Raw genomic sequence first — 459,300 nt, 5'->3', positions numbered from 1 at the left:
GCACATAATGTTTATTTATGGTTTTGGTTTACAGGATTAATACATAAAATATACTATCATGATTTCATGGCCCAATAATTGTGTCGTCGCTATATTGCCAATCATATCCCTTCTTGCCTAGGCAGGCTCGTTGGTAATTGGCACATGGGGTTACGTAGATGAGTCAGGGTTTGAATTTTGCGGAAGAGCAGAATTTAAGTATCAAGACCATTTGGTGTGGACCAAATGTCTGTGTGGAAGTTTTGGACAGGACCAAATGTCTTGCAAGGGTCGTGACAGTCTGACATGTCCTGAATTAGATTTAGTTATAACTCAGAGCACATGAGTTCCTTAATGGGAATCAATGAGGCAATTGTGTGGCTGGTTGTGGTAGCCTAAAAGTCACAGTCTGGCCCTTGAGCCAAAGTCAGGAATAGGGAATTCTGGTTTATTCAGGAAAGGCGGAGCAGAGAATGTTGACTTTTATTATCTAGGTAGTCTTTTCTTTCACAGCAATTTGACTGTAAGATTTATCCTAATCCATTGCGCCTCTAAATGAAATAGTTACATTAACCAAGTGTAACTATGATACAGCTATAAATTACAACTATAGTAAAGGTTATCCAAGGTAATCCTCTCATCTCAAAATACTTAACTCGATTATAACAGCAAAGTCCTTTTTGGCCACGTAAGGTAACATTCGTAGGTTCCAGGGATTAAACATGGATATCTTTTGGAGGGAGACAGTATTCAGCCTGACATGCATGCTGTCTGAAAATGCGCTGAAACTCAAACCTTTTTACTACCTACTACCCCTGAGCAGAACATCGAAAGATGGAGTTTTCCAAAACCTACTTTCTTTTTGCCTAGCCATCATAAACCTAGGTTTTTAAATAAGTTTATTGTAAAAGAAGGTCATTAGGGGGAATATCTGAAACATAATTTCTGTTTTTAATTAACTATGCTACTTTAGATAAATCTTCAAAGATCTTGAGGATTTGAATTATATTTTATTGAATTTCTTAAATAGTCCTGTGTTTCTGCATTTAAAAATTTTTTTCAATTACAATTAAGGTTCAGTATTATATTTGTTTAGGTGTACAGCATTTATATAACTTATGAAGGGGTCCTCCCAGGAAGCCTAGTACCCACCTGGCACCATACATAGTTATGATAATATTACTGACTATATTCCCTATTTCCATCCCTGTGACTGTTTTGTAACTGCCAATTTGTACTTCTTAATCCCTTCACCTTTTTCACCCACCCACTCGAATCCTCCCCTCACCTGGCAACTATAAATTTGTTCTCTGTATCAATGAGTCTGTTTCTGTTTGGTTTGTTTGCTTATATTGTTTTTTAGATTTCACATATAAGTGAAATCACATGGTATTTATCTTTCTCTGTCTGTTTTCTTTCACTTAGCATACTACCCTCTAAGTCCATCCATGTTGTAAAAAATGGTAAGATTTCTTTTTTTTTTTTTTTATAGCCGAGTAATATTCTGTCATATATTTGTACCACATCTTCTTTACTTAATTGTTTATTGATGGATGCTTAGGTTGCTTCCATATCTTGGCTGTTGTAAGTAATGCTACAATGAACATAGGGATGCATATATCTTTCCAAATTTATGTTGTGGATTTCTTTGGATGTATATTCATAAGTGGAATTACTGGGTGATATTTTTAATTTTGGGGGGAATCTCCATACTGTTTTCCATAGTGGCTGCACCAATGTGTAATATGTGGAAGCTATACGACTTGGAATCTGGAATGATTCAACGCTGTTTAATTTATATCACTCAGTTACTGATAGGTTATACTTTGGACTAGATTGTGACTGAATTAACACATTTTCCAATGAATTTACATGTAACAGATCATGTAACATATCCTGACAACTGAGCATAGTTATGGAATCATTATTGCTGCCGTTTCAGTGAAACGGTGGATACCTTATTCCTGGACGCACACTTAAATACAAGGGCTATCCCATACGTTTTCCTTGCCATGACATTCTGAATTCCATGTATCTCACTAAACAATTTTGCTTGTCCTTTTTTTCTGGTTAAATAATTGACAAATTAGAAAAATGTAGCTTTCGGAGCCACCTCATAAATTCTCTTGAATTTGGACTATTTTTCTGCTGTTGTTTTAAATTTCAGTTATAACACTTGTAGCTCTACGTGGGCCTTGCAGTTCTATTTCTTTCAGTGGCAACCTGCCTCTAACATGCTTAGCCCCTCTGAGCACAGACTCTCTGCCAATCATAAGGCAGAGGGCAGGACAAATGTAAAGATATCTGAGGCTTGGGCTGTCTCCTCCAGACTCCAGCCTGGGGACTGGGGCCTGGATTGATTTAACCTTAATCTGCAGCATCTCAGCTACTCCCCATCACGTACGTAGTCAGCTCACAATAAATGTCTAGGTTTTGTTTCGTTTTAAAATGTCTGGTACAATGCAATGACTGGATATTTGTATAAACTGCAGAATGATCCCCACAATCAGTCTAGTTAGCATTTGTCACCGTACATAGTTACAGATTTTTTTTTCTTGTGATGAGAACTTTTAAACTCTTCTCTCTTAACTGTAGTGACCATACTGTATGTTACATTCCCATGACTTATTTATTTTATAACTGGAAGTTTGTACCTTTGACCCCCTTCACCCATTTTTGCTCCCCCCATCCCTATGCCTCAGTAAATGTATGTTTAGTGAATAAATTTTTGTTTATTAAGCAGTTACTGAATGAATAAATGGTCTAGAAATCAAACTGCTTATGAAATCAAGTAACTAAGATAGAATGCTTCTCTCTCCATATCATTTCTAAGTGATGTAATAGAGGTGCGAACAGTTTGTAATGGGACTCACCAATTTGGCCAAGGAGAGCCCGAGATGGCTTTGAAGAAAAGTAGTGATGTGAGCGAGCTCCCGGAGGAAGCAAGTCCAATTCACCGAATAACCGTTTCTGTGAATTGACTTGTTTCTTTCCCTCTTGGTGTTGATGGGCTACTTTTCACTTTGTCTCCATAACAGCATTTGAAGGAATGTTGGTTTGTCTCTGTCCCAGCTCCTTGCTGCTGGCCTGGGAGGGAGCAGAGTCAGCTTCTCCGGGAAACAAGTGGGCAAAATGGGGGGGAACAAAGGAGGAACCTGGGGCAGCCTTTCATCTATAAGAATAATGTTTATTTAAAAAGGCATTATAGCTGAGAATCTATTCTTTGTGACTGTATGTTCAGCGAATGTATCTTTTTTTCTCATAACCACATCTTGCCTTTCTCGGGAGGCAACACGCGCTGACCCTCCTCTACATCTTGCCCCTCGTATTTGCCCCTTCGTGTGTCCCAGCTCCTTCCAGCCACAGCAGGAATCTGGGTAGAGACAAATTAAACATTCCTTAAAATGCTGTTATGAAAACAAAATGAAAGCTGGTCAACTAAAAGTTTACATAATTTTTTTTAAAGCTATTAAAACTATCCCATCCAATGCAAATTATTGTAAACTTTATAAATAGTTCAAAGGAACAAGAAAATTTGGCAAATTGACCTTGTGGAAAGTTGGCTCTCTGCTGCTGATTTTTGGCAAATTGACCCGGAACCAGCCTCGAAGAATTAAAACACATTCACACATTTGGTTAAAGTGGGAAAGGGATTCCAGGTACTGAGACAAGCACAGGAGGAATAAGTTTGGCAGGAATAGGTACGTTTATGCATTCACCGAGTGCCTTAGAGCACAAAACCTGTCCTTGTGAACAGTCCTACCCCTGTGAAGCTAATGTTTCTTTTGTATAAATGTCTGTTAAATTATTGGTTTAAACACTTCAGAGAGAAACTATTTAGATGTTGGATATAAGCTGTTGACAGGGTTATTCACTCAGAAGTTTCTTTAAAATTATGCTGAAATCTCTGACAAAACCACAGCACTCCCTCCAGTTTAATTCCCTACTTCCTAGGTGAACTTATAAACCCTCATTTGGAGCCTGCTTGATTTTACTTAAAGTACAGCTTCAGTTAAGCTACGTAAGTTATGAAGGATACATTGGAAAAGAGGAGGGGACATCAACATAGTTGATGGGGTTCCAGAGAAAAGAACTTTGGAAAGTTGTTGGAGTCTCACTCTGCACAGCACTGTCCAGTGATGAGACTTCAGGGAGAGAACTGAAGACAGCATCCTTTGTTTCATAAGGGACGTAAGAATTTCATAGACTGTAGGAAGATTTCTGACAAAATGAGATGAAAAATGTTTTCAACAACAAAGAGGTAACTCTCAGTTACGAGAACATCTATGAAGGTGGCCGGCCTACCTTGCTGAGTCACATGAGTGCCTTTAAAGAAAGTCGTAAAAATTACAGAAAATATTGGATTCAAACTAAGGAAAACATTGGAAAGAATGTGAAAGAATATCCCAGCATTAAAGTAAAATAGACAGGTTCACTCCAGTCTCTTTCCTTTATGAATATTCATGTTTCTTTGGTTTCTTAAAGTGCTTTTGGTGTTTAAATGGACAGAAAGGAAAGAACAAGTGTTTATGGTGCCAAAACCTGGTTTCTAGTTAATTCACATATGGTTCAGAATGTTAATAACTGAATGTTGATCTATTTTGACTACTTGCCAGCCTCATGACTTAAACTAGTTCTTTGGCTATAAATCTTGTCCTTTTAGGAACAGTTCTGGAATTAGATTCAAAATTGTGACAGAATGACTCTTCTGTTACTGAAATTTACATCCACTGTTTAAAGCATTTTATTATGCTAAACCTATAATGAACAATTTTGAAAGATTACATTTCTAGGAAGCCCTAAAGAAGAAATGGGCCCTTTAGTGATATCACTGGGAACAGATGAAAGCAGGAAATACTTCAACAGACAAACAAAAACTTCTTCACAGGCTACATTAATGCCACAAAGGAAAGAGAGCTAAGAAGGTCATTGTAGTGGGAGCCCACCCTGGCATGGCCCAGAGCGATAGGACTCAGTCTAGCTCTCTGGGCAGCTTCCATGCTCATGGCTCACAGCTCAACAACCCAGCCTGGAGCCCGAGGAGACGATGGTAATGGTGAGTGCTCTGTTTAGGGTGCTGTCAACTGTGGGATTTCCTCTCTAATAAGCCTGTGGTGAGTTGGGTGTTTTTTCTGGCTAGGTTGCTCTTGACAGGATATGATCCAAGATTGTTTTCTTGGCCTTCCCAAAAGTTCCATAAACTATCTGCTAGGCTCCAATACATTCATTTCTTCTTAAACTAGCTAGAGGGGATTTTGTTCTCTGAGAAACAGATCCTGCAACTAAGACCCTGGCCAGTAATTGTCATCATTGTTAGGAAATAAACTTAGCCACTGTAAAAGAGTGGCTCCAAGGACAGTGGCTTAAATATTTTAGAAGCTTCTTTCTCTTTCCTATCATAGTTCAAGATGGGTAGTTGGGCTAGGCTCTGCAAAGTCATCTAGGGCCCCAGGCCGGTGGGGCAGTTCTGTCTTCTGCTCCCTTTGGCTTTTCTCTCTGGCTCTAAGATGTTTGCACTGCCCTGCATCCACATTCCAGGCAGTGGGAAAGAGAAAAGAAAACATAGAGGGGAAACAACTTCATTTTGAAGGACATGAAGCAGTTGTTGCTAAAACCTAGTCACTAGAACCAAGATGCAAAGGCTCACCAAAATTCCAAGGAAGATGGAAAATGTAATCTCTAGCTGGAGTGGCCATTATCTTAGCCAAAACTCAATGAGTGCGGGGAGTTCTCTTACAAAAAGAAGGGTGAATGGATACGGGGAAAATGCCAAAACATCAAGCTTTTAAAACCTTGAAGGTTCCTTGCAAATAGGCTTTTTCTCTAACCCCTTCTCCCAAAGCAAGGATACCTGCAAGGAGCAGCACAGCAGTGGGAACACCAGAAAGCATCTTCCCCAGCCCCTCTAAGGCAGCAGTGAGATGTCCGTAGTTACTTTGACCCTCTGAATAAAATAGAAATAAAACATCTAGGTTTTAAAACATATTGACTCCTTCATTTAATGTAGTGAGTACCTGCTGTGTCAGCACTGTAAGATGCAGAAGTAAACGACAATCCTGGCTGGTGTAACTTGTCTGTAGCCTGTAAATTTAAAACCTCATTAGGTTAGATGTTAAATCTTCAAATCTTGCTTTCTTTACTTGAGTATTTTATAGATTTTTTTTACATTTCCTGGTGACAGATGTTGCTCTGGAGAAATCCAAGATCACCCTGATTATTTCCTTCTTTGTAGCACACTGTATCTTTTTGCTTGATTGCTCAAAGGGTCCTTTCTTTATCTTTGAAGACAGAGAGATATACTAGATTATGTCTCCACAGTGACTCTTCGATAAATTCAAGCTGGTACGCTCTATGGTCTTTCATTATATAGAGTTCACTTGAATTAGGTCTTTAAATAGCTGTTCTGTTTCATTGTTTAGATTTTCTTCTTAAGGATTCCAGTTATGTATAAGTTAGATCTCCTATGCCTATCATTTCTAGCTTTCATTTTCTTTTCAGTCTTTTTAGTTCTTTATTTTAATTCTATTGTATTTGCTATTCTCATTTATCTTCTGTCTTTTTTATGTTTTCCGTAATGTGTTGCCCTTGAGCTTTTTAAATTCTTATTTTAATTTCTGCAATGGTTTTCTTTTTCCCCCTCTCTACTTCTTTCCTCGGTTCTTACAGCTTGTGCTTCATCTCCTTTGTTTCAACGTTTCATTCTTAAGATCTGTAATTTCTGCCTTGTGACCTTTCTTACAGAAGAGGCTGGTTTTTTTACTTTATGGAAAACTTTTATTCACAGTTTTATGTACTTTGTGGCAGTGCTGCTCTGGTGAGTGTTTTTCATCTGTTAATAAAGTTCTCTGCTTTATTCTTCTTTTTCATAGCACTGTTGTGTTGATGCTGTGCTGCTTACTGAATTTTCCTCTTTGAATGTTCTGAATTTTGATTCACACAAAGATACATTCCAACTCTTGTATTATACAAAGATACATTCCTCATTGAATACGTTGAATTTTCCTATATCAGCTCTTTGCAGGAGGTTCCCAAGGTCAGGAGAGGTCAGAACGATCTTCCCCCCTAGGTGATTTTCACAAAATAAAGACTCTCCCCCCTTGGCGGACAGTAAACTTTCTGCATACACGGCTCTCTGTGCTTCTGAGCGCTCCCTGATGCCACTTTCTCTGAATGAACCAGACTACTCGGGGGCTGCTTCTGATATTCAGCCCATGTACATTCTCGCACCCTCTGGTTCAGACAATAGGTATAGCTCCTGCCTCTCTGAATATTCGTCTCTGGACTTTGGAAAGTGTTTTTGTTTGTTAGTTTGTGTTTTAATTTCTGATATTTACAACTTCTGGACTTTCTTTCCTGGGCTTCACTCTACTCCCCCCAATGGGGTTCCTGTGCAAACTCAGTTGCTTCTGACAGTGTGTACACATATATTGGAGTCTGAGCTCCTGGTTCCACCAAATATAAGTTGAATTTTTGTTCCGTGTTCTCCTTGTTGCCCTTGGATGTGTTACAGGAATAAAGAGGGACTACTGAGTATGTGCAACCCTGCTCCCACTCGATCCCAAGATTCTTTTTTGTATTGTTTAGGAATCAAATAATTCTGGTTTTGGACATTTTATGAATAAATCTACATTCCTATCATGTATTAAGTCATTTATGGATGAGGTTATGAGAATAATTTGTAGACATCCAGATATATATGTGCTTTGAGAAAAATTAAGTAAAAACATCAGGAAATTATAAACTTAATAAAATAAGATTGAGCTCATAAATCCAATGTTTCAAAAAGAAAGATGGACTAAAACATTTTTCTGGCAGTAATTCTTTTCATTTGGTCTTTTAGTGTTCTCTTTCCAGCATGCAAAATAGAAAATCAACCAAGAAATCAAAAAGCAGCTATATGGTATCATCAAATCCATGTTAAATCCACATATGGTTCGGAAGTATTTGCAATCTAGCTGCATATAAGCAAAGGCAGATGCTGAACATTTTTAATTTTTTTTTGTTAGTTGACAGTATCAGCATTATTAACTCTTTTGGATGATACTATAAGTATTCCAAGTTCTACCTACTAGAATATACCATTGTAATTTAACTCTATACTGGAGATTTTTAACCCGTGTGCTGCAAGAAATTTTAAAACATGCAATACCTGACTATTTAGTCAGGAGACTGACCTCTTTTCCCTCTGTTGTCAAATTAAAAAATGACAACAGCCAACACAACAATAGCCATCCAGCATGAATGAATCAAAATTATACCTATTTTTTTTGTCAGATCGACAAAAGATATATTTTGGTGTGCCGCAGAATTTTAGTAATTAGTTTTAATGTGTGCCATGAGATGAAAAAAGTTGAAAATTGTTGCACTGTACCCCCAGAGTGTGTATCCACTCTTCATTTCTGTTTCTGAGAACCAGCCCACAGTCCACCGGTCTCAGTGGACCTCTAGGGACTATTCCAACCCAAATCCTGTTCCTCGGTTCCTCGGGAGCTAGTGTGGTCGCCAGTGGTATGAGCCAGAGGCCTCCCAGTGTTTGATGCGTCCCAGGGTGTTCTTAATTTTTATTGGTGCTCTGACAGTTGGGGTACTTCAAGAGCAAGCTCTAGATTTATCATTTAACTCTGAATTTTTACATATCTCACTTTACCTTTCTTAGCTCTTACTATGTGAATATTAATGCTTTCCTTGCTAGTTTCACAAACTCCATTTCATGTGGATGTGAGGGTTAAATGAGAAATGCATGTGAAAGTACTTTGTAAGCTGTATAATACTAAACAAATATAAAAATCACATTATTTAATTTTGTTTGCGGCAGGTAGAGGGGAGGAGACAGTAAAAAATCACTTATCCTGTAGTCTCAGTGACAGAAACCAGTGGAAGAGAGCACATGGTAAGCTTCTAAAACTGTGTTTAATTTTCTTTATTCAGTTGCATGCTGCCAAGTGCTAAATGTCCAAGTCTCTGTTACTTATGCATCAGAACTGGCACTATAGCTTGATATTTGATCTACACACCTGGTCTGGGGAGAATATAAATGCCAACCATATTCTTGGACTTGCTTTCGTGAATGACTTTTTATTAACACGTTGGAACCAGCTGTGGCTGCAAAACATGTAAAGCAGCCATATTTATTTAAATGCTTTAAAATCTAGTGAATAAGGTTTTTACTCGACCTAACAAAATGATTGCCAAATGGGGCATATGATAGCAAGGCAAATGTTTGAACAAATTTTTAAACACAATGGTGTGTAAAAAATTAGAAGATTTTTTTTTTTTTTATCTTACGATATTTTGATAGTTTGACTCTAAGCGGTGTGTCTTTAAAATCTTGATTCTGATTTTCAAAACCAACTTGATTATAATTCAAATAGTCCTAATGCTTGGGTGAAATTTTTCTGTTGCACCAGACTTGTGCTGCCCTGATTTGGCACTGAAAGTGCGCTAAGTTTCTGGGAAAATGCCCTGTAGTGGACAACACTTTGTTTCCTGTGAAAGGTACATACTCTGCACCCATGTTTTAGAAACAGGGTTAAAATTCACAGCTTACTCAATGGATTGGAACTGGAAATAGAGACTGGGAGTTCTGAAGAATCCTGCCTTTCAAATTCCTCTTCAGATCATTCATGCGGTGAGGTGACAGTGGGGCAACAAGTCTAGTTTCTAAGACTTTCAAGGCCTTTGGACTGGTAGACCCCAGAAATGCCCTTGAACTACACACAAAAATGAAAACAACAACTTAGACTGAGTATTCATTCAATTTCTCTAATTAAAATTATTTGTACAGATATTTTGATAGCATTGCATTTACTACTGCAAGTCAGGTAGTGTACTAAGTACGTGGCACATGTTGTCTTGTGTGATCTCAGAACAACCCTTTGAGGTGAGCACTACCCCACTTCACAGATCAGGTAACCAGAGATACTGAAAGCTTAAGCGATTGTTGAGGTCTATCCACAGAGCTTGTGTTCTTAACCATGATGTCCCAAAATTCTTTCATCTAAGCATGCTATCTATTTTACTAATTTAGGCTTTGAAATATTGTGGCATGGCAGAACTTCATCACTTTTCTTTCAAAAATTTAATAAAGATAAAGATTAAAGTAAATCCATATGGACAAAGTGGATATTTGTAGAACAAATGCTAACTTTCAGACCTTATATTGGTATTTTACTTGAAGAATTCTTCTGAGATATATATATAGCATTAGGCCAAAGTTGAATTCTCTTAGCTCCAAGTGGATGACAACATTTCACAAACACCCATTTGACACACAAACATGCTGAGCTCAGGATAATATCTAAGATAAAAAGTGTGGAAAAGGAACTACTGAAGTTTGTGCCAACCCAAGGCAGTTGTTTATTGTCATCTTATTCAACCAAACGTGTTTCTCCCGGAGATGCAATTCTTTAGGTGAAAAGATTTTCAAAATCCTGTATTTGCACACTGGCAGCCTCTTCAGAGGATAGAAGTATCACTTTGCTCACAACTCATGCGGGGGTGGCTGTTTCAGTGGCTAATTGAGCCTATCTCTTCTGATCTTGGTATATTGAAGATAATTTGAGTTTAAGAACTGTCATATTTGCCCAGATGGCGTGGCTCAGCAGTTGAGCATCCACCTAGGATCCAGGAGATCATGGTTCGATTCCCAGTCAGGGCACATGCCTGGGTTGTGGGTTCGATCTCCAGTAGGGGGCGTGCAGGAGGCAGTCGATCAATGACTCTCTCATCACTGATGTTTCTCTCTTTCTCTCTCCCTTCCTCTTTCTGAAAACAATAAAGATATATTTAAAACAAAAAATACCTGTCAGATTTACTAATTTTATATTTGAAAGGGACATGAGTTAGTAATACATGTTTTTTGTTGTTTTGTTTTTAAAAATATATCTTTTTATTGATTTCAGAGAGAGGAAGGGAGAGGGAGAGAGAAACATCAATGACGAGAGAGTCATTGATCGGCTGCCTCCTGCACGCCCTGGACTGAGGACCGAGCCCGCAACCCGGGCATGTGCCCTGACCGGGGATCAAACCGTGATCTCCTGGATCCTAGGTCGATGCTCAACTGCTGAGCCACACCCAGCCAGGCAATAATACATGTTTTATTAATTTTTTCATCTTACAGAGTTTATCTGTTCTTGCATGTAATCTGATTGGCTAGAAATAAAATTTCCCATAGGTATTTACTTTGATTTGACTACTATGTATTTTCAGTTCAGTATAGATATCTGTTGAAGTTCACTGGTCATGTGAGTATACGCATGAGTAGCTCATTGCCTAAAGCTCAGCATATATGAAAGTCAGACAGCAGCTTAATAATCTATGTGGCATGCCACCAGATGATTTCTTTCTTGAAGGGGATGTTAGAGGGCATTTCTGTGTTCTATTACCTTGTGCATATTAAATGTAAGGCTCATATGACCAATACCCAGATGTGGAGATCACAAGGTTTCTCTAATGAGCAAAATAGGATTGCATTTCAGTGAGTGTTTTCTATTCTATTTGTGATAAATAATACTTCTGGTTATCCATTTGGTAGGCAGGTCATCTTGCGCTCGTAACTGACTGGAAATGTAAGGGATTCTGCCATTAAAAAAAAATAGGAAGGAAGGCTCAAACTCCTATACATTAAAAAAGTTACAGTATTTTTAAGTCTTAGGAAAACATACACTATTTTTGGCAATATGCAATGATTATATATATCAAAGCAGTACATGAGATTAGGACTTTTGTTAAGGGTGTGAGTTAAGAGACTTATCTTAATAAATTATTAATTTTTGCAACTTTTCCTGCACTCCTTCCCCTCCTCAGAGGACTAAGGGGTGTGGGTAGTTAAGAGGAAGAGCCCATAAGTAGGAAGCCAGCTCCTTCCTGGAAATCTTTGGCATGGTGAAGAGTCTTGGGGTCAAGTTCTGCCACCTTCTGCTGAAATGATCCTGCCGACATGGTGTTTCTACTGCTCAAGATGTGGATGAACTAAAAGTACAGAAACCCCATAGATCAGGCTTCTGCCTTGCACATGTTTCACAGAATCCTGGCTCAGGTCAAGAGATGTGACTGGGGAAAAACTTTCTGATCCTTAGTAACTGTGAGAAGTATTAGAAGAGAAGAGCTTAGTCCCTACTGGCTGGTTGAGAGCCACTGAATTAAACTTTGTAAGCCTCAGTTTTCTCTTCTGAAAAACGAGGTTGACAATACATATGTATCAGAGGGCTGGGGCTGTTTGAGAGTTGAGTAAAACAAAGCATGAGAACACTTAGCACAGTTCTTAGCATGTATTAAGCTTTCACTAAATGGCAGCTATTCTTTAATTTTATTAAAGACATTCTATGGCTCAGCCATGGGTTGGCATATGAAATTCTTGTTCTTGCCAGAAGCAGTCAAGCTGGGAATAAAAATTTATTTGGTTGGGTATGTGTCAGATTTGCTGTGGGGAGAAAGTTTCAGAACACAGTACAGATGCACTGCAATAACAACAGAGCAAAATGCACAAACTTTTCATTGTCACATGTCTGAGCACCCTTGGAAAACTTTTACCCATATAACACATCTTCAATATTAGTTGAATTAATGAGTCATTTATGCTGGAAAAAAACCCCACAGTTGTTTGCTATCAGTAAATGCATCCCATAATTTATCTCACCTTCCATTGCCTTTTCTCTAGAGAATAACTTCAGAAAATTGGTTTTTCTTTAAAGTTCAGTTTTAATTTACATTCTAAAGCTGTAAACATAGAGGAGAATAAAACAATAAAAATCCACAGGCCTTCCCAGTGTGTTTGGATAAAAGAAATAATTGGGCTCTTGGTATGGTGGTGATAATGGGGGAAGATGAAGTGTATTTTTGTTCGCTGAAGGTGCACAGATTTCCAAAGCTTATCTGGAAGCCAATAATGTTATTCTCTTTCTTGATATTCCCTAAACTTTCAAGGAAAGCCTGATGTGTTATATTTATACCATGAGATCTATAGTCCCTTGATAAAATATGGTTCTTAATGTCAAAGCACTCTTATTTCTATTGGCATGATCAAAGGCATTATGGTGCACTCACTATTTATAACACTGTGCTAGACTCTGCAGCTACTGAGAAACTAGGAAGAATCTTTGTCATATAAAGTCTTATTATTTAGTTGAAGAGACTGAGTTCTTTGAGGACAAAGCTGTATTTTATTGTAGTCTGGCTGTAGGGTTAAGGATGTGAAATATCATCACAGCCCCTACCTGTTGGGTCATTGCGCTTATTTTGTATGCAAACATTAATGTGCATTTGAATCACCTGGGATCTTGTTAACAAGCAGGTTCTGATTTCCTGGGTCTAAGATTCTTGATTTCTAACAAGGTTTCAGGTGATGTCCATGCTGTTGATCCACAGACCACACTGAGAAACAAGTCTCTAGAGAAGTGGTTCTCAAATTGGCTCCACATATAAATCACTTGGGGAACTATAAAAAATCTCGACCCATGCTGACCCGTGTAGCTCAGCTGGTTGGAGTGTCATCTTGTATACCAAAAGGTTGTGGGTTTGATTCCCAATCAGGGCACACACCTAGGTTTCAGATTCAATCCCAGGACAGGGCACTTGCAGGAGGCAACCAATGGATGTTCTTTCTCTCTCTCTCCCCTCTCTCCCTTCACCCCTCTCTAAAATCAATAAGCATATTCTTGGGTGAGAATTAAAAAAAAAAAAATCTTTATGCCTCCAACCCTCTCTATGAGTGGGAAATTCCCCCCACTCCTCACCCCCACAAGAATATGGGAGCTTTTCTCCTTCATCGGGCTTCCTGGCCTCAATCAATAGCCGACAAGGGGGAGCCACATATGCTTAGAGTAAGCCCACTTCTTTCCAGGCTTGGGGATGCCACATGTCGCCTGGAAAGATGATGGAAAGGAAAGAAAATGAAAGACAAGAAGTTGTGTGTCATCAGAATCATCCAGCCACTCCAAAATTGTTCCAAGTATCTCTCCAAGTCAAATTAATGGACTAAGGTCTGTGGTGTTTCTTAAGTATTTTTGAACTACAAGTTAAAGGAAATTGCGTTTGCCTGAGTTTTCCACATTGGGCCATGACACCTGTTTATAACAGTCTCTTCCTGGTACATTGGTAGGTCATATTAATGTTGGGAATTACATTCACCTAAGGATAAATATTAGATGGGAGCATAATAAAATAAAAGCATTTTAATGACTTGTATGTCAGCTACTAAGATACAGGACATAAAGGCAGATGATTTTCTGTAATCAAATTTCTTCTCTCAAATTTTTATTTTGAAAAATTATAATTCTTCAGAGAAGTTGAAAAGTTATTACAATAAAACCCATATTCACATAGAAGCACCACTTTTAAATATGTTGCTAACTCCCCCCTTTCTGCTGTTGTGGAGCCACTTGAAAGAAGTAGACATTATGGCACTTACTCCAAAATACTTCACTATGTGTAACCTAAGAACAAAAAGATCCCCCTACATAACTATAATAGCATTATCTTGATCAATAAATTTAATATACAAGCCATATTCAAAATGTGCATATTGAAATAAAAATGTTTTTTATAACTCTTTTCTATCTTGATATAGATTTTAAAAGAGATTCATGCTTAGTTGTAAGGATAGGTTTCTTCATTCAGTCCAGTTAAATATCAATAAGCCATGTAAATTGACAATTCTTAGAGTTGTATTTCTTCCATTTGCAGTGTGGAGTCAAAAATCTTTGTGTCTTCTCCCCAAATTTACCAAAAATAATACTATGGGTAAGGTACAGAAACATTGTCTTGGATCAAGAAGTATTTTTTTAGGGATTTCTTCTCTTGGGTCAATTTATCAGAACTCTGGAAGACAGGTCATATCTTTGAAGTACCAAGTAGTTAATACATAGTGTTATCTTCTCCTGAATTAGGAGCTTCTAATTTACCTGAAGGTACAGAAATTATGTGAGGAAATCACTGATGAGGTCAAGTAAGATGGATGTCTCTCATTGTCTAAGCAGAATTTTCTCTCACGATTAATTGCTTTATATATCTTCCTGGCTACATGTGAAATATTTCTAATGCTACTCTGCCAAGACTTTTCAACAGCTTCTTTTAGCTTGATTAACAACCTTTTAATGGTAGTGAAACTATATGTAAAAACGTAATCTTAGAAATTGAGGTTGTTCTTTTTAAACCTCTATTAAATATTTCAGGCTGATAGACATTTTCGACATTTTCTTTCATAACACCAATTTGAACCAATCTTTCACCAACCACTGCTCTCCCAACCCAGCCACTGTGCCTTTGGAACACATAGTCCATCATGTTTTGGTGACTGATTAATTTATAACAACTACCTCATAGGATTGTCAGGGGGATTTAATGAGACAGCGCGTATAGCATGTTAGCACAGTGCCTGGAACGTAGTCATCACGCAGTAGATGCAGCCGTTATTTTAATAATAACCTTTATTATTGGTACCACTACCGTTATTCTGGTGAAATGTTCCAGGCAAAAGGAATAGCACCTGGAAAGACGGCGGTGGCGAGATGGCCAGCAGCGTGGGCTTGGGGACAGCACGTGCAGCGTGGTTCAGGACCGGAGTCACGTCGAGGATTCAAATCCTGACTCTGACACTTCCACCTGTAAGGCACTGGGAGGCTTATCTGCTCATGTTCATTTGGGCATAAAAATAGTACCTACCTCCTGGGGATATTGTGGGGATTGAATCAGAAAATAATCCAAAAGCGCTTAGCCCAAGGCCTGGCACATACTCAGTCTCAGTAAGTTTAAGCTGAAATAAAAACAATAGGTCAGGAAGACTTCACATAATTGAACTTTCCTAGTGAAAACTACCGCCTTCCAATAAAGTGTGGCTTCTCCATTCCACCTTAGCAACATACTTGAGTATTCAAGAGGTGAGGTCTCCTGGCTCCACCCAAGGGCTTCCTACCCACATGCTGGGAGGGCTTCCACCCGCCTGTCTCGGCCCCGCGGGAGCAGCCGGCTAGGGAGAATCTTTTGATTCTTGATATATTTTTCATATATTTGTTGCAAATATAGTTCCCATTGATCTTTTTTGTAGGTTTAAGTTCATTTTTCAATACCACTACCTGTGGTTTGTCCTGTCCTTATCAGGTTTTAAGATTACAGTTATGTGAGCTCCCAAAATGAGTCAGGGAGTTTACCAACTTTTCTATGGCTCGGAAAATACACAAATAATATAGGTAGTGCCTGTTTTTAAAGATCAAATAGAACCTAATTACAAAACTATCTGACCTTGGAACTGACTTCTATGGCCTGTCCCTCCCTCCCTCCCTCCCTCCCTCCCTCCCTCCCTCCCTCCCTCCCTCCCTCCCTCCCTCCCTCCCTTCCTTCCTTCCTTCCTTCCTTCCTTCCTTCCTTCCTTCCTTTTTTAAATGGGAGAGCTATAGTTATCTTTTCAGTTTTGTATATAGTTAATGGGTCTCTTCAGGTGTTTTTTTTACCTTTTCTTGGATTAATTTTCATACCTTATATTTTACAGAAAATCATATAGTTCTTCCAGATTTTCAAATTGGTTATCATGTAGTCCCATGTAATATTCTCTTATAGTTCTTTTAATCTATTTAGTATCTATGGCATCTTTCTCATTCGTAATCTCATGTTTTTGTTTTGTCTTCTTTTTAATGAGACTTAGTGGGTCTTTTCAGTTTTTAATCCCCCCCCCTAATTTTTGTTAGTTTCTATTTCTTTCATTATTTTAATCTTTTATCTTTATTGATTCATATCTCATCCTTTCTATTGGTTTATTTTGATGTTCTTTTTCTAATGTTAAATCATTTAATTTGAGTCTTTGCTTTTCATAGTAAAGGTATTGAAGGAATAAATTTTTATTTGGAATTTAGCCTTACCTATATCTCCTACATTTTAATATGAGGTGGTCTTTTGTTACTTTCTAAATAGTTTGCTTTTACTTTGGCTTAGGATTATTTAAAGTGTCTATTAGTTTCCAGTAATTAAGTTTTTAGTCTTCTTTTTATTACTTATTTCTAATTTTGTGGGATTATAATCAGAAAATAAGCGCAGGAAGAATTTCTGTTTTGTATAATATATTAGGGTTATTTGTAGCCATATCCACAATCAAGTATCACAATTGGAAGAATATGTATTCTTTGCATTACACATATTTCTACATGTATATCTATCAGATATATACAGATATTATTATGATGCAAAACTTGTTCTTATTTTCAATGGTTTCTTTGGCACTAATGTTGCCTTGCATAAAATATGTCATAGCTTTGTGAATGATGCCTTTTATCATTTCATAATACCCCTTTTCTCCTTGAATTCTTGCTTAGTCTAATAACATTGTGGCTGTTTTTCTGTTTTTGTTGTGTGTGTGTGTGTGTGTGTGTGTGTTTTCCTGGTATATTTTTAATGATTGCTTATGTTTGCCTTTTCTTTGTCATTTCCTTTCAGGTGTGTTTCTTATGAATAACACTGAGCAGTTAGGGAGCAGACATGCCTCTCTTGGAGAACCTGCTGGTGACCACCGGCCTAGTGTTTGCACTGAGACATGAGAGCCATAGTCTCTGTCTTAGGCTTCTACCAAAGGCAAGTCTTCCCGAGGCGGTTCTTTTGCTCTCACCTGAATCCATAGAGAATGAACTGAACCTGACCAGTCCCTTGAGACATATGGGCTATATGGTCTCAGACCCACTCTCTGGGAATTGCCAGCATGTTCTCGAGGTTTTCTCTGATGCATTGCTTCAAGGAGCAAAAGAGGGCCATGAGATATGTGCCAAGGTCAATGTCTTTACATACGTTTAATAAATATTCACATTTCAGGTGTGCCTTCTTTTAAAAAGTACCTTAAGTATATAATAAAAAAATATCTACCAAATCAAAAAAGATGGTTCCATCTTGGGAGGTCATATCATATTTTATAAGGAGCCAGACTTTTTATAAAATTGAGACTCTGACACTAATTTAACTAGCTGTGTAACCTTGGCCAGATTAATTGATGTCTCTGAGACTGAGGTTTCTCATCTGTAAAATGGAGATAATGGTACTTCACGAGGTTGCTGGGAGGATTCGATGAGATAACACATCTCACTTTGCGCAGAGTATAGCAGGTGTTGGCTGTTTCCTTTTCACTCTCCAGGAAAGTTTGATTGAACAATGATAGGAAATCTGTTTGGAGGGACAGAGGGTCATCAGAAGTCTTCTAGGCATAGAACTGTCCTGTAGCTGCTGCTGGTGGTCGGACTGTGTGCCTCAGGAAGTTTTTTATTTCCTGCAATCTTGTCAAGTCCCTGAGTGGGTTCTAGTGTTGCTGCTCTCTCTCCTGAGAGCTGGATTCACTTTCACTGCCCCCGGAGTCCTGCACATTTATTTATTCCAGACCTCAGGTATGCTGGAAACCTGAATTATTTTATGTAAGTCATTGGATGAAGCAGAGTGTCAACTATTCTTTCTTTGGTTTCCTTATAAATCTATTTCTAATTTATCCATTACTTTTCTTCTATCCAGTTGGTGCCTCAGTCCTACTATAGATTCTTTGGAAATAAAGAAAATAAAAGGCATTATCCGTAGCTATTTTGTAAAAATGGGCATTTAAAAAATATTCCACTGCAAAATAAAATTCCTTTGTTCTGTCAGAACTTCAGTTCATAAAAATCATTCTCTAAGAGTTATTCTACCAAGCAGCATTACTTAATTATAGACAGCTAATCTTAAAACAACAGCTGATTCAGCACTTATGTAGTATGAGATAAAACTGGGCTTTCCCCTACCCTGGCCTGGGCAATCTCTTAAATAGAATAGGACTTCTTCTCTTTCTTCTTCTTCTTTTTTTTTTCCGGTCTATAATCTTTTGATTTAAATGTTTGATAGGCTGATGTTGAGGGGTTCTTTTTCCTTCATATAATCATTAAGACCTTACATGAAAGGTATCATCTAAGATAAAAGTTTTGTTTTATTTTTAAACCACATTGAAAGAACAAATGTGAATTAAGGTAAGGAGCATTAGACTAAATTAAAAGTACACTGGATTACTAACTCTCTTGGAAATTTTTCTAAACTGCATGATTTAGTCAAACAAAATTATTAGCTCTCTTTTTTTCAAAGTAAACAGTCCCTAAATATAAACTATACTGAGCAATGTATGTGATTATAAAGTATAAATAGAACTTTGACAGCATGTACAGTGGCACACACAAATACCCGTATACAAACATAGGCTGGTGCTCAGTGCCCTTTCATTTAGCAGCTGGAAATTGAGACCTGGTAAGGGTGATAAATATTGGAATTAGAGTCTTGCGAGCAGAGCATATAGAGCATTTAATCTTTGACTTCGGGTCTGACATGCAATCCTACTGAGCCACGTTTCACCCTCCGGGTTGATGTTCACTCTCTGCTGTTGCGTGTTGGGCGCCGAAGGGGCAATAGCAGCAGCCTCGGGACCACCTTCTGGAGAAAAGCAACAAAATGCAACCATTTCGTGCTGGGAAGGGGCAATTCAGTGTAGCCCTTAGCTTGGCCCTGGGGGGTGCAAGCCTGTGGTACCTCACATCCATGGGCAGCACCAAAAAGGCGCTGAGTTTCTGCATGACAATAATTTCAATCAAAGCGCCCTCTAAGAACAGCCTTATGCTAATGAGCGTTTGGCTTCTGATTTCAGCCTCTTTCATTAATTTAAAAGAACTTAAAAAAAAAAAAGTGTGTCTGGAGTATGTGCTCACCATCGTACCTAGAGGCAGACCAGCCCCAAAGGCCAAATCTACACGGAGGCTTTCAACAGCGGGAGCCATTAGATTGCGGGCGCCTTAGAAGCAGCCTCTAGACTTGGTGCCGAGCTAAGGTTTCCCATTTCATACTCGAATTCACTTTACTAACTGAATTCTCAAGGTGAGATCTGCACACTTGCCTGTATTCCACAATCAGGTCTATTAGAAATATCAGCCATTCACTGCTCCGGGCTTCAGTCTCTTCAGTATTTTTTAAAACTGCACAGATCGTCCTCGAATTATTGCTCTGTCTGCCTCCCACAGCTTCTAGCTGGGGCTGATAATACCTGCCTTCTAGGATTGTTTCTGATTTTAAATAATAATGATGAAGATCCCAGAATAGTGCCTGATAGTAAGAGTTCTATAAGTGTAGCATTAAATAATTTAAAATTAGTTATATAAATATAGTCATATAAATATAATTAGTTCTATAAATATAATTATTTTACCTCTGCTCATACCTATAGTTAAAAGAGGTTAACTTTTTTCCATATACTATCTGACAAACTATAACATCTGAGTAAACAATCTATGCTAATGAAAATAAAACCACCACATATAGTTGATTTCTAGAAGTATATTGATAGATTTTCAATATACTTCTATGATTCATTTGACCATAGTGTTTTGAGCATTTTACATAAAGACCACAAAGGATCTCAAAATAATTAGCAAACTCTATTTGTAAAAAATGCAACCCTAGGATTTATTTGAATATTTGGCATCATTTTGATCGTTTCTTGGACTATAAAGTGACCTCAGTGCCTTCAGGCTTTTTTGTCATTGTCTTAGAGAGCCTTGCTCTGATCTCCAAAAAGCAGTAGTTCAGTCTGCCACCCAATCCCATTACCCTTGCTGTCTTTAAGCCACAAACTGTATTTGATATTTCATATTTATTCATTTAGCATTAAATATTAAGTACATTAAAATATTAAATTATTTATAAAAATATGCTACTGTCTGGATCTTCACTTCTGGAGCGCAAACTAAGGAGAGATGTACCTATTCTGACTTGTTCATTGCCGTGTCTTTGGCACTCAATAAATTGTCGGTACTGAGGCCACAGACGTGTAGGTATTCCATAAATATCTGATGAATGAAAAATCAATCATTTAACAAAAGCAACAGGCACTAAGTCGAGGAGATGCTAAACATCGTAGCCTATTCCAGGGACTGCAAACTATTTCATGTAAGGCCTATGTGCTGAGGGCTGTGTGCAGTGATAACAGCATTCATTTAGCACTTCTGTGTCTGGCACAGTCTAAAACTTTTTATTTACCTTATCTCATTGAACCCATGACAACCTTGTGAGGTCAGTACTATTATTATCCTCATTTATGGATGAGGGGGCTAAGGCTCAGAGAGATTAAGGGCAAATGCCAGTCAATAACAGAGGCCAGATAGATTCCCAGTCCATCAAAGGCTCTTGGAAAGAGCTCTCCTGTGGTCGATGACAGGACATTGGAGACTGTCAGGCAAGGACTGATTTGTGTTTTAGGAGGATCATCATGGGGCAGCGTAGAAAGTAGAATAGGCAAGGACATAAGGGAAGTCAGAGAGCTCAGTGAGGAGGATATTGAAACACTCCTAGCAAGAGACTGACAGTGACTCCAAGGAAGGCAAGAAGGGTGTGATATAAAAATTGCCTAGGAGGCGGAGAGAACTTGGTAATCAACTGGCCGTGGGTGTAAGGGAGAGCCCTGAGCATGACTCAGGGATGGATACGTGATTTAGATGTCTGTAATCTTGCATCTTTCTTATACTCCCAATCCCCGGTATTTGTCATAGGATTCCCAAAGCCATTACTCACGCCTGCGGATCCTCTGTGAACCGGGAAGGCCTGAGAGTCAGCACATGAAGTGTTTGGTGCTAGTGGTCGTTACTAAGATCAGGCTACATCACGGATAAGAGGCATTAACATGGAACTAAATCGGGGCAGATAGCTTCCTTCCATCATAGTTTCACCTTGGAGACTGAATCATGTTTTCACTGATGTTGCAAAAGGAGCATTTCAAGTCTTATTTATCTCCGTGAAACCAAGGCAGAGATTAGGGGGTGTGTGTGTGTGTGTGTGTGTGTGTGTTGTTTAATTCTATTTTCAGAGTATTGCTGGTAGATTTTTGAAGCCGCATTAGATGTTCAATTAGTTCACTGTTCCTAGTGACTTACTCATGCTCTATACTATATAACCCGTATTTCACACAGTCAGATCTCTTGAGGAGGGTCTATGTCTGGTGTACTCAATGACGTACTTCTGGCAGCTCCTTGATAGGTGTCAGAACTCAGCTCCTCATAGCTGTGGCCTCCCTTGCACCCCACATAAAGCAACACTGCTTTGTTGCCCCAGGAAGGCGTTCTGGAAAGATACGTCCTAGGCTGTGCTCAGCCGCAGAGATGTTCCCAGTTCTTAAACTGTAGCAAGGCAGGCTCCTACCAGCAAACCAGCCTATCCTGCGACAGACTGCTGGCCATACAAATTCTGAGCAAGTAAACCCCGAAATTGAACCCTTAGCTCTTTAGGTTGTTTTTATTGTCTCTAGCCAGTTAGATGGTTGAAGGGAAATGCTAACCAACAAATAATGGTTTCCAAAGGAAACCTCCCAGTTCAATGAAAGAGTGTGTCTTCCTTATTATGGGAGATGCCGTGTCACAAGTGGGTGTTTGATGCTTAGCTGAATTAAAAAAAAAAAAAAAAGGTCCATCTTAAAAACTGTTAATGATAGAACACATGGCATAAATTATACCGTAAACTCCAAACAACTCTGAAATTATAAACATTGCTTAGTCAAGACTTTTCTCTTAACGATGCCCTGATGTCGCTGGCATCGCCCAGTGATTCCAGCCCGTGTTATTTTACTTGAAAGGAGGAATTTCTTTTCCAGAAAAAGTCTCTCTAAGAAAAGCTGTCTTCCTGGCGAACTTCGTGAAGCAGCTTGCTCCGGTGGCCTGTGTCATGTCCTGCCTGGGGCCAGGGCCAGGCAGTATGAGATAGAGAGGTTAAAGAAAAGAGCCATGTGGTAGGAGAAACTGCAGGCCCGGTCCTGACACCGCCGGAGGCTGACTCAAGTCAGTGGGAGCCCTGAGTAAATAGACTGTCAGGGCTGAGCCAGCATCCCCGGGACGGGTGCAGGGTGAGTGTTTAATCCCCAAGGTCTTCCTTCTTGTGCCTCTCAGAGCCACTCTCTAGGGTTGGGGCAGTGGAAGCATCTTTTAAAGGATAAGAATAATATTTACATCATTTAAACTGTCTTTTATTAAGCACTTATTATAGGCCAGGCACTTGGCCAAACGCTTTATGTACAATATCTTATTTAATCTTGACAACCCTTGAGTTAGGTACTGTTATTATCTCTTCCTAACAGATGGTAACTGGGGCTCAGAGAGGTTAGCCTTCGCCCAAGGTTATAGAGACAGTATGTGGAAGCCAGGATTCTAGCCCAGGTCGGCCTGGCTCAAACCTATACAACGAACTATGAAAAGCTATGGTGTATTTCTTCCACAAGGCTAATTAAGAAAATGTGTGCAAAAGTGTTTTGGAGGCAGCAAATGCTGTGCTAGCGAAGGGCTCTGGAGTCAGAAAAGCAGACCCAGCCCACTTCTCAATAGCTCTGTGTGTAAGTTTTGTCGGTAAGATGCTTGCATCCCAGTCTTGCTCAGAATACTGGAGAACCAAGGGGGAGACCAAAGACCAGCTCATCTTTGGTCATCCTGGGGAGAGAGCCTTTTTTTTCAAGCTGATCTGCAACAAGTGTTCCACTCTCCTCGAGCCTGATTTAGCTAGAGCCCCCTCGATCCTAATCTTTTCCCACATGCTGACCCCAGATTACACTTTTACTCCACGTTTGTCACCCTGAAATTACACTCTTGGTTAGCAGGAGAAATGTGAGAGGGTGCTAATGGTTTGGTCTAGCACATCCCACTGTTGGAACAGGGATGTGTGCCTGCCTGTAGTTTATGCAAAGGTAACACTATATCTTTAAACAAAGACTCTCTGTGACATGAAAAAGAAAATTTTAATGAGCAGGAATATTATTTTTCTAACTCCAGGACATTTTCTTCTGGCCAGAAATGGGTTAGGCAGTTGATCTAGTCAGCACACCTCTCCAATCTGACAGATCCCTGCCACATGGGGATGCTTTAGCGCAAATGTTCCGTGAGCCTCTGAGTTCATTTATATGGCAGATCTCCCTGTGTCATACTCACTCATTCGGTGAATGTTTATTAAGCCTGAAGTCTGTGCCAGGTGCTGTGCTGTTTAGATGATAAACAGTCCCGGCCTCAGGAGGGGTCACAATATAGTGGGGAATTATAGTACAAACAACAGATCATCATAGAACATGGAATATGTTATGAGAACATTGTGAATACAGTGCTTGGGCAGTGCAGGAAAGGGAGACTGTAACTGCCTGGAATTCAGGGAAAACGGGAGAGTCAGGGTAGCTCCAATCCCTGTTAGTCCTCAGCAGGCCTCAGAAAAGCAGGAGGCAGACGGTGTGGTCCCTAACTTTTGATTCATTTCTCATTCTCAGCAGCAGACTGGAGTCTGTTGAAAGGTACAGAAATAAGCATTTAAGTCAAATCCAGTATCTTCACTCCTTTGCATGTTAGTGAATGATAAACTGACATTCACTGAGTCTATAACAGGTGTTGTACACGAAGGGAGATTACCTGCATGTCACCTTGCAGGCGCTACCAGATCCAACATGAGCGAATTCAGAAGCTTTAGTTCCACAAGGCCCTGCATCATCACATAATGAGCGAGGGGCTGTGAGAAGCGCTGATGTGTGCTGAATGCAGCTCATGTTTCTGACTCAATTCCATGCCTTTGTGAGAAGCTGAGCTAAGTGCTTTGCTTTTCTGAGCTTCAGGTCCCCCATATGTAACAGAGAAAATAAAAGCTACTCAAGAGGTTTAAATGTTGCATAGATAGGAAAAGCATTTCAAACTTTAAAATGCTGTACAAGCAATAATTAATATTTAAAATCCTAGTTATCACTATGTTCCTCAGAGCCTTTTGCACACAAAATCCTACTACAGAGATGGATGGAGGACAGGTTGGTCTTTAGAAGGTGTTTTAGAAAAAGTAGTTAACGACACAGGTACTGTGAAATGCGAGCTCCTCTGCTGTCTGTATCACATTTCCAGCAGTTTCCAGAGTAGCAGTTCCTGGTGGCACTGCAGTAGTTAATTTGTGCTATTTAGAACAGTGCTCATTGAAAAAGGGTGCTTATGATCATCACCAAAATCATAATTTATAATAATTTCGACTTGTGACTTTCCCCTTCTTACTACATAAAGCTTGAAAACTTAAAGTTTTTGTGGAGAAGAGTTTTTTGGGTTTTTTTTTATATGAGAATTGTAGTCCAAACTTCAATCCAAACCAAATTTCAAATGTGGAATTATAACCCCTACCTCTGAATGGAAACCATGGAGCCCCTTAGCCAGAGTGGCAATTGGCAGTTCTACCTTGGTCTCCTAGGACACATGCAGTGGGACACCAACCAAGAAAAAGAGCAGGGAAGGAACAGGAGGAGAAATGCTAAAACCATCTGTCCAGAGTTGGTTTTCTATGCTTTTGGTACAACAGGGTCCTTCCTGTTATCTTCACTAGAGTCCAGTCTCCCTCCCACCATGGCATTGAAAAGAAGAAATCCTAAACCTCTCTTAGCATATTGATTTTAGAGGGTCAGTGTGGTTCAGTGGAGGGAAAATCAGAATGAGGGTCAGAAGACAGGGTTCTAGTCTGACCCCAGCATTAATGCACTAAACACTTTGCAGCAGGCCTCTTGCTTTCTCTGAGACTCAGAGGCGTCACCTGTAATCATCCATAAATGTGGGCTTTAGCAGTTATACTCACTTCAGACGTCATGGGAGGAAAATGCACGGAATTACTTCAGGCTTTCTGCACTGGATGGAGAGACCCAGGCCTCGCCCCTCTAGATAGTCAGACTCTGGGATGCTGGTGAAGAGAGAACACAGTTGTCCTAAAGCCCACATTATAACCCATCCTCCTTCCTTCCCCCTGGGCCAAGTCTAAAGTAGGTGAGAGTTATCTTGCAATGTGAGCACTAACATAGTTCTGTGGGCTCTGTCCACCACCCCTCCTTCAAATGGGCCACACAATGCCAGAATGACAAACCTGTCACTGCCTCAGTCCTGCCCACCCTGCTCCAGGAGCTGTGGTGCTGGGGACATGGGCATGGCCCTGCGCCTACAAGCTGTATGCTCTTCGACACTGCCAATCTGTGGTCTTGGTCAGGGACCAACTGCTGTAACTCTGGTCCACAGTCTCAGTGGTTATTTTTATTTTCCAACAACAGTTGAGCTTGTTCATTTTGAACTTGCCATTCTCTGAAGCAAATTGGCTTAAACACTTAGACAAATATGTGGGTCCAAAAGTTGATTATAATGAGCTTTAAGTAAAAACAGAGATAAATGGGAAAACATTGAAACAAAAGGAAAATCGTCGGATAACTAAAGAGTTGTCTGATAAAGCAAAATTTAAAAGATAAAAGGTAATTAAAGCAAAGGTTAACAAGTGCCTCTCCCATCTGAATATGGAAGATGTAAGCCTTTGGCTGCCATTGTGCTGCAGTGGCATCATTTTGATTTATTGGTTTATTGGCCCAGGAAGTGGCCGTCAATGTGCCCTTTTGGGTCATGGTTCACCACGTTGAGGTCTTAGCTGAAGACGTGTTAGCAACAACTGCTCAGTGAGGTGGTTTAGCTTTCCTATTACACCATCCCCTGGTCATGGCTTCTTTCTCCTTACCTTTCCTCCAGAAGGTTTTATGTGTAACATGTGTGTGTAGTTTTCAAAGGAGCCTAACTTACAACCAGTGCAGGCTTAGGTACAAATAGAAACTGCTGGAGTATTTACTTGCGGATGATTTCCTACGTTTTTTCCATTTCTAAATACTCCCAGTAGACCAGTTTTCTTTGGTAACAGTGAATATATTTCTCTTTAAGTTTGTAAATGGAGCTACATAAAATTCTCCTGACACATGTTTAAAATGTGTGGTCAAACTGGCATCTGTACTTGGAAATGGCCAGTGGTGAAGAATTTTTAAGTTCGTCTGATGATACCTCAAAGAGATTTTTTTAAAATGGAACATTAGGCTCTCAATTATGAATTGTTCCCACATTTTAGATCTGCCTTGTGGACCTTTCAACGTAATGCTGTTTTTGTTACTAATGAAAAAATCCATTATTCATTTATGAAGCCTGGTTCTTCTTAGTGTTTTCACTTTAGAGTAGGATTTAATTCAGGGAGTTAACCTATGGAAAAAACGATGTCTCCCGTGAACCGGGATAGAGACAAATGGGTTTTTATAATATGCACTATGTAATCAATTTCTGTTTCTCCAGAGTTGCCCTATTCAATGGGCTCAAAAGGCCTACTGTTAATGTAAATTTTAAATGATGGAAAACTCGCTTTTTCCAAACACTAAGGATTTTCCCTCGTAGCCTGGGGTCTTCCGCTTTGTTGGTCCAAGACGTCAGGCTGCTGCAGCGACCTGATGCGAGTGACGATGCAGACACGGGCGAAGATTAAAAAGCACCGAGGCGGGGTAACTGGCAGGAAAGTGGGTGGCCCGGCAGGAAGGAGGGAAATAAGCTCGCAGGTCTACAAAGGTGTTTAAGGAAGGTGCTGTGGGGAGCTAGGTAGTCTCTCTTTCATATTATATGACAAAGCCAGAATTCATTTTCTCCGAAGTCCACAGACACTGCGGTGCAGTGATTGAGGGTCTGGGCCGTGCGACCAGACAAATACGGGTTCAAATCCCTGCTCTTCAGGTTACTACCTGAGTGATTCTGGATTTTTGCTTATTTTTCTCTGTGGCCGTTTCCTCATATGTAAAATGGGAAAATAATTCTGACCTTAGAGAGTTACTGTGATAATTAAATGAAAACAATCTTTACAAAGCTTTTAACAAGCACCCGACACCTATTTAATGCTCATTAAATAGGAAGAGGTCCAGAGTAAATTCAGTTTTACTATAGCTAGGAACTTTAGAGCAACTTACCCTTTATTCTATTTCCTAAACAGTGTTACTGAAGCATTATTTACATACCATAAAATTCACTATTTAAGTGTATAATTCAGTGGTTTTTTTGGTAAGTTTGTAGAGTTGTGCAACCATCACATTTGCAATCCAAATCTAGTTTTAGAGCATTGACATCACCACAAGAAAATTCATGTCTGTTTGAAGTCGAGCTCTGCCTCGGCGACCGCTGATCTGCTTCCTATTCTTATATACTTGCCTTTGCTGAACATTTTATATAAATGCAGTCATACAATATGTCAACATTTGCATCTGGGTTCTTTCATTTAGCATGTTTTTGAGATTCATTTGTGTTGTAACACGTGTCAGTTCCTCATTCTTTTTTATTGCGGAATAGAATTCCATTATATGGATATATCACATTTTGTGCGTTATTGGCCAGTTGTTGGATTGTTTTCAGTCAATTTGGATTGTTTTCAGTGTTTGCCTATTATGAATAATGCTTCTACATACATGCACATACATGTATTTGTGTGGACATATATTTTCATTGTTCTTGGGTAGGTTCTTAGAGTAGACTTTCTGGGTTGGGTATTTAACATTTTAAAAAACTGCCAAATTGCTTTCCAAGTTTCTGCACCATTTTACATCCCCACCAGCTATGTTTCTCTGCATCCTCACCAGTGCTTGGAATTGTCTGTCTTTTTTATGATAGTCATTCCAGTAAGTATGTTATAATATCTCATTGTGGTTTTTAATTTACATTTCCCTAATAAGTAGCAAGGTAGAGCAACTTTTAATATACTTATTATGAGTGTATATAGCTTTGCTGGTAAAATTTCTTTTAAAATATTTTCCTGATATCTTAATTGCATTGTATACCTTTTCACTATTGAGTTGTAAGAGTTCTTTATATATGCTGAATTCACATTCTTTATCAAATGTATGATTTGCAAATATTTTCTCCCGGTCTGTGGCATATCTTTAAAAAGATACCATTAAGAAAATGAAAAGTTTAAAATTTTGAAATGTAAATGTAAAAATTTGTCTAATTTTATCTATTTTTAATGGATTTAATAGATTATGCTTTTGGTGTCATATCTAAGAACTTTGCCTAATTCAAGACCACAAATATTTTCTCCTATTATTTTCCCCAGAAGTTCTTTAGTTCTAGCTCTTAAATTTAGTTCTATGATCCATTTTGAGTTAATTTGATGTAACATGTGAAGTAAGGATCTAAGATCACATTTTTGCATGTGGCTATCCTATTGTCCTTACGCTATCTTTCCCCCATTGAGTTATCATGGCACCTTTGCTGGAAATCAAATGACCATACATGTAAGGGTATATTTCTAGACTTTTAACTCTGTTCCAGTGGTCTACATGCAAGTGTCTTGCTTACTGTGTAGAATCTCATATCAATACCACAGTGCCTTGATTACTGTGGATTTAAAATAAGTTTTGAGATTAAGTAGTAAGGCAGTATAAATCTTCCAACAATTTTTTTTGGTATTATTGTTTTGATCAATGTAGATCAATTATGGTCAACTAGTCAAATTCTATTAATACGTCCAATGGAATTTTGATGGGGATTACTTTTAATCTAGAACAATTGGAGAGAATTCTAATCATGACAATATTTATGAACATAGGATGTCTCTCCCTTTGTTTATATTTACTTCAGTTTGTCTCAGCAACATTTTGTAGTTTTCAGTGTACAAGGCCTTCACTTCGTTTGTTAAATTTAGTCTAACTATTCTTTTTGATGCTAATGTGAATGAAACTGTCCTCTCAATTTTGTTTTTAGATTGTTTATTGGTGGTATAGAAATACAATTTGATTTTTTATATTGATGTTGCATTATGTGAACTTGCTAACTTATTTACTAATTCTTATAGGTTTTTAAATAGATTTATTGGTATTTTCTACATATAGGTTCATGTTTCCTATGAGTAATGAGTTATATACTTTCCTTTCCAATATAGAAGCTGAATCTGCCCATTCCTCCTTTTTACTCACTCGAATCTCTAGTGCAATGTTGAGTAGAAGTGGTGAGAGCAAACATCCTTGTCTTTTCCTATTCTTAAGGAGAAAGTATTCTGTCTTTCAACATAAATTATGATGTTAGCTGTGTATTTTTTGCAGATGCTCTTTATCAGTTTGAGGATGTGTTCTTATAATCTTAGTTGGTTGAGGGTTTTTATCATGAAAAGGTGTTGGATTTTTTCAAATGCTTTTTCTGTATCTGTTGAGATTATTATGTGGTTTTTATCTTTTATACTATCAACGTGATGCATTATGTTAATATTAAACCAACCTTATATTTGTCATGAATTCCATTTGGTCATGGTGTATAATTCTTTTTATACAATGCTGGATTCAGGTTGATAAATTTTATATCTGTGTTCATGTGGGACATTTGTCTATAGTTTGTTTTTCTTCAGATGTATTAGTATGGCTTTGATAGAAAAGTAATACTGGCCTCATAGAATGAATTGAAAAGTATTCTCTATTTTCTGAGAGTTTATGAATGATTGGTATATTTTCTTTAAATATTTGATAGAATTCACCCATCAAGCCACAGGGACCAGGCTTTTCTTTGTGGGAAGATTATTAATTGCTAATTCAATTTATTTACTTGTTACAGGTCTATTCATATTTTCTATTATTCTTGAGCTAATTTGGTAATTTGTGTCTTTCTAGGAATTTATCTGTTTCATTTCATCTAAATTGTTTGATTTGTTGGCATGAAGTCTTTCGCTTTTATTTCTGTAAGGTCAGTAATTATATCTCCTCTTTCATCCTTGGTTTTGTTAATTTCTGTCTTCTCTTTCTTTTACTTGGTCAACCCAGCTAAAGGTTTATATGTTTAGTTCATCTTTACATAGAACCAACTGCTGGTTTCATTAATTATCTTTCTTGTGTTTCTGTTGTTTTTGTTTCATTTATTTATGCTCAAATATTTCTGAAACTAACACAATATTTCAAAGCCTCACCTTTCCCTTTGTTCTTATAAACTCCAATTCTAATCCATTCAGAAGTTTTTCTAAACTAAAAATAATTACTGAAATTAAACCAAAGAGAATCCTGGAATATGGTGTTGATCTTTGCTGATATAAAGGTATCTTTGGACCTTCTCCAATGGGCTTTTTAAGTCCTTGAATCTTTAAATTATCCTCCTGCATTGTGCAGAACTTTTGAGACACTTAACCTCTATATTCAATTAAATAGCTCAGACAACCTCCCCAAACCTATTTCCATAATAGCCCATACATGTCTCCTGTTACAATTCTGCTTTAGGGAAATCTTTTCCTTAGCTAGAGAATGTGGGAGGGAAAAAATAATCTGTCAAAGGTAAACATGATATATAATCTACAAACAAAGATTTTTATCTTAGTTCCTTTGTCTACTACCTCATAATTCCATTCAAAACAGAAAAAGAATAAATGAAAGTCATCTTATTTATCAATATACACACTTCTGGAGAAAACCTGTGATTTGTTTTCTCTTTTCTGGCCACTCTAAGGGTCTGTTGAGAGCTGCTAATAAAGTCAGTTTTCATCAAGGGCTTCTGCTTGAGGTTGAAGAGGTAGAAAGGGACTGCTTTTCAAAGCATAATAATTTGACAACTCGTACCAGAAATGTGGCAAGAGAAATAGAGTGATTACTGTCTGCAGGTTGTGAGTACAGTTTTTTCAGAAAGCCCTCCAAATGGTCAAATTTTTCCAAGGAAAACACCAAAGAAAGGAAGCAAACCAAGACTACTTAGGAAAGTTTAAAATCATAGATCTACACTGCTCTTTGGAAAAATGGCTCCTTGTAAACGGAAAAACTTTAGTCAAGCCAGCTTAATGACCACCTTGGCTAATTTTCCTCCCTTCTTTAGCTTCAAAAAAGAATTTCTTAATGATATTGATGTATTTTACAATTTGATAAATGATATAGCTGTTGGACTCTGCCTGCCCCAGTTCTATCCCATGATGGTGATAAAAGATCCACATGCTGTGAAGAGTCTGGCAGGTTGCAAAGAGCAATGTCTGGACCTGAAGGAGGGTTCTAGAACTCACGTGGAATGAATGCATAGGTGCCTGGGAGCCTGCTGAGCTGTCCTCCATAGTCCATGTGTTCTTGGGTTTCTACTCAGGAACTCAGCTTCCACCTCTGCTTAGAGAGTTTTGGAATATCACCACCAGCCTGAGTCAGACTGGTGAACCTCCTTGTGATCTGGATTGCAAGTGTCCCAGTTCTCTCCCCTAACCATCAGTGGTTCTTCCCATCTCCCTAGCGGCCCACAAGTTAGTGTGAAACCCCTTGCTCAGGCCACACAGAATATGACTGCATTCAGGGAATTTTAAGAAGCTGTAAAGCAGAGGTCCACTTACTCTGTGGGGGAGAATGTGCCGGTTTTGGGGAAAGTCGGTGGGCTTAGCAGTCTTTGGGTGTGTTTTTTTCCCTTCAGGTTTTAGCAGCAAATCAGAGAAGTCATTCAAGCTGTAATAGAAAACACAAGATTTTCGTTGAGAGCTAGTCAGTCATCTTCTCCTCTGCCTAATAGCCCACAGGATAGAAAGCCAATTCAGCATCCAGTGTTCTACTGCGCAATATTAGGTTTCAATAGTAGCTACACATGTATAACCGAGCTAGGCACTGGCCCAGAATATAATGAGGGAGGTAGGGTTTGCTTGGAGGAGAGGCTGGAGGGAATTAATGACAACTCATGGTGAGGGGGGTAATGCCAGGAGGACTGGAATATAGTATAGGAACGGCACCAGGCGCCAGAAAGCCTGCCCTCCCTGCTGCTCTTCAGCCCTGCCTTGCCCAGTGCTGCACTCACGGAAGCCTGGCATGTGATGGATTCCCTCAGTAGCTTTCAAATGAAAGAGGCATGGCTGCAATCCTAACTGAAATGTCCATGACAGCAATCATAAAAGGCAAGCACTTAAGAAAAATTTGTGGTGAATTTTCCGAAGAGGGATTTGTGTGTCTCTTAATGAATCTGTCTGCTTCTTTCTTGAGTGCTAACCAAGTGAACATCTGTGTGACAGAAGACAGAACAAGATGCTCGGTGGGGGCCCTCCAGGGAATGCTGTCAACTGAAAGTGTTTTTGTCCCTTCAAAAAATAAGTTTGGGTTAACGAAGGGTTGCTTTCAGTGGTAGAAAGAGACTCGGCTATATGGCCAACAGCTCTCTTCCGTGAAAGATAATCTGAGAACTTGGCGTGAGAGTCCAAAAGCCATTTCCTTCTAGTTCCTGTGGCAGGAACTAGATGCCACACAGTAAGTGATGCCATGTCTTGCCTGCCACACAGGCTGTCCGACACTCTGCTTATTCCCCTATGAGCTATTGCGCATTTTGTCACTGTTTACATTCACATGTAGCTATGTCAGACAGGCGTGTTGCCTCTCAGAGTTCCTCTCTCTAAACTACTTAATGAAGTTCTCAGTTGAAATTAAACAAGTAAAATAAAAACAAATTCTACCCATTTCACAAGACAAGCATTAAACAAATGCCTGTTATAAATTTCAGTCACATGGCAGACAGGGGCGGATGGTTTTGAGTCAGTGCAGAACCAATGCACCTTTAGGAATGGAAAGGGACCTGCTGGGTACTGTAGTCCTGCCCTTGCCGGGCAACCCCATTCTACCTGACAGAACACATCCAGCTTAAGTACATGGGAAAATGCGCTTTGCAGGACTGGGGGTGTTTCAAATCAGCTCTGCTTGTTTTAAGGAAGGAAAACATAAGTTTCTCCTCTTCTTCATTTGGTCAGCTGGTCTATGGAAAGTTCTTAAATCTAATTTTTTACTCCTTGAACAGATCATAATTTTTCCAGGTACTTCTGAAGGAGTAGGGCTCAGGGTATACCTCATGAAGAAGCATCCACTATCTAACTCTGACCTCAAGTAAACCCTTATTAACAAGCTGGGCCTGAGTTGCCTTATCAGCAAGATGAAGATGTGTTTAGATTTATTTAGTGATTCTCAAACCTCTTCACTCTGGAACCCCTGATGACAGAGGAAAATGAGTACCTTCTCCCTGAGTTTGAGTCTGCCTGCTGCAAGCCTGCCGCAAGTTTGAGACTTAAAATACACACACACACACACACACACACACACACACACATATATGCATTTAATACTATAAATTTCTCCCTTACTACTGCTTTATCAGTATTCTACAGTTTTTGATATGTTGTGTTTCCATTTTCAACCAATTCAAAATATTTTCTTTTCTTTTTTTTTTTTTAGTTCTTCTTTGACCCTTAGTTTATTTTGAAGTGTGTTATTTAGTTTCCAAATATTTGGAGATTTTCCAGATAGCTTTCTGTTGATTTTTACGCACACGCACTGATGAGTATTCAGCCAAATACTCAAGGGGAGCGAGCCCTCTGCAGACTTCCAGGGTTTCCTCTGCGTGCGGCTGTCCCCTCCTAGCTCTCAGTCCCGTGAGCTCTCACTGCCTTGCTGTCCCTCAGCTCTTAGGTACATCTCTTTGACGCAGGATGCCCTCTGGGTGCCTCCTGGGTTTCCCCTCCATTTCCCACCTTGGAAACTCTTTCAAAGTGTGAAGCTTGGGTCATTGTAGGGCTCACCGTGTTCTCTTCCCAACTGTCAGAGGCTGTTATTCTTCATTGCCTGATGCCTAGGGTCTTGAAAACGTATCTTATACATTCTGTCTGTTTCCTGCTTGTTTCAGGCCAGAGAGTAAACTAGTTCTTGAGACTTCATCTTGCCTTAAAGGAGAAGTCTAGACCACGGTTTTTACGTTTTCTTCATCCCTTGCTGCATCTAGTATAGTCCCATTTGCATGGAGAAGAAGTCCATGTGCACAGACGAATACAGGGTAGGAGGCAGAAAGCCTAGGTTCTGGTCCCCTGTGCCTGGGATGACTGATTATGTACCCTTGAGCAATCATTTAACCTCTCAGAATGTAGTCATCTACCCTGCCCTGTCTAATGAAAGTAAGAATTACCATTTAATGAGCATGTGCCATTTGACAGGCATTGTTTATGCTAAGAGCTTTATGTAATTATCTCATTTAATAGTCACAAGGCAGTTTAGGAAAGATTATTTCATTTAATTCTACAGCACTCCTATTAAATAAAATTTATTAGCCCACATTTCCTAAAGAGGAAGCTTAGCCTTTGGCTAACTTAAGTATCTTGCCTCAATTCACTCATCTGGTAAGTTCCATAGCAGGGTTCAGACAAATCCAGGACCTACATCACACTCCCACACACTTGGCAGGTTTATGAAAATGAAGAGAGGTAATCGATGCAAACATGCCTTACAGAATGTAAAGCTTAAAGATAGTAACTCTTCGGTATAATAATTTACTATCAGTGGATTAATCTCATTTCTGACTCCTTCTGTACATACTTCTAAAGCAAAAAATAAAAATAAGATAAAAATCAGTGCTTCCATTTTCGAGACCAAATCTTTAAGGACTTTGAGGTACTTTATTATTCAACATGTTTATATCTCATCATGGGTTATAAGCAAGAAGAATTAGAAGTTCACTTCACAGATTTGCTAAAAGTGACGCCTATTTCTCCTTATTGCCTTAAATCAAGATCGTATAGCTGCAGGGTTTCATCTGATGGGGACTCTGATTCTCTGCAGAGCGCGCTTTATCTTGTTATCTGCTATCAGACACAGCTGGGGCAACAAGCCCATTCAAGCCAAACTTCAGGCCAAATTAGGGCCCCTGCTCCACAGGGGACAGAATATGGTTTGACATGACCCAGGCGGTATACATTTGGACTGGCTTGTAGGCCATGTCACATTTTGTTGTAAACAGTTTAAGAATCTAGAGTCTCATCCGAGGTTACATATGGTAAAAAAGTGTGTTTTTCTTCTGTTGTTGTTGTTGAATGAACTGTGCAAATAAGAAGAGGGAGTGAGTTGGCCCTCTCCTTTCCATCTTTGCACGAATGCTGATTCTCATTTCTAACAAAAGGATCTCAGACTTTTCCTTTTGAAGTGGCCCAAGACATGTGGTTGGGGTCAGTAGAGGGAGAAAATAATTATGAATTTTATAGGGAGTAAACAAATAGAAAAGTCTTAGAGGACTGACCACTTTTTAATCAAGTTTCAAGGACATGTTCTGAAGTCAAATACTTGATGGCACAAGTCAATGGTGTGTTTTCAATGTGTTCATGTAGAAAGCTGCTGAAATTCCGAATTCCACCCGTCAGAAAGCACTGTAGTGACAAACTAGAATGTTGTTTATTTTTCCACTTTGGAAATGAGAGCCTGCTTGTTTTCCCTTTAGCCTCTAATCCTGTCTGCCGGAAAAGTCTGCATATAGAAATGATTCCTGTCCATCACTTCCTCTGGTCCTACAAACTGTCTTCTCCTGCTAAGTAGAATTTGTCTCAGGACAAAAAGTTTGGGCAAGCTGAATTACATTTTCTTACCAGAAAATGCCAACATGCAGATTAAGAGGTCAATGCTGCCATTCATGGCCAACCAACTAAAAATGTGTTTCCGTTGAAATAGCCCAGTCAGTGTATTTTCATTTATTCCCACTATTTTGAATTTGTTTTTTCTCTTCTGCTAAAATAATAGTTCTTTAAATAAGCAGACAGTATACATTCTGGTCCAATCACACAGCCTTTTTCCTGTGAGAAATGGTTTCAGATTTCTGACTTCCACATTGAGTGTCCTTGGTAGACATGCTAAGGCAGTTCCAGAAGTCAGTAGTTGAGCAGTGTGTTCTTTGGATCATCTGTGAATCAGTACTCATTCATCTTCATACCTCAGGTTTCCTGTTCAGTGCCTTGCACAAAGCAAGTACTCCATAAAGGTTTGTTGTGTGAATAGATGATGAAGGCTTTCCTGTCTGGCTTCCAATGGAAGGTGAAAGAATCAGGAAATTATTTGCATGCTCCTTGAGGGAAACAGGCATTTTTGGGATTCAGTGATAATGTAGGTTGGATTTCTAAGGTGTCTCTCAGACTCATAATTCTGTAATTATTTTCAGCATTGACTTTTCAACATTTTATTGGAAGTAGGTTGGAGTATTTCTAAGCCTTTTCATTGAAAACACTTTACTGATCTTGATACTAAACTGCTTATGAGCAAGACCCAGAAAGTTACTGAGAGGTCTTCTCTCATGTTAGGCTTTGAATCAGCTCAACATTATATGAATCCAACTGTCTGAAACCAAATAAGAAGTATTGCTTGAGTGTGAAGTGATACCTTCTAAAAACATCTGCACTCTAGAACGTTTATAAAGACAATGTGAAGTTATTATCCGCCCCAGGAAAGCCTAGCCTTACCTTGAAGCTTTGTCTGTTGGGACTTCGGTCTTGTCAGATTTTATGAGCTCAGTAGGAATGCTTTGAAAGGGCAGTGCTGTGAAGAGCAGCACACAATTATTAAGCTACATATTTTTCTTTTGCATCTTTTCACAGTTCTTTAAAGAAACCATCAAAGATGATGGTTGACACAGAACATTGTAAAAAATCACATGAGTGGGCCACTACTTGTAGATAACCAGAACAGAGAAATAAAACATGGAATCTCAGCCTACCCTTGCAGATAGTGCCCAAATACATCTGTTCTGTGGGCTGACACTGTCTTTTAATGCTCACCAATGTTTTCTTTTCTCTTTCTTGCTCCTTCTACCTCTTTCTTTTTATTTTCATGTGATTAGGTCAGCAGACTATGAGCGCCTGCCTGTTAACAAATGTTTTAGACCAGTGCTTTGCAATCTTTAATGTACATACTTTGTTAAAGTGCAGATTCTGATTTAACAACCCAGGGATAACTAGGTGAGGTAAAATCCAGCATTTCTGACAGGCTCCCAGATGATGCCAGTGCTGAGGTTTGTACTTTGAGTACTGGGCATATGGCTTGAGCAACTGTACTTAGTTGAAAATTTGAATCAGCTGGGGTAGTTTTAAAAATCCTGATGCCCAGGACCAATTAAATCAGAATCAGTGAAGGTAGATCCAAGCAATGGAACGCTTGTAAAAGTTAAGCAACTGGCTGTAGGAAAAACACACACACCCTGATCTGTAGCATCTGCCCGTTTCCATGCTGTAAATACTCTCATTTCAAGCAACAAACATGATGCCACTAAACATGGAGTTGGGAAGATTTGCTAACATTCACTCTGCAAGCCAGTATAAGCAGGCCTCAGTACAGCACTGGACCCAGGATCTGATTTTTTTATAGTTCCCCAAGTGGGTGAGCTGTAAATGTGATTCCATTGTGAGACCAAAATGGAGAAGTGCTGTTTTAAACTTAAACTACCTCTATTACTTACACGTGCAAATGTTTGTTTCTTCACTTAGCCTTGGTGCCCTGGACTTTTGTACCAGCCTTCTATTCTCCTACCTCATAAGCCCACTTTCATTATCAAAACAATCTTAGCACCTGCCCCAATGTCCCACCATCTCTAGCACAATATTTGGTTAAGTACAGTAGTCCCCCCTTATCCACAGGGGATATGTTCCTAACCCCCAGTGGATGCCTGAAACTATGATAGTAGCACACTATTATCTTTTTTCTTATACATACCTGTGATAAAGTGTAATTTATGAATTAGCACAGTAAGAGATGAGCAATAATAACTAATAATAAATTGTAATACCATAACAGTATGCTGTCATAAATGCTTTGTGAATGTGGTCTTAGAATACCTTGTTGTACTGTGCTCTCCTTTTTCCTTTACAGCTTCTCTTTGGCATATCCAAATTGCCAGCATCACAACTTTTATGCTTTGGGGCCATTATTAGAGTAAAATGAAAGTTACTTGAACACAAGCACTGTGATACCACAACAGTTGACCTGCTAACTGAAATATCTAGTAGGTGTCTAATGTATACTGTGTGGACACACTGGACATAGGGGATGGTCCGTGTTCCGGGCAAGAAGGAGCAGGATTGAGCAGGATTTCATCACACTACTCAGAATGGCATGCCATTTAAAACTTATGACTTGTCTATTTCTGGAATTCTTTATTTAATATTTTTGGACTACAGTTGACTGTGGTAACTAACACTGCAGAAAGCGAAACTGTGGACAGTGGTGGGGAGACTATACTTAGGAATTCCAACTTAACCTTACCCCTGGGGCCTACTTCTACCCAGTCCCACCCCACAGCACCAGTTACCCCACTCCGCCACACCTGCGTTAGTGTGAGACAGTAGAATGGCAGCCGGACGTTGTTCTGAAATCCAAATTGAAAATTTTTCCGGAGTGAGGGTCAAGTCCTCAGGAAGAGTGGCAGGACTCTCCTTCCAAGTTTAACATTCAACAGCTTCAATCACTTCATTCAAGTAAGATGTGGATCAGGGAATGAACAGGCTAAGGATTCAGCTTCTGGCTCTGCTGCTGATTGTTCAGTGACCCCGGGCAAGAAACTTATCCTATCAGATCCTCGGTTTCTTCATTAGCAAAATGCAGATGAATATGGTACTTATTTCACAGGATTGTTGTAAGAATGACACTGGGCATATAAAGACACAGCCACAGTGCCTGGCACACAGTGGGCATTCAATAAATGTTAATTATTACTACCATTGTTACTACTAGTATAATTCTACTAATAACGATAACTTTGTGTTTTAAGAACTTGTGTTCTACTGAAGCACAGATATGCATCAGTAAATACCTTCAGAAGAAAGAAGACAATCAGGGTTCAAGGCTGGCTAACAACTCTCCAGCTTAGGGACACCCCCAAACCCTGGAAACACCCACAGCCTCCACAACACAGCACCACATTATTTTTTGTCTTTTACCTAATCCTGGCTCATAACCTCAACTTTCCTTTCTTAACTTTCTCATTCCCCTTTTAAGAATAGAAACAAAATAGAGTCTGACATGCTTCTTTTAGTCTTCCCAGTACTGAAGCCTTTATATGTATTTTTTTCTTTTTGTAGGAAGGTGAATGAGAATGAGGGAGATAGAACTAATGTTCAATTCCTCAGTTATAATCAGAAGGAATTCTTGGTTTCAGTGTCTATCTGTGGCTCCCAGGCTGACAGGACAGACACCATGCAGACTATTTAAAGGACAGACAGAACATTCATACTCAGGAAGAGGTCAACTAAGTGAAGAATTGATGTTTAGCAGGAAAGAAGTGTGGACAAATGGCAGCCTCCCACATGAAAACTTTTCCCCTGTTCACTCCCTTAAATGAGAAGCTGCTTCCTTTCAATTGTAGGCTGTCACTTTTCTTCTGAAACACATCCTTGCTTCATGATTTATGATTATTATGCACAAAAAAAGATTTGTTCCACAGAAAAATATAGCATATTGTTATACATGATATAATATATTGGTCATGGCAGTTCAATTTTGTGAGGGGCTATAGATTTCATTTTGCAAAAAAAGCAGATTTCAACCTTTGGCAAATGGCACCTGTTTTATCACAGAATATAATGTAAATCTTTTAAGCAAAAGGATTTTCTCTTTCAAGGCCTGCTTAAAATTTTCCTCCTCCAGACTAACTCCTTAAACCCAATCCTCCACCAAAAATCCTCTAACATGTTTTGGGAACCTATTATGTGCCAGATATTATGTGCGGTTCCCTCACATAAATCACCTACAGTCAGAATTAATTGCTCTCCATTCTCCCATTACATTTCCCCCTCATTGTTTGGAGTGGGGATAACCTGGGGAAAAGGAGATTGAAAAAATACTATATCAATTCAGGTGAAATATGAATATGTGAGCTCAGGCTATGGGAATGGGAAGAAGGGACAGAAAGAGTTGGAATTAGTGAGGCTTCAGGTTTGAGTCTCTGTGGAGGAAAAGCGGAGGGTGAGACCAAGAATGAGCTCCAGGTTTTAGCTTGGGTGAATCAAAATTGAGAAGGTAAAGAAGACTGGGGGTGGGGGTTCATGAAACTATTGACTTCTGATAAAAATAAAAGAAGCTGATTATTTTTCACTAAAGTTATAAAAATGTTGATGGAAGAAGATTTGACTTTGGGCGGTGGGCACACAATGCAATATACAGATCTTGTAACATAGAAACCCACGCCTGAAACCTATATAATCCTATTAATCAAGGTCACCCGAATAAATTCAATTTAAAAAATGACTACTTCAGAGAAAGGATTTATAAACTATTGATGTTTGATTAATAATGCCATGCCAATGCCTTCTAAGTGAACCATCAATTATCTGGATTGACTAAGTATGGAGAATCAGGTACAGCCAAGTTTGTCCAGAGAAAACATGAAATAGTCTTAATGTCTCAGCCTGCAAGCAATGGGTTTGTTCCCGACACATTTCCTGAGTACTCACTACAGCAGGGCCTGTTCTAGGTGCTGAGCCGGTGCAGACGAATGGGATTCCCTGCCTGTCCTGGTGAAGCTCTTCAGATGTACAGATGATAAACTGGGATGAAATGTGATAAATCCTATGGCAGATTCACATTAGGTAGGGGCAAGGCACTCTGACCATGCAGGCCTCACCCACCATAGGACCTAGATAACCTATGAGAGACCTGATCCTTGATAGTTTTCACCTCCATGCTTTATGGATCTGTAAGAGAGAAAAGCTGAGAGGAATTAGGCCTTGGAGTTAGACAAATCTGGGTTTGGGGGTAAATAAAGTAAAATTTCCTGATTTAAGGTGTGTAATAAATAAGGTCTATCCGGATTTCTAATATAGAGACATAGATTTTTAAAAAATTCCTTTTCAACTGAACAAAAAGGAAGACATGCATGAGTAGTTTAAATGTTTCTCAAGTGAGAACACAATGTTTAGTAACAGTGTGATGGGATTTACCTCTCAGTTCCTTGATACAATATTCCATTTTATCAGTGAGTAGGCATTAACCACTCTAACATAGAGGGATGATTAGATTTGTATTTGGAATTGTGATAAATGTTATTTTGCTAGAATGTGCATTAATATAAGCCTTGGAGAAATGTTGATATTTACTTTGTAAATCATTTATTAATGTCAGTTTTCATCATTGTTTCTGTATGGAACTGTGAAAGAAAAAAGTCTAACATAATGAATAAATTAAAGATTAGTACATCTAGCATATACTCTCACTAATTATGCTTATAAAGTCAGTCATTCTATGGAAACGCAACCTCATTTATTGGACATCTTTAGGAAATTTTCAATACCACAGAGAAATTTATGCACATGCCCTTATTATCATTTTACTTATTTTTAAAGAAAATCTTCCTCAAATATATTATTTAGTTGGCTAACTTGACCCAAGACCATGCTTTTAACAGATTCTGTTCAATATGTATTTATTCCTTCAATTACTTAGTTGACAAGTAATATATAAATATTTCTTGGTGAGTCAGGATTATCATTCCACTTAAGACAGTTTTGCCCTCAGGCATTGTGAAGCTGTGTAGTGCATTTGGCTCTAAATTCAATACTTTGATAAAAATATGTGTTGCTTTGGTTTTGTGTGTGTGTGTGTATGTGTGAAAAATCTCCTGTGACTCAATAAGGAAAGCAAAACACCCAGTAGGAAAAAAAAAATAAAGAGGCATTTCACAGAGAAGAAATAGCAAATGGCTCTTAAACATATGAAAAGATTAAAAAACAATACAGAGTCCTAGCCAGTTTGGCTCAGTGGTTATAGTATTGGCCCACAGACTGAAGGGTCCCAAGTTCAATTCTGGAAAAGGGCATGTACTTCAGTGTCAGGCTTGATCCCGGGCCCTGGTCGGGTGCCTGTGGGAGGCAACCAATCAATGTGTCTCTCTCACATCGATGGTTCTCTCTCTCACTCTCTCCCTTCCACTCTTTCTGAAAAGCAATGGACAAAATATCTTCCAGAGAGGATTCAAACAATAAAACTAACAAACAAAAATAATACATGACAAGTAGATTTGACCTGCAGGCTGCAATTTACCAACCCTTGCACTAGGTGACATGGGAGCCATTGCAGGTTTCTGCACAGAAGATCACCATGGTCTGACTTAGTCATTTGAAAGGATCATTCTGGCCATTGTGTTGGGAACAGATTGTAGAGTGTGTCAAAGGTGAAGCAGTAATTCTCTTGCAATAATTGGGCAAGATATGATAGTGGCTTTACTCTTGATGGCACAATTGAAAGTAGAGGAAACTGTATTTGCTGATAGATTGGTTGGAGGTGGATGTGAGAAAAAGAGCCAAGGGTGACTGTTACATTTATAACCTGAGCATCATTTACAGAGAGCAATAACCCTTGAGATTACACATTATTTTTTAAACTATATATTGTTTCACACACTTTTATGTCTGCTATATTTAACATTTTTTAAGAGAACATGTTACATCCAAGGTCTAGTGTTTCATTCAGTAGCCCGACTAACCAAAATTTACCTTGTTTTTTCACTAAACAGGAGATTCTGTTTTCCCTTCCCTTACTGCACCCCCCCCCACCCCAGCATATGAGCTTCCAGAAATAGCGCAAAATAACTATAGTGATTTGCAAAACGTCTAGAATAAATGGAAACTTAAGATTCAAGAGAAGCACTGCAATTTTTTCACCCACCATTCTCCTGAAACTAGTCCCCCTCTCCTTAAGGGATGTCAGTTAGCACTACAGGGAAGGGAAGAAAGGGTAGCCATGGAGAGAGAAAGGGAAGGAAGGAGGAAAGATGGAAAACTCAAAGGACTGCTGGCTCTGTTGAGATGACACCAAAGTAATATCTATAATTGGTGAGAAGAAATGTTCTGTTAGATAAATTTCATTTCCAATGTTACCAAAAGAACAAGAGAGAAAAGTAGGAGGGAAGAAATGCAAGATCCATTACTGGGACCCTATGCTGAAGTTCCTGTAGTATATTCAACCACACTTTTAATGATGGTGGTGAATCCATTTACAGTGAACTGGTGTCAGAGAGAGAGGCAAAGAATTGGGGTTTTCAATATCATTCAAAGGAAGCTGAAGAAAACAATGTGTTTTATAGAAGTTCAAAAGCTTTGTACAGATTTTGGAATTTTAAGGAAAGGAAATCATGGTTAGGAATGAAAATGATTCTTGTTCCCAGAGGAATTTATAATTAATTTAGAGGGAGAAGACAAATACATACAAAAGCAAAGCAGTGAAGGAGGTGGGTGGAAATATAGAATTACCCAGACAGTCCATTCCAACTGGAGCCTTAGTGCTCTGGTATGGGCTGTCTAAATTCCAGCACCTCTTAAGGCTCCTGAGGCTGAGGGCAGGCCTTCCAGCCCTCTCCCACATCTCATTTCATGAATTAACCTCATCCAGTTTTAATGTTGACGACATTCTGAGAGACAAAGCTCACTATGGGCTGAAATTTCAGACCAGACCTAGGTCTGAGAGGAAATAAAGATGCCTTTCCCTGACACATCTGAGACAAAGAGAGATACCAAGGAGAAGATTCAAACTAAGCCAGAAAACGCGCTCAGAAACCCAGAGGAGAAAGCCTCCAAGGAGATGCCAGTAAAAGTCTTAATCTGGGGTACGGGACAAGTACAGAGAGAGCCAGGAGTTCAGATCTTGATTGATGAGAGTGAGCACAATTAGGCCAGGATCATAAGGGAGGTGAGAGTAGGAGCTGAAAGACTGTTGAACATCTGCTAGTATTTGAAACTTGATTTTATGGTTTTGTGTGGGTGTGTTAGCCTGGCTTAAAAGTATCAGAAGTGGGGCAACCACTTGGCACAGGCAGGAACCACATGGACCTCCAGTGGTAGAGTTGAGAGGCCAGGGGAAAACGACTCATGGGACTGCTCACTCCTTGGGACTGAGCAACAGAAGCAGGTGAAGACATTTGGAAACAGGAAGTGTGAGAAAAAAAGGGAAAAAAGGGGTATTTGGTGTAACTTTATGAATATGGGCCCTAACATTGTGTTCCAGCTTCTCCACTTACTAGCTGTGTGACTTTGTGCAAATAACCTAAAATTTCTGAGCCTAAATTTCTTCATCTTTAAGACCGAGATTATAATACCCAATTCATATTTATGGACCTGATTATTTATAATAATATTATTACATATAAATATACAGTATATGAAAAATACATATATGATTTATATATATGTATATTAATTGATTTGCATAGTGCTTGGTATATTATATTGAGTATTGTATGTTAGCAATAATGGTAGCTCTCTACTGCTCTTTTCATTGTTAGATTCCTTAGCAAGTGGTTAAATTAGTCAGTAACTGATTATGTACTGAGAGATATTATTTGTATAAAATATAATGCAAACTATAGACTTCAGTTAATAATAATGTATTAATATTAGTTTATCAATTGTAATGAATGTACCACTAGTATAATATGTTAATAATAAGAGAAACTGTATGTGAGGGAATGAGGAGATATACGAGAACTCTGTACTTTCCACTCAATTTTTCTGTAAACCTAAAATAGCTCTAAAAAATAAAGTCAATTAATTTTTTTAAATGTTCAAAACAGTATAAGTGAAGACAAAGAAATGAGAGATATGATCTCTACTCTCTAGAATTTTACAGTTTAGTTGGAATAGATTTACAGAAGGGAAAAGCTAGTTTGTGGGGGCAAGGCATAACTTTTTAAGAGTTTAAACCAGGGTTTCTCAATGGCGGTACTATTGATATTTTGGACCAGATAATTCTCTGTTGTCAGAGCTGCCCAATGCATTGTAGGAGGTTTGCCAACATGTCTCCAGATTTTGCCATGTGTTTCCTGGGAAGCCAAATTGCTCCTAGATGAGACTCGTTTAGTAATACAAGAGGTTCTCTACTTTCATCCCAACCTTCCGTTGATCCATCCGCAAGTCCTACATTATCTTCCCCTTGCTTACCTTAAATCTTACTTTCTACTGTGAGATGTGCCTTGAGATTGCTCTACATCATCAAAGCCACATCATCTCTTGTCTAGACTGCAGCAATGCAGGGCTAAGTCACCCTACCTGATCTTTCTGTTGGTGCACTATCTCTTTCAATCCAATCTCCTCATAAGATTTAGTGGCCATTTAAAAACATAAGTCCAAAGCATATCAACCCCCTGCTTAAAACTCTCATGTTCTTGACTCTCTAAGTCAAGATTCTTGACGTAGGTTGCACATTGGATTCATAGTGGAAACTAAAAACAAATTCTGATGCATGTGTCTCATTCTCAAAAATCCTGATGTAATTGGGCATCAGGATGTTTTTCTGAGTTTTAATCTTGATATTTTACACTGACCTATCTTTTAGTTCATTAATTCTCTGTTTATCTTCATCTAATATGCTATTAAATCAATGTATTGTATTCTTAATTTCAGTTATAGCATCTTTCAGTTCGAGAATTTCCATTTGATTCTTCTTTTCTGTTTCTTGAAATGTATTAATCATAGGTATTAGAGATATTAATTAGGTACTTTAAAATAACTAAATTACTTGTAGGTCTGTTTTTATTTTCTTTTTCTTTTAAATAATTTGCTATGTGTTTGTTTGTTTGTTTACCTAAGTGCCCAGACATTCTGTATTAAAAATTAAAGTCTCTAGATGGTGTTATCTTCCTCCAATGGGGGTTAACATATCTTTTGGCCAACAATATACACAGCCAGACGGTCATAGCAATAATGTCAAGGGCTGGTTTAGGCTTTGTTAGGGTTGGTCTGTTTCAGTTTTGCCCTCACTCCAGGGTATATCCCTTATTCCTCAAGGGGAACCTCTCTGTGGTTTATGTAACTCCTAGGTATTTACCTAGGAATCAGTACATTGATGGGGAACTCCAACCCTATCTCCCCAGCACTATGTGGCTGCTAAAATCTCCACTCAGCAATCCAGCCTTCGTCTGCTGCTTTTTGCTGATTTTTTTGGAGCCTTGTCCTGTACATGCACAGCTTAGCAGTTATCCAATACTTTCAGAGGGAATTGCACAAGACATTTAAGTTCACTTTCCTGCACTTCTCACCTCTCTTGGATTTTGCTTTTCAAGAAAAAAAGTCAGTGTGAATATGAAGCTGTGTTTCCCTTCTTACAGGAATCATAATCCCTCAAGTCTTAACAGAGTTGGTTGCTCTCCAAGGACTTCACACAGTCAATTTGTGTACTTTGTTTCATTTTAACATTATTTTCAATGGAAGGATTACTCCAATTCAAGCTACTCTATCATGTATGGTACCAGAAGTCTCGACATTGATATTTTTCAGAGCTATCCAGGGGATTTTGAAGCATAGCCAAGATTGGGAACCACTGCTGATGGTTCACCATTGTATTTAGATATAACAGTTTGCAACTTGACCTGTAAGTCTTACAAACCTTAGGGATGTCTATGCCTTATCCACTGTTACATCTATATGATCTAGAATACCTGACACATAGTTGAATTGTTTAACCAACAGTATAAACGTTAAGAAAAAGCTGTCACAAAAATATTCTACTTTAAGCACAAATGGGGGACCTAAAAATGCAAACAGTAACAGTTTGGGGAAATGAAAAGAGGACTGTAGACTATTAATAAAAAGTTTTTAAAATAAGAATTAACTTAATGTTCCTTCTCTCTATATGAGTCTAAGCTTTAGGATATTTATCTGACTTCAAATAGAAAAATAGATCAATGGATTTATGATGGATGCATATGATCATGCCATAAATGTGTGGGTCAGTATCAAACACTTCTCTTTGGGATAAATGATCTCAGAGAGACCTTGCAAAAAACAACGACTTTAGCTAATGTGAGACAATAGAAAATATATATTGATCTCTGCCCCAGTTTCCTGGCACAGAGATCCTGAAACTCTTGTAATTTCCTAAGTGATAAGAGCTCTAGAAGCATATTTTGTTCTAATATTTGGTCTTTGACCCGCTTCATGACACAGGGCTCCTGAATCTCTTACAGTTTCCTGGGTGATAGGAGCTTCTGTTGTTTTAATGAGGTGACTGTGAGTGGGTTCTGGAGAGCTCCTGGATGAGAGCTGGTCACCATAAAGAAGAGATGATTAGAAACTTGGAATTTTCAGCCCTAACCCCCATTCTCTTGAGAAGGGTTGAACATGGAGTTAATGATTATCATGCCTACGTGATGAAGCCACCATAAAAATCTCCAAAGTATGGGGTTCAGAGAGTGTCCAGATTCCTAACACATGCTTATCAGATGGTAACTCCACAGGGGCAGAAGCTCCTGTGCTTGGAACCCTCCCAGACTTTACCCTATGTATCTCTTCATTTGGTTGGTCATCTATATCCTTTGTCATATCCTTTTACAAACTGGTAAATGTAAGTTAAGTGTTTCCATGAGTTCTATTAACTTTTCTATCAAATTAATTGAACCCAAGGAGAAGGTCATGTGAACCTCTGATTTGTAGCTATGTTGGACGAAAGTTATGGGTAATCTGGGAACTTTGTATTTGTGATTGGCATCTGAAGTGTGTGTGTGTGGGGGGGGACTGAGCCCTTAACCTATAGGATCAGACACTAAATCCAGGTAGATAGTGTTAGAACTGGGTTAAATTGTAGGACTCCTAGCTGATGTCATGGAGAATTGCTGGGTGTAGGGAAAAACCTCCACACATTTGGTGACCAAAAATGTATGAAATAAAGTGTTTTGTTGAAAGTAAAAGGGGAAGACACAGGATGTAAACTTGACTGAGGCTGTTTTCTTTATTGCTAAGAAGTCAAGACTCTGAAGAACATGGTTCATAGTTTAAGAGTTACAAAAAATGCAGATTGGAGGAACCAGCTGGCCCAGCATTTGAATTTGCTACAGTGTGAACTCAAAGCAAAGCTAGTTGAAATGGTAAAAACAAAACAAGACAAAACAAAACAAAACAAAATTTGCTGTCAGGATCTCAAAGTTTAAAGAGATCAAAGAAAGACCAGAGGTAGCATTTGCTCTCTTGATGTAGGTCCTGCAACTTGAATTGACAATTATCTAAGAAAACGATGGACAGTGTATTTGTCCCCAGATATCTGAAGCCTGCATTAGCCCCATACTCTTTTATATCCTTTCTTGGGTTCTCGCAACTTGTCAACTGGAGGGCTTTTCAGGTAACTTCAGAACCATGGAGTGACAAATAACAGGTGAGGCCTGTGAAATGTGCTAGTGGCACCCACTATTTCAGTTAAGGTTGTTCACATTCCTACAGTCTAAACCTCTCCCTTTTTTCCTTCTTGAAATTTTCAGTAAAGTCTGGTATGATCACTAACATACACACACAAAACAATCTTAAAGGCAAGAGTGGGGCTGCCCAGCCCTTTGTAGAACTTGTTAACCGACAGCTCAAAGGTTAAACATTATGAATAGGAGTGAAGACGTGATAGGTAGCATGGAACTGACAGTTTTAGAATTTCAAATGTGATATGTAGGAATTGAGTAAAATCTATAGTGGGACTGATCCATGTGGAACCGTGTTTTCCTAGGGTCCTTGGAGGGAGGGAATTCTGACGAAAGGAGGGAGGACATTTCTGGTTGAAGCTCAAGGATGACCCAGCTCTGTATAACCCTTCTCTTTTAGATGCAGCCACTTCAGGGCTTCTATTATGGTTATACTCAATATTGAACATCTGCCATTGAAATGAGAGCTATAGCCTTGAGAAACCACAATCCAGCCCACAATGGGCAGAATGCATTGCCTCCAACTGAGGCTAAAGACCCTTCTATTAGCTTTCTAGAGCTGCTGTAACAAAGAACCATAAATTAGGTGGCTTAAAATAACAGAAATCTATAGTTTCCCAGTTTTGAAGGGTGGGATTTCTGAAATTAAGTTGTAGGTAAGTCCATGTTCCCTCTGAAAGCTGTAGGGCAAGGGTGGGGAAATCATTTGGTCTGGCCCTGCCAAGGCCTCACCAAAGAGAAGGAGTTCCAGCCATCACATTACAGGTGAGTTAATTAAATGCTTGACCAAATACAGCAGGCTAATTTTTAATAATTTTGTATGGCCTGCAAATGATGTTATAAATATCCAAATGGCCCTTGGCAAAAAAAAAAGGTTCCCCATCCAAGCTGTACGGGGATCCTTCCTTGCCTCTTCTTAGCTTCTGGTGATTTGCTGGCACCTTTTGCATTCCTTGGCTTGCAGCTGCATACTTCCAACATCTACTTCTACTGTCACACGGCATTCTCCCTGTGTGTCTCTGTCTTTACATGACCATCTTATAAGAGCACCAGTCATATTGGATTAGGGGCCTACCTTACTCAAATATGGCCTCATCTAATTATATCTGCAATGAGCTTATTTCCAAATACGGTCACATTCTGAGGCAATGTGGCTTCAACACATCTATTTGGATAGATATAACAACCCTCACGTAGGCAACCACATTAATCACACCAGAGATAAGAAGAAACTATCTCCTCAGTGATGGAATCAAGTTCGATGTCAGTATTCTACTGGGCTGGAAACTTGTAGTTGCGTGAAACAGATCTCATTTTCTTTATAGGGCTCCCTACTCTTCTTTTTCCCACAGTTGACCCATCTCCATTTAAAAATGTACAAAAGAGACAGACTGCCCAATGGTGATAGGACAAAACTTTTCTAGACTGAAAGAAAGATTCTATTGATATTTATATGGAGCTACTGACCCGGACTTAATGTTTGCTAGCACTTTCAAGGACTCAGGTTTCAGGATGAAAACGTACTATTCTGAGTGAGCCCAACAGTGGAAATAGGAAAAGTATCTTTTTTCTTGTATCGGCCTTTCCAAATTGTCTGCCAAGGTCATGTCTCCCTGTGATAGAAGCCATCCACACTTCACATACCAGCCAGTTGACGATTGCTCTGAGATTATTAAAAAGAGAGATGGTAGGGAAACTGCCAGATTTTTTTTTTTTCTGACTGTCTGGAAAAAAAGACCACTAAGGTTTTTCTTAGGAAAGAGCATTTATCACTAGAACTCCCTCACATACCTCCATCATTGATGAATATTTAACATTTGGGGAGATGAGAAACAGGCATCCAGTGTAAGGCACTGCTCTTCATCAGGATCCCCTCAAGGGCAACTGCCAGCTGTATAGGAAATTGTCAGGAACTGCCCAGAAGGATATTTACATAAGAGTGGGGCTTAATTTGCATACATCTACTCAAATGACTTTGGCTATGCTTAGTTTTAGAAGTTAAAACTCCGTATTTCTACCCTGAAGCTAGGTAGTTCAGCACACTGCCCTGGGAAGAGCATAGGTTCAGGGGTCAGAAAGACGGGTTTGAATTCAGTTTCCTCAAATTCTGGCTGTCAGCTTCGGCAACTCCTGAGTCTCGGTTTCCATGTTTGTAAAATGTGCAAGTGGAGTCCCTGGGGCTTCAACAGCTGTGTTGCGGAGTGGTTAGGGGAGTGTGTTCTTGAAGCCCACGGTTCCCAATTCAAGTCCCCTAAATCACCTTCCTTGAGCTCACCAAGCCTCATTTTTAAAATGAGGAAGGATAATAGGGCAAAAATGTTGATAGAGAAGATACTTGGGCCCTCTATGAGTACGAAAGTACAAATCATCCTCTTGTTGATATGTGTGTGTTGACTAAACTAATTTATGGGAATAATTTTAAGCTTGATAAGGGAAAACTCTGTCTAAAATTGTCGATAGGCCCCCCCCCCGGGGGGGGGCTTCCCCTAGTGCCACCTGCTATGTTCCAAACCAGAAAGGGCTTTTCCCACCCTAAGCAAGGGGTAGCTGCCACGTAGCTACAAGGTGAAGCATGTGTGGTATGTAACTCCTTGCCCAATTGTTCTTGGGGCTCCTGAACCCCGAGCCTCCGAGTGCCACTTGGTCTTTCTGTAAGGTGAACGTCTCCAGTTCCACAACAAGCTGAGTGATAGCAATGGCTCTAACCATGAATATTGATTACATTCATACATATTGAATGCATGCATGGTGTACTACATAGAGAGCTATTCCTAGGCCAAAAATACTGTAGAAACATTTCGTTCCAGGGAGAGAATAGGTGTTTGTTTTCTCTCTGCTTCTTGTTTCAATTGTCCTGTGTCTCAGAGATGTTGAATATGGGGCATGACCTTGACAAAAGAGAGCACAATGGCATTTGGAGTCTGCTAAACTCTCTATCCTGGGTAGGATTTTCTGGAGTTTAACCAAATGTCAAACATCAGATAAATGATTTATCAGACACCTCTCCTCCTTTCCCCACCCCCACCTCACTCTATCCCACAACTAACCCGAGCTCAGTTTGGAAGGGGAAAGGAGCTGCCTAAAGGCTGATCTGGTCGTGGGGCGTCCAGAGGACTGCTGTTTCAGGACTACCGCATCCGAAACGCACCCTACTCCATTCAAAGGGTACTTAGGGAGTGGGGTGAAGTTTTCAAACCTCAGAGTGCCTTTGTGGGGTAGAGATGAACCCCTTCAGGAAACTGTGGACCAAAGCAGTCCCACCCTGAATCATTCTAATAAAGAGACCACCTTGCCCTCTAGCCTCTGGACTCTGCTCCATGTCGCCTTCCAGGACTTCCTCACCTGCCTCCTCGTGTACCAGCCCTTGCGCTCAGAGGCACAAATGCCTTCTGTATAGAAAGCTATAAAACGGCAGCTCGGGTGTCGCTTGTCGTTATTTTAGCAAGTAGAATTCTGGCTCCCAAAGAAGCTGTGGGTTTGACAGTTCCCCAGGATTTCTCACAATCACTTTTTCTTCCACAGCTTAATGCTGCTCCGCTCTCTTTCTGCCTTACTGTTACAATCATTAGGGGCTGTGTTGTCACAGTTGCTTTCTCTATTTTCGATATTTGCTTAGGCTAAAATATCAGACTTGTTCTGGCATGGAGCTGGCCCAAATTAGAGAGAAAGGCAGAGAGTGGCCAGGAATACAACCTCAAATCTTCAAAACTGGGCTCATCTGCCAAGTTTAATATTTCTACGGGAGCGAATGAGCAGGCCCGCCACGTGAATTTAGGAAGAACGTTCGTTTCCACCTTTGGATCTCTGATCAGATTTCATTTGTCTAATGTGTTTAACTTAACTGGTGGCTACTGAGCACCTACTGTGTGCCAAGCACGGTACCAGGTGCTGGGGATATAGGTTGAATAAGGCATTATTCTGTTCCCAGCCTCATCATCCCTCAGACACTGAATTGAGAACGTGCCAGTTCAGCCATGGGAAATTACAGTCCCATGTCATGCTCACGCTGTTTGATAGGCTGAATCTTGAGCATATGCATAGTGTTGGCCCTTCCAAGGTGGGAGCAAGACCTCCTGGGATTTCCTTTCTCCTAGGACCATGTGTGTATGATAATTTCCCCTACACCACGGGTGGTGATACATTCTAATTACTTCTATACTATGGTCAGGACAGACGCTACTATCCTTTCTACTGATAATAACTTTGAGACTCAGCTAGGTCACATGGCTCTCCCAAGGTCAGGCAAGGAGGAAAGAAGTGCCAGAGCCAGGACTAGAGCTTAGGTTCTGAAGATTTCTTCTGTTTTTCTTGATACTATTTATTCACATCCAATAATCTGATAATGGTAATCTAAAACTATTGATATTCTCACCTGTGTTTATGATGGATAGACAGGGGAAAATACTCCTTTAATCAGTAACTTGCTATTGGTATGCTGAAAATAACATCTCTGCCTCAAACCCTCTTTTTAGAACACGGCAAGAAATAACATTAAAAGGAAAGAAGAAAAAAAAGGAAGTGTGAGATGATACAACTTGGTGGTTAAGAATCCACTTTGATGAATTTACTAAACTTCCATTTCTTCACCTGTCAAATAGAAATAACGTGAGTACCTATTTGATATATAATAAATATTCAACAAAAAGTAGCTATAATTATGACTGTCATTATCATTGTAATTATACTACACAAAATAAAATCTTGTGCAGCTCTGGCTGCTGAGGTAGGGCCCCCGAGCCTTCTGGAGAACACTAAAAGTCAAGCCTGGGTTCTCATCCAGGGCCCATCCTTCATGCTTTGTGCCTTGGAAGGTGTTTGCCCAGAAAGGTACTGCATTTGAGGAATTTAGGAAAGAAGAAGAGGGTGGAGGTGAGGAAAGAGAAAGAAAATGAGCAATAGCTTTTCTCGATCAGGCTAATTTCTTTTTAAAGACACTGTTGTCTCTAATGATGTGTCAGCACAATGACATGTTTGGGTGCTTTCTTTGCAAAAGAAAATGGGTACCTTTCTACAGATGTGGATGCTGAGGTAGAGGCTGCTAACTGGCTGAGCTGGAAACTGATTTGATGAGAGTGTCAGGAGCTGGGCCAGGAGTTCAACCTCAGTCTGATTCAAGATTCAAAAGAATATAAGCACCCCCATGTTCATTGCAGCACTATTTACAATAGCCAAGATATGGAAGCAACCCAAGTGCCCATCAATAGACGAGTGAATTATAAAGCTGTGGTACATACACAGCGGAATGCCACTCAACCATCAAAAAAGAATAAAATCTTACCTTTTGTGACAGCATGGATGGGCCTAGAGGGTATTGTGCTAAGTGAAATAACTCATACAGAGAAAGACAAATGCCATGTGATTTCACTTATATGTGGAATCTAAAGAACAATATAAATGAACAAAATAGAAACGGACTCCATAGGTACAGAGAACAGACTGATGATTGACAGAGAGGTGGGTTGCAGGCCTGGCCTGGGTGAACAGGGTGAAGGGATTGAGAAATACAGATTGGTAGTTACAAAATAGTCACGGGGATGTAAAGTACAGCATACAGAATATAGTCAATAATATTGTAACAACTATGTATGGTGCCAGGTGGGTACTGGAAATATTGGGGGGAACACTTTGTAAAGTATATGATTGTCTAACCACTATGCAGTACATCTGAAACTAATACAGAATAATATTGAATGTAAACTGAAGTTGGAAAAAAAAAGATCTCCCAGGATATGTGCATTAACTATAGACGCTAAGCAACTGTACCAGTGATTCACACTGAACACAACTCATGAGCTTCTATGGAACTATAGCTTAATAAGCCCCAAGCATATACCCTAAGGGAAGATATAGTAGGACAAAGCTAAAGGGAAAAGGGGTCAAATTAATTGTCCTCTGAAATTATTTTGGATCATACAACTGAAATGTCAAAATGCTACAGACCTTTTAAAAAGCAATTTAAAGAGATGTTTTTTTTCTCTCTCGCTCTCTCTCCCTTTCACTCTCTCTCTGAAAAGCAATGGAAAAAATATCCTCAGGTGAGAATTTTTTTAAAAATTAAAAAAATTTTTAAAATAAAGCAATTACTAATTGTTTATGAATAGATTCTGGGTAAGTTATTTTGCCACAGTTTTTTCTAATTAAAAGATCCAAACAAAGTGGAAGGATTTTGATTATTCTGATCTGTGTTTTGACCTGCACTGTGCAGAAGGGATCGAGATACTGTGGTTTTCAAAGGATCTAAGAGCATTCTCTTGCCAAGAGCATTTACATGCCGCAGTTATGTTCTGGTTTGGTCAGCAGTCCTTCCTCAAGGAGCCACCTACAGTATCAGAGGGTCAAAGTTTATTTTGGATTGGATAAAAATGAGGCATGTGAGAAGCTTACATACAACCTTTTTTTATGCGGGAACCACAGTCTTTTCCATTTCCTTTTAAAACTGAAGACTGGGAAACTCATCAAGGAGACAAATTCATTCATTTTAAACATGTTGTATAACTTAGGACAGTGGGATCAGGAAATGAAATGGAAAAGCCATTTCTGCCATCAGGCTTATATGAGCCCGTGGTGGGTTCCACTGCTTACTTTGTGTTGTGGAGGATCTTTAGCCTCGTGTGGCTTTACATTCAAAAACTTTATTAATCTGACCACTTGTACTTGCAACATCATATCTAGATATTTGCAAGGTTGTTCCCTAATCATTTGTAGAAATTTATAGCCTTTATCAAATTACAAAAAAAAAAAAAAGCCCAATCACTGGCATACATTATTCAGTGCTTGCAGAGCTATACATTTTCAATTATGCTAAAATATTTTCCAAAGGAATCAAATATGTTTTCCTGTTTCCTCTTCACATCCATTACTTATAGAATCTAAGTATTTTCATGCTATACAAGGAGATTATGATGTGAAGGGATATCCAGTCCAATTAGCCCTAATGCTATTAAATTAAGCAGATATTTCTTTTGTGCTACATTATACATACACTCTGGTGTAATGACAGATGCCTCATTTGTATAACTTGATGTATCTTTATTTGGTTTCAGTTACACTTTCATGACTAAACTGTACAAAAGTCATGCACTTTCCCCTTTTGTTTCTCATGTTTCCAATCAACTCTGCTCCTCCAACCTTCTTTGTAAGAGATGAAAGTCAACATTCATGCATGTAGAATACAGCACTGTTCCAATTTGTTTGAATTCTTAAGTGAAAACATTCACTCTAGAGTTCACCATAAAGTGAAGCAAAATCCCCAAATAAGCTTTGGCAATGTAGTCATCAGGAAATTCCTATGGAAGCCAGGCTAATATCTGTGCTGATGAGTAGGACACAGGCTTTTTCAGAGAAGTTGAAGCAGGATTCCTGGAATACAGTAAGTGGTTAATATGTTTTTTATACTAAAATTTTTTGTGTGCAAGAACATTTAACATGAGTTTTACTGTCTTGACAAATTTTTAAGTGTATAATACAATATTGTTAACTATGGGCACAATGTTGTACAACTGATCTCTAGAACTTATTCATTGTAGGAAACTGAAATTTTTTCTATATAAACAATAATATTATCTATGAATAATGAAGTTTGTTTCTTCCTTTTCAATTGCATGCTTTTAATTTGTTTTTCTTGCTTTATTTAGCTGGTTAGGAATGCCATATAATGCTTAGTAGTAGTGGAACATATACTTGTCTCCTCAATCTCAGAGAAAACAATTTCAACATTTTACCATTAAGAGTGATGTTTGCAATAGGTTTGTTGTTGTTGTTGTAGATAGCCTTTTACTAAATTAAGACAGTTTCTATTTCTAGCTTGTTAAGAGTATTTATCATGAATAGATATTAAACATTGCAAAAAGATTTTCTATACATTGCAGAGATATACGGGTTTGGGTTGTGTTTTTGTTTTGTTGGTTTTTGGCCATTTATTCTAGTAAGGTGGTAAATTACATTGATAGATTTTTGAATGATAAATCAATCTTACAATTCTATAAATGTAATTTGCTCATGATGTATAATCCTTTTTATAGACTGTTGGATTATGTTTACTAGTATTTTGTTTAGGATTTTTTAATTTAAGTCTCGAGTGATATTGGGCTATGATTTTTCTTTTTTGTAATATCACCATCAGGTTTTGGTGGCAAGTTTACGTAGGCCTCCTAGCAGAAGTTCTAAAGCTCCTTCTGGCTTGACGAAGCAAGCTACCATGAAGTCAATGGTCCACATATCAAGGAATTACAGGAAGCTTTTAGCTACTGATGTTGGTCACAAGCATGAAACTGAAGCTTCAGTGCAAAGAAATTATTTCTTCCAACAACTCTTGGGGCTTGGAGGTAGATCTTTCTCTATTCAAATCTCCAGCTGAGAACACAGGCTAGATGACACCTTGATTAAAGCCTTGTAAGATCCAGAACAGAGAACTCAGATAAATGGTCCCTAAACCCTTATCCCATAGAAATTATGAGGTAATAAACATATATTGTTTTAAAGTTCTAAGTTTGTGATGATTTCTTTTTTGAAATGTTTTTATTGATTTTTAGAGAGAGAGGAAGAAAGAGGGATAAATAGAAACATCAATGAGAGAGAAACACCATTAATAGGCTGCCTCCTGCATGCCCCCTACTGGGGATCGAACCCACAACCCGGGCATGTGCCCTGACTAGGAATCAAACCAGTGACCTCTTGGTTCATGGCTCGACACTCAACCACTGGGCCACACTGTCCGGGCTGTGATGATTTCTTATATAGCAATAGAAAACAACTTTTTGTGTCTTTTGACATGTCCTTTCATTATTTGAGCACTTTTATATTTTAAGGCCCAAAAAGCTATTTCAGGTTTTGTTTGTACATTCTCTGAATAAACCTGGAATAAACGATATTATCCAAGGAACTCTGGTTCCCTTTAGTGGACAATGGAATTTAGAAAATAAGACCTGGGTGCTAAGTATACTCAATACTGTTGGGGTATCTTGTTCCTAGGCCTTCTCATTGATCAGAACTAGGGAATGTGTGCATGTCTGTGTGTGTACATTCACATTTAAATCTACATTTATTTCTATATCAATCTACACATATTGAAAAACACGAGTCCACACGGAAACCCCACATCTGATCCAGCACCAGAGGACTAATTCTAGTTTTCTTTCTTTTCACATTTGTAACTCCTTTCTCTGACAGGAGAAATTTGGCTCCTATCATCTTTAATATGCTTACTTATTGGATAAATTCCTTCTGTATGTAACCAAGCTCCCATCATCTTTACCATCCTCCTCCACTTTATAGATGCTTCATCACCCTGCTCAGTCTCCATCACCCAGTTGGCTGAGCCAATGCCCCGTCACCCTCAAAAACACCTATTTTGCTAGGCCCCGCCTAATGGATTATGAACTGGCATTATCCAAGAAGGAAGGGACACCTAGTTATTTTTAATTGAGCATCAGGCATTGTATATGCAAAATTATAGAAATAACATGAAGCCTGGAATAATTCTCTATTCCCCCAGAGAGTATTTATATAGTCGCAAGCAGCTAGGAGCCCTATCAATGTCAATACACCTTAATAAAAACTTGTAATTGGGGTTATTTGAAATTAGGCTTCTATCACTACAAGGACCTGTTTCAAGTTGACCCTTACTCCTAGTTTCTAACCCAAAGCCTCTCCCTTTGGAAGTCCATGCACTCTGATTTTTGTCCCCTTAACTCTACAAGGCTGACAGAAGCTCTGCTTGGCTTCTCGGGCTCTCAACTACCTCTTCCAGAATTGGAAGAAATCCCTAGAGGGAAAGGGAGCTCAAAACCATGTCCTCTGAACTTGCTTCTTCCAGATATTTGCCCTGTAATTCTCTGGCATATTCAAGGAATATTATAAAGTATGTTTTGTCCAGTGTCTTAGTTGCTATCACTATGGGGGGTCAGTCCAAGCTATCTAGTTTGTCATCACTGGGAGAAAAGTCCCTATTGGTAACTTCTTATTTTTAAACTAATATAGAGTCATTACTTACTATATTCTTAGCACCACTTAAGTACTTCATGTGCTTTATCTCGTTTAATTTTACAACCACTTTATGAGATAGTCACTATTATTATCCCATTTTACAGTTGAGGATCCAAAGTTTAGTGAGATTTGGTAGCTTGCCCAAGATCACACAGCAGTAAGCAGAGGTCAGCTCAGGGCTGTCTGCCTCCAAACCCTGGGATTTAAAACACTGAGCTATGGTGTTTCCCACCATTGAACTTCATAGCCTAGAAAGAGAGCACCCTGTAGTGATTAGTCTGTTAAGACCATTTTGAAAGAGAAGAAGAGAACAGCGACTTTTCTTTGCTTTAATGGCTCTGAGACAGGGCCAAAAATAGCACTTCAGCTTGGGCTCAACAGTTATCCAAACGAGAACTGTGATAAATTTAAAGTTAAGTTAAAGACTTAAATGGGGAGGGAAAAATGCTATCCTAAACTACCTTTATATGCTTTGTGGCATAAATTAACTCCCAATTCAGGAGCTTGAGTTCCCTGGTCCAGCGGTAAAAATCTGTCAGTTTACATAAAATTGTGCACTGTGACCAGATGTAACAGAGGCAGACAAGCAAGATGTGTCTCGCTGATGCATCTGGACAGGAAGCCTTAAATATGGTTTTCTTTTCTTAAAAAAAGAAATCCCAACCACAGATGTTTTTATTTTTCTTCTCAGTGTTTGGTATATGAAAACACAGGGCATGTTATTGCAGGTAGCCCTTCTCAGGAGAGTGGGAGCACATTTAAAAAGATTTGAAGGGCCCTAAAATTCTTTCAGTAATGAGGATTCGGATATTTTCATCTCAGATAATTTTCTAAAATATACTTATTTGCACTCCTTTATGTACGAGATAGAACAAGTTGGCTGAATGTTCTTGAAATTTTTGAAAAGTCCATTCCTCTTCCACTAATAATTGAATGTTCTTGAAATTTTTGCAAAGTCATTTCTCTTCCACTAATAATTAATATTTTCCTATCAGTAGAATTTTATTAGTGAAGCCATGAAGATAGTCTCCTGGACTCTTAGTTTCTCTGTGGTCTATTACTTTTATTGTACCACCTTGAATTTTTAAATATAAAGTCTTCAAGGAAGTCAGAGCTCTAAGACGGTAACCACCCTTCCTTACAAGTCTATAAAGGATAAAGAGCTGGCGGACGTTAATCGATTCTTCCTTGTAGACTGAGGCATTAAGTACTGACCCTCATTACACAGCTAAATGTGGAGTAATAGACAGTGTCTCTTGATATTTCAGGCTCTCTTTGCCTTGCTCTTTCGTCTTTTTGGTCACTTTCTTATTTTGCTCTAACCAAATGTTAATTTTCCAAAGTAAATTCCCACTTGGTTAAGAATATTTGATCATGGTGGAGTTGTGAAGCCTATAACTGTACTAAAAATCTTACTCATATGTATCACACACACACACACACACCAAAAAAACTGAATTAGAGATAAGGTGTGGTTTTCTTTCATTTTGACCCAAGGGCACAATGTCCTTCCGCAGATTCCCATTTGGTAAGTTCAATTTCTGTTTTACCAGATACATATAAAGTTTTATATATAGAAACCTGAGTCTACTGGCACTAGATTTCCAATTTATCGAAGATGACGTTTTAACGATCCTTGTAGACCAGCAACCTTGGAAAATGCCAAGCCGGCTGGCCCCTTGCTTCAGCTCTTGGTGTGATATTATCAGCTATACTGAGACCTGAATAACTTATCTTCTTGAGGACTTTTAAGTTATATTAATCTGTGTCATCTTTATAAAGACATGGGAGCAATTCCATTTTAGTCTTAATTCCAAGAATTGCTTGTGAGCAATTGGTCTGTTTTTACCTTTTGAACACTACAGATTGGGCAAGTAATTCAATTTCTCTTTTAGTGTTTGTTTACTAAGACACTGAGCCAAATGAGTTACCTACTCATAGAAAACTCATAGGCCTGGATGGGTAGGAAGAATCCTTTTTAAAATGAACCGTATTCCTGGCTTCATTTTATGTTCCTACCATTGTTGTTCTTTCTTACTTTGACTTAGACTATCTTGCTTTATTTTAGATATCCTCATAAGCTGTCCTTAATCCTTTCTGGAATGGGAAAAGATAGATATATAAATGTCACCACAGTTTCTAACTTAGTAAAGACCTTGTCCATTAGATTTGCAGGAGAGAAGAGAGTTCTGAGGGAACAGAACATTATTTCATGAGCGTGGGAGAGAGGCTTCTGGAAGAAGGGGAACAACAGTTTGGGGTTCTGCTCAGCAGAAAGAAGTGGGCTCACTGAGCAGAGGGAGAAGGACCCTGAAATGGAAGCTGGCACAGCACAGGTGACAAACTTGACCTGTTGCACAGTTCTGCAGAGCATGGGGCCTTGGAGACACGGAGCATTCAGATAAGTTACTTATGGAAATGCTTGTGGAAAATTGTCATATGCCTCAATTCCAGTAGCATCTACTCTTCTATTCATGTCTATTGCTCTCCAAGACATACACCTGGGGTCAGTTATACTGAATAACGAACATAACTGGCTCATGATCTGCCTTCTCTAATATTTCCCTTTCTTCTGACAGACTGGTCACTTCCTGTCCTGTCTCCCTGCTAAGAGCAGACTGAACCCAGTGTGGACCCCTCACCCAGGTTCTCTTTCCTGTGAGTGTGGAGATGGGGCTCAGAGATGTTGGCTGTATTCTGTTCACTGCTTGAAAACTGTGAGCCAGGAGTCTGATTCTGTCATAGTTCTGCTTGTCCACAGGGCAGAGGAAACTGATCTGCATTGAGAGGCCAAAATAAAGCAGGGCACCTAACGGAGCAAGCAAGGACACCAATGTTCCCGAGCTGGAGCGTCCTGGTTCCTACCCCTGAGGAAGTCCAGCTGTGGTTGGTTCCTGGTTCTTGCTTCCTTGTCAATATTCTCCACCTGCTGTGGCTGAAGTAGCTCAGGGAGCTGTCTGCCACTCAGAGGTGAATAACCCCTCACTAAGACATTAGGCCTGAAAACATGTATCCATTGGGAATCACCAAGCATATGCCTGGAGATTTAATCACAACACTCATCCATTCAACAGGACTTGTTGAGGGCTACTATGTTGATCCTCACTTGGAATTAGCCATTGAACCACATATAGTCAGTCCCCTAGTATTTATGGGGGGTTGGTTCCAGGAACCCCTGTGGACGCCAAAATCTGCAGATGCTCAAGTTTCTTATATAAAATGGCATAGAATTTGCATATACTTTAAATAATTTCTGGACTATTTATAATACCTAATATAATGTAAGTACTATGTAAATAGTTGTTATAGTCTTATGTATGAAAAAATGACAAGAAAAAATGCCTGGATATGTTCAGTAGAGACACAACCATTGTAGGCCTAACTACATAGTACATGTCAGGAACAGTAACATTTTCTTTCTAATATTTTTGATCACCAGTTGGTTGAATTTGCAGATGTGGAACCGTGAAGATGGAGGGTCAACTGAGTCAACTGATTATCAGGTGGTTTACTGTCTGTTAGAAGTTAAATCATAAAATAGGTTAAATAGCAATGTGGGAAAATGTTCACTGGCACAGAAATATGTTTCTAAAAAATTAAGTGAATAAAGGAATTTATAAAACAGTATGTATAACATATTTATAAAACCATATATATGTATGTGAATATGTACATACATATGTGTACATACATATATAAACATGTATTTTTCTCTCTCAATCTCTGTACAATCTCTCTATATATGTACAGATTGATGGACAAAATGAAAGTAAGAACTTGAAGGATACCAAAATGTTAAAAGTGGTTATCACTTTAGTGAAATGATTATGGGTAATTTTTATTGCCCAACTTCTTCCTATCTTCACGTATTATTTTGAATAAAAATTATAAATAGCCTAGAATTTAGCCTAGTTCTTCACATAGTGTAAAATAATATGTATTTCTCAAAAATCTACCTGCATACATGCATTTTTATAAACCACAGTAAAAAATAAAATAGATAATTAATTAACATTTAAATCTATATCCAATAAGAGGATGGGTATTGGGAAACTCTAGAGAAACAGTAATGTAACATGCTTTTCAATGTAATATTTTTCCAAATAAATCACATTGTTAACAAATATAGATAAATATGGTTTTGTTGAGTCATTCAACAAATATTTACTGAGTTTTTCCAAGATTTTAGACCCTTTTTTAGGCTATAGAGGTACATCAGTGAATAAAACTGACAGATGTCTCTCTGTTCTTGTGAAACTTACATTCTTTCAGTGGTGATCTTTTTAGGAAAATACAAACTATCTCCTAGAGTGTGGGAGATAACACCTCTAAATGTCAGGTCTGTTCCATCCCTGTATCCATTCCCATGTGTAAACCACAGTGATGCTCAAGCACATGAAACACAAGGCCGTCATGACAGAATTCTTGCACTCAAGCATCTCTCTGTCAAGGGAACATACAAATAAATAAAGGAACAAATGCACACAGCAGGTTCAAATACGGGGAAGCACAGGGGCAAAGTCACACCCATCCCTGGCTTTATGTCGGGGTAGGTGATAGTAAGGAAGACCTGCTGCTAGTTGGAGACAGAGTCTGAGCCGAGACCTGAAAGATAATAGCTGTCCAGGTGAGAAGGCTGGAAGAAGGACCTTTCAGGAAGGAAAGCAAGGGAAACAGGATGCATGAGAGCAGGAAAGTGGCTCAGTGTGGCTGCAGCTTAGTTTGCAGAGCTAAAAATGGCAAGGAGTGAGATAAAAATAGTAAGCAGAGGCCATTTGCTCTTTAGAAGGGAAGGATGTTGTCTGATAGTCAAGGGTGTGGCTGGCCTATGAAGCCAGCCAGCCACCTCTTAGCTGCATGACTCGGGGCAAGGACCTAACTGTTCTGTGGGTCACTTTCCTCGCCTGTAAAATAGGATAATGGTACCTAACTCATGGGGCTCTTACAAAGATTCAATGAAATGATCTCATCTCTCCACTAGGAGATAATTTTGTTAAAGTCCTACCTTATTTCATCAACTGACAATCTTTTAATTCATTTTATCAGTTGAATGTATATGTTGCCCATAAAAATGCTACATCATCTGTGACTATGGTTCTGTTCTGAGAGATTAAGTAAATAGCAGGTCTGTTTGTGGCTGGGACCTGGTGAGTGGAATCACTCGTGGTCCGTAGGCCTAGGAGTTAATCAATCGTGCCCCTTGGCAAGTGCACAAGTTGCAGTAGTTCTGTTTCCAATGAAGTCATGTACAGTTTAAATTGCATGTGGCTCTAACAGCTTTTTTTCTCATTCTAAATAAATATCTGGAAGTGGTCTGTTCAATGTATTTTGCTGATGAAACATAAAAACATAAATCACTGCTTTTAATAAAAGCTGAAAATACCCTATAACGTGTTTTTTTGCGAAGAGAGTGTGTATGAGTGACACAGGAACACGTTCAGTGTAACAGCGGAGTCCTTCTCCTCCACGGTCTTGCGAGGCTCTAATGTGTTGGCTAGTTTTCTTTACAGGAAAGCCACCTATCTTTCTGTTTGCAGCAGGCACCAAGATTTGACCGCCAATATCCACTTTCCCTTTGAGTTTTAGCTGGGCATGTAGCTTCCCAGTCAGAGACTGCATTTTCCAGCCTCCTTTCAGCTAAGTGCGGCCATCCATGGGAAGAGAGTGGAAGGCATGTATGCAATTTTCAAGTCATGCCCTTAAAAAGACACTCTGTACCCTCTCCTTCCTCTGGGAGTGGATGTGGTTTTAAGAGCCAGCTCTGACCAGTAAATGAAGGCTACACTCCAGGAGATATGGAAGCAACAAAATAGAGGAGACCTTGCTTCCTGGACAACCCAAGGAGCAGAGTCATTACCGTATCCTACCCCCAAATCACCGAACAGCTTAGATTTCCACGAGAAATAAACTTTTGCTTTGCGTAAGCTACTATCATACTGATGTTGTCAAAGCAGCTCTAATCAATCCCAAGTAACAGAGTCCAAAATACCTTTTCTTTTGTAGTGAGATACAGGCACGAAGTAGAGATCACACCTTTTGTGTTGAGAGCAGAATGTTGGAGCAGAGTGAACAGAGAACCCCCCATCAGCGAGCACAGTCACCTGAAAGAAGATTCTAAAACGAAATGCTGTGTCTGTCTTCTTATTGCATCCCCATGATCTGGAGCAGTGCCAGGCACCTAACCGGCCCTCACTGATTATTTTTGACTAAATAAATGACATATATGAAGCAAGCCAGGCAAGACATGCCACGAACAGGTAGAAACTAAGTACCTAATATGAAAGAAATAAAATGTGGAAACTTTAAGCAATATAAGCAAAAAAGGGGGGCACATAAAAAATAATATTAGTATTAATGAGAGTTAATGACCAGCATGCACTACAAATTTTCTTTTTACATTTAATCCTTACAAAAACTTTTGGAGGTACATATTGTTACCCTCATTTTACAGAAGAGGAAATTGAGACTAAGAAAGGTTGTGGCTACCCCAGAGTTTTGTCAGAATTTGAACTCAGGCCATCAAATTATGCTGCATGTAAATGCACTAAAACATATTCTCAAACCCATTGTAAAACCAGTAGATGAAATCTGCAAACACCTTCCTTCCTCAGGGCATTTAAGGATGAGGTGGTTTATTTGTGGCAAAAGTGATTATTACCTCTAAAGGAGTTGAGAGTAGGACTATTAACTTTGAACATATGGTGATTTATAGGAAAAAAATGCCTTGTATATAAACTTCTTAGGGTTTTGGTAAAAAATATTGAAGCGGCAAGGAATATAGAAAACATGGAATGAAATTAGGGCTTCTGCGTGACCTTAAGTAAATTCTTTAAATTCTTTGAGACTTGGCTGTCTTACTTTATCCAGAAGGGCTGGACCAGCTGGCAGCTCGGGCCGCACGCAGTTCTCCCCCGTTGTTTGCTGTGATCCCTCCTCACCTTCAGAAGAACACAGTGGACCCTTAGAACTCTTCCCAAACTCTTGCATCGCTAGTGGGAGTAGCAATGGCTATAAATACATTAGAAAACTATCTGGCAGTATCTTTTGACCATGAACATATGCATACTCTAAGAGCCAGAAATTCTCCTGTTAGGCATAGACACAATAGAAATGGGCTCTTTCCGGCTTTTACTAGTCCCATGCCCATTTCCCTGACGTGACTAGCAGTTCAGGGACATAGACTTGTGGTGAGCGAGAGAAATTCTGAGAAGTCAAGCAAGTTGATCTAGGTGCTCCCTCAATTTTCAGTTTTTAACTTTTCTTGTCTCACCTCCTTCCTAGTGACCTCCAGACTCAACCCCTTTCTCCCACCGTGTACACTGCAGAATTTTTTATTTAGAGTTTCTAAGAACACTTTTCCATGATGTCTTCCTTCCTCAGATGATGCCCAAGTTTTCAGGCATTTTCAAATCTATTCCCCAAGTATCTGAAGTTCACTTTCATCATTCCCCAGCTGCTAGTTAACAAACTAGTCAGTTGAAGAAACTAATCATTAGGGCCATGGGGATAATGGTTGATAATAGCTTAATTCCTTCTCATATAACAGGGACTTTACCCTAAGAATCTAATAGGGCAGGCACAAGAGGAGCTTTGGGGGTTGCATAAGTAAGTTATACTTAAGACCAGATATGAATGAAGAACTTAAATGTATGTACCATCAGAAAGTTTTCTTCAGTTCACACTGATGTAGCAAATATTAATTAAATGTAACTATGTAGAAGAGATTGAAGTTTTTTTTCCACTCTCATGTAAGCTCTAGTTCAACTCTCAGGACAGTTCAACAAATATAAGATTCATTTCTAGAAAGTGTTTCTGTACTCAACAGCTGCCTTTTTTTCCAAGCCTGGTAACCTGGAGAGTCTAATCTAGATAGAAATGCAAGATTCCCCATTACTTCTCTCTGTCTTAAACCCAGAGTACATCACAAGAGGTCAGCTCCTGCTTCCCATTTTATAGACTTGACATGAGCCCTCTTAGAGCTCCAGAATCACAAGTACATCCTAAGGGAGAGTGTCCCTCATGTCAAAGGGCAGAGAAAGAAAGGGCGCAGAACTGAGAAAGTGGTACAGTTGCTTATCTCAGTGTATATACTAAAGATATGCATTTCTTTGGAAGTCAGGATTTATAACGTCATGATAAATGCCACACTACACTTACGTATTAATTGCCACTGAGCACAGAGTTTAAAATTTTTCACAGCGATAACTGTTTGAATTGGGCTTTGAAGGATGAATAGGAGTTTGTCCATTTAAGCAGTAGAAGAATTCCAGGCCCAGGAAAGTGCATGGACAAGAGTCTACAGGTTTGAGCGTGCATGGAGCATTCAGGGACAGCATGGAGTGGGGTGGGGTAGAGCATAGGATACGGGGGACTAGAGCAGGAGATGAGTGGAACTGGAAAGGTAGGATGACTGTTAGGAGAGCCTGAGTACTTAATGTGAAGAAACTGAATAAGTGAGAGTAGGTGGGAGTGAGTCTGGACTTTTTCTGGGACCTGGGAAGCTTTAATACTGTATGGGAGCCTATTGGGAGAATCCTGGAGTAGTTGGGAAATATAAACTGTAATCCTGCTTTTGATTAAACCAAGATTATTTGGTGGTAGATTCCCCATGAATGATGTAGGAACTGGACCCCAAGTACCTCTCTGTCTTTCTCTGGTTTTAGGAAACTCAGTCATAATCTAACATAATTCTTTAATGGTGCCACCCTTGCCTCCAGGATGTGGTGAGGGGGACTGTTACTGAGTTACCATTATTGGCCTCTGCCTGGGTACCTTTATAGTAGCGACTATTTTCTTTTCTTTTCTTTTCTTTTCTTCTCTAGCTCTCCAGGAAACATTGCCCAAGTCAGAGGCTGATGCTTCTTTATTGGGAAGTGCTGAATGTTTTATTGAAGGGTATGACCTTAATCTAAAAGCTTGGAGGGAAGAGAGAGAGTGTGTGTGTGTGTGTGTGTGTGTAGAAAACACCACTACGTCTTGGAGTCACTCAGAGATTTGAATCAAAAGTCCTTCTATAACCTGGCACTAAGTGTGGCATCTGTTTGGGTAGGGAGTGATGAAGAGAGGTGCAATTAATGTTGCCATCAGCAGACAAAAGTGAGGAGAGGCACTGGATGTTTATACAGATGTCCCTTTTACCCTTCTGGGACTGTGACCAAATCCATCTATGAGTACTTCATAGAGCAGTCACTGCCATGTAGGGGAAGACTATGGCTAGCCTGGAAGAGAGTCCAGCTCTGTTCATACCTGCTGTGTGATTTGAGTAAGTTGCTTACCTTTTGAGAGCCTCAGTTTCCTCATCTTTAAGATGATTCTTCGGTTACTATGAAGATTAAATGGCAATCAAGTATGTGAACATGCCCGGCTTATTGCGTAAGTGCTGGGTCAATTATAGAAATATTTCTTCCTGCTGAGTCATAATGAGCCCCTAGTACATCTTGCTTGGCTTCCCATCTTTAAAATAAGTCATCGCAGTTCCTTAGGCCTTTGACTGAGTACTTCTCAGCCTCTTATTATGTCTGTGGCTTTTTACAGACCTTGCCTTTGGTTCCTTGGTGACACTTGAGATGAGCCCAGCCTTTTAGGAGCTGACAGCCACAGCTGCATGCCAGTTTGTCTCATTCTCACCCATCACACTCCTTCCACTTCCAGTATCCTCCCTCCTCCTGGGACTCTGGCCAAGCAGAGAAACTCCTAGCCACTACCCCCACCCCTTCCCAAGTTGGGGTGATGACTAGTCCTCACAGCAGCCACTCCTGAGACAGGATCTTGGCAAGGCTTCATTCTGCCCCTGCAGTTTCCTCCTTTGGGGGGATGAGACAGTCATAAAAAGAGCGGGAGGGGCTCTCTGTTGCAGATCCATCTGTAGCATTTTAACTTCGGTAGTGGATAGAATGGCTCTGTAGAAATTCTTTGAGGGTCCAGAATTGACACCACTGCCAAACAGCCCCCCATTAATGCATAACCAGTGCAAAACCAATGAATAGCTAGACTTCTGCTACTGGACAGAGACTCCAACTGGAACTGAGTTGAAATTCCAATTTTTGTGCTAAGTGTGACTAATAACTGCTGAATGATGAAATCTGAGAAAGTTTTCTCCATTACATAGAACAATCACATGCTCGTTTAATTAATATTTTTTCAGTATATCAAGATGCTATTCTTAGGGACTTAATGTGTATTGTTCCATTAAATGAGAACTTGACATTTACAATATAACTAAGTCTGTGTCATTTTTTTAATCTCTCAAATATTGTTTACTTTCCAAATGTCAAAACTGAGGCAGCATCATTTATGCCTTTGTCTGAAGTGGAATCAGATCCCATAAATTGAGTCTTGAAATAAGCCTATTATATATATGTAGCACCATAGGCTTCCTGGTAACTGAATTTTAGGGTAGGTGAATGATCTGGTGACTCCATCAAAAACATTTTAGAATTCCCAGTACTACTCAAGTTTCTGTAATTCTTTTTTTTTTTTTTTTTTTAAGTGAAAGCAAAAGTTTATTGAAAGAGAGATAAAAGCTCCCACTGCAGCAAGAGGGGTCCTGAACAGGTAGCCCTCAGTGATTCTCATTCTTTCAACTTAACAAAATGTTCGAGTACTAAGAAAGTGCTTGATGCCTTGTTACTCTAACTCCTTGTGCCTTTCCAGAATGTTTACAACATTAAAATAGGGATGTAGTGGTGGTAATGTTAAGATGAAACTGAGACATGGAACTTTACATGATAGAAACCAAAAAAAGTCCTGGCTTTTGTGTAGATTCTGACTCTTATAATCATTTACTACTAAAACTTTTCATAAAGACTAGCAAGGAATCTACAAACTTGGATGCTTGGCAAATTTTGATCTTTAAGAGAAAGGTCAAATCATATTTTACTTGAAAACTTCAGATAAGAAAACTGAATTTGGAAGGTCCTCTTTGAGACAGTGTTATTAACGTGTTTAAATCCCACCCTAAATTTTCATTCTGCATTGTTTTACTATTATTATGGTTTTCGTGACCTTACTTTGTGATTTTCTGATGCAATTCAGTTGATAATTGGATTACATTTCAGGTAATGCATTCCATAATTATTTCAATACACACTCTAAATGCAAGGAAATGTTAAGAAGCTAAGATATCTAAGTCATACAATATTAGACTCTTAACTTGAAAAATTTTTAGTCCACTTGTTTAATTAAAAACTGACACATTTCTCTACTCAAAACTATAAATTTTTAAAAAGAATTCTTTTGCTTTTATTCTTCACCCATAACTGAAAATGGGGCAAAATAAAACAAAACAAAGCAAAAAAAATGTCTCTAAAACATTTGTTTGACTAATGAACACAAGGATGAATTCTCTGAGTTCTGTGCAAGAACTGTGGGGTTGGGATGAGTCACAGCACCATTTCTGGGGGTCATTGGTTCTGCTTAATATTTCTTGAGTAAAGAGCACATGCTTGGGATACTCCCTCAGTATAGATATGATATGACATCTCAAGATTGGGAACTGTTTGAAAGGAGGCTTCTTTGCATTTGTGGAGATGTTGACGCTCACTGAACTAATAATCCAGATCATCTCTGGGGGGAATTTCACTCGAGAATGTCCCCTTCAGATCACTTGGGGAGTATAAATGGGTTCTTCTGCCTGCTACATATGCTAACTTTACAAGACCTCTACCTGCTCCTAGTTCTCAACACCAGAAATAAATGTAATATGCTAGCAAGAAGATACTTCTCATGGCCTCCTTACTCCCACAACTTCTTTGTTGTTGTTTTTTTTAAAAAGTGGGGTGTTATTAAAATAATAGACAGAAATGGCATTTCGTTCTTGACTTCTTGCCATCTATTGTGTTGAACTAGTTAACTTTTTTTATTTTTCTACCCAAATGAGAAATTAATTACTAATCTTTGCTGAAGTTGGCAAGCCAATTAATTGGCTGATAACCAAACTGGTTTTCTCCTGACATATTTTGTTTTCTCTTCTCTCATAACCAAACTTTTCAACAAAGTGTATTTCCATCTGTTAAAAGTACAGTTCTTATCACAAATGCCATATGACTTCATACATGGAATATGAAAAACATGATCTTTGGTTTTCATCTCTTGTTTTAACTAAATGTAGGGGGATTTAAATGGCAGAGTGTAAAACTCTTAGAAAGACTCATCCGTGGTCTTGACCATCAAGTATTCAAGTAAAGGCCATGTGAAGGAGTTTTGCAGATGTCTCAGTCAGGATTCTCCAGAGAAACAGAACCAAGAGAATATCTAAATGCAATTATTGGGCCTGGAAAGCCTGAAATTCATAGTGTAGGCCAGCAGCCTGGAAACTCAGGCAAGAGTTGATAATGTAGTCTTGAGGCAGAATTTCTTTTTCTCTAAATTGAGGCTTAGAGAAAATCTCAGTTTTTGCTCTTAAGACCCTCAACTGATTGAATGAAGCCCATCATGTTATTGAAGGTAATTTCCTTTACTTAAAGTCAACTAATTGTAGATATTAACCACATCTACAAGGTGCCTTCACAGCAGAGCCTAGATTCATGTTGGATTAAATAACGGTATTATAGCCTAGCCAGGTTGATACAGAAAGCAAACCATATGGCAGGTATGATTAAGAACAACATGGACTCAGAGCCTACTGCTTCATGCCTCGTGCCCTGGACAAGCTGTAACCACCCTCTGGAATGCGCTCCTTCATGTTGTCCACTTATTCCTTGAGTAAGTTTTCTACTTATTCAGATTTCACCCCCTTGCTGAAGTCTGAGCCATGGGGATGGAAAGAAGTTAAAAGATTCAAGAGCTATTTAGGAGGGAGAATCAATAGGACTCTGACTGATGGATTTTGAAAGTGAGAGAGGGAGAGGAAATGTGGGATAACTCCCAGGTGCCTACCTTGGGGGAGGTGACCAGGAAATGGAGAAGAAAAATAAATTTGGCAGAGAAGTTGATCATTAAAGTTCAGACACGCTGAGTTTGAGTTGCATGTGAGTCGTGGTAAAAATGTGTAGAGGAAAGATCCTTCTTAGGGCAGAGATCTGAATTAAACACACAGATCTGGAATGGATCTTATGTAAATGAGTGTTGAAACCACGCAGGGAATTACATGGGGTAAGAAGACCAAAGGCAGAATCCTGCAAAACTGTCAACAGTGAAGAAACAGGCAGAGAAAAGTGCCTCTGGAGGAGACTGAGAAGGAATTGTCAAAGAAGTAGGAGGAATGCCAGCAAAATGTTGTGTCACAAGATAAAGGCAACCGATCAGTGTCAGATGGAGCAGATAAGCCAAATAAGATGGGGTCCAAAATGCTGTCCATTAGAGCTAGCAACAAGGTCATTGGTGATCTTGGAGAAAATATTTTCAGCGAAGTAGTGGGGGTGGAAGCTAGAGTTCAGTAGGGTGAAGACTAGATAGGAGGTCAGGAAGTGGAAGCAGCAAATGTATACAAATCTTCCATTGACCAACGCCCTCTCTGTGTAAAGAGATCAATTTTGGATTCTAGCAAGTCTGGATCCAATCAGGAGATTGAAACTGCAGGGCGGTTTAAAAAGGGGAAGTTTAATATAGAGAGCTATTAAATATGATGGTAATTTTAGGATATGAGAATATTTTTTATGGTTTCCCAGGGCAGAAGGAGATAGACAAACAGAAGGGAGCCCTCTCTCCAGGGTTGCGGTTTAAATCTCCTTGGACAATGTATATTTGAACTCACTTGATGGTAAAGAAATGTGCTGATTTGCTTGTCAGAGCTGGTCACAGGACGAGCAGTAGTGAACCTTCTGGAGTGCAGGCAGGGCTGTCAAGCCATAGCTGGTGGCCAGTGCGTGGGCATGCAGAAGGAATGGGACACCAGGCTTCCTGCAGCCCAAGGAGGCTCTAGGGGAAAGAATGTGAGGTGGGGAGAATCAGCACGGAGAGGACTATGGGAGGCACTCCTGGGGAGGGGGCGTGGGTATAAGCAATCAGGGAGCCAGTGCCAACAGGAGTATAAGCAATCAGGGAGCCAGTGCCAACAGGAAGCCTGGAACACAGAATGTATATGCGGAGAGGGCAGCCGGAAGATGATTAATGGGCCATGCTGGAGCTGGGCTGTCCCTGAGGGACAATGCCTTCTGGGTGAGTGGCTGGGGCCAAGTATCACCAGATGTCCCCACACCCACACAGCTGATCACCATACTAGAGCCCCTTCCTCCTGCAGTGTTCCCCCAGCACTCTCTACTGAGAAAGCTTAACATCTGATCATTTAACAAAGAAATGCTTAAAGCAATCCCATCCATTATCACTGAGCATATATTGGAAGGGTGTATTTGGAGCCTGAGGACAATCAATTGATACTGGGAGAGAGACCATGCAACTTGCTGCTTTGTTTACTAAAGACCTTTCTTTCCATCTCTGGGAAAGATGAATGAGCTAGGATCGAGGAAGCACTAAATTGGGAGATCACAAATTTCTAACAGCTCCAACTTGCGGTTGTTGGCTTTTTCAGCAGTTTTTAGTCACCCTGGTATCTGGATAAAGAATGCAAATATAGCGTTGACCCCTTTGGTTGGTGGGGGTGAAGAAGAAGGTCTTGAGGCATGTGCCAAAGTCTTTAGTAAAAGAAGAAGTTGCCAGGAAACAGTAAATGGCATTACCAAGGAGGGAAAGAAGTGGGAGAGTGGAATAATGAGCCTCGAGAAGGGTACACTCTTTGAAGGCAACTGAGGGAAGCCAGGAAGAAGGCCAAGCTATAAGGAAGTCAGTTAGCAGTGTTATGAAGGGCCCGGAGACCACAGCGAAAGGGAAGGGATGGTCAGGAGTGGGCTGTACCTGAGGAGGCCATTCCATAGCAGGAGGAGCATGGCGGGGAAGGGTGCTGGCCTTTCATTAGGGGGGTTGATAAAAGCGTGGATGAGAGCAACTCACCTCAAATGTCCTCACTTTGCTCCAAGTCTTTTTGGTGTTTGTAGTGTATTTCTGGTCTCACCGATGTGATGAGGGTTGTCACACAGCTTGCAGGAGTGCAGCTAAGTCCCATTTAGGGCAGGTTTCTCAGTATTCAAGAGTGGTCAGGGTCCTGGTTAGAGATCCAGTATGCTTGTTAATTCCTTATTTAATTCTCTGTTTTTAACTTAGACATTCTTTTAGTATAAGAATAATGTAACTACATTGAAGAAACTTTGGAAAGTGAGAAAAAAGGAAAAAAAACAATTCCTACCCTAATGTAGCAATTTAGAAGTTCTTCCTTTTAGCCCCCCCCCCATACATTTAGAAAATATTGCTATCTTTTTAGTGATAAACAATTTTATATTTTTTAACCTAACAAATCATAAATACTTTTCATGTAGCTACATGGTCTTCATAATTATAATTTTAAAGGTTAGCATAATAGTTCATTTGTTGGGTGCATTATCATTTATTTATCCCTGTTGTTGGATTGATTTTCTCAGAAATGTTAACAATTTGCTCAGTGAACTATGATTTGTGATCATTACTGTATATGATTATTCATTTTTGCACCAGAGTCAGTATTTTAAAAAAAATTTTGTTTCAAAATCACAGCTATTCATGAAGGGTTTCCTAGGCTACGTTTTGAATTCAACGTATTGTAGTGGAATGTCTTTTGTTCAAGCAGGATGTACACAACTCTGATGTTTCTTTGACTCAGCATCAAAGGCTTTTACCCATTTTTCGTCTGTTATAAGTCAGAAGCAAAAGAAGATAAAGGAGCTCAGAGTCCTTAGAAATAACACATTTCTATAGTGACCAAAGACCTGGAAGCTTATTCATTATGACCATGTCTCACAGCACCCCTGCTTCCCACAATTCAACTGTAGCTGCCTCTCTCAGTTTCAGTTCTCACCTGCGCACTTGGATAAAATATTAAAGTGGCGTAAAATAAATTTATGTGTGTCTTGGGATGCATTTTAGATACCATCTATAGAAACCCAAGTTTTCAGATAAGTAAGGAGGTTCTTTGGCAGGAAGCCAGTCCCTGAGGAGACTGGATATTCTCATAGTAGAAATAAAGAACAAGGCAGGGAACAGGGGTGTGAGGAGGCCTCAAGAAATTGGTGCTCAATCAGTGACTCCCTGGCTCAGGGGCCTTATTCCCTCTGCGTGAGGGGACAGGACTGGTCTCAGAATCTGGAAAGGTACCATGCCCACAGCTGGGGTTAAACGATCTTACCTGTAAAGGTTAAGAAATGGAGGGCAATAGAACAAAGCAAGTGGCCCTTCCATTATCATCGTAAGTCCAGAACTTTGCTGGGGGGTGCTGGAACTGACTTGTATTAGACCCCAAGAGCTTATTGTTAAATTTTAAGGAATTTTGCAGCTGGTTGACTCACATTGGTAGTTTGAAATGAACTATTATGGGAGTAATTCACACCACAGAAATGAGCACCATAGAATTACACCACAGAAATGCTACAAATCAGACCACCCCCCTCCTGCCCCCAGGAGATCTGGTTGTAAAACATTTATCAGCACATCGCTGATGGCACCTCCACCTTTATCAATAGGCAACTTCACGTTTTCTCTTTTATTTGTTGGCATGAACTTCTCCAAGCCTCAGCTTTCACATCTATAAAACATGAAGTCCAAAATTTAGATCTGAAAGAGATTTTAGAAGTTGTCTAATCCAACTTGTTTATTCCTCGGATGCTATTAGCTCTGACTAAAAGGTGGTATGTTTGTTTCTCAGACACAGAAGCCATGGAGCCATCTGTGCATTGGTAGTATAAGCAAAAAGGCCACTCAGTCTAAGCAGGATTCTTGGCAGTCGAAGCCTGAGGTGTCGCAGAGCTTGTCATGTCTTCATGACTCATGATGGGCCAGGCAGGAACAGGAAATCTAAGTCTCGGAGTGAAGGCCTGGACTGGGAGCCCAGGTAGGCCAGCGGGGTCAGAGGAGGCTCAGTAAGTCGTTCCAGGAAGAAGCAGATGGGTTCCTGTGATCGATGGGTTAGGGTGGCATCTGGTAGACTGGGGTGGAAAAAGGTGAGATCTAAACCCAGGTCACAATCAGGGTTTTCATTCAAACCGGTGGGACAATCATCCAACAAAGTCCAGACGAGAGGACAGCGGATATCAGGAAAAAAAAAAGAAAATCAGTTTTCAGTAGTTGATGCTTACATTCAGGGAAAATAAGTCTAATCGTTATAGTACTGGAGACTCTAGGGCCTATTTCAATCGCCTAGCATACATGCTCCACATGCAAAATCAAAGCTTGGTGTTTGCCAGTATAATCTTCTAGAACAGACAGTCCACTGTGCCCTTTGCCTTAGTGATATAGAGCCTCAAGACCAAGGAAATGGTCTTGATTCCTAGTCTAAAAAGACCTTGAAAGCATCTGAGGAAAAAAGGTGGGGGGGGATGTACTTTTCTCCCAGATTCTTCTATTCTTTTTATGATGTTAACCTCAGCTTCCACACTCTTTCTTCATTCCAGTCAATGTTGCAGTTGATTTTGATGGCAGAAATCGATCTCAGAATTGGCTTGTTGCCTGAAGCTGATTATAGCTAAGTTCACTACCATTTCTTTACATGCTAGTAATCAGAAGAGCAATTAAATTATGTTTGGATTGAATGATTAAAAGCAATAAATCCCTTTTAAATTTAAGAACAGGGATGCAGGTGAGGGACTAGAACTCTTTTAGGTACCGTGATCAGATAAGGATTGGTATCAAAATAGGAATCTGGTCACTGAGGAACAGATACTGATGGAGGGGCCAAAAGCAGAGCCCAATTAGTGGGAACTGGAATTTTTAATGCAGAGGGAGATTCTAGGATCATCTTGATTAGAGGCAGCATTACTCCAAGAACACAGAGTGAAAGTGAACCTTCATGTGGTGTGGATTTGGGAAACGCCATACACTACATTATTGCACAGGAATTGTTTTAGAATAGTCTTATTTTTCTAATAACTAAGTAATGGAAGAAAGATGTTATGTCCATAAGTACTAATTATAGCTAATGGGTATTATTGTCACATGAAACAGGGGTCATTAGCCTGTTTAGTCATTCTAAGTGCTCTGGTAGCGATGTCAGAATTTTCCACCTTGGAAGTGTGACACAAGGAGGCACCCTTAAGTTTATTTGACTTATGGCTCATATGTTATTTGTTCAATGTTGGAAGATTGCTTCATCTTAGTTGTTTTCCCATGTTCCTTAATTTATGCTAATTTTTGTCACTGTTACCTTTATTTCCTCCCTATTGCCAAGTTCATAAATCATATATTTATTTGGTATTCCATTAATTTCTGTTACAGGGTTAAATTACCCACATCATGTCAAATTAACCACTATTTGGAAAAATTAATACCAAACATATTTTATTAATTTATTTCTCGAGTTTAACTTGTATTAAAGGGAATTTGACTCACTGTAAATTAAATGGTATTTGATAACCATTTACTAGGTATTTTACTACCTTAACCATACATCATTTGCAGTAGTTTTTTTCAGAAAACCAGTAAGAGTTTCTCAAAATGTTTTACCTTTCTGTATTATAAGATATATTTTGCATATTGATACTTATGCATATTGGTGAGATGCAAAATGCATTAGGAGAATATTGATATCTAGGATTTACATAGTCAAATTTTGCCCTCAGGATATCTACTCACTTATATATATTATGGAAAATGTTTCTCACATTGTTAAATAATAGGAACATAAAATTTTAATTAGTAGGGGTCTCAGTGTTGATGGGAGAAAAGGGAATAGATTTGGGCCACTGGACACAAAGTCTATTCTACTACCCACTAAATAATACTAAATCTGTCTGACCAACTTGCTAATTATAAAAGATGCCATCTGTGATGTTCACTCAAGGAAACAGGATTAGGGTGAACTAATAAAGTTGAGATGAGGACAGTGCACAGCCTGCAATTAGGCAGAGGGCATTATTAGTCATGGGCGCTAACGGCAATGGGGAAAAACATATTAGTGGCAAAGAGGAAGGCACGTGACTAGTGTAAAATACTGCTGGCTACAGAGTTGCAACCATTTTGTCCTAGGAAAGCATATTTTATCTAGCTCTGTGGTTGTTGAAAAATTGAGGATTTGATTGGTTGTACTTCACAACTGATAGACTGTGTGGAATGTACCAAATGAGCATTGATATAAAACAGCTGCTTGTGTATTTCAATGCCAGCATCAAGGAGGCCAAATAAAATTAAGATGCTCTGGCATAAAACAAAGACATCATTGTAATCATCGGGATGCTTTTTACACACTGTCCTAAGGTCATTGTGTAATTGTCTGACTCTCTTGATAAATCCCTGCCACTGAGCCAGTTCTTTTGAGAAATTAAATACCCATGTTTTAATCTTAAAAGGCTGAATGACCTTTACAAATTAATAGCCAGGCAAGGCAGGCACCAGCGGTGGGAGAATGGGTACTTCTCCATCAGTCCTGCTCAGTAGCTTCTCAGCGCCTCCTCCCTTCACCCCGTGGAGGCACCACAGCACCCACAGCGCCCACACCCATGTCCCTTGACCCCACCTCCATTCCTGAGGCTGTCAGACAGTTCGGAACTGCTTGTTGTTGTCATCGTTTACGTTTCAGAAATGTTTATACATCTAAATAATAAATAAGCTAATTTACTTGTCAGCCCCATTGATTATAAGCCAATTGAAATAAACTCTTTTCAGGAAGAAAGATTCTGGAATAAATTAAGGAATAACTGGGTTTAAAATAATCTTGGTCAGATCAACCTTAGTCAAATCAAACTATTCAGATTTTCCTCGTCTTCTGAAGTTTGTATTTTTTATTAATTAAAGATAAGGTATAACTTTAAACTCCAGACTAAATGAATTTGTGTCAGTACCACATTCTCTAGCAGGCAAAGCATATTTCAACCTTTGTTCTTAATTCAGCTCTCCAGCACCTTTAAGAGGTTCTGCCGGTTTATTCGAAGGTTACAGGAAACTTTCAAAGATAGTATCTATAAAACAACATGACAGAATGACTATAAAGTTTATATTTAATTCAGAGTATTTCTGTCCTTAAATTTTAAAACTTTCCTGTTTAAGAGATGAATGGATTACTCTATGTTTTAATCATTTTAATTAATTTTTTAAATCAACATGTGCTTATGAAGTTTCTAGGAGGCGCTAGTGAGGTGTTACTGAGACCAGATTGCCATGTAAAAAACGATGTGTCTTTGCACTAGTTTAAGACTTCTCCAGGTTGCCTCTCAGCCATCTGCCGTGATGAAAGGAATACTGAACTCAAGGTGACTCCTGCTGCATTCTGGAGTGGGTTGCAGTGTTTGAGATGGACCGATGAAGCCAACTTCTGTAACCAAGAACCAAGAAATAGAGGGTCACTGCTTCGGGAATGGGAGAAAGATTTATGTGATTGAGAGCAGACAAGTAGGAGGAACTGAAGGTTGAACTGAGAGGTTTATCATCAAAGTTAAAGATTTAGAGTTTGGTTTTGACTCAAGAAACAAGTGCAGATCATAGTTTTGTTCTGTAACTTTGGATCCATTGCAGTGATGGACTGACCTTGGGAGGTTTCACCAGTAATTCAAAAGCTGTCATCAGGAAGCGAAATTGGGCATGTATTTGGTGAGATAGTTGGATTTACTTCTAGAGTGGAGAAGTACTGTACAGATATAGGAATAGCTCTTCACCCACCCATGTTTTTTAATAAAAGTAAACTATTTAATACTATTTATATGTTGTATTACCCATGTAATAGCATGGTTGGAGGGCATTAAAAAAATTTTGTTTTCTACCCTCACTAGTTTAGCAGTTCAGTTTCCTAAAATATATGTGTGTGTTCACCTTAATTGCACCTATAACAACCCCAGGCCATTTTCATTGCTTTCAATCCCATTTATTTCTACTGAATTTAACTATTATTTTTTAACCCAAGTGTTAACTGCCTCATTAACACCACAAGGCTTCTCCACAGCAATTCAATGCCCCCAAGCAGCAATTAATTTATCTTGGCCTAAGCGATACCTCTGGCCCTCTGGTGCTCTCCAGCTCTCCCTGAACTACTTTTTAAGGAACATTTATGCCTAGTCCAGCTGCTTTTAATTATTTCACTGATGGCTGTTCCCTTTAAGTGAGGGCTACAATTCAGCTTAAATGACACAGATTCTTATTATTTAGGAAACCATAGTTTTTTCATGTTTTCCAACTTTTTATTTTTTATTAAATTTATTGGGGTGACATTGGTTAACAAGATTATAGAAGTTTCAAGTGTACGTTTCTATGACACATCATCTGTATATTACAACCCCGCCCCCTTCCCTCTGGCAATCGCCATATTATTGTCTGTGTCTGTGAGTTCTTGTTTGTTTGTTTTTATTGTTTGTTCATTTGTTACTTTCATGAAGTTTTGTATAAAAATATATGGAACACTTCACAAATTTGCGCAGGGGCCATGCTAATCCTCTCTGTGTAGTCCCAATTTTAGCATATGTCCTGCTGAAGCCAGTGCTGGGGAACCATATTTTAAGGACTACGTAAAGACAGATTACAAAGTCACGTTACATAGTTTAAAAAGTGGTGAGAGTAGTGCGGGTAAAAGATAAAGATGTAACATTTGTGAAGCCTTTAGAAGCATCGGGAATTCTACAAAGCACTCATCATTTGCTCTCATATTTAATATTCATGATACCTACATTAGTCAATCACCCCATTTTAGAACAGAGGAAATAGAGGTCCAGACTCCCAACATCCAGGAGGGAAAATTGGGATTTGAATCTAGATCTCAGGCGGTCGCACTGTTGGGAGGTTAAGGAGAAGAATGGCCACAGACTGGGGACTGGGAACGAGATTAGAGTCTGGACCAAATGGGAAAGCGCATGGGGCTGACTGATATTGTGTCCAGGTCACGGAGTGAGCCTCTGCATTTCATCATGTGTGTTTGGTGCTTCAGGTTCAGATATTATTAGAAGGTGAAGTGCTATGAGCAAAACAGCCCGATGACAGAACCCAAAGAGAACTTATTTCCCAAGACTTTTCTGGAAAGCTTCAGCTCAGAACACTCAGGATAAAAATTTAAGCTTGACCGCAGAGATTCCTTAGTGTGATACGATGGGTTTTTTTTATTTAAAGGACCTTTGATCTCCTTCCCACTTCAGAATAGCCTTTAAGTCTCCACAAAGGACTGTTAGAAAAGCAAGGATTTGGATAAGGTCCATCCTATTAATTTTGTCATTAATTCTAATGAGTCACTCCCATAAAAATGCAATTCTTTCTCTTTGCTTTGATAATTATTAGAGATAGCAAGATTTGTGATCAAATATTTTAAAACTAGAGTAAGTGGCTTCATTGCTATCATAAACACACAATGAATACTCTTAATGATCTCATATACTAATTAAAATGCTTGAAAAACCTGGGAAGGAAAAACATGTTTCTGAGAACAGGACACTCTGAAAGTTCTTTTTTCCTTAATAATAATAGTAATGGTAATAGTGAACACTTACTGAGGGCTTTCTACATGCCAGGGACTTTGCTAAGTGCTTCAGATATATAACTCCCTTAATTTCTCACAGTAACCCTATGTGATAAGTACTGTTATTATCCCCATTTAACATATAAGAAGTGAGCTTACCCAAAGCCACACAACAATTAGTGGTAGAGCTGGGGTTCAAACCCAAGAGACCTCTTAACTATGCTAAGCCAGAGTACCATTATAATTCTCTGAATTCAGTTAAGTCTTCAGGCTTACAGAGGTCATGCTTTCTAATATTTGGGAAGCTATCTAGGCCTCAGACAGAAATTTTAAATAGTCAGAGTCCCAAAATTACTTGGGAAGAATATCACATGATCATCTAGAACAGGTCTGCTAGCTTTCTGTAAAGGGCAGCATGGTAAATATTTTAGGCTTTGTGACTATCTAGTCACTGTTGCAACCATTCAACTCTGCTGTTACAGTGCAAAAATCTCTACGGATGGAAAATATGTAAACCAAATGAGCATGTATGTGTTCCAATAAAACTTTATTTACAAAACCAAGCAGTGGGCCAAATTAAGCCCAAATGCTGTACTTCGCTAACTCCTGATCCAAAGTATTGGTTTTCTTTCTTCTTATTATTAAATTTATTGGGGTGACACTGGTTAATAAAATTATGCAGATTTCAAGTGTACAATTCTATGAAAGAGAATTGGATTTCAATGTATGATCAGGAGCATTACCTGGGCACTTGTTAGAAATGCAAATTCTTGGGCCTCCACTCCAGAGGTACTGAATCAGAAACTCTGGGGCCCCACCTCTGTGTTTAACAAGTCTCCCAGGTGATTTGCTTAATGCTATAGGTTGAGGACCACTGATCAACCGAAAGGAAACTGTTTTTTGGGTTTTTTGTTTTTTTTTTTAATATGAAGTAGTAGAGCTGAATATACCTTAGCTAACGTATCTCCAAAATAATCTTGGAAATCAATCTATTCCCACCTGCTCACAGTTGAATGAATTAGGGACCAAACAAAGAGATTTTCCCCAGCCTATTATTGCTTGCAATTCAGTATTCTTTTCTTTGCACAATGTAGGAAATGCAAAGTGAGCAGAAATGCCCTTCAAGCACTGTGATTACACCTAACCAGGCAAATCCCAGGCGCTGCCTGGAGTGATGGAAAGCCTCTGCTCTTTCCAAGGGATATCTATCCATGCTGCAAAGGCAGATGCTGGAATTTCCTAGTCAATGCACCATAACTTGGGTCTCTGAACATAGTGCTGGAACTTCATCCAGCCTCTCCCCAGTTCCCAGATGTAAAGGCACTCAGTCGATCTCAAATGTGTGTTAAAAAGGAGGAAAAATATTTATTGATTTTCTATAAATGCTAGAAATTATCCTATCTGCTTTGTATATATCAACTCAAATAATCCTTTCAAGAATAATGAGGTAAGACATATGTTTGTATAGGTGAGAAAACTAAAGGGTAAATAAATGTAACTGAATTGACCAATGTCCTACCACTATCTGATTGTGTGATTTCAAAGCTCTTCTTTCCCCTGCTGCCTGCTGCCTGAGTCCTGGATGCCCCCTATTCCTTAATGACCTCAGCTGTATGTTCATAATTTCATAATTTTGAGCTGATCATGTGTCCTCTACCCTAATAGAAATGCAATATCTTAAAAAGCACTATAGGATTTTAGCTGGAAAGCTTTGTGCTTAAATTGTTATCTCCAAAAGAAACTTTCCCCCCATCACCATTTATCCCCATATGCCCTCTTCTACCTTCCCCATCACCACATGTTGTCCATGACCATTAGTTCTCTCTCTTTTTTCTTTTTTGCTCAATCCCTCCATCCCCCCCCCCCCCACATACACCTTTTTAATACAAGTAAAATCAATGTGAACAAAAGCAACTGAATAAAAATGAATTTGAAGGAAACTTATTAACACTCCTCAGAATTTGGCCTTTTGGAACATAGTTCGAGATCACTTTGTTATAACATCTTTCCCTTCCCCCAGTGTCAATGTTTTCTCATACATAACACTTGAAAGTCCCAGCCAGAGACCCATAAAGCAATATTTTCCCCCATGTAATGGTTTCCTGCACATAGAGTTCAAAAACCCCGTCTCCTGGAAAACATTATAAAGAACTTCCACAGTATTAGAATGTAACTCACACTCCTTAAAGATCAGTAACATTACTTAAACATAGCCCCATGTTTAAAGCACCTCTTCCTGTAGTTGTAGTTCCATAGTTTATAAATATCATTCCTCTCCAAAAATTTAAAAAAGAAAATGAAGTGTGAAGTTCCTGACTACAAACCGTATTTTTTAAACAAAACCCAATGAAAGATATTTTTAAAGCTTTGTTTCACAATGAACTTAAGAAATGAGAGGGAAAATGGCCCCCCTTTTCTCTAAGTTATTGTATTAGTTTCCAAGGGCTGTCATAACAAAGTACCAAAACCTTTGTGGCTTAAAATGACAGAAATGTGTTTTCTCATTGTTCTCTGACCTTAAAGTCTAAAATCAAGGTGTCTGTGAAGGACTAGGGGCGAGTCCTTCTTAGCTGGTTCCTGGCTTCTGTGGTTGCTGGTGCTCCTTGGTGTTCCTTGGCTTACAGCTGTCCCCTTCCAGTCTCTGCCTTCATCTGCACATGGCCTTCTTCCTTCTGTGTCTGAATCTGCATCTGAATACCGCTCTCCTTTCTCAAATACAGACACCAGTCATTGGATTTAGGGCCCATCCTAATCCCATATGCTCACCATGACTTGATTCTATCTGCAAAGACCCTCTTGCCAAATAAGGTCACGTTTGGATGTATTGGGAATTAGGATTTCGGCATAACTTTTGGGGAGGATACTATTGAGACAACTACAGTTATCAAGTAAATAAATATACCTATACATTACTTCAGGCATGAGATGGGCTAGAAATATTTAAAACTCTTTGCTTATATGAGAACTAATTTATTATTTTTTAGAAGGATAACTTGCTGTATAATCAGATTTTTGGTTACTAACCAAAGTATGTGTATTTGTTGCTTCCGGTTGACATTTATGAAGTTACTAGTTGGCATTTATAAACATTATCATTCTTATTGTCTCCTTAAGAATCATTTAAGAAAAACAATAATAATTGTAGTAATAACTGTAGATTAAGATCTTATTGTGCCCAGCACATGTGTCATCTTTCAGTCTTCATATTAACCCTATAAAGTCAGTACAATGGAGGCCCTGAGATGTTAAAAGCATGTCCATTTTCACACAGCTAAGTAGTAAGTGATGAGGCCAGGGTTTTGCAGGTTTTAAGGTTGGCCAATATCTATTTCTTTGGTAAAGAACGCCTGTTTCATTCCACTAAGTCTGGATGGAAAGCACATGAGGAGAGTTTGGACTGAAGATGATGGAAGACCAACATGCTACCTTTCATTAGAGCCTCTTAAGCCAAAGTAACAGGAACAGGCAGGCGTCTTTTCTTGGTGTCCATTAAATAACAAAGGTTTGTCAAGCACACCACTTTCCTTGGGTGAGGCACCAAATTAGGCACCAGGACAGCAAGCAAACAAATAAGTAAATTAAATACAGACTTTAAAGCAGCCTACCTGCTAATGGTCACCAAGCTAGCAAAAGGATGTTAAATCATTATGAATTATTTTACCTTCTGCTGTAACTCTCAAAACAAACCATAAGACTGTCTGTCTTTATGCAGCCAAGATTAGTTCAAATTAACATGCATTTATAGCACAAAGAGCAGAACCTGAAATAGTCTGAAGCAGGTCATAGTGGGGAGTAGAGGGAGAGGGGAGGAAGGGCAGGAGAAATAGGGAAAGAAAGTGGAGTGGAGGAAGGAGAAGGAGAGAGAAACTAGTAAACTTGCTGCACCAAAATGTTCCTTCTGATAAGGACCAGTATTTAACACATTTGGAAGGCTGAGGATACAAATCGCTGTGAACCTTTGGTTCAAGCTTACGGCCTTCTTAGCTGCCAGCCCTATATGAGGAATGGCATGGACTGGATGCAAATGGGAATTTGTCCTACCCACACTTACGCAGGAATGGACATGGTGTAACTTCTTTTTGACAGTGGCTGTCCCTGAATGACTGCCAGAGGAATTTTACATTTAATCACCAATTGCCTTTCATTCTACCACTGGCAAAGCTGAAAGTTCTCCACTGGAATAGTGGTGGCTCAGAGTTGTAGGATAGTGTTTTCACTTTAATTTCTGACTTAGCCCACAGAAACACTGAAATATATTCATTGTTACTGCTCATGTTCTTCCAGTTGTGTCAGCACCTTAGTTTCATATTTGTGGTTGGTACATTGGAGGAGTTTTACTCCAATGAGAACACATGTGTGGCCCAGAATTATGTCTGGACTACTATAGCTGAGAGGTAATACTCATGCAGGGTGGAGTAAAAAGAGAAAAATAGTTTCATCACAAGATTAAATAGATACTCATTCCCCATTTAAAAAAAAAAAAAAAAAGCCTCAAGCTTTTAACATGTCACTGTCAAAAACAACCTTTTTTTTCTATAACTTTGATTGTAATTCTAAAATAACCCAAGGAAGAGTCAAAATCAATGCTATTTATATTTACCTTTAAAATTTAAAGAGTATATTTAAAAGTAATATAATAGGAAGGAATAGTTTGTGTATGAATAAATGGTAATCGATTTTAAATGGAAGTATTAATGAGTGAATAAAATTATCATATTCTCTACCAGCCTCTCTCATATCTCCTATGCAATATGAACAAAACCCAAGTCGTCATTATTCCTCCCAAATTTGCTCTTTTTTTTTTCTTTTTCTTTTTATATATCTTTATTGATTTATTGAGAGGAAAGGAGAGGGAGAGAGAGAGATAGAAACATCAATGATGAGAGAGTCATTGATCAAGCCCACAACCCGGGCATGTGCCCTGACAGGGAATCGAACCCTGATCGCCTGGATCCTAGGTCAACGCTCAACCGCCGAGCCACGCCCGGCCGGGCCCAAACTTGCTCTTGATCCTAGATTCCCTATGACAGTTAATGGAGCCATCACATGTAAGACAGCCAAGCTAAAAAGCAAAGTCATCTTTTACCTGTGGAGGAGGTCTTCTGCTTCTGGATAAGGCTGAATAGGTGGCACAGGGCTAACCTGTTGCCATAAACACCTATAAAACAAAACAGAATATATGAAGCAACTGTTTTCAGACATTGGACCGCAGGCAGCACAAAACTAATCTCTGAGCCTCACTCTCGCCCTCTGCCTGGGGACAGTTTCTTTACCTTGGCACAGCGGGCTGGAGTTGAAAAGCAGTGCTGAAGGGCATTGGAGTTCCAGCCCAATCAGCATAGAGAGACCCAGTTAATTTGTCCTTCGGCTGAAACACCAGAAAGGTTATACCTTATGAGTAAGAACCACACTCTAGAATAAAGACCTACTTGAGATCCATCTTAACAAAGCCTCAACCTCCAAACTCTGTCTCCCCTGTAGAGATAAATATGGCCAAGTAACAAGAACATCAAAAACACCTTGTACTTTCTACAGAACCATGCTAACAAAGTGAGAGACCAAGGCTACCCAAATTCAAGTCGATGAGCCAACAACTGAACTATTTCTAGAACAAGGATCAGCTCACTTCAAAAGAAGGTAATAAAATCCAGTGTCTCCTCAATTAATCATCTACCAAGTTTTGTATACAAGCAAAAATTATTAGACACGCAAAGAACTTACATAGTCAAGAGAAGAGCAGTTAATACAAACTAACCCCAAGGCTGTTCACATTAGTTTTAGCAGACAAAGACTTTAAAGTAGCTATTAAAAATACATTAAAAGAATCAAAGGAAAATGTGTTCAAATAAGTAAAGGAATACATGGTCTTAATGAGGTAACAGATAAGGTATCTCAGCAGAGAAGTAGAAACTGTAAACAAACAAACAAAACCATATGGAAATTCTAGAATGAAAAACTACAATTATAATGAAAAAGTTCACCAGCTAGGCTTCATGGAAAATTGTAGATAGCAGAGGAAAGAGTCAGTGTCCTTGAAGAAAAATCTAGGCGTTTTCTAATCTGAAGAACAGAGGGGGAAAATTTAAAGAAAAATTAACAGTGCCTCAGGGCCTGTGGCACAATATCAAATGATTTAACATACGTGTAATAGAGTCCCCAAAAGTGAAGGGAGTGAGGATCGAGAAGAAAATATATTTGAAGACCTGATGGCTGAAATTTTTCTAATTTAATTTAAAACATTGATTTATACCCCCAAATAAATTATTAAATAAAGAAAATACATTATTAAGTAAATAAATAAATAAATAAATAAATCGCTAAATTTTTGAAAACCAAAGAAAGAAAATCTGTAGAGGCAAGAAAGACGTTACATACAGAGAATAATGATGCAGATAACAGCTAAGTAATCAGAATCCTGGGGGCCAGAAGGCAATGGGATAATGTCTTTAAACAGCTGAAAGAAACAATGGCACCTGCCAATGCAGTTTTTGAAGAATTTTGAAAATAGTGTTCAAAAATTCTTATAACGAAGACCTGCATTATAAGAAATGATAGAGGATATTCTTCGAGCTAAAGGGAAATAACACTATTTGGAACTCCAATCTAGAGTAAGGAGTGGAGAGCACTAGAAATGGTAGTGACTCAATGGGTTAATAGAAAAGTCACCATTTAAAAGGAAAATAACATTTTAAAGTGAGGTTGACAGTTAGGAGTAAAGACTATGACAATAACACAAAGGGAGGGTAGGTAAATGGAATTATACTATTTCAGATTATTTCTTTTGTGACATGAGAAACAGCAAGTGGGAAGCCTGAAGAGTCGGGTATAAAGGGCGAAGTGGTAAAATATTGGACTATAAATAGTTTTTGATGAATTAAGTATGTATATGGTTAGTGCTAGAGCAGCCACATAAAAATTAAAAGCAAAAAGTTATAGTTAATTAGCCAGTGAAGGAAAAAAAGGAAATACTAAAAAATATTTGATTAACCCAAATAATGGCAGGAAAGGAGAAACAGAAACAAAAAACGTGAAGGGACAAATGGAAAACTTATATAAAATGACTGGTTATACATAGCAGTTTTATTGGAAACAACTCAAATGTCCATCAGTAAGGGATGGAATCAGTAAATTGTATATTTATGTAATAAAATATACTCTACATCAAAAAGAAAAATTAATGACACAACAACATGGATGAGTCTCAAAAACAGCTGAGCTGAAGCCAGACAAGAGAGTAATTATTGCCTGGTTCCATTTATATGAAGTTCTAGAAAACATAAAAGTAATTTATAAGCTAGAAATAAAATCAGTAACTGGGGCAGGGATGGGGAAGGGATCAACTGTAATTGGGCATGAGAAAACTTTCTAGAGTGATGGAAATAGTCCAAATTTTGTTTGGGGCAATGCTTTCACGGTATATACATTTGTCAAAGACATCCAATGACACACTTAAGGTGAAGCATTTAAAAATGTTATCTATGGAATCTATTCTTTTCTGCTTAGTAAGTGGCAAATCCAGGCATCTTGATCCTAGTTCAGGTTCTCTCTAGAATGCCATACTGATCCCATATAACCGCTTGCTGTGGTTTCCAGGTTTTTTGGCTTATTTTGTTTACTGGTAGACACGAATTATTATCCCATCATCTTTTATCAGGAAGAAAACTTCTAGGAACCACACAATGGTAGTTAGTTCCAAAGAGTTATTAAAGTTTCTCTGCATTTCTGAATTTTTTCCAAGTAAAATTCCATGTGTTGGAACCATCTGGCTTATTTCTTAGCAAGGGAATACTGGAGTGGTTTCCTAAAGTAAAGTTTCCTTCCTGTGAAAATAACTTTTGTCCTAAATAATGTAGAGAATTGGGAAAATGTATAAATCTTTAGATATATGATTTCAAAGAGTTGCTTTAGTACATTATCTTTTATTTCAATTGCTTTGGCCATTCTAGAGCAAACATTTGAAGATTTCTAGGAAATGCAGCATGTAATAGCTATTTAAAAGTTGATTTTATTACATCATTTTTTCTCTTAATTATCTTGGGTTGATAATTTCATATTTGATTTCGAAAAAAATCTGGCTTGTCTGAGTTTAGATAATGATGTCTAGGCATTTGGTATTAATGTTTTCTTATTACTCAGTCAGTAGACTTTAATACTATTTTTAAAATTCACATACACACGTTGGACTTTTACTTAAAAGTCACATATTTAGTTATGTTTGGGTAATGTCAAAGTTTAGTGTAAAAAATAAAACCTATTTTGAAATATTTCTTAAGAAGTTGAATTAGGCAAAGAACTTTCTGAGGGACAGCTAGGCTGGGATACTAAGAAGGGAATTGGTGAATAATTTCTGAAATGCATTTGAATATAAAAGGAATCCTTGAGAGAGTATGAGCTAGAAGACATAGAGAGAACAAGACATTTGGAAGAGGAAGGGACCCTCTAAGTCCAACACATTTAAGTTTTTTCTTGTAAGTTCTGGAAAATACTGTCATGAGAACAGCTATATTATTTGGGGATGGAATCAGATTTGACACAAGGAAGTATCACATTTCTGCCTTCCTGGAATAAATCCTGAGCACAACATGCCCTGCTCTAATGGTCACATCCTTCCAAGTCCAAGGCCGTTTTCATCTCCTACGGTGGTCTCACCCCTGGTGAGCTGCCTCGTCTAAACAACCCTAGCACTACCCTGTCTGCGACACTCGTGAAACTTGGAATGTGCTACTTTGTACTTTACAGTCTTTGGGGGGCAATGGTTGTACCTCTTCACATTTGTATCCCTAGAGCCAAGGACAGTGTTGACACTGAGTAGGTCCTCCTCAGGGATCAGGAAATGTTGTTGGTGGAGTATAGCATGCCCTTCTGACATCTTTCCACCCAGCAGGACAGCACGGCGTATTTATCGCACTGTAAGGTAATGGGCCATTTACTTGGTAGAATTCTCTAGACTCTGAGGTTCTTGAGGGCTCAGATGATGTCTTTTTCAACTCCTTACTCTCAATATCTTGCACACTACAAGAGTTTAAGAAATACTTATTGGATGAAAGTATGAGTGAGAGAACTGACCCAGGAGGAGTGGATTTTAGCTCTCTACCACTGATTTGTTCGGAAGTATCGATAAAATGATTTAGCATCTCTGTGTCTCAGTTTCTTCATATGTGTGTGTGTGTGTGCGTGTGTGCGTGCGTGTGATTTGATAATAATCCAAGGCCCCTCCCAGCTCTAAAATTCTATGATTGTTTTGATATTGGTGATGACTTAAAATAAAACAGTTATTTAGTTCAAAACTTGAGTTAGTGAGCTAGACAGTAAAAACTCTTAGCAATTGGTGTTTCCCTCCCTCTAATCTTCTCATCACCTGGAACTCTAGGGACCCTACACAGGTCAGCATGCCAAATATTTGGGGGATACCATTATATCATAAGTAGCTCCTCTCTGAGAAAAGACTGGAGACCCCAGGCCCAGGGGAATAGGTATGAAAAAATGATTCACACCAATATTTCAACAAGTGAGGCAGCCTATTTTGATTTCAAACCAAAGGCTAATTTGCTAACCATCCCTGGCCCTCTTCCATTGTCTGCTCAGGAAAAACATCAGTTAGTTTTGAGGAGTTCTCCAAATAGGTAGTTACAGAAACCTTGCATATCCTGCATATATTTGTTCAGCACTATGTGACCACACTGCACTAAGCTTTTTATGTATTATAACTCATTTAGTACTCATAATAACCCCATTTGACTGATAAAGAAACTGAGACAAAGATAGCCAAGGTTACATAGCTAATAAATGATAGAGGCAGAGTTCAAATCCTCACTCTCTGACCCCGAAAGGATATTAGAATGGTACAATTTTTATAGAAACCTGTGTCAAAAATGAATAATTCAGGCTGTAAGACAAGGATTTATTGCCTTCATTTCCAAACAGCTTTGCTATATGTAGAATATAGAGATGATCCCCAGACTGTTGGCACTTGTTTGGAAAGCCAGTTACCGTTCCTCGGAGGCCAGCAAGGGGATTACTGTAACTGGAGATCTGAATCTCGTCCAGGTCTGGTGGGTCCCGGCGCGGCCTTGGCTGAGGGAAGGCAGCTGCTCTGTCAGTCAGCGTGGTGAGGCAGGTGGGCCTCGTGCTGAGTTACAGAACCAAAAAGGGACTCAGAGGCAAAGGTGGCTCTTTTCCCTCAGCCAGAAGATGGAATGTTTATCAAGTGGCTCTCTGGAGAGGTTTTACTCTGTTGCTTCTTATTTTCCTAGGGATCTCGTGATTTGGGACAGAAAAGAAGAATAATTCTGGCTTATGCCCTTATTCATATTTTCTTTATTCATCATGTTCCCATGTTCCTATTTAATGACTGTAAATAAAACTGTAACACACATAGGCAAACACAACAGGGAGGGTTGTCTTTGGAAGAGCTGGCAAATTCTCTTGCTCATGTTACTGGAACCAAAGCGTTTTGGCCACTATTAGATGAGTCTTTCAGCAGGCTTTATTTATAGGAGCATCACAATTATTATTTTGGCTTATATTCCCAAAATATTTGCAGCAGTTTTTGAGTGGGATATGCCTAGCTTTGGACTTGGAAGACTAAAGAAGCCTCATGTATTTCTCTTTAATAAATTCCATCAGTCCTGGAAACCTCAAGTATTAAACAAGTAAAGATCTCCCAGGGTTTTGTTAATTCACGTTGTTTGCTGATGAAACAGTAGATTTTTCTAATACTGTTAGCATGGGAAGCAAATCCTCACCAAGGAATGAAGCTCTCCTGAGACATCCAGACAAGTGGTTGGCTTGCTTCTGACAACAGCCCCAAAGGCTGGGCACTCACTTTCAACAAAAGGATTCCCTGTCCCCCAATATTGGGACAATTCTATTTTTTTAGAACATTCTTCTTATTTTGTGCAGAAATTGTATCCCTGTAGATTTCACTTTCGTGGATGTTCTTTCTCCGTTCTTTGCAGGCTCCTCTTCCTCTGCCCATAACTTTTGGTGTTTCTCAGAAATAAATGTGATTTTCTTATTTCACACACTGTCCTTGGACAACCTATGGTTTCAGGACTCACCTACACAGCTATAAGTATATCTCAAGCCAGGGCTTTTATGCTGAGTTCCAGGTCAATATATTCAACCACTAACTAGGTGTATTCACCTGGCTGCCTCGCAGGTACCTTATATTCAATTTATCTAAAGCTTGTTTTACCTTTCCTTAGACTCCCGAATTTGTTGAATGAAAATAATAAGAATTGGCAATGATATAGAGAAACTGGAACTCTTGTGCACTGTCAGTGGGAATGTAAATTGGTGCCGCCACTGTAGAAACCAGTATGATGGTTCCTCAAACAATTAAAAATGAAATTACCATATGATCCAGCACTCCCACTTTTGGGTATGTACTCAAAAGAATTGAGAGCAGAAACTCAAGCAGGTATTTGTACACCCATGTTTATAATGACATTATTCATAATAACCAAAAGGTAGAGGCTAAACAGGTGTCCATCAATGGACAAATGGGATGGAAGGGTAAACAAAATGTGCTATATACATACAATCATCCTTAAAAAGGAAGGAAGCCCTGACACATGCTACACCATTGATCATTGATGAACCTTGAAAACATTATGCTAAGTGAAATAAACCAGTCACAAAAGGACAAATACTGTGTGGTTTGACTTAGATGAGGGACCTGGAGTAGGTAAATTCATAGACACAGAAAGTAAAATGATGGTTTCTAGGGGTTTGTTGGAGGAGGAAATGGGGAGTTCATGTTTAATGCTTACAGAATTTCAGCTTAGAAAGTTGAAAACAGTTCTAGATTGGATTGGTTGTACAATGATGTGAATGTACTTAAAGCCTCTGCAACTTAAACATGGTGGAAATGGTCCGTTTTATGTTATCTGTATTGCATTACAACTTAGAAAAGTAAAGATCCTATAGAACCCAATTCTTAACTATCTGTTCTTGTCCACTAACACTTGCTTGGGCAGCCCTGAATTACTTGTAGCTCCTCAAACATGCTAGGCTCTCTCATGAATCAGTGCTTTCCAGGCTGCTGCCTGGTAATTTCTTACTCCTCGTAGTCACTGTTCAAATCTAGGGTGATTCACCATCACCTTGGTTTGCTTGGGACTGAAGGGTTTCCCAGAATTTGGGACTTTTAGTGTTCAGACTAAGAAAGTCTGAGGCAAACTGGGACATGTTGGTTACCCCACTGAAATCACAACATTATATTATTTCCATGCCTTGACATCAGAAGTCTGTGATATGCTGGAAGATAACTTTTTCAGGTTCATATCTATTTATTAAAATCCCTTGAGTAATGATATATTTTTGGCTTGTGTTATCATTTAAAACATATTCCATTAGAGCATCATAAAAATCTAGTCAAATATCTTGCTAGGATCAGGTATACTGTATTGAAATGCATTCCTGGCCCTGACCTGATAGCTCAGTTAGTTAGAGCATTGTCTCAATATGTCAAGGTTGTGGGTTCAATCTCCATTCAGGGTCCATACAAGAAGCAGCTAATGAATGCATAAATAAGTAGAACAACAAATCGATGTCCTCCCCTCTCCTCCCTCCCCCTTTCTCTCTCTCTTTAAATCAATAAATTTAATAAAAAAGAAAAAAGAAATACATTCCAGTAGTTTTGTTAACCTGTCCAAAAGCAAATTAGATTAGTCCGTCAGATCTTGGTCTTAATGAGCTCATACTGGCTTCACATGGTCACAGTTTATGTGTGTGCATGTATGCACACTTGCAAATGTGCGTATCTGAGTAACCCTTTAAGTCAAACCTCTAGAACCTTACATTGGATCAACATTGATTCACTTATAAAGAAATATCAGACTCTCCCCTGAACCCACATAGCCACAGATTTCCTAGATTTTCAAAAATATTGAAACCAATATAGGGAATGATTTTCTTTTTCTGACCATATTAGATTCAGAAAACAGTATTAAGCAGTGTCTATGTTACTGAAATATGTCTCTCATAGCACAGACATGGGCTCTGCCTTCTAATACTTGGTGAACTGGCTAGGATTTGTAAGAGTGTTTGTGTCACATGTAAACTAGCTATATGCATACACATTCATTGGTAGGGATATAAATACAGGTCTTGATTAGTTGTAAGTCATCAACATTAAAACTAGTAATTGCTACCATTTGGAGAAGTTTAGAGGCAGGTTTATCTCAGTTTAAACTGATTAGCTTAAGAAATTGCAGCTTTTATTTTGTTTTGTTTCCAAGTAAAGACAGGGGTGTTTCTGTTTGTCCTGGGCTTGCACCATGCAGCTAGGGAAGAGAGTTTCCCCCTACCCCTCACCCCCCCCTGCCAGAGAAGAGTTTGATTCCTGCCTGCAATGTAAGCATCATAAGAGTTGCAACAACTCAACACCAAAGAAACAAACAATCCAATTAAAAAATGGGCAGAGGACCTGAACCGACACTTCTCCCAAGAAGACCTACAAATAACCAACAGATACATGAAAAGATGCTCAACTCCACTAGCTATTAGGGAAATGCAAATCAAACTACAATGAGATAACGGCTTATACCTGTTAGAGTGGCTGTTATCAACAAGACAAGTAATAGTAAGTGTTGGAGAGGTTGTGGAGAAAAAGGAACCCTCATTCACTGCTGGTGGGAATGTAAACCGATTTACTATGGAAAATAGTATGGCGGCACCTCAGAAAATTGAGAACAGAGTTACCATATGATCCAGCAATCCCTCCTTTGGGTATCTATCCCAAAACTTGAAAACATTTATTTCTAAAGATATATGCACTCCCGTGTTCATTGCAGCATTATATACGGTGGCCAAGACATGGAAACAACCAGTGTCCTTCAGTAGAGGACTGATAAAGAAGATGTGTGCATATATACAATGGAATCCTACTCAGCCAAGAGAAAAGATGCAGTACTGCCATTTGCAATAACATGGGTGGACCTTGAGAACATGCTACGTGAAATAAGTCAGTCAGAAAAAGCTAAGAGCCATATGATTTAATTTGTATGTGAGATATAAAACTGAAACTCATAGACACAGACAACGTATGGTGGTTATCAGAGGGAAGGAGGGGGGGTGTAGTAAAGGGTAGAGGGGATCAAATATATGGTGTCTAAAGATGATTTAACTTTGGGTGGTGGCACACAATCCAATATATAGATAATTTATCATAGAAATGTACTCTTGAAACCTAGATAATCTTATTAACCAATGTCACCCCAATAAACTTATTAAAAAATAAAAATAAAATTTAAATTAACAAAATGTATTAAAATAACAAAATTTAAAAAATAATGCTACTACTGATATTTTTATTATTATCAGAAAGGCCTGTATTCCTAATGTGACTGTCACTAATTAGCTCTGTGACTATAGCTTTGTCTTCTAATCTGTTTTATGATTTGTAAACTTGGGATAAACAATACCTGGACTGCAGACTTCAAGGATGGTTGGGAGGCAGTAATATTTACTGAGCAAGTGCTATGAGTCAGACTATTGGGCACCTTACATGGATTATTTTACATACTCTTCACATACTTTTCCCCCCATGCACATGAATAGCAGTATTGTCTTTATTTTGCAAACAGGGAAACTGTAGCTGAGAGATTGAATAACGTACCTGAAATCCCTCGGCTTTCAGGTGGCAAAGCTAGGATTTGATCCCATACGGAGCTAGGTCTACTCCATCATATTGCATAAAAGGTCTACAGCTATAAGCTATTGACCTACCTATGGAAATGACTGTATGAGAAAAAAGCATTGATTCTCTCATCCAGAGTGGGAAGGAGATTTTTCTATCCCTGTGTATTTCCTAAAAAAACACACCTATATGAGTTCACTGATTTCACAGGTAAAGGGGTTAGCAGAATCAGAAGTATCACATAACAAAGGTGTTGTTTATATAATATTAAAACCATCATCCATTATTTACATAACTATGTTTAATACCACAATGTATTTAAAAGAAGCATTTCACACAAAATAGATATTCATTCAAGATAGTCAGGTGCTACTCAACTTTCACATAATGGAAACAAACCTTTATGCATTCTGACCCATGAATTTAAAAGTCCTTCCTTTCATATTCCTTCTTTTATATAAAGGGGGCGGGGATTTTTTTAGTTATTGTCATCCAACACTGTTTCTCTTTGCATGTTATTCAAACCAAAGATTTTTAGGAAGAACATCCATCTCTCCTGAGAATTAGTCTGGTTACACTCTAATTCTTTCCATTTCTTGTATTTCCTAAGTATTTTCTGTCCACATTTAATATTGCTTTAACCAAAGTAATGCCCCATACTTTTGGGCTGGCACTAATATTATTTAAATACTTTCCTCTTGAATATATATTTCAGAATATATTGGTCTGGTCCTAGGCCACAGATATTAGTTTTACACATTGGATGTAGTTGTTATGAGTGTGGAGAAATTTTAAAAACTAGCCTCTGAGAAGGAAATGATCAGTGATTACAGTGGGCAGATACGATCCTAAATCCCTAATTTCTGAGACAATTTAGAGAGCAAAGTTTTTTTGCATATTTTTTATTTAATTCAATATCAACACAAACTATTCTATTAATTTAAATAACAGTTAGAAATGTTATAGAGTCTTTAAACGTCTCTAAAATTTCCACCGAAGAGAGAAATGATTTGTATGTCATTCAACTAAAGACTTCCAGTCTAATTTACTTCCTAAATTAAAATGTGGAAATAGGAGCTGAATAGATATACTTAAGGAGCAGCAATGAAAGAAAAATTGGTTCTTGAGTCTCCTCTCTCTGTCTGTCTCTCTCTCTCTGTCTCTCTCTCTGTCTCTCTCTCTCTGTCTCTCCACACACATACTCAACAGGTGCACAGAGAAAGAATATTTATATTTACTTAATAATCTGTGTGCAAACATTACACAAAATAAAACAGAAGGATAAAACTCTGCATGATTAGTTCATATAATTAGTATAAGCTTTGGTGTTTGCTTGAACAAAATGGGAGGCACGTACTGTATCACAGTAAATGTTAAAGCCTAAGAATTATGTCAGGAAAAATAATTTTAGAAGGTACAATTCAAAGAATAAATTTAGAAAATTTCATCTTGGAATTCTTGCTAATCTGAAACCTTTGAGTTATTTGAATAAATAAAAGTGTGGCTATGTTGGAAATCTTATTTTAAAGCACAGGAGGGTCAAATAAAATTGTTTGGATTCATTTTCCCTATTGGATGAGAGCCGATGGAATCAAGTGTAGTTACACTGAGTCCCGCTATTAATCACACACTCTTCTTGCTTTCAGGTCTGCTGGGAAACAACTGTGGCGGACAGATTGGGCTGGCACAGGGAGGTCAGAAACGGGAGTGCCCTTTCCGAGCAGAGACCCAGATAAGCCTCCAGAAGGAGTCATGGACAAATGTAGAAGTGTTTGAAGCTAAATACCCAAGGGTTTATTTTCAGTGGGGAAAGAAATATAACATCCACTACAATCTTTCACAAAAGCCATTGAATAAATAATAATTCTTCATACACTTGAAAACAAAATTGTTTCAGTTTAAACTTTCTTTTAAAATGTTTAGTTAAATGTTAGAAGATGTGACTGGGGCAGGGGTTGGAGTCAATGGAAGGGAGTGGGGCAGGCAGAGGTTTACGGATATTAATGATGTCATATTTCTTATGTGGTACTATTGTTTTATTCTTTAAATTTTACATACTCTCACTGTAGTGAACATAGGGGTGCATCTATTCTTTCATATAAGTGTCTCAGGTTTCTTAGGATATATTATCAGAAATGGAATTGCTGGGTCATAAGGCAGTTCCATTTTTAATTTTTTGAGGAAACTCCATACTGCTTTCCACAGTGGCTGCCCCAGTCTGCATTCCCACCAGCAGTGCACTAGGGTGACCTTTTCTCCACACCCTCGGCAGCACTTGTTGTTTGTTGATTTATTGATAGCAGCCATTCTGACAAGTGTGACATGATATCTTATGATGGCTTTAATTTGCATCTCCCTGATGATTAGTGACACTGAGCATCTTTTCATATGTCTCTTGGCCATCAGTATGTCCTCTTTGGAGAAGTGTCTATTCAGGTCCTTTGCTAATATTTTTAATTGGATTGTGTTTTTCATGTTGAGTTGTATAATCCTTTATAAATGTTGGATATTAACCACTTATCTGATATGTCATTGGTGAATATGTTTTCCTATTTAGTGGGTTGTCTTTTCATTTTGTTGATGGTTTCCTTTGCTGTGCAAAAACTTTTTAGTTTGACATAGTCCCATTTGCTTATTTTTTCTTTTGTTTCCCTCACCCAAGGAGATATATCAGAAAAATATACTACTACGAGAAATGTCCCAGATTTTACTGGTTATTTTTTTATTTTTCTTATGGTTTTGAGTCTTACATTTAAGTGTTCAATCCATTTTTAGTTTATTCTTGTGTATGGTTCAAGAAGGTGGCCTAATTTCATTTTTTTGCACATATCTGTCTAATTTCCCCAGCACTATTTATTGAAGAGACTATCTTTACCTCATTGTATGTTCTTGCCTCCTTTGTCAAATATTAATTGACCATAAAGACATGGTTTATTTCTGGGCTCTCTATTCTGTTCCATTGATCTATATGTCTGTTTTTATGCCAATACCTTGCTATTTTTATTACTATGGCCTATAGTATAGTTTGATATCAGGTAGCATGATTCCTCCAACTTTATTCTTTCTCAAGATTGCTGTGGCTATCTAGGGTCTTTCGTGATTTCATATCAATTTTTGGAATATTTGTTCATTGCAGTGTTATTTACAATAGCCAAGATTTGGAAGTGGCCCCAAATGCTCGTCAGTATATGAGTGGATAAAAGAGCTGTGGTGCATTTACTCAATGGGATACTTGGCCATAAATAAAGAAGGAAATCTTACCATTTGCAACAGCATGGATGGGCCTGGAGAGTATTGTGTTAAGTAAAATAAGCCAGTCAGAGAAAGACAAATACCATAAGATTTATATGTGGAATCTAATGAACAAAATATTTTAATAAGCAAAATAGAAACAGAGCCATAGACACATAGAAAACACTGACAGCTTTTAGAGGGGAAGGGTTTTGGGGTGCTAAGTGAAAAAGGTGAAGGGATTAAGCAAAAAACCCCTCACAGACACAGATAACAGTATTGTGATTACCAGAAGTAAAGGCAGGTGAGGGGAGATAGAAGAGGGTAAAGGGGATAAATGGTGATGGAAGGGGACTTGACTTTGGGCAACGAACACAAAATACAATATACAGATGTTGTATTACAAAATATATGCCTGAAACCTATATAATTTTATTAACCAATGTCACCCCAATAAATTCAATAAAATTTTAAAAAGAATTCTACATACACACATGATGTACACTCTTTCAATGATATATTTCTTGATAAAAAATTTTGACATTAGGAGATGCTATTTAACATGGTACTACGATGCTAAGCACCTCAATGATTTGTTAACATAGTTCAAACTATTATTTGAAAATTATTTTATTTATGTAAATCTAGAATAGTGTCACACTCTAATTAAACCATGTAGCATTGACTTTTATTCCCCAACAACTTTTAGACTAAAATTTTGTCTTATAAAAAATGAGGGAAATTGCCAGAAAATATTCAGGAATAATAAATCTGAGTAGAAACGTCTACCTGTTACTCCCATAAAATGGTTCTATAATAATAGTTTTGTAAAGGAACTTGGGTGGAGGTACATTTAAAGGTTTAGAAAAAATATGTCTCTAGAGAGAATTCTCCCCCAGTCGGTCTCTCTCTCATCTCCAACCTGCTACCACATCTGGTCTCAGGAGCAAATTGTTTGTAGCAATCATATTTATTTTTATTTATTGTTGGCAGTGTTACAGATGTCCCCGCTTCCCTCTCCTCCGCCCCGGCCACCCCAGGCCTGCCCCACACAGTTGTCTGTGCCCGCGGGCTACCCACATTTGCATTTATGTCCTTTGGTTAAACTCACCTTCCCCTGCCCCCCTGCTGGAGAAATCCCTAAGTTTCAAAGGCAAACTCCAAAGTACCAAGTTTATTTTAACTTTATATATACGTTTGAAAATTAGTGGGCTCTCTGGTAATGCTGTAGCTTTTGGAATTCATTCAGGAGGGGTTTACAATGGAAATGCTGACAGATCGTGAACTTGAGCGGCATGAATGGTGCTGCTGTGACACTTCACTACACAGGCACGGTGCCCAGTGTAACAAACATCCTCGCGGCCACATATTTTTTTAAAACTTCACACACACGTTTGAAGGGCAGACCAAAATAAAACATATACTTAGTGAGACAACCTACTCTGCATATGTGTCCCTTTTATTTTATCTTGTCTGATGTTTGGACTCAGGTTATCCTAGTCCCTTGGCTATGACCTTAACACCGATAAAAGTGCCCTGCTCCTGGACCAACAAATCAAGAAAGGAATATCATTCTGCCAATTGGTACTGGATGCACATTTGCGTAAATTTATGAGACTGAGTGTAAAGGATCACAACAAAAGAAGAAAGACCCTAGCATAAACAGACGGTAAGGAAACCGTGGCAGCAGCCCGGCCGGGCGTGGCTCAGTGGTTGGGTGTCCACCTAGGATCCAGGCGACTGGGGTTCGATTCCCAGTCAGGACACATGCCCGGGTTGCGGGCTTGATTCCCAGTTGGGGGCGTGCAGGAGGCAGCCGATCAATGACTCTCTCATCATTGATGTTTCTATCCCTCTCTCCCCCTCTCCTTTCCTCTCTCTGAAATCAATAAAGATATATTTTTTAAAAAAAAAAAAGGGCAACAAAGTTGAGTCATAAAAGACAGTAAATCCATACTGGATCAGAACTGAAAAAGTGTCTTAAATATCTAAGGAAAGAATTTTCATTAGTTTTCCTAGTGAGGAGCAACTGATTTTTGTCATTTGTAAATTCGTGGTATATAAAGTTAGCCATGTGACAAGTATATAAAGTTCCCTTCCCAAAGTGAATATTAAGTCATTTTTATGAATAATGTTACTATCTTCTCAAAGTCCCCATTAAAAAACTGGCCTGGGGCCCCCACCTGGTTATTACAGCCAGAGTAATCATCCTTCATTCTTTTAACAAATTTTGTGTCTCTGACTAAAGTGCATCTTTTTAAACCTAAAAAGAAATCTTAATTTCCAGGACCCATATTTAAAATGAATAAAGTTTAAGCATCTATCTGTCATCAGTTTCCAAGGAATCATGGCTATTTGAAGTGATATAAAAGAATCTTTCAAGTTGCTCTAGTCTAATGGATAGAGAAAAAAATTAGGTTAAATTCAAATTCCTGAAAGATGCTCTGTGATCTTTCCAGCCTCACGTCTATATTGTAGCCATTCCAACTGCAGGGCCCTTATTTCAGTGCCAGGGCCTTTCTTACCTCCATGCCCTAGATTGGTTTGAATTTTCTTGTCTACTTGGCAAATACCTACTCATTCTTAAAGGTCTGAACTTCACATCTTTCCACTCACTCTCAGTAGAAGTGTGTACTTTCTCCTTTGTGCCCGAACTGTCCCATGTCACCAGTTGGTAATTCTTTCTTTTTCTATGATCTGTTCAGTTGGTTTTTCTTACTAGGTTCTGTCCTTAGAAAGTTATAAGCTCCTTTGGAGTAGTAATTATAACATATATCTTCATAACCCCAGGTTTTAGAACATTGCCTGATTCATAGTAGGCATTCAACTCTTTATTTAGTTTTTCATTTATTCAATAAATATTTAAGCATAGAATTTAAATTAAGCCACAATTATTCTGCCCAGGTACATATGAACAAGAGGATTTACTCATTAAGAGATTTCTCAGGCAGTCAGTAAGAACTATGTTTGGTAACTAAGTCAAGAATAGGTTAACTTGTTACCACATGAGTCTATCTGCGTTACAATTCATTGTAATATTTGTTAAAAATTACACACCTCAGACATACTCTATCAAAATATCTAGGCATAAGACTCAGGAATCTGTAATGGTAAAAAGCAACTCCTGTGACTTATATGTCTACTAAAATGTGAGAACCATTGGACTTCAAAGAGCACAGACTTCAGAATTTGATGGATCTGGACCAGGGTTCCAGCTCTCCCATTTATTAGCTGTATGATCTTGGAAAAGTAAGTTAACCTCTCAGAGCCTCAGTTTTCTTATATATAAAATTAATATATCTCCTCATTGGGTGGCTGAGAGAATTATTACTAAGATATGTGAAAGCACCTAGAACTGTGCCCTATTACCTAGAAGTGCTTGGTAATATCAATTTCTTCCTACTCTAGGTTCACTTTCCTCCTCGAGGCCTCTTCATCAATCAGAATATGTGAAATTAACCACCACTGGTACCCATTCCTTAGCTATCCTCTGTGCAGAATCCAAGCAATCTTGACATCATTATAATCATTTTGAATATGATTGCTTGAATTCTATACACATGCTAAAATATTCATACTGCTTTTTTGTCTCCTCGGGGAACTAATCAGACTTTGCTATGGGTTATATTAAATTTTTATTTGACAGAAATGGGTATCTCCTTTCTAATATCTGCCAAGACGTGCAATCATGTGGCAGAATCTGTAGCATTCTTTGCCTCCCTATTAATTTCAGGGACTGGCCTGTTGCAAATTAAATTTTTCTTTTCTTCCATGGAAAAACATAATTTTATGATCTTTCATAATATTGCCACCATTGTTGCAAGAATCTTATTCCAAAATATGGAAAAGTTTCCTCCATTTCTACAACTTAAAAAGTATTCTGGCCCAGTTGGGTGTGGCTCAGCGGTTGAGCATCGACCTAGGATCCAGTAAGTAGCAGTTCGATTCCTGGTCAGGCACACGCTCGGGTTGCAGGTTTGAGCCCCAGTTGGGGGCGTGCAGGAGGCAGCCGATCATTGACTCTCTCATCATTGATGTTTCTATCTCTCTCTCTCCCCCCCTCTCCCTTCTTCTCTCTGAAATCAATAAAGATATATATATATATTCTTAGCATTAGTTTTTCCTTTTTTGTAAAAGTATGGGGGCTGTGTTCACTTGGGACTTGGTGGAAAAGTTACAATAGAAATATTCCATATTGAATTTTCTAATGTTCTTAGTAAGGTGAGAGGAACTTGGTCTGAAGGTGCTGACAGAGAATCATGAGTATGAGTTGGAGTTATTATGTGATACCACAGGCAGATGACTGACTATACACGATCAGCTCTAATTGCACTTTTGATGATATAATTGAATCACTGGTTTCTATAAATCAGGTTCTCTGTTAAAATCTGTAGCATGTTGTATGAGTAAAATATACTAAATACCTGACATAAATTATTTGAAAATCTTAGTGCTGATTTCAGATGGAGAAAATAAACCTTATTATAAAAAAAACAAAGGATATAATAAAACATGAGAGAAGCAAGACATTTTATTTCGCCTTTTAATACTTCCAAATGGCAAGTATTATTCAAATAAGTTCTAAAGGAAACATGTATGCTATATCCTGCCTTACATTTGAAATCCAAAATCTTGGTCTTTTTTCCCCGCTATACTTGTATTCTTACCTCAGCCTCCTCACTCCTAAGTAACCGTCTCAATAAGGTTCCATAGACACTCAAGCAAATGTTTGCTAGTGCAACTATTTCACCTAATTGTGAGTTCTCCGTAGTGCACTTCCATTGGGCCTATCCTTTTCAATAGTAAAACAATAACCTTTCCCCTTATAATACATGACACTGAAGAAATTAGTATATATAGTCAATACAAAGTTGGTCTTGGAAGAACTGAACATAAAAAACACTAAGTTCATTTCTGGGTAGAGGCACGTAAACCTGTCAGTTTATAATTTCAAATATAAATTCTATCCTTCCTAGAAGGCCATCCCAGTAGAGGGCTCCAGCTTGCTTTAACATGTTATGGAGGAAAAATCACAGGGAAGTTTTTGAAGATGAACTTACATCATTACATTAAAAATGTAGAGTTTTTCCCCTAGCATAGCTATGCAAGTGTGTATGTATCTAACTACTTATTTGGTTGTCCTAGAATCTTGCTCAGTTTACAGATCTGCCTTTCTCTAGTTACATAAGCTCATTTTAGCTCTTTTATTATGTTTTTAATTCTCCCCTAACATATTCTCCGTGTTAGTTACACCAAACCATCCACATACTCCTCAGGAGCCCAATCCAACTATTTCTCTTGATCTTGAAACTTTTATTAGTTATTTTTCTTATTTATGTGAATAATACATTCTTATTGTAACATATACAAATGAAAAAATAAAAAAGCAAAGGATAACATTTAATTTATCATCACTAATTTCACTACCCAGAAGTTAGTTTTATGCTACAATTACTATTTTGGTATATTTCCCTTCAGTTTGTATACTAGAATATATAATATGCACTGTACACACACTTATATTATATTAATTATATTATATTATTATATATAGTTACTCATCCTGTTTTTTCCACTTGAAATATATTAAGAATTATTTAATGTTTTAAGCATTAGGAAATATTCTTCAAAGTATTAATTTTTTTACTATTGCATAATATTACACTATGTGAATGCACCATCATTTATTTAGAAAGAGAATACTATTGTGATGATCATTCGTATACATATGTTTTCATGAGAGGATCTGATTATTTCTCTAGGATATATTTCTAGAATCAAAATCACCAATCAAATAATATAGTATTTTTAAGGCTCTTAATCCACATTGGCAAATTTCCTCTAGTTGTACCTAATTTGCACTCCTCCAGCTGGTGTAAGAGTATCAGCTTCACTCTACCCTCATCAACACTGGATGTTAAACTTTTTTTTAAAATCTGGTCATTTGCTTTTTTTTAAAGTTATCTGCGTGTGTGTGTGGGTGTGTGTGTATAATTTATTGGAGTAACATTGGTTAATAGGATCATATAGGTTTCAAATGTACAATTCTATGATGCATGATTTGTATATTGCATTTTTTGTTGCAAATGGCTGAGTCGTATTCCGTTGTATAAATCTACCAAATCTTCTTTATCCAATCCTCTATCAAAGGACACTGCTTGTTTCCATGCCTTGGCCCCTGTGAATAATGCTGTATGAACATACGGGTGCATATATCTTTGCAAATAAATGTTTTCGAATTTTTGGTTAGATATTTTATTTTTGAAATGAAATCTTATTATTTTAATTTGCATTCCCTTGAATTGAGTTGGTTAAATATGTTTTGGGTCAATTTTATTTATTTTCCTATGTAAATTGCACATTCCCTTTGCCCCTTTTTTATATTTCTATGTTCATCTCTTTTCTTATCGGTTTATAAGAAATATTCATGAATTGCAGATCTTGACATTCTACTTAAAAATGACCTAAGCTGTTTGCAAATATCAAGATCATGAAGTGACTAACTATCCCCGTTTTTCTTAGGCTCAGCCAAATCTCGAGGTCTCCAGTTATCTGTCTTGATCAATTTGATCTATGATAGTATCCACCATCCTAAGAAGCCCATAGCATTTAAACCTTACATTGTTTTTTTTACTGAGCAAATACCTCCTCCCCTCCAAACAAATATGCTCTGTTTGAGGGTATGTGTACCCTTTGGCATCTTCTGTATGATAAGGGCGCTATTAACTCTAGTACCTATTCTCTTCTCATTCTCAAGAACCTGAGATACATTTTAATAATAATTCCATTTCATACATAATTCAAGTATTCAGACTCAACATTGTGAATAGAAAAAGATACATTTTTAATCCTCAAGTAAGTGATGGAGAAATGGAGACAGAGATTAGGTGAGTTACTTAAGATCTGCTTAATTTTTATTTATTGTCTGCACCAAACCAAAAATCATCCATCCTTCTTTTGTTGACGAGTAATCAAACATAGAAAAAAAAAAGTTTAAGGCTATTTAAGAATGGTTATCTTCCCTGAGTCCTGGATTTCTAAGATTCCAGAAAGCTGTGGTTATTTGCTACAAAAATTGGTGATAGTCGGGGAGGTGACTAGACCTGGCATGTGGCACCTTAACTAAGAGATCAAAGTTAACTTCATTAGTAATAAGATACATCAATATATGTATACCCAATATGATGCCCTGAGAAAGGCACAGCATCACTTCAGTGGTATTATGCTGAAAATACATACCGGAATCTAATCCTGAGAACCCACCATGCAAACAGAGAGACCTTCTACAAAATGACTGACCAGTGCTCCGCAAAATGTCAAGTCACAAAAGGCAAAAGAAGACAGGAACTTCCACAGATGGGAGAAGACTAAGGAGATATGATAATTTTTAATCTCTTGGTTAATTAATTAATTACCTAAACACAGTGTAGGATCCTGGATTAGATCCTGGACCAGACAAAAGGCATTTGGGAAAACGGATAAAATCTGAATAAGACGTGTGTAGCTTAGTCAATAGCATAGCGGCAGTGTTAGTTTCCTGGTTTCCATCATTGTACTGTGGTTATTTATGTAAGACGGTAACATTAGAGGAAGTCAGAGGAAAGGTATACGGAAATTTTCTGTACTGTTTTTGTAACTTTTATGTAAATCTAAAATTATTTCAAAATAAAAAGTTGAAAAATTGAGGGAGAGGGAGATGAATTAAATTCTATATACTGGGGGAGAAAAAAAATCTCCAATATTTTTTCTGGAGAAAAAAAAAATCCTCCAGATTTCAAGGACCATATCAGTCATTTCCATCCCTCAATGTGGTCACTTCCACCTTTATAATCTGTGTATAAATGTGGGATGCCTTTCAGCATGGGGAAGGGTCACTGGCGGTTGGTGGTGTACGGAACTCGGAGAAACGCCACTCAGTGGTCTACAGCAGCCGCTCACTAAGCAGACGTGCCAAGTAGTGTTTCAGGCGCTGGCGAGACAGTGATGAGCAAGGTAAATAGATCCCCTGGCCTCCTGGAATTTCCAGTCTTAGTAATACGGAAGATAAAAATCAGAATTTTTTGTCTCTATTTTTTTTGCAAAAACTGGAAGATGGACTTCTCAGAATGAAAGGCTGCGGGGGCATGGGGACTTGTGTCGAAAAGCAACTTGTTACAAAAATTGGAGAAAGTAAGGCCGTGGTGTGTCCGCGTGCTGTTGACGCAGAGATGCAGACCATTCAATCCACGCTTAAGGGGCTGAAGAACAACTGGATCCCACGAGTGAAAAATCACTAGAAAGTGGTGAGGGTGACGGACTGAAAGGAAAGAGTGAAGGGCAGGAGGGGAAGAAATGAGAACCGCTGCAGTCAGCTTACAATATGATTTAGGCGACAAGCATCACTGCAAAACAAACAAACAAAAACAAGCAAGTTGGAGGAGTAAGGGCTCCTCTGCCGAGCTGAGATGCGTTCCAGGGGTGTGTGAACAGGACCGAGAACAAGACTGGGGATGGGAGACGCGCAGAGCAAAAACACCAAATTGGGGACTGCGGAAAACAGGAACGGGACACGGACGTTCCCAAGAAGACTAATCACCTACGAGCTTCGGAAACCAGGGGGAAGGAGAGCGTGGGAAGCGAGCGCGCCGGGGCGGGGCGGGGCGGGGCGGGCACCGCTGCGTGCGCGCCCCGCACCCTGCGGGCTGCGGGCCCCCGGGTGCTAGGTGGACGCAGCGTGGGGGGGCGGGAAGGTTGCGGGGTGGAGGCTGTGTGAGCGTGCACGATGTTTGGTGATGTCATTGCAACTCCGCGAGCGGTGAAATTTAACACCGGCCGGATCTGCCTGGCTCCGGGTCTTCCAGGGGAAGCCGCCGGCTGCAGTCCACGTTGAGCGCCCGCAGCCGCCACCGGCCCCCTAGCACCCGCAGCGGTTCTCGAAGTGGGTGTGTGCGCTTGCCTGACAAACGTTCCGGAGCGGGTACTTTCCAAGGACTTCCCCGCCCCCCTTCATCTCCTCCCCTCCCCCCATCCCTTTCTCCTCCCAGGCCCGAAGCAGAGGGCTCCACTGGAGCCACACAGTCGCCTTTGAACCGCAAGTGAACTCCGGGCTGCGCTCGCGGCCGAGGTCCCGCTGCTGCCGGCGCCCCCTGCCCGCCCGTGAGCGCCCTCCCCGCCCGCCTCCCCGGGAGCGCTGCGCCCCGCTCGCCCGTTCCCAGCCAGGGAGCTAGGGAGTCTGGCTGTCCACCCTTCGGGGGCTACTTCTCTCCCTCCCCATCTCCTCCTTTTGGGGGGGGGGGTGTTGTTGCGGTTCTGGAGCTCCGTTTTCATGTGATTTTGTTTTCCTTTTCCATGGACAGTACCTGCACCCTTAGCAGAACGGAGTTGGCTTCTGTTTTCCGTTAGCGCTTCGCTGCACGGACAAATGCATACAAATGCATTTAGGAGCCCACAGGACAAGGCGTGGAAAGGTCTCCCACACGGCAGAAACGTAAGTAGCGCACCCGCAGGGGCGGGGGTCGCCCCGGCCTCTCTAGCCACCCCCGGGATCCGCGGAGCCGGCTGGAGCCGGCGCTCCCGCTTCTTGGCACTGTCGGAAGCTGGGAGCCGCCAGCAGCCGTGGCATCCTCCTCTTGTCTCAGTTTCTAAAACACCGTGTTCGAAAGGAAGCTTCCCGCCAGCGGGTCTCCTCGACAGTTTATGTTAAAAAGATCCCGCGGTTCCGGAGGGAGAGCTCGTTGGCGCGGGTCCCGACGCGGGCGGCCCCGGCTCCCGCGGCCCCGGAGCTGGGCTCGGACGCCCGCCCGGCTGCAGCTCCCGCCGCCCTCGCGCCCGGCTCCCCGTCTCCTCCCTCGGGGCCCTGGCTGCGGTCCTGCCCGCCCGCGGGGCTCCTCCGGGCGCCCAGCCTGGGGATTGCTGGGGCCCTGGCGGTTCCCTGGGCTCGGCGCGCGCTGCTGGGAGAGCGGGGCACGGGCCGGGGCAGGGCTGCGGGATGCGGGGAGAGGGTGCCCGCGGAATGTCGAGCGTCAGGGCGCCGCTAGACCCGCGGGGCTCAGGGGCGGTCTCCTCCCGCCTTTAAGAGGCCAGCAAGCGCTCTGCCCCTCTGGGGCCCGGCTGCTGCGGGATCGCTGGCTTCTTTCAGGGGAAGGGGCTGGGCGCGGGGGGCGGGACTGCTCCCCACTGGGAGTGTTCGCGGGGACCCTGACTGCCACCCACCTCCTCTTCGGGCTCAGTACCTGCTCTCTCCCCCCCCACCCCCCTGGGAAAAGAGCGTCGATGGGGAGCAGGGTGCATGGCCTTGGCTGGCGGCCCCGGTCCCTCTGGAAGAGGTCAGGGGGTTATGCGAGTTTGTTTCTGGCCGGGGGGCGGAAGGGATGAAAGCCGCGGGCGGCCCTCCGCCTGGAGGCTGCTCCTCTGTGCCGGTGCGGAGAGGGCAGGGGGCGGGACTGCTGGTGGCCGCCGCGGGCCGGCGGAGGCGGGGTGTGGCGAAAGCCCGCCTCGCGGCCGTGTTTGTATGAACATGTGCTCCCCAGCCGCGTGCGGCGAGCCTGGCTGCGGCCGCGCGCCGTCCTCTGACCCCCGGGAGCCCGGCCGTGCGGCTTCCAGGCCGAGGGGACGCGCCTCCCCGGGCGACCGCGGGCGGGTCCACCGGGCGGGAGGAGCCTCGCAGCCCCGTTCGTGCGGCGAGGTGCTTGGGAGACCCGGGCCGAGAAGGGGTCAGGCCCTTCCCGCAGCCTTCCCCGGAGAGGCTCACGCGGTGGCACGGGCTTCCCAGGCGTGTTTCCCACCACTTTTCTAAACAACAGCCCCTCTGCTTAGATCCGCTGGGAAACCAAGGCTGGGGGCGGGGGGCCCGCGGACCCCGCGGGACTGGGCGCATCTTCGCGCTGGTGCGGGCCCCTGGGCCGGGGGTGGGGAATGAGGCTCCGGCTCCCGCAGGTCCCGCCCCGCCGGGCGCGCAGCGCTGGGGAGGCCCTCCACCTCGAGCTTCCCTGCCATCCCGCGCCCTTCTCGCCCTCCCGGCCAGCTCCCCCTCCCCGAGGGCTTTCCCTGGCCATTGAGCAAGGCCTCCTCGCTGACTAATATTCCCCTTGGTAGTTGTGACCAACCTTGTGGATTAAAGCAGATCTTCTGCTCCTGGCCTCTGTCTTGTCTGGTTTACACTTCCCTTCCAGACGCTCCCAGAAAAGGCCCTGCATAAATTCTTGGGCAGTTTGGGGTTTGTAAATTGGGTCCAGATGATTGGGGGGAGGGAGGCAGAGAAACCAAACAGAATGGATTACACCGAGGAACTTCTCAGGAAAAAATTAGACTACGTGGAATGGGAAAAGAGCCCTTGTGAAGAGCCGTCGGGGTGGGCACCGACCCCCCCTGCCCTCCCGGAGGGCCTCTCTGTCAGGGGTCTCCAGCCTCTCTGACATGCAGTGTGCCCCACTACAGTAGCCAGTGGGGGTGGGCTGTACGGAATTAAGGGTGACTCAAGGTTACATGAGATTGCAGCCCCTCACAGCTCCAGCCACACACATGCACGTGGGGAAACACTATTACGGATTGAGCTGAGAAAATTGTTTCTTGAAAATACCCAATTTCCATAAAGAATTTACAGTTATTCAGTTTTGGGGAAAAAGCACAACCCCCCCCCCCCAAAAAAAAAGATACCAACCCTATACGATGGGGACTTGGGAGAAGCAGCTGCTAAGCTGATGATAATGGCAGGTCCTTGAATTAAACCTTAAGAGTCCCTAATGAAATCTCTGAGACTTTAATTTTTCACCATCCTTTTTGTGGTGATATTTTGCAAGAGCAGGGGCAGTATTTTAAATATACAATTCTGATTAGTCACCCCCAGAACACTGACAGTTTAAACCGGGTCCCTAAAGGCATTTTATTACATGGGGTTGCTTTCACATGGGTTACTTAATGTGAACTGTGGAATTAATAAAAGTAAATTAAAACCAAAAGTCAGTGTTAAATACATCGATTTAATATATTATTGGAAAGTCTCCCAGGCAGGCTGTTATACTTAAAGGGTTTCTGTAACCAAAGGAGGGGGGGTAGGGGGGATGTAAAGATCTATTTCCTAGCTGGCATGAAATTCTATTTTTTTAAAATTGCTTGATTATATTTGTGTTCTAGTAAATGTTTAAAATAAACTGATGTCTCAGGGAGAGGAATTGTAATTTATGGAAAATGATTTTGAATATTGTTTAGACATTCTACTTGGTAGTATGTGAATTTACAGGGGAAAAAAAATAAATTTTATTACAGGAATTAGAATAGTTCTGCGTTTCCTTGCCATGCTTTTTAACTATGACTTATTTGTAATTCTGAATGAGAAGACCATTTCATTTTCATTCTTCTAAGAGGTTATCATTATTATGCCATTCATTCATTCATTCATTCATTCATTCATTCATTCATTCAACAAATGTTTACTGAACTCCAATTGTGTGCCCAGAATGGTTCTAGGCAGAAGGGATACAATGGTTGAGCAAGACAAACACAATTGGGCTGCCCTCCCAATGTGTCCATTTTAGTATAAGAAACAGAAGATGAAACAACTAAGTTTAACAAAATGAAATAAGGGTATATACAGGAGGACACCAAGAAGCCCTAGGTAGGTGGGAAGGATAGGGAGGGATAATACTGGAAGTAATGGCTGACCAGAGGAAATGAAATCTACACTGAGACCTAAGTGGAACTTTCCAGACAGAGAATAGTAAATGGCTCAAAGGTGAGAGAGCATAGTGTATTTGAGACCCTGAAAGAAATGAAGTTGTTTGGAGCACACATTGTAGGGACCTGGATCTGGAGAGAAACTAAGAGGATATATAAAAGGCCTTTACACCCAGGTTACATTCTTAGATAAATAGAGGTCAGGATGACCTGACTTCTTGATCTTGGGATCAGTGTGCAGGTAGAAGATGCCGGAGAAGTTATATATTTGTTGAAACTCAGTTCCACCTGATAGATTTACTGACTGATTTAGTCATTTGCTTAAAAATCTTTATTTAGCCCTGGCCAGTGTGGCTCAGTTGGCTGAGCATCATCCTGTGCACTGAAAGGTTGCTGGTTCCATTCCTGGTCAGGGTGCAGGCAGGAGGCAGCCAATCATTGTCTCTCTCACATTGATGTTTCTCTCTCTCTCTCCCCTTTCCTTTGTCTCTAAAAAAGACACACCTCAATAAAAACATATTTTAAAAAATAAAAATCTTTATTTAACAGTAGTGTGTGCCAGGAATTTTGCTAGGCTAGGTAGCAATCGGTTTAACAATCTCTCAGTTATTTTGAGGACATACTAATTTAGATGTAGTTTTTGTTTGTTTGTTTTCTTTTGCTTGCTACTGACCGGACTCTAGGCATTCTGATTACTTGAAGTCCTTAAGCATTTATCTCTCTTGTACTCATGAACTGCCTGCATGCTTGGAATTTAACCAGAAGTTCTAGTATGCTTCATACTGGATTAGTTACACAAATACCTATTGAATTGAATTGATAGTCCAAGAAATTTATTGTATATATGTTAGTGACACTTTATTCAACTTCATCCCCAACTGTTGGGAAGAGAACTGTATTTCAGTTATTTTGGGAACAGAGGACAGAAATTTTACTATTTCTGGATCTTAGCAGCTAGTAAAGAACAAAATCTGTAAAGCTGTCATGACTTAGAGAAGTTTTTGGCTTGTAAACCTAGTGTGATGGAAATTGTTGAAATTATTGATGTACATCACATGTGTGTGTTTTTCAGATTAGTTCACCCTTTCCAATTGGTTTAAATGAAAATCGCCAACTCATAAAATAAAAGTTTCCTATTCATAAGATTTCAAAAGCCCTTCTTACTATTATAAATTGACTATGTAGGAATGAGCATCAGTAGCTGGAAGATATATATCACAATACCTGAGGGTCTCATGGGTGCCCTAAACAAAATGATGCCTAGGATTCCCTAAAGCAACTTAAGACCCTTCAGATAAATAGAAAGTTTAATAGCTCAAGAATTATTTAGGGAAGATGCCTTGGATGGATATTAGTCCCTTAAATATTCTGATTATGGTCTTTAGATATCTGTTTCCTGCCTGATCCCCTTCTAGGCCTCCTCCCTCACATGTCTGGTTATGTTTTGACTATGGCTTATCTCAAACTGAAAACATGGTTAACAGACCAGACACACAGAGTATTTTATATTTTGTTAGATACCCTCAGATATTAACATCATTGGTTATATTTTCTGAACTTTTATTGAATGTTTGTTACCATATTATTGACTTCTTTTAGACCTGATCTGATTTTTGTTAAAAGTCTTGAGTATTTGTACTTCTATTACTTTATATTAGTGACACACGTACCAGATGTACAAAAAAGTGAGCAAAACAGACATGCTTTGACTATTTGGAAAAAGTTATATTTAATACACTAACTAGACTTTTTGTTAGAGTAATCTAAATATATGAACAAATCAGAAAACTTAGACTGTTTTAGTTTACTTAAGAGTATTGGCCAGAACTGTAGCAGACCTTTCCATATTTGTGGTTAAATAACATGACCTTTATCCATAATTTATAGACCATCTTGCTCTATAATTTGATCTTTGCTCTCTAATGTACTCTATACTAATAGGGTCTCACCATATACCTGAATTTTAAGGTTTATATCTAGAATGTAAAATATAAAATGTATATTATGTCATCACATAATGGTTGAGTCAGCTAAGATTCAGAAACTTGACATGACCTCCCCAGGGTCACACAGTGAATTATAAATAAAAGCAGGATTAGTCTTTTCACTCCCAGTCTAGTGTTATTTTCTTATTAGCTATGGTTTTCCCCTCAAAACTTAATATAGTTATAGTTTTAATTTATTAACATACTATATGCACAGCACAACAGGAGCACAGAGCACCCCGTGCTGTCCTTGACAAGTCTGTCACTACCATTAATGTGGAAATGTAACGTTTTCTCCTTATTAAGTAAATGTGATATCATGGGGGGAGGTGGGCAAAACCAAACAAATAAACAAGCCTAGCCCAACTGGATATTTCCCAGAAAGCTTGAATTCATTAGATATCCATTTTATACAGTGATGGAGTTTGGCTCTTTATCAAATTGATTATGTCATCTAAGCTTGATGTCTTCTCTGTGTTCCCACTTCAGAGATGAGAAAATTAAAATGAAAAAAGAGAGAAGACGACGACCTCCACTTTCCCTGCCATAGTAAATTTTTAAAAATCATCTTTTTCTTCTTTCTCTTTTTGGATATCCAGCTAGAAGTGCACATATTTTACTTTACTTTCCCAAGAGTTAAAATAATTAGGTCTATAGGGAAAAATTGAATTCCTCAGTCACTGGGAGATGAAAATGATACTCCTTTCCTGTTTAAAAATATTTATTAAGTGTCAGTGTCATGTAAGAAATGGATAAAAGGTGAAGACCTGTTGCTTGCTCAGATATTTACTTATTAATCACAAAAGCTACAACATAGATGGGCTGTAATAAAGTTACAGCTGAAGCATGGAGAGTGCAGAGATGAGAGAAAGAGGGAGTTCCCTTTAGGGATGATGGGACATTTCTTGGAGCAGGTGTTTAAATCAGGCTTTGATGATACCTAACATCCTGACAGGTGGGGACTAAGAGGCCATTTCAGGGACTTACAAGGCCTGTCCTGGGCATAGAGAATAATGTGGAATGGCTGGAACTTTGGGGGTGTCAGGTGTAGCAGGGTCCATATTGCTAAAACAAAGAGGTTGGAGCTGAATGATAAGGGCCGTGAACACCTGGTGAGGTACTTGACTTTTCCTGTTCTCCCTTACTTGGCTATTCGTTTTCAGGATAATCAGAAAAAGAGAAATAAAATCTCTTTTTCACAGTCATCGATCTCCACCTCTCCATTAGTTACCAGCTTTAGTACAGAGGTACACTTAACATAAGGAATGGTCCAACCGATCTGTCATAATCCCCTAAAATCACCTCAGGTTTTCCTGCCTCACTCCAGGAATGGACTTGTTAACGTGTCTGGAAAGAACTGCGTTTTCTGTTTTTCTTCCCTGAAGTCACTGGGGGAGCCTCTCTGTTGGCTGCCTGGGGAAGTGAGGGTGCTGGTTGTTGTAGTCTTCATCAGCTAGCTTGGTTCCTAGCCAGACTACCTTGGGCAGGTGAGACTTTTTCCTTTCACATTCCATTTTCTACTAAAACAGTGTAATTTTTCAGTCACTATAATCCTGAGCCACTATAGCCTCACTGATGTACATCATGCCAGTTATTTGTTGAAACTATAAATTTGAAAGGAAGAGAACCTCCTTTTACTCAAACTCTAGATCATATTGGGATCCATCTAGAGAACAGTGCTACTCAATTTTGTTTGCACATTGGAATCATCTGGGAAATGTTTAAAAATCCCTGTGCCACAGACAAATTAAAATCAGAATCTCTTGGCGTGAGGGTAGGGCGGACAGGACCCAAGTATTAGTAGTTGGGTGATTCTATTCTGATTCTACTGTGATGCTACTGTGCAAATAAGGTGAAAACATATCCAAAACGTGTAGGCCTTACATCATCTCTCCAGCATTATCTACTCCAGAAGAGTGGTCCTCAGAGTGTGATCCCCAGATCAGGAGCATTAACATTGCCTGGGAACTCATTCTAAATGCAAAGTCTTGAGCCCACCCCAGACCTAGTGAGTCAGAAGCTCTCAGGATGGGGCCCAGCAATCTTTAGCCCTCCAGGTGATTCCCATGTACACTAAAGTTTAAAAACCACCAATATAGCAGTAGAAAGGATTTTAAAAATAAAAATCTTATTTGTGTTATTGTCATAAAATTGGATATGCGTGATTTAAGCAAAAATAATATTTATTTAAGTATATTATAAGAACAGTGTAACTATAAATAGCAAATGTTCTAAGTTGCTTTTCCTGGAGTTTGGTACACTCACAATCTATATTAGAATGACCCAGTTGAAATCATGCACATTCTGAGGATCCACTTCAAATTTATGAATCATCTTTGTGGCAAGGCCCAGAATCTGCTTTTTTCAGAAGCATCTCAGGTGGTTCTTTGCCAAACTAGCATTTGAGAAATATTGCTCTAAGTGGATGATGCCCTATCTGGAAATATTTTATAGGCTTCATTAAAATATATGGTTCAGCTGTTTGCCCATACCAGTTGAAATTCAAAACTCCATCTTATAAAAGCTATGTCTTGTGCTGAGTAGGACCACAGACTGTGCATTTTTCACTTACTAAAAAAGGATTAATACCATTTTAATACAAATGTTATTTCCTTTATATCAAGGAGAGTAGTATAATTCTTTATTGTTGGCTCACTTTGTAAAAGATCATCTTTCTTTGATTAGGATGTTCTTTATACTAGTTGGTAAAGATAAAAACTTATTATTGATAATAGACAATGTACCAATTACTACTTGTACACCAGGAACTTAATAAAAAGAAAATATTATTTTCAGGAGACTCTAATCATTCCTTGCTGAACTGTATTTTACAGACATGTCATTTGGGGAGTCCTTGGGTTAGAAAAAAAAGTAGCAAGAAGCCCAGCTGGGCGTAGCTCAGAGGTTGAGCATCAACCTAGGATCCAGGCGATCAGGGTTCGACTCCCAGTCAGGGCACATGCCTGGGTTGCAGGCTAGGCAGCCGATCAATGAATCTCTCATCATTGATGTTTCTATCTCTCTCTCTCCCTCTCCTTTCCTCTCTCTGAAATCAATAAAGATATTTTTTTTAAAAAGTAGCAAGAATAAGGTAATAAAATATTATTGTCAGCATGCTCATTACTTTTTAAAATTATCTCTATGATTTTCACTTGGGAGGTAGGTAGAGCCAATTATGAAGACTACTGAACAAAATCTATCAAAAGTTTGGTTATATTAAAAAAATAAAAATATTTTTACTTAGCTAATCAATATAAATGAAGATTTTGATTTGCAGTGATTGAGTATTATGCTCACAATTACTACTAATCAAGATGTTCATGTCGACATCTCCATGCCATTGCTATTTTCAGAGCAAAGAATCATGAATCTAGTATAAGTGATTTGAATATGATATTCAAATGGATTTTATATATAAATATTCATTTAAGCAAGTAACTGGTTCCATCAATCTATGGTTAAGTCACTGTAAATTGTACTGTTTTGTGTTTCTGTTACTTTATATAAATTGCATGTATGGTAATTTGACATAATATAAAATAATAATAATAATGCCACCTATATTAGTTCACGTTTATTGAGTATGCTTCCTATGGGCCAGGTACTGTTTTGTGTGCTTCACATGAAGTTTTTCACTTAATCTTCAAAACACTTTATGAGATAGATTTAAAAGATGAAGAAACTGAGGCACAGAGCAATAAAAAGTATGCCCAAGTCACATAGTAAGTGGCAAAGCTAGAACTTCAATCCAGAGCCCTTGCTCTTAATTAATATGAATATTAAAATACTGCATTAATTAAAATAATAGCTTAATTGTTAATCTTGTACTGGAGCTCATTTTGCATTTTATATGCCTTATAGGTTGTAAATGTCCAACTAAGTTTTTCCCAATTACTCTTCTTTTCTTAGGAAACTGATTCTTCATTTTATTGTGCTATGTGTGGCAGGGGGTGCTGTTCATGCTCAAGAACAAGGTAAGGATGTCACCTTGATGCTTATTTGCATATAGAAAAATCCTGCTTTCAGATCTCAGAAGTACATGACTTTAAAGTCACCTTCACCTTAAATTCAACAGTAAATAAGAAAAAAATTCTACCCAGTACAACATAAGGATGAAGAAATCAATTTTGGGGGGAAATATGACCTTTAAGAAATTACTCAGATCTTCCATCTGTGAAATTGCTTACATTTTCAAGCAAACTCTATAAAAAGGAAGTTTTGTACAGTAGAAAGGCTTTGCTTCTAACTTCATTTTAAGTAGGAGTTCTTGGGGGTGGCAAACTGTGGCTCAATTACCTTTGCACTTCTTGAAACAATACAAGGACATACTAAATGTTCCATCTAGATTCACATCATTAGGAAACAAAATAAAATTTGCATACCAGTGAGTTTGGGATTTTATTTAATTCAAATAGAGAGGTTTGGAAAATAGTTCAATGTTTTGTTTTGGTTTTGGTTGCTAGCTAGTTGCTCTGGTAATATGGTGATAAGAGTTTCAGGAATCTATGTGTACCCTAATTTATTTATTAAACAACATTTTTAAAGTATCTTCCATTTGCTACATAAAATCCTAATTGCCAGTAATTGAAATATGAATAAGATAATATCTCTAGGCTCAAAGAGGAAAAACAAGTGACTTTGTCAAAGGTAAAAAAAAAAAAGCAAAAAAAAAAGCACTAAAGTCAGAGAGAAAAACCCTGAAACTGTGCTGGAGCTACAGACAGTGTCAACATGGCCCCCATTTCCCCCTCTTCTGCCTTTTATAGGCTGGGCTGACATAACCAACTTTTCAATTCAATGAGCCACTGGTTAATTTGATCAATCAACCAAATAACAGTAAGAAAAAGACAAGTAAACAAAGACAAATAAATAAAATACGTGTAGGTAGAGAGAAGCATAAAGGAAGGAGTGGTGGTTTTTCTCATTGACCACATTGAAAAGTGGACATAGATAAATACTCTGTCAAATAAAGATGATTTAAAATATGTCTTGAAAGGCATTTTATAATTCTCTTTTATGGAGAAAAGGTTAAATGAGCTCACATGTCACATGTAACTTCATGCAAACCTGTTCTTGACCAAGTCATTTCTAATACTTTTGCTTCAAGTAGCCATGAAGAGGAGAGAAACTATACATCGTAATTTCTTGTTATTATTACTGTTCCCCTTTCTGAGAATTTATTATGTACCAGCCACTGTGGTAGTAGAACATGTGTGTTCTTCACCACTACCTCATTACAGGGTTTTTATAATTATGCCCAGGATAGAACTACTGAAACCAAGATTAAGAAGAATAAAAGTAACTACCCCAAGGGTTACAGGCTAATAAATAGAAGAACCAAGATATGAAATCAGGTATTTTGACTGCAATGTCTACAAATTCTTTAAAAATGAATCCTCTTGAGCCACAGAGAAGAAAGAGGAGGCTAATTGTCATTATTAATTATATATGTATATTTTGTGTCTTGCTCTTGCTGGTACTTTACATATATTATTCTAATAATGAAAAAAACTGAGACTCAAAGAAGGGGCTTGCCCAGACTCATACAGCTAAATCTTGAATCTATGTCTGTCCATCTCTGACAACAACAACAACAAAACTCCACTACAGATCCCCTTGCATCACAATTCCCATCAGTTGGTGTTATGAGTTTAATAATTTACAAAATGTATCATAATCAAAATATTAAAAACCCAGGCAAAGAAAGATATAAGGAAAACTGACTACTAGTGAGTTGATTAAAAAAAAAAAAAATTCAGAACCAATGAAAGGAGTAAATGAAAGATACAATATCTTTCAACCTTAAGATTTTATTTATAGAATACAAAATGTGCTCTTTTATTTCAGGGTGAACATCATAGTTTGTAGTTTTTGTAATAACCGTATAATTTTATTGTGAGTTCTTGACAAACAGAAAAAAAATTCTAAAACTTTTCACTTTAGCAAATTGGATACTTTTGAGCATAAAAAAGAAATAAAATAGTAGTATGCTATCAGAAACTTAGAAGTACATTTTTCCTTAAATAGATTTATTTTTAAATTGGCATCATACAATAATGTAACACTTAATCAGTAGATTAGAAAAACATTTGCTGAGAAATTGTGGTTTTATAAATATGCCAAATATTATTTGCAACCTTAATTTAATACTGCTGAATATATCTATTTGAGCTAAAGATTATCCCAAATTAGACTTCTCAGAAATATATTTATACTTATGAGAGTTTTCAAAACTTAAAAAGTATCAAAGTAATACAAATATATTTTTAAAAGTCAAGTTTTACTACAAAACATAAAACAACAAACAGCATCCCTTGACTACCCACTCATGCCATCCTCTACACAAACTCTCTTTTAGCACCTTCTTTTGGTTTTAACTGCCATATTTCTTAATAATTTGCTTATATATTATATTCACTTCCTATTTATGATGCTGAGGTTTTAACATTTTTATACTATCATATGCCTCCTCTTCCCCATCTTTCTGTTTTCTCAATATAGCTTTACCAAAGTTTTTGGTTAAATTAATATTTATAGTTTACCTTTTTTGATCATATATGTATTTTTTTACCACTGAGCCATGTACATTCATATTTTCTTTCCTATACAGTATTATAAGATTGCCTTCATTTTTTGTTTGTTTTGTGTTCTGTGTCACTATCATTAATACTTCTCAGATACGCCAAAAGAATTCTAAAATTTCTTTGAAAAATACTGTCCAAAAAATACACCATATGCCCTAAGCATTTAGTTTTTTCCCCTTAGAGATATTTCTGCCAGAAGCTAAACTCTCCCTTTCTACCATGGATTGGTAGTTTTCTGCGTTTCCTGTACAGTAGATTTCTCTCACCTGTGTTAGATTCAGTGTCTTGGAACTCAGATTTTTCTTTTTCATCATCTATTTTCTTATTCGAGTAGAGCATAGCATCCACCAGCATCCTGAAAACATGTACTTAGGTGGTACATTTTGCACCATTGCATTTCTGAGAATGTGCTTATTTCACCCATATGCTTGAGGGTAGTTTGAGAGGGTATATAATTTTAGGCTGTAAATACTTTTCTTCTTTTAGAATTTTAAAAGCTTCCATCTTTTGTCTTCTGGCTTGCAGTTAATAAACCTGATATGCTAATTCTTGATTCTTTGTATGTGACCTTTCTATTTTCCATTTTAAGCCCTAAAGACCTTCTATTTGTCCTTAATGTTTTGAGATTTCACAATAGTGTACCTTGGTACTCGTCTTTTTTCAGTTTATTGTGCTGGGCCCTCAGTTGGTCCTTTCAATGTGGAAATATCTTTATTTTCTGGGAATTTTCACTTGTTAGTTCTTTCTCTCTGATATGTTTATTTGTGCTTTCTGCAAATTCTGTTGGTCAGATATTGGATCTTGTGGATTGAGCTCCTAATTTTTAGCTCTTATTTTCCTATCTTTGTTTCTCATTCTATTGTATATTAGATTTCTATGAGTCACTATTTCAAACATTTAAATTTTTTTATTTCTGCTGTGTTTAAATTTTTAAGATCTTTCTCACTTCAGTTGTTCCCCCCCCTTTTTAAAAAAATAGCATCTTGTTCTTTTATCTTTGATGCAATGTCTACTTTGCAGATGAGAATAATTCTTTTGAATTTTTCTTCTGCTTCCTGCATTGTCTTTGTTTTCCATAAATTTTCACTTTTATGTTGGCAACATTCTTTATAAGTCTGTTTTACCTGTGTTATCATTTAAAAGTATGGTACTAGATGCTCTAGCCGGTTTTGCTCAGTGGTTAGAGCATTGGCCTGAGGACTAAAGGATCTCAGGTTCGATTCTAGTCAAGGGCACGTACCTTGGTTGCAGGCTCATCCTTGGCCCTGGTCATGGCCTGTGCAGGAGGCAACCAACTGATGTGTCTCTCTCATGTCAGTGTTTCTCTCTTTCTCTCTCTCTCTCCCTCCCTCCCTCTTCCACTCTCTCTGAAAAGCAATAGAAAAAATACCCTCAGGTGAGGATTAAAAGTAATGTCCTAGAAATATGCTTGGAAACCCTGTCTGCACGGGTAGGCTTGGTAACTGGCATGTATAATTACATGGAGGGTGATGAGGTAGGTCTTAGCTGACCATTATTTTGTTGACCACAAATGTCTAAGGCTATGCAGTTTCTTTAGGGAAGAACCCTCCAATGTCTTGTAGAATATAATCCTGGTTGCCACTGTTGTTGAAGTTAAGTGACATGAAGAGATTCTTGCAGGGTTCAAAGAGGATGGTCTCACTATTTAGTGTGTAGATTTTAACTGAATCCCCTTATTTTCATTATAGTGCTTCTCTTCTCTATGATTGGTCCAGTGTTTCTACATAAGTAAGCTTGAGTCTTCTGTTATGTTCTCAAAGCTTCTTACATAGACTTTCAACTCTCCCTCCCTGCTTCCCTCATTTGAAGCCCCATGCCTGTCTCCTGAATTCAAAGACTTGGTGCCTTCGGTTTTTGAGCCTTTTCAGGATCTTGCACCTGCCTCTGCAAGCCCTTAGTGTTCAGCATTTTCAGCTATGCTAACTCCTTCATTTGCTTTTCATCTTTAAAAAAATTGTTGATATCTCTTATCTGCTGTTGTCTCTTCTATCCATTTCCTTTGCCCATATACTTTTAAACCATATTTTCTTGTTTTCATTTTAGTGAGATTTTAAGACTGAGCAGATATAAACATCTGTATTTGCCATGTTTTTCATTACTCCTCTAAGTTTTAACACAGCTGAGAAACCCATTTTAAATATACTATTAATAAATATAAATTTTGTATTTGTTTTATAACCAAGTTTTAGGTATAACCCAATGAATAAGTGATTTAACTTTGAGAAAGGAATGAATTATTTAAGGCTGTTTCTTGAGCATTTGACAAATATAGATCCCTTTTCTTATCACACATAGTCTACTTTCCTTAGCACTCTGCCACTGTTGGTGGGCTGGCTGCCAGTGAGATTGGCATAGCTGCAACACCTCTGCATGATAACTTATACCATGAGAGATGTGGAGCTCATTCTCAACATACACAGCTTTCTTAGGTTCATGATCCCAAGGATGAAAACCACATGTGCAGAAATCCTTATGTGTAGAAATCCTTATGTGTAGAATTACTCGTCTCCAAGAAGAGTATTTCCTGTGAAAATTAATTCAAAATGTGTTTATTGCTAACAGAGAAGCAGCTCATTCTAGTGAGAGTAATTCCAAGTATTTTCTGCCAAAACCCCTTATGGACACTTAATTAAAGATTTTACACATAGGTTAAATCTTCATTTTTCATTTTATAAGTAAGCTTGCTTTTATCTCTTTAACCAGAATAGATGTGTTATTTACATTAAGAATAATTTAAAGTCACAATTGCCACTTTTTACCCAGTGTGACAGTTGTGCTAAAAGCACAGGTGATTTGCAGCCAGAAGCTTGGGTTTATATTCAGGTTCCAATGCTTACTAGCTATGTGACCTTGAGCAAGTGTCTAAAGTGTTCTGAGCTTCATTGTCAGCAACTCTAAAGTGAAGATAATAGTTGTTCTTACTACGTGTGGTTGTGTGTGGATCAAGGACATGTAAAATGTTCAGTGCATGCCTGTTACATGATGAATATAAAATAAATTTTAGCTGAACAAAAAGAATGCTTCATATCCTTTCCCCCCATATACTAATAATACTGAAAAAATAAAATAAAATAAAATATAAAATAAAATAAAATAAAATAAAATAAAATAATAAAACAATGCTCTTTAGTTCCATAACTCAATGCACTAGCAGCTAGGAAGCCTGTAATGGCCAACTATTGGGGTTAGATGACATACAAGAATAGAAAGTGGATATTGGGCAATTATTTAGATAACTGAGTTAATTTGATTAAATGTGCAAGGAAAAGAAAAGTATATTGAGGCCTGTATGATCTTTCTTGTTTACAACTTGGGTAATTTTAATTTAAACAATCATTGTATTTTTTCTTTCCTACAAACTAGATAGAATGTAGCTTTGTTCTTAACTGACCCAGGTATATGAAAATTTTCAACAGTGAGAATTGGTTAAAATTAAGTGCTCTGTTATATTAATTTAGTTATTTAATGGTGAGTTAACGCTGTAATTTATTATACTCTGTTAAGTGTTATTATTCTGTACTTTTTAGTTAAAATTGGATAACTTCTTAAAATGCCTTTTAAGCTATCAATTACTAAGAAATGTAAAAAACTTTACATTTTGAGGGGTAAACATAGTACTTCCCTTGTTCTTCCAATTTGTGATAAAACATTGTTAGTACTGACAGGCAAAATGGTTTTTTAGTTTTCTGTAATTGTAAAACAAATATAACCATTGGTTCTCCCATATCTATTTCTTTAGGCATATACTATGCTCCACCACAGAGTCAATTATATAGCCACCAGACTGAGTCAATACTCGGCTATGAGTCATAGTTTTATGATGTGCTGAGGCTCGATTTCTCCTTTTCCCCTCTCTCTTTTTCCCTCCCTCGCTCACTTCCTTCCTCTCCCCATTTTCTGTCTTTCTCTCCTTCTACCTCCCTCTCTACTTCCCTCTTTCTTTAATTCTAACTAGTGATAATGCTATCAATGCTACTAACTATAACAGTTTCAAATGAAAGACATGCAAGGTTGGAATGTCTGTGTCTGTATCTCCGCATCAGCCTTGCAGGCTTAGAAGACTGATTTTATTCGCACACTAAGAGAGGAAGTATTTGTCAGTAGTGTATAACAAAACAACCACAAATAAAAACTGCACTGAAGGCTTTAAGAGGAGGTAACACTTGAACTGAGTCTTATGAGTAAAGCTGGCATGAAGGTATATACTTAATGGAGCGCTGAAAGTATTGAATTAGAAAAGCACAGATAAGCTTTGATATGGTAAGAAAGTTAAGGAAAAGTGGGAAAAAAAATCAAAGTGGAGAATGTCATGGAGTTAGAAGACATATCATGAAATAGAAAAATATGTATGGGCTAGTGTAAATTAGGAGGGCAGCCCCCAAGACGCTTCCTTCTGACACTAAATTCAAGTTTGAGGGTCCCCAAGACCACCTTTGGGCTCAATAATGCTTTAGAAGGACTCATGGAACTCAATGAAATCTGTTATACTCAGTTATGGTTTATTACAGAGAAGGATACAGATTAAAACCAGTCCAAGGGAGAAACATATGGGGCAGGGTCTAGGAAAGTCCCACATGTGGAGCCTCCAGGGGAGCCTTCCAGGGGAGTCATGGCCAGTGCCGACTTTCTCAGCAAAAATATGTGACAGTATGCATGGAATATTGCCAATTGGTGAAGCTCGCCTGAGCACTCTTTTCCAGAGTCTTTTTTTAAATCCTCACCCGAGGAATTGTTTCTATGGATTCTGAGAGAGAAACATCAGTGTGAGAGAGAAACAGATAAATTGCCTCCCATATATGCCACAACTGGGGATCAAGCCCACAACTTTTGGTGTGTGGGACGATGCTCCAACCAACTGAGCCACCTGGCCAGGGCTTGTCCAGAGTTTTTACTGAGGCTCAGTCCTATAGACATGACTGTTCATGTCCCTCATCTCAGCCTCCAGCCCCTCTGGAGGTTGAACTGATACCCCATGACCCAAAGCCCTCACGATAAATCACACTGGTAGACTATCTGGTATGGTCTAAGGCCCCCACTGTAAACAAAGATATTTTTATCAGGCAAGACATTCAAGGGCTTATAGATGACTGCCCAGGAGCTGAGGACCAAGACAGGAATGTTCTTTGGGCAAGTTTAAATTCTTTACTACACATATAGCCTGTGGGATTGGGTGCCATAGTGGAAAGGTAGAAAAGAAGAGTTTGAAAAAGTGGAATCAAGATGGGGGCCCTAATGATTCACTCACATTACTTGACAGTTTTGCAATAAGGCCACCAATTCACAATGATAAGGATCTTCTTAAATGTGCTCAGCCTTATAAACTGTATCACAGGCACACACACACAGAATTCCATGCAAAAATCAATGCAAAAATTATTTAGAATGAAGTCATAATCTCTTAATCAGGGAGTAAGAGGATGGAAAGTAGTAAAAAGATGTTTTAAACAGGACATCCACAGACTAAAATAGCATGGATACTTCATTCTGGTTCAATGGTTTTTGTTGTTTTTTTAAATTTCTAGTATGAACTCTCTTGCTGAGAGTATGATTCTTTTTTCCTACATTCTGAATCTTCCTGTTCTGATCCCAGGGATTTTTTTTTTTTATCACCTTTGCCACTTAGCATAAATTAAACGGAGGAAAGCTTATTAGAATGTGAGACTAGAAATGCAGGCAGGGATTAGATCACTAAGGGCCTGGGGGCTGAAATAAGAAGTTTGAGTTTTGAACTAAAAGCTGTGAGAACTACTGGTGTGTTATAGAAAGGAGTATCATGAACTAAATGTTCATTTTGTTCTATAATTTAGAAAGATTTCTCAAGCAGCAGTATGGGTGATGAATTGGACAAGGGTGTATTATTAGAGGCAAAGAAATCGTTCAGGAGGCTAATACTACAATCTAAGAGTAAGAGCCCAAATGAGGCTTATCGTGTTGGACTTGGTGACTGGAAAGGTATGGAGAATGAGTAGGAAGGAATTATCAAAGGTGATTACTAGGTTTCTGGGTTAGATGATAGGATTGATTAATTAATTCATTCAAGCAGTATTTACTGTGGGCCTACTTTGTTTTAGTCATTGCCCTATATGTTGGAATGTAACAGTGAAACAAGATGAAGTCCTACCCTCTGGACTTATACTTCAACTAGGAAGCTAAGCAATAGGCAAATATATATACATAATATATAATTTCCCCCTAAAGTTTCTATTCTATGAAGAAAATATGAAGCACAATAAGACATTAGAGACAGAGTTCTTAGGGCAAGGAAGATAACATATAATATTTTAGGCAAAGCAGTCAGGGAAAGCCTCTCTGAGGAGTCATGTTTGAGTCTAGATCTGAATCAATTAAGGGTTTAGAGCATTCTAAGCAGAGTGGACAGTATGTGCAAACACCATGCATTAAAAATGAAATCAGTGGTTTTTAAGGAGTAGAAAAAACCAGTCTGGCTGGAGCAAAGTAAGGTGGGATAAAATGAAAGGAGGTGAGATCAGACAGGTAAGAAGGGAACTAATGATGTAGGTTTCACACACCATGTGAAGAGTTTGGGTTGTATTTTTAGTGTAATGGGAAGCCATTGGAGAATTTTGTTCAGGAGAGTGACTTAATATAATTCACACTATAAAACAATTATTCTGGCAGCCAGTATTGTCCTGGGCTCTTCACTGAAACAGACCCTAATGTAAGAGGAACCAGTTTTGGGGAAAATATGTATATTGCCTTGGAAGTGCTTGTGGGACATCTAATCTCTACTGGATAAATTCAATAGGCAATTGGATATGCAAGCCCAGAAGGGAGATTTTATGAGTCAGCTTGTGTGGTTATTGAAACCATGGCTTGGATGAAGTCATTAGGCTTAATGTTTACAATAAAAAAAGAGCAAGGCGTTGTCTTGGTACCATCAGGATTTATTCTACAAGAAGCAAATAGGTGAAGGAGATATAATCAGTCCTGCTGTTAGGTAACTCGTGCCTTCCTAAAATTGTGACGCTGAGAGACTGGCTCTGGAGGACTGCCTGCATTCAGATTCTGCCTCTGCACTTCCTGGTTTGGTGACCTTATGAAAATTGTTTAAATTTTCTGTGACTTAGTTTTCACAAAAACCCTACCTCATAAGGGTTTTGTGAGAATTATGTGGCTTAATATAGTTAAGCTCTTAGACTTGTGCTTAGCACATAGAAAGAATTTTATAGGTGCTGGTATCATTCTGTAAAAATATGCAAGGCACCTCATTGATAATCAACGTTCCTTAAATGGTAATTGATTTCCTTAGTGACACAAATTGGATTAATCTTGTGGTTAGGGCCACTCATGAAACAAGTAACTTATGAGAGACAGCTAAGTATTTTTTTGCTGTATTCATTGGTACCAAATACCCAACTTTAACCTCAGATTTACAATTTGGTGATACTCAGGGCCAGGCCTAAATTAATGTTAAAGAGTCTGTCCTCGGGTAGAAGCCTTTCTCTTGTTTTCTCTGGTCCTGCCCATCCCTCTTATCTGTGCCTTCTATCCTTAAGATTGTTCTCTATTCTCTCTTCTATCAACATCTGCTCAAAGCACTTGCTAAACATATTCACACTAAGATATGAAAACTTAAAACTAGAATAATAATTAAATTTTATCTCTGGTACCAACTCTGGTGGCTACCTAGAGAATATTCCCCTCTGAGATTTCTGTGGGGGGAATTGATTAATGAGGCTTGCCAAGGGAGATGTCAGGTGGCGTGGAGAACACAGTAGCTGTGGGTAGCATGGTGGGGGCCAAGATTGTAGACCATTAAGTCAGACTGATTGGGTTCAGATCTGTTTCCATTTATCAGCTGTGTGACCTTGACCAAATTATTTAATCTCTCTGGGCCTCAGATTTTTAATCTGTAAAATAGGTATAGGCTTTAATTATAAACTTTAAACCATGAGATATTATAATCCCACTTCTGTTCCTGGATAAGAAACAAGGGTGAATGAAATAATAAACATGAAAACTCCATTTTCAGCAAAAGTAGGAGACTGATATAATCAGCAGACTCCCAAAATATGCTGAGAAAAGGAGATGCCATATGCAGTGAAGTGAATAGTAAGATGTCAGAAAGTACCAGCAAAACTAAACATCCTAAAGGTGAGGAGCACACCCTGAAGAGCTCCACCTTAAGCCCTGTACAAAACGGGTGCCACAGGATCTGGGGAAGACAGAAGCTTCCCAGAAGGAAATACAAGAAAGAAGCATAGATAATAGCTAAATGGCTCACTGGTGACAGATTTCAGAAAATGCAAAAATCTATGTTCTGAGATAAAGGATTCATCCTGAAGTGTATAGCAATGGGAGTCGATACAGGGGAAGGAGAGTTAGGAGTTGTGAGCAGGGCTAGCTGTAGAAGTCCCCTGGACTAGGTTTGGTTCAGAGAAGAAGGTGGGGCTATATCAAGGAGCCATTTGAGAAGGAAACTGGTAAAGCTGGAACAGAGCCTTTGGATTTTGAGATTTGGAAGGCATGGTCCTTTGTTTTCTCCCCCCAGCATCCTTCTATAAATTGCTGGGCTATGAAATACTAAGTAACTACAAGCAGATGGCACAGAATAAATAGGAAAATACAACAAGGTAAAATGTAGGTAAAAGCAGCAAAAATGAGAATGCACACATAAAAATCACCTCTGTGAAGGAAGATCATAACGCAAAATATAAGAACTCAGAGAAAAGAAGAGATGGCAAGATATTAAAAGGATATGAATTGTGAGCTTGTAGAACACAGAAAAGAAGTCATAGGAAAAAAACTTGTTATAAAGCAAGATGAAATTGGAAGGAGCACAAAGAGGTTAGACATTGTAGGAAACACAGTAAAGATACAAATGAGAAAATCAAACAAGTGGAATTGAAGATAAAGAACATATTTTGAAAGATTACAGCAAAATTATAGATATAGAAAACAGCAGTAGAGATTTAACATACTCATAAGAGGAATTTTTGAAGAAAACCAAAACTACAAAATAGAACAAATGGGGGGGAAAAAGGATATAATTCATGAAAACATTACCGAAGTGAAAACAAAACTTGAATCTCTACAACAAATGGGCATACTATGTGCCTGGAAACATTTATCCACAATGGTGAAAATGAAGCCATATTCTAATAAAATCACTGCACTTCAAAGATAAAGAACAGCTCTTTTGGGCATGCTGGTAAAAAATAAAATAAAAAATCAAGTCACTTAAAAGGAGGGCGAAAAAATAGCTGACTTCAACTTTTCTGTTATAACATTCAACACCTGAGGATGGTAGAACCATATCCACAAGATATTCAAGGAAATAAAGTATCAGCAAATGACTTTTATCTAATGAAACTTAAGGTATGAGGCTACCAACAAACAATTCTAGAAAGTCAAACACTTAGGAAATGTTCCCAAAACTCTTCTTGAGGAAACTAATATAGGATAAACTTCAGCAAAGAGGAAATTACTGAGAAAATGACTGCAAAGACTGCCTCCATTTATCAGAAGACATTGTGGGAACAGAACAGAATATAAATGCCATATGAACTCACACAGTAGGGATGATACAGCCACAAAATACAGAAGAGGGGAAAAAGACAGGAAGTAGATTGAGTTTGCTGAGTAGCTCATATGTAGAAGCTGGAAATTAAATAATATTATTGCCAAATCACAAATCCAATAAAAGTACTATAAGGATTTTTTAATACTAAAAAAAAAAAAAAAAAGGTAATTCTGTTGACTAATATTAAGTGGTGAGGGAAAGGGGGAAAAAGAGAAAATGGAAAAGGAAACATTGTTCATAGGAAACAAGCACACAATGAAAGATTTAAAAAATTAAAATGGGAAAACAAAATAAAATGACATTAAACAAACCGTCATATCAATAAATGTAAATATATTTAATTTTGATGTTCAAATAAAAAATTTCAGATTGGACCACAAAATAAATCAAACACTTTCCTCTTTAAAACACAGTGTTTCACAGTAGGTGAAAAGAAAAACATGGGCAAAGGTTTATCAGAGAAATGCAAACAAAAAGAAAGTTGAGGAAAAGGAGCTTAGTCTTAATAACAGATAAGGTAGAAATTATACTAAAAACATTATAAACCACACTTAGAAGTTCTTTTTATAATTCAAAAGAGTGACGTACCCAATGAATAAATGAATATTATGGTTATGTTATAATATTCATAAATGCATTAGTGTTCATAAAGCTAAGACCACATGAATTAAAGGTGAAATATATAAGTGGTAAGGGACTTACTTTACCTCTTAGTTCATGACAGATTAATTGTATAAAAATAAATAAGGATAAACAGGATATAAATAACAAACAGTGAGGGTCAGCTAACTGATGTTAAATTCTGTATCCTGAAACACCTTTGCAAGTGCTTATCAAACACTATTGAAAGCTGAACATTTATTATGCTAAGTTTCAAAGATAGAAAGTGCAGATTAGATACTGTTCTCTTATCACAATGTTATTAAGTTAGAATTTAGTAATAAAACCAGAAAACAAACAAAAAAACTCTTCCAATTGGAAATTTTTAACTTTTGTATTTTCATTTGGGTCAAATGGGAAAATACAAGTAAAAGTTACATAGTTTGTAGAAAAACAACAAATATGAAAATACCACATATAAAAATCTTTAGGATACATCTAAAGCAATATTCAGAAAATTTATATCTTCAGTGCTGTAAAGAACTAAGTACTCATCTCTAGAAATTAGAAAAGGAATAAAATAAACCAAAAGAAAATAGGATAATTAATGAACATAAATGCATACATTAATTAATGACATAGAAAATATATCATGATACTGGCTTAAGAACAAAGACAGCAAAATATCCAACACTGGAAAATTATATACAGAACCACAGAAAAAGGAAAGCAAAAGAAATTGTAAGGGAATATGACATGAAGATATCTGGGTAGTATGTTTGAAAGCTTAGAAGAAAGTTAATACTTCATAGAAAAATATAAATTTCTAAAATTAATTCAAGATGCAGTTGAAAATCAGAATAAAGTAATTAACATTAAAGAGATTAGGAAAGTGAGCTATCACTGAAAAAGCCAACATGTTAAGTTTGGTTTACATCTGAGTTTTATCTAACTTTTGAGAGAAAATATAATTCTAAAGGTATTTAAACTTTTATACCATAGGACACAATTAAACTTGAAATGTTATAGTCTGATAAAGATAGTACAATAAGAGTAAAATGAGAGACTAGTCTTAGCTCATAAATATTGGTGCAATGATTCTATGTAAGTTTTTCTTCAAGAATCATAGAAATGTACACTTATAGCCTATATAATCTTATTAACCAATGTCACCCAAAATAAATTTAATTAAAAAGAAATAAATAAATAAATGAATAAATAGGAAGACAAGAGAGAATGGTAGCAAATGTAGCAAAATATTAACATTTAATCTAGATGTTACATATAGAAATTATATAAATATTTTTCTGAATGTTTAGAATATTTTTCAACTTATTTAAAAAACTTACCATATCTCTATCACAAAAATCCCCAACATGCTCAAGAAAATATTTGGCAATATTTTAAAAAATCCAGTACAATGTCAAAATATAATATACAACCATTAAATATATTTTATTTTAGTGATGCAAGGATGGTTCAATTATTGAATAGTGAATATATATACATATATGTATATATCTATATCTCACATATACAGGGTGGGCAAAAATAGGTTTACAGTTGTAATGCAAATAAATAATACAATAATAAATAAATAATACAAGTATAAACTGTGTTTTGTATACCCACAACTATAAACCTACTTTTGCCTACCCCTGTATATGTTCTAAAGTTTTCAAATAATACTCTTCCTATTAATAGAATCAGAAATTTGAGGCAATAGACACAGGGGTTTTTGTTAAATGCAAGGAGAGGTTTTCTTTGGGTAAGGAGCAGCCCTTGATATAATACCACTTAAGTGTGACTCTTCCTTTGTGTAAGAATTGCCTATCTGGCATCATAGAATGATAACTTTCACATGCTTTATGATTATATATACTTTAAGCATTGTGATTTTTACAGTAGCAGTGCTTCTTTCATAGTTTACTTCTCATATTGAGATATACATACCCTTAGGAGCAGGTAGTGTTAGGCAGGAGTACCCAGAGTCACAGACTAAGTAGGGTATGTGTTTCAGGAGTGTAAATTTTTATTGAAGATTGGGGATGGGAATAGTTAACTGATTTGGCTGGTAATTTATGTTTTATGTTAAACATAGCCATATTATGGAGTAAAACTAAAGTTTTTTTATAAACTATAATTATAAAAATATGAGAAGTCAAAGCTATTTTTTTTGTATTTTTTTATGAGGCCTCTTTAAAATATTCCCCCAACTCCCTGGAGAAGCATATAATTCTAAACTGCTGTTAGGAATATTTTGGTGGAAAAGTTTGAGAGACTGTCATTCAGTATCTTAGATATTGATTTTTGTATCATAAATACAAACATTTATAACATTTAAAACTACTATTAAATTACCACTACTTTATAAATAAATGATGGTTGTTCTAACCTTAAAACACTTGTGTGTTTTGTAAAGCACATTAATGAGAAAACATTTTAATTGTATTGCTAGATTATGCAAGAGTGATATTCAGGAATTATTTCATTTATGTAGATAGTTGTCAGATTTGGGTGTGACATTTGCCATTATGTTTGCTATTTGTAATAAACATAAATTATCAAATAGCTCCTAATTTCCTCTAAAAGGAAAACTAAGATGATGTACAAAGGTCCCGGATAATCTTTAAAAACTTAATTTTTCCTTACTTATCATAGTTATGAATGAATAACTCTTTGATATTTCTTGTTGGAGATGATTATATATGTGCAAAAATACAGATGGGAAATTTATAACCCCCAAAATAATAAAGATCATATGGCTGACAAAGCTGTTCTGTATCTTTAAGAAAGGGTTTATTATTCTTTACAAGTATTTAATTTTATAGAACTCTAGAGATAAATATGGCATCTGATTAGGTTCTGGTGGGCCAAATTCATTCATTCAGGAATTATAGAACTATTTGCAAGGCAGGTATAGTAGATATCCAGTAATGAATCAGACACACAGAATCTGTCTTACCAGTTTTTAATGGGTAAGGGAGGTAAGTAATATACAATTAGTAATATTACAATAAAAAATAAACCAGAAAAATCAATAATTACCTAAAATCTATATTATAAAAAAATCTATATTATATAATATATATTGAAAAAGAGTCTACATATTGTATTACTGTGGAAGACTGAGGAAAAAATGTGAGAGAGAAATCTGGGAGGGAAAATAAAAGCATGGTGATTATAAGCAATAGGAATTTAAATTCATTTGTCTAGGAGATACTAATGTAACTGAATATTTTATGAGTAACACACCCTTAAGGTATTAGGCACAGGCAGAACTCTTATGTGACTTGAAATTCTCAGAAGGTTAAAAGGTAAAACAGCCCTGAAAAATTATAGTTTAAAGGATTGTGTGAATTTAATTTATAAAATGGTTTCCAAATGACAAATTTCTTTTGTATATCCCCAGTTTCTCTTTAACATATAAGTCATCAAATGTTAAGTTCTAAATTAAAGAAATAAATGACATCTGGGAATCTTTGAACATGTATAATCATTGGTGTAACAAATAAGATTCCTAATTGATTGGGAAAATGAGAGAACATTTATCTATTAATTGAATTTCGGGTTTAGGGATATTGGGTTGTGTCTGCATATGTGTGTGTGCGCGCATTTTTCAAATTATGGAGTATAATGTTTTACTCTCCATCTCCATATCTCTCATTACCTGGAAATTAATTATTGATAGAGGATGCTGATTTTAGGGATTGCTATTGATACAGACAAGGAAGATTTTCTCATACTCAAACATTTATATGAACACATGAATGCATAAGAGTAAGATTCTTTCTTTCTTTCTCTTCTCTCTCTCTTTTTAATTTCCAGGCATAGATATCCTTCATCAACTAGGCCTTGGAGGCAAAGATGTAAGACACTCATCATCAGTGACTGCTGCACCATCATCATCTACACCATTACCTCAGGGGGTCCATTTAACAGAATCAGGTGTCATTTTAACAAATGATGCTTATATTGAGTCACCCCTCACGAAAATTTTACCAGTCAACTTAGAACAGCCATTTACAATATTAATTGGGCTGCAGTCACATAGAGTAAACAATGCATTTCTCTTCAGCATTAGAAATAAAAATAGGCTGCAATTAGGAGTACAATTATTACCTAAAAAGGTAGTAGTATACCTTGGAGGAAAGCAGTCTATATTTTTCAACTACAGTGTTCATGATGAGCAATGGCACTCATTGGCCATCACTGTTAGAAACCAAGTTGTCTCAATGTTCGTTGAGTGTGGAAAGAAATATTTTAGCAGAGAGACTCTTTCGGAAGTTCAGACATTTGATTCTAGCAGTGTGTTTACCTTAGGAAGTATGAATAATAATTCTGTCCATTTTGAAGGAATAGTATGTCAGTTGGATATAATTCCTACTACAGAAGCATCTGCAAACTATTGCAGGTATATGAAACAGCAGTGTCGCCCTGGGACAAGACTTTTTCATACAACTATCATCCCAGCTAAGAAACCAGAAAACTCTCCCTTACCCAAACGATTTGGTGAAAAGGTACTGTCAAAGGACACACTTACCAAAGGCAAAAATATTCCAAGTATCATCAACAATGAATCCACAACAGCCTATAAACAACAAGAACACCAGACATCAAGATCTCAGTTAACTTCTCTTCACCCAGGGAATGTCTCTGCTGTGGATCTTGTGGACCGTGGGATTCAGGACAAAGAAATAATCACCGAGGAACATACTCAGACAAATCTAAGCCTGCCAATGACCCATCATCTCAGTGAGGCAAAAGCAAATATCAAGGAGCAATTTAGTTCTCTCTCAAATGTGTCCAGCAATATAACACAACATAATGACAGAGTAACTGGGCTGTCACTGTTTAAGAAGATAGCATCTATTCTTCCACACATGAAACAAGATACAGTTACTAATCACAAGAAGGCTATCACGGCAAATCTACAAACTAATGAACTAATGGAACTGCAACAGATTTTAAACACAACCTTGTACAGAATGACAGATGAGCCGTTTATGGATAATCACCTTGATCTAAGGAAGGAAGGTGAAATAGATCCTGATGCGACTTATCCCATCGAAAATAGCTATGAAACTGAGCTTTATGACTATTATTATTATTATGAGGATCTTAATGCAATGCTTGAAATGGAGAATCTAAGAGGGCCAAAAGGGGACACTGGACCTCCCGTAAGTTGTTTTTTAAATGTCTTAATGCACTAACTTACCATATGTTTCAAAAGGAATTCTCTAGATTGAACAACACAGGACAGATCAGATCTGTCTCCGAAATGTATCTTGGCTACAGTGATTGAATTTTTGGTTGCTATAACACATCCAACCAGAATGCAACCCTGGCTCAAATATTGCACTTTTTTGTGTGGTTTTTATTGGCAGGCTGAAAAGGTTACTTAATTCTGGTAAAGTGGTGATTAAGCTATATGTTGAAATTCAACCAGGAATTTAACAGCTAAATATAGACCAGCAATCTTTATTTAAAAAAAAAAAAAAGCTTAATGCATAGTCATGTTAGGAGAGGGATATAAAAGTTATAGTAGACTAAAGAAAAATACATCAATTTAATAGCCTTTCCACACAATAGTGTCAAATGAATTAAAATAGAGTGCAAAATTAATCTTAGCTAGAGATAATTTTGTAGTGAATCACTGACGGGGAAAAAGCAAACCCTTAAATTATCATTCTAAATAAAGTATTTTAATTGCCATGGAGAGTAACATATTCCATTTAAACTTTAATGATGTAGTCAATTTACATTTATGGATTAATAAAAGCTCCATCTATCTAAGACAAGAAATAATCTGTCAGCCCATCAATCCACTCAATGGAAAATACAGTCAAGTTCACTTATTTAATAATGTGTAAACAAAACTATGAGATAATAAACAGGTTTTTTTGAGCTCTGAAATTCTTTTGTTGTGTAGGCTCAATTACAGATAAACATTTGAAAAATTTTTAAATAATTTAATTCATTTAAAACTACTTAAAACCATAACATTAGAAACATTATGTTTTTGCCTTTTATATTTGTACCTTAAATAATCAAACTATATGTTTTTAGAAATTAATTTTTTAATTGCAAGAAGACTAAAATATATCTCAAAGTATTTATTTGATGAAAATAAAATTTAAGTCATTGGTTTAGTTCCAGAAACCATAGAATGTAGAATGGGAGAAATGTTGCCACTTGCTTAGCTTATGTTTCCTTTGTGGTTATTACTTGAAGTGATTTGTTAGGTATTGAGCAACTCCTACTAGAACAAATGTTTAAAGGTTTTAAAATAAAATCTGAAGAATATATTATTATAAAGAAATAAACTCTTTTTAGCTATAAAAATTACCAGCAAATGGGTAGGTCATATTAAACAAACGATTATGGAAATAGTTTTTCAGAAAAAGTCAATGTGATGAGATGAACATTAATCTTTTCTATAAAACCAAAAATAATTACTTCAACATTGATAAGAGAAGCAATGATATTCAACAGATATTTACTTAGTCTCTGCTATGGGCAAAGCAGAAACAGAGTATGTATAACATAGTCACTGCTCAGAAGGAGCTTACATTTCAGTAACGGGGCTATAAGAAGTACATTTATAACTATATCTCATGGTAAAGTAAGATAAATGCCATTGAGAGATACAAACTAAATGTATAGGGTACATCTATCTGTTCAAAGGTAAGAAAAATATTTTTGAGGGGATCTCTGTGAAAGATCACTTCAGGGTGAGCTGTTCAGGATAGGTTCTTGTGGACAAAGTTAGTTATAACCTAGGCTTCAAAGAATAGGTATGATTTTGGTAAGTAAAAGGAACTAATATATTTTTATGTAGGAAAAAGAGCATTATAGCTATCATTTATTGAGTTTTTACCTTGTGGTAGACACTCCACCATACCCTTTCCATTCATTATCTTAAAAGAACTTTGTAAGGTTGGTATTATTCTCATTTTTCAGGTGAATAAACTAGCCCACAGAAGTTAATATACTTGCCCATAACCACATTACTAATAAATGATAGAGCCAGGATTTGGAGCCAGGTTTTCTGCCTCTAAAGCTCAAAATCTTTTACAGTGTTATACTGAATAATATTAGACAAGTATAAGACCCCTCTTGATGCCAAATTGTGGAGAGTCTTAATTATCAAACTGATGATTCTAACTTCATCTTCTCAATGGGGAATTTTGTAGGTTTCTGAGCAGACGTATTAATAGGGAATTCAGTCTGATAGCAGTGCCCAGATAGGAAGTTCCTGTTGTCTTGATGTTACAAGCCTAGGACATTAGGATGATAGCAGTGAAAATGCAAAAGAAAGGTAGGATTCAAGAGCTATTTTAAAGAAAGGTTTGGTAGAACTAATAAATTAATTGGATGTAGGGAATAAGTAATAAAAAAGAAAGAAAATCAAAGACAACTCAAGTTTTAACCCTGTGGATTGAGAGAATGGTGATACTATTACTAAACCCAATAATTAAGAAAGGATGTTGAATTTAGAAAAGGAAATTAAGTTAAAACATTTAAGTTCTACTGGCAATTCAGTAAGCTATTGGAAAAGTTGAAGAAGCTGAAGTGAAAAAGAGAGGTCATGGGAGGGATATATATTTGGGAGTCTTCCCATCAATATTGTAGTTGAAGCTATAGGGTTGGATAATGTCAAGGAAAGGAGTTGGGCATAAGGACAAAAGCCAAATCATGAGGCATGTTTGCTTTGAGGTTATAAAAGAAAAAAGCAGAAATGTGAGGGAGTAGTCAGAGAGATGAAAGAGAAGGTATAGTGCACTATCCCAAAAGCCAAACGAGAGTTTTGAGAAGAAATTGATCAGCATTGCCAAAAGCTACAGAGAAGTCAAAGAGGATGACTGAGAAAAAGTGGAGGGCCCGGCCTGGTGTGGCTCAGGAGTTGAGTGTCAACCTGGGATCCAGGCGATCGGGTTCGATTCCCGGTCAGGGCACATGCCCCGTTGGGGCTTGATCAATGACTCTCTCATCATTGATGTTTCTGTCTCTCTCTCTCCCTCTCCTTTCCTCTCTCTGAAATCAATAAAGATATATTTTAAAAAAAAAAAAAGTGGAGGAAATTTTCTGATGGGAAAGTCATTGTTTATAGTGTAGAAGACTAAAGGTAGATTTTAGAAAGCTAAGGAGAGATTGAATGGCGATAAAATGATGAACTTCATCGGGATTGGTCTACTGTTTCTTCAAGTGGATGTTAACTGTGTGAAGTCTGAGGGCAGCTTGATTTTCTACTCATAGATGACTGTTTCTTCCTCTGTATCCCCATGCAGTTACTTCATTGTCTTTGAAATTCATTAAACCTATTAGGTTCTGTGTCAGTTTTTTCTGGTACACACTGATCTGAAGATTATTATTATTTTATTGTACAAAAGTTTCCCCTAATATTCTCAAGCATTTTTCTTTTCCATTTTGTTTTGTTAATCCTCATCAGAGAATATTTTTCCGTTGATTTTTAGAAAGAGTGGAAGGGGGGAGGGGGAGGGGGGAGATAGAGAGAGAAAAACATCCATGTGAGAGAGGCACATTGATTGGTTACCTCCCACATGCAGGATCAAACCTACAATCCAGGTACATGCCCTTGACCGGGATCGAACCTGTGACCATTGGGCACGTGGGTTGACGCTCTAACCACAGAGCCACACAGGCCAGGGTTCATCATTTTTTAATGTTCATCTTCAGGCACACGAATATGCATATGTTGACTGTCCTTTGTGGTGAAAGTATTTATTACCTTCTCTATAATCTTATTTATCTGATTGCTTTTTCAGTTATCCTACATCCATATCCCTTTATTGTTTTTTCAGTTGTATTTCATCAGTTTTTATCGCGTCTCACATGGCTTTCATCCGTAATGGTTTCTTTTTTGCTCTTTCGTATCTTTCTTAAGCTCTTCTGGTTCACATTTCATTACTTTGGTTGTTATTTTTATCTCTTGTAAATTTTCTTTGAGCTCTTTTTATAGAAAATCGGCATTTTGAAATTCTTTGACTCTATAGTGAACTACATGACTGAACCTTTTCTCTGCTGCATAGAGCAATTCCTCCAGTAAATGTTTTTCCTCTACTTCTAATTTATGTTTCTGTCCTCACACTTCCCCCTCTCCTCCGTATCTATGCATAGGTCCCTTTCTGCTTGCTTCCTTGTTATTAGTCATTTTTTAAATAAAGATTACTCTATCTGGGCCACTGTTTGTTTTAGAATAGTATAAGCAGAAGGAAGATGGAGCGGTACACAGATTCACATTTCCTGCCTTAAATACCATCTTAGCATATTTAGTTTGTCTCCCACCCAGAGACATATTTCCTCTCATTTCGGGTGGAATTTGTTGTGAAGCCCTTTGTATCACAGGCTCTCTGAGAAGTCATATGATTATTTCTGCTCTTGTCTTTTACCCCCTAGAAATCCTCCTAAGTTTAGGAGATTTGGTTGTAGATCATAGAAATGATGGATTCTTCTTCTTCAGCTCTACCTTCCTTCCTTTTGGCTGTTGGGAGCTGGGTCTTTACTGGGTCATGAATTGTATCTCCTGGGGGTTTCCCAGTCCTTTAAACCTCATCATTGTAGTCAAAGGACTGCTGGAATGAACTTTCAGGACTGATAGACTTTTAGGCATCTGTAGCCCATCCAAGGTTTGAGGTCTGAGGAGGATTTTTGTTTGTTTTTTGTTTTTGGTCATCTCTCGACATCTTTTCTTACACCAAAGTTTCTCAGTATTTGGAAGATAATTTTCATATTTTGTGGCTTGTGGTTGTGGTTCTTTTCTAGTTTCATTGGAGATGATGTTTTCATCTTTTGATATTTTTTGTTGTTTTTCATGCGTTTTGAGGGAGGGAGGGTAGTTTAAAAAATGTTCTTTCTGCCATCTTTTATGTGAATTCTCTAGGGATCTTTTTAAAAACATAAATCAGATCATGTCATTTACCTGCCTTTACTCTTGAATAGCAGAAAAATAAAGCACTTAAAATAAACTTTTTATCATGACCTGTGCAATCAGATGTGATCTCACCCCAGCTTACCTCAGCAACCTCATCATGTTCCATTTTTTCTTACTTTCTCTATTAGCTTTTTTTTAGTTCTTTAATAAGACTATGTTTTTTTGTTGTTGTTGTTCTGTTTTACTCCTGCCTTCATTCATTTTATTTCTATTTTATGGAATTTTATTTTCTCCTATTCATCTTTTAGGTCTAACAACACTTCCTCAGGGAAGCCTTATCTGGTACCACAATATAAATTAGGTGCACTATGTTAGTCTCTCTTCTGGTTGCTTGTTTTTTTCCTGGGTCGCTAAGTAAACTGTATAATTATGTGTTTATCTGTTACTGTGTCCTTTTATCTAGAATGAAGCTTCAGGAAAGCTTGATCTTTACTGTTTATTGAATTTATTGAGTGAGTAAATGAATTAAAAAGAATTTTAGATGCAGGACTTCTAAGATTAATTGACCAGCCATTACTATTTCTTAGAAATATTGGTGTAGTGAATAAATTTGGCTTAGTATAAGATTGCTCTAATAACAATACTATAACTAATACTGAGTGCTTGCTGTTCCCCACACATACTTTTAATAAATTAATTACTCTATAGTTTACTGGTTAACTACTAGGTATCAAGCATAGTGACAGGTATTTTATATAAAAAATCTTAAGTGCTCATAACCCTGAAATGTAGATTTTTATCATCAATATTTTAAAGATGAGTAAACTAAGGCTAAGAGAGTGTAACTGACTTGTCCAAGACCATTTAGCTATTAAATGATTGAAGCATAACTTGAACCTAGATTGAATGACTGCAAAACCATGGTCTTTTAATTATACTTTCTCTTAATAATCAATAATCTGAAAGATAAAATGCTTTCTATAGTATGTAACTTTATTTATAGAAAATAACTTATTCTCCTTCAAAAAGTCATGCCATATAAAATTACTTTGCTTTTATGGTTTCTAGAAAGTGCCTATTAATAACCTGTTCTCAAAGATTTGGAAATGCAAAATTGTGAAGACAAGTGAAAATCAGTTTTTATTTAGTGCTTACTAAACAACTCAAATATTTTAATCACAATATAAAGTATGCTTTTACTCCCCAGTATCTAATATTAACTTTAATATTCACTACCTTTTCAATGTGAATGGAATAGTTTCTTTGTCACAAAGTGGGTGTGATCAGGCAGTAAACCAAAGTAGACACTTGGTACAATTTTCCATTTAGTTTTTCAGTTTTAGCTCTTATTTCTGGTAATATCAATTCGAATAAACAGTGGTTAACTTCTGATGATAACAGTAGAATAAGAAAATTGAAAATAATTTTAATTAAAAAAAAATAAGTGAAAGTCAAATTTCAATGAAAGCGAAGTGATCGAATAATAGCTATTAAAATATTTGAATGGCTCAGGAAGGAAAATTTCCTGAGTTTGGGGTTGACTAGAAATAGTACTTCTATCTCTGTATTATGAAATGCATGAAGGATTTTTTTATCAAGTTAGGGGGTAGGAGAAGGAAAAAATAAAAGGAAAATGGACAGTTTGAAAAATAAAATTAAAGGACAGTTTGAAATATATAAAGAGCATTCAAAAACTATAAAATGACTGAAATATCAATAAAGAAGAAAGTTTCAAAGAGAAAAAAGCTACATAAAAATTAGGCTCATCAGGTACTGCTATTTATTAATGCTACAGCTAGCATTTTAACCTTGATGTGTATAATTTCAAAGTTCATACTATTTTTACTGCAATAATGAACGAATATTTATAAAATGTAATATATGATGCTCCATAGACACCAAGAATAATGTCATCTCAGCAGAGTGCTTAGTAACAAATGAATGAGCAGATGAATATGTACTAACTATAGCCAATGAACACTCTTCCAAAACTGATTGTTAAAATAGGTAAAAAAGGTGACATAAGGCATTATATGAGAAAGCAAATAAACAGTTTTCTATTTCTTATTTCATATATTTAATACCATTTAAAGAACCCAGAACACTTAAACATTCAATCAGTTTTTGCTTTCTTACTTTGCTTTACAAACCATTTCACTCTCTTAGTGACATCCTGGTATGCTGCATTTTATATAAGGCAGATTTATTACTGAATATGCCAGAAGTATCTCATTATCGCAGTTTAACACATTGCACATATCCTTGGTATAAGTCTTTCAAAAGAACATAAAATGGTCAGTGCTTTAATTTTTCAAGGCAAGTCTTCTTTTGAAATGTGTCTGAAAAAACCTGTCATTGTTGGTCTCCAAACCCGGAACTGAATTCCTCCTTCAGTTGTAAAAGTAAATTTAGGTAAAAATTCACCCACAAAACTACTAGTTATGGTCCCTGTGAAAACCAGATACAGCGCCTGTAACCATAAGTCATGGACTTCCTGCTGCCATTTCTGGCCAGATTAAAGGGGACACTTGAGTTTCAACTCTCAGCCCTGCTGACTAGGGCAAGGAGATTGATGTCACTTTAAAATCATCATCAGCTGGTAACTGGGGAATGAAAAAGAGCCCTAACATGAGAATCTTAAAACTTGTGAGAAAAGAAGTGTCTATTATCATGCCTAAAATCTTGACGTTTGTTTTCCAAGGGTCCACCTGGTCCGGCAGGTATCCCAGGTCCATCGGGAAAGAGAGGCCCACGGGTGAGTAGATGGACTCCATTTCCCACATGCTGTTAGGATTAGTAACTTTCCAGTATGTTTTTCCTAGTATTGTACAGTATGTACTTCCTTTGGAAACTTGCCTGGATCTTCAAACTTAGCTGTACCTTTGCCAATTCAAGAGAAACTTAGGAACACATGCAGCTTGTTTATTTGAATATAAACACCCAGTCAAAGCTCTCTTCGTGAACATGCCCAAGAAACATTATCAAATTTGTAGATTAGTGGCTGTTCAGGTGCTACTTGTAACATTATTCTTAGTTATAGAGTGATCTCATCTGTAGTTGATAGTCCAAGGTGGGGTTCATTTACTTTGGGAAATGAAGAGGAGTGGGCTGCCTTAAAATAGTGCATTCCTGGATTACATAGTGGAAAATCCTGGAGCTATTGACTAGAAAAATAACTGTCCTGAGGAAAAAAAGCTGCCTTAAGGATCGGCAGTAGTTTCTCACATTACACAGGTCCAACAAAAGATTTATTGCTGTGTTAGAATTAGTTTCTTTCAAGCTGGAATATAAATGTGGACTCTTACCAACAGAAATTCTTCAAAGAGCTAGGAAAAGAATTGTGACTGTGCGTATAAAGAAAAACGCAAATGACATATAGAATCTACTTTATCTCTAGCCTGATTTTATTTATCCTACAATGTAAAGAAAAGTCACCTTAAAATATTACTTTAAGTTGTCCATATTCACATCAAACTCTCGGCCATGTGAAGCCTGAGTTGTATGCTCACCGGGCTCCCGCTGGATTTACTGTTTCTTTTACTTCTCAGCACTTGATGACCTATCACGCTCCTCCCAGAGTGACTCTAAAACCTGTTCACTGTCTCCTGCCTCCCTCCCACTCTCCTCCCTCCCTGCCAGGAGACACGGATCCACTTTAGGGAGGGAACTTTGCGCTACTTGCGTTCCCTCTCCACTGCAGCAACTGTTCTGTCCTTCAGTTTCTGAATTTCCATCTATTCTCATGATACAGCACTTTCCTTCCCTAATTTCCATCTTTTTAAAAATTTATTTATTTGTCCAACCCTCCTTCCTTTAAGGAAGGAACAGTATTTCGCTTCTCAAGACTAAGGATTACATTTATGTTCCTAATTTTATCTCCATTCAGTTATTTAACTTAAAATGTGCAACTTCACATTTCTCTGCTCTGTAGATTTTATTTTACTTGGCAACGACTAACAAGTTATCCTTGTTTTAAAAAATCCCCAGCTTTCATTGATACTAATTTTTTTCTAAAGTTGTTGTCCTGGCTCACATTTGTGCTACTAAGCTTTGTGACATAATAGTTTATATCCATTGCTTTTATATCTACAACAACTCATTTGTTATTCCCCACAAATTTTTCTATCCACTTCATCAAAATTTATTTTTTGCAGGTTACAACTGACATATGTTATGAAATCTAATCTTTTTCTTCAGTGTTAATCTTACTAGGTATAACTTCAATATTTGCATTGTTGACACGCCTCTCTCTGAAATACAATGCTCTAATTAATTCAGAATTGAAAAGATAGATACATAAATAATGATTAGCTATATGTTATGTGTTAAAGTCAAGGTATGGCTGAAGAGCACAGAGGTGGATACCAAACCCAAATGAATTTGGGGGCCTAGAGACCTGGAAGGCCTTGTGGAGGTGATTCTTAGTTCTTCTACTTGCTGGTTGTGTGAGATTAAGTTTCCTCATTTGTAAGGAGGAGTAAAAATAACCTCCTTGCAGGGTTGTTGTAAGGATTAGTAGTAAAAATTATAAAGCATTTAACACAGTTACTTGCATATAGTAGGTACTCAGTAAATGGAAGCAATTACTAAATTCAAATTGACAAACATTTGTTGAATGGCTAATATATGCTAAGTAGTACACTGATAATATAGGGTGTACCCCCACAATGTGTACACACTTTGAATAACTATTAATTCCAATGGATTACATCTGAAAAGCAAGAAACATCAATTGAGCTATCAGAAGAAAGTGTGTATACATTTTTGGGGGAAACCCTGTATTTAAAAACAGTCTCTTTTCAAAGAATTCATAATCCTAGAACTAAATAGCACATGTCATAAAATAGTTAAAATAGCAATAAAATATTTAAGGAACAGATTGGAACAGTATAAGAAATGTCTCAAAGCAAAATATAATTAATTGCAAATGAATTTTACATGCAGCAACTCCTATGGAAGTTAGTAGGAAAGAGAATCCCTTCCTGCTGGTGTAGCCAGAATTTAAAAGTGAGGTAAAAGCTCAGAATGATTTGGGTAGGTGTACAGGCCAAGGTTAAGTGAAGTAAGTCTTCAAGGCATACATAATAGCATAAGCAAAAGCCTAAGTGTGCACAAAGAATTAACATGTTGAGAGGAGAGTAAGTAAACAATTGAACTTTGTTATTTTTAGGCTTATTACTCTGCAGGGCTTTTAGAAGTAGCACTGCTGCAATATGGCTGAAGGTAGGGATGGTACATAAGGGAGGTAAACATCTCCACACAATGTTTTGAAGAACAAGATGGAAAGGAAGCTTCTGCTCTATAATTAGTGTAGGTCAGACTAAAATATTCAAGTTCTCAGAAAATATAACAAACTTTGTAAAAAAAATGTAATACTCATTTTAATGAAATTATAGTATGTAATATCTGAATGATATAATAAACACTGCCTGTTATTTATATCTAGATCTATTCTAAGCATGATCTGACTTTTTTACTATTTTCAGGGTATACCAGGTCCACATGGAAATCCTGGCTTACCTGGATTACCAGGTCCAAAGGTGAGTGATTTCTAGTGAGTATTGCATGATTTTCCTGACACTAGAAGAACCTTAACTTTTAAAGCCAATCTTGTTAGATAGTAGTGTGAGATAGTAGTATGATCATAGAAAAAAGTGATCTATACCAGGCTGGTTAGTCTGAGAGAAGGTATGGGAATGAAGATATAACTAAATTTTATATATGTAAAATTTTATTTGTATATAAAATACAGGTGTCCCAAAAAATATATACATAATTTAACAGCTGATGGCTCAGTCTTGTAAATAAATTTTTAAAATAAACACTGCCTTTATAATTATTCAAAGTGTATGTATACATTTAGGGTGGGGACACCCTATCTATATATAAAATAAATTCCATGAAATATGTGGGATTAGGTATTAGACATTAGAGTCTTGGCTGCCAGTAAAGTCATGAATCCTTTAGGGTCATTAATAACCCCTCCGCTTATTAACGATTACACTCAGAAGTAAACACGTAACTATATAGAATAGGGGTTAAGGACACAGGTTTTGGAGTCCAAAGGTCTGGGTTCAAGTCTTAGCTATCTTAGTTTGTATTACTAGATGCAAATTACTTGCTTAGCCTCTTTAAGCTTCACTTTCCTCTTCTGTAAAATGGGGAAAATCATAGTACATCCTCATAGGACTGAAGTGAACCAAGTTAAATTAATGTGAGTAAAGCACCTAACATGGCACTAACATAAGTAGTATCATTATTATTAATAAGTAATAATAATAGCATACAGGTAGGATAATTGAAATCTAAATTTCCTCAAGTTTCTCATCATTGCCAACAATTTCTTGAATTCCATAAAAATGCCTCAAAGGGAGAAAAAGACTCATTTAACTCAAGTCTGAATGTGTAACAGTGAGAGGAAAGACAGATGACTTTTAAAGAATCCAGAGGTTTGCTTTGTAATGTGTGATTCCTAAGTTTGTCAAGCTTCATGTGGGGACTTTAAAGCTATTTAGAGCATCAAAGGTTAAAGTAGCTGAAAAGGCCCAGCTCTTGCTTCTCCACAGGGCTGAAATGAGGGGAGGGGGTGAGGAGGAGGAGGAGGTGCGTGCAGTCCTGCTGACAGCGGCATCTCCACAACAGGAAGGAAGAGAGAAGGGGAGGGGGCAATTTCCACACGACTTGTGTTCTCCTTCCCCTTTCCTTACCTTAGCCAGTATGTATTCTAAACAAACAAATAAGAAATGCAGAGAATAGTGAGGAGAGATGAAACTAGAGATAGTGGAAAGCTTTCATTTAACTGACTTCTTACAATGTGTATACATATTCAGGACACAGTATTTGAGAAAATGAAGAACTTTGTATCAAATAAAAAATTTTATTGTCTCAAGATTAAAAAGTGTATTTTTCAGTATTGACTCGTACAAATATGTGCCTTTGGTAAAATAATCTAGGAGAGATGAAAATTTGAATCTCAAGATTTTTTCTTCAATATTCTATTTACTGGTAGTGTGGACATGACTTTGATTATAGCTATTCACCCATAAAATATTTTTATGAACCCATATATGAGGAATTTTTAAAAATCTACTTTTAAAAAAAACACCTACTTTTAATTTTAAAGCAACTACTTAGACCTCTTGGGGATGTAATCTTATAAACCTGAATATTAGTCTTTAATTCATATTTAAATTAATATTTTAAAAATTTGATAATTATGTCCAAAATAGCCCATGCAGACCATAATTCGTTCTAACTGTATATAATTGGGGAGAACATTAGATTTGTGACAGGTGTTAAAAATTACCACTCTATTTTAAAGGCATCAAATAAAGCTTGCAGTGTGTGGTCTTGTGAAACCAATTTTCCTAGATATTTAACATGCGTTTTAGACTAATCAGGATTAATAGAACATTCAAGCTTTATACTTTATAATCCTCTTAGGATATTTATCCAAGGCAATGCAAGAAAAGCAGATTGCATGCTCTTGACAAAAAATTTTGACATGTCATCACAGGATTTATTTTTCTTCAGGGAATAAAGGTTCCTTTTAAACTCAGGGAAGTTAGAGTATAAAGACAATTTCAGTTATTTTTCTCCTCTCGGTTATTGTTTAGCGGTAATAACATAGGTAGAATTATTGGCTTCTAAGAAAACTGTATAAAAAGTCATCTTGTCACTTGCACAAGGAATCGCCTGTCCATTTCAAAAGGGGGTTACCTGAATCTATAGAAAGAGCAAGTTAAGGGAATTGCAAATCTAAAAAGGTTTAACCAAAACAGGAAATGCGACGCACTGTGGGACCTTTTTACAAACATATTAGGATTAATGGGCTTTATAAAAATTGTTAGAACCAAAAGGTACCTCATCAGTTAAATGATATGAAGCAAATAAAGTACCTAGTAGAATGCTAGTACATAATTGATACTTAGGAAAGTAAGATTTCCCTTTTCTTGGAGGAGCTACTTATTAAAAGGTGCTAGGCCAATTAAAAATGCAACTTTTACTGAAAATACCACATTTATTATATGTTACATAAAGCAAAAGGTCTTGTGGCTCTTATGAATGAAAATACCCTAAGATAGTACAGAAATATGTTCTAACGTTATTTTAAAGTTTATAAGGTATTTACCATGTCCCTCTAAAGTGACGTTGCTCAAACCCTACACTATTTCCCTAGTGGTGGCCAGCAGCTGGAATTTATGTTCAGTTCTTTCAACCTTCTGGTTGTTGCTTTCTGCTGAGCTCTTTGGAATCCGTCACATGTAAGGATCAGCCAAGAATTGAAGAGAGTCTATATCCAGGTTTGGGGGAAAACTGTCCTTTTTCTTTCTTTTTAGGAATTTCTCATTCAGTTTACAGTCATTCTGGTAGCCCCACACTCTGTCCTCTGACACAAAAAGATCTCTGGTTTTCTGTTTGAAATCAACCCACTCTGTGTAGTCAGGGTAGTGTCCCTAAGGGAAAAGCTGTACAAATGTGTACTACACCAAGTGCAGTTTCATTCTTTCAAAAGTTGAATTCCCTCTAGTGTGTTCTGTTTTTGATTGCTCTCCTTTTATTAATATAGTTATTTCATGTATCTTGTTCTGACTTCATAATTGTTATCTGCAGGAGGATTAGTCACATACATTAGCCACTATCTGAACCAGAACTCCCAAGAATTCCTTTTTGGATATATTTGAGATGACTATTTGACATCCAAGTGGAGATATAAAAAGGATATATAAATCTGGGGTTCACAGGAGATGTGAGAGCTAAAAATATGCATTTCAGAATCATCAGTGTATATATGGAATTTAAAGCTATAGAACTGATGAGATCACCCATGGATGAATGCTGACGGAAGAATCCAAGGGCTATCTTTTGTTAAGTTCTTTTCAAATTCTTTGTAAATATTAGCTCAAGTCAGTTAGATGTTATAATAGAAGCTTAAAATATGTTAAAATCAATAAGTAATCTTTTTATTTACTAGACATTGTGATATGAGAAAGAAAATAGATCTGGTTTCCCAAATAATTTTCTAAGCAATCTTAACCTATTCCATTACCCTTTCTGGATCTTATTGCTTCTTTATCTATAAAATTTGACATACTAGATAAGCTCTTAATATCTCTTATAATTCCAAGTGTATTATACTTTTTCTATGATGAAGAGTTAAGTTGTTAAATTTTGAGATATCACTGAAACCATTTCTCATCTCCCATGTCTTGTAACCAATGATCTAAAATTATAGCCTTAGTGGTAGAAGTGGTGATAGCCATAGAAGGGAAGAGGTCAGCCTGGAAAACCACCTTTTGTTTAAAAGTTTTCTTCGACTCTAGAATATAGGACTCTGCCAATGAAGACTCATTTCTTATTTGTAAAATGAAAAATCTTACTGTGTAACATGAAGGACTTTTCTTTTGGTTTTCCTTCTTTCATCAGTCAGTTCGAGTGCTATTGGAAAGCATCCCTGAATATGTGAAAGAAGACATGACTATTTCCCTATTTCCCGTAGAGTTAAAGTAGCATTTAGAACTCTCTAGGAATGGAAAATTATTATTAGTTGAGAATGGTAATGAAATCAGAATTTGAATTATAAAGAATCTCTCAATCGTGGCCTCTTATTTTATGATGTGTGAAATAGAAAAAGAGATACTTTGGTAGTAATCATAAGAAAGATTAATAAGAAAGATTAATATTGTACCAAAAAAACCCTTTGGTTGAAACCTAATATCATATTTCTCTGGAAAGATAAATGATAAAGATTACCAGAGTATGAAAAGTATCTATCTTTATAGCAGAATAAAAACAATTTTGGCAGTTAGAGGTATTATTTTGCTTTATTTATTATAAAAGTAATATATGTACATTGGAAGATTTTAGAAAAGATTTAAATTTGGAATGATATCTAAAAAATTTATGAATTATATAAGCAAGTTTCTTTTACTGAAAGTAACTAGCTTTCCAATGCTAAAATAGGAATTAAAACTCAATATGTCACAAAAATGGAAAGGTTAATAGAACTTTTACATAGCTCCCTTGAAGAAAGATGTTTCAATAGTAGTATAATTTTATTTGATTAAATAAATCAGCTATGTCTTGGGAATTTCTAGCAGTTTCTTCAACATTTAAACATGAGGCTAAAAAATATATACATTAAAAAAGTAAATAATCCATGTCCATCTCATTTTAAAATAAGTATCACATGATCTCACTCATATGTGGAATCTAATGAACAAAAATATCCAGAGGCATAGAAGCATGGAACAGACTGACAAATCTCCAGAGAAGGTCAGGGGATAGGGGGTGGGAAAAGATTAACCAAAGAACTTATATGCATATATGCATAACACATGGACACAGACAATAGTGCAGTGAAGGCCGTGGGGGGGCTGAAAGGGGGTCAATGGGGGAAAAAGGGGAACATCTGTAATACTTTAAACAATGAAGATAAATTTTAAAAAATAAGTAAAAAATTAATACCATATAATGTGTATAACTTCTGCTGATGTATACAACTGAAGAAGTATATGATATGATATATGTAATCCATGCTTCACCAAGTATTTTGTAACTGTTTTATCTAGGGCCCAAAAGGAGATCCAGGGTTTTCTCCAGGTCAGGCTATTTCTGGACAAAAGGTAATTATTCTTTCATGAAATAAAATTATGGAGATATATTTCAAGCATTTAAAAATCATTTTATCTTATCTTTTTTTTGAGACTTTACTTATTATCAGACAGAGAAGATGGAAAACTATTGGATTATAATGAAGGAAAAAAATTTGAAGAATTAAGTAAATGCACTGTTAGCTTATCAATAATTTAAATCTTACTATCAATTTTTTTGAGTGTCCACTGTGGCCTGCCATTGTGCCACCTGCCAATTAGGGATGGGTATGTGTGTGAAAAAGTTAGAGCAAGATATGATCCTAACTTCAAAAATTTTGCTGTTCATATGCATGTATACAATAATACATAAATTCCAGTGTCATTTTTATACCTTTTAAAGGATAGTTCCATGTTCTTTACCTTAAGTCTCACAGTAATTGTGAGAGAAGCAATCATAATTGTCTTGTTTTCCAGTTGAGAAAACAGAATTCACAGCATTTAAATGATTCATCACATGGATAGTAAATAGCAGATTTAATTATATGTATGAGTTTTCTGACTTTTAGTTTAGTATGCTTTTTGTTTTATCATAATGCTCTCAAACGCACACGCGCGCACACACACATACACACGTTTAGGTAAAAAGAAACAAATGTTTTAATGTAAAGATAGCAGCAAATTGTTATTAGGAGGAGTTTACTGTTTTCCAGTGAGGATGAATACAAACAGGCTTTAGGAATACCTCTGGAAGCTTTATTTAGACAAGAACTTCATGAATGTGGTACAATCATAGGATGTTTTTGTTTATGTGGTATATATTCACAAACTTTAAAAATCCCTGAATACTTTTGGTGGTTCCTGGGTTGAAAGCCGATCTTTTAAAGGGCTTACAAAAACTCTTTTAAACTTAAGAAAAATCACATCCTATTAATGGACTTTATAGATATTATACTAACAAGTAAAACAAAAAAAATTTTAAATCTTAAGGACTTTCTTGTCTAAAACTTTTAACTTCTGATATTTTGAGAAAATAAATATCTACTACTTACAACACTCAGAGTGATAATAGGTTATGTCAGCCAAAATGAACTGATACAGCCCCTTAGGACACACTTAAGTGCCCTGGTGGCACTGCTGAAATGGCATCTGAATTAAATTACATCAAGGTCCAATAGTATTGAAAGGGTGCATCACTATGGCAAAAAGTCCTCCCTTATAAAATATTATGAATATAAGTGAAGCCACAGCTATTGACATGACAGGTCCCAGTGATATGTACTTTGAGATGACAAATTGCAGAGAAACAGATAGAATCGCTTAATCCCATCTTTTTTCTTTCTGTGTTTAAACAATGCTATCAAATGTGATAATGTACAAAGGTTGGAGAAGATCTTAAGTTGAGCTGACTGCTGCACAGGATACCTGGGACACATTGTTAAAACAGTAAAAAATTTCAAAATGCAAAAAAACTTAAGGACTTTATTGCTGTGATCGAACCGAGTTCACTGAATCTAAATAATTTAGAAAGGGATTGGAAGTTTAATTGGTCCCTTAATTATTACAAGGGAAAAGCCCGAAATCTGAGAAATATAAATGTCCTCTTTTAAAATATCTAAATATAGGACATTTAATTTCTTACTGAAAATTTAGAAATTAGAGTTCCACTCTGTTTTGGTGACTACTTTAAATAAACTCCCCAAATTAAGCATTCAGATTTATATTAAATGCTTGGTTTTGTCTTTCCTTGTGGCTTCTCTGTACAAAATATAGGGTGGTTCAGAATGTGTACAGTTATCTCTATAAAACATAGAGTGATTCAGTCTGGGAGCTGAGGCTTGGAAGTACATCAATCTTATTTTTTTTAAACTTTTTTAGTTACTCATATACTAATTGTGGTTAATACAATAAAAGAGAAATGTTGTAAGATATAGGATTTAATAGCAAGTTGCCATTGAGCTTTGAGTGAAATCCAGCTTTTAAAGCTGAGATATATTTCAAAAATAGTAAAATTTAAAAACTACTTCTTAGAAATAGTATTTACATTAAATTGGGTTCAAGGCAGGGTATTAGTTATATACATACAATATGAATACAAATAAAATACAAACATTAAATTGGTGGGAATATAGGGGGACTGGGAAACAACCGAATTCTATTTTTAACCATTTAGCCATTTTTACAATAAATACATGGTCAGTAATGAAACAATAAAAGCAATGCTGGGGCTAGTCCTTCAGCATCTAATATCCACTAAATAACATCTCTCAGAGTGCATACATAAGTGTTTAAGTCATTTTGGGATCTCAATGATAAGCAAAGATAACTTTTAAATAGTGGTAATTTTTCCTTTCCCATAAGACAAGTGAGATATTATTCACATTTTTCAGATGGAAAAACTTTGACGGGGAACCAAGTAATCCACCCATGATTAGAGCCAGTAGAAGGAGATGATCTCCTATTTCCTATTGCAGTTTTCTTTTTCCTCTATCAGGGTAATAAATGTAAAAAAAAAAAAAAATCTGTATAAACCATTATCCCCTCACAAACGGAAGACATATTAAAACATTGCGAAGATGCATTAAAGTGAATATTAGAACAAGTGGAAAAGCATTCCGTTGTTGTTAATCAGAAACATCCTTTTGTGACTTTAATTTGATGACATATTAAAATAGATAATGCAGTAACCATTAAACGGCATAAAGTCACTAAGGAGTTTAGGATTATTACCCAAGTACTCTTTTTTTCTTTCATATACCACAGAGATAGAGATAGAAACATCAATGATGAGAGAGTCATTGATAGAGCCCACAACCCGGGCATGTGCCCTGACCCGGGAATCGAACCCCGATCGCCTGGATCCTAGGTCGACGCTTAACCGCTGAGCCACGCCCGGCCGGGCTATGTTTTTTCATGCACAGTAAATTGTTGCAGTGGAAAAGGGAAACGGAGGTCAAGAAAAAGTGCCCCTGGAGTAAACAGGTTTAAGGTCATCGCCCATTCCTTTTTGCCACGTTTTCCCCCGTCCATTCACACAGCCTCCTCTGGGTCACTCCTCCCTCCCACCAGCCACAGCCTCTCCTTCCACCGCGGCCTGTGCTCTCCCCGCCCGCCCCACGGCGGGCTGCAGCCCCATCAGAGTTGGGGGAGGGGAAACAGAGGGGCCTCATTGGTGAGGTTTGGTCTGTTGAGCCTAACACAGGGTCTTCCTGATAATTTATTTATTTTTTAATCCTCACGGGAGGATATTTCTCCCATTGCTTTTCAGAGACAGTGGAAGGGAGAGAGAGAAAGAGACATAGGCCTGAGAGAGACACACGGATTGGCTCCTCTCACAGGGGCCCCCAACCAAGGTGCCTGCCCTTGGGCGGAATCAAACCCGGAGCCTTCAGTCCCGGGACTGATGCTCTAACCACTGAGCCAAACCGGCGGGTTCCTTGAGGATAATTCCTCACTGCACTTACGCTTTGGTGGTTCCTTGCACAGCAGAAAGTCCCAACGCCGCCCCGGAAGCGGAAGTGCCCCTTGCCCTGGTGCCCCCAGCCCTGCTCCCCACAGCCCTGCCTGGAGGTTCCGGGGTTCCACTGGGGAGGCACCGCCAGCTGTAGGTGTCGTCAGAAAGAGCGGGCCTGAGCCCTCCACAGCTGCCGCACAAAGTGCCTGAAGAATTTTAAAGTAAACTTGAGTTTTTTTAAAACAGGGTAGAAACCTTGGAGCGGTGGGAATTTGGGGAGTAAGGTCACTCCTAGAGAAAAGGCCATCAGAGAGAAAGGCGCAGGAGGTGGGGCAGCACCGCCGAGTGCTCAGCGGCGGGGGAGAGAAGGCCCGGAGCCGGGAAAGGTCTAGGAAGTTCTCCGAAACAAGGTGGAACGTGAGCCAGATTGTGACGATCAGAAATGAAGGCATTAAGACCTTGATGCCGAAGATGAAATTCTGCAACAAGGGAATTCTCATTTTCAATCCTCGTTTATAACATTAAACCTCTGTGTTTTGTTCCTAGGGTGACCAAGGCCTGTTTGGATTAATGGGCCCCCCTGGCGTGCAAGGTGATAAGGTACCGTGAAGTTTTAGTTTGACATAATTAAGTGTCAAGAATCTAGGAGATCTTCAGTTCCTAAGATCTCATTTTGAAGTTGAGACTAAGTCCAATGTTTTAAATTTCTTGTCTCAGCAGTAGGGATTTGAGTGCTGTCATAATCCAGGAAAGTGGTGCCCACAAAAGCCAGTATTTTATGGAAAGGAAAAGAAAACCCTTCAGTTAATGATGAGAAAGTTACTGACAGAATATTGAAGCTTTTCTTTTTTTCTTTTTTCTTTTTTTATTATATTAGGGAAAAAAACTACTTCTGAAACTTTGAAGTCACTTTTGAAGTTTTATATGTGCAAAGTGAGTTACACTTGGTTATATGTGATACACTTGGCTTTTTAAAAAAGGGGTTCTTATTTATTAGGACATAGTTATCTATAGTATCTATACAAATGTGAGGCCTGATGGGAATGGTAGAAGTGAGGATTGGGGATGGCTACTAAAAAATAGTAGTCATATGCATATGACTAAGCTTTCTCTGAGGTTAAAACAAATACATAGCTGCGATAATTATTTCATAAAATATATTGTGTAGTTTCCTGGATTAACACAAGTGTAAATTTTTCTCTATATATTCAACTTGTTTTCCCCCCCAAACATTGAGTTGTTGATTTTCTACAGGGGATAAGGGAGACACAGAATTTCTTTCTAAGGTATTAAGAGCCCCCAAATATTGGAAGAGGCAGTATTTGATGTGATATAGATGTCTAAATACATATAATGATTAGTTGTCTTGGTGATTTAGTGTGTCATATTTCTTCCCTCTTGGGAAATTGAGGTTGGAGGTGGTAGACAGGCTCTGGTTACTTGGGTTCAAATTTAATCTGCTATTTTCTAGTTCCCATAAACCTTGGGTAGGTTGCCTAACCTCTCTAAGCATTAGTTGCTCATCTTTAAAATGTGAAGATGATACTACCCCCTCCATAGGGAGTTCTTGAGAACATGGAATGAGGTAATCCATACCCTATAGTGCCAGACAAATAGCAAGCCCTTAATAAATGTTAACCATCAGTTACTTATCTGGTTTTGGAAAGAATCCTGACCTTGTTTGCTTTTCTTCATAACCCCTGCTAAAGGGCTGAATTGTGAAATGATGGAAAAGGTTGTGATCTCATGGAGTATTTTTCCTCCTGTGACCGCACCACACGATTATTATTTTGGTCCACAGACTAGTCTTCATCCTAGATAGTACTTAGGATCTGATAACTCCTTTGAGGTTGTTGATTGCTCCCATAGAGACATGAAACTGCAGAGTGATCATTTCTAACAGAATTGGTCATAATATACAGTCATGAATTTGTTTGATTAATGCTACTTAGCATACCTCTGACCACTAAGTATACCTCTGAGGAAACTGTACTGATGAAGGGCATCAAACAAAGAAAATCTCATAATGTAGAACTTAACTTAATTGTTTGTTTGATATTAAATATACAGTTATTTTATCCTAAAGAATAAGTGCATATGAGAGAAAAACTAATCATTACTTTCTGAGGTTTGGTGATGCCTATGGCTCCCGAAATTAGCAACCCAGAAAGAAAAACACTAAGTAAAAGTTAAGTGGTTATTGTGTAGGAGAGGATATAAGGAAACATTATTTACAGAGAAAATCTTAAAAAGCTATTTTTAACCATTAAAGCAGATTATCATTTAAACCTTGAAATTGTACTCACTTAAAGCAGAATATATTAGCTTTCAAAACCCTCTGCACATATTATAATGGATCTCGGCCCATCAGAATTTTAAAATATAAAGAAGAACATATTCTTTTTAAAATGAAATAACACCATTGACTTAAACAAACTGGGGGAAATTGTGTATCTTTCACAAACTCCTTTTTCATTATATGATTTTTTTAACTTTTAAAATCTGGCTTTTATTGTTAACTAATCGAAATAGATCCTATAGAAGTCAGGGATCTTGCTGTAGTTCATGACTTATCAGCTGTAGCAGAATTTTCTCTAGGGAAGATTTAAAGTACTTAGAAACTAAAGTGCTTTCTGGTAAATGAAACATCCTTGGTTTACTATGATTTGACAGTCATTCAGAACAGTGTTAAAACATCTGAGATGATTTTGTATTCTTTTTGAGAATGTTTCCTGTTTTTCAGAGCGTCCATAGTGGAAACTGTATACAGATTTTTTTTTAAAAAAACAAGTATTGCTAACAAAGGGCATAGGACTGAATCTAAACCTAAACTAATTTTCCATATAAGCAGGCTTGGAATAAGTTTTCATCACATTGTCTATGTGCATATCTTATTCTGATATGAATGTACAGTGGAAATACATTCAAAATGAGCTTGATAGACTGTTCCTGTGCTTTGTATGAAAGGGGAAAGGACAAGACTGATTATTGGGTAGCAAGTTTAGGTAACTTATGAGCTGTTTTTATGGAATTTACTAATTTTGATTCATTTTTGAACTACCTAGGTCACTCTTAGAGTTACTTTCTGCAAGCAGGATCCATGTTAGTAGAACCTAGAATAAGAGCTCATTTCAGCTATAACTTAGAGACTCCTATTCCTTCATCATTGCAATTCTAACCCTAACGTAGTAGATGAATTCTATAGTCAAGGCAAGAACTGAAGTTATTCATGTTGTAAGTGAGATATCTCAGGCTGTTTAAGAGAACTGCTCAGGGTCATTCAGACTTATGGAAGGATCGAGAAATAAAACTTACTGATACTGAATTTACTATGTATTTAACTATTCTGTTCATATTATAAGATGAATAAGGTGCTCGGGTTTTGATTAGTATAACAACAGCTCATAAGTTACCTAAACTTGCTACCCAATAATCAGTCTTGTCCTTTCCCCTTTCATACAAAGCACAGGAACAGTCTATCAAGCTCATTTTGAATGTATTTCCACTGTACATTCATATTACATTTTTTTATTAAACTATTTTATGAATTATTATAACTATTACTACTAATATTAATAGTTGTTATTTTGTTCTGTGTAATGTTTCAGTCTCTCTGCTGAGCCCTATTTATTTTCATCTTAAAGCAGTTCTTTGAGATCCATACTATGTTCAGTATGCCATAAACCAGTTCAGGTATAAAAGGGTTAAGTAACTTACCCAAGGCCACACAACTATTAATTGGTGGAGTGAAGACTCAGATCCAGGCCTATCTGACACATGGCCATGCTGTTAATAACTTTGAATACTGCTCCCCCATTAAATAATTAATTAGTCCATTGAGCCAATAGTTGCTAGATGTGTATTTCAGTATTCTGACCATCTAGAGCTTGTATGCAAGAGGAAGTAAAATTTTGTTTTTCATGAAAGCTAAGGGAACAAAAATAGTTTTGGATGACAGATAATAATGACTTCATTATTCCCTTTCTCTGGGAATATTGAAATTCTTCTAATAGAAGCCATGCTCAAGTAATCTTTAAAGTGGCTGCAAGAAAGTTGTGGAGAGAACACTGATAACTGTTGAAAACTGTTGAGATAAATAAACAGAAGATTAATGTAAAACATGTTTTGAAAACTAGAATTATTATTGAGTCAGAAATAACAAACAAGGTAAATCAGCAGCGATATTTTCTTTCACTCTTAAGGAGATTTTGGGGGTTTTTTTTCTTTCCCCCTTTTTATCTCTTTCCCCTTGACTTTTTTAAAAAAAATTATTATTAACATCTTTAACAAGCAACGTGCTTGTATAGATTGACTTGTTACATTACCTCAATTTAGCTACCTTCATATAACTCTTATTTTCCAAGGAACTGAAGTATGTTTCACTTCCCACTAAGTGTCTAAATTTGTGCCAAAAAGCAGATAAGTTTGATCCAGAGTGCATGTTGAGTTGGATGGAAAACAAAAAGTCAGAATTCTGAGCTTGGACTCCAGATGGATTTTTAAATTGGTTTTTAATATAGATGATCAGTTGCTATATTAATATTGGAAGTCTGCTATTTATAATTGTAAGAACATTAACGTGATTTCAGTTGAAGCAATTTTTTTAGGATCAGGAGGATAAGCCAGATGGGAGAAGTTAAGCATATCTTAGCATGAAGGTATAACTCAGAGCAATTGTGAAATAAGGTACACATTTTCAAACAGACTTTATAAATAATGTATGGCAGTATTTTCCTGAGTATCAAAAAAACTAACTACTATGGTTTTAGTAATAATTATAAATCAGTGTGAATTCTTATTCCATTTTGGTGGAATTATTTCAGTTATTTTAGAAAATATTTCCATCACACAGGAGGTGCACATTTGAAATCTTTATAAAGTTGAAAAGGAAAATAGAACTGAAAGCATCGAATGGAATGCACTATGACTTCTTAATCACTCAAAAACTATGCAGCTTTTCATAATCTGTCTAAAGCAAAGACAGTGTGAAGGAGCTACAACAGTATTGAATGTTGATGACAACAATTAAAAAAATCACAATTGGAATAAAATCAGTCCAATAGGAGAATTGTATTCTTTCGTAGTTAATTCTATAGATTGTCTTCTCACCTGACCATTATCCCTGTAAAAATTTGCAGAGCTACGTTTTACTTTGGGCTGGTTCCCAATCCAAGTGTAGTACTGTCAGTTTAATACAAATGCTGCTGCTTAGGGGCTGTGCTGTGCCATCCCCACTGTGACCATCTTCTCTGCAAGCTGTCATTCCCACTAATGGTAGGGGAAGCTGAGAACAAGGCAACACAATACCGAGCTCTCCCACAGGCAAGCTGGTGGTTGCCAAAGTGGTGTAATTTGTGGGACTTTGAAAACTTCCCTGTGTCCAAAGATATTTCCCTTAGTCTGGCTCTTATGATTGACATTCTAACGTTAATGATAAATGCATTTGGCTAAACGTCTGTTATTTTCCAGAAGTTCTTTAAAAAATTTCCATGTCCTCAGAAAATGCTGTCATCTGTCATGTAGCACCATTTTGAGAATTAGTTTATTATACTGTGTTTCTCCACGAGCCCTGGTTGAGAAGGACTATAAAAGTTGATGGGACCAAAGTAAAACTGCGGACTAATTAAAGGAGGTTATGGTGAGAAGTTGGGGACAAAGCTTGGCAGCAGTCAGTTTTGTGCATGAGGAAAGTATGTTCCAAGAGAAGCGGGAGGTGTGTGGGATAGAGTGGCTTGTACGACATTCATTCTCTAAGTCCCCTCAAGCTCTACACTTATCTAGGATCATTCTTCTATTCAATTTTGTAAAGAGATAATTAAACTCCTTATTCTTAAGAATTTAGGAAACCCATTGCCTTAGCCCAAGAAGTGCTTACATTCCCATGGTTGCTGATTCTTATTTCATTTTGAATTCTTGCTGTTTCTTTTTTAGTCAGCTATGACCATCTTATCACTATTTCTCAATTTTGCCATAGTTTCGTCTGGTTATTTTGGCCAAAACATGGTTACAGGCCTTTCTCTGTATTCCTCAAGGCATTGCTGACATGAGTCCTGCAGTGCTTGACAAATTTAATAGATACTTGGAATTACCTAATCTGAAAACTAATGTTATTACATTACAGAAAAAGAAAATTTAATATTGGCTTTCAAACAGCTGTGCAGTAGCAGCAGCTAAAGGGAAATATGTGAGTGATTTAAAAGTTCTTAAGTGCAGCCCTGGCCGGGTGTTTCACTTGGTTTGAGTGTCATCCCATATGCCAAAAGGTTGCATGTTTGATTCCCAGTCAGTGCACATACATAGCTTGCAGGTTTGGTCCCCAGTTGGTGTGCTTACTGGAGGCAACAGATCGATGTTTCGCTCTCTTTCCCTCTCCCTCCCCTCCCCCTCTCCTCCCCTCCCCTCCCCCTCTTCTCCTCTTCCCTCCTCCTCCCCCTCTTCTCCTCTTCCCTCCTCCTCCCCCTTCCTCTCTCCCTCTCCCTCCCCTTCTCCCTCCCCTTCTCCCTCCCCTTCTCCCTCCCCTCCCCCCTCCCCCCTCCCCCCTCCCCCCTCCCCCTCCCCCTCCCCCTCCCCCTCTCCCTCTCCCTCTCCCTCTCCCTCTCCCTCTCCCTCTTCTCCCTCTCCCTCTCCCTCTCCCTCTCCCTCTCCCTCTCCCTCTCCCTCTCCCTCTCCCTCTCCCTCTCCCTCCTTCCCCTTCCCCTTCTTCCCTGCCTCCCTCTCCCTTCCTCTCTCAAATCAATAAGCATATCCTTGGGTAAGGATTTTAAAAAAAGGCCTAAGTGCAAGGACTATATTTTAGTCACTGTGGTGTCTCAGCCCAGTGTCCAGCACGTAGCAAGCACATATTAGTGAATGAATGTGAATAAATGAACATTAGTGTTTTTAGGTTTAATTGACTGTGCCCTTTCACCTGGTCCCAGTGGTCATCATTTTTATTTCCCTATACAGGTATAACTGACAGAATTTTTAAGTTTTGACAAAAATTTTTAGAGGTCACAGAACAATTGTAACTTTTCCCATTATTAAGATTGCTTTGCATGGTTTCAGCTTGTATGGTCAGTTTTATGGTGCTATACTACCATGCAAAGGAGGATGGCCTGTATACAGATGGTTTTATTTATGTATCCAAATTTTAATTACTTGGGGAAATTCAGGTATATACTTAAAATTCGTGTCTTTCTCATCCTTAAATATTTCTAATTTTAATTTAGTTGTATGGTTCCCCCCCCCCCTTTTTTTTGTCCTATTGATAATGTGTTTGCTAGGGTTAAATTCTTGTTAAAATGAATATTAAAATTAAAGTCTCTACATTAAAATTGGATTCTAAGCCCCATTTATTATTGGGATTCTTGGTAAGGCAACTTTCCATCACAACAGAAATTGAGACAATTATATAATTCATTGCAATGTGTTTTTATCTATTCAAAAGCAGAATTTGTAAATTTTCCTATCAGTTTTTTCAATACATTCATTAGGAAAAAATCATATGTTGTTAGTTACTGGACATTTTTTGTTATTCTTCCTTAGTATAGAAAACAGTAGCTCAAATAATATTTTCAAAAGGCTATAATATAAGCTATCTTTTTCAAATATGGCTCATCCCTAGGTTGGAGCTTTGCCAAAGCTTGAATGTAGGCAGTTTTTCTAAGAACTTATTCCCTTTGCTTTTAAAAATCTTATAGACTAGTGTTTAAGTAGAAAATAAATGATTTATATAGTCACAAATTTAATGAATAAATGGAGGCCTTAAACAATAGTGGTGCTAACTCTAGTATATTACAGATGTAATAATATTACATTAAAAGTAACAAAAAGATATTCTTTCTCTTGTCACCTTTCAACATTAAGAAGATTGAGATATCATATTAATTGCTTAGAATTTATTTTCCACCCAAGCAACTCTCAAATACATCCAAGTCTTTCCATCAATTCATTCATTCATTCATTCATTCATTCATTCATTCATTCATTCATTCATCTAAGTCTTTCCATCAATAATGAATGAGCACTTATTATGTGTCAGGCACTGTTCTAGGCACTGGGGATACCCACATTGAATAAAATAAACAGGTAGCTTAAGTTAAGTTTAAAGTTCTTAAGGGGCTTATGTATATTCTCTAACTCCACCAGTCAAGTGTAATCCATAACCATCTTTCACCTAGACTTTCATGGTAGCCTGACCCGCTCTCTTCCATTCTGCTGTAGCCCAGAGTCCCCATCTTTGTTTCAGGTCATATGCCCTGAGTCCGGTTCCTCTGATACATTCCTCAGTCTTACTTGTGTTCTTCCCGAACTGCCGAGCCTGAATTGACTCAGATACACCCTTGTTTTCATTTGGTGAAAGCTAAATTGAAAAAAAAAGGAAAGTGTAGACTTTCTTACAGATTTAAGTAATTACAGAATGCTAGCAATAAAAGGGAATTAGTAATAATTTATTTCAGTGCTGTGATTTTATAAAAGAAGACTTTCAAGCTCGTGATATAACTAGTTAGTGGCAAAACTGGGTCTAGAACTCAGTGTGCTTGGTCTGTGTTATTAATAGTAAAACAAAAACAAAAACATTTTGTTTTACTTAAGCTCTTTTCATTGCAAAGAATGGGGAGAATATTATTTCAATCCTCTCTGAAGCATTAAGGGAAGCAGGGACTACGGAATCTAAAAATAGGAGCTGGAATACGACTTGGTTTCATGGAGACAGGCACTGATTCAAAGGAGCTCTGAGTATCTTAGCAGCGTTAGTTCATGCACCTTTCACCGTACTTTTCTATTAGTGCTGCTATTCATCTACTCTGTTTCTACCTTTTTGTGTTATCTTGATTTTCCTCTGACAACAACTTTCTCAACATAGTTTCTGCTTAGTCTAAATTGTTTACTTCAACTTTCTTGTAGTATGTCAGTGCCTCTACTCTTTCTCTTAACCTTTCTTTGTGACTTTCCAGCTTCAGCCTACCACTGCTAAGTACCTGAATCAATTTTCCTCCCTCCCTCTCTTCTTTCCTTCCCTCTTTCTTTTTTAACAGTTAAATTTTAAAAAAGAGAATTTGACTTGCCCAACTTATCCCTATTTAGATAAGATTCTTCATTTCAAGTGACCTTATAGGCTACTGGCCAGACTTTGTATTGGCCTCCCTTTGATCAAGTGCCATCTCTTATGGCTGAGGTGGAGTAGGATGAGCCCATGAAGAAAAAGATCATGACTGTTTGGGCCTGTGCCCTTAGAGTCTCTAGATGAGGAAGAATTCCTTTAAAGAATTGTACACAAGATAACATGATTGACATGTCTAGTTCACTAGTATAAAGTGCTTCTGGGAAAGTAAGCTTGGTAAGGACTTGTACGACCACTGTGCTCTATTTCACCAGGGCCTAGGGAGGGAAGAAACTGGTCAAAAATCAGATGGTAGCCAAAGAAAGAGAAGCATTTGGCTAGACTCATGGAAATAAAACTAAGTAAGTAAATAAATAAACACATTTAAGAAATAAGGAAAAGGAAATAGGCTTATGGCAGAGAGTTCGTCACCTTTATGCCTCTCATCCCGGCTCCTCATTCCTCGTCTTCCTCACGCACTCCCAGGAGCTTTTACCTCCCACCCTCCTAGAGATGCTTTCTCATCCCAGGGAGCTACCACCACTGTCTGAGGACATTTCTTATTTAGTGTTATAAAAAGTGAAAACAGCTTAGCTTTGGGGGTATTTTTATTTGTCGAATCTTGTATAACATTTGGACAACTCAGAATAGTATGTCTCATTTTGTAATTAGGGTGATCTTTAGTTATCCTAAAAAATGTACAAACTTAGAGCAAAATTCAGTTAAAACCTTGAGTATATTAGATGCTGTTGGTAAATGTGTAGCTTTAATAATACCATGATTCATGAAATACAACTCCTTTTGTTAATGGTGAACAGCACCAGATGTTAGACCTCGATCCTTGAGTTTGGCTAAGAAAGAATTCAGAGCAAGAACTCAAATATAGGAAAAAGTTTATTTAGAAAGTCACAGAAGTAGAAGTGAGCCAGCTGGGTTGTGTGAACTCAGGATACAAGTTACAGAGGCAAAAGAAGGGCTCTTGGAGCTTAGGAGAAAGAAAGGCAAAGAAAACACACCTGGGGAAAGAGAGGGGTAAAGGTGAGAGAAGTCTCAAGAACAAGCCAGAGAGAGAAAAAACACTGGGTCCTTCATCTTAGGGGGTTTTATCTGTTTTCCAAAGGCAGAGATTTTAGGGGAGGATCTCAATAGAATATTCATCAGCTTTCCAGGTTTGTCCTTTCAGTATTGTGGTCTTTACAGATTGGTCAGTGCTAGGATAGGGGGTTATTAGTCATTGCATATGGTCCTAATGTCACCATGGTGTTACTTCATCTGGTTTTGCTGTTTTTCTGGGCCTGAAGCTGAAACACAATTGAGGCCTAAATGTTATCTCTAGTTTGACCGAAACTTTGTCTCTGTAGTCAACAGATCTGAGACTTTGCTTTTAAGATTATTTGATGTGAACCAGAACCTCATTGTCCTGAGGGCTTAATGCTTAAGGGAGTGGTCATGCAAGGGCTTGTACGGGAGTCGTATGAAGCTATTCTCCAGCTCCCTTGGTCCTATTCTAAGGGGATCTACCACATGACTACCGACATGCCAGGAGAGGGAATGGCAAGAGAGGGTCTGAATGACATGACCAGTGATATGAAAGGTCAGGGATCTAAACTACATGATCAACAATATGCTGGAGGAGGAAAGGTCACTCTGGGAGCAAGGTCCCACCCTACAATACTTATTTCCTCAGTTTTGCTAGTTGCTAGGCACCTGGGCTTTCTACCCTTTTGATTCTATACCTGGCCTATCGGTCCTACTCTGCTCATGTCTGTCTCACTGCTCACTGTATCACTTTTGCTGCTTTTGCTGATATGTCTTCTGATCTATAATGTTTGAACATATTGATGAGAATGAGGACAGCCTGCATTCAGACAACTATAGCATATAAAGTAAATAGTAGGGCAGGTTACTCAATTGTTGATAAATCTATCAAACAGCAAGATTCAACCTTACCATCATGGCTGGCCAAGTCATTTAATTTCTCAGAACTCAGTTTTCTTATCGGTAGAAATGGAAAAAATACCTACTTCACAGATTTGCCATAGAATTATCTGAGGTATTTGGAAGTAGTTGGCACAAAGTCTGGCAATTATTAGCTCCATTAAGTTCCTTTGTTCCTTCCTTCCTCCCCACCTTTATCCTGTCTCATTGCTACTTCTCTGACCTCTTTCTAATGGACTAATCAAAAAGAATTGAACTCCTGGGAGACAGGCCTTTTCCTCTCTTCTCTTCTTTAATTCTGTTACTTCCCTGTTAAGATATGCTTACATATAACTTATAGAGAACACAAAAGTCTTTGTCTTTAAATTTGTTTTCTTTTTCCAGTCTTCTCTCTAGTTCCTAAGAGACCTCTCTGCTTAAACATTTTACAGTTAAGTTTAACATCTCAAAAGCTGCTTAAATCATTTTCTTACTTTACAAATCGGCACCTCTTCTCATTTCCCCATTGTCTAACCAAAACATCATTTCCTTCTTTAATTCATTAATTCAGGTTGATAAACCCCCAATGATTAATCCTGAATAACTCTATCTATTCCATTACTTTATATCTGAAACCTCAAAAATTTATCTTCAGTTTGCAGTATATTAATTTGAAGTTTTTGATACTTTTAAACTATAATTTATTTCAGGTTTTTGAATTATAGTTCGCCTAAAATCCTATGAGGGTCTTTAAAAAAGGAACTTTATCCTGTTCTTTTATATACACCAAAATCTAGTAGGTGTAGGCTGATTTAGTGATTGTTGATTAGAGCTATACAAATAAGCTCCAAATATGTGTTTACTTCTTTCTTCCTGTCCTTAAAGGATATTATCTAATATCTTTGGGTGTTAATGATAGAAATTAATATTTGATTTTGGTTCTATTATTTGGAAATTTTTTTACTAATTTCTTTTTTTTTAATTGAGGTATAATTGACATATAACATTTGTTACTAATTTCTTACACAGTTTTACAAAACCCCTTTTGATGAACTTGTGAACAGGCTCTTTCATTTGTCTTAGCTCATTCATGGAGTGTTACGACAATGATTTGAATTAGATAAACTGCATGGATGTCGTCCAGTTTTTCAATAATTACAAACAGACAATGTCTTAGGGTGTTTTGTTTTAGTATTAATGAACTAAAACCAACTTTTGAAAAGCTTTAGCAAAATTTGGCAGATCCATTGCTAGACACCAGCCTTTTATAAGAAGATGCTGCTGTTTATTCTATACTTTGCTACCACTTTAGTTAATAATAACAAATTATTCAAATAATACTCAAAGTTTTTAAGAATATTAATAAGAATTTATTTAATAAAAATTAAACTTATTTAAAAGATTAAATTTGTTAAGAAATAAATTAGTAAGAATTACATTTATATTGATGAGGAAAACCATAAGTTGGGATACAAGACAGCCTAGAACCTGTGTTTAGTTATTTGGTTTACATGGATTTACTTTTCATAGCATGTTTTCAACTTTCCCTTTGCAGGGTCTCAAAGGACATCCAGGCCTCCCAGGACTCCGAGGTGAACAAGTAAGTACTTTCTTTATAAAACTGCATCTTCTCCAGTGAAAAACACACCCACTGGGACACTTCATTGAGAGATTGTTTTTCCCATTTACTATTTCGATTTTCTAATTATTTTCCCTCTGTTTAGTACAGGACAGACTTTTAATTGATTATCTATTATAGTTTTGTTTTTTCCTTCATATTCCAATCTGACTTTCAGTATATGTTCCAGAGCAGCAGTTCTTAAACTTTTGTGGTTCACAGGCCCCCTTTGAGAAGCTCAGGAAAGCTATAAACCCTTTTCTCAGAAGATACACTTAAACATGGACATGCACACACCTATGCTCACACGCACACACCTGATTTATTTTGTACAATTTCAGGGCCTTGCCTCTTCACTAAAGCCAATCCATAGCTATTAGTTCCCGATCCTTGCATGAGGGATGCAAATAAATTTTAATAATTCAAATTAGGATGGCACATGTGCTGCTGTCCATTATACACATACCTACATATTTAAAGTCAAAATAGTTGTGGAACTACATTGTGTAGTTTTTAATTATGTTATTCCTTCTCTCTCCCACCAGAAAATATTACATCATTGTGTCATAGGAAAAAAAGTCCTCTCTCTCATTTTCAACAGTAGAGCAGTGACAAGGGTAGGAGATTAGAAACTAAAGAAGGTTACAGATACTATTATTGGAGATGGAGCACAGAGCTTGAGAAGCCCTAAAGGGAGCTCAAGAAAGAAATGTGAGGGGCACAGTCACTTGAGGGAAAGATATAAATGAAGAAGTAAAGGCAGTTTTCTAATTTCATTTGCGTTAAGTGAGACAGTGCACTCTGTGCAGTCCCCGAGGCACAATTTTTCAAGATTACTAGTTACTAGACATGGCAAACAGAGCATAGCAGGTGCAATTTCAGCTTCCTGGAGATTAAACAATTACTGAAGATCCCTTGAACTTTTGCAGGTAAAAATCACAGGGATGGGCGGGAATGTGGAGGGGAAAAATCTCTAGAATACTGCTTTGGCAGAGATGTGTGGATCTCAGTGGAGAGAACCTGATACCTCACAAGAAAATGAAAAAGCGATCTTGTGTCAGTACTGGCCCGTTCTCTCACACCTGCTTCATAACCTAGTTCTGTTAGTATATATGCTATTGTTCTGCAGGTGTCATGATTTTTAGAAGAGTCTAAAATCAGGTTTAAAGGTTAGAAAATGTATTTTGGAGTCAATTCTTTCTATTCTAATTATTTCCAGAAAAAAAGGCAAAATTTGATAACTGTGAGGAACACTAAAATCATTTTGTATTTTAACTGTAAAAATGCTGTGGTCATTAAGAGGTGCATAACTAATTTTCTGGGAGGCAGTCACTTATGGAAAATCTGTAAATATCTGTACACTTGTCAGCAAACATTTGGAAAAGTATTTATATCATCTGCACAAGCTCCAGTAATAAGAGCTGTCATTTAATGGAGTTTTTATTAGTTGCCAAACCATACTACTTGTTAACTACAATTTGTAGTAGTATAATCATTATTTGGATATTTCCCTATGTTAACTAATGTAATGTCAGTATCACTAGGAATGGTTGTAGTTACCCCACTTTTTTTTCTCAGATTTCACATTATTTTTATTTTATTTTATTATTTTATTTTTATTTTTTATTATTTTATTTTATTATTTTATTTTATTTTATTTTATTATTTCATTTTATTTTTCAAACACCACTTATCGTGGCAGCTTCCCTGTATGTTTTTTATATATGTAGAATGGAGAAAATAGTAGCTATCTCATAGATGTAAAGTAGATGTAAAGTACTTGGTATAGTAATTGGCATATTAAAAAGTGCTTGGTAAAGTAATTGTTGGAGCAGGGGAAGGAAGGGCCAGAGGAGGGAGCGAAATGAGACAGAATAAAATTGAGAAATGGATTCTTAGAAAAGTGAAAAGAAAGATATATTAGGAGCCTACATGTCTAATAGAATGAGAGGGTGAATCCTTTCAAGTATGATTCTTTATTTGGTCTTTTGTCTAGATTTTTTTAGCTTTAGGAGTTTTATAGTGTTTCCATACTTAAAATGGAGGTAACGCTCTTCTATTTCAGAGCAGATGGGCAAAGAGCTAGTGTCTTTCATGGTCTCTTTTACAAACAGGAAGCAGGAAATGAATTTTACATAATAAGGAATCTATGAAATTTACCTTGCTGTCGCCATTTGAGGTCAAGGCAGCTCAACACGCATTCTTCTGGCATTTCCTTGCTGCAAGAATCATTTAGTAGGCATAAACTCTGAATAAACAGATGAATAAATAAATGAGTGAATGAATGAATGAATGATATATCAGTGAAAGTAAAAACAAATGGAGATATTTCTTCTTACTTTTCCACACAGTTCTGAAGCATGTTTTTTTTATGCCTTTGAGTCTCCATATATCAGCCTCCCTTGAGCAAACCTTGTTTTAAATAAAAAATAGTTATCAATTCAAAATGAGTTTCCTCTCCAAAGTTACTATGTGAATTTTTAGATCGAACTATGTCACTATGCACATATTCACCACTTAATATCCATCTACTTAATCTGACTTGTGGAATAACTTTATACTAGGAAAGTTGAAGGGTTGGTTTTGAAGTTCACTGCCCCAGTTAGTCTAGTGGGGCTTATGCTCAGATAGTTAAGATGAGTTGCCTTTTCATTTTTTCGATGGTTCCTTTTCTGTGCAAAAGCATTTTAGTTTGATGTAGCCCCATTTGTTTATTTTTTTCCTTTGTTTCCCTTGCCCAGGGAGATCTATCAGCAAAAATAGTGCTATGAGAGATGTCTGAGATATTACTGCCTATGACTAAGACAAGAAGGAATTCAATTAAAAAGATAGTGGTTATTAAGAAATGTACCAACTCTTTCTCTATAATAAATGTCTTTTTTATTTATGTAGTACTGGATTTTTCCAACCTAGATTTATTTTATTATTTTTAATATTCAGCGTCTCATTCAGGGCCCTAATCTAACAGATTTATTTATTTATTTATTTATTTATTTATTTATTTATTTATATTTAGCGATTTGGGATCATTTTTATTTCAAGCAGGTGATTTCAGTCAGTGTTTTTATGAGGAAAAAAAATTCTTTCCAAAGTTGGGTATTATGAATGCATCAAATTTCTTTCCTTGGGCTTCTTTTGACTTTGTTGTACTTTATTTTTTATTTCAGGGAATTCCAGGATTCACTGGTAATATTGGTTCACCTGGTTACCCTGGCAGGCAGGTGAGGTAACTATATTTATACTTCTCCTTTCTTGTTCATCTTTATTAATATATTGTATGTTCTGATTTTGAGAGTTAATGTTTGAATGATAGTTGGTTTATTTTTTTAAAATAATGAATTACTCAGAGCAAAATAATTTCAAAATCAAAACTGTAAAAATCCATCAAAAATTTTACTGTGAAAAGTATTGTTTAAAATGATAGTGGGGTTTTAAAACCTGCTTGATGTGCTGTCCCTTCAAAATTAAAATGCCCAAGGATCTAATAAGATCTTAAAAAGTCCTGCTGCTGACTGTACAATCCTTCCACTGATGAAAATGAAGTGATGGTAAGAGTTAAGACTAAAATAAACGCCTTTTTAAAATAACACAGTTATAAAAACTTGGGACACAGTTGGCAGTGCTACATATGCCACACTAATACTTTTATCTTTGTATACTGTTTTGAAACTCATTCTAATAATTTCATATTTATTTCCCTCTAATTTCTTACTTCTCTACTTCATGTTGACTACTAATGGAACACATTTTCTTTCCTAGGTTTTCATGAATTCATTACCAACTCTTAAAATTAATTATTCATTTAACATATAAGAAAATGACATTAATAATATCTTTTTTATTCTCAAGAATGAGGGAAATAAAACTGCCAAAAATAGCCTATTAACAAAATTTTCTTTTTTAGTTCTTTAAAAATACGTGGTGGGTATTGCATATTAGAGTCTTACCACCAAGTGATGACTTATGTTATGAAAAATATAAACTATACTGCTAATACTCAAACATATGGACATTGATCTGAAGTTAAAAATGTATTTATTTTTTTAAATTATGGGAATATATTTTAGATAAGTTAATTAGAAATGTTCTAAAATAATAGTTTTCCAATGAGAATAATTTAATGAAAAATTATTTTCTTGTGTCTGACAAAGTTTAATCTACTTTATTTCGATACCTAAAATATATTTATGTATAGATTATATACAGTGACGCTTTTGGTTTTGAAATTCTAAAATTCCTTGAACATACATAGTCTTCATTAATTATACAGAGTTTTGAGTTTTATAATTATGAAAATGATACCTCTTTATATCTCCTTTTTATTGACCTATTTACCAACAACTCTTTACAAAGTACTGTAGTATGATGATGATGTCTTTTGTTCACACTAGGGTTTGGCTGGACCAGAAGGTAATCCAGGCCCTAAAGGTGTACGAGTAAGTGAACATTTTCATCATTCTGTTAAGTATGCTTGCATAAAGGTAGAATGAAATATAGAAAGTACTTACCATTTTCACACTTTTGTAGGAACTTCGAATGTAATGCAAGTTTAGCCTGAAAATAATTATACTTGATAAATTGATATTTTTGCTGCTAAGGCCACAGAAAGTAGTCTTATAATAGTAGGTTTTAGGTCATTCTTTGATTGCTCTTACCTCTTTTATATCATTTTGCTAGCTCCTAGAAAAATGTCTGGTGTGTTAGAATGTGCTCTATGAACATTTGTAGTATTGTTTATATATACACATATATAGAGCTAAGAAATCATGATAAAAAATGCAGAGGCAAAAAATTCCATCTTAGTTGAAGGCTCAGTTAATGTTAAGATATAAATCAATCTGGAGTGGAGAAATATCTGCAAAGAAGGAAGTAAGCTTATTATAACAAGAACATACCACTGCACTTCCATATCATTAAAGGAATTGTTAGCTACTTTTAGTCATTAAGGAAATAAAAAAATTACTGCGATATATTATATCATGTGCTACAAATTAAAATTAAAGTTGGTTCTAGGACATATCAGTAAAAGTATACTGAAATTTTTGTTTTAAAAATTCTCCATTTTTAATAGTTATTTTCTGGAATCTACATTTATTGCTTATATTATCTAAAATACTTTTTTGAAATAATTACTTTTTTGAAATAAGAAATGTGTGCTGTATTTAAAGACTATGTGCTGTAATGATGCTTTAAATTTTTTAAATTCTTAAACATTTTCAAATACTTTCATATATATTTTCTTATTTTATTTTCAAGTAGGAAAACAGTTATATTATCTTCATTTTATATATTAGAAAATAGTAAACTAAAGAATGTATATGATTTGGCAAAGTCATAGCTGGCCAGAACTAGAACCAAAGTCTTCTCACCTTAGCTCTGTACTCCTTCCATGTATCCGTGCTTTCTCGAGCACTGCATTAAGTGACAACATAATGGGGGAAAGTCAAGTCATGTATTTTGATTTTTTGTTTGTTTGTTTGTTTAAGTTTAAGGTTCTTGTTTATTTGAAAATGCCATGGAATTTCTCCCCTACATGTGATTTCCAGAAAGCAAGTTGGTGGCTGTTGAACACTCCAGTGTTCCTCAAAGCAGACCGTTTAATTATAATTGCTTGCCAGAATTACTTAGAAATTTATTTGTAGCTGCATGCTTCTATTTGGGTCTCTTATTTCTTAATAGGATCTCATCCTTGTCACCAAAGAGTGGTATGTGAGTTTTCTGAGCAGTGTGGGCTGTTGATAGAATTCTTTTTGTTTGTTTGTTTGTCTAAAATGTTACAGATGTCCCTTTTTCTCCCCAATGCCCCGTTCCACCCCATCCCATCATCCTCCCCAGTCCCTCTCTGTTTTGACCCAGTGATCCCACTTCTAGGAATGTATCCTAAGAATCCTGAAACACTAATCAGAAAGAATATATGCACCCCTATGTCCATAGCAGCATAGTTTACAATAGCTAAGATCTGGAAACAGCCCAAGTGCCCATCAGTAGATGAGTGGATAAAAAAGCTGTGGCACATTTACACCATGGAATACTATGCAGCTATAAAGAAGAAGGATCTCATACCCTTTGGGACAGTGTGGATGGACCTGGAGAATATTATGCTAAGTAAAATAAGCCAGGCAGAGAAAGACAAACATCACATGATCTCACTTATGTATGGAATCTAGAGAACTTAATAAACTGATGAACAGAATAGATTCAATGACATGAAAGCATGGGTCAGACTGACGAATGTCAGAGGGATGGAGAAGGGCAGGTGGGTGGAGGGAGAGAGAGTAACCAAAGAATTTATATGCATATATGCACAACCCAAGGACATGTATTTTGTATTGGAAGCTGCACCAAAAGCACGTGTTCACTTGACTTCAGGAAGCAAGAAGAGGTTAGAGGGCAAGAACATGGGCTTTGGAATTAGGTCTACTTCTTTTTCCCTTAACTCCTCATTCCCTAAATTTGTGACTTTAGGTTATCACTCAGCCCTTCTGTGCTTCATTTTTTTCTAATCTTATTAAATTTTGATTCTGAAACTTACCTTTCAGGTAGTTATGAGAACTACCTGAGCTTAATATTCTGAAAGCATAGTACCTAGTACATAGCATGCATTTTCTATGTAGATTATTATTATTATTATTATTATTATCATTATTGAACTTGGGAGTTTCTTCTGTGCATGATCTAATAACGCCAAGACATGCTGTTTGGCACTGCAGTTTTCTCTTATTGCTTTTTCTCAACCTGCTTCAGCGATTCCTATAACTCTTTTAAGTTCTTAATGTAATTTTAAAAAACTTTATCTTTATTGTTGAAAGTATTACAGATGTCCCCTTTCTTTCCTCCACCGACCCCCTTCTCCCCGCTCCCACCCCCTCCCCAGGTCTTCACTGCACTATGTGTCCAAGGCTGTGTATATATGCACATAAATTCTTTAGTTAATCTCTCCCCCACCCTCTCCCCACACCTAGCCTTCCCTCTAAGATTCGTTAGTCTGTTGCATGCTTCCATGTCTCTGGATCTGTTTTGTTCATCAGTTTATTTACATTATGTCATTTTTGCACTATATTATACATCCTTTTGTTGTTGCTTCCCCCACCCAATTTGTATTGAAAAGTATTGTCTAGGTTGTAACCCTTTTTAAGTTGTACTTCTAAGTTTTGATGGCCAGCTTCATAAAAGGATTTTTTTTTAAATAATACAAATCTAATCTTTTCTGATTGATTTAATTTTTTCATTTTCTTTTCGGCAAGCAGGAGGAATCAGGAAGGCCATTTCTCTAGGTTCTACATTCACAAAGGGTAGCAAATGTAGATTTTTTGATATTATAACCAAAAGTGGTTAAAAAGACAAAAATCACAAAAACACACTGACAAAATTACAAAATGTTTTTTTAATTTGTGTCCTATTACTGGACTACACCACATGCAATTAACTTCAAATTAATATTTTGATAAGTCATGTGATACATTATCTTTCGACTGATACTGTTATTTGATTGTATTAATTGATGTTAAGATAATTAATTTTCAAATGTAAATGTTTAAAACAGACCATCATTTGTAACCCTCATTTGACATTTATTTGACTAGTAATATGTTAGCTGCCTCATAAAAGTAGACATGTGTAGGGCCACTTCTGATGTTTCAGTGGCCCTGGTGACACAAAATTGTCTCTAACTGGCTATACAACCTTCAGTCCAAAAAGCAAAAGCATATGTGTTGTTACTATTTTTTGTTATTTGTTTCATTACCCACTTAAACTCTAGCTTAGTTGTGGTGTTTTGAGAATGACTACAATCTTGTGTGATTTCTTTGGTGGGTGCTCCTTACATTTTATTTCTGTTAGAATCCGCATAACATTTATTAAGAAACCTTTATGAAACACCTAATTACTCACAGCATTGTTCCCTTTAAAATCTTTATTGTCAGATGTTGTGCTGTACTCTACGTAGGCTATGTTGAGTAGAGGTCTGACTTTTCACCTTCTGGGTTCTCACTGATATGTGTACACCCATTAGGGCATCTGTTTCTTTTATTTATAAGCAAAAGTCCAGTTATATAAAAACAAAAGTTAACTGTTTTAAAACCTAAAACCATCTGTAGCTAATGATTCTGAACATACATCAACTTGTCATCACAATCCTAAATGTTTGGAATCAGAAGTACTTTCGGATGCTTCATTTTAGAAGAAACCTTCCTCATCCTCTAGATGCTTGGCATTGAAGCAAACAAAGTATAGATGTTTCACTATTAAAGTTAAGTAGACGGAAGCTAATTCTTTCTATTCTTTTATTTTTTGCTTGTTCAAAAAATCTGTAGAACATAGGGACTTTTAAAGGTGTTTTTCCTTGTCAAAGGAAAGTACTCCTCTTACTATGGCAACAGCTAAATAGGTTTCACATTCAGAATAAATCCCTCACAAGGTTCTTAGTCTAGGCTACTGAGAAATCACTCCTGAGACATTTACTTTTAAAATGTGTGATAAAATATACAAAGATGGACAGAAGTAGGTTCATGATGAATTGTATGGAAAATAATACAATAATTAATAACACAAGAATAAACTCTGTTTCGTGTACTCACAAACCTACTTTTTCCCACCCCTGTATAGCATAAAATTTGCCATATTAACCAATTTTAAGTGTACAGTTTAGTGGTGTCTTAGTTCAGGCTGCTATAATAAAAATATCACAGACTAGATAACTTGAACAATAAAGGTTTATATCTCACTGTTCTGCAGTCCGCGGAGTGCAAGATCAAGGTGCCACTAGATCTGGGGTCTGGTGAGGGCCCACTTCATGGCTTGTAGACTGCCACCTTCTCTCTTTATGCTCACATGGCCAAGAGAGCAATCATCTCTCTCAAATCTTATAAAGGCACTAATCCCATTCCTGAGGGCTCTACCCTTATGACCTAATTACCTTCCAAAGTCCCCACCTTCAAATACCACCATATTGGGGATTAGACTTCAACATATGAATTTTGAGGAGACACAAACATTGAGTTCATAGCAGGAGGCATTAAATGAACACGCATTGTTTGGGCAGCCATCACCACCGTCCATCTCCACAACTTCGTCATCCTCCCAAACTGAAACTACAAACCCATTAAACAATAACTCGCCGCTCTCCCTCTCCCCAAGACCCTGGCAACTGTTCTCCTCTATGAATTTGACTACTCTATGTACTTCATTTAAGTGGAATCATACATTATCTATCCTTTCATGATTGGTTTATTTCATTTAGCATGATTTTCTTCAAAGTTAATGCATATTGTAGCATATGCCAGAATTTCCTTTCCTTTTTAAGGCTGAATAATATTTCATCATATGAGTATACCACGTTTTGTTTATCTAGTCATCTGTTGAACATTTGTGTTGCCTTTTGACTTTTGTGGATAAGGCTGCTATTTTGTACAAATAACATTTGCATTTTTAAAACCTGACTTCTTTCTTAATGTGTATTATTATGGAAGAATTTACTCTGAAAAGTCAACCATTCTCTGATTCAAATAAGGAGCCCTTATTTAGAATTTAGTGAAAATGGCCTCCTGTATCTCTCCTTCCATTTTTTTGGTACCTTGGCTTTACTCTGTATTCATAAAATCATTCTTCTTTTCCCATCTCCATTTCCAACCTTTCTCTCTGGTTCAGTGATAATTTTTTTTTTTTTTTTTTCTCAGCACTCTAGTCTATCCTTAAGGCTTTCTCACTTGGCCTTCAAATCTTATATCTCTCTATGAGTTTTCTAAGTCTCACATTTTCAATTCCCTGCCAAGATAATTCTATTTGAATGCTTCATCATCACCACAAACTCAAAATGACTAATGAAACTCATCCTCTTTCTACCAAACTCACCTTTCCTATTTGTTTGTTTTCCTGTTTCTATCAGTCTAGCTGTAAACCTTAGAATTATCTTTGCCTTAATCCTTGGAGACATGTACAAAGGCCTGCTGACCCACTGTAATCCTAGTGAATTTTATAAATTGCAAATTTGATTATATCAAAACTATGTCTAATTTTTTAAATAGCCCACAGTATAAATTCCAAACTTCCATCATTATGTATGTCTTTTTACGATGTGGCCACTGCTACCCTTTTTAACTCCACCTCTTGCCTGCCAACCACATAGAACCATTTACAGTTTAATGAAAATTTGATGTCATTTCATTCCTGTTGATTGAATGATGGTACATTACTAGCCCTACCTTGAATGTGTTCGAGACTCAGCTCAAATGTTGCCTCCTCTACAAAGCTTTACTGAATCTTACCTCTAGACAAAGTTGGTCGTTCTACCTCCAAAGTCCCATTGCATATTACATTTATCACATCACATATCATGTAATCACATCACAATTTTCAAATGATATTACAAATATTTATCTGTATGACCTTCATTCCTAATAAACGATGAACTTCTTGAGGGCACTGATTTTCTTATTCATCTTTATAATCCCTGTCCCTGACACACAGTGGGCACTAAAATAATGTTTTGTGAATCACTGATCCACACTGATATTCCTTCAAATTTGGACCATTGAAAGATCCTTCTAACAGCTTTTCCTACAGTCAGTGCTTCCTGCCTTGGAAGTATTCTGTATCTTGTGAACAGATTAATATTTTGGAAAAACAACTTGATATCAGGGGATTACCATACCCCCCAAAGTCAATCATTTCCAATTGTCTAAACTATAAAGTCTAAAAATCTTAGCCTGAAATTTAACGTTCTCCTTAATTGGTCTCTTAACTACTATATGCTTTATCTATTAAATTGATGAAACAGGTTATTTGCCAACGTGAGATCTAACTAAAGTATGTTAAGACAAAGTACCGTGCATAATTATTTATATGTACTCCTTGTTTCTCAGACCAATTGGAATCTTCGTCAGGGCACAATGGGTCTTTGCCCTTATCCAAAGCATCTTGCACATAAAATTCTGTCAGTTACCATTTTAAAAACACTCCCTGAGTTCTCTCTATTATATCTCTGCTCATTATAATTGTTCTGCTTGGAGTGTTCTTTCTCTGTCCTCTGCTTATCGAGATTTTACCTACTCTGTAGCCCATTTCCAGTCCAGTCTCCTTTGAAACCTCCTTTGATTGCCTTGCCCTCCTCCCACATTGGAATGAATCTCTTCCTCCTCTGTACTTCTTTTTTGTACTTGTTATAATCTTTCGATACCTCCATCCTGCTTAAATTTTAGTTGAATATAGACATATATTTTCTGACCTCTATAAAATTTAATAAAGAAAAGAATTTGATCTTGTTGATTTTTATTAGCCACTATGTCTTAAGTTATGTTCCCTACTTTTTTCCTTTAATGGAAAGATTGATCTGTAACTTCTGGAAGAAAAGCAATAAGGTGAGGGAAAGTTACTCATACTGTTAAGCTGTATAATTTCACATTGCTGTGAAGAAATTTTAAGTATCTCTTTATTTGGAATTACTTACAGGGTTAATGTTCAAATGAAGTAATATAAAGATTATTTGCTTGCTTTAAGGGTTTCATTGGTTCTCCTGGAGAAGCAGGACTACTGGGACCTGAAGGAGAAAGAGTAAGTACATTTTCTTCAAATGTTATTTCTAAAGTGATATACACATGATACTATACAGCAGGGGTCATAAATTCATGTCAAGCAGGTGATCTTACTTAGTGAAGCAAGGCAGCTTTAAGAAAAATCACCTACTGGAAATATAATTAGTTTCTCTTGAATTTTACCAAATTTTGTCTTGAGAAAGCAAGGTGATGCAAATATATATGGCTAGCTATTTTTAATTCAATTTTTCAAAAACACAAATTGAGCCCTGGCTGGTGTGGCTTAGTTGGTTAGAGTGCCATCCTGTGCACTGAAGCGTCGTAGGTTCGATTCCTGTCCAGGGCACATACCCAGGTTTTGGGTTCAGTTCCCTGTCGAGGTGCACTCGGAAGGCAATTGATCCATGTTTCTGGAGTCAATGAAAAACATGAGGATTAATAAAAGAACCACAAATTGAAATGTCAAAATACCTAATTATGAAAATTTTATTTTGTAATTCATTAATCTTTAATTTTAGTATAAATTATTGACAGGTCTTGTATTTTATAATGCAATGTACATTTATTTCTCTCTTTGGCATATTTCATTAATTGATGTTTGAGAAAAAATTTCTAGCTCAATCATTTATTCAACAAATATTTACTTTTGATTTTTTTTAATATTCTAGGGTGTTCCTGGGATTCGTGGAAAGAAGGGTCTTAAGGGAAGACAGGTAGTTGGATTCTTGTGTCCTGAGGTTCAGTTTAGAGCAAGATAATCTAATTATGTGCATATTTATTGCTCATCTATTAAAATATGAATGTGGTTGCTGTCCGTAATCTATGTCATTCAACAGAGTTTAATTTTTGCCACTTTAACAGTCTAGCAAATACTACCTGAGAATGTAAAGGACAATTTAGATTTAAAAATAATTTAAGATTTAACACTTCTAACCCATTTAATGTACCAGTGGAGGAGACCTTTTTCCCCTAGACAAGGGACTAAAATGTCACAGAAAATACATGAACGATTTAAAACCTATGCCCTAGCCAGTTTGGCTCAGTGGTTAGAGTGTCAGCCCATGACTGAAGGGTCCCCGGTTCAGTTCCGGCCGAGGGCACATACCTCGGTTGCAGGCTTGATCCCTGGCGCATGTGGGAGGCAACCAATCGATGTGTCTCTCTCACATTGATGTTTTTCTCTCTCTCTCTCTCCGTCTTTCTCTCTCTCCGCCCCTTCCACTCCCTCTCTGTAAAAGCAGTGGAAAAATGTCCTTGGGTGAGGATTAAAAAACAAACAAGCAAACAAAACCCTAATGATAGCACTACACACCTCATGGTTTGGACATGTTTTTTACATGCCTGCTTCAGATGTTAGCTGAGAAACTAGTTTGCTACAACTTCTTACATTTTCAGGTTAAAAAAAAAATCAATGAAAGTGAACTTTTCCAGACATTGTAATATATCATTTTAGTAGCCACCAACTTTATTTATTAATGTGGCTGGTCTTATATAAATATCAACTTTATCTTGGCAATGTATAGGTAATATCTGATTTCCTACCCACAATGAACTATAAAATTGTTTATGGAAATTTATAGATAACTTCTGGTTTTCTTACTCCATGGGGAATTATAAAATTATCTAACACATGGTATTTATTTCAAAAGGGGAGTTCAAGAAAAACTGTGGGAAGATAATGAATGGAATGACTACTGGGTTCTTTGTTTCATTACACTCTTCTTTACATTACAGAATTGGTAAAGTTTTATTTATTTAAAAATGTATGCTTTTGTAATAGATTTAGATCCTTAGAAAAATTACACTTGAAAAACACATGTATTCTATTTTTCCTAAATAGTGTTTATAATAGAAAGTTTGTATGGTTCAGTAATATGTCATGTATAGTATATGTATTTTTTCTTGTCTTTGCCACGAAATGACTTAGCCATGTTTATGAGGAAATCGCTGTACTTTGAGTAAGATACAGTTACAGCCACAAGGCAAATTATGCCAAGGCTGACCTCACAGACTCTTCCAGATATTATCCTATGTGTAAGTGCTCCCTTATGTTCTGTTTATTTTAAGTAAATCATCTTCAGATCACTTTGACATTAAGTAAGGGCAAACAGATTAACATGGGTATTATGCATCATGGGATACTTGTATTTCAATTTAGGTGATTAAAATCCCATGAGAAGAATGTTCTCATTGCTGTTTAAATAATGGTAAAAGGAAAATATCTTTTTTAAAAAAGATATCTTTATTGATTTCAGAGAGAGGAAGGGAGAGGGAGGGGGAGGGGGAGGAGGATGGGGAGGGAGAGATAGAAACATCAGTGATGAGAGAGTCGTCATTGATGGGCTGCCTCCTGCACGCCCCCGACTGGGGATCAAGACTGAAACCTGGTCATGTGCCCAGACTGGGAATCGAACCTCAATCTCCTGGATCCTAGATCTATGCTCAACCACTGAGCCTTTCCCAGCCGGGCAGGAAAATATCTTTTGATGACATGTGCACTCTATGATGTGGAAAATGTTAGTTGTGTGGAATTCAAATATGGCCATTTTCTCTTGATAATCTATTAAATCATGTACACTATTTGTGTTGTATATGAAGTCGATATGCAAATACAGAAGCCAAACTAAAGGACACTAGGCCTCCATAAAGAAGATCACAGAAACCTGTGCATCTGAAAGAATATTACAGTAACCTAGAAATGCCAAAATCTGAAAGTACCTGTATCTAAGAAACTTTTGGCTATACATATGTCAAAGATGCTACTTCCTTCCAGTTTTCTGCTGTTTCAGAGCTATTTAGGAGTGTGGGCTGAAGCTTCATTAGGGTACTACTGCTCTATGGACCCCATGTTATTTAATTTATTATCATTACTATGAATATTATTAAAAGATGTATTTTTTATTACAATTATCGCTCACTTTTAATTAACCAAATTAGTTTTTCTGTGTTTCAAATGAGCTCCTTTCCTCAAATTTTAGGTAGCTAGAAGTATTCAGTCTTACGAACATAGAATGGTATGATTCAGTTTTAAGTAATTATTTTTATGTAATTTGTAGAACAACAGTAGCTCTTTCTAGATAACTCTTTAAGTTTTATGTAGCATTGTATACTTAACTTTTTAAAGTCTCTGAAATTAAGGCCAGAAACTGATAAAATAAATCACTTCCCTTTCTGTATTATGTGTGATATGAAACACTCTGACTGTCAAAATAGTGAAAGTAATATTAATCAGGATGAGCTTCTTTGGATTACTGAGTTGGTTTCTAACCTGTGCATGTTTTATATGAATAGATCTATGTTTTATATGAATAGTTTACAAAATATTTAAATGTATATATATTGACATGTCATATGTGTATATAATACAGAATCATAGAAGAGTGGTGAAAATCCTATTTATAACTGTCCAACGAGTTAGTAATATTGCTAGGCTTAAGTTTAGAAAGATGTTACTATAAATCATATACTCATATAGCTGGCCAAATGATCACTATTTCCCTGAGTAAACACTAAGCATGGAATTAAGTTGTTGTGAGCCAACTTCCTTAGTGATGTCTGTATTTTTTAAAATAAAATTATAGGTTCACAAGTAAGAGATATCTTGTCCTAGGCAATATAAATATCATATGAATGCTATTGAAAATGGACACATTAAAAATAACATATTATTTTGGTTATTCAAGAGTTATTTATTATTTAGCCACATACTGGTATTTTTTAATTTAATGTTGTGTTAAAAGTTGTTTTACATTAAATCTTACTTCCCAGAAAGCTCTTTTTTCCCCAAAATAAAACATTCTGCTTATTCAGTGTTTAGGAATTGAGTTGATATTTGTAACAAAATCTGTTTTTGTTTTCAACCAGGAAAAGTAGGAAAACTGGTTTTGTTAGGAATTTGGTTTATTTTAGGATGAAAGAGTATATAAAAGTAGTTATATTAGCAAATTCATTTGTTCCTTCATCTTAGATTGTTGGCATTTGAGAAGTTTTTTCCTTGCTTTGTATTATAAGCTATTTATTTCAAGGTCTTATTATAAAGTATTTACTAATCACTACAATTATTTTTAAAGAGCGCATGTAGTCAGTTACATATTAGTCAATATTGTGTACTCATGCTTTTGGATATAAGACATCGTTCTTCTTTCTTCCTCTCCTTCCCTCCTACACTCCCTACACGTCACAATGGATCAAAATGCTTATTGCCGGTTGTTGCTGGAGGAAAGGCATGGGGTTCTAGATGCATTCAGTAAGGCCAGCTTTGAAGATGGGGAAGCCCAAGAGACCGTTAATTCTTCTCTTCTCACTCTCTCCCCTCCTCCAGAGATCTAGGGCAGTAGACAATCCTTATTGGTCAGGGCTCCTTTTTTTTTTTTAATTATCACCTGAGTACATGCTTTTTTTTTTTTTTGATTGATTTTAGCGAGAGAAGAAGGGTGAGGGAAAGAGAGAGAGAAACATTGATAGGGGAGTGAAATATCAATCGGTTGCCTCCCATGTGCCCCTGACTGTGACTCAAACCTGAGACCTTTCGGTATATGGATGACTATCCAACCAACTGAGCCACACCAGCCAGGGCTGGTCAGGACTCTTTAAACACCATAGAACTACTATTCTATTTTACATGTTGTACTGTCTTTATTTGAGAAGTTTCTTGGAACATACCTAATATGAGTCAGATTCTTTAAAAGCATGAAACCATCCACTGATTTATAATAAAAAAGAAGAATGCTATTTTTAAAAAACAGGGAAGCATGGAAAGAGGATTCATATGTATTTGTTAACCTCAGATTTTATATTAGTTACATAATTCCAAGTAGCTTCCTTTTTAATGCAAAGTTTTCAAACTCCATTATGTAGTGCCACAGTCAGGAAATTCTACAGTTGCTTTGAAAGAAAGCATTTCACGGGGCCCCCAGATTGATTTAATCAGTAGTTTTTTGTACTAAATTGGCTATGCATATTTATATGGTTCCACAGACCTAAAATACTTACGCCAGAACTGACTTGCCTGGATTGAAGATAAATATGAAATTGGAGATTGGGAGTTTTACTCTCAACAACTCTCAAACTGTTGTCAAAATATAGGGGTTTTTTTCTTTCCCTCTGGAGGGAAGGGGATGGGCAAAGGGTTGGGAAATGGGGGCATCTGTAATAGTGTCAACAATAAAAATAAAGTTAAAATAAATATTTTGTAACAGAAAAAATAGAGGTATTCTAAGGAGTTTTTCAGACCTGATAGGAATAGATTATAAAAAATCATATTACATTTGAAGTTTGACAAATAGAAAAAGTTTACTCAGTTTTCTTCCTATGAAAATCAAAATATCAGAGCCTTACAGTAGTGGAGAAAATAACACCCTTAAGGCATGTAACAGTCCAACTTGAGAGGTGTTTACTTTTCTAATTATAGAAAGGAGTGCCTCCTCTTCTTTTCTTATACATCTTTCTTTTACAAGACTCTATTTAAAGTAAACTGTATTTTGGCTTCTAACTCCAGTGTTAGAATTTCAGGATATAAAATCCTTCTGTTAGACATCTGTTATTAGTTTCTATCTTTAGCTCAAGACCATCTTAAATTTGAATTGCACAGTAGTATTTCATATACATACATTTTATGGAAACTTTGGAGACAGTGTGTGTGTGTGTTTTTTGCCTAGGAAAAAGTTGCAATTAATTCTATTATAAAGTACTACTGTTGCTAGAGCATTATGAAAAGCTCATTAATTTTTAAATAATTCTGCCTCTTTCAGGAAAAATGTATTTTCTGGATTCTACTTTACTGGGTATAGTTAGTTGTAGCTATATATTTGCGGAAGGTCTGGGCAGAGCTAGTTTTCATAGAGATATGACACCAACAAGTGGAAATTCCACCAGGCAGTTATTTTCAGGGCAGATACATTAAGGGAAAACTCAGAGAACCTTGGAGGTTATCAAAATCAGGGATGTGAGAATGTGAGTGGATATGGCGGTGAGGTTTGGCTTGCGTTGTAACCAACTTTTAAGAACAAGGCAGGGACCTGACTCCGAACTGAGGTCCAAATCATAGCTAGGTTAACAGTAAGCCTGACTTGATGCTAAGCCTCTGAGAATTGGGCTCGACCTCCTTAAACTCCTACCTAAGTTTCAAATTACTCCCAACTATCAGGACATGGTTGACCCTAGAATTGTCCTACCTGTGAGGAAAACAAGGGGGCAGAAACTGGATCATTACAGAGTAATGCCTACATAGTGTATATGCCTTTTATGATGGTTTTTATTTATCTCTACTTAGATTGACTATGTTGTTCCTAAATCTTTGTTCTTTAGAAAGTGCAAAATATGCTCATAGTTAACTGTAGTTTTTAACAAACAAAGTTTGCATTGCTTTTTTTTTTAATTTTACAAATGTAGTCATTAGTGTTTTATGGTTATTTTGCTCCTCATATTTCTCTAAATATTTTATATGCAGTATTTTTCTAATTTCTACAAACTGGGAAAATAATCCTTTTACTAGACTCCTTAAGCAATAAATTTTCCACTCTTTCAAGATATTTAGTTATACAACTGAGTGTAGTATCTGTGTGTGTTCTAAAATATTAACACCACATATATTCAGGCATGCGAAGTCTGGAATACTTCTTTTGTTCTTAGTGTTTGAGAACTACCATGTTTGATAACAGTACCATAGTTAGACCCAGACAAAAAGAAATTTGATCTGGGCTCTGTACTTTTGAGGGCCCTGAATATCACAAACAAATAAATGTATTTAAGAAAACCATGAGTACCACTGTCCCTCAGGATCCAGCACTCAGCACTGGCATAGTAACCCTAGACATCCACTCTTGTTACTATGTGTTAGTAATCTATTGCCATGTAACAGAATACTCTGTTAGTGGTTTAAAACAGCAGTAAATATATATTCTTTCTCAACATTTCTGTGGGTTGGGAATTTGGGAGTAGCTTATTTGGATGGGTCAAGTTTAGGGTTCCTCATGAGGTTACAGTCAAGATTTTGGGCAGAACTTACAGTCATCCGAAGGCTTGACTGGGGCTGGGGGATCTGCCTTGAAGGTGGTTCATTTACAGGCTGGTCATTTTTTGCCAATGAAGATATATGGCTGCAAACAATTAAGTTTCATTATTAAAGGAATACAGAACCTCCCTTGTATTAAAAAACAAAATACTATGCATGTTGTTATCAAAATTGAAATAACAACTGAATAAACAGTGAATAAGCAATGATGCCCTGCCAGGCGTGGCTCAGCTGTTGAGCAGTGACCTAGGATCCAAGAGATCGTGGTTCGATTTCCAGTCAGGGCACATGCCCAGGTTGTGGGCTCGATCCCCAGTAGGGGGCGTGCAAGAGGCAGCCGATTGATGACTCTCATCATTGATGTTTCTATCTCTCTCTCCCCCTCTCCCTTCCTCTCTCTGAAATCAGTATAGATTTATTAAAAAAAAAAAAAAAGCAATGACATTTTCAATAATATAAAACATTGGCTTGATGTTCTTCAAAAGGAAATATATGCTCAATATATACCCAAATTTAATGATTTTTTGTGGCATTAACTGTATTATGCTTCATAAAACAATAAAATATGTCTAGATTTAATAGAAATTATTTCAAAAATAGATGGCACAATGGTCAGCATGTAAAGAAGATAAAAATAATAAAACAAATGATCTCTATCTGGAATAGGAAATTAAAAATGAAATGAAATGTTTAATGGGTAATAAAGTGAGAGGAGAAATAATACATAAAACTTTTCAAAGTAGGTATTATTCAGTTCAACTAATTGTCTTAGGAGCAAATACAAGTTGAGGAGCTAATATTTATGATACATATTGAATGACCAGAAGAAGAGGAAGTTGAAATTAATATTTTATTCATTTTATGCTGGCTCTAGAAAGTACAGATTTTGTGGTAAGTGCAGAACTAATCACAGTTCTCTCTCCTCTCCCTTCTTCCTCTCCTGGAGGGGGTATTGGAGAGAAATCAGAGTTTTGTGGGAAGATGAACTGGAGAACAGCTCTTCCTTCTGGGTGAGGATGGGCGCTAATCAGTCCCAGGGAGCGATACATCCTGTAGGCAATCCTGAGTGAGTCCTCAAGGGTGTTTTCAGCAATACAGCTACTTGTTTAGACTGTTTCTTCATTTATTAAGAGAGAGAATTCACATATTATAAAATCCACCCCTTTAAAGTGTAGACTTTGGTGGTTACTAGTATATTCACAGAGCTGTGCAGCCATCACATTACCTCAGGAAGAAACCCTGTACCCATCTATTAGCACAGTCCCCAATTCTCCCCCACTCCACCAGCCCTACACAACCAGTAATCTGCTTTCTGTCTCTGGATTTGCCTATTCTGGACATTTTATGTTAATGGAATGATGCAGTATGTCCCTCATTCTTTATTATTTCACTGAGGTTTCTGGACAGCCTACTTATGATCTATGTAAAAAGTCAGTCATCTCTTGGGTTTCAGATTTAATACAGTATTTTTCCTCTACTTTTTCCATTACCTGTGCATCATGGATACTTTCAAATACCCATATTAGCTCATACAGAATAGAATGATGTATTGCAGATTTGTGAGCTTGTTGACAACAGCATTTGACTTCCTGGGACAATGAAAGCATAATGCCTGCCTGAACGTCAACTGACTTTGAAGAGAGTATGGCTATAGTATGTTTCACTACACACAGATGGTTTTTGCATTATCCTCTGATTACAGAATAAGAGAAACTGCTCCTAGTACAAGTTAACTTATGTCTTAGAAATAGCATACATTTTCCATTGTTAAACCATCTTTTAAACTTAGCGCATTCATGTTTGTACTAGTGAACCAGTGACTTTTGTCAGACTGTTCAACATATAATAATTAATACTGGGTTGCCTAAATAAAGAGATTATAAGAATTAAAATATAGGGGTTTTTGTTAGTCTTATAAGTTTTTAAAAAATATCAAAGGGTTTATAATAAGTCTTATGAATCATTTTGTGAAGTAGCCTTTTAAATCCAGTGGTAAATCTTTAGAGAAAAACTGTAGTATATAAAGTAAGAGTAATTGAGTTATTTTATAGTAGAATTTGTAATGTGAAAGTGTGGCTTTACTAGTCTTTATAGTTTTACAATATAGAATTCTCAGCAGGCATTAGGGAAGCTTAATTGTCAGTAGCACCACATTTTATGTGCATTATGCCTTTCCCCAGTAAAATTGCACTTATGTGGCTTTTACATGTTGTGTCGCATCTTGTAATTGAGGGTCAGTAGAGAGAGAGCATTGGCTCTCCGGTCAGACTGACTGACTCCACCCAGTTCTCAGTCCCACCTATCACTAGTGGGTGCAAGTGACTTAACTTCTCTGTGCTTTAATTTCCTCAACTGCAAAGTGAAAATGTTAGTACTCATTGATTTGACCTGCTGTGAAGATAAAATGAAGCCCTTAACACATGGCAAGTTGCTAGGCACATGCTTAGTAGTATTAGCCATTTGTTCTCCGTGGTGTGGGCATAGGAACATAGTGGACATAATGGGTTGGTCAGCTAGAAATCTTGGCTATGTTTCCTCTCATTCAATGATTCTTTATATAATAATGAACAAATTTCTATTTTCTCCATCTTAGCTTTCTGTATATATTATGTGGCATGTAAAATAATTTTCATAAAATATAGAAATACTGTACTTAACCAAATGAAATGTTCTGCAAAAAAAATACACATTTTTGTTGCACTACCATTTAAGGATTAGAAAATAAATATCTCCTATTACTAAATTCCTTAGCAGAAAGCACAGCAAAATTTAATTCTTTATCTATTTAGGGTTTAACAACATTTCTTTCTCTTTCCCTTGGCCAGGGTTTTCCAGGTGACTTTGGAGAGAGAGGCCCTGCTGGTCCTGATGGCAGTCCTGTGAGTAAACTGTGATGATCTAACCTTGCAATCTAACATCACCAAGGCTGCAAAGCAACTGTCCGCGCCCTCATCACCATATTCATGAATAAGCACTGTTGGCCAGATAGTTTCCATACCACTGTGCACATTCCAATTCGTAATTTTACGACATGGCAAATACACCAAAAATGTTTAATGAATAAACTGTATCTTGAGAGACAATCATTGAAATTATTTTGACCGCGTTAAATGTCACTGCTTAAGTAAAATATTAGAAATATATGATCACAATACTGACTTGCGTATTTGGAGGGGAAGGAGCCTTTCATGCCCATGAAGGTACAAACAAGCCTCACGTAGAAGTTTTCCGTTTGGTGATTGCTCTTTCAGACTCAGATGTGTCACTGATTAACCTTTTGAGTATTCTATAGAGAAGTCTCTATAGACTCCGATTAGGGAGTCACCATTCTAAAATGTGTTCAATTATATTTCCAAAGAATGATGATGGATTATTGTTTTTTTGACAGTAGGTAGAAATACCTTCACTTTTTGCCCTCAAAGAGCAGCCAATAAATTAGGGGATCCAAAAAGCACACATTTTTTTCATAAAATTTTCAGGTGAAATTAGAATCAACCACAAAATCCTTATAACCTAAATTAGGAATAGTTCCTATATTTAGACATATGTAAATTAGTAGTATTAGTAGTATTATGCTTAAAGTATTTGAAAATAGCTTCTTTTTATTTCTTTTTATAAATTATAACTGTATTAGCTTATTTAGTGAATTTAGCCAAAGTTCTGTTTGTTATAATGGTGTCTTAAGTAGAATGTTTACCATCTTTCTCTTGCCCATGATTCTGAGGAGCTTCCCATTTCAAGCATAGTAAAGTAAGAATTATTCACTTTCTTTAATACCATTTATGTCCAACTACTCACCACTTAATGACAGGGATATGTTTTAAGATATATGCATTGTTGGGTGATTTCATCATTGTGAAAACATCATAGAGTGCACTTATACAAACCTAAGTGGTACAGCCTACTACACACCTAAGCTGTGTCGTATACCACTGTCATATGTGCGGTTCGTGTTGACTGAATGTCATTATGTGCATGACTGCACTTGCATACCTAGTGCGAAGCCATCTTATTTACTATTTTGTCAGTAAAATGTACAAAAAGTTTGTTAGGGTTGGACTCCTAGAATATTTAAAACTTTTCTTTTTGAAATCTCTTTATTTAAAATATGTTTCTAGCAGAGCATTTTGAGTCCCTAAAAATCTTTAAAATGCAAGAATAAACTGGATATTTTCAGTTTATTGGTTTATAATTTTCTATATTTTATACTATGCTTTTAAGAATAAAATAATTTGAAATACAAAAAGAAGAAACAAAGACTCTTCTTGAACCTTGTAGCATGTAAGTAATGTAGCATTGACATGGAGTGGATTAAAAATTATCATAAAGTCTATAATGTTGAATTCAAAGACCATCACAAAGACCCATCACAAATTAACTGGAAAAATTACTGTTGAGAATTTAAAGTCTCTTAAATAATTTTAACAGTATTGGTAATTTCTTACATTTGTATAGTGCTTTACGAAAAAGTTCAAAACCTTTTATATATATGACAATTTTGTGATCTTTACAACAATGAGAACAAATACTATTCCTGTTTTATAACAAGAAAACTCATGTTTACAGAATTTAAATAGTGTACTTCAAAAGAGTTGATAGTGTTTTAAACCCTCTGAAAATACTCTTCTAACACTATATGCTGACCACCTGTCTTTTTATACAATATATGGGCTAGTGATATCTATAATGCTGATTACTAATGGGATTTATTCCCTTTATTAGATACTAGGAGACAGAAAGAGATCTATATCCTAGGCTGGGTGGCAGTACTAGCAGCCAAAGGCACAGAGTCAGGAGCACTTTTGAAGACTATAAACTGCTGCTGGAGTTTTGCACTTCTTAGGGGTTGCAGAAGAGTGTGGAAATTTTAGAAGTTAGCTGTAGAAGAAGTTAGAGTTGGATATATTTTTTCCAAGAAATTTTTGTGTTTATCTTTAGAAAATATGCTTAGTATTTCGGAATCATATTTAACCAATCATGCACATTTCTTTTACTTAGGGACTTGTAGGCAGCATTGGTCCTCCTGGATTTCCTGGGCTTAGAGTAAGTATCAAATATCATCATTCTTATAAAATATTTTCTTGTGTATTTATATTTGTTAGATATGTTTTAAAAATTTTTTAAAAATAAGAAATTTTAGTGTCATCATTTGATATCCAGCTTGGTCATGTGTAATTTCCTAATGCAAATTAGACCAATAGTATGAATTAAAAAATTATACTTTATGGTAAGCTGAAATAAATTTCTACAGATATATGTGTACATATGTATTTATGTTTATCTTATTAAATGTTACTGAATCAAGAACCAGTTTCTTCAAAAGTATAAGACATAGAACAGCTACTTCTTTTCTTTGAGATTGTCTTTCTGACCACCTAGTCTGGAGAGACACATAGTTCTGAACAAAAGAACATGGTAAAGGTAGACTTTATGGAATAAAATTGAATAAATGGTTAGGAAAACCATCCTGAACAAAAGGTAACAGCTGGACTTCACCAATACCATTAAACATTTTAATATCTAATTTATTTATTATACTGAAAATATAAGTGGCTATATTATTTGTCCACTTAATCAGTTTTTATGCATTGATTTCAATGCTTAGTTTCACTAGCGTGTCTGATGTAGGCAAAGCACAGTTTAGTATAAGCTATTCTGTGGAGGCCAAAACAATGTAGTCCAGGTATGTAGCTTTCTGATAATTTTAGATTATTCATTGGAGTAAACAGATTTCTACTTGTGATATATCTTCAGAAATATATTTTTCCCAGCCAAGCTAATGGTTAGTGACAGTGATATGAATTGCAGATATTACATATATATATTTAGAACTATATGCTTTAACATTTAGCTGAGCTAAAAGCAAAATTGACATAATTTATGAAATGTAAGGAGCCTAATGAAAATAGAACCTTTTAGCCCGGCCGGGCATGGCTCAGTGGTTGAGCATCGACCTAGGATCCAGGCGATCGGGGTTTGATTCCTGGTCAGGGCACATGCCCTGGTTGTGGGCCCGATCCCCAGTTGGGGGCATGCAGGAGGTGGCCGATCAATGACTCATCATTGATGTTTTATCTCTCTCCTTCTCCTTTCCTCTCTCTGAAATCAATAAAGATATATTAAAAAAAGAAAATAGAACCTTTTAAACATTTTAATATCTAATTTATTTATTATACTAAAAATATAAGTGGCTATATTATTTGTCCACTTAATCAGTTTTTATGCATTGATTTAAAAAGTAAACTATATATATCCATATAAAAGTGGGGCATGACCATGAGTAGAGATAAGATTTTTCTTAAAAATCAATTTAGAGCTTACTCTAATAGATGAAGTAGGTCATTAAGACTCCGGAGTTCTATGCCATGAATTATAGCTATAATATTTTAGCTTGAACTTGAACACAGGTTTTCTGACTTCAGATTTTATGTTCTTTTCCCACCTTAACTGCTCCAAGGAAGAAGGTGACAACTTGGCCAAAGGAATAAGTCAGGAGTTCAGTAATAGGAACTGTGGTAACAATCAGCATAACAAGTTTTAACGTGCCATTTTGGATGGCGAAAGTATAGAATTGAGAGTCAAAGAACCTGCGAGAGTCTAAGACATTTAAACTGTTCTCGTATATAATAAAACTAATATAATACTAATAAAAAAATTAGCAACAACAGCTTACTTTTATTTAGTATTTTCTATGTGTAGTCATATGAAAAATGTGTCATTTAATTCTCAGAACAACCCAAGCCCACTTAGTTTATAAATTGTTGAGCCTGGATTTGAAGCCATGTGATCTACACCCAGAGTCCAGTATTTACCCCTTGTGCTATACCACCTTCTTAAAACTTCTATTACCTTAAAATGTATACTATCTGTCATACAAGATTTTGTTAGGCTTCATGGGAAGCTTTATGTAAAGGTGGATCCCAAACGACCTCCCCCCCCCCCCGCTCAGAACTTAGAGTAGGGTTGAACCCATAGGCGGTAATCAATCGCCTTATCAATGGGGAGAGAAAAGAAGCAGGGGAAGGGAGCTGGACTCCAGAGATAGTGTTTGAGCCTTCATTTAACCTATTGGCGTTATGTTGGTAGCTCAAAAGCTTCTGTTATTACGCTTAAGATTAAGACCAAAATTCTTAGTGTGTCCCAAGATGTCTGGACTTTGTTTCTTGTCTGCATCTTGAGAACACAGTCTGTGCACTAGCACAGCTGCTCATCCTCAGGTGTCGGGCAGCCTCCCCACGCGATGGCCTTTGCACTTGTTTGCCTCCCTGAAACACGCTACCTCTACTTTTCTGCCCAGTGGTCAACTCTCATTCACTTTTCAGTCCCAGGACTGGGTACAGTGCCTGACACATGATAGTGCTCAGTCGTAATAAATGAGTTTTCTGTCCTTTCCCTTTCTGCACTCGCCCTTTGGTAAATGGAAGAGATACTACAGAAATTGGAATGGCTAATGACACTAACAGTCATCTTTGTAATCCTCATCTCTTCTACATCGATATAGATGGTACTGTGCACTTTGCAAAGTACTTTCACATACATATCTTACTTATAAGGTAGATAGAGCAAGTTTTACTCCCTCTATTTTATGTTTATTAAATTTTTAAATCAAAACAATGTGAGCACCTACTATGTGTCAAATGCTGAACTAGATGCTAGGCCTAAAAATATGAATAAATAAAGATTCCTGTTTGTGGCAACAATTATAATTTAATGACATAGAACTAAAAATAAGCAATATCATACAGTGTGATTACTGCTATTATGGACTGAAAGTCACTAACAAAGGAGCGGTTTGTGTTATCTCAGAGATTAAGAGTGGGCCTCACCAAGGAGATACCTTTCAAGCTGTGTCCTGAAAATTGTGCAAAAGTGGGGTAGAGTAGAAAAGGGCAAAGGGCTCTTAGGCAGAGGAATGCTGTTTGTTTATTTATTTATTTATTTATTTATTTAAATATATCTTTATTGATTTCAGAGAGAGGAAAGGAGAGGGAGAGGGAGAGATAGAAACATCAATGATGAGTCATTGATCGGCTGCCTCCTGCACCACTACCCCTGACTGGGGATCAAGTCTGCAACCCAGGCATGTGCCCTGACCGGGAATTGAACCCCGATCGCCTGGATCCTAGATCGATGCTCAACCACTGAGCCACTCCCAGCCGGGCAAGAATGCTGTTTAAATGCACAGAGAAGGGGAGGAATGGAACACTTGGGAAAGGAAAAGAGGAGTGGCAGGACTGTAGCCTAGGAAGTATGGGGCAGTGTGAGCAGAATGGCAGGAAGTGACATTTGGAAGATAACTGGGAAAGATGTAGAATTTTGTATTTTGTGTAAACAGTTTATCTGCTTGCCCAGAACTGCAGCCTCTGCTTTATCTCTCAGGTGTTCCCTTCCAGCACAGATAGTTTCTGACAAGAGAAAATACTGATTTTTCTAAATTATTTTTCCATGTAGTTGATTGTTATTGTCATTTGCTTTCTTAGTTGATGACAGTGATTATCTCCTGAGAGTGTTGGTAGGTATGGTGGAAAAGCCCAATATGGAACTTACAGTCTTTTCCTCAATGTACTCATTCATATGAACTCTAATTAGCCAGTGGCTGCTGTTTTTATATATAAAAAAACCAAAAAACCTATCCTTGGGTCTCTCCTTTTTTTTTTTTTTTAACGTAGTTTGACTCAAATGTTGTCTATTGTTTATCACAGTGTGGGAGGCTCTTCTGCTTCTGTTGCTATATCCCAGACACTCTCAGCTAAGCTCTCATGCAGGAAATTATTTCTTCTGTCTACTTCTCATGGCAGATAAGTGTGGTAGGTAGGGAGTGCTGAAGGACTGTAGTTTGTCTTTGTGGAACTAAAAATTTCTCTTAGCTTGTTATGGATATCTTTCAGGTAGTTTTACAGGAGTGGGATTTTCCACAGAACTTGACATACCACAGAATATTTGATGTTTCTTGGAAACTTCTATACCTATACCATTTTACTTTTTATTTATCTAATTTACTAAATCTTTTATAATATATATATTTTTTGATATCTTCCAAAATTTACTGTTATTTTGTGAGGGTTTTTTTTAGAGTCACTAAAAAGTTAACTAGGATATTATGCATAGAAGGTACATTTATCTGAAGGTGCCAGACTATGCAAAGTAATACATTTACTGAAATAAAAGTTAAGAATATTATACTGTCTGTAGAAGAAAAATAATCAGAAGACAAAGAAGTATTTGTTTATAAGATATTTCTTTCCATACTTACATAGGGGATTGCTGCATAATTTCTAAACAGATGTTTATTGAATTTTTAATACTATCATAAGTTTTAAATCTATGGAACTTTGAATAAACTAGCCTCTGTAATTATAAGAATAATTTTTCCTATTGACAGAATTTGTCAGTGATATATTAATATTGTATATCTCTTTATTAAGTTGAAAAGTATTATTCTCTGCCTCTCACATTTCCATATATTTCAGGATTAAGCATGTTGGAAATAATTTATCTTAGTTATATTTCACAGACTTTAGAACTCACCCAAAAGTAGAGTCATGTTTTCCATTCTGAAATTTGTGTTACATGAATGTAGACTGTTAGAAATGCTCCATTATGTTGGGAGATATTGTTCCAGCAATCACTCTATTTAATTTTATTTTTAAAGTTGATTACTTCCTCCAGTATTCAGTCCATACTTTATTTCAAAACTAGTATGTGCCAGTTATTATGTTGGGTCTGAGAGTTTTCAAAAGTGAGTAAAACATGCTTCTGCTCTCACAGAATGCACAGACTGGAAGACAAATAAAGTACAGGGCAGTATACTCAGTAGTGTAGTAGGACATTCCAGTAGAGGTGACCATATCTTCAAAGGCCTGGAGCATGTGATAAAGGAGAGCATTTCAGAAAATGGGAAACAGTCCATTGTGTCTAGAAAGCTGGGTTTGGAGGAGGGAGAAGTAAAGAAGCAGTAGGCACAAATGGAAGGAGATGACCCTGAAAGAGTTGATAGAAGCCTGGTAGTAAGGATCTGGGATGCTATCCTAAGAAATTTGGATTATAACTAAAAGGGGCAACATTATCAGGATCATCAAATACACCTTTAAAAGTTTGTTAATATTTTGAAGCCATAAAAGATAAGTTTAAACCAAATTTGTCTTTCAGGATGAATGATGACATGGTAGCCAGGCAGAGAGGTAGCAAGAGAAAGAAGTAAAAGGAAGGCGTCAGTGACACAAAAATTATACCTGGTCCCCAAATCATCTAGAGATGTCCACAAATTTTTCTAATTTTATTTTCAAATACCCTTATTGTTGCTATTGTCCTTTTTCTTCTAAGAAACCATGTTGAAGGAGTTTTTCTAACTCTCTTTGTGCAAGAGAGGATAGTGGTATTTATGTTTTTAAGGAATCTTGCATTGGAACACTAAACTAATAACCTTGACATTGATGACTTTTTCATATTATGCTCACAAATGTTAAGTGATGAATGAATGAGGTGAGCCCAGAAGAATAAAGATATTATCTAATTGGATAAATATTTCAAGGTGAATGTCATGGACATTAAGTTTTATAGGAACTCAAGGAAGGGAAGGATCCTTGTGGACTAGACCAGCATAAGAAGGGTTCAGGAGATGGGAGGGACTTTACTAAAGTTTGAAAGATGGGTAAAATTTCTAAATATGGAGAAAGAGGTTGCTGAAGAAAAGTACACCTGTGGGAGCTTAGTGAGATGAATTATTCTGGGTTAATCAATTAATTTTACCATACTTTCTTTCTAATTCTAGTGGGTATTTAATGGTACCTTTCTTTCTTATTGGTTTTCAGGGCAGTGTTGGTCCTGTAGGACCAATTGGACCTTCTGGAATTCTTGGCCCAAAGGTATGGTTCTATTTGCCTAATGGACATTTACCTTTAATTTCTCTATGATATCACAAAATATCACTTTTATTTTTTAGGGTCTTTCAGGGAATAAGGGCCAACCTGGAATCAAAGGTGATAAGGTGATTTAAATATTTACATTATCATAGAGTTAATTTCTTATCACATTTATTTTTTTTCTTTTGAACTGACATAATTTATAAAACATTTTGTTTTAACATATGGGATCTAATCTGCACTATCAATTATATAGTTTTTCTCAGAAGTAGGAAAAATAGAGAAGTTACTTTTTGTAACTAACATTTGCTTTCTTATAATACTGCCATGTTTGCAAAGCCTAACTGTCTTTGTATGAAATGTGCTTTCTAGGGTGAGCAAGGTGTTGCCGGAGAGCCAGGAGAACCAGGGTATCCTGGAGACAAGGTAACTTTTTTTTTTACCGTTAATTTTAAGCCAGTGAAAAAGTACAAATTCTTTAAAAAGAAAGGAGTATTTATTATTTTAACCATGTGTTTTGTTAGGATATGGTATTAATCTGGTTTTTACATGTCTTGTTTGCAACAGTTTTATCAATATTTTTAGAATACCTGCATGAATTCTTTTTAGTAGTTTGTAAATACAGTCACGTGCTGCTTAACAATGGGGATACATTCTGATAAATGCCTGTTAGGTGATTTTGTCTTTGTGTGAACATCATAGAGTGAACTTACACAAATCTAGGTAATATAGCCTAGTGCTGCTAGGCTACAAACCTGAACAGCATGTTACTACACTGAATACTACAGGCCATTGTAACACAGTGATCAGTATTTGTGTATCTAAACATAACAAACATAGAAAAGGTACAGTAAAAATATGTATAAAAGATACAAAATGGCAAACCTGTACAGAGGGCACTTGCCATGGATGGAGCTTGCAGGACTGGAAGGTGCTCTGGTGAGTCAGTGAGTAAGAGGGGAGTGAATGTGAAGGCCGAGGGCATTACTGTAAACTACTGTAGACTTTATAAACACTTTACACTTAGACTACACTAAAGTTACAAAACAACGTAAGATTAAATCAAGCACAAGAGAAAATAATACAATCAAGAGACTCAGTAAACACAAGCTGTATGCGGCTGCTGATATAGTGTACATACTGTTTTACAACAAACCTATTTTTTATAAGTAGAAAGAGTACACTCTAAAATAATGACAAAAAGTATAGTAAATACATAAACTAGTAACATAGTCATTAGTTATCATTATCAAGTAGAATGTATTGTACATAATTGTATGTGCTGTACTTTTATATGACTGGCATGCAGGTTTGTTTACACCAGCATCTCCACAAATGTGAATAATGCGTTGCACTATGATGTTAGGATGGCTATGCTGTCACTAGGGGATAGGAATTTTTCAGCTCCATTATAATCTTTTGGGACCACTGTGATATATATGATCCGTTGTTGACTGAAACGTCATTTTGTAGCGCACGACGGTAGAGGCACATCTACATTTTGTGTTATAATAGCTTTTCTCTTCCCTCTACTATTCTCCTCTTTTAGGGCACTACAGGTTTTCCAGGACCACCAGGCATGAGAGGAAAGCCAGGACCTTCAGTAGGTTTGAACTTCACTTTGCTCTTTCTGATTAAGGGAATGTACACCATGGCACCAACCTTGAAACTTGTTGGTGTTCGTAGAATATAAGAAGTGGTATATAAGCCTACCAGGCTGGAATTTTCTCTCTTAAGTTTTAGAATATGTAGCTAATTCCTCAAGTTTTCAGTTCATATTTATAGACTTTTGTATCTCACTCTCCCCAGCCCCTTATCTCAGGCCAAAACTAAGTTTCTGTGAGCCCTAAAGTCTTTGGTTGATCTATCATTCAACTAAATAATGGACTTTCAAGCCAGAAAATATAACATACTTTAAATAATATTTTAATTTTTCCAAATATCTGTTTCATTAAGAAACATTCTGAAAAAAAGATAACATGGCATACTCTCTTGTGGGTCCAAATATTCTAATTTCTTGTCTTTTTTAAACCCTTCTGCATCAATTAGTTGAGAAAAAAGGATACCTTATATTGTAGTTATCATGAAACCCAACAAATTTTAACCTAAAATGACTGAATAATTAAAATTATTTAAATTAAATGATTAAAACATGAGTTAAAAGTATCTCTGCATGTTAAAATCACAATTATTATTATAGTTAACATTTACTGTTTACAAAGTACCAGGCATTGTTCTAAGGTCTCTACCTCTAATTTAATCCTTATAATGATTATATGAAGTTGGTACTGTTAATATCTCTATTTTACAGATTATGGAAACTGAGACACAAAAATATAAATAACTTGCTCCAGGTCCCACAGTTAGTTGGCGGCCACCTGGGAAAACAGTTAATCACATATCAGAGCCCATGCTTTTAGCTGCTGTCCTACTGCTTTAGGATTTAACATTTTAAGGTTTAGCATTTTAATATTAATTACAGCTCTATGAACGTGAAGGTGATTGTAGATAGAAAAAAGTTATATATGAAATTATAATTCATTAATATAACATTAAAATATACAAATAAAAAAAAAAGTGTTGTTTTCTTGAGTAATTCATCATGTTCCCTCTAACTCCACCCTCCCATCACAGGGTTATTTTTGCATCAAAGGAAGCAGCATTAAGTTACAGAGCTTTATATACACCCTTCTTTATGACTTCTAACATTTCGTATACACCTCTCAGGTATTATTTAATCCAAAGAACAATATTTGGCACCTATTTGTCAAATGAAATGGTGGTGGTGAGCTTTGCTTTTTTTTTTTAAATATATCTTTATTGATTTCAGAGATAGGAAAGGAGAGGGAGAGAGAGAGATAGAAACATCAATGATGAGAGAGTCATTGATCGGCTGCCTCTTGCACGCCCCTGACTGAGGATTGAGCCCGCAACCCAGGCATGTGCCCTGACCGGGAATCAAATCTCAATCACCTGGATCCTAGGTCGATGCTCAACCGCTGAGCCACACCCGGCTGGGCGAGCTTTGCTTTTACTAGTTTATCACCCTGCAAGTGCTTAAAACCTAGAGAAAACTACCAATCTGTAGTTGTTAAGAAACATACTTTCCTTGAAACAGAGAAAACAATTATATTATATCTTATATCCTTTCTTATTTTTTAACTAGAAGCTGTTATCATTTATAGAGGTTTACTTAATCATTACTGAATTCTGTAAGTTACTTGAAAACTCAGGGTTTTTTTGTTGTTTTTTGTTTGTTTTGTTTTGAATCCTCACCTGAGGATATTTTTTCCATTGCTTTTTCAGAGAGACTGGAGGGGGGGGAGAGAGAGAGAGAGATACATTGATGTGAGGGAGCATATCAATTGGTTTCCTCCCGCTCAAACCCCAATTGGGGTGAGCCTGCAACCAAGGTATGTGCCCTAGGCTGGAATCGAACCCGGGACCCTTTGGTCCTTGGGTCAATGCACTAACTACTGAGCAAAACTGGCTAGGGCAAAAAACTCAAGTTTTTTTAATGAGAATTGATATTCAAGGAAACTTGCAGTTGAAATTTTTAAAAATGAAAAATTATTTGAATAACAAATAAAATTATTCCACTATTTATGTTTTTAAATATATGGTTGTCAAACAACTTTTCTGAAAACAAAAGCCTAGGGTATTGTTATTTTTTCCTCAAAGCTTACATATTTAGCTTCTTGTTTGGATGTGTCCACTAGAGGGCCCCAATGAGAACTCCATCTCAATCTTTAAGAAAGGTACTTGTTTCAAGAATTTAAGACTCCTAGATACTGATGCTGATGAATTGTGATTTTGCTTATTTAGGAGGACTTAAATAAACTTTTGCATAATATTTTATTATGTTTACCCATATTTGATTGCAGTAGTTGTGTTGCGTACTCTAACACTGTATAAGAATGGACTTAGTACCTATTGAAGACTGTGCTTTACTTCTGGGGAAGTGGATAAACCTATGCTGTATACTGCAATTTTATTTTATTTTATTTTATTTTATTTTATTTTATTTTATTTTATTTTATTTTTATTTTATTTTATTTTATTTTATTTTATTTTATTTTATTTTATTTTATTTTATTATTTTAATCCTCACCTGAGGATATTTTTTCTGTTGCTTTTCAGAGAGAATGGAAGGGAGAGAGAGAGAGAGAGAAACATTCACGTAAGAGAAACATATCAATTGGTTTCCTCCCACAGGCTCCCCGACTGGGAATCGAGCCTGCAACCAGGTATCCTTTAGTCCGAGGGCCTACACTCTAACCACTGAGCCAAACTGACCAGGGCTGTATATTGCAATTTTACATAATCTGGAGTCTATTTAAGTCAAATTTGAAACTCACATAGAAATTTAATATGACAAAAATAATGAATTCAATAGTTTTTCTTATGAAAACAAGGGTATCTGACTACTGGCCTTTCCCACTCTATGCTTTTGTCTCTTGAGAGCATTGCTAGTTCTCTCTAGTCTCAGGCTTTAGCCCCACTTCTCTTTCCTCTGACCTTCCTCTCCAGCCCTGATTTCACATTGCTACCTGAAAGTCACAAAATGGCTTCAGAGCTATTGAAATTAAATCCTCAAAGTTTTAATTAAAGGATCAAAAGCATCATCCAGGAGAGGCGAGAGGATGTGAAGGGAACAATTAATGGTTATAAAATTGGTTAACGTTTATTGAGTACTTTCTATGTGCCAGGCACTGTGCTTAGCACGTTACTGTATTATCTCACTTCATCCTCACAGTAACTGTGTAAGAATGTTAGTAATGTTATTCCTATTTTATTGATGAGAAAACTGAGACTTAGAGAAATTAAGCAACAAGCATTTAAACCCAAATGATTCTTAATTACTTAATCAGGCCCCTCACAGTGTCAAAGGAGAGAGGAATTTCCCAAGACAGTCCTAGGACTGTGCTTACTTACGAAAGCAGTTCTTTCTCTAGAGTTCCGTTGAGTCAAAATGTATTGTCTTATCTCTGCTAACGTGCAGACACGCACAGTTTTTTTCTTGATTTGAGCACTTAAACCATTGAATTATTTGTATGCCTAACACTAAAGAATAAATATATATTACATCCAAACACATTTTATTTAAATAAGTTTCCACAGTCATGGTTACAAATTAAGTCTTTCTGAATAGTTGTTACCACTTTGTTTGACAATATATTGAGTGTTGTTTGCTGAAATGTCATTACAGCTTTGTGTGGCATAATATATTGTGCTGTCTGCTTGCCATATGTCTTTTTCCCTTTTAAATTGTATTCATTAAATTAATGTTTATACTGTTATTTTCTCTCTACCCCATTTTAGGGCCAAACAGGTGACCCAGGACCCCAAGGACCATCCGGCCTTCCAGGACCAGAGGTAAAATGTCTGTGGGAAGATGATAAATTTGAAAAATAAAAATTATAGAAATTAAATTTTATTGGTAAAACATGTTTTTACGTACTAGGCTTAAGAAAGATTCTCTTTAAAGTTTACATCTTTGTAAGTAGTTTGGATTAAATTTTTTCTGTTATGTCAGGAGATATGCAACAGTTATCTCCCCAAAATAGAAAAGATATTATTAGCTACATTATAGTCCTGATTCTACCACAGCTGATTTTTTTGTTCTGCACAACTATTAATAACACATATTAATATGGGGCTTGAAATAAAATTTCAAGACATAAACTCCACTGAATTTTTAATGCAAATGCTTCCAGTTTTTGCTATATGCAGATACCATTTGGATCTCATATCCTAGAATAAGTACAATTAAGTCTGTGTGGTACATATATCAGATTTGCTTGTATATTCTTTGAAATTTTGGCTTTGGCTTAATGCTTGGTGTGCAGTGGCTTTTTCCCCTTGCAAGCCTACAACATAGAAAATAAGATTCTGAGATGAAACATTTGAGATTTTAAAAAGTCATTTAATAAGTCGAAGATATTACCCCAGGGAGCTTAAGCTCCTGAAGCTCACTCTAGTTCAGAAATGTAAGTAAAAATATATACATCTATACACATAGATATATACATACACATCCAATTCAGAGTCAGAGATGCAGCAGTGAAGCTGAGAAAATGAAGTTTTGGCTTCAGAATACGTAACTCAGAGCAGTAAAGTTCCCACAGTGTCAGGATAGTTGGCGGCATCTCTAGGAAAAGCTCTGTGCTGACGCTTTCTCACTCTCTCTGTAAAACACAAGATCTACTTCTTACTCCACAGCTGCCTTTCAGAGTTGGCTGGTTTCTTTAACAAATGTCTATTTTTACTTATTGTCAAATTTTAAACACATTGGATATTGATAGCTCAAAACTCTAAAAAGTTACATTGTGAACCTACTTTTATTAATAGGGAGATGATAGGAGGTATAACACAGCAATATATAGATGTCATCATTCTGGGAAGAGGAAATTGTTATGAGTAATTAAAACAATTATTAGCAGATAATTAAAGCAGTAATCAACAGATTAATGTAAGTTCATCTCTTTTATGAGCTTACATTCGTTTAATCATTTCTTATGAAAATCTTCCTGGAATGAATCTTGTTCACCTGTCTTCTCATGCTGAGGATACAGAACACAATTTATCTTCTATTATTTTTAAAGGCTGTTATTATGAACATGGATTATTCTGTTGTCACTTCAGTTATAGACGGTGTGCACACTAGGAAGGATGGTGTCACCTCCTTGCTTTCAGTATGGTTTTGGAGCATTTTCTTTTTTTTATAAAGCCAGGTTAAAGGATACATGGGCCATGTTTCTACTTAATGCTCGGTCTTCCAGAGAGTTGCCTTTGAGACTTTATGATTTGCAATCACCATTCAAAGCATCGTCACATTGTCTTTGCTTTCTGCACTTCTAGTACAAGGTCCTGAGCCCTGGCCTTGTCAGCCTGTGTCCGTTTGTCCTTCTCACCTGTATTACAGTTTTTCATGGGGCTGACGACGTAACCTGTACTCTCAAGAATTGATGCAAGGTTGTTTTGGGAAATGGGGCCTCGTCCAAAGATTCTAACTTCTTCTTGAGCATAAGAATATACCATGTAGGCAGTCATATATTAGGCAACACTTTTATCCAAGACTTTCTCAACGTTAGGCTTTTAAGAGAATTGCAGGTCCAAGAATTTAAAATAGTATGTTTAATACTATAGCAAGCCTGGAAAGTTTCTACTTGTACAATAAATGGATTTTCTCAGGGAAAAAGGTCTTATATGTTGTGCTGAATTTAAGACTTTATCCTGTAGGCAATGGTCAGAGATTTTTCAGCAAGGGAATGAAATGATCAGACTTGTGGTTTTGATATATGTGTAACAGGAGCAAAGGTAAAAAGGGAGAGGGAGAGGTCACAAGACTAATTAAAGGCTATATGAGAGGATAGTACAAGGCCAGAGCATTAATGATGAAAGCCTGTGACAATAAAGAGAAAGGAAATAATTAGGAAATATAATTCACAGCACTCAAACCACTCAGTTCAGTTTATTCCCTTTGTGTAAGAGAGGAACAAAAGACACCTTTAATATTTCTTGCTTGCACAGTAGGGTAGAATGTGGATCACGATTTTAAAGCCAGAATCAAAAGGGAGGAGAATGATAGGTGGGTGTAGATGAAGCTTCAGCTTTGAATTTGCGGAGCTCAAGTGCCTGGAGGACATACAGGAAATGAGTCTTCTAAGTACATAGAAAACTGTAGGCCTAGAACTCAGAAGAGTAAACTAGAGATACATGTTTGTATAGTCACCCACATAGAACTATTAGATGAAGCCACTGTAGGAGGTGAAATCATTTAGGGAGGGTTTATGGAAAAAGGTACAAAACTATGACACTGGGTCATCACCCCCAGAAGGATGCAGTGTCTGCCTACAGTGCGATTTAAGTTTTAAAATGACAATATAAGGGCATTAAAATAAACTTTGGTAACTTAAAAACATGCAGAGAATTAACAATCACAATGGAAATTAGAAAATATTTGGAAATAAATGAGAACAAATCACTATGAAAATTTGAGTGTTGCACCCAGAGGGAAATTCACAGATCTCAACAAAGGAAGGAAAGTCAGGAATAAATGAGTTATGCATAGCACAAGGGTAGGAATTTGTTTCAAAAGGATAAAGAAGTTGAAAGATAGACTCTTTTTTTCTGTAAGTAGGAGACTAAGTCCCAAGAGTAAGGACTGTGTGCATGCAGAAGGTGGGCACTTGAGGAGTTCTGTGGAGAGTAAGCAAGGGAGTAACGGAACTAATAACATAATTATTATAATAATTATGAGTGGTGTTAAGAACTCAGCTGAGATGGAAAAGCCATTTTCCTAAAATATAGCTACAAAGTCCTGTAAATTTTATTGGAACTGGATTGCAAATTTGAGCCTGAACTTTCTACTGGCCAAAACAATGAAACTTGATCAATCGTATGATTCCATTCTCCCTTGGATAAAAACACATTGATTGTTCAAAAGAAGGGCAGCAATTCATGGTATTATGTTATTTCCATCTGCAAATAAAGATTTATATCATAATGCCAGAGTACAATTCAGTAAAAGTAATTGCACTAGGGGCCAAAATCATGAGTGTATACATCTGTGATAGTTTTTGTTAATTTTTGGTTGATAAAATGTTAATATCTGAAAATTTGGAATTAATATCTTCTAGATGAGAATCGAAGAGTTAGCCTGAGTATCTTGAGCGGATTACTTGGAGTTTTTAAATTGTGAATGTGATAGTGTATATATTTAATTTTATCTTTTTCTAAATGGCTTATCAGCTGTCCCAGAAACATTTATTAAGCAATTTGTCCTTGCTTCAGTGATTTTAAAATGTTGCCTCTATCATATTCTAAATATCCCTGGTTCTTGGGTCTATGCCTGGATGTTGTTTTCCACTTGAATGGTTGTCTGTTCCTTCACAAGTGTTGAATTGCTTTAATGACAGTTTTATGGTATTTTTTAAACTTTATTGAGGAATAACTGGGAATATTGACATATATAATTGTATATATTTAAAATGTATAATGTAATGAAATACATATACATTGTGGAATGATTACGATGATCAAGATAATTAACACATCCATCACCTCACATAGTTAACATTTTAAATTTTTTTGTGGTGAGAATGCATAAGCTCTATTCTCAGAGACCTTTGAGTAAATATCATATTTTTACCTGTAGTCACCATGCTGTACATTAGACCTCAGAACTAATTCTTATAATTGAACATTTGTACCCTTTGACCTAAATCACCCATTTCCCTCCCAGCCCCTGTCAACTACCATTCTATTCTCTGTTTCTATGAAATCAGCTTTTAAAAAAGTTTTTTAGATTTTACATATGTGATAACATACAGCATTTATCTTTAGCTTGTTTCACCTGGTATAATGTCTTCCAGGTTCATCCATGTTGTTGCAATGGCAAAAATTCATTTATTTCATTGCTGAATAATATTTCATTGTATATATACTACATTTTTATGCATTTATTTTTTGAGAGACATTGATATTGTTTCCGTATCTTGGCTACTGTGAATAATGCTACAGTGAACCTGGGGGTGCGTATATCTTCTTGAGTTAGTATTTTTGTTTTCTTCAGATAAATACTCAGAAGTTGAATTGCTGGATTCATATGGTAATTTTTGAAAGTTTCTGTAATGTTTTCCATAATAGCTGCACCAATTTACATTCTCAACAATGCACAAGTATTCCCATCCATTCTAACATATGTAAAGTGATATCTCATTGTGGTTTCAATTTGCATTTACCTGATGATTAATGATGTTGAAAACCTTTTCATGTACCTGTTGGCCATCTGTATATCTTCTTTGGAAAAATTTTTGTTCAGATCCTCTGCCCATTTTTCAATCTGATTGGATTTTTTGCTATTGAATTTTATGGGTTCTTTATTTTGGGTATTAACCCCTTGTTAGATATATGATTTGCAAATGTTTTCTTCCATTCTTCAGATTCCCTTTTTAATTTATTGATTATGTTCTTTGCTGTACAGAAGCTCTTTAGTTTGATGTAGTCCCACTTGTTTATTTTAGCTTTTGTTGCCTGTGTCTTATCCAGGAAATCATTAACAAGACCAATGTCATGGAGCTTCTACCTATTTCTTCTAGGAGTTTTACAGTTTCAGGTCTTATATTTAAGTGTTTGATCCATTTGGAGTTAATTTTTGTGAGAGTGGTCCATTTACCTTCTTATGCATGTGGACACTCAGTTTTCCTAACACTGTTTATTGAACAGACTATCCTTTCCCCATTGTGTGTTCTTGGTGCCCTTGTCAAAAATTATAGATTATTTGATCTATAGCCAAAGCAATCCTGAGAAAGAAGAACAAAGTTGGAGGTGTCGCACTTTCTGATTACAAGATATATTACAGCTGATTTCTGTAGGGGGCAATCTTGTGAATAAACCAGTGCTCTTGCAGAGACCACCACCTGTACATATTTTAGATCTTTAAGGGTGGTACTAATCTCTAACATTCTGTCCACAAACATTATTATTGGCAGTTATGTAAATGTGAATGATTGACTGATACTCGGAACCTGACTATAGGAGTATCCTTGCCTTTTGGATTCCTCATTTGACAACCCAATTCTAGTTATTTGTTACAGATTTTTTGAGATACCTATTATATATTAATCACTAAAAAATGCTGAGATGAATTATATTAGATCCTGACTTAAAGGAGCTTATATTTAAAAAATCAATATTCAATTCAGACTATGTCAAAGTCTCCACTCTCTGACTTTTCCACAGATATCAAGATTAATTAGGTTTGAGAAAATAAAATATTAAAAATCAGGTCATTTTTAGAAGTCTAGAATCAGTGTAGTCCTCAGAGAAAATTCTAAAATAACCAAAGAAATTATTCCCCTTGGTCTCCTCATTCTGTATTCTTTCCCTCTTGAGCATGAGTTCTTGTCTATCTGAAATAACATGTGTCTCTTTTTCTTCCCATCAAAGCCTGTTTTTAGAGAAAGACCAGATAAATATATCTCAATCCAAGCAGTAAATGGTTAACAGCTAACTGCAATATAGTACCATTTCAAGGATATTTACACTTCAACACTAAATATAAAGCTGGAACTAATGCAATAAGCCTTGAATTTATAGAATTTTGGCTGTCATTTAGTGAGCAGGGAAAAATTTGTGAGTGGTTTGAAACTGGTACTCCTCAGAGTAATCACACCCTACAAGTGGCCATCTACACTGTCAACAGGAGGGGACGAAACTGGCCAGTGTATCCTGCTAGTGCCTTTTAGTTTGAAAGCTCAGATCTTCTTAAAAGTTGGTGAAAGTAAAGAGCTCAAGTTTTTGTTGTAAATGCTGTATTACTTGCCTTCGGCATCGAAGAAAATCTTATCATTAAAGATCATCTTAACAAATATCACTTTGAACCATTTCAAAGGTTTTTTTCTTGCTTCTTAATGTTTTACTTATTCTAGGCAGATTATGAATTTGCTGTAAATATATCTATGCATTTAGCACTTCACAGAATTAAAATATTAGAAGTATCCCAAGATAAAACATCAACTGTTTTAAAACATAACATTAAATTTTTTTATACTGATTATTTCTTAATAAGAATGTACGGAAAATGCCATACAGGAATCTTTTCTATTTCTTTAAGCATAGTAGTATCAGTTTTGAATACTAACACCATGCTTTCTCCCAATGCTGGCAACAAACCACCTTCGAATGTGGTTGCAGGATAGTTAGAATGTTGATTCAGCTGTTAACCTCCCTTTGCTACAGAGATTGTCAAATAGTTGAATTTTGGATGATGTTCTTCATAAATGGGGCCAGTTGTTTAATACAAAAATGAGCTGAGAAGAGTAATCACTGAGATATCAGAAGTGGCCAAGCAGTGGGTCCTGTTTTCCACCAGGGTGGTCCTCATTAGAGACAAAGACCAAAGTTCATTTGGAGAGTCTGCTCACATCAAGCAAAGGGGTGCTTCTAAATGGCCATTTTAGCATCTCAGTTGACTTAACAGAATAAGCCAGCCAACTGCATGAGTTGAGTAGGTCTCGGCATGATGGATTCCGTTCACTTAAACTTATTATTTTTTATCTTTTGTCACTTGGGTTTGGTTGAGTAACTTGGTATTTTTAGTTGTTATTCAAGGAGTGGTTCTGAAAGAAGACGCCTGATTAAATCAGTCAATAAAAATTTATTTCTTGAGTTCCTATTGTGTGCAAAACTGTACCTAGTAAACACTGTAGGATATATACAAAAATGTATTATCCACAGCTTGACGAAATTTATAGTCTAGTTGGGTAAAACAAGGCATATACATATACTAGACACTGGTAAAGGCATTATGTGAGAGTTAAATAAGTAATTATACTTTGGTGTTAATAGAGAAAGTAGCATGAGGTAGAAGAATTAGGGAAGGCTGGATGGAAAAGATGGGTCTTGAATTAGATTGTTGATGAATAAATGGCACGAAAGGGGGAGGGCGTTTCAGGCAGGGTAAATCATATGAGCAAAGCCTGAACATCTAGGTAATATGCATGTTGGATTTACAAAACAGCAATAAAACTGACTGTTGATACAGATTCTTTGTGTTGGTATGGACTGACAGATAAGGTTGTAAAACTAGGTTGGGGCCAAATTGCGTAAGACCTTTGATTCCAAGCATTGTCAGAGGCAGAGTATTCAGAAGCTCAGTAGTCAGGCCTAATAACGTAATTCTTGTATTATGAAAAAGAGGCGGTAAGCTGATTGTTTTAAAAAATGCCCTCCATAGCCCTCACCAGTGTTGCTCCAGGGCACCTAAAGGTCACAGGTTTGATTCCCGGTCAAGGGCATGTACCTGGGTTGCAGGTTCTATACCGGCCCCAGTCGGGGCTCGTGCTGGAGGCAACCAATCAATGTGTCTCTCTCACATCAATATTTCTCTCTCTCTTTCCCCCTTCCCCTTCCTCCCTCCTTTCCACCCTCTCTAAAAATCAATGGAAAAAAAAGCCTCCAATGAGGACTGACAACAACAAAAATGCCCTCTACAAGTCACATCTTTGGCACCTAGTATCTACAATTTACCCTTCTTCCCACTTACACGGTTTCTTAAATGCCTCCGGTGATATACTGCAGTCACCCACACACTTGAAAAGACCTCTCCAGCAAAGGATAGCCCAAGTATTAGTCCATCATTGCCAACAGCTCCACGGCTCGCTTCTTGGAGTAAGGCGCCTTGTTCTCAGTGAGGCCTAGATGGAGGTCCACAACCAACCAGTATATAATTTTAGAAAGAAAACAAGATTGCCACAATAGTCATTTCATTTGGAAAAAGAAAGAATGGGATACAACACAGAGTGGCCCAGACCCATAGCTGTGCATTTAAAACAACAGTAGGCTGTTGATACATGCCCTTTCCTTGTAACAATATAAGTCAGCCTTTTTTAATCACCTAACTCCCCGCTTCCTGGCACGAACACACACACACTGAAACGGGGAGAATCTGAGATAGTCTCCAGAGTATACATTTTATGAAGCTAGGGAATATTTTTGTTCTCTAGTGTACATGTTCAGTGCCAAGAACAATGCCTGACACTTAGTAACTACATGTCGAATGAGTGAATTGATACTCTTAATTAAGACACTCATAAGAATTTGAAATGAGTCAAATATATAGACACTGAGTAATTAAAATGATACTTATGCAAAGGTAAGTGTCCAATTATAGTTATGCTATTACCTCCAAAACAATTTGAAATCTGAGCTTCACTGATGTTTATCTGGGGACAAGTTTTTTAAGGATCTTCCAATGGTTGCTAACTGTTGTCTACCAAAAAGCAAGTGATTATCAAAAACGCCCAACACCGATTACCTATTTGTTTTATAGTTGTATTGTGCTGTAATTTACATATAAAAACTGCATATATTTATACAATTTGATAATTTTTGATATGTGGATAACTCCTGAAACCATCAGCAAAATCAAAATAGTGAACATCCATCAAACCACAAAACTTCTTTGTAATCTTCCTTTCCTGTCCCTGATGTTCCTCCCTTCCCCTGTCTACTCCTGATCTGCTTTTTGTTGCCATAGCTCATCCGAACCTAAGTATCAAATAGTGGTCAAAATAGTTTATTTAAAAATTATAAATTTAATGTAGCTTTGTGTAAATTTTAGGAAAATAACAGTGGAATTTGCAATTGACTTTGTAGGTTCTTCTAAGAGTGACTTCAAACATACTGTGTGTGAATGCTATTTAAACAAAGTCTTATTTAGTACAAAGGGTATATGCTTGTGTCATACGGGATTTTATTGTCTTTTCTGTTGTCGATTTTCTCTGCTGAGTGTTTAGGATGCAACACATAAATGAATTCAGCTGTGCTATATTTACTGCTCAAATATATAGAATTACAAAAGGGAAAACACATGAATAGCAAAAATCATTTGCAAAGATTTTCAACAATAATCTTTTTTTTGTGGCGTTTTACATCTAAAACAGCAAAAGAGAAGAGAGCCAGATACCTGGATGAATTCTTTATTTTGCATTTATTTTTCCAGAAGCTCACATTTTCTGTTCATGGTTTTCTCAGAATATAGAACAGTTCCTTGATTTGCAGTTGCATGCTGCCTTGTGTTAAAGTTTCATTTCTATAGTTTACTGGGAAAGCGAATTTATTACTTTTACCCTTAAAAAAACGTTGGCCTTAACTTTTGGATGGATTATTCTCACTCAGAAAAGGTAATTGTAATCTTTTCTTTATTACTTTCCTACTTGGACTTACCTTATTACTGACATGGTATGTACTTTCACAAATGCTAAAGAACAGACTCATATGATTTTTTTTTTTTTTGGATCTGTAGCGAATTCTCCCCTTACAGATCCTCTCTCCCTCTGGGTACATTCTTTCTTGTTTGCATATGTGAAATTTCAGTCCTATATATAGAAGCTATGCTAGTTGACTTTGGGCTTTTTTTTGGGGAGGGGTTTGGTTTCTCGGACAGAGGATAACTTTTGAAACTGCATAATTGAAAATAAAATTGTTCATACAATTTGTTTTTACCTTGTTTGTCAATTCAGGCCATCAAATATTTATTGAATGTGCTGTATGTCCAGCACCAGACTAAGCTTTGTGTAACTTTGCCCTCTAGGAATTCATAATTTATATGTTGCCCTATTTTAAATGATTTATTAATTTTATCTTTTTTTAATATGACTATTTTTGTAAAGAATATATTCATATCTACGTTGTTCACACTTATAAACTACTAAGAAGATAAATTTAAGGCAAACCATATTGAGTTTTATATATATATACATATATATATGTTTTTTTCTTCAATATGTTTTTATTGATTTCAGAGAGAGGAAGGGAGAAAGAGAGAAACATCAATAATGAGAGTCATTAATCAATTGCCTCCTACATGCTCCCTACTGGGGATCCAGCCCAAAACCTGGGCATGTGTCCTGATGGGGAATAGAATCGTGACCTCCTGGTTCATAGGTCCGTGCTCAACCACTGAGCCACACCAGCTGGGCTAGTTCTTGTATATTTAAAGCATGATGGATATAAAAATCAATGAAAATTTGAAAATTTTCATGAAAGTTAAATGGCCTAAATGCCACTCTTATCTATAACAACTGAGTATTTTAAAGCTATCTTATAAAATATTAGGAACGTTTAAATTTCTCAAAATATTTATTTTCAACATATTATTATAACTGAACATACTGTTACCTCCAAAACAATTCAAAATCTGAACTTTGCTGATTTTATCTGGGGGAAAATTCAATGAGTAACTTTTATTTTTTCTGTAAAGGTCTTTAAATTGTTACAAACTGTTGCCTACCAAAAAATAAATGATTACCTGAAACACCCGATACCAGTTACCTTTTTTTTACAGCTTATTCAGCTATAATTGACATTCTGAGGTAGTTATATCATAAAATAATAAGATGAATTTATTTAAATTGTGTAATTTTATAATTGTTCATGTATGTATAACTCATCACCAAGATCAAGATAGTGAACATATCTGTCAGACTCAGCGGTGTCTTTTTCATCTTTTGTATTTTCTCCCTTCTGTTCTTCCTGCCCCCACCCTTTTCAGGCTACCACTGATCTGCTTTTTGTCACAATAGACTAATTTGCATTTCTGAAAGTTTTTGTATAAATGAATTTACATAGTGTGTAATCCTTTATAATGTGAGTTCTTTTACTTAGCATAATGCATTTGAGATTGGTCCAGGTTGCCACATTCATGTTGTTTTCAATTTACTGATACACTATTGTTACTTTATCCATTGGATTTATTTATTTTGTGGATTGCTTATCCATTTGAACCTTTTTTTTTTTTTTTTTTTTACACCAAAAGGACTATAAATCTCAATAGAAAACAGAGACTTGCCATAGAGCATCATATACTTACTTTATTAGGACATTCTAGCTTCCAAACTTATGACTACTGCCAGAATAAGAATAACAATATTTTACTTTTATAAGATCCCAGGAAACTAATGGAATCTGCTAGTGCCTTTGGTTCCCAGGTTTTGCTTTTAAAAATGTGTGTGAAGTAGTCTGCAGCCTTTAGCAATTAGAGCATAATAAAGCATTGTTTTTACTGGAGAGAATGCTGAGTCACACTTCTTTGTGCAGTAAACAGATGTGAGGGGTCCAAAAATAGAAGACACATTTTTACTTATTATTTTTCAAGCTTCTTTAGGTTTCTACTTGATAAAAATTGATGATTAGATTATTTCTGTTAAGAAGGCACCAAATGCAGGATACAAAATAACTATACAAAGATCATTTGTGTTTCCAAACACTATTAACACACTGTCAGAATGAAAAATTAAGAAAACAATCCCATTTACAATTACATCAAAAAGAAGACAATGCCTAGGAATAAATTTAGCCAAGGAGGTGAAAGACGTATACACTGAAATCTATGACATTAATGGGAAAAATTGAAGAAGACACTTATAAATGAAAAGATATTCCATGCTTATGGTTTAGAAGAATTAATATTGTCAAAATGCCCATACTACCCAAAGCAGTCTACAGATTTAAGATAATTCCTATCAAAATCCCAATGGCATTTTTCACAGAAATGGAACAAACAATTCTAAAATTTGTATGGAACCAAAAATGACTCCAAATAGCCAGAGCAATCTTGAGAAAGAAGAAGAAAGCTAGAGGCATCATGCTTCCTGGTTTGAAACTATATTACAAAGATACAGTATTCAAACAGTATGGTATCAGCATAAAAACAGACACATCGACCAATGGAACTGAATAGAAAACCCAGAAATAAACGCACCTATATATAGTCAATTAATCTAAGATAAAGAAACCAAGGATAAACAATTGGGGGGAAGATAGTCCCTACAATAAATGTTGTTGGTAAAACTGGACAGATACATGCAAAAAAGTGAAACTGGACCCCTTATTTTATGCCATACAGGCAAACCTCATTTTATGTGCCTCACCTTATTGCTTTTCGCAGATACAGTGTTTCTTACAAATTGAAGTTTTGTGTCAACCCTGGACAGAACAGTCTATGGGCACCAGTTTTTCTAACAGCATTTGCTCACTTTTTGTGTCTGTGTCACATTTTGTTAATTCTTGCAACATTTCAAACTTTTTCATTAGTATATCTGTTACTGTGGTCTGTGATCAATAATTTTTCATATTACTATTGTAACTGTTCTGGTGCACCACAAACTGCACCCATGTAAGAACTTAATTGATAAATGTTGTGTGTGTTCTGACTGCTCCACTGACTGGCCATTCTCCAGTCTCTTTCCCTCTCCTCAGGCCTCTCTATTCCTTGAGATACAACAATATTGAAATAAGCAAATTAATAACACTACAATGGCCTCTAAGTGTTCAAGTAAAAGGAAGAGTCGCACATCTCTCACTTTAAGTCAAAAGCTAGAAATGATTAAGGTTATTGAGGAAGGCATGTTGAAAGATGAGATAGATAAAAAAATGTAGGCCTCTTACACCAAACAGCTAGCCAAGTTGTGAATACAAAGGAAAAGTTCTTGAAGGGAATGAAAAGTGCTACTCCAGTGAACACATGAATGATAAGTGAAACAGCCTTATTGTTGATACGGAGAAAGTTTTAATGGTCTGGGTAGAAGACCAAACCAGCCACAACATTCCCTTAAGCCAAAGCCTAATCCAGAGCAAGGCTTAATTAACTCTCTTCAATTCTCTGAAGCCTGAGAGAGGTGATGAAGCTGCTGAAGAAAAGTTTGAAGCTAGCAGAGGTTGGTTATGAGGTTAAGGAAAGAAGCCGTCTCCATAACATAAAAGTGCAATGTGAAGCGGTAAGTGTTGATGTAGAAGCCATAGCAAATTATCCAGAAGATCTAGCTAAAATAATTAATGAGGGTGGCTATATTAAGCAACAGATTTTCAATGTAGATGGAACAGCCTTATATTGGAAGAAGTTGCCATCAAGATGCCAGCTGAAGAGAAGTCAATGCCTGGCTTCAAAGTTTCAAAGGAGAGGCTGACTCTCTTGTTAGGGGCTAATGCAGCTGGTGATTTTAAATTAAATCCAGTGCTCATTTACCATTCCAGAAATCCTAGGGCCCTTAAGAATTATGCTAAATCTACCCTGCCGGTGCTTTATAAATGGAACAACAAAGCCTGGAGGACAGCACATCTGTTTACAGCATGGCTTACTGAATATTTTTAAGCTCACTATTGAGACCTACTGCTCAGAAAAAAGATTTTTTTCAAAATATTACTGCTCATTGACGATGCACCTGCTCACCCAAGGGCACTGATGCAGATTTCCAACAAGATTAATGTTGTTTTATGCCTGCTATAAAACAATACAGAACAGGTTAGTGGTTGCCAGAGGTAGGGGGACAGGGTCGAAATACGTAAAGGTGGTAACAAAGTACAAACTTCCAGTTACGGGTAGTAAATGTAAAGAGGGCCAAATGTATAGTGACAGAAGATGAAAAATAAAGTAAGTAAGTTATGAAGATGTAATGTACAGCATTATGGCATAGTAAATACTACTGTACTGTGTATTTGTAAGTTGCTAAGAGAGTAGATCTTAAAAGTTCTTATAAAAAAAATTATAACATTTGTGGTGGTGGATGTTAACTAGAATTGCTGTGGTGATTATTTCACTATATATACATATATTGAATCAATATGTTTTACACCTGAAGGCAGTACAATGTTATATGTCAATTATATCTGAAATTTTTAAAAGGCACCTGAAATCAGGCTGCTCTTTCTTTTTCTCACTTAGGTGTTATACTTTCCGTTGTGATGTGATGACTTAGCAGATAGTGAAGCACATTGAAGGAGAAACCGTTTTGACTTTTCAGTGTTTCCAAGTTATTTTAAATTAAAATAAATTATAGTATCCTTATGAGATTTTCATTTTTAATTTTTTCCTGTATGGTTTCATGCCAACATAATTTTTAAATCAAATTTTAGACTCTGAATGATACATTTTTTATCTTTCAGTCTGTAAGGTCTCTGAAATATTGCTACTTGGCAAGCATGGCCATGTCCTGTCATTTGATTTACATTTTAAACAGTAAATTTGAGAGTTAAAAAAATCTTTTTATAGACATATGTTATTATTAAAGTTCATTGGACCCAGTTAACTCTAATTTTTGTATTTGAAAGACAAGATCTCTACTTGGCAGTAACCTGGGTATGAAATTTTCAAATTATAAAATTGTTTTCTGGCCAAGTTTTAGAGATTGTTTTTTCTCCTTTTAATAACTGTGCTGATGTTTTCTGAACTTTTAAATTAAGTTCTAATTTTAAAACAGTCAGCTTACATCATTATAACATAAGATCATATTTGTTGACATCTTTTGTCTCCTAGTCCCCCTGGTCTTTGATACTTTGTTTTTTTAATATTCCATCACTATTCTTTTAATGTTTAAAAAAGAGCAGATATTAATGCGTATATATACTAAATATTCAGTGTTTATGTGCAAGTCACTTCCATAACTTTTTTCTTACTGTTTTATTTAAATATAAAACATAGATACAGAAAACTATATAAAATAAATGTATATCACAAACATTTATAAGAAAACACTCTTGTAACTACCACGCAGGTCAGGAATTGAACTGCCAGAGGTATTTATAGATCCCAACATACCCACAAGCCTCTCTCTCCTCCCAAAAGTAAGCAGTTCCTCTTTTTTCTTTTATGATTTATCACTCAAGTGTGCATCTTTTGAAACTACAGTTTAGGTTTATCTTATTGCTGTGTCTTTTAATCTACACAGTCTCTTTCCATTTCCCTTTTCCCCCTTATAATTTAGTTGTTGAAGATCTTCAGTCATTTAACCTGTAGAGTTTCCCACAGCCTGGATTTTGCTGATTATAGTCTTATGGTATAGTTACACGTTTCTTGGTCCTCTGTATTTCCTCAAATTGATAGCCATGTACAGAGTCCTGGCCATATTCAGTTTTGTTTGTTTGGTTTTGGCAAGACTATAGGTGGTATGTGTTCTTTCATCAGGAAGCACTTAATGTCTAGTTATCTCTTTTTGTGTGTGATGTTAGTATTAGTTGGTTACTAAACTGCGTAGATCCATTAGATCATTTAGGTGATTGCAACATGGAGACATTCTTGCTCTATCATGTCTTTTTTATTCATTGGTTGGAATGCATTCCTTCATCTATTTGATTCGTAGTGGTACAATATATAGAGGAAAGGTGGAATAAATGCTTGATTCTTTACTTTTGTTTACCAGGTTTCAAAATAATGAGTTGGCTCCCTTGCATCCTCTGCACATACAGTTTTCTTCTTGTCTGTCATTTTGAACTTATGAATTTGAACATATTTGACATGTTTTAATCCATTGCAGTTGTTATCCTTATTGAAGTTCATATTGTTTCATATCTGGCCAGTGGGATCCTCTCCAAGCTCCCAGAGTTCTTTTAATAGGGCTCTAGATAGCTTTCTTGTTTTCTGGTAGGACAGGATGTGCTGGGCTCCTCTGAAGGTTGGACAGAAATTACTCATTTATCCATGGGGATGCTCTGAACCAGTGGTTGTACACCAGTGCCTAAAGGCTCAAAGCAGCCACCAACATGTTGTCTTTTTTCTTTTCAGAAGAAACAAGTCAGTTATTCAACAACGACAAGAATCTTTTATTTAGCACCTACCCTGTGCCAGGTGTTGAACTGGTTATGGGGAATATGATTGTTAATAAAACATAAAAATGTCCTCAAGGAGTTTACAATCTGATGTGGAAAACAAAACAAGCCAAAACATGACATTAAGTGGCACTGTAGTACCAAGGATGATGTGAGAGTTCTTAGAAGGGACATGACTCAAGATATGGGGATCAAAGAAAGATTTCCAAGGAAAATATTATTCAATCATTTATTTAATTAAAATATAAGACTTCCAAGTGAAGAAAGAATTATTTAAGGCAGAGAAGGCATAAGTGAACCTGATTTCCTTTAATTAGAAAAGCAGTCAGTAAGTCTGTATTAAACATATTCTGTTCCAAAACTTCCAGAAATTTGATTCTGTGACCAGTCTTTCTGTTACCACTGCCTTTTTTCTGCCAGAAATGTTCCCAAGTAATACTTTTTTTTTACAGAATCCAGGTTTTAAATTGGAGTCAAGGCATTTCTGTCCTAATCCAGAGTGGATGAGTCAGTACCCTTTCTCTTGATTTTCCTTCCAAGAAGAGTATTTCAGAATCAACCTTGCTAATCTCTCTTTTACTTGTGGGAATTGTTATTACCTTCATATTTACCCCTCCACTGAACTACATTTTCTAGCTGACATTCATGTTTAATTTCAGCCTTCTTTTAAAGATGCTGGTTCTTGAATTTGTATTACTTTTTATTTCTTTGTCTATGTCCACAGGAAACTGAAACAGTTTTATCTGTGACAAAATTAATACAAGTAAAATTATAGTCATTTATTATCATTATTGAAACTAGTCATGATGAATAACAATCTAATTCATTATTTCAGCAAGAATATTAATCTAATCATTTAGAGTAACATTCTAGGCCTTTTCCCTGCACAGTTTATTTAACATTATAGTACATCTCTGTTTCTTGAGCCAACTATTTTAGACTACTGAAGTATCATTTCCAGAAAGGTAAAATTATGATTCTCAGGCAAATATAAAGTAAACATGGGTCAGAAATTATATTCAACTCATTAATTAATGATGGTACTAGTAAGAAGTTAAGATGAATTCAAAGAACACTTGAAGAGATAAGTATTTATAGACATATATGCGAGTGCTAGAATAAGGTAGTTGAGTTAGATACAAAACTAATCAAAGCCCTGTATATTAATCCATAACCTTTGGGGTTATTTTTCTCATCAGACAGTAGTTATTTATGTCTCTACTTAGCAGAAATCTACAAGTTACTGTATGGTTAGTAAACAGTGAGTCTAGCAAAGTACATTCCCCTAATCCTTGGGTGGCTCTGAGTCCCATGTGACATTGAAAGGACCTGTTATGGACCGTTTGCCTTTTTTTGAAGTTGTAGATGATTTTTGAATAAGACTCCCACTCTCTTAGACTGGATGAGAGGTCTGAGGATTGTTCATGAACACCTCACAAAGCAAGCTGTTTTAGGGCACTTTGCAAGTGCAGTGTTCCAGTGTTAACTGCCTAACAATTAATCTTTAATATTGAGTTTTTGAGGAGTACAAATCATTCTAACTAGGCATGAGAGAAAAGCAAAGGGAATTCTTATATGCTTGATATACTTAAAGCAATTTGCTATGGAATAAACTTTTCATTTTTTTGTTCCCTAGGGTTTTCCAGGTGATATTGGTATTCCTGGACAAAATGGCCCTGAAGGATCAAAGGTAAACAAAAGAAAAAGAAAAAAATTTGATACCTATAGTCCTCTAATCTCACATTTCAGTGAGTTAGTTTTAAGAAAGATTTTAGGAAATCAGAATATTTCTGGATATGTTTGAACTGTCTCAGATGGATTTAATACACTTTGTACATCTTGTTTCAAGGTAATCAGGGAGTAGTTTGCATGTCTGGATCCTTTGATGCCCTTTGTTAAGTAAGAATCTGTTATCCAATCTTTCGGGTTCAGGTCATCGAAAATGATTTTTCTGCTTTGGTCTGGACTTAGGTTAGGATGACAGTATTTGCAAAGCGCATAAATCACTGAAAAAGTATTTTTTTGAAGAGATGAAAAAAACACACCTAAAAACAATAGCTTATAGTAAATGGGTGAGAGTGTTCTGACCACTGAAACCCTTTAGTGCCCATAGAGTATCCACTAATTAAAATAAAAGAAAGCCTGGGGTGTGCTGGGACTTCTTTGCACAAAATACCTTTAAGAAACCTAAGCATTTTGAACTTCCTTTACTGTTATTATGTATATGTATATAGCAAAATTTTAAACACCAAGCTTTGTCAGGCAGGCTGACATAGAATGAACATTATAAGCAAATAAAGTATTGTGAAAATAAAGACATCGAAAGATGAAAAAGTCTGAAGTTTGGAGAATTATCAGGTTATGAAGCCAACTGTGGAAGGCTTCAGTACGAGTAGAGCGGAAGCTGTGGAAAGTTATCAGTATGAGTAGAGAGGAAGTGATGGGAGATGAATCTGTAAAGGGTATCAATATAGACACAGTAGTCCCACATTATCCACAGTTTTGCTTTCTGCAGTTTCATTTACCCTTGGTCAATGTGGTTCAGAAATACTAAATGGAAAGTTACAGAAATGATTCATAAATTTAAAGTACATGAAGTTCTGATTAGTGTGATGAAATCTCACGTGGTCTTGCTCTGTCTCACCGACATAATGAATCATCCCACTGTCCACAGTATTCACACTGTGTATTCCTGTTAGTCACTTAGTAGCCACCTCCATTTTCAGATTGGCTGTGGCTGTATTGCAGTGTTTATGTTCAAGTAACCCTTATTTTACTTAATAATGGCCCCAAAATGCAAGAGTGGTGATGCTGGCAATTTGGATATGTCAAAGAGAAGCTGTAAGTGAAAACTGAATACACTACAATGAGATATTTTGAGAGAGAGAACATACTAACATAACTTTAATTGCAATATATTACTATAGTTGTTCTATTTTATTAGTTATTGTTATTAGTTTCATACTATTCCTAATTTATGAATTAAACTTTATTATAGGTATGTACATATAGGAAAAAACAGTATATTTAGGTTTGGTTGCTAGCCATGGTTTCAAGCATCCACTGGGAATATTGGAACATACCCCCTCATGGATTACTATATAGTACTATAGTAAATGTTTTACAGATTCCTCATTTAATCTTCACAACAGCATTATAAGGTAGATATCATTCCTGTTTTACAGTGGGTTAAGTTATTCCTTCATAGTCACATAACTGTGACCCAGGTGTAGCTTCAAAGTCTGATCTCTCAACCATTTAGCTTTGGAATTAAATTATGGAGAACATTCAATACCAGCCTGAAGAGTTTCTACTCTATCCCTGGGCATCATGAAGTAATCAAAGATATTTAAGTAGTAAAGAGTCCTTGGTGATTTCTGTTTTAAAAAGATACCTCTTGTGTCAGAATGTAGGATGCTATAAATAGAAGATAAATTGAAGGCAAGGAAATGAGCTAGAAAAGACATTATGAAGATCTGAAATAGGACATTCATTCAATCAGCAAAAATGTATTGGCTGCCTCCTATATGATAGCCATTGTGCAGAACTTAGGGCTGCAAAGATGAAAAGTGCTGATCCCTACTTTCAAGAAACTTACAATCTAAAGACATATATGCAGGACAACCTTTATACGAACCGTGAGTAACATATAATAAGGATACTGTGAGTGTAGGGCTGGGGGCCCCGACCGCACTTTGCAGAGAAGGCAGCAGGAGCTGACGTGATGAAGGAGCAGGAGTTTGAGGACGGACAGGTGAGACACGTGGCATTCAGGGAAAGGAGGCTTGTGAGAGAATGCCGAGCAATAAATATTTGGAACCTATTTATACTAAGAGTTATTCATTGTTTATGTGAAATTCAGACTTAATTTTATCTGGCAGTCCTACTGGCCATCGACGAACTTTCCCTAAACACAGTGACGTTTCCCCTTCCTTTCTGTCTCCAGAGAAGAATTCCTCCTCCTCTTCAGTATTCAGGCTCCACATATGTTTTGCATCAAACCCTCTCTTGACTCCTGAATGACCTCATGCCATCAATTATCACCTTTATCCTGATCTCTGACTCAAAATTTCCTCTTTGCCCTTAAAATTATTTTCACTGCCCATGTTGTAGGTCAGGCCCTCAAGGATTAGTGTAAGAACCTCAAGTGTTCTTCCTGCATCCAGTCTGGCATTTCTTCAACTCTCCTTCCAAGCTGCTGATGGAACAATGTGTGTCAAGTGTAGATCTCATCATGTCACTCTTGGGCTTAAATCCTTCAGTAATCTCCACAGCTTCCAGGTTAAGGCTTTACTTCTTTATTTTTTACACAGGGTTCCTTATGACCTTCCCTGTAGTAGAAAGAATACATGATAAAAGAATGATACAAAGTATAGCATAGTAAATACATAAACCAGTAACATAGTCATTTATTATCATTATTAAGTATTATGTATTATACATAATTTTATGTGCTATACCTTCATATGGCCAGCAGTGCAGTAGGTTTGTTTACATCAGCATCACCACAAATACACGAGTCATGTGCTGTGCTATAACTTTATAACAGCTACAGCATCATTAGGCTATAGGGATTTTTCAGCTCCATTGTAATCTTATGGGACCACTGTCCTATGCGTGGTCTATTGTTGACCAGAACATTTTGTGGCACATGACGTAGTTAGATTTACCATCACCCTTCTAAAGGCATTACTCTGTTTAGAGTACCGAATGATGCCACACTTGTCCAAACCTCACAGCATTCTGCGTGCTGTTCTTTTTGTCTGGTATCGCTCTACCTTCCTGTGCCCTACTTCATCTAGCACCTTCACATCACACACCACATTGTCCAGGAAGCTTTCCCTGTTCCTCCCAAATCTGAGATATCCCTTGTCTGTATTCCTGAAGAAAAAAAAAATCCATCAAGCACTTATATATTATAACTGCCGATTTGCTTATATTCTCTGTTTTGGAAATAGAAACAATACAACTTGATAATGGATTAAATAAATGTGATGGGAGAAAAGGAAGTCAACAACCTGGGACTGACTTGGCTTATTTCACTGACTTAAATAAGGAGCTCGGGAGTAGGAGCAGGTTTGGAGGGTGGGGAAGAAAAGAAGTTTGACTCTGGGCATATTTAGGTTGCAGTCCTGTTTGACATCAAGGTGGAAATAATCACTAATTGTAACACAAGCTGAAAGGTAGATATAGTAAATAGTAGCATGAAGGGAAGCTGAGATAGAGATGTAGTATAGAGAAGGGGGTTGTGAACTTCTTGTGTCTAGTTTTAGCCCTTCATCTGCTGTATACTCGGGAACTTGAGCTTGATACATATATAAACACATTTATTTATTAATTAAATAATTCATTTATTAGTATTTACTGAGTTCCTTTTATGTGTTAGGCCAAGTACTAAATGTAGGATAATCAAGAGTTTTAAACCATGGCCCTTCCCCTGGATGAGGTTACAGTTTAGTGAGAAATTTTTTAAATCACAAAATGTTGTAGGAAGTGCTAAATAAAAGGTAGTGAAATGCTGCGAGAGCCCAGATAACTGAGCAACAGGTTCTGTCTTAGGAGACTAGAAATTACTTCAAGAGGAAGAGATCATTGAACTTAGAGTTTTTAAGTATGTGGCTCATACTAGGTGAAGAACCAGATAGCTTTCCAAATTCTTCCTCGTTGGGAAGTTTTATTTCTCTCGAAGTTTTGTCAAGAATAATGTCAGAGAACTGAAGAAAACCAACTGCCTTTTGAATATTAATAATGACCTTTAAAACTTCCTTCTCATGACTTCCTTTAGTCTTAGAATTACAGTGCTTAAAAACAGGACAAAAGACCTGAAAGCCAGGTATTTTAAGGAGAACCATGGTTGACTTTCCAGTGGGCAGTATCACCTTGTGGGGTACTTTGAGCTTGTCGCCTCACCCGTACTAACATCATCAGACTGTTTGATTTTATAAACATCACTGGGTTTTAAAATACTGTCTAGAAGAGATAATTTTATCGAAAGAACCAGAATATTTTAAAGGAAGAAGGATATGACTTTACATTTTGTAGGTTGAGAAGGACCTGCTTTTGTCTCTCTTCTTGGTCCTTACTATTTGCCTCGAAACTGTTTAGAAACAGAGGAAAAACAGAGCCAAACGTGCTGACCCTGTTAGCATGATGTGTTTCTTTAGTTGTCATGTTGAGAAGGATCTATAGGGTGTTTTCTGAAATAAAAATACTTTTTTTTAGTTATTTTGATCAATTTTTATTCAGCAAGCATTTGATTTTTGACAACATGCATTTTGATTCTCGAAAGATTTCTTTTAATTTTGAAATTTCTAATCATGTTCAGATTGCCACTTTCTTTTGTAAATTGGCTTCTCTTACCAGTTTATATCATGAAGGGAGATTATTTGAAGAGCATTTAGTCCCAACAATGTATTCCAGACTCTGCTGGTCTCTTAACAGATTAAAACACTATATATCCTCTCTGTCTTTTTTTCAGACTTTCTGAACCCTCTATTATGTATTTATTGTACTATTGTCAGATTAACAGTGGGACCCATTGCTTTAAATTTAGAAGTACTTTTTCTGAAAATGTGTCTCATTGAAGAGTAACATACTGAGCAGATTATTTGAACTTGAACATACTGTTTAAAAATAAGTTTATCCTGTTTCCCAACTTTTTGTATGCTTTGTAGTTTGCTGCTCATCTACCAGCTCACCTCATCTGGATAACTTCCTAATGGGAAATGAATGGTACCAAATAGTATTGTCCATCTCCAGATTAATGCTGATGGAAAAAAATGTTAGTTGAGTTAAAGTTTTTATTATGTGTGCTTATGTTGCTTTTGTAGGGAATCCTTGGAAATAGAGGGCCTCCTGGACCTCCTGGTCTCAAAGGAACTCAGGTATGGAGGAAATAAATATCCAATCAACAATTTTTTTATTTCAGCCTTTCTCCTTTTAATTTTTGTAGAATATTAGCTTTTGCTTAAAGAAAACATTGCTTTTGACAGTGATAGAAAACATTTATGTCAGTGGTCTCCATGGAATGTCTGAAGAATCTAGGCCTAGAATCTCACTCATATGTAGAATTTATACTTACTATTTGTGTCTATTTTTTATTTATAACCCAATAAATTATATCTTAATTAAATTGTGACTTGAACAAAATGTTTGTTAATGAAATAAATGGAATATATGATTCTATAAAGGTCTGTATATGTTGTTCAGATGTGGTAACACACTTTTATTCAAAGATGAAAAATTAGTATATTTAGAAAACATGTCAATAAATGGAATAAAAACATTTATTTTTTATTTTCTTAAAGAGTAATGTATAAAAATTTAGCTTTATAAATGTCTTTCTCTGGCTGGTGTTGCTCAGTGGGTTGGAGCATCGGCCCATGCACTGAAAGGTTGAGGGTTCAATTCCCAGCCAGGGCACATACCCAGGTTGTGGGTTTGATCCCAGGTCGGGGTGTGTATGGAAGGCATCGGGTCGATGTTTCTCTCTCACATTGATGTTTTTCTCTCTCTCTCTACCTCTCCCTTCTCTCTCTAAAATCGATATAAACCATACGCTTGGATGAGGATTTTTTTTAAAATCTTTATTTTTCCTGTGTTCCTCTATTCTCTATCCACCCATGCAGTTTTTATGTTTTATGAAATTATAACTAACTTGACTTCAAGAATATTGGACCTATAAATTAGTCAAGAAGAAATTAGCCCTCCCTTTGGGTAGGACTCTATATACCTTTGTATCTCTGTGGCTTAAGACAGAACTGAGACTCAAAACTATATTTATTGAATGAATGAAATATCAAAATGTGCCAAGTGTAGACATGTTCTGGACCAATAATTTTTTAACATACCCATGTGTGTTGATTCCATCTGTTGAGAACTCAATTGAGTTCCTCTCTGTATCAGAAAGATACTGAGACCAAGAAGGTAAAGATAATCCTTAAATCATGGTTTTAGTAATTCCTAATCCTGATTTTGTGATACTCTGATCACTTTCACTGTTATTCACTCTCAGTTTTCTTTACATCACTTATATCATCTACCAATTAGAGTAGATGTGAGGTTGTCACAGAAAAAATTAAAATACAAGAAAAGTCATAGCATTAATTTTATCGCATCTCAGAATGAGCTTCAGATTTCAAAGTAAATAGAGGGAATAGGATTTACATTTTAAATACTTACTTCAGGCCATGATATGCTCTGATTTTTTTTTAAGGGAGAAGAAGGACCAATTGGACCCTTCGGAGAACTGGGGCCAAGAGTAAGTATCATATAAATTTTCAAAGAGTGCTTCTTTTAAAATGACTGTTCTGTAAATGTTTGCCAGTAGCACCAAATTTTAAGTTATCACAAAGGATAAAATTGAAAACAAACTAGCCATACAACCCCCTCAAATAAAATAGGCCTATAACTGGAATTTTCCAGGGATATTTTAAGTGGTATTATGCCTCTACATATTTAGTTGTTTCTTCAGTGGTCCTGTGGTCTTAATAATTTATGCAAATTATTCATAATTTTTTTTGAAATATAATAGGGAGCTAAATACCTTAGCCATTTTAGTTATATTCTGGGAATTTGTTTTCTAAGTATGTCAGTAAAATTATGGAATGTTAATAAGATGTATTTTATGCCAACTTTTTTTTCAGATAATGTGTGGTAATATATGAATTACTTGTTTTTAAGTTCTGAAAATGAATTCTTTAAGAATTTGGGTATGTGTGACTAAAGTTTACTTGATCATAAAGTAAGGTGTGCACATTTTTAAGAGGCATTTTTAGACTTACATAAAATACATCTCATTCTTTTTTTTTGAGAAATCATAAGATATAGATTCTTAAAACACTTAAGGAGACAGTATTTCTTCCTTTTGCACCTTTACCTCACTAGCACATATACTGCCACTATTCCATTGGGGGGAAAAATATTTTTCTATTTTTTCGCGAGGTGAGTTATATAACAGAAACACTGTTGTTATTTGAGTTCAGTATAATTGATCTTAAAATTTACTTCCTTAGAAAACTGGGGAGCCATGTTCATCTCTCTTCTACTCAGTCTTAATATTTATTATCATTGCTACTATTGGTTGAAGATCGATTAGGACTAGTATTGCTCTAAGTATGTCATCTTTAATCTTAAAAACAACACTGCGAGATATTTTCTGTATTTTTAGATTGAAATAAGGCTTTAATAGTATATTCTTAAGCATAACATGCTGATGATAAACCTAATATGACAGAACTTAAACAGGACCAGAAGTGATGATTCCAAGACATGCTCTGAATTGCTTGATTTCAAGGAGATTATAAAAGTGCTAATATCAGATTCCAGTGAGAGTCATTCCATTATGCAGATATGATGTATAACTATTTCTTAATATATTGCAGTGCCGGAGAGAATAACACATTATTAAAGATCAAAGAAATATTCTCACTAAGGCTTTTTCCAAACAGCGATAAAATATAGTATAATTTTTTGTAAATCATGGACAGATCTAATAATTTGTACTCTTAACTACATTTTTTCTCCTGTATATTTAAGTTCATTAGAAAGCACTTGATATTTAACAATAATAGTATACTTTTTTATTCTTCTACTTTGTGCTTGGTGAGAAACCACTAGAAAATTTAAAGCAAGGCAAAGGCAAAAATTAGAACATTTTGGGTAGAAGTCCTAAGTATAATTTTAATTTGCCAAAGTTTTTGTATGGAAAGTGGAATGAGAACCAGGGGGTTGTTTTGTTTGTTTTCTTTTAAAGAAGAAAAATATGAGAGTATTTATTAATGGGTAGAAATAATAAAATCCAAATCTGTAATGCCTAGTAGATAATAGAAACTTAGTATTCTATTTAGCAATCTCCTCCCAAGAATGCTAAAACCATTCTTGTCATCATTGACCTCCATGTTGCTGAATTCAATGATCATTCTTTAATCTTTATATTACTCAATACTTACAATCTGCAGAATTTGATTAGATCACTCTCTCCTCCTGGAAACACTTTCTTCATTTGCACGATCTTCCTCCTGACTCTCTGGCAGTAAATTTGCATGTTTTTCTAATTTATTCAAATTATAAATTGTGGGGTATCCCAAGGCTTGGTTTGTGGGTTTCTCTTTTCTGTCTACACTCAGATAAACTGGTCCAGTCTTATGGCTTTACATAGCATCAAAATGCTGGTGATTTTCAAAATTATATGTTTAGATCAGAACCTTCTACCCCCTGAAGTCTGGACTTGTATAACTACCACATGATCTCTCCACTTAGATGTCTAACAAGACTGTCAAACTCAAGTGTCCAAAACTGAGCTTCCAGTTTACTCTCCAAACCTGTTCTTGCAACAGTGTTCTCCATTTTATTTAGTCCTTTATTCAGATCATAAATCTTGAGTTCATTCTTAACTTTTCTTTTTCTCACATTTCACGCATGACCTGTCAACAATTTCTAGAAGGTCTACCTTCAGACTACATACAGAACATTACTACTTCTCACAGCCTCCTTCTCTGTTACCGCTCTGATCTGTGCCACTGTCTCATTTGGATTATTGCAGAAGACTTCTCTTTGAACTCTCCACTTCTGCTCTTGCATCAAAATGATCCTCTTAAACTTAGATGATGGGACTTCTCTTTTCAAAGCTTGTCTAAGGCTTCCTGTCTCACTCAGAGTAAAAGCTAAAGTCCTACTGTAAGATCTGGTTTCCCATCCCCCATTCCCTTCTTTGACCTTACTTGTCTCCTCTCTTATTTTGCTCCAGCTGCATTGACTCTTCATGGTTTTTCCAACACACTAGGCACATTCCTGCCTCAGGGGCTTTGCACATGCTCGTTTCCTCTGCTTGGAATGCTCTTCTCTCAGGTATCCATATAACTTACCCCTTTCTTCAAATCTTGACTCAACTGCCACCTTCTCAGTGAGGTCTTCCCTGGCAATTTTATTTTTAAAAATTTAACAAAACTCACACAACAGTTTGTATCTCCCTTCCTTACTTAATTTTGTGTCCTCCACATTTACCACTACCTAACATACTATATATTTTACTTATTATTTTAAAGTATGCATCCTCACTGGAATGAATGTAAGCTCTGTGAAGGCAGGTATGTTTAGTGCACCCCTCAGTCCCCAGCCCCTAGAACTGTGCATGGCATATTCTGTAATAGACATTACAGAATGAATGGGTAATGAGTATGATAAAATAAAATTATCAAATAATTTTGTTTTATCTCATACAACCGTCTGAATTTTATAAATCTTAGGAAACTTTAAAAAATGAGAATGATTAAACATATCTCTTTTTTTTCTGTTCTCTTCTAGGGAAAACCCGGTCAAAAGGGATACATGGGTGAACCAGGACCAGAAGGCTTAAAGGTGAAGAAACTGACTTTATTACCAGTTATAAAATATAATTTTCAAAAAGATAATATATTATTACTTTCATAAAAATATAAAATGAGCCCGGCCGGGCGTGGCTCAGCAGTTGAGCTTCGACCTAGGATCCAGGCGATCCGGGTTCGATTCCCGGTCAGGGCACATGCCCGGGTTGTGGGCTGCAGCCGATCAATGACTCTCTCATCATTGATGTTTCTATCTCTCTCTCCCTCTCCTTCCCTCTCCCTGAAGTCAATAAAGATATATAAAATAAATAAATTAAATAAATAAATAAATAATAAATAAAGTGAACATGTCAAAAGATTTTATTCAACTCATTAATTAATGTGATGTTAAAACTGGTTCTAATAGCATTTGAGAAACTGCATATTATAGACGAGATTGGGCGCGTTCAGGGTGGTATGGCCGTAGACGAGAAACTACGTGTTACAATTACTACATCATTTTTCAGTTCAGACCAGCCACTTACAAATGCTCAGCAGCTACACATTAGTAACTACAGTATTGGTTCAGTGCAATTTAACATTTTACTACACATTGCAAAATAATTATTAATTTTTAGACATCAATTAATGATTTATTCTGTTTCTGTAACTAAAACATACATACCTATCAGATTAACTGTGTGTGGTTGAACTTGATCTTGATCTTGAACCTGAACTTGATCTTCTACCTTTCATTAATCTGTCTATGCCTTTGTTCATGCCATGGCTCATCACCAGTGTAAATATCACCTCTTCTTCAGGGCCCAACTCAAATGTAGTTTCATAATTCATTATTTGAAATCATTAATGTTTGAATTTTCAAAAGGTAATAATGGTCTTTATACTGTATTTTACCTAAAATGCCAATAAGCAATGAGACAACAGACCGTAACTGGACATATTAATATTTCTGCAGTGAAATGTGAGGATGTTCAGATTTATCAGACTAAATCAAGACTGTCATAAAGAGCCTCACTCAGATCAGGTTAAGCATTGCTGCCAAATAAATTCAGGTTAGAACATATCTGTCATCAAATGAGCTGTGAAAGACTTCGAGTTATGAGAGCTTTAGGGCCTGTGAATTGTGGTTATGAACATCATGTTGCTTCTCCAGTGAAGCCAGCTCTAGCTGCACCAGCACACAGGGCGCCTGCTCCTATGATCTCCTTTACTACTTGCCTGTGGCGTGTACTCTGTTCTGCTCGGCCTTGGGAGATACCTTATTTCCTGAAGCAAACAGAGCATTCCAGTGGGCAAGGGCTTTTTTTGTAATCTTTATAATAATCTTTCACAGTGCCAACCATCTTCCTTTTGCAGAGTACACCTCAGTAAATATTTTATTTTTTAAATTTTATTTGTAGAAGTGTTTAAAAATTGATTAACAGTTCTTAATGGATGAATGTAATTTAAGAAAATAGGTTATTACTATTTGAATGAAAATAGAGGAAAGGCCATGGTCCATAAAAAGCTGTCTAGTAAACTATCAACTGAGTTTAGAATAACTGAGATTTCCTTTGCCTTTTTCTAGGTTATGATTAATTAATCACATTAAAAATGAAAACATAAGCAATGCCATGAATAATCTTATTTGAAAAATAGTTATGTTTGCAACTTTATATTGTTTATTAACAGGGAGAAGTAGGAGATCAAGGAAACATTGGAAAGATTGGTGAAACAGTAAGTTTATTTTATGCTCTTACTTTTATATTTTAATCATCTCTAAGCATTTTTAAGAATCATGTTAGTCATGATCAGTGCTTATAAAATTCAGAATATGAAACTGTTACCCACAACAAATTTAAACTCACTTGTGATATTACAAATAAAACCTACTATACAAAAGAGAAATGAGGGAGAACACAAGTTACTAATTTTTTCATCCAAATATAAACTATATTTACGATCTCAGGAACATTCTTGTTTCTAATATTTGTTCTTAAATTTTAGTTCTGATCATATTTCAATCTAAACTTGACTTAACATTTTTCATTAAGAGTTACAAGTTATCAAACCATCAAAATAGTTTAATAGTCTGAAGATACCTTTCTTTAAACCTGAAAGATGGAGCAGACCAAGAGGTAATGAGTTAGAATGCATATTCTAATTTCTTTCCTCAAAAACTTTTTTACTTTTTAAAATTTACATCACTGCAGAAGTAAGAGGCTTTATGTTGTATTTGAATCTGATATATTACAAGTAATTTTATTTTCTACAATGTGTAAAGCCAGCTAAAATATTCTCTAACAAATGAAACTATGTAACATATATAAAGTATTATGTTAAATTAATGCAATTTTGAATTTATTTACATAGTGGGCTGGGTTGTCACAAAGCAGATGATACCATTTACTAGGTTAAATGAGCAAATTCAATTCCCTATAACCTATCTTATGACTTAAATAAAAAGAAATTTTTAAAAAATGTTTTGTAAGATTCAGCAATTAAATAATCATATTTTCTTGTTTTGTAGTAAAACAGCAATACATTTCTGATACTCTTAGTTATTATCATTAATTATTAATAAAATATGGAGAAGATGCATTTACTCTTAGAAGATCATCATACCAATTATTTCTGAATAACTGAAGGTGAACTTTTTCTTGTTTTTGCTGAGAAGGGAAATTTAAATGGAGTATTCAGATCAATTAGAGTATTCCAGGTTTCTCATCAAATATGATTGTAACTCACATTTCTCTAAGGCCACTCAAAAAAATTAAATTCTGCCGTTTCTGAGTGATGGATTGCTTAAGAAATACATATAAACTAGAATGAATAGCTAAAGTTAAAATACCAGTGAAGAGCATCTTTTCTTAAAATAACAACTATCAAATGTCTAAGTGTTATTTACTTAATAGTGTTGCTCTAGTTGCACACAGTATAAGAAGAGCCCATTGCCAGTGCTGTCCAAAGAGGAACTAGACTGTCCAGGCAGGCAGTGGATTTATGTTATTGGAGGGAAATTAACATTTATTGATCATTTGCTATATGCCAGGCATAATGCCAAGTGATGTTTCATATTGTGACATTTCACTTAATTCTCAATCAATTTGAAAATACACATTTTGTTATTCCAGTTTTTGAAATGAGGAAACTGAAGCACACTAAGTAACTTGTTCAAGGTTACATAGCTAATAAATTGCAGAACTGAGATATAAACCCAGAGCTCCAAACTCCAAATCCAAAGCATTATACCATGCTGGGGATTCTCCCCTAGCTTTATTGAGGTATATTTAACAAATTAAATTGTAAGATATTTAAAGTGTAGGTGATGATTTGATACATGTATACATTGTGAAATGACACCCCCTCAAGTCAATTTACATAACTGGGGATATTTTAATGTTAGTTGAACAACCACTTGGCCTAGATGTTGTAGAGAGGTTTTAAGCATCAGATAAAATATCAAACAAAAGGACCTTTCCAAGTTTGAAAATCTGTCTTTCTCAGTAAAGATGGGAGATAAAGGCTTTTTAAAAACTTTAGTGGCTATATTGAGTTAATTAAAGTATATAAAATGCCTAAAGAATATTTTTGGCTTTGGTTAAGTATCAGCTTTTATTTTATCTTATTAATTTCATAATCTTAGAAATATAGTTCATTTAATCAAGAATTCTCTTAAAACAAAACTCTCTAGAGCTATTGGAAGATATGGTTGCATTTCATAGCATTAATCTTATAATTTTGGGATATATGAGTTTAATCACATAGCTAGATTTAACTTTTCTCAATATTTCTGTACAAGCATTTAATTGCCTTTAACTGGATCCTCCAGTTTTATTTGTTTCTTTCTAGATTTATACAAATTAGAAGGCAGTTTGTGATAGAGTATGCCACGTACAGCAGTCCCATTGATATTTCATGTCTGTATACCCCTTAAATTCATTTACTCTAGGCAAAGAATTAACTTCTATAAATATGCTCTAAGTAAATCCCTGATTTCAAAAGATGCCCCCTTATCGCCTTCATTCTAGCATTCTTTTATTTTTTTACAAATAAACTGTAGTTATCCCACCTTAATTTCTAGTCCTTTCTGTAACTTTCTAAGCAGAAAGTATATGAAAAGCTGTAAGAGAAAATAATGTACTTTTTCAGTATTGGTAAAGAGAACAGAATTTGGATTAGTAGATAGACGTTAAAAGAACAGCTTTTTTTGTAGACAAGAATATTTTAATAGAATTTCTAACACTCAGACTCTTCCATAGAGTGATTCAGCATCTCATTATTAAAAGGTTTGGATGACTTTCTTCAATCATTTATTCAGCAGATATTTATATTTATATTCAGGCACATTTAGTGAACATATGGTCCCTGCCTTCCTGAAACTTATGTGGTCTGTTAGAGGTTTGACAGACATTAAATAGTCACATAAAGAAATATATAAATGTAAACTTTGATACATTTTATAGAAGGAAAATTTAAGGATCTGTGACAAGGGTGCCAAACATGGGTCAGGAGATGAGGAAAGACTCTTTTGAGGAAATGACATAACAAGTTGCGGCCATAAAGGATGGTATATGTTAGCGAGGGAAGACGGGGGAGAAGGAGCATTCCTGCAATGTGCAATATAACACGCTTCCCACCTTTGCCACTTAGCCTTTTTTAGAAACACTACTTAATTTCCCTAAATATTTGCTTTCTCAACAGTAAAAGATAAAAATAAAAACTACCTTATAGAGTTTCTTGCTGGGATTGAACGTGGTAATCCACTTAAAGCACTTAGCTTAGAGCCCGTCACATAACAAAGCCTTTAAGACTGTTAGCTGTAATGGTGGTTGTGGTTTTTGTGATATGTGACAGGCCTACGTGGAAAATCATTTAGCTGTTTTGAGGAACTTTTAAAAGAGCCAGTGTGGATAGATGTTGGTGAGCCAAGGGAAAAGCAATGTGATGTTACATTACTGAAGGGGGCAGGAGCCAAATCATTGAGCTCCATGTTTATTACTTTGGACTTGATCCTAAAGTAGGTGGAAAATCACTGAAGTATTCTAAGTAAGCCAATGCCATGACTTAATTTGTGTTTTAAGATCACTCTGGTTACAATGGATTGGGAAGTTGGTCCGTGGTTGTGAGGAGCAGATGCAGATGAGGGTAACCAGTTAGGATGCTACTGCAGAGACACAAGAGACAAAGTCTACATGAGAGACAAAGATGATTTGGGCCAGGGTGATGGCAGTGAACATAAGAGAAGTGGATATATCTGAGGTGATAATTTTGAACATAGGCTCCAAAAATGGAAGGATTCTAGTAAGTTTCCAGCATTTAATAGGTCCTTTGATAGCTAAACTATTTATGATTTATCAGGAATATTATGGAAGCATAAGGAATTGGTATATATGATTCTAAGGATAATTCCAATTCTAAGAATCTATGACTCTTTTCTGAGAATTTTAATGTTTCTAGTCTTCCTCTCGCCTGCTGATTTGGCTTCTTTTCTCTGGCTGTCCTCCAGTTTTATTATGTCTTTCTGAAGTTGGAGCAAACAGAACTAGACTAAATATTTTAGAGTCTACGGCTCCACAGCCTTCTCCATAAGTGGGATAACTTCTATTGTGTTTTCTTTATTGTTATACTCAAAACCAGGCAAGCTTTTTCCTACAACAGTCAACTAGGATGTCTTTGGGAAATGATCAGCAATCACTCTCCAGATCTTTTTCTGGTCTGTTATTTTAAATATAAAATTTGGAATTTTTTTTTCATAAAGTGACCTTGATCACATTAAGTTTCAGTTGCCACTTTTCTGCCCACTTGAAAAGATTCTTATGATTGTCTTATAGTCTGGCCACATTGATTCATCTCTTAAAAAATAAACCAGTTATTTGCTTTCACTTCATTGATTCCTTAATTTATCAATTTGGAAAGATTTCATAAGCAATCTACTGTGTCCTCTCTGTTTTTCTGCCTGCCCTCTGGTGTGCTATGGTTTAGTAAATGACTGATGAACAGAAAGGAAGATGAAGAGGAAAGGCCATGGATTATCCTCAAAATCAGGTACTCCACTTCTCATGACAAAACCTTTAATTATAGAGCTTCTGATGGCTGATTCTAAGCTGGATTATAACCAGTTCATTCAAGACCAAGTAGAGGTGGAGTCAGAAGAGGAAATTAAAAAATATATATTTATTGGTGACCTATTATCTTTTAAAACCTTGAAATAGCCCTTGTAAGATAAGTCTTATTGCATTTACTACCATTCTATAAGTAAAAAGCTGAAATTTATTGAATTTATGTGATGTGTTCACATTCATACAGCTAGTGGCAGTATATCTGGGTTTCAGATTTGAATTTTCTACTTTTGGTTCCATGGTTCATTTCTCTGTGACAAAGGGCAAAGTAAAATTTTACTCTATAATCTCTTAGGCCAAGCTGACAGTTAAATTTTAAAATATTGTTGAGTATTATTAGTTTATGAGAAGAAGTGAAACAAAATTTAATTTATTTATAATGGAATCAGGAACAACTTTGAAGTGTCTGGGAGAAAGTATTTTAGAAGTGCTCAGATGTCATCTACCCCCTCCTGTTTTCAAGCTGCACATACTTGTAGCCCAGCTTCAAGGCTGTTGTAGATCTCCTCCACAGCAGGGAGTGGTGGCAGGGAGTGGTTATCTCAGAGAATGGAAAGTTACACTAAATGTATAATCGTGATACATTCTATCAGGAGGCTATTTACCTGAATATGATAAAAACAGCTACCATTTATTGAAAATATGTGATATGCCAGATATTTTACATACATTGTATCATTTAATGCCAACAAAGACCCTGGGAAATAAAAATTATTTCTTTTTTATAAAACAGCATATACTTGGACTTGCTTTCTTTTTTTTTCTTTTTTTTAATCCATTAAGCTACCCTGTGTCTTTTGATTGGAGAATTTAGTCTATTTGCATTTAAAGTAATTAATGTGGACTTACTATTGCCATTTTGTTGATTGTTTTGAAATTCCTTTGTTCCTTTCTTTCTCTCTTGCTCTCTTCTTTTGTGATTTGATGATTTTCTGTGGTGGTATGCTTTGATTCCTTTCTCTTTTTCTTTTGTGTATCTACTATAGGCTTTTGCTTTGTGGTTATCATGAGGGTTACATAAAACATTTTATATTATAACAGTATATTTTAATCTGATAGTAACAACTTTGAACATGTATATACTAAAGCTCCCTCCCCCACAAAAGATTTGTTTTTGCTGTCATACTTTGTGTCTTTCTAATTGTGTATCCATGAAAAAATTTGTAGTCATAGTTATTTTTAATACTCTTGTCTTTTAACCTTTATACTAGAATTGTAAGTTATTTACTCATCACCATTAGAGTATTCTGAATTTAACTGTTTATTTACCTTTACCAGTGAGATTTATACTTTCATATTTAGCATCCTTTCATTTCAGCTTGAAGAGTCCCTTTAATATTTCTGGTAAGTCGGGTCTAGTGGTGAAGAACTCCTTCAACTTTGTCTGGAAAACTCTTCAATTTCCGGACAACTTTGCCAGGTAGAGTATTCTTGGTTGGCAGTTTTTTCTTTCTGCACTGCAAATATATTATCCCACTCCATTTTGGCCTGCCAAGTTTCTACTGAAAAACTTGTTTATAGTCTTATGGGGGTTCCCTTGTATGTAGCAAGTGGATTTTCTCATTACTTTTAAGATTCTCTCCTTTTCTTTAACTTTTGACAATTTAATTATAATGTGTCTCAGTGTGGGTATTTTTGGGTTAATCTTTTTTGGATCATTTTGGGCTTCCTGGATCTGGATGTCTGTTTCTTTCTCCTATTAGGGGAGTTTTCAGACATTATTTTTTAAATATAAGCTTTCTGTCTCTCTCTCCCCTCCTTCTGGGTCTTTGTTGAAATTCTCACTGTTCATTCATTATCTCCTGATCTCATTGAGTAAGTTTATGATAATGTTCATTCATTATCTCCTGATCTCATTGAGTAAGTTTATGACTGTTATTTTCAACTCTCTATCAATTAAATCACTTACCTTCTTTTCATTAAGATTTGTTTCTGGAGATTTGTTTTTCTTTTATTTGGACATATTCATCTAATTCTTCACTTTCTTGGCTCTCTTTGTAGTTTCTATGCATTAGATAAAATAGCCACCTCTCTTGGTGTTGACAGAGTGATCTCTGGCAGGAGATGAATTGCACCTGACCTGAGCATCTAGATGTCTTTCAAATTTATGAGTGTTCAGGCCTCTTTGTTCTTAGTGGATCACAGTAGTTGAGGGTATTCCAAGACATACCAATGTCCTAAAAGGGAGGATCATAGTGCCAACATGCAGTCTGATTAGTAGCTAAACCCTTAGGTTGCAGCTGAGAAAGTATGTATGAAGTTAAGCCCCTTCTAGGGAAAGATTGGGAGATGTAAGTTTTTGCCTGCTCTCTCTGTACTGATCTGGGTGAATAACCACAGGAGAATGCTCTGGCACCCACTAAGGACTGTTTATTTGTTTGCTCTAGTCATGTGTGACTCGTGAATACAACCTTTATTGGCTATCAAAGCCAGAAGATCTAGGGACCCATCATCTAGGTGGCAGCTGCAAAAGCTGGGCTGCCAGAAGTATGTACAAGCTCCTCCCAGGGAGATTCTGGCAACTTGGTTTTATATTGGAGCTGACTAGAAGGAGAAGGTGCAAGAGGAATTTGTTGGCTTTTCTGGTCTCTGGGGAGGATCACAGCCAGCCACTAGATGCCTGCTAAATTAAATGCCTGTCCCTAAGGCAGCAGCTTTTAAAGCATGCATGCAGGTAAACCTCTTTCAGGAAAATATTGGGAGGCAGGCAATTTTGCCTGCTTCCTCTACACTGGGAGGATAGCTGTGGTGAGTGCTCATGCACCCATTAAGGATTTCTTCTTTGTTTGCTATAGTCTTATGGTTCTTGTGAACAGAAGCCCTGCTGGCTTTCAGAGCTAGGTGTTTTGGGTGGCCATCCCTCCAGTGGGGAGTCTTAAAAGTTAAGGGGCTAGAAGTGGAGTCTAAACCCTTCGCTCCACAGGGAGACACTGGGAGCTGGAAATTCTCTCTATTGTATTGTGCTCTGATAGGGGTGGAGTGATGATGAGAGTGTATCTCAGCCTTTCCTACCTGTCTTGATGAGGGTGTTTTCTCATTTGCCCGATGTGTAGGAATCACTTAGCTGATTTCTGGATCTCTTTCAGAGGTAATTGCTCCATGTGTAGCTGTACGTTTGGTGTGTCTGTGGGAAGATGTATATTTAGGAGCTTTCTATGTCACCACCTTGGTCAACTCTCTATTACTCTCAGCAAGGTTTTTTTATGACTGAGTAGTATTTCATTGTATACATATATACCACATTTCCGTTATTTGGTCATCCATCAATGGACACTTAGGTTATTTCCATATCTTAGCTATTGTAAATAATGCTGCAGTGAACAAAGGGATGCATATATCTTTCTGAGTTAGTATTTTTTTTCTTTGGATAAATACCCAGAAGTGGAATTGCTGGATCATATGGTAGTTTTATTTTTGATCTTTTGAGGAACCTCCATACTGTTTTCCACAGTGACTGCACCAATTTACATTCCTACCAATAGTGCATGAGGGCTTCCTTTTCTCCACATCCTGCTAACACTTTTTATTTCCTTTATTCTTCATAAGAGCCATTCTAATAGGTGTGAAGTGAAATTCCATTCTGGATTTGATTTGCATTACCCTGATGATTTGTGATTTTGAGCATCTTTTCATGTGCCTGTTTTCCATCTGTATGCCTTCTTTGGGAAAATGTCTATTCAGGTCCTCTACCCCTTTTTAAAAATAAAATTGTTTTTTCCTATTCAGTTGTATGAGTTCTTTATATATTTTGGATATTAACTCCTTATCACATGTATGATTTGCAAATATTTCCTCCCATTCAGTAGGCTTTCTTTTCATTTTGTTGTTGATTCCCTTTACTGTGCAGAAGCTTTTTAGTTTGATAAAGTCCTACTTGTATATTTTTGCTTTTGTTGCCTCTGCTTTTGGAGTAATGTCCAAAAAATCATCACCCGTACCAATCTGGAGTAATGAATATCTTAACAATACAAAAAGTGAAGAGGGAACAAAAGAAGTAAACTATTTCAAAAACATCAGCTTACTAAGAAATACAGTGGACTGGAAGAAACATAGTGGAATAAATTCTTACAGCATACTTTTTAAATTACATGCTTATGGATTTCATTGTATCAGAAATATCTCAGACAGCCATAGCATGCATTCCTGCCAAATTCCATGAAAATTCTGTGATGGAGAAAAATGTCAGGATAGGAGTTTTTATGTACACCTGACAGAAATGAAATAGTCCTAAATAATTTTTTTTAAAAAAATTATGAAATAATTTACAAATAGCTATTAGTCTGGATTAGAGCATTTATGTTTCAGGAAGCAGCATAGCTTAATGCCTTTTTAATGAGATACCAATCTGATACACCAATTGAAGTTCGATCAGTTACATTGATTTTTTTTAAAAAGTCAACTCTCTAAGGCAATGATTGTGTCCCAGAGCAGAATTATCAGAGGTTCTTTATTGTTAAAGTATCAGTACTTTTTTTTTCTCATTGGTGTTAATAAACATACTAATTATATGTCCCGCATGAAAACCTGTTAGACAGTTATTTATTTTATTTTCATTATTTCTAGCTAACATAACTTAGATAAAACTGAGACTATATAAGTTCTGAACAGGAAGATTTTGCTGATTTAGATTTCCCTTTTCTGTGCCATCTATACTAACCTGCATTTCTTCTACTGTATCATAAACAGGAGATTTCATTTGGTTTCCTAATTACTAGCACGTGCTGACATACGACAGCAATTCAGTAAACAAGTTTTGGACAGAAATTCTTGACAACCTGGTGGCAACTCGAGTCAGTTCTGTTCCACATGTGTTTACCGAGACTACTGTGTGCTCCTCTAGTTATGGTAGGCAAACCTAAAACACTTCAGTGTCATGTAGTAGTAGTAAGGACAAGAATGTTAAGGAATTAATCCAATCACCAAGGTTTTTCCTTACCTACAAGGAAATGGGGCTGATAATTATTGAAGCATCTGATGATGCCATGTGCTATTTTACATTTAATATCTCATTTAATCCTAAGATGTTGGAGTCCAAGATTATCCCCTTTGTCCTGTGGGAAGAACATGAAATACACACTCACTGAACTCCTTTCTATAATCACTGTTTCACCATATTGGCTAGTTAGTATGCATATAAGTCAGAGAGAAATAGGAATTTCTACTGAATAGTAGTTTTGTTTCAGTTTGAATATTGAAAAGTAAATAGAAACTACCATATAAAAATATGGTTCTTTTAATTAAATAATTATTACGTATGAAGGAGAAGGAATGAATGTGATATTTGAGAAAAGAGCATAAGTTTTGAGATAATATAGATTTGAATTCTAATCCTGGATTTCTTCATCCTCATTTGTAAAACTTAGGGTGAAAATACATTTTAACGTGTTTATTGTCTGGATTAGAAAGTAAGAACTGCCTGAGATGAAGCCTGCACACAGGTGGTGCTTAATAAATGGTGATGGTTTTATTTGTTGTTGCTGCTGCTGCTGCATAGAGAGAAGGGTAACAAGGCAGTTCTATTTCTATGTTTTTAAGTTTCACATGGAGAGGATATTAACTCAGGTTCTCTAAGATACTGTGTCAGAAGATCCCCAAGTTCACCCAGCTTTGATGACTTCTTAGAAGGACTCACAGAAATCAGCATATAGTCACACTCATGACTAAGGTTTATTACAGTGAAAGGATACAAAACAAAGGCAGCAAAGGAAAAAAGCACATGGCCTGATGTCTGGAAGAAACTAGCCTCTTCACAGTGAAATCACACAGCACTCACTTAATGCTACCAGCCATGAGTTGGGACTTGAGGTGTGAAAAATCGTCTACCAGAAAAGCTCTTTAGAGACTCAGTGCCCATGGTTTTCACTGGGAGCTGGTCATATCAGCAGCCTCTGCCTAGTGCATACCAAAACTCCCATCTCCCAGAACTAAAGCAGCTGTGCAGCATAAACCATATCGTTTGCACAGTTTAGGCACTCTGCTAAGAAGCACTCCTGTAAGTTCCAGAAATGGGAATCTTTCCAAAATCCAAGTTCTCAGATACCAGCAAAGAGCCATTGTAAGGACATCGATCCCTGGCCTGCTTTGTTAACTCCTTTCTGAACAGACATGCAGATGCAATGCTCACAAGAGACAGTATTTGAGGAACATATAATATCTTCCAAGTAACCAATAATTTGCCAAACACACAAGTCATGAGAAACTATATTAATAGCCCTCTAGGGAATATTTCCAAGACTTAAAAGTGTAGATAGTCACTTAAACTGTCTTTAGGAAATCTGAAAGTGGGTGCATTCATCTCACTCTTAAAATTCAGAACCACACCAAGTTGGAAGTGCTCTCTGCCCTCCCTCTCTTCAAGGTCCAGCTTAATAATTACCTCATAATTATACCAACCTACATGGCATCTGTGGCAGTGGTTAGTAGGTCAGTTTTGAGGTTCCAGTCATTAAAGGATCAGAACACTGATAGTTTTTTCTTTTTTTTCTCTTTGTATTTCAGGACTCCAATATAAGAGAAGGGTCATATAAAACCACACTCAAGGTTTTTGCTTTAAAATTCCCATTGGGCTTGCATTCTGAATGATAACAAGGACTAAGCCTATTTGGTACCCCAGGTAGCTGAGAAATAGCTGAGTTGCAGTCTTGGCCTCTTATTGGACAAATAAATGCCTTCTGGAATTCAGCATACTTTGGTAGAACTCTCCCATTATTGTTCACTTCCTAAGTAAGACGTCAGGATATCTATATTATTATAAATTGAGAATTTATAAATTGTCCTTGGCCATGTTGACATGTAACCTAGTTAGCTTTTTCACATTGTCAAGGACCCCAAAGATCTGCTGATGACCTGGTATGAGACCTTCATGCTGCTGAATAAAGAGAATCTGTGTATATTACACAGGCTGCCAGAGTTCCTCATGCCCTGAGTTAAATAACCAGGAAGACTATGTGAGCAGCATGCTAGACCCACATGGGGGTGTGGGACCAGCCCATTCCATGTCCCTACCCTCCTACCAGTCTTGTTGTGGCCTCTTTCTATCCTCAGTTGTAGGACTTCTGTTTAGCTAGATTTCAGGGAGTCCGTGAATGATGGTAGTTCCGTAGTTTAGTTGTAACTTTGATGTGGTTGTGGGAAGATGTGAGTACCATGTTTACCTACTCTGCCATCTTGACCAGAAGCCCCAAAAGATTTTAAATATCTGAGTGCTTTACATCTTCCTTATGGTTAAATTACAGAATTTTAGAACTGGAAAGTATACGAGGGATTATCTTGTCCATTCTTCTTGCTTTTTAGAATTGGAAAGATGAGACCCAAACTGGTTTAATGACATGCTTCGGAACTGAAGATCTATACTAGAGCTCATGTCTATAGACTAGTAATCCACCAATGCCATGCTGTCATTTTCCTCATTTATAGGTGCAGAGATTTTGGTGGAAAAGGGGGCTTGATGCAAGACATTAGACAGTAGATTTTCTGACTCTAATTTTGTCTTTAGATGGAGTCCTCAAAAACTCAAACTATGAGATCTACATGAAAGAAATACAGAACTAATTTAGTACTTCATATGTGAAAAGAAGGTGTTGTGATTATAAGCATATATTCTCTTCTGTGAATGATCCTGTTAGTTATTAGACTCTTGGGAAGAGCTTGACATTCAAATGTTTTGCAACACAAGTGCCATACAAGGAGAACTCCTCTTATTTCTCATCCAACTTACTTTAAAAAAAAATAACCTCAGAAGTTCAACCAAGATAGGTGATAGCCCTGTACCAATATGCACTTCATTGCCTTTGATTTATTGCCAAGAGATTCTTTCAAAAGAACAGAGTATGTGAACAACACAGCCAGGCAATTTAGTGCAGGGAGAAGAGCACCAGTCGCCTTGCTGTTCTCAAGCTTCCCATAACATAAGCATGAGTAAAAGCATCTGTTGAATAGACATTCCGGGCATATTCTTTTAATCACTGCCAGACCTTCCTGAGGCAAAACTTTATTCTGAACTCTTATTTTATGACTACGTGGATGGTCCCAGGGAATGAGTCAAGTAGTTGTTAGGGACAAAAATCCCTGTTTGGATACCATTCAGTTACATCTTTTAGGAACTTATGTATCCAAGCATCAAGTCTGAAGTAGATGAACTGTGACCCCAGAATAAACTGTTTTCCAATCTGGAAGCTCTAAAATAATGAAGTGCTTGCCTATATTCTAAATTTAACTGACTACATAAAATATTCCATATTGTTTATTAATGCCTGGTGTGTATTATATTCTCAAATAATGTTTGTGGACTAAATGAATGAATGAATTTATTTTATGGTACTTCTGTAGTTTTTAAAAAAGTGTTAATGATAAGTTTACTATATAATTGTCTTTTCTTTAGTGAGTCACCAATGTTTATAGATAGGTTATCTTTAATTTTCAGAAGCTATGAATTAATAAGGCTAGTTATGCATAGTTTTATTTTCAAAGTCTCAGTAGATAGTACAGGTGAGGAATTATCATTTTTATTTACTTATCCTTCCTGCCTCGTTCCAGAAACAATTAACAGAGCTATCTGTATCCTATTTTCAATAATTGTGATTTAGCATAATCTCTGTGCTTCATTGTTTCCTCATTTGGTTTATTTTAATTTCTTAGCACTAGTTGTTGGTATAGTAAAATTTTCTACATGTAATATAAGCTCACCTCACTTAACCAAAGAGAAGTGGGCTTAAAGAATATTTTTTAAAGTAAGTGAGATATTCTGGAAAACAAATTATAATAAGCAATAATTTTTTTGGCCCAAGTGTCTTGAGTCTTCGGTGAGCTCCAAAAACTTCCATCCCCAGCCTATCGAGAAAATATTTATAACTCAAAACAAAGGGAAAGAGATGACTATCTCACTCCAGATACTATCTCATAGTCTCCCTCAGGTTGGATTTGGGATACATCCCAAAAGCTATTTTCTTGTACTTTGGACCTGGAAGCCAATCCCCAGAAACCACATTTATGCAAGGAACAAATTCTTCGCTTTTAGAAAACAGGATAAAACATTCTGTTTATCCTAAGAATGATAACACTCATTACCCGGCTATTAAAAGTGAGTTTAGGGTGTGTACCTTAGTAACCACACTACTAAGTATGATAGTTATATCTTGTGTTCATCAAACATAAGAGAACATTGACTACAGGTAGAAATTCCCCATGTTTTCCCAGAACCTCAGGCTTTGGTTAAAAAGGGAATCTGCCCTCGTTTATTAGTTCAGACATGCTCTACCTTAGTGATTTCCAATCTTTTCAACAATGAAGATCGTTTTTACAGACCAGCAAGTAGTAGTTGTGCTTGCTGTAGTTGTATTTAGAATACTCTCAACACCTATATATGGCTCACTAACACTTTGCAGTAATTCTAGGGCCCTCACTGGTTAGAGCCCACGGTTAGGGAAGAACTGCAGCACAGGTAAGGTGTTCCAGAAGAGACTGCTGGGTGGCATTTTGCTAGAGGGTATTGTAAGAAGCAGTGATTGTGAAATAAGGAAGAGGAAGCAGAATTGGGAGACTTCAAGCTGACACAGGCCAGCTAAGTCTCAACCATCCCTATGGGAAGCTCTTAATCCTTTATACCCAGTGTGCTGGACTGAATGGTGGGGCTTTTATACTCTAATTCAAGTAGTCATTGTGTATGGCCCACCCTGAGAAGAGTATGCCTTTGATCAAGAAGGCCCTCTGAAACAGACAAACTTTGAAGGTGGTTGGGCAAGACTTCCTTCTTTGAAGGAGTACGGTATCTGGATGGCCCATCGTGGTGTTCACCACACTTTCTTTACCCCTTGCGTCATTTGGACCCACTTCTCCATAACCTTTCAGGGTGATGCTCCTCTAAGGTTCTGGTGGATTTGCTTCTGGAGGAAAACTTAGGAGTTAGTGGTACAAATTATAGCACCTAACTCTGCAGTTGGTTTTAGGAACACAAATGATATCAATCTTCCCCTTCTTTCTGATGATCGGGGTGAATTAACTGTGCCAAAATGGTGACTCTTTTCCTTTCCTGCTGGCTCCTGGATACATGGAACTTGAAGTAAGCTCAGGGGGCAGCCATAGAACTCTTACTGTGTCAACCTGGTAAAAATGTGTCCTCTTTGGGGACCAGGACCTACATTCTAAAGAGCTCACAGAGACATTAGGAGTGATGGTAGGTAGGATTAATTCTGCTTCTACCTCTTGGTACCAAAACCAATGAATAGCTCCTGTTGGAGACACAGTACCACATAAATGTCTTTGATTCAATACATCTACTTTCCTATAGGATGGTGTTCTATCCTCACTTTCACCCCCTCGCTGGCTGTTTAACTCCACCATTCCAATGCTCTGTCAGGCTGGAAGCTTCTTGTTGTCATGTGATCTATTAGATCCCATGGACATAGGCCCTTGTCCACACCTTATTTGCTATAAAATGGGTTTTGTGGTCTGACACAATGTTTTTAAGGTCCTGTATGGTAGATTAAACACTTTGTAAGCCCTCACATACTGCTTCTAATTGAGGCCTGGGTGCAGTAAAATAACCCATTCCCACAGTGTATGTCATGTCTGCTAGAATCAACCTTTGGCCCTTCCAGAGTGAACTTGCCCACAGTGGCTGTCTGGTGTTCTGAAGAATATCATCATGTCACGGGCTCAATGTTGTTCTCTCTTGCTGGCAGTTTGCCTATTCAGTGGCATCAGTAGTTAATTTAGCCTTGATAAATGGGAACCCACGAATACCTCCCATTTTTCCCACCATGTTCCTTCCATTCCTGCGTGGTGAAGGCTGAGGCACCATGAGCTGGAATAGTTTACTCCAAGTCACACAGTCAAAGGGACACATTCTTAGTTTACAGATTATATTTTAAACAGGAATGAAGTGATCGGATGGTTAGTTATTCAAAAGTCATGATGTTTTACAAATCAACAGAAATGGTTCATTCGTTCTTGACAAGTCATAAAATTCTGTTTAAATGGAAAGGCCTAACGAAAATTGACAGTATTCTCCTTTTGACAGTACACTTTCTTTCTGTGTATATTTAACTGCATAGGTTTTCTTTTTTTCATCCTGCTCTCTAAATACAGGGTGTCCCCAAAAAATGTATACACACTTTAACAGCTTATAGCTCAGTTTTGAAAATGAAATGTATTTTCATAAACACTGCCTTTGTGGTTACTCAAAGTGTGTGTGTGCATTTTGGGAGGACGCCCTATGTTACTGTTCCTGTGCTTTTCCTCAGCTTACGTACTCTCGGTGAATCATCTAATCTCTGGGCCTTTACCACCTATTTGCTGAGGATGCATAAATCTCTCTCCTTAGCTCTAGGCCTGCATACTCAATCGTGTAGCAAATAATTCCTACCAGGATGTTTCATAGGTATCTAACATATCTAAACGGAATTCCTCTTTCTTACTTGAATAAGATTACATACATTTTCTTTCCACTTTTCTACATCTTCCCTTAACTACCTGGACCGAACATAGTCGGTATCATCATATTCTTGGACAAGAGTGTGAAGGTGCAGGAACTTGAGGCAGAGAAATAAATAATAGATATGGGTCAAATTTTCCCATATAGTGCTTGAATTGTCATTTTTCTCATGTCTGTCTGATCTGTTTCTCCTACCCTCAAAACTTTGCACTCGATTGAACTATATAAAATTACTATTTTAAGGTGAAAATGGCCAAATATCAGCAATTTTGTATAGTACAAGCTAACACTACCTTTATTATGGTAAGATTACTTCTAAAATCCATTTATTTATTTATTTTTATTTTTTATTTTTTTAAAAATATATCTTTATTGATTTCAGAGAGAGGAAAGGAGAGGGAGAGAGAGAGATAGAAACATCAATGATGAAAGAGTCATTGATCAGCTGCAGCCCGCTACCCGGGCATGTGCCCTGACTGGGAATCGAACCCCGATCGCCTGGATCCTAGGTCGACGCTCAACCGCAGAGCCATGCCCGGCCGGGCTAAAATCCATTTATTTTTAAACAGAGAGTAAACACTATAATACTAATGCAAATGTTGAAGTTAATATGTTCCTAAGAGGAAACATGTAAGTTGTAGAGAATTAGCCTTGTATATTGTGTTTCCAAGTGAAATTGAAGAGCTTTGGGGTCTGAGATTCTTTATCCTGTGAATGCAGTTGTTTGCACATTGAAAAGAAAATTTGAAACTGTAAAGAAAAGTTCTAAACCACTGTTAAGACACAATGACAAGATAATTCTCAAGTCTAAGAAATTTATATAAAAATATTTAAAACATTTTAGTTTTAACTAGGAATATTCCAATTTTATATCATGAATAAGTAGGATGTGGTTATCTTTAAAAATAGAACTACAGTAGTTTAGAGTTTTTACCGACTCTAAATTTTAGAAAATTTTAAGGAATTTTGTGGGGGGGAATTAGAGAATTTTTAGAGAAAAAAAATTAAAGAATTTTTAGGAAAAAATTCTCAATTCTAGCAAGTGATTTCTTATACTTAAGTCTTTTGGGCCTTCTGAATTTCTGCTTTAGCTAACAAACTCTTTAAAAGCCAACTGCCATGTAGTCAGGCTCTATGGAAGCCTACATGGTAAGGATGTGAGGCCTCTTGCCACAGCCAGTTGAGGTACTGAGACCTCCAGCCAAGACCCTTCTTGGAAATGTATTCTGTAGCCTCATTCAAGCTTTCAGATGACTGCAGCCCATACCAAATCTTAAGTACAACCTCATGAAAGTCTCTGAGCCAGTATTACCCATCTATGCTGTTCTTAAATTCTGACTCTCACAAACTGGGAGATAATATTTAGTGTTTTAAGCCACTAACTCTTGGGGGATTTTTGTTTTATAACAATAGATAACTAATACAATAATATCAAAGATTTCAACCTTTGCTTTGAAATGAAGAAGAGTGAATAGGAAGTAACATAATAAAAATATAGCATTCATATTTTTATTTAGAAGGTCCTTAGGTTAAAAAATGACCATAGGCATTTTCACAGGAAGACTGTGGGTGTGTTCAGCCTGCTATCTGTGCAGTGCCCCGGGAGTGGTAGCCTGTCAAGAATTGTCTTTCTGGTTGTCTAAGTCCCATGGGTGAAGGGGATCAAGAGGTACAGACTTCCCATCATAAAATAAATGCCATGGGGATGTTATGTACATCATGGTAACTATAGTCCATAAAATTGTGTTGCATATTTGAAAGTAGCTGAGAGAGTAAAGAAGTTCTCATCACAAGAAAAAAAATTTTGTGTCTTTGTATGGTGATGGGTGATAACTAGACTTATTGCTGTGATAATTTTACAATGTATACAAATGTTGAATCATTATGTTGTATACCTGAAGCTAATACAATATTATTTGTCAATTATACATCAATTTAAAAAGAGAAGCTGCAAATACTGCAGTTTTTATAAAATCTGCTGGATTGTAAATTCCACAAAGACAGGGCTGTGTTTGAATTTGAAACTCAGTGCCTTTCAGCACAAGACCTGTCACATATTGTATCTGTTTATTGACTGAATAGGTTAATTAATTCTGATGTGAAGTCATTCCACCTATACTAGAAAGGAATTTTACTCTAAGATAAAATTTAGGCTTGGTTAGATGGAACATAATGATTACAGATGATGTAAAACCAGGATGTCATGCCCGCAATGCAAGATATGTATATTTTGTTACATTCTTTTCTAAAAGGGACCTGTGGGTTTGCCTGGAGAAGTCGGGATGATTGGGAGCATTGGTGAAAAGGTAATTTCTTTCATTATTTTGCTCAGTAGTGAGACTTCTATTCTCAAAGGTTAGGCATTCATAATTTATGTTCATTAGAAATCACTTATAATTTCAAACACATTACCTATACCAAATCTCTTAAATATATTGAAATATAGCTAATAGCATATGTATGTCTAATTTTTTTAAGAGTAGAGTACTTTTTGGTTGTAATGATATGGTTGAAGAGAAGAGGTAAAACTGATGGTTTAGGTTTATGATTAGACAATATTTAAATCTACTTTAAGAGGGCAAGCCCCCTAAAGGAAGCAGTTTTGAAAGAGAAAAATAACATATCACTACCAGATCTAAGTAAGCCTCAGTCACAATCTTATTTCCACTTGGAACCTAGTATGCAGTTATTCATGAACATTTTTGGCTCTGCTGATGGAAATTGTAATTTGCTTAAAGATGACTTAAAAATTATTACCTCAGGAATGGCTTTTACATATTGAGTTTCAAATTTTAGGGGAATGTTTTAAAAAATAAAAGCAATTTTTTACTTAAAACCAGCAAGGGTGTTTTTATTTTTGAATGGAATCTTATAATTGACTGGTAGGTAATAAACTACTGGACCTTTGAAACCTGACATGCTAAATATAAATTGTAAGCATGATTGTCTAGTGCAATTACTACACAAGACTACTCTTGTGAATTATTAAGTAGAACTAGGACTGGAAATAAATTAGATAATACTCTAGTTAGTTTCATCTGAAATTTTTAATTTTAGTCAAACTCAACATATCTAAAATTAAATTTATCACTTTTCCCACACTCAAACTGGTCTCTTCACAGTTATTTTATTTCAGTTAGTGTGCCTCAACCTATCTGTATTCCTCCAGTCTTCCAGAATAGAGTGAACCCAAGAGGGAAATCTTGATTTCTTTGAGTTTCCCTTTTCCTCCTTTCTCTATACCTAATCTTTTAGTAAGTCCTAGGGTTTTTTCTTTACATTTCATCCTTTCTAATGGTCAATCCAAAGCCACCCTTAGATATAACTCTTAGCAGTTTATCTTAAATTTACTCTGTATCATATTTGCCCTACCCTTTCCGTTTATATCCTCTGATCCATTCTACATACTGTAAACAGAAGGCTAACGTTGATGGGTCATGATGAAACATTCTGAAAAACTGTCATTGGCTCCCTGTTGTTGAATCTATGAACTTCTCTACTTGGCTGTCAAAATACTACATAATTCTGGCTTAATCAGTTTATCCAACAAATTATCTAATATTCTCCAATATAAACCTTTCTCTCCTCTGTCTCATATGTTATATACTTGTTTCTATTCCTGTACTTTCTGTTTTCTTAGTTTAGAATGCTCTCCCCTTTCCTCTGTTTCTTTAAAGCCTAACTGTAGGACTCAACCAAATTTCTATCTCCTCCATAAAGTCTTCCCGGATTTCTCTGATCCTTCTTGATTTCTTCCCTTTCTGGACTTAGAATAAGTACCAAACAACTTAAAATTTAATTGTCCTGTTGTTGATTTACCTTTGTTAATGTGTTGTCTCAAATTATGCGAGGATAGACTCTAAGTCAAACTTCTGTTATATCTCTCCTTTCACTTAGTGCATTAAAAGTGCTTAATATATACTTATTGATTTTTTAAATTAACAATATAAAATATATAATATGAGCTCAGGTTATACAGTTTAGATAGTTCTATAATTTTTTTTCATTCTGATTTAGTTTATTCTGTGCTTTAAAAATCCTGGGAATTTTTAAATGAATCATTTTAGTCTTTTAATCTGCTAGGGATATTTTTGATTATCATGATCCGCCAAAATTATTTATGTGAATAAAATTTTGTTCAGTAGTTATACATTTTAGTTAATTTTTACAATTTTCTTTGATACTTCTACTATTCTTATATATTATATGTGGCAAAATTGTAAGCATTTCTACTTATAAAACTTAAGCATGTGATGTTTGCTCAATTTTAAATCTTACATAGTCATAATTTTTATTTTATTAATTTAAATAAGACTTTTGGTATTTTATCTTTTAAAAGATATCTTAAGAGGGTTTTTATTGTATTAAAATCTAGCAACTTGATGGTGAAAATTCAAAATCTTTAAATTTAAAAATATTGGAAATTAGAATAACATGCACGAAAGTTATGATTCCAGTAGGCAATTTTTCTGTCTAAGCTTAGCTCAGTCATGATTAATTAACTTGCCCCAATGTTTCTCTTTTTTCTTTGTTTTAAAAGGGAGAGCGTGGAAGTCCAGGTCCACTGGGTCCTCAGGGGGAAAAGGGTGCTATGGTAAGAGCTCAATAATTTGAAAGATATGTTTCCAAAGAACATAACAAAGTTGAGGCATTCCAGAGGTGGAATTGTCTTGAATGAAATTTAAGTAAGTGAAAAATGCTATTTTATAGTAAATTACCATAGAATTTCCTGCTTCTTTAAATGGCTTACCTTTCAGAATGCCATATGAAAAAGCTTGTAAATCTGATGGCTTTGTCAGATGTTTCTAAATGTGACAGTGACTAGAACAAATGATTATCATCAGTAAAAGAATCTTGCTTTCAGAAAATACATTGTGATGGGTCTGGTGGTACACCATACTGTCTACAGTTTTATTTTACCTAAGTTATTCTTTCGTTTTTTGACTTCTGTATTATCAGAAAAGCAGTAGAAGGGTTTTTTGTGTGTGTGTTTTTTAAAGCTATGTCCAGTTGTTGTCAGCTAGGAAAATTAATATGCCTATAGGCTAATCAGTTTTAGGAATTATCACCTCCTAAGATATTCCTTGAATCAGTGGTAATACCATGTAGGGCATGGTCCTAAAGTTGAACAGGCAGAATAATTTGTATACATTCACGTTCATTCATCAAAGAAGTCCATACCTCTGAAAATATGATTTCATAATCTCTATAACATGAACTTCAAAAGATAAATGGTCTCTTCTTAATAGGTTATAATGTGTGATTCTGCCTAGTCAATTTCTTTTCTAGGCAAAGACTTTCTTATAAAAGGATACACAGCTTTTATGTAATCATTTATTTTATTTCTATTGTCTATCTGTGGAACATTTCCTGTGACCTCTTACATCTTGGATAGGAGAGAAAGATCTTATCAAATCATCACTTTTTATTACTATTTATAATTTATTGGTTTTTCTTTAACAAAAACAATCAGGTATAATGGAAAGTTAATGTCTTTTACATTTTTATTCAAATTATAGGGATATCCAGGCCCTCCCGGGGCTCCAGGACCCATGGGTCCACAGGGCTTACCTGTAAGTACAGAAAAGACTTTATATCCCCTTCTAGAATATTTGTTTAAATTTAAATCCATCATTTTGGTTATGCTATATTTTTTGTTTTTATGCAAACTACGTAATGTGTAAAACTAATGGAGGCTGCTTCTCTCCCCAGTCAATGCAGAACGCTCTAGGATATGTCACGGTATCTCAAACTTCCTCACCCCTACTCGTTACATCATCTCCTGCTCACGTCTAGTAGTACAGCCAGCTTCACTTCTGCCTAAAACTGAAAAAACATTGAAACTCTCTTTTGAATAACCACATATAAGAAAACAGGATCAGTAGTCAAGATTAGAAGTGAGGCCAATTGGATATACAAATCACAAGCATAAGTTCTAATATATATTTTTAGGAATTGGCAGATATTTTCAACCAAACACAATTCATAGAGAATGTGCCTTTATTAAACAAAAATGGAATTTTTCAAAATACTCTATTTTTGTTTAGAGAAAGAAAATGAAACCTTGTCTCTTAAGAGATTTAAAGTTTGCTTATCAAAATTTAACATTGGTTGTGAACTTAAATATGAAAGATGTCAGCCTTTATGACCCCTTAAGCAAAACTCTTCGTATCAGAAATAGTTCATACTGTTTTGTGAGGTTTCTGTTTTGAATATAAGCCTGATTTTGCAGTATAGTGAAAGATGTGGCGTTGACTTCTAAAATTAGGAAGACTGATCTAGGGACACAGTTGCCAATCGTTTTACTAACATAAGATAATAAATAAATTTGAGATCCTGTAGAAGTTCACTGGTTTTATCTACCTAATGTTATATAGATAAATAAAATTTGTTTTTTAATTAAGTCTTTTATTGAAAACTATAAGGCATAAAAATAATTCACTGTAATTGACTTAATAGCAATTTAATCTTCATTACAGGCTATTTTTGTGGCATATTAATTTGAAACATTTTATGGCTTTTTTCATAGTAACAGAAAAAAATCTATCTTAATGTTATAGGATTATCATAAATGTGGAGAGTAATGGGAAAGAAATCATATAGTGATAGCCAACCCTTCTTTAATGAACCAGGCAGGTTAGACTGGTCACACTGGCTAAGTAGGTGTCTCCCTCCACTACCTCTCCATGTATGTTCCTCCAGAAAACTACTTGGTTAGTCAGTATTAAAAGCTTTCCATTCTTTGTTCAGGGTGTAAACACCGAGAAATGAAACTTTTCCAAATAGTAGGAACATCAAAAACAGAATATTGGGGGAGGAAAATATGGTATTTTTTAAATAAAGCATATTTTCAAAGAGACTAATCAGTTTTATTTTAAGATCCCCAAGGAGAATTACTTGTCTCAAGAAAGATTACAACTACTATTCTGATAACATTCCTGTGAATTCTGTAATTGATTTTTAAATTTTCAACATACAGGGTCATGTTGGGGCGAGAGGACCACCTGGGAGTCAAGGCCCTAAAGGGCGAAGAGTAAGTTATCTAATTGAAGAAAGTGCCTTAAGCTCCAACAATGACTTCATGATGATGTGTTCACCAAAGATAACTTCCTATATTCTAGATTGTGCTTAGATATTGTTGCTGTTCCCCTTGTTTTCATTATGTTAGATCAACTACCTACATTTATTGAAATAATGACTCATAATCATTTGCATTTATAAAACCATACATTTCTGTTTTATTTGCTATGAATCTCACTAATTCATGTAGAATTCTTCTTTCTTATTTCCAGCTTCCAATTTCATTCTTTGAGGGAACTGTTAATGTGAAGATGTTTGGATAAATTACTATGTTACTCACAAGAGGCTCACAAAGCAGGGAACAGGAACATCTTGACAAAATAAGGGCAGTGGAAAATGGAATGAAGGCATGCAGGACGAACTAGGGTTTATTTATTGTAAATCGGAGGCGATATAATCATCATGCAGAAGTAAATGAAAAAGCTTCCTCTCTTTTTTTTAAAGATTAAATCTTTTTTTTTTTCCTTTAAAGAAATAAGAGCCACAATTTGTTGCATGCCTGTCACATGCCTGGCAGTTTCACATACATTATCTTACCACTCAAAACCACCCGAACAAGGAGAGGCAGTATCTCAGATACTTTCTTACAGGCAAGGAAAATGGGGCTCAGAGAGTTCCAGTGCATGGTCTGTAGACACACCGAGAAAGGGCACAACTAGAATCCAAACTTGACTGTGTCTGACACCAAAGCCTGTGCCTATTGGATGCCACATGGAATATTAAGGAGTATTTTTTCCTTGATTAATTTGAATATGTGGGCTTTAAGAATTCTCTTTTCTTCCTTGGCTTTATCTTGACTTTTATAGCTAGTAAAGAAAATACTTAAAAATTCTTAAGAACATGGCCTCCAGCTGACAAAGGTTAAAAGCAAAGCAAAACTTACTGTCTTCCAGTTGGCAGACAGGAGAAAAGTGTTATGAGTGCTCAGTTTGAAATAATGGCTATAATTTCATGTCCTGTGTTTTAGGTGAGAGCACATCTGTCTTATTCCTTCTTTCCTAAAAAACTACTTTCCTTACTGGGTGATAGATTTACAGTCTATAAATAATCCCCATGTTCACACATGTTTTAGCCCAACTGAGATTTAAAATAATAAAATAAAAAATAACGGCAGATGATCTGTACTCAGACTGTTATTTAGTGGTTTCTATCCTGCCAACATTCAGTACATGGTCAGGTCAAATGTGTTTATTCAACTTTGTATTAGTCAGAGTGGGAAAGTTCAACCAGTTTTGTGACACATGAAAGAAGAAATACTTATGCTTTTTGTTAATTAAGTAATTGAGGGCTCATTGATTATCCAGTTAGAAGCCATGTACCCAAGCAAGATCTGCTCCTGAACCACTGTGCGTTCTCATAACCACGTGGAATATCCGTTTGTGCTGTGGTTTTCTAACCTCTGTATGATCTCTCGGTAGATTATTATTATTTCCTGATTTGCCACATTGTCCTCAACTCTCACTTCCTCAAGGATCTATTTTATTCTCACCCTCCAGATCCATTTTTCTGATTCACTCCCAAAATGGCTTCTCATAGTTATTTAAAGTTCAGCCAATACTTTTTAAACAGGGAGCCTTTGTGTAGAAATAAGGGTTTTGTTTAGAACAAAAATGCATATCCTTTTCAGGAAATTATTTCAGCCTATCAGTGAACACTGGGAACACAAAAAAGACCTGAAGACTGGAATATTTGAGGAGGAATATAGTATTAGGAACTTCCCTTCTACTTGTTACCTAGTATCTTCCTGTTTCTACTCTTTTTTTCATCAGCCCTTTTCCACCATGGATATGATTTCAGTATCCAAAATTGATTCTTCCCAACATGTTTTACTCACACCAAAACTGAGATTATATGTCCAGCCCACTGAGATAAATGAAACAGATATCTGGCTGGGAGTTCCTGTGCCCCAGCCCTTCCCTTCCATTTCAACAGGTATTTCCAGCACACCTGTACCCCCTTTGTGGCCCACAACTGTGTCACAGTGTGCCGGAGGGGAGGCTTGCACTAGGCATATTTGCACTAAGACCACCCAGAGAACTACTGTTATGGAACTAGTGCTTATACGCCCTTACTGTTCTGCCTGTGATTTACACTGTTAGCAACCAGACACATGAACATCAGAAATGGTAGGACTAGTCCCCAAGGAGTCTTCCTGCTCTTCTGCTTCTTTCTTGCCCATCCATCGTATTCTATCGAACATTTATTGATTTCCTACACTTTGTCACACAGTCTTCTAGCACCATGGAAGATTCAAGGTTAACTGTCCCTTAAAACTAGATCACATAGTAACTTACAGTCGAGTGGCTTTTTTAAAATAACTTTATTTAGGTTGTTTTACCTATTCAATATGCTACCAAGTAAGCAATACTAAGTCTCATAGAATGATCAACACAAGCATAAAAATTTACTTTATTTGGTAAATATTAACTCATCAATTTCTACACCTTACTGAGATTATAATGCATTGACATCAGTGAATCCTAACTGCTGTATAGGAGGATTAATATCAGTATACCACAAATAAAATACTATATGCAATTAATTAGTTGACCATCTGAAGTTCCAAAGACAGTATTTATCATAAAACTGAAATAAGTGTTATCCTACTCATTTGTTCATTTTTACTCATTTTTTTCTTTTTTCAACTTACCTTTATTGTTGAAAGTATTATAGATGTCCCCGCTTTCCCCTTATTGACTCTGTCCACCCGGTACCTGCCACCTCCCCAGGCCTTTGCTGCCCTATTGTCTGATCCTTAACTGAAGCTGGAGAGGACAACACTTTCCTAGACCTCTGCCAGCCTTACTTAACTATTTAACTAGCAACCTTAGGCTTTATAGCCTTTAATTAATGTAATTGCTAGTTGCTATACTTAGACTTTTTTATATTAATTGTACTTACCCTTGTCATCTCTGTAGGAACAGAAACTTCTGTTTCTTTGTTCCCTGTGTAGCCCTGGGTTAGCAAATGAAATAATAAATGTGAAAGTATTTTTATTTATTTTTAAACAGTATGTTTCTTTTTTTATTGGCTTTATTGGGATGACATTGGTTAATAAAATTATATAGGTTTTAGATGTATAATTCTATACTGTGTGTTTGCCACCCCAAGTCAAGTCTCCTAATGTGACAGTATTTTTTAAAGTAAAAGTATTTTTTTTATGTACAACATTATGAGTGGTTATCGTTACTATATGTATCACTTAATTTTGGAGGGAGTTCCTTTCAGTTATAATACAAATCAGCACTTTACTTGTAAATGTTTAATAGTCATTTTGTAACCTCTTCTAAACTTCAGGTCCTCTATTTCAGCCTGAATTCACTTGCTTGCAGGATTAACCTTTATTTTTTTTGACATTTGAAAAATGTTATTAACTTAATAAAGCACAATTATTCAAAAGCTTTGGATATTTAAACATCATGTAAGTCAGGCAACTCACTTAAATCTGCAGGCTTCAGTTTCTTCATCATAAAAAGCAGGGGTTGGACTAATTCAGTCTTGATAGTAGATGATTTATATGCTGAGGCAGAAACTGGCAGCTAATTATGAGACTCCTGAACTAGACGCAGCCTTTTCTACATGTATATGTATATGTATATGTATATGTATATGTATATGTATATGTATATGTATATGTATATCTAGGCAGTTAGTTAATCAGATCTTGTCCAATAATTGAGACTTATTTACCATCTTTGGACAAAACAATCTTTCTTTAAAAATTCTAAATTTACAGTTCTGTGCTGGGGGAGGGCCTTTTGAAGCTTTATCCTTGGGACTGCTACCTTTAAACCTAGGCCTTAGGGATAGAATCAGCATCATTGTGGTTATTTCTCTAGAGTCAAACTCCTTATCTTCTCATTCCTTCTTTTCCATTCCAAACAAACTCACATTTCCAATTTCTTTCCTATTAATGCTGTCATGATTCTACCAGTTACTTACTAACAAAGTATCCAAGAAAGACAGACATTTCAGATTACAAAGGAGTTAAGTGCTTGATTATACCAGTGGACACATTTTCAGTGTAGATTTTACTTGTTTTCTGTGGTATTTTAGAATGTTAACCACTCATTCTTTTTCATACTCATAACTGTTCTGTTATTATTCCAAAAGATTTTGTAAAGTGCTTTCTTAAAAGGCAGAGAAGGAAAACATTTGTGGAAGATGCCAGAGAAGGAGAATCAGTACAGGCTGCTGAATTTTTAATCTGATGATTATGAGAGCAAGGTCCTGAGGGATCTCTGCACTGGAAATTCCACAATCAACCTTTAATCATTGTTTGTTTGTTTGTTTACTTATTTTAGATAAATTTATTGGGGTAACAGTTAATAACATATAAATTTCAGGTGTACAACTTTGTAATATGTCTGTATACTCTATTGTGTGTCCCCACCCAAAGCCTAGTCTCCTTCCACCTCGTCAGTCTTTTTTTTTTTAATCATCATTGGTTACTTAACTGTCAAACATTCCAAGCATGCCACACCTCAGGAACTTTGCAGTTGTTATTTTTCCTGCCAGAGTGATCTTCCCCAAGTTATTTGCATAGCCTGCCATCTCACCTCCTTCAGATGCCTACCTACATATCACTTTAGAGAGACTTCTCAGACCAGCCCATCTAAATAGGTCTCCCCACTTGGATTCTCACTGGTCCCTTAATCTCCTTTATTATTTTTCATTACAGTCGACTACCTATTGTCATTTTGTACTTTAATTTTATATATTTATTTGCTTATCTATGAATTCAAGGATTTGTCTCTTCTCCTTACCATCCTCTGGGCCTAAAACAGTACCTGGCTTATAGTAGGCACTCAGTAAATACTGTTGAAGGAATAACACACTTCAAAAAAATCACTTACCTGTTAAATTAAGTCCATACTCTTCAACTTGACATTCAAGGTCCTACACAATAAAACTGTAACTTAGTTTTTCAGTATTTTATGGGAAAATAGGGCAGAAAAGGGATTGGGGAACAGATCATGGAGTCCCTTAAATACAGACTGAGAAATTGTAGAGCTAGAGCTATGGCTATAACTTTTCTATGACCAGTGGAGCTACAGATCCTCATGGAGCAGGAGTCTTTTCTCCAGCCTCATGAATGTGCCCCAGAGGATCTGAGAACGAATGCAGTTACCCTAAGAGCACCCAGGAAGAGAGTCCCATTATAGGATGCAGCTTTTAAATTAAATAAAGCTAAACTAAGCTGACCTCGGATGAGGTACAAGAGAAGGGACTGAAACCTAGGGGGCTCCTTCAAATCATTATGTTGTGCTGGGTTATTTGTTTCACTGTACATAAATCTTCAGTACCTCCTCGTTGTCTATCGATTTAAATATAAATTCCAGTCCTTCACCTTCTAAGTCCCAGTCTTTACACAATTATTTCTTAGTATAGAAATACTAAAAAATACTACATTTAATCAATAGCTCAGCTAAACAAACTTTTTTCATTTTGGGGTATCTTTTACCCTGCCTCTGTACCCTTTCCTTATACTATATCTAGAGTTCCTTCAAGAGCATGATCTCCAACTGTCAAAATGATACCTTCATTCCCTTTATAAACATGTGAAAGCTCTCTCCTTCCTGTGAATCCTTTTGCCCTTAACACGCCTATCTCTTACAATATTATAGTCATTTATATAATTTACCTTGTGATTCTCTGTGCTTCATAATGGAGAGACTTTCTTACAATTGTGTATCCCCATCACACTTAATGCAAAGCCTTTTTCCACAATAGATATTCAGTTAATAGTTGTAAAATTGAATTAATTCCCTTGAAAATGACTTTAAGATCATCCAAAGGCAGTTATAATTTAGACAGGGAGAAAAATATTGTCATTTTATTAGAGAATAACTTTTGCAACTAATGATTCTTCACAACTAATTGCTGAATGAATATTGAGAGTAACTTAGCTAAGAAGTTATAAATTTACATGAATATTCCCAGCAACATTTTCCCCCCTTTCTGAGCCCCTGCCAGCTTCCAGTAACCACTGTCAAGCAGGTGTGTAGCAGGTACAATATAATCAGCACTCAACTTCTTATAAAGTAGAAAGAGTGCTGTTTCAAAAATGTAAAACCTAAGACGACTCTTTGGACAAACAAACCAGTCACTTTTAAATTAATTTAGTTGTTTTCTAGATAAATCCTGAATGACTGCTGAATAATTGATGAGGTGAACAAAATACTCAAATAACAGACCTATACTCCGGGCACCTCAGCATCTGAGTCAGCTGTTTTTGAGGTCACCTGATTTACTGTTTGGCATTAAATCTTTAAAACTCTGGCTTGCTTCTCTTGTGCAAATAGGTTCAGCCATGTACTCAGCTGTATTCTTTTCTGTGGTCATGGACAGAAACAAGCAGCTGGGTTTGTCAACTAAAGAAGAATGGCTTCATTTGTAAGGATGCCTAACAGTAAAAAAGAGACATTTCAAATTAACTACAGGATGTTTTTTCCGTCTCTAGGGACCAAGAGGAACAGATGGTCTCTCAGGGGAGCAAGGTACACAGGGTGCCAAGGTAATCACTGATTTTCTCATTCCACCTACAGTTAAGTTCTTTTGAGCTCATATATTCTACCTGTCTAAAAACTGATGCATTTCTGTACAAAAGCGTGCTTCTAAATCTTCTCTTAGTCTAAATATGAAACATGCGTGAAGTTTTTACCACACACAGAGATGTTTTATTAATATTGAGCTATGTCTGCGATGTCTGATTTTGTGTGTGTGTGTGTGCTGACATTCATAACACTGTAATTGACAATCTTATTAACTTGGTATCGATACTTTGTTAGGGTGAAAAAGGAGATCAAGGAAAAAGAGGGCCTCATGGTCTTATTGTAAGTAGTAAAATATTTCACATTAAAGATAAACACTTAAAGTCTTTCATTTTTCTTGGTATGCCATAATATTTGGGGAGGAAGCTGCTTGACCCAAGCGTTTTCTTTCTCATGCAGGGTAAGACTGGAAACCCTGGGGAGAGAGGAGCTCAAGGGAAACCAGTAAGTAGTTAAAAAGAAGCTAGGAACAAACTTTATCTGCTTTATTCTCTGACACAGCTATTGCTTAGTATTTAGTATGTTAGACTAACAATACAAGTTTCTTTCCTTCCTTCAGCCATTAGATAAATGTTCTAATTTGGGCAAGTTGCTTAGTCATTCTGGGCCTTGGTTATACGGATCTATAAACTGGTGGTTGATAGCTGCTACTTTTACGTCACCCTAATTATGATAGGTTAGTCTTTCTGTAAAATCCATTTCAAAATAAAATGATGTGATATTATAAATATAATGAAATATTTTTTATTCTATTTTTTTTTTCATCACAAATTTATCCCCCCTACGCCCTCTTCCACCTCCACCCAGCACCCTGCCCCCCGCAATTACCACACTGTTGTGTTGTCTGTGCCCATGAGTTCTTTCTTTTTGTTTTCTTTTTTGCTCAATCCCTCCACCCCACTTCAGCACCCTCCTCTCCACCAGAGATGCCTACCTGCTTCCTATCTTTGAGTCTGTCTCCATTTTGCTTGTTAGTTCAGTTTACTCATTAGATTCCACATATGAGTGAAATCATATGGTGCTTGTCTTTCTCTGATTGGCTTATTTCACTTAGCATAAAGCTCTCCAGGTCCATCCATGCTGTCACAAAGGGTAAAATTTTCTTCCATTTTACAGCCAAGTAGTATTACACTGTGTAAATATACCATATTTTCTGGGTATTTATCTGAAGAAATCCAAAACATTAATTTGAAAGAATATATGCACCCTCATGTTCATGGCAGTGTTATTTACAATAGCCAAGATTTGGAAGCAGCCCAAGTGTCCATCACTGGATAAAATATAATGGAATATTAATAAAGCTAACGTAACCAGAAACTACTTTAAGGCTTCTTGCGTAGTTTCGTTTTACTTCAACTTGAGTGTTTTTCAGACCCTTGCAGTGTGGAGCTATGTGTGTCATCATGCTCTCCCATGGCACTTCTCTAAGAGTTTTTAACATTATATAATTCGAGATATTTTTTGTCATCAAAAATCTTTTCAGAAGGATACAGCTTTTTCCCTGAGGAGCAACAAGTTTTGTATTTATCATTAACTGAAGGGAAAAACTGTTTTTAAAGAAAGAAAAAAGAAAGATACATATGCACAAATGTATACAGACAAGCATGTGTGATATTACATATATATAATTTTGAGTGCATAACCTTAAATGTATGGGTGTTTTTAATTACTTTCATTTGGAATCATAATTTTTAATGATGACATTATTTGTAATACATTACATACATAAATGTATGTAATTAAAGTTATAGTATTAGATAATAATAATTATCTAATAAATATATGTAATTAAAGTTATAGTATTAGATAATAATTTAAATAGCCTGCAACTGAAGAGTCAGAAAAGGATATGAGAAAAATGTCTTAACGCCATAGAAATAGTCACTGTCACCACATTTACGTACTCCTCTTTGAACTCTGCTGCCCCCTGCCGGCTGTTTTCATAATACCATTATATTTGACAATTGTCAAATCTAAAATATCAGACTTAAAAGAAATGACTGTATCCAGGGAGAGGACTTTTTTTTTAATTGATTTTTTTTCTAGAGAGAGGGGAAGGCAGAGGAGAAGCAGGGAGAGGGGAGGAGAGAGAGAGAGAGAGAGAGAGAGAGAGAGAGAGGGAGAGATCTGTTGCCTCCCATATCTATTCCAACCAGTGACCAAACCCACAACCTGGGCAGGTACCCTGACTGGGAGTCAAACTGGTGACCTGTTGGTGCAGGGATGATGCTCAACTAACTGAGCCACACCAGCCAGGGACGGGGAAATAAATTTCGTGTGACATTGTATTGTTAGTTAATGTAATCCCCAAAGAATATTCTTTGAGTATTAATATTCATCATCTGAGTTTTTGATATGTTAGTGTAAATGGTGTTTGTGTAGATTTTTTCCATTTTGTTACAATGTATACAAAGCTGTTATGTTGTAATGAGTGAGAAACTTGGAGCTCATCAAATTCATCAAGCCTATCAGTTATTTCTGGATAAGTGTAAAATTTGATATTTGATTTCCTCAATCAAATATAAAAGTTACTGAACCACTTTGTAACCATAGCATATGGCAAGCAAGTTTCATAGACTGCTGGAAAAATAGAGTTACTTTAGTGGATGGCATGGGATGGATATTAAATCATGAGTTTATAATAGTTGTTGAGATTTACTTAGCTCTATACCTACATTGTCTCCTTGATTGAACTGAAATAGACTTTTGAGATCCTATGGAAGCGACTATCAATCAATCCAAGTAATCCAGACAGCCCTGAAGATTTATTTATTTGATCCTGCACAGTGATCTCAGTGTCTAGTCATTTGTGTACTGCCAACAAGCCGGCAATGCTGTAAAATAAAGATACATTGGAGGTCAGATTGACCTTCGTTCTAGTAATGCATGTTCCTATTAGCTATATGTGTAGTCTTGGCTAAATTGGTTAGCTCCCTGGATCATATTTCCCTCAACTGTAAAATATAGAGACATGTCTTAAATGTCACAATTCTAAAGCTAGATATTAAATGAAAATTGGTAACTAGTACTCTGCTAGTCCAGGTAGCCAGAAGTATATTTGTCTTCTGGGCAAATTTGTTTCCACACGTAGATCTGTCTCAAAAGGAGAATCAACAGGAAAGGCCATGATCCATTGTGTTAAGTTGGGGACCATATGTAACACTTAGCATAATTGTAAGGAACCGAAAACATATAGCCCATTTACCAACATCTGGTATTTTGCCCTATAATTATCTTATTATACATATGTATATGCTATAAACCCATATTGCAAAGTTAAATTTTTTCTTTAATATAAATAAGTCAAATGTGCATTTTAGAGGTATTAAGAGAAAGTAGTATTTTTTTATTTATCTATGCATTTATTCTTTTTGGTGCTTTCATTCCTTTCCGTAGATCTGCATTTCCAAATGGTGTCATTTCCCTGTAGCCTATAGAGCTTCCCTTAGATTTCTTATAGTCAAGTTCTGCTAGTGATTAATTCTCTTAGTTCTGTTTATGAGAATGTGTTTATTTCACTTTCATTCTTAAAGGCTATTTTCACATGATATAAAATTCTGGATTGATCAATGTGTTTTTATTTGTTTTTATTCAATACTGAAAAAATTGAAATGTTGACCTCCATTATTTCTGATGAGAAGTCCACACATCTTTATCATTATTTCCCTGCATATAATGCAACATTTTTTTCTGGCTGCTTTCAGGATTCTCTCTTTGTCTTTGAGTTTAGCCATTTGAGTATGATGTGCCTGGATGGATTTTTCTCTGCATATATTCAGCTTGAGGTTTGCTGAGCTTCTTATGTGGGTAAATTAGTGTTTTCAGTAACTTGGAAGTTTTTCAACTTTGTTTTTTCAAATATTTTTCCTACCCTCTTTTCTCTCCTCTTTCCTTTGTAGATTCCAATTAAATACATGTTAAACGTTTGATAATATTCCTTTTGTCCTTATGGCTCTATACTTTCATATATCAGTCTTTCATTTTCCTGTTTTCTTTTTTTAATTGGATAAGCCCACTCTATCTTTACTCACTTGTTAAGCCTATTGAGTGAAATTTTATATAGGATATTGTATTTTTAAGTTTTACAGCAGATATTTAATTTGCAGTTCTGTAATTTCTTTTTTTTACAGATGCAATTTCTTTTTTGGGATTTCCTATTTGTTTATTTTTCATGAACATATTTATATTTACATTATTGAGCATATTTATGATACATACTTTAAAATTCTGTGTGAAAAGCTAACATCTGAATAATTTTGAATTTTATTTCCATTAATTGCTACTTCTTATGAATAAGGGAAATTTTCTGTCCAGTATCTTGGAATTATATCCTGGACATTTTGAATAATGTATTGTAGAGACTCCAAATTCTGTTATATTCCTTTGATAAGCTTTTCTTCCTTCCCTCCCTCCCTCCCTCCCTCCCTCCCTCCCTCCCTCCCTCCCTCCCTCCCTCCCTCTCTTTCATTCATTCATTCATTCATTCATTCATTCATTCATTCATTTCGTCTGGCAGTTAACTTGGCTGAATTTGAAGTCCAAGTTCTCTAGGCTCTGGTAGGTGAAAATCTCTGTTCAGTTGTTTTAGTCTTGGCTTAGCTGCCTGCAGTCTGCTTCACCATTACATAGTTCAAATGTCAGCAAGAGATTTAAGCAGTTTATACTCAGATATTGAGGCTTCCTCTGTCTGGCTCTTTCTTCCATCACTTTCTAGGAGCTGTGGTCACTCCAAATTCTGCCCTTTGGTTCTCTATGCCAGGAAGACTACAGGCCTCTATCCTGCTTGTAAAAAACCATCCTATATGGCTTACCCTCTGGCTAAAAGCCATTAAAGAATCAGAAACTCACCTAGTGACATCCTCTTCTTCTATGTGTAGACCCCTCCACTCTAATTTTTGCTAATATTTTGTCTTTCCTGAATGCCTTCAGATTTTTTTGAAAAAAATATTTTTGTCCTGGGTTTATAGTTATCTGTACATAGGTTAGTTTGCTAGGAGCTGCTTGGCCAATATTAGAAGTAGAAACTCTTAACAGTTCTTCTTTAAATAGAATTTTCTCTGAAGGAACTCAAAATACTTGAGAAAAACTTATCTCATAATTCTTATAATACAAAAAGTGTATACTATTTATTCTTTCACATTCTTCAGATAATGAGGCAGAATGGACACAGTTTTTATGATCCTACAGTGAAAGCGTCACCATGCATGTAACACTCACATGCTCCCTTGCTTTTTCTCATAGAGCTTTTGAGGATGCTCTACATACAGGGTGTCCCAAAAATATGTAGGCACACTTTAACAGCTGACAGCTCAATTTTGAAAATGAAATGTATTTTAATAAACACTGCCTTTATAATTATCAGTGTGTGTATACATTTTTGGGACACTCTATATTTGTTGAAAATGTAAAAAGCATTAAATGATTCCCCGTTGAAATCAGTAGAAAGCAGTTCTGTATAGTGGAAGAACATGGCAGTGGATCAGACATATTGGAGGTCAAATATTGGTTCTGCCACTTACCAGCTGTTTTTACTCTGTACAAATTACTTAACCTCTCAAGACCTGAGTTTTCCTGTCTTTAAAATGAGATAATTTTTATAGTTATAACAAATGAAGTTTATTTGTTTGGCACAGTTTCTCAATAAATAGCAACCATAATGTAATAGTCATTGTCCTCCTGGTCATATTCACAAGTGCTGAGTTCAAGTCATGGAGCAAGAAGTTCTACTACAAGTAATATATTTTCAGTAGCATCTGAAAAGCCTTCAAGGGAATTTTTATTTTGTGCCTGCTTGTGGTTTTCTTCTTCATCTCCAATAAAAATAAAGTCCACTTAAGTCATTTCATAGCTTTGCCAGCTTTTATGCACCATTAATAGCATTAAAAGTATATATGAAGCTTGATATTGTGTGCAGACACACTTTACAAAGCAAACTGGGCAGACTTTAATTAAGGTTCTAAGCTTTCACTGTATGTTTCAGTTGGGATCCCTTATGCTGATTCTGTTTCTTAATTTAGGAGCCTGGAGTAATGGGTAGCATATGATTTTCATGACTGTAAAAGGGCCTTAGTCAGATGGAAGTCCATGATTTTACATATCTTCCTTTCTCTAACTGGAGAACCATACATAACTAATTAAAGCATTGATGATTGTAACTTAGAAGATTCAATATTGCTAGGAATTTTGAATATCTGTACTTCTAATATATTTTTCTCTTAGTTTTTAGTTTTAAGATAAATAGTAATTGTGATCCATTGTACAGTAGCCAACCTTCCTAAGGTTGGTAATGTAGAGGAGGCAAATTACAAATAGACAAGGGCAGTATTTTATGTACCATTAGTAGTCACCAGTGTTTGGTACAGTGCATGCTCAGTAGATCTTTGAATGAGAGAATCAAAGAGGACCTGAAATTTTATTTAGAGATGTATGTACCATTTTAGAATATACCCCCATATCTAAGAATCAATTTTATGGTGCCATAGATGGCATGGTATAAAAATGTGGGGGGCGGGGGAGGATTGGAGAGCTCCAACTTGGTCATCCAGACCCTGAGACCCTTGTGCTTTACCAGGTCTTAAAGGCACAAATCATACCTTTTAACACATTGCAAAGATACTATTTTTGGATAAAAACACTTTTATGTAAATATTAAAGTTATTAAAAACCCAAATTTAAAATAATTATTCATAATTGTGTGTCACTATATAGGACAGGGATTAAATACAGGAATACACGTAGACATAAAGAACTCCTAAGACTTGACAACAAAAAGTATGACCAGAAAATGGCAAAGGACTTGATACTCCAAAGAAGATATACAGATGCCCAGTAAGCACATGAATAGATGCACATTATTACTAGTCATTAGAGAAATGCAAGTCAAAACCACAATGAGATACCACTTCATACTCAGTAGAATGACTATTATTTAAAAAGAAAGAGACAGAGAGAGAGAGAAACACACACATACACATGCACACAGAAATTAACCAGTGTTGTCAAGAATGTGGTATTTGTACACCAGTGTTTATAGGAGTGTTATTCACAGTAGCCAAAAGGTAGAAATCCCAAATGTTCATTGACAGGTAAGTGGATATACAAAATGTAGTATATACATATTATGAAATATTATTCAGCCTTAAAAAGGAAGTCTTAACATATGTTACAACATGAATGAACCTTGAAGACATTATGTTACATGAAATAAGCCAGACCCAAAAGCACAAATACTGTATTATCCCACTTATGTAAGGTACCTAGAGAAGTCAAATTCAGAGACTGAAAGTAGAATGGTGGTTGCCATAGGAATGGGGGAGGGAGGAGGGAGTTATTTAATGAGTATAGAGTTTCAGTTTGGAAAGATAAAAAGTTCTGAAGATAGATGGTGGTAATGGTAGCACAACAGTGTGAATGTACTTAATGCCACAGAACTGTACACTTAAAAATTGTTGAAATCGTAAATTTTATGTTATGTATATTTTACCACAAAAGAAAAAAAAGAATAAAGGTAGAGAAAAAAGTTAGGTGTGATGATTGTGAAAGAAAGCTGAGGTAAGGGAACGGTCTAAAACATTTTCAAGCATCACTTTTTCTTCAAGTTTTGCCTTTGTTTGTTCAGGGATCACAAGGACTCCCTGGGAGTACTGGAGACAGGGGACTTGCAGGAGAACCAGTAAGTTTATCTTTATACTTTTCAGTGATACACAAACTTACATCATAATTTGATAAATGTAATTTAATTATAGAGTTTCCATGGAAAGTGAATTGCGAAAAGGAAAAACCTTGTCACACCTTTCTCACAACTTATTTTTTATTACCTATGAAGTCATTCTTCTGGGATGCTATCAGATGTAATATGCTGTAACAAGCTTCTAAGATTTACAATACAATATCATCTTTCAAACTACTGGGCTGATCTTATCCATCAGTTGACACAATGGTTTACAGGTGGCCTTTGCATAATTTTTTAGCTAGTAGCAAGTGGAAAATTCTAAAAGTCAAAGGGTTATTCTTATCAAACTGCATTCATTTCTTCCTTTACATATTTAATCTATGGTATAAGCTCTCTAAACAGTAAATAAAGATTTGATCATATATATATAACTCTTTGCATTTAAAAAGTCTTAGATATGGTGTTGATTTTTTTCAAACTAAATCCTTCTCAGTTTTCTCCCTATTTTGTATCTCTTAGCTTGCCATCCCAATTCTAGTATTTTATCAAAAAATAATGGAACTCTCTTTAGCATAATTTTCTTAAATAACTCTTTCTTCTAAAAAAAGAAATCTGTAGCTTCTTGAAGTCAGAGACCATTTCTTTCACCAGGCATAATGTCTGGCATATTATATCTACTTAACGCATGCTTGTTAAACTGAATTGACCAAAGGTCATATCCCAAAGATATAATCATTCAGCCAATAATATTAGATGAAGTGAAATGGAATGAAAATTAATTTAGTTTAATAAGGAACATTTAAAGATAGTTTGTTAATAGAGCTATGGCAACAGCAGAGACAATATCTTCAACCTTATACAAGAAAAGATTTGTTATTGTAGTCATAAATGACTAACTGGCCTAACAGCATCTACAAATTGATATCCAGGTCATAGGGTTAGTGAGGCTCGTAAATAAAATATAAATCAATTTATAATGGATACAATAGGTTTTGTTTCATATTTTTTAATTGCCTGGCAAAATCATGGAAAAGAAAAGAATGTAAGTAAATTGGTAAAATGAAGAACACAAAAGAGATATTGAAACATATTTATTTTTTGAGAATAATAAAATAGAGGACTACAGCTTTTCTATAGCCAACACCTATTAGAGCTGTCTCTTTATCTTAAACAAGATTCAAAACTGGTTAATTCATTGCAGCACAAGTGTTAGGGTTTGGATAGTTGATCACTCATTCATTCAATCAGCAAATGTTTATTAAGAACCTGCACTTAGAGTATAGTGGTAACCATGGAGTTTTCAGTCTAATGACAGAAGTACACATTAATTAATAACAGAGATAAATGGATAATTTAAAACTGAGACAAATGCTCTAAAGTATAGGAATTCAGTTCTAAGAGAGTGTGTAACGGAGAAACTATCCTAACTGGGGGTAAGAAAAGCTTCCATGAGGAGGAGTATTTGAGCTGTGATCCCCAGGATGAATAGTAGTCACTTAAGCAAACATGGGAAAACATCATTTCAGAGAGAAGTCATGAGCCTGCAAAGAAGTGCTACATATTTATTTGAAGATCTAAACAAGAGGGCCAACGTGACTATGGCACAGAGAGTCAGATGGAAAGTAAGTGCAAGCTGAGGATAGAAACGGAGGCAGGGGAACCACATGCGCTTTATGGGCCACATTCCCGAGGATTTGTACTTTTACCCTAAGAACAAAGGCATGTCATTGAAAGGATGGGGCTAGTTTTGTGATCCGATAATCACTTTGTTAAAATCACTCAAACCACAAGGTAGAGATCAAATTGTAAGGGATCAAGAATGGAAAAGAGTGGTTTTCTGTTGCAAGGTAAGAGTGGTAGAACCCTTTAGATTAGCAGAGAAAAGAAGTGTATAGATATAAAAGAGTCAAAGGAGACAAAATCAATAGGAGATAGATATCCTGTATGTGAAGTATGATTCCTAAGTTTCAGGCTTGAAGAATTAATGAGATAATTATGTCATTCACTGAAACTGGAAATACCAAGCAGAAAGCTAGGTTTGATAGTGGCAGATTATAAGTTCAGTTTAACTATGTTGAATTTGAGGTGCCTTTGAGAAATATGAAATTGACAGATATGGAGCTCAGGGCAGAGGAATTCACTGACATTAAAAATATTGGAGTCATTGACCTTGGGAGAGAATATTGGAGTGAGAGAAGTAAAGGATCCAAGGCTTAGCTCCAAAGAAATTCAACATTTAATAAATGTTGGTAGAAGAGGGATGAACTGAAGAGAAGAGACTGAAAGAAGTGAGGGGAAAATCAAATATATAACTTAGGAGATCAACCAGAATCAGAACCCTCGTAAAATCTTCATGACAGTCTTAGATTCCTTTAGAAGTAAGTAGGCAAAGCTGTGTGTCTATATCAACCAATAGCCCTCAGACCAGTCATTTGCTTTTGTAAATAAAGTTGTGTTGAAACAGACCTGCAACCATTCATTTACATATTGTATGGCTGTTTTCTTGCCACTACAGCACAGCTGACATGTGTAACAGAGGCTACATGATCCACAAGCTTGAAATACTTATCATCTGGCCCTTTAGGAAAAGATTTTCTGACCTGTAATCTAGACTTTAATCACATTTGGTGGGGGGGAAAGTCTGATCAATGCAAAACTGATGCACACTGTGTGTGCTCCTAGACTTGTACAGTGCACAACTGTATAAAGTTGCCCTCAATAAGAAGAAAAATGTGAGAAAATTTCAAAAATTTATGAAGTGACCTAGAAACTAACTTAAGTAGAAAAGAAAATTATTATCTAAATAGAAGACTGAAAAATAAAATATATATATATTTTAAAAATTGATAGATAAAGCCCTGGTCGGCGTGGCTTAGTTGGTTGAGGGTCATCCCAGGCACCAAAAGGTCACAGGTTAGATTCCTGGTCAGGGCACATGCCCAGGTTGTGGGCTTGATCCCAAGTAGGGGGCGTGCAGGAGGCAGCCTGTGGATGTTTCTCTCTCACATCAATGTTTCTCTCTCTCTCCCTCTCCCTTCCTCTCTTTCTAAAATCAATAAAAACGTATTTAAAATAAATAAATAACCAGTTCTTTTTAAATTAATGTATTCAATTTAACCAAATCCCATTACCTATTATAAATTGGGTGTAAGGGCTTGATTTAATTATTCCAAGGATAAATATAAATAAGCAGGCAAAATAGCTTAATATTTTTAACCTGGCACAAAAGATGATGACTAATGCTACTAGAATTTAAAAGGAATATTAAAGATAGAATAATTAAATTCATTGACACTGATCCAAATCTGGACAGATATGTGGACCAGAAAAGTATATAGGAGAATTTAATTTTTGATGAGGACAGTGTTAGAAATCAGTAGGGAAGTACTATGCTGGATGCTAAGGCGTTTAGTAACACATGAAGAGTTCACAATTATTAGAAATACAGGTAACACATTAACAGATCATTTCAACATAAGATAAATACTAAAATAAAATAGAGTTTAGTTTACAGTCCTAAATTAGCACAAAGGAAATGCACTTAGCCCAACCTGCATTTTTAAGAACACTTGATTAAGGGAATGACATTTGGTTTGAATCTTGGGTAAATTAGAGGTAGCCAAGCGAAGATGGCAGACAGAGAACTCTGGGTGAATGGAACGGCATGAGGAAAGACATGAGGGCATGGAACAACTTGATATCTTCAAGGAAGCCTTAAGCAGTTGCATTCACTACAACATAAAGTGAAAGGAAGGAAGTTTTGATATTTGGTTCAAAGAGGTTTTTTTAATTTACTGAGGTGACATTGGTTTGCAAAACCATACAGGTTTCAAGTACACAACACAATAAGACATCATCTTGATTCTCACCTCACACTGTCCATCAAAACAATGGCTTAAATCAATATTTTAAATCATAAGTAATGAAAGTAGGTGAAAGAACTTTTTTAAATGGGAATAAACGTTTTAAACTTAAATGTGATTAAAAAAAAAGCAATAAAAGACTGACATCTTTAACTGTGTGCAAATGTTAAACTTTTCCCATCCTAATTTTTAAAGAAGTGTTCAAAGATTTAAGAAGCTGCACCAAGATTTCAAGTGGTTCAAGTGGTTATTTTGGGTCATTTTTAAATTTGTGTATTCCCAAGTGTTCTGTAGTGATAATGTTTGGGGGGAGGTATGTGGGTGGTTATCCTTAACAATATATTTTAAAAATAAAATGACAAACCACAAAGTGGGTGGAAGTTAGCAGTAAAATCGGACAGATAAAAGTTAATGTCCTAAATACATAAAGAACTTAAACAATAAAAAAAAAAAATTACTCCCAAAATATATGGGCAAAGGACATGATCAAGAAACATATAGAATATCACAGATAGCTGATAAACAAATGACAAAAACAATATTTAACCAAACTAGTCAAATATATACACTTTTAAGTTATCAGGTTGTCCATCAAATTAACAAAGAATTTAAAAAATATTCTGTGTTGGTATGCATTCAGAGAAATAGGCTCTAATTTTTATATGTTGCTTCTGGAATGTTAATTATTGCAACCTTTTTGGAAATCAGCTTGGCTTTTGACCAAATAATACTACATTTCAGACTGTGTTCTAAGGGGGGAAATGCAGACTACACACAAAGACTTAGGCACAAAGATGTTTCTCTCAGTGCATTTATAATAGGATAGGAATACATCCTGAGGAGAATGCATACATTCTAAGATATTATCCATAATATTTAATAAGCCATAATTGAAAAATATAACTGACCTCTTAACACTTTTAATGACTATACTATCAAGTAGAGGACAACATAAGTGACGCCTATATACCAACCTTATAATCCTATCATTCGAAAGTTTATCTCAGTTATTTGACAATATCACATGATGTTACAGACCTTAACTTTCACTTATCAGTAGTCAAACGTGTATAATAAATCCACTAAAGCAAAATTTTACTGTAAAGAGGAATTAAAAATAGTATAAATGTCTAGTATTAAGAAAATGATTAATTTATGGTACTGTGGAATATTAAAAGAAATATTGTGTAGCCATTGAATAATTTTGTTATGAAATATTTACAATAACATGGTACAATATTTATATTTAGAATGGAATAGTAAGCATACAACAGAAAGATACAAGTTATTTATTTTGTCACATATTTTTCAGAATGTTAAGTAGATCTATAATTATCACACCCATTAAAGAAGATAACTTTTGAAAGCCCTTAGCATAATATTTCATATTTATTAGGCATTTTATAAGTGTTTATTGTTAGTGAGTAAATTAGGGAATAAAAGAATGAATGGTACTATAGTTTCTTTTGAATCCAAGCATGCCTTACTATTATTCACAAAAGAAAACATAGGTATCAAAAAAGATAATTTTGTTTACTCAGAAAATAAAGTAATACATTAATAAATGTATTGTGTTATATTACATATGATATCTCCTAAATTCCATATTTAGATGCATATGTTAATTGAGACATAGAATAAACTTTGATTCTCAGGTTTTAAATTTTATTTAATACAGGGACCACGAGGACTGCAAGGTGATGCTGGACCTCCTGGAGAAATGGGTGCTGAGGTAATATTTCTTATTAGTTCATCATTGCTTAATACTTTCTGTAAGACTCTTCAAAGGTATAATTGATATGTTAGATGTATATTATGGAGAATAATTCCGTAGTGTTTTATTTCATATTCAGAAAATAAAGCTTAAAATTGCATTAAAAGCAGGATGACTATTATATGGACCTAATTATATATGTATGTTTTCCTCTTAACAGTTCATTTAAATGACAAAAAAAAAAATCTGAATAAAACTTTTCCTTAACTAACTGAAAGTTAACTTGATAACCCTAAGATGTTATGTCTCCTTTATAGAAGAATATTGAGAAGTGACCCCTACGCAGCATATATTTTGGAATAATAAACTCCAGTTATTATAATTATAGAATCTAATTACTATTTCTGTTGTTTAATTTAGCACTAAATAACCTAAACATAAATGAAAACATGTAGACCTAATAAAAGGCTATTGCCTTCAACAGGCAAGAAAGGATGGCAGTCTGAACTAAAGTGGTAGGCATAGAAAAGGAAAGGAGAGGATCGATTTGAGAGATGTTTGTTATATAAGTTCTGTAAACCTGCATATTTGTGGGATATGGAAAGTAAAGGGAAAAGAGAAGCAAAAAATTAATCCCAGATCTCTATGTTGTGCAATAGGATGGATAGTAATACCCTTGTCCGAGACCAAAGAAGAACATTAGGGAGCTTAAGATCATAATCTGCCAGTCTGCCCAGGGTAAATGGTTAACAAGTAGCCGAGTCGGGCTTTGAATCCACATCTGACTCAAAAGCTACCGCTGATAGCCTATACCAATCCACATCCGCTGAGCCTAGAGAAAGCTGAGAGAAGTCAAACCTCAAAACTTGAAGTTATTTTAACAGAGTAGGAGACAAGAATTCTGTTGTGATAAAGAGTAGTTGTATAGATCAGTTGAGGAAAATATGCTGATTTAGAATAGTAGTTGATGATAATGGAAAAGGGAATGACAAAAGACAACTGAAAGAGCATATGTACCTTACAACAAGCCAAGCTGAAGTAGAAGACTGTGAATGCGCATTATATTGATGATGATGATACTGTTGATGATAGCTAACAATTCTCGAGCACTTTCTATGTGACTAGTGGACTTATGTGCTTTGCTGTATTAATGAACCGTCACAACATCCTGTGAGGTAGATGCACTTGTTATCCTCATTCGACAGATGAGGAAACTAAGGCATGAAATGTAAGTATCTTGCTAAGAGCAAAGCTAGTAGAGTGGTAGAGCCTACATTAAAATTTAGGTGATTTCTCTCCACATACTATTCTCTTAACCACTGTGCCTCTCAACATGTAGTGATGCCACTTTGCACAAATGTAGTATTCTACTGAGAATATAAATTTAAAGGGGCTGTAAAGTGCTAATTCAAGATTGGTATGAAAAATAGGTACCACAGAGATCAGAATATCAGCTATTGGATTTAGCCTAAGAAAGGAATAAAAAAAGCCAAAAGGACCTCACAGATTAGGAGAAATTAGGAACTGGAGGACGCCCATGAGATTAAAAGCAATTTGATATGGAAGAAATCCTGAAAGTATCGGGATTCTCCTTCAAGAGAGAAATTTAATCTTAGAGTTGGGTATTAAATTCCATAGTTTCTGAGGCAGAGCAGAAACCCAGGCATCTCACTTTATAGTCCTTCCTCTCAAGTACTGTACTGCCTCCCATCTCAGTAGACAAGTCACACAGGTAACCAGCAGAAAAATTTAAATAACATATACACACACACATATTACACAGAGTGAGGGAGAGAAAGGAGAGGATTGGAGAAGATGAAAGGGGAATAAGGAAGGGAAGAAGGGAAGGGTATGCATTAGAGTGCTGAACAACAAAATAAGTGTCTTCAAGACAAGAAATCAATACAACAGCAATTGTAGGAGATCAAGGCCTAGAAATAGCCAGTGGTTGCAGGAAGTTGTATGTTTTCAAGGTAAAAGGAACTAAAAGCTTTCCAACTGGACCCACTCATGAAAGGAGAATGGAAAAAATGCCATAGATGATGATAGATAGATAATAGATAGATGATGATAGATAGATAGATGATAGATAGATGATGATAGATGATAGATAGATAGATAGATAGATGATAGATAGATAGATAGATAGATAGATAGATAGATAGATAGATAGATAGATAGATGATAGATAGATAGAATCTTTTATAATATGAATAAATTTGTATCCTTCTTGTGTGATTTATTTTATAAAAACAATAAAGAAAACAACTTTTTAAGGCGTGTGTTCTAGAGAGCTTAAAAGAAATGGATGGGAAGGGTAAAAAATGAGAAAACACAGAGAATAGCCTGGCCGGACATGTCTCAGCGGTTGAGTGTCGACCTAGGATCCAGGAGGTCATGGTTTGATTCCCAGGGTCAGGGGCACATGCCTGGGTTGTGGGCTCAATCCCCTGTTAGAGGCATGCAGGAGGCTGCCGATCAATGACTCTCTCATCATTGATGTTTCTCTCTCTCTCCCTTCCTCTCTCTGAAATCAATAAAGATATGTTTAAAAAACAAACAAAAACAGAATAGTAAGAGTATGAGAATAAAACATTAGGGGTGGAGAAGAGAGAGAGATAGAGGTAGTTTGTCTTTGACCAAGGATTAAAGAATAAGTAGAATAATTAGAAGAAACTGGTCTTAAAAGTCTTGATTTCAGGTTATGTTGTTTTGGCATTTGAACTATTAAAAAGTCCCAGAAATTATCAGGTTATACGCCATGAAGTTTATAAAGGGGCATGAAACACTCTTTCCAGGACATAGATATCTCTCCCTTGGGCTAGAAATTACTACCGTCTTATGAGGTGGTTATTGCCTTTGTAACTGGTTAAGGAATACTTACAAATGACGTGTCAAATGATTCTCTTGTAGGGACCTTCAGGTATTGAGGGAGAGTCTGGTCTGCAAGGCGAGCCTGGTGCAAAGGTAACCTTCCTAAACAGTGAAGGGGGGGCTCTCTGAACCCTCACCATTGAATCCCCTATGATAGCCACATTTTGGCAAAACCATCTTCAAAGTAGGTGAAGGACAGCAAATAAAAATGGAAAGTGCTCTCAAATGAGCCAGAAAAAAATTTTGTCAGAAAAATATTATCTGTACATTTGTATATAGGTTATGTATGTGTATGTGTGTGTACATATACATATGGCAAGGCATAGAAATAATAAAGCTAACGGGCAAAATATTAATAAATTAATCTGGAGAAAAGGAAAAAATGAGAAGTGTTTCAGAACCGCTATCGTGAAATCCCCTCCGTGACTGTTAAATATGAAGTTGTAATAGAAAAGAGTTTACTCTCTCCCTGTGTTTCTTCAGGGAGACGTTGGACCTGCAGGCAGTGTTGGAGTTGCTGGGGAACCAGGGTTACGGGTAAGTATTTAATAGAAACCATTTTAATAAACTGCCTCCCTATTTCAGAGACTCAGAACTTAGCTTAAAGACATCAAAAATTGCATAATAAGCTTTTCTGGTGCATTATAGAAAATGTGTCTGTATTTCATAGTTTAAAGGTGCATGCAAACTGTTCATACTGTGATGTAGTAGCATTTAGAGTTCTAACCTCATACGTCCTCTCTCAGAATCAAGTGTACTCTGCAGAGCCCTTGTCAAATATGGGGGGTCAACCAAGATTGCCACTAATCTTGGCATTAAAAAGAAATTCACAAATACTAGTGATCAACTCTCAGGCTATTCCTAACCTAACAAGAGAGACAAAAGATTGAAATCTAATTTATGTTAAAAAAAAAAAAAAAAGTACTCATGCCAGTCATTCAGGGAAATAATTGTAAATAGGTACAATTAGGTGGCTTACACAAGTTATTCTAATAGAGACAGCCTTTAATTTGATCTGTGGTAAGTTTTTCCCCAAGATAACAGTACCCTAGGTAATTTTACGCATTTGTTTACTAAAAGCCAAAGTAGGGAGATATGTTTTGCATCCAGTTTGTTTTCTGTTTTCCCCTTTTTTTGCAGGAAGTGGGGCAGGCGGTGTGGGATCAAAGTAGTGGAAGTGTCAGTGGTGGGAGCAGTAGGACAGCTGTGAAGATGCACTGATTAATCTACTTTTAAATGGTTCAGGTAGCAAGAGAGCCAGTACTCCTTTATTAGCTTCACAAAGCATGGCTCTACGTGTCTGTAAGTTCTGCATCTAAAAGACAGCTTCTTGATGTGCCAGGGTCTCATTGTGTGCTTCTCCTCTGTAAGGGAGAAAATACAGACACTAAAAATCAGATACACTGGATTTAACTGAATTAAGTTGTATTAATCCATGTCAATTTAGTATAGTAAGGTATTATAATTTTATCAGGTGTGGTGTTCGCAGTTTCTTGAACTCAGAAACAGAGGTCTAACTGTATAAATTTCCAAAGCTGCCAAGTGAATATATATATATTACCTTTTATTATCTAAAAGTTATTGATATTCTGGGATCATCTTGTATTTTAATTCCCAACACAGTGACTCCTTAAATCATCTTTAGAGCTATTCCAGGAAAATTAAATCATGTTGCTTATACTGTCAAATGTTCTTTATAAATAAAATAGAAGTAGGAATAAATACACATAAATGCTACTTTCTATAGGTACCAGAAGCAAAAAATAAAATAAAATGATTTAGCAAAATAATAAATTTCACTGTTTCTGCGACAAACTAGGGTGAACCGGGAGCTCCTGGGGAAGATGGTCTCCAAGGAAAAGATGGACTGAAGGTGAACTATACTTTTTAACATTATGTATAAAGTGGTTTTTGTGAAATCTTTAAATTTTTACGGGGTGGGGCAAAAGTAGGGTTATAGTTGTGAGTATGTGAAGCAGAGAGTTTATTCTTGTATTATTATTCATTAATTGTTGTGTTATTTTCCATCCCAACAATGGTAAACCTACTTTTGCCTCACCCTTTATACAACTATTTTTATGTTCTAAACAAAACTCTGCCTATTATGTGGCATACTTATTTCACTAATTTCTCTTCCTCACAATTTTTCCTGGGTCACAGGGGAACCCAGGAGGAAGGGGACTTCCTGGAGAGCATGGAGAAAACGGGGAGATGGGCTGGCCAGGGGCTGCAGGGCCCTTGGGTAGACCAGGTCTAACGGGCCCTCGGGTGAGTACTGCTGGGTTCGTTTCCAAATACTCAGCAAACTCAGTCCCCTGTGTGTATACACACACACACACACACACACACACACACACATTCTGACCCCCTTATGTGTGCCCTGAATAAACTGGAGGTATAGAACTGTGGTTTGAGAGAGTGACAAACCAGGGTGATGGTCAACCTATCTAACATCCAAGGAGGAAAGACAGTTTTCATGTGTCACACAAGCCACTGAACTTTTTTTTTCTCGCACTTTATTGAGATAGAATTCACTTATAACATGTAAGTTTAAGGTGTACAACACTATGATTTGATATATATGTATATATTGCTAAGTGATCATCATAATAAGGTTAGTTAACACATTCACCACTGAGCATAGTTACCTTTTTTATGTGTGGTGGGAATTTTTAAGATTTTCTCCTAGCGACTTTCAACTATACAATACACTATTGTTAACTATAGTCACCATGCTGTACATTAGATCCCCAGAACTTATTCATCTTATAACTGGAACTTTGTACCCTCTGACTGCCTCCACCCATTTCCCCCACTCTATGTCCCTGGCAACCACCAATCCACTCTGTTTCTGTGAGCTCAGTTTTTTAGATAATACTGTACATGAGATCATTCAGTATTTGTCTTTCTCTATATGACTTATTTCACATAGCATAATGCATTCAAGGCCCATCCATGTTGTCACAAATGGCAGAATTTCCTTCTTTGTATAGCTGAATAATATTCCATTCTATATAAAAACCATATATGTATGTATATGTGTATACACATATATATCATATTTTTAAAATATTAGTTGGTCATATATCTGGGCTGTTGATTCTTTTCCATTGATTTATGTCTGTTTTAATGCCAGTACCATGCTGTTTTGATTAATATAGTTTTGTATTGATATAATTTGAAATTAAGAAGTGTGCTGTCTCCAGCTTTGTTCTCTCTCAAGATTGTTTTGGCTTCTGGAAGTCTTTTGTGGTTTCATGTGAATTTTAAGATTTTTTTTCTATTTCTGTAAACATGCTATTGGAATCTTGATAGGGATTATATTGAATCTATAGATGCTTTGGGTCATATGGACATTTTAACAATGTCCATTTTTTATGAACATGATATCTCTTTACACTTATTTGTATCTTCTTCAATTTCTTTTATCAATGTCTTATAATTTTCTGTGTACAGATATTTCACCTCCTTGGTTATATTTATTCCTAAGTATTTTATTGTTTTTGATGCTATTTTAAATGGGATTGTTTTATTTCTTTTTCAGGTAATTTATTGTTAGTGTGTAAAAGTGTGATGGGGTTTTGTAGTTTGATTTTTTTATCCTGAAACTTTACTGAAATTCTTTATTAATTCTAACAGTTTTTATAGTGAAGTCCTTAAGGTTTTCTATATATTAAGATCATCTCATCAGCAAACAGGGATAGTTTTTTTTCCTTTCTGATTTAGATGACTTTTACTTCTTTTTCATGCCTAATTGCTCTGGCATGAAAAAGGACTTCTAGTACCATGTTGACTAGGAGTGGTGAGAGTGGGCATTCTTGTCTTTTTTTTTTTTTTTAATATATCTTTTATTGATTTCAGAGAGGGGAAAGGAGAGGGGGAGAGAGAGATAGAAACATCAATGATGAGAAGATCGTCATTGATTGGCTGCCTCCTGCACACCCCCGACTGGGGATCTAGCCACAACCTAGGCATGTGCCCTGACCGGAAATCAAATCCCGATCTTCTGGATCCTAGGTCGATGCTCAACCACTGAGCCATGCCCAGCAGGGCAGCACTCTTGTCTTGTTCCTAATCTTAGAGGAAAAGCTTTCAGCCTTTCACTTTTGAGTGTGATGTTAGCTGTGGGTTTGTCATATATGGCCTTTATTATATTTCTTTGATACCCAGTTTGTTAAGAGTTTTTATAATGAAAGGTCATTGAATTTTGTCAAATACTTTTTCTGCATCCATTGATTATGTGGTTTTTATCTTTAATTCTATGAATGTGGTGTATCACAATGATTTATTTGTGGATGTCAAATCATCATTGCATCCCTGAAATAAATCCCACTTTATCATGATGTATGATCCTTGTAATATAAAGTTGACCCTTGAACAATCCAGGGGTTAGAGGCACTGATGCCCCTCCCCATGCAGTTCAAAATTCACATATAACTTTTCACTCCCCCCAAATTTAATTACAATCCTTCAGTATCCACAGGGGATTGGTTCCAGGAACCCCCCCCCCCACACACACACACAGACACACACCCATCTGTGGGTGCTCAAGTAAACCTTATATAAAATGACATAGAACAATGCATAATAAGCCCTCTGCATCTGTGGATTCCCAACCATGGACCTAAAATACTGTTTTTGACCCATAGTTGGTAGAATCCACAGATGCAAAATCAAGGGTATAGAAGACCAACTGTATATATTTTTTTAAAATCCACATGTAAGTGGACCCTCGCAGTTCAAATGAGTGTTTTTCAAGGGTCAACTATATTGTTGAATGAGGGCTGCTAATATTTTGTTGAGAATTTTTGCATCCATTAATCAGGGATACTGGCCTACAAAAAAAAATAAATTTTTTTTGCACCCTTGTCTAGTTTTGGTATCAGGTAGTGCTGGCCTCATAACATGAGCTTGTGTCTATTTCCTCCTCTTCAAAATTTTGAAACAGTTTAAGAAAGATTAGCATTAATTCTTCTTTAAATGTTAGAATTCATCAGTGAAACCTGGGTGGGGGGGGTGATTGTTGGGAGGTTTTTTATTACTGATTCAATCTTCTTATATGTTACTGGTCTATTCAGATTTTCTGTTTCTTCCTGGTTCGGTCTTGGTAGGTAGTATATATCACCTATTCCTCAAAATAATAGATACTTGAACCAGCATATTTTAAAGTGACATTTGAAGATTGAGGGTGAACCAGAAGCATTACCTGCTTTTGAGTGTTGGAAAATTGAGTCCCCTCCACCCCAGTTTTGCAGAAATAGCCAAATACCCACTTCTCTGTTGTCCTGCCCTCCCAGTCCTGGAAAACTTTGATGGGTGTTCCTCTACAATAAATACAAGGCATTTGGGATCCCCCCCAAAAATTACCTTAGACACCAATGATTCAGACACTGAGTGATATAATTTAATTTATATTCTGTTATAAAATCCTTCCAGTAACCTATAGATGCTTTATTAGTCCCCATTTTACAAGTGAAAAACAGACTCAGAAAAAGCTAAGAGGCTTATACAAGATAATATAGTAGATGGCAGAGCTGGCCCTAGTTCTTTTATTTTCTGATTTCTGTGTCTCTAAGTCACACTTCTCCATGAGATATACAGCCTTGGGCTTATATTTTGCCTTTCTTGGGTTCTTGATAATTTTTATCTTTTTAAGAGCATTCATTAGGGCTAGACTCACAGAGAAGCCAAGTAATAAGTGCAGAGAAGATGTGGTTATCCTTCTGAGAATTCTTATCAAATTTATTTTTATACAAGAAATTCATTAACAGTTATTAGTACTTTATCATGGATTTTTTTTCACTCAACTGGTCTATTTCCCTATCAGAAACCTAAAAGTTGCTGTGGAGGGGAACATAACTAAGAAAAAGGAAGGCCTAGTCATGCCATAGAATAACAGCAGAAATCTCAGGTAGGGATGACACAGTGTGGCAGCTGGTGATGGGCAGAACAGATGAAAAGAGGGCTCAGAACAAGGCATGGAAAAATGATGAATACAGATTTCATCTGCTTCATAATTTTTCCCAGGAATAATCCTGCCTTGTACACATCTTTGGTGTCTTTTTTTAGTAACAACACATGTGTGTTTCTTTTTTATTCTTTTTGTTGTTCTCCTTGGAATTTTAAATGCCTTTCAGCTCATAAACTCAGTAAAAATACCATTGCATATTTTTTTCAAAAGAATTTTATGATCCAGGGAACTATTGCTTAATCAGACAACCTGATGTTGGATTTATTTTTTTCACTCTTAAAAACTTTTCCTTAGGCAGTGTCACAAAGATGCTACATTAAATTCTTAAAAATTAAACAAGAAAGTAAGAAAGAGAAATTAAACTTTTTTAAGTAGAGATACTCTTCTTACTTTCTAGAAGATTGGGAAATGAGATCCAGGTTAGAAAATAAGGCAAGGAAGGCATCAGTAACAAATACCCAAATCTAAGATACAGACTTCTTTGAACAGAAGAAAAAAATTGTGTATTTTATGCTTGAATTCTGTGCTAAAATGTTCAGTTGCCTAAATGCATAACTCAGTATGAGAAAAGAGTTTGGAAGCATCTGAGAAGAAACATCTGCCTAACTTATGGTCTGTCATCCATTTCTAGAAAAAAAATCTATCTCTTTGGTATCAAAGATCTAAACAGATGTGAAGCTGTGGACTCCAAAATTGAATGTATAAAAATGAAATTGTCTTGTTTTATTCCTTTAGGACAGAACTCGGTTGGATTTATTGAAGTGTGATTTTTCCTGTCTGTTTAAAGTGTATGATGCTAGGCAGAGGTGGCTATCTTAAGGGTAGATGAAACAAAATAAAGCAACCTTTTCTAAGAAGCCTTTTTAATAAGATCTTTAAAATGAAGTCAGAAAGATGAGAGGAATGTCAATGGTTATGAGAATGGTAAGGTTTACATGACTCTTGTTTCTGATACTTTCCTTGGAAACCCCAAAAATAATCAGGTCATTGTCAATATGAGGAAATATGAGGTCAGTGTCAATAAGGAGGAAAGGATAATCTAAATCTTTAACTTCTGAAAGATTCTTACGACTTTAGTCTTAGGCTTGTTTGTTTTGAACAACTGTTCCATAAAACAACTCAGAAATAGGAAGAACCCTGCAATGGCCACTATGCAAGAATCGTTCAAACCCCTGCTCTACCACTAAAGAACTGTGCAGTGTTGGGCGAATCATTCTTTACTTTCTCAGTTTACTCATTACATAATAAGAGGCTGGCACTATGCAGAACCTGCCAAGATAATTGGCACAGGGAGGATGCTGAATGGGCTCCTGTTCCTTCTATTCCTACTCGAGTCCTAAAAGATCCTTGAATATGTTTAACATATTAGCTTCTGTTTAGGTTTTTTTTTGGAAGAAAAGGTTTTGTAGCTTTAAAAAAAAAAGCATTCGCTTAGGTGTTTCTAATTTTTTTATTAGCCTTGTAGGCTGTGACTCTATTAAATATACTTGTTTATTCGTTAGTTGAAAACAAAGTTTATGAATGCCTTATATGAACCTAGAACTCTGCTGATAAGCATTGTGAATATCCAGAGGAATAAGATTAGCAAGATCCTGATCTCAGATTTTATAATATTGTGGAGAAATCTAATAATAGACAAGATCATTGCAGGTTGTGATAAATGCAACGACGGAAATAAACAGGGTGATGAAAAAGAGTAACTGGTTAAAGGAAGGGAAGCCAACTAGTTAAAAGTAGAGAAGCCTATTTCCACTAGGGCAATGAGAGAAGCCTTCTTTGGATAAGGGAAGATTACGTTGAGACATGAAAAATGAAAAGGAATCAGTCACGCAAAGCACTTTGGGAGATCCTTCAAGGTTGATGGAATAAAAAAAGCTAAGATGTGGAGGTGGGAATGAGGTAGGTATTTTTGTAAAACTAAAGGAAGTTATTACAGCTGCAGCACAGTAAGTACTGAAAAGTTGTTTGAGATGAGCTTGAAGAAATAAGAAGCAGATCGTGAAGGATTTTTTAAACCATGGTAAGAAGTTTGGGCTTTATTCAATGTGTAGTGAGATGCCATTGAAAGATTTCAAGCAGAAGAGGAACATAGTCTTTGAAGAGAATCACTCTATAACTTCTAAACTTTGTTTAATAATAGCTAGTGTTACTGGCTATCTCAAGGGATAAAAGAAGTTCCAGGAAATAAATAGAACAAAATTCATTTGAGTTACAAAAGCACGTTATGTACCAAGGCAGTTTAATGAGGAAAGAATGGTCTTTTGAACAAATGGAGCTGCAAAACAACTGGATTCTTGCATGCAAAAAAATTAAGTTGGACCCTTACTTACACTACTTCAAAAATTAATTCAAAATGGGTCGCAGAGTTAAATGTAAGAGCTAAAACTATAAATGTCTTGGAAGGAAACATAGGAATAAATCTTCATGACCTTGGATTATGCAAAGTTTTCTTAGATAACACCAAAAGTACAAGTGACAAAAAAAAAAAGATATATTGTACTTCATTAAAATCAATAGTTTTATGCTTCGAAGAACACCATCAAGACAGTGAAAAGACTTCCATGGAATGGGATAAAATATCTGCAAATCATAAATATAAGGGACTTGTATCCAGAATATATAAAGAACTCTTACAACTCAATAATACAAAGACAAATAACCCAATTGAAAAATGAGCAAAGTATTTAAACAGATATTTCCCTAAAGAAGATATACAGTTGGCCAATAAGCACATGAAAAAATGCTCAACATTCTTCATTATGCAAATAAAACCACAATGAGATGCCATTTTCCATCCACTAGCATGGTTATTAAAAACAAACAAGAAACAGAAAATAACAAGTTCTCTTTTGAGGGTGCTAAAAATGTTCTAAGATTGATTGTGGCGATGGTTGCAGAACTCTGAATATACTAAAAACCATTGAATTTTACACTTTATATGGATACATAATATGGCACACTAATTATATTTCAATAAAGTAGTTAAAAATAGATGTGATGTGCTACTTCTGAGACAATACAGCTACTCAAGCAAAGCTTTAAATAATCAGTAGGAAATCCCAACTCCTGCCTCTATTTTATGAGTAGGTTGAACATTGAGTCAACTATTCTCTTTCAATGTCACATTTACATAAAAGCATTCTCATTTTTGTAATTATTGAAGAAAGCCATTAAAACATGCACATTGTAGAAAATGTTGCTATTTTTCTAGCCTGCCCTGCAATCCTCTAAATACACAAAAGGGTTGCAGTCATGTTAACTTTTAAAAGGCAACATTTTGCAAAATATTACTTAAGTATTTCAGAACAGGCACTAAAATGAACCAACCTAATATCAGTGGAAGCTTAATAACCCCTCCAAAAAAGGAAAAAGAAAAGCAACCTATCTTTGAAGAGAGAAAAAAGTGAACAAAAGAACCAGGGAAGACCTTTCTCATAATAATGAAAGATGAAAATGTAATACAGAATACAGGCAGCCTCTTTTCTCACACATAATGAATTCTTCAAATATGTGCAAAAGGTTCAGAGTAGCTACATTATTGAGCTCTTTGGTATTAGTCTAGTTCTTTCTAAGCTTTACATGCATCATCTCATTTAATATTAGTAACCCTTTGAACAAGTAGTAGTATATGCCTTTTATATAACAGGAAACTGAGACCTTTAGAAGTTAAATTATCTATGGTCATATAGCTGTTAGGTGACAGAGCCAGAATATGAAACTGAAGCACTCACTTTTAAAAGCTCACACCATTAACCTCTGTGACCGTTGATCAGCCTCTTTTTAGAAGTTTATATTAGCCACAAAGAACTCAGGTTAACGCAACTATAATTTCAACCTCTGGATGCAGCTAGAACTACAGCAATAGAACTTAACGGCTTTGGCCTCTCAATCAGTGACTTTCTGAGGCTAGAAGAGCATTTGTTCAGGAGCGAAAGGCATGAGTCACTTCCTTAGGTATCTGTTTACTCGTTCAACAAATATTTATCAAGAGCCTACATAGCACAGTGGTAAACCACAATTTATTTCTTGTCTACATCATTTTTGCAGTTTGCCAAGCTTTGGGACAAGTTTGAGATTTCCGTTTTCATTTCCAACTGATGCAAGGAATGCTGTGATTAATTATTAGCCATTTTAGGGCTCGCAACCTGGCTTCCTGTGGATCTTATTTAAGCCTAACCATTGCTGACCTGCAAATTCACATGACTTCTAAAATGTTTTACTTTTTACTAAACGTAAAAGTGTATGTTGAACTTTTAGTCTACTTTTCTCTAAACAAAGTAGATTGAAATGAAAATATTATTTTAAACAGTTTAATATGACTACCTCCTTTCCCTGTGTATTTCCCTCCCTTTTCACCATACAGATCAAAGAATATCTCTTTAGTCCTCTACTCCAATGAAATTTTGAGTTCCCCTTGACCATGATTAGATATGTTTTGTAACCCTATACATTCAACAAGATGTCGAACCCACGGTACCTCATAGAAATACTGAAATGGATGCATTTGGATTTACTTTATATTCTCGCTAATCAGAATGGGTATACTGAAACCAAGCAATTTTCTTCCTCTAATAAATAAATTACTGTTTAATTTTGTCTATCTTGGCCAGTCTGTATATGTCAGTTTTACTCACTAGTAACAGCTGTGCCTCTAAGTCATCATGACCTCTTTTTAAATGATTATACAAACATAATATTGTGAAAAAGTAACTTCGTTTTTACTTAGTTTTCAATTCCGTGATTATGTAATATAAGTATTTAAACATTCCATCTGGTACTTTTTTTTAACAATTTATTTACTTTTTTATATTAAATATTCAGGGACCCGAAGGAATTGTGGGAATTCCAGGACAAAGAGGTCATGCAGGAAAAAAGGTAATTTTTTTTTTTTAACATCATTTTATACTGGTTTTCTTTCCTCTGATGTGCCCAGAGCCCCATAGAATGCTGTGGTGTTTTTATTTGCACTATATATAAAGCAATAAAGACTATAAATTTACCTTAAAAAGGGATATTTGTATAAATTAATATTTAATTCCTCTTAGGAGTACTTATTACCTTAATTATTTGAAGGCAAATTTTCCACTTTGTAATTTCTAAAGAGATCTTTGCCTTTCCTCCTCCTGTTTGCCAGAAATTCTTTAGTAGACTATAAGCCAGAAAAGAGAATAAAGGAAAATACTATACCATTTGTCCCATTAGTAACAGCTTCAGTAAAATGTCTAAGAGAAAGGAATATGATTAGAATTATATCTGGGTTATTAATGTATGTGTGTGTTTTCATTGAAAAGGTTAATAATTGATTTTATTTTTTTTCTTGTATTAACTAAGAAAAACAAATCAAGAATGTTTTATTTGCTCCTGTTATATTTTATTTAAAAAGTGACATATTTGTAAAACTTTAGTATACCATAGCTGAAAATTCATCTTTATTTGGGTTCAATAATTTATTCAAGTATTGGTGAGACATCGCAATGATTCTTCCATTGTACTACATCAGTTCTAAACATTTTTACTATAATTAACTTCAAATCTCATTATATTCTAGTTCCCAAAGTCCAATTTTATCATTTCTGCTAATATACACCTAGTCCATCTTTCTCATAATTTGGGGGCAATATAAGGGTAATAAAAGATAAAGAAAAATGAATTAGGTGAATTTTAGAGCCATTCTTTCTCATAAATAGTAAAGTCTCTTTTCAGCATACATAATTTTATGCCTAAAATCAACATTAGTCGTGGGACAGTGCAGGTCCTTAGAACAACCTTTACCCTTGGGAAAGCCTGTAAATTATTATGAATACTAAAAATTTTCTCACTATGATCCCAGTTGTCCTTTGTTTGTACTTGAATATCAGTAATAGAACAGGTTGGTTCCCACATTCATAAAGTGAGTTATATCACTTAATGTTGTTTAAGAGGAGCTATATTTTGGTGCTAGAGAATGATCAGTCAGCCCAATGGAAAACAGAAGATAACAGTTTTTAGAAGGATGTAAAATGATACAGCACTGTTGCAGATGCTTTTGAATATGTGTTATTGATTTTGAGAGAGAGGAAGGGAAAGGATAGAAAGATAGAAACATCACTGACGGGCCACCTCCTGCAGCCCTTCCTGGGATCGAGCCCGCAGCCCAGGCCTGTGCCCTGATGGGGATCGAACCGTGACCTCTTGGTTCCTAGGTTGGCACTCAACCACTGAGCCACACTGGCCGGGTGAAACTGGTACAGATTTTTAAAGGCCAACTCCAAACCAGTGAGTGATGGTCCTCAATATACTGTACAGAACTGTGAACTAAAGCCTTTTTGCATTAAACAGATCTTTGTGGTGTTGGTTCTCTGCAGCAACAGGCTTCTCAATAGGGCCTATATTTTCTCATGATAATAAATACATACATACACAAGTTTCAAAATAAAAAACTTGGTTATTTGTAACTCAGCATGAGCACCAGGTCTCCCCTGCTTGTGTGACCAAAATAATTTTTTAAGTTCTTTTTCTAAAATGACTTTTAATTATATTTTTAAGATAACCTATTTTGTGATGGTATGTTATCATTGGTGGTGGTCCGTAGTACTATAAGTTAAGGCAAAGTTACTATTTATAGAATTTCGCTTGCAGAATATCATCTGGAGTCATTTAGGTATATGATATAGTTAATTAATCTAAGTATAAATTTGTTGTTCCTTACTTTTTCCTCTTATTAATGACATCCACAGGGTGATAAAGGACAAATAGGATCCATAGGAGAAATTGGAAGCAGAGGCGCTCCTGGGCAGATTGGGGAAAGTGGTCCTAAAGGTGCCAGAGGAACCAGAGGTGCTGTGGTTAGTATTTGATTTGTTTCCAGAACTAAGTTCACTGTGGATGGAAAAGAAATGTATCCATGTCCTTAAAGCTTTGCTCCTTGATTAATTTTACAGAAAAAGCAATAGTTCCATTGAAAATAATCTACCTCCTTGGGATGTGGAGAATTGTAAGCATTCCACAGTACTTAAAATGGCTTAGTGGTTTCTGGACATGAAAAAGGAAAGGGAAAAAAACTTAAAATGGAAATAAAATATGAAATGAAGTTTAAAAATATCAGATTATAACTCTTAACCTAAGTAGGAAAGTTTATATGCCTTGCACTTAATATCAAGATTTAACGTCTATATAAAACTGCTGTCATGGCTGACAAATTGCTTTGAAAATTAGGTTTACTCAAAAATGGGTTTTCTTTATATGCTGGGACTCCGTGAGCTTACCTAGAGATAGTTTTTCTAACTACTGTGATAAATCTCCATAATGTGTAATAATATTTAACCTTTTGCATGAACTTTACACAATGTTGGAAACAAGGGTAGCATGATACTTCTGAGCCTGTAGTAGCAAATTTATGTTGCTAATGCACTGGGACCTGTTCAAAAAGTCACAGCATGAGAGATGCAGGCTACTTAAGAGGTAATCCAGCCCAGTCTTTTCACTGTTTCATAAGCTTATTTACAAAATGGATGTGTATTTCCCACACTCCATTTAAATGTCACAAATGCTATACTTTTCACCAAGGCCTTCTGGAGAACATTGCATAATTCATCTGTTTGAGGAAGGTTTGCATCAGGCTCATTTAAGTATTCCATCCCTTACTGCCATCTAACTACTCCAGGCCTCTTTTCCTTACTCTTTTTTTTGAATTACTAATATATTTCTATCTTTGACTTATGCATTCAAAAACATTATATAATGTTAACTTTTAATAAACATAAGAGTTATTTTTCAGAGAGTATCACCTTTAAAGTATGCTTCTACTTTGATTTTCTCTATAAAGGATATTCACTTTTTGAATTTTGGCGCATTCTCAAACTACCTTCCCAAGAGGTTTCTACAAATTTGCACTTTTATCACCAATACTTCAGGTTAATCCTTTCAATGTTTGACAGTTTAAGTAAAATATTGTATTTTTTTCTATTTACTTTTCCCTGATTGCAGCTAAGTAATTTGTATTTTTTTCTCTAGACGTTGCCTATTCATATGCACTATACATGTTTTTCTGTTAGGTTACTGTCTTTTTCTTACTGATTTGCAATAGCTGCTTGTGTATTTTAGATATATTTTATTAAATATGCTGCAAAATATATTACGAATATATTTCCCTTTCTGTCATTTACCTTTTAATACTGTTTATTGTATCTTTTGATGTATAGAAGATTTTAATTATCACGTAGTCCTATTTGTCAGTCTTTTCCTGTACAGTTCTAGGTTTTATTTGATTTGTTATAAACACCTTCCCGACCTAAAGTATATACAAATATTCTTCCATATCCTTCTTGTAATACTTTTATAGCTTTATTTTTACCCTTGACTCTTTAAAGCATATGGAGTTTATTTTTGCTATGATATTAATTATAAAGGTCTAATTTTCTTTTGTTCAAATTGATAGCCAAATGTCTCAACACCATTTAATAAGCAAGCAGTCAGTTTCCCACTTTTCTGAAATGCTACCCTTTTCCATAAACTAAACTCTCATATATTCATTAGTCTGCTTTTATTCTTTCTATTTCTCTCAATCATTACTCCATTTGGAGGTCAATACCACATTATTAAAATTATTAAACTATTACAGCATCTTTTGTGATCTGTAAGGGCAAATACTCCATAACTCATTTTTCTGAAAAGTTTGATTTCCTCCTTCATGTAAACTTTAAAATCAGCTCAAGTTCCTTCAATATTGAATCTTTCAATAGAAAAACACCATGTATATTTTCATTACTCGTATCTTCTTATACTGTATGCCCTTCAGTAATAGTTTGTTATTTTATCTCTGTTCTTATACCTTTCTTGTTAGGTTATTGTTAGTTTCTTATGGATTTTATTATTTTTAATGTAATACTTTTATTACATCTTATTGGTGCTATGTAAGAAATCTATTTTTACATTTTGATTTTATATTCACTCTAATTAATTTAAGTGATTCTCTTGGGCTTTTTAAGTAAATACTCATATCACTTCCTCTTATTTATTATCCTATTACATTGATAAGAACTTCCGATTAGTGTAATATTTGGCTAGTCACATACCCATTCTGTGACTTAATTTTACTAATCTCCTATTTATTTTGAGACTCAAATAAGAGAGTTGATGTGGAAACTTTTTAATATAAAAGCTAGGACATTTTTTGGATCATTATTTTTACTTTTTTTTTTTTTTTAGTTGTCTGAGCTATCTTTTCAGTAGTTTAAAAGCATTTATTGATTAGCCTTTAATTTATGTGGTTTACTCATTTGTAAAATATTGATAATAAGAGGAATCATAGGGTGATTATTGCACACAGTTTTTAACCATTTCTATTTTAACAACTTTGACCAGAGGTAAAACTGTTCATCAAAACATCTGAAACTGTCAATGAATTCTGAGTTCCCCGATCCCATTGTGACAGTATCAAAAACTAGCAGACTTCAATCTCTAATATTCAGTGAAGCGCATCTACCAAAATTTAACAAATACTAACTACATTTCCAAGAATTTGCTAGAAACCTATAGGATTCTGACAGCTGGAAGCATTTCTCTTAATATGATTAAGGATGTTTATACCTGAAGTAAGCCAAAGAGACATTTTCTGTGGGACTTTTGTGACTCAGAAGAAAAATAAGGTAAAAGTTAGAGTGTGACTTTTTGTTTTCCCATTTCAGATTAGGTAGAATTTTGTACCGTGAAAAATCTAAATTTTAAATTGGAATACAAGTTTAATGATTTAAACAATTCTCTATTTTCTTTCTAATATTTACTTTGTTTTTTAGGGACATTTAGGATTAATGGGACCTGATGGAGAACCAGGAATTCCAGGATATAGAGTAAGCAATTCTCATTGAAAATAATAAAGTATGTATTTGCATAAAAACATTTATATAAAGATGTTATCCCAAATATACAAATTAAGATGAAATCCCCTTGATAAACCTTTTTAACATATTAAGCCTCATCCCCCTATAGTGTGAATCCTATTTTTCTTTCAAAATAATGCAATATCTAATGGCGTGGCCCTGATGGTATTAGATAGAGCATGTACAAATGATATCAAGAATGTCTACTCTCTTGTTCTTTCCTTAGGGCCATCAAGGTCAACCAGGACTTTCTGGGTTGCCGGGACCCAAAGGAGAAAAGGTGTGTGTATGTGTATATTGACTTTTTAATCCTAAAGTTAAACATTGAATTCACGTGTTCTTTCTGAAAGTATGCATGGAGACAGTTTCAAAGAATAAAAGAAACCCTTCTCAATTTGAGAAGTATTGCAAATTCTAGAAAAAAAATAAAGAAATAACAAGGGGTGAAAATTTCAATAAATCGTTAAAATGTCTTCCATAGATTATTTCAAGATTGAAGTGAAATAATACACGTTAAAGTATTTGCAATCTGTAAAGCTTTGTAAAATTAATATTAAGTTCTTATTGAAAGAGATTGGGAGACATTGGATTAAAAGACTAACCATAGTACCTTTATAGTAAAATGTTTTATGAGTTAAGAATTTGTAACATCATTGGAAACCTTACACTGAGAAAATTCTTAAGCTACTTTTTATGTAATTAAAGCAGATTGACACTTTCATGGAGAACCACATATGAATTACAGCTGTGTATAAAATATCATATGCTAAATTTTGTAGGTAAAAGTTTTCTATTTTAAAAAGACAAAACCAGATTGTATATTTCTTAACATGTTATAAAATAATAGGCTGTATATTTTGAGGGTTTTTTATTTTAGATTTTATTTTGTTTAAAATATTACAGATGTCCCTTTTTCTCCCCAATGACCCATTCCACCCCATTCCTTCCCCCTCCCCAGTCCCTCTCCCCACCATTGTTCATGTCCTTGGGTTGTGCATATATGCATATAAATTCTTTGGTGACTCTCTCCCCCTCCACCCGCCCACCCTCCTCCATCCCCCTGACATTCATCAGTCTCATCTATGCTTTCGTGTCATTGAATCTATTCTGTTCATCAGTTTTTTAAGTACTTTAGATTCCACGTATAAGCGAGATCATGTGATGTTTGTTTTTCGATGCCTGGCTTATTTCACTTAGCATAATATTCTCCAGGTCCATCCATACTGTCCCAAAGGGTACAAGATTCTTCTTCTTTACAGCCGCATAGTATTCCATGGTGTAAATGTCCCACAGCTTTTTTATCCACTCATCTACTGATGGGCACTTGGGCTGTTTCCAGATCTTAGCTATTGTAAACTAGCTAATTGTGCTGCTCTGAACATCGGGGTACATATATTCATTCTGATTAATGTTTCAGGATTCTTAGGATACATTCCTAGGAGTGGAATCACTGGGTTAAAAGGCAGCTTCATTTCTAATTTTTTGAGGAACCTCCATACTGTTTTCCATAGTGGCTGCACCAGTCTGCATTCCCACCGGCACTGTACTAGGGTTCCCCTTTCTCCACACCCTCGCCAGCACATGTCATTTGTTGATTTGTTGATGGCAGCCATTCTGGCAGGTGTGAAGTGATACCTCATTGTGCTTTTAATTTGCATCTCTCTGATGATTAGCGACATTGAGCATTTTTTCATGTGTCTCTTGGGCATCCATATGTCCTCTTTGGAGAAGTGTCTATTCAGGTCCTTTGCCCATTTCTTAATTGGGTTGTTTGTCTTCCTCTTGCTGAGTACTATGAGTTCTTTGTACACTTTGGAAATTAGCCCCTTATCAGATACATCCTTGGCAAATATGTTTTCCCAGACCATGGGGTTCCTTTGTATTTTGAGGCTGTTTTCTTTTGCTGTGCAGAAGCTTTTTAGTTTGATGTAGTCCCATATGTTTATTTTTTCTTTTGTTTCTCTTGAGGGTTATTTTATTAACTCCTTTTATAAATCATTATCTTCATTATAGGGTTATCCAGGAGAAGACAACACAGTCCTAGGACCTCCTGGGTCTCGAGGTGAACCAGTAGGTCTTTTTCTAAAATTATTTTGATGTCTCAAGATAAAATGCAATTACTATAATAGATTCACAACATCAATTACATCTTTTCAAAGAGTTTAATTTTGTTAGTTTTATAACATGATTTTTATAGAGGAGCAGTATTTGTAGCCACATAATCTAAATATTTGAAATCTATTTATATCCAGGCCAAGATCCTTAGTATAATATATAAATTTAGTACAGTCACTTTCTAAATCTAACTTTCAGGATTAAATGCATGGTAATGTCTTTTATAGAGGTTATTTTAAAATTACATTCTGTAGACATTTTAGGGGAGATATTTCTTTAATCATCAAATTCTGATTTATTTGTGAAGTGTTTTTCAAAAATCTGATTTGTACCCTTTTTTAATAGTAGTTTACACACAGCAAATGATTTCAAGACTCATCTAACCAGTTATTAGAACTAATACTTTTTAAAAGATTGTGATCTATAGTCTCCTAAGAGCATTTTAAGGGCTAACTGTAACCACGGTTTTTGAAAAGTAGCTATTGTAGAAAATTAAATGAGTAAAATAAGAATGCTTAGTTGACAGAAATATAATTGGTTAAATTTTTTGTTTTTCACATGATATCATGTAGGATAACAGAATCCTAAAGCAGACGGATCAGAATATGTAGTCATTCCTGGTATTTTGAAGTGACTCTTTGAAGGTGGTTGAAAGTTATACACTGTTGTAGAAATGGACAGGAAAGTTTCTAGAAATTTTCTGAATAAATCAAGCCATCTCATATACCTACAGGCAAACTTATTTTTAAGAATATATAAGATTCTTTATTTAAATATTTTCTAGGCTCTCTAAACCTCTGAAAGGGAAAAATATGGAAATAATGTAAAAATTCAAAAGCAAATGGAATAGTATGGGCAAATGGAAAATAGTAGTACTTCTTTTCCCCAGATTCAGGCATGCCAGGATCAAAGAATGTCATTGAAATTTAATAAATATATTAAAAGTCTAACATAACAATGATAACTTTAGTAGACATGGGACAGATGGGAAGATTAAACAATATTCTAAATAACTAAAGCAGAGTCAGAAATCATTGTTTTTACACTATATCTATTATGTTTATTATCCACAAAGGAATAAGTTAAAATTTATCAATTAATGGTTCATAATAAATTTTATGGTTTTCCCAAATGATTTCAACCTGAGGTGTTTTTGTTTTGTTTTGTTTTTTTCAGAAAAGTAGGTCCTGGTATGTGACAGTTTATTTTTTCAAGTGCATTTTAGACTAGATCACTTGAACAGCTTATAATATGAAAAAATTTTTGTATTATAAATGTTTAGAAAAGTTAGAAGTGTGAGTTTATTACATTAGTTTTTACTTTAAGGATTAAAATTATTAAGTGCAGTGTTTATTAGGTTAATTTATGTCTTAAAATTTTTTAATTTCACAGATTAGAGAATAAACAATAAAATTAATTATTAAGAACAGTAAAATAAAATTATCTATTAGATACTTTTAAAAGATCATTGAATATAATTTTTTCTAATTAGTGAAATTAAGTGGCTGAGTGGTCCTGCTTAAATCTTTTTCAATCATCTTAACATTAAGTAAGAATGCAAGTAATTTTGACATCATGTGTAGCATAATTAATTCATCTGAATATTTATATTTTTCATAGTCTAATACCACTTATGTAAATTAAATACTATTTGGAAAATTCTTTTTTAAAATGTTATTGAATTTATTGGGGTGACATTGGTTAATAAAATTATATAGGCTTCAGGTGTACCATTCTATAATACATCATCTGTATCTTTTATTGGATATTCACCACCCCAAGTCAAGTCTCCTGTCAACATTTCTGAAAATTTATATTTAATTGTACTCCATATCTTTAATATTTTTCCTAGCAGAATCATGAGAACCTCTTTAAATAATTCATTGCTTATGAAATTCTTTGTATCACTGAGATTCAATCCTTTGAAATTACCTAATGGAACTTAATAAATTTATTACAAATTTGGTTTTAGATTTTTAGAAAAAATATTCCACACTAACAGTATCATCTGCATTTTAAAAATTTTGGATCCAGTTGTGACATTTGTTGTTTTTGCATGTGATCTCTGTAGGGTCCAATGGGGGAACAAGGAGAGAGAGGAGAGCCTGGAGCAGAGGGATATAAGGTAATTACTGCAAATCTCACGCCTTGCTTCTGAGTTTCAATAGGGTCCTCTGTCGTTCTGCTCAGTTTCAAGTGAAAATAAGCATCACTGAGATAAATAATAGTTTCCTATGCTTTTGCTCTTGGAAGAAGGCTAGCTTTGTGCTTTCTGTTCCTTCTTCTAGAATTATCTTCTCCTCCCATTGGTGCTTTTTTCTCATCTTTCAGATGTCAGCTGAAATGTTACTTCCCGAGAGGCCTTCTCTAACTGCCCTTTCTATCCATCACTTTGTATCATATTACTTGATTTTCCTTCATGACATTTAATCTATAATATCTTATTTTACACATTTGATTTTGTTTCTTGTCTGTCTTCCACCACCAAAATGTAGGATCCATGAGAATAAGACTGTCTTTTTCATTATTATATCTCCAATTTTTAGAACGCAAAGTTCCTGGTGTATAGTAGGAATTCAATAAAGAGTTGTCAGATGTGGAATCTAATGAACAAAATAAACTGATAAACAAAATATATCTGGAGACATAGAAGCATGGAACAAACTGAGGGATCTCAGAGGGAAGGTGGGGGTGGGTGGGTGGAGAGAGATTAATCAAAGAACTTACATGCTTATATGCATAACCCATGGACACAGACAATAGTGTGGAGAAGGCCTGGGGGAAGGGATGCTGGGTGGAGGGATCAATGGGGGATAAAAAGGGGACATCTGTAATACTTTCAACAATAAGGATAAATTTAAAAAAAAAAAGTTGTCAGATGGATGGATGAATGTCATTATGTTCTCAAGCCTTATGTCAATTCTTACCCTCATCCATTCATAGAAGGACTTTATTAAACCAGCTTCATCAGCCAAAATTAGACTATGTGTAGAATTTATTCAGTGTAATTTTTTATTAGCACAGTTGTTTTGAGGATTTTCTGTATTCCTGCCTTATAGCTCTTCCATTTCCGTCTACAATGTCAGTTGCTAAACAAAATCTGCTCTCTTTTTACACTTCCAGTCTTATTTCTTTGCTCACAATGTTCTCTGTTTGTTCACAATATTATTTAATCTTTACTTACATAAATCCTATCTACTTTTATAATCTAGTTCAAACTCCCTTTTCCCTTGACAGCAATCTCTCCCTCTTCTGTAATCCTATAATATTTATTATTTATAGAAGTCATTCAACACAAATATTTTACAATCTTCTATTGATAATTTTTTGCTAATTTTTTTCATGTGTAGGTATTTTAGCTTTCCAGTTTTGAATATGACTTCTTTTTTTCTTGTACAATGTCTTGTTCTAAGCCTGTAAATAATAGTATACCATATACACATAAAACAACCCATTTTTAATAATGAATTGATGGGCTATTTGATCCAACATACCCCTCTTTCATGTAAATGTTTGTGATCTAATCTGTGTCAACATAAGAAACATTCATACCCATAGAGAATTTCTGTGAGTTTATTTGAGCCAAACTGATAACAATTGCTGGAAGCAAAATCTCAATGGATTGAGAAAATGCTCCAGAGAATGGCAGTTTTGCACCTTATTTTTATACATTACAATCAAAAGAGAAGATGTAAGTAGGTTACATTAAATCCATTGATGATAAATTAGAGAGGTGGGAGAAAGCAAAGTGGGGAAACCTCTGGGTTGGATAAAAAAAAATGATAGGCACATACTTCTTTTACATAGGTGGGTATAGGATAGTGAACAGTCAACAATTAACTCAGTAACAGTGAGGGGATTTGTAGTCTTTGCAGAGCAGTGCCTATGCTCTGAAGGGGTCCAGAAAAAGGAAATGACTTTGAGATTTCAAAGGTATGTTATCATAGAGGCAAAAAGACAACAGACAGGCTTACTTAAGGTGAAAGTTGACCTTTGTCAGGGAAGATTTCTAGCCTAGGATGTGACTTCCCACCATAAACTGCTTTTAGTTTAAAAGTTTTAATTTCAGATCTTCCTTTGTGGTTACTTTAGGTCTCTGAGTTTATAAGGCCACCATACCGGCCTATTGTGAGCTTGTTAGGTTTAGTATGTGGACTGAAGTGAAGACTTAAAGAGCCAGATTGAATGGGCCGCTAGTAGGTAGATAACTGATTGATAAACAGACTTTCTCAAGCCTGAAATCTGAAAAATCAACTTTTACTTCCTCAAACTCTCTTTGAAGCTCTAAATGTTTGTAAAATTGTTATGGTGACCATCTTCTGTTTCCAATTTACATAATATTTGTATCTACAAATGTTTCCTAATTCAATGAATTCAGTGGGTTTACTTAAAATTAGTTTTTCTTTGGGTGTGGCGCCAACTCACTGCTTCCAGCATAATTTGAGAAGCTTATTAAACTTCCTAAGTCTTTTCTGTGACTGCTCCACACATTTTCAGGAAAATCAGGTTCTTGCACTATCTTCCTATGGCTTCTACCACCTACAAACCATTAAGTAGTTAAATCAGCATATTTACTGGCAAATAGTTTACTGTTCTGTTGGAAGAAGAAAAGAGTGTCTTCTCTGGCTAGGAGAAGAGAAACCCTGGCCCCCATTTTCTGGACAGTCATATATTCTTCAGAAATACTTCATCGGAGGAAAACTTTTCCCTAAATCCACTTTGGAATTTATTTCTCTTTTCTCACTCCACAAATACTCCTGATGAAGTTTTCAATTGTGGATGTTTCATATGCAGGTTCAACCCCCATCTTTCTTTCTGTTTTGTTCTATGCTAGTCTGTCTTATTCTGTGTAGGCTTTAGGGATCATTTTACCATTTGTTGATGGCTCTATTCTAAATACCCACCTCGTGCCAGACCACACTAATTTTATTGCTTAGAAATATCAAAGTCGTGAATATTCACACTTGTTTTCTGCCAAGTTTTCCCAAGCATGAGTTTGACTCACATAGGGGGATTATGCTTTATTTAGAGTCAGATTATTCTGATGTAGCCTCAGGTTATATTTTTAAATATTTGCTTTTTTAAAATTTAGAATAGGTTTTTATTAAAATTATTGGGGTGACATTAATTAATAAGATCATACAAGTTTCAAGTGTGCAATTTTATGATATGTTATCTGTACATTGCATTGTGTGCCCACCACCCAAAGTCAAATTATCTTCCACCACCATATATTTGTCTCCCTTTATCCCTTCTTACTCCTGCACCCCCTTCCCTCTGGTCACCACCATACTGTTGTCTGTGTCTATGAGTTTTCAGTTTTATATCCCACATATGAGTGAAATCATATGGTTCTTAGCTTTTTCTAACTGACTTATTTCACTTAGCATAGTATTCTCAAGGTCCATCCATGTTGTCTCAAATGGCAGCACTTCATCTTTTCATGGCAGAGCAGTATTTCATTGTATATATGCACCACATCTTCTTTATCAGTTCTCTATCAAAGGACACTTTGGTTGTCTCCATGTCTTGGCACCCATGAATAATGCAGCAATGAACATAGGGGTGCATATATCTTTACAAATAAATGTTTTCAAGTTTTGGGGTAGATACCCAGAAGAGAGATTACTGCATCATATGGTAACTCTATTCTTAATTTTTTGAGGAACTGCCATATTGTTTGTTTTCCATAGTGTCTGTACGAGTCTGCATTCCCACCAGCAATGAATGAGGGTTTCTTTTTCTCCACAACCTCCCCAACACTTGTTACTACCTGTCTTGTTGATAATAGCCATTTTAACAGGTATGAAGTGATATCTCATTCTAGTTTTGATTTGCATTTCCCTAATAGCTAGTGAAGTTGAACGTTTTTTTATATACCTGTTTGCCATTTGTATGTCTTCTTGGGAGAGGTGTCCAGTTCCTCTGCCCATTTTTTAATTGGATTGTTTGTTTGTTTGGTGTTAAGTTGTATGAGTTCTTTATATATTTTGTATATCAACTCCTTGTTAGAACTGCTGTTTGCAAATATCATCAGACGTTCAGTTGGTTGCCTTTTTGTTCTGTTGGCAGTTTCCTTTGCTGTGCAAAAGCTTTTTAGTTTGATATAATCCCATTTATTTATTTTTACCTTTACTTCCTTTGCCTTTGGGGTCAAATTCATAAAATCTTCTCTAAGACCAAGGTCTATGAGTTTAATACCTATGTTTTTTCCTATATAATTCATTGTTTCAGATCTTTTTTTTTAATATGGCTTTATTGATTTCAGAGAGAGGAGGGAAAGGGAGAGAGAGATAGAAACATCAATGATGAGAGAGTTATTGATCCGTTGCCTCTTGCATGCCCCCCACTGTGGGTTTCCAGCCTGCATCCTGGGCATGTGCCCTGACTGGGAATTGAACCTCAATCTCTTGGACCATAGGTTGACGCTCAGCTGCTGAGCCACACAGGCCAGGCCATTGTTTCAGATCTTATATTTAGGTCTTTGTTCCATTTTGAATTAATTTTTGTACGTGGGAACAAACTGTAGTCTAGTTTCATTCTTTTGCATGTGGCTTTCCAATTTTCCCAACACTATTTATTCAAGAGACTTTCTTTTCTCTATTGTGTGATTTTGGCTCCTTTGTCAAAAAATATTTGCCTGTATACATGTGGTTTTATTTCTGGTATATCAGTTCTCTTCCATTGGTCTAGGTGTCTGTTTTTCTGCAAGTACCATGCTGTTTTGATTATCATAGCTCTGTAGTATAATTTGAAGTCAGGTAGTGCAATACTTCTAGCTTCATTCTTCTTTCTCAGGGTTGCTTTGGCTATTCAGGGTCTTTTGTAGTTCCAAACAAATCTGATGATTTTTTTTTTGGTTCTATTTCTTTAAAAAACGACATTGGGATTTTGATGGGGATTGCATTAAATCTGTATCTTGCTTTGGGTAATATGGCCATTTTTAACTACATTGATTCTTCTAACCTATGAACATGGAATATTTTCCCATTTCATTGTGTCTTTTCTATCTCTTTAAATAATGCTTTGCAGTTTTCAGTATACAGGTCCTTCAAATTCTTTGTTAAATTTATTCTTAGGTGTTTTATTCATTGGGTTGCAATTGCAAAAGGGATTGTTTTTTTACACTTATTTTCTGAAATTTCATTATTAGTATACAGGAAAGCAGTGGATTTTGTACATTGATTTTTGTATCCTGCAACTTTACTGTATTTGTTTATTGTTTTTGATAGTTTTTTGGTGACGTCTTTAGGGTTTTCTAGATACAGAATCATGTCATCTGCAAAAAGTGACACTTTTATTTCTTCGTTTCCACTTTGGATGCCTTTTATTTCTTTTTATTGCCTGATTGCTCTGGCTAGGACTTCCAGAACTATGTTGATTAAGAGTGGTGAGAATGGGCACCCATGTCTTGTTTCTGATTTTAAAGGAAAAGCTTTCAGTTTTTCACCATTGAATATGATATTGGCTGAGAGTTTGTCATAGATGGCCTTTATTATGTTGAGGTAATTTTTTTCTATGCCCATTTTGTTGAGTGTTTTAATCGTAAATGGATGTTGTATCTTATCAGGTGGCTTTTTTTTTTGCATCTATTGATAAGATCATATTATTTTTTCTTTTATTTTGTTAATGTGTATTATATTAATGGATTTGCATATCTTGAACCATCCGCGTGCCCTTGGAATGGACCCCACTTGATCATGATGTGTTGTTTTTTTTAATGTATTACTATATTTGATTTGTTAGTGTTTTGTTTAGGAGTTTTGCATCTGTATTCGCCACTTTGCCCTACTTCAGTTTAGGCTTTCAGTATTTTTTTGCCCAAATTATTTTGATAGTTTCCTAACCAGACTCCCTACCCCTAATTGTAGCCCTCTCAAATCCATCTTCTACTTAGCGTGTCTGTCAAATGAATCTTCATTTCTTTCCCTATGCTATTCTCTCTGCCTGGAACACTCATCCTTCAAGATTCAGTTTATCATCACTTCCTTTATAAAATCCTCTCCAGGCTCCCCTTAGCCATCCAACTGCTCCCACATAATATCATCAGGTAAAATTAATCACTTCCCATAACTTTGCCTACATTAACTTTATAATAATATTTACTTCAACATACTTAATTTTCACCATTGCAGAAAAAAAAAGTCTTTGTCAACATTTATTAGAATGGAAAAGACCAGAAGAATTGTAGTGAAACTCCTAGAAGCAAGTTTGTTTTGGTTGAGACTTGTATCCAGACTTCTCAAAGCCAAGAGAGACAGTTGGCTATTCTGTGTGCTCGTTCTAAAAGCTCTGTGTAAAACTACAGACAAGAGGGGTGGCAAAGCCATAACTGGTCATCATTGTTCTGAGTTTTATAGTTGGCTCTTATGCTCACTCTCACTTTACTCTGTAACTCCAGCTTTTTATTCATCACTTCTCTCCTGAGTCCTGTTTGGTAAGTGATCTATGACAGTCATATTTATTTGTACCAGGCTCCCTCTTGATTGCCCTGATTCTGTTATTTGCGGATTCTGCTCATGTTTTACTGGTAAGGGTCATGTGTTATAATGGTTTCCTCTTTAGTTATGGCCATGTGCTATAGAAAGCTTTCCAAACTAGCCTTTCTCTCTTGCCACTGTTTATGCCCTTAAACAGGATTCAGTTCCTTTATCAGGAAGTTGAATCTTAAAACCATAAACATTTGCCTCACAGAATATAAACAAGAAGGCTTCAATTGATCTTTCTATGAGAATAAATATTGTTAGCCTATGTATGCAGTCTCTTCTCCTAGCCCAGAAAAAGGAGATAAGCCTGATAATTGTCTTTCTATGGCATTTTTTTCCTCTAATAAACACAAAGTAGGAAGAAATAAATCTGAAGTGAAGAGGACAGTAGGGAATGGGATAGAAAAGATTACATGCAGAATTCTTCATGTGTAACTCTCACCTGAAATGGCCCAGGGTTGTTGCTAGTTTCTGTTTGCACACTTGGAAAGGGAAATGTGGTAGGTCAGCATTCCTTCTTAGGGGAACTTGGAGGATGGCAGATTGCTGAAGGCCAGTCACTTGACGTGTATAGGCGTTATAGACAGTAATGACTCCCAGTTTTCAACCCAGTAAGTCTACCCAAAAAGCTATGAATTTAGTTTATAAAAATGGGGACCATAACACACTTCCGCAGTGGGAAAAGGTTGAAAACAGAAATTTGTTCTCAAACTCTTTGTTCCTTTGATTATTTGCTATATTGTTTTCCTGAGCCTGCCATAACAAATGACCACAAACAGAGTGGCTTAAAACAACATAAATTAATTTTATTACAGTTCTAGAGACCTGAAATTGGAAATCAAGATGTCAGCAGGGCCATACTCCCTCCCCAAGCCCTAGAATACAATCCTTCCCAGCCTTTCCCTGTTTCTGGTGGCTGAGTGTTCCTTGTGTTCCTTGTGTTCCTTGTGTTCCTTGTGGCTGCATCACTCCAGTTCTACCTCTGTCTTTGGCCCTCTCCTTTGTTGTTTCTCTCTCTTTGTTTCTCTGTGTCTCTCTCTCTCTCTCACTGTGTTTATTTATAAGGATACTCGTCAGTGGATTTAGGCCCACATGGATAATCCAGGATAATCTCCTTTTAAGGTCCTAATTTAACAGTATCTGCAAAGACCCTTTTTCTAAATGTGAACACATTCACAAATCCTGGGGATTAGGATACAGACATCTTTTGGCGGGCCACCATTCAACCCATTACATCCATCTCCATGGTAAAACAAAACAACAAAACTGTACACTCTCAGTCACTATAATATCCAGTGGCCATTATGTTCCATATTATTTCCAAGAGAGAATCACAATCTCTATGATATTTAAATTGAATTTTAAAACATTTGCTACCATTTGAAATGATTCTACCATAGTCTCTAAGTCACATGTCTCTGTTTATTGTAATAATATAATCTTTTCTTTTCCTAGGGTCATGTGGGTATACCAGGACCAAGAGGTGCCACTGGACAACAAGGGCCTCCAGTACGTTTTGAAAGCATTCTTTGTAATTCTGGCATTGAAAAAATAATAATGTTAATATATCTTATTTAGGCTCTCTTTCATGCCTGATTTCTGTTTTGGTTCCTATTAAAGGGTGAGCCAGGTGACCCAGGTGAACACGGACTAAAAGGAGAGAGAGGATCTGAAGTAAGTTGAAATTGTTTAAAGCGATTTGAAATTTATTGTTGGCTTGAGAAAGCAGAGGGGCAGGGACTGGCTGTTCATTGTAATTTGATGATGATTCATCCTTCCAGGGCAAGGATCACTGTAGGGCTTTGAACAGGGTGTTTGTCAGTAATTATATTGAAACATGATTATTGATTAATTTATGTGTTTTGACTTCTGTCCACATTTTTCCTTTACCAGCTGCCTACTCTGGCTTTGTGAAAATTGCCTCAGGTTGTCCCAACTAATTCTCTCTCCTTGGGATTTCAAGCAGAAATACCATAAGCCTTAAAGCCAGCATTGCAGAGTGAAGGCACAACAGTCACACCTGTTCTGTTTTGGTAGGAATCTAGGAGCATCGTGTGAGACACACTCGTGATTGGTTTAACACACTTTTTTTCCATAAGGCAAATCAATTATTTGTTATCAAGCAAAGCAAAAATCTGGTGGACTGAATTTAGCCGTCTCTTTCCCTGCACTGATAGACATTGCCTCAACCATGGAGAACAACTGGCTGTGTACTTTGTACCATCAGGCCCTTGCTGCCCTGCTTTTCGTGGCATTCTGATTTTAAATTCTTAAGAAAATGTACTGTATTTTAATAATAAATTGGGGGAGAATAGATAAAAAGTAATGAATTTGAGACCATGTTTCTCCTAACATTTAAAGCATCCTTCACCCATACTTGTGCTTCCCGTTTGTGGGAGTAATTAAGCTGGGTTGAATCTGGTACTTCATAGGTGTTCACTCACCTGGAAGCTGTTTTGAATAGTCTTGGCATCTACCTAGTAACCCCCAGTCAAGTTTCATAGTAAATAAAAACTAATAAATAATACATAAAAATATCCCATTGAAGGCAAGTCTTAACAAGAAAAAAATAGAGAAAGAAGGCATTTGTCTCAGTCACTTAAAATTTTTAATACCCAAAAAGGTGAAAGTGAAAAAAGCTGTGAACCTAGAACACTGCTACTGCTTTCACACAATTTCCTATATTTGCATTATGTGCCTAAGGATGCAAAGGCATTCCCAAGGTTTGATTCTGAAATTGCTAACCTTTAACAGTTAATACTTTTATATTCTTGATGCTTTCTTTTTTCTTTTTGATATATATCAGGAAGAAGAATTTTTTTTTTTTATGTTTATTAGTATCCGTTAATATTAGGCCAATGAAAATCAAATATTCTTACTAGACAACTGCACCTCCAGCTGACATGGTCAGTTCTTCCTGGATATCAGAGCTGAAAGTTGCTGAGGAACCATGGTTTAAATTCTGTGTAATCCAGGGGAACTAATTATTTCCTCCTTTGGGCAATGTTTTCATGCAGTCCAAGGTTGCATTAAAAAGCCTCTTAGAATTTAAAGTAGTAATAATTCTTACAAGAATAATCATTGATTTTGTATTATTTATTTAAGGACACCTTCATTGGCCAAGTGGATCCTGTCCATTGCTGTCATCTTGTTTTTGCAAACCTTTCAGTTGCTTTTTTTAGATTTGGAAATGGCCTTTTTAATTCACGTGAACAACCCGCTCATTTTTCAGAGGAAGAAATTTAAGTTCCAGGGAGATTATGAGTTGCTTAATATCATAGAACTAGTTACCAACAGACCCAACACTAGAAACTTTATTTCCTGACTCATATTATTATATAAAAGCCTCTATTACTTTGAAATCATTTATAAATTAAGTAAAATGTGATGAATTTTACGTAACCAACTAATTCATTCATTGGGTTCTCAGACATGAGACTGTGAACAACTATAAAGAAAAAGTTAGAGCAAGTCAAAACCAACTGCAGAACACACTACATATTTTAAAAGACTTGTAATGCAAATGTAGTGAACCATCTTATAACGGCTTTCAAAGACTTAAATTCAAGCCAAAATCTTATTTTCCTCATAAAACAAAATTCCAGATTTTAGTGAATTGAAATTTCTTGGTTAAAAAAAGAAAAAAGAGAGAGAGAAAGATTTTAATCCTTGTCTAACTCACTAAACTTATGTTGGCATTTTAAAACTACCCTCTAACAAAGTTAGAATTAGCAGTATCAAGATAACTGTTCAGCTTCATTTAAATAAATAAAAACGGCAAACAAACTAGGGTTTAGACTATAGTGTCACATTTAAAAATGTCTATTATCCAGAGTCAGATTACCTTCTGCAGTGGTCTATGAACTGGTACAATCCCAATAACAGAAAGCTGTTTTAAATGGATTTGATTTCAAATGGACCATTCTGTTTTTCAAAGCACCATTTTTCATGTACTCTGCAGACTATATATAAAACTCATTTGCCTTTCCTATTATAAGAACAGAAAAGTCTGTTGAGTTATGAGGTACTTATATTTAAATAAAATAATACAAGTAAGTTAAGTGTGAAAGTAACATAGATACTCGTAGCTTTATTATATTTGAATTCTGGGCATTGAAGAGTGACTTATTTTTCCTTCTAATGATACCAACTCAATTAATCATCTACTAATATCTTATATGACAACATATTTTTTTTGTCTTTGGCTCAATCTGTAATTTCTTACTGAACAGACCACCTCTGTGTAGGATTAATGTTTAGTAATGGTTGGCTTTTAATTTTGTTTTAAGACTATCCAACAATTCCAACTTTGAGATTTTGTTTTAAATGCACAAATTTTAGAAAAGTACCAAAGTTCTATACTTTGTTGATCTTTGTCTATTTAAAACCATTGTTAAGACTGTGGTTTTTCTAGCTTACCTACTTCCTTTTAATTATGGTGATAATGATTATAATAAGGAAATCGTTCCTAAATTGAACATATAAAAAGACCAGAAACTGTAGTTTTGTTGTGTTTGTTAAACACAAAAAGTGTTTAACATATAACAAATTGAGATATAACAATTGAGATATTTTGCCACAGTTGTCCAATTAAAAGTAAGAAAATACACTTTAAAAGTAATTTTATAATCTTACATTAGCGTTATTCTGTTAGAAGCTGCTTCCTGTTGCTCATCCAAGTCTGAATAACATTCTAGTTTTCATGATGATAGACTCATATATGTAGATTTTAGTGCACAATATTTAACTCTTCTGAAATAATCTCCAACCAACGTAATGGTCATTCCAAAATGTAATCAATTTGTGATGATATGTGAATCTCTTTAATTTATTTTATTTGAATGTTTGGAATAAGACACATACATGTGTAGCATATCTGAACCTTAAGCCATAAATTTAAGTATACTAAAAATATAACTTTATGTTCCTTATAACAGAACTTAACATTTGTTCTGAATGCCTATCCTACCTGGTGGTAGAAACCTAGTTGGTGGGAACCTAGTCAATTGACAGCCTTTAACTCCATCCACTCAAATATTCTGCATTTGATTTTGAGTTTCCCTGCTCGCTCTCTTGTCGAGTTTGCAGGTACACTCTGGGTGGCAGTGGTGGGGAAGAGGAATGGGAGGTGAGTCTGGTCTTCAATCACCATATATTTACACCAGAATCCACTGAAACTCACATCATCCTTGTGGCTCCCAGTTGCCATCGCCCTGCCATGTTGGCATGTACCTTGGCCCTCCTGGCAGAAGTTCTCTGATGCACGTTCGCACGTACAGCTGCTTTCTTGTCTCAGGTGCAAAGTCTCCTTAGATGGGCTTCTAAGGGGCACATGCTTCTGTTCTTGGTCACATGGAAATGATATCCTGCTCCCTACACTATGCTGGGTGCTTGTGGGGTTCAGACTCTCTCAAGCCAGTTGGCCTAGACCTCTCAGGCAGAAATGTCTGCTCTATTGTTGACACTCAGTGCAGCTTATGTGACTTCTCAATGAGAATGGTAGTCTCTCTGGCCATCATCTCTGTGCCCAAATCCCCAAACTTATCTGTGGGTATTGTTGTTTCTACCCACCCTGAGTCTGAAAGGACAGAGTGGGGTAAAGGGTTCTTCTCAGAGATATACATGTCAGTATTTAACAGTGTTGCTTCTCTTCTTTCTCCAACTTGAAAATCTTTATAACCCCTTAGATAAGAAAACTTCTCTTTTACATTAATATAATTCTTCTAAATCTGTTCGTTATGGCATCAATTTTATGACTTGAATCCTCTATAACTTTGGTTTTTAATACCCAAAGATAGACCTTTAATATTTAAAATTAGGCTTTTGTACTTAAATAAATATTCTTCTCAAACTGTTACCTGTCGTGACCTTCAGAGGACTATTTTGAAATTCATAAGCTAGGGAAAAGTCTATTTTGAAAAATAAAAATCTAGAACAGATCTATCACTTTGCATAAAAAGAAATACTGTGAAGGAAAAAACACATTGGTTAATGTATTTGAATGATATCATGCTTCATATACTATTTAAGTATATAAGTATTTAACTATTTAAGTAAATAGCACTCTGTAGTGCTATTTAAATTAGCTGAAATCAGAATTTTTTTAATATTTAAAAATCTTCATTTACTTACTTTACTTCTTTATTATGTTCTGAAAGATATATGCTATAATATGTATATCATAGGGATCACATGTTGCAGAAACTTCAGCTAAGCCGAGGTTACCAACTATCACATTTTGGGGTTTCTTACTGTTAGAAAAACTTTACATTAGTACCTTTTTAAGACAAGTGAAATAGTTTTCAAAGTTTGAAGTAGACCTCTTGATCCATGTATCTCTCCATTATCAAATTCTAAAAGTTAGATTTTTATCTCATATAAAATGTTTTTGCTCTGTGACTAGATATACTATTTCTTCTTAAAATGTTTAAGCTCATTTTCAGAAGATGTAATATCTTATACAATTACTTATTATTATTATTTTTAATATATCTTTATTGATTTCAGAGAGGAAGGGAGAGGGAGAGAGATGGAAACATCAGTGATGAGAGAGAGTCATTGATCAGCTGCCTCCTGCACGCCCCCAACTGGGAATCAAGCCCGAAACCCAGGCATGTGCCCTCACCGGGAATCGGTTATTGTTGTCAGTTTGAATCTTTGGCAGTTTACCCTCTGATTTGAAGAACTTATCCCATTTTGGTGGAATTATCCTGTTTGTGAGAAGTTTTGATGACTTCTGAGAAATGTTTGTGGTAATGATCATAGGCTTCTTTTTTTTTTTTTTTTTTGTGAACTAGGTCACTCTTTTCCACATTTAAAAAATAATAATTTTAGGATATCATCAGAATAATGGCATGATTTGCAAGGGTAAAGTTTCTAACTATCCTGGCAGACCAGTTGCTGCTGAATCAATTAGGATTTAAAACATCTCACACATGGAAAAACAAATAGTTCGTGGGAAATAAATATATTTTCTTTAATTCACAAGTATTCTCTCTGTGCTTCCAGAAAGCACATTTTAGGAGTATTGAGTCATGTCTGTTACTACTCTGTAAGGGCCTGGTGATCAGAGATTTTGACTTTGCATTCCCAGCACATGACAAAGTCCCTGGTACAAAATGCTCAATAAATGTTTACTGCAGAATTAATTAAGTACTTAGTCACTTTCAATAGGGAAACAATAGTCCTGTCTGAAAGTTATTTATTAAATAATCTATTCAGTTCCCTCTTAGATTTAAGATTAAAATTTTTAAACCATGAATTTGAGGTAGGTGGAAATTCATAAATTATTTGGTCAAATTCTCCCAGTTGGGGTTGAAGAAAATGAATCCCAGGAAATTTAAAAGGCAGTCCCAATGATATACAACTAGTTAGTGGTAGTTCTTGCTGTAGTGTAGCATCCAGGTCTTAGGGTTCTTTTCTGTGCCTTCAGTTTAATTAAATGTGTTACAATGCATTGGCAACTGTGATTTACATTTTCAGGGCCCTCGGGGGAAGAAAGGAGCTCCTGGTCCTTCTGGGAAACCTGGGATTTCTGTAAGTAGCAAGTCTTTTGTATCCTTCTTCCTTTCTTAATAGAATTGGCAACTTTAGCAAGCAGAAAAGTCTGGGGCCAATTATGACAAGTGTTGGATAAATTAGATTTTCTTCAAGAAGAATTTTAAGCCCTTGCTGGAACACAGAGGAAACAAAATATGACCGTTAACTCAAAACCACGTTTGCTGTTTAAATGTAAATCTCCGTAATTGAAGGATGCTGTTTTCCAGTGTCTTGGAACCCTCTCTGTGGACTCATGCTACTCTCTGATGGTGAACCACTAAAAAATAGGGAACTTGGAATCTATGACTAAGTGGTGACAAAGGTCAGAGATCTTCAAGCATGAATAGAAAGACATGAGCTGGATTTTAGTTAAAGGACTCAATGGCTCATTTTCCTGGTAAACAGAATAGAAAGCCTTAGAAAAAAATTTTTAAACTCTTTCATCACAGAACAAAAATTAATTTTACCTTAGCCATCAGTTTCCTCCTCTGACGAGGCAAATATGTGTTGACTGCCTTATTAGCCAAGATTTCCTGCTGGCCTTCCCTAGCCATGGGCTAGAGTACTGCTTTGGGTGTGGCCTGTGTTGGTTCAAAAATGGAGAGAAAATAGACATAAATTGTAACACATTCAGATCAGAGATTCGTACAGATAAAATCCAGTTTCCCAAGAGTAGGGAATTGTTCAGACCTTTACTCAGTCATGTAATTATCTAATTCGAAGTGGCAACAAAAAGAGCCATAATTTGTTTCTTAGGAAAATAATGTAATACAAGGTTTTGTAGATAGTGAACGGCAGCCTATATCCTAAGCTTACAGGTGACATAGCCAATCTTTTCTCTATAGCTGGATAAAGCGTGGGCCGGCACACTGAGAAATACCAGAGAATTAGGCTAAAACTGAAAAGGATGCACAGTAAACTGCTGATTAGCTTGGCATTTTGTTTAGGGAACTTTTAAAGATGGTGACCTGATCTGTTGAATCCAAATAGTAAATCATTAAGGAATCCAAGAAACAGGAAAATTTATCCAGGGACAGGGTATTAAAAATGTAAGCACCCCTCCCCTCATAAATAGAAAGGTATTTGTTATTTAATCATCTGTACATTGTCTCTCTGTAATCCGAGTAATTTTTAATTACCAAGGGACTTCCAGGCCTACCTGGGCCAAAGGGCCAGCAAGGATACCACGGAACAGATGGCATTTCAGGAAACCCTGGAAAAGTTGGGCTCCCAGGAAAACAGGGACGTCCTGTGAGTAGACTAAATATTTCTTTGCCTTTTATTCTTTATGCTTAGTGTCTCATTGCTAGACCTTGGTATTCCGGCTGTCCTTCTTAGCTTTGACATTGGCTCAGATTAAGCCACTCATTTATTTAATAGTTATTTTGGATTTGTGTTGATGATTTCCAGAGTGTCAATGGGTACATTCATTTGGATATTTTATATCAAATAGCACATATTTTTTATTTTACCCATTTAAAATCTTGTAAATAGGGACCATAAGGAAGGGAAGTTTTAGGGGCTATGTTTTCAGTTCATCAGAAATCACCTTTGGAACATTCCCTCCTCGGCGGTACCTAAAGGCAGGTTCTGCCAAAAATTACTTTCCCTTTTACAGCCTCAACTGCTTTACTGTACAAAAATTGTGTGAATATTTTCTTTCATTTTATCTGGTGGTGATGCAATGATATAGATTCTCTCTTATTTTTCTATAAAACTTCTATCTTATGTCATCAGAAATTTAAAAAACCATATTTTATCTTCATTTGGCCATTTCTCCTTTCCTTCCCTCATATCATCATAATCAAGATATTTTTATTATTCCATGTTTTCTTCATTCAAAATAGAATAATTAACTACATTTTTTAAAATCCTCACCCAAGGAAACATTAATATGAGAGAAATGTTAATCAGTTGCCTCTCATACGCACCCCAACCAGGAGTCAAACCTGTAACTTCTTGGCATGTAGGGTGATACTCCAACCAACTGAGCACCTGGCCAGGGCAATTAACCACATATTTTTCAAGAACCCAGGAAAGTTTACCCTTGTATGTTTCTGTTATCTGTGTATGTCTATCTGTTTTTCTCTTCTTAAATAATAAATTAATCCTAGTTTATCATATGTAGCATGATGCTGTATCTAAACCCAAACCCAAATTACTATTCTTCATTCACTATGATGAGTTATCTCATTTAAAAAACAACTATGAAACTATGATGTAATCAACTTATTTTATTTTAGAAATAAATATCTGCCTAGATTCTATCTGAAAAGGTGAGTGTTATTAAAGAGTCTTAACATGGTTTCTGTTTATTTAGAGGCAAAATGTCAAACATCAGAGCATCAGGTTAGGGCCCAGAAAACTTTGACAGCCAGGCTAATGTTTTTAATAAAAATAGCTGTAGAATTATGCTATTAACATCAGTCTGGTTAAAAGAGGGCTTTCATTTGAGATCTTGATCTTAAAAGGAGCTCAAATCTTTAAAATAAGTTAATAAATTAATAAATAATAAGCAAATTTAGGATGCAAGATGAATATAGAAAACTGAATTGCATTTCTATATACTAAAAAGATATCCTAACAATAAACAATCAGAAATTGGCATTTAAAAGCAGCTCTTACAATAGCATCAAAATGGGATAATCTAACCCCTGCAAAATGCACAAACCTGTATGCTAAAAACCATAAAACATTATTGACAGAACTTAAAGAAGACCTAAATAAGTGGTATATGTTCTATGTTAATGGATCAGAAGACTCAATACTATTAAGATGTCAATTATCCTATACATTGGCAGTATCTTACAACATTAAACACACCCATCATATAACCCAGCCATTTCACTCCTAGCCAAGAGAAATGAAAGCTTATGTCCACATAAAAACTTGCACATAAATATTAATAGCAGCTTTCTTGTAATAGCCCCAAACTGGAAGCAACCCAAATGTCCATCAAGAGATGAATTGCTAAACAAGTTGTGGTACATATGTACAATGAAATAATAGTCTGCAATAAAAAGACTGAGCTATTGATACATGCTTCCACATGCATTGATCTCAAAATAGATATGCCAAGTTTTTTTAAAAAGCAGACTAAAAAGAGCACATACTGTATGACTCTACTTACATAAGTTCTAGAAATTGTAAGCTATTCTATAGTGACAGAAAGTAAATTAGTGGTTTCCTGGCAAGGAATGTTGGGAGGCATGGCAAGGATGGCTTAAAGAGGAACAGGAAACATTTTTGGGAGAGTCGATATGTTATCTTGCTTGTGATAATGATTTCACAGGTGTATTCTTTTTTTAAACTGATTTTAGAGAGAGATAAGAAGGGGGAGAGAGAGAGAAACATCGATTTGTTTTTCCACTTATTTATGCATTCATTGCTTGTTTCTTGTATGTTCCCTGACCGGGGATTGAACCTACAACCTTGGCACATCAGGATGACTCTCTAACCAACTGAGCTACCTGGTCAGGGCCATGGATGTATCCTTTATGCCAACTTACCTTATGTCAATTATACCTTACGTAATTTACTATTATGTAAAATGATGTTATATGAGGGAGGAGGGAGAAGAGATAACGCTGAGTAATAAGTAAGAGTTAGTAAATAAGGAATAGTAATTGTGTTGGGGAGCAGCAAAGAAACATTCCAGGTAGAGATAACAGCATACACCAAGCTAGGAGAACATTGTGTGTCTGAAGAACCATAACAAGACCAGTTGGAAGCTAAAGTTTAGTGAGCAAGGTGTAGGGAGAGAGAGTTTCATTCTGTTCAGGTACATAAGGGACACATCATGATGGATATTGAAGGACAGATTAAGAATATTGAGCATTATTTAAAGACAGTAAGAACCCATTGAGGTTTAAGCTTAGGAGGGACATTATCCAATTTTACATTTTTAAAGGACTCCCTATGGCTCCAATATGGAAAATGGGTTGGGAGGGGGAAAGATTAGATGCAGAAGACTAGTAAGAAGACTGTTTACTGCAGTGTTCCAGGCTATGTATTCATGGTTTAGACTAGACTGGTGGGGTGGAAATGGAAAGAAGTAGATGGTTTTAGGTGGTATTTAGGAGGTAGCTTTAACAAGATTTTATATTAGATTATGGGAGGTGAAGGAGGGAGAAAGGTATCAAGGATAACTTCCATATTTCTAGCTCTTGCAAGTTTCTAACTCAGTGCACTGTAGTGACCATCACTAAAAAAAATAAGACTGAAGGAAGCCCAAGTTTTATGAGTAAGGTTATGATATTCAAGTGGAGATAAGTCAGTAATTAGATATTGTAGGCTAGAGCTCAGAGAGGAGGTCAAATACTAACTTAAGAGTCATCAACATATAAAAATGCACTACTTCAGAGTACGGTTAGAAAGTAGATGGAATACTCAACTGGAATTTTTAAGAGACTATTTAGAGAAATTCATACAAGGTTAAGACAGCCAATAAAGAATGTTGGGGGAACTTTGAGACTATCAACAGTAGGGAGTGGTTGCCACGCTTAGACCTGAAAGGTTAAAGGAAAGACATAATGTCAAGTTGAGAGTCAAGCGGAGAAGTGAAGTTGTTGGAAAAGGGGCACCTCACAGGAGCCATAGCTGAAAGTAATCCAGCCACTGGCAGAATAGCAAAGCTGGGAGGATATGGGAGAAATAAATATATGCCCTCTCTCTCTGTTCACCCTTCCATACCCTAGTGGTGCATCCCACTGGCCAACCCCAGCTACAAGTCAGAGGACAAGAGAACTCAGATTATGCAACCCATCAAGGTCAGGCTCCCAACCAAATGGCGAGATAGGGAAGGGGCAGTGGAAAGATTTGGGGAGCAAATGAAAAAAAGCAAACAAAACTATGACTTGAACAATGGAAAGGTCCAGAATCAAGCGTGAGGAATTCCGTCATTCGGAAGTCAGGTGAAGGAGGAAGAGGAGAGTGCAACGGAAACAGATGGGGAGATGATGGGAGAGAGGAGACAGAGGCATCGCGATATCCAGTCACCCTGAGAGTGCGCTGGGCATTTCTTTATTCATTTCATTTTTGCTGTTTTGACTACTCAGCATCTTAAGCCCATTTTTATGTTTAGAAATTTTTGTGTTTACTCTTTTTGTTAGTCTTGGTGGGAGACTAGCTTCTACTACAGAAGTAAAAAGTTTCAGACTCTCACTTCCCGGTCAGTCCCTCTTTGAAACAAGGATGTAGGCCCCTGACTGAACCTCACCAACCTGTTTTACATACGCACCGAGGCCTTCACTTGGGCAGCTGGTGATGCATAGCAGCAGTGACAGTGATGATTCTGCTCTGCTGGCTGTGGCAGGAACATCAGCAGCCCTCAGCTTCCAGGCCTGGTGCACACCGCAGTGTCCAAGTTCAGGCTGCCTTGCCTCCCTTTAATTCTATCCATTTTTCAAACCTGCTTTTCCAGGTTTATTAGTGATTGTATGAGCTACTCTTTGTCTTTTCAGTAAATTTCTGCTTAAATTATCCAAGGTTGGTGTCCGGTGTCTGCAACTAAGGACCCTGACTAATATAGGAAACTAGTAAGATGAAATTATAACCATTGTGTCTTAGCATATGAAGGTCATTCTTAACTTTAGCAAATAACCGTTTGACTTGATGAGGCGGGGTAGAAACAGGATTGGAGTGCTTGAGGGGAAACCAAGGAGAGAATCAAGGTATTCAGACAATTCAGTGGAGAAATTTGGCTCTGAAGGAGAAAGTAGGGCAAAAGCTAGAGAAGAAACTGAGATTCAGGTAGAAAGTATTTTTTAAATGAGAGAACTTTGGCCCTATTTAAATGCTAGAAGGACCTTGAAGAGATGGAGAGGCTGAAGCCATCATCAAAAGAAGGAGAATCTGAAAGTATGAACTGGCAGGACAACAAAACCTGCATATTCCAGCTCCATTTCCTAAGCTATTCTCCTAGTGACAAGTCATTTTTAGCAAACAGATTCTGAACCACATGTCCCCTTACATATGGCTAGTATAAAAAACTCATTGAATTTCATGATGAAAGAAATTGGAATGAATCACAATAATGTTGAATACCTCTCAGGGCCATGAAGTTGAATGCTGTCTGGTATTGCAGTTAGTAAGCAATGATTTATCAGATCATAAATCATCATATCCTACTTTTTAGCTTTTTGTAAGAATAAGTTAGAAAAATTTTACATGTAGGCTGTCATTAAGTATTGAAGTGTTTCACATTCATCAAAATAAAAACAATAACTTTTCCCCTAGGAATTCCCCTTTTAACCCTAAGCTTTACTTTGTTATTTATGAATATGGAAATCGTTTCTCCTGATGTCTCTGCTCCCTGTAGAGTGAATATTTGCTGTCAAAGTGGAGTGACAATGTCTGTTTAATGAAATTAGGTAGCAGTGGCTAAGCTGGTCATTAGGGAACCTGATTTCTGAGATAATCACTTCTAAAACCTGTGTTTATAGAAAAACTGCTTCAGAGAGTAAGTAATGCAGTTTCTAAATACTAGCAAATGTCCTGGGATCTTTTCAACAAAGGATAAGGATGTCTTCTTTCCAGTGGCCTTTTTTTTTTTTTTCAATCATGGCACTGTGGTGTTTTTTGGCTTACCTTTGAAGACTGCTGGATTTTTCCACTGAGAAAAATATTTATTCTGGGATTTCTAGCATTATGCAACTGCCTGATTTTCCTAAACAATGTTCTTTGGGGGTTTTTTTGTTTTGTTTTTGGGGTTTTTGTGTGTTGGTTTTTTTCTTTTAAAGAAAGAGGAATTTATTTTTTTTTTTATTTTATTGTTAATCTTCACCCGAGGATATTCTTTTTCCAACTGATTTTTAAAGAGAGTGGAAGGGAGGGGGAGAGGGGAGAGAGAGATAGAAACATTGATGTGAGAGAGACACATTGATTGGCTGCCCTGACCGGGCCAGGGATCAAACCTGCAACCCAGGTACGTACCCTTGAGCAGAAATCTCGACCCTTTGTGTGTGGGCTGATGCTCCAACCTCTGGGAACACCAGCCAGGGCTTGTTTTTTTGAGGGTTTGTTTTTTTTTAATGTGGCCAAGGAGTTAAGAATTCCTGGCATATTCACTCTTCATTTCCAATGGTTTTTTTCAAGGTCATGTGACTATAACCAAAGGACGGTATTGGGGAGGTTCACAGTTGCCTGTGTGAATTTCCTTCTGTAGAAATGAGTTTTGAGACTAGTCAACTGAGCACATCTGTAGTAAAGGAGTCTACATGCTGTTTTCATTGGGTTGGACTTCTGAACAAGCATAGTGCTTCAATCATTTATGAAAAAGAAAAACAACTTTTCTCTGCAAAGATCATAAATCCATTTGTCATCAAAATGAAGGCTTACCAGTCTTTTTTGTTGTTGTTATTTCTGCAGCTAATAAAATTGGTTATTGGGAAGGAGGGAAAGAAACAAAACTACCAAGTTGATTTAGGACAAATCCAGGCCTTTCAATCTTGACTTTGCAGTTTGTCAGGTGAACACAGGCATAAATGTTGCCTCAAATGAGATGCTTGTCCTAAAAACATTGAAAGGTTTGAGTTTCCCTCTTGTCATTGTGTCCAGCATAAGAAGGAAACCACACTTCGTCAGTCCACTCATAATCCAAGCCTAGAGCAGCAGGACCACCGTGGGAGCTTCTATTAGAAACACCAGCAGCCCTACCACCTATCTGGGCTGTGGGTTCTCTAGTCCATGAATTAGTCACACTAAAGAAATTTCTCTTTCTAAGAAGATACATTTATATTTCTTCTCAGTATTTTGAAGAAACATACCTTCATTGGCCAGCAAATCCTGTCAACTCTTGATTGTTAAAAGATTGATTATCCAGTTTTGGCTTATCCTGGTCACCACTTTCTCCCTTTCTCCCCCTGCTTGTTTTGGCCCATTTTCTGCTCATTAGGAAATCTTCCAGAGCAGAGGAAGCTCAATCTGTTTGGCTGCTTATTAGCAACAAGACGAAAGGTTTGCTAAAGGGTTAGCTCTTCTAGTTGAATCTTTAATGACTCCCACCCAATCCAGTCAAGTTCATACTCTTTGTGGAATGTTGCTCCTTCATACTCTGGCCTCTGTTTACATATCCAGCCTTACGTTCTACCTTTCTCCTCACAGGTGCTGTGCATTTCAGTCACCATAACAGCAAACAATTATTAAATGCTTGTTATGTGTCAGGTGGTATTCCACATGGTAAATATCTATGAAGTTACTTAATCCTTACAAACACCCCCCACGAAGTAGGTAAACCTATTATCTCCAGTTCACAGAAAAGGCAGCTGGGACTCAGAGAGATAAGTAACTGGCCCAAGGTCACACAGACAACAAATAATAAAACCAGAATTCAAAATTAGGCCTCTAAATTCAGAGCATGTGTTCTTAGCCACTATGCTACACTCTTTCAAGTCCGTAGGCTTGATTCTTAGACATCCCCCAAATTCTGTGTATTCACTCACTTTCATGTCTTTGTTCATACATTTTATTCCCTCTGCTTGGAAAGCTCTTCAATCTTGCCCTCTAACTTTAGGATAAACAACTTTTTGATCTTCCAGGACTAAACGGAACTGGTACCTCCTTTCAGGCACTCTTCCGTGGACTCCACACTCAGAGTTGAGCAGGCCTGCTCTGAACTTCTGCACACTCTGTACTCTGCTTCGTCAGAGCCTGGATTATATGGCTTCTCTTACTTATCTTCATGTCTTTCTTCCCCAAGAGATTATAAACGCCTGTAGAACTGGAATTGTATTTTATCTCTCTCTATGTCCAGCACCTAGCTCCATGTCAGACCCATAGAAGAAGCCCAATAAATATTTGAGGAATGAATGTTCTTTGCATAATAACTATGACTTTGGAGACCTGAGTTTAAAATTAAGATGTGTTACTTAACGTCTTAAACATCATCTATAAAATAAGTACAATAATATATAATTCATACGTTTTTTTTATGAGAATCAAATAAGATATTGCATGTGAAATGCTTAGTACACTGCATGGACTTAGTGAATTGTTTTTTAATAATATTAAATATTCATGGTTAAGCTAACATGTATTCATTCAACAAATATTTGTTTAGTGCCTAGTATGAGCCAGGAATTAGGGAATAGAGCAGTGGGCAAGATGGGCTAAGAACTGCCCTCGTGGTACATACATGGAACAGCAAGAAATGATTGACATTTTACTATTTTTTACCCCCCCCCAAAAAATTACAATGGATCAACCAAGTAATTGAGTAGTAATATATAAATAAACAAATTAGTTAATTCTGAATTATGTTAAGTGGTATGAATAAAATAAATAGGGTTTTGATACCTATTGGGAAACATTATGGACAAGGCAGACTGTGGAGGCATCACTGAGAAGGTTATATAAGATGGAGCCAGGTATATAAAGAATGAGGGGAGAACATACCTTAGGAAGGAACTAAAATGAAAAACCTGTAGTCAGGAATAGTTCGGCATCTTCACAGGGTCATCAGAGGATTGAATAAGATAGTATGGAGATAGATTTGTTATTTTTGAAATAAAATATGGATATTTAATTTTTCATAGTGATGTGAGCCTAGACATATCTAAGAGCTGAAGTATAGATGAAATACCCTCTTTCAGTCCCCATTAGTCCTGCAAGTATGAGTTAAGACCTGGGTAGAGATTTCATCTGATATACTAATTTTGTCCAATATTATAGTGCCATTTGCACTGTCCATTTTGCAGGATTGATAAACTACCAGTAGATCTAATGGAAATGTGTAAACAATTTCTGTGAGGTAATACAATGTTGAAATGCCTGTATCCATTAAGGCTGAGCAGAGTTAGTTTTGTATACTCTTCTTGGGAATGGACCTAAGTCAAGCAGACCTGTCTTTACAACCTTAAGACCTGCCTCAACCCTGCTCTGAGTTCCATAAGTTTTAACACATTTAGAGATTAAAAGTTAAAGTCACCTCTTAATTTTAGTATATAGCTCATTCATAAATCTTATTTCCAGCATTTGGCCATATTATTAATGATTGGCACTGTAGGAAAACATATGAATGCTACATTATGTATGTATAATGTAGCCATGCATATAATCACCTAATAATACTTTCCCACATATTTTTAAACAGCCAATTCTTTCCTAAGAGGGATATATTTAGTAAACCAAATAAAATGAGAAATTCATACTTAAACAGAAGTGTTTTTAGTACCTTGGAGTAAAGGAAGCAAAGTATTACTTTTATAACTCATTGGTTTGCTGACTTAACCAAAAATACGGTTTATATGTTGCCTAATAATGTAAAAAAAAAACCATCAGGGCATCATAGTTATTTTTTGTACTATAGAAAGTAAATTAATTTTAATTACTATATTCTCACACAGCAAATAACTATATCAACATCATACTGTGGGCACAGAAGGTGCTTGGCAGTAGGGAAAGGAAAAAAACTGTTTTCCTAGTAATTTCAAGGGTAGTATTTTAAAGAAAAGCATCAACTAATTTGAAGTTCAGTGTCATTTTAAATTTATTCTACTGTGGAAAAATCAATCAACTTAACATAAAAATATTTCTTATTTCACTCAACGTAATTTTTAAGATAGTATTCTTTTGTTAATCCTCTCTCAAATGTGGATTTCTACTGTTGCCTATAATAAACCGTTTTTTCTTATTTATTAATGTATTTGTTTCAATCCTAATGAGACTAAGGCACCTAAACCAAGGGGTCTGAGGAGTAACAACGTGACATTCTCTTTGCTATGTTTCACTATTATGTACAAACCAGTCGTCGTCATTCCAAAATCTGTCTCCGTGTCTGTAAATTTGTGGATGTAGCCCCTTTTCCTTCCCAGATCTTTCCATTCAGTTCCGGAATGAAGGCAAATAGTGCTTGTGGTTGACATTGTTGTCATTTCTGACCCAAATGTGTATTTACTTAGAATCCAAGGCTTGAGCAGGCATCAGTTTCAGTCTTGTCAAAAACTGACACTTTCCTGCAAAGTTCAAAACCAATTTAAGGGTACAAATATACAACTTGTAGATAAATAAGCTCAGGAGAGCTAACGCACAACACAGTAATTATAGTCAACAATACTGTACTATAAACTTCAAAGGTGCTCAGAGACCAAATCTTAACTGTTCTAAAAACAAAAAAAGAAATAATAAATATGTAACATGATAAAGGTATTAGCTAGGCTACTGTATCAATCATATTGCAAAATATAAATGTATCCAACCAACACATTGTACACCTAAACTTACACAATACTTTACGTCAATTATATCTCAATAAAATAAAAAACAATTTAAGCAGGCAGTTTGGCTCATCTCTGAGGATAATGGAAATCTCTGGCCATGAGACATTATATACATCATTCTATTAACTTTTTTTTAGACTTGGGTAAATTGCTGATTGGTTTCAGCATCTCTGAACAAATTGATAATTGTGATTTTATTTATTTTTAAATTTGTTCAGAATGACTTACTCTTTGCTGATGGGTTTTAGTCAAATCATTTTTAAGACATTGGAAAGAATGCCTAGGGATTAACATCTGTTTCTCTTGAAAGCAAAATTACTCATCCATCTGTGTATTCATAATAAAAAATGTTTGTTCTTTACTTGTATGAAACATTGTTTGGAAATTTGTACAGAACACTCTGCTACTGTCCTCAAATTTCTCTCTAAGAAACCAACATGAACAGTAAAAAACTTGGAGCATGTTCATTGTGTTTTATTAAATGCCTGATAGCACTGCAACTAGAATAAAGTTTCTAGCATACAGTTAATCCTAAGGTTCTTATTATTCTCAGCCAAACATCCCTATTGACTTCAGGAGTGTTCAACAGTATCTGAATGTCCATTGTCACCTGAAAGGTACTTTTTTTTCCCTGTTGGAGAATAAGGGTCTCTAAAATTACAAGTAAAGTGAGATGAAGGGGTACCCTTTTAGCATTCTGGACTGTTGTGGTACCCTAAAATCACAGCATAATCTGTCCTGTGATGCATGTCCTCTCTCTATGGCACCAATTACCTCTCTGATACCTCCAGGGATAGGATACGCAAGGCCTGGCCAGATCTTGGGGGTGGCAGTGCTTGTTATCAAATAATCCTGATTTTACTTAATAATGGCTCCAAAACACAAAAATAGTGATGCTAGCAGTTCACATATGCTAAAGGCAAGTCATAAAGCGCTTCCTTTAAGTGAAAAGGTGAGCGCAGTACAATGAAATATTTTGAGAAAGACCACAGTCATGTAACTTTTATTACAGTATATTGTTACAATTGTTTTATTACAAGTTATTGTTAGTCTTTTACCGTGCCTAATTTATAAACTAAACTGCATTAGAGGTATGTATGTGTAGGAAAAACCATAGTATAAAATATAGGGTTCAGTATTATATGCGTTTCAGGCACCCACTCAGGGTTTTGGAACACATGCCCTTTGGATAAGGCAGGACTACTGTAGTAACATCTGTGGATTCAACAAGAGGCAAGGAAAACTGCACAAAGCTTTTTGGTGTGTTTTTTTACTTGACTCTTGATGTTGCTCCAATGCCCTCAACACTTTAAGCAACTGTTCTTACCAAAAGGCTAGCAATCTTAAACAAGTTTATTTTTGCTGCATAATTTAATTAAATCAAAAAGTGGCTTTCCTGCTGGGCCAACAAATGAACCACCCAAAAACTTACTTTAGTTGCAACTTTCTTTTCTTTTCTTTTTTTTTGTAGAGAAATTCTGTCGTGTTAAGGTACTCCATTTTAAATTTCCTAATTTCCCTGTGCAGTAGGAATATTGTGTCAAATGCTAGGTCTACTAATGTTGTTATATACTGCATTTTATTTTTAGCACAACTGTAGTCATCAGATAAAACACACAATGCTCTGACATCTGATTTGATAAGAAAATAATCTACACTTTGCCGTGCTTTAAACACACAGCATTCAAAACTCACTCTTTATTCTTTCATTGTTTTGACATGGCTGATATGCACTGGTGCTAAAACAAGTAAAATAAAATTGTCACAATAAGTCAGCATATGCTCCACTGAAACACTGTCAAGGTCTAACTGTGTCACTGCCGTGTGCAGTGCAGGAAGCAGCAGCGCGGAGCAGCGCATGCCAGCCACAGCCACAGGCACAGCCACAGGCACAGGCACAGCCACAGGCACAGGCACAGGCACAGCCACAGGCACAGGCACAGCCACAGGCACAGCCACAGGCACAGCCACAGCCACAGGCACAGCCACAGGCACAGCCACAGGCACAGCCACAGCCACAGCCACAGGCACAGCCACAGGCACAGCCACAGCCACAGGCACAGCCACAGGCACAGGCACAGGCACAGCCACAGGCACAGCCACAGCCACAGCCACAGCGCTCAGCTCTGCCTCGCAGTGCACACCGGCCGTGGGCAACACGTGAATGAGCATGGCCGTGTGCCAATGAAACTGAAATTCTAACTTCATGTCATTTTTACGTCTTGAAACATTGCCCTTTAGATATTTTTAAACACATAAACATGTAAAAACTATTCTTAGCTCACGAGCTCTACAAAAACAGGTGATGGATTGGATTTGGCTTGCAAATCATAGTTTGCCAACCTTATTTTAAGATGTGGCCTTGAGGAAATACTGTTTGCTCAGTTAACTTTATTCCCGATCACACTATTTGTAGTAAATTTTCAGGAATCATGTGTAATTCAGGAATAGAATAGTCTCATTTTTTATTGAGATATAATTGACATATATCATTGTATTAGTTTCAAGTGTACAATATAATGATGCGATTTATGTATATTTTGAGAAATGATTGCCACAGTAAGTCAACATCCATCAGAATATTCTTCTTTTTTTTAAATGTTTTTATTGCTTTTTCTTTTAGAGAGAGAAGAAGGGAGAGGGAGAGAGAGAAACATTGATGTGAGAAAGAAACATCCATCAGTTGCCTCCCATCTGCACCCTGACCAGGGATTGAATCCATAACCTGAGCATGTGTCCTGACTGGGAATCGAACAGGTGACTTTTAGGTGCAAGGGATGACACTCAACCAACTGAGCCACACCGGCCAGGGCAAAATATTCTTCTTAAGGAGATATGAATCAGTTATTAGAGTTTTCATGTACACCAGAATATAATACAAAAAGTTAGAATGCAACGAATGTACTTCACACATAGATGCTACTTAAGTCAGAAGATACTGGTGGACTTTGTACTGTCTCAGTGTTTTCATTTTAAAAACTCAAGACCATTACATTAACTATAATTAGAGATGATAGGTGGGCCAAAACATTAAACATTTCACTTATTTGGGAAAGCGGCTCAGGACAACTCCCAAACCTGGGTAGTGTGTTAACAGCAGCATTTCACAAGACCAACCCCTCCTACATTTTACTAAGCTTCTGGATGGTTTTTCTAGGAACTGCCCCAGTTTTCATTTCTTATCCATGTTATTTAGGGCATCAGAGGCAGCCCAGGAAGAACAGGGCTGACTGGGTCTCCAGGTCCTCGAGGAGCAAAGGGTTCATCAGGCCTGCCAGGAAGCCCAGGAGCCCTAGGCCCAAAGGTACTTTAATGTTTTGTTCTGATGGATGAGCAGTATTGACCATGCTTACTGGCCCTGAGTTCATTGACTACATCACAGGATGGTAAGGTTAATAGCTTTTAATGAAATTTGGCTAATAATAAAAACACATTAGGAAGAAAGGAAAGTATGTGGCCTTGACATGTTCATCTCCTGTAATGGCTACAATGCATGTAATTTGCCAAAACAACTCATTAATCCAGGATGGAAAATGCTTTAAAAATGCTCTTTGATTTATTTTGGTGGTTTTTTCCCTTTCTGTCATTACCTTTTCCTCCAAAACAGAAAAACGTTATTTACTTCCAGATACACAGTTTCTCAGATAAACTTTCTGTTTCTCTAAGTCTGAAGCTAACCAACCAATTAATAAATCTGATAAGAGTACAGGCTCTTTCTTAGAGTCAGAGTGACAGTAATTAAGTCTTGCATTAACATTCCCTGCATAGAGTATTGTCACATGTCAATAGGCTTTCCAAACGAATTTCTCTTAGAAATATCTCCATGCAGAATTGGCCCAGACAAGCCAAGACATTCGTCCAGTGTCTAAAGCTATTTCATAAAAGCCTCGGATTTAGACAAAGGCACCCTCATCATTACTACTCAATTCTATTTTCACAGTTCCACTTCTAAAGAATTTTCAGATATTCTGACCTATACCAGTAAACTGAAAATGATGACCCAGATGCTTACTGTTTACAGTTTGAACCTCCTGTTAATGTTTGTACCATAAATATCCCTTTCCACTAAAACTCAGTGTAGCTGAGCAAATAGTAAAAGTAGGAAAGGAAATACGATCTCTACCTCTATGTGTGAATCTGCAGTAAAAAGAACCCGCATTTGTCAAGTCCCAGCCCTATGTCTTTGTCTCAAGACAGTGAATGATAATTTGCTAATCTTAAAGAATCTTTGGTCAAAATCTGCCAAGCATCATGTTTTCATTAACCTGTCTCTAAACTCCACCTGATTCCTAAGTTTATTTTTAGAAATGGTGTGAAAGCTACGGCCACTCTAACTTCAAAAACAAAATAAATATATGTTTTAAAAAGAATTGACTTAAAAATAAAATAATGGTGATTTAATATACCTTTAAAGTGAACTTTCAGGGGAAAAGGATAGTTGATATCAAAGAAACCTTAGGAAACAGATTAATGGACATTTCTTAATGATGGAATTGAAACAATTATCGTGACAAGAACCAGGGCTCACACTTCAGGGGACTTCTCTGTTTCTGGTATCACATAGCTGAAACCTCTGTGTGGTAAAGAAAACACAGGAGAGTATCAATTCAAATAAAATACAAGTTTTATCACATATAAACACCCACATGCACAAGCCACACCCTCACTGTCCTCTCTGTAGCCTGACTACCCCCCTCCTAGCTTTGTAGGAATCCCCTTCCCTCCTCTTTCCACACTTACAACTCCAGTCTCTGAAATTCAATTTCCCCACTGCTACACTTGTTTATTATAATCAAATATTACCTATATGGAAAATATTGGTGGGGAGGATGATCATGCCGAACTTGACTTCCCCAGTGCCTTATTCTATGCCTAAGGATGGTCCTGTATTTGGGTTTCATTTAAAAGCTAATATTTTGGGGGGTTTCTCAAGTCAAGATCACCTTTCTTTTCCTGTCCATAGGGTGAACAAGGGCTACCTGGTCAACCTGGAATTCAAGGTAAAAGGGGTCGTCGAGGAGCACAAGGTGATCAAGGACCACGTGGAGAGCTTGGCCTGAGAGGGCAGCCTGTATGTACCAACTCAGAAATTCACTAAGCACTCACTCTACAGACTGGAACACCATTGCTCAATAATCATTATCATATCTATTCACATTGCAGGGAGAACATGGTGTTCAAGGTTTGACAGGTTTCCAAGGATTCCCAGGCCCCAAAGTATGTTTACATAATTTGTTAGCTATCTAGAAAAAAAAAGATGTTGAAATACCAATATTTAGTCTCTGACTTGAGCTTTTATGTTTTTAATCTGCAAAATTTCAGTTAGTACAGAGTTATACATTTGAGCTCTGAATATGTTAATGATAAAACTTATGTAACTATATATTTTCCTAGCAATTTTATTGAATAATTTACTTTTGTCCCTTCCTCTTCATTTTTCTGTTAACATTTTACTCTACTTGCTTTATCATGTACCTATCCATCTATCCATCCCTCTCTCCCTCCCTCAATCCATTTTTGGTGTATTTCAAAGTAAATTGCAGACCTGAATACAATTCCTCCAAAATACTTAGCATGTACATCATTAACTATCACAGTCCATTTTTTAAAAGACAATTCTGAGGATGTTGGTACAAGATGATTTCATTTGTAAAATGTTTCTGCAGAGCTAAAGATTGACATTTTGTTTTTTATTGTGTTTCTAGGGTCCTGAGGGAGATGCTGGTGTTGTTGGAATATCAGGTCCGAAAGGTCCTATTGGACAGAGAGTAAGTGTAAAGTCATTCTATCTGCCCAGAAACTGTGATTATTTGCTGATTGTAGGAATTGGGATTAAGAACTCTAAAATTAATATACTCCAAATTAATGACTTTATAAAATGACTTTTAGTATAGAAACTCACTAGAGCACATGCAGAGGTTCTCAGCCTTTTTCAGTTCATATATTAGTTTGAGCAAAAGACCCCATGGACCACCCACTCTTCCCAGTTCTCACTTTAAAAAAATAATCATCAGAATTAATGTGAATACTGGATAATGTATTTATTAACTCACCCTAGAAACAAAAACATAAAGCAGAGTTATGTTATAAGCATTAATACAACCAGAGACCACCCCCATGCACCACCTGGAGGGGGCTTTCCTATAACCAGAGCTCCTCAGACCACACTTTGAAAAATATTTCCCAGTAGCTTTGTTTCCCCAGTTTAAGGGTGGATATCCCAGAGAGTAATGAGGGCCTGCTTAAAGAACTGCAAAGATCAGGGTCTGAAAAACTCCAATTAGCTGTTTAGTGCCTGGAATTGCAAACTGTAGAGAATATAAACAGGATAGATAAGCCACTAGTAGCTACTGGTTATTGGTTTGTTTGTTTTTGTTTTGGGGGTTTTGTTTTGTTTTTTGCTTTTGGGGGTTTTGTTTTATTTTTGTTTTTGTTTTGTTTTGTTTTGTTTTTCTTAACCACAGTGTCCTAACTGATGAGATGATGTATAAAACTGAAAAGAAAAAAAAAAGCTATACAACGCTAAACAGTGGTTTGACTGTAGTAGTAGAATTCTTACCTGTATGACTTACAGCAGCTGCAGGGCAACGGTGGAGAGAGTGAGCAGAGAAAGGAAGAAGGAAAGTGATTCAGATGCAGGAGAAAGGAATCTTGAAGAACTTGACAACTGAAAACCAGTCTTGTGCAGAATATTAAATGAAAAGTCAAATTCTTTTCAATAATACAAAGAGCCATGTTGTCATGGAAAATGTTTATTTAAAGGCCCTTCTCAACATTTCTTCAGGTGCAAATTTATTAGTTATTTTTATGATTTCTGAATAACCATGAAAAGTTGGTGCTTTTATATAAAGTCCAATTCTTGATTACCCACAAGTGGGTTATATAAGATAGGCTTCTCTATGATAAATATTGCTCCAAGTTCTTACATATATTAAGTTCCCCACTAATTAAAACCCATTCCTTCTAATTTTATTAAGTTCTCAATTAATTAACTTCTTTCTTGGTATTATCAAAGAGAAGTTGGCTGCCTGCCTGGCATCTGTCCTAAGCAGAGTCTTACCAAGTTCTGGGTATCTCTAGGCCAGGGTCTAAGCCTATATTGCTTTGCAGCTCCAGAAATTTTATCTGCTCACCAATAATAAAGTTCTGGTAAGTAGCTCACAAATACTAATTTATGTGTGGCTATTCCTTTGTTAAGGTATTACAGAGGCAAGTGAAAAGTCTTGATAAGTTAATATTTAGCCAAAGACTATTATGTACCAGGTACTGATGTATAGTTTGTGTCCCCTATATCATTTAATCCTCACAAAAATCATGTCAGAGACGCTATTATCCCCATTTTGCAGGTGGGAAAACTGAATTTCTGAAACTAAGTCTGTGGCTCAAGGTCACATATGGCTCTTATGTTGAGTCAGAATTTGAATTCACAACTGATTGAGCAAATTATATATTAGAAGGTTGCTTGCTAATTGCATAAATAAAATATAGAATGTTCTTGCTCAATAATCAATAAATATTTGATAAATAAGTAAATTAAATTAATTAAAGTAGGAAATCTGGATTAATTGTCCTCCATTTCAAATATGTTTTTAGTAGTTGACTGGTACCAACCATAGCACCTCATCTTTTGGACACATTTAGATAAACATAGTTTTTGGCTCTTTTGGACTACTTTTTCTAGAGTCCATGTAAACCTCTCTATTTTTTAACAAATGAGATCACAGTCAAGTTTATTAGATTAAAGCTTTCTTGCCTTTTTTTTTTTTCAGTGATAAACTAGTCTGAAGGATATATTTTATTAGGTTAAGATATCAACTCTCTTGATTTGATTGTAGATTTTTGAGATTTGGGCACCCTATTTACAAATTATTACTTAAAGTCAATCTTGTGTTTTTTTGTTAAATTATATTACTTGTTTTGAGGTAACATTGGTTAATAAAATTATGTAGGTTTAAAGTGTACAGTTCTTTAATACTTGATCTGTAGATGGCATTGTGTGTTCATCACCCAAAATCTTTGTGTTTAAGAGATTCCATTAGATTACTTTTAGAGTATCAGGTAATTTCTCTCATTCTAGGCCAACTTACTATTAAAGCTATCTGTTGATGTACTGCATGGCATTATAATTATCTCAATTAAAAGTATTTTCTGTACCTTATCGGAAGGTGGAAAAAGAGAAAATCTGTAAGATATCTACATTTATGTTTTCCAGGTTAAGTGTGAGGCAGAAAGTATGAAATTTGCAGCCAGTAGAAGTTGAAGTAGAGGTTGAGGGAAAATAACATAGGTAGTTTGTATTTATCAAGTGATGATAGGTTCTATACCTAGTTTGGGAGGAGTAGACCAAAAATCCAGCTTATTCAAGGTTATGGTAATAATCAAATAAAAGCTTACAGTTTCAAAATCATTTGTCACTTTTAATTCTTACAGTGGCCCTATTAAGTAGGCATTCTAATTTTGCAGATGAAGAAACTGAAGTATAGTTTGTCAAAGAGCGTAGAATGCTCTCTGGTTCTTTTTCATACTTTCTTTCAATTCCATGCTGCATGTCGCTCAAACATCTGTTCCTTCAACATCTGTAATTTATGCAAAAATTTGTTTATCACTCTGTGTAGTCATTTTCTATAAAGTAATTGCATTTTTATATAATGGCACACATATAAAATGGCATTATTAAAGTTATCAATACATAAAAATTGTAATGCTGATTTATCAGTTTGTTAGGAATTATACTGATTTAACTCTCCTAATATTAAACTACATATTATAATATGTAGAATTGTGTGCACACTACAAGTCAAAAATTACTATGATTTCTGCTAATACTATAAGATTTTATGATAAAAACTGAAATTATGCAAACATGGACTACTTTACCATTGCACAAGAAATTTTCTAGAATTTTTTTGAATTATACTGGCAATGAGACTAACTGTTTTCCTTTTACTCCAACAGGGAAACACTGGCCCCCTAGGCAGAGAAGGTATAACAGGCCCAACAGGTAGAACTGTAAGTTTGTCATAACACAGGTCTCTTTGTCATATTTTTTTCTTTAATCTTATTTCTAGAGTAATCCACAAAGGATCACCCTGGGTATTTGAGAAGCAAAGGGCAAAATAGATGTACATTTTCATCTGGAAGGTGATTCCTGAGAACTTAGAAATAATATGTGTAATGGAGAATGTGTATATAGTGAGGTGGGCATTAAAACTGGAGTTAAATAGATTGGGTTGGGGAAGAGGGGCCGAGAGTCATAAGCATATTGGTGATCAGTAAAGCAATAAAAAGACTAGAACTTATATGCATATATGCATAACCCATGGACATAGATAACAGTGTGGAGAAGGCCGGGTGTTGGAGGGTGGGGGGAGGGTGCAGATGTGGAGTGGAGGGAATCAATGGGGAAAAAATAGGGGACTTCTGTGATACTTTCAACATTAGAGATAGATTTTTTTTAAAAAGAATCAGTATTCTAAAGGAAAGAACATAGCAAAAGAAGAGCAGACAGCTAAGAAAGAGTTGTTGAGAATAAGAAAACCAGAGAAGTACAAGGTTAAGCTAGATGACTTTCAAGACAGCACTCAGCAGTGATCTTAGAGGGTAAATTGCAGTAGAAGATAGAGTACAGATAGCAGTGAGGAAGGAAGTGGATAAAAATATTTAATAATAGCTTTTCTCAAATTCTTACAGCAGACTTATTTTTTTCCACTTAAAGACATGAGGAAATCATTGAGGTTTATATGTTCCTTAATTATTCAAGGTGATGCAGCTAGTGAATTACATAGCTGACGTTTCTTATTTCAAGTGCTTTTTCTACCCCATTCAAGCTGTGTCTGGGGAGGAAACTGTGACAGTTAGTACATGCTAGTGCCTTAAGAGATTTGGCTATGAAATAAGGTAAAAATAAGACAATGTTTGGGGGAGATAGTCTTGGGGAAGTTTTACAGTACCAACAATAGTCTAAACATACAAGAGCAGCCTGGCCGGGTGTGGCTAAGCGGTTGAGTGTCAACCTAGGATCCAGGCGATCGGAGTTCAATTCCCAGTCAGGGCGCGTGCCCGGGTTGCGGGCTCGATCAATGACTCTCTCATCATTGATGTTTCTCTCTCTCTCTCCCCCTCTCCTTTCCTCTCTCTGAAATCAATAAAGATATATTTTAAAAATAAATAAATAAACAAACAAACAAACATACAAGAGCAAGAGCACAGTAGAAAGAGGCAAATTGAGACTTGGAGAAGAAAGGTTCCCCTTCAGAGAATCAATATTTTCAAGTATTTGAAAGTGTTAGAGAGACACAGAGCTCTAAAATATAAAATGGGATGCTTACATTTTATACTGACAGTATTAAGTATAACTATTCTCTTTGGTAAAGTTAGAGAAGAATTCACTGCGAAATTTACTATTTAATTTTAAAAAATTAAATGTTTAACTTGACATTTCTCTAGACTTTCAGCATTTACCACTCAGAAGTCATAGTCTAAGTGGGACATTGTAAGTGGGAGAATTCTCATATTTCAGTGGGTGGTTTTCAGCAAACTTTGGAAAACATACTGTTCTGATTACAGAATGATTGTATTCTGTCAAAAAATGTGAAATATTAATTGGTCAAGGAAAACATGATAAAGAAATGGCTCAATTAAAATACCTACCAGTGTTTTGTTTATAGATGGTTCCTTGGTACCCTTACAATATTCAGCGTTCACATCAAATTTTTTCTATATTCTATTTGTTCTATTCTAAAAAGAAACTTTTAAGAAAAATTTATTATGAAAGAATAAACATTGGAGAATGGCCAAAACACTGTGAAAGAAAACAGTGGTGGAGGATGAGAGACTTGCTTTTCTAAATGAGAAAACATTATTTTAGAGTCATTGTAAATGCAACTATATGGTAGTACAAAGAAATAAACAAATAGATCAGTGTAATAGGCTAGAGCCCAGAATTAGATCTCAGAATATATAGGAATTTAATTATAACAAAAATGATATATCAATAAGGTTGATTTTGGCTGCAAATAACTGGAACCCTGAATCAAACTGCTTTATCAGTAAGGAAATTCATGTCACATTATAGGGATGCCAGAGGTAGGAAGGGACTTCAGATTTGGTTAATTAGTGACTCAATCATGTTATCCAAGACCAGACTGTCTCCATATCTCTACTCTGCCATCCTCAACATTGGCTTCATAGTTACATTTATACCAAGATGGCTACAATTTTTGAGGAATCCCATACAGACTAATTATCCAAAGTGAAAAATGGTCTATAATCTTATCGTGGGAAATATAAAACTTTTTTCAGAAGTTTCCCATTGTATTCTTCTTATGCCTGTTGAACAGGATTCAGCCACACACCCACCCCTACACCAGTCAGGGAAGGGAGATGGATTTACTTTTAGTCCCACCACCATGTAAGAAACTAGAACCCTATTTTGCCCATTTTTTTAAAATCTCAGATGAAATTTTAAAGTAAAAAAAAATTTGAAACAATTGAAATCTTAATTGTCTAGAAAACTAAAGTGTAGCTTAAGGATTGGGAAGGCCTTTTATATAAAATAGGAACAGAAAGTATATTTGAATACTTGAAAATTTTTAAATTTTATATGAAAAAATATTCAATAAATAGTCAAAATATTACAAGGGTAGAAAAAAGTAGGTTGCAGTTGTTCTCTTGGAAAATAATACAATCGTTAATAAATAATAATACAAGAATAAGCTCTTGTTTCATGTACTCACAACTGTAAAGCTACTTTTGCCCACCCCTGTATAAGTTGGGGAAAAGTAATTGCAAAGCATAGAACATATAATGGCCTGATGAATAAAGAGCTCTTACAAATTGGTATGAAAAAGATAGAAAACAATAGAAAAACAAAAAAAAAATTCAAAAGATCAATAATTATTTGAAAAGATGCTATCCTAACTATTAGTTAGAGAAATGCAAACTAAAATAATAATGAGATATTAGACCCAACCAATCATAAGGAGATGTAGGAAGAACAGTACTCTTACTTATCACTGGTAGAAATGTGAATTGCAGCCTTTATGGAAAAATATCTATTAAAAATATATATATATAATATATATATATATATATATACCCTTTGACCAAGTAGTTCTACTTAGAAGAATTTGTCCCATGAAAATAAAAGTACTCAATACACTAAGGAAATTTTACAAAGATTTTTTTCATAGCACTATTTGTATTGGCAAAAAAAGCTTGAAATCATGTGAATGCTCATATGTAGAAGAATGGTTGAATATCTTGTGGTCTAACAATTTTTTGGAATATAATGCAAATATTAAAAAAGAATTAGTTTTGTCTAGTTGGGCTGACTTGCAGTTGTTTTATGATGTGTTGTTAAGTATTAAAAATCTGATGCATAGAACAGTATATAATATGATATCAATATCATAAACCTTGACCAATCAGTCACCCCATATATATGTAAACATATTTGTCAATATTTGATTAGGAAAAAGTATAACGAGATATGTACCAACTTGTTAATACTGGGTTAGAGGTGGTGGAGGGTGTAAAAAAAATTCTGTAAAGATATCTTAAAATAAATTTTTAAAAGTTAACATCCTAGTTGTGTGTTTTTTTAATGTACAAAGATATTTATCACAGTATTGACTATCATGAGAAAAATTAGAAAAAAGCCTAATAGGAAGTTCAACAAAATATTATCGAAGTTTGGTAAATACCAGGTAAGCATTATAATCATCTAGAAGAATGTGGATTGATATGGTAGAACATTCAAATTACATTGTGAAGGTATAAATTCAGATTACAGAAAAGATGAATAGTATTATCTCATTTTTTACTAAAAAACCGCATACATAGTTTCCGCAAGGATGAGCACAAAAATATTAACAGTTTAAAAAGCAGCAGGTCCATCTAACAACAGCAGGCTATGCATTCTCTTCAAGTGCACATGGAACCGTCAGCAAAATAGATCATATTTTGGGTCATGAAACAAATTTTACTAAACTTAAAAGAACTGAAACCAAATAAGGTGTGTTCTCTGGTCATAATGGAGCTAAACTAAAAATCTATTAACTAGAAAGATAATAGGAAAATCTTCCAACACTTGAAAATTAAATCATGCACTTGTAAATTATCCATGGATCAAAGAGAAAGTTTGAAGGAAAGTTCAAAAATACTTTGACCTGAATGACAATGTACAGAGCATATCAGAACTTGTGGGATACAGCTCAGAAGGACTAGAATGAGAAGATAGAGGAGGAAACCTCCCTAGAACAAGGCTGTCAAAGGCTGAGGAAAACAAATGTTAGAAGGATTTAAGCTGTAGTTTCCTTTCTAAATTGTTTTGTGTTGGACTGTTAATCAGCTGTTTTGACTTAACTGAATAATTAAGTAGCTTGCTACTTCGGTCCCCCATTAAGGTGAGCCAGCAGTTGCAAAACAGACAGCATGATAAATCAATAAATTGGTTTTCGTTTCTCTTACTTTGTGCTTCACTTAGGAAAAGAAAACTAGGATTTATATAAAGTTACTAAACAAGTCTTACTAGATTAAAAAACAGCAACAAATTGTTATGTTTCTGTATGCAACCTCAGCTACATTTGATAAATAACTATCAATAACACTAAAGTAACATTTTTTATTTTTTTATTTTTTTATTTTAGGGACCCAGAGGTGAAAAAGGCTTTAGAGGTGAAACTGTAAGTTTAACTAAATTTGTGGTTATACTATCACTTGTCACTAGGCTATAAGCTTCATGAAAGCAAGGACCTTGTTTGATTTGTTCATTATTATGTGTCTGATACTCGTGGAATAAAAATAAAATTGTAATTTTCAGGAAGCCGAACTAACATTGGGTATATAGTAGTGAAACCTGAGAGGCCCTGAACATGTTCGAGAACCTGCCTGTCATATCCTTCCCAGAACCCTGTGTGAAATAGAAAATTTCCTTCTCGGGCATCAGGAGACGGGGTATGAGCCTTCTTTACAGGTGCTGCAAGAGCACTGCCAGACCGCCTTAAGTGTAGACCCACTATGTCCAGGCAGCACCTAGGAGGGCTGCAAAGGAGAAGCAGGTCATTAGCTGTGTATTTCAGCCAATTGCAAACAATGGTGAGCAGTTGGGCAAAAAGTTACACAGCCCTTTGGGAAACCTAAATGGCTTATACTGGCACTATTTCCTGCTTCTCTGGAATATCAGTTCTTCTGAGGTAAAAAAGATGTTCTGTAAAGGGGCCACTTTCCCAGCAGAGACCTACTGAGCTTTTTAAAGCAGCAGCCACAAACAGGGCAGGCCTGGAGTGAAATGAGGGGGATTGAAACCAAAAACAGGAGGCACATGTGAATGAACTTAAAGATAGCAGTGAAGTCTTGATTAAAAGATAATAAGATTACATAGTGACAGTTGAGACTTTTGCTTTTTGCTGTGGGGTACGCTTGGTCTGCAGAATAAGTAAATTGTAGTTATATTGTTATGTCCAAGAATCAGATCCCCTATGCGGCGGAAAGACAATCACTCCAGAGCTGATAATGTAACAGCAAAAGGGACTTTTATTCCAGCTAGCTGGGGTTCGGTTGTATCCAACGCAGTGGAATTCTGACTCGAACCCCGATCCAAATTTACAACAAGCTTATATAGGGTTACAGTGAGCAAGCAATCATTGTCCTTGCAAGGGTTGTAAATTCTTTAGGAAGGGTGGGCTCAGGATGTTTCTTAACCACAGGCGCCTGAAGCTTGAGTGCACCTGGTATTTGTCAAACCCACCTATTTAAGTTAATTCATGGAACTGCCTCCACCCTCTGCAGTTTACTGAGTCACTCATGTATGCCTTTTGTCCTGCCCCAGGGCCTAGGGGCCTGCCTCTGTCTTGGTGGGTCCTCCCAATGTTAATTAGCAAAAGAATGGAACTGATGTGATTTCAGGTAGCCTAAAACTCTCCAAAGGGTGTTAAAATTGATGCGTTTGATTTGAAGAAATGTAGCCCTCACATTTTCTCAGCAGATTTACTAGAGCAGGAAGCAAGGATGTACGCACACAGTGCAGCCATGGCCCTGAGGAGGAGAGGAAAGGGGCGAGGAAAAGGGGGAGGCTTGGAATGAGCCCATTTTCCAAACCGTCTCCCCAGCTGCCTCCCTGACCCGCCCTCCCCAAGTACTCTGGCTGGAACATAAGCTTCCATCAGGACTAGGAAACCTCAAGTACCTATTTCACAACCATTTCGTGGGGAGAGAAAAAAAATCAGTGCCTCCAGTGGATTACAGATCGAATGGATTATGCCTGCAGCCTTAGGTTGCTCTGATAGAAATACGGCAACCAGTTAAAGCAGGGCAGGTCGTGGCAGCCGACAAGACAAAATTAAAGTACATTGGGAGGAGGCTCTCGGAGATTGTGGTGCATGGAGACCCCCGTCCTAAAACTCCAGGTGCAGTATCTGGGGTATTGAGCCTTTGCCACAGTGCAGCCTGACCAGCCCTCTCCTTGCTCTCTGGGTTTCTCTTTACCTCCCAGCTTTTGCCCTTGCTCTTTCTCATCAGTACTATTTATCCCTGTGATTCCTACATGAGGTTTCAATTTAAAAATAATTTCCTCAGGGTGGACTTGTTGATGTTTTAGCCTCACCCTGCTGCCAGCTGTGGACAGGATGCCTAGTACCCAGGCCCAAGTACAATGCCAGGCAGCTGTTCTTCAGTTCTTCACCTTCATGTTCCCCTGTGAGAGGCCTTTCCTGACCAGTCTGTGTCAAATAGCAACAGCCCCACCTGCCTGAGATTTCTTTTTTTCCTTAACCTATTTCCTTACCACCTGATATGCTGCATATTTATTAGGTTTTTTGCTTATATCTCCCCTTACTAGAATGTAGACTCTATGACACAGACATTTTATCTGTTTGTTTTAATACTGTGTCCCCAACACCTAAAGTAGTGCCTGTCTTATAGTGGGTGTTCAATAAATATTTAATAAATTATTAGTAAAAGAACTAGAGAAGGCTTGGGGTGTAGGGACATGATAGTTGTCTTCAAATATTTAAAAGGCTGTCTTAAGGAAGAAGGAATATATGTAAGTCTAGAAAACAACATTTAAATTGTTTGTTTATTGCATTGAATTTTCCATTTCTGTGCTTAGCTTCCTGAAAGAAGGTGAGTTTTATGACACTACATAATTCCCTGGCACATAATTATCACAAAGTAGGTATTTATTGACTAAACATATGGAATGCTGAGGCCAATTTCAATATTATGATGAGCTGTGTAATACAATCAAGAACTGCTTTAAAACAAGGTAGTTTTGTGAGACGGGATCTGTCAGAAGCCCACCGACTGTCTCTGTGGGGTGCTGCACTGATACTCCTGCCCTGAGTAGGGACTTAGATTATCCCTTTAAGGTCCCTTCCAGCTGTAAGAGTTTGTGATTCTACAGAAAAGAGAAATAGATAAGCCCCCCGTGAAAGAATGAACAAAGGCTTAGAGCATAAATAAAGCACAGTTCTTTAAAGTAGAAGTTAATGCTCTTGCAGTTCACCCACTTCCCTCGGTCCTCGCCCTGGCCCTCTGGGAGCTCCCTGGCTCGCCTCCTTTGTCTTCTTCGAGTCTTCTGCTTCCCACGGGAGCCCATTCCCTGCCCCGCGGCTAGGGCGCTGCTGCAAAGTGTAGGCGAGATGCCTGCGTGTCACACACCCCCTCGCAGCCACCTGACGCCCCCTTCCTTGGTCCGCAGTGCCCGCGTGGATTAGCCGTCTACTTCTCCCGTCACATGGACCACTCTCCCTTTGCTAACCGTGATGAATGCTTTTCTGTTCTTTGAAGCATGTCTTCTTTTTCCCTAGAAACTTCTTTCACCTCCTCTTCAAATGACAGGTTTTCATCTCCTTACTCAGGTTCCTGCTCAAATATGATCTTAGAGAAGCGTTCCATGGCCCTCCTGTCTTGTTATCCCTGGTCATTCTCTTTCACAATACCCATGGCAGTTAGCACGAATTGAAATTATTTATCTTCTGTCTCCTGTGCTAGAAGTTAAACTTCATGAGAGCAGGGAACCTTGTCTGGTCCACTGGTTGTCAGTGTCTGGAGCAGAACCCACCATATAGTAGGCAGTATTTGAGAAGCAAATTGATTAATAAATGCATACTATTCCCTAAAATTAAAAAGTTAACAACTATTTCCAATTCAAGCTAGTAAAGTAGTATTTCCTGAATTAATATATTTATTACTCTTTTGCTTTGTGGGTTATCTTCATAATTAAGACGCAAACTTCCAGTGCCCAAGGAGGAGGGGCACAGTGGCAATTAGTATAGACAATCAAATTAGTTACTGGGGGGAAAAAGGGTAGTTGACACATTAGTATTATGAGCTTATTCTGTTTTTATTGTTGAGTGACTGGCATTAAATATCTTTTATCTCCTCTTTTCTTTTGATTCCATTATAGTGTAAAGGGTTTTATAACAGTAATCTTTTAATTCTTAGAGATCATCTGCAGTTAACTTAATCCAAAAAATATGCAAGGAAACCTTTCTGCTTTCATTCTATGAAAAAGGTTAATATTTTTTATACTCCATTAGGACTTTTTCTGTAATTCTACAGGTTTGTTTTTATTTAAGGGGATGATTTAAATAATTGTCTAAATACTCCTAATTAGCTACCATGTTTCAGAATGTAATAGTTTTAAGGGGGTCAGTCTCAGATAAAATTAATATATGGAACATTTTTAGAATAAATTTTATTAGCCAGAATCTACTGTATTGAGACAAATAAGATAGTCCACTCTTTGCAGAAAGATCAGAGTCACAATCATCTATCAAACTGGCTTTATAAATCTTATTTTGAAATTTTCCATGAAACTGGTGGAAGAATTTAGGAAGCTGTGCTGTTCTTACCAAGTTTTATACCGATACCAAATCATGACTCAGTGCCTTAAAACAATGGCACACAAAGAAGGTTAAATTTCATTAAACAACATGTGAAAAGTATCCCCTTTAGCATAAGTTTGGGTTTCTTACCTAGGAAGATGTATGTCTTCTATAATTTTACATTATAAACCCTAGTATTGATCTCAAATAGGTCCTCTCCACCACTGCGGGAACTGTTTCTGTATTGCCGTATATTAAAGGGTTCTTTTCTTGTCTGTCCTGTACCTGCCTCATGTCTGCCTGCCTATGTGCTATTTTAAAAATAGGTCCCTGGACTCATATATATGCTCTAAATTGAGCCAGAGTTTTGTGATAATCTGAGAAAACGTCCTAGTAGATAGCATGTAGAATTCCCTACTCTTCTCCTACTTCAAAACTGTTGTGTTAATGGCAAATTTGAAAGGTTACCAAAATCTCCTGGTTCACATTAGGCCCCAAACACTTTTTGAACATGATTAATTTTTGAAGTAAGGAATGCAAAGAGGATGCCTTATAATTCACTGATTCCGTCCTAATTATATTACTGTCTAATAAACTTTATTTAATATCACTCAACTCCCAATTAAAACCTCTAAACCAATGGTTCTCAACAAAAGCCACTTGTCCCCACCCCCCAGGAAACATTGGAAATGTGTGGAGACATTTTTGGTTATTGCAACTGGGGGACAAGGGGGTTGTTACTGGAATTCAGTGGGCAGAGACCAGGGGTGCTGCTAAACATCCTGTAATGCAAGCTTCTCCATTTATACAGGAGAAAAGGAAAGCTCTCTTTAGCCATGCCAGCTTAAAGATTATGAAGCTAAATCATGATTGTATTTACATAAATGCAAAACCTAAATACTCTGGTTCAAGGACATGCACTTACCATCATTTTCAAAGTCTAATGATTAAATTTGTTATTTTTGGAGGATCATCAGTAAACTCTGGAATTAAATCGAGAGTCTGTTTTCAAAGGTAGTACTTTCGCTATAGCCAAAAAACCACCATAACTATTCACATGAATTTGGTTCCCTTGAGGAAATTAACACAGACAATCGAGTTTTATTATAAACTGCTTTATATAGTAAGTAGAGAGACTGAATTACCCTTTCTTAATGGCGCGTTAGTGAGAGGAATAAAAAAGAACTATAAAAGTTATATTGTTGGAATAATATTTTGTTTTATTTGGGCAATTGCCCTGTTCTATGCCGATTGGGGTTGTCCTGCCCTGTCTTGCTTGAACTATTTTGTTTGAGCATATTTGTGGTGATCTGACTTATTCTGGGCAACAAGCTGAAATGAACTCAATAATATCAGCAGTAGAAGTAGGTTCTTCTTTCTATGATAAATTTCTCTTTCAAAGTCAAAGAGCATATATATATATATATATATTTTATACTGAACCATCAGTGAGATTTTTGAAAATGTTAAAAACATGCTAAGTGAGGTGAAATGTCAGCTGTTTATTTTTACCGTGTTGATCCAGAGAAACACACAGCCAAACCCACTCTGAGCCTCTGTATATTTAAAAGGCTGTCTCCAAGACAACATTTCTGTAACTTATCATACAGCTTCTGAGGTATATGTTTTATACACTCTCTACTTTAAATTATAGGTATATATTATGCAAACTCAGACATGCCCAGTAGGCGTGGTATTAGAGGACGCTACCCTTTTTAAGTTACTATGTATTGATTTTTTCTAGTCACAATATATTTAGAATCAACAGCTCTGGCAATAAAACATGCTTAATAAAGTGAAGCATGGCATCAACATTATTCAAAACTCAGTGGAAGGTAAATTTTGCTTTTCCATCTTTTAACCATAATCTGAATTTGATACAATATAATCTTAACATTCAGTTGACCATCAAGCAAATAAAATTCTGAGTGGACATTCTTTTTTTCTAATTTTATTGAGGTAACACTGGTTAATAAAATTAGGTAAATTTCAGGTGCATAGTATTATAATTTGATATCTGTATACTCAATTGCATGCTCACCCCAACAAGTCTAGTTTCCATCTGTTACCATACATTTGACCCCTTTACCCATTTTCCCCTTCCTCCAGCCCCCCTCCTCTCTGGTAACCACCATTCTGTTGTGATTACTGCTGTTTTATTTTGGAAAATGTCAACATAACTTTTCACATTTTGCTATATATATTTTAAATATTCTGATTTCTAAATTAATACTAGCTAATTTAATATTCATTATTTCATTCACTAACAATGTTTAAGCACCTACTGTGCGTTAGGCACTATTCTTGTTTCAGAAAATGAAAAGGTGACTAACTCACTTTCAAGGGTCCCTAGGGACTTTCCAATGTGTTATGTATTGTGGAATGCAGAAGAAGTGGTTAGTTGAGCAAGAGGGAGGTGACATGGGGTAGACAGGTGGGTATGGTGTTTTTTAAAAGTCTTGGAAGAGGAATGGGAGTTAAACAGAAAAGGTAAGGAGGAACATTCCTAGTCAGGAAATAACACATGCAAGAGGGTACATGTGTGAAAGAACTTAGAAGATTCAGAGATCTATAGGTAGCTGGTTATACATGGGAGTTTTGGATGTGTTGGGGGGACAAGTGGAAGTAAAGCCCAGACCCTGAAGAGATGCAGGGGTGCACATGAACTAAAAACATACACTTTTGTATCCAATTGACTTGAGTTTTAATCCTAGCTGCTCCTTATTTGTGGTTACATACTCTGTTTTCTTGACTGTAACATGGAAATATGGCATACAACTTGGCATACAGCAAGTTATCAATAAATAAGCACACAATTTGGCATATAGTGAGTTCTCAATAAATAGTGGCTATCACAATTAAGAAGTTTATACTCTATCATCTAAGCAATAGAGTCATTAAATGACTTTAACTAAATAATTACACACTATTAGATTTCCATTTTGTAAGTAGAATGTAGTTAGCATAGTAGAGAAAATAAAGTCAGGCAGGAAGTCAGATTATCAGTCCAGGCAAAACATGATGTCTTAGCGAGGGCTGCTTTAACAAATTGCCATCAACTGGATGGCTTCAACAACAAGCCTTTATTTCTCACCGTTCTGAAGGCTGGGAAATCCAAAATCAAGCTGCCGGCATATTTGATATCTGATGAGGGTCCTCTTCTTGGTTTTCAGAAGTCCACTTTCTTGCAATATCCTTACTTGGTGGGGAGACAGAGATCATCTCTCTTGTGTCTCTTCTTATAAGACCACTACTATTCATAAGGGCTCCACATATAATCTAATTACTTTGCACAGCCCCACCTCCAAATACCATCAAGTTGGAGGTTAGGGCTTCAGTCTATGAATTTGGGGGAAACAAACATTCAGTTCACAGAACATGATTAGAACTAAGCTAAGACAGTTGCTGTGAGGATGGAGAAGTATTTTGGAGAGGTTTGGAGGTGAAATCAATAGTAGTAGGTAACCAAATTATAGGTGGATGTTGAAGGAAACATCTAAGAACACTGAAGTTTTCATCCTTGACAATTAGGTGGATGTTAGATAGAAATAACAGGAAAAACATATTAGACAGTATTAACACTTTTAAATATTTATAATGCCTTATTAATGTGAGTAAATTCAGTTTCTAATGTCAATAATACATGAAAATAAATATTTGCTTGTTCATGAATGTGGGTGATAACTCAATGCAAGAGCATATAACTTCAAAATACTAAAACAACTTTGTATCTTAAGACTTGCCTCACACAAAAAGGCTGTGATAGAGGTTGAATCTTAGTTGTCTTGTTTATATCAAACCAAAAGCATAATATATACATTCTTTGCTTTGTCTCCATTTTTTCTAGGGTCCCCAAGGACCAAGAGGTCAACCAGGGCCTCCAGTGAGTGTATTTGTATTTGTTTATCATTGATGCTTACATGCTTGCCTGACTTGAGATATCTACTAAATAAAAACTTCTTAAAATTTGTTATGTTACAGGGTCCACCTGGATCACCAGGCCCAAGAGTAAGTTTTCTTTGTTTTGTTTATCTTAGTGTATTATATTAACTTTTAAAAGCTTCCATTAACTTCCTAGGTGCCCCTCTTGCCTGCCTCTGTTCTTTTTGCTAATCTGATATAGGACCTTCCCAGCTATAATAACTTAAAGTCCAAGCCTCAAATTTCTTGTCTATAAAATAGTGATGGTTTTAAATAAGAAGTAAAGCACCCAGCACAGTGCCTGACATAATAATTGGTCAAAAAATACAAACTCCTTCCATTTCTTCCTACTTCTGGGTCCTAGCTCTCCTTCCTTAAATGTCCTTTTTGTTTGTTTGTTTTGTTTTTTTCCAACCAGAGTTATCCACTTCTTTTAAAATATATATATATATATATATATATATATATATATATATATATCTTCATTGATTTCAGAGAGGAAGGGAGAGGGAGAAATAGAAATATCAATGATGAGAGAGAGTCATTGATCAGCTGCCTCCTGCACGCTCCCCACTGGAGATCGAGCCCGCACCCGGGCATGTACCCTGACCGGGAATCGACCATAATCTCCTGGATCCTAGGTCAACGCTCCACCACTGAGACAGGCTGGCCGGGCCACTTCTTAAGCTTTACATGAATCTTTCTCAGCTGCTCGTGGCTGTAGAAGCCCTCAGACGTCTGTATTTGCTTGTTATCTGTTACAACCCAAAACTTGCTACCCTTATCTTTGAGGCAATGATTCTGCTGCCTCATTATCAGTTATTATTTCCTGGCCTCTAATGTTCCAAGCCTGGTTTCCCTTATACTTTGTATCCACTTTTATCTTTCTGCTTCCTGTAAGGAATCGCCTCTATCCCCAACCTCACCCACACCCCTACTCCTACAGCATCCTGGTGTAATGCAATGGTCCTTGGTTAGATTTCCTTCATAAGTGACATCCGCTGTTGGCAATACTGTCCCAAACAATGGCCAGTCCTATGCCTTCCAAGCCTTACTTAGTTCCACCTGCTGCTCTAGTGTCATTTGAATCTCTGGCAGTTCTAGTTGGATCACTATGGCTTTCTGAGAGTCAGAAAGTCAGGAACTCTTCATTTCTCTCACCTTTTCATTGGGTTAAGGAATAACTTTTAAGCAAAGTGCCATAAAGAAGACTGGCTCTGTGAGAATGAGAGATTCATTTCTCTGTGATTTTTAAAAATATTCCCCCTTCTGTCCATCTGACCAATGGGGATTGAAACCTTCCCTGGCATGAACATCAGTGCAGATATCTTTCTTTAAATCTTCAAATTACTGTCAACTTCTCTGTTATTCCTTTCACCCTGGGACAATAAAAAATTAAACAAAAATCAGTATATCACCACTAGTAAGAATAAATATGGTTTTGTAAAACTTTTCAGTTAAATATATGTTTGTGTGGACCTTGTCATGGTGTGAAATGTATTTCTTACCATGGGTCAAGATGAGAAAAATTTGAAAATGTCTAAGCTCATTTATTCCCCATTTTAAAAGTAAAGTTAGTTACTCAAGTTCCTAAAGTAGAATAGCTAGAGAGGAATGTTTCCGAAAAAGGAATATAAGTTGATGGTGCTTTTGAATTATCAGGTTGATAGCCAAACCTCAGTGCACATGGTAAGATACTTAAAAACTAACAAAGAAATCAACAACAGGATGCCAAACTTAACCAAAAATGATCGGTGGGATAAAAAGAATAGGATGGGTGTATGTGTCTGTGTCTGATGTGGGGGTAGAAACAGTAATCATTTAAAATCATTAAATAAGATAAGGAATTTTCAACTTAATTGTTCCAGTTAATGGGTAAACTGTGAAACTTGGATTGGTGAATTGAGAGGTTACAGGGGCTGGTATCATCCTGTCCCCTAGAACAAGCAATTACTTCCACCATGGAGAGGTGAGTGACCTGAAATCAGTTTCTGTGCCATCAATGTTTTCAGCGTCCAGTGATCTTAAGATTTCAGATGCCTGGAAAATAACACTTCTCAAAATACTAGAGTGCCCAGACCAGACCTATGTTTCACTCAAATGAATTGTGAGAGAATTGTGACAATTATATTCCCCTGAGGCACAATGAAACCCCCTGATTTCCCTATTAGCCTCACCAATCCAATAACAGAGAAGAACTCTTTATTCTCTGAATTTTATTTTATGTCAGTTTTCTGTAAACAGTAAGTGATTTTCATGTAAGATTATGTTCTCTCTAACTAGACTACATGGAGGAAGCTATTTCTTTTGGATTCCCTCACTGTACCTAATGAAAGTTTTACATTCAGATGTGTGCACTTAAATGTTGTTGAATGACTTCCAAGGCAACTCATTTTAGTACAGTCTCTCTAGGCCTGCCCTCCCTAAAGGCTGCCCTTGAGAAAAATTAACAAATTCAACGAGTTAAACGCCTACTGTGTGCCAGGCATGAAGTAAGCCTTATGAATACATTGGGAATTATTTGAATATGGATATTGCCAAGAAAATTCATAAGTGGCCAAGTGTTATGACATTTTTTTCTTTCCAATGCCTGTTGAAAAAAATTGCCTTTTTCATTGAGTTGACATTTGCACTGATGGTGGTTCAAATTTCTGGTACCTTAGCATGAATCCAGTACCAAACTCTTCACTACTAATGTACTAAAAGTCATTGTATTTTTACTACCACACATTAAAAAAATGAAACATGGTCAGTTCACTTAAAAATTTTGTAAATTTATTCATCCATCCAGTCCTCTGGTAATGGGTGTCAAAGTTGTTTCCAATCTTTTCCTGATACAAACAGTACAACTGTCTTATCCATATGCATATCAGTTTGCAGAATATCTATTGGACCAGTTCCTAGAAGTGCAATGGTTAGGTGCAAGACATAATGAACATATTTATTATTTTAGTTGTGGTAAAATATACATAACATAAAATACATCATTTTAACAATTTTACGTGTACAGTTCAGTGGCATTAAGTACGTTTACATTGTTGTGCAACCATTACTGCCCATCCCTAGGATTCTTTTCATTTTCCAGAACTGAAACTCTGTATCTAGTAAATAATAATTGTCCATTCCTTCCTTTCCTTAGACCTTGGAAACTACCATTCTCCTTTTTATCTTTATTAATTTGGCTACTCTAGATACCTCATACAGAAGAATATCCAAAATTATCTGAAAAGATATTAAAATAATTCTTCTTCCAACTGTGTATCTCTGTAAGGCCAGGCTTTCTTCATATAATTCAATTAAAATAACATATAACAGATTAAACAGAAGCAAATAAGAGAATCAGCTATCTTCTATTAATCCAGATATTAAAGAGGTGTACAAAGTGTAAAACAATACCACTCTTATCACTAATTTTTTTTATTTTGGAAAATGCAGTTAACTTTTCATTAAAAATAGTTTCTATTTACATATAATGGATTTATTGTTTTAAAGTAATTAATATAAATAGTTTTAAATTTTGTTTTAATTTCTACTATGGTAAATATCAAAAGTTATAACTCAGATAAATGAAAGTTGTTTACAGCCCTTTCTAATATTTAAAAGCACAAAGGATCCTGAGTCTAAAGAGTCTTAGAACTGCTGTGCTAAGTTTTGTAAGATTAAAGCCCTTAATCACAAACCAACTGGAAAATATGAAGGTGACTATTATTTATTATTTAATTCAGTTGCCCATGTTGAGTGCCAATATTTTTGTATGACTCATGTCCAAAATCTGCCCATTCACACAGGCATGGTGGTCAAATTATTTAATCTGCGCAGAACTCGTTAGGCTAACCCTTTCTGCTTCTTGACTAGGCCATGCTTCTCTGTCTCATGGCCTTTCTTCAAGGTTGTTACCTCTGCCTGGAAAGCCCTCCTACCCCTTCTTCTAATAATTCGGATTCGTTCTTCATAGCTCAGCTCAGACGTCACAACTTCAGGGAAGCCTCCCCTGATCCATCCCTTCCAGATCTCGTGTCCTCCCAAGTTGATCCAGACTCCCTGATTTCCCTCAGGTCCATGGACTTTTCTTCAATTTATATACCATAATTTGTAATTACATATTTTTGAGATGGTTTGAGATGGTTTAAGCTTCAGCTCCACAGGAGCAATTTTCTTTTCTTGCTCACATTTTATTCTCAGTTCGTATCACAGTGTTTGGCAGTATCTGTACACAGAGTGAGCCAATTATTTTCCAATATGAAAACCACATGTCGAGGCAAGGAAGAGGACATTTTATTGATTGTCCCATCATTTTAAATCGTTTTTCAAATTACCAGCCATGAGCTATGAAAGATATGTTGAAAACAGTTTCTGTTATATGGACCTCCAAGTAAAAAGATATCTTAGCAGTACAGTCATTCTGAAAGAAATTAGATTTCTTGATCTGCTTACACAGATACCATTTCTCAGACCTTTCTCTCAATACATGCTGCTTAGTTTCCAAGTTTTTTAAAGACTAAAATACAAAAAGACTTTTACTGAATGTAATGCTGAGTCTTCCTCTAAAAATATCTCTTGTTAAATGCAGGAGGAGATTGGATTTATATTGTATTATTTCTTTTGGGACTAATGGTACATTTTCCAACTTTAGAACTTGTTTTTAAGACCGCAGAAGTATCAGATTAAACTAATGTGACTACCTCAACACAGTAGTATTTTATTCTGTTTTCCTTCCAAGAATGTAACTTAAAAATTACTACAGTTATTTATTCTTCCCTTTACAATTTATTAACTGAGGGGATCATATTTCATTCTTCTTCCATTTCAGTAACTTTTGTGTGTGTGTTCATGCAGCAGAGACCAATAGTTTTTCATTTGAGGGCTCCAGAGTTTGGCCCTTTTTTAATTAGGAGACTTTTGAAATGTGGATGAAGGCAGCATATTGTCCTTTTAGATGGCCAGGCAGTATTTGCAAGGTCTGTCTCAGCAGAAGAGGGGACAGACCCCTCTCAGGTAATGAGTCTATTTTACTTTTAACAGCAGTGCTTTCAGAATTTACAGCCTTGACTTTAGAGCAGTCAGTGTTGATCTTATTGCCGATCTCAAATGATTTTGTTTTACACAGAAACAAATGGATATCAATGCTGCTATTCAAGCCTTGATTGAATCCCATACTGCCCTACAGATGGAGGTAATATATCTAGCTTTGTTTACATTGGCAGTCTCAATATACAGTTAAACAGACATTTTTTGGGAGGCCCAAATGTGACTTTGTCTCAGATATTATATTTAAAACAGTTAAAATAATGAAACCATTTTAAGGACAAAACAAGTGATTTTAATAAACAGAAATATATACATAGGATTTTTAAGGAATGCATTTAAAACAAATATGTAATATTGTTAAAGAATTTTTATAAGGAATTTGTTACTGTAGAAGAAAATAATTAAATGAAGTTGGCCATTTCTTAAAATGAGACCTATCATCACTGCCTATGTTTCTTATTTATACTCTAATTATTCAGTGTATAATTTTTTAAAAAGCATTATGTAGTAGGCATAGTAATTGTTAAGTTTTATGCCAGCTTAAAAACTAGACTTCTGGGTGTGAATTTACTCTATTTATGATCAAAATTAATAAAACATACACATATGCCTGTATTTAAATATAAACTGTTTTTTACATCTTACTCCCAAATCATTGCACACAATAGGAATACATTTTTCTTTTGCCTTGACCCATGTTGATCACTAGAGTTACCTACTGTTGCTGGCTACTCTCTGCTTTTTTTGCTAATATCATTTTTATGATGATTTGGCAGAGCTACCAGAATACTGAAGTGACTTTAATTGGCTACAGTGCAGAGATATTCAAAACCCTGAACTACCTTAGCCATTTACTGCATAGCATCAAGAATCCTCTTGGCACACGAGATAACCCAGCACGAATCTGCAAAGATTTGCTCAACTGTGAACACAAAGTATCAGATGGTAAGTGCTTGGTTTCCTCAAACTCTGATGTGTAATTTCATGTCATCATTTCAGTGTGTTTGGGATTTGCAGTATATTCATTCCAGATATTAATTATTTTGATAAAACCTGGCAGAAGACATTTTAATGTCGTCAAGAACCCAATGCTCTTTGAGGAAGACATACTTCTGATGTCAAAATATTCTTTTCTGAGGGCTTACATTGCAAAGGTCTTCTAATGCACAACCCTATTGATCCCTAAAGTTTCCCACCCTACCCCTTGCTGTATCACTTGCTTACACTTTGTTCTTGGAATCTATCACATTTATGTTAAAATTAAAATGGGAAGAGAGGACTTTTAGGTTGACAGGAACACCTATCAGTACAACCAAAGTTGGCAACATAAAGAGATATATCATAGAACCGCCTCTACCATAACTCCTAAAATTATAGTTTTTGCACAAAATGCAATTTTAAATGCCTCATTTCATAATCAGTGACTATGAAAATGGAGTGGTTTGTTGTTCTTGGAATTTTCTCATCTCTACACAGTTACCCCAATATCCATTAACTGGACGTGTAAAAATAAATTTAGAGTAGAACCATCAAGGAAAAGTTTTAAAGCAAGTGGAATAGTCATTATTATCTGATAATAAGTAGGAGAAATCCTGTTGCTACAGTATGTCATTTAATTTTTGTTTTTATTGGTCAGCTGTACAATCATTAGTAGTAAAAATTTTTTGCTAAAAACTCTAATTCCAACACAATGACACATAAACTGATTTGAAAAAAACTATGTTATGTCATTCTGTAAGGCGAATAGTAGTCCATATTTTATTTATTTTAATTTATGTATACATACATACCACACACACACACATCATTGTAAAAAAAAATCTAAAAGTACAATGAAAATATTAATTTTATTAATAAAATTCTTAATTTCTATATATTTTTTATGCCCTAGATTACCATAAAAACTAAAATAACATTTGCAATTATAGCTGTCTATAGTAATTCTAATTTGATTCTTTCCCATATTTGAGGGCATAAAAATGCACTTCTATAGAACTGAAAGGAACAAAGACATTGTAAGACATACAGGTCAATGAAATATAACTCAAGGTCTGCCTTTCTTGTAGGAGAAATAGCTAAGTGGTGTGGATTGCAAAGTATAAAACAGGTCTTTATGCCCCAAAACAGGTCTTTATGCCTACTTTTATCACTAGGAGGTAGTAAGTGCTGTAGGGAAACACAAAACAGCAGAGAAGAGGGATATGATAGAAAGTAGAATGGGAGTGAAGTTTTAAAGAGACTAGTTAGATAGAGCATCTCTAAGAAAGTGACATCTGAACAATTTCAAGAGGAGATGTGAGAACAAGCTACTGGAAATCTGGCAAAAAAAAAGTTTCTGGCTGAGTAGTATTCCACTGTATATACAGGGTGGAAACAGAAGAATGTTTACAGTTGTGAGTATGCAAAACAGTTTATTCTTGCATTATTATTTATTAATTATTGCATTATTTCTATACAAACAACTGTAACCCCACTCTTTCCCCACACTCTGTGTACCACATCTTCTTTATCTAATCATCTATTGAAGATAGTTTGGCTGTTTCCATGTCACGTCAAGCCAAGATTTTGAAAAAGACAACAGAGAGGCGAACACAACAATTAGAGCTACTTTTGCCCTGGGTGTGTTCAGAAACTGAGCAGTGCTTTTGGTGGCTTCATAAGGCTAGGGGTCACAAGTAAGAATGTGTGGCCCCTCTAAGGTAGGACTTTGGCTTTCAAAGGACCCCATTCTAGGAAGAAAAGGAACATTCATACAAATTGTAGCCTAGTTTCACATCATTGAGATAGCTTAGAAAATCTCAAGCTTTGAACTTGGACTAAGATAGCTCCAGTCTGCTTGTACCCTCACATACAAGACAGAAACAAAAAACTTCTATCAAAGATAACACCATTGTAGAGCTCAAATTATTTCCACAAATAATTTTTCAAATATAGTGCCCAGGATACAATCAGTGATAACCAGACAAATCAACATGAATAAGAGCTAGCAGAAACAGCAGACAACAGCAGCGGACTCCAAAGAAAAAGTGAGAGTAAGAATTTGAAACTGAAGCTGCAATAGACAAGATAAGCCTTATATGATAACACAGTTTATTCACAGTAGTAAGAGGGAAGGCAGAATTTATTTGTGCAAGTACAGATAGGTGGAATAGTGGGAGGTTTTATGTAAGTTTTCTTTAGGTTGCTTCAGTTATCTCAGAGAAGTTAAAGCTATCAGTCAAGAATAAGGGTGAAAGAATGGGTAGAATAAATATGAGGGAAAGAAGAGAGTTTTAAATAGTTAACTGGAAGAGTGACAGAGGGAATGAGTGTTATCTGGCAGCCTTACAAACATTTGAATTTAAAGTGCACCAGTCAGCATAGTTTTGTTTTTCTCCAGCCACATTTACCACATTTATAGATTAGGCACAAAATTGGACTTATGTAAACTTAGGGTTTTGTAAGACAAGTACAATGAAGTGAGGCAGGGCTGGGATATTAAGGAAGTCTCTAAAGGAATTATTAAAGTACTGCGAGTTTTAAGCTGGGTAGGGCAGGAAGTGAGCACATGAGTGTGAGGGACAGTGGAAAAGCGGTGGTATCAGTGGATGATAAGTCCCAGTGGAATCAAAGAATATTGGAGTCATTACACTGGAGAGAACGGTCTCAGAGGAGAGAGGTGAAGTCATGGAGAAATTCTAGCTGTAGGTAATAACAAAGGCCCTCGTATGACCTTGGAAGTTAATGGTTAAAGTAAATGGGGTAGGAGAGGGGCAGAGGAAGGTACAAGAACATTGGTGGCAAAGAGTTCAGATCACTAAGGGCCCAGGGTACTGGGATGTGAAAACTACGGCATTTTCAGTATTAATTTTATATAACAGTTGCAGCTTCCATTTATTCACTAAATTTAAATATTTCTGTAATCTAAGTTTATTTACAGGTAAGACAAAATATATATTTAAAGTATGATAATTTGTAAGGACATTTCAAATATATTTTAACATGGTATTTAAATATCTTTATGGTTTACCATAAATTAATAGGAAAATACTGGATTGATCCAAATCTCGGATGCCCTTCAGATGCCATTGAGGTTTTCTGCAATTTCAGTGCTGGGGGTCAGACATGTTTATCTCCTTTTCCTGTGACAAAGGTGTGTATTGAATTTTAGAATATATGTCAATATTTGCCCAGTATCAGTGAACAATGATTTTTAAAATTCTGTCACTTTAATTATTTAATTATACGTTTTATGAATGGAAGTAAGGCATTATTCTTTACCATATGTAAGAAAGAAATTTTTTGTTTTTGAAAAATAATCTTAGTGAATCTTGACACTGTGATTGTGTATCTTTATGATTGGTTTATCTTGGCTTACTCTACCGATCATGCTTTTTAAATTTTTTAATGTGAGACTTAATGTTTTTATGTACACACATATGTTAGAAAATCCCTAAACAGTTTATTAGAGAATTTTCTTGTTTCTTGAGGTGGACCTGTAGTGCTATGGCTTTCCCTTGCAGGACTGCTTTTGCCATGTCCCATATATTTGGGTGGTTGTGTGTTCATTTTCACTTGTTTGTGACTCTCATCTGTTAAATGAACGCATATGAACTACTTAGACTCTAATTTCCTTTATGGCTATCCTTCCATGTTTTCATTCTATGCCTTTCGTTTTTTTTCTGGGGCTTTACTTTTTATGTGTGTTTTTTTTCTGTTTCCTCCTAACTGATATTTTTTCTAATTTTATGTTTGGACTTTAATACACATTCCTCAGTAATAACCATTTCTACTCACTTATGTTATAACTACATCCCTACATGAATAATGCGAAAATAATAATGATAGCAAGAATAATATTATATCTAAAGCTATAGAGAAGTCTACTTCTTTGCCTAAGGCTTGAGAATGTACAGTCAGATTTTCTTGTTCCAATTTTGTCCTATATTACTCACTTTTTTAGTTAATGCTTGTTCATGCATGCTTTCGTTCATTCAACATTTATTGATGACTCACTATAGGACTGGAACTGCATTAGAGTTGGCAACACAAAGAATACAAGACCCTGTCCTTAACTTTAAAGGCTCTCAGTCAGTTACTCAACCAAGTTATTATTACAACTTGCAACTTATCTTTAAAAATAAAAATAAATCCTCCAAATGGAAGTACAGACAGAATTTCTGATTTCTATGAAAAAATATTAAAGCATTAATCAACAACAAATTAATGCATTTTAGATAACATTATGAAAACTATCTTCTTTTTTTTTTTGGTCTTACCTGGTAGCTTAGTGTTCTGCTGAGTCCAGATGAATTTTCTTCATTTACTGAGCTCAGAAGAGCCTAAAGTTAACATCTCTTTCCAACTCCATGTTCAATGATACCTCCTTGAGAGCCTGAAATCAGTGATCGTGGGAGTATTTATACCATGGAAACCAGAAAATGCTATAAACCTGGGATTCCCATCCACCCACCCCCATTCTCTCCACCCCCACCCCTGCAAGAGCCAGTGGTTGAGCATTTACCAGCACACCAGTGACTGGCACTTAAATGCCAAGAAAAGTAGCTTTCTCAAAGCTGTCTCTCAAGGACTTTCCTCAGGTTTCCCCAAACTGTAAGCTTCTCAATTGCCACATCTTATAACTTGCATATTGTTTCCATGAAATTAGTTGGAGTTTGGAGTTGGAAAAGTCCAGATGAATTTTCTTCACTTATTGAGCTCAGAAGCCACCCAAATCATCACCATTCACTGTCTAAACACTCCCGTGTGGACAAGTGCTCAGACAAGTGGCTCAGGACTGCCTATTGGTTTCAAGGGATGGAATGGTCAGATATTTGAAGAAAACACTCTACTTGAACCTAAAGTGCTTTCAGATGACTGCAAGGTAAGGGAATGGCACTTTTAGAATTGTTCAATATAACTAACTTAAAATTGATAAAACTATAAAATTAAAATAACGAGAGTAAGACTTTAAATGCAACCTGCAGATACAGAAGTATAGTAAGTTTTAATGTTCTGATTTGTAATAACCATACATTTTTCAAAATCAATCATTTGCTTATATCATGTCTTATCATCTTCTGTCACATCCATTGGCCATCCATGGATTTTATATGCAAAATACCTGTTAATACATAAATTTAATTTTTATTTCCCATATGAAATAATTATACCTCAGATAGATAGATAGGTAGATGATGCTAGATAGACAGATGATACATAGATGATAGATGATAGGTAGGTAGGTAGACAGATAGATGATAGATAGAACACATAGATAAATAGATTTATTTTATATATTTTCACCACTGTGCTTCTACATCTCATTACTTCAGTTTATAGAGACAAGTCAGTTTTATATCATTTTGTCAGTCACTATATCAGATATCAAATAAAGGCATAATTGCAGATTGACTTGCCCTACCAATCAATATTTGAATTATAGTCCCCCCCAGTGGTTAGAGTGTCAGCCTGAATTATAGTCCTTTTTATTAATTATTGTTTTAATTAGTGTTATGAATAATTTTAAAATATTTTGTTATAGGACAGGTATTGGCAAACTACAGTCCATAGACCAAATCCAGCCCACCACTTGTTTTTATAAATAAATGTTATTGGAACACAGCCACACTCATTTGATTATTTATTATCTATACCTGTTATCATACTACAATGGTAGAATTGAGTAAATGCAACAGAGACCACATGCCCCACAAAATCTACAGCATTTACTATCTAGCCCTTTACAAAAGAGTTTGCCAGCTCCTGTTACAGAGAAGAGAGTTGTCCACTTTAAATACATGTTATTAATGACTTTATGTGTTCTTGTATGCTGTGAAGCCCATGGCTTAATAAGTTACCATTTCCAGGGAACTCTATGTTTTCATAACATTTCCAGACAAACAGTGCATGGGTATTTGAAAAATCACAGGCAGCCCTGTCGGGCGTAGCTCAGCAGTTGAGCGTTGACCTAGGATCTAGGCGATCTGGGTTCGATTCCCGGCCAGGGCACATGCCCGGGTTGTGGGCTCAATCAATGGCTCTCTCATCATTGATGTTTCTCTCTCTCTCTCTCCCTCTCCTTTCCTCTCTCTGAAATCAATAAAGATATATTTAAAAAAAAAAAAAATCACAGGCAAACAGCCAGAATCAAATGGTTCATTCTGTATAAGTGAAGCGATATCAATATCATCAACAAATTCATTTAACTTTTACAATTTTGTCCAGAAACTTTCAGGGACTCACTAATATCTCTGAGACACAAGCTAAACTTACCAGCTCTTTATTCAGCACTTAAAAGAGTCAGTCCCAACCTACCTTTCCAGTTTGGGCTTTCACAGGCCCTCAACTCTAAACTATGACCAAACTCATCTATTCTTCATCATCATCATCATCGTCATCATCATCATAACCATCATATCGACAACAATTCCTACTGCTAATAATTGGGAGTTTATTGTATGGCAAGTACCGTGCATCACGTACATTATTCTATTTAGTTATAACAGCTTTGTGAAGAAACTATTAGTCTCATTTTATAGGTAAGAAAGCAAAGGCAGAGATCATGCAGCTAATGTGTGCAGCTGCAAAGCTTATGCCATACTGTACTGCTAGGGATTGTTCATTGAAATGAAGTAGGTTTTTATTATTCCTGTTTTACATGTGAAAGTAAATGGTGGTATCTGGATTTCTATCAAAATCTGTTCCAGGACAAAAATCTGTTCACTTAACTTCATGTTAGGCTTATTTTTGTGACCACCTTCTACTTTTCCAGTTGTTTTACTTGTTGTTGTTGTTTTGTTTTGTTTTCCTCATGTCATTCCCTTCCTCTAAACTGCCCTTCTCCACCTCTCTAACCAAGTGGAAATTTTAGGCATGCAAAAGGCCCATCTTAAATTTTGAATTCAGGAAGCTTTCTCTGTCTACTCCAGTTGGAAATAAGGAATTCAGCACTCATTATACATTATTTATATTGTACTTACCATGTGTGGTCTTGTATTATGGATATTTGTTTATGATTTTCCTCTCGCCAACTAGATCTGTGAGCTACTAGAATTCAGAAGCCAGAACTAATTTATTCATCTTTCTATTTCCCAAGCACTCTAAGAAAATAGAGGATCACCTCTTATTCAATTGTGCCAAATATACTAGTGTTAAATAAATATTGCTTAAAAGACTTAATGAGTTAAATCTAACAGTGTCTTACACACCGAATTCTAATTCTAGTAATCACATCTAGCTTATGGCTTTAGTAGTTTCTCTTCAGTGAGCTTCAGTTGCCTTAACAAATAATCTCAAAAGTTCCTTCAAATTTAAAATTTTTATACCATGATAATTCTGTGAATGAGTAAGTGAATAAATTCCTGAATAAATAGCTTCACTAGTCAATTGTGTTTCTCTATTTTGTTTTATTGAATCTTAACCGTAGGCTATTTAATGATAGTTTCTGTTCCATAATAGAATTTATCAGAAACAAAAGAGCATACAGTAATAAGAGAAACAGAAGGGCCTAAAAGGAAGCAGAAAGGCAAGGAAGGAAGGAAGGAAGGAAGGAAGAGAGGGAGGGAGGGAGGGAGGGAGGGAGGAAGGAAGGAAGGAAGGAAGGAAGGAAGGAAGGAAGGAAGGAAGGAAGGAAGGAAGGAAGGAAGGAAGGAAGGAAGGAACTATATAAATAGTAACTACAGAATGGGAACAAAAAAAATAGAAACCTAAAAGATGATTTAACAAAATTGTAATTTACTTCTGACTGAAGGGATTCTGGAAAGCGATTCATTCAAGAAAAATGCCCATTCTGAAAAATAGTCCCCAATAAGGGAACACAGAACAGATGGGTATTAATTATATTAGGAATAGTGCAGCCTTCTACTGCACATCTGGTTTAATGATTCCCAGACAACAGAAGCAGAAGACTGGCCTTAGCCTCTGAGACTAAAGCATCAGAACACACAATGCAATCTAGAGGAAGCCACAAGTCCGTGTTTTCAATTATTCATAGTAGCTGTACCATTTATTGAGCACTTTGTGCCAGGCGTTGTTCTGTACACTTTCTATTTATTATCTCTAATTCTTAAAATCAGTCTACATTGTCTATGAAAAACATTGTCTGCTGAGAAAGACTGCTAAAGAAACAATTACATATTAAAGCATTTTGCTCTTATTTTACAGATTCAAGATGGCAGCTGGCATAAGGCAAAATTCCTTTTACACACCCATGACCCTAACCAACTTCCAGTAATTGAAGTACAAAAACTTCCTCATCTCAAAGCTGAACAAAAGTACTACATTGAAAGCAGTTCTGTGTGTTTTCTCTAAAGTCTCTGAATTAGTTCTGAATTCATGCTGTTGGCCAAGTAACTGCTGCAGAGGGGAAAATACAGACAGAAAGATACTATCATTATGAAATACATGGAGTAAAAGCATTGGCTAAAGCTTAAAGAATCTCAGGAAGAAAAGACTTTCTCCTGAGATGGAGATAAGTCATTCTTTAAAGGACTATAATTGATAAAGTATTTAATTCTTTAAAAAATTATATTGATCTGAGTGTTCTTAGAGAATTCCCTAGAACTGAAGATTTATAAACATGGAATTCTTCTGGGTATCCTGTACTTTTTGACTGAGAGCAAAGTACCCATTAGACAGCTGGAGGTGCAGAGCACTATGGAGCAATACTGGCTAATGCTCCCGAATGTGCAATGCTTCTGTCTAAAAATTATAAACCGCAGTCTAATATGTCTTATTTTCCCAAATACTAAGCCGTATTCAGGTCCCCAGTGGGCATATACATCTTAGCCGGTGGTACACTACCTCTTATGTGTTGCCTTTTTGTGTTGCTTGGTGCTCCTTCTAAAACAAGGTGCTTGTGGCTCTCGTAGACAATTTTATTTCTTTTTTTGTCTTTGTCATTCTTTAAGAGTATATGTACTGGTTACATCAAGATTTGTTTTGGTTGTTAGTACTTATTTTAATTTGTTTGGTCACATACTTAATAACATGTAAAACATTATTTATGTGAAGTCTCTGTTCTATTTTAAAATTCTCTTTGTGGATATGGAAGCAAAGCCAGTACGTTGTAACCTGTGCTTATCACAAGAGAATTGGGAGGTTTCCTTTGTTCTTGTTTTATTTTTTAATTTGTTGTAAAAATTGTTATAGGCCAGCTACATCCAGTAGTAGGTTTGGGTTAGAGTTTGGGAATTGTGATATACTATTTTTAAAAGTCCATGATCATCTGGAATGATACTTTGTGTATATATATTTTGTAAAGTTTTAATTCAGCAAATCTTTTGAAATTGCTGCTGTTTTAAATTATAAAAACTTTATATTTCTGCTTTATAGAAATTATGTTTTGTAGTATTGATTTTCTTTCACTGTTCTTAAGTTTAATGTGTTGGGACCTAAGAGAATTCAACTTGCTAGTCTTTAAAGCAACACCCAGGGGGGGAAAAAACCAAAAAACAGTCTTTTGCCATTTAAAATGGGCTCAGCCAATTTAGACTTTCCATGTTGTCAGAGAAATGTTAGTTCAGTATTAAAGGAAAAATATTATACCTTTGGTATATAGAAAAGCTTGTACATACATTATAAACATACCTTTAGCCACTGCAAACCACATTTACCTATCTATAATAAAAATGTGCTTCAAATCTTTTTTGGTGGTATTTGTTTTTTCTTTTTTGTTGCTGTATCTTTTTATTATGTATGATAGCCCATCTGGTATAGCCCTTCTCTACTATATATGTTACTTTATTAGAAAGTATCTGTTACATACCTGTAAAAGGATATAGGGCCTATTTCCTATTTGCGCAAAATGAGGTCATGGCACAGAAATAAACTCTTCCATATATGGAGTGATTTTCAACAAGGGTGCAAAGGCCATTCAATGAGAAAAAACTTTTTTTTTAACAAATGCTGCTGGTAAAACTGGATTTCCACATGCCATAGAATGAAGTTGGACCCTTACCTTAAATCATACTCAAAAATAACTCAAAATGGATCAAATTCCTAAATGTAAGAACTAAGACTATAAAACTCTTAGAAGAAAACCTAGGGAAAATACTTCATGACATCGGATTTGTCAATGACTTCTTAGAGATGACACCAAAAGCACAGTCAACAAAAAAAAAAGATAAAGCCTCACACATTAAAAACTTTTGTTCATCAAAAGACACTATCAAGAGAGTGAAAAGACATCCCACAGATTGGAGAAAATATTTGCAAATCATATCTCTAATAAGGGATTAACATGCAGAATTCAGAAAGGACTTCTACAACTCATAAAAACAAACAAATGAAAGCAACTCAATTTAAAAATGTGCAAAGAACTTGACATTTCTACAGAGAAGATATACAAAAGGGCAACAAATGAAACGATGCTCAACTTCACTAGTCATTAGGAAAACGCAAATCAAAACCATAGACACTACTTTACACACATTAGGATGGCTGCTATAACCAAAAGGGAGGGGGGAGGGAGGCGGGGAGGGGGGGGAGGGAGGGGGAGGGGAAAAAGAAAGAAAATTACAAGTGTTGGTGAGGATGTGGAGAAATTGGAACCCCGTACATTGCTGGTGGAAATGTAAAATGGTAGAGCCACTGTGAAAAATAATTTAGCAGTTCATCAAAAAGTTAAACATAGAATTGCCATATGATCCAGAAATTCTACTTCATGTATATATACCCAAAAGAGTTGAAATAAAGGACTCAAAAAGATAGATGTACAGCAGTGTTTAAAGAGATATTATTCAGAATAGCTAAAAACAACCCAAAAGTGTATCAAACAGGTGAAGTGATAAACAAGCATGTTATACATACATTGGAATATTATTTGGAATAAAAAAGAAATGAAATTTTGATATATGCAACAAGATTGATGTACCTTGAAAACATTAGGCTATGTTAAATAAGCCATACAAAAAAAGGGCAAGTATTGTCTGATTTCACTTCTATGAAGTGCCATGGAAAAATAAATTTATAGACAGAAAATACAATATACAATAGAGGTTACCAGAGGATGGGTGAGATGGGATTAGGGAATTATTTTTTAATGACTACAGAGTTTCTGTTCGGGATGATGACAAGTTCTGGAGATGGATGGTAACGATGGTTTACAACAATAGGAATGTACTTAATGCACTGAATTATACACTTTAAATAAGTAAGATGACCAATTTTATATTGTATATTTTGCCACAGTTTTTAAAAATGGGGCTATAGCAATGAGGAGGAACATAGAAATGTTTTTTAAACAGCAGAGGTTGATTCTAAATGAAAGAAACCATAATTAATACTATAGTTTCAGTCTGTATGCTATACCTTCTGTTCCTCCCCCAAAAAAACTTATTTCAGGAACATAAATGATTTTCCTAGGTATATTTAAGAAATATGTATATAATGGGAATACCTTGCTTTGTATTTATATTTTGTGTAACCACAAGTCATAAGTAAAATCTTTAAATTTATAGATTACACTGTAAAAACATTTTCCTATTGGTGAAATAATTCGGCATATTACACTAAAGCCTAAAAGGTACAGCAAATTAATTTTAAAATTCTATCAAGTTGACCAAAAATATGCTTTCTGTAGAGGCAGAGTTACTGTGTGGCTAATAAATTTAAGCCTTAGAGCCCCTTAGTGGTCTTTAAAATGTCTTCACATGGGCATTTGTTTGTAAAGTTTGCAAAAGTACAGTAATTTTTAATTCTTTTAATAATTTTTAATTCATAAAAAAGACCCTAAATTGTATGAGCCTCAGGTCTCACAAAACCTAGATCTGTCGCAGCTTTTTACCTGGAATGAAACATAAATGTAGTTCTTTCTGTTAAAAGCAAAAAGTGTGTTTTTGGTTGGTTGGTTTGCTTTGCTTTTTTGTTTTCGCTTGTTGGATGACTTTGCAATAAGCAAAGAGAGAAAGCTGCAAGTGGCATAGATGTGACCTGAGCAGGAGGCACACGGTGTTTGGCAGCAGACACTTTGGCAGACCTCATTTTCTGGCCCACACCAATGAGTTTGGCCCTTCCACACAAGGCTAGCAGTTTTTTATAGTTTCAAAAATAAGTGTAAGCTAAGCCTTCAATGCCTAGTGCTCTGCCCTATGAAAGCTTAACTTTTTCACCATGACCCACATAGTAGTTGGCTATGATATTGGTATGATGAAGTTGTCACCTTAGCCTAGGTACACAATTATGCAATCTGTGTGCTTTGAATCAGAGTACTGGTATAATTCAAAGTCAAGTTAGAAAAATGGCACCTCTATAGAGTAGAGCAACTGATGGGAAATCTGAGCAATCATCTTGGCTGTGCCTAGCAGTAGAATTCTAGGACAGCACACAGTACAAAAATGACCTCAGTAATAACCCATTACACATAATTTGATCTTACTAGGTAACTAGTTCAGGACAAATTTAGAGTTGAAATTCAAGAAAACTTCTCAGTTCTTGAAGCAAACACTGGAAACCCAGTTTCATAAAAAGGACATTCTTCCTGAAGGGATAAAGATCTTCCTTAACTATTAGAAAATAAAAAACATTATTTAAACATTATTGATATATAACATTCAATTTTTCTCAGTGGAACATTTGTAAAAGAGGTTAAGGCATTTAACTATGAATACAAATGCCAAAATAACTATATAACACATTCACAGTTAAAATAATTTTTAATTGTTCCCAAATATTTCCTACATAATTCAGTAAAGCAAAAAAAAATTACTACATATTTTTCTTTCTGTCTTTCTACAATGAAAAAATTAAAAACACTTGGTACAAAACCTAATTGGTAGACACCAAAAAGGTTTTGGTTTAATAGTTGAAAGTGAGAAATTAATACATTCAGAATGTATTTAGTTTGGTTTCATAACTAAGTATTCTGGCTAGTTAAACTTGCTGGTTTCAGGCTTCGGATATGCAAAAGATAATAAATATTTTTAGAATTTTTTTCTGAAATATTTTTAGAAATCTATTTCATGTACTTCTCTGCAACAAATAGTGTATCCCTTCTATATTAGGTCCTGGATTCCTCTGTTGGACCCTCTAAACTACAGGCTACAGGCATGGGGAATGTCCGGCCCACTGGCCCTGCCAAGGCAACTGCAGGCGGGACTCGAAATTCAATAAACCTAGGAGCTTTTTTCAAAGCTAATTTTTAAGTTAATAATTTTGTATGGCCCTTGAATGATGTTATAAATATCCAAATGGCCTGTGGCAGACAAAAGCTTCCCCACCCCTGCTAAAGGCTCATGAATTAAGATTAAACCTCCTAAATTATGATTTATTTGTTTGATCCAAATCATGCTGTGCCAATGATAGATGCAGTCAATTCCTTGGAAACGGTTACTTGTGTTGTCGTAATAGGCCCACCCAAATCACGGTGTGTCCCTCCCCTGCTGGAGAATCATCGTACCGGGAACCAACCTGTGGTTTCTGCCTGACCACTTCTGCATCCCAACCTCAGAACCCAAGCTCAGGAAATAAATCTGGCTCCTGATCACCGAAACGATGAAGAAATGCAAGCTTCTCTGGAAGGCTCGTAAGACCTTGGCGACCTGGCCTCCGATTACCTCTCAGCCTTCTGTCCCTCCTTTCCCAGCAGAGCCAGGACACGCCAGCCGCCCCTAGTCAGGGCACAGCAGCCACTCATCCGAAGGTACAGTTTTTCAATCCACTTTCTGGTCTCCCTCCTTGCCCTCCTGGCCAATTCCCACTCACTCTTCAAGTTAACTCCTTGGGAAAACTTTCCTAACTTTGCCCGCGAGGAGCGCGTGCCGCTTCCTCTTTAGGGCTCATAACATAGTCTGCACTTTCTTCAGTGAGTGGTTACTGCTCTTCACGTGCCTGCCTGCCTTCACTACACTGTGGCCTCCCTGAAGGCAGAGGGTGGATGTTAATGTTCAGAATCACACAGACTATCCCAGCACACGATGCACATAGGTGTTTAAGTCCTTCGTGTCTTTATGTTTTATTGTGCGTTGTGAACTAGACACTGTGCTCTGAGTTGAGAATTCAAATTAAGCAAAAAAGGCAAGGTCCCTGTGCTCAAAGTGCTTACTAACTAGGAGAGAAATTGATGTTCATCGAATGGTAATACTCATGGATATCTAATCACAGTGAGCAATAGGTGCTCTGAAACACACGCTCGGACCCAGGCAGGAGCACGGGGAGGGGGGGCCAGGGAATGAGGAATGCTCCCCGGTGGAAGTCATGCTGACTTGGTATCTGAAGGATGACTAATAGAAATGAGGTTGAAGAGAAGATATGGGCCGGAACATGAGGAATCTTTGCAAGGCCACAATAAGGATTTATTTCTTTATTTTAAGAGCAACAATCAGATGCTGAAGGGTTTTACAAAATTGACATTATCAGACATGATTTGCAAAGATGCTCAGACTGCAATTTGGAAAATGAATGGAAGAGACAAAGATTTATTTACTGAGTTAACAAACACATTAGCTAATTTTTTAAAGTATAGTTGACATAAAATATTGTATTACTTTCAGGTGTACAAAATGGTGATTTTACATTTTTATATACCTTATGATGTGATCATCATGATAAGGCTAGTAACCATCTATCACCATATAAAATTATTACAATATTATTGACTCTATTCCCTGTGCTCTACATTATATACTTGTGGCTTACTGATTTTATAACTGAAGTTTGTACCTCTTATTTCCCTTCACCTTCTTCACATCCCCTTAACCTCCTTCCCTCTCACAACCATCAGTTTGTTTCCTGTACCTATAAGTCAGTTTCTGTTTTGTCTTATTTATTTTGGTTTTGTCTTTTTAGGTTCTACATATAAGTGAAATCATACAGTATTTGTCTTTATCTAACATATTTCACTTAGCATAATACCCTCTGGATACATCTAAGTTGTCACAAATTGCAAGATTTCATTCTTTATTACTGAGTAACATTCCAGTGTGTGTGTATCTTCTTGATCCATTCATTTATTCATGGACACCTAGGTTGTTTCTATATCTTTGCTATTACAAATAATGCTACAATTAACATAGATGTGCATATATTTTTTTGAATCAGTGTTTTTGTTTGCTTTGAATAAATGACCAGAAGTGGAATTGCTGGTTTATATGATAGCTCTATTTTTTTATTTTTTGAGGAACCTCCAACCTATTTTTCATAGTGGCTGCACCAATTTACAATTCCAACAGTGAATGAGGGTCCCCACTTCTCCACATCCTTGTCAACACTTATTTGGTGACTTTTTGATAATAGTCATTCTGACAAGTATGAGGTGATGTCTCATTGTGGTTTCTATTAGCATTTTCTTGATGAATAGTGATGTTGAGCATATTTTCATATGTCTAATGGCCATCTGTATGTCTTTTGGGGGAAATGTCTATTCAGGTCCTCTGCCCATTTTTTAATCAGATTGTTTTGGTTGGGGGTTGTGTTTTTTTCTCTGAGTTGGAGTTCTTTATATATTATGTATTTTAATCCCTTATTAGACATCTCATTTGCAAATACTTTTCCCACTCAGTATGCTCTCTTTTTGTTTTGTTGATGGTTTCCTTCACTGCACAAAAACTCTAACTTGATGTAGTCCTGTTTGTTTACTTTTTCTTTTGTTTCCTTGCCCAAGGAGACATACACAAAAAGCTATAACTGATGTCAGAGAGTTTACTAGCTATATTTTCTTCTAGGAGTTTTGTGCTTTCAGGTCTTTAATAACTTAAGTATTTAATTCATTTTGAGTTTATTTCTGTCAATGGTGTATGAAGCTGGTTCATTTTCACATTTTTGCATGTATCTGTCCAGTTTTCCCAACACCATTTATTGAAGAGACTGTCTTTACCCCATTATATTCTTGTTTCCCTTGTCTTAGACTAATTGGCCTTATTGGCATGGGTTTATTTCTGGGCTCTCTATTTATCTATGTATCTGTTGTTGTGCCAGTACAATACTATTTTGATTACTATAGCTTTGTAATATAGTTTGAAATCAGAGTGCTCATTCTTGAGTATTCACATTATGGTAACCCCATCTAATTTGAATTTGAATTACATCTTCTAGTACTGTCTAATAGAAACGTATGAGCCAGATATATTACTTAAAAAGTAAAGAGAAACAGTTGAAATTCATTTTAATAATGCATTATACATAACCTGATATATCCAAAATACTATCATTTCAACATGTGACCAATATAAAAATGTTATTAATGAGAATTTTACATTTTTTGTACTGGCTTTAAAATCCAGTGTGTATTTTACACTTACAGCATATCTCAATTTGGATAACCACATTTCAAGTGCTCAATAGCCACTGTGGCTAGTGGCTGTCATATTGGACAGTGCAGTTGTAATCCCTTCACCTTCACCAAACCTGACTATACATCAGAAGAACACAGAGACACTTGTTAAAAATATTTCCCAGCAGGAAAGCAGTATAAAGTTACCTCAAAAAAAAGTAAATACGGAACTGCCTTATGACCCAGCAATTCCACTTCTAGGAACATATTCAAAGAAACCTGAAATACTAATTCAAAAGAATGTTTGCAATCCTATGTTCATTGCAGCGTTACTTACAATAGCCAATATTTGGAAGCATCCCAAGTGCCGATCAGTAGATGAGTGAATAAAAGAGCTGTGGTACATTTACACAATGGAATACTACTCAGCCATAAAATAGTAAAATCTTACCTTTTGTGACAGCATGGATGAACCTAGAGACTATTATGCTAAGTGAAATAAGTCAGAGAAAGACAAGTACCAATCATTTTACTTACATATGGAATCTAATGAGCAAAATAAACTAACAAACAAAATAGAAACAGACTCATTGATACAGAGAACAGACTGACAGCTGTAAGAGGGGAGGGAGGGTTGGAGGGCTGGGTGAAAAAGGTAAAGGGATTAAGCAAATAAACTCATAGAAACAAACAATTTATTAAAAATTTTTAAATTTGCCCGGCCGGGCGTGGCTCAGCGGTTGAGCGTCGACCTAGGATCCAGGAGATCAGGGTTCGATTCCCGGTCAGGGCACATGCCTGATGTGTGGGCTCAACCAATGACTCTCTAATCATTGATGTTCCTATCTCTCTCTCTCCCTCTCCTTCCCTCTCTCTGAAATCAATAAAGATATATTTTAAAAAATAAAAAAATAAAATTTTAAATTTATTTTTATTGTTGAAAGTATTACAGATGTCCAATTAAAATTTTTTTTAATTAAAAAAATGTATTTCCAAGCAGCTCACTACATTTTGGTTAAATACCTCTAGGAGAAGCCCAGAAATCTGTTTTTGATCAAGTACACCAGGTGATGCTGATGCAGCAGTCCGTGGACAAGCACATGGGGATTACTGCATTGCCTCGAAATTGTGAATATAATGAAACCTCTTGCATCCTGGGAACATAAGAGCAACGTCATTGGAAGCCCAGTAGGGAGGATCTTGGAACAGACTTTGAATCATTTCAGAAGTTTATTACTATTATCTAAAAGTTCACTATGGAGAATCCCATTCCTGAAAAGACAGCAAAGTAACAACACTATTGCCTCCTGGAATCCCCAAGTCTAATCCTGAAGACGTTATGTAAGTGAGAAGGCAGTGATGGATGTTGGAGCCTAACTCGGGAGCTCTGAGGAACTGCTAAGAACATTAAAGGGAATTGGGTCCCGATGTGGTGAGGAAAGGAAAGCCTGGAGTCGTAGATTGGCACTGTTGGAGGTAAGGGGTAGAATAGAGAGCTAATAGCTCTGATTGTGCCCCTTTCTACCCACACTGCCCCAGTGGATCAGGGCCCACCCGACTCAAAGTGGGCATGAAAACAGCAGGACCAGCCCAGCACCTGCCCGAGGAGGAAGAGTAACATCAACAGAGCTCATAACTGTGAACACAGGTTGGCTTGGATCAGCTCTTTCCTTCTCTTTCTTCATCCTGGGGTCTAGGCACTGCCACAGAATATAGTAGCTCTTGGAAAAGGGATGACAGATGCAGCGGTAACCTGAGGGGCATGTTCTCCACGTGGAAGGGCAGATTGGGACTAGAGGAGCCCAGGTTGCAACACCAAAGGCTTCCTACCCTGAGGCTCACCCGCTCTCCTTACCCATTTCCCCCCTTTAAAAACCACTTAGGCTTTTGATACTCCCTTTTCAAGTATGAATTATAGCTCAAGTTGCTGATATCCCCAAGGAAATATGAGATCACAGGGGAAAATATTACATCTGAGGAGTATAATTCCATAAAAAAAAATTTGTTAGAACGCTGGACAGTTTGTACTGAGGAGCAGAACTGATGGACCAAAAAAAAAAAAAAAAAGTAATAAATTTTAAAGGAGTAAAAGAAATAACTCCAAAGAGGTAAGGGAGAATATTGTGAAACAATAACAAGCTGAAGGTACTGGTAACGAAAAACATATTAATTGAAATGAATTTAGTGGATGGGCTAACGAAATTGGATACCATCAAATAAGGTAGAAATTAGTTGGGGGACTCTCCCAGAAAGTCTCCAGAAACAATAAGGAGATAGAAAAAATAAAATTAAAAGATATGCAGAGAATCCTGATAACAAAACCTAACAATATTACATAAACATACACAGAAACTCCTAAACAAAAAATTAACTAATGGAATCCAAATATGTATAATAAAAAAATACATTTAGAAAGCTTGCAGGATACGAAATTAATATACAAATATCAATTGTATTTCTATATTCTAGCAATGAAAAAACCCAAAATGAAATTAAGTAAGTCCTTTAAAAATCACATCAACCAGTAAAAATACTTAGGTATACATTTATCAAAAGGCAAGCAAAAACTCGTATAGTAAAAACTACAAAGCATTTTTAAGCGATATTAAAGACAATCTAAATAAATGAGTGACATTCTCTTTTCATGGGTTGTAAGACACTATTGTTAAGATGCCAATTCTCTCCCAACTGATCTATCTGTTCCACACAATTCCTGTCAAAACCCAGCAAGTTCTTTTGTACAAATTGATAAACTGATCCTAAAGCTTGTGTGGATGAGTATCTAGAGGAGCCAACCCAATTTTGAAAAAGAAGAGCAGAGAAGAGGACTTAATTATCCTGTTTTAAAACTTACTATCAAGTTATGGTAATCAAGAGAGTGTAGTGTTGGTGCAAAGACAGGCATACAGATCAATGAAACAGAATAGAAAGTCCAAAAATAAATCCTTATATTTGTAGTCACTTAATTTGTGACAAAAATGTCAAGGCAATTCAAGGAGGAAAAATAGTCTTTTCAACAAATGGTGCTTGGACCATGAAATAGTTATATGCAAAAAACTCAAAACTATTACTCTGCACTATATGCAAAATTGATCATAGACCTAAATGTAAGACCTAAAAGTATAAAACTTCTATAAAATATAAAAGAAAATCTTTCGGATCTAGGCCTAGGCAAAAATATACAAATGGCAAAATATTAAGGAGAGGGTTATTGCACGTGACCAAAGGGTGCCAAGAACTAGCAAAAGTGATGATGTCAACTTTGTTCTCCACCATCTGAAAGAGGAAGCATTAGGCTGTTACCAGGAGGATTTTCAAAACTACTGGCAGAATGAGGAAAATAACACATTTGTAGAATGCTTCTATTTACAGTTATTTCACATACATTTTCTCATTTAATTCTCAAAATAGCCCTGTGAAATAGGTATAACTATTTCTGTTTTACGGATGGAAGAAATTGAGACTCAGTGTGGCAACAGAGATTTAAACCTAGGGGATTTTTCTTCATAAGAGAACACTGCCCAGCTCAACCTGCTCTTCTCAAACAACTCTACAATCACGTTTATACTAAGTGCTCTTACCTCCCTTATTTTACTGATCCAATCAGATTCTTTTCCCCAGACATTTGGAATTAGACAATAGTGCCTCTCCATGACTATGTGCACTGAGGATATATACACCTGTGAGTTGTGGAGTGTTAACAAGGTAATGGAGAAAAGAGACAACTGGCTTTAAAGAAAAAAGAATGAAACTGATTCAGGGAGAGGAGGCCATGTGGCCAGAAGCAAACACACATTCACACTGTGGTAGCCACAGAGATGTGCCACCCAGATCCCCCTTGGAAGGACTTGCTACCCAGCCGCAAGGATCAGGCCCTCTCTGAGGCAGCCTGCATCAAGTGGCTTAGTGAGGCCAAGTCTAAAGTTAAGAGGCAGTTCTGCTTGGTGTGGGATGCTCTAAATGAAAACGCCTTCTCCAAAGCTAACCATCAGGTTGGCCAAGGCTTTGTCAGGCCTGCATCACAATTCAAATTCTCTCTCTGGCCAGTCCTGCTTCTTCCCACTTCCTTTCACAGGTATTGATCCCTAATAACTCCTCTTTCTGAATAACCTAACGTGAACACATCACAACACATATCCATACAAAATAAAATTCAGACTTCCATGCTTTCTGGTTCCTGGTTCCTGCCTCTCATGTGGACACAGCTGCCTTCCACTTCCTGGCCTTTACCTTAAGCTGCCTCAAGGGCAAACAAAGGGCTTTGACCAGTAATTTTCTGTTTCAGTACTGCCACTAATAGTCGTGTAATTTGAGCAAATCATTTTCTTTCTCTGCGTCTTTGATTTTTCTTACTTGGCCATGGAGGGGTCAGGAAAGGCCCTTCTAATCCTTACTCTTATAGTCAACCAAACAGTTGCTTGCTGAGCCGCCAAAATGGTTTTAACCGTCCTTAATATACACTCTCTAGTGACATTTCAGTCTCGGTTAAGATGCCTTCCTAGAAAACAATCCCAGGTTTCCAGCTATTAAACTGAACTCTATCATTTTGACCAAAAAAAAACCCCAGCTCCGAAAGCAGTTAGAGGAGCTGCACCAGGATGTGGGCTGTTAGGAAGAACTGAAAGAATACAAGTTCTGTTCTACCGGAAACCTATCGGGATTCCCAGTAATAACAGCCACCGAATCCTGACTTTGTTTCGGTCACGGCCAGCTTATTTCCACGCACGATTCCATTTGACCTTCACAGTGACACCAAGAGATGTGCAATGCTGTCGCCTCTAGGGCATAGGTGAAGAAACTGAAGCTAGTTGAAGCGTAACATAAGATACTTTTTCCATTTTCAAACAAGATGAGATTGAATCTTTAATACGGATCAGGGTGGGTCTTCCCATTTCGAGACTGTGGTTTAGCTTCTCCCCCCGCCGGGTCGTCCAGGCTCCTAGATCAGAGAGTAGAGCTGCGGTCGCGCGCACAGCGCGGGGCGGGGCGGGGCGGGGCGGGGCGGCCTCCCCGGGGTAAGGGTTTGGCAAAGCCCCGCCCCGAAGGCGGGATGACTGGCGGTGGGCGTGGCCTCACCCCAATTCTCTCACGGGACCAGGGGCGGACCACCGTCGAGCCGTAAAGAGCTCTACGAGTCGTGAAGTAGCGAGGCGCGGAAGCGTTGCTTTACGACGGTCTGGAGAAACGCACTAGGTTGGCGTCCACGGCTTGTGACTTTTTTGCACGTGGGCCGCTGTCGGCCTTCCGCCCGTCGCTCGTACCTATCGGTGTGGACCAGCCACATTGAACGATAGAGGCGCAGCGGAGGCCAAGGGTCGTGAGCTGATGGATTTTGCTGCTGAAGATGAAGCCACGTGGGGAGGCGGCCTCCAGCGTGGAGCTGAGGGGGCGCGGCTGCGGCTCGAGCCGGGTAGGGAGGGAGTCCCGGGCCGCGCCGGGACGGAGGAGGCCCGCGCTGGAGAGGCCGGGAGCGGCCTGACCGGAACGGAGAAGAGAGGGGATGGAGAAGGAGGAAGCGGACAGAGGGCCGAGGAAATGCCAGTGGACCTAACGGTTGTGAAGCAAGAAGTTACGGACCCTTGGGAAACGGAAGACGGCGTGCGGGGTAGCCAGTGGATAAAGCAGGAGGTGGAGGATGGGCCCGAGGTGAAGGAGGAGAAACCAGACGCACTGGAGGTGAAGCAGGAGGTGGACAGCAGCTTGGCGATCAAAGAAGAGAAGATGGATGAGGCAGCGGTCAAGGAAGAGAAAGTGACGGTGAAGGAGGAGGCGGCGGACTGGCTTGAAGTGAAGGAAGAGAGGAAAGATAACTTGGAGATAAAACAGGAGGAGGTGCTTTGGGGTCAGAACATAAAAGAGGAAATGATGGATGAAGTGTGTGTAAAAGAAGAGAAGTATTTCCCGAAGAAAGAAATGTTGGCGGATACAACGGTGAAAGAAGAGCCTCAGATAGATTCTGTGGGCTCGAAGCGGAAACTGGCCATGTCGAGGTGAGGCGGGGAGAACCCACTGGGGAAACAGAGCTGCGGAGCCCTCTCTTGTCTAGTGTGAAGGAAACTGCACGACCAGCAGGGTGTAGAAAATGAAGCACGAGTTTGGATCTCTGGAGCCTGAGTGGTGGGAGTGGGGAGCAGGGAATTGGGGGTGGAGGATTGTGTCAGGTAACCACAAATTCACTCAAAATATGTGAGGCTGGTGGTGTCCAGTGGGTCAGTCGTCAGATGAAAATTCTGGGGACCAGAACCCTTGAACCAAATTCTGGCCTGACTTCCTATGCTCTTGACTCAGTATTTGTTTGAGAAAGGAAAGATGGGGAAAAGTCCAATAAAACCAACAATGATAAAGTGGATTAAGTTAAAATTAGACAGAAATGCACTTGAACTCATCTGGTTGTTTAGTTTTCTGTGGGTACTATGAATACTCATTATTTTTATTTAATTTTCCAGTAGTGTGTGGTCACGTGACAGCACAGGAAATAAAAGAGTGAACAGATTCTTGGGACTTTTACTATCTATAACACAGTAGGCGAAATAGAAGTAGCTGTAGTTTGGTTGTTAGTATCCCAGGACCCTAGAAGAGCAGTTGAAGGCAGATAGTTGGTAATAGCATTCCTAGATTATTCTGATGCCTATTCCAGGTTGGGTGTGTAGTTGAGGAAAAAGATGCAACTACTACTCTCTGAATTTGACTGTATCTTACATACTTTTACTGGTGTGTGTGCCTGTAAGATATCTAAACATAGCTCATGGATTGAACTTCTGGATATATGCACACACTCAATCGTTAAGAGATTTCCAGGAATTACAAGTTAAAATGTCATTGAATAATCTCATTCTGTGATTATAGTAGTAAAAGAAGTCAAAAGTTAGATGATTTTTAAAAAAATCTAATACACGTTTTCTTGAATTATATATCACTAACAACATTGTAAATGTAGTTGTCGTTTGGAGACAGTTTCCTAGAGGAGAATTGTCTAATGATGTTTGACAGCTATCAAGTATTTTATCAGAGTTACTTGCATATACTTTTTATGACTATGTCTGTAAACTGATTGTGATGAGTAATTGAGATTAAAATTTTATAAACAAATAGGTAGAATCAATAATTGATAATTGATTAAGTTTCATATGGGCTTTTGTAGATGTGAAACTTGTGGTACAGAAGAAGCCAAGTACAGATGTCCACGTTGTATGCGGTATTCCTGCAGGTATATGTATATATATATAATTTCCTGCCTTATTACCTCTATCTGTACCATTGTTACCTCAGAGTATAAAAGTACCTCCTCTTTGTCTCTTCAGTTTGCCCTGTGTAAAGAAACACAAAGCAGAACTGACATGTAATGGAGTTCGAGATAAAACTGCATATGTTTCATTACAACAGTTCACTGAAATGGATCTCCTAAGTGGTAAGCTATCTTATGCATAGCAGATTGATGCTTCCTGGCCATTGGTATATGTCGTTTGTTTATTTTTCTGTTTTGACATTTTTAGATTATCGGTTTTTGGAAGATGTGGCAAGAACAGCAGACCATGTTTCCAGAGATTCTTTATTGAAAAGACCATTAAGCAATAAACATGTAAGTATTTCTTCTAATCCTTTCCAGTTAGAATTCCTTTTAATTAATTCGATTCTTTTTTTTTCCCACTCAACAAATGTATTAAGTGTCTGCCATGGTCCAAGCCTATTCCAGTTACTGGGGATACAGCACTTACCAAAACAAAGTCCTTCCCCTCATGGAGCTTGTATTGTAGGGAGAGAAACAGGAGTTGAATAGAAAAACAAATATATAATTTCAGATAGAATTAAATGCATGTGGAAAATGAAGGCACAGGAGATTAAAGAAAATGAGAATATTGTTTGTTGGGAAGAGGTTGTGGGGGTACTGTTTTCAATGCAGTGGTGAGGAGAGGCTTCTTTGAGAGAGAACATTTAAGCAGCAATCTGAATGATGAGAAAGAGGCAGTCATGTGAACATTTGGAGGAAGACTATATATACTAGGTAGAAACAAAAGCAGAGACAAGACTGAGTCAGGAATGAGGTTGGTGTGTGTGTGTGAAGAATTAAAATGAGCATAGTGACTGAAGTGCAGTTGAGAATGTCGAACCCTGGTTCTAATTTATTCTAAGTGAAACGAGAAGCCATGGGAGGTTTCTAGTGTTTGTTTTTTGAAAGCACTCTTGTTGCTGTCTGGGAAATAGACTCTAGTGGAAGATTGGAAGCAGGGAGACCAGTTGAAAGACAGTTGCTGTGGTTCAGGTGAAAGATGATGGTGGCTTAGATAATGCTATTAGAATTATTAAGAAGTAATTAGATTCTGGATTTAAAGGAAGAGCTAACAGGACTTGCTGTTTTAATACACATAATTTTTTTTTTTTTTTTTTGGTTTAATCCTCACCTGAGGATATTTTTCCCATTGATTTTTTTTTTTTTTTTTTTAGAGAGAGTGGAAGGGAGGAGGGAAGAAGGGGGAGAGAGAGGACGAAACATCAATGTGAGTGAGACACATGGATTGGTTGCCCCCACACCCACCCTGACTGTGGCCAGGGATTGAACCTGCAACCTAGGTACGTGCCCTTGACCTGGAATCCAACTCACAATCTTTGGTGTGTGGGCCAATGCTCTACCCACGGAGCCACACCGCCCAGGGCTCAATACATGTAATTTTCGTACTCTCAACCCTTTTTTTTTTTTTTAAATACTCGCCCGAGAATATGTTTATTGATTTTAGAGAGGAAGGGAGAGAAAGAGAAACATTAATTGGTTGCCTCTCATACGTGCCCCAACCAGGCACTGAACCCTCGACCTTTCAGTGTAGGGGACAACACTCCAACCAATTGAGCCACACAGGCTAGGGCTCATCCCTTTTTCGTTCCTTGAGCACTATTCAGAGTTAAAGCTTACATATTTGAAATATTTCGCAACTGCCATTGTTTCAGAAATTCTTTAATATTGTTATTAAATCATGTCATGGAATTATTATGTTCATTTTTCAGAGACTTTTAAGATTGAAGTTGCAGAATTTTAATACCTTTTAAACAGCTGCTTTTACTGGTGTTTTTAGTACAGACATTACATTACACATATCTGAAAGAAAGTTTATCATGCATCAACTTTTTTCCTCAAGCTTAATTAGGCACATTAAGATTCTACTTAAAAATTAAATTACTTTTTAGTTTTTTCGTTTTTATTGCGAAGTACGGCATGCACATTAAAAAAGCATAAAAGAACACTGTTCAATGAATAATTATAAAGTTAACATTAATGTAATTACAATTCAGGTCTAAAATTAGAAAATTCACCAGATATTCAAAAGTTCCTTGTGTTCTTCCCTGATCCATTATTTTCTTGGACTTTGGATTTTCTGTAATAACAAAAGAAAAAAATTAGGAATAATTTGTTTATGAATTGTGATTTACATGTGCACTTGTTTTTCTGGGGCTTATACCTGGGAGTAGAATTGCTTTGCTATGGGGTATACATATCTTCAGTTTGACTAGATGTTAACCAAAACATTTTCCGAAGTGGTTATAGCAGCACACTTCTAGTAGTGTGTAAATGTACCTATTGTCACATCCTGTCCAATACTTGATTTGGTCAAAGTTTAAAAATGTTTGTCAGTTAGATGGCTGTATAATTTTATTGTGGTTTTTAATTTTCAGTTCTCTGATTCCTAATGAGATTGAGCACCTTTCAAATATTTTGTTGGCCATTTGGATTTTCTCTTTTGTGGGATACCTGTTCAAGTCTTCTCCTCATCTTTTCATTGGTCAGCTTTCTTTTTCTTACTGTTTTTTAGGAACTCTTTGTGTTTCTTGGATGCTAGTTGTTGGTTGTATGTGTTACAAATATCTTATTCCATTGTTTGGTGCTTTTTTTTTTTACTCTATAGTGTCTTTTGGTGAACAAATGTTCGCAATGTTAATGTAGTCAAATTTATTATATGTTTTGTTTATAATTAGTTTTGTGTGTTTATGAAGAAACCTTTCCCTACCTTGGAGTTATAAAGTTATTCTCCCATAATTATTTTCTGAAAATTTTTAGTGTTGCATCTTACATTTATGTCTGTAAACTACCTGGAATTGATTTTTGTGTAACATGTGAAGTAGAGGCCCCATTTAGTTTTCCATATGGATAATCCACTTTAGCACCATTTATTATAAAGCTCATCTTTTCACTATTGTTCTGCAGCACCATCTTTATTATATATCAAGCATCCATATATCCTTGGGTCAGTTTCTGACCAGTCTGTTCCACTTCTCTATCCATACCAATACTATACTGTTTCAATTATTGTTGTTTTTTGGGGGTTTTTTTATTGAAACTTGCTATCTGATAGAGTAAGTCCTCCCACTTTGCACATTTTCTAGAGTATGGCTATATTCTTTGTAATTCTATACAAATAGAAAGAATCAGCCTGTTAATTCTGTAGCCCTCCCTGCCCCAACTTGGGAATTTTGATTGGGGTTGCATTTGTTTTATAGAATAACTTGGGTGATTAGACTTCTTTATAGCACTGAATCTTTAAATCCCTGGCTATGTTGTATCTCTGCATTTATTTGTGTCTCCTTTAATATCTATAATTTTCTCAGCAGAGGTCTTACACATTTTTTGTTAGATTTATTCCTGGGCACTACTTTTTCATGCTATTTTAAATAGCAAATTTTCTTTTTAATTTTATTATCTCTTTGCTGGTATTTACAAATGGGTTTTTTTGTTGTTGTTTCTTTTATAGGAAGCAACCATATTAAAATCTGTCCCAGCACCTTATCTATAGATTTTTTAGGTTTTTTCTGTAAATAATTCATCACAGTTTGTTCCTATCCTTAGTCTTTTAATCTCTCTCTCTCTCTCTCTCTCTCCCCCCCCTCCCCCTTTCTCTCTCCTTATTAGAATAGCTAGGTCTTCATATTCAATGTCAAATACTAGTGATGATAGTAGATATTTATGTTGCAAATCCTAAGTCCACCCCTAGGCTTAATAGAAGTATTTTGCTAGAAGGGTTCATAGGACTCAATATACAGTTGTACTCATGGATATAATTTATTACAGTGAAAGAGTACAAAGTAAAATTAGCAAAATGAAAAAACATTTAGGGTAAAGTCTGGAGGAATTCAGCCATAAGCTTCCAAGAGACCTTTGCCATTGGAGTCACACAGCACACAGTTAATTCCTCTGGCAGTGAGTTGTGGTAACACGTGTGAAGTATTGTCTATCAGACAGAACCTTTTAAGGATGACAGTCTCAGGCCCACTGTGTTAACTCTTCTGTACATCTTTGTTTAGTAACTCCTGATCATAGAGGGAAAAGTTTCAAGATTTTACCATGATGTTTGCTCTTAATTTTTTTGTAGATATAATTTGATATTTAGAATAAGGAATTTCTGTATCCTTATGTTCTGGTTATGTCTTTTCTAAGTACCATATAATTGGGTTCCAGTTTTTCTGTAGTATAAAAACTGTAACTTTTAACTGAACCATTAAGTTCATTTACATTTTGATAAAATTACCTATATATTTGACTATTTTTTTTAATTTTTCTTATATTTTAATTACAGGTGACAGTCAATATTATATTAGTTTCAGGTGTACAGCATAGTGATTAGACATTTATGTAATTCAAAGTGATCCCCCTGATAAGTCTGGTACCCCATCCCTGACACCATACATAGTTATTACAATATTTTTTACTATATTCCCTATGTTGTACTTTACCTCCCATGACTATTTTGTAACTGCCAATTTGTACTTCTTAATCCCTTCACCTTTTTTACCCAGTTCTCCAACCCCTCCTCCCACCTGGCAACCATCAGTTCTCTGTATCTATGAATTTGTTTCTATTTTTGTTCGTTTATTTTGTTTTTCAGATTATAACGTAAGTGAAATCATATGGTATTTGTCTTTCTCTGTCTGACTTATTTCATTTAGCGTAATACCCTCTAGGTCCATCCATGTTGTCACAAATGGCAAGATTTCACTCTTTTTATGGCTCAGTAATATTCCATTGCATATATACACCACAACTTCTTTATCAGTTGTCAGTTGATGGACACGTAGGTTGCTTCCATATCTTGGCTATTGTAAATAATGGTGCATGAACATAAGGATGCATTTGCCTTTTCAAATTAGTGTTTTGAGTTTCTTTGGTTAAATATCCAGAAATGGAACTGCTAGGCCCTTCTTGGTCTCTTGTTATATATAGCCTTTGTTTTAAAGTCTATTTTGTCTGATATAACTATTGCTACTCCAGGTTTTTTTTGTTTTGTTTTCATTTGCATGAAAAATTTTTTTTTCCCCATTCTTTTACTTTTGATCTGAAGTGGATAATCTTTCTTCTTCCTTGATCATATTACTTCACTAATCTCTGGGGTAGACTAGTTCATCTCAACCAACCCAGGTGGTTAGTGGAACAACACATGTCAGAGCCAGAATGTTCTCATGTCCCATTTTATACAGCCTACAACAGTGGCTACTTTAAGTTAATCCTTTTACTAGACAGTGCCATGATTCCTCCCCTGAGTGAACTACCTGTCTAGTATATATATGGTATAAAACCATCAGTAAAAGAGAAAGAACTGTGTAGGTAGCCCCTATGATTGCCAAATGACTTCTGTTTTTTTGAAATCCTTCTCTTGGCTCATAGAGCATAGAGATAAAAGCACAGGCTCTGGAATTACACAGACCTGGGTTTGAATACAGGCTCTATCTCTCAGAAATAGTTGTATAATGTTGGCATCTCATTAATTCTCACTGCTAGAAGGGGGGTAATAGTACCTGTTTCATAGTGTTGTGAGGATTAAATAACATTGCTGCTTAACACAGTTTGTGAAACATAAGTATTCAATAACTTTTAATTATTACATTTTGAAAGTTATTTTATTCACTTTTGAATTTAAGGCATTTTAAAATTAATTTGTCTGGGATTTTTTTGTTGTTGTTGTTAGATGCACTTTATGAAAAATCGTGCCCGGAGGCAAGGTATTAACTTAAAACTTCTACCCAATGGGTTCACCAAGAGGAAAGAAAATTCAACATTTTTCGATAAGAAGTAAGTTTCTAACTTCTTCCTTAGTCGGTCAGGTGTTCTGATTTTATCGGAAACATCTTTTAAGGTTTAGTTTGATATAGAGGTACCAAAAGTGTGGCCTGTGAGCTCTTTGTTATTGGTCCATGAAAAGATAACTATACAATTTGAAAATAAACATTTAGAAACTTAAGCTAGTTTTGTGTCATGTGACTCTAATAAAAATTTGGGCTTGCATTGTGTGTATGTGTGTCCATCTCTCTGTCTCTGAGACCAACGATGCTATGGAAGTTTTTCAGAGGCTTAGGGACAAAACAATGAGACAAAGCAGGACCCGTGCACAGTTTTAACCAGAGCAGCTCAGCTTTTTATAATCATTTCTACTTTGGGATTCCAAATAAGATTTCATTTTAGAGCCAATGATGGGAAACAAGGGGACTTGGGAAACTTTTACTCGGCAGGGAATGAGTACAGGTAATACAAAAGAGATCAGTATGCTGCTTTCTGCAAGTGCTAGATCATAAAGGCCCCAATAGTACAGAGTTACTGTAAGGATTCCAGAGTATTGTAAATAGCCCACTAAATTATTGGATACCTATCAAAAGGCAAGCTTCTGGGTTTAGACTAAAAAAAACCCGAGTGAGTCCCTTCTTTAGTCTCTTAGTATGCGTGAGAACTTGTACAAATTACTTCCTTTCTCTGAGCCTCATCTGTGTGATGTGGGGATTGTACTAGGTAAACTCTTAACATTCCCTTCCAATTTTACTACTCCATAAATTGAAAAGACAGAGCATCAGATTATTATAACCTTCCACCTTTTCAAAACATTATAAGAAGGTGATGTTATCCATTTATTTTTAATATGTTTCAAAACATAAATATTTGTAAAGGTGGTTTTCCTTTTTCCTGGTTGGCTTCCAGAAGTAAAGTAATGCCTTCAATTTATTAAATGTGAGATGATTCCTTTGTACATTTTGAAACTAACATATTTGGAAATTGACATAATTTGTTTGAAATTTAAGGTAACTGGTTTGTGCCATAGCAAAAATAAAGGCACACTTTTCTTCTGCAGCTAGCTTTTTTTTCTTTAACAATATAGTATGGACCTCTTTTCTTGTTAATGCAAATCTGTCTCATTATTTTTAAGTTGTTTGCTCCAAATATGACTACTATATATTAATTTATTTAATTATTCCCATATTCATGAACACTTAGCTTATTTCTAGTTTTTAATTGTTACAAATAATGTTGTAATAAATATTGTTGAACAAATTGTTTTGTGTGCTTATGTGATTAGTTCCTAGGAAGCGGAATTACTGGGTCAGAGACTACATGGCATTTAAACTTTTTAGGGAAACTCCAAGTTGTTTTCCCCAAAAAAGTACCACTTTGTACCTTCATCAAAAAAAGTATCAGAGTCCCTATTTTAGTTATATCTGCACTTTAATTGAATATTATTGAACTTTTTTTGCCTATCTGATTATCTAGAGAGGCTGATCTCTTAAATTTTTTATTTCTTTTAAGATGTGCCTATTTATGTCTCATCTTAGACTGTTAAATACATTTGAACATTTTCATCAATCTGCTTATCCTTTAATTTTGTCTTCCATTTTTAATGCATTTTAAAGAGTTGTAAAAAAATTCTGTTAAACATAGAGATAGTAACATTGGAGTGGTTAAAGACCACAAACTAGAGCCAGGCTGCCTGAGTTCAGATTTCTCTGATCACCCTCTTCCTGGCTCTGTAATCTTAAGCTAATGTACCTAACTGCTTTGTGCCTCGGTTTCCTCTTCTGTAAAATGGAACTAATAATAAATAAGGGTTAAACCAGTTTTCATTTCCATTTGTGGTAGTGTATGAGAATACCTGTTTAAACATCTCACTAGTACTGAGTTGTTTCTTTTTTTTTTAAATTTTACCCATTTTAAAGATTGAAATAATATTTTGTTTTAATTTGACTTTATTTAATTGCTAGTGAGATATGGAATATTTGCCCACAAGTTTTAGAGTGATATCTTAAAATTTAATTAGACTTTAATTTGATATGCTAAGTTAAGATGATCCATTATTCATAGAACCATTTTGGGAGTCAGTTCAGTGAGAAAAAAATTGAACCTCTGTAACTGAATTTTTCCATTTGTTCATTGTTAAATGACTCATATTTTCAAATGAAAAATGATTTTGCTACTCACTGAATTTAAAATGTCCGTCTTTAGATGTTGGGTGGTAATAAAGCATTAACAGGAGTCCCCAGCTAAGTTGAAAGCCATACTTAAAAAATATTGCTGATTAGTCAGCTTGGAAATTTCTTCAGTCCCAATATTTTGTTCATTCTTGTTCAGCATTTTCATCAGTGATTCAGATCTTGTCACTGTTAACATTTTGAGCCAGAGAATTCTTTGTTGTGAAAAGCTGTCTTGACACTACATTTTGGGATGTTTAGCAGTATCTCTGGCCTCTACCCTCTGTTGTGACAATAAAAAATATCTCCAGACATTGCCAGATGTCCCCTGAGGTGGGGGCAGAGGAGAGGGGCAAAATCACCCTTATTTAAGAAGCACTGATTTAGATGAATATAGAAGACATACTTGCTGAATTTAATGCATGGCAAAATCAGGATTACAGAAAAATTTGATTGCTAAAAGGTAGTTATTTCTTACAAGATAAATAACTAAGGCACCCTGTACTGTAGGGCTAGAATATGAAAAAAAAATAAGGTCTTGTACTTTAGGGGTAGGAAAAACCCCACTTAGAAGTACCTTCTTTGGGATACCTGTGTTTTCTGAGCCATTCATGTGCAAATGCCCAAGGTTACAGATGACAGTGTTATTTGTTAGGAAGAGTGAAGAAGCAAATACTAAATCTCTTAAAAGAATTGTTTTCAACTCTGTTCTCTTGTGTTTTTCAACTTTCAAAAGTGGCTAAGGCTTTGACTCAGGTAAACCTGTATTTACATATTGCCTCTACCATTTGGTACACATTAGGTGACCTTGGGCAAAATCAAACTTACTGGGTTGTTGAGGTAACTGAATGAAATAATACCATAGTACCTGGTACTTAGTAAATAATATACAGTGACAATTAAAGGTCTACATTTTCTTATCTGAAATCCTTGGGATATAGTACATATACTGTATAATATTCACCCCTAAGGGATCTGTGGCAGCATTGCGTAATCAGATGATACTATTTCTGTAGTGAAACCTATAACTGTTCACATTATAATGGGTAAATAATGACTGTAAATGGGCTCGGTCAGGTTTCGTTGCACAGGGAGTTATGAAAACACTTTTAGTTTCTGAGATTTGGAGATTTTGGAATTGTTGATATGAGATTTTGGTCCTACACTAAGATTTTTTATTACTCCATAGGTAGTAAATTCACCCTTTGTTTCAGCAGCTTGAATTATATACTTATAATACAGTCAAAACTCAAATTGAAGTTATTTAAAATCAAATGTTAAAATGGTAACTTTTGAGCAATCAGAGTGAAGAATTCTTTGGGTATTTTTGTAGCTTTTCTATAAAGTCTGAAATTATTTCAAAATAAAAAGATTATTAAAAAATTTAAATACCTCCACATTAAACGTGACTCATGCATCATTGTGACTAATTACCTCTGTAGAACTGTCAGCATGTTATGTAGCAGCAGGCACAATAGGCATCTTAGAAGCAGGTTCATTCTAACCTGAGTATCCTTTATGGCAGGAGTTTTTGATCAGTATCACTCTGAATCTCCTGAAGTCACAAAAAATTATGTGATGTGTGAATTTTTTAAGAATAGGAACTGTAATTTTCATTTTATAGGCAAAATGGGATGTAATACTAACCAGTCTGTGAAGTCAAAAATATAGCACTTAATAGCAATGAATTTTAGAAGACTGATGAATTTGCAGGAACATCATAATGGATAGCTTAATGAACAAAGAAAAATTAAGGGATGCTTATGTTAAGAATAATTGAGCCAAAGTAATACCAACTTTATCTATTAAAAAGAGGACCTTGATATGGAAATGTGTCCAATAGAAGGCCCTCCTACTTACTTTGGAGCAGATCCCAAACTGCTTCTATAAAATAATGACTCTTTCAGAGATAACTCCTTATGTTCACTTTTACCCAGTTCTAATCAAAACCCACTGAAAGAAAATTGAAGGATCTATATGAAGAAAAATGAAAGTCTACTGAGTGACCTAAAAGATTTGAACAAATGAAGAATACCTTGTTCTTGGGAGATTAAATATTTTAGAAATAACATTTATTTCTTAAATGAATGATCTTTAAATATGGTGTGATCCTAATAAAAATACTAATGGGATTTTTGTTGTTATTGGTGTGGGATGATTATTATTATTTTGAGAAGAAGAAAAGGGTTCATGGTAAAATGACTGAAGTTCATTTTGAAGAATAAACATGAGAGAAGACCAGGAAAAACCTGAGAAAGAAGAGTAATGAGGCTAGACTCATTAAAATTTATGAAATTCTAATAAAGTTTTATGGTGTTGACATAGAAATCTACAGTTATCTTAGATTGTAGAAAATAAACACGGATATTTGGTACTCTATCACATGATTAAGATAGCATTTCAAATTAATATAGATAATTACTTATTCCATAAATGAGTTTGAGACAGTTGGCTTTCCATTTGGTGGGGAAAACCTGGATCTTTACTAGAACTTCCAGGTGGATCAAAACTTAAAGTGAAATTTAAAAATAGTGGAATATTTTCATAATCTTGAAGAGATGAAACATCCCATTAAAGCCATAAAGGGGAAGAAAAACTAAATTTACATAAAATTTTTAAAAATTGTATGGCAAAAAAAGATTATAATAAAGTCAAAAGACTAACTGGACAAAAAAATCTTTATCATATAAAGGATACTAATGCATTAATAAGAAAAAAGACTAGCAATTTAATAAGGAAAAGGGCAAAGGATAAGAATATATGGTCATAGAAAGATGTATATGCTATAAGCATATATTAATAATGTCTAATATAATGAAGGTATGGGTTAGCCAGGGCATTTTCCTCTCCCACTGATCTTGAGAGTATAAATTAATAGTCATTTAGAAGACAATTTGGTAATATTTATCAAAATGTTATATATACCTACTCAAGGAATTTAGCCCACAAATATATTAGTATAGTTCATAGAGATATATGTACACATATATATGTCCCAGTAGTGTAAAAACTCAGTAACCTCAGGTATCCATCAGTATGAGACTGAGTTAAATTCATGATGGTAGCTTCATACAGTGGAATTCTGTGCAGCCATTAAATAAAAACAGTTAGATGTAGAAGTACTGTCATGGAATGACATCCATGATATATTCAGTGGGGAAAAAAAAATGCTGTAGTTTAAACAACTATCTAAAAGAAAGAAAGCTCACTTTTTCTGTTGATATAAAATTTGCATGTAATGAAATATACATATAAGTATGCATTTATTGGGTCTTGCCAAATGCATATACCTATAGACCCTAGTCCTTATTAATATAGAGAATGTTACCATCATTCCAGAAAGGTTTTTCCTAATTAGCTTCTTTTGCCACTGTTGAGAATACTGTTGTTTTATATAGTTGTCTGTGTTTTTAATTGCTTTTAACATCTTTGCCTTTGGAGTTTTGCAGTTTCACTATGATGTGTATCTTCATGTGATTTCTTTTTTATTTATCTTCCTTGGGATTTGTTGTCCTCCTGAATATGGCAGTTCTGGAAAATTCTAATGAATTACCTTAATCTCTTAATTTCTTTGTCTTTGCTACATTCTAGATAATTTATTTAGTTATATCATCCAAGTTATATTCTCTCCTCAGATGTGTCTAATTAATCTGATCTTTAGCCCATGTTTTCTTTGTTTTAGTTATGGTTTTTATTTCTAGAAGTTCAGTTTCTTTCCCAAATCTTTGTGGTCTTTTAGGTAGAATTATATTCCTTTCTCATGTTTTAAGCTCCCTTTTGTTCACTAATTTAGGATATTTATTATCTGTGTAAGTAATTCCAGTATCTGAAGTGCTTGGAAATCTCTTATTACTGCCTGCTGTTTCTGTTGATTCTTGATTATGGTGGATTGTGTTTTGCTTTTTGTTTTTCCTAAAATTATGAACTCAAGTTCATTGAAGGTAGTATGCATTTGCTTATGCCAGATACTCTGTGGCAACAAACCAGGACCCTCTTTAATTTCTTAGTCTGAAGTTTCTCAGATAACACTAGTAGTAATAATCTGAACCTCAAGCCCATTTGAGAAAGCTGTAGTTAGGCATTCCCAATTGAAACCTTTCTCCCCACCCGATCTGCCACCTTTCCTCCCTAGAGCCCAAGCTGAGGGTGACAAGTTTCCTTATTGTTTCCTTTTACCAGTGGGCAGTGTTTTTCTGGTTCACCCTTTCACTGATTTTATGTAGTGATCTCAGTTTGAAGTTTCCAGTTTATGTGGGCCCAGGATCTTGCCTCATGTCCCCAGGAGCTGTTGAAACACAAGCTTCTTGGTTTTGGAAATTGGCAAAGGCCTTCAGAGCACGTGTACCTTAAGCATTCCACTATGGTTTTCAATTCCTGCTTCCTTTTGACCCTAAGATTTGCTACTGGGAGAGTTTTCAGATTATCTTCTCTACCATGTTGCCCTAATTGCTTTTAATAAGCACTGGCCCCAGTATAAAGGTAGGTCATTAGTGGGCAAGAGGTGGATCCAGAAGACATGGTAATTACTGTTTACCCTGCAATTCTACTTGGAATTTGCCTGATAGATACAACCATATAAATGGAAAATGTAATATGTATAAAGATATTCAGTACAACATTGTTTGTAATAGCAAAAAAGTAGTATGAATCTAGATATTCATCAATAGTCGGCTGCCTAAATAAATTACAATATACCTTTACAATGGAAAAAGTATGAAACAGCTCTAAATGTACTAATATGCATCAACTGCTAGAAATATTAACTGAAAAGAGATAGATGCAGGACCATGTTCGTTGTATGCTACCATTGTATGGAAATAAAGTTTTTATACACATATGTTTATATTATAATAAACTGGTAACAGTGATTATCTTAATTAAGTGAGAGATATTGGGTAGAGATGGACAGGGATGGGAATTGTGTACCCCTTTTGTATTTCTTTGAATTTTTAGACCATGTGCATGTAAATCTTATTTTAAGAATAAATAAATGATTTTTTAAAAATAACAATTTAAAAAGACATTGATAGATATCGGCAGGACCATTATATATTTTGACTTGTAAATATAATCTTTGAAGAGTATTCTGATACTATCATGAAATTCCAAGTTTTTACCCATAGTTGCCACTCTTTTAATTGTGTTTTAGTGTTTTGCTACAGGAAGCCATGGATATCAAACCTAGAGACTGTATGGTGCTTGTATAGCATGTCTCATTTGGCTGCATAGGTTCCTAGTTTTATCTTCCTGGCTATTTGGGTCTGAGGATTCAACAGTGAGATGGGGAATGTACTTTGACTTGTCAATTGAAAAAAAGAACTGATACCCTTCCCCAATAATATTGTTAGCTTAACTCCAGGCTTGGACTCTTACATGTGGACTAACTACCCATTCCCCAGAAATGGACCTAACTTTTGACTTTCTCCCCCAAATTTGTCTCCACCTGACCTCAACCCTTCTTTCTAAGCAGTCCTATCCTCTTTACCATTTATTTACCACTGTCAGTGTAGAACTGAGTTTTTAACTTCCTTTTGGCCCAGAGATCTTTAGCTCTGTGTCTATGGGTCTCTCTTAGATTTACATATTCAGATAGTAAAAACATGCCCATTATTAACAAAAGTGTGAATTAATATTTGAGCTCCAGTCCTGTTTTAGAAGCTAGCCACTAGGTGTCTCTCTTGTAAAGAAATAACTTATTATGGGTTGAAAAGTTATTTTTTGTTCTTTGGATAAAATTACAACATTCTAGTTATATTGTGATGATGTACCCATCCACCTTTGCATTAGGCAATAGCACTTTTTTTCCTGAAACAATTATGTGGTGATACGCTTCTTAAAGCACAGTATTTTTGTATTTTTTATTTTTTTGCATGGTATCTTGTAAGTTATACAGGTTTGTACTTTTCTGAAAACTGACTTTAGAAAAGAGAGAGCAAAGGAAAATGAAATGATGGTTTAGCAGTTGTGGTCATGGGGGGAACAGTGATTTTGCAGTGATTGTGGGGAATTACATAATAGGTGCTCAGTACAAACTTGTTAACTGATTGAAAATGTTTATTTAGCTCTTCCATTTCTCTGCCATAACAGCTTTGATAGAGTTTGATGGAATAATTTCAGAGCATCAGCAGGGCCTCAGACAAACAGTGTGAAAGAATAGAAACCTAATGATTCCTCAGTCAGGCATTTCCTTACAGGGGCCGTGTAGACATAGGAAGTTCCTGTGACGTAGTTTCATAGTGTACCTTTCCACAACAGCAGTTACCCAGCATTCATGGACATGGAAAACCAAACTCTCTGGATCAGCTTGGGGTTTCCAAACTGGTTCGCTTAGTCAGCCGAGCTTCCCTAGTCAACCAAGCCTGCTCCTTCTTGATATGCCTCGAGAGTGTGTCCCTTTTGTTGCCTTCATTGCAGCATTTGTCAGCTGTATTCTCCCGTGCAAGCCCACCTGGTTTCCGCCTGGACTGTTGGGGAATTCTAAGTGCTCTCCCTACCTTCAGTGTCTCTTCGCCTCAGTCACTCTTATACACCGCTGCCAGGTATGATGATGGTTATCTGCTCAAAATCCTTTAATGCTTCTGTGCCCACAGGAGTCGTTAGCAGAGAGACCTTCACTAACCACGGTAGAATTGCCAATAGGTAAAATTTGTCATCTCATCTCCTGGCCTTGTGTTATCTGAAGCTCTCAGGTGTTGTACTCCATTCCACGGCCTAAAATTAACTACCTTTTCTTATCCCCACCCCCATTTGAAATTGGTACCTTTCAGGAAGTTGGAAATATAATATTTCAAGTATTTCTCATTAAGCAAAATAACGTAATTCATTCTCAGTGTATTTGCTTTTTAAAAGAGGAATAATAATATAGTTAATAATTCTTGAATGTTTATTTTGTATTAGACATGACAAAGTTTAATCTTTATGTGTAAGGAACTTCTCTCTGCAAGTTACTTACTTCTGTATACCTGTTGCCTTTTTTGTAAGATGGAGATAATAATAGTGCCAATTTTCAATGTGGTTTTCAATGTAGGTCAGAATTTCAAAATGCAGATACCTGGGCTGACCAACAGAATTCCTAATTCCCTGGGCCTAGGGTAGAGGTTAGGCATCCTTTTAAAAGGCACTAGATGGGGATATGCATGTGTGGGGACAGAGGATATATGGGAAATCTCTGTATCTCCCTCTTGATTTTTCTGTGAACCTAAAAGTGCTCTAAAAATTTGTGTTTAATTAAAAAAAAAAAAAAAAAAGCACTAGATGGTTTTGCTGTTTACCTCTACCTGAAAACCTCTGGCCTATGTGTCAGTAAGCCGCTGTCCTTTTCTCAAGTAGTTCAGTCAGTGGGAAGACAAGGCTAGTCAGCAAACACAGATCATGCAGTCGATGCTCTGGTGGAGTACTCATGGGGTACTGTGGGGGCACAAAGGAGGGCTCACTGCCCAGCCTTGGGGAGTGTTACTCACTGGGAGCTGGGGACTCGAAAGACCTCACAGAAAAGATAGAGTTCAAGCAGATTTGTGAAGGACGGGGAGGTTTTAAGTCTAGGTTTTTATCCAGACAGAAAGGAAGGATGGTCTTGTGATGAGAATAGCAGATGCAAAAAGATAGAGAAGCAAATTTAAAGACAGCGTAAGTAGTTTGGTATGTCTAGAAATGGGTGGGAGTTGGTAAGTGGTAGGGGATGGGAATGGGCCTTGTAGGACCATACATGCCATGCCAGGAACTTAGCTATGGCCATACTTTGATTAGAAGACTTTCCTGTTCCTATGAGAGACCCATAGTAAATAGGAATCTTCATAGTCAGTCCCCACCTGATTTCCTAATGTATGCAACTAAATGTACCCAGGCTGGTCGCTGTTCTTTATCCTAGGATGCCTTCCCCTTTCATATTTCCTAGCCATCTGTGAAAGTACACATGGTAGCTCATCTTCTCCATTATTTCTTCTTTGCCAGAATTCCTATAGTACATACTTTCTCCACAGTTAATACGAAACAGATGCCGGCATTTAGTGCTGGATTCAGATTTTGGTATGCGTGTATCTGCTCTCCTTTCTGCTTTCTAGTGTTTCTTAGCAGGGGCTCTATTGGCATTTTCAACAGGACAACTTTTTGTTGTGTGGGACTTTTCCCATGCTTTATAGGAAGGGTAGCATTTCTGATCCCTACGCACTAAATGCCAAAAATATTGCCCAGTCTTGGAACTACCAGAACTACCCAGCCATTTCCAAGTGCCCCCACCCCCCAGGTGGGTACCATTTCTAGTTGAGAACTACTTTGCTTTATTAAGTGCTCAAGTATTTAATAATTATCTGAAGCAAAATGTACTTTTTCATTTTGATCTTCCCCTACTACCTTCATTTTCTTAACATACTCTCTACTAAAGCCAATACCACATACTTAACCTGTTTCCTATTATTATTATGTAGTGGTGAAACTAATTTTTAAAAAAGCAAAATATAATATATAACTTGAACTTTTCAAAGTATTTTCATAATGATGTGAGACATAAAATTTTGGTTTTCATTCTCCTCAATTCCAGTAATTTTAATCCATGCTAAGTAACTACACAGATCATTTGTATTCTCTCTTCCAAAAACACTTACTATGGTACCAGCCCTAATAAAATAGATGGATTATTTTTATGAGGAATAGTTTCTTTTATTTTTGAAACTTTAAGTTTTGATCTTGAAATACATTTAAAAAGATAAAATGCCTGTGAGTGAAGGATTACATAGATTTTTTGTATATTTGTTTTTTCCTTGAGTTTCGAAATTTGGTAGATTTTCTTTCTGCTTTAAATTAAAATACGATTTTTCAACTAATAGTGGAATAAAATGCTATTTTTCCCAAAATTCCTTTAGGTATCATTTGTTACTTCCAAATTTTATAACAGTTGACATTTTACAGATTAGTTTATCTTCTTTTTCTATTGCTTAGAAATGAAAGAGGAAATCTAGAAAGAACACTTTAATCCCTTGTGTCAGTTAGCATATTTTCTGTTGCATGAAATAAAATACACAGTTCAGACTGGTTTGAGCTATATAAAGTGTGTATTATTATAAACAAATGTCCAGAGGCAGGATGGACTTCAGGGTTAATAGACACTGTGACTCGAGTATATCATCAGGGACCCAGTTTATTGCTGATTCTCCATTGTATCTTCTGTGTTGTCAGCTGAATCCTCATGGCCATAGGATGCTCGTGGTAACAGTTTGGGTTACAGTAAATATCCAGGAGCACTTCTCTCCCAGCATTACTGAACAAGAAACCTAAAATTCATTATGTTTGGACCACCTATGCCATCTGCCCAATCCTGAGCCATTGTGTCCAGGAGAATATATAAGGTAGTCATTTTCTTAAGCTAGCTAGTAAGTGCATCCCCCTGGAGATGGGGATGGGATCCATTTATCAAAGTATAGTGATGGATTAGGAAGGAGGATGGTGGTATGAGATTGCCAAGTAGACAATCAAAATGTCTACTATAATTCTTTAAGAGTATTTTAAAATATGGAGGCAGAAAAAAAAAGATTGCATTCAAAGCAAAAAAAAAAATATATGGAGGCAGATATTTAAAATAAAATATAATTGAGATACTTTTGAATTAGCAGTACAGAAAACTACATGGTTTATTATTGAATTTTCAATTTTTGAAAGTTCATAATAGTATAGTAGATTATACTGCCACTTTTCAGCTGAATAATGACCTTGGAGGAGTGGCTTTCTTCTCTCTACCTTAGTGTTTGTCTTCTATAAAATGAAAAAAAAGATGGCATTTGGCTTATAGAGTTATAAGGATTAAATGAATTTATACATGTATTTAGAATAATGTCAGATATGTAAAAAGCACTTAATAAACTATTGTTATTACTATTACTACTTGGTAATGCTCTGGTAGAAGGATCTACTGGTAGTTTTTATAACCTGTAGATTTTTCTAATTTAATTATGGTATAATATTCTGGAGATTGGGCATGTGGAAAGTCTCACTTCAGCTTATTTACCTCATGGAGTCACCAGTATTTAAAAATCAGAAGTAGAAATTCCAGGCCTATTTGAACCAACATACTGTGTCAATGTGCTTTCTCAAAATTAGTGGGAAATACTTATCTTAATAACTACAAACGTGGCTGAAAAGTTAATGTCCTGATTATACTCTAGCAACATTTATTAGGAGAGTTAAGTAGTAGGATGATGGATCTCCCTTTAAGGCCCCATTTCATTCCTCTTTAAAAACCTTTGTTGTTGTTACATTAACAACAGAATAAAATTCATACTGTTTAGCAGAACATTCAGGGCCCTTCACATTGTGGTGTTAATCCACATATCCAGTTTCATCTTGAGCCTCTAAACACTAAATTCAGTGTAAGTAGAGTTTGGTTATGAACTCATGACGGAATATTCTCAGTTAAAGGCCCTCTTTCTAAGTTTCATTAATTCGGGGCATTGAATTGAATTTAGAATTATAACAATGGTAATGATAACAGGAACATTTTTTTATTGCTCTTCTCTGAGCTCTTGACATATGTTCACACGTTTAATTTTATGATATAAATACTGTTGTCATCCCCATTTTACCATTGAGAAACCTGAGGCACAGAGATGTGTCTCTTCCCCAAGATCACATCAAATAATAAATTGTTAAGAAGAGTAGGATTTAAACACAGAGTTCACTTGACCTGTGCCCAGTCCTGTCTCTGGACATTACAGTATATTGAGTATTCTTCCTATGTACAGCGTCAGTGAAGAACAGGGTGTTTGCATGTGAAATCTCCATACTCCTCCCAGAGTGACGTGGGAGGAAAAATGCAGAGCTCGGGGTTGATGGATGACTCACTGTCCTGAAAAGAAATCTGCCCTGGGCTCATCCCCTCCATCTCTTTCATCCGTGATGCCTCGTGAGCCCTCAGAAATGTTGAGTGAATGTTGGTTAATCATCAGTGAAGGAGCAGAATGAGAATAGGTTTGTTTTGTTTTTTAGAACAATAATATTTAAATTCATTTAAACTTTGTATTAGAAATCTTACTTCTTAGAATTCAGCCTCCATATGTAACTCTTAGTTATAGCTTATTTTTTTGAGGAGAATGGCTTTGAAGTTGTTAAAATGATTAGATAAGTAGCACTAGTTCTGGTCCGGTAATAATTTCTCAGATAAAAAAGAAACATCTTAAAACTTTGAATAATAAAATGTTTTAAGTTTAAAAAGAATGTTAAAATTATTCCTGTCCTTTCTGTGACTACCATTCTGTACTCCCCCATGAAAACATCTTTGACATTGCTGATTATAAAAAATAGCAAATTGTTATGTCAAAGATTTATTTAATATAAACATATAAAGTAAGAATTAACTCCTTTTATTAAGTCCCATAGTTAAAAGTTTGGGGCATATCTTTATATTTGTAAATACATGTCTGATTATATATTTTTAGATATAAATGCCATGATATAATACACGTAGCTTTTTCTGCCTTAGTGCATATAATTTTGCCTCATCATTATGTAGATCTATCATAATTTATTTAACCAGTTTTCTGATGATACGCATTTAGGTTATTTCTAATTTTTTTCTGTTATAAGAAGTGATACAGTAGACATTTTGTATGTATGTCATTACTTCTCCAATTATTTCCTCGGGATAAATTTGAGGAATCAAACTGTTGAGGCAAAAATATTTTTTTCATTATAAATTTTTATTTATAGCTTTTATAAAATTGAACCACCAGAAACTTGCACCAGTTAATATTCCTGTCAGTAACAGAGCATGTCCATTTTAGCACACTTTCCTGGCATTTCTGATTTTAACAACATCTTTGTAAATCTGGTAGGTGAAAATATTTCATTTATATTTGTGTTACGTACTTTGGTTATAAATGAACTTGAGAATCTTATATTTTCACGTGCCATTTAAAAGTATCTGATGACTTACGATTTGCATCTTCCTTGGAATTATGGTAGCACTCCAGAGGAAAATTAGTAATCTTAAGTCATGAAGTCAGAAGAATAATTGAGTATGTGAGTATAGCACTCCCCCCCAAATTTGTGTCTTCATCCACGTGTCACTTTCTTGAAACTGTGGAAGAGAATGAACCTTAACAGTTTCTAGTAAGCAAGAGTTGTTAAATAGTGTCCTGTGGTGGTAACTCACTAAAACCAGGTACATATAAAATAATATTTTCCTCATTTAATACATATATCACTTAAGTGTTTCCCAACCATTTTTCCACTGTCGCCTCCCAAAGGGCCTTTTTAGACATTTACCTTCTAATTGCCCTGCATGATATTTTGTTACCACAGATATACTGTACATTTGTTTATGTGCAGCGGCACTTTGAAGGGCCACAAACCATTATAATATCTAGGATTATTTTTACCCTCCCACAAACCAGTTTTCACCCGCTTTGGGGTGATAGTACCCCATCGAGAATGTATGGTGTGGGTGTGTTGATATTTGAGGAGGAAGAGAAAAAGCTTTGCTCTGCATGGTTACTTCAGTTTCATGGGACTCAGAGATCAATGTTTCTGTTATTTTGTCAGGTTGTCCAGAAGGGAACATTAATAATTTTCTCAATTACTTCACCAGCCTATTATCAAATTCTAAACATAGTGCCTTTGGGTACAGTATTATATTTTTAAATTTATTGCGATTACATTGATTAATAAAATTATATAGGTTTAAGGTGTACAGTTCTATCACACATCATCTGTATTGTGTGCTCACCACCCCAAGTCATGTCTCTTTCCATCACTATTTATCCCCCCTTTACCCTTTCCTGCCTCTCTCACCCTTACTTCCCTCTGGTAATGACCATACTGTTGTCTGTCTATGCGGGTTTTTGGTTTTTTTCTTAATCCCTTCACCGTCTTCATCCAACCCCCTCTCCCCCTCCCCTCCAGTATTTTTGTTCTTGAGAATGTTGATAAATGTGGCAAGGGCACAGTGTCATTATAGTGGTAGGCATTTTGCTGAATTTAGAGAACAGTAGTCCTAATGCATTAAGAATAATAGTAAATGTTTAAACTTCCATCTCAGTGGTTCTCAAACAGTGATGATTTTGCCTCCCAGAGGACATTTGCCATATTTGGGAGTATTTCTGTTTGTCACAATTGGGGGAGTGGGTATAGACAATGGCATCTCATGGGTAAGAGACCCGGGATGCTGCTAAACCTCGTGCAATGCACAGAACGGCGTCTCCTGCCTGCCTCCATAATGGAGAATTATCCGGTCCAAAACGTCAGCACTGCTGAGGTTGGAAAACCCTGCTTTATCCTAATGATTTTACTTTTTGGAATCTATCTTTAGAAAATAGTCCAAAATATAGGAACAATTTTACATATGAATTAAAGATACTCACTGAAACATTAACTTTAATTCTGTTTTTTTTTACAAAGTATGTTCTCTTTGAAGACGTTACAATTTGGGTTTGGGTTTGGGTTATGTGTATTTTTTAAGTGGAACATGTATCACTATAGTATATAATTATGAAATATCAGAAGCTAACTTAATTCTTTGAGACCTAGGAAGAGATTTGATTGGCCATGTCAGGACTACATCAATTTCCGGAACAACAAAGAATTGGAAACTAGTTTAGAGATAATTAACTCGCTCACTTTAGAAATTCTTTATACAACACTCTTTAACCTCTCTTTATCCACTCCTTTACTTAAACCTTTTACTCTGAGTTACTGTGTTGTGCCCCCCCACACACACACACCCCCTCCCACACACTGGGTTCTAAATTACTGTTCTTAAATGCCTCTTATACTACCATAGACTAAAAATGTACAGGCAGTTTTTCAATGAAGTTAACTTTCAGCTCTGTGTACCAGAAGAGGTAAGTGATAGCCCCATCCCTGAGGATATTCTTTTACTTATTTTTTTACTGTGATTTAATGTGGAAGAACAAATGGTAAAAAATTGGAAGCAGTCATAATTTCTACAAGTAGAGAATAGATTTGAGATTCATCACACAATGGAATACTGTACAACAGTTAAAATTAATGAACTAATCTATATGTATCATAACTCTCTAAAGCATAATGTAAATAAAATAAAGTATAGGATATTTAGAGTATGATAACATTGAAATAAATGTTAACGTCACACAAAATACTATACTGTTTATAGATAGATATAGATATAATATAAAACCCTATGTGACAAGAATACACACCCAGCCTCAAGATAAGGAGTTACCTCTGATGATAGGAAGGAATTGGATCAGGGAATAGTACAAAGGATCATCAACCATGACAATAACCTTTTATTTCTTAGAAGAAGAAAAAAATCTCAAATAAATATGGCAGTATGCAAATAGGTTAATTTCGAGTATGAGTCCATTGAGTATTTTTCTATAATAGTGATAATTTAGCAATGTATATATAATAACACAGTAATGACTGACTTCCTTGTAACCACAAGTAGTTAACTACAGCAAATAAAATTATTTCCAAGGGCTTTTCTGTCTTGTTTTTGGAATGTTAAGTATTTTCTGAAGGTATTTAGGGTCTACAGAATGTTAAGAAAGGTAAATAGTTTTGAAATTACTCAAGCAGTGATTGGGATGATTATGATTTACAATTCTATAAGATGACAAATTCATAATCCCCCTCCATAACTTATAAATGGAAAAACAAATACGTTTCTTTCTAAACATTTCTTTCTTAACATATTTGTTAAGATTTAAAAATCAGTTTCTTTCGAAGAGAGAAATGTGGTATCTCCCAGCCTCTTGATGGTGATATTGTACTATACCAGTTTCACAGGTAACAAATGTTGCAAGGTATTTTCTTCAGGAAGAATTATTTATTTGAAACCAGTAACTGCTGTATTTGTGTTCAGAATTTTTGATAAAGTTTTTTTCCTCTGAGATTTTAGACATCTGGCCTTTAAATTTTTAAGGGTACTGTACAACTTTGTTCTATCAAAATAATATTAAACATGATTGTTTCTTATATGATGAGTGGCACTATCGACATAAGCATAATCAAGCATATTTTTTCTAGCTAGTGCCAAAATCTGTCTTATTATTAAAAAATACTTCCATAAACAGATCCGTGATAACTTACCCTAATAGAAGGATTTTTACTTGATTTTATAATCACTGTCTTTTGACAAAATTTTACTAAATCATATAAATTTTTGGTGGGAGAGACTCTACTAGATTGTATTAAAAATTATTTTAGATTTGGGGGCCGTGTTTCTAAGGCAGAGATTCGTAGGAGATGCTGACTATTGCTTGGGCATGCTGCTGGCCATTGACTTGCAAGTGGGTTGTTAGAAATTTCTTCTAAGCAAGGAAAAACGTGTAAAACCATCATGTAGTGAAGATTTTTCCATTTCTGTGATGGATTCAATGTTTTGAGCATTAAATATTTTCTTAAATGAATGATGTCTTGTGTCACCAAATTTAGAAATGTTAAATAGAACATACGGTCATTTTTCTAAAATCAGACATTTAATAAATTATTACCGTCACCGTTCCTGTATCAAAGTTTAGACTAGAAAGCAAAGGGACTCTAGTTTAGAGTGCATTCTGCTTAGCAACCAACTTGCCTACTGTTTTGCTGCTGAATGCATATACTCATGGCTCATAAGTGTATTTGCAGCCAGCTGGTCTCAACCAGACAATACTTCATTCACCTAATTTCCAGACTAGTCAGGGAAAGACATCAGCTCATTGTTTTTGGTCATGAGGAAATTTATTTGTAAACTTCAAGTAGCAGCACACTGATTTCAAATGCCCCTAAACGATGAGAAATTGCCTTCTAATTCAGGAATGTGATCCTTGGAATTCAGAACTGCTTCACTTAATTTTTTTCTCCTTAAAAACTCTTGCAAGTATATTGTTTGAAAAACATGGCCTCTAAAATCCTAGAAAAGAGATAATAGCTCTTACTAGAAAATATACATTAAAATCTAATACTTTTAGAATTATTATCTGAAATCAAAAATTTAGGAAATTTGATTTGTGTTCAGACTTTTATTTTCTACCTCGATCCTCACATGATTATTTTCTCTCTTAGAAAACAACAGTTTTGTTGGCATGTGAAGCTCCAGTTTCCTCAGAGTCAAGCTGTGTACATAGAAAAAAGGTATAGTATCAACACTCTCTGTTAAGAACTTACTTGTTTTTATTATGTCTCTGCATTTAAAATAGTTAGTTTCAATGTGATATCAATAACTGTATATTAGTAGTAGAATGGATGACAAAGTTGTGGTGTATTGATACATTGAAATGCTAAACACTACTGAAAATGAATGACATGTAGCTACACACAGCATGGATGAATGTCAGAAATAATGTTGAGTGAGAAAAGCAAGTTAAGGAAGAGTGCATAGAGTATGACTGTTTGTAAACATGAGGGGAGAAAAAGTAAAATGTGTTCTTTTGGGAAATACCTACAGAGGTGGTAGAACTTTAATGGAAATGATGAGCCCAGAAATCTTGAGGCCGTTTACTTCAGCGGGGGGAATGGGCATTGAGGAGAGAGGTGCAGGGAGAATTAAGAGCTGAAAACTGTCTATTTCTTAAGCTGGGTGGTTATATAAAAAGAGAAAAATGACCCAAAATTCTACTATGCAGAGATTACTACTATTAGTAATGTATGTCCCTCAGAAAATAAATTATTTTAAACATATGCATATGTATGCTCATAATTGGAATTAATTTGCATAAATAGTTTTTAATCCTTTTACCATATTATGAACATTTTCAAGTGTGTGTCATTTAAAAGTTTTAATTGGTTGTGTACTATTTGATTCCTTGGGTTATGAAAATTTTAAAGCTGCTTTTTAAGTAATATATTTAGCATATATCCACATTATGCATAGTATACTCTCTTGTCATTGTCATATAGACTTTAGTGAAACACTCTCATTTGAAGGTGCATACCAGCCTAGAGACAACGAAAGGACTTAAATTTTACAGATAGGGCTATGTAGCACAATAATATATATGAATATATATAAATGGTTGAGGAAAGCTACTAGTTCAAAACAGTGTCTTAATTTTGTTTCTACAGCTTTATAGTTTAAAACAGTGTACATACATACAGAAAAGTTGGGAAACCTAAAATGCTTTGTTTCCAGGGAAAGTAGTATCAAATTTTTAACCTGGTCTTATGACTTAGAATGAATAAACTTGAACATGTACTGAAATTAGCATCATCTGAAACCTTTTTTCAGATTTTTTATTTCTGCACCTTTCAAATGTGTTTCATCCTGACTTCTTTCTTTTCATCTTTGAGCACAGGTGTGTGTTGAAAGAGGCTTCATATTTTTAGAATTAATTGATAGGGAGCCTCTCAAAATAATGTTTTTAAGACTTTGTTAAGTGTGTCCAAGAACTCTTTTTGAGCTGTTTTTCTAAGTATTTTTGCTTAACAAGCCATTATATTTTGCCAAGAGTAAAATAAAAGGTCTGTGTTCAGTTACTTAAACAAAAACACCACAAAATTTAGTAATTCTAAGTTAACACCTTTAGGGGATAATTATAAATAACAAGTTTTGTTGTTGTTTTTTCTTTGTTGTGAAGAGTACCAGATGATAAAACTATTAATGAAATCCTAAGACCTTATATTGACCCAGAAAAGTCTGATCCTGTAATTCGTCAAAGGTATGTTTTTAAAATCTTGTCACTTTGAAATGATATAAAATGTTGAGGTATTTGTTATGTGCATATTTATTATGGAAGGTCATGACTTAATTAGGATGCAATGTGTCAGTGCCATTTACTTTCCGATTTCCTTGGTTTTTACTCAAGGTTTTGTCAGTCAGAGATGCTGCTTTGGGATAGTAGTAACAGTAGTCTGTATTTACTCTTTACTGTGTTCCAGACACTCTTTGAAGCAGATAATAATAAATGCTTAATTCATTTACTCCTCACAGTAACCCATTAAAGTAGATTACTGGTATTATACCCATTTCACAGAAGGAGAAACTGAGCTGTAAGAGGTTAAATGACTTCATACAGCTAATAAGCAGAGAAGCTGGGATTCAAACCCAGGCAGTCTGGAGTCAGTGCCTACACTCTTAACCCTTATACTAAAATGCCTTTCAAGTTGAACTCAAAACTGAAAATGAGGAGTTTCCAAGTTACTGTTACAGACAAGAAATCCTATTTCAGCCAAGTCTTCATTAAGTTAAGATATACTCTGTCTCCTGTCCAGAAATAAACATGGACAAAAATAATTAGCATAGCATAGTGGAAAGAGTCAGTAATGAATATCTAGGTTAGAATAGCTAGCTCTGTTCCTTATTAGCTATGTGGTCAGGAGTAAGTTACTTAACTTTTGGGCCTTAATTTTTTTCCATTATTAAAATGAGATTGATAATAAACTACTGCATAGGATTGTTATGAAACTTAAAAAACAGCATATATAAAGTTCCTAGTACAAGACCTAGCATATGGTAGACAGTGCTTTAAAAAGGAAACTATTATTAGAGTATGAATTATTAGTGTTCCTGAGCAGGAACCCAGTTGACTTTCTTTTCACCAGGTGGTACCTGCTTGGGATATGAATGCTTGGTTTGGTTCCAGAGTGACCTGGTGTTTAAAATTTATATTCAGTGGATTCTAAAATGTCTGATTCAGTTCTAGTTAAATCTCATCATCTACTTTGATAAAAGGTAGTTCCCAGAGTGAATCAGATCCATTCCACATATCAAATAGTATCTTGGGACAGTTACAATAGTAGAGTTTCATTCTAATTACTGATAATCCAGTTGTCATCATTAAACATGTATTTGGCAATAAAATACCTGCCTCTAAATTGCATACATTAAAAGAAATTAAATTAGCAAGATAAATTTACTGAAACAGTTATTTTTCAATATAAGTTCTTTATGCAGAGGGATCAAAGGTAATCTTTAAAAATTCAGATCCTTGGTTAGAAAATATCTTTAACCCTTTTTCTATGCTTGTATAGATAAATTTTAAGTATTGTTAGCTACTCATAAATGGTCTTCCACAGACACTATTTTGAAATATATTAAAAATCAATTTTGCTTTTTCAATGTGTCGTTTTTATTTCAGGTTGAAAGCCTACATTCGCTCTCAGACTGGGGTCCAAATTTTAATGAAGGTCGAAAATATGCAGCAAAATTTAGTAAGGTAAGATTGCTTCCCTCCCATTTCTTTAAATATTTTGTAATTCTGCAATATAATTAAATAACTTGATTAGCTTAAGTAGCTAATTATTATACTAATTACCTGGCTATTAATAAAGCCTAAGCTTTAAAAAATGACTTTCAAATTAAAATTTTAAAATAATCACCTTTATAGGATAAATTCAGTTGAAAAATCGCCCTGGTTGAAATATTTTAAAATAATATCATGTGCAACTGAAAGATTTCTGAGATGCATTTTAGCTTATTTCAAGAAATATTCTCTGCAACAGAGTTCCAGTTGTTCCAGAGTTCCAGTGTTCAAGTTGTTTTGGAAATATAAAAACTCTTGTGACCAAGCTGATCATTGCATATATTGCAGTAGGAAGAACACTGCGTAGAAATGTGAAGGGAGACAGGTTCTAACAAACCAGCTGATTTGATAAAGTTCTGAACATCGCTGGGCTCTGTTCTTTTTTAAATGGGGTGAAGTAGACTACACTCAGTGATCTCTGAGAGCCCCTGCAGTCTGCTGAAGTGCCAGTTACGTGTCAGCTACTGAATTGCAAAACACTGATAATTTAAGGCTTCTAATGCTTTCCCCCATTTCCATTGTTTAATTAACAAAACTACTAGGTGCAATTCAGACTAGATCTGGTTGGTCTTGTCTACAATTTGATTTGCTAGTATGGCTTAGAGATTTGAGAGTCCAAGCTGTGAAATAATAATTATAAGATTGTCATGAGAGATTACGTTAATTCCTTTAGCACATAGTAAGTGCATGCTTTTATAACCACTACTACTATTATTATTAACAACTACAGATAAGTGGATTCTTGCAAAAGATCTACACATGATTTTAAGACTTTTATAGCCCGTCCGGGTGTCGCTCAGTAGTTGAGCATCGACCTAGGATCCAGAAGATCACGTTTCGATCCCGGTCAGGGTGCATGCCTGGGTTGCGGGCTCAATCCCCAGTTGGGGGCGTGCAGGAGGCAGCCAATCAATGACTCTCTTATCATTGATGTTTCTCTCTCTCCCTTCCTCTCTCTAAAATCAATAAAGATATATTTAAAAAAAAAAAAATACTTTTATAGCTAAGAGTGGATCTTGACCACTTTTCTTACCAACATATCTCAAATACTTCTAGCTTTATATCACTGGTCATGGTTCACTGATGAAAATTCAAGTTTCCTATCATACAGTCCTTTCCCTAGACCTATTAATTCAATATATTTAAATGCAGTTCATGCATTAACTCTACTTCTTCCCCTAAAGATTTGGGGTCCCAAGTGAGAGAAGGGTAAAAAGTTCTGTGGCTTCTGCAAAGATACTTATGCAGACGTACAACATCCACCTTCACCAGAATCAATTATTTCTGAAATCAGTAATCAGTTATGTAATTAATGAGAAATACTGATGAAAAGTGCTTTTTTTTTCTTTTCAGTTTTGTTTAGCAAAATCCTAAAGTGAAGTCCATATAACTCATGTTTAAACAAATAATTTGTTTAACTCTTATACTTTTTTACTTATTAATGGAATCATTTATTTTCATAAAGATTTGTTTGTGGTTTGTTACAGTTTTGTTTGTTTCTTTTAATTTTTTATTTGTTTGTTTCTATTTGTATTTCCTCCATTACCTGAATGGGAAGGTTTGTTATATTTCCATTTTAAGGCAAGGCAAATTGGGCTGTGGCCAGTGAAGAAATGTGTCAGCTCACTAAATCAGTTAAACTTGAATCTTTGGCAGAATATTCTCTTCTTCCAAAATTCAAGGAAATCAAAATTGTATATGATAAATGTAAGATAAAGGTAAATGTAAGCTACTGAGTATTTTAAAGTTTAGGCTATAGGACAGAGTACTTGGGCCTAGATAGCATTCATTTTTAACTTGGAAATACGTGTTATAAATTCACGAAGAGGCACAGGGAATGGAGATCCCCACTTGTCCTAGCAGACCAGCGTTTTCTAGGAGCGTGGCAGAAGGCACGACATGATCCAGGGGAGGGTGGTTGGGAAACCCATTTCATGCAGTTGCATAGAAAGAAGTCAGGATACATAGAGATCAGAACACGGGAGGATGCCTGTAGATTGGTGAGGTTTATTTTAACAGAGTCAAAGAGGGTAAACCTGAACCAAAAAAAAAAAAAGGTCAAAGAAATGCACTGAAATGAAGGTCAGATGACCTAATTCTAGGCACTCAACTTCTCTGTGCTTCATTTTCCTTAGGTCCTTTACTTTCTTTTATTTTATAACCTTCCTTCTTTAGGATCCCAGGGAGGACCAAAGCTGGGTATTGGGTTAATCTTTATCCCCAAATGGGAGGAAATCATAGATTAATAAAGTAAAAGGTGAGTAGTGTTAACTTTAAGGAATACCTAGAGTAGGCTGTTTTGATACTAAACCTGAGCCAGGCTGAGAAACATGAGAAATATTTGACTTTACCTTATCTATGTAGGAAACTGTGCTTCAGATTTCTCCATTTGAGTTGCTTACTTGAACTCAATGTGACATACAAAAATACCACCAAAGAAGAGGAAGCAGATGGTTATGTCCTAGGTCCAGGAATTTTGGATTTAAAAATTGCCACCTTATTTAACTTTGAGTAGTGATGGCATTACTTTAAGGCAATAATAATGTCAGAAATACCTTTTATCCTAAGGTGGGCCTAAGTTGGGGTAAGGTACACCCTTACATTTCCGATTAAGTCGGCCTCATAATATAGTTATACTAATTTCTATAAAACTTCCCAGTATTATAAGTATTTCCTAATCTTGATAACGAAATTAGATTTTATGGGGATACATTTAGAAATATTTTATTTTATGTTTTAAGTAACTATTTTTAAAACCATAGTTTTCTCCAGATAATACATTCGTAGGCTGGGATGAGCATTTACATTTGATTGTATATTTAATTACAGTTATACCGTTAAAGGAAAGTATACATCCAGAGAACATCTATGTAAGATTATTATAGGTTATAAAATGTTAGGTTTATAATTTAAAATAAGCATGCTAAATAGGAAGATTTACTATTTTTTGAAAAGTGCTTAGAAGGCAAAAAGAAGTAGTTTCCTTGTGACTGTTAAATGTATCTTTTAGCATTACATTAACTTCAGAGTGAAGCCTTTTTACCAAGTACTTGATGTTGTCAGTTTCCAATGGTTGTGTTTTCTGCTTTTTGAGAGTTTATAACAATTGTCTCATGATACTACCTGATCAGTTAGAGCAGTGTTATATGTTTCCCAGGATTTAGTTTTGTCATACAGAACTTACATTTTTAAATTTAGGTGATCGTGTACACATGTCTAACCCTAAGAAATTTGCTGTTGATCTATTTGTGAGTTTTCTTTTCCAGAATACACAGGGTTTGAATTTTTGTCTTCTTATAAAAGCTAATATGGCTTCTTAAGTACAATATTTTATTCATTCTGCAAACACTTAGTGAGTATCCACTATGGTGCAGGTACTGTTCTAGTCATTAGGGTGATTTAAGAAGGGAAAATCATCCCTGCCTCTGTGAAGCTTACATTCCCAGTGGAGGAAAATTCACATAAGGTGCTTGTGTTAGCAAGGCCACATGTGCCTTCTTGCCACATCATTTCTTACCGGCTTTCTATTCTCAGAATGTAAATGAATGGTTTGAAGCAGAAAAGCCTACCCCAGTAATGCGAGGCGCTCCCAGAGGCAGCCATTGTACTGCTGCTTACTGACGTTTTTGACTGATGCGTTCAGAACACTCCCAGCTTTGCTGCTGTCCATGCAATTGTAACTTTCCAAAGCTACTACATTTTAGGTCTCTATTATGCTTTTACTTATTAATGGAATCATCTGTTTTCATAAAGAATTTTAGCTGCATTTTCTATTCTTTATGTTTACTTTGCTGCTTTGATATTTATGTAAAATCCTGTTTTTGATAACGATGTGATTTAAGCTTTTGTGGGATGATTTTTTCCCTCCCAAATTTACTCAGAAATCATTAATTAAGCATATGTAATTTTCCATGCATGTAAATAAAAATTGGAGTTTACACAAGAATGAATAGGCTACAGTTCTGTTATAGGGAAAACAGACATGAAGCCAGGGTGACTGAGGATTCTGCCCTGGACCTGTTATCTGAGAGGTGGACCTGTTTTCTCAGCAGGTTTAGGGCATGTTGAGTTTCAAGTAGAAGTGGCATCACTTTTGTAAACATTATTTTCAAAAAGAATGGCCTTTCCACACTAATACTTTATTATTATTAGGATTCCTTTAGAGTGAAATTATATCATTCCATTAAGAAATAGTAATATTACTTTTTCAGAATATATAATCTATGGAAAAGTAGACCTTATTTTAAAAAGTTCAGTACTAGACTTGGTAGACCAAGTGTCTCACCATTACAAATACTAGATTTATTAGATCACTGCCTCTCAGACCTAACCCAAATTATGCGATGTTCGAAATAACCATTTTGCCTTTATTCAAAAACCTACACCAAAGAAGATTCTCTATAAAGTCAAAATAATGTTATAAATTTGATACACACCTTTGAAAGTTACTAAGCCTCTGTTTTCGTATCTGAAAGTGTGGGGATCAGGACAGAAATGACATCGCATTCTTGTGAAGATTACTCTGAGATAATACTTATCAGCTACTGAGCACAGTGCTTGGCACATAGCAGACCACTCTCGGTAAATATTATGATGTGCAGCATTCAGGTCAACATCTTGCTGAACTGATTCTGAATATAAGAGTTTTTGTTGTTGTTTTAATCTTACAGATTACTTCCTTGGTAAAAGGAGGAAATATGTTTAAAACAAAAAGTTGTATATGGCTGGCAGTTGACAATATTATGTATTAGTTTTTTTTTAAGTAACTTCTTTCAGCCAAATAATTCCTTACACTTCTGGATGTATTCTTAAGTTGAATATTAACTGTATTTAAACAGGCCACTCACCACTAACCACAAGGGGGCTGGTACCCAATCATGCTAGTTTTACATTTCTTTTGACATAAATGGAATACTGGGAGAATATGAAGTACCAGGAGCTTGTTTATTTAAGATATTGACAACTCCTGTTTCTGTACAAATGACTCCTAAATCTAGATATATTTCCAACCCTTCTCTCAAGCTCCAGATCCTGGTGTGCAGCTGTCTTCGCTTACACATCTCATTAAATCTTAAGCTCAACATGTCGAGATCTCCTCACACCACATCCATTTCTCTGTGCGTGTATGTTTGTTTTGTTTTGTTTTAAATGAGGATTCAATGGGCTGATTGTGTTCCCGGCATCTAGTAAATAGTCAGCAAATGTTGATTCTCATTCCTTGCTGTAGGCACTGTCGTTCTTGTAGCGAGTGAGGCGTAGGGCCTTAGAGCCGCCCTTCACTTTGCACTTACCACCTTGCCTTACAGGGTTCCCTCCACGATGAGTCTCCTGTGTGTTCTCTCCATCCTTCTGTGTAGATGCTGTTTATCTGTGTCTGTAGTGGAGTCTGTCCTCTATCCCCAACTGGATGTGATTGTTTTATCCTTTGAGCCTCAAAAAATGTTTTATACTGCAATCTTATATTTTATCCCAATAAAACCTATTCCATATGATGATGAACTCCTTTTTAATGTCTGACTGCCTCAGGCATATTCATCTTTGTGTTTCCTGCAGTGCTGTGTTAGCAGCTCTCCCATAGTAGGAATGCAGGTTTAATCTTTTAATAAGGAATGTCCTGATTCACTTCAATAAAGGGTGCCTGCCATATCCTAAGTGTTGATACCACTTTTAATAGTCTAAAGCACGACTTAGACAACTTTTTCTGTAAATGGCCAGAGTGTAATTATTTTTGCCTTTATGGGTCATGTGGTCGCAATTGTCCTCTCTGCCATTGTAGTGCATAAGCAGCTATACACAGTGCATAAATGAATGGTTATGACTGTATTCCAGTAAGACTTTATTTACGAAAACAGACAGTGGACTAGATTTGGCCTACTGACCGTAATTTGCCAGTTCCTGCTCTAAAAGTTTTTTGAGCCCTCAAAAATTATTTTTTTATTGATCATTTATGACTTTGTTATCTAACCAGTTGGGGGTTTCAATTCTCAATATGAAAAAAGAGATAGAGATTGAGAGATACTATAATAACTGTCCAATATACTTTAAAGTTCCTTCAGAAAAAGTAGCACCTGCTCAGAGGACAGGCTTTTTGATATATGAACTTGACCTAAAGTATCAGTAGGTTAAGATTAATCAAGTCTATATTTTTTATTTAGTAAGTTAATATTCGTTGAATCCCTTTCATTTTAAATCATCAGTATTTATGGTACACCATAAATTATTTACACCTATTTAAACTTGTGAGTAAATATTTTAAATGAAATTTTGATGTCTATTTGAAAATGTACAAAAGTATCATTGTTTTTCAAATTATTTTAGGTTATATATAAGCCAAAAAAATGTAAAGCCCTGAGTAAGTTTTTCCCATACACACACACAAAAAATGTTTGCTGCAAGGGTGAGTTAAAATCTATAGGCTAATGAGTGTCTTTAAAAGAATATAATAAGTATTAATGACAAGTTCTTTTATTGAGTGCCTTCTACTGTTTTTTAGGTTCTCTGTTAAGCATTTTGTATACATTATAATTATGTTACATTATATATTATAAATATGTTATAATTGCACAAAGAGCCCTACCTGCAGCTTTGTAACCACTAAATGGTGGAAACTAGATCCAAAGTCAGGCCTGCTGCCTGCAAAGCTCAGGGCCATAAATGGCCATAATGCATGTTCTTAGATTATGTGAAACCCAACTCCACTTCTTTGTGATGCCTTTTTGAAATTGTTGATTATTTTTCAGTGTGAGAGTCATGATCAGGATGAGTACATGCTCAAAATGGTATTAAACTTTGCTCACATTTGGAATCTAGACCCTAGGTCTAAAACAAAGGAAGCAAGGGATCATTTTTGGTGACTAGGAAACATTAGAATCGACCTGAAGCATGTCCACACACATGAAGGAAATTATGTAAAGAGGGGTACTAAATATTTGTATCAACTCAGAGATGACAGGTCCAGTGATGGAACGGGTTTCCTGTGTGGCATTCTGCTTGAATAGGTTTTATAGTAAGAATTGCAAACTTAGTTCTAGGGAAACTGAAGTTGCAGAACAGATGCAAGCACAACTTAATTGAAGTTTCAGTGGCTGTGAACCTGAGAATTTAACATCAAGTTGAGAGTTAAAATATATTCCCAAATTTTTAGAGAAAACTCTCATTTTATATTTCACATAATTCCCTTAACCAGTAATCAAAATATATATTTGAAATGAGAGTATCACTAAGCAAATTATAGACTTATAATCTGCTAAGAATTTGACCATCTCATCCCTTTGGATCTGTTCTTCAGTAAATGTATCCACTCTACTTATGTTGCATAATAATTTGTAACCAACTATATATACTCGTCAGATGGAATAATGACATGATTACTTGAAATTTCTAGGTGATTCAGATATTTCATTTTATCCAAAGAACATCAACCTCCTCTTCAACCAGACCTCTTACTGCAGTTTTTATAAATACCAAAACTGTATGAATTCTATGTGTATTCCTATATCCACTCTGTACTCAGTCTTAATGACACCTAGCTTATTCCTGACTCTACCTTGTGTATGGGGGCGAGGGCAAAAGTAGGTTTACAGTTGTTCGTATGGAAAATAATACACTAATTAATAAATAATACAAGAATAAACTCATGTACTCACAACTGTAAACCTACTTTTGCCCCACCTTGTATATATTTGCTTCCTAGAAGGCCTTCATCTTCTCCCCTCTAGTGAAACCTAGATTGAGAAATAAATATGACTATTTAGAATATAGGTTAAGTGCTACCTTTGGCAGATATATATCAAAACTTGTAGAATTTTAGAGCTGGAGGGACCTCGGTGTTCACATCATCCAGTGACCTTATTTTATGGTGGAAAAATGCTATAACCTAGGTACTGCTAAGTATAATGTTAAAGTTGGAGAATATTCAGATTTAGTTTCAGTATTTTTTTAGGGAATTGAAGGGGAAATTATCTCTAAGGGTTGTCAGTAATCAGATGGAAAATGAAGTGGCTTGCGACTCGTTTTTTTTTCCTTTTAATTCTGTTTCCTTTTGAGTTATGAGAAGTTTTTTTTAGAAAATACTAAGTTGCTAATAAAGTGCAGAGAAAGAACTTCAGGAACGTGGCTAGTTTCTTTGAAAGTTAGTAACAGAGCCAAGATTAAAAGCATACCCTTAAATATCGAGACTTTTATTTATATGTCAATCGCTGTAACACCTGTTTAGCCTGCTGCGCCACGCTGCCCTTCTAATGCCCCTGTGAAGCTGCCTGGAGCAGGGTCAGCTAGCAGACCTGTGAGGGAAAGCAAGTGAAATAACAAGAGGAAATGTCTGAGAGGTTTCCTGAGGGTAAAAGAAAAGACAAATGTTGGTATCTTAATTCTTCTAAACCTAAGTGTTTGTCTTATGGTAGCAGAGCCATTCTCCTAATGGGAACACCAGAGTTTTTGAAAAGTTCCGAAAGATATAGCTGTCTCCTAGGGTTCAATGACTTGCAAAGAAGCTAAGGCCTAAATGTTTTAGGCAGTGCCAAGCTAGACTGTACAATTTGCCTCAAGATAATAGAAACAAACATTCAAAGTGCTTTTAGCCTCTTGGAAGTAAACATGATATAAAATAATGGTTTAAAGGTTGTACTGAAAGTTGCAAGGCTACATTAAAAACATAAAATGGCAAATATGTATTTCAGTGCTTATATAATATCTTCATTGCTAAAGAAGTTCAGTGACTTTGTCCTAAGCTAAAATTTCTGTAAGACTGTCTTGTAACTTTAAGTAAGTACAAATGTGAAACAGCATTCATGGCTTAAGTCAGAGATTTTCGACCTCTTTCATCTCATGGCACACCAAAAAATACATTATTTTTTGCCAATCTGACCAAAAAAAAAAAAAATAGGTGTAATTTTGATTCATTCACACTGGACTGCTATTGTTGTGTTGGCTGTTGTCATTTTTTTATTGAACTTATTGATATGGCATTCATTAATAAAATTATATCGGTTTCAAGGGTACAGTTCTATAAAACATGACTGTATATTGTATTGTGTGTTCACCAACCCAAGTCAAGTTTACTTCCATCACCATTTACCTTCTCCTACCTCCCCCACCCCCTTTTCCCTCTGATAATCACAGTAGTTGAAAATCGCTATAGTAGACTAAGAATAACTACTACTGGTAGAAAATTCAAAGAAACTCAGAATTTCAGCTAAAAGGTTATCTAGTGAAGTCTGACCTCTTTAATTAGCAGACCCAAAAGCTGAGTCCTAGAAACTTACTGACACACTCAATAGCAATACTGCCTTCATTAGAAGTTTGCAACATTTTAGACTAAACAGTAAATAAAATTCATTGGTTCTAATCAAAACCACACAACATATCAGATTTCCATTGCATTTGAATAAAATATTTAAAAAATAATTCATTATAAATTCTTATAAATATTTGCATCCTAATTATATCCTAAATGCTTTGTTCAGTGCTTTGGTTAGCACATAAAATAGGGACCAAATTTTTTAAAAAATTTAGCAAGTGTTATCATTATAGTGTTAAGATTGAAATAACATATAACTTATTACATGATAATTTTAAGTATCTCTAAATGTTCCTGTCTGTGCTGGGACCATATTTTATGTTGTATCAGCAATAATATTAGGCTCTGGGTACCATGTGGCTTTTGAAAATTTTTTTTTTTTTTTTAATTGCTCCATCTTTGGAAATCTACAGAACCCTAATGAATATTTAATATTGTAAAAGAAATAAAATACCTAAAACATTAAGTATACACTGAACATTATTTACCAAAAATTGAAATAAGTAGAAAACATTCCCTTATTTGAGAAATGTCTCTTAATAGAAGCCTGATGATTCAGTTAAAATGCACAGAAGATAAGTTACTGCAAGTGTTCATAGGATACTGCTTGAAAAGTTTCTACTTGAGAATTCAAGTCTTGGTTTCTCCTAAGAAAAATTTAGTTATATGTATTTTATATTTTATTTTATAAGTTCATGTTATACTTTGATGTCTAATTCAATCTCATTTTCTTTTCTTTTGTATAATTACTGCTAACTTTTTTTAAATGCTGCTTATTTCAAAGGGAAGTAATGTTTAAAAGATGTGAAACATTTAATCCTTGAGTGCTGGAACCACTTTTAACATATCGTAAGCACATCTGTATTGTGTTACACAGGGAAAAGAATGTATGCGTTCTGTGGCCTATGGGCACTAGGGTGGCTGGTTTAGGAAAACTGAGTATTTTGCATTTCAAGTTTCTTTTCAACATAAAACATATTCTGTGATTCTAAAAGAATTTAATTCCAGGGATGAGGTGTGTGGTCAGGCAAACATAAGTAAAGTTTTGGTCTTACATTTGTTCTCTCACTTGCCACCTACTTCTTGAAAAGAAATCCAGTTTTCACAGTGGGCTTGCTTTTGCATTTTGTTAAGTACTTCTGCTTTCCCCTATTTGACAACTGTGACATGGAACGAACTTAGAATACAAAGAAATCACTGCACCAGGAGTTCTTAGTAAGTCAGCTACATGTCTCAGTCAGCTGCAGGTTATGGAGTAAGTAATTTGTTACTAATTAAGAAATACCAAAGTTTGTGAAGGATTTGCTCTTAAAACAAAATTACAGCAGATTCAGGTGTATCTCAATGATAACCTCGCACTTATTCTGGTGTGCTTTTTTGAGTGGGAGGTAAAAGGATGGAGTTACAGCTGTCGGGCTGGGTATCCCTTGGGATGGTGTTGTGCATGTGAATATCGTCTATCATTGCTGGATATAGGGAAGAAAAGTTAGAGAACTTCTGTACTGCATTGGTGGACATGTTCTCTACTGTTTCCTCTTTGATATGACACTGTATTCACATGGCAGCACATTCCCATATGTAACTCCCAGTAAGCTAGCTGAAATTCCACCCCTTTCTCTTCTATTCCAGAAAGCAGGCAAGGGAGAGTGTTAGGGGGATGTATCTTGAATCAACTCAAATTTTTTTAAGTAATGACATGAGAATTTCATATCTTAAGGAATATAAGCATCTAATTACCTGTGATACATTTGACAGCTATGTCATGCATGACACCATGACCAATAAACTCCATATCTCTTAAATTTTGTTTATTTGCCTCATTCAGAAACCCAAACCTGGTTTTTTAAATTTTTTAAATAAAAGAAGGCATATTTAATTGGATGACAATATAAATTTCTGGAAGCTTTAATTAGAATGAACCTTTTGCCCAGTTATTTTACTGACAATTTACTGGCTACAGTTTTTGTAGCCAGTTATTTTACTGACATACATTACTAGAAATTATTTATTGTGGGATAGTGTTTGTTTTTCTTTTAAGGCTCAAACTAAGTATATTTGAGGAATTTGAATTTTTAGGTAGTCATTGTTTTACCCAAGATAATTTTATGATACATTAAACGTAGATATTATATAAAAGTTAGTCTTTATTCCTTATTTGATATGAAAATGAATGACCTATTCTAGAGCTTTCCTAATGTCAGTTTATTTGATATGCTTTTGATTTAGCTTTAGAACCTCCATAATAATAGCTCTTTTATCTGTTTTTTTTAAAGTATTAAACTTAGTATAAGGAAATAACTACTGAATTAATGTTATCACCATATAAAAAATTTTTAATGTAAGGAACTCTGATATATTTTATTTATGAGTAGTTTTTAATATTAAGAGCATTTTCTTGTTTTGCTTTTTATTTTATAAGATATTATGAACTGGATCCTCACAAAAGTCTCCTTGACAATTTGAGGAACAAAGTGATCATTGAGTATCCAACATTACATGTGGTATTAAAGGAATCCAATAAAGACATGAAAGTTCTTCACCAAGGTAAGTACAGTATAAGTTTGTTCCTGTAATATTCAGAATAACTCTAGTGAAACTGAAGCAATTGGGACTATCCGTATTTCTTTATATTTGTGTTTTCCCACTAGATTTACACACTTAACTGAATTTATAGCTACAGTTAATACTATAAACAACAAATGAATGAGCTGCTGCTTCTGTCTGGTTTGAGAGAATGTGAGCTCATACTATCATTTTAAAATGAATGAACCAGTTTAATGTCCAGCTATAAAAGGATACTCTGCCTTATTGGAGTTCTATGTGTTTTTGTCTTTTTTTAAGCTAATGGTCTATAAGTAACAGTATGTTGTGATCAGATAAACTTACTCCCTAGTTAAAACTCTTGTTTTTAGAGATTCCTAAAATGAGGAATATAAAAACATTTTTAGTATCTCGCCATATAGAAAAAGAAATGTTGCAAGGAACATTAGTTTCAAATTTGGGCGGCGTTTAGAATAATGTGCCCTAAGGGCCAAGTGCCACTGCCTTGACCCTTTATGTTCTTTTACTTTTAAACCCCCTGTTTTTATTTTCTTTGATTTTGTTTCCTTGGCTATATTTATGATCCTTTAAAGGTAGATCTTTTCCACCTTTGGTGAGCAGTGGAGTTGGGAGGAAGTATTAGAACTGGAAGTGGTATATGTAAAAGTTCAGTGTATAAAATGACTTATCCATATTTGCAAATAATGATTAAAGTAAGCTAATTGTGTTTCTGAATACAGATTTGAGAGGGTGAATAAAATCCAGAAATTACTTTTAAAAAGGGAGAGAAGTTACTTACCTTAACTCAAAACCATTAGATACCACTTTCAGTTAAGGATTATAGGTACAGGCCAAGTTTCATTGTAGCAAACTCCAGAGAACCATAAAATCCTTGGCTTTGATTGAACTGTTTTTTAAGATAATATTACTTGAAACATGTAGTTTGGGTTTTATCGTTACACCAGTATTATAGACTGTAACAGGCAGTAACCTTTATTGTAAAGTGTTCTCTGTATATAATAGCTTATAGGTATATAATAGCTTTTATTCTGGGTGAAAGTTAATAGGAGAAAAAATTTTTCCAAATGGCCAAAATTTTGTCAGTGCCACAATTGGAAACTATATTTTTAATTAGCAAACTTGAAGTTTCTAATGATCAATTATGGATTTCTAAATCTTAAGCTTAATTCTTGACTTTCTGTTTTTCAGTTTGATACTATCTGATTTTTCTCAAATTAAATTAGAAGTTTTACTTTTAAATGACCAGTTTCACTTTTTAAAAAGCTGTGTAAAACCTTACTTATTCCTTAATATAATTCACATAGCTCTCCCTCTAAATGCTGGTCTTGGGAAAAGTTGTTTAGTAATGTGGGTTACTAGCCAGGGCAAACACTGTCTGTGTAAATAAACATGCACACACAGCTTCTCTTTCACCTGGTTGAGGAATGCACATTGAAGTAAGGCTTCCTGTAACGAAGCAAAAGAAAAGCTACTTTTGTAGTGCACTTGGAACCTTCTTAAGTAACATTTGCTACTTTTTGGTAGGTGTATCATGTTTGACTTATCTACAGGAAGCACTAGTGACTCATGCTTTCAGGATAGAGGATCGTTTAAAGCTGCTGTAGCAAAAAACTAAGGATTATCAGACAGGATTTGAAGGACCATACCAGTGTTGTCACATCATAAATACACATACTTTAAAAAATAATGCGACGTCTTCCTGTACATGCAATTCTTTGTGTAAGCCCTTCAAGGTGCCTGTTGTTGTTTTTTTGTGCTTTCTCAAACCATTTGATATTCTTCAAGGTGGTCCCTTAATGCAAAAGAAGGGTTATATAAGAATAGGACATTTTCTTTGGAAAGCTTTGAAATTCTCTCTCTCTCCAGAGCCAAAAAGTTGGATTTTTAATCTTGACTTCATAGCACAAGGTGTCTCTCTTCTAGTTTTGAGAAAATGTGTTTCTGGGCTGGAATTCAGTAGTTTTCACAGTTAAGGGTTGTTATAATGTTTGTTATTATAGATTGCCATAATTTAATTTTTTCAAAGTCTGCCTATATTGATGGGCAGTTGGCACGTTTTGTTTGTTTGTTTGCTTTTTGCTTTTTAAGGAATGAAAAAAAGTTGACTGTAAAAGGTTAAGCAGTTAAGGTAGCCCACTAGCCTGGAGATGCAGAGTGCTAACCACCCATCTCATATCAATCCACTGCGAAGTGATCAGAATAGTGCTACTTGCTTCACAAGTCTTTGTTTGTCAAAATTAACTAGTAGACCAAATGACCTGATGAAAGCCTGCTGCATTTCGGTCTACAGAAAAAGAATGGACCTCTATTAAAAGAAGAAAACTGGGCCACTTCAGTAAGCAAAGAAAGGGGAAAATCTTCTGCAAACTGCAATGCCAACTAGCACAAAGCCCCATTAATTTAAAAATACCAGTTGATTACATTTCTCTGTTATTCTAAGATAACTCAAAATTAGAAAATGCCTCTGCCTTTGAGAAGGAATCCAACCCTAAATTGATTACTTGAATTAGTGAGAATACCTGGCATAGCAGTTGCTCATCCATCAGTCTCTTGTTGGGCTGATGAACCCTTTCATTCATTCTCCTTCCCTCCTCTCCCCTCCTCCCTTCTTATTCCTGCGTTTCTTCCTTTCTCTTCCAGAGTATGTGTGAGGTAATGGGCGGGGTATGGGCACCGATCTCAGGCACAGGTATACAAATGTTGGCTTTACAGTGCAGTAGGTGCTATAATAGAGTTTGCATAAAGTGCGGAGAAAGCCAGAGGAGAAGACAACTAACTTGTAATATCATGGGGACACTTGAAGGACTCTGCTAGAGTATATAAAATTCCACAGGGGTGGGGACATATCTTGGATGGAAGATATTTCAAGGCCTTACTCATAAAAAGAACTCAGTAAACAGCAGTTTGATTGTTGGTACGATCTTAAATCTAGGTACTATCAGCAAACCCCAAGGAACTTGGCAATTGGCATATGAGACAAGTTTCAGGTTTATGATTCTAGCACCAGCTCTTATTAGCTTTGGGCCCTTGAGAATTCACTCTCCCTCTCTGAGCTTTTTCTTATTTACACAGTGGAGATAAATGGCTATAAGCCTCAAGCAAAATAATCTCTATATTAACCTTAATTGTCATAGTGTTTTTATACATTATTTCCTTTTAGTTTCACCGTACAATGAAATTAATAGAGCAGTCACTCTGGATCCCATTTTGCAGATTAAAAAAAACCACTAATCATCAGAGAGATGCAAATTAAAACCACAATGAGATATCACCTCACACCTGTCAGAATGGCTACCATCAGTAAATCAACAAACAACAAGTGCTGTTGAGGGTGTGGAGAAAAGGGCACCCTAGTGCACTGCTGGTGGGAATGCAGACAGGTTGGTGCAGCCACTGTAACAGTATGGAGTTTTCTCAAAAAATTAAAAATGGAACTGCCTTTTGACCCAGCAATCCAACTTCTGGGAATATATCCTAAGAAACCCCAAACACTAATTCAAAAGAATATATGCAACCCTATGTTCATTGCAGTGTTAATTACAATAACTAAGATCTGGAAACAGCAAAAGTGCCCATCAGTAGATAAGTGGATAAAAAAGCTATGGTACATTTACACAATAGAATAATAGTACTCTCCTATAAAAAAGGAAATCTTTCCTTTTGCGACAGCATGGATGCACCTGAAGATTATTATGCTAAGTAAAATAAGCCAGTCAGAGAAAGACAAATACCATATAATTTCACTTACATATATAATCCAATGAACAAAATAAACTGACAAGCAAAATAGAAACGGAGGCGTGGATACATGGAACAGACTGACAGCTGTCACAGGGGAGGGGGGCTGAGGAACTAGATGGAAAGAAGGTGAAGGGGTTAACCAAAAAACATATATACGTGACACAGAGACACAGGCAACAGTGTGGTGATAGCCACTGGGAAAGGGGGGTGGGAGGGGTCGTTGAGGTGGGCAAAAGAGGAGTGTATTGGGGATGGAAAGAGACTTTGCTTGGAGCGGTGGGCGCACCATGCAGTGTGCAGGTGATGTTTTGTTCTGTTGAGTTGCTCACTTGAAACCTGTGTGGTTTTGCGAATCAGTGTCACCCCAGTAAGTTCAATAAAAAATAAAATACTGAGTCTTCAAAAAAAAAAACCTAAAAGAGTGACTTACATTTATGTTGATTCAGCAAACATGCTATACCAGGGGGTAGATATAGGGAGGAAAGGTGCAGTCTCTACCTCAAGGAACTCAGTTTAGTGAGTAATCATAGACTTGCTTGCTCTAGTTCCTTGAAAGGAACTCCATTGCTGCTGAGTCTTCTTTCCTTGAAAGGAAGGACATGGCGATTAGCTAGTCTTCTGTTAGCCCACATTCACTCAACATATACTGACCCTCAATTTTATGTTTTAAAAAAAAATCAGGAAAAATGTATTCCGACCACACTTGGCTAGGCTATGTGATAATCGCAATCTATGCAGTGGTGTGAGTGTGGGATCATAACCACACTGTGAAGTGACCGTTCCCAAGTCGTCCACACAGTCAGGAAGGATGTTACCTCACAACATATAATTGCCACTCTCCGACACCATTTCTCTATTTACTGTGGCCAGAATTGTATGTCCCAGCTGCCTGGGACATGACGTGGTTGGTGTGCATCAGAAGGGAAGAGAGAAGAGGAAAAACCAGCAGGCTAGACAGAAACAGTATAAACACTTGACTGTATGTTTTTTGTTTTGTTTTTTTCAGTGAAAAGTGAATCTACCAAGAACATTGGCAGTGAAAATTGAGCTCTTTTGGAAGAAGGAAGTTCCCAGGTTGCAGAGGACTAACTGTTGGGTGACTGGGATATTGTCAGTGGGTGGGTGCAATTTTTTGTTTTTCTGAAAAGTGATTAAACAATTTAAATTTTTTTTAAAGATGTATTTTCTGGCCTCTTGAATTGACTTACAAGGCCCTTATTCCTATTAACAACCCTTCTTCTGCACCTGATTGGCATAGTGCTTATTTTAATTAGACCCAGGCTTTTAGTGTGCTGAGTTGAATAGACTGAAAACTTTCCTGTTTCGATGCAAGACCAAACCCAAGGATCACCTGTGTCAGCCACAGAGTTGTCAAAAGGCCTTGCGACACACGAGCTAGCCATCCCGTTCTTGCCTTTGGAATGTATATGTAACTTACCCTCTTGAGATGAATGACTGGGTCTTTTATACTTGGGTAGCACCCAGTATGATGTCCTGTGTAAAGGCTGAATAAATACATTTAGACACTATTTCTTACATTCAGTTCAGAAAATCAGTGGCTCCACATTGTTGTTTGAACCATCAGTGCTCACACTTGTTCACACAGTGTCTTACTTTGAATTCTGTACCTTTTATCTCATTTTCACTCCACTCTTGTCATTGCCACACAGGGGTGTTGTGATGACCAGTTTTATGCTGTGCTTTGAAACATCTACCAGTAACTAAAGGAAAAACACTTGGAACTTTTTCGTGTTGTTGGAATGTATATGTGTATTTATGATATACCTGGCTTAATTTATACCTTATGGCAGCTCTGTATACATTATGATCTCACATATTGAAATTAAATGTTCCTACTTTTGTTGGAATTTATAGTTATAAAATTGAAACATGACTATAAAAGAGTAAAAGATTATTACATCTGTGTTGCATCTGTGTACTTAATGGTTAAGAAAACAAAGATAAAATTGGACATTAGTGAAATTCATTTTTAGTTTGTAATTGAAATAAGTTTTAGACCGAAAGGAAACCAAAGGCATTAATTAAAGAGACTTGGAAAAATTAGAAATATGAAAGAAAAAAAAAGATGAGCCCAGAAGAAACTTGTAGAACACAAGTATATGTAACTTGGGGTAGAAATTGGAGAAGAGAATCCAAAGACAGTGATGCCACAAAGACCCTTGGTATAAAAGTAATACTAGAAATGGGGTTCATGGGAAATAAGGCCTTGCAATCTGAAATATATATATACTTCCTAAAGCAACTTCAGGGCTCTCCTCCCTCATTCAGTAAAAAAATTTCTGTAGAATTATGTTGTTCACAATATTACTGGAGAGACAACTAACTGGGATTTCAAGGGATTCATATTTAATCTCAAAGGGAAATTTGCCTTGAAACAGGTAAGAAATAGGATGAAGTGAATCAAAAGTGTGACTATGGATAGAACTGTTACTGGGAAAAGTGGGGTAAAGTACACAAATGAACATGTGATCTGAACATCAGGGTGGAGAGGAATTTCCTGACAATGAAATCTGGTATGATGTAGTCTCATTTCCAAGAAAAATGTTGAGTTCCATCCCTTCTAGAATTTAAACTGAAAACTAGACAAAAACCAAAGAACTTATCCTGTGTTTTTTCCCCTGCCCAGAAGACAAAAGAAAGGGAAAAAAATATCTACATGATCTAATAATGCATCTCTGCCATCTCTATTGTCTAGATTATGCTAGACTTTTCAGTTATAGACTGTTTCTTAGGAAAGGATTTAACTAGCACAGTTCCCTTAAATGAACTGTCGGCTCATTTGAGTAACATGCACATTTATTCCCATAGGATTTACAATAGCATGTGTTTTAGTGAAGAAGCATGTCAGCTACTTGGAGGGGAGTAATTGAGGGCCCTAGAAGTTCGTAGTATTAACGCCCAATGTCTTTTTTTAGAGACCATCTTCATTTTGGATTCTTGACAAATTCTGATAGATAAATTCCCTGACCCATGTTAAGTGCAACATCCTGCGTTTTGTTCATGACTCACATTTTAAAAGGAGAAAAGCTCCACCTGGCTGCCTTTATTTTTTAAACAATGATTTCAAAGAGAAAGTAGGCCTTTCATAATTGCTAATTATTATATATGGGATTATTAGCCATAAAGTACCATGAACAAAGCTTGCACCTGTTCATATTATAAATACAAATTAAAGAGAATTGCTATCATTTAACTCTATAATTTAAATATAACTTAAATATAATTTAAATTTATATAATTTAAATATAAAGATATTTAAGAATCCAAAGTGTAGTTAAGACAGTTTGTTTTCCTGTAGCAAGTGGTGGGATTCAGGTTCCGTGATGTAGAGTAAAACATTAAACACATAACTGCAATGCCAAAAATTTCCATTTTGTTTAATTTGGTTGACATATACAAGGGTGTTGTACCTGATTTCATATTAGTCATTAAATTTTAGTCAAAGATAGCCTAGTTTGCTTTGTTTACTCATGCACTACTGCATTAAAACATGTTCAGTTGCCTGGCCGGACGTGGCTCAGCGGTTGAGCGTCCACCTAGGATCCAGACGATCGGGGTTCGATTCCCGGTCAGGGCACATGCCCGGGTTGCGGGCTGCAGCCAATCAGTGACTCTCATCATTGATGTTTCTCTTTCTCTCTCTCCCCTTCCCTTCCTCTCTCTGAAATCAATAAAGATATTTAAAAAATTAAAAAATTAAAATAAATAAAACGTGTTAAGTTTTTTTCCAGGTAAATATTGTGCACTTTTGATTATTAACCAACTGTCCCTCAGTTGCAAGTAACAGGAACTCATTTCAAACTAGTGTCAGCCTGAAGGGCAATCAACTTACTGGTTCATACACAGGAAAGCCCACACACAGCTGGTTCCAAACACCCAAGGAAGCCATCTTTCCGTCTCCCATACTTGCCTCTGAGTTTTTCTTTCTTGGTTTTCTCGTCTAAGCAGACTCTCTCTTTACAGATGCCCTTTTGGGGTAGGGGACAGTGAGGGTAAGGATGGTAGATGAGAGCCGTTGACAGTTTCAGCTTACTTCGTCATAACCAGAGCAGGGCAGCAAATTCTGTAAAATTTGGAGGAAGAACTTTGATTTTGCCCAGACTGGGTCACATTTCATCCCTGAGCTGATCAGAAGAGGAGTTCCCCCAGAGCAAAGGGAGATTACCAGAAAAAGGAACCATGCAGGGAGCAAGAGAAGGAAGCGGTTACTGAGAATACAAAAGTAACAGGTGTCCACTGCATGCTGTTTGAATTTGAGTAGCAAAAGGTTTCTGATTTGAAGTAACATAAACAGTAAAATTCAAAATCGACCTGCAAACCCTTATTGTCTAGAGATTTTAATTCCTATTTGATGCCAGTACTGCTTTGAGTTGCCATTACAGGCTTTGAAGAAAGGCTTTCCGTTTGTGTTTGACGTTATGTTGCTACTGGTTTGATCAGATGCACATAGCACCAGTCCATTTCCATCACGGATTTGGAAACTTCCAGTTTCATCAACATTCAAGAAGTAGTGACTGAAATTAGAATTGTACTGGGGCAAAATGCTTCAAAAAATAAAGGCAACTTAAGGAAAAATAAGCCCTTAAGTAAACCTTTGGGGATCTGTACTTCATTACAAAGTATTTTCTTTCAGCTTTGGTCAGTGGAAGCTACCTGGAGTATGTGTGCCTGTGTTCTTTAAGATGAACTGTAATGCAAACATTTTCCATAGCGGAGGGCGCTGGACTGCGCTTGTTTTCAACTTCATGACCCGTCGCATCCGGGAGCCTCTGATGAGCTACTTCACAAGCCAACGGTGACGTTTTCTTTTCTTGCTGAATAAAGTTATCAGAACCCTCTCCCACCGTGACTTGGCCCTAACCTAAGTCGGCAGCGTTCTTTCTGTCTTCTTTTATTTTCACCCTTTGCTTCGGTCACAAAACAGCATGACGGGCCTTGCTCCTGTTCCTCATCTCCACACGCGTGCGTTCTGCTCCTTAGAGGAGCCGGAGCCGTGATCGCAGGATCCTCCCGCGTGGAGTCCTAGTTGTGTTCGTGCTGTGTCTCCTGATTGACTGATGCGAATGCCATTCTGCTTGTTAAATGTTTTTAATATCACACTGATCATAAGAGTAGTAACTAATATGTGTTAATAGTTTACTAAGTACCAAGCACTTTAAATACACCAACTCATTTAAGATTTTTCACAGCAATCTTAGGAAATAGATGCAACAGTAAAGTCCAGCAGTAAGTACAAAAAATTCAGTAACATGAAATGGGCCCAGGGTGAGCCCGCACAACCAGCTACCCAGGATTTCCCAGCACCTAACTATAGGTCCCAAATACATTCTGTAGTTTGGCCCCACATGGTGGCAGATGTCCATCCAGGTTAAAATACCAGTGGGGACAATTCTGAGTTAGTGCTCTGCCTGACTAGTATTTCTATGACAGTGAGTCCAGGAATCTGCCCATTGCATCAACCTGACCTGAGAAGCGCACCCTGTGCCCCTCCGTTCCCGAGACAGCCTACCATTTCCTCACCGTGGCCAAGAGTTAAGAATGTGAGCCCCATGCATTTGTGAACAGGGGCAGCACTGTCGACGGGGGTTCCTGTAAATCATTTTACAGATGAGAAGACCAAGGCACATAGAGGTTAAAGCATATTCTTAGGTCCAACTGTTAAATGATAAATAATAGAGCTTGGCTATTTTCTTAATTTCTCTCTGTACGTGGCATTATCGTTCTTCCTGTCTGTATAATTATTGATAAAAGTCTGTATTTAATTTATTTTGAAGGCCAAATCTGTGGCTAATATTTGCATCATTACAGCATCAAGCTCAGTTTCTGGCATAAAGTAATCCCTCAGTAAAAGCTGGATGTTGAGACGAGGTGGGAGGTACAGGGAAGCTCTCTAGGTTGAAAACCAAACAAATTTTAAGGCTTTCTAGTAGATTGTTATCTCTCAGCTTATAGCAAAGCCCCTGACTGATAGGGTAATATTAATAGCTAAAAACTCAGAACTTAGCATAAGCTGGGCACCGTTCTCAGTACATTACAGCTGTTAATCATTGAATCCTCACAATCCTGTGAGGCAGGCACTGCATGGAATGGAAAATGTCATTAATTAAAAATGTGCCATTTCATGTAACACTAAGAAAAAAATGCTACCAATTAAATTATGACAATGCTTTTTTCTTTCGAGTTTGACAAATTTACTGCTATTTACTAAAGACATTCCTCTCAGTCATTTCTCTCCCATCTTGACCAGGCCTTAATATTTCGAGTCAAGAAAAAATATAGAGAAATATTTTAACATGAACAGTGAAATGGACAAAATTAAAAGCTTGCCTACATTATAACAGGTTAAATTTGTGTCTCTTGACATAATTAAATTATGTAAGAACTAATAGTTCTATATACATTTTCATTGTTTTACTTGGTACTTACTCTAAACTTAAATGCAAGCAAACACAGTGTTAGGAATATAGACAGGCTACTTCTCTGGAGTTGTGACATAAAAATGCTTTTTAAAAATTCAGTTTAGAATATTTATACATATGTAAAGAGCTCTTGTTGGCACTTTATTTCAACAGTTTAAGACTCCCTCAGTTGTAAGATACAGCATTTTGTATATCACTGAGAACACGGCTTAATTAATCGACACATCCTGACTTGAGATGTTAAAATATGAAAAAAATAGTGTAGAATTGATGTAATATAGTATTGCAACAAATTTTTATATCCTTCTGTGCTTATATAAAAATAAAAACATTAAGTGAAATTACCTGGGTAAGACATTCCTAAAGCTTCGCGTTCATTCTGACATTTGAGACTGAGACCTCAGGATGCAGCGATTCTTAGTGAAGTGCCCACCGCTGTTTCTGCCATTTTCATCAAAGGTGTTAGCAGAAGGGTTTCTGTCAGCAATCAGGACAACGGGTTTGTGGACTGAAATCTTGAAGGGTTGCAGTTGTCCATTCATGTCTCCAAAAACAACCAACCACCAAGTCTACGTGTGTATAAGCAAATGACAACTACATCAAGACTGTGGCCTGGCCAAAGCTGTTTGAGACTAGAGATTTTAGAGATGTTACAATGTGGGCTCTCGAGTCAATTAAGTATAGCACCATCACCCCCAATTAAGTACAGTACTATCACCCCCAAAGAAACTGAATTCCAAACAGACTGGCCCCATGGAAAGTAAATAGATGAGCCGCGATTCAAACCAAGGCGAGTTGGGCTTCAGAGGGCACAGCCTGAGTGGGCTCAGCCACCCCGAAGTCATAGTACATTTCATGATGATTTGGAGTGAATACTGTAGTTTACTGCTACTTAAAAATGGAAATAAGTATTTTAATAAGCTACTTTATCAACTTATTTTTTGCAAAGGTAGGACAGTATCTTCATACTGTGTAAAAGGGACAGAAGGATGCAAAGACAACTGCTAATGATTGTCACATTGACTATGTTGAGCCGCAAAAGGAACATCTGTGTGGCATGCTGGGGACTCCATCTGAAAGCTGTTGGGCCTTTTCTCTAGACAGCACCGACTTGGGGGCCAGGCTTGGGGGAGTTAGGACAACCAAAAGAAAAGTTTGATTTCAGAACCTGTTGGAATTCTGGGGAACGGCTACAGAAGTGAAAATGGGACGGTAGGAGAAAATCCCTGAAAGGGCCAGAGTGTATAAATAAATGAAAGGCCTTATAAACAGTGGAATGTGAGTCTCAATCTTTAATTTCATGGAATTAAGGCAAGTGTTCATGCTCTGAACCATATAAACAAGCAGTAAACTAAGCCACATGACTTTTAAGAGGGAAATGGCCTATCTCAGGTAGGCAAGGCAGGGACTATAAATAGTGGTTTTGCTTCTGTATTTCAGAAAAACTTCCCTTCTCCCAGGTTTCTGCTAAGCACTTGAAGTTATTTTTACCGTGAGAAGAGATTGTCACACACCACGTCTTGCTATCATGATTTCTTTTGGCTCCTTGTACCGTGGATTCTAGTTTAAGTCCATATGGTATGAATCTGTTGCAAAGACAGTCCCTAAAGCCCAATAACTTCTTATTTTTCCTAGAGCCCTGTGGTCCTGCTCTTCTTGACTGCTGCTCTGTGTTCCTAAAGAAAAACAGTCGAGTCTGATCTTTGTGTTTTGAAGTTTTGGTGGTTGGTTAACCAGATGCTGTGATGCTGTGCTTTAGGGCCCCTGCCAACGTAGAAGAGACAGCAACTTTTTCCATGTTCCTGACAGATTGGAAGGTGTTTTTTCAAAGTCTCTGCTTCAGATCTCTCCCTGGAAAGGTTTGTCAGTTGTTCGGCCAACATTCTTGGCCTGTGCAGCGAGTGCAGCTAAGAAGCCTGTAAATAGTTTCTGCCACATTTGGACCCTCACAAACAAAACTTCTAAGTATTGGAAATGGAAAACTCGAGGTGGCGAGGAAAGCCAAGCGAGAGCGGGCAGCCAGTCTTCCAGGTAAAGAATTAATGGGACTCTGTAAGAAGGAAGCTACTGTTTGTGGCTGACCTGAGTGTGGACAGTTGAAGGGAGAACACGATCCAGATGTTCTTTTCTCGCTTTCCGCAGTGGCAAGGAGAGCAGGCTGAGGTTCGATTTGATTTTTTTTTTTCCTCTAAGCAATCACATTCTTCTGTCCCCAACCAAACTTGTGTGCCCCTTAGGAGTAAGAGGAAAAGCGAGTTATTTCTCAGCTCTTTTAACGCATCAAAAGTACCTTCTTTGAAATTCTTTAACTTAGCTCACCCAAAAGTACTTTATAATCTAATCTCCTATAATCCTATTTAGTATTTCTCCAAAGAGTAGTAATAGGCTAAGTGATGATACGAGTATAAATTATGTTAAAGGGTACAGTGAGAATCTGTTGTTTGCAACCCAGCATGCACCCACCTGCTTTTTGGTAACCATACCTTGGAGCCTTCTGGGAAGCTACCAGCTCCCCTCTGTTCTCAGCTGTCCAGTTTGGATGGGATTAAGCTCAGCCCCAGGTTCTGAGTGGGATTTCATCAAACTAAACAGATCAGAGTGTCCCACTCCTGTGCTCCATCGCATGCTTGGTTCAGACGGTGCAGGTGACCTAAGCTGGTGCGATCTAAGGGAGCTGCAGAATAGGCAGGGCACAGACTCCCCTGCAGTGAAGAGGCAAGGTTAGCCTGTTTGGCTGCTCTAAGGACAGCCAGCCTGAGACTGGTGCCAACTCAGAGGAAGCTGATTAGGTCTAGATTAAAACAAGCCATCTATCCCTGTGGAATGTTCAGCTGCATTAGCCAGTACATTCCTCTTTCTTTTTTTTTTTTTTCTTATTTGAGTTTCTTTAAGTTGGATTTTCTATCAGCTATATCAGAATTTAATACCAGGAAATGAAGTGTGGCAAGTTATAGGCCCTGGATTGTGAAGTTGGTTGAATCAAGATGATGAGGAGAACCTCGGTATCCTAGGCTAAACGTTAGTACGGATTACATTGGTCTGTAAAAGGAAAAACAGGCTTAACTGCCACAGTAATTGGTTCCAGAATGGCCATATAAAGCCATACCAGAGGGGGACCCCAGATTTTTCAAGGGAGTGCTGGAACTCGATCTCTGTTCCCCATTGGGCTAACTTATGTGGGGATGTACACTTTAGAACTGCTATAACCATGTTGGGTGCCGCAAGGGGTGCCAGCCTGAGAATCAACCTAAAAGCAGAGCTGAGACTCAGATCCTAGTAACAACATTTTGCTCTCATTTCCCAGACATTCTGGATTGCTTCCCCCTCATTTGTCACAATAACAATAACAAAGTTTCCCAAGTGATATCGAGAATGTGGGGAAATTTTAAATGAGTCCCTCCTTTTAGTGGCCTTGTCTTCTTTTCCAAACAGCACTCCCCTGTGGTCACCTCCAAGATGTATGATTGAAATCTGCAGAACCACATAATCGCAGGATCTTAGAACCAAAGGATCATAGAGATCAACTAGTCTGGGCCTCCCACGGCGCTTCAGGGTAAGCAAGGTGATTTTTAGGTGACTTATGAATATTTTTTTATTTTAATAAATATAATGAATCCTAGTAAAATACAACTAGCATTTTCACATCAAACTTGTGATTTCACAGGTCTTGTGCAATGCTTTTACTTAGGGGGAAATTGAAACTTTGAGAGATTAATAGCTTTTTTAGGGATTGATTGCCCAGATGGTAAGTGAAGGTTAAGAGATACTAAATCTTACAACTGGAAGGCATCCTAGAGATCACCTCCAATGTCAGAATTCCCTCCAAAGCGCCTCCCACAAGGGGTTATCCAGCCCCTGAACACCTCTAAGGATGGGAAACTTATCACCATTTGAGGCAGCACAATCCATTTTGGCAGTTCTGATAGTTAGAAAATTCTCCCCTGTACTAACCCAAAATCAACCCTTGAAATTTCTTTACATTTGGTTCCAGTTCTTCCCTCTGGAGCCACTCCCACCTTCAAGACAGTTACTCTGCTGCCATCCACTTCTCCCTCCACACACACACACACACACACACACCCCCCACACACACACCCTAAGTCTCTCTTCATGGAATGTGGTTTTGAATCCCTCCAGCATTTTCTCATTAGTTTGGGGTGTTTTTTTTTAATTTAACACTCAAATATTTTGGTTGCTATTAAAGCTGTGTGTCTAGAACTTGACTTAATATATATATACAGTGTAGACTAAACTAGTGGAGCTATCCCACCCTTTGTCCTGGACCTTATGTTTTTATCACGGCAGCCTGAGATCACTACATCCTGTGCTTGACCGTTGAGTGACAGCATCCATCTTCCCTCCAGCCCTCTGCATTCTGTAGTCCACTGGCTGACTAATTGAACCTCAGTTCACAATTTGTAATTTATTCCTACTCCGTTTCATCCCATCATTTCATTCTCTTGGGATTTTTTGTGGATCTTGATTCTATCAGCCGATTTATTAAATCCAGGAGGCTGCCCTTGAAGCTTAAAAGTAATTTCAAGGTACATAAAAATGAAGTGAATGAAGAAAATAATAAACTTAAGGAACCCAATAGATTGATGTAGACTGAAAGTATTAATTGGGCTTAATACGGATCAATGAGAGATTAAGAGATAGTTAGAAGGTCATTCAACTTTTTTAACCCAGTGTCCTAACCTTGCCTATCTAATGTCCCTGCTGGTCAATATCAGAGAGAGACCATTTAGTTACACTGGTCAAAGCTCAAACTCAGCATGAAGTTTCTTACCAGTTCCTCCCTGCTGGGGAAATAAACCTGTCTTTGGCCCCTGGAGCCAATCCAGTATACTAATTGAAGGAACAGGTTTATAAGTTAAATAGAACTGAGTTCAAATGCTAACTCTATGACTTACTGGCTGAATAGCCTCTTGCCAATGGTACAGCCTCTCTCAGCCTCAGTTAACCATGGAAACAATATGGTACCTGTTCAGGCTTATAAGAATTACATACAGCAGGTCCTTGAATAACATTTTATTCAATGTCATTTCATTATGTTGATGAGATGCTGTAGGAACTTAAATACTCAGAAACCTAAGCATATACGTTCTTTTTTACAGGCAAAAGGAAAGAAACCATTATTTGTACAGTTGATCCTGGAAAATATATGGAGTTTGTATGATGCTGTCTTTTAAATGCTGTCTTTTAAAGGTTAAGTCTTGTTTATATCAATGAGCCTATGGTAAAGCTGGTTCTGTTGTACGGCTTTTCATTTAAAGTTCCAGAACCTATCAACAACTTTCAGTGAGGACTTCACTGTAGAAAGCATGGTAAACACTCAATGTACTGTGTCTATGATTGTTTCTAAATCTATTGATATGCACACAAAATAATTAGAAAAGAGGAAAATAAAAATAAGCCCACGAAGACTGGAGCCGTGCCATTACCTCGTATACTTCGTTTAGTCAGTTTCTGTCCTGAAGTACTTTAATCAGGATACTGTTAATTTGCTGAAGAAAATTCCTAAACCCTCCTAGGGCTTCCCATGTTGGGAAGAGCAGAGCTATGAGAGGTTCAGAGCGCAGCTTTCATAAAGTAGCCAGCAGGAACCAACTGGAGATGTTTCCTTCACCAGGAGGCTAAACAGCACTGTCTGGAAAGCATTCCCTCCATCAGGTGGCCGCTCACTCTGAGTGTCACCTCCAGAGGCATCAAAGTCCTTCTAGACTTTCCATCCAAAGGGGTTTTAAGAGACCAGAGGGCTTAGGAGTGAAGAGAGAGAAAAGGAGCAGCAGATGGGTTGTTTCTCTCCCAACATACTTTTTTTTCCTGCCTGTGATTTGCCATCCCACCCGAACACAGCTTCGAGTGTTAGAAGTTGCTGGGTGCATGTGTCTGGGCAGGCACGAGCTCCCAAGGACTGTGCTTTCAAACACTGACTGGGCTTGCCAGAATGGGCCGAGGGTGGCCTCACCTGATCTAAGGATTATTGTCAGGCAGGAGGGTTTTTAAATTTTAAATCCCAGTTTTTTAACATGAAGGAAAACACCTGGCTTCCTAGCCGGTGAAATAGATGGCTTCCGTTGGCTTCCCCTTTTTCAGGAGAGTTTTAGATCCAGTGCTTTTCCTTTTCCTTCGTCAACTAAAGAGCAATCAATGTCTGCAAAGCCATCCGTGGGCCCCACTGGTAGGACCCACCAAGGCTCCCAGGGTTGTACCTCCTGGTGACCCCATGACACGCCAACTCTCCCGTCAGTCAGTGCTGCCTCGCTGGGACAGGAGCACTAACAGACTTCTTACTTGGAGGGTATTTGGGGGTATTTAATTAGTCATTCATCTCTAGATATTCAAAGTGTGTGTGTGTTGTCCTTGGCCACATTGGGTGTTGGGGTTTTTCTTTTTATTTCCACTTGTACAAGGTCACATTCAGAGCTCTTCCTCCCTGAGGGGAGGTTGCGCATTCGTCAGTCACTTAATCTGCCTCCCATTTCCTTCGGTTGGGATCACACGGCCCTTCCTGAGGTATTACCATTTTTCCATTTCTTCCTTGCTCCCTCCTTTCTTTTAATAACTCTGGGAGACAGGGAGGCACCTTGTAAAGTTAATTTCCTCCGAAGCTTTCAAAGCAAAGGCATCTCTCAGCCCAGACACCACCACCCCTCTCCACCCCTCAGCGACGACTCACACCCCTCCTCGAAGCCTTAGTCACTCTGGGCTGTGCCCGCCGCCCAGGACTCTCCATGCCCAGCTCAGTCTCAGGGGCACAGTGAATCGCTGTCTAGTGGTTCTTTGGTTTGGGTGCGGCGGCCCTATTTAGGAAGACTCTCTCCACCTACTTGCCCTGCACCTTCCTCCCTTTTTTCGCTTCCTTACTGTGCTCCCCCTTCCCTGCACTGCTCTCTGCTTCTCTCTGGTACTTTCAGGACTCAGGAGCTGGCTGCCTGCCTGTCCCAGGGATGGCATTTCCTCTTCAAAGGCCTGTGGCCGCAGCCACCCAGCTCTACGGAGCACACAGCCTTTGGAATTGCTGTGGCTTTGCTGCCTGCCTACTTGGAAGGCAAGGGCAGTTTTAAACACCCCTCTGGTTTCATGGGGTGAAGCTTTTCTCAATCCTATTTTATTTATTCGAACATGATCTGTGGCTTTTGAATGTTTGCTTTTGAATGTTTGTGTTAATGGACTAAGCTGAAAGCAGTTCCGCTTACCGGAGAGAGGGCCCGGCACAGCTGGGGGCCAGGCTGCTCAGCTCAGGCGAAAGCTGTCCCAAGAGGAATAAGTCTCCAGCCAAGGAAGTCTGGAGGCTTCTAGAGGAATTCGTTGAGGCCTTCATGGGCAGCAGCGGTCAGGGCTAGGATCACAGACTGGGCCACGAAGCTCAAGCAGTTTCTTTGATTAATAGGGAGGGCTGAACCGGAGACACCTAGATTTTTGCAAATACATTTTTGAAATTGTGCATATATTTACCAAAAAAACTCTGTAGTTTTCAACAGCTTGGGTGTTTGATCTTTTCACTCACATTCCCAGCCTTCTGAGGCACTCCTGGCTTGGTTGATCTTCAAATCATTTATCTGCAGGTGACCTGTCATCTGAAAGTGTGACAGGCTAGCTCAGCCTATTAATGTGCTTCCTATGTATTTCCTTTCTCTTCTTCCCTCTTCCTGGTACCTAAGGGCACTTCAGTTGGAAACAGATACAAAGACCCAAAAGATTCACTCAATGTAGTCTTTCTGTAGCCAATGACTGGATAACCTGGCACTGGAGTGAGGAAGGGAAGCAGGAGAGGACTGTGTAGAGGGAATGGGATCCTCAGATCTGCCGTGAGGACCAAGGAACAGCGTAGAAGGGACTCAGTAGGGGCTGGGCTATCTTCAAGGGTAGACCCCACCATCTCACCACCATCAACCTGTAGCCTGTATAGCCCTGGGTCCAATGGCCCTGGAAACCTATAAGCCCTTGAACCAAAGGTGGGGGATTCAACTGGGCAATATGTGTGAGGATGTGGGCATGACAAGGAATACCTCTCCCTCCAAACTAGATGGACCTGAACAGAACTAGTTGGGAATCTTTCTATGAGCTAGTCCAAATGGTGGGTCCGCCAGGAATGTTGCCTAAGTTATTAACCTATTAAATGAAGGGGCTGGCTAACGCTGAAGACTATAGAGAACTACAGCAGAGAAGAATTCGTGTGGGGCTCCACAGAAGACAGAAGTTACAGTTCTCAAGGCCAAATATTCCAGGGTTTCCTCATTTAAAATATTAGTTCAGTATTGGTGATCTTCTCTGTTCAATCTCTAGCTTCTCCTTGGGGAGCGTCTTCTAACTCCTTGGCTTAGTGACCACTAATAACTTCACATTCTGAATCTTTCTCCCGAGCTTCAGACCTGACACCTAACTGCTTACTCGACGTGAGAATCACACACATACTTCGTGTGACCCACAGCTAATTCATCCCTTCCTCCACCTGCCCCTAAAGCAGCTCCTCCTCGGTTACCCACTGTGGTCACCATTCATCTGGTTGCTCATGTCAGGGGTATCAGAGTTATCTTTGTTTCTTTCTTTCCTATAACACTCCTATCACTTGATCTTGCCTACTCTACCTCCTAAATCTCTAGTTTGTTTACATCTCTTTCTTTCTTTGACCACCAAACTAGTCCAGGCTACCATCTTTTCTCATCTACCTACTCCATTGGTCCTCTGACTAGTCCCTTGGCCTCTATTCTTACCGCCTTTGCAATCCATACTCCACACACCAATTAAAATAATGTATCTGAAATATAATCCAGTCATGTTTCTTGCCTGCCCAAACCTTCGAGTAGCTTCCTATTGCTTTTCAAATAAAGTCCAAAGTCCAAATTCCAGCCTTGTTTACTCCTTCCAGCCTTATCTGTCACTCGGACAGAGACCTTGTCTTTCCATTTCACTGCTGTTCCCGCAGCATTAGAACAACGTCTAGCACAAGGTCTCTCTGTAAACAGTGGTAGCATGGAAAAGTGAATGAATAAATGCCTGCGCAGAATTTCTGTGCATTTGAGAATAGTCAAGGAGAAAGAATGAGCGAAGGCCAATGAAAGCCTCTCAGGATAATTGTTCTTATTCTAAGACTTAAATATTTTGATCCCAGGGCTGGAATAGGGAAAAGTATTTGAGCAAACATTACACAAAATGCAAAGAATGTGATGGTTTTCATTTTTCTGCCCTGTGGGCTACCAATGTGGGTGTGAGCAGCGTGATATCTGTCAGGTTGTCTGTGGGAACTGGACAGGTTTACAAGGTGAAGAGAAGAAATGGCAATTGGAAAGTTTAGTGTAGAGCAGTGATTTTCAACCTCTGGAAAAAAGTCTGGTTGATCCCAGTAAGTGGAAGCTGAGAGACCAGCCATGCCCAGGACTCAGCCAGGTTTCCGTAAGAGATCCACCTGAGCAGGCCGAAGGAGCTCCCCCTGGAAGCCTTTCCCAGGCAGGTGAGAATCAACCCCTACAGGAGCTGGAATGGAGCATTCGATTAATTTCATTGGCTCTGCCCTTCTTACCTGAATACCTCCTCCTTTTGTTCATGAACCCTTAATCTGGCATCCTGTTGTGGCTGAAGCAAGATTCCCATCTATCTAGAGTGAATTTAATGATTCTGACGTGAGTGTCTAACAGGCAGTGATTAGAGCCTCTTTGGTTCCTTGAGATGTCCTGACACTACCAGGCGCCTGCTTTTCACGCTGCCTCGTTTGGGCAGAAAGTTTGACTTGTTTGTTTTCTACCACATTCCAAAACACATTGTGTGTCAAATACCTGGTTTTTTAAAAAATCTGAAAATGGGGATAAAGGAAAAATGAGGGTATAAAAACGAGGTTAGACCAATAGTAAGGTCGTCACACAAGCTACATGCAACTAACATACATACATATGTGTGTGCGCATGCATAGAGCTGAGAAAAAAATATCCTATTGTATAGTCTCATGAACTTGAGAGCCAACTAATGTCAGTCAATTCATGGTCCTTTTTCTAGGCAGCAGTAGTTTCCTTCTCTTACGTGAACTATTTCGAGTCACTCGGTCCCCTTGGATTGTTGTCCCTCTTCCCCAGAGGGATGCTTGTCCCTTCTCTCTAAGCCATAAGCCTGGGGAAGAACAGTACCTTGCTCAAGTTATTCTTGATTATTTTGAAACTTCCTAAAGCTCCTGTCATCTGGTTCCAAGTTTAACCGTAGCCACTTTGGACGTGATCTTGTTTCCACAATGATGTCTGTCAGTAACCACAGAGCGAGCTGCTTGTATTTTTGTATCAATACGATACTCTTTGTTTATTCGTTCCTCAGGGGTTTCACTTTCGCTTATGTCATGGGCTTTGGCATTTTTCGGTGATTGCCTCATGCTGGGATCTCCTTTTTCCTTGCACCGCCTGACGCCTCAGGTCTTGACTCTCTGCGCCCTTGGAGCTCTTGGATACAGGGCTCCGAGCTCGAGGGCAGGAGTGCGTGGGAGCCGGACGACACCACGCCCATGCGCCCCGCTGTTCAGGCCAAACACTTAGGGTCCCTCCTGCCCTTTCCCTCATCTTTTACATCTACTTCAATTACCATTTCTACTTGTAAAATATATCTGAACGCATCCACTGTCTCCGTGTTGCCGGCCATGCCCCTGGTCCTAGCAGCTGTCATCTGCCTGCCTGGCTGGTATCTGCCTGAGCTCCCTGCTTCCGTTCTTGCCCACAGGGTGGCCCGTTACCACGCAGGAGCCAGGGTGACCGAACACATTGCTCCTGTGCTTAAAACCTTCTAATGGCTTCCTGCTGCCCTCAGGGGAAAAAATCTCATTGCTCCGACCTACCTCTCATACCACATCTCAGACCACCCTCCACGTCCCTCCCTGAGGGCGCGCCGGCTTCTCTCTTCCTCAAAAATGCCCAGTTACTTCTCGCTCAGGGCCTCTGCTCTCGCTACATTCTCTGCTTGGAATGTTTTCACTTGACATCTTGTCACCGAGGCCTCACTTCTTCAGTGAAACCCTATTTCCAATATATCTATTACATAGGCCTTTTGTTTCCTTCGTAGCGCTTCTCACAGTCCAGAAGAATCATTTGTTCACCTATTCGTTGTCTTCACCCCAAATAACAGCTCGGTGAAGATAAAGATTTTGTTTTGTTTACAACTGAATCTCTGGTGAATATTTTTTTAAATAAATAGGTATATGAAATAATGGACAAGCAGATGCTAGAGCACATGTGTCAGTTCAATTCAGAAACATTTATTGAGCATCTACTATGTACCAGGCACTTGCCAGGTGCTTTCGATTCAAAGATTAAGCAAGTCCTACCTCTTGCCCTTAATTCTGGAAACATTTTAATCATTTTCTCTAAATAGTGCCTTTTTCACATTCTATTTTTTTCTCCCTGACCCCTTTAACATTTCATGTTTCTCATTTCTTTACCTCTTCTTTTTTTGCTGTATCCTGAGTAACTTATTCAGATTCATCTTCCAGTATCCTAATTCTCTCTTTATCTACTTTTACTCATTCAATGTGTTTCTAATTTTAATAGTTACATATTTTTTTTATTTCCATAAGTAGTATCTGGTTCTTTCTCAATTCTGCCTGGTCTTTTAAGATTTGTTTGTTTTTCACGTTATTTCCCTTTTTATTTTTTTAAACATTTAAACAATTTATATTTGGTATATGATAATTGTTATATAATCTCTGATTCTGATCATTGAGGTCATTGGCTCTCACTCATGGTAGCTTGATTCCTAGTGTGGCTTGTCATTTTAGACTGTGATCTTATCTTTAGTGGGGCCTCTTCTATTAGACTCCTGTGAGGCCTGGGGGCTCTCTCTCCAGAGGAGATCTGCTTCTGCCAGGTGTTCTGGGATGCTACCAACCTGAGACCAACTTAAACTAATTTTTCAGCTGAAGTTCCCCAGACCATGTAGGTAGTATAAATTCAAATCCTGAACCTGTGTGAGGGGAAGTCTGTCATGAGCCGAGGACAAGACAGATAAGTTTTCTTGTATTTCTTTATTGCAGATAAGCAGGTTTTTTTCCCTAGTCTACCCTTTCACTTAGTATATATCCCTTTGTGAGTCTCACTTTTATGTAGAATTCTCAGTTTCAACTCTCCATCTTTTGAGGACACTATAATTGTCTCTTGTCCTCCCTAAAATCAAGCCTTCAAGTCACTGAGATAGACAGACTTCCCAAAGCAGCAGAGCTTCAATGGCAGTTTACCATGTTGAATTACAGTCCCTCTTTGTGTATGTGTGTGTATGTGTGTGTGTGCGCGCGCGCACGTGTGTCTATGAGGATTCCCTTCATTTACATGAGAATTTGACTACATTTGAAACTATATTTCTTTTACTGTATCTAGAATATCCAGATGTTCTTTCTGCCTTAGAGCTCAAAACACAGTACTCCCTGCCTTCCATGAACATGTGATATAGTTCTGGGAGACAGAAATATCCATTCATCCAACCATCAACATTTACTGGTTTTTCTGTGTCAGACTCTAATAACCAGGTACACATAAAATGTGCTAAGAGGCATACCCACAATGATGTGAGCGTACAGAGGTAAAAGAGACCCGTTCTAATGGGGGATACCACCTTACTTTTATCTCAGGCTTACTCTGGACCAGGCACTATGGCAAGTACTTCACATGTATGGTCATCTTATCCTTACTACAAAGCATAAAATTGGTACTATTTTTAGGATCTCAATTTTACAACTGAGACACAGAGAATTTGAGCAATTTCCCCAGTCATACAGAAAGCAATTGGCAGTGCCTAGATACAAATTCAAGCAGTCTGAGTCCTGATCCAAAGCTTTTAGCTGCTATGCTATATGGTGCTTGAACAGACAGTGATTGCAAGAGAGCATCCCATACATACACTGAATAAAATAATGCCTACCTCCTAGACAAATGTGAGGATTATTTGAAATACTAGAAGAATTAGCAGTTAGCACAATGCACATAACACTTCATAAATGCCTACTTCCTTTCCCCTTTAACTCTGTACCATCAACTTGTCCCTAAATTCTTTTAGGGATGGGGCTATACAGGAGGACAGCCTCACCCCCACAGAACCTGGTATTGAGTAGTGATAATCCCTTCACTTATTCATTGATTGAATTAATATGTTGCATCAATAAAAGCTTAGGTTTGTATTGCATTTTAGCTCTCAAAGCACCTTTACATCTATCAGCTCAATTTATCAGCACATCAGTTCTTAGAGAGAGAGATGACCTCTCTTAGAAGGCTGACATCTGGCTTCAGTGAATGGCTACGATGTGAATTTTACTGAGGTGGGAATGACTTAGTCAAAGGAAAAAGGTAAGTTTAAACAATGTACAACTGGATGAGAAAGAACCAGAAAAGATTCCTTCTGACTGTGGGGCTCTGGGCAGCCTCAGGAAGGAGGTGGTGGCAGGAGGCCAGGCTTCTATTCCTGAATGATCTTTCAGTTCCAACTCTGTCATCCACCATCTGTGAGAGCTTGGATAAGGTAATCCATCTCTTTGAGTCGTAGCTGCTTCATCATCCAGCCATTGCTCAATCTTGGACCTGGGCTTTCCTTCCCATGTCATCTATCACACTTTATTATCAGTGTTCCTCATCACACTTGTGAGCTCCATGAGAGCAGAGACTCCTGACTCGCTTGTTGTAACTCCAGCATCTAGCACATGTCTGACACATAGAAGGTCATCAAATTTCTCATGATCAAGTATCTAATGATTTGGATAAAAAGAGGAAAGAAGAGAGGAGAAACAAGGCCAACGTCACAGATTCAGATCTAAGGTACCGAGAGGAAGCACACAGGAAACAGTGAGAAGACTAAACCAGAGAGATGCGCCTGCCATAATGGGGCATTTGATGAGCTGGGGACAGTCATATCTGATTGGGAAGCACTTTAAGAGTCAGGGGGGCTTCCATGGGGAACTTTAATCATAGCCTGTCCTTTCCATTTGTTTACCCCAACTTATTTTAGAGGTAGCACCAACATAAACGTTAGCCTTGGCCTTGCTCAAAGGGCCACAAATTCCAGATAGCCCAGACAGCTGGATTAGTAGGGTGTGTGTCTGATATTTTACACCAGCGAGGTGTAAAGCACTGATCAGCTTTCATATGCAAAAATGAGCCTCCATTTCTGTGGGATCTTTTTTCTTTCTTCAATGTCTAGCCTCTGGACTGGCTTGAACATCTCGGTGAATTCTGGGCTCACCTCTGGGGACAGAGTGCCCTCCCTCCTCACCCTGTTACTTCCCTTTTCTTCTCCCTTGCCCAGGGGCTATTTCAGCAGACCTTCCACAGACCAAGAAGCCACAGGCTGCCAGGAAACAATCCTTACTTTTGTCTGGAACATAACAATATAAGGTTAGATTTGGCCCAAGAAACACTATGATTAGATCAGCAAATCAACCCTAAGCTTACAGAAACAAGATGTGCTTACCCACCATTACAAAGGGATGTCCCGGTTCTTTCCACTTGGTTGGATGACCTGTATTAAAACTTTCATTTCCTGGGTATCGGTAGGGTCTTTGGAACCAACAGGATGCGGATCTAAATGCACATCCTAGGAGAAAGCCAGCTACCACCTGTAGCTCATCTCACATCTGTAGCATCTCCTCACCCAACTATGAAAATGACCTAATTGTGTACAGCCAACAGCAATTGTACAGGGAAAATAATACCGTAATGCAAATATTCAAACCGAATTGGAAAAGCAAAGCAAGAAGGAGCCAGAAAACATTAGATCATTCAAATTGCAACCTGGCCAAGACAGCATCTGGGCGTGCATCCTCTGTCCAGCCTTTGTTCACTTACCATCCCTAACGCTCCTCTGCATTTATAGAATAATGGCTGGGGATTTGCACAAAACCCTTTGTGTAGCTGCATTCTAAGGAACAAGGCTTCTCACAGTGTCCCTTCGGAAGGGTCAGAGAATTAATTCCCGGGTGAAATGCTTTAACAGGCTTCCAGGTAAAAAAAAAAAGGCCCTTCCCTGTCTGAAGGGAGATGGGGGAGGTGTGATGTACCTTTGCCAGCGTGTATGTTTTAATTGTGTGATCAGGGCAGGCTGTGCTCATTTTCCTTCCTCACTGGGTCATTTCCACTTCAGTTCTGAAAATAAAAAACAATTGGTTAAAAAAAGAGCCTTCCTGACTGAACCTTGGATCCCCTTTGAATTTGGACGAGAAGTGTGGGCTGTTCCCACTCCTCTCCCCCTTCAGATCCTAAAGCTGGTTCAAGTTCCCGGGAGAGTCTGAGGGATAATATGTTCTCTCCTGGCACGATCTTATTAACCAGTGGCCCCTACCCCTTGCTTTGGGAAACTCAGTCCTGAGCAGGCTCTGGAGTCTGAAGCCCTGGGCAGAACCAGCTCTGCCACTGCAGGGTCTTGGGACAGGCTGCCTCTGGAAGCCTTGGTCTCCCAGGTGTTGAACAAGTACTGTCTCGCTCCCTCCTGGGTTTGAGAGGGTGAAATGTCATAAGAGCCTCTCCGAGCACCTGGCCCCTAGGCAGTATCCAGAAATGGTAGGTTCTCTTATCACCAGCTGGCTGCCCTCGCCTCAGCGCAAGAGCAGGGAGGAAGCAGCCAAGGAACCTGTCTTCAGGTTCCACCACCTGGTCCTAACAGTCCCTCTGGTTCACGAATGTGAAACACGGGGAATGCCATTGACCGAGTGAAATGCCTGCCCCCTTCGGCCAGCGAGTAGGGGGGGACCTTCCACGACGGGAGCCCAGCAAGTCGCCGCGCAAAGCCCATCGCCCAGCCGCTCCAGAGCGTCTTCATGTCCGTGGTGCTCCTCTGTAGGACGCAGCGGCCTTAAAAAGCAGGGGCTCCGGGCAGAAAGGGCACCAGAGGGGCGCAGCAGGGACTGCAGGCCAGCCCGCCTTTGCCTGCGGCCTCGCTGCACACAGCCGCCCCCTGGAGGCCCTGTTTCCCGGAGGCGCCCGCACCCCGGGCCGCTGCGGGAGGGGTCACGGCGCAGGCTGCACGGGAGCGCAGGTAAGTCCCCACCCAGCGCGCAGCGGGGCGGGAGCCAAAGAGGGAGAGTAGAGCGGAGAGAGTCCTGAATTCAAATCCCTCCGCTCTCCCCGCAGCGTGTCAGCCTGGGCGAGCAGCTCTCCCGCGGGACGCCGGAGGTGGGCATTTGTCAAGTGTGACTATCGGCCTGGGAGGGCTAAGGAGCGGATTAAATGGGCGGCGGCACCCCCGCGGCTGCCTGGAGAAGCGCGAGGTGCTGGCAGGGCTGGGACCTCGCAGCCTCCCAGAGCTGCTGGGGCCGCGCCCCCCCCCCCCAGCCCCACACGGCCTGGGGCACCCGGCCTCCCGCAGGGACCTGATTGGCTCCGTCGCCCAGCGGCTCTCTGGTTGCATAAGGCCAGGGGCACCGCGGAAGTCAGGTGCCAGCGGCCCGGAGAGCTCCTGGCCCCCACAGGCGCGCCCGGCAGTGCCCCGTCCCGCGGAGGGCCCGGCCCGGCTGGCGGCTCCTCCGTCACAAGTGTTGCAACCCAGTTTCTGTTCTAAAACTATTACCCTGCAGAGAAAAGAGAACAAAAGAAATGATATAAAGAAAAGAACCCAAGTTTATGTTTGTGTTTGTTGCCATGGGACTAGGTTCAACTGTATACAGATGTAGTTTTTTTTTTTTTTAATTAAAAAAACTTACAAGCTGTGTATTGCAATAGACAAAGATTACACCATGTTTGTGTTGCAGTGTTGCTATGGAAGTGCATATGGTTTTATTTGGTGGAAATTTGCAGAGAAATCGAAGGAAGTCGTATGTATGAATGACAAACAAACATGAAGTTTCAGAAAAGAGGCCTCCACACAAATATTGGAATTAAGAAGCCTCTTGGCAGTACCTTAAAATCTGTACGAACATGAGGGCGTGGATGCCGCTTCACTTGCCTGGGCTCTAACCCAAGAGGCAGGGGAATGGGAGTCTGAGGGTCAAGGGTTTAACCAGTCTGCCACCCACTAACCAGGTGACCGTGGTGAGTTCTTGGGCTATGGCTGACCTTTGCTTTCCTATGTCTGAAACAGGGAGCTATTACTACTATTGTGCATTGCTGTTGCTGAGAGGAAACAAGGTAGCAGGTCATGAGCCCCATTCCTAGTAAGTGCTCAATAAATGGGCCATTACCATGGAGTGGTGGGAGCAGTCCCACTTATGCTCCAAGAGTGTAGGCTCTTCCATCAAACTTTCCTTTGGGCCTTAAGCCCCAGGCATGTGGGGAAGCCAAGGGTGTTCTGTGCTGGCCAAACCTGGTTGTGTGGACAGATGTCATCAGACTGGATGACCACTGAAAAGTATAGACTTCAGCTGTCAAAGGAATCAAAGGGACCGAGCTGCAGCAAGTTGATGACACTTGCCAGGGGAGCACTATGGCCTCTCAGCATCTGGGTCTAATCCCCCAGCTCTATATTGCCAGCGGGGGTCTAGCCCCTCAAAGCTCCAGCACCTCCAAAGCTTCACACCTACTACCCACTCTGGATGAACACTTTTGGAAGGCTGGATAATTTTTATAATTGTAACATTTTAAAAATCTTCATTTAAAATTTCAAGTAAATTCCTGTAGATTGAAATCTGCCTGGGAAGTAGTACTCCATATATACTCTTTGTATGGCTTGCCCTTTGAAAGAGTCACAGACTGGTTGGAATGCTGTCTGCCCCACCCTCACCCCTGCCCCCCTCTCCGAGACACACAGGAGAGGTTGGCAAACCACACTGAGAACTCGTGCTAACTTTAATCAAGTTACTGGATCTTTCTGGGCCTCTGTTTTCTGATCTAGAAAACGAAGGTGCTGGCTTAGGTGATTTCTGAGGTCCTTCTAGACCTAAGGGTCTATGTGTGTCATTCGTCTATCTTGAATAGAGTGCAGGAGGTCTTCTTCAGTACTCTAGGCTGTTGATAGTCTAACCTACATGAGGAAACAGTGAGAAAAGAAGTCTGTATCGTCTATCAAACTGGCATTCTAGTTTCTCTTAGCCCCTTAAAGGGCTCTCAGAGATAAGCATCTAAAATATACCTGCTCACTTCTGCTTTTCATGGGCACGCCTTTCTTCCTTGCCCCAGCCGGGGACTCCACACTGGGCAAATGGGTCCTCACCCTGCCAGGGTGTGTGTAGGGCTGATTAAATGGACTTTTGTCCTTGCATCTGCTTGTTCAACACTTTCATTATGACTCGTCACTTTTTAAAAACTAATAAGTTGTGAAAAAGGGGAGGGGGACCCAACCAATTTTGTTTTTAAGCTACAAGCCAAATAACTTTGTCATCATTTTGTGTATAATTCAATTGAAGTTTTTTTATCTGGCAAAATTAAGGGACAGATGTTTACTTGCTCATTCAATGTTCGCTCATTCATTCTACATAATAGAATGGCCATGGTGTGTGTGTTTAGACAGACGTGTGTTGTGTAAATCTCTTTTTATATGTGTATCTTTTCTGGGACCCTAAACTTGAAAAAAATGTCTGCCACAAAAGGTCAATGGTACCAGTCACTTCGTTAGTGTAATAGATATTGCCTCTCACACTAAGGATATTAGCATATTTAGCTGGATAATGATGTTAACTGTGTGTCTAATGATAGGATTACTAATGACTTTCTTTTCTTTTTTTTTTTTTAATCCTCACCTGAGGATATTTTTTTCCATTGCTTTTCAGAGAGAGTGGAAGGGAGAGAGAGAGAGGGAAAAAAAATCAATGTGAGAGAGACACATCGACTGGTTGCCTCTCCGGAGCCAGGACCGAGCCTGCAACTGAGGTAGGTGCCTTGGCGGAATCAAACCAGGACCCTTCAGTCCCTGGGCCGACACTCTAACCACTGAGCCAAACTGGCTAGGGCAGGTTACTAATAACTTTCAAAGCCCATAACTTTTCCTCTTCTTTCTGCCCCGAACTATTTTGATCTTCGGTTACACATAGACTGAGGCATAGGAATGAAAGTTCACTTTGGCTCTGCTCCCAGCTGTGCCATGAACCACCTGTGTGACCTTGGACAATCCATTATCCTTTCTGGACCTAGGTTTCCTCATCTGGAAAGTGAAGGACTTGGCCTTGAGCGATCTCTAAGATACCTTCTGATTAATAGTCGAAGATTCTGCCATCCTCAAGCCTGGAGAGGTTATCTGCTGCCAGCTGCTGACTGGAACTTCTTTTCACATGAGACTGATTTTCAGACACTCCCAGCTCTGAAATTCTTTGACCCTTGCACTCTATACTGTTTTCCCAGGAATCAAGACTGAAGCTTTTGTTCAGACTTGGGTTCAAATACCGCAGAGTCAGTAAGAACCTCCTCCCATTTCAAGACTAATTCAAGAAGGATAACCCTTCCAAGGGTATATGGGTCGTATTTCCTGTGTGGTTGCTCTGTCACCCAGTGTTTGCTTATCTGCTGTTCAATCATTGAGGATTAACATTCCATTTTTGTGCCCTTTTCAGATTCTAACCAACTGAGCTTGAGGCCCCCATGAAAACCTTCCCTATGCCATTCCTCATCTCCATTCCTTTCTCCATAAATAGAGAAGAGGTCTTTTGGGGTTTATGCGATGAAACCTTCCAGGAGAGGGCTCACGTAGGGAGAGGGAATGCAGTGACAGAAGGTTGCCATCGGGTGCATGGTTTGCCTCCCCACTTCTCCTGGGCCCAGTGCAGGCAGCCTGTGGGGCTTGGGAAAGGCCCCTCTGAACAGGCGAACCGCAAGAATGCAGTCCTGCGTGCTGCCTCCTGAACCACGCAGGGCGGCGATGATTGGTTCCACACGAATGTGCACATTGGTTCTGCCGCTTCACAGCTCATATCTGGAAACAGATACTCCTGTCATTGCCAGACTAGAGATGAGAGTGAGGTTGGGGACTGGTTCCACAGTTTGGGATTTTAGATTCAAAAGTGGGGGGCACAAGTTGGACAGTGTGTCCACCTTTGCCTCGTCCATACCTCGTTCCTGCCCTGTGTGTTGTGATTCCTTCCCCAACTGGTGTTCTGTCCTGTGTCTTAGGGCACAAGAGAGCAAACAGATGGAATACATTAGCTACATCTCCTTTCTTAGGCCCTTTGCTGATATTAGTTAAAGCTGCTTTGCTCTTTATTTGGAAGTAGTTTTGACGCCACTTTCAACGTAACATTTGCAAAGGGAATGCAAACCAGGGCTTTGCCCTGATTCCTTGTGTTCAGGGAATTCGAGGGCTGTGTTCTTGGCTGAGTGAGTAAGGCCTCAAGACGTGTGTCTTACTGAGCTGTGGCTGCAAAGATGCCGACCGCAAAGGAAGGCTACTGCTCCTTTCTTTCCTCTCCTCAGTCCATAGAACTTTCTGCACAAATCTCCATAAAGGCATTTCATCATGAGATACGTCTGCACGGGAATTTTGGGCTATCCATGGACTCCTTATGGCATTTACAAAGCCGTTTAAAGAAATTCAAGGGCTGTGAGGGTGAGGCTGAGAGAAAGTATGTATGACATACAAAACCCCAAGCCAGCAGGGGTGGTCTCATCAGCAGCAGAAGGGACTTCTTCAAAGGTATTGTTAAGTGTCAGCTGAAATTCGGTGACATGTATGAATCTCACCAGCATAATGGTGAACGAAATAAGCCAGACGTACCAGTATGAGCAGTATGATTCTTTTTATAAAATTGCGTGAACAGGCCAAGCTAACCTACTGTGTTAGAAGTCACGAGTTTTTACCTTTGGTGAGGGGGTGGGTGGTACCTGGAAAGGAGCACAAGGGTGACTTTGGGGGAACTGGTAATATTCTGTTTCTTGATCAAGGTCCTGGTTATACAGCTGTGTTCAGTCTGTGAAAGTTCATCTAGCTGTCCACCTACAGTATTTGCACTTGTCTTTATGTATATCACATTTCAATAAAAAATTATATGCTGAGAGGCAGTTCTATGTACAGTGACATGAAACGTTATCCAAGGTATATACAATAGTTAAATGGGAGATGCAGAGACAAAACACTACATAGAATATACTGTTATTTGTGTAAAACAATCCATAGTCATATAAGTGTATATGCAGAGAACATCTTTGGAAGAATACTGGAAGAATGTTTACCCTCAGGGTGCCTGGAGACAGAGGTAAGAGAACTTGCTTCTTACTCTGTGTCTTTTTGTGCCTCTTGAATTTTGTATCATGTGCTTGAATATTTTATTCAATAAAATTATTCATTAAAATATTAATTAAAGAAGACATTATGCTAAGTGAAATAATGGGACAAATACTGTATGATTCCACTTACATAAGGTACCTGGAGTAGTCAAATTCATAGAGACAGGAAATAGAATGGTAGTTGTGAGCAGCTCAGAGGAGGAGGGGACGGATGTTTTTGTTTAATGGGTGCAGAGTTTCAGTTTGGGGCGATGAAAAAAGTTCTGAAGATGGATGGTGGTGGCTGTTGCATGACAGTGTTAATGCCACTAAACTCTATACTTAAAAATAGTTAAAATGGTAAATTTTATGAATTTTATGTTATGTATATTTTGCCACATGTAAAATAAATTAAATGTTCAGGCTAAACAGTCATTTTAAGCTTGAGGTAAATGTATATGCGCAGGTTCTGTCATTTGCAAGCTGTATGATCTTGGGTAGTTACTTAATCTCCCTGTGTCTCCATTTCTTTGTTTCCTCATCTGTAAAGTGGGATAGTATTAGCACCTATCATATGGGGCTGTTGTAAGCATTGAATGAAAGAATACAGGTAAAAACCTTAGAATAGTCCTTGAAACGTAAGTGGTTAAGAAATGTCAATTTTTATATGTTGTGATTTAGAAAAGCAAATTGTAGAATTCTGTGTATAATACCATCCCATTTATATTTTGTGGAAAGAATCTACGTGTGTGTTGTGCACCTAATGTACTCACCATGTATCCATCGTATACCGAATACCTTCTGTCTGCTGGACATTGGCAGGGTTTGGGTGGACAGTGGGAGCATGGGGCATGGGGGTAGAGATGCTGGCAGTGATGGGATTCCTGCTTAAACAGAGAGGTCACTAGTAGATGACAATTCTGAGCAGATGGTAGCAGGGTACTGAAGGAGCCAGCCGGACAGAGGCAAAAAGAGCTTTCCTGACGAAGGAAGCAGGAGGCCGCGACACCCCAAGTTTGAAAGCCTCTTGTGGGGGAGTAAGGAGGAGAGTAGTGTGAGAAGAGGTTGGAATATACACAGAAAATTCTAGAAAGATGGGGAAGAAACGGTGAAGAGTAGTTTCTGCTGGGGAGTGGGACTCGGGGAGGTGTGGAGTGGAGAAAATTTCACTTTTCACCTCATTCCCTTCTCCACAGTTTGAATTATTTGCCATAAGCATGTATTTTGTTATTGGGGGGGGGGAGCTGGTTAATAAAAAGTTGAGGAATTTTAATGATTAATAGTAAGGAATTTAATAACCTTTCCTTCTTTCAAGAATCACCTCATCTCAACTCTCCAGTTACTTTTCATGAAGCAAGAGAGTCGTGTAATTTTTATCTGCTCTTTGGTCTGAAAACAGGACAGATGTTGCCTGGCTCCTCCCATCTATTCAACCATCTTTCCCTTTGAGGCAGCAATGCTTGTTTTCAGTTCCCTTCAGTGAAACCCTTAAATCATCTCCTCCACTAGGACTATTTTTACTTTTTTCAAAGGCCTTTCAAATCCATGCAGGATCCTTACTTTGTGGTCACTGTAATGACAGATGAACACGATGGCAGGTGCTGGGCCCTTCCGGTTAGGGTAGGGAGGAGAGAAGGGATGGGGTCTGGGGGTGCTGAGGGTGAGGGAGAAATAAAACAATTTGCTGGCGAGATGAGTGCCAGAGGCTCCGCAGGGCTGTGCGCCTCCCCTCCTCTGGGCCTTCTCTAGGGCGCCGGCGCCCTAAGTTGGGCAGGAGCGAGGATTCCCCGTAGAGTGTCCTGAAAGGCAGGGGGAGGTTCCCCCGTCCACGCAGAACTCCAGCAGGGGTACGACCCCTCGGACCCAAACCTCGGCCCCAGATCGCTGATGATGTGTTCCGGGGCAGATCTGCAACCCAGCTGCGAGGCGGTGTGGCTACGCGTTTTGACCTGGACGTCTCCTGAGTTTCAATCCTCTAAAGTGAGCTGGGGTGAGAAAGGAGGAAAACGGGGCCTCCGATCTGTTCATTTCACCCTCACAGGGCGGCTGGAGAAACATGGTGAATGACACGACAGGGAACCTTGCAGCGGGCCACTGGTCTGCCAGCCTGCCCTGCAGATGTCTCCTCTGCGTCCCCTGTGTTTATTCCCTGGATATTTTGATACCTTTCTCCAACCTGGAGGAAGTATTTTAGTTGCAACTTTACCTTTGGCATCTGGCCCTAAGTCACTTGGGTGTCTTCTCTCCCAAGCCTGCCCTTTCCATGGTGTGGACGCCATGCCCAAGGTCCTCCTGTCCAGACAGCTCCGTACACTGCAGGGGACATTTTCCTTTCAGGTTTAACCCACACGGTGCTATTTCTGGAAGACTTCCTCTCTCCCCCATCACTTTGTGTTTAGAAAGCTCACTCTTTGCCAATAGTGAACTATAATATTAATAATAAACTAGTATTTATTGGGTGCTTGTTATATGTCAGGCAGTATCCTAGGTACTGTACAGGAATTCACTCCCTTAGTCTTCATCACAACTCTCTGCAGTAGGTGTGGTTACTGTCCCTGTTTACAGACGAGAAAACTGAGGCACAGGTACGATGGCCTTGGTGGCTTTCCTTTCTGCCAGGGCTCTCTGCTCCCAGGACGAGCCAGCCATTCTCTGTGCTCAGGCCCCTGCTGGAGGCGCCGGCTCTCGTGAATAATCTCTCCTTGTTCTCCTTAACTCCCTCATCTACTTTCACATCCTGAGCAGAAAAATGTGGCCCCGGATTCCTCCTGCCAGCTCCGTCTGTGAAGCATGTGGGCCAGTGTTTGAATAAGAATGACTGAAGAGGAAAGCGGTTTTATGAACTTCAGACTGTGAACTCCGGGAAGGGAGTGAGTCAGGCCTCCACATTCCTGAAATACTTCCAGGAGGCTCGGTGACCTCAGACAATAAGAACCCGCCAGAGCTCTCTGGCATCCTTGGGAGGCCCCCCACAAGGAAGAAGGTGAGGGCAAGCGCTCCGCGCCGGGTCCTGTGTGCTCTGCGTGGGGTTGAAGGAGATCACTAGCCAGAATGGCTCAGGGCTGCCCAGAGTGCCTCCTCGCTCTTGCTCAGGCTGTTCCTTCTGCCTGCAGTGCCTTTCCCTACGTCTATGTCAGCTTGTCCCCCAAGGCTCAACCGACACATCGCCTCCTCTGACTGCTCCAGGGAGCAACAGAGGCTCTGTGGTCTGGGTCCACAGGGCTGGTGCATGCTTCTCTCACTCTCAAACTCCTGGCCCCTAGAGAAAAGTGTTTTCAACGTGGTCTGCCCAGTACGCCACCAGTTACACCTTCTGAGGCTGGCAACGTTTCCAAGGTCAAGGAGAAAGTCCTGTACTGGGAGGTGGGAGATGTGGGTTCTCGTCTCATCTCTGGTCTCAGCCATGCCGTGCAACCTCCCACACCTCACGTTCCTCGGGAATTTAAATTATTTGATTTTAACAATTAGGTGTCACTTCACACCTGTCAGAATGGCTGCCATCAACAAATCAACTAACAACAAGTGCTGGCAAGGGTGTGGAGAAAAGGGATCCCTAGTACACTGCTGGTGGGAATGCAGACTGGGGCAGCCACTATGGAAAGCAGTATGGAGTTTCCTCAAAAGATTAAAAATGGAACTGCCATTTGACCCAGTGATCCCCCTTCTAGGAATATATCCTAAGAAACCCCAAACACTAATTTGAAAGAAGTTATGCACCCCTATGTTCATAGCAGTGCAATTTACAATAGCTAAAATCTGGAAACAGCCCAAGTGCCCATCAGTAGATGAGTGGATAAAAAAGCTGTGGCACATTTACACCACAGAATACTATGCAGCTGTAAAAACGAAGGATCTTTTATCCTTTGGGACAGCATGGAGGGAACCAGAAAATATTGTGCTAAGTGAAATAAGCCAGTCAGAGAAAGACAAGTAACACATGATCTCACTTATATGTGGAATATAATAAACAAAATAAACTGATGAACAAAATGGATCCAGAGACTAGAAGCATGGAACAGACTGAGGGATCTCAGAGGGAAGGTGGGGGTGGAGGAGTGGGCGGGGAGAGATTACTCAAAGAACTTATATGTTTATAAGCATAACCCATGGACACAGACACTGGTCTGGGGAAGGCCTGGGGGGTGGAGTGGATGTAGGGTGGAGGGGATTAATGGGGGTAAAAAAGGGACATCTGTAATATTTTCAACAATAAAGATAAAGAAACTTAAAAAAAAAAGATTTGGTTTTATCTGCCTCTCCCACAGATGATGACCTCGAAGTACAGGGACTTTCAACCCTGAACACCATTGTCAATGAGATTAATTAACATGTCTATTAAATAACTTTAAAGAATTATGAGCAAATCTTTCCTCCTGGCTTTTACCTCTTTCCATCTCTTTCATCACCAAGTTTAACCCTATAGTTGGCATGGTGTACAACCACTCACAAAGGGAAAGTGCCATCCACTAAGTTTTGACTTCTCATGTGTGATTTCGTGTCTATGCATTACAAGGACAGAGAAGCCAGAGGCCTCATGAGCCTGAGTTTCGGCACCACACAGGTGAGTCATGGAGAACAACCCTCGAGACGAACTGCATGTTGCCTCAGGAATCCTTCCCAGGTCCTTGCGCAGGGAAGGAGTGAAAGGTTTTTCTTGGGCCCATTTTGTGGGTGGAAAAGCTGAGAAAGCAGATTCACAGGCAAGAGAATTCTCTAATAGCTGCACCACTTTCCAAAAGGAACAATAAGTAAAGGATGGAATGAGGACATGGAACTAATTAAGTTGTGAGTTATTGTTCTAAAGGCCAAGATTTAGATACTCCAGTCCCCTGACTCCTTCGGGAAAGTGCTTTCAACTATCTGCCCAACACACTCATTAAAGCTATTGAGATTGGCACCAGCACTAATGCTGAGCAAAGTCTTGCCCTAGAGTCAGGAGGTATGGGTTCCAGTCCCGTCTCTGGCAGTAATGAAGTCAGTGGCTTTGGCCATGTCAAGTAGCCTCCTATGTCACCTCATCTGTGACATGTAGAAGTTGGATGGTGAAGAGGTTAGGTGAGGTTCAATGCTCCTACTGTTCACCTACACAAATGTTTCTCCAGTGACCAATTTGGCAGTAGCCCAAGCCCCTACTTTCACATGTATCAGGGCTGTCACCCAATAGTTCCACCTTCCAAGAGAGAAAGGAGGGAATGTAGGTAAATGCAGGTACCTATGGCACACATTCAAGCAGGCAAATGGGATTTTTATTACCTAATGAGTTTAAAATCTGTTTGCAGGTTAGACAGGAGAGGCCCTCTTCCCATATCTCAACCTCACCTCCATTCTTGCTCACTGACCTTGTCCCCACCCACCCTACCCAGTCGTGGCCTTTCCCTCATTCTGGCCGACCAGTGGAAGCTGCCTGAGAAAGCCCGGTTCTGCCATCCTAAGTGGAGCTACCCTGGGTCACCTTGCTGCACCTGCCAGATGCCTTCTGCAACCTCCCAGGTAGTTAATGATCTCCCCCTAGGCAGAAGAGCCCTTTAATAATTTACCAGAGTAGATAAAGAAAAAAGCATAGTTCTCTACTTGGAGGCCAATTAAGCTGGCAATTCAGACAGTATGGATGGAGTTAAGATAGACTTCAAGTTCAAGCCAAGCTTTTTTTGTGTAGGAACCCTGCCTTATAACTATGTATATAAAGCCTTATCAGAACCTCCATTCAGATATTTAAACATCCCAGCCTACTGTATGATCAGCACTTTAGGGCTCCTTTGAGACTCAGGGGAATTAGCTGTATAAAACAAAGGAAACCAAAATATCCTAGGACAAAATGAGATTTAAATATTTAAGGAACTCTAGAGAAAGAAAAGTTATTTTGCTTTTTCTGACTTCTTGGGTTCCATATTAGAACCTGAAAAACATTTTATTTTGCAGAAAATTGTGTATTTTTTTGAGTCAAAAGTTCAGACTAAGAGACACAGTGCAGTGCAGTGATTTTCTTTAAAATGCTTTGAAGTTAGAGACCTAGGTTGAAATCTTGCTTTCAACTTTGAGGAGCTTATTGAGTTCTCTGAACCTCACTTTTCTTATCTCTAAAATGGGAGTAATAGTTCTGTACTCGTGTTGAAGCCTGGGAAAACCAGAGAGTAAGTGCTCACACTTCAGTAGGGAAGGTGGATAGGTAAATAAAAGTCCACTTAGGTTCTCTAAGGGAGCTGATAGGCTTGCTGGATTTGGCACTCAGGGAAGAGCTAGAGGACTCTGTTAACCCACCAATGTCCCATTTTTTGAGTGATGTTATCAAACTCAAGTGTATCTGGAAGCAAGCAACCAGGGAAATGAAGGCCTGAAGATCAGATCTTGTGAGGAATAGTACCCACTATAAATGTATATGGGGTGGGGAGAGGAAGGAAAGAAAGGCTGGGAGTGCAGGTGGAGGTGGAGCACAAAAATTTGAGGACTTAAAAATGAGAAGATTAAATTCATTCTGAGGAGTGCCAGAAAGAGAACCACGAGTCACTAAAGTTATAGGGAGGGGGCTTTCAAGTTAATATTCAGAAGAATGGCTAACTCGAGCATGAACTGCAGAAAGAGGGGGAGTGGGTGCATCTCTGTCAGTGAGGAAGGCCTGGACTGCCCCTTGCCCAGGAGATGGGGAAGGGTCCTGGCAGCAGGTGGGGCCAGGAGCCCTAAGCCTCTCCCAGGTGTAAGGTCCCACGATTCCTCTCTGGCGTCTGTCATCATCATCCTGCCTGCATCGTATTAAGAAGTAAAAAAGATGACACCCGCCTGCCAATAGTCAGTAAGGGAACTGATGACAGGAGATGAGCCCAGAGATTAAGGATATGAGAACTCGAGCCTCAGAGACCCATAGCTGCTGCCTCCGGTGCCTCTCACCACCTTGCAGAGGCCATGGGAACTTGCGTTTTCCGGGGATTAGTGAGCACGCTCTGGGAACGGCCTCGGGAGCAGGTCAGGCTAATATGAGCCTGCAGATTTCTCAAGTATGTGACAGTTTAGGAAGGATGAGGGAAGGGAACAAAGAAAGGATAAGGAGCTCGTCCGGCATTTTCGATTGGGTATTACAGCCCTTATTCCAGAACCATCGTCAGGGAACCTAACTGGCTCTCCCCTGCTTCTTTCACCCTCTAGCCTGCAAATTTATAGGGGAGAAGGTCTTTTCAGGGGTGCAGGCCCCATTTTCTTTTCTTGGGTCCTGCAGCACCAATAGCTCCAGGACTGGAGAGAGGACTACACGTTCATAGGACTGTAGAAAACAGGAGATCTGAGAGGTCAAGCTTAGGATTCCCTGGAGATGATGCAATTGTGGGCCCCATCAAAAGATGTCTGTCATCTTACTGTTACAGCTCTGGGTGGGAATAGGGGGAGGCACTGCAGAGAGCCCTCTGGCCCACAATTCCCCGGGCTCCTCTGCTTTCCCACACCTGGGCCTTTGCACATGCTTTTCACACTACCCCAGTTGCCCTTTCTCTGTCCCTCTTCTACCAAGATCCAACTTCTCGATTTTATCCCATGTAAAACCTTCCCTAGCTTTCTCGGGCTGAGGCAGCCTCAGGCCTGCATCTTATCATAGCACAGCTTACTGTAAAAAAACTGACTGTGAGGCCGGAGGCTGAGCCTCGATCATCTCTTTTATCCCCCAAAGAGGTGGCCCAGAACCTGGGATGTCTCCTACGCTCAGCGCACATGGGTCGAACATAGGAGTGCTCTCCCCCCTCCTTCCACACACACGTGGCACGCTCACCTGTGCTCTGCTTCTCGTAGGGTACATACCTACATTATCACAGTGGCCCATCTCTCTAAATGGAATGCAACCCTCGTCAGAAATAACTTCATTCTAAAGTAAATGAAACAAAGGAAAGTGTGGTTTCCATTTGCTCCTTCCAGGACAGGGAAACCCTGGCACCTGGGGGCCAGGGTTTAGTCTAACTGGGGCCTGAGCGGACCAGAAATCCTCAAGGGAGGGAGGCCAGTCATGGCACAAACCCTTCAAGCCACTGACCCAGCACAAAGACTGCACTGTGGGGAAACTCGATATAAGGGTGTGCCTTGCTCTAAGGGAACGCGAGACACAAAAAATCCAAAGTCATAAAATAGATAAATCTGGGGTGGTTATTGACTTTACAAGAGAACTCGCCAGCAGGTTCCTCTAAATAGCCAGCTCCCACAGTCCACTTAAACTGAGATTTTATTTTCAGGAGTTTGATATTACACACCGGTTTTCAGGAGAAACATAAATAGGTCCCCGGGGAGCCTGGCGTCGCATTGTGTCTGGCCTGAAGCTTGTTGACCAGACCTTAAGGTGAACGGGCTTCGAGCTGCTGTGCTGGAGCAGCTGGGGGTTAGGAGCTCTCTCCACGCCTGCTCACTGCATCTGACTTTTCCAGTATTAGGTGGGAGAGGAAGACCCAGGCCCCATCTGGACCTTCCTGCCTCTACTTGTGTGGGTTATTGATTTCTCAGCACTCTTTCCTCTAAGGGGAACATAGGATTTGTAGCGGCGACTCATGCATCCATTCCTTCATTCAGGAGTGCTTACCCAGCACCTCCTATGTGCATGACTCCAAACTAAGCACAGCAAAGTAGAGAAGACTGGAAGGTGTGTTCCTCTCCTCTAGGAACTCACAGTCTAGTTAGAGAGACAAGCCCCTGGGTGTCACTGATTCTAGAAGGTACATTTTTTGCTCTTTAACACCTCTGAAGTCAGGATGCATATACCTCATGGGTGTTACTTTGCAGAGAATGAGGGTGATAAGTTTGAAATAATGTCCCTTTTCCACACCTCTCCAGGGATGCTGGGCTGGAATCCTCATCTTTCCTCCATTCTGGGAGTGAGAAATGGTAGTGGCCTAGCCCTGTTTCCCATCTATGCAAGTCCTGAGAAAACAAGAGGAGCAAGGGAGCAGAAACGGGTCTGGGTGGCAGCCCTTCAGGAATGAGGAAATTGGTGCTGATTCTTGAACTCCTAGATGGCAAGTCCTTGGTCATCTGTACCTTCCAGGAGCCAGTACTGTGCCTGGCATGAAGCAAACAGGCATATAAACATTGTGTGTGTGTGTGTGTGTGTGTGTGTGTGTGTGTAAATAGTAGATAGACATATATATATATGTACAGATATATGTCAAATGAATGAATTTCTGTTATCAAAGCCAAAATTTTATTACTAAAAAAAAAGTTCAATGTGACTGCTAATCTTGACTTCTTGGCCAAAATTCAGAACAATTTCTTACAATCTGTCTAATATTGTAGGGGATTTCTTTTCTTTCATTTTTTTGGCTTTACCATTCTTCACCCCAGAAAAGCAGTGGTTTTTGTGGCTGGAGCTGAACTGTTGCCATGTTCTCTTTATTTAAATGGCTGTGTCCCCACAGCATGCCAGCAGATCTGGTCTCTACCTTTTGAGAGCATAACTAGAATGTACAGCTTCTAGGCAGATGACCGTGAGAGTGACTGTGTGGGCTCAACAAGCTCTCAGGAGCATAGGTGGACACCTGAAATGGTTTAGAACAAGTGCATTGACATAAGAACATAATCCAAACACTCTAACTCTGTTATTTATTGATGTAGCACATAAAGACTGACTTTATAATTCTTGCCCATACAGAATGTAAAGACGCTGAGCTGTTTAGTTATGCTTTTTCTTGACATTTGCTTTGCGAGCTCAGTTATGATAGTTCTTTTGTGTCTGGAGGAATGGGTGGGGTTTAAGGCACCAGCATGGGGCTGCCCCTGTGGCCTTTTGTTTACTGCAGGCTTTAAAATCCTGGTCAAGAGAGCTCTGCGCAGCTGGTGGTGAGCCTGAGCTTTACTCTAGAAGGAACTGGAAACCATTAGGGACTGGCCTCCTTGGAGAATCTGACTTGTGGTACAAACACAAGAGTGTCAGGTGGCAGTAACCGGGTCACCCAGGCTACTTCTCTCTGGCTCTTTGCCTTTGCCTTTATTGGGGCTGTCTCAGGTGACCCCCCAGTGAGTCAGCCTGAGGTCAGCCTGTCACATTGAGGCCATCATGTGGGAGAAACAGACTGCGTTGTCCCCTGGTGGGATGGTGCAGTGGCTGTGCTCCGCCATTCCCAGCTCACGTCTGCTGGTGCCCATGCTGATCCACCCTCTGCAGGCTGGCAGCTCTTATTACTGCGGCAATGGGGGATTTCCAATGGTAACTCTCACGGAAGGGATAAACCTGTCCCCATCACCAGTGTGTGTCTCCTATAGGTCCCTGCTGAGGGCTATTTTTCCTCTTATCAACCATAAAAACCAAGATGCAAAAACACTGTTATTACTCAGGTCTTATCTGAGACTACAAGTGTGCTGACTTTGATACTATTCCCAGGCTTCAAATACTTTAGTGTTTTCCGATTTTGGAGGTAATTCCAAACAGCAAACTCCTACTCATCCTTCAAGATCCAGTTCAGATGTCTTATCCTCTGTGAAGCTTTCTCTTACTACTCTCTATGCTCTCATTTTCCTTGGTTCTCTCACAGAATTACATGTATATATTACTGTCTCTGCTAGATGTGACATCCTTGAGGCTAGAATCATGTCTCATTAATTCCTTGTTTTTCACCCATGTCTGGCTGGCCTGTGGCCTGTCAAGAGCTATATACTCAGTAAATGTTTAAGGTAAACAAATAAAAGGATTTTATTCCTGCCAAATATTTGTTTGTTGGTTCACTCATTCACATCTAAAAGTACTTTCTTCTCCTTTGGAAGTGGTTATCACTATGTTATTTATAAATACCAAGGGCCTCAAAAAGGGCCAAGTATAAATCATCAGTTAGGATGATTTTAGCTCTAAGTAACAGCTGACTTAACAAAAATAGTTTAAACGATAGGAGGTTTATTTTCACACCAAACATGAGGTCTGGATGTCAGGTAGGCCCAGGGTGGGGTGATTCAGCAGCTCAGTGGTCTCTTCAGGGACCCAGGGCCTTCCCACCAGGGCCTTCTGCTCTGCAGCTTCCCTGTGTCATGATGTCTGGCTCCTGGCTCTGGAGCCATTTCCCTTCCTAGTCTCTTATTTATTGTCAAGGAAACCCTGTCTTAGAAACTCCCCTCATCCCCCACACTCCCACCCCCACCCCCTCAAAGATTTCCCCTTCACTGTCCTTGATCAAGATTAAGTCACAACCTTAATCTTGATAAGGAAATGAGTCTGTCTGGGTGGCTGAAGCCAGTCCTGGTGCAGTCCCTGGAGTTAGGATGGAGACAGGGACTTCCTTTCTTGAACACATGGGAGGGAGAACACCTGACAAATTGGGGCTTTGCTATCATGGAGTCGAGGAAATGCGGGGATGGCTGTTGGGTGGGCATCCAATAGTGTCTGCCACGCCAAGCATTTAAATAAATTATGGCTCATCAATAACAGAATGAAAGTCGATAAAACCATTACAGTGACTGAGGGGAACCACATGTATCAACATTTATTGGCTTTCAAACTAAATTGTCAAGTAAATGTAAAACTCTATGTATAGCCTAATCTTTTTTTGTTCACAATAATAATACTAATAGATGCTAGGTTAGGCACACCCCACAATCTGTAAGAATAATGCGCACTATGCATGTAAGAGTGGCTGTGTGTACACATGTTCATGTGTGTGTGAAGAGGAGCATTCACTAGGGACCTTCATTTGTCACATTCTGTATTTCTTAATACTATTGAATTTGTGTAAGTATGCTTTTGTTAAGAAAAAAACAAACATTAAAGAGAACACTTTAAATAGCCCGGTATCATTTTATTTTTTAAAAATATGTTTTTATTGATTTCAGAGAGAGGAAGGGAGAGGGAGAGAGAGAGATAAAAACATCCATGATGAGAATCATTGATCGGCTGCTCCTGATCGAACCCAAAACCTGGGCATGTGCCCTGTGACCTCCCGGTTCATTGGTAGAGGCTCAATCACTGAGCACACCAGCCGGGCATCATTTTAAATGCAAGAAGTCAATTAAAGACATAGGCGCCTTTCTAAGAACAAACTAGTTTGGAATATAGGAAAGACCTCCCCGAAAGTTTTTGCTCATGAACCCAGAATTTAAACTCCCTCCATGAATGAGCAACATTTTTTTTTTTTAGCTAGTAAGTCTCCTTAAAAGGACCCCAATTTTGACCATGTTGAATGGTCTGCTTGCTGGAGAAGGGCGTCATCCTTGCTATGGGAAGCTGACGATGCTGACTCACCTATAAGAAATCCATTGCCGGAAATCTTCCCAGGAGCCATGCTGACACCAAGAACCAGCCAAACCTCCCTGAAACTCAAGTGCTTCCCTGCACCCCAAATGCCTCTGTCAGAGCTAAGCTCAGAGAATAACTCCTCTGAGGCCTACCTTCTGCTCTGCCACCGTAACTATAACTACTTAGGCAAGTCCTCCATCTACAGAGTTCATTGACTGCCTCTGAAAAATGAGCATTATTTGTGACAGCACTGGAAAGAAGGACTTTGCGTCATTAAAAAAAAAATTCTAGAGCAACCCCCCTGGCTATCTGTAGCAATTCCCTCTGGAAAGTTCTTTGGTTACTATAAAAATAGGTGGTTAAATTCAGAGCAGGTTCAGGATGCAGTATATATCTTTGATCCATTTGTCCAGGGTCTGTTGGAAAATGTGACGTGGTATTATAAATGGAACAGGTACACTTCACCAAAATACACAGACTAGACTGGTAGAAGGAAGCTGGGCGTGCTCACAGTTCCATGACAATTGGAAACTAATGAAGTGGTCTCTATTCTTTCCTGGTTTTATAACGTGGCGTTTCCATGCTTAAAGTTATTTTTCTAAGCAGTTATAATAAAAGTGGTGCTCTAGGCTGTGCCTTTTTAAGGAAGAACCTGGTTTTTTAAAGATCACCTCTTCCTGCCTTCCCATTCCCCCAACCACACGCATGCACACGCATGCACACGCATGCACACGCACACCTCTCTTCCACTGGTCGACGCTGGTGAGCTGTAGGGGACCCACCCTAACGGAGGCCGTTGCAACGCTGCTCCGACCTTGGAGAAACTGCCACGTAGAAACTATGTTTCATTGCTGCCAAAGCTATGAAATTTTCAACAGAATCCAAAAATTTGGACTTTTTTTAATCTTTCAGTTTTTAAATATTATCTTGCCGTTTTTAAATATTGGTGACAAGTTCCGGTTTTTATTTTTATTTTTCCTTCGAACAAGTTCCAGTTTTTATAAACCCTGTGCAGGCTGAACGAAACATGTCTGTGTATCGGTCTGATCCCGCCTGAGCCACCAGCTTCGGACCTCTGCCCTGGGACAGTGTAGTACGAACTTACTTTCTCTTCTTCATGAAGATCTGAAGATGTTGGAAGGTCAGACTCCTGTCAGTCTTTTTTTAGTTGGTACTCACTCATTGAAAAGACTCTTCAAGGAGTTTAAAATCTGGTGGAAACAGTTAAACAGCCAGTCATAGTGTAGTGGTGTCATTGCCACAGTGAGGATTTGCATGCAGGGCCAGAGAAAGGGGCACTATTTGCCTGTCTTGGGGGGGGTGCCAACAATGGACTGAGCCCTGCCATACTCCTGCCGATTTGGAAAAGGCCTTTCTCTAGAGCTTTTATAAGGATGTCCCTCTACTACCCAGCCCTGCAGCCATCCCAGCCAAGGTGGATCCCACTGGTTTTGTATGGAGCTTGGGGTCAGTGTTCAGGAGCCTTCTTGAGGTGCCCCATGAATCTGCTCAATGCAAAATAGATACTATAGCCCTTCCCCATCCATACACAAGCACAATAGCAGATATGGGGGAATCTTGGGTTTAACTAGCAAAGCTTCTGCTTTTTTCTTTTCTTTCTTTTTTTAAAATATATCTTTATTGATTTCAGAGAGAGGAAGGAAGAGGGAGAGAGAGATAGAAACATCAATGGTGATGAGAGAGTCATCATTGATCAGCTGCCTCTTGCACGCCCCAGACTGGGGATGGAGCCCTCAACCCAGGCATGTGCCCTGACCGGGAATCGAACAGCGATCTCCTGGACCCTAGGTTGATACTCAACCACTGAGCCATGTCCAGCAGGGCGCTTTTTGCATTTTTCTGACCAGTTAAATTCATTTCACTTTAGAGAGTAGACATAAGTTTCTTGCCCACAAAAGGTCTATCACACAGGTACTGTGATGGTTACTTTTGTGTCAACTTGGCTAGGCTATGGCATCATTTGATTGGTCAAAAAACAGTCTAGATGTGGCTGTGATGGTATTTGAAAGAGGTGATTAACATTTAAATCAGTAGACTTTGAGTAAAGCAGATTATTCTCCATAATACAGGTGGGCCTCATCCAATCAGTTGAAGGTCTTAAGGGAAAAAACCCCAAGATTCCCTAAAATAGAAGGAATCTGGCCTCAAGACTGTACCATAGAACCCCTCCTGAGTTTCCAGTCACATATCCTAACCTGCAAATTTAACTCTTACCTGAATTTCCAGCCCACTGGCTTGCCCTAAGTATTTTGGACTTGCCAGCTCCTACAACCACATGAGCCAATCCCTCAAAATAAATCTCTCTTTCTCTCCATATATATATAATCTCCTGTTGGTTCTGTTTCCCTGGAAAACTCTGATATAGGTACCCTTTTCATGATACTTCTGAACCCAAAGCAAAAATACAAACTGTTTAAAATACTAATGGCCTGTAAGTCTCTAAACCCAGGTGGTACAGGTGTCTTCAATGTTTTTTTGTGGTTGAGATGAGGAAGGTGTCACTGGTTATAAGATAAATTTTCAATTTAAGCACCAAGGCTTTTGAATAGTTTTCAACCTGTTTATCTTTCAAAACACAACTGAGACAACTCCTCCAGGAAGCTCTTTTTGATCCCAGCCGCAGCTGGTACTTTCTTTTCAAGCCTCGTCTGTGCCTTATTGTATTTATTACAGCATATTTTTGGCTATGTGGTACCAACTACTAGTTCTGCCTTCTATAGTAACAGGATCTCTGGTTTTTAGCTTGGTGCATGGCAACCCAGGATTAAAACTACATTTCCTAGCCTCCTTTGCAGCTAGGTGAGGCCATGTGCCATGACATGAACCAGGGAATTGGGACCAGGCATGGTGAACAAGATAACAGGAGCTTTGGTCCTTGGATCCTTGGGCCATCACATCAGCCCAGCACTGCCTACCTGGATTTTCACACAAGAGAGAAACAAACTTCTGTGTTACTTAAGCATTGTTATTTGAGTTATCTGTTACTTGTAGCTGAACCTAACTTTGCTTGCATGTATGTTTCCCCCACCACCATCAACTACTGAAATATAGTGGTGCCCACAAGTGTTTAGAGAGTGGATATATGAATGAATGACTAACAAGCTAGAGGAAAGCTTAAGGGGAAATAGAAGGAGGACATTGTGCCAGGGAGGAGGTGCTTTTTAATTTAGTTTCAGCTTAAGGCAACATAAATTCTATATTAATGAGCACTTACTTTATGCCAGGCACAGTGTCCAGTGATACTTTCAGAGTGGCGAAAAAAGCAGACAAAACTCTCTGCTGTCATAGAGTTTATTGTAGATGGAAAGACATAACAAATGAACAAGAAACTACCAGGTAGTGCTAAATGCCATGATGTAAATAAAATTACTTAATGTAATGAACTACTTTAGCCTGGGTGATGAGGAAGGGTCACTGAGAAGGTAGCATCTATGCTGAGACCAGCATGAAAAGAAGCTTAGATCAAGAAGGGCACTTGAGGCAGAGCAACAGCTAGTGCAAAGGCCCTGGGAGTAATTTACTTGGCTTATTTCAAAGAGGAAAAGGCAAGTGGGATTATTAAGAGTAAGGGTGAGTGGTAATAAGTAGGGAGAGTTCAGGACCTGTGTGGCAAGCAAGGAGTAGAATGTTATTCCAAAAGCAATGGGAAGCCATGGAGCTTTTAAACTAAGATCGACATGTTCTGATTTACATTTTTAGAGGATCACTCTGGCTCCTGTAAGGAGAATGGATCATTGCAGGGCAAGAATGGAACCCAGTGATGTTTCAGTCATCTACTGCTGCGTAACAATCAACACACAAAACTTAGGGTCTTAAAATAGCCATATTAGTTTGCTATTTTATGGGTCATGAATTCTGGTAAGGATTTGACTGGCAGTTCATCTCTGATTCACAAGACATCAGCTTGTGGGGCAGCTGGGGCTGGAGGGTCCATTTCCAAGATGGTTTCTTCATGCATGTGTGATGCCCAGGTGCTCCCTGGCCTTTCTCTGTCTCCACATGGCATCTCATCCTTTACTAGGGCCTGTCTCTGTGGCATGGGCTTCTCACAGCCTGCCGGTCTCAAGGTAGCTGTACTTCTTACATGGAGGCTCATTTCAGAGAGAAAGGAACTGGACGCTCCTAGCCCATGTTACACTTGGAACTGATATGACACTGCATCACTTCCTAGATATAGATTCAAGCAAAGAACCCACCGCATCCAAGAGGGTGGAAAACCAGACCGTATCTATTGATGGGGGAGCAACAGGGTCACATTGCAGAGAGGCCTGTGGGGTGGAAGACATTAGTGCAGCCACCTTTGGGGAATACATTATGCCACAACTGAGGAGGCCACGTCAGCAATTCAGGCAAGAGATGATAGTGGTTTATATTTGGACGTAAGAAAGGGGTGGATTCAGAATATATGAGCAGAATACATGGAAACTGCAAAG

General features: G+C 37.1%; 2 protein-coding genes across 2 annotated transcripts; both read left to right on the top strand.

Annotated features, from left to right (window-relative positions):
• The first annotated feature begins 107,767 nt into the window (after positions 1–107,767).
• On the top strand, positions 107,768–358,592 carry COL24A1 (collagen type XXIV alpha 1 chain). The gene is made up of 61 exons (XM_081145974.1): positions 107,768–107,894; positions 108,274–108,404; positions 117,484–117,548; positions 134,152–135,503; positions 142,920–142,973; positions 145,705–145,758; positions 150,790–150,843; positions 154,811–154,864; positions 166,819–166,863; positions 170,049–170,102; positions 171,273–171,317; positions 178,375–178,428; positions 179,078–179,122; positions 188,247–188,300; positions 190,420–190,464; positions 196,233–196,286; positions 196,364–196,408; positions 196,656–196,709; positions 197,833–197,886; positions 201,606–201,659; positions 219,028–219,081; positions 224,222–224,275; positions 225,607–225,651; positions 228,696–228,749; positions 230,387–230,431; positions 248,500–248,553; positions 250,788–250,841; positions 251,767–251,820; positions 253,227–253,280; positions 259,791–259,844; positions 260,119–260,163; positions 260,281–260,325; positions 267,500–267,553; positions 273,095–273,148; positions 276,044–276,097; positions 276,488–276,541; positions 277,824–277,877; positions 278,165–278,272; positions 286,797–286,850; positions 288,692–288,799; positions 291,749–291,802; positions 292,059–292,112; positions 293,846–293,902; positions 296,019–296,072; positions 303,889–303,942; positions 304,054–304,107; positions 309,916–309,969; positions 311,116–311,223; positions 324,385–324,492; positions 326,152–326,259; positions 326,352–326,405; positions 326,894–326,956; positions 330,144–330,197; positions 334,838–334,873; positions 342,864–342,899; positions 342,998–343,024; positions 348,045–348,110; positions 348,742–348,910; positions 351,988–352,097; positions 353,613–353,828; positions 357,110–358,592. Exons 2-61 carry the CDS (start codon positions 108,349–108,351, stop codon positions 357,254–357,256), a joined length of 5,127 nt encoding a protein of 1,708 aa, XP_081002100.1. The 5' UTR covers positions 107,768–107,894; positions 108,274–108,348; the 3' UTR covers positions 357,257–358,592.
• An 11,713-nt stretch (positions 358,593–370,305) lies between these two features.
• Positions 370,306–417,069, top strand: ZNHIT6 (zinc finger HIT-type containing 6). Its single transcript, XM_081143704.1, has 10 exons — positions 370,306–371,143; positions 372,295–372,360; positions 372,455–372,561; positions 372,647–372,732; positions 378,098–378,201; positions 396,378–396,446; positions 397,889–397,969; positions 399,389–399,466; positions 411,271–411,395; positions 416,161–417,069. The coding sequence occupies exons 1-10, from the start codon at positions 370,479–370,481 to the stop codon at positions 416,199–416,201; spliced, it is 1,422 nt and encodes a 473-aa protein (XP_080999830.1). The 5' UTR covers positions 370,306–370,478; the 3' UTR covers positions 416,202–417,069.
• Positions 417,070–459,300: the final 42,231 nt, after the last annotated feature.

The sequence above is a fragment of the Miniopterus schreibersii genome (assembly GCF_964146895.1).
Source record: "Miniopterus schreibersii genome assembly, chromosome: 8".
Classification (NCBI taxonomy): domain Eukaryota; kingdom Metazoa; phylum Chordata; class Mammalia; order Chiroptera; family Miniopteridae; genus Miniopterus; species Miniopterus schreibersii.
The sequence above is the reverse complement of the archived record's forward strand: the minus strand, read 5'-3'. Positions and strand labels throughout refer to the sequence as shown.

What these genes read in the sequence shown, in the direction of transcription:
- ZNHIT6 (XM_081143704.1), top strand. Translation starts at nt 370,479, where the DNA reads ATGGATTTTGCTGCTGAAGATGAAGCCACGTGGGGAGGCGGCCTCCAG. An exon ending in TCAACATTTTTCGATAAGAA is followed by an intron (nt 378,202 to 396,377) that starts GTAAGTTTCTAA and finishes TTTCTCTCTTAG; the next exon opens with AAAACAACAGTTTTGTTGGC. An exon ending in GCTGTGTACATAGAAAAAAG is followed by an intron (nt 396,447 to 397,888) that starts GTATAGTATCAA and finishes TTTGTTGTGAAG; the next exon opens with AGTACCAGATGATAAAACTA.
- COL24A1 (XM_081145974.1), top strand. Translation starts at nt 108,349, where the DNA reads ATGCATTTAGGAGCCCACAGGACAAGGCGTGGAAAGGTCTCCCACACG. An exon ending in CAGGACTCCGAGGTGAACAA is followed by an intron (nt 166,864 to 170,048) that starts GTAAGTACTTTC and finishes TTTTTATTTCAG; the next exon opens with GGAATTCCAGGATTCACTGG. An exon ending in CTGGTCTCAAAGGAACTCAG is followed by an intron (nt 224,276 to 225,606) that starts GTATGGAGGAAA and finishes TTTTTTTTTAAG; the next exon opens with GGAGAAGAAGGACCAATTGG.